Source organism: Sus scrofa, chromosome 9, assembly GCF_000003025.6.
Source record: "Sus scrofa isolate TJ Tabasco breed Duroc chromosome 9, Sscrofa11.1, whole genome shotgun sequence".
NCBI lineage: Eukaryota > Metazoa > Chordata > Mammalia > Artiodactyla > Suidae > Sus > Sus scrofa.
The window spans coordinates 98,437,261-98,854,483 of NC_010451.4; the positions used below are offsets into that span (position 1 = coordinate 98,437,261).

The 417,223-nt window shown below is 34.1% G+C and overlaps 1 protein-coding gene and 1 long non-coding RNA gene across 6 annotated transcripts; one reads left to right on the top strand and one right to left on the bottom strand.

Annotated features, from left to right (window-relative positions):
- HGF (hepatocyte growth factor) lies at positions 511 to 76,313 on the top strand. 5 transcript variants are annotated; one of them, XM_005667687.3, is made up of 19 exons: positions 511 to 732; positions 998 to 1,127; positions 7,827 to 7,992; positions 12,628 to 12,740; positions 14,233 to 14,347; positions 18,994 to 19,121; positions 25,184 to 25,304; positions 26,694 to 26,812; positions 43,947 to 44,121; positions 47,513 to 47,640; positions 54,656 to 54,758; positions 58,088 to 58,221; positions 63,276 to 63,314; positions 64,463 to 64,559; positions 67,357 to 67,431; positions 68,276 to 68,422; positions 69,496 to 69,602; positions 69,723 to 69,868; positions 72,660 to 76,310. In XM_005667687.3, the coding sequence occupies exons 1-19, from the start codon at positions 523 to 525 to the stop codon at positions 72,834 to 72,836; spliced, it is 2,430 nt and encodes an 809-aa protein (XP_005667744.2). In that variant the 5' UTR covers positions 511 to 522; the 3' UTR covers positions 72,837 to 76,310. The 5 variants fall into 5 exon arrangements, with proteins under 5 accessions (XP_005667744.2, XP_013835241.2, XP_003130270.1 ...); XM_013979787.2 differs by having other exon boundaries at positions 515 to 732; positions 18,979 to 19,121; positions 72,660 to 76,313; XM_003130222.5 differs by having other exon boundaries at positions 517 to 732; positions 966 to 1,127; positions 18,979 to 19,121.
- Positions 56,322 to 349,957, bottom strand: LOC110255496. Its single transcript, XR_002335883.1, has 4 exons — positions 349,768 to 349,957; positions 145,106 to 145,151; positions 125,020 to 125,103; positions 56,322 to 57,686 (listed from the first exon to the last, which is right to left on the bottom strand). It is a non-coding gene; the product is annotated as an uncharacterized LOC110255496 (long non-coding RNA).

Here is a 417,223-nt window from a genome sequence, read left to right on the forward strand (position 1 = left end):
AGTTTTAGAAGGTATGCATATCACATACACATACGTGTGTGAGTGTGTGTGTGTGTGTGTGTTTACAAGGACATGCAGTCCTTGCCATGATTATCTGTCAGGCAGAACCTAGTCTCTTAGACATTTTAAGAAGAGAGCATGATCAGAATTTATCATAGATCCCAGATCCAACAAGTTACTTTTATGCACTTTTTGTAAATTTTTTTAAGCTCTGGGGAGATTAGTTCAGGTTCTAAAAAAAGCAGCCTGCTCTGAGCCCATTGGACAGGGGCAATTTCCTCGCCTGACTTTGTGGGTGCTTTTGTTTTGCTGGTTTATTTACCCTTTCCTTACTTAACCTCTTTCTACCTGGGCTGGACCTGTCTGCGCTCTGCCTCCCAGCCAGCCTCCCTTCTCCTTCCTGGTCTCTAAAACCCTAGGGAACCTGTGTCAGTGTTTGGAATCCCTAGATTGCTCTAGCAGTGAAACTAGACAGATTAGGAGCTGAGGCGCATTTGACAGAAAGGCAGTGCTTTGCTTCTCATGCTGCTTCCCCTTCCTCTTTTCCCAAATAGATATGTAAACACATGTATTTTCCTGTTTAAATTTAGCGAATTGGTCCTCTGCCGGTGCCTTGATTTAGCTATTGGGCTGAGCCTTGCTCCTCCCTTCCCTACTCGGATAGGAGCCACTGGGATCTGGAGCTCAAGCTTCCAAATTGAAGCTGGCCTCAGGCCAGGTGACCTTTTCTTTGTAAGTTTCTTTCCTAAGCAGAGTGGGGGTGGGGGTGGGGAGCAGGGATCTGTTTGGTGTTGTTGGGGGGGGGGGTAGTGAGGAAAGGAGGGGGGGTGGAAGAGAGTAAAGGGCTGTTGTTAAACAGTTTCTTACCGTAAGAGGGAGTTCAGACCTAGATCTTTCCAGTTAATCACACAACAAACTTAGCTCATCGCAATAAAAAGCAGCTCAGAGCCGTCTGGCTCTTTTAGGCACTGAGTCGGAACAGGATTCTTTCACCCAGGCATCTCCTCCACTGAGATCCGCCAGCACATCCAGCAGCACCATGTGGGTGACCAAACTTCTACAAGTCCTGCTGCTGCAGCACGTCCTCCTACACCTCCTCCTGCTTCCCATCGCCATCCCCTATGCAGGTTAGTTTTCTCTTTTCTTCATGATGATTATTATTATTATTTAACTCTCTCTTGCTAACCTTTCCTTTTCCTAACACTCTCTCTTTCCCTATTCCTAGCATCCTTCCTTAACTCAGAATGAATTTTTTAAATCTCTCATTTAGCTTTCTTCTGACATTTTTTTTTTTCCTGTTTGAAAAGCATTTAAAGTGATACTTAGCATCCCCTCTGTATGGCATCATCTCCCTCCCCACTGGCCCAGCTCTGTCTCACTTAGCCTAGTAGTTGTGGATGGTGAGATGGGATTGAAGTGCTAACACTGGCTGGAACTTTGCTGGCTTGGCTAAGTTTAAAGCTCACCCGAGGGTCTGATCTGAAAAGGGGACAGTGATGGTCAGTACAGCAGAGACATGCTTTTTTTCCCTGAGGACAATTTCCCATGACAATCTACTACCCCACATCACTGAATCAACATCCAGGGCCAAATTATGACTTAAAATAGGTTTTTCACTTGGAGAAGTCAGATTAAACTCTGAATATATGCATGTTATAAAAATGAAAGAGAAAGCCTCTCTCCTAAGGTCTCATTCTTTCTGGGTATGGATGCCTGCCCTTTTTGAAACTGCAGTGCAAGGGAGGCAAAAATTGGGTGACTTTGATTATAGCTGCAGAACTGCTCCTTTCAGTCTCCCATTTTCTCCCTAGAATTTACAGGTTGGGATGGGGTCGCTTGGGAGTTCATATTGCCTAGAAGTTTAGAGGTTTCATGTGCTGCTTTGGGGAGTTTTCTGTTGTTATCAGGGCAAGAGGAAACATCTGTATTTGGTTGTATTATCACTGTCGTGACTGGGATGCCAACAGGAGAAGGTGATGCCATCACAGGTGGGCACAGGGGGATTAAAGAATGGAACAAATGCCCAGCCGGTAGATGTGGCCTTTCTATAATACAAAACAGAGAACTGGCTTATCTTTTGATATTAGTTAAATATGAAATTTATCAGACCTCTGATCTAGTGTCCAGTGTAATACAAAGGTTGAAAACACCAGGAATTTGCAAGATGACAAGAAAGATCATTCAATCCACCTGGCTTTCTTCTCTTTTGTGAAGTGACTCTCTTAGAAAACAACACTGTGTGGGAAGGGTCAATCTGAAAACACTTATGTTAGGTTTCTGAAGGGGTGAAAAAAAAAAAAAAGATCAGTCTGGCAGGTTATCATCCTTGAGATGTGTTATGTTAAAACTGATTCTTATACAATGTTGCTGGCTTCAGGGGTTTTGAGTATAAAATGAAATAATGGCTAATATTTTGAGGGCTTTCATTTTTAAAGATTAAAATGCTGATGGGTTGAAGTAAAATATTACCTGGAATCATTTGTGCTATGCATGGAGAACACAGTATGGAAAACCCAAACAGGAGATCAACCATAGACAATGTCTATTTGTTTTTGGCATGCCTTCTGAACTTTTGGCAGGAGATATACACTCATAATTACATTTCACTTTGGCTAATGTTGAAATGACTGTGTTTCCTGAATATAGGGAGAATGCAGCCCAAGAGTGTGCTGGCAGGCAAGGAGAGGCCAATTGGGAATTACAGATAATAGAATAATTCCTAAAGTGGATAATGCTAAAGTTGTTATCAAAAGAGGGGGCTGCCTTTGTCTGGGTGGCAAGTTTATTTTGATAGTTTTTTCTTTTTTTTATAACATGCTTCAAAAAGGAAAATGTAGATAGGACTTTTAGAACATACGAAGAAAGTTTACTCTTTTTATATCACCTAATGTTGAATGAACATTTAGAAGGTTTTTTGTTGTTGTTCTTAGTTGCTTTGGTTGTATTTTTTGATTTATCTTATGAGTCTGCTTTTTTACATACTGTAAATTAACACAATATTTAAAAAGAAGTGGATACTTTTAAGAAGTGACAACTAGTTATGAACAGAATATATTATGGAAATATTTTTGAAGGTTCCAAAAACTTGAAGAAATATTCAATATAATAGACTCAAGCCATCTTTATAGGAATTTGTCCACATACAATTATCCTCTATTCATTCACATCTATGCTGGATACAAATGTCCAGTCTTCTGTAACAAAAGAAGCATTAAATGAGCACCTACTGTTCAGGACCCCCTAGGGGATGCAAAGATGAACAAATGAGAAAGAAACCTGTAATTGTTGAGAAACTATTACAGACCAAGTTCTAAAACAAACTTGTTTAATTCTAATAAGATTGGCATTACTGAAATGACTCATCTTACATGAGGATACTGAAGTTAAGGACCTTAAACATTTTATCTTATTACCATAGAGATAGAGCTGAGTTTCTAACCAGAATCTATGTAAATGAAATATGTAATGTGTATTTTTTTCTTTTATTTATATTGAAACCTGCAGCAATGAAACAAACTAAAGCTTACTTTACTTAGCAAAATAGTAAAAAAAACTATTTTGCTAAGTAATATAACAAAAATTCTGTGTTAGCAGCATTACTCTGTTATGGTTGAGAGTTCATCTCTAGCTTAGAGAATCAAACTGGGTTTAGGAAGTATGCAGTATCCCAAAGTGCATATGAAAAGATAGGTAGTAGTATGATCCATATCTAAGTTAGGGGAGCACAAAGTGGTTGAAGGTACTCAGGTGAAAAAATATAAGAAGGGTAGGTAATCATGTGGGGCTGGTGTATTAGGTGCCTGAGGAGGAGCAATATGGCCTGCAATTGGAAAGTAAGATAGACTGGAAAAGTAAGATAGACTAGCATGTAAATGTTTGGATGTCCAAACATGCTAAACCACACTATTCTGAATGTTACGGGTTGCAGCTGGAGGTTTTGAGCTGACAAGATACCTGGCTTAAGGGTGCTGGTTTTGGTTGGGGTGTGGAGGAGAGATGTTAGGCAGAGACAGACAATGAAGGAAGAGACCAGGAAGAGGCTGAACAAGGAAGTGGAATGAAGGAGAAGAAGGGAACTATCTAGGGAGGTCTCTAATTTCACACTGAACATCATTTCATTTGTCAATCTTTTTGGAAGAGATAATTATGCTGCTTCTCAAATACCAACATTCGATTTAAATCTTACTTGGTCCCTTCTTGACATCTTTATTTGTGATACTGTTCTGTTCTCTAAAGAAGGAGAGATGCTTGTCCATTTGTGAAATCCAAGTTCTAGATAAGAGCAATGAAGATTTGCACTTGTATTTGTGATTTTTGCCTTTGGGAAGTTTAAAATCTCCAGTCACCACCATTCCCTTCCATTAATTATTTGTGTACTTTCATCTTAACATCTTGCCACTTCAAGCTGTTAATCACTAATCATGTGGGTAGGTTTCTGAGAATATGTGGAGCCAGATTCCTGCTTCTTTCCACACCCTGCAAATCCTTTCCTTGCATGATTTTCTTTGAAGTCAATAGTTAGTCCATACAGAAAAGAAAATATATGAGGTACTGAGAGAAATGAGTGTGAGGCCCAGAGACCAGAGGGAGAAATATGTCTTTCTTCAAGCACCTTGATACATTTGACCCTACTTTTTGTTTGTAGGTTTTCAGTAAGATCCTAATGATTTCAGTTTTAAAACAGAGACTTCAGTTTCTTTAGGAAATATAAGGAGAAGAAGAAAAAGGAGTTACAATTTAAAGGACAGGAAAGCATGACAAAGTTGTAGTGATCTCTTACCCTTTGATTTCATTTCAATATTTTGTTTATAAACTTCGACTAAGAGTCATGCACAAAAAATAGCAGGGAAAAATCTGATCCAAAGAAATTTTTGAGTTTCTTCCCAAATTAAGCTCGTCTTTTAACTGTTTTCAGTAAAACAAGCATCAGTTGTTAATACATATGGAAGAGAAAGCTGAAACTATTTTCAGCAAAGGAATTTTATTTTCAGATTCTGTTTTTTGAATGACTCCTGTTTTGAATTTTTCTTTTATTGAAGAAGGAATTAATTTTATAGATGTGTGGATTACATGATGTACAACTAGCTTGAACTTCACATTTTTGAGTAATTAGTAACTGACCTACTAGAAATGACTGAATTATAAGAGAAAGCTTCTAAATCATGAGAAATAAATAGTGAAAAGAGAATCCAGGTATCTGGTTCTAATTGCCTCTGATTAGCTTTGTAGCCCCAGACAAGCTTTTCACTCCTATTTATTATCTAGTAAGGGGAAATCATGGATTTATTTGCTTTTCAGGATACTTTTTGATCTTTAGATAAAAGGTAGTTATAGAAAAGTTTATCAGCAAGCAAGGGTAGACTATTTTTTTATGAGTACAGCCACATATTAACACATTTCAATAGGACAACTGAGGATCTACAGAATTAAATACAACCAACAATCCCACAGAAACCACTTTTCTCTATAGTCATCCTCAATGCCTTGCTCCATTTTGTGTGGTTCTGAGAAAAGAAACCAGGGCATTGACCAGGGGTTCTCTTTTATTTGATAATTAGGAAAATACATATATGAACTCCATGTTTGTCTTAGACCTTTTAAACTTAGTTTTATGTTCTTCTCTCACACTTAAACATATGTAATAAATACATCATACATTAGGTAAATTTTAATTCTATAGTTAATTGAATTTTGGCAGATAGTTTTAAAATAGCTTTTCTGCATCCATTAACTACTATTTGTTTCTATGAAATATTACAATTTATACAGGAAATCAGATGCTTAGTATGCTGTGAAATATTTCACAGTACCTTAGAAACAGTACATTAAGATCAAAAGGAGAAATTCTTAATGGAGAAACTTATCTCCCATGTACATGGTCCTGTGACAGAAACCAAACTTTGAAAAGAATTATATTACTTCTTTATTTGAGAGAATAACAGTTTCTTTTCTTATGCCAGGAATTAAAAGATAAAATTTCAAAAACAAAACTAAAATTTTACATATTCATAACATCTTTAGCCAAATTGATCTCTGAATGAGTACAGTTTAAATAGTACCTTTTATTTCAAATATAACTTTCATCTTATAAATTGAGTAATGGAATATTAACATTTAAGACAATTAAACAAAGTCACTTGGCAAGTCAATAAGAATGCCAGAATTATCATCAGTCTGCCAACATTATACAAAGCATTTGGTTCACACTCAATAAATAACATGTTGATAGATTATTTGGTTGATTGAATTTCTATGTTAAAATGTCTTTTAAATCATATTTGTTCTACCATAGCCATTCCATTGTGTAGGGCAAAGAAAAGTTAAAAATGAAGGCATTATTATAAGAATTAGTACCAGTCTTTGCGGGATTGTGTTCTGGAGTTTTACAGAGAACCAGAGATTTAGAGGAATTCATGTTTTCTCTGATTTATTGTGGACCTCAGGTTAGGACAGACATTAATGAGTAGCATCTGCAAGTTTACTAAAACAACTGGAGCCAGTGGTTGTTGGAAAACTTAAGAGGATGATACCATTTTTGGTACCTCACTCTGTGTAACCATGTTTCCAAATTTTCTGCACAAATTTTCACCCTCTTTTCTCAACACATTTCACCATGTTAAAGACCAGGAATGTATTTCCTGTTCTGCCATGCACATTTCTTCTTTACTGATAGCTTTAACCAAATCTTCAGAAACTATTCACAAGCCATATTTCCACATGCTTTCTTATTGAGTCTTAGAGAAAGATGGCATCATAAGAGTTTAAGAGTGGGACCTGTGAAGCCAGACAGCTGGAATTTGAATTTTGAAGTCATCAATTTTCTCCGGTGTCATGGTTTCTTTATCTTAAAATAAATGTATTATTTCTGCCTTTGTTATAAAGTATTCAAAAAATGACAGGCAGAGGAGGAGCACAACTGTGTCCATTCTTATTATACAATAGCTGCAATGTCTTAGAAAATCTAATCCTCATTGTGAAAAGGTGATCATCATTAGAAACCAGGCGACTTTGGGCAAATTAAGAATGAAGCAAGTATTTTTTTTATTCTAAATATATCTGTAAGGTTAAGTCTCTTAGGATATTTTAGCTCTGTTCTTCAGTTTTTTAATAGAAGGCTTCATTCTATCTAGGGGCCTGGTAAAATACCTTCATGAAGAAAAATGATACCGCTACATTAAAGGATGAAGTTTTATACATATTTGATTTATAACATTTGGCTTGATTTCAAAACAAACAGTCCAGTAATACTAAGAAACAGTGCTCAATAGCACAGAAAACACTTATGTAGGAAATGAGAAGGGCTAAAATATGAATAGTATGAAATACTTTAAAGAGTGAGCCAGAAGAATTTATCCATTGCATCATTTCTTAGTGAGAAGTTTCACACCTGTCACTGAATTGGCTTATCTAATTAATACTATAACTTACATAAGGAGCAACTGTAGAAGGGAATGACAAATTTAATTACAGAGGATGATATGATACGCCCTCTCACTTGCTTTCATGCTTTTTGGAGAATATCATGTTACTTATTTCTTAAGAGTGAACTCTGTCCTAATTTTTAAAAGCATCCTTCATTTGAAAGAATGTAGATGAGTAGTTTTGCATGATAGGTTATTTATTTTTTACTGATTATAATATTCCTCTCTTGCTCTTAACTATCTGAGAGTATCATTCCTCTTATCATTCCACTCCCAACCACTAGACATCTAGTATTTTGTCAGATAAAATCATTATCTTGTAGATGATTCTTAGGGATGCTTTTTCTATATGAACCTTAAAAGATTTTCTTCCATGTTTTTTAAAAAAATTATTATTATTAATAGAAGGACAGAAGAAAAGAAGAAACACACTTCATGAATTCAAAAAGTCAGCAAAGACCACTCTAATTAACGAAGACCCATTACTGAAGATAAAAACCAAAAAAATGAATACTGCAGATCAATGTGCCAATAGATGTATTAGGAATAAAGGACTTCCATTCACATGCAAGTAAGTTGCTTCATTTTCTTCTTAGAATAATTTTACAAATATAGCATGTACTCATTATCATCATTTTTTGTGTTCAATAAAATATGCCCTTAAAATTATAAGCTTAACTTAATTTCAACTCATTACAACAGAAGAATTAGTTCTCAATTGATGGAAATATAACTAAGGGAGAGGATATAAACTGAGATATTTTAGAATCCACACTGGCTTTAGATATGAAATTTATATTTTCTCATCATATGAACAATCAACCTTTAGGAATTAAAATTCAATTAGATTAACTTTTATCTCTCTAAATATTTTAGAATATTCTATTCAGAGTTAACTTTTTTCTCACCAGAGCAGTAGAGAAATTTTCAGACTATAAGTTGGGCAAGAGCCAATACTTATCACAATTTATATCACTGTCTTTAGGGATTTAAATAAAAGGTGTTGAGAGAATTAGATAAAAAACTAGAGGGCTGGGTGTCAGCAGCAGAGGCCGTTTGAAAGGAATTGGGGGTAGTGATGATGAAGTTTTAGGTGAAAAGTGATGGGGCAGTTCAAAGAGGCATGAGGTGATGCAAATGGAGAGTGTTCTTGTCTTTTGAAAGTCCCCCTGTGACTTCACAGGGAAGAATTCCTTACTACTTTGCCAATGATCCCAGAGTTTGGGGCCATGAAGGTGACAGTTTCATCTGAACAGTCTTCCAAACAGCCAGAAGAAAACTCATTTCCTAGTTCTTCATCAGCATCCCCACCCCTCATTTACTTTCCATCTTTACATTCCCTGTTTCATCCCATTTAACAAGATTGCATATGGCATCCTGTCACTCTGAATTCTATTCTATTACATTTGAGTAGTGACATATATGGTGAACATAGATTTTAGTAGCATCCAGGCAAGAGGTCCTAATTTCACCTTATCTTCCTTAGAAAAATAAGTTATGGGCCTGAGGAGAAAGGACATGGTCAGAGGAGGTCCTCAACATATTTAGGGGAAAAGAAATAATCTATCTCTTTTCTATTCATTGAGATCTCATTTGGAAGCCTTTTTATAGCCAAACTGCCACTTTCACAGAGATGTATCCTGGCATGGGGAGTAGGGAATTAACTTTGCAAGTAATTCCTATGATAATTCTGTTTTGTTGTTGTCGTTGTTGTTTTTCCTCTGAGTCTCCTAGGAAAGCCTTGAGATTTTAAAAAAAGAAATTAGAGAAAACTACTCTCAATCAGCATTTCAGCTGTGTAGATTTATAGAGCTATTCTTCCGGCAATTGAAGAGATTGGATTTATTGTATTTTCCCCTCTCAGGGTTAGAAAGGTGGGGACAAAGGGAATGGGAGAACCACATCTCATTGTTGATTTTTAACTTTGAATCTGAAAATACACTATCTTGGTAAGGAAAGTGTTGCTACGTCTCAATTTACACATTAGTCAGCCTAGGCCTAGAAAAATCAAACCAAACCAAAACAGCTTTCCCTTTGTTTTAACTAGGACAAACTATAATGATTTTGCTGCATTGGAGAGCACATGTGACCTGATTAATAAACCTGTACATATCCCATGTATATGCGGTTTGATGCTTTTCTACCATATTCTGATTGAGTTATATTTAGTCTCCAAATTTATTGCAACCTTTGTGGGAAAGCATATGTAATAATTCCAAAATACAGCCAAAGTTCTCTGCTCAAAGTGGCATCCATGCTATCTATCTATCTATCTATCTATGCACACACAAATATATGTGTATGCACATATATATCTATACACCTAACTGAAATCACTAAATACGGTATTCATTAGGAAATGAATGGACATACTTTGAAACTCTGAAAATTGATTCTTAATGAATAAAAGCTCTTTTTGCAGACTTGTTACATGAACTAGAATCACTGAAAAACAATGGCAAGTATGTAAAAATATTCTGAAAATACCAATAATGCTGTGTGAAACCATCTTTGATTCAGTTATTGTAGAACAGTCTCAAAACACTCTTTCTTCTTGAGAAGGTGTCAAAAATCTTGATTTTATGGCGATCGAATTTCTTTTTGCTGGGTGAGAAAGATGACCAGAATGCCTGATTCTAAGTTATTCAGAAAACTGCTTTTCATGAACTGACTCAAGAGATGAAAATAGGAGACTTTCCTTTTCTAACCATGATTGAGTAACTGGTATTGGAATTGCTCTTCTGCTATAAACAACTAGAAACCTAGACAAAATAAATTCTTGAAAGGAATATGATAATTAAAATAAGGCTAAGATAAAGACTACTAAAGTCAAACTTAAAAGAAGATGCAATTCATGGAATCTGACAACTTGGATCCAGTCCATATGGAAACATAAACTAATAAAAGGAGTATCTCATTCTGAGAGTATATGACATTGTAATGGAATGAGAGAAAAGAGCAAATAAAATCAACACATTTGAAACCCTGTCACCCACTTTTCTGATGGAATCACTTTTGAAGTCATAGAGGCAAATCTTATATGCTCCTGATGAGACTCATGAGTTATTTGCAAGGTCATCTCATGTCAGTCATATTACTGATAGAAAAGTAGCTTATATGTGTGGTACATTTTTATTTTAATGTGAAGTTAAGTGGCAGGTATTTGATTATGTAATTTTAAAATTTCTTTTTAGATATAGTATTTAGTTTTTAACCTTTGTATATATATTTTATCTCATTACTATGCTTTCAAGGTCATTCCTCAAATCTTACAATGGTGAAATAGGGAATTTAACATATATTGCATAAGTTCTCTATCTACCAGACCCAAATTTCTTTTATCAAGTTACTCTGTTGCATTTGCAAAAATATACTTTCATGTTTGTTCTTTAATACTATTCCGGCTGTAAAATGTTTTTATAGGTGCCTATTTTAAAATGTCTATATGTAAATCAAAGCCCCAAATTCATACATATAATTTTTGAAGTTATTTGGATATAGAATAAAATGCTCTAAGCAAAAATCTAAAATAATAGGTAAAATATTTTAAATAATTTCATAAGATTCTTAATATTTGTTTTATAAGTTACTTCCCCTTATTCAAAATTATTTAAAAGCTGTTAAAATGTTAAGAAATAAATGACAAAGTTGAAATATCTAAAAAATTACAAGAAATTTGTGTGTTTTTAAAAATATGTTTTAGAGTTCTCTTGTAGCTCTGCAGATAAAGGATCTGGCATTGTCACTGCTATGGCTCTGGTTACAGTTGCGGCATGGATTTGATCCCTGGCCCAGTAACTTCACATACCATAAACATGGCCAAATATATATGTGTGTGTGTGTGTGTGTGTGTGTGCATGTGTGTGTATATAAGTGGTCTTGAAATGAAAATCTATTCTCAGAAAAATTTCTGTATTTATTTTAATTAGATATACTTGGTAGCATTATATTAGGAAGAAAGTACTATGAGGGAGTTTTACTACTATTTCTTAATGGAAAGAAAAACAGTTCTAACTTTATTTTCTTAATTGTAAAAAGTGGTAACACAATATGTTGAAAATCTTATCAAATACTTTGCTATTTTCAGTTAAGGTGTTTTAGTGTTTATTATTTTGCTTTAGAAACACTTTTTTAGTGAACAACAACAAAAGTATAATACTTAGCTATAGGAATAATTGTAGGAGTAACACATTTTGGTAATTTTTGTCAAGATGATATATCAAAAACATATTCTCTCTCTCTTTTTTTAGGGGGGGGGTCTTTCTAGGGCTGCACCTGTGGCATATGGAGGTTCCCAGGCTAGGGGTCAAATCGGAGCTGTTAACTGCTGGCCTATATACCACAGCCACTGCAACGCCAGATCAGAGCAGCATCTGTGTTCTACACCACAGCTCCCAGCAACACCAGATCCTTAACCCACTGAGAAAGGCCAGGGATTGTACCTGCATCCTCATGAATACTAGTCAAATTCATTTCCACTGAGCCATGATGGGAACTCCATCAAAAACACATTCTCTATGATATTAATAGTTTTTTTTTAAATTAAAATGCTTATGCAAGCAAATCTGTTTAGGAAACATTGTCTTATATAAAGTTAACTAACAAAAGGATTTTCATAGCCTTTAATAAGCTTCAATGCTTATTAAAAGAAACACTCACAAAGAAGTGGTATTACATGCAAAATTTCCCAAACATTTAATTTCAGATCCTTCTTTGCTAGAATTTCCTGGCATAGTTATTTGTCTAATGCATTTTAGGAAATAACACTTTAGAATCTGCCTTTTACAATTACCACATTTGGAAATTAATCATTATATTTCAAATATATAATCATTTGTACATAACTACAAAAAAACTTCCAACCTGCTGTATACTTGCAAAAGAATAAAGTCTTTAGAAATAATCCAAGTAGTTGTGTTACATACTGATTTTGCTTGTTGAAGACTTCATTTTTCTAGATGCCATTTAGAATAACATGAGAAAATTTCAAATTTTATCCTGATATTTAAATCTATACCTGTAAAAATTTAATTTTGTTCTGTCTTATTTGGTTATCAAAATAATAGGTTCAAACATCACCCTTATTTATGGAATACATAGTAATGTGTCTGTTTCTATATTATCCTCCAGGGATAAACCATGTGCTTATTCTTTAAAAATGTATACATTGTAGTATTCCTTCTTTTCATTCAGATATTTTTTTCAGGGCCTTTGTTTTTGATAAAGCAAGAAAACGATGTCTCTGGTTCCCTTTCAATAGCATGTCAAGTGGAGTGAAAAAAGAATTTGGCCATGAATTTGACCTCTATGAAAACAAAGGTAACTGGATTCTCCCTAAATATTTCATAATGAAATAAAGTATAAAACATATGTAATTTTCTGGCTTGGTGCTTTTTCCAACTGATTTTTCCGTTATATCCTAGATCTATTATGCATTTAATTCATCCATGAAGACAGATGATATTAGTGGCCTTGACTTTTCTGTATGATACTTTAAAGGCAGGATTTACCAAATTTTCCATAATTAGATAATCTCCTCCCTTTTTGTTTATATCTAGTACATCTCCTGGAACTTAATTACAGTCCCCGTATTCACTCTATTTATTTATTTATTGCTTTTTTTTAAGGGTGCACCTGTGGCATATGGAGGTTCCCACCTCCATATTCATTTTAGAAAGTGTCAGCTTAAATTATTAGTTTAAGATATTTTATTTAACAGCTTAATATAGTGTTTTAAATTTTAATAACTGGATAACTAACCTAAATTATAATGATGATTGCTCATAATAATGAAATATGTAGGTTTTGAAAAATTAGTTGGATCTATTCCTAATCATATACTTTTAAAAATCTTTAAAAGAATTGAAACCATACTATCTGTTAACTTGCCTATTTTGCTAGTCTATATTACAGTCACAAGGTATTTACTTGTTAAAAGAAGATTTATATTAATAAAGTAATTTAAGAATGTTAAATATATATTTTATAAAATAAAGCTATCATCGCACATATTAATAACCATGGATTATGTTTATAACTATTTATTTCAATTTTAATGTTTTCTTAAATGATATTGTGTTTCATTAAATTTAAGTACGTAGTTATATACGCAGACACTTCTTTATCAATAGGGAAGATGTTTAAAATTAATTCATGTAGAAAATAAGATGATCTCTAATCCACTCTAATCCACTGGATCTCTTAACACTCCAATAGTTCTATAAATCCTAAACATAATTCATAATCTGGTATAAACCATCTTCAATTTTCTAGGTTGCTAACAACTGTATATACTATTATTTGATAGGAATATGCAATTTGTTTCAGTTTGATTGTCCTATAATTTAGCAGCTGATCTGTTGGCAAAAGTATGGAAAATAATAATCAACACAACATAATTACCACATACACACACATACACATGCATACACAAAAACTCACACAATTTTACTGATATAAGGACAAAGTAGTTATTTCTATTACCTTAAAGTAACTTTCAAATTCACCTGGTCAGTTGAGTATATAGACTAATCTTCCTTAAACATGTAGACTACTCTCTACAGTTATCCAAGTATATACTTACAAAATTAAAACTTCTTAATGGTCTTTTTTGGTTGTTTTGGATTCTTCTGAAGCTTATTATTTAGAAAATACTACTAGAAGCTTTAGGCAGGAAATTTTAATATGATTTGTGATCATTTACAAGCATTACTTACAGATTCAAATGGAAGTTTCTCATTATTTTTATTTTTAACGAATACAGTATATGTTACACATAGCTATAACATTATTCTCTGCTTTCTTCTGACAGACTACATTAGAAACTGCATCATTGGTAAAGGAGGTAGCTATAAGGGAACGGTATCTATCACTAAAAGTGGCATCAAATGCCAGCCCTGGAATTCCATGATACCACATGAACACAGGTAAGACTAGCATGAAGAAAAGAGTATAGAGCCTCTCTTTTATAGGTGTGTTGGCAATCCCAGGTTAGTCTTTCAGAATAATCCTACAGTTCTATAATAATTGAGCCAACTCTGGAGAATTGTATTAGGCCAAAACTTATTATTTCATAACTGATATTTAGCCCAAGATATAGATCTTTGTGTTTGGGAAGAAATAATGAAAAAGTAATTTTAAGAAAAAGTTTCCCTCTCTTTACCTTTGAGAAGGCACAGTACTCTGCAGCTGGAGTGTGAGGTTGACTGTGATAAACTGGAGGTGGAGCAGATTCTGACCTTACTGAGGGACTGAATGTTCTTTAACCATGGTGGTTTTCAGACTTGGCTGCACATTAGAAATCACCTGATATATCTTACCACCTGGGCATCAACACAGGCTGACTAAATCAGAATCTCTTGGGGAAATAACCCAGGCAACAATATATATATATTTAAAGCTCCCCAGATGATTCGAATGCATGGCCAAAATTGAGGACCTACCTCTGCTAAAATTTCATGCCGCAGATTTACCAACTTTCCCATTTCACCTAGTGACTAAAGACTGGAGAAAACTTCTTATTCCTTGGAAATTACATGTCTAAATTTAAGAGAAGAATTGTGTTCATTATAACAGATGACTTCTATTTAAAGATGAGTAAACATAATATCTATAGACTTATTAGTCTGAGAGTTTTAATCATCATGGCAGAGAAACACAGATATCTACTCACTAGAGAGCTACATAGAGCCAGTTTTTCAAGACTTATTTAACAAGTAATTTTAACAGGAACTCACGTAGTTTAAAATAGCTCTCCCTGGTTATTAGATACATTAGAAGATTTAGTTTACCGTATGCCTAGTACTTTGGGCAGTCTACATTGTTTATCTTCTTTAATCCTCTAAAGAACCACATAGTAGGTGATTTTATTAATCTGTTTTTTAAAATGGTGAAACTGGAGGGCAATAAGCTTTAGTAACTTCAAATTGATGCACAACTAGTAAGTGGTGTGGCCAGAATCTGAGGCCATTCAGGGTCACTCAGTGTTACCTGTATTTTTATCAAATTAGTTATTTATAATTATACAAGAATACCTTTGAAACCTGGTTTCATCTTTACATTAATAAACAATGTAGTTGGTTTTGTCTTCTCATAAGGATTTGCATGGTGTCACTTCTGTATAGTGAGAAAAATTTTTGCTGAAATAGATAGATGTAAGTTTTTCACAAAGAAAGGAATAGTTCTGAAATCAATCCTACCCTTAGTTAAGAAGAGTGCCCTGGACTGACCCAGGAAAGGTCTTATTTCATCCCAAATTCTCTATGATTGTGATCCTCTGCTAGAGGAGTACCTGTGAAATAGATCTCCCTGGGAACTGACTTTCCACTCCAATCAGCTATTTTACCAACAAACATTTTCTTGTAATAAAGAGCCATGGGCCTGAGAGGACCTTGTACATTAATCAAAATTTTTTTTTTATTCAGTGGAAACAACACATTTTCATCAATTAGCAGCCAATAACTACATGGTAGGTTAACACTCTTATGTGTTAATTAAAAATGAACTTTATGGAAAGTGGAAAAAGAAAAAATACATATATATATCTGCCTGGAGGGATAATTTATTGTAGACTCCCTAAATTGAAATATTTTACAAGTGGCTTAATGGGAAGATGATGATAGATGATGAAATTAGTATAGCAGCTTAACTAGAAAATCAGGTGACCTGATATCTACATCTATATCCTTCACTGGCCACCCACATTCATTAAAGAAGCAGATGATGGAATAGATCAGGTTTCCTATGAACACAGTTCATATTAAAAGAAAAGAAAAGGTGGCTAGCACCCAGAAGATCTAATTTATATTTCAAAGTATATTCAGATATAACTTAATTTTAAATATTTTGCCACTTATTTCCTTAAAATAAAACCTGGCTCACAAGGATAAAGAGCCAAAAATAGTATGCATGCGAGTAAAAGTTTATTACAAAGCCTATTGCTGGCATAGGTCTTGTGTGTAACAGGTTCTCATAAACATGTGCTGACTGAGCACATAACTGCAAAGAGCAAGGCTAGGCTTCATATCTTGCTCAAGTAGGGGACACTAAAGAAAAGCACAATAAAAACCTCAGAACAACAGTAACAACAACAAAAAACAGTTAACTTGGGTAAAAAGTCATATACACCAAAGAATGAAGAGATGACCCAGACTGCTCTTTACCCTGCATGTCCTAACAAGGAATTTGAAACGTATTGATATAGAATCATGGAAAGCAGCACACATTTTCTCTTCATTTTTCATTTCATTAACTCAGTGGGAAAACTTTATTCAATATCTTTTAACCATATCTAGTTTTGATTTCTACTTTCTCTCCCTTCCTACTTGCATTTTTTCCCTACTAAACTGTCAACTGATTAAATCACTACCTCTTCACAGCTTCTTTGTGGCTTTACACATCCATTGGAAAGGATACATGTGTGTGCTTGTGTGTATGCATTTGTGTAACAAAAAAATCTCTAAAACTGTAGATATTTTATATGTGAGCATTTAACATGTGTTAAATCATTATTTAGTTTTTAAAGTTAACTTTAATATACAAAATTATACAAAATAAAGGACTTTATAATAACCTAATCCACTCCATTCATCTTGTAAATGAAGTTGAAAAACCAAAGAGTAAGTAAATTGTCTAAGGAACAGAGTTATAGAATAGTTGAATGATACATATGGGACAGTGATACAGATTTTTTGGTTAACAATAACTTGTTATTCTTACTATACTATACCAAGCTTGTTCAGAAAATAGAGTTATAGGGGAATTTTCTTAAGTAAATTTGATTGATGTAGTATTTAATGAAAAAATATAAACTGAAAGTCAGTTTTGACTATCAGAAAAAAAATGAGTATGTCATAAATTTACTGTGAAAAATTGGAGAACTGGCAAAAATGAAAGTGAATAAATTTCATGCAATGGCACAGAGAAAAATGACATTATTCTGGAATAATGGGGCTAAAAGTAAGACAAAAGATGGCTTATTTTTCCTTCGAAAAATTGAATACTATCAGGAACTGTTCATAAGTTTTAATTATAACTTTTGTAAGTCATAAGGCCTAATGTCTAATTTTTGTTCCCACATATTTAAAATGGTAGTTAAATAAGGATATAAACTCTATTTAAATACATATTTGAGTTTCATAATGTTTATAATATTTAATAGATTCCTTGAAATGTTTAGTTAGTATTGTCTCTTAGAATAGATTTCCTTTTTGACCAATAATTTATATTTTCTGAGGACTTTACTCTGATATATTTCAGGTCCAAATTAAATAATTTCATTGCACACTGTTGCATGGTACCCAAGGAATGCTCATGTTTATTTTATGCCACAGCATAACAAAAAATGATTATTTCCTAAATAGAAATTTTAATGGGTAGGGGATAAATTTGAATGGTATTTACTGAGAGACTAAAAGCTTTGGACTTCATTCTAATTTAAGTACCATTTAGAACTCAGCGATCAGCAAAGGTAGAAATTAAACCATACCAGGAAAATTTAACTGAATATTAAAAATGTAACTGGATTTTCAAAAAAGTTCATACTAAAGTTATCTATAGATAATTTTGTGTGTGTGGTCTATCAGATCTATGCAGCATCATTAAGGCCAAGGTCACAAGCAGTATAAAGAATAAAAATGGCTTCAGACTTCTGTTCTTGTGTTGAAATACTTTAGGCTGGTAACAAAATTATAATTAGGGCAGTAGAAATTTTAAATGAAGTTAACGTATTGAAGTCTGCACTCCACGGCCAACTATTATGAACTAAATCTGAAAGCATGAAGCCCCAGCCACAGTGAAAATTATTAAAAAAATTTGAGAGTAAGCAAAATGAGCAAAAATAATTGTTTTTACTATGATAGTTTGAAGACTAGTAAAGTGAATTGTACTTAATAATAGGTAGCATTTAGTACATGTCAACTACTCTCTCATTTCTTTGAACTTTTCAAAACAACCATATAAGGTGTAAAATGTTATAAGGTATGGTTATACTCAGTATACAGGTAGGCTAACACACTAAAAGAGGCTACATTACCTACTGGGATCTCTGGTTAGTAAAACAGAGCTGAAATTTGAGTCCAGGTTCAATTTGATTCTAGACTCTGTTCCTCTAACTTCATCAATCTGTTTCTCAATTGAGCAGGAAAAAGGGGGGCTATTCTTCATAAGAAAAGCGATAAACAAACAAATAATTATCTCAGATAACAGTGAGATTTCAAGATCTAGTGCAGAAATTGCTCCCAGGTAGATTTCCTCGATCACTTGCTATTCTGAGTAAAACTTTGAAATTGTGGTTCCGACAATGTCATTTAGGTTCCAGAATGACTGGTGCTTAGTGAATTCAGAGAGGAATCATACCTGATGATGATGAATACAGGAATTCAGTTAGGTAAATGTTTATGAAATTTACGTATTCTAAGAATTTAAGTTAATGTGTATGGAGGCCTGAGGTAGAATAAAGGACTTCCCCACTCTCAGTAGAATTCCCTCTTAGTAAAATTAATAGGCCAAAAGTAAGTTGCATGATCTTATACTGTAATGATTATCATTTTAAAACTAGCTTTTTGCCTTCGAGCTATCGGGGTAAAGACCTACAGGAAAACTACTGTCGAAATCCTCGAGGGGAAGAAGGGGGACCCTGGTGTTTCACAAGCAATCCAGAGGTACGCTACGAAGTCTGTGACATTCCTCAGTGTTCAGAAGGTAAATGAACCTGAATGCCGTGTGGGGGCACTCTGTTCCCCTTTTGTAAAACTGCAACTTGCATTAAAGGTTAAGAGAATTGAATCAAATCACATCAAACGAATATGATGTTCATTCAGATGCAACTATAGATCATTATTTGCATAATTTTACAGGCTGTTTTAAAAAGTGATTATTAAAAACATATTATCATCAGATTAATGCAAAATAATGGAGCGAGTTATCAGAATGAATTCCAGCAGAGCCTGAGGTATCTCTCTGAGGAGAGTAAAGTTTGGGTTTCCTCATCTACTATTCTGAGCTCACATACCTCAAAATCTGCTCTCGTACATCAACTAAAAGAAGCTGAAATGATGCTTAGCCCTTTATGAGCAATGCTAATTCTCATCCAGTATCTGCTTCCGCAGAAATTTTTTCAAAACTGTTGTGAAGTGGTGTGGCAAGGGTATATGGACCCAGAAGAGAATAAGGGAGGGAGTCAACGAAATTTCAAGTGCCCCTGCGAATGCTTTGGTGAACATGTGTCTAGAACCAAATCTGATACATAGACTGGAACTGAATACCATTTAGAATGGTATCTGAAGAGACCAAAAGAGAGATCCCAAGCTGTATTGAAGGCAGGCACATAAATCCAGGCCTATGTTTTCCCCTCCTCTCAGAGCATAAAAGAGCACTGTCCTTACTCTTACAGTGGAAACTGAATGACAGACAAGAAGGAAGAGTAACCAACCCATCATTATATATGGTCTCATTTTTCTTAGTCATTTGGCTACTGAACAGCTGGCATTTTAGTTCTGTCAGAAACTAAAATTCTAAAAATATAAATGAAACATGGATTAAATCTGATAAAAAATTTTATACAATTTTGAAGTACTTGGGGTGGGGGTATTACTGGAATGCTGTCCAATTTTTATAGTAAGGCATCTACCTGTTTGTTATTAACCAAATATTTTTGAACTATTTCTCCCATAATATTCATTAAATATTAGGTTGATATTTATCACATAAAAAGGCCATTGTTAGCTAATTGTCACAGAGAAGGTGAATTTGTTTTCTGTTGTTAGTTAATTTAAAATTCTTGACTTCATGTGCTAGAGCCATTCCATTTCTGTTTGTAAATTCTTACTTTCTATTCCATATCATATTCTGTTCACTATAATTTCTTTATTGTTTTCTTTTCTTTTAAAAATAATAAACTGATCTGTGATAACGTTATGGATAAGTCTGTTTTGTATGAATAAGTCTGTATTTAATATTTGTCTTAAATTTACACATGGAAGAAAACCCCTACTTCTAGGGAACTCTCCACTATCACAGTTTTCTAAGGTTGAAAGTCATTGGCAAAGAATTTTGCTTATTGTTTTTGTTTGACCTGGGGCAGTATTTTCAAGGGAAAGTAACTGGGTCAAACTTTAAACAGTTTAGCGTTTATGTTAACATGCCTAGTCTTTGGGAATGCAATTTTTCAGCCCCCTGCTTATAAGAAGAATCTTCATCAAAATACACTGGCGTAGACCTGACCTGATAGGCGATGTAGAATGAATGTGCTAGAAAAAAAAGCAATCAGAAAAATTTCTGGTAATCCTTATCTCATTAGAATATATGTCTCCAATATTTTTTAACAATTTGAGGTCATTGCACTTCCTTCAGAAAAGGGCATTACTCATGAGTATTAACACTTATGATGCTATTGGTCACTGTGGCACCAAAGATTGCAGATATGCTTTTTTCTGGAAACAGCTAGAAGTCTAACAGTAGAATAATCCTCCTGTGAGAGAAGTAAACCAACACCTGTCCTATAGGCTAATCATATTTCAGAGATTGAGAATTGAGCTGTGATATTTAAATCCAGGATAAAATGAGCAATGTTTTAGCAGGATTTTAGAGAAGAAGATCTAAAATAAGAAGCCTTATCAATACATGAGTAAAGAAAAACACAGCTATTTATAAAATGGATAATACTAAATAATGTAGATATAATGTAAATTTCTATTAAAATACATATATGAGGAAAAAATCCTCAAAATACACAATGGTTAATTAGTATGATGGGTAAGACATTATATATAGATATTAATTTATTAAATGTTAAGTTCCAAAGGTTACATTATTATGGATGAGTAGTAATGTTCAAAGTATTTTGTATATTTTAAAATTAAATAAGAAAATGTCTGTGGTCAAACTTTGGCTTGCTCTTTTGAAAAGGACATATAGAATGGTGTGTGTGTATATATATATATATATATATATATATATACACATATATATATAATTTGTCTAATTATGAAGTCTTTGCTAAATATCTGAAATTTGTTTGATATTTTGGTTCATAAAAAACATATCGGTTATTCAAAGATTAAAATTATTTTCTTATAATTTAAACCTTTGAAATATATTAAACATTCCAAAAGAAAATGAGTACTCATTTATCATATTTAGAGCCTTATATAATTATGTAGATAAAATATTACCATTGATATTTAATTCAAAGATTATGGAAAACAAAGGTATATAAAATTTGACTTCTTACATTAATATTTGGTTGGGATTTAAAATAAAGCAAGCACTAGTCATTGAAACAGATTTTTTAAATCGATTGTCAAATATTCAAGTAAATACATTTTATCAAGCCATAATCATTATTTTATAATACCTTACACTAAAATTCCAAATAATACTGTCATAACTCTATGTGTATAATTCCATATTCTGTGTGGCAAGACATTTAAAAACAAAGATTTAAATAAAACAATTATTTATAAATGTGGATTTGTCAGACTATTCATATTTTAAATATTCACTTTTGCTGAAGTAATCACCAGCAGGGATTTATCTGATAAATACTTTGAAAATATTTGTTTTAGTGTGTAAACTCAGATCACTTGTGGTTTTATGATTGAGAAAAATGGAACACAATAACTTTTGAGCATAGTTGGTTAGCATGATGAAAAAGATGTTCATTATATTACAATTCATGTGCAGTTTCTGTAGTTTTCTATTATTGTTTAGGCCAGAACTATACTTAGAAAAAATATTCTACTTATGAATAGAAACATTTATTTAGGTTGAGTTTTTGTGATCTGGAACAGTATTTTGCTTTTGCTTGTTTCTTTTTTTAAGGTAAGAACTTGCTGGAGTGATTAAATAATACATTAGCAACAAGAGAGAGAATCAAAAGGAAATACAGCAGGAGGTACAATCTTCACCCTCTTGCACTGATTATACTTTCACCTGATTCCATAAATAGGTGGACTTGATCTCCACCCATACTGCTTGACTTTGAGCTGGGAAAATTAAGATTCTTAAAATTCTTGAAGTTTAGAAGTAAATATGAACTCAAAATTTGCCTTTCTTAAAGTAATTTTAATGATTAACCTGATGGTTTGACTCAGTGGTTAAACCGCAAACTTTTCATCCTTTTATAAGATGGCCAGTCTAGCTGCTTTCTCATGGCCTCTTTTTCCCCAGACTCCAATAGGTAAGAATCCAACAGGAGGGCAAACCACTGTTGTAAACAAGAGGGCAGAGGATAATGAGGACAATATTGAAAAATGTAGGGAGTTGACTTTCTAAAAGTCGTGCTCTTAGCCTATCTAAGTATAACAGTTGAAATGTACAGGAAATAGGTTAAAATATGTAGGACAAAAAGGCAATTAGGGAGAAATGAAAAAGCACTGGACTCTGGGTTGGAGGACCTGTGTTCCAGGCACAGATTTGACCTTTTCTGTTTTAGGTAAGTCCCTTAAAACTTTTGTGAGCCTTGTTTTCCTCACTGCAGAGATCAAATTATTCCTTATACACTGAAAAATAATGGATAATCCATGAATATTTAACTATAGTATACTTAACATCTCAGTCCTATCACAGGATACATCTAATTCCCACCCAACAACAAATTTCATTGCCTTCCAAAATTTAGTATTATTCTTGTTAACTTTTAATTTTTTTCAATTTCATTAGGTCTGCTCCTGCATTTGTAAGCCTTTATTCATTTTCCTATAAACATAGCATACTAATTCATGTTTCTTTGCCATTTTATGTTATTTTTCCCCTTTATAGTTTATTCATACTCATCCACCCTTGAAGGTCCAACTAAAATCCATTCTCTCCTAAAAGCCATTATTGGCAAACACCAAGAACTTTTAGAATTGAACATACTATCTACAAGCTTGCTACTCAATGTGAGGTCCAAGGACTAGCAGCATCAGCATCCCCACAGAGCTTGTTTTTAATGCCCCAGGCCTGACTCAGTGAAGGACTTGCCCTTTAACAAGATCGCAAAGAAAATTTTATGCACTTTAAAATTTGGAGAAGTACTGATCTACCATTTATGCTGGGACATAGTCATCTTATAGAATCACCTGTTTAATTTGTATAGCTATCTTTCCTTAAGAAAATTAAAAATGCAAAAGTTTCAGGAGAAATGTTTTGTAATAATTCCCCTAAGAAAGCTTCAGAAAATAATTGTATTCACTCTAATTAGAAAAGGATATATTCTTTTAACTTTTAATTATCTCTGGTGGAGATAAAGTTGGCATATTCTGATTCCTGAGTACTCTTCAAGGTTAGAAATTGTACATATGGATACTTATCTTTTATGTGTGATCATAGTATTCTACTATACATTTTCACTCAATACAAAGGAGCAAACAACAATGATAAGTGTTGCAATATTTTCTATGAAAATATCAAACATGGCATTCTTTTAAAAATGGCAACTACATAAGACTATTCCTCCATTCAAATGGACAGCTTAAATGTGATATGGCATAACCTGTGTGGATTCGACCTGGGCCAAGCAGAGCATCTTTATCAATATGCTCTTAGAGCCCTCTCATCTGTAGTTCAGGTGCTTACCGAGTGTTGTCTAGGGGAGCTCAGTAATAAATGAGAGGAAGCTGAATCGGTTCCTTGTCTTAGTTCTTAGATTAATCTACACAAAAAGTAGATGGATCAAGTCAAATGGTTTCATGTTTTAGGGAGTTAAGCATTAATTTCCTATTAAATTATAAAAATCAAAAGGTTCAAAGTGATAACTTTAATAATATATTCCAAATACTCATTAGGCTAGATCCTGGGGGTAAAACTGTAAACTGATATCTTTTCCTACTTCAGCTAATGTTAGATAATCAGTAATCATAAGATATAAATGATGTGTTTGGGGACATTTGCCGGATTCCTATGTAGGAAAGCCAAGCAATGATTTATTCCACAGGATGCCTGATGTGCTACAAATCAACCTGTCCATTTGAGAAGCCTTAGTTTGAGCTAGTTGATGTGATTCAGAGTTTTCAGCGTGACATAAGAGGCCAGCCAGAAGAGAATTATTAATTAACCTCACAGAATCATCAGTAAGATCCAGCATAATTAAATCAGCTTATACATTTTAAAAACAGTGAGTACAAGAAGTTCAACAGCAGGTCACCTTCTATCCTAAGCTAGATAAGAATGTAAGTCTTCCCAGTTATTCATCATGGATTTTCATTAATAAAAAGGAATGGTTATTTCCTCTTTTAAAATATCCATATTCTTTGAATACTACCAGGTTTCTATTTTTAGCTGGTCTCTCAAATCTATCTGGTCCCGATCTTGGTATTAACTGTAGGAGTATGATGTGCACCCATTTTAAATTGGGTATTTTCTGTGTATGTGTTGGAGGGTAAGTTGAAAGAGGATCACTATTATGTTGACAGTTTAGATATTGAGATCTCTGACAATTTAGACCAAAAAGAGAAGACTTCCAAGGTTATAACCTGTATTTTCAGTTTCTACATATCTTTTGAACAACTATTTAAAAATTATAAAGGCAGCATTTTGGCCCTATGGTAAATCTGTGTGACACTAACTACAAAAGTCCCATTTATACTGTATGAAAAGTTATGTAGGGTGTATTTATACTGCTATTAATGAACATTAATCCCTAATTTAAAGTTAAAATGGTATGTATGTTTTTCTAAAAATCTCCTTGCTAAACCGGTGATTTACTGTTCTATAAATGGAACAACGGTGTTCTTTATTTTTCTGTCAGAAGTAATTAACATGCCATGCTTTAATTTTATTAGTTGAATGCTTGACCTGCAATGGGGAAAGTTATCGAGGTCCCATGGATCATACAGAATCAGGCAAGATTTGTCAGCGTTGGGATCATCAGACACCACACCGGCACAAATTCTTGCCAGAAAGGTAAAATACCACCAAATCATGCTTCCATATTTCTTTTTACAAAGTGTTATTTGTTCCATGATAATGCTGTCATGGAAATGCTCTTTATATAATGCTTTTCTGATAGTCTTGGGGCAAAGAGATATGTGATGAGGTATATAAGAGGGTTGCTACACCGTGAACTTGTCTTGGCTAACTAGGCTAAGATTCACTGAAATCACTGTGGTCCTGAACACAGGAGTATCAGTAGGTGCAGAATGAAAACACTGACAGAAGCTTCCTCTTTCTCTTTCATAGAAGTAAAGGGCAAAAACTCATTCAATAATAACCACTTTGACAGGTCCAAGTTGGGGAGGGAGGCATTATTGATAAATAAAAGCCAATCTCCTTCTAGTGTAACACCTTCTGTAACTTAGGAAAGACAGGGTCAATGTGTGACACTATGACACAGGTCATGCCCATAGAAAGGGAATGAAAGCTGAAGCAAGCAATTCTTTGGATGATTTCTGGTGGTGTATTTTGAAATTGCCAATCTGGAAAAGTCAGGCAATCAATTCTACTTTGCTCTTCAGGAGTGGGTTTTGAGTTTAATGGTTTCTATCTTGTCCCATTCATTTCACAGTAAACATTTTAGTTGAAAAAATAAATTTCCTTATTTTTATTTTAAAGAATAAAAATAAAAATAATTACAGAAGAGGGCCTATCTGGACCTTTCTTTGGAAATTGTTAAAAGGTGTTTTATATTTCTTCTTTCTTTTTTTGTTTGTTGGTCTTCTAGATGTTAGGTTTTTTTTTCCTAAAAAAAATGCATTATTTTTCAGTGCATCTCTTATCTTTTAAGTGAGAGCATAAGGGATATGGTAGCAATTAAAATAAAGTGACCAATTCAAGATCCTGTTAGTTAAGGGGTGGGAAGTATAGAGAAAGTTTGTGATGGAGTTCTTCTCTTGCTCTGGTGGAGTTGAGAGCATGACCTAGAAAGACTCTAGATCTAAAACTGAGCTATTGTTAGTAACAGAGCTATTGAAACCTAACTTTCAGTTTGAACTTTAAGCCTACCCTAGAAGAAGACCTGTTTTCTTAATGAGCATTCTACACAAGGTCATGTTTATGTAACTCGTCCTTAATTGGGCTTTGTGAGAAGGGGATTCAGTCTGGGACCTCAGCAGGTGGACAGTTACCAAATGGACCTAGCTTATTAGCAAAGGGGATGGAACTCTAGCCTTAGTACAATATGTACTCTGATGGATTCAGCAGTAACTGATCAGCAGTCCTTATAAGGCAAAACAGAAAACCTCTTCTTTCCTCAGCTAGTAGTATCCAAGCTAAGTTGCAAGTTTTTTTGTGAGCTGAGGGCTGGGTGGTGTTATAGGCAGATTTACGTGACACTTTTCTTTGTGTGGTTTGCAGATATCCTGACAAGGGCTTTGATGATAATTATTGCCGCAATCCTGATGGCAAGCCGAGGCCATGGTGCTATACTCTTGACCCTGACACCCCCTGGGAGTATTGTGCAATTAAAATGTGCGGTAAGTTAGGGTCAAATTTATTGCTTCCTGTTCCTCTCACAGACTGGATCTAAGCAGGTGATTATTAGTGAGACAGGTTAATAACTATTTTACCTGATGCTTTAAAGTGTATAGGTTTTAACCTTTGAAGAATGTGTTTACGTAATCCTTCCCAATCTTTTGCATTTTCAGAGGGCCATTATTTTGAAAGAGATACATATACAAGTGCACATACACACACAAGACATTTGTACTATGGCAAATGCCTAAACATTCTCATGTTATCAAGAAAAAGAGAAAAAAATCTACAGAGGGTAAAAAAAAAAAAGATCAGGGATTATGTGTAGTGTGATAATGTCATCAGGGCCATAAGAGCTAGGATCTTAAGGCTTTTACCTTCCAATCCTGTATTCTTTCCCTACCTATCCTCTCTGATATACCATGAGCTGTTAACTGACTATGAAACTTCTGGTGAGTGACAGCTGCGATGAAGAAAAACAAGTCAAATAGAAGGTTCTCACAGACATCTCTAATGTCAAGTAGCTGATCCTCACCTCTCTAGCTGTCTTTGTACACAGCCTGTATTCTTTTTCAACTTGTCTTTCAGCATTGCTACAATCCTTCTCTATACTGGCCTTTACCCAATTCTCCTGAATTTATGATGAAGGCTTCTTTTCTTACTTTATGATATCCCTTTAAATCTGCACACTTGATCTCCTCCTCTATGGATAACTCACACATTGTTATTCTTCTCTGAAATAATCCTAGATGATAACTGAACATAGATATGCTTTTATTTCTATGAGTACAGGTCTTATTTTTCAACTGGATCCTAAAATGCTTTCAGGTCAGTAGAATTGAATAAATTTAGTAAGGTTAATCATGTTATAAATTGGCTTGTAATATAAAGATATGTATATATAGAGAGAAATATAAAGACAAATAATCTACACAAAATCAAGCACCAGCACCCAGAATGAAAAGTATACAATTAAGAGTATATGGGTAGGGGTTTGCATATTTTCCCATATTGGTATGATGGGGATATTCCTTTGAACAAACCTAGTCGGTATTATCTACACTATGATACTTACAGTGTAAATCTCTCTCGACTTAGACCTACTACTAAAAGGAAATGTTCTGGACAATTCATATAAAACCCATAGAAAGGGGATGTGCCTGGCATATGTGAAATAATTGCAGACTCTGGAAGGCTTTCAATGTGAACACAATGTTCCAAGGAAATTGAACCATCTGTTTAGTCCTTTAAAATAAAAGACAGCTCTTGTGACAGTATTTCTCTGTATGATTAGGTTAGCTCCTCTCATTGACTTTTTAAATCTTGTTAATCTGTCCATCATTCTAGATCAGTTAGGTACAATAAACCAATTGTTTCCCTTCCAATTTTTTTTTGTGTGTTTTAGGTCCTCATAAATTTTCTCTGGAATAAGACCAGTCTACATATATTTACACGCACACACGTGCACACCCTCCCACACACATATATGCATAGTCACCTGCATATTCACCTTTCAACTGGCATGCACAAGACTGGATATTTTTTCTTGTTTTTCTTTGTTTCAATTTACATTTATACACTTGAATTCCACATTGTTCACTCACTAAGATCAACTTTTCTGCTACATTAAAAATTTTAAAATTAAAATATAGTTGATACATAACGTTGTGCCAATTTCTGCTGTACAACAAAGTGACTCCATCACACACACACACACACACACACACTGTTTTAAAAAGCTATTGTTTTCCATCTTGTCCGTCCCAGGAGACTGGATGTAGTTCCCTGTGCTCTACAGTAGCACTTTATTGTCTATCCATTCTCAATGTAATAGTTTGTATCTATTAACACCAAACTCCCAGTCCATACCACTCCTTCCCACTCCAACCTCCTTGGCAACCACAAGATTTTTGTCCATGGCTGTGAAGACTATGTATTTTTAAAAGACATTGGGAGAGAAAAAAATAGATATGACATTTTTAACTATTAGATTTATTTTTCTTTTTTGTCCTGTGTTGGCTATTTATACAATTGACATGCAACAATTCCATGGCTTTGTTAAACAGAGGGTGGTGTGTAGGATGCCAGTTCTAAGAAAATGGTGGTAGACTTTGTGAGCGAAACGTATATACAGTTGAGCCTTGAATAACTTGGCAATTAGGTGGTGCCAACCCTCTGGGGTTCAACTGTATCTGTGATTTCAACCAACTGCAGATCATGTAATACTATAGCATTTACTACTGAAAAAAATCAGTGGGTATGTAAACCCATACAATTCAAACCCATGCTGTTCAAGGGTCAGCTGTAGTTAAGATAAAAGTATTTTTAGCTTTGGGAATATTTTTTCAATATTTTATTACAGAACAGGTTTTAAAATGTAAACATATATAGAGACTACACTTTTACTAATATTAATGAAATAAACTGGGATTCAGGAATTCTGGACAGCATTAGAGAGAATGTCTTCCAGATATTTTGGCTTATACATATAGCAAATTCTATAATACAAAACTAAGAAATTTGGTGATGGTTTTAATTTGTATTAATTTTCTATTCCTGCATAACAAATTATCAAAAACACAGTGACTTAAAATAATGAATATTTTTTGTCTCATGGTTTTTGTGGGTCAGAAGTTAAGGTGTGAGTCAGGTGGGTTCTCTGTTTAGGGTCTAACAAGGCTACAGTCCTGGTACCTACCAGACCTACTGTCTCATCTAAGACTTAGTGTCTTATTTCAATTTCACTAGTGTTTGGCAGAATTCAGTTTCCTGTGGTTGTAGTGCTGAGGGCCTCAGTTCCCAGACACTGCCTGATATTTTCTATCATATGACCTTTTCCACAATATGGCAGTTTACTTCTTTTAAGGCCAACCAGTAACTTTCTGCTACTTTGAACCTCTGACTTATGCTCCCTTATTTATTTATTATTTTTTTTTTCAAAACTATTAACATTTTATAGGCCAAATTTACCCAAGATTCTGCACTGTCCAAAGAACTTGTCAGGAAATCATGTCTTTTAGAACTGCTATAAAGTTTCCTTTTCCCTTAATAAAGTTTTGAAAGGTAAAAATAAGTGTTTTATTTTTCCTGGGAAAATAGGATATCTTTATTTGAGACAATGACTGAAAAATAAGTGGTACGTTTTTGCCTCTACACTATGATTCAATGCATAAAGTTCTGTATCCTCTTTTAAAGAGCTCACCTGATTAGGCCAGAACCACCCATGGACATTTTCCTTTGATTTAAAGTCAACTGATTGGGACTTTAATTACATCTGCAAAATCTCTTCACTTTTGTTGTACAACACAAGCTAATTATAGGAGTAGCTCTCTCATTATATTCACCAGTTCTACCTACACTCAAGGGGAAGGGATTACATCAATGGGTGGGGATTTTAAAGGCCATATGAGAATTCTATACATATATTTTCATGCATTGGTTGCAACAGAATATTGTCACTTTTTATTTGTATCAATTTATTTGGGGATGGTTTTCAGGTTATCTCTCAGTCTCAACTGCTTAAATTCATTCTGAGTTTTCGTATGTTTGAAGAAAAGAATAGGGTTTATGATTGTATTGCAAACATTTTCTATGAAGTTGAAAGGGGATTTAAAAACTTATTTTATTATATAATAAGCATATTAGAAAATTATAATTGTTACTATTTATTTTACAACTACAGAAAGATGCTTTCTTTCTGTGTGCTATTGATAACACTTATTTCAGCTCTACAAAAAGACTGTGATGAAATAGGTCAGTAAGGAAGATGTACAAAAACAAGAATGGAGCAGCAACACAATATTCAAAACATGGTAATTAGGTTAATATGGCATGGGATTGGATGAAAACAGAGAAATGGAAGAAGATGAGAAAAAAAAAAAAGATTGATGTGAGGCAGATGAAGTAGGATCTAAGAGTAGCCCATTCAGTTGTCATGAGAAGCACGGAAAGTGATCTTATCTGATTTGGATCTATAACACTGGTTTCCAAATTGGTGTCCGTGAAACCCAGAGGAACACAAGACTGACCTAGAGGTTTATGGGCATGGATAGGTTAAAGAGCTCAAATTCTAGCCCTTCTTTTTCCATATGAATTCTCTCCCAAGTCTTCTGCTTAAGATGTATGTGTTTGCAAGGCGTCAGTCAAGTTCAACATCCTACCTTCCCATGGACAACTGCATTTCCCACTTTGCTGAAAAAAAGGCAAACTGCCAATGCTTCCTGATTATTAACATGGTGCATTGTCCTGGGGTGTAAAAACCCCAGGGTCACTAAACAAAGAGACCTTTGAAAATACTATATATTCACACTGATTATCATTTATGTACTACTAATAATTATATAACTGCATCCATAATATATAGACATACATATATATGTTTGCGTGTGTTTGTGCCTGTGACTGTACTGTGTATTTATCTTGTAGAATTTTGTAGTCACAAAAGTTATTTTTAAATTTTGGTATATAAAAATCTTTCAGGAAATTATTAGGGATAAGGAATAAAGACTCTCAAAATACATTATACTAGAATAACATTTTGTGAGTAATATAATGTACATTTTATCCAGAAAAAGATAGGTGTCAAATACCTGGGGTATTTAGAGCCCATTAAATCATTTAAAAGAGTGGTGTAAATTTTGTCTTTTAAAAAATGTTAACAGTTAAAACGTGCTAGAAATCACATCTTTCACAGCTATTTAAACCTAGCATTAAAAATTATAGATGTCAACTAAAAATATGAGAGAATATAAATAATTTCTCTAAATTATTTTAGTAACAGGAGCAAAAAACAAAAACAAAATGAAAAAACCAACGAAGTTGAAGACCACTGACCTGGAGGAAGTACTCTGTATTCTGGGTAATTAGTATGGAAAGGTGTGAGCAAGGAGGCAGGTCGCTCTGATAAGAACTGATTTTAACAGGCCAGTAAGAAATAAAGAGAATGTATCTAAGGCACTAAGACAGTAACAAGGTGAAGAGGGATGTGAACAATATTAAAGAGTCAGAATATCTCATATATAATGATGAACTGGATGAACTGTGTAATGAGATAAGGGAAAAGTAAAGTCTAAAATCTTCCTAAGTTGTTGGGCAGATGATGTATATTTAAGTGAGATATAAATTTGAAAAAAAAAAAGATAATACATTTAGTTCTGCTTACAATGAGATGCAGGTGCATATTCCCTGAAGATCATTCAAATTCATAAGTGAATAGTGATAGTAAAAGCTTGGGGCACAGCAGGAACCCCAGAACATAGAAGGAACATAAAGAGGGTTTTTTGCCCCCTTTCTGTAGAATTCATTAAATAAGTATTTACCAAGTAGCTCTTATCATCAAGTGCTTTTTTAGATCCTGAGTATATAGAAGTGAATGAAACAGACAGAGACCTATGATAAAATTGAAACTTCAGAACTTTAGCATAACCTAGTAAAGTAAAAGCTGACATTGCCTTGACTCCAGGACATTCACGCCAGAGCCAAGGTTTTGAATACCACTCTCAGTTCCTTTTATTTGCTAAAAAGCTGAATGAACTATAAATTTATACTTGTCACTGTGCTTCCAATCTTCTAATCTTACAATCAGTGTATCACTGAAAGTGAAGGGTTGGATGTTGCTTGTCACCTGACAAATGTGTACTAGAATGTTCCAGGACAGGCCTTTCTCAGTCCTCCTTCACACCAAATTCCTCACAAGGTGATGTCTACCCAAATGACAGCAGCCCACACATAAACATAAACAGCCTTCCAGAAATATTGAGTTTAAAAAATTTTTTTAAACAGACTTCCAGGTCAATGGAATTTTAAGACCCTGCAAACATACAGTAAGATCAGAAGTTTCTTTTTTTTTTAATTTTTATACAGTGTTTAAATGAAGTACTGATTTTTCTTACAGTTTTCCCCTATAATAATAACTTAATATGCTGAATAACATTTTTTTCCTACACACTAGTTCATTATTTTTCAGAGAATAGTATTTGTTAGGACAAATGCTGTTTTTCTGAAGTGAACTTTAGTAGCTCTTTGGCAACTAAAAAGCTAACTTGTAGTTGATGGCCCTTAGAAAATCCTACATTATTTTAATCAGTTGTTTATAGACTTATTATATATATATATATATATTTTTTTTTTAATTTTTTTATTTTTTAGGGCCATACCCATGGCACATGGAGGCTCCCAGGCTATGGGCTGAGTCAGAGCTGTAGCTTCCGGCCTACACCACAGCCACAGCAACATGGGATTTGAGCCACATCTGTGACCTATATCACAGCTCATGGCAACGCGGGGTCCTTAACCCACTGAGTGAGACCAGAGATCGAACCTGCGTCCTCATGGATGCTAGTCAGATTCGTTTCTGCTGAGCCACAACAGGAACTCCTGTTTATAGACTCCTTGGACTGAAAATATCTTTACACACTACTGAGAACACCAAATTGTCTCTGTGGGTTATATGAACAAATATCTACTATATTGGAAATTTTTTTTGAATTAAGATATTTATTAATTCATTAAAAATAAGCTCATTGGATATGAATAAATATAACATATTTTAAAAGAAAATAGCTTTTTCCCCCAGAAAACTAGGAATAAAATAAAATTGTTTTCGATGTTTTGAAAATTTCTTTAATGTTACTTAGAAGAAGATTATCTCATATTTGCTTCTGCATTCAGTCTTTTGGGATATCAGACATCAAATGCACCTGGAAATTCCACTGTATAAAGAAAAGCAACATTTTTGCATTGTTATAAAAACAGTTTTGACTGCCTAGATCCCTGAAAAGATCTCTGGAGCCCCAGGTATCCCTCTGAGAACAACTTTTTTGCTATGTGTCAGACATGTAAGGCTGCTGTCCCATTAAAGTACATTAACTGGTATATACCTGTTGGCTGTTGCAATTTTTCTCCACCTTTTATCACCAGCAACTTACCTGGTTGGAGATTTATATCATTGATTATCTTCCTCTCTGATTCTCTTATAGAATGGTCTAAGCTGCTTTTTTAAGCTCTCTTCTGCATGATTGGTACCATCACTGATACAGTTTTAAATCCAAAATCCTAGAATAATCCTAAAGATGCTTTTTCCCTCACCCCCCACATCTGATCTGCAAACTTTATTTTCTATGTACCTCTCAAACCTTCATTTCATTTTATCACTGTCTCCTTTATCAGAGACCATTATTCTTCATTCTGAATATTTGGATGGCCTTCTGAGTGAAGTTATATCGTTATATCCATATTTGTTTTCCCCTCAAATCCCTTCTCTAACCTGCAAACAATATTTTTTAAAACCTGAGTTTATCATTTCCTATGCCTAGCAAACCACACACATACCTACACACAGGCCTGTTTAAAACTCTTTAATCATTTCCTCTGATCTTAGGACCTAGACAAAACAAAACCATCCTTTACTCCTTCACCTGTATCTCTAGCCTCATATACATTTCTCTGCATGCTCTCTGTCCCAGCCAGAATAGTTTTCTTCCTCTACTTCATATTTTCCATATTCTCATTATAGTTCCTTCTCTCCGGCTATCTCCTCTGCCCTTGAAAAATGTTCTCTCCCTTCCTTACCTAGTTGACAGCCACCTATTGTTCAAATTTCAAGTCACTTATCATTTCTTCATCTGACTTCCCTGACTGGGTCAAATTCCTTATTGTTTAGTTAGAGCAACATAAACCTCTCTTTCCATGTACTTCTCAGAGTTGTGTTTACATTTATTTTTGAAGTTATTTGGTTAGTATTGCTATCAAAATTTGTAAGCTCCAACAGAGTAAAGACCTTTTTTTTTTTTTTTTTTTTTTTTTTTTTTGTATCTCATAGACTTATCACATTGCCTTGTACTTGACAGGAGTTCAACAAGTTTTTGTTGAATGAATGACTGTTGACTTCCTACACAGTAGTAGTTTTTCATTTTCTTTCAGTGTTTGCTGGAATTTAATCTGTACTTTTTGATTTTCATATGAAAACTGGGCTTTTCCCAAACATTGCCAACCAGGAAGACTTGTTTCCCTATCTTCTTTGCACCACTTCAATTCTTGTCAGGGTTTGTGCTTTCCTGAGCTACTTTTGTTCATTTGCTGTTGGTTGCCTTGAGGGTTTTTCCTTCAAAAAAATAAATAACTCTTGCAATGTTTCTTTACATGTTGTCATGTTATTTTTCTCTTCCCCCTACTTTCCTTCTTATTTTTTAAACTTCTAGATATGTAAGTGTCCAGAGCCATTTTGCTTATTTTTAACAGCTTTATTGAAGTCTAATTGACATTTAAAAACATCACATGTTGGGGTTCCCATCATGGCTCAGTGGTTAATGAATCTGACTAGGAACCATGCAGGTTCAATCCCTGGCCTTGCTCAGTGGGTTGGGGAGCCGGTGTTGCCGTGAGCTGTGGTGTAGGTTGCAGACGCGACTCGGATCCTACGTTGCTGTGGCTCTGGCATAGGCTGGCGGCTACAGCTCCAATTAGACCCCTAGCCTGGGAACCTCCATATGCCGTGGGTGAGGCCCTAGAAAAGACAAAAAAACAAAAAATAAAAATAAAAACATCACATGTTTACTGTACACAATTTGATGGGTTTGAACATATGCATATGCCCTTGACTCCTCCACAATCAAAATAATAGCTATATTTATCCCTTCAAAAGTTTCCTCCTGCCCCTCCTTACCATTTTTTTGTATATGTTGTAAGAACATGTAACTTGAGATGTACTCTCTTCATACGTGTTTTGTATACAATATTGTTAGTTATAGGTCCTACATTGTATGTAGGTCCTACGTTGTATGGTCAATCTCTAGAACTTACTCATCTTGAATAACTGAAATTTTATACCTGTTGAACAATTCTCCATTTCAGAAGTTTGGCCTGAGCAGATCTTTGAGAGCTAAGATTTCTATCAAAAGTATCATTATGGACTGAATCGTCTCCTCTCCTCACAAAAATTCATATTTGAAGCCTAAACTCTTAATGCAACTGGAGATAGGGCTTTTAGGAGATAATTAAGGTTAAATGAAGTCATAATGGTGGGATCCTAATCCAATCAGATTTGTGACCTTATAAATAGAGGATGAGAGCAACTTTTCTCTCTTCTCCATATAAGAACACAGCAAAAAAGTATGTTATACCTATAATCTACAAGTCAGGAATAGAGCTCTCACCAGGAACCATAGGCTACCACCTTAATCTTGGACTTTACAGTTGCCAGAATTGTTAGAAAATATATTACTGTTTAAGCCACCCAGTCTTATTTTCTTATACAGCTCAGGAAGATATGTTGGCATTGGTACTAAATAAATTTTTCAAAAAATCTTCCTCTTAATAACTAATGTACATTGGCATCATTTAAAAAGAATATGGGGAGTTCTCATTGTGGCACAGTGGAAATGAATCTGTTTGATCCCTGTCTTTGCTCAGTGGGTTAAAGGATCAGGTGTTGCCCTGAGCTGTGGCGAAGGTCACAGATGTATCTCTGATTCTGTGTTGCTGTGGCTACGGTGTAGGCTGGAAGCTGCAGATCCAACTCAATCCCTAGCCTGGGAACTTCCATATGCCATGGCTGAGGCCCTAAAAAATAAGAACAAAAAAATTTAAAATTCAGTGTGTCTGTGTTGGTAAAATAATTTTAGCAAAATATTTTCTTTCTTAAAGAGAGCTGATTATTTCTCTAAATTTCATTAATTCATCTTAGGCCATAACAGATATTCACAGAAATAAAATTATCTTACTCTATTCTGTGTCAGAGAAAAAGAATGCTATCAATACCCCTTCTCAAGGGAAAGATCTTATATTTGGAGGTCTTTTCCAAATCATCTTCTAAGGAATAAGAGTCTAGAATTGAATTGAAGACCTTTCATGAAAGTCTTGCCTCTTGAACATTTTATACCAGAAAAGGCTTGGATAAAGTCCAGGGAAATTTTCAGATAGGAATCCCAGGTCCACATGGAAAGCAAATGTGCAAGCAATTTGAGGTTTGTATTTTGGAGGTCTTAAAACTATTTTCCCACGTTAATTTTAAAACAAGGAGCTCTTTAAATTTACATTGAGCCTGATCCCATCCTTTGCGGCCCAAAGGCACAAGTCTGTTGATGGGAGAGAGTAGCTTTACACATTGCTCTAAATCTTCAGGGACCATCATAAAGTAAATCCTACATCTCAATTGCTCTTCAGTAGCTGGGAGTAAGAAGTGGGTTGGGTTGAACTATTCCAGGAATAATCAGGTATTTGTCCAATGGCCTATGAAGGAACTTGTTCTTAGCTACAGGCAGAATAATAGTGACAGCTTGTCACCACTAAGAAATTTAGATTTTTTTGGAGAGTTAAGGGGAATCTAAATGTCAGGATTTACTTATTGCTTTCTGTAACATACATGCGTGCACCCACATTCTCCAGCTGCCATTCACAGACCTCTGGCAGGGCCTTGTAGTCTCTCTGCAAGGATTTGGCTAGCCTTTCACAGATAAAATCAGTTAGGTTAATTTTAAGTCATCTTGTTCTACTGGTCTCTTTCTGATGGGGGTCAAGATGGTTTTTCCAACATTTATACGACAGTTAATGTTTATACTCTCAGAAAATCTATTCAAATCTTAAAATTCTCTACCAAATAGGGTAGCAATCAGCTCAGAGCACATCCACACCAGCAAAATGAAATTAATGTTCCAAGGAGCACCCGCTGTATTTGATCATGTTCTAACAGGACAGTGAAAGATTTCCATAGCACATGTTGTTTTCCTTAAAGCATTTCCAAATAGAAAATTTTGTGTCAATCATCAAAGAAAAACATTCCTTCACTCATAGGCCACTGAGGATCATATAAATATCTTTGCATCTACTTCCAAAGGGTGACCACTACTGACACCCCTGGCAAAATATTTTATTTGTGAGGAACTCTCACAAGACTTCCTGGTATTTTCAGTGTGAGCTTGGTAGACATGCAAAAACATTTGTGGATGTGGGGATGCAGTATTTTAAAAACACGCTGCTTTGACTAAACTTGATCAGCTTCAGCTGATATTTGGGAATGTTTCTGTGCTTCTTTAGCACTTCACTTGGCCACTAGGGACTCTTCAATCCCTTCCCTTATTCAGGTCTCGTGTTTAAGTATTAAGTCCAAAGGAATAGTTTTCTCAACACTTAATAGCCCTTTCCAAATAAACTGGAATGAAAATTTGTTTTGTTTTTGCTCCAAGTTTTGATGTTTATATAGCAGGACAGCTCAAGGAGTTTATTCTATTGTAATTCAGGAACCATTTTTTTTTTTTTTTTTGAATCATAAGTATTCATGTAGGCAGCAAAGATCAAACATTTATATCATAGTTAATTGGTCTATGGACAAATCATTCATCATGGTCCCTATCAGATAATATTTATTAAACAGCTGCATGAAGTCTTACAATAACTCTTACTAATTGATGAAAACTATGTGGTTACCTTGCTGTACTAATATGTCTTTTTTGGATATATTATTTATTCTATACATTGCCACCAGAATTATGTGGTGAATTTTTGTTTATAGGCTCATTTTTAGCAGCTGAAAGTCAAGTGGGATAAATATAGATGCATTAACTTCAGAGGGTACTTTTTAATTAAGGAAAAATACTATGTGAATACTGCTAATTTGTAGTTAACAGCATAAGATATATTTCCATGAAATTAAAACACAAGAATAAGTAAAATTACCAAGTTGTTTGAGGTTATATGTTACAAAGATACAGATGCTTATTAAAATAAGAGGAAAAATACTAATATTAACTAATATTAATATTATTTAGATTCTTTACATCTTGATAAGGCCTGTCTTAGTTCAGGCCACTATAACATAATACCATAGATTGGGTGGATTCCAAAAAAACAGAGATATATTTCTCATAGGTCTGAGGCTGGGAATCCAATATCAAGGTACCAGCAGGTTTGATATCTGGAGAAGGTCTGATTCCTTGTTCATAGATGGCTAAGTTTCCCGTATGTACTCATATGGTAGAATAAGCAAGGGAGCTCTGCAGGGTCTCTTTTATAAGGGTAATTATCCCATTTCTGAGGGCTCAGCCCTTACAACCTAATCATTTACCAAAGGCCTAATCATTTACCATAATATTAGTTAATATTAGTGTTTTGCCTCTTATTTTAATAAGCATTTGTAACTTTGTCACATATAACCTCCTAATACGTAGAACAACATACCAATTTGAGAAAGACACATTCAGTTTATAGTAAGGCCTAGTGAAATGTTATATATATTCTGTACAATACTGCATTTTTCTTAATGTACAGTAATTCTTTGTATTCCTATAATTTTTGTAATTTTAAGAGGTTTTAGTTTCCAATTCCTAATTAGAAACTGTTAAATAATCCAAATTATTTAATCCAAATCCCAAATTTTTATCTGTTACAGCTTATATGAACTTTTCATGAATATTCAGTGACTTAAGTTCATTAATAAATCTTATTTTTTAATTTATTTTTATTTTCCATTTTTTTCATTTATAATGATTTTTATTTGTTCCACTATAGCTGGTTTACAGTATCTCTCAATTGTCTCCTGTACAGCCAGGTGACCCAGTTACACATACATGCATACATTCTTTTTTTCTCACATTATCATGCTCCATCATAAGTGACTAGATAGAGTTTCCAGTGCTACACAGCAAAATCTCATTGCTTATCTGTTCAAAAGGCAATAGTTTGCATCTATTACCCCAGACTCCCAGCCTATCCCCCCGCTTCCTCCTGGCAACCATAAGTCTATTCTCCAAGTTCATGCATTTCTTTTCTGTGGAAAAGTTCATTTGTGCCATATATTAGATTGCAGGTATAAGTGATATCATATGGTATTTGTCTTTCTCTTTCTGACTTGCTTCACTTAGTATGAGTCTCTAGTTCCATCCATGTTGCTGCAAATGGCATTATTTTGTTCATTTTCATAGAAGATATACAGATGGCCAACAAGCACATGAAAAAATGCTCAACATCACTGATTATTAGAGAAATGCAAATCAAAACTACCATGAGGTACCACCTCACACCATTCAGAATGGCCATCATTAATAAGTCCACAAATAACAAATGCTGGAGAGGGTGTGAAGAAAAGGGAACCCTCCTACACTGTCGGTGGGAATATAAATTGGTACAACCACTATGGAAAACAGTATGAAGGTACCTTAGAAAACTATACTTAGAACTACCATATGACCAAGCAATTCCATCTCGGGCATATATTGGACAAAACTTTCCTTGAAAAAGACACATGCAACCTCATGTTCATTGCAGCACTATTCACAATAGCCAAGACATGGAAACAACCTAAATGCCCATCAACAAATGACTGGATTAAGAAGATGTGGTATATATTCATAAATTTTAAAATGTACTAATGAAAGTTTAGAAAAAAAAATTATTTAACATAATTGTTCAAATTAAGATTTTATGATTGCTACCTTTTAAAGTGAAAGATTCCTTAATTAAACCTCGCTAGAACCTCCTCAATTGAGGTGCAAAATTAGTATAATTCCTTGACAATGAAATTTTAGTGCATCAGTCAGCAGTGAAACATTTTCCTCAATATTTTTATACAGGTAGTCTTTTCTTTGATATAGGATTTTTGTTATATAGATATTTCTTTTCACAAAGACTTCTAAAATTTGAAAACTTTACTCTCAAATTAGAAAAATACCTTCTTTTAGCCTTTAAATTTCATTTCCTCTTAATACTTTCTGATGATCAAATGGTTGCTTACAATTACTGAATTTAAGATATTGATTTCCTAATAATTGTGATAATATTTGTTTACTTTAATAATTTCCTTTATGAAAGCAGTGCAATTAAAATTGTTTTTGAGTTTAAGTCTCTATGTATTTTTTCAGATTTTAACTGTCATGAGTTATTTCTATGAGTGTCATTTAAAAAAACTTATAAAAAAATTACTTTGAAAAGCCACTCCTGTCTAACACACTCCAAAAATGATACCCAATACTTAATGTTACACCGAACTGTAGGCACAATGCTTCACTCTCTTACCTCCACACAGTCAGTTCTAAAATGTGAAGCTACCTTCACATAGTAAACAGCCCTCCTAACCTGCTTCCACATTAAGAAATTCCATCAAAATGGCCAAATTCCTAATCATGTCTGGATATATTCTTTTTTTTTTTTTTTTTCATTATTGTTTACGTTAGCATCTGGAAATCATACTAGAGTCCGAGGACCAGAGTGTGTTAATCTTTGATGGGCTCATCCTTGACCCAGGTACTAAATGAGATGTGATAGGCCCATACTTAGCCAAAGGTGGTCCTGATTAATACTGGGACTCATCAAGACTGGGTTCTTTGATTACAAGTCACAGTACCAAAGTAATACTGAGGAGAATGAATCAATAATACAAAAATAAAACATACAAAATAACTAGGAAAGTGAGAGAGTTGTATGACCCAAAACAGATCATGAAGTTCATGAGATTAGTGGAAGTGTTTTTGCTCTGACTGCCCTAACTTCGACCTTCCTCCCATTGTCAGTATTCTGAGTCCTGACTGAGGTCACAAGTTTGCTGCTCAGGAGCTTGTGTCCAAGAAGTAGGGGAATAAAAAATTTTCTTCTTAAAATGTTAAGCTAATGAATTGATATATTATGGTGTACATGTGTTTTTGTCTTCTTTCACATCATAGTTTTATAATTGGATATGCTATATGTCAGTATAAACTTGACCTTTTACCTGGTTTAGAGTTGTCAGGCTTTAAAGACTTCCACACATATACTCAGTTTCCTCACATCATTTAACAGTTGACTCAAATCATCAGAAAAATAGCTTAGCAGCATTTGTAGTTCCTCAGAACCTACAGAATCCGTCTTATTTTCTATTTCACCAAAAAACTTTAGGCACTATTAACATCATAATGAACTTGATTAAACAGCATCAACTTTTTCTATACAAGTAATTTCTCTGAGTTCAAAATTTTTGTTCTCCCTGAATCAATGTATATTATCAATATCAATATATACTAATTTTCTAAGTCATCAACTATCAATGACCATTTTTGGGTCAGTCTCTGGCCATTGTCTCATGTCTATTTGAATTTAATTTAGGATATTTTTCTGCTGCATTTCTATTCCCTAAAGTAGATACTCGAGAAATAAAAAGAATAAAAATAAAAAGCTGAAAAAGTTATTAAAAGAGCAATTTTTGGAAATCCACACATACACCATATTCTAAAGGTTGGGATGGTCATTAATTAATCCTCCTTTTTTTTCATTAAACTTTACAAATAACTCCAAACTTAGGCTCTACTTAGTCTGTATGGAATTCAATGAAATAAAGCTCTCAGCCACATAAGGTAGTAATTATTTGTAGGAAAGAAAGAAATTTAAAACAAACTAGAAGAGCTACTTTAAAAGAATTTACACTGCTAAATATGGAACACATTTTTTTCTCTCTTTTATTTTGTTTTTTAATTTATTTTTTATTGTTATTTCTCTCAACACACTTTTTTATTTTACTGTATAGCATGGGGACCCAGTTACACATACATGTATACATAATTTTTTCTCCCATTGTCGTGCTCTGTTGTAAGTATCTAGACATAGTTCTCAGTGCTACACAGCAGGATCTCATTGTTATTCATTCCAAAAGCAATAGTTTGCATCCATTAACCCCAAGCCCAATCCCTCCCACTCCCTCCCCCTCCCCCTGAGAATCCACAAGTCTGTTCTCTAGGTCCATGATTTTCTTTTCTGTGGAAAGGTTCATTTGTGTGTTATATTAGATACCACATATGAGTGATATCATATGGTATTTGTCTTTTATAGACATCCCTAGCCTCTGAAGGCATGTCTGATTCTGACCTCTCCTTTGGAGAAATGATACATCGAATTCCAGAATGGATGAATCAAAGGCATTTATTCAATTCGCAAATTATCCTAGAGGGTATCAACTTGAGTTTTATCCTGAGGCATCTTGAATAATCATTTAGGTTATAAAGGTAACTGGGGAGTTTACATGGAAATACAAACATGTTCATGCATGTTTTAGAAGGTATATAATTTTAGTTTCTCCAGAATGTTTTTAGTTATATTTTGTGCAAGTCAGTAGAACAAAGGTAAAAGAGAGAGTTCAAGTTAAAAAGTAATTTTGTACTTTTTAAAATCTTACTGAGATTTTCAGGATATTCATGAAGCACTGCAGCTGGACTAGGAAAAAGCAAGAAATAAATCTACCTCGGAACTATTTTTTTAATGCCAACAAGTTGATTAAGAAGAAAAATGTAATGTATTAGCTTAGAATATGTTTACCATTTTAGAGGAAAACGATGGTTACTACCATCACTAACTTTTATGTATTTAAGCAAACTAATTTTGGTAATAACTATATAGCCATTTCAGAAATATCATATATTCAGCTTGTAAAAGTTATAGTAACATATAGAAGTAAAATCAAGAATAATCAGTGTTTGAATGAAAGGAAAATTGGAACGGAGATAGTAATAGTGAGAAGTTAATATTTAAAGAAATAACTCTGCTCTCTAGAGCAATATTAATTTTCTTTTTCTTACTTTTTCTTATGGCCAACCTTAAAACACAGTACTAAAGTTTCCCAACTTGGTCACTATCTTACTTATAGATGCTTTTCAATTTCTAATGTAAGAAAAGTGATTTAAAGAAATATATATGAAATACTTAAACATTAATATAGATATTTTACTTTTAATTATGTATTTATTTTTCAGCTGTACCCATAGCACCTGGAAGTTCCTGGGCTATGGATCAAACCCATGCCATAGTTAGGTCCTATGCCACAGCTGCAGCAATGCTAAATCCTTAATCCTCTGTGCCACATGGGAACTTCTTAAGAGAGATATTTTATATCTAATATTAATAAATGAATAGACAGATTCAAGAAATTTAAATATTATTAAATTACACTTTTCCAAAGATAAAGGCAAGCTAGAATATTCTGTTTATAAGCAGAAAAATTACATGGTTGCGTCCATCATGATAACTCCTCCTTTAGGCTGAGTGAGCTAGTGATGATGATAAATTGAATTTTTTACTCCATTCAATTATTATAAAAACTTGTGACATAAAACAATGCAAATGAACCCTAAGAAGTATATGACAGATTGAAAGACTTTCTTTAAATTTATATTGTTTTACCAATAGCTCACAGTACTATGAATGACACAGATGTCCCTATGGAAACAACTGAATGCATTCAAGGTCAAGGAGAGGGTTACCGGGGAACCATCAATACCATTTGGAATGGAATTCCATGTCAGCGTTGGGATTCCCAGTATCCTCACCAGCATGACATAACTCCTGAAAATTTCAAGTGCAAGTGAGTAAATTAGGCAAATATTATATATTTCAGCAAGCCCTGGGGGAAATGAGGCAGAGTGTTTGCTTTTTCCTAATTTCTGTGTTAGGGATCTTTAAACTTTAGTGTGGCTAGGGAAAAATTAAAAGGCAGATTCATCCACCCAGGGAGTCTGACTCCTCAGGTTTGAAATTTGAACTTCAAATAATACATTTTAATAAACTCTCTTGGTGATTCTCAATCAGATGGTTGATGTACCGACCATGCTTTGGGAAACACATCCCTATGTTTTTTATCACAGCTTTGTTTTTGCAGGTCTATTAAATAAACTGATTAATGGTAATGATAACCAGGTAAGTTTCAAACTAGTGCCTTCTTAAATTTTCATATTAACTTTAGGATAGATTTTAAGTCACTTTAATTTCACTTAACATTATAAGCTGGTGAGGTTTTAGCCTTGAAAAAATAATTTTTAAAATTTTAAATGAATGTTTATCATTATTTCTGGATTTTCTTCAAAAGGGGGAAGGTAAAACAACTGTTTAGATGAACTAAGCCAAAGAAACTGCCCTTGAATATCAATAATATAGTTGTTATGTGCTTATCCATGACTGCTTTTCTTCACTACTTGACTTTTGTTGGACAGACAGCCACAATGCCATGTGTTTTTAAATTGTCCACCTTGTTATGGGGAACATAAAATGATTGCTTTTAAAATTTATAACACACGTGTCATTCATAGTGGCTTTGCTGAAATAGCACCTATAAATAACATATATTGGCTTTATGTAATTGGCTTTTAATAAGAGAGCTTAGCATTTCAAGATGGAGAACTATGAGCACTAGTTGGTCCATCCACTGAGAAGGGATATATTTTATGGGTTTTATTTTATTTAAAAAACTAGCCTATTCAGAGTTATATGCTTAGATAGTAAATATTCATCTATTATACTTTTAAAATTATCTTATAATAACAAATTTAGAGTTGCCACACTTGGTTTATTTCTCTCATTTTCTCTCTATTTTTGATCCAAGTGTTTCACACTTCAGAAATAAATATCTAAGTAAGAGAGGAGAGAAAATGAGGAAAGAATAGTAAGAGAGACAAAGGAGACAGTGTCAGAGCCGTGCACATCTTTTGTTAACTTCTAAAGACCAGTAATACTCAAGTAAGAGATTGGGTACATGCAATACCCAAATTAAACTTATCTGTAAGAAAAAGAGAATAAATATAGAAATTGAATCCACACATTCTGCAATTGAGAATGATCAAAAATTTAGCTGTTATATGCTACTGGAGTTTAAGCCACCCCTTTCTTAATTTTGCGATTTGTTCAAGAAAACCAAACATGAATATGAAAAAACTAAAAAGTGATCTGTGTTATAAAACTGACAAAATCAAATGCAATATTTTGTTCAGAGGACTGATGCATTTGCTGTTTGTGATCTAGCAGAGAACAGATTATATTGGCCAAGTGTTTCTGGTTGTATTAAACACTGTTAGTCCCAATACTGAGACTCCTTGCAAATGACGATCTTTAAAAGTCTGTAACTGAACAATACTGTCTGTGATGTACATGAATCATATAATCATTAACTTGTTCCAATAATTGTAAACAATTCTTTGTCAAGTGAAGGCAAAGAAGTTAGAAAAGAAAATTTGTACAAACCTTGACTCTCATTCCTTCTTAATCTAGATTAATGAGGTGCTTCTAGATACAGATTATAAAAGTCATTCTAAACTAAGCTTTTTTTGATAGCCTTAGATCTCTGTTCAATTATCTTGCCTTAAATTAACAACTTAAAATAAATTAACAAAACAATCATTTGTCTAAAATTACAAAGTTGTGTAAACTGTATGTAAAATTAAATGTACATATATTGTACTGACATAATTTTTTAAAACCTAAGTATAAATTGGTTAAAGGAAAGAAAATATTTTCTTCATCTTTCTAGTTAATAATTTTATCTTTTTATAAGAAGGGCAAAGGCTTAAATATGGTTTATATATGAATATTTGCTATACAATGACCTTATCTATTGGCATTCACTGTTCTCATAACCTTAAATAAAACAGTTTGTGTCAGGACATATTTTGGCTAAACTATTACTTGATGATTTTATAACAAAACTCAAGCTGCTTCTTTAAAAACTCTCGGTTTCTAATGGCCAATTTGGGTATTATTAAAATTGTAGTATTTTTAATTGGGCATAAGTGAAATAAATAATGTACCATCCAATAGACTGAATATTAATTTCCTTAAATTAACTTGGTTGGAGTTCCCGTCGTGGTGCAGTGGTTAACGAATCCGACTAGGAACCATGATGTTGTGGGTTCGATCCCTGGCCTTACACAGTGGGTTAAGGATCCAGTGGTACCGTGAGCTGTGGTGTGGGTCACAGACGCGTCTCGGATCCCATGTTACTGTGGCTCTGGTGCAGGCCAGCGGCTACAGCTCTGATTTGACCCCTAGCCTGGGAACCTCCATTTGCCGCAGGAGCGGCCCTAGAAAAGGCAAAAAGACAAAAAAAAAAAAAAAAAAATTATTAGCTTGGGATCTGTGAAATGAAAGTATATGCCTCACATTAGAGACCATTACCAGGGGAGCAAATCATAAATGCCACATTTTATTTTATGTGAACCTTGTATTAAGGTAAAATCCTTTACTAACAGATAATATTAGTTTAGGCTTTTTCCTTATTTAGAACTCTTAATATTTAATTATATTATACATGTACTATATTGACAACTTTTTCTGTATTTAGGTTTTCTATATTTTAATTAAGGCTTAATTTTATAGAAATATTTATAAAGATTTCAGGTAACTTCTATAAATCAAGAAAGAACTACTTTGCAATTAAAATAAATCTATGCAGTGAATTAAATCAAAGATATACAGAATTTAAGGAAGAAATATCTATCACTTTTTTGTGGAAAATAATTGAATAAATGGAACTTCATTTTTAAACAAGAGTAGTTAATGGCTACTAATTATAATAGACTTTCTTCTACAAAGAGTGATACATGTTGTTTCCCATTATTTATGGGTCATGAAAACATAATAAATAACAGAGCAGTTTCTAAAAATTTAACAGTTCAGAGTCCACATCTTGAGAATGAGTAAGAAGAATGAAGTAGTATTATTACTTTCTTCTGTGAAGCACTAGTGTTTGTGTGAAACTCCAAGACTTTGAAGAAAAAGACTTCTGACATCCGACAGCATTTATTTCAGTAATGTGGGTAGTATCAGTTGTGTACACTGAATTCTAAATTGTTATAACTTTCCTAAATCTAAGACATAGGGCTCTATTTATAGAATGCATACATTCTGGGATTCTAGAAATATAATAACACTGACTTCACCAGTGTAAGAACTCTGGCGATTTACATTAACATGCTTATTCTCAATAGGGACCTAAGAGAAAATTATTGCCGAAATCCAGATGGGGCTGAGTCACCATGGTGTTTCACCACTGATCCAAACATCCGAGTTGGCTACTGCTCCCAAATTCCAAAATGTGACGTGTCAAGTGGACAAGGTAATAGCTGACATTTTGCAGTGTGGGCATGATTAAATTTTGTGGAAATGCCTAAAGGGAGTACACATTTTACAGCAGCAGAACTATTTCTTGATTCAATGTTTTTGCTGGTTAGCAAACAAAATCAAGGCTGAAGTTGGATTTCTTTTACGTATTAATCTGTTCAATGGTTCTTTATTTATTTGAGTGTATGCTAGTGCCTGGGACAGTTTTAGGCACTGGGAATATACCAGTAAACAAAACGAAATTCTCGGACCGCATGGATCTAATGTTCAGCAAACAAAAAATAAGCAAAATTAAAATGGAGGTAGGAATAGTAAGTTAGTATAAATGCTAGAGAGATCAATATCCCAGAATTACAGGGAGGAGAATGTGGCTATTTTATATTTTAATAGTTTGAGAAGATCTTATGTATTAAGATAATATTTAAGGAGGACTTGAAAGAAGTGAGGGAGAAGCATGTGCCATGTGCACATATTTGTAAAGAGCATTCTAGGTAGAGGAAACTGCAAATGAAAATGGCAAGAGATGGGAGAGTGCTTTAAAAGTTAAAGAAATAGCACACCATTACAGCTGGTACAAAATAACAAGAGATGAGTTTAGAGAGCAATTGGGCTAAAACTGCACAGACATTGGAAGGATTTACATTTCCATTCTGAAAGAGAAGAAACTCTGTTGTGTAGTTCTGAGAAGGGAAATTCAATGATCTGACTTAAATTTTAACTGTATGACTCTGACTACATTATGAAAAATAGCCAGAACTTCTGACAAGGGCCAAAAGAGGGGAATCAAATTATTATTTCAGTAATTCAGGCAAGAGATGAGAGTGATGTGGACTAAGGTGTTAGCAGTAGATGATATGTAGCAATAGGATTTGGGATAAATCCCCATTGTACTGGAAAATATAGACAAGGTGAAAAATAATTGTTACAGGGAGCACTGGTTGAGAAAAGTCACATTGAAGTAGGCTTTAAACATCGTTTGTCAAAAATTAATAATAATGTTGGGCTCTGGGCATTTATTGGTATATAATGAATTGGAAGTTATGATTTTTAAATAATTATATTCTCTCACATAAATATGATTATGATGGTCATGGCCATGGTCAGTCCTAAATCATTCTAAAAAGTCCAAGCCAAATTTAAGCTCCATTTCATAGATTTATTGCCCTATACATATTACTTCCATCCCCCGACTTTCTCCTCAGTGCCGTTTTTTGTGAACTACTCTGAATACAGTTGAGAGGGAAGAAGGGATGAATCCCTTTTCAGTCAATTTCACTCTTCTTGGGAGATTTTAAAGGTCAGTTGGAAATAAAGTTAAAACCAATGATTAAGGAAAGTTTAGTACCAGCTGGATCTTCTTTGTTCCTGCCTTATCCATTTAAACAATTACTGATAATTTCTGGCTGATAGATAAACTACCTAATTCCACCTAAGCTAATTTGTAAACTTATTGTGATATTAATAAATAGATGAACATATTTTTCTGATACCAAACAAATTTATTCTAAGTTTTTCCTAGAAGCGTAAACATATAACTCTACTAAGGAAAAACCTTGAAAAACAGGAGTGATTAGAGATAAAAAATCCTATTAGATATTAAAATATCTTATAAATAGTTTATAATTAAAAAATATAGTTCCAACACATGAGTAAATTGACAATTAGAACAAAACACAGAATACAAAAATAGATTCCTTACTGAGATTTATTACACTTAAAATGTGTTTTTTCACTGGGTAAAAAATAAACTTTTAAAACAGAATGATGATCCATAAAGTAACCATTTCTAAAAATAATAAAATTAAATCCATGCCTTGCACCATACCCAAAAATAAATTCCAAATGGATACATGATATGAATGTAAAAAGGGAAACTATAAAGATGCTAGAAGTAAAATTGGAAGAATGCCTTTATAACTTAGATGTGGTGGAATGCTTTCTAATTAACACTCCAAATCTAATGGCAGTAAAGGAAAAAAAAAGATATATCACATCAAAAACTTGCCATGGTAAAAAACTTAAACAAACCTGTAATATTTAAATTCAAAAGACTTGATAAATTTGAAAGTAAATTTTAAAATGCCTATCACAGATAAAGAGAAAACTTTTTAATATATAAAAACCATGAAGCTGAAAAATACAGGACCAAAAAATTAAATAATGGAAAAAAGATATAAACAGAAAGATTTCTTTAAAAATAAATAAAAATTACCTTAAACATATAAAAATTATGCTTAAATTCATATATAATATGACAAACATAAAATATATAAGTATTGAGATTTCTCATAATATGAGACTATTTCTCATATATAAATTCACAAAAACTCAAAAGTTTGACAGCACTGTCTTTTGGTAAAGCTGTATGGGGAAATTAAATCTCACACCTTGCCCTTGGGTGTCCAAAATGGTAAAATCCTTATGGAACAGAATATTACAATAATTAAATTTCATATGCACTGACCTTTTGGCCGAACAATATACTATCTAAATATGCAGCTCCAACAAAACATGTGCACAAGTTTTTTATTGTAGCATTTTCTACAATAGCAAAACAATCCACACCTACTCTGGCAAAGTCACACAATGGAATACTATGGATTTGCAGAAGGAATGATAAAAACTTCCATGAAATAACATGAAGTGATTTTCAGGTATATTATTAAAGAAAAAGCAAAACACTAAAATATATATTTGGTATTCTATTAATTATAAATAAAAGGATTTACTACTAGTAATAAAGAATGGGTTGTAATAATACATGTGTGCAATATATATACAAATTATATATTTATATATATTTGTACATATATAGATATAATTTTGCCAAAAGATAAAAAAAGAGCCATAAATAAGAAACTAATGAAATTTGTTATTTGTAATGGCAGGTAGTGTATAGAAATATAATGACACAGTAACAAAAGAGAAAATGAGAATACTCTGAGTACACATTTTCATATACTTTTGACTCCTAACCATTATTTGTGTTTTAAATGTTCAAAATATAACCTCAAAAAAGACAGGAAAAAAACACAGAAATGTGCATATCTGTATATCAAATAGATACCATTACTATGAAGAAGGAAAAAAATTACAGATAATTTTAAAACAGTTTTCTGACTGTATATAGCCTCCCTGGAATACCTTTAAAGCTAGATAACTGCAAATACCTTTTGAACTTTCAAGTGTAAGTTTGCTGTTAATATTAGGATATCTCAGCTTTGAAATTATTTTGTGTGCATTGTAGATTTGAGAAAATGAGCAAACATACTACTGTTACCAGGAATCAAGACTCTCACTATGGGAGAAAGGAAATATACAAAAGAAATGAAGAAGAGGAAGAATGCTAGTGCTAGACTGGAGTTTGAGGGATCAGTTATTCATGAACACACACACACACACACACACACATAGACACACACACACACACTCACAATGCCTAACTCCACCGAATGAAAGGGACTAGACAATGGCTCCTTGGTGAAGTTGAAGGTTCCAAGACTAACAAGAAAAATACTTAGCGAGGCTTGAATATATTTTGCCAGGAAGTTGGAAGTTAATAAGTGCTCAGAAACTCGTGTCTTCCTCTCAAAAACCCACAACCCAGATGTAATCATGAGGAAAACATCAGACATACCCAATTGATGGATATTTTACAAAATACTCTACCAATTGTCCTCGAAACTGTCGAAATCATCAAAAAAGAATGTTTGAGAAACTGTTACAACTAGAAGAGCTTAGAAAACATGACAATTAAATGAAAAGTGGTATCAAGTAGGATCCTAGAATAGAGAAAATATACTGGGTAAAAACTAAGAATATTTAAACAAAATATGGCCTGCAGTTAATAAAAATGCATCATTATGGTTAATAGTTGTGACAAATCTATCATACTAATATATGATATTAAAAGCAGGGGAAACTGTGTGGTATATTACAACTCTCTCTACCAACTTATACCTCTTCTGCAAATTAAAAACTTTTCTAAAACAAAAAGATTGCTGATAGAAAAAAATACCTAGTTTTTAGCTCATATTTAAACAAAAAATAAGTAGTGATAAATAGGATCTCTTTCTCTAATACAGAAAACAACGATGTAAAAACAAAAATGTATAAAAGAATAGTACCAATATATTGCATTACACAATTATTTCTTCGGTAAGAACTTTTCTAAAGAATTTACTACCTAGCGGTGAAAGGTATAGAAAAAAATAACATTGTCAGAGGAAAATATTCTAACCTTAGTATTCTGTATGTGCATAAGAATTGATTTTACAGGAGTTCCCACTGTGGCTCAGCTGAAAGGAATCTGACTAGTAGACATGAGGACACAGGTTTGATCTCTGGCCTCAGTGGGTTAAGGGTCTGGTGTTGTCATGAACTGTGGTGTAGTTTGCAGACATGGCTTGGATCTGGCGTTGCTGTGGCTGTGGCGTAGGCCAGTGGCTACAGCTCTGATTTGATCCCTAGCCTGGACTTCCATTTGCTGCAGGTGCGGCCCTAAAAAAAAGACCAAAAAAAAAAAAAAAAAAGGAACTGATTTTACAAATTTAGACTTTCTGAAAATAATTTTATTGTGTATGATAATGATTACTATATTTTCTGTATTAAATTCTATCTTATTTGAGGAGTTTTGGAGGATTTTTTTTTTTTTTTTTTTGGCTTTTTAGGGCCAAATCTGCAGTATATGGAGGTTCCCAGGCTAGAGGTTGAATCACAGCTGTAGCCTATAGCTGCTGGCCTACACCTCAGCCACAGAAATGCAGGATCCAAGCTGAATCTGTAACCTACACCACAGCTCATGGCAAGACCAGATCCTTAACCCACTGAGCGAGGCCATGGATTAAAGCTGCCTCCTCATGGGTACTAGTCAGATTTGTTTCCACTGAGCCATGGTCGGAGCTCCTGAGATTTTATATTTAAGTTCGAACTTATGGATACCAAAACATAACTACTGAGTATACTTATTATATTTCTTTTTGATTAAATTAACTAACTCCTGGATAAATTAATAAATCAATCCTTTAAAAATTTTATTAGGATGTGTACCTATTAATTATTCTAATCACATAGCATATTTAAAACTAGTGATAATATACTATGGTTTGCCAAGTTTAAAACAGAATAATCTTAATGTTGATATACCTTTATAGATAACATTTTGTAACCAAAACTATATTTTTTAATTCATATAAAAATAAAATGTTAGTTACTGTTAAAAATACAATACTATTTTAAAATATGGAATAAAGTTTCTTTTCAAATATAGAACTACAGCTCACAAATTTGGAGGAACAACATATTTTCAAAATTAAGAATATGGAAATTTCTATCAATGGATAATAGAACACAAATTGCTCAGTTGAAAAAAACTGAAAAAATGTGGTTCCCATTGTGGCTCAGTGGTAATGAACCCAACTAGTATTCACAAGGATGTGGGTTTGATTCCCGGCCTAGCTCAGTGGATTAAGAATCTGGTGTTGCCATGAGCTGTGGTGTAGGTCGAAGACACAGCTTGGATCCTGCGTTGCTGTGGCTGTGGTATAGACAGGCAGCTGTAGCTCTGATTCCACCCCTAGCCTGGGAATTTCCATATGCCATGAATATGGCCCTAAAAAAAAGCAAAGAAAAAAATAAAAAATAAAACCATATAGGACATGATAAAAGACAAAAGAACCATTTTTAACATGGCTTCTACTGGCTAAATTTGGAACAAGTTGAGCACCAAAACAGAAATAGATCATATATCAGGTTGAATAAAGAGAATCCATTTTTCCTATTTACATTAATACTTCTACTACTAGTACTACTATGCTATTACTACCACCACCACCACTACCACTACTAGCGATAGTAATACTTAATAGAAGGAGTAAGAGAGATGGAAAAACCCTTCCACAGAAAAGAAAGTCATGGGCTTGGAGAATAGATTTGTGGTTGCCCCGGGGGAGATGGGGGGTGGGAGGGATTGAGAGTTTGAGGTTAATGGATGCAAACTATTGCTTTAGGAATGGATTAACAATGAGATCCTGCTGTGTAGCACTGAGAACTATGTCTAGATACTTACAACAGAGCATGACAATGGGAGAAAAAATTATGTATACATGTATGTGAAACTGGGTCTCCATGTACAGTGGGAAAAAAAAGTGTGTTGGGGAAATAACAATAAAAAATAAATTAAAAAAAAAACAATAAAGAAAGAAATAAAGAAAGCTTTTTAATTTTTTAAAGAGCCAGCATAGTAATAACTGATTAACGAAAAATTAATCAAAGTATGCCTAAGCTATCTTGTGAAAATTTGTTTCAGAATAGAATGCTGTCAGTCTCAAAGTCCTCAATGATTTTTTTTTTACTTTTTGTTATTATGAAGATAAGTTTTTCCTCTATACCACTTAACCACATTATCAAACTCATCACTAATAATGGAACAAAGTAACATCATGAGTCACATGAAATGATACTGTAAAAAGGACAAAATATCACCTATACAATACTTCTGCAGTTAACATGATTTTGTTCATGAGAAAATAAAGAGATAAAATGAAATTAAAGAGCATTTGGAAAAGAGCTGGCTTGGACAACTCAGAATGTTCATACTATAAAAGACAAAAATCAAAACACAAAAATTGTGATGGACATATGGATGCTCATTATATCATTCTTGTGACTTTCCTGTGATATAAAATTTTTCAGTAGAAAATATTGGGAAAAATACATATATACATTTATCACTCACAAAATTCTCATTTCTTTAGTGTCCCTAAGAGCCACTCGTTTATTTTTTTGAATTTTTTGAATTTATAATTTGATGCATTTACTTTCCTTTTAATAAACATTTTGGCTAAAAATAAACATACTTTATTTAAGATAGTTATGCCTCTTTGTACAGATTTCAGTGCTTTGTTTTAATTTTTATGTTTATTTTCATGAATTCATATGCTTGTAAATAATGTTTCTGTTCTATACTACCTAGTATTCATTAGTCTTCTTTTCATGTATTCTATGTTTAGATTGTTATCGTGGGAATGGCAAAAATTACATGGGCAATCTATCCAAAACACGATCTGGACTAACATGCTCGATGTGGGACAAGAACATGGAAGATTTACACCGGTGTGTAAATTTCCTTTTTTTAATATATAGCATGTAGTGATAGCATCAGATAGGTGTACTGAGGTCCATTGCTATTTCTTTCTATTCCTTTATATATCACAGTAAGCTAATAAAAACATTAGATTGATTGTTCTGTGCAACTCAGTTTAAGATTCTATGTAGCAAACATTTAAATAAAAAATTTAAACCAGCACAGACTTACTGAGCACTTACTATGTGTTCTACTCTGTAATAGGTGTCTTGGGAACATTAACAAAAAGGAGACATAAATTTTGGAGGAGGATGTGGTCATACTGAGAATTAGTTACATAACTTGATAAGACAGTGTATAATCAAATGTTAAATCTGGTATTTCAAAGAACACTATATATTCTCTTAATTATTAATATTCATAAAATTAATAAGCAGCTATCTTCATATAAATATATACCTTAAAAATACACTGAACAACTAAAATCTGATTGAGATAGTAGAGTTTTATACTGACACACAAAATTTTTCCATAATTAAAGGGATGGATATATAATTGAAAAAAAACCCCAGAGAATTAGAGATTTCAATATTGGACATTTATTTAAAAAGTAGTTATCTTCCACTTTACCTCAGCTATAGTTCTAGTGTGTTTGAAATTACAAAATATGAGATGTAGTTATGACATAGAGCAGATTTTTAATAAATCTCAGAAAATATGCACTAGATGAAAAGAAAAAAAGTTATATCATTTAATCAAGTACCTACAACACGGTTGCTTTATATGGGTTGGTATCTTCTTTGACCATCATAATCCTATATGGAAGATATTTCTATATGTGTGAATAAGAATTTAAGGATCCAGAAAGGTTGAGTCATTGTGTCCCTACTTGCACTTTAGCTTCAAAGTCCTTATCCTCTTTAAAAATTTACTCACAAGTGAATGTTGTTTTTCAATTAATTTACTTCACAAAAATAATTGTTCTAAAACAGCACTCTCTTAACATAAATATATAATTCACATACGTAAGCCACAGTTGTTTCAAGTAGCCATACTTAAAGAAATAAAAATAAATTATTGTTAATGTTTTTATTAATCCAGTGTTTCTAAAGCTTTTTCATTTCAATATGTAGTCATTATATAATTATCATTTTTTATATTAAAGCTTCAAAAATTGGAATATACTGATAACTATAGTACCTTTCAATTTGGACCAGCCACATATCAATTTCTCTGCAGCCACATGTGGCTTGTAGCCACTGTGTTGAATGCTATAGCTCTATGTCTTCCAAGTTAAGCAGAATTCTTCTATCATAGATCTCACTCTCTAGTATGGAATGCCAGAAAACAGCAAATGCCAATACCATATTAAAAAATCCATGGCAAAAACATTTGGGAGTTCCCGTCATGGCTCAGTGGAAATGAATCTGACTAGGAACCATGAGGTTGTGGGTTTGATCCCTGGCCTCACTCAGTGGGTTAAGGATCTGTCATTGCCATGAGCTGTGGTGTAGGTCGCAAATGTGACTTGGTTCTGGGCTTGCTGTGGCTCTGGTGTAGGCCGGCAGCAACAGCTCCGATTAACCCCTAGCCTGGGCACCTCCATATGCTGTGGGTACAGCCCTAAAAAGACAAAAGACAAAAAATAATAATAATTTGGATAAGATTGAAACAGAGTATAACTAGCTATTGTCCACAGAGAAGACATTCTCTAGTGGTAATACCATAGAGGGTCCTGTAAGCTATGATTAAGAAGTTTGGATTCTATCCTGAGCATTAAAGGGAATTCACTAAAGAATTTTAAGCAAGAAAAGTCCTGATTAAAATTAAATGTTGATTTCAACACTGATGTTTTTAAAAGCACTTTTAGAAATATAGCAGGATGGATCTAGGTCTTCACAAATTCATGAGAGACAACTGTACCATCTCTGCCTTCTGTGATTCCACATTAGAAGGTTGACAGTTTTATGTTGGAAGTAGTTATACCACAGAAGTCAGCAAGGCCAACAAATAAGGACTCCCCCACCCCCATACATGCTTCAGAATGCTAGTTAAATATTCACTGGCATAATGCTGGAAATATGCGACATATTTATTCAAGGGCTGCAATGATTATAACTCTTAATTCATTGAGTTTAGGTTTGCCTTTGGACACAGTTCAAAGTCATTTGGAAACAATTTGTAGGATATTGATGAATGATTAAGTTGCATGGTACCATTTTGGTTTAAGAATAAATTACGACTAAGTAAGGAGGTAGTACAGTGTGGTGATTCTGAACACTGACTCTGGAAAGAGCCATGTGTTAAAACACCAGTTCTACAGCTTAAAAGCTATGTGGCCCCAAGCAAATTAATTGTCCTCTGTGGATTTCAATTTCCTCAAACACAAACTTACATAATCTTAGAGCCTATCTCATCAGGTTTTGGTCTAAGGTCATATATGTAAGTTACATACAATAGAATCTGGCACAAAGTATTATATGTGTTTGCTATTGTACTGATCCAAAAAATGAACTTGAATTTGGAAAGATGTCCAAGTTTCTATGTTAAAGCTCTTCCCAGGTTTTAAAAATGACACATTAATTACATTCAAGAGTGGTGGTAATTAATACTCCAAAACAAATCTAGTTAGAATGTATACTTTTCATGACACGGTCAGGATGGCCACATAGAATTTGACTTCATTAACTTTACTGAGGTAAATATAAATGCTGATGTTATATGAGTGGGCCTGGTCTTATAAAATAATATATGGTATTTTTACATTTCTTTTGTGATAAATTTAGTTAAAATGTAAAATGAGAAAGGCTAAAGTGTTAGTTATCTCACAAAATAATATTATGTAATATATGTCTGGTGAACTTAATAATTTTATTAGCACATTATTATTAAATTTTTGGTGTGTCTTCTTGTACTTTATCAAAGTAATGTTGCTAGTGATGCTCCTTTACAGGTTTCTGAAACATAAAAAAAAAAATTTTTGCTATAGCTTGTATTTTCCATGCATTTTGAAATTTAGCTCTTTGTCACTTCTTTTTTGGTAATGTTTCTCCATTTCTATGTACAGGGATATTGTTACCTTGCCAGTATAATTATCAAATAAAAACAATGTCATAAAATCTTTTATCATTTTATCTATGCTGATTATTCAGCCTTGTTCCTGAATTAAAGAATGTGTTTCCAAACTGCAAGAACAACAACAAAATAAGTCTCAAACAAAATAACCGAAATTCACAGCAGGTAGCTTATGTTGCATCTATAATGAAAGTTATGTGTTAGTATTATACCTTCTTGGTGACATTTTGTTTCTCTTGGACAAGATGAGCATCTTGTGATGTCCTGTTTGTTGTTTATGCAGGCATATCTTCTGGGAACCAGATGCTAGTAAGCTGAATAAGAATTACTGCCGGAATCCCGATGATGATGCCCATGGTCCTTGGTGTTACACAGGGAATCCTCTTATTCCTTGGGATTATTGCCCTATTTCTCGTTGTAAGTACATTTTGAGATCTTTTTTTCCAGGTGAATTATTTTAAATATACTGCCTCTCCTCTAAAATGTTATCTTAATCAGAGGTGAAAATAATACAGGAGGGCTAGAGTTGATCCCTAAATAAGAATGCAATGCAGACAGCAACACACATACACATATTTATCTCCTCTAGACCAGGAGATATTTTGCTGACCTTTTAAAAGAGATTTTCCTCTCTCAGAAGTTAACTATTTGGAATCCAGAAGCAATAAATTGCTATGGTTCTTACTGAGCTAGAAAGACCTCCTTATCCCCACTGCCAGTTTTTACTGCTTAGCCTCTGAATGTAGCAGAGCTCTTAGTCAAGTCCCCAGTCCACTAACAGACCCACAAACAGAGCAGAGATAGTGGTGCTTCCATTTTATTCTCAGTTTTTTAAGCCAAGACTAAGGAGCCTAAAACACTCCATCCATTTCTCTGAGTCCAAGATGATTTTGTTAAAAAGTTATTAGCACAGAGAGTAAAAGATAGATGTAAAATATATAATACATTATATATTTCATACAAAAGAGCTTCTATATAGCAGCTAAAAAAAGATGAGATGACTCAGGAGAAAAATGAAGAAAATGAATCTTCAGGAATAAACATAATTAATGAATAAACATTAAAAACATGAGAAAATATAAGGATTATAACAAAAATATAAGGTATAAGAAATCATTTCCACCTATTAGATTGGCAAATAAGAAAATGATTGGTAATGTACAATATTAGTGAGAACCTGGATAATCAGGCCTCTCAATACTGTGCTGCTTTGTGTACTGGAAAATCTGTATGGAAGTCAGTTTGGGAAAAACGTATCAAGATTTTCAACCTCTGCACTGAAGACATTTTGTACTGGATTAGATCTTTGTTATGGGAGGCTGTCCTGTGAATTAAGAGAAGTTTGGTAGTGTTCCTGGCTTCTACCCACTAGATGTCAATAGTACCAACCTCTTCCTCTGATCATGACAATCAAAATTATCTCCAGACATTGCCAAGCGAGGAGGAGGGCAAAGCCACCCCCACTGAGAACTGTTAATGTCAAGTAATATATATTGAGATGGAAATATATCCTCCATATGTTATTGAGGAAAAGAGATTTATAAAGCTCTGTTAGTAGCAAGAGACCATTTTACTATACTATGTTATCTCGTATCTGTTTATATAAAACATGTTTAAACACAAAATTAAACTGCCTTCTTGTTTAAAGAGGACATAGTTTTGTATGTTCAATAAGAATCCTGTTTTAAGAATGTTTTTACTTTTGAGACAAGACAATAGCAGGTAATTGAAAATAGCAGCAAAAAATCTCTTTAAAAAGAGATTAGATTGAAGAAATGATGTTTGCTCTAAAACATAAAACAAGCACAAGTCTATATTTTCCATAATCTATGTTAAAGAGATAATTTTTCACCTTAAATAGAAACACTAGTCATGTTTCATGAAATTTTGGCAAAAAAGCAAACTTTTAAAACATATTAATAAAGCATATCTATAATTAAAATTTGGAATTTCCCAACCTATTTTAATAAAGAAATGTTCTATAACAGTAAAAAAATATATTTTCAAAGAAACAGTATTTCATATTTAATTTCATCAGCTTAAATCATAGCCTTTAAAATTAATCAGTGTTTTATTAATGTTCCTCTACTTATCCCAAATTAGGGTTCCATAGGTCCTGAAAATGTTCTTTTATAGAAGATATCTTTTAAGTTTTAATACTAAAATAAACAAACAAACAAACCAGCTTTCCGAACTTCTCTGATGCACACACAAAAAGCTTTTTTTTTAATGGTGAAAGGATTATTTTGTCTAAATAGTAGTTTTATTGCATGGTAACTTTTGGTGAATTTTCTACGATTAAGGATAATGGAGGCTAAGAGATTGTACAGTGACTTTGTAAGAAGTAAAAATATCGATAACAGGGACTATTGCTTTCCCTACAGAATTCCAGATTTTTAAAAATCACACTAGCTGAATTTTAGCACTAGATGTAGTTAAGAGTAAAATGTTCCTAGAGAATCTCAGGGAACTGAGATTTGGTTTATAAACCTAACTGAAACAAGACTCTAATAATTTAAAAGTTTTTAACACATACTGTCAACTAAAATTTTTAAACTAAAAGTTAGTAATGTGCCATTGAAAGACTTCAGAGTATTTAATGAAATGCTACTTCAGATAACTCATTTTTATTTCAATGTATTCTGAACATTAATTAATTTCAATAAATATTTTTACACTGTCATTTCTCTAATTAATATTTATAGCCATGATTTCTATATATTTTCTCAGGGCTAATAAAATTTATCTTTAGAAGATTTGGGTTCTTATTTATTTAACTGTAGAGAGCTGTATAAATCATTTTCACACTATACATCTGTATTACAAAACATGTAAACGTTTATATTTCCCTCTTCAAAAAATGCTTACAAAATAATATGTAATATATTCATATGATTATCAAAATGCAAAAATAAAACTTTAGAAATGCCTATGTTTGTCTAATACATACCCACTAAGTTATATTAGAGAAAATCCTTAAGTATTAACCACTGAGAGTATGTTTTAGAGTTTAAAGTCTAACTTCCTGGGTAAGAATTTTAGTTTTATCACTTTAAGTACCTTGGGTAAATTACTTCCATCTCAGTTCGTATTTAATTGTTCATTTACTAACAGTTTTAAATTGAGCTCCTATTGTGTGCAAAGCCGTATATATCATGATATGTAAAGAAGATATAAACAATGTTTCCTATGTTCAAATAGTTTTCAGTGCAGAGAGGAGACATTTACATAATATTGCAAATACAGTCATTTAAGTACATATATATTAATATTAATATATATAATGAGAAAGGAAACACAGATTTTGCCCTGGAGACATAATATGCTGTCCATAAAGTTTCGAACTTTTGTTGAAACTTTAAGACTCTATTAAAAGAAAGCTTTCTTTATGCTTTCAGTAAGAGTGCATGTTTGGTTTTGAGGCCATTAAATATACACACACATACAAACACTCTTCCATAGGAAAAATTTCTATCATTGACATGTTTTCCTTCTTGAAAATTAAGTTGAATTAAAATAAAGTAAGATTTGTATCATGTAGTTGTTCAAATTTGGGTACTATGATGGATATAGTGAGGAAAAAGTAAAAGGAGTGAAAAGAGTATTTTATGGTAAAATGGAAAAAGCCTAGAAAGCAGTTTCTCAAAGTTTTGCTCAATACATGCAACAGAAGATACTACAGTGTTTTTTAAAAATTCATAATCTAGCCAACAATCCAGAATCTTTAGAAATCTGACTTTAAGCAGAATAGCTTATTCTAAAGTGTGAGAAAAACTGGATTAGAGGAAAAAATACATACATATACTATTAATTATTAAAGCTCCCAAATTAAGTATCTATACATTTTTAAAAATTTAAATATTTTAGCAAGGCACAGTAATGCACTGTTCTTTGTTCACCTATTAACTACATGCTTAGAAATAGGAAACAATATGCAATTAAGAATACAATGAACGGTCTAGTCTTTCTCATCACGACAACAGAAAGAACAAATATATAGTTATTTTAGAATTTTTAGGTAATTGACCTTAATGGAAAAATCAATATCCTTGATGTTTTAATGATCATAGTTTGTGTCAATCCTAATTTGTACTATGAACTAAAACAGTGACCTCAGCTGACTCTAAGACAAAACCCTCTCCAAGGATAAACTAAATGGAAAGGAAAATGATGAAATTTGTATGCCCACCTTTATGCCTATTCATTCAAAATATTTAGATGTGGGAGTTCCCACTGTGGCTTAGCAGGTTAAGAATCTGACATAGTGTCCATGAGGATGCGGGTTCAATCCCTGGCCTTGCTCAGTGGGTGAGTTAAGGATCTGGCGTTGCCACAAACTGGCATAGGTTGCAGATTAACGGCTCAGATCCCATGTGGCCATTGCTATGGTGTAGACCACAGCTGTAGCTCCAATTCGACCCCTAGCCCGGGAACTTCCATATGCCACAAGTGTGGCCTTAAAAAAGAAATAAGAAGAAAAGAAAAACTAGATCTGGAAAATGAACACAACTAAAAACCCTTTAGTATATATTACTTTTTTTAGGATCCCCATAAATAAAAATCAAATGTGCATCTCCTACGAAGGAATTTATATGCCATTTTTGTTTTGTTGCTGATTTATTTGAGCTCAGGGCACTTCCAGGGATTAATAACCAGTTGGTTCTAAACAGTGCCTGAATAAACTCTATGCCATTAATTCTGAATAGTCAGACGTTAAACTCCAGGAAATGTCTTGTGTACACTCATTACTACTTTCAAATCCTAGCATCTTCCAAGCCTTTTTCTTTGCAGCAATTAAACATCGACCAATAGGAAGGTTATAAAAAAAAAGGAGTAAGTATGATGTTTTGATTGAAATTTATTTGCAGTTTCTAGTGTCTTTTCCCACATACTTTCCCCCATTACCTAGAAAAAACAATTTTTGAAATATTCTAATAAAACATAATTATATTTTGTTATTTCTCTTTTCCTGCAAGTGGCCTTGATTTCTATCTTCTTAAATTCTTGAATTTTCTGAAACATATAAAGTTTCAATTATCCTTAATCATATAAAAATAAGTATTTTTCAGAAAAAAATATAAAAGAACATGGTTTATTTATATGAATAGCCTAAGCAAACAATTACAAGCATTAGTGCTATTCAGTGAAATGTTTACTGTGTACACTGTTTGGGATCTTGGGAGAATGAGGCAGCTTCTTGCCAGCAGTGTAATTCGATCTGCCAATCTCTTTCCAAACACATACCCAAGAGCCATCACAGTCATAAAACAAGGCTTTTCTCTCATCACCCACTACTAGTAGGTACATACTGTCAATATTCTCTAGTAAAAGTGGTATATAGTTATTCATAATGTAAAGAAATTTAGCAAATTATCCAATTCACAGATTTTTGGATTTCAATAATTTGGGTTCTGTATAATAGAAATATGTACATAAAAATTAAATGTATACAAATGTATTTGGTTTTACAGGTGAAGGTGATACCACACCTACAATAGTCAATTTAGACCGTAAGTAATCTTTCAAAATAATACATTATATTTGTGACTCTATATGTCAAAAACAATGTTATTTTCTTCATAAAAATATAATTATATAAACTTCCATCATAAAAATAATCTATTTGATTTTATTTAAAATTTTTGTCTGTGTGCATGTGTAAAGGTGTTAGAAAGGAAACTACATACTGAATATTGTAATTCAGTGCACTCTCAGGAAATATATTTAACAATGAAAAAAGCATGCATATTGCTTTTAGTTTGAGGCAGAATGTATCTAGTGGACTGCCACTAACCTTTAAATTAAATCAGGATTCTAAATTCAGAAAGAATGAAATCAGAAGGTTGGAAGGTTATGCAGTATCTTTATCCTGCTCTATCTTTAAAGCTCTTTGCATGTTCTACTAGGCAAAAGATTACACAATCTGAGGGGTTCACTTAATCCTCAATTTAAGAAAGTGTCTTGGGAGATGCTTGCACATATTTCTTAGGCTGAAGGAAGTTATTCAAATGTTTTTATTTAAAAGAACACCTGCTATGTCCGAGGCTGTCGAATCAAATGGAAATCTATTTTAGACCATGGACAGGCAAGAAACATTGAGGATGGTTGGGAAAGCGTGCTGTATTATATCATTTGGATATAATGATTTAGACATAATTATGTCACCTGGATAAAATTTCAGTAATATAACTTTGCTAACATGTTTTAAAATGGCTCTATATTCCTACTATATAAATTCAGAAGTAATAAACCAAATATAGTTTTTTTTTCACTTAGGCTCCTGCTTTCCATTGACATTTAGAAATACACACTATAAATAATATTGTTCCATTTTATGTTGAGGTTGGTAAGGGAAATGCAATTAATGTTAGACCTGAAGTACTTGTTCATAGTGACTATCACGTCACTATCATGGCAATGCTGTTGTCCTTGAGTTGATTAGTTTTCTGTGTTACTAGTCTATGTACATGAGGATAGCAAACATTTTGGGCCTGATTTAGCACTGTAGTCATACTATTTACCTTTTTTTGTCTAAAATGTTTCTTTTGATACGACTACGGTAGTTATATATGTCTTGTTACCATTGCACTTAAGAAAGCAAAGAGGCACTGGTTATTTCAAAATTTTGTCAAAATGTTATGTTTGGTCTTCTTTTTAGATCCTGTAATATCTTGTGCCAAAACAAAGCAACTGAGAGTTGTAAATGGAATTCCAACACGGACAAATGTAGGATGGATGGTTAGTTTGAAATACAGGTAACTATTAATAGACACAAATCATTCATATTTGGATTATGTGCAAAAGTCATATTCTCAGCAAAATGACCATATGTGTCATGAAGGCTGTGCCCTCCACCAGGCACCCATATGAGGGGGATACAGGAGGGGACTGATCACATTCTTCTTGCCAAACAGCCCTAGATTTCACAATTTATGCCCCTAGAGATGGTGATATTTTAAATGTTTACAAAGGCCTCATATGTGTTGACATTGTCCCTGATGTGGCACTTCAGTTATCATTAAGTAAAAGACACAGAGAACCTATTTATATACTGATATCACCACAGTAGTTATAACAATATGTTATTAACTTCCCAATCTTGGATCTTATGAGATCATTCTCCAACAGGTTTATGCATTATCATATCAAAATTTTTATATTTGTTTTTAATTTCTGACTTTTTTCATTGTCATTCTAATGAAAAATGGCAGTAATTTAAAATTCTAGAATATTTTATGATGAAAAAGATTAACAAATTGTATTGATAATTGAATAGTCTTGGAATTATAATGTTTGGTGTGGCTAAAAAATTCTTGATGCATCTATTTCTCACTATATAAGAATCAATGACATGTTCTATGTAAAATCATTTTTCAAAATATACTAGTATTTAAAATTAAATTAGTAATTATGTTATAAGAATTAAACATTGCAGATAGGAGTTAAAACCTCATTTCGCACATTTCTAAATTCTACACATACTATATTGTTAATCGTAAGTTAAAATGTCTTTGTACATATATTCATATATATATATGAATTTCAACATGCAACATAACCCAAAATGCACCTGAATTCTAGTCATATTTGCCTTTGTTTTCAAGATGACCCATGTTTCTTCCTCTGCGATTTTGTGCTGTTATTCCCATTGCATGTTGTAGCTTTCTTCCTTCACATTTTACTCCTGGAAAATCTTTCAATCTTTAAATATATACACAAATATCTCCTCTTTTTGGAAAACCTATCTCTTCATTTCTAGCCTCCTAGAATAGTGGAAGAAAGTATAATTTTTTTTTTACTGTAATTAAATCACAGTGATGTTAAGAAGACTGACAACTTGAAACTGAAGTTTTTTATGAATAAGTCAATTCTCAGCATTAAGTTTATGTTTATATATATGTGTGTGACTTTATTTTTTATTTTATTTTATTTATTTTATTTTATTTTTTGCTTTTTATGGCCACACCTGCAGCATATGGAAGTCCCAGGCTAGGGATCAAATCTGAGCTGCAGCTGCCAGCTTACACCACAGCCACAGCAATGTTGGATCTAAGCCGCATCTATGACCTACACAACGGATCGCAGCAATGCCAGATCCTTAACCCACTGAGTGAGGCCAGGAATCAAACCTGCATCCTCACAGATAGTAGTCAAGTTTGATGCCACTGAGCCACAGCTGGAACTCTGATAGATATGACTTTAGATACTGGACAGAAGATGGCCTAAAGTTCTATTTTATTATATCTTTCAAGGAGGAACTCATCAAATTTTATAAATATTTTCGTTGATAATTACAGTGTAGCTGTACTAGGTGTGTAGTACTGAAATAGAATTGTGAAATTCACCACAATATTAAAGCTGATTTTATAATATGAAGACTTAATAAAAGGCTGTAAAATTGGGGAGGAGTGTTTTATTTTCTTTATTATAGAAAGTATTCCAATAATCTTTATCTTTGAGTTAGAGGTTCTTTGCAAATCTCACAACTCAAGAAAAAAAAAAAAAAAAAAAACCTCAAATATGCTGAACTTATTCTTACCCATAAACGACTGTACAAAAATATTCCCCTAGAAGTCTCCATTCTTGGATAAGCAGGTGAAACTGTTTTTCATCAGATCTGATTAGTATAAATGTTTTATATAAAGCACTTTTCCTTTTAAATCCAAGTTCTTAGTAACAATAACTGTTTAGCTATTCCTCCAAAACTCATAGAGAGGAACAGAAATTAAAACTCGATATATATTCTTATCCTCCTGTGTGGTATAGGCTATAAATAACTGTGGTCTTAGTCTGGGAATCTTATTCTATTACCCTCTGAAGCATTGAACATCTGTAGTCTTTGGAAATGTGAACTGTGAATAGTTGTACTTTTTTCCCACATCTCTGCCAAAAAATAATAGATTTACAGATTTGGATATCATCAAATAAATGTTTGAGTATTTATTATTCTCTACTAGTATTTTATAATTTCCTAGATGATATGTCTTGCAAAATTGTTTTAATTTTAATAAAATCTTATATTGCTGGTCTTAAGCTGAACAAATAAATTTACTCCAAACCAGGTTTGGAGTTAACATGTTAACATGTTCCAGGTTAACATGTTGTAACTAAATAATGGTAATGAAAAAGGAAACAGTACATAAATATTACATACAGTTTTCAGATTTTAAAGAAAAACTCAAATTTTCATTTTTATAATCAAAACAGGTCTAATTATTTTACATTTGTAGCACATACTTTCTCTCCCAAGGATAGAAATAGGCACATGAACATGTCTGTAGGGAATGGATCTTGATGTGTAGTAACAGGGTTACTTATATAAAAGTTTCATAAAATTGTAATCACACTATAAAGAAAAAAGTGCTATTGCTACAATCACCAAACATCATTCTTCTGATACAAGGATTACTCATTTTATTCTAGTTGGGTTAATGTCTACATTTTCCTCTCAGATGCGTTTATTTTTAACAAATGGAGCCCTAGGTTTTACATTAATTGGCAGGCATACTTTCTGCACAGATGTTACTTGTTTCTCTTTCTTCTTTCTCTTAGAAATAAACATATCTGTGGAGGATCATTGATAAAGGAAAGTTGGATTCTTACCGCAAGACAGTGTTTCCCTTCTCGGTAAAGTATTTCTGAAACCAATATTTGTTTTGAGCATTTAAAAACACATATGGCTTCTAAGCTTTTAGGCTTAGAATGCATACTCATTAAACAAAGATTCACCAGAATGGGGTGAAGAAATTAATTTCTTTTTTAGAATCAGCTTACAAAATCTACTTTGACTTAACTGATACTTAGGGGTACTACTTCTGTTGACCTCTTTGCACGATTAACACTATTCTCATTTGGCGGAAAATTTTGCTAAAATTATGTTAAAGATTTTTGCTCCAACCTCTCTCTTGCACTCTGTATTTCTAGATAGAAATTATTTTCCTGAATTATCAACAAATCTATCAATCCTCACTGCCTATGTAGAGCCAGCCTAGAGTCATACTGAGAATAATTTTCAATGAAAATTAGCCTAAAGAAAAGATAAGGAGGTAGCATTTGTAAACTTCTTGATTCTCATCAACGTCACATTGATTTTGTTACTATAAACCTTCAATCCCTATTAACAACCCAAACATCCCCACAGAAGATATAAGAAGGAAAATTTGCATATAAAATTATAATTCATATCTGTGCTTTACCTGAGAATTTTTCACAAATGACCTACTCTCTAACAAGCATCAGCAAGTTTTTTTGTTCTTTTTCTTTAAACAGCCACCTAAAATTTCAGCAATTTAAAGTCTTCCTGGTTAAATGTTCTTGTGGTTTTTAGAATTTTCTGTAACAAATGTGTTGGTCTTTATTATACTTTAAACAGAATTTAGAGTATTTATCTGTATTTATAAGCTAATAATAATATGTGTGTATACTATTACATGATTTAAAATTATACTTTGTATTTTAATATTTCATTTAGAAACAAAGACTTGAAAGATTACGAAGCATGGCTTGGAATTCATGATGTCCATGGAAGAGGAGATGAGAAACGAAAACAGGTTCTAAATGTTACTCAGCTGGTATATGGTCCTGAAGGATCAGATCTGGTATTACTGAAGCTTGCTAGGTTAGTTCCTGTAGATGGTTTCATATATATATATATATATATATATTTTTTTTTTTTGTCTTTTGTCCTCTTAGGGCCACAACCGCAGTATATGGAAGTTCCCAGGCTAGGGATTTAATCAGAGCTGTTGCCGCAGGCCTATGCCGGCATATGCCACAGCCACAGCAATGCCAGATACGAGCCATGTCTGTGACCTACACCACAGCTCATGGCATCGCCGGATCCTTAACCCACTGAGTGAAGCCAGGGATGGAACCCGCAATCTCATGGCTCCTAGTTGGATTCGTTTCCGCTGTGCCACCACGGGAACTCCTGGTTTCATATATATATATATATTTGTCTTTTTGCCATTTCTAGGACCGCTCCCGTGGCATATGGAGGTTCCCAGGCTAGGGGTCGAATCGGAGCTGTAGCCACCGGCCTATGCCAGAGCCACAGCAACGCGGGATCAGAGCTCCGAGCTGTGTCTGCAACCTACACCACAGCTCACGGCAACGCCGGATCGTTAACCCACTGAGCAAGGGCAGGGATCAAACCCGCAACCTCATGGTTCCTAGTCGGATTCGTTAACCACTGCGCCACGACAGGAACTCCCATATTTTTAACATAGACTGTAATTGTTGAAGCTTTTTCTTCAGCTATGTAGTTATTCTTCCTCAGGTAAATTCCTTATAAAACGTATGTCACATGTTGTGCATGTTTGCGTGTATACAGAAACAGACAGGCATTTTCAAATTTTTCAAAAATGAATAAATGAAACTGGACCAACAGTAATGATCAGCTTCCTCTAAAACTTAGGCTTAGTGAACAATTAAATGATAGCTTTACAGGTAAAATGATAATTAAAAAATACCGGTGACCATTTATTCTTAAATATTTGCAAATAAATGACTCTTTACTACCTACCTCAGATTTCTACATTACATATTACACATTCCTTTTTCTTTTTTTTAAGAATCAAAGTTTCTGTTCTCACTAAATGAATCATATTAAATATTAATAGTAAATTTTAAAGTGTTAATTTTGTGTTGACTACAATCAGAGGTACTTAGAATTCTATTTTCTCTTTTCAGGCCTGCTGTTCTGGATGATTTTGTCAGTACAATTGATTTACCTAATTATGGGTGCACAATTCCTGAAAAAACCACCTGCAGTGTTTATGGCTGGGGCTACACTGGATGTAAGCTATTTTTAGAAAGATAAGGCAATACATTATTTTATAAAAATATTTTATATTTGTTTCTTATTTTTCACACATTACCCTGTGCTCATTAGCTGTACATATTTTGAACCATTCTAGTGATCAACTCAGACGGCCTATTAAGAGTAGCACATCTCTATATTATGGGGAATGAGAAATGCAGCCAATATCATCAAGGGAAGGTGACTCTGAATGAATCTGAAATATGTGCTGGGGCTGAAAATATTGTATCAGGACCATGCGAGGTAAAAAAGATTTCTAAATAAGGAGTGTGTAATGGATAGCACTGTTTCTGGTGTTTGTTTATTTATTCCATTTTTCTCAAATAGGAATCAATATACACCAACCTGTTCTATGAAAGAGGAACTCAGAAAGATAACCTGATTATACCTGTACATTTCTTTTAATGAAACAGTGAAGTAATTTGTTTCATTAACAAGAAACTAGGATGACATTTTTCTCTCAAAAAACAATAAAATAATACAGCCAAAACTCTAATGGAATGCTGTTCAAATTAGAATTATCCAATATGCAGTTTGATACAACAGCTTGCATTTTTCTAATGCTTTTATAAATTTATCTGATCTTCCCAAATTCTCCCTGACTGAACTCTATTAATAATTTTAGTAAGAGATACATGCCTGGTTTTAAACTTTTAAATGTGTTTTTGGTTAAGCTAGTGTGTGTGTTTAAACAAACTCTATTTAAAAAAAATCAGTAAGTCAAAGTTGGTGACTTTAAGAGCTTGGACATTTTCATTTGTTAGGTAACTGCTCTTTCTACTTGGCAGTGTTCCTATCCCCATTTTACATAGACAAGCTGTTAAGGTGTTATTTCAGATGCAATTTGAATGCAAAAGACAAGCTTTCCAAGCCTGGGCGCTGTGGAATTATAGAATACTATGTTTAGTACAACAGAAAGAGTTCAATAATAGTGAAATGTCTTTTGACTTGTAGGAAAATGCCCTAAATATGGAGCATAATGTACGTGTTTTGTATATACTGCTCTGAGATTTTATTTCTGAAAAAAAAAACTGTTTTCACATGAAAGAATTTTTTAAACTGCTTTAATATGATTAGAAGCTGATTATGTGTTTATAACCACTTTCAAATTTGGTGTTTTTTCCAGTAAATCAGTATTACTATGCCCACTATAACAAAATCTACTAGGATAAGTATTTATCTGTTTCTTTCTTACCCTAAGAGCCCTGTAAGCACTAAGTTCTGAGCTAGACAAAATCTTTGAGATATTTAGGAAGCTTGAACTTACCCCAGCCCTTTTGCCATTACTACTTTGACAAGTGCTCTTCAGGAATAGCCTCTAATCTGAGCTGTCATCTATACATTGTTAGATTCCTAACTTTATCATTGAAAAATTCATCACATTGTCACATATTTGTTATTTTTACCCATATTTACAAGACAATTTCAAAATGATCCTACCACTCCTCAAAAATGTATCCTCCAGAATGTTTTTTTATCACCGATATTGAAATCAGGGTAATACAATCATCAAAATCACTGAAATCTTGACACTTGAAAAGGAAATCTCCCAAACATTTTACAACAGCAATAGTATCACATTTAGTGAAAATCTTTGATTTGAAGAGTTGTACCAGTAATCACTGGTGCATTTAAAGTCAGATTACCTCTTGTGGCATAGTTTATATGAAGACTCTTTAAATAAACTATTTTCCTTGGTGTTTTATCTTCATCTTCACCTTGATTTTCTGTATTATAGAATATTGATATCTCTTTTCTTTCTATATAACTAAACTTGCCAGTGATTTAGTTTTATCACCTCACTGTTGGAAGTAAATTAAGATAATCCCAAAGACACTTCATACAATGATGCCAAAGATAGGCCACTGTAATCCTAGGAGACTACATTGTACATAAAAGTGATGCAGCACATTGTCATGATTATATATATATTTGTGTGTGTGTGTATATATATATGTGTATGTGTATATACACATATGTACACACAAATCATTTTATCAGAGTTCCCTTTGGGGCTTGGCAGGTTAAGAACCGGACTAGTATTCATGGGGATGTGAATTTGATTCTTGGCCTCACTCAGTGGGTTAAGAATTAAGCACTGGAACAAGCTGCAGTGTAGGTCGCATATGCAGTTCAAATCTGGTTTTGCATTGCTGTGCCTGTTGTGTAGGCTGGCAGCGGCAGTGCCAGCTCCGATTCGACCCCTAGCCTGGGAACTTCTATATGTCACAGGTAAAACTCTAAAAAGAAAAAAAAAATCTATCAATCTGTTTATTTTTGATCTATCATGTACCTATATGTGATGATACAACAGGGTTACCATACAAGAAATGCCATGAAATCATAGGCTACCTTCCATAAATGGGAACAAAAAAATATATTACTACTAATATTAAGTGAGAGAATATTCCTTCTTTACGTCTGGGAAGGCAATATCCAAATAGTAAACAGAATTGTTTTATTACTTACAAGCCTTTATTTAAGTCATTAAAATCATTCTGAGGTCAAGATTAAGGGAATGAAAAAAACATCTGAAATAAGACAAAATTTAATGTAGTTTAATTATTAAAACCATATGATTACAGATGGGGTTTTTTGATACTTATATTTTTCTACATTTTCCAAATTGTCTATATGGAGCATATTTTGAAAATCAGAAGAAAATAAAAATAAATATAAAATTTACCTTCCTCAACAGATGTCAGCGGTTTTGCATTCATCTGCATTCAGCGAAGGCAAAAACCACTTTAAGATATGAGTGAATATTTTAGAAAGAGAAGTCACTCTTAAATGATTATTACACATGATAGAACACTGAGCTTTTGTATTTATCTCAGTCTTAATCGAGTAGTCTAAAAGAAAGACAATCAATGGTCTAGTACATTAATATTATGTCTTCATATTTCAGTTGACATTAAATTTTTTGTACATATATATATATATGATATAAATCAATAAAGGAAATGTTAATTAATTGTTAATTTTTATTTCTGAAATAATACTTTGTTGTTGTTGTTGCATGTCTTCTTCCTAGGGAGATTATGGTGGCCCACTTGTTTGTGAACAACATAAAATGAGAATGGTACTTGGTGTCATTGTTCCTGGTCGTGGATGTGCCATTCCAAATCGTCCTGGTATTTTTGTCCGAGTGGCATATTATGCAAAATGGATACACAAAATTATATTAACATATAAGGTATCACAGTCGTAGCTGGTGTAACAGTGTCTGAAGCTTCCATTAACACAACTCTCTTTACATCAAGATTTCAGAGAACATGTAACTTAAAAAATCCTAAGACAACTACTTGAGTGTCATGTTTGTTAAGATACTCATTAATATTTATGGGTGTTTTCTGTTGTTTTGTTTGTCAGTGTTATTTTGTAAATGTTAAAGTGAATTAAGGTACATGCAAGTGTAGTAACATATCTCCTGAAGATACTTGAATGGATTAAAAAATGCAACGGTATAATTGCTGGATGATAAAAGATTTAAGGGAAAAGATCAATTAATATCTCTCAGCTGCTTTCCAAGGCTAGTTTCTTAATAATGAATAAACCATAAGTTAAACATTATTTTAACCTCACAAAACAATTTGTTTCTCGTGTCCTTAAATTTTAACTCTGTATTAAATTATATTACCTTTCATATGCCATACATTATACTTCATTCATTTCTCTTCACCATGTATCCTATAATACTGGTACACATACTCTTTATAAAAACATATACCCATATGTAAATGCCTGGGTACATATGTGCATGCACTAGAGTTCAAAGTGTGGTATATATAATGTAACTCCTAAATATTATGAAATTGTGTACTTACAGTTTTTCCTTAAGAAAAATATAAAAATATCTAAAGACCAGTAGAAATATTAAGAAAAGGTGCAAAATAGAAGTGACTAGATCATCCTCCACTAGGAAACTGCAGGTAACCTCTGCTGGTTGGCATCTGAGGTGTGGTCATGAATCACACAATTAAATAAAACCTAACCTAGGTATTTACATATGTTTATCATCCTGGTTATTTTATATAGTTTCTAATTCGTAAAGCTCAAGAGGCTAATATGTGTATTACTATTATTCCTTTCCTTCAAATTTAGGGACACTTATTTATGCAAGATATTTTTAGATCTTTTTTCCTAAAGTATTTAAAAAATTCTTAGATAACTATCTAATTGACATTTAAAAGCATTCTGGTCTTTAAAATTTATTTAAATAAGTTAACTCTAAGACTTGCTGCTGTGATTGGCTTCTATCTAATCTTCTTTAAATTAAAAGAACTATTAAGAGGAAAATTTCCATGTCTCCAAAATTTGTAAATAGCTTTTCAGCAAATTATGTATTAAAATATATATTGAACAAAGAAATCCACATACTTTTCTCTACCTGAAAGTCTTTTAACGTAATAAAACTTTATTCAAGGAAAAAATGTAAAAGGAAGGGAAAGGAACTAGCTTGTCTAAACTCTGTATTCAGTTATTTTTAAAGTACTGTTAAATTTCCTGAATAAGGTATTTTATCAGAATATCTTCATTGTCATCTTACTTTACATAGATCTTTTCTAATGCCATGAGAAATACTCATTCAAATTTTGTATTCTGTATAATAACCAAACTATCATATTTATTATTGTATTAGTCATGACTAAAGATCATGTAGTTTTTGTCAAAAAATGAGATAACGAAGACTAATAGGATAGGTTCTGAATTTTCACAAAGTATTCTTGTATAAAAGTTCTTTAAGAATAATTATTTGAATATTTTGAATTCAGCATTTCCATTTCTCTAATTTGTTTCTTTTGAACTCAATTAAGACCAAGAATCCAAATGATGCTCTAAAAGCTCCATAACACACTGTTCAATCTTTAGTGAAATGATTTTAAATTTACTAAAAAACTTACTTTACAGAGTACAGGATAGCAAATGCAGAAATGCTTTTCTAAATTGTGCCATTTTATTTATTTTTTTAATAATAAGATATGTGCTGGTATCAAGAAACAGAGAAAGCCAAGAGAGATCCCACAAGTTGCCAGTCCATACCAGCTTATTTGATAGTACTTCTCTCTCCCACCATTATGTATTATGCCATTATAATCAAAACACATAAAAATTTCAAAGGCATAATGTCCAAATATTAAAGTATTTTTCAGAGTCTTCTTGCTAAACTGGCAAATTTTTATTGTCACATATTAATGATATTTATGAAACATTTACTAAATTGTAATTCTTTTAAATATCCACATTTTAAATATTTATTTTATATATTTTCCTCTAAATTTCCACTGAGAGATAGGAATTACCTAGATAAAAAAATGCGTCTAATTTTATAGACACTTTGAACTCAGTGTTTTCCATTGTATTAAAGGGTAAATACAAGACCACCAATAAACCATCAGACATGTTCACAATGCAGTTTTTTCTTTGGGCGTTTCCCTTTAATAGGAGGAGACGAATAGGATTAATAATAGAAGATGAACAAGACCCATGTTTTTCAGGTGGTATAGCAGGAAGTAATCATGTCTTTTTTCTTTGGTGAAAGATACTATTTCCTGGGCATTCTTTTCTTAATAAAGTACAAAAATGAAAAATCCAATTTACCAAAAATCTGTTTCAATTTGAGTCATGGACAAAGGGATCTTTCAAATTAGAAGGTTATTTTCGTTTTGGCTGTGATATGCTGTTATAATTGTGGACGTTTTCTTATGTCTACCAGGAACAGTAATGTAAAATTAAAATATTTGTCATAATGCCTCTGCTGTGCAGAAAGGATGATAATCCTTTTGTATACTTTAATTTTATTGTAAAATGTGTAATGATTTGTACCTATTTGCTGTAGGCAGGTCCTCAGTAAATAAGTCATTCTCTAGTATTAACAAGCTCTTGCTTGCTATCTAAGTGTTTCAAACTATGGGAAATGTGAGACACTGGAAGGCAAGAAAAATAACAATAATGACATGTGATAGCAAAATTGTATTTCACTTATTCCTGTGAATATTTCTTGTTGGTACCAATGGTACTGTACAAAGTGAATGTTATAGCCACAACATTGTCTTGGAAAAAAACACTGTCAAGAAATAATAAATTGCTGTCAGCCATTTTCTTGTTGTTTCCAAACATTTAAAAAAAAGAAATACTAGTTTTTCAATATAGGAGGGATCATGACCTAAAGAATTTTAGTAAACACTCAAACATGTAAATTGACTTCCTGAAGTCCAAAAAAAGACTATTTTCAATCAATTATATGCCAAATTTACAGACAAACTCATTGGCAAAATTAAGTAATTTGAATAAGACATAGTCTTTAGTGAAGAAATTACTTTTCACTATAAGATCCAAAAAGAATTTATCTTTCAACATTTAACTGAATTTTGAAAAAAGAATCTACTAACGCAAAAAAATGCTAAATCTTGACAGTGTAACTTTAAGTAGGTTCATTTCCATTTGCACAGAAAGTTTCTATCTTTAGGAAACTGAAAATGGAATACTGTGGATGTTATGACTGTTTTTCTTGTGTGTAAATAGCAAACGGATAAGCTGCCTATTGAGTGGTATAGCTGGTTGCTTACCCAAGAAGGGAACACTGTGGTTATGATGTGTATAAAATTTTCTGTAGTTAATAAAGTTGTTATTTTTATAACCATGATTATATTATTATTCTTAATAATAAAATATTTTATAAAAATGCTCCCATTTCTTGTATTTTAATTATATGCATGGACATATTTGAATCTGATCTAGGGCTTAATGCAGAAAACAACAACAATGATCTCACTGAGAGAAATTACAAATTATATACACCTTGTTGCAAGAAATATCACATAACCTGTCTATAGAACTAAGACAAAAATTACTATTCTATTCCAACTTCTATCTATGGTAATATCAGTGGTCTTCAATAAACTACTAATCTCTTTGCACTTCAATTTATCTCACTGCAAAACAATTATTTATTCACTCTTCCTATTTGCTAGAATGATACTATGAATATAGTTTGCTAACGTATATAAAATATTGTCATGAATGATCACATTGATTCCTTTACCATATGACTGTACATTATAAAGGGAACTGTAATTCAATTGATCAATTTGGAATATATCTTCAAAATATTCCATTAAATTTAGAATGATTGAATTCACTCATTTCTTTCAAATTGGAAGAACTAATTATCAATTGATCTAATTGAAAAGTTTTAAAATACCACTGACTATTTTGAATTATTTTGTACTGCCTCCCCCCAATGCTCTGGTAATTTTTCTGACACAGATATTTATTTTAAGTGATGATTAATGTATCTAATTACAGAGCCCACTATAAAATATTCAAGTTTCCTAATGATTATGATCCTGGAAGAATATATGTATTTATTCATTTCCAGTGTAAGAACAATTTCAAATATATATATACAGTTGATTTTCCTAAATTTTGATTTTTTTCCCTGTCTTCTTAGACTTCCATTCCATTCTAATCCTATATTATATTAAGTGGAATAGTCCAGGTAAATTCCTTAAGAGATAACATTTGAACAAGATCCTCAATGGAGTGAGAGATGAAACTGTATAAATATCTGGGCAATATTTCTGCTGACTCCTTAATATAGTTTATTAATTTATACTTAGATCATAAGGTTTTAATCAGTTACCATTTTCCAATATCCTGAATAGAATCACCTTGGTTTGTATTTCCCTCATGTTTTTAGTCCAGAAGTTTTATTGCCATTCTATTTCATTATTTTCCTTCACAGCAACCATCCTTAATCTACACAATCCTAGACGTGTTGTTTAAGAAAGCTGACTTTAAAAGTAACTTCAGAGTTCCTGTCGTGGTGCACTGGTTAACGAATCCTACTAGGAACCATGAGGTTGCGGGTTGGTCCCTGCCCTTGCTCAGTGGGTTAACGATCCAGCATTGCCGTGAGCTGTGGTGTAGGTTGCAGACGCGGCTCGGATCCCGCGTTGCTGTGGCTCTGGCGTAGGCTAGTGGCTACAGCTCCGATTAGACCCCTAGCCTGGGAACCTCCATATGCCGTGGGAGCAGCCCAAGAAATGGCAAAAAGACCAAAAAAAAAAAAAATTAAATAAATAAATAAATAAATAAAAGTAACTTCAAGATAAAAATATATTTAAGGTAATTTGGGAAAAGTTTATAATATTATGGTAAACATGTTATTGTCTAAAGCACAACTAAGAAAGACAGAAAATACTGACAAAGGAAAGACATTTTCACTTTTTACATAATTAAAAAAAAGCCTGAGATTACAGATTGTATGGATTCTTGTGCTTTTAAAAAGTCAACACTATCAAACAAAACAAAACCAATCAATCTAACATAATCTAACTCCAAAATAACTTTAGAGTCTTATCTCTCCCAAATATTGCTGAACACTCATCGCTTTATTTTCATAACTCTGTTGCCATAGATTAATTGACTGTATAAATGTGCATTCAATTATTGGGTATCTATTCTGAACCAGTGGATATATGTGTCTGCTTTTTACCAGTACCATACTGTTTCAATTAATATTACTTTGTAGTATAGTTTGAAATCAGGGAGTACTATATTTCCAGCTTTTTCTTTTTTAAGATGGTTTTGGCTATTTGGGGTCTTTTGTGTTTCCATAAATTTTTTTTTCTTTTGCTTTTTAGAGCCACACACATGGGATGTGGAGGTTCCCAGGCTAGGGGTCTAATCAGAGCTATAGCTACTGGCCTACACCACAGCCACAGCAATGCCAGCTCTGAGCTGCGACTGCAACCTACATCACAGCTCATGGCAATGCCAGATCCTTGACCCACTGAGTGAGGCCAGGGATCAAACCCACAACCTCACAGTTCCTAGTTGGATTAGTTTCTGCTGCACCATGATGGGAACTCATATTTCCATACAATTTTTAGAATTATTTGTTAATTTCATATCCTGCAACTATACTAAATACATTTATTTGTTTTTTGGAGAACAGTTTTCTATTTTTAATTTTTTTTTGCCAGCTTTGATTTTATTTTCTGAAATTTATTATAGTTGATTTACTATCTTCTGACAATTTTTGCTGTACAGCAAAGTGACCCAGTAATACACATATATATACATTCTTTTTCTCACATTATTCTCCATCATGTTCCATCACAAGTGACTGGATATAGTTCCCTGTGCTACACAGTGGTACCTCATGACTTGTCACTCCAAATGCAATGGTTTGCATCTACTAACCACAATCTCCCAGTCCATCCCATTCACTCCGCCTCCACCTTGGCAACCACAAATCTGTTGTCTATGTCCATGACTTTCTGTTCTGTAGATAGGTTCATTTGTGCCATATTTTAGATTCCACATAAAAGTGATATCATATGCTATTTGTCTTTTTCTTTCTGAATCTCTGGTCCCATCCATGTTACTGAAAATGGCATTATTTTGTTCCTCTTATGGCTGAGTAGTATTCCATTGTGTATATGTACCACATCTTCTTAATCCATTTATCTATCAATGGACATTTAGGTTGTTTCCATGTCTTGGATATTGTGAACAGTGCTGCTATGAACATAGGAGTGCATGTATCTTTTTGAATGAAAGGTTTGTCTGGATATAGGTCCAGAAGTGAGATTGAGATTTCTCCTTTTCCTTTTCTTATTTTGAGTTCTTTCTATCTTCTTAGTGAATCTGGTCAGAGGTTTGTAATTTTGTTTACCCTTTCAAAGAACCAGCTTTTGGTTTTATTGATTTTTCTTTTTTTTTTTTTTGAATCTCTATTTTATTTTGATTTCCTCTTTGATCTTTATGATTTCCTTCCTTATTCTGATTTGAGGTTTTGTTTGTTCTTTTTCTAATTCTTTTAGGTGGTAGATTAAGTTGTTTATTTGAGATTTTTCTTCTCTTTTGAATAAGGCATATATTGCCATGAAATTCCCTCTAAGAACTGCTTTTGCAGCATGCCATAGATTTTGAATGGTTGTCTTTTCATTATCATTTATATTGAGGTATTTTTAAATTTTCCTTTTGATTTCCTAATTGACCAAATGCTTTTTTCTAGTAGCATGTTGTTTATTCTCCATGTAGCCAGTTTTATTCTCATTTCTTTTGCTGCAGTTGATTTCTAGTTTCAGGCCATTGTGGTCAGAGAAGATGCTTGAAATAACTTATATAATCTTAAATTTGTTGAGGTTAGTTTTGTGCCCCAGTATGTGGTCAATCCTTGAGAATATTCCATGTGCACTTGAAAAGAATGTATAATCTTTTCTTTTGTATGTAATGTCCTAAAAATATCAATTAATTCTAATTCTTCTATTAGGATCTCTGTTGCCTTATTGATTTTTCTGTCTAGAGGATATGTCCATTGATGTGAGAGGGGTGCTAAAATCTCCTAATATCATTGTATTCCCATCAATTTCTTCTATGTCTGTTAGTATTTGTTGTACGTATTTGAGTGCTCCTATATCAGGGGCATATATATTGACAAGTGTAATATCCTCATCTTTAATGGATCATTTTATCATTAAATAGTGTCCTTCATCTTTCTACACAGCCTTCACTTTAAAGTCTCTTTTGTCTGATATGATTATGGCAAGTCCTGCTTTCCTGTCTTTTCTATTCATATGAAATATCTCTTTCCATCCCCTCACTTTCAATTTATATGATTCCTTTGCCCTAAGGTGAACCTCTTGTAGGCAGCATATTGTAGGCTCTTGTTTTATTAATCCAGGCTGCCACTCTATGTCTTTTGATTGAAGCATTCAGTCCATGGACATTTAAGATAATTATTGATAAATATGTATTTATTACCATTTTCAACCTTATTTTCCAGTTGATTCTGTTTCTCCTTTATTTTTTACTTTTTTTGTTGGAAGATATCATTTTATGCTTGTGTCCTTTTCTTTTTAGTTTCTGTGAATGTGTTCTTTTGTTTTGATTTGTGGTTTCCTTGTTTTTTCAAGTATGTTAACCATTTCCTTTATCTGCTTACTCTAGCCTGATAGTCATATGGGGCAAACACATAATTAAAAAAAAAGTCTAGATTTTCTTAATTTCCTTCCCAACATTTTATAATTTTGAAGTCCTTTTTTTAATGACTTCATGTTTATCCTTTTGCTGTTCTTCATGTTTATCATCACTTTTACAATAGTTTGTTTTTTTTTTCTTTTTCTTTTAGATCTGTATACTGGCTTATTTGAGTGATTTCTTTATTATTTATTTATTTTATTATTTTTTTAATAGTTATTTCCCCAATACAATTTTTTTTCTACTGTACAGCATGGTGACCCAGTTACTCATACATGTACATATACTATTTTTGCACATTATCATGCTCCATCATAAGTGACTAGACTTAGTTGCCAGTGCTACACAGCAGGATCTATTGCTAATCCATTCCAAAGTCAATAGTTTGTATCTATTAACCCCAAGCTCTCCCACCACCCCACTTCCTCCCCCTCCCCCTTGGCAACCACAAGTCTATTCTGCAAGTCCATGCTTTTATTTTCTGTGGAAAGGTTCATTTGTGCCATACATTAGATTCCAGATATAAGTGATATCATATGGTATTTGTCTTTCTCTTTCTGACTTAATTCACTCAGTATGAGAGTCTCTAGTTCCATCCATGTTGCTGCAAATGGCATTATTTCATTCTTTTTTATGGCTGAGTAGTATTCCATAAGTGATTACTTTCTGACTGAGTTTTCCTTCATCCTATATATTCTCACTTCTTTCCTATTTAGAGAGGGCCTTTAAGTATTTCTTTTAGAATGGGTTTAATATTGCTGTGTTCTTTTAATTTTTGTTTGTTGGAGAAATTCTTTATTTCTCCTTCTATTTTAAATTATATTCTTGCTGGGTAGAGCAAGCAAGTTCTAGGCTACAAATTTTTTCCCTTTTAGAAATTTGAATATATCTTTCCCCTCTCTTCTAGCCTGTAGTGTTTCTGTAGAGAAATCAGCTGATAGCACTAGGGGGTTCCCTTATAAATAACTCTGTTTTTCTCTTGTTGCCTTTAGAATCCTTTCCTTATCTTTAACCATTTGCCATTTTATTTAATAGAGGATTCTTGCCATTTTCATTATAATATTTCTTGGTGTGGGTCTGTTTGGGTTCAACTTGCTTGGGGCCCTCTGTATTTCTTGTGTCTTGTTATCTATTCCCCTTAGATTTGGAAAGTTTTCAGCCATAATTTCTTTAAATATATTTTCAATCACTTTTCTTTTACTTCTCCTTCTGGAATCCCTATTCTGTGTAGATTGGCCCTCTTTTTATTATCCCATAGATCTCTCATATTGCTTTCATTTTTTTTTTTCCATTTGGTTTTCTATCTGCCGTTCTAACTGGTTGATTTCCTTTATTTTAACTTCCAAGTAACGTATTCATTCCCGTGCATTATACATTCTGTTCTTCAGTGCCTTTAACTCAGCTTGAATCTCTGTAAATAAATTTTCTAATTTTTCTTGGCTCCTCCTTATATTTTCTGGTTCCTTTCTAAAGTAATCAACATTACTGTTCATATCCACACTTAATTCATTTATATTTGCTGTTAATTCCTTCAGTATTTTCATTATCTCCTTTTTGAACTCTGTGTTTGTTAGACTGAAGAGGTCTGTTTCATTGTTTGCTGCTTCATGGGAATTCTACTGTTCTTTAAACTGGGAATGGTTCCTGAGTTTTTAATTGCTTATATTTTTCTTATTTAGGGAAACCAACTACTGTGGTCTTGGGGGGAGTATTTATATGCCAGAGCACCCCTGGGTAGTTTGCGAGGGCTTTCTATTTTGTGTGTGTGTGTGTGTGTGTACTGCTTTTGGTTTGAATGCTTGCTCTTTCCTCAGTGTGTGTAGGCTGTTATCCATGTGCTGGTGTACAGCCTGCACATACTGCTAGAGAAATGGAGGCCATGTGCAGGGCCTATAGCCAGTGCCTGGTTGCAGGGCCCTGGGCAAGTGTAGGCACTGCCCAGAGCCTTTGGTAGTACAGCATCAGGGCATGTGCATTTCCAGGTGAGTGAGAACAATGGGGGCACATGGTTGCAATGCCCTCCTTTGCACAGATGCCTGAGGTGACTGAGGCCACAGGTGTTGCCTGTTCACAGACCCCCAGTGGTGGTGGGCCTGTGGACTCTGAGATGGCTGTGGCCATTTTACCCTGCTTCCTGTAACGTATGCAAGGGGCACCCCATAACCGAGTCTGCACCTACACAGAGAAAGATATTGCTATTGAAGTCCCGCTCCTCCTTCTCTTGTCCTCCCTAACAATGGCACCTTGCTACTACTGCAGGCCCAGTTCTCCTTATGGGTTCCCTTGACTGTGGTGCTCCAATCCAAAGCCAACGGTACACTGCTTACTCCCCCCTGAGGCTGCTTCCACACAGCCAACCCCTTATTCTCCCTGGAACTGACCTCTGGAGCCCAAGTCTGAACACCCAGCTTCTGCTCAAGCATCTCAGACCATGGTGCTGCTTGGGGCAATGGTACCAATGGCTTGTTCAGTTCTCTCTCTGCTTTGCCCTCCTCTGTCCATCTGCTGTCCTTTGCTCTGAGACTTTGAGATCTTTCTGTCTCAGCTGATGTCCCAATTAGTTAGATGTCTTCCCAGGGTGTGGGTTCTTTTCTTCTTTCACAGCTTCCTCTCAGGAGTGCTTTTCCTGTCCTGATTCCTTTTTATCCTCTTCTCTCTCTCTCTCATCCTCCCCCCGCCCCCATTGTTCTACCCAGCTATGTACAGGATTTCTTGGCCTTTTTGGCGGGTTAAGGTCTTCTGCCAGCATTCAGTAGATGTTCTGTGTAGATCATTCTACATGTAAATTTTTTTTTGATGTGTTTGTGGGAGAAGGTGAGCACCACGTATTACCCCTCTGCCACCTTGATCCTGCTCTAAATTAACTGATTAATTCAGATAGTATTTGGTGGTATCTTTAGGATTTTCTCCATATAATATCATGTCCTCTGCAAAAAGTTACAATTTTATTCTTCCTTTCCAATTTGGATTCCTTTTATTTCTTTTCCTTTGTGCTGTGCCTACAACTTTCAATACTATGTTGAGTAAAAGTGGCAGAGTAGGCATCCTTGCCTTACTCATAATCTTAGAGAAAATTTTCAGCTTTTCACCATTGAGTATGATGTTGGCTGTAGGTTTGTCATATATGGCTTTTATCACGTTGAGGTATGTTGCCCTATATCTGCTTCGTTAAGAGTTCTTATTATAAATGTTGAAATTTTCAAAGCCTGTTCTCCATGTGTTGAGATGATTATATAATTTTTTTATTTTTAGTTTGTTAATATATGTGTCTTATTGACTGATTTATGGATATTGAACCATTCTTGTGTCCCTGGGATAAATCTCACTTCATCATGGTATATAATCCTTTTAATAGAGTGTTGATTTCAATTTGCTAAAATTTTGTTGAGGATTTTTGTATCTATGTTCATCCATGATACCAGCTTGTAATTTTCTTTTTTCGTGGTATCATTGTTGGTTTTGGTATCAGAGGGGTACTGGTCATAGAATGACTTCAGAAATGTTAGTTTCTCTTTCAATTTTTTGGAATAGTTTGAGGAGGATGAGTTTTAGTTCTTTAAATGGTAGACTTCACCAGTGAAGCCATCTGGTTCTGGATATTTGTTTGCTGGGAATTTGTTTATTACTGATTCAAAGTCATTACTGTTAATTGGTCTGTTAGTATTTTCTATTTCTTCCTGATTCAATTTGAGATATTGTCTTTTTTTTCCCTAGGTTATCAGTTTATTGGCATATAATTGTTCCTAGTAATCTCTTATGATCCTTTGTGTTTATTTAGTGTCAGTTTTAACTTATTCTTTTTTCCGTTCTAAATTTATTGATTTGAGTCTTCTTTCTGTTTTTCTTGATGAATCATGTTAGAGGTTAATTGGTTTTGTTTATCATTTCAAAGAATGAGCCCTTAGTTTCATTGATCTTTTCTATGTTTTTACTTTCTATTTCATTTATTTCTTCTCTGATCTTTATATTTTCTTTCCTTCTACTAATTGTGGGTTTTGTTTGTTCTTTTTCTAGTTCTTTTAGGTGTAAGTTTAGGGTGTTTATCTGAGGTTTTTCTTGTTTCCTGAGGTAGGCTTGTATCAGTATAAACTCTAGTTTTAGAAATGCTTTTGCTGTGTCAAAGATTTTGAATTATTGTCTTTTTGTTTTTGCTTTCTCCATTTATTTTTTAATATCTCCTCTGATCCACTGTTTATATCTTAACATTGTTTATTCCACATATTTGGGTTTCTTTTGCAATTTTTCTTCAGTTTATTTCTAGTCTCATAGTGTTGTGGTCAGAAAAGATAATATAATGTCAACTTCTTAAATTTATTGAGACTTGTTTTGTGCTCTAGCATGTGATATATCCTTGGGAATATTCTATGTGCACTTCTGCTGCTTTTGAATGGAATTTTCTCTATATAGCTGGTATTTTCATTTGATCTAACATGTCATTTAAAGCAAATATCTCTTTATTGATTTTCTACCTTGTTTATAATTTTTATATCCCTTGTTAGATTGGTTCCTTTGTCATTATGTAATGTCCTTTTTGTCTTATTACAATCTTTGTTTTACAGTCTATTTTGTCTGATATAAATGTTGTTAATCCAGTTTTTCATTTCCATGGGCTTAGAGTACATTTTCCATCCTCTCACTTTCAGTTGGTATGTGACTTTAGATCTGAAGTGAGTCTCTTGTAGATAGCATATATATGGATCTTGCTTTTTTTTCCATTCAGCCACTCTATGTCTTGATTTGAGCATTTAGTCCATTCACATTTAAAGTAATTATTGATATGTATATATTTATTTCCATTTTGTTCATCATTTGGGGGCTAGTCTGTAGTTCTTTTTTGTGTCTTTCTTCTTCTTTTGTCTACTTCCCTTTTGATTTGACTATATTTAGTGCTAAATCTTGATTACTTTCTCTTTTTGTGTATCTATTATGAATTTTTGATTTGTGGTTATTATGAGGCTGATATATAGTCAGATAGATAGATAAATATTATTTTAATTTGATGACCCCAATTTTAAAGGCATTGTAACATGCTGTATTTTTACTATCTCCACCCATATTTAATGATTTTAACATCATATTTTACATATTTTGTTTTGTTTATCCCTTAAATACTTATTGCAGATATATATAATTTTATTACTTTTGGTTTTAGCCTCACTACTAGTTTTATAACTGATTGATATCGACTTTTACTATATATTTGCCTTTACCAGTGACACGTTTCATTATTTTGATGTTTCTAGCTTTCGTCTTTTCTTTTCCCCTTAGGGAAATCCCTTTAACATTGCTATAAAGCCAGTTTAATGCAGCTGAATTCTTTTGGTTTTTTACTATCTGAGGTCCTCTTTATTTCTCCTTCAAATCTGAATTATAGCTTTTCTTGGTACAGTATTCTTGGTTTGAGGTTTTACCTTTCATCATTTATATGTATTTTCTCACTCTCTTCTGGTTTGCAAAGTTTGTGCTGAAAAGCCAGCTGGCATATTCTGCTTTGTTTTTATATGCAATTTACCTCCATTCAGTTTGAATTTCTTGGAGTCATCTGCAAAGTCTTGTTATTAATATCTGTATATTCTTTATTTTGCACAGTGTTTATACATAATAATGCCTATGATGTATTTTATAATTATTAATATTCTATAATCTATCCTCTTTTTGAAGGCTTATCAGTGCTACCCAGAGATTTGCAGTGTTGTGTGCAATTCTCACTGATGGTTAAAAATTTGGGGATTTTATATTTAATTGCATGATTTGGATTTGAATTAGTAAGCAGGATTATTTTAAATTGTGTATTGTATTTCACTCACTAGAACATATAGCTTGAAGAAAGAAGGATTATTACCTTTAAGAGCTTTTTACATTTACATTTATAAATAGTTATTAAAAATAAAAATGGAAAGCTAATTTTAGTTTACTAATGGCTACAGATATTTACTTTATACAACCTAAGCTAATTTTGACTAAGTTGATGAAAATGTTCCTTTTGATTTTCTTTTATGAAGCCTTGATGTCATAACTTTTAGGGAAAAAAGTTCCTGTCAACTATTGCAAAAAATTTCTGAGTCAACAATAGGCTACTCATTACTTATGTGCAAATATGCCATCTGTTGTGCATTGAGAAGTTTCATAATATTGTTACTCAATTAGCAAAAGATTTCATCTGATGAATTTTCTTAACTGAGAGAAATCTACTCTGGTAATAGAGTGCAATGAAATGAAGCAGGGAAAAGGCAGATAAGGATTTTTGGTTTTTATTAAGGCTCTTTATTTAAAGTAGAGGAGAGAAGGTGAACATATGATTTAACATCTTTCTTTGCTCATTCAAAGAGTCATTCTGGGACAAAATAAATACGTCTTTTGGATTAAGAAAGTAGGAATTTGGGGAAAATAAGATTCACATTTCTGTCAGTTTAGGTATCAGGTAGAACACCCTAATTCTAAAGATGAGTAAGAGAACTCAGAACCTCTTTTTATGAACATTTCCTAGAATAGGAAATATCTGGTCAATGACTTAGGTAAGTTTACTCAAACTGATCTATCACAGACAGCCATTATGCAGGACATTAAAAGCTGAGAACAAAATGTCTGAGGCTTGATTAAGTTTTAGATATACTGGGATGGCTTATATAAGTAACTTTGCTGCAGAATTGTCAAGGGCTTTTGGATGTTCATATGTACTTTGAACTTCCACAAAAGTGTATGGTATGGCATAGTTTTATTTATTTTTTTGTTATGGTCATACCTGTGGCATACAGAAGTTCCCAGGCCAGGGAAAGAATCCAAGCCATAGGTGTAACCTACACTGTAGCTACAGCAATTCTGGATCCTTTAACCCACTGTACCAGGCTGGGAATTGAATCTGCACTTAAACAGTGACCTGAGCCACTGCAGTTGGATTCTTAAAGTATGGCATAGCTTTATTTTTACTGTACTAGAAAACCCCTTAAAATTTTGAAGGCAATAGTTATAATTTTAGCACTAGAGGTCTGCTAAATGAAGTTTAGGAAAACTTGATTTACATATTTATGAATGAGAGGCAGTAGTAATTATACAGTTTGAGATTTCTATTGTATTTTATAATGTACAGTAATTTTTTTAAAAAAAATATCCTAGTGATCATCTCATTTGGAAAAATTTCCTATATCAATCTTTTTTTTTGCCTTTTTATACTCTATTTGGGTAAAATTCAGTAAAATATTATTGAGTAAAATGTCACACTTAGGAGGAGTTTAGGTGTATATTTCTAGACGTGTATAAAATCTACTTCTCTTATAATTAGTATAAAAGCAAAATTGAAAATATAAAAATATGAAGGTGATAGTATTACTCAAAACAATTAAAAAAAAAGACAAAACAGCCTATTTTTCTTTCTTACTAGCCCTCATAATATCACCTTATCTGCTGAAATATCCAGTTCTGGAAGTGGGGAAACAAAGAGGGGAATAAGATAAGTACAGTTTATAAAAGAAAATGAAAAAGAAAGACAAAAAGGAAAAAAAACCAAAAAAACAAAACAAAACAAAAAAAACTCCTGGAGGGGAGCTGGGAAATTTTTTGGAGGATTTACATGTCCCTGAAAGTAAAGTCAACAAAAATATCTAAAACATTATTCTTTATTAGCCTCTTTCCTCCTTAGTCACAACCATTCGAATTTCCCAAATCCACTTGTAAACACTAAGTATAATGAGTCACCCTAAAATTAACAAACATAGACTATGAATATAGATCATCTACATCCACAGTCAGTGTCCTTTTTTTCTTTCATCTTCTCCATCCCTTTTTTATTTGCTGCCCCCCCTTGATTATATCTTAACTGTGATGCAACAGGGAATCACAAAGTTCTTTATACATTAAGGTTGCTCTGTAAAATACTATAACACTCTTCTCACTCTTCAAGAGTTTTAGCATATTTCCTATGTCATACAGGTAAACTGGCCTGGAACTTGAGCAAGACTGCTCAACAAGAAAAAAACTGAGGTACAAATAGAGGCATAAAGACATAAGTTCAACTGTTCACTTTACATCACTACTTGGATGTGCTCTCACTGTCTAAACTGAATGAATCCAAAACTAAACACCACTCCCTCCTTTCCCTTCAATCTTCTTTTCAATAAAAGGCACATCAATTTTATTTGCTCAAACTACAATCCAGAAAGTCACTTTTTACCTATTGGCCCACCAACATCTATATGATCTGCCTTACACTATTTAGCTCATCCATCACCTCTTTTCCTTTTATCCACTCTATTTCAGCTACATTAGACTCTTTCCATTCTGGGAAGAGGCTAAATACCTTACTTCCTCAAAGCCTTTGCATCTGCTATTCTCTCTGCCTGGAATTAACTCCCGCCCACTAGTTTTTGCCTGACTAATGCCTACTTCATTCTTCAGATTAATGTCACCAACTGTCCCCACACCCACTCTTATGACCCAGTTACACATCTCAAAGTATGATATACTTCTATTTCAAAACATTTATCTCAGTTAATTAAATTATTATTGGCATAGTCTCTCCTATTAGGTTTAAGCTCCATGAGAACATGGGATAGATTTAAATTCTTCACATGTTTATCTTTGGTATCAGCTAAGTACTACATGATAAAGATCTGTTAAATAGATGTATCAGTAATTATCCATTTATAGGATCTTTTATTTTTATTCAATTCCCAGACACAATCACTTTATAATTTCTAAATTTTGTTTGCTATTAAAATAGTAACAACTCCAAATTCTTTAAGTTGGGGAGAAGTTTCTGCTTGCCTCTGTCATACATTTTTCTTTTATGTCAGAACATATGTACTGATCACTACTATAACAGAGCTATGTGCTGGGACTATAATAGCAAATAAATAAAATTTGGCCCATACGCTGATTATAAATAGACAAATTTGGGAGACAAACATAAAACAGGAACCTGAAATTGTTAACTCAGAAGTGTGAATAACTTCCAGAGCCTATGGCAATATTTTACTGACTTTTTGCTCATCTTCCCTCAATCTTTCTACATCGTTTTAGTCTTAAACCCAGCCAATTTGATTTTTTTCTACTTTATGAACACTTCCATCATTGCATTACTAATTATTTAACTAAATTGAGAGTTCCTTTTCCTTCATCTTATTTCTTTATTCAGTTTTCCAAGTTCCTAACATTTTAAGTCTTGCCCCTTTTTTGTTACATTCCTAAGAATATTATGACACTTCTAGTAGATTCAGAGAGGTTTATACATTTACTATCACTGGAATAATGTAACTTCTCAAATGGAGAAGACGCTATTTTTAGAGATGAAATTTTAAACATTTCTTTGGCTAACATAAGACTAACAGATGTTTTATCATGGTAAGTTTTTAATTATACTTAGAGATGGTCTAATAACAATAGATAATGCTTATTCAGTGTTTTCTATTTGCCAGGCTCTGTTTTATCACATTTAATTACCATTATAATGTTAAATGGGCAGGTTCTATAACTATATTCATTTTAAACAAAAGGAAGTGTTCAAATAAATGGTAATAAGATCATACTTAGGGGCAGATTTTCAATATTAATTCTGCTTGACTCTTTCATATTATCCTGTCTAATGTATATTTAACTATTTTCCATGAAAGTAGGCAAAGGGGGAAACCCTTATTTAAACAAGAAAACATTGCCATCATCTCGGCAGGATATGAGCAAGAAGCTATTCAGGGGTCATAATGCTTTTCAAGCAGGCCTTGCCCAAAGCTCTGTGAAGCATCAGCTGAAGGAGCATGGCCTCATCACCTTCAAAAACAAATGGCTAAAATATGAGTTGTTTGTAATGGTAATTACTATGGAGTTGAAAGTTAGTAGGGTAAGGAGGTAGTTGAGCATGGGTGTTTAACTTTGATGGGGAGATGGATATAGCTACTGACAAAAAAAAGAAGTACAACAGCCTTGTGATACAGACATAGCGGGAACCATAGAGAAAATATGTAGTGGTAAGAATTCAAAGGGGCCCAAAGGGGAAAAAGGTCAGAATATTTTCTGAAACAGAGAAATGCAGTAATAGTGCCTGCCTTTTATTGCAGGTGCTAGAGGGTATTTTATGAAAGAGGGAAACACCTTCAAAGGAAATTAGAATCTTTTACAAAGGGTCATTGCAGTACTGGGTAAAATTTTGATTTACATATTATTTGTTTCATTATATAAGAAACAATCATAGAGTTTGATAGCTACAAAGGCATGTTAAAAATCACCACTCAGCTTACGAGGAAGAAAGAGGGGAAAATGTAATGACTTGCCCAGGGTCACTCAGCTAGAGGCAGAGTCAGTTCTGGGAAAAAAAAAAAAAATCTACTACTTTTTAAAATTCAAAACCTTGGTTTTATTATTTACTTATTTTGAACTTAGATTATAAACATAAAGTATAGTCAAAACTTCAAAAGAACTGCAGTACTTAAAAAAAATTAAAAGAATGATTAACAAAAACTTAAAATGCTGCCCAAGTAAAAGTGAGGTCCAGTTTACTTTATAGCCTAAAGGGATCTGGCTTAATTCCTGGCAGAGGAGGCCAATCCCAGGTAAATATCTAGAAAACTCTTCCACAAAGAGTAAGCCAAGGTGGATGCCATTTGGCTTCCTTCCCTATCTCAGTTTGTGATATGACCCCATCTATGGAAAGAAACCTTCTAAGGACAAGCTGGGGGATTAATTTTTTGGCAGAAATGGGATTGAAATGCAGAAGAAGCAAAAACAAATGCTAACAAGCAGTAGCATAAAATGAAATGATGTGCACAAGACTGTCCTTCCTAGTCCCTGGGGACACAAGCCTATTGGAACTAAGCAATTCAGAAATTGGCAACATTTCCCGACCCAGAGATTTTATTTTTTTAAATATTGGCTTTATTTGCAGATTAGAATTGATTTCAATTCCTCAAATAGGATCAGGGGTCTTCTGTGGTTGTGCAACCTGTGAGTAGTTTAGTTTGAAACTCTAGCTCTAAATTTCCTAAGTACAAGGCTATACATGGGTATTAAAGGCTTATGAAAATAGTACTTATAGTTCCCAATATAATACACATGATTTATATTTTCCTTAGCTATTTTAACTCATAAGTTTGTATTTTTGAACTGTCTTTACATACCTTAGAATATCATGAGCCTTCTCAGGACTTTTATATGCCTAAAAGCATTAAAAAAAAAAAAAAAAAAAAAAAGGCTACTTTAGACCAGTGATCCTGTCTGGGAATTTTGTAGTCTCTTTCCTTCATGTAATAGTCCTTACAGGGTAAGAGGTAGGCTCAGCAAATGTGGTCTCTGGATAATTTTAGGTTTTGTCACTTCAGGATGTGGTCATGAGGTCCAGCTGCATAAGCTTGATTTTTGTGGGGGGGGGGTTATAATTATAAAGACAAATTGAAAAATGTTGTTTTTATCAACCTGACAAAATGTGTTACACATTTTAGTCAAATGAAATTTTGGGGGATTTTTCTCACAGAGCTATGGTTTGAGTTTAGCATATCTGGAGTTCAAAATTTTTTTCTGAGATTTACTCAGAAAGACAAACTCCTGTGCCTCTGTCCACCTGGATGTCCAACAAGTACTTCAAACAGGAACTTCCAAACCCAGAACATGTTGTTTTCCCTAAATCTGAGTTTTCTCCAGTATTTTTTTTGTCTTTTCAGGGCCACACCTGTGGCATATGGTGGTCCCCAGGTTAGGGGCTGAGTCGGATCTGTAGCTGCTGGTCTACACCACAGTCAGAGCAACGCCAGATTCGAGCTGATTATGTGACCTAAACCACAGTTCACAGCAGTGCTGGATCCTTAACCCACTGAGCAAAGCCAGGAATCGAACATGTGTCCTCATGGATGCTAGTCAGATTCGTTTCCACTGAGCCACAATGGGAAATCTCCCTCTAATATTTCTACATTTAATTCTAGTTATGGCAATACCATCTGCAAAACCACCAAACTAGAGCCATGACTTCTTACAGTGAGAGGCCTTTTTCACACCATTCTTCCTCTTCCCACGCTCAGATCTCCAGGTTCTGATTTTGACATCTAATTATGCCTTGAAAAAGATCATTCCTCTTCCTTTTTACATCTTCTTCCCTGGCTGAAGACCTCAGTGTTTCCCTCTATGGCCTCTGTATCCCAAAAGGATAAATCCAAACTAGTTCTCACTTAAGCCATCCTCTTCTGTACTGTTAGTGATCCATTTAAGCATATGGCAAAGGCAGACCGTAGGTATGACTCTCCATCTCCTAGGATGCAGACCCCAAGCTTCTTAGTGACCTCAGAGCTCACTCCATATCTTTTCCCTTTTCATTAACTCTGTTTCAGGCAGTCAAATACCTTAGTAGCTGCTTGAAAGCACAGTGATTTGTTTTGTTTTATGGTTTATTTTTATTCGTTCCTTTGATTCTTCCCAATAATTTGGTCATGGTCTTCCATTTCCCTAAAATAGCTCTGCCTACCACCTTGATTCTTTGCTAAATTTTTAAGTTTTGAGTTTGCCTCTTCTGCCCTTTATCCCAACCAGCTGGCTGATTGGGTCCTATTTTCCTGTTCAGTTCCCGCCAGTGCTCTTGTCTAAGAGCAAAATGCTGCTCTAGATCTGTTTCATCTGTTTTTAGATGAACATCCTTAAAGAACATACTTCCCCTGTGGCAACAGGATCTTAGCTCTGTAGTTGTTAGCTGGGCTTAGCCCCTTGGATCTTGAATAACAGTCACACATAAATCCCTTGCAACATTATTCTCACAGTTGATTCCTCTTCCCTGAAGTGTCTGCTTCCACATCGAGTGTCATCTAATGTGCTTACAACTGCAGGGGGAAAGGTGTTTATCACTGAACCATATATTCTGATATTTTTGCTTTCTCTTCCATGAAATGGAATTTAGAAAACTGCACAAATAAATGTTTTTAAAGGTAATTATGACCTTGGGTTTGTTTTAATTTTATATTTGTAGTTAATCAGTAGTAGTTTGGATCACCCTAATTCTATTCCAGTTAAGCAGTTAACTATCTATCTACAGTTTTGATACTTTCGTTGTTTTCATTGCTGTCATTTCAAGGTTAAGTAGTCTGACAGTAATTACTTTATTTATTAATATAATAGAAAATCCCATGGGTGCAGATTTATCAGTTAAAATTAGATCTGGCTACAACTGATAAAGATTCAAAATAATAAATTTTTTTTTTTACATAAAAGCTATTTGGAAGTAGGAGTACAGGGTTGGCATGCTAAATTCAAGACATCATCAAGGACTCTGAATCCTTCTACATTATTGCTGCATTATTCTTAACCCAGATCCATTTCAGATATAAAGTAACCGCTCAAAGTTGTGTCATCATGTCTGTGTTCCAGAAGGCAGGAAAGAGAAAGGAAGGGTGGAGGGGGCCCCCCTCAGTTAAGAGCACTTCCCAGGAGCCCTTGGCCATAACTTAGTCGCATGGCCAAACTTTAGCTGAAAAGGTGGCTAGAGTATATGGTATCTCAGGCTCTATGTGCTCAGCTAAATATTGAGGATGCTATTACTAAGGAAAAAGTGGGGAGTGGATTTGGGGGAATGCTAGCAAATTCTGTGATAGGGGAGACTTACTTTTCTAAAGAAGACATTTAAATTTTGAGGAGAACAGTTGGCATATAGCTCTCTCTTTCTGGTATAGTACAGCTTTGATGGGGAGAGTGTAAAGATAACAAATTAGTATTATTATAATACTTACTTAGGAGAAATATTGATATAATTAACTAACCTACCAAGTAATAACAGCATTCTTTACATGACAGATTGGGCTACATGAAAGGACAATTGGGTATTTATAAAGGGTTCAAATAAGTATTTTGTGTTATTCAGAGTGAGAATGGGAGTATCTGCTAAGGAAAATTTGCATCCCCCACATTCTCCTTTTAAACTCACTTTTGACTGCTTTTAATTTGATCATACTCCTGAAATTTCACTTTTTAATATAGTTTACTTTTCATTATGTATACTTTTGTTATAATCAACTTTGTATATTTTGTGGGAAGAAATGTATTCTACAATCAGTGAGGGTTTTTTTTAAGATAAAAAAGAATGTATTTTTTCTATTGTATATTTTTGCCTCCTATGTCATATATTAATTGGGCAGGAATGTGTGGGTTTATTTCTGGGCTGTTTTATTCCATTGATATATTGTCTATTATTCTGGAAATACCATACTGTTTAGATTAATGTAAGTTTGTAGTATAGTCTAAAGACAGGGAACCTGATTCCTCCAGTTCTGTTCTTCTTTCTCAAGATGTTTTTGCTATTTGGGGTATTTTATGTTTCTATACACATTTTTAAATTATTTGTTCTAGTACAGTGAAAAATATGGAATTTTGATAGTGCACACATGTGCAGAGGAAGATATTCCTATGGCAGTCCTACCCCTCCTTCTCTTGCTCTCCCCAACAATGGCACCCCACTTCTTCTGCAGATGCAGGCCTCCTCCTGTGTGCCCTCAGCTGTGGTGCTCTGCTCTCCTAGCCCATGGTGCCCTACTCCCTAGCACCTCAGGCTGTCTCCACATAGCCCACACTAATCTTCACCTCAGAACAGACCTCTGGAACTTGAATCTCAGTCCCCAGCCCCTGCTTGCTCATCTCAGGCCATGGTGTCCGAGGGTGGAGGCACTGAAGATCTCTGCAGCTCTCTCTCTGATTTGCCCTCCTCAGTCTGGCTGCTGTGCTTTTCTCTGAGACTGTGATATTACCTCTTCAGCTCAGCTTATCTCCCTGTTATTTAGGTGGCCTCCCAGAGTGTGGCTTCCTCTCCTCTTTCACTGCTCCCTCTCAGGAGTGCCAGTCCTGTCCTGATTCATTTTTTCCCTCCTCTCTTCTCTCCCCTTTTCTTCTGTTCTCTCTCTCTGTTCCTTTGATTCTACCCAGCTATGCGGAGGGTTTCTTGCCCTTTTTAGATATTTAAGGTCTTCTGACAACATACACTAGATGTTCTGTGTGAATCATTCTACATGTACATTTTTTTAATGTATTTGTGGGAGAAGGTGTAAACTGTACTTAACATCTTGTCATGAGTACTTCAAGTAACATTTATGTGATTCAATGATATACTGGATAATTCTAAAAGAGTTGGATTTTATGCAGGAAAGAAAGTGAAGTATTACTTTTTATGCATGATCTAGTAGCTATTTCAATATAAATCAAACATATTTATGTTCTTTTGATAAAAAAATGAAGTACAAAAAAAACCAACTCACCAATGCTTGACACTCTAAGGAATTTCTTATATGGAGACTTATATAGAGAGTTTTATTCTATAATGGTCAAAATTTTTAAGTGTATATCTAATGTAAGGCATACTTTTTCATTATTAAATAAACATTTGATTTGGAAAATGTTTATGATTGATAATCTACTTCAAAATAGTGATGTGTTATATACCAATTTAAAGTATATTTATTAAAGGTAATATAAAACAGATAATATGCATTGAGTACTTCCAATATGACAGATACAAGAGTAATAAATAAATACATAGAGTTCTACTTTAATCTTCAAGATAATCTGTATATTTTCATTTTACCTGCAAGTTAATGGAACATTAGAAAGTAGGCATGCCTGATAGCTATTAAGTGTTTGCATTCAATCTATGCTTTTCACCACAGATTTTTCATCTTGCTCTACCATTACATATACTTTATTCTCTTTCTTTTATAATACCAGATGAAATAGGTAAAATATCTATTGTGATAGGTATACTAGTGTTGTTGCTATCTTCATATGTTCTGCTTTCCTGGTTTTTAAGTATATATTTCAAGGAGTTAATTTATTTTCTGCTTGGATATTTATGAAAATTTATCATAGCAGATAACAAACCATTTATTCAAAAAAGAGAAACATGGTCCTATAATAAGTTATAACATTTGTTAAATTAACCTGCACATATTTATTGAACAGATGCTATCCGTCAGGTACTTTTTTAAGCACTGAGAACACAGCAGTGAAAATCCAGGCAGTAAAGGAGGAAAAAAAAATTTAAAGTATAAACACAAATGGTTTTAGAGAAATAAAAAAAGTAGGGAGATAAAGAAGAAAAGTTTGCAGAATTTGACCTATGATCAGGGAAGCCCTCTGTGTTTTCCTCAGAAAAATATACGGAGGGGAAAGCCATGTTCCATGGGGAGGGGAAGGAAAAAAATGGATATGAAATGTTGAATGCTTGGAGAATGAGAGCAGCACAGAAGTCTGAGGGTCTGGAATAGAGTTCAGAGAGTAAAAGATGATGTTTGGAGGTAGACAGGAGCCAGGTCATATATAGATTTGTAGGCCATGATTAGGATTTTGGATTTATTCTAAATGTAATAGGAAGCTCTGCTAAGTCAGCTTGATGGAAAAGCCTCAGTCTGGACCTCTGCCAGTCATCATTGTAGAAAGGACTTAAAGCTGCTGCCCACTGGCAATGCATATCACTTCTGCATTCAGTCAATTGATGAAAGCACATTATTTGGCCAAGCCTGCATGTGTAAGACAGACAGTATAATCCTTTCTCAGGGAAAGGAAGGGGACGTTTGTGAATAATAACATAATCTACCACAATAACTGTCTGCTGCTTTGAGGGTCCTCTACACGCCTCCTCCCAAGTAAATTTCAAATAGTACGTATACTTTAAATCACACAATTTAAATAAATTTTCCAAACGAACCAACAAAAAGTCCAAAACAACATATCACAGTTGTAGCTATTTTAGTAAAACAACAGATCCACCAGTCATACAGGTTAAAATTTCTATTTTAAAGCCCAAGAAAAAGAATCACTCAGTTATTGAGATAATTACTTTGAAGCTCTTAACATATACAACCCAGTTGCTTTCGAAATAGGGTTGCATAAATTTAAACTTCCTTCAGCATATGAAAACTTAAGTGTCATTGGAACATCATTAGTAGTTTGTTTTCTGGATTCATGCATTTTGGTTTCTTCATATAGTACAGTAAGAACACTTTCTCCTAATTTGATTCCAAGAGGAGCTAAAATTTTAATGCCCCTGCAAGCTTCTCCAACTCCAAAGATGTCCTTTTCCATGCCCTTTCCACTAGCAGTGAATATGTAGGGTAAATGGAAATAAAGTTGTGTTTTAAAAACCACTAGGATATTCATTTTGTTTACCATGATATAACCTAGCCTATCTTGACTGATATAATTATATTTCAGAGCATTGCAACTAGGATACACTAAGACCCTTACATGAAGGTCAAGAAGTAACAGAACACTATAAGCATTAAGATTATATGATAATCTTGTCAATTATACATCAATAAAGCTGTAAATAAGGATTCTATGCTATGGAAAAACAAATGGTGATTTCATGTATGAAACCAAAAATAAAATTCAGCTGGCAGATACTCCAAATTCAGTTGTATTGACTTAGAGTTGACCTACCACTAATAGGCATCTCTCTGGTTTGGGTCAGGGTGAGTGGTGTCAGGGATTTACTTATTATAAATATTATTATTGATTATTGATAGCATGGCTGAGAAGGCTAACTCATCTAGCTTAAGGAAACAATTACATATAGAGAGAAAAAATCATGCAAAAATGTTGATCATAGCAATTTTATACTATTTAAACACCAAAAACCCCCCTAAATATTCAGCTTTAGAATGATGTAGTATGTATTACAAAAACATAGATACATTTTGCTACTATTAAAATACACTACATGGCTTAAGTTACATGTAAAATGCTTGTGCTTATAGGATCTGTATATAGTATAGTACAAATAAAAGTGAAAAAGAAAAGTGTGGGAAGGCAAGAAATCAAAATAGTGACAAGTATAGTTATAAGATGATGGACAAAAGAGCGATTTTAAACTATTGTTGCTACTTTATACTATTTTTTATTAATGTGTATGCATGCAGTCAAATTTAAAACAGGAAGAAATAGGGGCTATAGGATCTGGCAGATAGAGTGTTATAGTTGATCTTAGAAAGACAAGATTCAATTGAGAATAAATAGAAATTAAACATGATATCCTGGATCAGCAGGTAATTTTATTTATTTTGTGTTTTTCCAAATGTTCCCTCTGAGCCTTGGACTTTTCTAAGCTGAAAACACAACATGTACAAACATTTAAAAAAGAGAAGATCATAATTCTCATCCACATAAAAAAATAGCATTTTTCCCTTTAACATTGCCAACATTCTTTTGTGCAACTTAGAATGAGACTACGTATGACTCCATGTTAATCCATTTCATAATTTTAAACTGCCAATTTATCATTTGAAAATAATGAAAGCTTTAACTCTAGCTGGAGTTTCTGAGCACATATCCTGTGCAAGTATAAGTGCCGTGTCTTGAAGTTTAATTTTATACTATCTATCACTTCGGTCACTGACCCACTGTATCAGAATAAAGCAGGAAACCTATCTTTATTTCATTGTAAGCCTCATATATTGCCCCTGCTATCCTTGTAAGGCAGCAATGTTGGTAGTAGTAACCACAAATGAATGGAGACATGGCTCCACATGTCTCTTCAATTACCCTCCCCTGGACTTTCTCAATGTCAGCCTTATCTTCATTGAGGCAAAGCTACCACTTCCCCTTTGCATTTTTGTGAGCTGAATCCCTTTGTAAAAAGAATTGATGTTGTGTTCTTTAATGCTATCTTTGGCATACTATCTTAGTGTAAAATAAATAGCTCTGTGTATGTATATTTTTATTACCAACTTTGTATTTATAATAAAAATTCAATACAAGCCTACGACTATAAAAAAATGCAAAGAATGCAGAACAATATAAAAACAAAATTGAAAGTGACGCATCATCACAGAAATGATATTAACAGTTTGGCATATATCTTTCAAATGTATTTTATTCATGTAATAATATAAACTTTTGTTTTGTACTCTCAAAACTATATCATGTGCATCCTTCCATGACCACACTTATAGACCACTTCTCTCTCCCATATCTGAAATCATTTTATATTTTAGTTCTATACATAGATGTCAGCATTTCATTTGAAAACCATTAATTTTTTTGTTTGGATATCACAAAACTTTATTATGTCACTTTGTTTTTTCCAATCACATTACTCAATCCCCAAGACTTCCTTATGGCACTTTCAAATTGCGTTATTAATTTTTGCTTTTTCTTATGAACATAACCATCAAAAATCTCTTATTTCAGTTTAAAAATAAGAGAAAGGGAAATGAAAAATTGTGTTTCATATGGGTAAGAGCTTATGCTAGGAGTATAAGGAGACAAAGTCTATATTTTTTATCTTTATAACAATCCAATGAATAAAAGCCATTGATGGTAAAATGTTTATTGAACACCTACCGTGTACCTAATACTGTGTGAATTTTTTCCAGCTCTCATGAAGGTTAGATATACTATCACCATTTTACAAAAGGGAGGGAAAACTGTTTCTAAAGGTAAAAAGTAAAGGTGATAAATGGTTGTGATAGTACATGAACATGTCTATATAAATAAACAGCCTTTAATCTTTCCATTAAACCATTTAATGCCACTTATTTAAGTGCTTGTAATAAATAATACTAGTTTTAGACTGCTCCACATTTTATCTTTCTAAAATAAGATTTAATAATCCTACTTAAAAACCTTCAATGGATTCAAATTCTCTGAAGGAACTGGTCTTAAATTATCAGCAATGTTTAAAAGCCATGCAAATTCTTTTGATCCCTGCTTCCCAATATTACCATCATAAAGAATTAATTTTCCTTCATCAATCATGACATACTATTTCACAACTCTGCATATGCCTTCTCACATGCTACTTCATCATCTCACTTCTATAAATGGTGAACTTATATTAATATTTCACATCTTATTGAATTGGTGCCACCTCTAGGAAGCCTTTCTAGACTTCCTCAGAGAAAATAATCACTTCCTACTATGAGCTACTAAAATAATTTCTACATGCCTTTACCATAGTACATAATGTAATATCATAGTATAGTAAGTTAGTTTTTTCTTTCACCAGAACATAAACTTTCAGAAAGTAAGATCTGCGTTTAAGGCTTCTGTTTGTCTTCCTAACAGTCTACCCATTGGCTAGAACAGACAGTGTTCAAGAAATGAGAGCTAAATAAATACCATGAAATATCTATTTTAAGGTGATATACTAACTCTGGCAATAGAATAAGAAATTAGTAAATCTACAAAAAGAATATTGATCAATTTTAATGTAATCTGCATATTTATGGAGAGAGTATTTTTGTACCTTGTGAATGATGCTAATTATGGTCTAAGACATCACTTCTGTGGCCTTTTCTACTTCAGAGCTGATATGAAAAAGATCAGAATGGGGCAGATGTCATTTTCCACTAAATGATAATTCAAAGAAGCCAATATATATTGTCAGTTTACTATGATTTTAGGTCCAAATCACACATATTGCTTTCCTGGGCACAAGAAGACCTAAGGGAAGAGTCCTCTGGCCTCCTTTTAAAGGCACTGGGAACTTCTGTAGTTTCATTATAGCTATAGCTTCTCCAATTACAATTTTATAGTAAAATTTTTTAGTAAAGCCAAAATTGGGGAACTGGGCTAGTGTTCCTTTTATTGGATTTTGCTGACATTTCAGCAGTTTTGGTTCATTTTTATAATCACCTTCTTCTTATGACTTTAGAAACATAAAATCCAATGTTTCCAAAGCCGATATAAGAAATTCATTTCAATACCACCTGTATTTGGAGGTTGTTTTCCTCTTATGAGCAAATTTGTTGGTTAAGTGCATATTTACTTCATAAAATTCTCCAGTGCGGTAGTAACTTTTATAAAATGAAACTCAATACTTTATTAAAAATAAGATTACATTTAAGTGAGAGAACTCTAACAAAACAGTGATTAATTGCATTATTGGAGTGTTTAGACTTCCTACCTTCAATTATTCCATAACATATTAGGAAACAGTGGCTGTATTTAATTATGTGAAGTATATACATACATGAAGATAATACAGAGAAGTTAGTTTGGAAAAGCATTTCTTTGAACACAGTCTCACACAAACTGAAGTTATTTGTGCAAAAGCCTTCCATTCATCTATCAATAATCTGAGACCAGCATTGGGGATAATGCTTTTACCCTTTTCTCATGTCATGCCTACCTCTGTTAACCCATTCTTCATTTTTCCTTAAGGAAGAGCTCATTGCTGGTCTCTGACCAGAAGTCAGGTATACCATAAACCACAGTAACCAGCAAATGGAATCACAATAACTGAAAGGGTGGCTGCCATTGTTTGGTTCCTTCTCATCCACTTCCTCTTTCCAGGTGGCTTACGACTCTAGCTAGGCCTTCCAGTTCTCACTACCTATGCCTAAGAGAGTTTTACGTTGGTTCTTACTTTCTTCAGGTATTTGTCAAAGAGCAAAGTTCCTGTAAGACCTTCCCTCAACAACTCTACTACAAACTTCATTTCCATCCTCTGGCTCTCCCTATTATTTTCCCCTGCTTTATTTATTCCCCCATGCCACTTATGATCATTCAGTATACTAAAAATGTAACTTATTAATTTTCTCACCTCTCTCAATAGAATATAAACTCCAGGAGTGTAGAAAGGTGTAGGTTTAATCCTACAATCCTAGTGCTTGACAGAATGTACCAAGTATTCAGTATTGATTTACCAAACGAATGGGGGGAGGGGGTCAGCAGAACGTAGAATGCCCAAGTTATACATTCCAACTTAATTTCTGCAAAATTTTTCCTTGAATTTATGGAATAATGCCTCAAAGGGGATTTTAATCCTTAATTTCTACCATTATTTAAGCTAATTTTACAGGGAAATTCACATGGTAGTAGAAGACAAGAAGTTAGTTTCCATAAGTAGGGGAGATATATGATTATTTCTCTGTGCCTGGATGTAATATCACTATATACCATTAAAATGTCATTATAATATATAGTAATAATAATTACAAATGCCTAATAAATATTGGCTTATTCACAATACTACTGAATTTTTCTTTACTTTATCCACTGGAGTCTTTAGAGAAAACTGACAGGACTAGAAACTTGAAATCATCCTACTACCACTATGCATGATTTTCCACCTATAAGATGTGAATACATCCATAAAATGGAGATAATAATGATATTTTCATAGGGTAAAGTGCTTACAATGTATTCAGCACATAACAAGTGTATAATATAAAATTAGCTAATATCCCCACCATCATCTAATCAGCTACCAGGCCTTGATGAATCTTTCTCCTGGTGACTCTCAACTCCATCCTCTTATTTTTGTTACCAATGAACCACAGGGCATCGTTTTCCAAGTTGTACCCATAGCACTAGTGGTACAGAAGATTGTATTAGATGGTGAATAAGAATAAATTAAAAATTCAAGCTATTTATTTTAAGATAAGTTTTTTTTCTGAATGAATAGGTTTCAATTTTAAGGCAAGATGATATAAAGTAAGTATTAAGACATATACAGGTAATACACTGATATGCAAAAGAATTGATGAATTTTTATGAGAATGATTGATAGTAGAAAAATATGTTACCTGGACTATCTTTTTATCCCAGCCTCATCTTTACTACTATCTCTATATTTTCCTCTTAAGTTCTCTTTCAAAACAAAAATCTGACTGTATAGCCCTTTGACTTAAATTTCATCTACTCCTAAGCTTCTTTGTAGGATAAATCCCAATCTTAGGAGTGTGAAAAGTCTTTATCATCTTGATCTGTTTTGTCTCCAGCCTCATGATTATAACTTCTACAGCACAATTTGTACTACAACAAAATGAAGCTGATGAGATTCCTTCATCATATCTCATACAACTTTACAACACTGCCCATTCAGGCAGACTGCTGGGTTTTTTGTGTTGCTTGGGTTATCTTTTTTTTTTTTTTTTTTTTTTTTTTTTTTTTTTTTGCTTAACGAAATAGAGGATTTATTTCATCTAGTACCATATTGTCTTGATTACTGTAGTTTTATAATAATTTTGAAGTTGGGAGGTGACAGTTTTCCCACTTTTTGGCAAAATTCCTCTTTGGTATTATTGGTTCTTTCTATTTCTATATAAATTTTAGGATACGTTTATCAATTTTGGAGGAGGAAAGCCTACTGGAGATTTGATGAAGTTGCACTGAATCTGTAGATCATGTGATTTTTCTTCTTTATTCTGTTAATATGGTAGATTACATTGATTTTTGAATGTTAAAGCAGTCTTGCATTACTGGAATAAACCTCGTTTGGTCGTGATGTATAATTCTTTTATATTTTTATATGTTTCTGGATTTAATTTTCTAATATTTTGTGGAAAATATTTACCTCTATGTTCATAAGGAGTATTATCTATATAGCTTTCTTTTCTTGTGACATGTTTGTATGGCTTATGTAACAGGGTAGTACTGGCCTCACAGAGTTGAAAAGTGTTCCTCCTTCCTCTCTTTTCTGAAAAAAATTGTGGAGTATTGATGTTATATCTCCTGTAAATATTTAATGCAATTAGCCAGGTAAAACATCAGACTGCAGGCTTTTTTGGAAGGGAAGATTTAAATTAACTAATTCTCACTATTATTAATGGGATATAAGATGGTACAGTCATGTGAGGGCTGTGCCTTGGTCTCAGGTCTCAGATATCAGTCAGTTGTCTTCAGAAGGCACTATGGAAGGATTGGAGGACAAGGAAATAAAAATTAAAACTATACTGAGGTATCACTATATACCTACCATAATGTCTTTAGTAAACAAGATGGGGAGATATTAAATACTAGAAAGGATGTGGAACAACTAGAGCTTGTATCTGTGTTGGTGGGAGTATGCATTGGTGTGGCCACTTTAGAAAACTGGTTTTATAAACTAGAGCTTAGCATATGAATATGCTATGACCTGGAAGTTCAGCTTCTAGATATATACATAACAAAAATTCATAAACATGTTCACCGATAGGCATTAAAATATTTATAACAACACTATCCCTAATAATGCCAAGCTACAAATAACACAAAAGTCCATTAATAGTAGAGTGAATACAGTATAGAGTACTCACACATTGTATTGTAACATGACCATGAGAATTAGTTATCTATAAATATATTCAACAATATGGATGAATCTCATATTTATTATGTGAATGAAAGACAGATACTAAAATATATATTACTGAAAAATGAAATTTACATAAAATATCAAGCAGGCAAAACTAATCTGTGCTGTAGAAGTGGGGGGTGTTAGTGTTTACCTCGGGTGTGTGGAGGAGGAGGGAAAGTGGACAGTAAAGACTGGGAAGGAGCACAGGGAGTATGCTTCTAGAGTTCTGCTCATGCTCTGTTTCTTGAACTGAGTATGTGCAGGTTGTGAAAATTCATTATTTTGTATGCTTATGATATATGCATTTCCTGTATGCATTATACTTCAATGACAAAATTTAAAAATAAAAAAAAACCTCCGCCAAATAAAACAAAAAACAAATGGAGAATTTAAATGCATACTTTAAAACATAATTAATTTGTTATGCTTTAGGAAGTCTTATGAAAGGCAGAATTGGTTATTTCTATCTCTACGATAACCTGGCATCTTATATATTTAATGCTTTCTTCTCTCATCTTACTTTTAAATGTTTTTCATGTATATGTGCACAAATTATCTTATCCATTAGACTATGGTCAGAGACTTTATCTCTAACTCTAGCAATAGATATGGCAGAGAGCGGGCAATAAATAAATGTTGAATAGATAAATTAATGAGTAAATGCATGTGTCCCCACCTTTCAAAAAATATTTACGTGCAGATATATAGAATATAACAAACTCTGCAAATGATTTATGCAGTCTGTACTTTCTCCGCATTTTCACTTTATTTTTTTCACTGAAATTTCTCTTGGAAAATTTAACCATGCCTTGTTAATTATCAAACCTAATGCCTTCATTTCAGACTTCATCTGAACTTCATAAAAACATTTGAAACATTAAATGTTAACTACATTCTTCTCACAAGTCTTGATGTCCCTTAGGATATCAGATGCAAAATACCTACACCATACTTACTGTTTTCCTAGGCCACCTTTATCTGTTCTGCTTCCTTATTTTCCTTTTTAGCTCTAAATCACCCAATTTTTCTAAATTTAAATTTTCACATCATTTCTAACAATGCCCATTTGTCCCAAACTATATCCAACCCCCTAAAAGATTTGTGCATTACCCATCAGATTGTTTTTAAATGTTAATGTCTTGTACATTCCACAGTATTTCTGGCTTGAACTCTCACCTAGATATTGAACCATCTTCTTAACTGGTTCTGTCAGAATCTCAAATCCAAGTAACTTACTCAAAAAAAGGGATATTTATTGGTTTACTGTATCAACTATGCACTGCCACAAAATGCTGTGCCAGAAAAAAACTAAAATATTAGTGGAATATAACTCTAAATTTTGTTTTTGTTTTTGTTTTTCTATAAGGGTGTGAGTAGGTGAGTAGTTCTGCTGATATGGACTGGTTAGGGTAGTTTATGTGTCTGAGTAGGCTGTCAGGTTGGCTGCCTAGTAGCTAGACTGACTCAACTTTTCTCCATATGGTCTCTCAAACTTCAGCAGATTGCCCTGGGTTTGTTCTTATGGCAACGGCCGAGTTTCAATAGAATGAGTTGTCCTAGGCCTTCTGAGGTCCAGGCTCATAAGTGGAACACAGTCACTTCTGCTTCATTCTGTTGGCCAAAGCAAGTCACAAAGTCATCCCAGATTTAAGGTATGGGGAAATAGAAGCTATTTGATGAAAAGAGCTGAAAATTCACATTTCAAAGGACACAGAAAAAGAGAGAGAGGAAGAATGGTACCATTTTCACACTCAATCTACTCTGTACTATATTCACAAACAAAATTTAGAAATGGGGTGGAGCTGTTTTCAGAGAAGATTAGATATGGGGATAGAATTCTGTCAGGAATCAGTCTCTTTCTCTCTTCTTCTCTTCAGCCCTAATCAGTAATTTTCAGGCAGCTATTTCCACAGAGCTGGATCTAAGGTTGCAAGTGGTTTTGTGCTTCTAATGAAAGTAAATTCTTCCCCAGCAGCAACAGCAGAAAGAATAATTCTGGGGGAAGTCTAATTTCCTCTGCTGGCGTACATACTAGTCTTTGGCCAGGCATAAAGAATACTGTAATTAACCAGCCAAGATAAGATACGATGCTCCTTCCTTCCACATTCAGAAAAAAGAAAAGGTACATTTACCTAAGGGGGAAGAAGAATGATGGGAAGGCAAAATGAACATGACCCTGTTCTTAGGCAATTCAGTTCCTTCACATTCTGATAGTACACAGTATCATTGCAGTTTTCCCTATTAACATCTCATCACGTATTTGCCAGCTTAAATTTAGTGGTCTTTCACCGCCTAAAGTCAAATACAAATTTTTAGCATGATGTGATATGCCTGTCGATTTGCTACAAACATATCTTTCTAGTCTTTTTATCTGCCTCTTTTTCCTTGTTTACCCAAAGATATTTTAGCCATAGTGACCTACTTGCCATGACAAAAATGTATTATTCATTTCTTCCAAAGTTTTTTTTTTTTTTTTCTCTTTTTATGGCCGGATCCACAGGATATGGAAGTTCCTGGGCCAGGAACTGAATCAGAGCCACAGTTGTAGTCTACACTAGAGCTATAGCAGGGCTAGATTCTTTAACCCATTGTGCCAGGTGAATTTCAAACCTGCACCTCTGTAGCAACTGAGCCTCTGCAGTCGGATTTCTAAACCACTTTGCCATAATGGGAACTTCTGCCAAAGCTTTAATTATATTTTCTTCACTATTTCACTACTTGGCCCAAATCAATAACTCCTATACTGTCTTCTACCAGACCATTTCAGCACCTGGTAAAGTATGATAAAGTCATACTGTATTTCTGTCTCCAAACTCCTCATATTTTATGATTCAGTGGCTTTGCTCATGCCCCTTAAATAATATGCCTCTTTCTTTATCATTTTCTGTGTAGTATAATCCTGATTATTCTTCAAGTCCCAGGTCCAATATCCTCCTTTCCATGAATCTTGTTTTATCCATAAAGAACTATTTATTGTTCTCCTATAATCCCTATGATATTACATTATGTTACTTGTACTTTTTTTTTTTTTTTAGCACTTCTCCCTTTGGAATTTTGTAATCATTGTCTTATAATCCTCTATGTTAGCATCATACCTAGACTATATTACCTATACAATAATTCCTAATAATTATTTCTTTGGTAATAATTAGTAATTCTCAATGGTTTATTTAAGTGCACATAAATTGTAAAGTCTGAATTAAAAAAGGATACTATGTGGGCATTAAAAATATTTGCAAAGCTTCTTGAATAGAAAAACCACTACATTTCCATTCTGAGCACTATAATAAAGATAAGTGACTGTTGTAAACCTTCAGTCTTCTCCAAAAAATTTTAAAAACACCTAAGTCTAGTCAATTTCAGAATAAATTTATCAAGTTTATCTTTAAAATTTCATTATTGTATTAGTTATGAATTATTCTTTACTCTCACACAAAAACTGTGTCACTATCTTTTGAAATTAAATATCTGATATGTCTTCCATGGTCTAATTCAAATGTATCCTCTTTCTAAGCAGAGATAGATGCATTTTTACTTTGTTCTGTAAAATCATACATGTTAGTGATAAATGAGCAGTGTCTGTGGTTACAGTTGTTCTTATCTCTTTTGAAGCAGAAAATCTGGCAGACTCTTATCTAAGCTTTAACAAGTGGAGATAAACCTTGATAGAAAAATGTTTCTGGACTGCCATCGCTTTTAGCAAGAATAAACTATTTAAACTAAAAGCAGCTGTTTGATTGTTTCCAAAAAATAAATCTAAAAGTAGAATTCTCTCCAAAGAATGGCATATAATTCAATGTAGCTTTCAATCAAGTCCAAATGCAACTGTACTTCACATTTATCTGTTATAAATATAAGGCCATTTTATAAATTAAGTTCTTTTGGCTTTAGAACTAAGGTGGTTATTAAAATAATGTCCAGTCTATGACATTAATACGATCAAGGAACTAGTGTTAATGGTGAAGTAAAGTCTCTTAAGCTTATAAACATCTATATTTTATTTTTGTAACAATTGATAAATCCCTTTGCTAGATTTTAACTTATGTTTCAGCAACTGGGAGTTCCCCAGAAAGTTCTTAGAGTAGACCTTGGCTCCAAGTGGGGGAAGGCAATTCAAGAATAGTGTTCCTGTTAGCTTTCAGAAGGAACTGCAGAGAGCAAAAGAAATTCATGGCAGAGGACAGAAAGATAAATCCTAACAGTGAAGAAGGCAGCAAATAAGCAAACCTTTCTACATTATGAGGGAGAGACTTGTACATTTTCTGTTTGAAAATTGTTATCCCATTTTGTCATCTGCCCTTGCTCCAATTAGTTCAGTCCAATCTCTGTCTGAACTGTGGACACAAATTGGCTGGATTTATTTTTTTTTCTATTTTTAATGCTTATCCTTTGAGATATTTTAGTAACAATTTTTTTCATGCACAGATATTAGGCCTATATATAATAAAATACAGGATATTTTCAAGTTGTTTCATTAACCTTTCAAATTTATTTCCTTCTTTCCTCTTCCTTCCTCCCCTTTTTTCCTTCTTTTCCTTTTTCTTCATCAGAGAAAAAGACAACATTATTACCATAGTTGAGAAAAACTTATTTTTATAAATAAATTAAAATACATGTATATATTGTAAACTAAATCATATTAAGAAAAAGTAGAGAATTAAGCTAAATTGTCTTAAACTAAAATATACACCCCTATGAATCTAAATACCAAGGAATCATTTTTCTGTCCTTTCAGAGAATAAAAGTCACCAAGTTTGATTTCCAAGTTCCTAAAGTAATATGTAACTCTTTCACCATGGGCTTAAAGATGTATATTTTATCTTTACTTAATTTGAAAGTTTACTTTAGAATTAATTTTTTTTTTTTTTTTAGAAATTTGAAATGTGAGGATTTTGCACTGTGCACATAAAGAAATAACTTCACTTTGGGGGTTTTCTTGGGTTAAGTCAGCTGTCTTACTTACTAATCAATCTCCCTCACAGTTGATGTTAAGATTAAAGTTAGCACTTTGCCTTATCTTTATCCTTTGGGAGAACTATAATCTTTGAATAAGAGTTTGTATCTGGTATCATATTTTAGTTTTGGTCCCAGTTTTTAAAGAATGGAAATACATAATAGATGAATTCAAGTAATACTACTACTTTAAAATTATGAAATATTGTTCTTGGTATGACCAGGCATTTCACAGTTTGATTTTTCCAACTCAAATTATTAGTGACAACAGATAGCAATGAACAGGTAGGACACTTCTGATCCCATTGGATTGGGTGGAGGTAACTGGAAGCTGATTGCAATAAAGTTAGATTTGTTAAAAAAAAAAAAAAAAAAAAAAGAAAAAAGAAAGGCCAGAATCATTCCTTAAAGAGAAGTCTTTAAGACTTACTGTCACCAAAACTGACCTGTTAAGGTAATTTTCCTCTTTAAATTGTGGCAACTCTCCTCTCTCCAAAAAGAGGACTTGGCTGTTCTTAACATTCTGACTCCATCCTTTGAATAATCACATTTTTAGTAGGTATTAAATAGATAACCAATTCCAATTACTTCATTACAAAATAGAGATCTTCAGAGAAGAAAATTGCTACTGAGTTACAAGGAAAATATAGTTTCAGAAAGAGTTTTATCCAACCTAATGAACTGGTCTACTTTTTCTCAGTCCTTTAAACCAGTCAGAAGTTAAGGTTTGCTGAACAAGGTACTTTGGAGCAGTTACCATATAAAGCCTTGTGTTTAAACTAAAAATTGCTCTTGGAAATATTATAAGCTAGTTGTTATCTTCTGCCTAGTTATAATATCCAGTCATGTCATGAGCCAGTCTCTAGAGTTAGCCAACAGAGGACAGCTTATTAAGATGAATCTTTAAACACTGATTCTAATTTTCTCTTCCTCTTTCTGCACAAATTTTTGTTTAATCTTCTAATATTTACTAGTTATCTATTTTTACATTACTATATTCCTTATACCCAGACGTTAATCTTAAATTGTCAGATGGCTGTTTCCTCATATATTTTTACCATTTAATCTAGAATTACTGATTAGATCTTTTAGTGACTTAAATAATGACTTTCCTCTATGAAAATGCAAAAATGACAAAGCAATATCCTCATGCTTATTGCATTTTGGTTGGGGATTTGTGTTGATATTGGCCTTAGTGACTAATTCATGCCTGGAAAGGCATCTCACTATTAATTCCACTTAATCAAAAATGGTTGTGTTCCATATGTGTTCTCCAACATTTAAACCAATAGACTTAAATGATAGCATCAAAAAAAATTTTTTTTTCAGCTTCATGGTTTAATTCATTATGGCTTGGTATAATCCTTTATACAGTTTAGACATTCTATGAGATATACAGAGCTACTAACACTTCCATATTTTTGTTTTCACTTTGTCATATCTTCTGTGGTTTAAAGTTCATAGTTCTGACACTTTCTCATAGCACTTAAAGCCAAAGCTTTTTCTGAGTATAAATTTGCATCTAACTGCTGATGCTTAATACTTACATTAATTCTGAATTGTTTTTGAGATTAAATAACCAATTCTTTAAAATTTAAAGTATGATAACTTTCCTTCCCTTGCTTCTGCTATATAAAGCAAACAAATTTCACTTTAGCAACATATCTAAATGAAATGTACTTATCAGGGCATTCACTTATCTCTGACTGTCATTCAATACCTGCCAAAGACTCTTAAAATATTGCCTTTTGAGGACAGCCTGGTGGACATTTTTACTATCCAGTGGAAAACACATTCCAAGTTTCATTCCACTATTATTAAGCAAGAATACATTTTAAAAAAAAGCATCTGGACTTTAAGTTTCAGTTTTATATACTGATTTAATATTATATCCTGCACTTCACAGAATTATTTAAGTATTAAACAATAAGAGTAGTGATTCTACATCTTCTAAAAATTTTATTTAAATGGGTATTACTGGAATAATTGAAATTAAGATACCTTTGTTGTAGTTAAAGATATTTTCTACTCTACTGTTAAATGTAATGGAGAATAAATGCCCAGGTGAATTCTGTGAAAAAATGTTTATTTATATGCGAATTAGTATACTTTGTGAGTGATACAGTGTTTGTTTGCCTTCTTTAGTCTTAATTTTCAGAAAATGTATAGTCATTATTTATTATAATATTGGTAATTTTTTAAACTAGGGCTTGACAATTCCTATATCTGTGATCTTAAATTTATTTTTAAATTTCATAGATTTTTCCACTTTTCTTGTACACTTAATTTTATTTCTCCCAAAATCTTATTGGAAGACAGTAGAAAATACATCATAAATAAACTGAAATGAGAGGAATAAAAATATTCTGAAAAAAGAAATAAAAGCTACAATGTAATATACACCATAATTATTAATAGTAATCATAATTATCAATTTTCAAATTGTTCACCTCTTTTTTAAGGGAGGAGAGAGTTTTTATCTCAAAAGTTAAAAATTATAATTAGTGTAAATTGCTGATTTTTCTGTTGATAATTAGTATTTGGCAAAATAATGCCTGTGTCAATATATTTATTATGTAAAGATTTTTGTAGAGGAAAAAATCAGTATGGCCTGTTTAGAGGTTAGTTCGTGTTGTTAATGTCACATAAATATTTATCAAAAGGAAATCTGAGGTCTCTCCTGGAATACATCTGCTACTGAAGAGATGCAACTCACTTATCACTTGTTTTTTCTTGACATACAGAATGTCAGAAAGGAATGTTTAAAAAAATGAATAGTAAAAAATGTGAACTCCTGGAAAATACTTTAAAATCATAAGTACATAATAATATAACTATGTTTCATTATAAGATTCTGGAAAACTATCTAAAGCACATATGGAATAAGACAGCTGTTAGGGTCCTGTAAGGTTAAACAGATTTATAACATCTCCATTATAATCCCCATATATTAATATCTAGAACTTCTAGGAGTGATTAAAATTCATGACTTTAAAAAGAAAACAAATGTTTCTTTCTCTGAAAAAATCAGACTTTGCATATTAATTTTGAATTGACTCAAAATGTAAGGGTATGTAAGGAAGATGTGTTATTTTAGGCAAGACAGAAGAATGCTTTAAATCCAAAAGAGAATGAAAAGTATTAAAAGACTGCAGCTACTTTCAGAGTCACGCAAAAAACAGTTGTTTCTTTTCAAAAGTTAGATTTCTTTACATTCTCCTACAACAATCTTATAAGGAACATGAAGAAAGCAAAAATGAATTTAATAACCTGAATGAGTAGCAAAATGAAATACAATTCTGAGGCAGTTATGCTTTAGATATCTATTTACAATCATTATAAACTTTGAAGAATATTTATAGTCTCTCTTTCTGAATCTCTATTTCTCTCCCTGCCCCGTGTGTCTTCCTCTCCCCTCTCTCCCTCTCTATCTAGACTCTGCTGTGTTCCAAAAGGATTTAAGCTAACTTACTCAGAAATACATAAAATTCAGGAAAATAACATTAAATACATTAAATTCAGGATCTAACCAAGAAAAGAGAAACTGCTCTAATAGTGTTTTAATTATGAGTTTAGTAGAAGAATTTGTTTACATAGGAGATACACTAGAGGAGAGTCCAAAAAGGACACAGTGAGGCAACAGAGAAATTAGCAATAGCACAAAGCAGCTGTCATTCTCAGCCGATGGGCCAGGGTGATAAGGCTGCATTGGGGATGTAAGGGCTGGAGTCTCCTCATAGGAACTAGACCCACTGGAGATCTGACTTGGAGGAAAGAATCAGGTCACCATGAATGAAGCAGTCAGTGACTACATCTCTGGAGAAAGAAAGCTAAGAAGTGCTCTAGCTTCTACACTGTGGACTCCATCAACCCTTCCAAAAGAGCCTCCTACAAGCTGAAGATATGAGAAAACAACTGATGGAAACTGGGAAATGTAGCCTACAGGATTCAGCCCTGCTGTGAAGAACAGAGCAGGGGAAGGTGATAAGGGATTTGTGTTAAGAGCCCCACAAGGGGCATATCCACCTTCTAGCAGCCACAAACTGTGCTGGATGGAGACACTGCTTCCCTTTAAGAGAAACAGAGTGGCATCTACTATGTGAATTCAGGTAAGGGTAGTGGTAAATGAGGCCTAGAAGCTAAAGGCCATCCCAAGCTTCCTGCGTCTATCATACCACAGGCTCCACTGGGACTCCCTCTCTTTTTCAGGTTGGGATCCAGGAAAGACTGAATCACCAAGGTCTCTTTCTGCCTCTTCTCTCCAGGCCCTACTGAGGACCCTGCTCTCCCTGCCCGCTTCCTTGAAGGCTGATGCCCCCATCATAATGGGGGCTGGTAATTTCTACAAGTACCACTCCTATGATGTAGATGACAACCTGTGATACCTCTCCCTGGAGGGGCTAGCCCGCTGGACTCAGAGGGAGAAAAATAGTAGTGGGTTACAGAGAATTCCAGAGGAACACAACGATAGTAACATATTGAGCAAAGAGGAAGTTAGTATAATTTAGTGTAAGGGCCTGATAATTTAGCTCTTTTGATTGTAATGTAAGTACCTGACATTTAGCTCTTGATTACTGAGATATCCATTTCAGACACATTCATCTCAAATAAACATATTGCCAGCTATACAACTAGATAAAGAGTGAGGCCACTCCAACTACAAAGTTCCTTTTAGAAAGCCCTTGGTGACCTAGATAATTGACCCCTTGAGTGACCCCTCTTCTCCCTTTCCATGCTTTAATTCCTACTCTTATGTCTTAAATTCACCAAAAGAGTGAACCGCAAAATCCTGAGCACCACACCCCTCAACCCCAATAAAAGCGGAACCTCAGGTCATTGCTATTTCTCTGTGTCTCTCGGTGACTCAGCTGTATGGCTCTGGGCGTCCTGTGTACCCTTCAGGACCTGTGAGTAATAAGGCTTGTTTTTCAAAATTCCATGATCATTGTTGCTGAGGTGCATCCTGCAATCATAATAAGAATCAGAAGGGATGATCCAGCCACAACATTGGCTCCTGCTGGAGAAATGTCTGTGGCAGCTCTCCACAAGCAGTGCGGTCCCAGGCAATACTAATAGCTGAGACCCACCTAAAACATACACAAAACTGCTACAAAATTATAACAAATGATAAATGGAGGAAGCCATTTTTTAAAGCTTCCTTAATGAATAAATCTAAGAGGGACATATGGGTAGCCCTATAGTCTACCATGCCAAAAATTACTCAGAAGAGACAGAGCTTTCCTGATGTCAAAACCAGAAATGAATTTGATCAAAGTAGTCTAACAAAAAAAGACATAGTCTAGTGATCATTGTCCACAAAATCTTTGTAGCGATGAATTTCATTCCTCATTATATTTTTAAATCTAAACAAATACTACTAAATAAGAAACTGTAGAAGTTCAGGACAAACCTCCCCCAAATGTGTCACTTTTCAAGAGGATTATTTTGAGCTAAAGAAAATCTAGACCATGTAGGTTCAAGAGAAACAACTACCCCTCCGTTAACTACTTAGTAGAGTTTATTTATTTATTTTTGTCTTTTGTCTTTTTAGGGCTGTGAGCACAGCATATGGAGGTTCCCAGGCTAGAGGTCAAACTGGAGCTGTAGCTGCTGGTCTACACCACAGCCACAGCAACGTGGGATCCGAGCTGTGTCTGTGACTTACACCATAGCTCATGGCAACACTGCATCCTTAACCCACTGAGCAAGGCCAGGGAGCGAACCTGCAGCATCATGGTTACTAGTCGAGTTCGTTAACCACTGAGCCATGACGGGAACTCCTTAGAAGAGTTTAAATTGGGGATTTTTCCCAGGAAAAAAAAAGTTATTATGTAAATAAATTTTATCTAAGTGGTCTCATCTATGTGTCAGGGCAAAAATCAAATTACCAACATGTTCTCTTCTTATCCTCCTGTGGATGACCCTCCTGTCCTTGGAAGCCCCAGATCCCTATTCCATTTCTTAGACAAGGATAGCACATAGACCTCATTTTATCTTTCTGTTTCTGAAGCTCTCATGTGTGTGGAGTTCCCACATGTATAAATTTAAGTTTAATTTTCTCCTGTTAATCTGTCTCATGTCACTTTAATCCTAAAACCAACCAGAAGAACCAAGAAGGGTAGAGAAAATTTTGTTTCCTTCATGATAGTTTTGGTATCCAACGTGGGGCATTCACTGGCTGGAAAAACTTTCTCCCAAACACCACTGCAGATGAAGAGCTCCTGGGAGATCCGACAGTAGCAAGGCAGAAGGCAAGATTTCTTGCAACGTTGCTCTCCCAGATCTCAGCATGCTGTAGGATTTAATGGAAGTGAGCGACACAAGAGTCTTTTTTCCTCCCATTTTCTAAATTTAGATTAGCAAAAGAAAATATATGTGGAACTAGTTCTTTTGGCAGAAAGAACTCTAAAAAATATTTGAATGAATATACTCTGGTTTTCTGTTGATCCTGTTTCTCCCAGAGATCGTTACTGTTTTCTCTCTGATCTCTGCCAGCCAGAGTATACATATGCTCCTGGAGGATAGCTGAGTAGAATGTGGATCCAAGCTTATGGAACTAATGAGTGACCTATGGTTTAGTAAGTCACTCTATTCTGTTCAATAGTGGGAGAAACGTGATTCCCTGTGCTGTGGAATAGCTGCTTAAAAACAGGGCCTCTCATAGTCATGACCTTTACTTTCTTAGACTAACTTCAACACTGAAATTTCTGGATCGTTTGCACTCTCTTATGGGACAGCTCTTACCTCCTTGGTTAAACCATAAAAAGTTTTATTGATTTTAGTTGTTTTTAAGATTAATAGATGCTATTCATCAATGGCTAAATGACAGAGTCTTTGAATTGGCTAAATTAAAAAACATTTTTTGAAAGTTTTCAGATTGGCATAATGGCTAACTGTTGTAGATGGAAGGATAGAAATTAGAACAAAAATCGAAGTCCACTCAGACCGCTTCCTATTTGCCTTCAAACATTTGCAAATATTATTTTTAAAAAATCAGTACATTGGAAATACAATTGTCCTGCACTTAAAGAGAAAAATTATATATTTCTTAAACCCAAGAATTCTCAGAAGATTGTATAAATAGATTACATCCTGAGATTAATGGATAAATTAAAAAGAAAAAAATAGCATGAATGAAATGGACATCGATGTGATTAAAAATTTTAATACAGCACTACAAAAGGCTGGATGGGCCAAAGCAACCCACCCAGCCTTTTTAACAGGATTATTAATCAAGTTAAAGACTGAAAAAAGGACCAGGGTCCCTTGTCTTGATGCTTCTCTGAGGACCCAAAGCCTTTTCCACAAGAGTGGGTAAAATAGCCAGGGTAGAGAAAAGAGAAATTTCTAGGACCCCTTGATATGGGAATCCCATAAACTGTGATACCAAAGTCTGTTGGTGAGGCTGACTCAGGCTACAATTAGGTTGAAAGAACATAAAAATATAACAGTTGATAAGATTAGGAAAATTGGAACACATAAATAGGCTTTATGTAAAGAAGTTATATCAACTTTACCTGGATGTTTTATGGGATAGATATTATGTCTCACTGGAAACACTTTCCCCTATACAACATTGTAAAACCAAAAGTTTATTTTGAAATCCTAATGGGGGCTATAGTTAGGAATGGAAGAGTTGATATAATTAAGGTAAAATTTTATAGGAAAGTTGGTATATGTGAAGGGGTTATATAAAATAGTTGCACTTCTTATATCTGATTGTATTATGGGAATGGACATTGTATCTCACTGTGGAATGTTTCCCTTACCTAGTATTGTAAAAGAGAAGAAATGTGCATCTGCCCTTCAAGAAGCGTTAACTGGACATGTTAAAGAAACCAACAAAATTATCTGAGCAGGACATAAAAATCTTTTGATTTACATCTTAGTTAGAAATCCCCTGATATAAAGCCTCAAATTGAGGAATAAAATTGGACGGGTGAATTGGTTCATAATGTCATTTAAGTTAGATCTTAAAAATATTTCCAAAACTGGAAATGCAGCTTGAGGTAGTTCAGATTCTATCCACTCCTTTTCATCAACCCAAAAACATTTCCTACTTATCTCAAAAGGATTCTAACCTCTCTGGGAACTCTTACCTAGACTACCTCCAATTTTTAAGGAGACTTATTTACTTACAAATTTTTGTTTATGGCTGCACCCATGGCATATGGATGGACCCAGGCCAGGGATTGACCTATGAGCCATGTAGGTCACAGCTAGAGAAAACTGGATTCTTTAATGCACTGTGTGTGGCTGGGGATCAAATCTGCCGCTCCACAGTGACCAGAGCTGCCGCAGTCAGATTCCTAACCAACTGCACCATGGCAAGAGCTCCAAAAAGGGCCTTTTTAAACATATAAACTGCTGTAGAAGCTCCCTGACCCAAAAAGCTAGTTCAAGGAAAAATTTTAAGGAAAAACTATAAAGTCTCTGCTTGCATCAGTGAATTTTTTAGCAGTGATTGTTTTGTGATCTACTTGAGTTTCCCAAATCTCCTTGGTAATTTATACCCTTAGAGTTTTGCTAAACTAAGTTAAATGCATTGAATATCTAGATCATTCCCAAATAGATAAGATACTGAAACATTAATTACTCAACATAGGATTCTTTTTCCAGAGAAACTAAAGATATGGAAACTATTACTAAACATATTTGGTGCCACACTGAGAAACTTTCTATAAGAAAGCCTATGTTTTTAGAAATTTTAACAAGTTTTATATTTACCAATCTATGGAATGCTGATGTAAAACACAGTTCATATTTGCCTACTTTTTAGTTTTCTCCAGAAATTGATGGTTTATAAGGGTTAAAAAAAAAAGTGGGGAGAAACATCTCTATGTGTTAGAAAGTACGATGTGTGTTTTTGGTAAAAGAAAATTTATGAAAAATAAAATCTCTGGAGATAAATTTTACAGTCACTTTTGTTCTATGTTGTCTTTATCAGGTCTTTGATTACTTAAGTAAATCTAGTCTTCTCAATTTTAAAAGAGCCAGAAAGACAAAGACAAATACCGTATGATATCACTTATAACTGGAATCTAATATCCAGCACAAATGAACATCTCCTCAGAAAAGAAAATCATGGACTTGGAGAAAAGACTTGTGGCTGCCTGATGGGAGGGGGAGGGAGTGGGAGGGATCAGGAGCTTGGGCTTATCAGACACAACCTAGAATAGATTTACAAGGAGATCCTGCTGAGTAGCATTGAGAACTTTGTCTAGATACTCATGTTGCAACAGAACAAAGAGTGGGGAAAAAAAAAATGTAATTGTAATGTATACATGTAAGGATAACTTGATCCCCTTGCTGTACAGTGGGAAAATAAAAAATAAAATAAAATAAAATAAAATAAAATAAAATAAAATAAAATAAAATAAAATAAATAAAAGAGCTAAGTATTGCTTAGAACTGTATAAGCTTCCATATCTGCCTATAGTCTTTCCCTGTAATTTCGGTAAATGAATAACTAAGAATTGATTCACATCGATCTATGTCCTATTTTACCATAAGTGTTTTAAAATATTTTTGATATTTTTGAAAACCTTACTCAAATCAAATTATAAATGAAGTCATTTTGACTTAGAGCTAACTTTGAGATATGAGATATTTCAGAGGGCTCCTGAAATATCTCAAAGATATGTTTTCCTTCCCTATAAAAAGAGGATATCAAACTAATTAGATGTATTAAATATGTTAATTTACATGAGAAGCATTTTCAAATAAAAGTAACATTAAGCCTTCTTTATGTTTCATCTGTATGGTATGTGTTATCAAGTTTTCCAGAAATTGTATGAAATTTCTGGAAGTTTGCTATGTCTTAGCATAAAATGTTTTCTGTCATCAATATTGAGGTTCACACTAAAAGAACTGAGTCCGAATATTAGAAAAATGCCCAGATTATTCTCATGTAAAAGCAGTGGAAGCAGAATCTGTAAAGACTATGGCACACATGAATGAAGTTATGTTCAGTTTCTACCAAAAAAAATTGTCCCTTCATTGCAAGACTTTTGTCACTCTGATGTCTTTATAACACGGCAATAATATGTTTGTGAATCAGAGAAATTAAGATAAGTGAACAAAAGTTATAAATTAAATAAATAGTCAGAGCTATAGGAATCCCTTGAAGGCCACTGGTTCTTCATAGCTCCCCTGCAGAACCCAATTGTTCAGTTTTTGCATTCTTTCCTACATCATAGTGCATTTAATATGACTCAGGTTGTAAAGAGACATTGGTGGGAAAGTTCTATAAAACTGTGAAAACTGTCTACCAGCAATCTCTGACCTGTCAGATCCATAATCCTGGAAAAATATTTCTGCCCCAGAAATGTGTTTAATTTTTTCCAGTTATGAGAAATATTTATTCTAAGCTACTTACGAATTATAGCAATCTGCTAATTTATACTTCATAAGCATAAATAAGATACATATTTACTTTTTCTTCCTATCTGATCCATAGGGAATTTAGAAACTCTTAGTATCTTTATTATAATGGCAATATAATTATTTGCATAAGTTCAATAATAATCTTTTCTCTTAATAACAGGACATAATGGAAACACTGGCTTTATTACCAAAGCTTTGACTGGAATGTCATATTTAGGAGTAGGCATAAACTCAGATATGACCAGTCAGCCCTAAGGAACTAAAATTGACTTTACGAAACCAATAAAGCTACTTGGGAAAACAGCTCAGTACCTGACTTACAGGGTTCCCAGTGGCTCTACCATGTGAATAAGTAAGGTCACTTCCTGGCAGAAGAGGGAACCTCAAGATATTTGGGGGATGTCAAGAAGATAGGAATTCACCCAAATCCATAGGTATTACAGGAAAAGTCTGTTATCAAGTTCTTGGCTTGGCTTTCCCAGCCTCAAGCAACCTTTAAATGTTCAATCACAGAGTCCTTGGGAAAAGTTTCAGCAAAGCAAATTTTAAAAAGCTTATAAAATCAGTTCCTATTCTTGTTATATTTATGTAAATAATCAGGCCACGTTTATTAAAACCAGACTTACTTAGCAACCATCTTAGTCTTAATTTGCTATCTTTGGTAAAAACATGGGTGATTTTAGAAAAATTTGTCTTCAGTAATACATATTTCTAGACGTCAGATTCTGGTGCTGTCCATTGTCTTCTAAGGTTTCTACTTATAAAATGGACAAGATCCTGAGTTCTTTTAGTTTTCTCCAATACCTGGCTATGACCTTCCAAAATAACATTACCAGTTTTTCTCCCGTGCTTTTGATTTGGAATCATTGACATGGAGAGCTAAAACAGTCATTTTTTCTGGAGACATGAAAATTAAAGTTGGACAATTTGATATAAGGATGAGCGAAATCATCACAATGACATGTACTGAATAGTCCTCATGCCTGCTCTTGTATGAGCTTCTCAGAAAGGTCATATTAGACATTCAAATTGCAGCCTAGGAAAATTAGTAGACTGCCACTGTTTGCCTTCAGTCCATATGAGAATGCTTGAAACCTAATACCTAGAATTCTTACTGACTGGCTACTTTAGGATATCAGAAACTTGGATGGTAGTCTACTCTAATCACTAACCATTGTTTTTCTTTTGTTTTTATAGAAATGCTTCTTATTAAATACCTGACTGATTGCGACATACACCTAGCTTTGGAAGCCCACCCGTATCACCACATATTAAAATGAGGTAAACTAACTAAATGGATATGTTCTCAGAACTTAGAGACTGGTTTAATGAAATAGAAGATTTCTATTCTCTCTCTCCATAGTCACCAGTTCAGCTTTTAGTAGGTGAAACTTTCAGAGAAGTATAGGGGTTCAGAACAAGTCTCCCTAAAATATGTTACCTTTGCATGAGGATTCTTTTGAACTAAAGACAATCTAGAGGTTCAAAAAAAACAATTGCTCCTTCCTTAACTACCTAGAAGAATTCAAAATTGGAATTTTACCTAGAAAATAAATTAATCCTGAAGATAAATTTTATGTTAAGTGGTCTCATTCATATGTCAGGGTAAACATCTGGTCTTCTTTTATTCCTGTGATGACCATCCCTGTCTTTAGGAGTCCCAGGTCCCCATTCCATTTGTTACCTGAGGATGGCAATATATACCTCATTTACCTTTCTGTCTCTAAACATCTCATGTATGCAGGATTGTCTTACATTTGGAATTAAAAGTGATTTTCTCCTGTTAATCTGTCTCATGTCAGTTAATTCTTAGACCAGCCAGAAGAACCTAAAGGGCAGAAGAAAGTTTTTTTCTTTCCTAATAAAATATATCAGAAAAAGCTTTTCCAAGAGTAAAATGTACCCAATCAGATTCAGGCAGATCTCTGGTCATCTAGATTCTAGATTGATCCAGCCGCTGACTTGGAGATTGGAAAGCAGATTCATCAGGTACTGTTCAATAATGGAGAACTTTTGATAAATATTAAGTGAAAGGACCTCAAGATTAAACTTCTAAGTATCTTTGTAGAATTATTTCATCAGTCTGATCTGGAGATTTTGTGCTTTAGTAAGCAGTTCATCTGGATTAATAGACAATCACACATGATTTACTGCAGAACATCATGGCCCCAACTGGGGAAATAGTTGTATATGATTAATAATTTACCTACACTATTATGCTTAAAATGTCAAGTATTAATAACTAATAAAAATTTCATTTTGGGAGTTCCCCTTGTGGCTTAGCAGGTTAAGAACCCGACATATTCATGAGGATGTGGGTCTGATCCCTAGCCTTGTTCAGAGGGTTAAGGATATAGCTTTGCCACAAGCTGCAGTGTGGGTCACAGATGTGGCTCAGATTTGGTGTTGCTATGGTTGTGGTGCAGGCTGGCAGCTATAGCTCCAATTCAACCCATAGCCTGGGAACTTCCATATGCTGCAGGTGTGACCATAAAAAGAAAAAAAAAAAATCATTCCTATTTAGAATGGCAAAATTATCCAGATTTAGTGTGAAATACAATTTATTTAGTAATTCTTAGCTTTTCCTTTTTTATTAATTAGCTGAAATATGCTCCTTCTTTTCTGACATTTTTTTTTTCTTTTCTTCTTTTCCAGAGTTTTCAACTAATTGGTGTGTATACCAGGGCTACAAAATTCTCTGATGTCATATACTGTATTTAGCTTCATTATGTTATTTCTGATAGTTGCATATTATAGGTAAAATCTACTAGAAAATTATGATGAGATCCAAATTAGAAAAAAAAAAAAAGATTTGAACTTTAAAGCTCAATATCCAAGTATATAAAATCTTCTTTGGGATCAACTATAAGTGAAGTAAATTAGCTTATAATTACTGTTGTCTACACACTATATGACTCTCAGAAAATATTATTTGCCAACTCTTGCAAAATGCATCATGCATTTATATTCATCATATTAAAAAACTCTTTCATATTACTTTTTTACCAAGAATATTATAAAGTCTGAGAACTGAGAAAACACCTTAGCATTCTAATTAGTGTGGCAATATATTTTGTTCCCTAGAAAATAACAATCCATTCCCCTTCACAGAATCATGCCAAGTTGAGTAACTATGTAGATCAAATGATAACTATTGAGAAATATAAGAATTATCTTTTAATACTATTACTCAATATTGGAAAAATAATATTTTTAAAAAGAACTATAATAGTAAATTTATATTAAACAAAACCAGATTTGACTTTTTTTAACTATTCATGAGTGACCTTGTCTACAGGTTTCTCAAATAAGAGGAAGCAGAGGACCATGGTTAAGAAGCTTCATTCAGAAACCCATCTGCTGGTACTGAATCTAGCTTGGTCACTTACTAATTGTGCAACCTTGGGAAATTTACTGTATTTATCTTGCCATTGTTTTCTTAACTGTAAAACAGTGACTGTGGTGGAAACTTTTTCATTAGTTCTTACCAGGTGTTAATATTTGTCAATTGCTTAGAATATTGTCTAACACACAGTGTCACTAAATGGCTGTTAAATTAAAACTTTCAGTATACTTGTTTTTAAAAATGAACAATAAAATTATCTGCATATTTATACTGTATAAACTTACAGCACTTTATATAATTCTGACCAGGATACAGTGCTCTAGGAACATCTTACGCTGTTTTTATGCTCATAAATAACCAACTACTGATCTACAGGTGGTTCCCTAGGAGCAAAACTATCAGATGAAAACAAAATTAATTGTTTTCTTTACCATATTTTAACTATAAACATTCTTACTACCAAATTCTGTCAGTGCCAAAAAAAAAAAAAAAAGAATAAAGAGTCAAAGTAGATGGTAGATGTCTGAAGCTCTCTGTATGCAGAGAGTTAGGAAAAAAATATATGTTATAGACAAAAACACATCTGAAGTATGGTTATGGCTAAATGCCTCAAATATAAACTTTTTCTTAAGTACTTGAATAAGTTCTACATCTGGCTGGTCATTTATTATTCATCCTACTTCCTAGGGGGAATATTGCAAATGACAAAGCATATGTTGATTTGGGATCATTTCAATAAAACTCTTTCTTATGCAAATATTTATCTTAAATTCCTTAAAGCTACTAATGTAGACAAAGATTCTGAACAGAAAATAGAGTATTGAAAACCCCTGGGATACCAAAGACCTAGATTTTCAAAGTTAAACTGAGATTCTTATTGTAAAATACTTAAGGAAATCAGTTATATTGTTTAATTCTTATTAAAGTATATGAATGTGTTGCTTTACAAGCAGGAAAAAATTATATACAGAGATTCAAACAAAAGTTAAACATGTATTCCTATAGTAGCAGTAGTGGTAGAGCTATAATTTTTACTATACTAAATTCTTTCCACATATTATCTTATTTAATCTCAGCAGTTGCCATGAAGTAGGGAGCATTTTTCTTAATTCTTAAAAAATAAAATTGAGGCTAAAAAGTAATAACTGTTAAAATCATCTTATTATTAAATTTGTCTGATTACTACAACACTTTCTCACTAAAATGTGATCTCCAAGAGAGCAGAGACCTTGCTGTCTTTTCAGGACCATATCCTCAGTGTCTAGAATAACTTCTTGCACATAAGCCTTGAAAAATGATTATCAAATTCATGAGCTCATGAAAATCCCACAACTAGTAGTAATTTGTTAGATTAGGTGACAAATCAAATTACTCTAGATGATTTTTCTTTATTGTGACAACATATTAAAAAATAAACACCTTTGTCAGAAATATCCTCCCATACTCTGAAAGTTGGAATACTTTTAATCAAGTTCTTATTAAAGGAAAACTGATGTCCCAACTCTAATGATCATTTTCTCAGAAACAGCTGTATGACCTTGGGCAAGTAGTTGCACTCTCTGCACAACAGAATAAAACCTCTTATAGCTATGATAAGGATTAAATACCATAGTACTTATAAACCTCTTAAGATAGCATCCGGCACTTAATATGTATCTTAATGAATACTGGCAATTATTGTCTATTGTATTAAATTCATTCTCAAGACCTTACCTTTTCCAAATTGGTGGTAGAGAAACACTGGAAAAACAAGTGTGTCCAGTGATCATCTTTTAAAATAGAATAAATTTATTCGTCCTGTTATACAAAAAAAAAAAGGCAAGTAAGAAAAACAAATAAAATAATTTATAAACTTTTTGTTTGAACAGAAAAAATTCAAATCTTTTCTGAACTATTAAAATACTACAAAGAAAGAAAGAAATCATTGTCTGTCTATCTATATCTATCATCTTTACAAAAGTATATCATGTTTAGTTATATAAAGTGACATATACATTGAAGAATTTATAATATATAAACTTCCCAATTGCTGGATATTATACTTGCAACTAAAACTGTATTGTTGATATTTACACTTCACTGGACTGCCCCACCACATACATGCAAGAGTAGAAACTATTTTTGGCCAATTTTCTAGAGCTCTGGGTAGCTGAGTTTGGCTAAGCTGAAAATTGCTAGTTCAAAGAGAAGAAACGACTAAAGAAAAAAGCCAAATTCTTTTGACCATGTGAGGTAAAGTTTAAAGAAATTGAAGTCTAGAACTTGTTCTCCATAATTTTTTATTCTGCTCAGTCTCAGCCAAAGACGTTTTCATTGCCTATGCAGACGTGAGCACCTCTAAGCATTTGCAGCATTTCCATGGGAATCACTGTTTCCTCCAGTACCTCAATCATTAGCAAAATAAAGATGATTATTATGAACTGACCCCTCAGCCACCAATTTAAACAAAACAAAACACAACAATAAAAATGTCAAGCCCTGGCCTAAAAGCAATTATTTCAGGCAATTATAGGACTCCAGAATGACTCCAAAATATAAAATAGAGATGCAGTGGTGTCTCATGTAAGGAGAGCCAAGTGGAAAAATTGTTTTTTTGCCTCAACTGATGTAAACTAGCAAAACTGTGCTAGTTGTTCAGAGTGTACAACCTGACATGTTAGACTTAATTGGGAGATTACTTTCAAGTGGTCAATTTTGTATCGTTCATGTTCTTGTCTGGGGAAAAAATCATCAATACCTACTCTTTCATCTCAGAGGATGGCATTTTGGCCAGCCTACACTAAGTGTACATATCCAGCATGTTCAAATTCTGCTAATTGATATATTTCTCCTATGCTGAGTTTGGTGTGACGTTTAGGAATAACAGGTTTCCATAGGCTTTTACCGAATATCTGACTCCTAAGGAAGGTTTATCCCTCATCCCCACAGTTGTTATATTTTTGTCTCCAGATTTCTGAACTGAGGCTGCAGCTGAGATCTTTGAAATGCAAGCCCCAGAGTTCAAGTCAGAATCAGTAGCTTTACTTGTACTACCCAACCATTGTCCTTCTGCAGCTTCTGAAAGATTCGTGCAGCTTTAAGGCCTTGAACAGCATTCTATCTGCGATGACACCTTTTAGTAGTTGTAGGTTACGCCTCTAATATTCAATTTCTCTGTTCTCTTATCATTTTTTAGGAAGATTTAACTGTGTGGGTATAAGTTCCACTTGTTTCCTTTTCATCTTTAGTGTACTCAGACTAAAACTGGGTCAGAATGCTTTTTTTCATTTTCCTTTCCCTTTTCTTTCTTACCCCAATGTCTGTCCTGCTCTCCACTTTCATAACATTTCATTTGCTGTCTTGTGTTGCATAGGATAAATGGTGAAAGTTAGTTCAGTTACTCTCCAAACAACTCACTTTCCAAATAAATTGTTTCATCTTGATTTGGAAGAATCACACAAGGAAGATATCTTCCCATCAAAACATGACCTAGATCTGGAATCAATCTATCCGTTTCCATCTTTATCCTCTAAGTTTAACTTGTTTCTTTTTGTGGGCCTTCTGTTAGAGGCCAATTATACACGTTTCTTAGGCATAGGCAGTATCTGTAGTTACACCGATAATATCATCTTAAAAATGAATTATGGATCCCTTGAATATTTTATTCCAATGCCCGTAGTTTTTCACTCCAAATTCAGTGATTTGTTTTCTATAATCATGTGGTCTAGAGATGTCTCAATCTTTAAGGAGACTGCTTCCTAATTTCTCTTACTGTGGAAATTTAACAAGTGCTTCTCCAAGTCCTTGAATTTCTGGAGAACAGACTTGTGGTTGCCTAGGGGGAGGGGAAGAGAGTAGGATGGACTGGGAGTTTGGGGTTAACAGATGCTAACCATTGCATTTGGAGTGGATAAGCAATGAGATCCTGCTGTATAGCATGGGGAACTCTATCTAGTCACTTGTGATGGAACATGATAGGGGATAATGTGAGAAAAACTATATATATATATACATATATATATATACATATATATATACATATATATATACATATATATATATATGTATGACTGTGTCGCTTTTCTATACAGTAGAAACTGACAGAACTCTGTAAATCAACTATAATGGAAAAAATAAAAATCATATAAACTAAAAAAAAGAAACACACACATTTACACACACACACACACTCTCACACACACAAGAAGCATAGGCTTCAGGTCATTCACAGTTTTGGAATTTCTTCCCTTAATTATCCACAAGGTTCTACTATGCAGGCAGATTTCTGCTCAAGTGTAACCTTAAGAGTGAGGTTCTCCCTGACTATCCCTCAAAAAATACTCTTCTTCTAAAACCCCACTAGTAGTGCACTACTCTATTTACCCTCTCTTTACTTTTCTTCGTAGCACCAATCAATTTCTAAGTAGGAATTGATGTATGTATGTATTTTTCCCCACAACTTTGTGAGAATAAGAACTTGGTTTGTTCACTACTTCAAATATTTTCTGCCATGTAATAGATAGTCAACGAGTATCTGTTGTTACTGTATGATCTCACTTACTTGTGGAAACTTAAAAAGTCAAACTCATAGAAACAAAGAGTAGGATGATGGTTTGCAGGTGCTGAGGGGTGGGGGAAATGGGGACATGTTGGCCAAAGTGCTCAAAATTCCAGTTATAAAATGAGTAAGTTCTGGGGATCTAATGCACAGCCTAGTAACTAGAGTTTACAAACTATGTTGTGTACTTGAAAGTTGCTAAGAGAGTAGATCTTAAAAATTCTCATCACAAAGAAAAAAAAAATAACTATGTGAGGTGATGGATGTGCTAATTCACCTTACTGGAGTAATTGGGTAATTGTCTGGTAGCATATACATGTATCAAATCATCTTGTATGACTTAAACTAAGACAATGTATGTCAAGTATGTCTCAATAAACCTGGAAAAATAAATGTTTGTTGAATGTAGAAGTTAAAAGACAAACAAATTTATTTGACTCAAAAAAAGTATTTCTTTAATTATTTTCTGGATCTTAGTGTGCTTTGGAAGAATGATCCAATCTATTCTTTCAGACTTTGCACCACTGGGACTCAGTATTATTTAATAACAGCTCACACATTTTCCTCTTTTATCACTTTATAAGTAACTAGATCTAAAAGCATTAACTTTTTCAATAAATAAATCATTTTTCCAATTTTTATCTACAAACTTTGGATGTCAGTCTTGTTCCAAATATGTCTTTTTTTCCACTTGAATCACCCTGTTTTCCCTTCTCTCCCTCCCTTCCTTCTATCCTCTTTTCTTCTCTCTCTCCCCCTCTTTCTTTCCTCTTTCTCTTACTCATCAATTGTTCCTTTCTCACTGAAGCATTTTACAAATCACCATATCTTCTCTTTGAGGAAATCTTATTCCTAAGCACAGTGTTTCATCAAAATCCTGTTTAATTACCTTCCTATATATGAATTTCGCTAATTTCTCTCATTTCTATTTTAACCCAAGAAGACTGTGCATTTCCTTCCTAATATGGACCTACATTCTTTTCATAGATAAAAATTATAATGTTTCTCTGGTTGAATTTGAGACCTAAAAGTCTCTGATTTCTAGGATGTTATAAAATTTATATAATTAACAAACTGAACAATTTGAGACCATAAGGTGGAAGGTGGAACTTTAAAATCCTGTGGACAGTCGCATGAAGCTAAGCATTTAGCTCCCATACTTCTCCTCACATTAAAAGAAAGAATGGAATTTGGAGCAACTAGTCCAACATTGCCTGACAAGTCTGGCAATTAACAACTAAAACTAGAACTGTACTCACAGTGCCCTATGGCTCATAGAGAAATTGAGTAAAATCTAAAATCCTGCCCTGCATAACCCTGAGACACGGTATTGCTTTTGTTTTCTAACCCATGTTAACTGGAGCGGGGGGGTGGTATGTTTCCAGGGTATGCCACTTTTTTCCCCTATCATAATAGTCCTATTCCATGGGTTAGGAAACAAATGTGGACATTCTGCTAATTATTATGTATCTATTACCACTTATCCCGGGTAATTAATTTTCCTCAGTAACGCAGTGTACAACGTTGAGGTATTGTAAACATTTTATGGACATGCTGTATACAGTATCACTTTTTCAGTTTATGCTCTAATTGTTTGAAAATATGTATTTGTACAAATATGCAAATATACAAATATGTACAAATATGTGTAACAGATGTCTTACCTCAGATTAAGAATATACTCTTTAATTGCCTGTATCTGAATATTCAGTAGTTCCTCTCCATATATATGGATTCAATTACCAGATATTTGTTTTGAATTATTTTTCTGATGTTTATGAGAAAGATTGACTCATAATTTCCCTTTATTTAGATGTACTTTTCAGGTTTTGGTATCATATTTTTGCTTTTTCCTATTCATTCTTTGAAAAATTTTGTCTAAGATTTTTATCATCTGTTCTTATTCTTTCCTCATTTAATTCAACTGGTTTACTAATATGGTCTATATTATTTACATCCTTAGAAATGTATTCAGACTTGCTTCCAGTAAATGTTCCATCTGCATTTGAAAATAGTGATTTTGCTACAATTATTGGATATAATATTCTATACATGTCAACCAGGGCCAGTTTGTTCACTGTTGTTATTCAAATCTATATCTTCACTGATTTATTTTTTCTATATATTCTATCAGTAGTTTGAAACATCTATTAAAAGTTCCCACAATAATTGTTGATTTTCTATTTGTTTCAATAATTATATAGTATTGGCTTTATATGTTTTGTGATTATGTCATTAGCTGCAATCACATTTAGAATTTCATATCTTCTTGATGGATTGACCTTTTTATCATTGTCAAATATCCATTTCATCTCTAGTAGTGTTTCTTGTCACAAAGTCTTTGATATTACATGGCTATTCAAGCTTTCAGTAGTTGGATGGATAGTGTTTACATGGTTTTTGTTTTGCTTTGTTTTGTTTTGTTTTTTGCCTTTTAGGGCCGAATCTGTGGCATATGTAAGTTCCCACGCTACAGGTCGAATTGCAGCTACAGCTGCCCACCTATGCCAGAACCATAGCAACACAGGATATGAGCCATGTCTGTGACCTATGCCACAGCTCACTTCAACACCAGATCCTCGACCCACTGAGCAAGGCCAGTGCGTCCTTATGGATACTAGTGAGATTTGTTTCCTTTGCACCATGAGAATTCCCACATGGCAATTTTTTTTTAGTATTTAAAAGTTTTTTAAAAATATTTCTGTATCTTTAGATTTAACATGTATCTCTTATAAGGAGAATGTAGTTGTTGATCTGCTAACACAATGTGACAATATTGCCTTTTCACAGGACTTTTTAATCTAGTTACACCTGTAATTCGATTAGTTTACTAACTTTATCTCCTTGTACCATTTTTTTTGTTCTTTCTGCCTCCTTCCTTTCTTCATCTTTGAATAATAATTTTCTTTTAATTATCCTATTTCTTTCCCCTTTGATAGTTATTCACTATGTATTCTCTTTTTTTTTTTAATGGTAACCACGAAAATAGCAATATACATCCTTGACTTTCTACAGTGTGATGTATATTGTTATTTTCATCATTTCTATGACAACACAAGGAGCTTAGGTCAGTTAGATAGCCCTTTTACTTCTCTCTTGTCCTCTGTGCTTTTTTGTTCTAATATATTGACTCAGTTAATAATATTTAGACAATATTAATTCATACTTCCTTATTTCCACTTTCTGATGTTTCTTATTCCTTTGTGAATATTTATGATTCAATTTTAGGTAATTTTCCTCTGTTTGAAGAGTTCCATTAGAAGAGGTCTATTTAAAACAAATTTTGTTTTATTTTTCCTGAAAACATCTTTATTTTGCCTTCAATGTTTTTATCCCAAGGATAAATAGTTTAAAACATAGGGTAAGAAACAGATTAATTTCAAACAGAAAAATATCTACAATACATTTTTAGACATAATTTTTTTAAGTTACAGTAACTTATTTTAAAGTAGATCTACTTGCTTTGCAAGGCTCTATTCTTTCTTGGAACATTTCCATATAAGTTCAAATACTTAACTGCTAAAAAGAAAAGATAAATCTTATTGTTAAAATATTTACTATTCTCCTTTTGGAAGAGAAACTATCATTCCATTTCTCCACTGAAATCAAAAGTTAACTTTTATATTTAGGAATGAACAACGCAATTGTTCTTTATATTATTTATGGATATTGTATCTTATACCTTAGGTACATAATTGCTTAATATTACTGTGAGCAAGGTCAAAGATTCTGAAAAACATATTTACTTTTTATACAGTGCTATGAAGCTTACTCAAAAAGGCCCAAATGAAAACTATAGTTTTCTATAAATACTGTGAATTTATTGTGAAATACGCTTAGCCTGTATTATCTATGTTCACACAAAAAAACGCCAACTCAGAATTGAAGTTGAAGGGTTTTCCAACTCAGTTTACACAATTAACTCCTGATCTAACTCCTTCCTAACAGACTCTATTATAAAGTGTGTGAAACGAAGGACTTCTACCAAGGAACTCCTGATCAAACAGTATTTCACACTTGCCAGGTCTTACCTCAAAACAAAACCAAAACAGAGAAACAACTTGTTCTAATCTTTTCTCCTGGGTCTTATACAACATCCTGAAAAATCACTTATTACACCAGCAATCGAAAATATATATACATGCAAAATGTTCCTGAGACTAGTTTCCAGGGAAATTAAACAAAAAAATTTAGACTCTTTTTTAGTAATTGATAGGAATATCAATGACATTCTCAAGATGTTTTAATCTCCCTATTATGTTCTTTGAGAAATATGGAGTTTTAAGACTCTTGGGAGAATTTTTTACAAAGTGCTAATCAATGTCTAAGCTAAGAAAAGTTCACTAACACTGATCATGCCATGTTGATTTGAAGATTATCTGCATCATTTAAGGAGATCACATATAAAAAGTATATCACACTGGAAATATTACGTCTAGAACACTCCCTCCCAGTAACATGCTAATTCATGATATTCATATCAGTTACAGTGGCTTTACAGAAATTGCCATTGATTCTTTAAGCAGCTGAGACAAGCTGCTAGATGTAGAGTGCTAAGAGTAATTCTGTGGCAAATGCCATTGGAGGAGGTGGAGAAATGAGAGTCTATGTAGATTATGAGGGCTAGGGGAGCCTCTTCCTACCAGGTCCAGCCTCTGCTACTACTTACTTTACCTGCAATAACCTCCGTGCTGGAGTTCCTGTCATGGCTCAGCAGAAATAAATCCAACTAGGAACCATGAGGTTGTGGGTTCAATCCCTGGCCTGGCTCAGTGGGTTAAAGATCCAGCATTGCCGTGAGCTGTGGTGTAAGACGCAGACGCGGCTTGGATCTGGCATTGCTGTGGCTCTGGCATAGGCTGGTAGCTATAACTCTGATTAGATCCCTAGCCTGGGAACCTCCATATGCCACGGGTGCAGCCCTAAAAAAGCAAAAAAAAAAAAAAAAAAAACCCTCAGTGCTGGTGCCAAGAGCCTCCAGTCATCCACAGGCCTCCTCCACATTCTGTGAGATCCTATCAAGATAAAAATACTAGGTTGCCAGTTATTCTTTTATCATTTTGAAATGTTAATTTTCTGTTGTCTTCTAGAGTTTCTATTAAAATATCAGCAGGCAGTCATTAAAAATAATGGATACTTCCGAAAATGTCTCTTAGGTTTTGGATTTTGGTGTTTTACTAGGATGTGGCTACATATGTTTTTCTTGCATTTATTCTGTTGTATATTTGCACAGCTTTTTGTCTCTGGCTTGATTTACTATTCTATTTTTGAACTATTTTTTTTGTATCTTTTCAAATATTGGCTTTGTCCCTCTATTTCTTTCCTCTTTTTCTAGGATTCCTGTTACATATATGTCAGAAATGTTTTACTCCGATCCAAATAACTCTTAAACTTTTTTTTTAAATCCTTTTTTTCTCACTTTTCTTCAGTCTGAACTATTTCTACTGATTAGTCCACCAGTTGATTAACTGCCTTTCTGCAGTGTCTATGTGACTGTTAGCTCCATTTACTGAATTCTTATTTCAAGTTGTATTTTTCAGAGTTCCCATCGTGGCTCAGTGGAAATGAATCCAACTAGGAACTGTGAGGTTGCAGATTTGATCCCTGGCCTCGCTCAGTGGGTTAAGGATCTGGTGTTGCCGTGAGCTGTGGTGTACGTCGCAGATGTGGCTCAGATCTGGCATTGCTGTGGTTCTGGCATAGGCTGGCAGCAACCGCTCCTATTAGACCCCTAGCCTGGGAACCTCCATATGCCACAGGTGTGGCTCTAAAAAAAGACAAAAAAAAAAGTTGTATTTTTCAATTCTAGAATTTCCATTTTTTAATAGTTTAAAGATTCTTGGTGAAAATTTTTAGCTTTTAAAAAAAGGTTTTTTTTTTGGAACATAGTTTTTCTAAAATTCATGTCTAAAAAATAGAATATATGGATCACCAATCTAATACCATCATTTTCAGGTCTTTTTCTTATTTTTTGATTGATTGATTTTCCTCATATATGTATGGTTGCTGATTTAATAACTATTTCATATATGAATTATTTATTCTCTGAGTTTTACTATCTTATTTCAGGGGAGATTTAGTTTCGCATTTTATTAGAATAGGTACAGATTAATAGCAGACTTGGGCAATATTTCAGCACTTGTGAAGCATGATCCTGTTTCTCTCTCCTCTTATGGCAAGTTCTTCAGAAGTCTCAGCTGAAGGCCTGGGTTATGTTCAAGGTATCTTCCTTCTTATTAGGCCCCGAACTCCAGTTTTTGTCTCCCTAGCATTATGTTACTGTTAAAATTTTGCTTTAGTTTTTAGCTTCTGCTGCTTTAGGCTTGGCTTCCTGGCCACTTAACCATACGTGGGGAGGGATTCAGAAACACCTCCAGAAAAAGCAATGATGGATTCCATGCTCATTTCCCTATAGTTTTGTTTTCTTTGTGACCTCAGCCCTTCAGTTGTAACTTTTAGTTATAATCTGCAGGACTAATTTGTAGTCTTCAACTCCATTTTTTGTTTACCTAATCTCTTTAGTCTTCCAAAAGCACTTAGCTACTGATTACCCTGCATAAATTATAAATATGCTAACACCTTGGGATGAAAATCAATTAAGAATTTAGGACTTATATTAATGATTTTTCCTGTATTAACAACTTAGTCCCTCAAGTCCTATTTGCCTTTGATGCCTTTCCAATGCCTCCTAACAGCTATTATTTAAAAACTTTTTAAGCTTATATATTTATTCTCAGCAGGAAAATTTGTCTCTTAAAAGCAACTCCATCACAGCTGGAAGGATAATAAAAAAAATGCACTCATCTATGTATTTCCTTCCGGGCTTTACCAGAATGTACAGTTAAACTATGAGTAAGCACTATGTAGTGGGGATAAAATGCAACCCCACTGTAATTACTATGGAGTTATTGTAAAAATTGAGTGAATTCAAATAAGAGACTTAAAACAATGCTTAGAAAGCACTCAATAGGTATCTTAAGAGATACTAAGTTTTGTGGGCTATAATGCCTGCTTTCATCTTCATATTCATCTCACAAACTATCCCAAACCCCTGCCTACCAACCAAACTCTTATCTCCAGTCTTACTGGTCTTTATGCAGCTCTGTGAATATATTGAGGTCATTATTCCCTAAGGTCTTCACACCTACTGTGTTATGCTTCATTTCCAGTGTTTGGCTTTATTGTCTGATTTCAAGCAAGGTTAGGTCTTCTTATGAATTGCTCTCATTGTGCCTCATTAGAAAGATCTGCTCACAATGATTTTAAATATGTACTGTAAACTTGACTGCTCTTTTGTTGAATGTCATATACTGGAATCTTTGAACATATTTTCTCTATCCCTCTGTCACCAGAACATATAAATAATATATAGCACATATTACCTACCTAAAACTTTTTGTTGAATTATGCTAAAACAGTAAGAGTAATCCTACATCCTCCAAAATGATAAAAATCCACTTGTATAGGAAAAAGTGGAATGATAGGAGAAAGTCGATAATTATGTATTTGGGGCAATTGAGCTTGAGGATCTGGTAAAACAACTGTGAATTGCTCAGGAGTGAAGAGACTTTTTTTTTTTTTTAATGTAAAGACAACTCTAGCAGTAAGTTCCAGAAATAGAAAACCAAATAGCTGGGATTAATATCAAGCCAAATCTAGCTAAAATAAATATCAAGTACAATTTTGTCAAGTATGAACTGTACCTAATATGGGTATTTTGTTTAACATAGTTAAGAGAATGATTTCTTTTCCTCCTGAGACATCTTTTCAGAATCCTTCATGCAGTCAGTGTTTTCTTGTCTGTTTCCCTTTTTACCTGCCAGCACCCCACAAAGATATTTTTAACCATATTAAGCCAATCTCTTTCTCCCTAAAGAGGCTTAAAACCATAAGAAACCACAAATAGGCATGTATATATTTGAAGCTGAAGGTTTGCCAAAGAAAAGCATTCTTGCCAAATCAAACTTGAAACTCTAATGCTTTCACACTTAAAACATTACAGTTTCATGGTAATGTAACGTCCAAGAAAACCACAACATTAAAAAAATTTTTTTTCAACACTTCATGATGTAAAAGGATAAATAAATAAAACATAACATTTTGATTAAACTAGAAGTCACATAATGGTACAATTTTTCTTCTTACTAATTTTTTAATTCAGAAATTTAAAACATTTTTAAGCCTAAGTAAAACTAAAATGTGAAACATTATCATGTATGATATAGAATACATTTTAAAATGATAAATGGTAAAGTTATGTACATGAAATATTATAAAGGCTCTTTAAAGGGAACCTGATTTTAAAGTTAAAAATAAACACCAGTTTTGTGAAACTGAAGTACATAACAATTAAATTTTCTGCAGTCTGTTTTTGCTTAATAGTAAACAAGGACTTTCCCAATGTTTAAAGATATTTGAAGAGTTTATATGTCTTCCTTCTTTCCCAATAAATAGATTTAAATTATGTGGATGTTCTATTTGATTGCTGTGTTTCTTTCAACAGTGTTTATTATAAAAATATGCGATCAGAATGTATTTTTCTTGTAAGTTTATTAAGTGTTTACACTATGCCAGGCACTGTTCTAAGAACTTCAAGTGCATTAACTCATTTATTTTTTAGAATAATACTCTATGATTCAAGTACTATTATTGGATTATGCAGATGGCAAGACAACAGCATGAAACACTGAATCAATTTCCAACATCAATATAGTTTTCAAGTGACAGAATTGATATTTGAACTTTGACAAGCCTGAATGCATGTGCTTGATCATCAATAGGCTACCTAGATTTTTTTTTTAACCATCTGTTTCACTTTCAAACTAAAACAATCTGGCTTTTATTATTGTGAAACTCTCTCTGCTAGGGTCACCAGGTCCTTCCTAATTGCCAAATCTCTTGGATGGCTTTCTGAGTTTAACTTGTTTCACTTTTTTTGCTGTAATTAACACCATTACCTACTTATTCTTTGTTGAAACTCTCTCCTCTTCAGCGTCCATGAAAACATTCTCCATTTTCTTCTTACCATTCTGGCCAATTCGTTTTTTAAAAAAATATTTTTTTCACATATTCTTCCATATCCTTTAACATAATATTTTGTTTTTGTTCTGTACTTAAAAAAAAATTCAGCTCTCAGTTCTATCATTACTACTTGAATTTCATTAAAAAGATAATTCATATACCTACATATTTTCTGGAAACTTGTGTCCAGATATCACATAAGCAACTAAAACTAAATATGGTGAAGGGATATAGAATGCACTAAACATGCCAATCTGACATTAACTATTCTGAGTTACAGTTATTTGAAAAGTGGCAGATGCAAGAAAGATACGCTAACCTTCCTTGTTTTTTTTTAGCATTTATTTTTTATATTTATTTTTTATCAAAGTATAGTTAATTTACAACGTTGTGTCAAATTATGCTGTACAGCAAAGTGACCTAGTCATATATATGTATATATATATTCCTCTTCTTATATTATCTTCTATCATAGTCTATCTCAAAAGACTGGTTACAGTTCCCTGTGCTATGCAGTAGGACATCATTGCTCATCCATTCTAAATGTAATAGGTTGCATCTGCTAACCTCAAACTCCCAGTCCATCCCACTGCCTCCTCTCTTCCCCTTGACAACCACAAGTCTGTTCTCTATGTCTATGAATGTGTCTCTGTTTTGTAGATAGGTTCGTTTGTGGCATATTTTAGATTCCCACAAGTCATATCATATGGTATTTGTCTTTCTCTGACTTATTTTACTTAGTATGATGATCTCTAGCTGCATCCATTTTGCTGCGAATAGCATTTTTTTTTATTATGGCTAAGTAGTATTTCATTGTATATATGAACCCCATCTTCTTAATCCATTCATCTGTCAATGGAGATTTAGGTTGTTTCCATGTCTTGGCTATTGTGAATAGTGATGCAATGAACACATGGGTGCATGTGTCTTTTTTAAGGAAAGTTTTGTCCAGGTATATGCCCAAGAGTGGGATTGCTGGGTCATATGGTAGTTCTACGTATAGTTTTATAAGGTACCTCCCTACTGTTCTCCATAGTGGTTGTACCAGCTTACATTCCCACCAATACAGGAGGGTTCCCTTTTCTCCACACCCTCTCCAGCATTTGTTATTTGTGGACTTATTAATGATGGCCATTCTGACTAGTGTGAGGTGGTATCTCACAGTGGCCAAACTTAATTTTCCATTTTACCTCTTGAAATTGGCTTTCTCCTTTCTTATTTCACTATGTATCACCTCCATTATCCAGAGAGTGAACTTTGTCTCCTCCTTTTAATTTATCCTTCATCTTAAATCAGTCATCATGTCCAACCCTTTCACATAATACCATTGCCACTTCCTTACTATAGGGCTTACAATTTCTTATCAGAATAAGTATTACAGCTTCTGATTAGTCTCTAACTTTTTTCTCACCCCATCTCTCTGCCCTGACACAAACACAGTGATCATTATAAAACCAAAATAAAGCTTTATCTCTGTTTAGCTTAAAATTTGTAATGCTCTTGTCTCACGAACAAATTCTTGTAAGTTAAAATTCCTAAGCTTGAAGTCAACCTGATAAAACTATTTCTCACTCTTCCAATATCTCTTCTCTCTTTATAATGTTACCTATGAATCTCTCACACACAGGCTATTCACAGATGCTATACTTGAGAATTTACTTTCTAAAATTTATTTGTAACACTAAAATCAATACTCATAGTTCTTTTTACAGTCATTCATGTATATTTGAGTTCCCTGATGTACATGACATCAGATCAGTGAATGTCAAAAGGGTGATGTTTTTCCTTATTTTAGCTGTTACCCTAAAAATGTATTCTTTTTTGCATCTCTTTGGTGCTACATTTTCTGCTTTTTTGTGGTGATCTTGCTATTTAAAACGGAACCCAAGCACAGTACTAAGGTGTAATCCAGTGTTTCAAAAGTGCAAGCAGTCTATTATATGCCTTTGAAAGAAAATGTTTCTGTAAGTCAGAAAAGCTTTGATGGAGTTCCCATCGTGGCGCAGTGGTTAACGAATCCGACTAGGAACCATGAGGTTGCGGGTTCGGTCCCTGCCCTTGCTCAGTGGGTTAACAATCCGGCGTTGCCGTGAGCTGTGGTGTAGGTTGCAGACGCGACTCGGATCCTGCATTGCTGTGGCTCTGGCGTAGGCCGGTGGCTACGGCTCCGATTCGACCCCTAGCCTGGGAACCTCCATATGCCGTGGGAGCGGCCCAAAGAAATAGCAAAAAGACAAAAAAAAATAAAAAAATAAAAAAATAAAAAAATAAAAAAGAAAAGCTTTGAGTTCAATGTTAAAGAATCAACAACATATGTTAAATAATGTGTATTTAAATAAAAATGGACATAAAACAAGGCTGCTTAATTTTAAATTGCATTAATTAATAGTACTGTTATTTTTAAACATATGAACAGAATAAGAAAGTATGTTAATGCTATAAATTAAGACTTCAGCATAAAAGAAAGGAGATATAAATTAAGAAAAATTACTCTTATAAGTGATTTTTGAATATCACTTGGAAAGATTGAATAGTTCATTTTTTAATTTATAAAATAAATATGTATTCTCAAGCTCCAGTCATTGAAAATAAATGAAAAAAATAACCTCATTTACAAAAAAAGACAATTCAGTAGCAATTAGCCCTCTAACAACTGGGTCTCTAAATATGATGTCCCACTAATAGGAACTGGGACTCCCTGAAGAAATGGTTGGTTGCAGGTGTGGGGCAAGAAACATACAAGGTGGTCCTGGAACATCTAGTACTAGGAAAAAAGGAAGCTATCAAGTATCACTGGAATCCAATAAAATTACAAAAGAAAACTAAACAAAACCAGGAAACAGCTTGAAAGTTTTTGCATTGGCCTAACATGTAGAAGAGCTATAGCATCAAATAGAATAGGAACTGCAATAATTGAAACCACAAGTAACATTAAGTCCATGAGTATGTTTACAAAAAACAAACAATAATTATACACACACCCAAATTAATTATCTTTACTTTTGGCAATTCGCTAGGACACAAACTATTTTAAACCAAGGGATTAGCAAACTTTCTGCAAAAGACCATATGATAAGCTCCACATCCAGTCTCTGTTTCTTCTCCCTCCCTCCCTTTTTCCTCCTCTTCTCCTTCTTCAAGTCTACATACTGGCTTTATTACATGTTTTTTTTTAATTCTTATTAATACCATAGAAAAATGTAAAAAACATAATTTTAGTTTGTTGAATGTACAAAAAAAGACTTTGGGCCACATATAGTACATAAGCAATAGTCAGGAAACACCACTTCTAATATAAGTCAAGGTAAATATGACAATGTAGTACTGATTTATTGTAGAAATTGTTATTTACCATAGCCAAATTGTTGATGAGGAAGATTTCTTTATAGAAGTCCAGCTAATGAGTTCAGAAATAATAATATAATTTTATTATTATTATTAAAGTTTAGTTGATTTACAATGTTTTGTTAAGTTTTGTTGTACAACAAAGTGACCCAATGATACACATTTCCCTGTGCTATACAGTAGGATCCTTTACTGCCCATCCATTCCAAATATCGCAGTTTGCAGCCAAAAAACCACTAAGTGTCCATCCATTCCACTCCCTCACTTTCCCACCTGAGAACCCCAAGTCTGCTCTTCTTAGCCATTATCTGTTTCTGTTTTCTTTATTTTTTTGTTTTTTGGGTTTTTTTTTTTTTTTTTTTTTTTAGATAGGATCATCAGTTCCACATTTTAGATTCCACAAATAAGTGATATCACATAGATTTGTCTTTTTCTTTCTGGCTTACTTAACTTAGTATGAGAGTCTCTAGTTCCATCCATATTGCTACAATTGGCATTAGTTTGTCTTTTTTAAGGCTGAGTAATATTCCCTTTGTATATATGTACCACATCTTATTAATCCATTCATTTGTTGATGGACATTTAAGTTGTTTCCATGTCTTGGTTATTTTGAATAGTGATGCTATGAATATAGGGGTGCATGTATCCTTTTTCAGTGAAAGTTTTGTCTGGATATATGCCCAGCAGTGGAATTGCTGGATCATATGGCAGCTCTATATTTAGTTTTCTGAGGTACCACCAAACTTTTTTCCATAGTGGATGTACCAATTTACATTCCCACCAAATAGTGAAAGAGGGTACCTTTTTCTCCATACCATCTCCAGCATTTGTTATTTGCTGACTTGTTAATGATGGCCATTCTGACTGGTGTGAGGTAGTACTTCATTGTAGTTTGATTTTCATTTCTCTAATAGTTAGTAATATCGGACATTTTTTCATGTGCCTGTTGGCCATCTGTATGTGTTCTTTAAATAAGTGTCTATTTAGTTCTTCTGCCCATTTTTCAATAGGGTTGTTGGTCTTTTTGTTTTTGAGTGGCATGAGTTGTTTGCATATTTTGGAGATTAGGCCCTTGTCTGTTGCATCATTGGCAAAGATTTTCTCCCATTCTGTGGGTTGTCTTTTTGTTTTTATGGTTTCCTTTGCTGTGCAAAAGCTTTGGAGTTTGATTAGGTCCCATTGGTTTATTTGTATCTTTATTGTCATTATTCTAGGAGATGGATCAAACAAGATGTTGCTGTAATTTATGTCAAAGAGCATTCTGCCTATGTTTTCCTCTAGGAGTTTTATAGTGTCTAGCCTTATATTTAGGTCATTAATCCATTTTGAGTTTATTTTTGTATATGGTGTTAGACAGTTTTCTACATTCATTCTTTTACATGTAGCTTGCCAGTTTTCCCAGCACTATTTATTGAAGAGACAATCTTTCATCCACTGTATATTCTGTCCTCCTTTGTCATAGATTAGTTGCCCATAGGTACTTGGGTTTATATCTGGGCTTTCTATCCTGTTCCATTGGTCTGTATTTCTGGATTTTTTCTTTATGCCAGTACCATAATAACAGAATTTTAAAAAGTCAACATTTATATACCTTAATGATATCATGGATCTAAGCGATGATCGTTATACTAAAATGGAATTAAATAAATAGATAGATTGGTTAGTATCATTTAAATTAATTGATTTCCGGGGTTCCCATCATGGCACAGCAGAAACAAATCCAACTAGGAACCATAAGGTTGCAGGTTCAATCTCTGGCCTCGCTCAGTGGGTTAAGGATCTGGCATTGCTGTGAGCTGTGGTGTAGGTCACAGACACGGCTCACATCTGGCATTGCTGTGGCTCTGGCATAGGCTGGCAGCAACAGCTCTGATTAGACCCCTAGCTGGGAACCTTCATATGCCATGGGTGCAGCCTTAAAAAGACAAAAGACAAAAATAAATAAATTAATTAATCAATTTACCAATTTCCAAACTTTGTCACATATCAGTACCATCTAGGGAATTTTAAAAAATACTGAGGTCTGACTTCCGCTCTGGACATTCCTATTAATTGGTATGATTTGCACCTGGGCCTCAGTTTCACAACTCCTCTGATCAGTCTTAACATCATTAAAAGTGATATTATGTACTTCCTGATGAAATGTAACATATTTTAGCATTGCCAAAATAAGTAGCACTGCCACATATGCATTGCAAAAAGTAAAAGACATCCAAAGAAAATGCCCTATTTTTGTATTACTGCCCATTTCATATTCCATTATTCCAAGTAAGCTTCATCAACTATCATAGATTTAAAAATGCTACTTAAAATAATGGTCATTTTAAGTTGAGAAAGTGTTCTTTTCTATACATTACTTCATTTAAATTTTAAAATGACAACAAATCTGTAATTCAATAAAACTAAGTTTTTCTACTCTCATTATATGTTGCTCACTACTAAAATTTTCTTGTAATAAGTGTTTCTGATATATTTAAATTGATTTATGTGAATTAGTTTTTAAAATTTATGAAAGTACATATTATCTTTTAGAAGAAATTTTCTCTACCTACATCTAATCCTTATCAAACCAGGTATTATTTCAGTTTTAACCCTACTCAAATACAATCTGAATCCAAAAGTTCACTTTGAATTTATAGGAAAATTCATAATTCTGTGTCTATTCAAAGATTCCTTATAAAATAAGGCTTTTTATTGAAAATATCTTATGAGTCCTGCAATATTTACTTTTTGAGATGTGATCTTTCCAAATAAAATATTGCATAATAAGATGGTCACTCATGTTCCTCTTTCATTACTGATTGTTCCTGACGTTGAAAATAAACTTGTATTTTTGGTGTACATTGTACATTGGTAAGGAAATTATTCCTTTACTTCCTTGTTTTTTTCCTATATGTTTCATTTACTTTAGTTTTTATTAATTTTAATGACTAAATTAAATACCTTTAGCAAAATGCTGTATTAGTCATACCTAAACTGGTAATGCCATCTGTATATTTATAAGGAAGCACAAAAAGAATAAAAATCTAGGCAACTGTAGTAAGGTGTCAGAGGTGCACGTGGGAAAGATACTTTTCTAATTGTCTACTGTGGATTATTTTCCTCCATTTTACTAAGAATTGAGTGGATTCTTTCAATAATTTCACTGAGGAGAATTTCATTCAATATTTTCTCCTCTACCTTGTTTCTGGAATTAGGAAATTTCTTGATTTATCCATTTCTCCAAAATTTTCTCAAATATATTGCATATCTTTGTCACTTTAAGTTTGTGAGAATTTTTTGACTTTATCTTATATATCACCAACTTGACTCATTTTATTACATAATTCATTATTAGTTCTTATTTTAATTTCAATCATAGTTTTAGTTTCCAGTAATAATTTTAGTTATTTGATGCATTATTTTTCAATAGCCAGTTTAAGAGATGTGGCATGAATATTAAGAGCCCAATTTAGCAAATCAACTATGTACAAATCTAAACTCTAAAATTTATTCTTGGGCCTTGTGAAAATAAGAATAAAAACAGTGCCTGACTGCTTGTAGGCAAAACAGGAGAGGGACCTTGAGCTCACCTCTTCTCATGAGCACATCAAAATCACATCTGCTGAACAACCATTGATAAATGGAATAAAACAATTTTACACACACACACACACACACACACTGCTATACCAAAATCTCACGGTAACCACAAACCAAAAGTCTGTAACAGGAGTTCCATAGTAGTTCAGTGGGGTAAGGATTTGGTATTGTCACTGATGTGGCTTGGGTTGCTGGTGTGGCATGAATTTTATCCCTAGATTGGGAACTTCTACATGACTTGGGCATAGCTCCCTGCAAAATATACAATAGATATACACACTAAAAAATAAAAGAATCCAATCATTGCACTAAAACATCAAATCATGAAATCAGAGAACAAAAAAGAAAATAAAAAAGACTTACAAAAACAAATCCAAAACAATTACCAAAATAGCAGTAAGAACATATTATCAGTAATTGCCTTAAATCTAAACAGATTAAATACTTCAACCAGAAGACACAGACTAGCTGGAAGGATGCAAAAATATGACCCATATACATGATGTCTACATGAGACTCATTTCAGATCCAGAGATACACACAGACTAAAAGTGAGGGGATGGGATAGATGCATTTCACACAAATGGAAATCAAAATAAAGCTGGGATAGCAGTGCTTATATCACACAAAGTAGACTTTAAAATAAAGACAGTTACAACAGAAAAAGAAGGACACTGCATAACGATTAAGGTATTAACACAAGAATAACAAATACAAATATATATGCAACCAACATAGGAGCACCTAAATATATATGGCAAGTGTTAACAGACATGAAAGAAGAAATAGAAGCACAATAGTAGTGGGAGACTTTACCACTGAATTTACATCAATGGACAGATTATCCAGACAGAAAATCAATAAGGGAACACAAGTCTTAAATGACACTTAATATCAGATGAACTTAACTGATATTTATAGAGCATTCCATCACAAAGCAGCAGAACACACATTCTTTTCAAGTGCACATGGAATAGTCTCCAGGGTAGATTACATTCTAGGCCACAAAACATGCTATGATAAACTCCGGAAAAACAGAATTCACATCAAGCATTATTTCCAAACCCAAAGCTTTGAGATTGGAAATCAACTACAAGTAAAAAATAGCTAAAAAAACAAAACAAAACAAAAAGACCTCACAAACATGTGGAGGCTAAACAATCTGCTACTAAACAATCAATGTATCACTGAAGAAATCAAAGAGAAAATTTAAAAAATACCTAGAGGCAAATGAAAACAGAAACATGATGATCCAAAACCTATGGGACACAGCAAAAGCAGTTTAAGAGCAAAGTTTATATGAGAAAAGCTTACCTCAGGAAACCTCAAATAAACAGCTTAACTTTTACACCTAAGGTATCTAGGGAGAAGAACAAGAAAAAGCAAAATTAATAGAAGGAAAAAAAATCATAAAGATCAGAGAAGAAAGAAATGAAATAGAGACTAAGAAAACAAACAAAAACCCAATAAAACTAAAAGATATTTCTTTGAAAAGATAAATAAAATTGATAAACCTTTTTTCAGAATAATCAAGGAAAAAAAAGGGAAAATGTCCAAATATATAAATTAAAAGTGGAAAGGGAGAAGTTATAACTAACACCACAGAAATCCAAGGGATCATAAGAGACTATGACAAGCAACTATATGCCAATAAAATGGGCAACCCAGAAGAAATGAACAAATTCTTAGAAAGCTACCATCTTCCAAGACTGAACCAGAAAGAAAATATGAACAAATCAATTACAAATGCTGAAATTGAAGCTGTGATTAAAAACTCCCAACAAACAAAAGTCCAGGACCAGATGGCCTCACTAGTGACTTTTACCATTTAGAGAATAGTCAACACTTATCCTTCTGAAATGATTCCAAAAAATTGCAGAGAAGGGAACACTCCCAAACTCATTCTATGAGGCCACCATCATCCTGATACCAAAACAAGATGAAGATATCACAAAAAAGAAAAATTACAGGCCATGAACATAGATGCAAAAATCTTCAGCAAAATGCTAGCAAACCAAATTCAACAATACATTTAGAGGATCATATACCATAATTGACTGGGATTTATCCCAGGGATGCAAGAATTTTTAATATCTGCAAATCAATCATTGTGATACACTATATTAACAAAATGAATAATATAAGTGATATGATCATCTCAATAGATGCAGAAAAAGCTTTTGATAAAATTCCATGTGAATTTATGGTAAAAATTCCCCAGACTGTAGTCATACAGGATACATACTGCAGCATAATAAAGGTCATACATGACAAACTTACAGCTGATATTTTACCTAAAGGCAAAAAGCATTTCCTCTATTATCAGAAAATGAACGAGAATAATGTATATGTGTTATATATTTCCTTGGGAAACATGTAATTGAAGTGTTTTCAGGCTTAGACTTTTTAAAAATGTTGTGATAAATGAAAATACTTATTAACTTTTCTTTCTTTGATTATAGATATTTTATTATTATAAAATATCATTTGTCTTATTGGTGGTGATACCATAATATTAAAAATAAAGAGAAATTGGAGTCTGTAAAACATTATTTACTTCTACATATTTAAATACACTAATTTAATTTCTTTTTTTCTTTTTGGCTTCACCTGTTGCATGTGGAAGTTTCTAGGCCAGGTTTCAACCTATGGTGCAGCTGTGACCTGCGGCAAAGCTGGATCCTTAACCCATGGTACCCTAGGGAACTGCATACACTACTTTCCAAAGATAAAATTATTAAAAGTTTTCACATTTAAAAACTTGAAGCAGAGAACAAATTTAACATAAAATAAGCTATTAATAATCATTTTGATAGAAATTAACTGGTTTGAAATTTGACCTATCAAATAGATGTTATCTCAGATGACACTTAATTTTCAAGTAATTTTCAATAACTTGAAAATGGAGTATAGTGTCTGGTGTTTATTTTCTTTTCTTTTTTATACTTTTCTAAATCAAATAATTAACTATTTCATAAATGGTTACTCCAACTAAGGTATTTTTAAAATCTGGACCCTGTGACATAACACAAAGTTAAACACTACAGTTTTCCAATTGAAACATTATCTCTTGAAATACATAAAGACATGAACCTCTGTGTTTATTTGCAGTGTTCTATTTGTGGATCTCTATAGAATCAGGACTATATCTTCCCAGGATGACCCCATGGCCTGATAGACACCAGAGGGTTTTAGATCATTCCCTTGCAAGATTGACATGCATATTAGAAGAGACACTCTATAATCTGTAATTCTACAGTATATCACATTTCAATTTATATTGTGTCACTACATTTTATTGACGCTTCCTGATATGTTCAAAAAGTTATGCTCTTGTGCCAAAAATGACTATACTGTCTCTGTTTTTACTGGTTTACCATTTTCTCTAGGGAACTGACTAACAGACATACTTTTGAGATTGCTGTTAAATGAAAGTTAACACTGGATCCTGAGAGAAAAAGTTGAAAGTTTGAAAAAAAATTAAAAAAAGCAAAACTATGCACTCCTATTTTTACTTTCTACCTTCAGTTCTTTAATATGACTGCTCAGGTTCCTACAAATTAAAAATGAAATGTGTTATATGACACTTAAAAGTATGTACAAATCCTGAGACTCGAGTGAAGAGTCACTTATATCCAGAGAGAATTAGTTCATCCAAAGGCTAAGTTTGCTGAAATGTGATTATATGGAAGTAGACAGGGTTTTGGCTAAGGAAATATCATCTAGAATATGAGTTTTCTTATGTATTAGCCAATGGATCATTCTGCAGACACAGAAGATCTCTAATATGAGCTGAATACTGTTTCCTTCAAGCAGTCAAGCAATTCTACTGACTACAAAATAGTAACTGTGCCATAATTATTTACTATCTTTAAATCACTTCTCGTGATTATGACATATTTAGGGTGAATTAGAAGACCCCCAACTTTGGCAATATAGTAAATTACATTAATGACATACATACATATATATATATATATATATTTTTTTTTTTTGTCTTTTAAGGTCTTTTCTAGAGCCACTCCTGCAGCACATGGAGGTTCCCAGGGTATGGGTCTAATTGGAGCTGTAGCTGCCGGCCTACACCAGAGCCACAGCAACATGGGATCCGAGTCACGTCTGCGATCTACACCATAGCTCACAGAAACGCTGGATTCTTAACCCACTGAGTGAAGCCAGGGATCGAACCTGCAACCTTATGGTTCCTTGATTCGTTAGCCACTGAGCCACAATGGGAACTGCCATTAATGACATATTAAAAGAAACTTGCATTCCTAGAACAAATCCAACTTGGTTGTGATTTTACATACATACATACATACCTATGCACAAACACAATGAATTTGAATTGCCAATGTTTCATTTAGAATTTTAAAATCTTTATTCATGAGATTGGTTTGGAATTTGGCTTTCTTATACTGTCCTTGTCACATTTTGGTATTAAGACAATGTACTTCTAATAAAACTAGTGTTACTTTTATTTTTGTGTGAGTGTGCATAAAACAGAATTATTTTGTTTTACGTGGAAAGCTGGATTAATTTCTTACTCAATATCTTTAATGATTAAAGACTACAAAATGTTTATATATTTTTATTTATATTATTCGTTATCATTAAGAAACATATGTATAACATACATAATGAAATGTCTACATCTTTATTAGTGAGTTCCTTGAGTTTTAGTACTCTTATATACCCAATTTTATATCCCTTGTGCCCTTTCCTATTAACCTAATAACTTTCCCATTTCCACCCCTGGAAACAACAAGTTTCTTATTTCTCCCTACATTGATCTCTTCTTAAAGTGGAATAATACAGTGTATATTCTTTTGCATTTGCTTTCTTTCTCTCAATGTAATGTTATTGAAATGCATCCATGTTGTTGCATATATAAATAGTTCTTCCTTTTTATCACATAATCTTATTCCATTATATGAGTTTACACAAATTCTCCATTATCTGCTAAAGGACATTAGGGTTCCATCAAGCTTATGGCTATCATGAATAAGATCATTATGAACATTTTTGTAGAGGTCTTTGTGTGGACATATATGTTTGCTGCGTAGAGCCCCAAGAAAGGATTTTGGAGTCATAGATAAATGTATGTTTAACTTTATAGAAAGTTCCTAATTAGGTTTTCAAAGGTGTTCTATCATATTTTACTCCCATACAATGTATGCATACTCTAAGTGCTTTACATCTTCCTACATTTGATAACTTCAGGTTTCCTTTGGCTTTTAAATGTCCTAAATGGGATCTTATTACGGTTTTAATTTGCATTTACCTGATGCTTAATTGTCTTAGCAATCTTTCATGAATTTTCAACCAGTCAAAAACCTTTTGCAAAGTTTCTGTTCAAGCCTTCTATCCATTTCTAGATGTTTCTTATTTTCATTACTAATAGGAGTATTTTTGTTATTATCCTTAAAAATCCTTTGAAAGCTGTATGCATAATATATATGTGTAACCTTTTCTAATGATTTATAGCTTGTCTACTCATTTCCTAATGGTATCTTCGATAAATAGAAATTTGTAATTTTAATAAAGTTCATTTAAAAACTTTTCAGTGTTGCATTTGTAACCTGTAAAAAAGGCTTATATAAAAATTCACAAAGTTATTCTCCTGTGTTTTTTTTTTTTTAGAAGCTTCATGGATATATATTTTTAGAAGTATATTTTTAAAATATTGTATTTCCATTTTATTGCATTATCCATTATTCTTATTGAGAAGTCACTGATCATGGCTTTTGTTGCTCCTTTGATGGTAATATGCATTTTTTTCTGATTGCCTCAGAATTTTCTCTTTGTATTTGGTTTTAAGCTAATGCATATGAATTGTATGTACTACTAGCAGATATGATTTTCTTTGTATTTGTCTTACTTGGGTTGATGTAGTACAACTTCAGTCTGTGACTTGACTTTACTCAGCTTTGAAAAATTCTTGGCCATTATAACTTTAAATATTGTTTCTTCCCAATTCTTTTCTCCTCCTTTGTAAAACCAATTGCACATACACTAGCTTTTAAAAAACCCTCTTTTTCATGTTTTTACACGTAATTTCCATTCATATATCTGTCTATAACTGTAGAGTATATATTCTTCTGCTTTACCTTCCAGTTCACTAGTCTCTCTTCAACTTTATATAATATTGTCTATTAATTTTTTAGCTTTGGTTATTTCATTTCTCAATTTTTAATTTTGCAGTGTGTTCATTTCTTACATTTCCTGTTTTGTGATGGCATCTATTAAGTAAAATTTTTTAGTCTTTAGTGTTTATAAAATCGGGAATACTTCTGTTATACTGACTCCTATGATACAGTTCAAGAGTCCGATCTGAAAATCTTTTGGATTTATTAGTATCCTTTTCTTTAGAATTTCCTAATTCTGCTGAAAGAACTATATATCTACTTAGGTTCCCACTTTTAGCTTTCAGAGTAAAAATTGCCCTATGGATGGAGAAAAATTCTCATTAACTTATTATTCCTTTCTCTTCCGTATTTGGCCTTGAAATCCTAGTTCTCCAATGCCTCAATAAGATATTTCAATTATAAGATTGGTGTGAAATACTCAGGTGCTTTTGTCTAAAATTTATTTTTTAAATTTCTGATTTTTTTTCAATTGTCAACATAATATAAAGTAACTGAAATGGTGACATAAGTTGGAGAGTGAGAGAAAAATATAATTCAATTAACTGGAAAATTAATATAAGTAAAAGACAATATGTTTTGCAATTTTTTGATTTTTTTAAGTTAATTTGCCATCTGATAAATTGACCTATAACTTAAACCTATATATTTCAATTTCCTTTACTCCAGATATTCACACTTTTATCAATTTAGTACTAGAGAATGTATTTCATAACCCATTCAGATCAAACAGAAATTAAATAAATATCTATTTTAAAATGGATATTTCTAAAAAAAATTGGCATTAAAAAATAAATATATAAAGTAAATAAATCAAAAAATAAATAGGCCCTTTAAAATATTTATTTCATATTACTAAAATATAAGTCATTATTATTTGCTTATTATTTATATTTATTATGGTAGTTTTATAACATAGTCTCATATTTTTTGATACTTCTCCCATGAAAAAGTGGATTCTGACTTTTCCTTTTGTGTCTGTCCAGTAAATACCTATCTTAAAATGGATATTTATACAAGAAAAAAACTATTTTGGAGTTTTTAAAAAACAAATACATGAAACAAATAAATTAAAAATAAATATGTAGATCCTTTAAAATATTTGTTTAATATTACTAAAACATAAATGTAATTATTTGCTTATTATTAATATAGTATATGGTAGTTTTAGAACACTGTCTCATGTTTTTTTGATGCATCTCCATGAAAAAGTGGATTCTGACTTTTCCTTTTGTGTCTATCCATGCTCACAACTTCTTCATCCACAAAAATATATCAGAAGTTAATTCTGTGTGACTTTCTAAGGTGATAAAAGGTTACCTGGTTTACACCTTTTACTGGACAATCACTCTTAGAAACATACCATCATATAAGAAGTCTCATTACCCTAAAATTTCTATGATATGAGTAAGCCAAACCAAATGGAGAAGTCTGTGATATTGTTCTGTTCAATAATTTTAGCTGACCCTAGGCCTTGGGTCCTCCTGGCTCTGGGGCCAGACAAGTGAGTAAAGAAGCCTCCAGATCATTCCAATCTCCAACTGAGTTAGTCCCAGTTACTCTGGTCTTTTCAGCTGAGATCTCAAATATCCCAAATATCAGTGATCCAGAAGCAAGCTATCCTCATCCTGCTTTTTAAAATCTTGACCTAACCTATAATACCATAAACAAGATTAAATAGTTGTCTTCTGCTATTAAGATTTGGTGATTTGTTATATAAAAGTAGAAAACAAACAAACAAACAAAAAACAAAACAAAAAAGAAAACAAAGACACAGTTTGGAAGAACCACCAAAATTTGGGAAGTTTCATAAAAAACCTATGATATGCTGATTTGGGGACCAAAATTATGGAAGCATGCTATTCTTGAAGAGCCTGTCTATGACACATTGAAGGTAACGGAGGAAAGTGTTACTGGAAGCGCGAGGAAAGAGATTTCTTATCTTTGACCTTCTTTCTAGCCTGCAAAGGTTTATTAATGTAAGAAAGACCTCAGAAAAACATCAAATCTGGAATTCTGCTAAAAAAAACCCCAAGGCCTCAAAGTAAAAATGAAGGCAAGGTCTGACAGAAAGATTTTTGTTGCAGTCTCAGAGACATTTATGGTGATTTCTTATAGATGTTCCAGAAAGACAAAAGGCCTTCAAAGGATCTTAAGGTTAGGCTTTGTAGATACTATTAGATAGTCAGAGTCTCATTGTCTTACTAATTTATCCTTATTTTCTCTAAAGTTTAATTTGCCCAGATTTATGTGTAAATCATCAACTAATGAGATTAATCAAAAATTGAGAGTATATTGTTTATCTACTCAATTATCCTTTTGAATTTTTGTTTGCACTTCATTTATTTTAGAAACCACATTATGTTTTGGTTCATGGCCACTGATACAATTTTAAGTAATTCTTTGTGCTGAAAGCAATAGCGACTTGCTTTTCTGCAGGTTTCAATATATTGCATTAAAGGTTTGTTAAATGAATTTTAAAAACAAATGCCTTGATTTTACAGGCCCATGCTTTTTATGGGCTAACAATGAGTCGCTGTGGGAAGTTTTAACTTCCTTAAAGTTACTCAATTTTATTGAATCACTATCTTCCAAAGTGATTGCTCAGTATTAGTCATCATATACCAGATGGAGAACCTAGCAATTTCCCATAGGTCCATGAGGTCATTTATGAAAGGAAACTATTGTTTACAAATTCATCATTGTAGTCTTTTTGTACCATATATTTCAACACAGATTTCTAAATTTAGTATAAAGGCAATGATGTCACATATTTACTCTTATTGGAAATTCTCAAGTATTTTCATTTTCGTGGAGCACGGAATTTTGACTCAGTATCTGTGTACTTTGGAGATTATTGTAATGTAGGTAATCATTAAAGTACCATTTACTTACACTCTGACTACCTTTGTCACTATAAAGTGTCAACTAGACCTTCTTGAATTTCTGATTTAAATAGGAAACAAACATCTTTTTAAGAATTAGTGAAAGTTATATAAACAGATTCAGACACCCTAAAATCTACCCCAACTCTTTTTTTGGCTTCCCTATGGCATATGGAGTTCCTGGGCAAGGGAGAGATCTCAGCTGTAGTTGCAACCTATGCTGCATCTGTGGCAATGATGGATACTTATCCCACCACACTGGACCAGGGATTAAACCTGTGTCCCAGAGCTGCAGAGACACTAATGATCCCATTGTGCCACAGTAGGAACTTCCAATTTATTCTTAGGTATGCACAAAATACCGAAAGTAAATACTCTAAGAAAAATTTAATTCACAGGACACTAACTTTATATTTACACATCCCAAGAATATGAAAATAATTTCAGCCTAAATAATTTGTTAATAAATACACAATATAAAAAGAAATAAAATATGACATCAAAACATAAAAGGGGATGGGTGTAAAGGGGTAGCATTTTTGTGTGTTCAAAGTTAAGTTATTAGTGTAAAAGACACTGTTACATCTGTAAAATATTTTTGTAAGCCTCATGATAACCACAAAGTAAAAACCTTTAACAGATTCACAAAAGGTAAAGAGAAAGGAATCAAATCATATCATTACAGAAAGTTTTCAGTCAACAAAGGAAGACACAAGAGAGGAAGAAAGAAAAAAAGGAAAATATATATTAACCAGAAAACAATTAATAAGATAGCATTAGCAAGTCTTTATATATCAATAATTACTCAAAATGTAAACGGATTACATTCTCCAATCAAAGGCAAAGAGTATCTGGATAGATAAAAAGAAAAAATACCCAATTATATGCTGCCAACAGGGACTTATTTTAAAGACACAGAGGCTCGTAATGAGGGGATGGAAAAAGATATGCCTACCATGATAATGGAAATCAAAACAGTGTAGTAAGAGCTGTTCTTACATTAGATTAAATAGACTTTAAACCAAAAAAGGTAACAGGAGACAACAGTTATCATATAATGATTGATTTATCAAGAAGCTATAATAATAAGAAATATAAATGCACCCAACATCAGAGCACATAAATTTATTAAGGAAATACTAACATATCTGAAGGGAGATATAGACATCAGTACAATAATATTAAAGGACTTCAATACTCCATTTTCATCAGTGGGTACACCAATCAGACAGATGATCAATAAGGAGACTTTGGACTTGAACTATACTTAGACCAAAGGGACCTAACAGATTCATTTTTTCTTTTCTTTTCTTTTCTTTTCTTTTCTTTTCTTTTCTTTTCTTTTCTTTTCTTTCTTTCTTCTTCCTTCCTTCCTTCCTTCCTTCCTTCCTTCCTTCCTTCCTTCCTTCCTATCTATCTATCCATCTATCCATCCATCCATCCATCCATCCATCATCTATTATCTATCTACCATCCATCCATCCATCCATCATCTATTATCTATCTACCATCCATCCATCCATCATCTATTATCTATCTATCCATCCATCCATCCATCATCTATTATCTATCTATCTATCTATCTATCAGTCTAACATTTCATCTAGCAGCAGCAGAATATGCATTCTCCTTAAGTTCACATGGAACATTCTTTAGGATAGATCATATGAGAAGTTATAAAACAAATCTTAGCAAATTTAAGAAGACTTAAATCATACCAAGTATCTCATCTAACCACAACGTGGAAAACTAGAAATCAAAAATAGAAGAAAATCTGGAAAATTTACAAATATGTAGATACTAAACAACATACTCCTGATCAATGAATGGGTCAAAGAAGAAATGAGAAGGGAAATTAAAAAAAAAATCTTTAAACAATGAAAATGAAAACACAACTTGCTAAAAGCTATGGAATGCAGCAAAAAACAGTTCCTTTAGAATTTTATAGCAATATTTGTATATTTTAATACAAAATAAAGATCTCAAATAAAAAACCTAACTTTGTATCTAAAGGAACTAGAAAAATCTTTTGATCTTTTATATAGAATATTCTAAAGACTCCATCAAAAAAACTGTTAGACCTAGTCAATAAACTCAGTAGTTATAGGAAAAAAAAAGACATACAGAAATCAGTTGCATTTCTATATACTAATGATAAGTATTTGAAAAAAATAAAGAAAATATTATTATTCAAAATAGTATCAAAAATTAAAATACTTGGGATGAATTTTACCTAGTAGGTGAATTATCTAAACAATTAAAACTACTAGACTTTGGTGAAAGAAACTGAGGAAGACCCAAATAAATGGACATATCCTCTATTCATGGAAGAACTGATATTGTTAAATGTCCATACTATCCACTCCCATGTTCACTGCACATCATTCACAATAGTCAATACATGGAAAGAATCTAAGTGTCCATCAATGAATGAAAGGATAAAGAATACGTATTGTATATATGTGTGTACAGTAATATTCAGCTATAAGCAATAAGGAAACTGTATCAGTTAGGATAACATGTATGGACCTGTGTAAAGTATCATGGTAAGTGAAACAAATCAGCCAAAGACAAATACGTATGATCTTACTTACAACTTGTACAAATTGAACATGTAGAAACAGAAAGTAGAATGGTGGTTACCATGGCCTGAACATTGGGGAAATAGTACAGAAATGTGTACTGGCCAAATAGTACACATTTCTAGTTATACAATGAGTAAGTTCTAGGGATTTAATGTACACCATATGGATTATAGATAACTAAACTGCATTATATACTTGAAAGCTGCTAAGAGAGTAAATCTTAAATTTCTCACCACACAAAATAAATGGTATAGGTGAGCTGATGGAGGTGTTAGTTAACTCCATAGCAGTAATCATCTTGAACATATGAGTGTATCAAATCACACACTGTATACCTTATTCAATATTATGTAATTATATGTTAATAAAACTGCAAAAAGATAACCTGATGATATTATAAAAATTTATAAGCTAGTACATAGTTTCTTGGGATAAACCATGATGGAAAATAATATAAGAAAGTTAATACGTATATATGCATGACTGGGTCACTTTTCTGTATAGCAGAAATTGCCACAACATTATAAATTAACTGTACTTTAATAAAAAATTTTAAATAAAAAATTTCAGACAAAAAATGTGGAATAATATGTTAAAATAGACAAAGGTATTAAGTCATCATAAAACAAACACAATTATACTTGAACCCAAGATAGATATTCTGGCAGTTATCAACAGATTAAAAAGAAGAAATAATATTTTATGGTAATACACAGTCCTCCTAGCCAAGAGTGCTTTATAACATTAAAACAGTAAGTTTTCTAGAAATATATAGATATGGAAGATGTCAATTAAATTTTATATAAAATCATTTATTTAGTTTGGGTGAAAAAGAGAGATTCTTCTCTTTAATTCTCCCATTAAAATTCCCATCACTATACTCTGTTAGATTGAGGTAATAGTAAAGCAATCATATTTTCTATCTGTCACTTTAATTTGCAAATATAATGGGATAATACTATTAAGGAAACATATAAACAGACAGGTGTTGCTTTTCCTTTTCCAGAAAACACCAAAATATTTCTGAACATACACTTTTCTCCGCTGTTAAAAACTGCCTTTAATCCATGTTTTCCCCAGCCAACAGCCAATTCCAGTGGGTCATTCAAACAATCTATGACTACTCCATACTCTCAGGGTCTTGTCTAGCTCTGTGATCTGGCAAAAGGAATTTTTCCCCATTGTTATCAAACTGGGAGGGTCACTGGAGAAATTTTGGAACAGAACCAAGATCTCAGAGTTCTTTTCCTTAAGTGGATTATGTGAGAACCCCAGATTTTCCCCAACATGTAGCTATTCTTGAGAGCAATATCTTGTAATTAAGCCAAATTGATCATATATTGGGTGGCAAAAAAGTAATTAACATAGGATGAAAAGTGCTTTTTTTTTAGGAACATCTTTATTTTAATAACAAATTTCATTAGAGAATCAGTGACAGAAGAGAATAACCAAAAGAAACCTAACAAGGATTAATGCTATCTGGAAAAAAAATTTGTATAACATGGATATGAATATTTTCAACAAAGAATGATATGTTAAATGAAAACATTTGAAACTGGAATGACATAGGAGAAGAAACAAACAATTGTTTTGCATTAATGTAATGACTAACGAAAATCAGCGTTCCTTTTAGCATTTTAATCTTTTTTTAAAGGCTTTATTTTTAAAAATATGATTTGGATATCACAGTGTCCAGTCTATGGATGTACATTTTGGATAACAGAGATTGAACTGTTTCAATGGAAAAATAAAAATTATAATTTTGCTACTTAAAACAGTATTTCATCTTCTCAAAAAATTCATTTGAATACCTAAGACAGGGAATAAAATTTTAAAAATCTTGTCTTTCAGGAAGCTCCTCACAAAACATGGGTTAAATTATAACAACAAATGTTAATAATAATTTGGTTAAAGAAAACATATTTCATGAGTTAAATAAAACTCTAGGTTCTTAAAACAAAAAAATTATATCCTTGCCAAGACAATTTTATACTCCATCACATACACATTATTATTGAAAAATAAGAAAAAAATTTTGTTATTTGTATGTGTTAGGTAAAACTTCTATTATTTTTAAACCTGCCAGTTGGAAATAAATTTGATAAAAATGTTTCCATATAACACATTGTGATAAAAGATTCCAAAATATCTATATGCAGTAGCTATTGATAGTACATCCAGAAGCTATGCTGTCATTTTGAATAGATTCATCTGACTTATCACTTAAAAGTCAGGTAGTTCCCTTTGGATCAAACACACACAGATGTTTAAGACTTATGGTACAAATTAGATGACAAAAAACTGTCTTAAAAGAGCCAACCTGTTTAAAATGCAAAATTGTCTTTTAAAAATTCTTTTTATGGAAACACAGCTTTCACTGAGGTTTTGTCTACACTGGTAACCATTTTCTATGAGATTTGCCAATGTTCACTGTCTATCCCCACTGGAAAGAAAGAAAATGGATGTTTTCCATCTGCAGCAAAATAGAGTCAAAACAAACGTATTTAAATTGGAAACATTTGTGGCTAAAAGAGCAGTTCTCCATAAAACATCTGGTTGTACTTTTAAGTCATTGCCAAATAAACGCATGCTGGAAAATCTATTTTATGCCACACATGGTCACCCATGTAGATGTAGCTTAAAACTGTTTTTGTTTGAGGTCAACACCTTATTTTAGGAAGGAAAGTACAGGTTTGTGAGTGTGCAGTGATTTTTTAACAATTCTTCTGGAATGACCATGGCAGTTTGAACATGTCTAGCTTCTTTCAGACAAGGAACAGAATATGACAGACAGTGCTTTTGATAGTTTTCAGGTAGACAATGCAAAGACTGAAATAATGATGTTTGTGGGACAGATCAAATAACTACTTATTTGTGCACAAAGACTGTGGTCTCTGGTTTCAGCTAGTTTTGTTTTGTTTTCACATTGAGAGAGATAACCAACTGAAAGGATGTGAAGAGAGAGAATTTCAGACCATATGGTTAACTAGGTTTGTTTGTTAGGGTAGGTAACTTCCAAATACCCATAGCTTAGCACAACAGAAGTCTCTTTTTCACTCAATCCTAATGCAAATATTTTTGGTTGATGGGCAGCTTTCATATTGTCTTTCAGGGATCCAGGTTAGTGTGGCTCTCCTAATCCTTAGGGCTCAAACACTAGTAAAGGTTTTTCCATATCTAATCAGAGAGAATTTAAAAGATCATGCTTGAGGTATTTATGTGCCAGCCCTGGAACTATGTATTCTACTTCCTTCCACATTTTATTGGACACACCTAGTGAAAGGAAGGCTTAGAAATGTTTAGCTGTGTAGCAGGAAAAATAGAATAAAGGTTTTGGTAAACACAAAGTTATCTCTGCTGCAGTCAGGAGTGGAGTTAAACAGAAACTTCTTCAAATAAGGACTAAAACATAATATTTTATTTTACTTTTTTATTTATTTATTTTTTTTGCTTTTTAGGGCCACACTTAGGACCTATGGAGGTTATAATCAGAACTACAGCTTCCGGCCTACGCCACAGCCTCGGCAACGCCAGATCTGAGCACATGTTTGTGACCCACACCACAGCTCACGGCAACGCCAGATCCTTAACCCACTGAGCGAGGCCAGGGATTGGACCCACAACCTCTTGATTCCTAGTTGGATTTGTTTTCACTGCACCACGATGGGAACTCCAAAACATAGTATGTTATACTTCATTATGTATCATGCAAATGTCAGAACAGGGTCATATTAACTATTTTATAATAAATGTCACTGGACCTTGTGTCTCCTTCTCACAAAGGATATCAGCTACCTATAAATTAAGACTCAAGTGTGCTTCAGAAATTACTGCCATGTCACCTTTTATCTGCTTAACAGCTGCTAAGTTCCACTGTGTTCACCCATGATATACCACCCATTGCTACATCTACCACTATCTCCCAATGGATCATTTGCTAGATTCTGCGATTCAGTACTATGCATATTTGAGGACAAGACACCACAGGACTTTAGGATATTACGTTTATACAATGTTCTGTTACAAAGTGAATAAAAGGCTTTTAGAGGTGTATCCTAGGGTAGGGAAAGTAAAATTTTTCTCTGCTTTCTTAGAATCTTTGCTGGGCCTGAGAATTACATGGACATAAAACAGATCAGCAGGAGAAATGCACTTACAGGAGTTCCCGTCGTGATGCAGTGGTTAACGAATCCGACTAGGAACCATGAGGTTGTGGGTTCGGTCCCTGCCCTTGCTCAGTGGGTTAAGGATCCGGCATTGCCGTGAGCTGTGGTGTAGGTCACAGAAGCGGCTTGGATCTGGTGTTGCTGTGGCGTAGGCCGGTGGCTACAGCTCCGATTCGACCCCTAGCCTGGGGAACCTCCATATGCCGCAGAAGCAGCCCAAAGAAATAGCAAAAAGACAAAAAAAAAAAAAAAAAAAAAGAAAGAAAGAAAAAGAAAAGCATTTACATTTTTACATGTATGTGAAACTCCCATAAGAAAATACTCAAAAAGCCAACAGACCCAAGTGCTTATATATTGCATACAAGGTTGAAAAAGAGTAGCAATTGTGGAAAATAACTAAAATATTTGGGAAGACTAAAGGATGATAAAAGTAATTTTAACATTTTCCATTTTATAGCTTTTTCTTGGCTCTCCATCTGTAATGATATGAATGTTTCTTTCCTCCTGGTATAGAGATGAAATCTTTCAAATGAGAGTTTTATCTGTTATATGTACCTCATTCTTACAGACTTCTCTATTATTTCTCCTCTCTCTAAAATGTACATCACTCTCTTTTTCTTGAGAATAGACATATTCAATTTTTTAGGGTTTTTAAAAACTCTATCCATCAATAAATTTTTTTTTTCAAAACGAAAAAAAAAACAAAACAAAAACAAAATTCTAATAAAGCACACTGAATCCCAGGGTCAAATTCATGCACTAATGGCAAATGAGAGAAACTGTACATAAGAATATATGGACAAGGACTGTATGTGCCAGGCTAGTGGGGGCAGCTATCATCTAACCTGAGCCAACAGTTGTTATAATAATGCACACAATATTGCCATGTCTTATGATTTTCCCAGAGAAGTTAGGAATTTGGAATTTTATCTTATTTTTATTTATTTTTTAATTGTTATTTCCCCAATACATTTTTTTTTCTGCTGTACAGCATGGTGACCCAGTTACATATACATGCATACATTCTTTTTTCTCACATTATCACGCTCCATCATAAGTGGCTAGACATAGTTCCCAGTGCTACACAGCAGGATCTCATTGCTAATCTGTTCCAAAGGCAATAGTTTGTATCTAGTAACCTCAAGCTCCCAATCTACCCCACTTCCTCCCCTGTCCCCTTGGCAACCACAAGTCTATTCTCCAAGTCCATAATTTTCTTCTCTATGGAAAGGTTCATTGATGCCATATATTAGATTCCAGATATAAGTGGTATCATACAGTATTTGTCTCTTTCTGACTTCACTCAGTATGAGAATCTCTAGTTCCATCCATGTTGCTGCAAATGGTATTATTTTGTTCTTTTTTATGGCTGAATTGTATTCCATTGTGTATATATACCACATCTTCCTAATCCAATCATCTGTTGATGGACATTTGGGTTGTTTCCATGTCTTGGCTATTGTGAGTAGTGCTGCCATGAACATACGGGTGCTAATCTTCAGATTTTTAATTATGGCATTTTACTCACTTTAAAATACAAGTAGGTTTTTAACATGTGATGCTTAAACAAAGTCCATTTGACCCCTCAGTTATTTTTATGGATGGGAAATAAAGAGAGATTGTGTTCTCCATAGTTGGTTGTGTTCGAGATTTAATAACCATTACACATTTAGAGGTTCATTTCCTCTTTTATTTATTCATTATGTGCATTCATTCACTATTCAATTATTCAAAAATTTTTGTACTATGTGCAATGCACACATTACAAAGATGATAAATTATCCTTGCCTTCAGAGAGCTCATAACAAGTACATTTTGTTAGAGACATACTAACAAACAATTAAAATGCCTTTTTATAAGTGAATTAATGATAGGAGTGATTAACTCTATCTGAGGATGATATTTAATGATAACTAGGAGTTTGCCATGGAGAAAAGACAAGCCTACGTGGTTTAAAATACCAAAGAACAGCTGGGAAAACTTGCAGAAGTTCTATATGGCTTGAGCAGATGATGCTACTGGGAGTGGTGTAAACCAAAAAATAGAGATTTATGAAAATAAATAATACCTGACATAGCACTTATAATATTGTTAAATACAAATACTGATCTTTATTATCACAACTATATTCATTACTATATATTACTGATTTGATTACAAAATGGTCACACATAATGCCATTTGTAGCAACATGGATGGAACTAGAGAATCTCATACTGAGTGAAATGAGCCAGAAAGACAAAGACAAATACCATATGATATCACTTATAACTGGAATCTAATATCCAGCACAAATGAACATCTCCTCAGAAAAGAAAATCATGGACTTGGAGAAGAGACTTGTGGCTGCCTGATGGGAGGGGGAGGGAGTGGGAGGGATCGGGAGCTTGGGCTTATCAGACACAACTTAGAATAGATTTACAAGGAGATCCTGCTGAATAGCATTGAGAACTTTGTCTAGATACTCATGTTGCAACAGAAGAAAGGGTGGGGGAAAAAATGTAATTGTAATGTATACATGTAAGGATAACCTGACCCCCTTGCTGTACAGTGGGAAAATAAAAAAAATATAAAAAAAATAAAAATAAAAAAAATAAAATATCACCATAAAATAAACAAACAAAAACAACAACAACAACAAAAAAAACCCAAAATGGTCACAGACAAGAACTACTTGTGATATGGTAATATGATAATTCATACAGCAAATACAAATTTTATTATACTGAAAGATGAGCAATAAATACTTTTTTGTTCTATCTTAGAGATTATTTCTTCTCTCAAGAGGGTAAAGAGAATAAGTAATAGAGCAGCTATTTTAGATTTCATCCTGAAAGAACAAGGATTAAGCAACTTTGATTCTATTTGAGGAAAAGTGACCAGGTCATTTACATCTCAAAGCAGAAAACAATGAGTATGAGCAAAGATATTTCCTATACATTAGATGTATGGACTTCCTCAACTTCAAGGAAAAGACTTCACAGTTTAAAATTCTCATGGCTAAAGAAGAGAGTACTTCAAAGCTATAATTTTGAGATTAATTCCTTTCAAGAAGGAAAAGCTAAATTAGCTAAAAGACTTCTTAGAACAACTTTATAATGCTGCTTCTTAGAACCCTTCATAATGTGGCTTCTTAGAACACTTTATAATGTTGAATAATATAATATTATGACACAATGATTTCCTGCTAACATCACTACTAATTATGTGTGTTCCATGTGCCACACACCAAAATCAACACAACCTATATGATGGGCATTATGATATTTTTATTTTAGAAATAAGGCCAAAGAAGTTTAAAGTCAGCATTTTCCAAAATAACATAGTAGATATTATGAGATACATTGTAGGCTTTGTGACTAAGCAGTTAGTATTCAGACCAAACTTTCTGAGTAAAATTATTAACAATAATTTTGTCCCCAAATATAAAAGAATATGAACAAAATATAGTAGAGAATAATATGTCATTGTCTTCTTAGTGTTACTATCTAAGTATAATATACACCTCAAGATAATTGTACTCTACCTGGAACCAGTCAACTTTCTTTTGACGGCATAATGAATACAGTTTAGGGATTGAATTTCAGAAATCTGCAGATATGCCTTTGGAAAAAATAACTACATTTTGGAGAACACTTGAGATTATACATCCTAAAAATGAGTTTCAGGTCTAGTGATGTTTAACTGAGAGAATACAATCATTGAATAATTAAGGAAAATACCAACATTCTTTTCAAATTCATGAAACAATAAAAAAGAATTTCAATGAGGCTTGTTTAATGTAGCTCCAGAGAACAAATTTAGGATGACAAGTGGAAGGTAAAGAGAAAGGTTATGGAGTTGAACATATTTAATAGCTTTCTGAACCAAGAAATGTCATAAACACATTGTGTGTATACATATATATATATATAATAATAATTTTTAAAATCTGTGAGGAAAATGACATCTTCTTTAAAGAGAAGAAAAATAAGGAGTTTGGAGAAGATCCAAATAAGAGACCTATCAAATAGTAAGTAGCTTTCCAATTTCCTCACCCAACAAACCATGTATGCGATGTAGTTCTCCAAGAATGGACTGAAATGTCCAACATCTTCATTTGTGATCTTGGTTACCTTATGTGCAAAAAGGAACACTGAAGTGAATATTATGTTCTCTCAATTTCAGAAAATAATGCCTCACATTTCTCTCTTTGATTCATCACCTAGTTAGACTGCTTTCAGATGTTCAGTTCATATGTTTAAGTATATTAATGAATTCTTTTGTTGTCACAACCTCAGGAAGTAGAGAGATTAGTGTAGTTAACTTTGACTCTATAAGATTTTCAATTTAAATCTCAGCAAAATACTTTCCAATTTTCATTTTTTAAACAGATTCATTCGGCATGACCCACATGCTGGTCGCTAATTTTACAAATTTTAAGGCCTGAATACTTCTCCAAACTGCATAAACAATGTAACTTTCAAAAGAATATTTTAAGGAAGCAAAAGAGAAAAAATAATCTTATCTTTTTCTCTTCATTATCTATTTTTTTACCATAAACATTCTATTCATGAAAAAGCCAAAAACAGAATGCTCTGTAACTATCTACCTTTTCTATCAGACTTAAATTAGCAATTTTAAAAAATATAGGCTCTTTGAAGTGTTTTGGGAGATCTCAAAATAAAAGGTAATTAAAAATTCACCCACCAATCAAAAATAAGCAAATATCTGAATGTGTATAATCCTAATTGTATAATCCTAAGTAAACAGAACAACCAGGAGTTCCCATCATGTCACAGTGGAAACAATTCCGACTAGGAACCATGAGGTTGTGGGTTCGATTCCTGGCCTCACTCAGTGGGTAAAGGATCTGGCATTGCTGTGGCTGTGGTGTAGGCCGGCAGCTATAGCTCTGATTAGACCCCTATCCTGGGAACCTACATACGCCATGGGTGCAGCCCTACAAAGACAAAAGACAAAAAACCAAACCAAAACAAACAAACAAAAACACAGAACAACCAGAAAAAAAAAAGACTACTACTAAGTATAATCTGTATCTGTTAGTTTGATATTCTATATGAGGGAATTCATGTATTAAAGGGATTGTTCCAGTTATAAGATTAAATAATAACTCAGTAACCAATTATAAACTCTCATTTCCTCCAAGGGTTACTTAAGCCTTTGGTTCAAAAGTGCTGAAGTTACTCATAAAAGAGATAATATTTTTCAGACATGCAACCAGTGACTCACAGGATGAGTAACAAACAGACCAGACCTCTTCTTTCCTTCCCCCATTGCCCTCTGTTCTTCCCTGCTTAGCCAAAATACACAAATTAATTAACTGTTTTCAGCATGTCCTTCTGTTGCTTATTTTAGCTCTGGACTTTCAAAGATGCTTTAAAAAGTATAGTTTTTCACACATTAAATTATATTTTAGAAGGAACTAACAAATAATCATGGAGAGGGAAAAATATTATATTAGCATATAAATCTCTCTATCTATATAGCCAGGTACTTGGATGAACTATGAAATCAGTATTGAAAACATTCTAAAAATAATTTGAGCATCACAAATCAAATCCTTGCATTTTTCTCTAAATCAGTTTTTACAGTATACTGAATTCAGAAAGCATTCAATGAGACTCTTATCAATAGTTTGTTTCTTATAGCAACTATTTAAAATAATCATTAAGCCTAGTATTCTTCTTTGTGAGATGTCTTCTTGAAGAGAAAAGAATACATCCCTGCCCTCATATAGTTTATATTATAGCAAGTGGAAATTGACAATAGATATTATACTTTAAACAACTTCCTAGAATGTTAAAGGATGATTAGATAATTTGACAGGAAAAAAACAAGGCAGGGAATGGGGAGACTGAAGAGTTTCTACTTAAATCAGAAGTTTACTAACCTCAATAAAGAAAGTAATAATTGAGCCAAAACTTAAAGAAGATGATGATCAAAATATGTAAAACATCTAGGGGAAAAATGTCCCAGGTGGAAAGAATAGTCATTTCAAAGGCACCAAGGCAGCACTGTGTTTGGCCGCATGTGCTTCCCAGATAGTTTTGGATTTTAATATAAGATTCTCTAAGAATATACATTGTAAGACTCAAAGGAAGTAACTTCTCAGGATAGAATTTAATCTATAATATCACGGCAGACACAGGATCTTTTGTTCATTTCTTCATTCATTCAAAGGCCAAAAATATAAATAATAAACCTTTCATTGTTTTGAGCACTGGATATATAAACATGAATGTGACAATAAGGAAACACTCATGTAAGCAAATCTTTACATTCCACATTATAATTTACATAATAAAGTTTTCACAAAACTCTTTTAGATGATAGCAGCTTGGGTGACTAACTGTCCTGGGAAAATTGGGAATGTCTTTACCGAGGAAGTAATATTGAATTTGGTTCCTGAAGAATGAGTAAGATTTCACAAGGAATAAATCAGAAGTTTTTCTGGGCACAAAATCATATCTGTAAAAATGGAGGTATTGAAGAGAATAAGGAAAAGCCTTGATATTACTGCATGTGGGGAAAAGGAGAAACAAGAAAAATGAGAAACACTGTATGCTAAGTTATTTGGATTCTCTTTTGTAAGGAGGATATTTTAGTATAAAACTGACATAATCAAGTTTGTAAATTAGAACTATTTGTCGGTGGGTGTAGAGGATGAATTGCACCATTCAGGCAATCTTCTACAGTTACCAACTCTTCATAAAGCATCCCAGTATATATATGTATATAAAGATGCTTTAATTCTTCAGGGAAACCTTTTAACATTACATAGGAATCTTATTGCTAGTGTTGATGTTGAACAGAACTCAGAATGGGATAGATTACTTATGAAAATACTCAAATCAAAATCCCATGGGGTGTACAATGTAAGTGCCTATAAGATTCCATTCTAGATTTTGAGCTATTTAATGAGGTATCCTGTATAACTCTAAAGCAATATAAAATATTTGTTGAGTGCTTCTCATATATCCTATAATATGCTTGTTCCTTTCATGAATTACCTCATGTACTCTTCATAACAGCTCTGAGGTAGTTACCATAACTTTGCACATACTATAAATGAGGGAAATGATGTGTAGGAAGGTTAAATAACATCCATAGATATAACAGCTTTTATTGGAATCAGGTAGTTCTGATTGCAAGTGCTTTACTATACTAATTCCCTGAAAATTTGGCCTCTACTATATTAGAAGCTCTAGTAGGCTGCCATAAAGGCCCAGTGCACATTGGAAACATTCTTTCTAGAGATTTTGAATTTGCCCTGGTTTATGCACCTAGCTATGTCCTAGTGATTAGATAGACTGAGGTTCACCATGGCAAGGACATGTGAAAGGTATGAGATTTTGCCTTACTTGCAAGCAGAGTTGTTTGCTTCCCATAGCTTCACGTTTGCTGTAGATGACATGAGACTCAGGTCAGAGACAAAGGACATTACTACTCAAGGGAATTGCAGGAGCCAGAATGTCAAGCATTCGCACTGGTTCTTAAGTCTTGAATTTCAGAGTTATTTGAAAGAGAGCCATAGGATGCCTGTGTGTGCAGTGTGTTGAGTTATAAGAGGGGATTTTTTAGTTTAGGGAATTCAAATCATTTAGAAGTGTCATTACATCTGCCTGATTTTTGCCTTGGAGAGAGACTTTATTATACTGGATGGTAAACAAACCAGTCCCTTATTCTACATAGAGACATCGTTTCTATTTTTCAAGTCTGTTTTCTACACAAAAATTCTTGAAAATAGTCTAGAACAAAGCTGGTCAAGTTCTGAGTTCACAAGACCTAGAGAAATGCAAGAAACCCATGGATAATTGTCTCCTAGCATCTCATTCAAAAGGAAACTATGCTAGCATATATGTGGGGAAGTCTTAGAAACCACAATTTCTACCTTACATATCTAGAATCCATGGCAGCCTGGAGATGCAGACATTTCTTAGAACCTGATTTGAGTGATCTAAGCCAAGTTTTATTCCACTGTCAGTTATATAGAAATCTATAGATTTCATTTCATGATTAATAAGGCTGTGTGGAATTGATTTTTATATACAAAATTCTCATTCCTTGGTAGATTTTGATACCATCATTAAAGGAATGTGTTTCAAAGGATTTTTTAGCACTGTGATTGGTTAAATTCTACATACCCATGTTTTTCTTCAGGGGTAGAAAGACACTGGCAAAATAAATTTTAAAGCATTTTCAATCTGGATGATACTACACATCATCCTGATTCTATTAGAGTCATAAACAAAAATGTGAAAACTTTCTTTTTACTACTACACACAATTTTTTTTTCAAGTCAATAGATCAAGGATTATTTCAGTTTTGAAAGCCTATAACCTTAGATGGGTCTTCAGACAGGCTATTGGCACTAAAACTGAAGATGATGCAATTTATTCAGCTGATCTTTGAATGAAATATGACAAACCCTCCATATGAAATCATGAGAGCATCAGAAAAGAAGGAATGACATACATGCAGTATGGAAGAAACATTTACAACACTGCACAAATAATGTTGCAGGATTCTAATCAAACATAATGGAGTTTGGAGTTCCTGTTGTGGCGCAGTGGTTAACGAATCCGACTAGGAACCATAAGGTTGCGGGTTCGGTCCCTGCCTTGCTCAGTGGGTTAACGATCCGGCGTTGCCGTGAGCTGTGGTGTAGGTTGCAGACGCGGCTCGGATCCCATGTTGCTGTGGCTCTGGCGTAGGCCGGTGGCTACAGCTCCGATTCGACCCCTAGCCTGGGAACCTCCATATGCCGCGGGAGCGGCCCAAGAAATAGCAACAACAACAACAACAACAAAGACAAAAAGACCAAAAAAAAAAAAACCCATAATGGAGTTAATAGAAGAAATAGAGAATTTGGGGACTGTTGATACTACCACCATTTGAGAAATTCTAGATATGCAGCCAGAGAGACATGGAGAAGGTGACTTATCAACCTTCTTATCAACCAAATGAAGAAAGTATGTGACAAAAAGGATGAAGCTGTCCCAGAGGTAGTGACATCATCAAAAAGTCACAATAAAGGAAATCTCAAAGAAATGTCTCAGTATTAAAAGTGCAAAAAATAAACTATGGGAAGCTGATCATACCTAGAAAGAAGGAGGACAATTTGCCATGGCACAGAAAAGACCCTTGTTCTGTATCTTAAATTATATCATGAGAAGAAACACTGCTAAACTATGTTTAAATTTTTTTTTTTTACAAAGGAGTAAAACATTTTGATTCTTATTGAAATTACAGTAAACCAAATAAATATCCATTTATTACTTTAAAATTTTGCATCCATATATGTGTACATATATATGATTATCTATAATGTAAATATATATCAATAAATCAGAGATTATTCTATAAGTATAAAGAATAAGTATCTATCTATATTTCCAACAACATCCTATCTTGGGCACTCCTTACCTCTCATGTAGAAAGCTATAAATGTTTTTTTACCTTTCTACCCTCTACTTTCTCATCTTGCTAGTCAATCCTTAATGTCCTTTCTTATCAATCTTTCAAAAATGCTTCTGTAGTCATGTAATAGCCTTACTCAGAAGCAAGTAATCAGAAAATGCTACACATTTTATTATACAAAGTATTTTCCCAGTATCTTAATTTTGTGAGGGCATTCTCCCCGTTCTTGTTCCCTTTATTACATAAATGCATAAATTAGTGAATAAATGAGCAAATATTTACTGGTGAAATATTTCATATAAATAGTGTAAATTAAGGTAACATTCTCCAAAGTGTATTCTCACACACAAAGGAATGTGGAAAATAATCTACTGTAGTGTTGGAAGGAAACTTCTATCTACACTTTAAAAAATCTAAAATATAAAAATGAAGCTAAGATTTAATAGTAATGTAGTCAGTGACATTCTTATGGGTCCTTATATCAAATAGTCATGAGACACATGGAGGCCAGAGTGGGATCACCACTGTACAGACCAGGACTTTCCCCCCATGTTTGCACACATTCAGTATATTGCAATCATTTGCACTTCATGTAAATGAGATTAAAGTAAATTTATATATTATATCATCTTGTTTAAAATAAATCTCTCTTTACTAAATAAAAAAATAAATTTAAGTTCAATGAGACAAGAATGAAGAAAAACAGGGTGAGCAATAAATAACAGTGGACATGCATGCCTACTCTTAATATTAGGAAAAAAACTGATCTACCAAGAAGTCAGCCAAAAAAACTTCAATATTATTCAGAAAACATTGATCGTCGTTGGGTTCGCTACCACTGAGCCATGATGGGAAATCCCAAGATAAAATGTGTCTTTAATGATAAATAAGAAAGCACCTGCTTTCTAAAACAAAAAACAAAAAACAAAAACAAAACAAAACAAAAAAAACAACCCTCATGATACGGAGAGATGATTTTGAAAAAGTTTCCATTATTCTATGATTCAAACCATCAAAAATGTGTCGCCTACCAAAACTCTTATGTCAGCCCACTTTTACTAGAATACAGAGTTTTCTAATCAGTTTAAAAATCTTCCACATGATGGAGTTCCTGTCGTGGCTCAGTGGAAATGAATCTGACTAGCTTTCCAGGGGACATAGCTTCAATCCGTGGCCTCGCTCAGTGGGTTAAGGATCTGGCGTTGCTGTGGCTGTGGTGTGGGCCAGCGGCTACAGCTCTGATTTGAAGACCCCTCGCCTGGTAACCTCCATAGGCTATGGGTGCAGCCTTAAAAAGACACACACACAAAAATCTTCCACATGAAACATCTAGTCAGATTTTAAATTGATTAAAATGCAGAACTTTTCCATTAGCTTCAAATAATAATAAACAATAAAGGTTCTTTTCCCTATTTTTGGAAATGTTTCTTCTCTCTCCTGAAATTTGATATTATTTTAATGAAACATACTGCTCATTGTGTGATGTCGTAGTTATTTTTATCCATCCATTATCCTTGCTAGTTTACCCACATGCTAAGAGTGAGTGGTTCTTGCTCACCTTGGAGCTCCTCAGACATAAAAAGAGTACTGAGTGCACTGGTAGTGGTACTCAGAAATATGTGTTGACTGAACTGCTTTAGGGTATGCAAGTATATATGTAATAATGTTAAAAATAACTCTAGCCACGTTACAAAGCACTTTCTATTAGGTAAACAGGGATTAAATTGCAAATCACCTAGATTGTTTGCCAGAAAGTCTCCATAGGATATCCCACATCAATACCAAATGCTTATAATTTAAACTGATGTTATACAATGATGCTGGCTTTGCTGATAATCTTCTCACCAGAAACGTAGGAAACAGACACAGAAGCTGAAATATGACCTATGTGCAAAATCACTCAATTAAACAGAATAAAAGGACTGGTTTCAATGTTGAGTAGCAATTTATTGACCTGTTGGCTTAAATCTGAATAAAGATTGAATTTGTATAAATAGGCAAAGCCATGTATTTGTTAGCAAGTGTTGCTATGGGCATCAGAGAAGCTGGTCTGGAAATGAACATCTTCAAGATTTTATTAATATGCACAGGTTTGTTTAACTTGATGTTTCTTTAACTTCTAAGAAATTTAAAGTTAAGAGTTACGGCATTTGAAGCCCTGCTGAGATCTTTTTAAATCATCGAATATTATTTTCTCTTATTCTCTCATTCTGTCTCTTCGTGTGTGTGTGTGTTTAAAAAAATAAAAACTCAGGATTTAATCTTGAATTATTTCAAAGGAGACTCTATTTTTCATATTATTTTTTACCTTTAGGGTCTTCTTTTCTTAATTTGCTATATAAAAACTTAATTAAATAACAAAATGTTACATAATATATTCATTAAGACTATTGTTTTAATATTGGGCTATTTTCAGTATTTGTGTTTATATTGCCTTTTAGTCACACTACATAGTCTGGCAGTAAGTTCCAGAATATGCCTATTTCTGCTTTTTGCTCTAGAGGTGTAGCATAACATGATTTACAATGAGTCACAACTTAACCAAAAACAGAGACTGTTTTCTTTCTAGTAAAAAGAAAATCAGTGTAAACAATTAAGTAAATTACTGCAGAAAGGATGTTTCAGTGATATTTTTAAACTAGCACTTTAAAATCAACAAGCTTTTACATGAAACATATAACTTATTAAAACATGTAAAACAATTTGATGGGAAATAATCAGCTAAAGTAGAAAATTAATGAAACTAGATTTTAACTGATATAATCTATTCTGGTAGTTGTTGGTAATAAAGGGATGAAATAAAGTTGTAGTAAAGCTGGAATCTCAATTTGTTCTTTAAGACTGTTCTGCAGAGCAAAACACAGAATAATAAAATTGAAATGTGAGTTGAAGAAAAAAAAACTGACTTAGTTTCAGATTAAACTTTTTTTTCAAAATGACAATTTTACTTGTAAATATAATTTATAGGGATAAACACATGAAATGATTATTGATAAAGTTTTTCACTTTAATAACAACTTAATTTTACTTAAAAGACTCTCTGTGTTATCTCCTCAGTGTTTTCACACATTGCAGCAGAAATTCAGATCTTAATTAATCCAGCGAATTTGCCTGAAAACACGCTTGCTGGGACACAACTGAGTAGAGATTATGACAAGGATGTAGCTGGAAAAGCAGATGTCCATTGCTTTCTGAGTAAAACCAAGGATTTTATCATTGATGCAAGCAAATGAATTTCATTTAACATTTACATTATTTATTTTATAATTACAACTTTTAGGATTTAGAGTTTAAAGAAAAGTATTTAATTAAACCTAAGTGTTATTTTAGATTTCTTGGTTGACAGCTGGTGCAGTTATATAAATACTTAATTTCTAGAGAAGCTTCTCATTACTACCCTGCCCCACAATCCCAACACTGCAACAAATTCTTCCTGAAACAATAAAAAAAAAATTGTGTATTAATTTGGCATGAGAGTCACTCCATTCTTTTCAGAGAAGACAGTATTCTTTGAGTAATAGCGAAGGTGATCAGGAATACATATTTTTGCACTAATTTCAAGAAAAATAATTTTTAAAACTTCTGGCCAAATGAACTGAAAAGTTTCTGAAAAGGAAGAAATAATAAATTAGTCAGTTAAGGCAGGGGATATGTGCTACGCTTTGCGCTCCACACCACACCCTGTGCCTAAGCAGGTGGTTTGCACAGTAGGTCCTCCCCTGGTAGGATTTTAAAAAAAAAAAAAAAAAGTGCAACAGCATCTCCCGGTTAAAACCCAAATCCAAAAAACCTTTGGATTTGAAAACCAATTATGATTTTCACAATCATAATTGAGCCAGGACCAGTGACAAATATAATGCCTCTGAAATTGGTCTGCCTATTTTCTTATCAGTTACTCTTTACTAAGTTACATTTTCTAGAGTTAAACATGATTAACTAGATGTTAATTATAAATTGAGGTCTAAGATAGCACAGTTGTTACCTACATTTAGATAGCTGCAATAATGTGTATGTGTTTATTTATATTTATAATCTTAAGAAAATGTTTTGAAAACAAGAATAGACAGTTTTTTTTCTCTTTCACTGCCCAGTGTCACTTCAGTGGAACGTGAGGCTTGTGGCTCTGTACAATACCACACTTTGATAGCAAGACCAACATTGTTTTGTGGAACTGAATTCTAAGCTCTGTTGACTCACCCACTACCCTTCCTCTCAGTAACTGGGACAATGCTCTAAGTCTCCAAATTCCAAACAATATTTAAACAACCCTAGACCTTCTTTCCAACAAGGGACACATTACTGGAAGCCTTCCTTTGCTGGGAGACTTTCTGATCCCTTGTGGCCAGGCTCTAATAATGCCCCCCTCCTCAGGCTCTTTGATTGCCTATTTGGGCCTAAAGCATTTTTTGAAAATTGAATTCTGTTGGCAGTGACATCACAAACCTTGGCCAGAATCCCAGAAGAATCTCCCTCTTTACCCACTGCTTCCTTAATAATATGGGAATATTGGAGTTCCTGCTGTGGCTCAGTGGTTCATGAATCCGACTGGGAACCACGAGGTTGCAGGTTTGATCCCTGGCCTTGCTCAGTGGGTTAAGGATCTGACGTTGGTATGAGCTGTGGTGTAGGTTGCAGACGCAGCTCGGATCCAGCGTTGCTGTTCCAGCTACAACTGTGGTGTAGGCCGGCGGCTACAGCTCCGATTGGACCCCTAGCCTGGGAACCTCCATGTGACCCGGGAGTGGCCCTAGAAAAGGCAAAAAGATCAAAAATAATAATAACAATAATAATGATAATAATAATAAAATAAAATAAAATAAAAAATAAATTAAAAAATAATGGGGGAATGTCTGGGGAGTTCCCATCATGGCTCAGTGGTAATGAACCTGACTAGTATCCATGAGGATGCAGGTTTGATCCCTGCCTTGCTTAGTGGTTAAGGATCCAGTGTTGCCGTGAGCTGTGGTGTAGGTTGTAGACTCAGCTGGGCTCCCATGTTGCTGTGGCTGTGGTGTAGGCTGGCAGCTGTAGCTCCGATTTGACCCCTAGACTGGGGACTTCCAGATGCCATGGGTGCAGCCCTAAAACGACAATAATAATAGTAATAATAATAAGGAAATACGTGAACCTAATTACATAAAGAATGTGTGTCCACTTAAATTCCCTGTTTCTCATATCCTTGTTACCCTTGGAATTGCCTAAGACAAAAGCTCCTGCAAATATATGTTTATCTTCTTTTCTGTTCTCATCCAGGCTTCCTCTCCCATAACCCAACCTCACACTCTTCTTGCATTCTCATATCTTTCAGTTATAGGTTGTGAAATTCCCATTACATAGAAGCAAAGAAACCAAAAATTAATCTCTTAATTTTGAGATTGGGTATAGGAAGAAATATCAACTACTAGATATATCTATAGATACATATGTATAGTTATATCTATACATATTAGATATAGTCATATTAGAAGTATCAACTACTAATCAAACAAAAAATAAACTCTTACTTTTTCAGTTTCTTTTGTGACATTTCTCTACCTCTTGCTTTAACTGAAATTTGTTGTCCTATGGGACAACCACAGCATGCCTCAAGCTGATGTTACTCATTCACCACACATCTCATACCTCTGGGTCAGGAAGTGGGAAGCCAGCCTTCTTCTCACTCCTCAAGGTGAACCCTAATAGTTACTCCAATTCTCCTTTGGAAACTCGCTTCCTCATTTGGCTCCTTACCAAATATACTAAGCACTCTCCCTCAAGCCCTAGGGACTTGAATATATCACTCACAGTGTTTCTCCCTGCACTGAATCCTGCCACCATCTCTCAGGTTACTTCAGTATCACATTTTAGCCCATCCAGCACCCCACAAACTTAATTCCTCTATACTATCTAGTTTAAGTCCCTGTACTTAAATTCCTGTGTCTTTAAAATTTTCTTCCATTCACACACTCCCAAGGCTGCAGCCAGAACTTCCTAAGAATCCAGAACAATTCCGCTTCTACACTGTTAATATTAGATACCTCACTCATATGTTCATCTCTTATTCAATTATCACTATTATACTGTTTTGTAAGCATCACCAGGGCTACAAATCCATTGATTTATTTTCTTTCTCTCAATCATTTACCTCTTATCTTTACTTTCCCATCTAGCATTATGATCCCTCTTTCAACACTTCTGAGAAAATATCTTTAGATAACTTGCTTTTTGTTCTTCTAAAACTTTTACCCAGGAAAACTCAACATGAAGTAAATCTAATAGTTGATATTTCTTCCTATGCCAAGGCTAATGAGTATTGTTAGGGAAAATCCTATGAACTGCCATATTAACTCTAAATTTACTTGGCCCACCATACTTTCTGGTAATCTTTCAAAATTTCTCTAGTCAAATATTCCTTTCATTGCCAACTTGGCTATTTAAAATTTTATCCAGTCTCATCTCAAATCTCCTATTCACCTAAAATCTTTCCTCTTACCAGATGAATTCAACTTATATACTTGAGGAAAACAGAAGATGAAGGGGGAATTTCTTTCTGTAGTTACCTGTAGGCAATTGGTTCTTTACAACCTGCTCCTTCCTTCTGCACTCTTGTCATAAAGGAAGATGTATGCTTTCTTTCATCTACTTCCATTCCCTTCAACTTTGTTCTGAATTTTTTTTTTCCCTCTTCAGACATCTTGCTATATTATAGCTTATACCCTTTTTCTTATATTTTTTTCTTCTTTTCTGCTGGTTCCCTTCTATTAAGTTTCCATTAGTCTCTTAAGCCTTTCCTACATTAATGAAATCAATTCCTGACTGATATCTCTTTCCTTTAACTAGTTTCCTTTTACCATTTAAGAATATCTCACTTCTCTAACTGGCCAACAGGTTTAAAGAATTCTCTACATCACTTTTTCCACTCCTACACCTCCATTTATTCTTGAATAAAGTTCAGTACAAATATTGACAAATCCCTTCACCAAGGCATGTAACATATATAGCAATGTTATTTATTATTAAATATATTATCATATTTCAGCCCTTATCCCATATAATCTCCCTTTAACATTTAGAACATGTAGCAACATTCCATAATTTTTTTTGTGTGTGTGTCTTTTTGCTATTTATTTGGGCCGCTTCCGCGGCATATGGAGGTTCCTAGGCTAGGGGTCTAATCGGAGCTGTAGCCACAGGCCTACACCAGAGCCACAGCAATGCAGGATCCAAGCCGCGTCTGCAACCTACACCACAGTCACGGCAACGCCGGATCCTTAACCCACTGAGCAAGGGCAGGGACCGAACCCGCAACCTCACGGTTCCCAGTCGGACTCGTCAACCACTGCGCCACGACGGGAACTCCCATTCCATAATTTTTGAAACACTCACATCCTTTGACTCCTATGACATTATATTCTGCCAGACCATTTTCCCCATTTCTGTGATCCTCCTCGTCCTTGTACCCCTCCCTCACTCTTCCTTTTTTCTTCTTTTTTTGACATACGTTCTTCTTTTATTTATTCTGTGTGTTTGTTGTTGTAGTTGTTGTCGTTTTAGAGTCACACATGCAGCATATGTAGGTTCCCAGGTTAGGGGCTAAATCAGAGTTGCAGCTCAGTCTACACCACAGCCACAGCAACAGGGGATCTGAGGCGCATCTGCAACTTACAGCACAGCACAGGGTAATGCCAAATCTTTAAGCCACTGAGCGAGGCCAGGGATAGAACCAGCATCCTCATGGTACTAGCCAGGTTCATTACTGTTGAGCCACAATGGGAATTCCAATATGTGCATATGTTTTAGAGCTATTTAGGATTCTTTTTCTTCCCACACTCTTCATTTTCTTTTTTTTTTTTAATTTTATTGTAGCACCTAAATATGTTAGGTTCAGGTGTATAGCAAAGTGAATCAGTTATACATATACCATATATCCATTCTTTTTCAGATTCTTTTCCAATATAGGTTACTACAGAGTACTGAGTAGATTTCCCTGTGCTATACAGTAGGTCCTTGTTACTTACCTATTTTATATGTAGTTACATTTTTCATATTCTGAATGAACAATGTCATCTATCTCTTGACTACAATTACAACATATATTCTGACTATCCCAAATTTATATACAAATGGTCTGTGACTAAACCAATACATCTACTTTACTGAAATATTCACAGTTAATACTAAATTTAATTATTCTAATCTGGAATGGTTATTTTTTCCCAAAATCTTTCGTGTTAATGTAACATTCTAGGGGCCAGAAGCAGCCAAGCACTGGGGCACAGAATACTCAGGCCACTAATTATCATCTGCAGTTTTGCAGGACATCACAAATATCCTCATGTGTGGTATATTTGTTGCCATGCATCTCTCCCAAAACTGTGTGATAGGTATGAATTACTGACTGCTTTTGCCACCTCTGATTAATCAGCAAAATCTATGGATTCTAAGTCTTTGGTATATTCAACCCATCCCCATTATTGCTATCTCAAGTACTTCCCCACTACCTTTCTTCTGGATTTTTTCCTCTAGATTTCCTCTACCTTATCTGTCTCTTGCCTCCATACGTCTTCCACAATTTTTCTCTTTACTTACTTGTTAATCTTCTTAAAGTGCAAACAGAACCCTATCACCATAATTATTTGATACCTATCTATCATCTATCAATGTCATACGACTTACAATTCTTTGATATGATGGCTTCTTATTCCTTCAAGGTAAAGTCCAAACTCTTTACACTGACGTACAAAACTCTTTAAACTGACATACAAAACTTTTTAAGATGTGTTTCCTGTTTCTCCAAATTCAAAAATTTCCACTCTCCACTACATGGTATATTTAGTCAAAATATGCATCTCCTAATGCAAAACTATTTTCTGCCTGTGGACCTTTGCACATATGATGCCTTTTTCCTTCTTTATTTCTCTTCATGTCACCAACCTCTTCACATCTTTCATGCATTTGTTCCAAAATAATTCCCTCCAGGATGGAATTTCAGCATTAACTCTAATTCTAATGTTTGGTAATACTCCCGTCTTTTGTATTTTAAAATCACACTTTATGGAGTTCCCGTCATGGTGCAGTGGTTAACGAATCCGACTAGGAACCATGAGGTTGTGGGTTCGGTCCCTGCCCTTGCTCAGTAAGTTAAGGATCCGGCGTTGCCATGAGCTGTGGTGTAGGTTGCAGACATGGCTCGGATCCTGCGTTGCTGTGGCTCTGGCGTAGGCCGGGGGTACAGCTCCGATTCGACCCCTAGCCTAGGAACCTCCATATGCCGCGGGAGCGGCCCAAAGAAATAGCAAAAAAAAAAAAAAAAAAAAAAGACAATAAAATCACACTTTAGAAATTTTATTTTCTGGGCTGAATTTCTTAAGCAAAAACACTATGACTGATTCAGTTTTTTTTTCCCCTCTTCATTTTGCATCTTTATTGGTATTCCTATGTCAATAGACTCTTGGTTGTATTTCTAATTCTTCCAACTCTTTGAATCTGTGTCTCTTATTTCAGTTTTCTGGTGCTATATAATAAATCACTCAAATATACAGTTGCTTAAAACAACACTGAGTTTTATTTCTCATAATTCTGTGGGTTGGCTGAATGATTTTTCTGCTACTTTTTTCTGGGTTCACTCATACGATTGAATTCCAAAACTCTGTTCATGTCCATTCCAAAAGAAAATCCATTTAACTGGATTTTCTGAAACCTAGTCCAACAACTTCTAGCCTCTAGATGAATCCAACTGATTACACTGAACTAAAAATTGTTTGATATGTTGTCAATACTGATACTGGAACGCTTCCTCCTTTGTATCTTTTCATGACAAAATAAAGGGTAAGAAAGTCTTTCTTTGGCTGGAGGAATCAGAGGAGACTCAGGCTTATTCAATCAAGTTTGGTTTCATTAATCTGGCTGGAGGAGACTTCATAGGAAACATCAAAATAAACAACCACCTAATGAATAAACCTACTAACATGCCTCTAAGTTTGATCCAATGCCACACTTTGAGATTGTTTATTGTCCTCCCTGGAAGGGATACATGAGTGCTACTTCAATCTGAAAGAAGTTCAGCCTTGAGTCATTCTTGCATCTTGTTATAAACTGATTTTACTTATTATTCCTTAAAATTGAAAAAGAAACTCTACAAAAACTTAAAAGAAATTTGTTATAGACAGACTGATTTTAATATCCATATTAAATCCATTAGCCAAGACTTGTTATATATATATATATTTTAAAGAGTTGCTTAGCAGTAATAGTGACTTTCTAAAAATTAAAGATAATTTTTTCTCCCTCTAATTCAATAGATTTTGTGATTCAGGGTTTTATAAAAATATCTCAAATATTTCACTTGTTTTAAAAGATATTCTTTGATTAAAAATTGATGACAATTTCTTAGAACTGACCAGATTTAATGCAACTAATTTGCTTACAATTATAACAAAATTTTTAAAAATATTTTTATTACTGTGTTTTCTTCCCTTCATCCACACTTTATTTTCTTGCCTTCACGTAAAACAGCTAATTATTTTATACCCAGATCTTAAACTAAACCACCAAGAAATTGATTACTGTTGCACTAAGTAACATATACAAGTACCTTTTCTGAAGCCATAAACTTTCTTTGACAACTAAAACATCTTGATGAAGTTTACTTTGGTAGCGCGTAACTATACCAAACATTTTTATGACTTTAGGTAAACTCATAATAACTAATGTGGTTGGATACAAACCAAAAAAAGTTTTTTTCCTCTTAATAAAAAAATAGACATGTACTGCAATCATAACATGACCTCTGTGACTGACGGTCCATGCAATCCTTAATTTTCAATGAAAATGTTTTAGAGAAAAATACAATTTACTAAAAATAGAAGTCTGAATTCTGAAATATTTTGAAAGAAAAATAAATGACTATTAGTGTTTGCTATTTATTTTCATATTTTAAATCTTTCCCTTGTGAGGTAATGAAAAAATTAAAATTGGGACTACTTTCATTACTGCTTATTTTTTCCCTCCCACTAAAGATTAATGTGATGCTTGTTAATCATGTGGCTTTGTGTAGATTATGCTGTTTCCCACTTAGGTTCCTCATAAAATAAAAGAGTTAAAAATGTAATTCTAAAATCATTCAAAATTCAAAAGACATGATTCTATATACTTATGGTAACTGTAATTTATGGGTAATTGCTAACCTCGGTTCTGGTATAATTACAATTACAAAAATTTTTAATTGTGAAACTGACTCCAGAAGATTTCTACTGATAGCTGATACAGGAGGGCCCTTGAGATATGTTTTAACCATTAACATCATTGACTATTAACATCACTGAGGTTCTGGAAACTCTAGTCTGTAGTGCTGATCCCCAGTTTTCTTCGGGCACAGGTATGACACATCATTTTCTTATGGTTTACTCTCAAGAGTTATCTACAATGAAAGATGCTAGGCATATTTCTCTGGTTGGAGTTGTTCAGTGATTTTTAAAAATTATGTATGTAATGTGTGTTTTTATAAGTATACAAAACATGTCAGATATTCAAGTACATAATAAAATGTATACTCTCTGCATGGGATAGTTTGGAAAAAAAAGGTTTACCATGTAGAAATCCTTACTTCACAATTAAGAAGTTAGAGAGCAAATACATTAAAAACAGCAATAGAAATTCTTCACAAGACTTATGGTGAAGTGAGAGACTTAAAGTGAGGCAGGAGAAAATAAATAAAAGGTTTTGACAACTTAATACATTAACTTAAATCCTTATTTGTGAAAATGTCATAAAGAGTAACTTTTTAAATATCTTTAAAGTTCAAAGGGTATTTTCATATCATGAAAGCCCATAATGTGTACTTGTGTGCAGGAACTGACAAAGTCAGAGACCTAGGGAAGCTTTTTCTGAAGAACTGACAATTTACCTAATTATTTTACTTTATTTTATCATTTTTATTTTATATTTTCGCCTCACTCATGGTACATGGAAATTCCTGGGTCAGGGATTGTATCTGAGCCATAGCTACATCCTACATCACAGCTGTGACAATGCCAAATTCTTAACCCACTGCTTCACAGCAGGACAATTTAGTTTAGGTCCAAACCCTGATATGAGTAAATAAATAAGAGAAGAAAGAGTTCTTCATGTAGAAGGAACAGTATGTACTAATGCCTTGAAACACTATAGAAGATGGTAAGAAGAACTGAAAGTCTAGTGATTGAAAAGGAGAGATCACTAAGTAATATGACACAAAATGATTACTGAAAGGTAATAAAGATATTTTAAGAATGTTTGTCTTTGCCATAATGGGAGTGGGAATCCTTTGAAAAATTATAGCAGGTAGGTGTTTTAAATAGATTCAACTGGTTGAGTGGAAATATTTGAAGGAGATGAAGTAGAAGAGGTGTCAACAGATATGTGAAGGGCCAGACAGTAAATATTTTGAGTTTTGAAGTTGAAAAAGCAAAATCTAAAATATTACTTATGTATACTTATATAACAGTGGAGGAAACAAATTTCTATAAGTTTTAAAAATATAATAATAATAGCAATTGGTTATAATTTGGTAATACAAGTTTACTAATGAGAAGAATTGATATTCTCTTTTGGAAGGATAGAATTTCTTTTTATTGGGTAGAGGTGTTAAATAACTCAACATTAGTGACTGGTTTTACTTACGTGGCTAATAAATGAGTCACTTGGAATCTTATTTTGGTTGCAGTTTCATTTTGATTTATCTATTTTTATGAATAAACTCTGTCATCATGAGATACTTTGTTTCCTATTTTCTATTTTTTCTAACCATTTTTTTCCTGTCAAGTGGGAATACAGTGATAAGTGTTTAGTCTTATACTTCTTTAATACATTGTATTCTTTTATTAGCCATAATATTTTATATAATAAGCATGATACTTTGCCACATCCGTCATACCTTAAAAAGTAACCCACACTCCAATATGCATTAAAGGTGTGATATTCAAAGTTCTCTACTTTTCTTGATAAGTCATGATGGGTAGGCATGCTAACAAAAAATAACATGGTACTCAGAGTGATACTGTGACTAGATTACTGCCATAATACACTATATGAAGTCATGAGAACAGCAGTTATGGTCTCCATATCTGCTATTAAATCTGCAAGCATAGCAAGAATGCAGCAATAGACAGTACATAAACAAGTGGGTAGGTATATTTTCTTTTTTTTTTTTTTTTTTTGTCTTTTTGGCCTTTTCTAGGGCTGCTCCTGCAGCATATGGAGGTTCCCAGGCTAGGGGTCTAACTGGAGCCATAGCCACCAGCCTACACCAGAGCCACAGCAACGCGGATACGAGCCACGTCTGAAACCTACACCACAGCTCAGAGCAACGCCGGATCCTCAACCCACTGAGCAGGGCCCGGGATCGAACCCGCAACCTTATGGTTCCTAGTCAGATTCGTTAACCACTGAGCCATGACGGGAACTCCTATTTTCTGTTAATAATTTATAAACACTGAAATTAGAATTTCATGAGTCACATAATATTACTCTTTCTTTTGATTTTTTTAACCATTTAAACATGCAAAAAACATTCTTTGCCCGGAAGATCATACAGCCTAGATTTGGCTCATAGCAATACTTTGAAGACTCATGGAGTAGCAAGATGAAGGCCATTTATCAGCTTATTTCAGTAATTGGGCCAAGGAATGGTATAGTTAGGCCAAGGAAGGTGATGGAGATTTAAAAAAAAAAAAAAAAAGGATAGGCTTGAGATATTCAAATGGTAAATGAAGCTGGCTTTGGATTGAATATAAAGGAAGAGAAGACTCTGATGTTTACGATTTATATAACTGGTTTGGAGATTCTCAGTTAAGATAGGTAAATCTAGAAAAAGATCAAATTTGGAGAGCTAAATTATGAGTTCACTTTTGAACATGTCATGTTTGATATGCCTTTGTTATATCAAAGGAGAGATTTAAGTAAGCACTGGAGCTCATAGGTCTTGCCTAGGGCTATAAATGTTTTGTAATTGAAAACATGAACTTGGATGAGATTACTTAGCTAGAGAGTAGAGAATTAGAAGTAAGGAGGGCATGGGGCCAAAACTTGAGGAACTCCTACATTTAATGACATGGGGAAGAAGCTCAGCCTGCCAAGGAGAGTAAGGAGCAGCTAAAGTGGTAGTAGAAAAAAAAAAATAGGAAAGATGTGCCCTGAATGGCAAAGGGAGAGAGTGTTTGAAGAGAGTGCCAGTGGTTAGTAGACTTGAATTCCACAGTCAGGTAAGATGATACTGAAATAATCACTACATTTAGTTAGTGATATGGGGAAAATGAAATCTAATGAGCCCACTGAGAACTATTTTTATTGATGTTATAGGAGTAGAAGCCAGAATGTAGCAGAATGAGGAGTGAAACTGTTAAAGTAGAAACCATTTTTTTAAGATATCTGCCTATGAAACTAAAGACAAAGCAGCAGCAGAACTATATTGTTGAATGATTTGTCTGATGCATTTGGCTTTAAAGGGAGACTCTTGGCTAATTTTACAAACACAGGGGGAGTATCCATTTGACTTGGTGGATAAACATACATGAAAGAGAAAGTAGGAGAAAGATACTAACAAAGTCCAGGTAGAATAAAATTAATCACTTATCAATCTAACCTACTATCTATCAATTAAACATTTAAATGTCTATAGTAATTTTTTCTATTTTTCTATTTAAAAAATTCAAAATATCCTGAAGTTTTGATTTTTCTCCTGCCAGATTGTACTTTCAACTCTAATCTCTGAAAATCAACAAGTGATTTGAGGGTCCCAATTTATCTGGGTGTACGCCTGACAGAAATTTTCTTTATGATTTGAAATAAAACAATATTTTGAAAACACACTATTATTCATTAACATAAGATCTCACTATATCAACAGACATGTCCACCAAATAGAAAATCAATAAGGAAACACTAGCCTTAAATAATACATTAGATAAGATAAACAACATATATGTGTAGAACACTCTATCCAAAAGCAGCAGATTATACATTCTTTTCGCATGAACATGGAATATTCTCAGTGATGTACCACAACTTAGGCCACAAAACAAGTCTCAATATTTTAAGAAGACTGAGATCGTATCAAGCTGCTTTCCAACCAAAACACTAAGAGACTAGAAATAAACTATAAGAAAAACATTGCAAAAGAACACAAAAATGTAGGCTAAACAATATTCTAATAAGTAAGTAATGGATCTCTGAAAATCAAAGAAGAAATTTTTAAAAATACCTGGAGACATATGAAAACAAAAACATGACTATCCAAAATTTGTGGTACGTAGCAAAAGCAGTCCTAAGATGAAGTTTATATGATACGAGTCTAAGAGGAAAGAAGAAAAATCACCTAAACAACTTAATCTTATAAAGGGACCAGAAAAAGAAAACAAAACCAAAAAGTCAGTAGAAGGAAATAAATCATACAGATGAGAGCAGACATATATGAAATATGAAACTAAAAAAAAAAAAACAACAGTGGAAAAGATTAATGAAACTAAGATCTGGTTCTCTGAAAACATAAATTAAATTGATAAATTTTTATCCAAACTCATCAATAAAAGCAGAAAGAGAAGGAGGATCAAGACCATGGAGGAGTAAGACATGGAACTCACCCTCTCCTACAAACACATCAAAAAAACAAAAACAAAAACAAAAACAAAACCTATATGTAAAACAATTCACACAGAACAGATACTAAACACTGGCAAAATACCTCAGATTTCCATAAAGGGCAAGAAGCTCTCCAACTTACTGAGTAGAACAAAAGGTAAAAAAGAGAGAGAGAGAGAAAATAGAAAAATATGAATCATGGAGTTCCCGTCATGGCTCAGTAGTTAATGAATCCGACTAGGAATCATGAGGTTGTGGGTTTGATCCCTGGCCTCGTTCAGTGGGTTAAGGATCTGGTGTTGCCTTGTACTGTGGTGCAGATTACAGACATGGCCCGGATCCTGCAATGCTGTGGCTCTGGTGAAGGCTAGCAGTTACAGCTTGGATTAGACCCCTAGGAACCTCGATATGCTGGGGTGCGGCCCTAGAAAATACAAAAAAAAAAAAAAAAAAAGAAAGAAAAGAAAAATATGAATCACAACAGTACTAGCATTCCTGAGAGGGATGTGAGAAAGAATAAAGGAATCTGCATCCTGGAAGGCCACCTAACTGACTGAGGATTAGCAGGGATAGAGTGGGAGCCCTCCAGAACTTTACATGATACTATATACAGAAAACCCTAAGGACTCAACCCAAAAACAAATTGAACTGATCTTCAAATTCAGCAAAGTAGCAGGATATAAGATTAACATTCAGAAATCAGTAGCATTTCTGTATATGAACAATGAAATATTAGAAAAGGAATACAAAAATACCTTTTAAAACTGCACCCCAAAAAATCAAATACCTGGGAATACACCTGACCAAGGAGGCAAAGAACCTCTATGCCGAGAACTATAAAACATTAATCAAGGAAATTAAAGATGTAAAGAAATGGAAAGCTAACCCATGCTCCTGGGTTGGAAAAATGAATATTGTAAAAATGGCCATACTACCCAAAGCAATCTACAGATTCAATGCAATCCCTATCAAATTACCCATGACATTTTTCACAGAACTAGAACAAACAATCCAAAAATTTATATAGAACCACAAAAGACCCAGAATTGCCAAAGCAATCCTGAGGAAAAAAACAAGCAGGGGGCATAACTCTCCTAGACTTCAGGCAATAGTACAAAGCCACAGTCATCAAGACAGTGTGTACTGGTACCAAAACAAACATACAGACCAATGGAACAGAATAGAGAACCCAGAAATAAATCCAGACACCTATGATCAATTGATCTTTGACAAAAGAGGCAAGAACATAAAATGGGAAAAAGGCAGTCTATTCATCAAGAATTGCTGGGAAACCTGGACAGTTGCATGCAAATCAATGAAACTAGAACACACTCTCACACCATGCACCAAAATAAACTCAGAATGGCTTAAAGACTTGTATGTAAGACAAGACACCATCAAACCCCTGTAAGAGAACATAAGCAAAACATTCTCTGACATCAACCTTACAAATGTTTTCTCAGATCAGTCTCCCAAAGCAACAAAAATTAAAGCAAAAATAAACCAGTTGGACCTAATCAAACTGACAAGCTTTTGCACAGAAAAAGAAAACAAAAAGATAACTTACAGAATGGAAGAAAATAGTTTCAAATGATGCAACTGACAAGGGCTTAATCTATAGAATATACAAGCAACTTATACAACTCAACAGCAAAAAAGCCAAAAACCTAGTAGAAAAATAGGCAAAAGCCCTAAATAGACATTTCTCCAAGGAAGATATACAAATGTCCAACAAGCACATGAAAAAATGCTCAACATCCTTGATTATTAGAGAAATGCAAATCAGAACTACTATGAGGTACCACCTCACACCAGTCAGAATAAGTCCACAAATAATAAATGCTGGCGGGGCTGTGGAGAAAAGGGAACCCTCCTGCACTGTTGGTGGGAATGTAAGTTGGTACAACCACTATGGAGAAGAGTATGGAGGTACCTTAGAAATCTATACATAGAACTACCATATGACCCAGCTGTCCCACTCTTGGGCATATATCCAGACAAAACTTTCCTTAGAAAAGACACATGCACCCGCATGTTCATTACAGCACTATTTACAATAGCCAAGACATGGAATCAACCCAAATATCCATTGACGGATGATTGAATTAGGAAGATGTGGTATATATACACAATGGAATACTACTCAGCCATAAAAAGAACAAAATAATGCCATTTGCAGGAACATGGATGGAACTAGAGACTCTCATCCTGAGTGAAGTAAGTCAGAAAGAGAAAGACAAATACTGTATGCTATCACTTATATCTGGAATCTAAAATATGGCACCAATGAACCTTTCCACAGAAAATAAAATCATAGACTTGGAGAATAGAGATATGGTCACCTAGCAGGAGGGAAAGGGAGTGGGAGGGATTGCGAGCTTGGGTTTAATGGATGCAAACTATTGCTTTTGGAATGGATTAACAGTGAGACTCTTGTGTAGCACTGAGATCTATGTCTAGTCACTTATGATGGAGCATGACAATGGGAGAAAAAAGAATGTATACATGTATGTGTAACTGGGTCCTCATGCTCTACAGTGGGAAAAAAAACTGTGTTGGGAAACATAACAATAAAAAAATAAATTAAAAATAAATTATTTCAAGTATCTTCTCTGACAACACTGGCATGAAACTAGAAAAAAAAGTGACTACATGACAACATGCTACTAAAAAACCAATGGGTCAATGAGGAAATCAAAGGGAAATTTAAAAAATATCTCAAGATAAGTAACAATGAAACACAACCATTCAAGATCTATGAGATGCTGCAAAAGCAGTGCTTAGAGGGAAGTTTATAGTGATACAGACCTTCCTCAAAAAAGAAGAAAAAAATATCGGCGTTCCCATTGTGCCACAGTGGAAATGAATCCAACTAGTAATCAAGAGGTTGTGGGTTCGATCCTTGGCCTTGCTCAGTGGGTTAAGGATCTGGCCTTGCCATGAGTTGTGGCATCAGTCACATTGGATCCTGCATTCCTGTAGCTGGGGGAACCTCATATGCTGCAGGTTCATAGCCTGGGAACCTCCATATGCTGCAGGTGCAGCCCTAAAAAGAAAAGAGAGAAAAAAAAAAAAAAAACCCTCAAATAGACAACTTAACCTACCACCTAAAAGATTTAGAAAAATAAGAACAAACAAAACCTAAATTCAGCTTAAGGAGGGAAGTCATAAAGACTAGAGAGGAAGTCAATAAAATAGAGATTCAAAAAATAATAAAAAAAATCAATAAAACCAAGATTTGGTTCTTTAAAAGGGTAAACAAAATGGACAAACCTCTGGCCAGACTCACCAAGAAGAGAGAGAGAACACAAATAAGTAAAATAATAAATGAAAAAGGCAAAATCTCAACAGAATTTGAAAAAAAAAATACAAAAAAAAAAAAACCCGTAAGAGAATACTATGAACCACTAATGAAAACAAATTTGACAACCTAAGAGAAATGGACAACTTTCTAGAGACATACAGCCTGCCAAAACTGAATGAAGATGAAATAGATCAACTGAATGATTGATTACTAGAAATGAAATTGAATATGAAATTAAAATATTCTCTACAAACAAAAGTCCAGAACCAGATGGTTTTGCATGTAAATTCTACCAGGAATACAATGAAGAACTTATACCCATTCTTCTTAAACTTTTTGAAAAGGCTGATGAAGAAGGAACACTTCTGAAGATGTTCTATGAAGCCACCATCACCCTAATACCAAAACCAGACAAGGACACCAACATAAAGAAAACTATAATCCAATATCTCTAATGAATATAGATATAAACATTCACAACACAATTTTAGCAAACAGAATACAACAACATATAAAAAAATTCATACACCCTTTGTAGTTCCCATTGTGGCTCAGTGGTTAATGAATTTGAGTAGAAACCATGAGGTTGCGGGTACAATCCCTGGCCTTGCTCAGTGGGTTAAGGATCTGGCGTTGCCATGAGCTGTGGTGTAGGTTGCAGATGCGGCTCCATATGCCACGGGAGCAGCCCAAGAAATGGCAAAAAGACAAAAAAAAAAAAAAAAAAATCCACCCCAACTAAGTGGGATTCATCTCAGGTTCACAAGGTGGTTCAACATACACACATCAGTCAGTGTGATAGACCACATTAACAAAAGAAAAGTAAAAAAACCCACGTGATCATCTCAATAGATGCAGAAAAAGCATCTGACAAAATCCAACACCCATTCATAATTAAAAACTCTTACCAAAGTGGGTATAGAGGGAACATATCTCAACATAATGAAAACCATTTATGACAGTCCCACAGCCAATATAATACTCAACAGAGAAAATCTGAATGCCTTCCCACTAAAACTTGGAATGAGATACTCTCACTACTTTTATGCAACAGAATATTGGAAGTCCTTTCCAGAGCAATCAGACAAAAAATAAAATAAAATAAATAAAATAAATAAAGAAAGAAAGAAAAGAAAAGAAAAACAGAAAAGAAAGAAAGAAAAGTTACCCAAATTGGAAGAGAAGAGGTAAAATTATCACTAATGTAGATGATATAATACTATATATAGAAAACCCGAAGGAATTCACAATAAAAACTATTCAATTTCAGCAAAGTAGCAGGATACAAGATTAACATTCAGTTGCACTTCTGTATACTAACAATGAAATATTAGAAAAGGAATAAAAAAATCCTTTGAAAAAAGTACCCCCCACAAAAAAAATACCTAGGAACAAACCTGATCAAGGAGGTGAAAGACTTATACACTGAGAACTATAAAACATTAATCAAGGATATTAAGGAGGATTCAAAGAAATGGAAAGATATCCCATGCTCCTCGATTGAAAAAATTAGTATAATTAAAATGGCTATACTACCAAATGTAATCTAAAAATGTAATGTAATCCCAGATTACCCATGACATTTTTCATGGAATTAGAACAAAATACCCAAAATTTTATAGAGAACCATAAAGGACCCAGAATTGCCAAAGCAATCCTGAAGGGGGGAAAAATATAAGCAGGAGGCATAATTCTCCCAGGCTTCAGACAATATTATAAAGCTATAGTAATCAGGACAGTGTGGTACTGGTACAAAAACAGACATACATATCAATGGAACAGAATAGAGACCCCAGAAATAAACCTAGACACCTATGGTCAATTAATCTTTGACAAGAGTCAAGAATATAAAATGGTGGAGGGGACAGTTTATTCAGCAAGTGGTGCTGGGAAAACTGGATACTGCGTGTATATCAATGAGAAAGGAACACATTCTCACACCATGTTTTCAAAGCGGCTTAAAGAACTAAACATAACACATAACACCATAAAACTGCTAGAAGAGAACACAGGCAAAACACTCTCTGACATCAACTGTACAAATATTTTCTTAGGTCATTCTTCCAAGGCAATAGAAACTAAAACAAAAATAAACCAATGGGACCTATTCAAACTTATAAACATTTACACATCAAAGGAAACCATAAAAAAAAACCCAAAAAGACAACCTATATTGCAAAAGATGCAACTAAGAAAGGCTTAATCTCCGAAGTAGACAAATAATTCATACTATTCAAAAACAACAACAACAAAAACAACCTAGCTTAAAAATGGGCAGAAGACCCAAATAGACATTTCTTCTAAGAAGAGATATGGATGACCAGTAGGCACATGAAAAGATGCTCAATATCACTAATTATTAGAGAAATGCAAATCAAACCCCAAATGAGGTACCATGTCATCCTGGTCAGTTGGCTGTTATTAATATGTCCACTAATAACACCTGCTGGAGAGGGTATGGAGAAAATGGCATCCTCCTATACTGTTGGTGGGAATGTAAATTGGTACAACCACTATGGAAAACAGTATGGAAGTACCTAGGAAGACTGAAAATAGAATTACCAGCAATCCCACTACTGGGCATATATCCAGACTAAGCTTTCATTGAAAATGATACATGCACTGCTATGTTCATTGCAGCGCTATTCAAAATAGCCAAGACATGGAAATAATGTAAATGTCCATCAAGAGATGAGTGGTTTAAGAAGATGGAGTACATATAGGCAGTGTAATACTACATGGCCATAAAAAGAACAAAATAATGCCATTTGCAGCAACATGGATGAAACTAGAGATTCTCATACGAAGTGAAGTAAGGCAGAAAGAGAAAGACAAATACCATACTTTATCAGTTATATATGGTATCTAAAATATGCCACAAATAAACTATCTATGAAACAGAACAGACTCAGAGACATAGAGAACAGATTTGTGGTTGTCAAGGAGGAGGAGGAAGGGAATGAGATGCACTGGGAGTTTGGGTTAAGTAGACGCAAACTATTATATTTAGAATGGATACTCAATGAGGTGACACTGTATAGCACAAGGAACTTTATCCAATCTCTTGGGATGGACCAAAATGGAAGATAATATAAGGAATGTGTGTACGTGCATATGAATAGAAAATGAATGTGATAAATAAATATATATATATGTATAACTGTGTCACTTTGCTGTACAGCAGAAATTGGCACATTGTAAATCAACTGTATTTTGATAAAAAATAAATTTAAAAAAAGACAGAAAACCTAAACCAGAAAAATAGAAATGAAAAAGATGTTATTTTTCATGTTACCAATACCACAGAAATACATTTTCATGAGACATTAGTACAAACAATTATAGGCCAATAAAATAAACCACCCAGAAGAAATGGGAAAAAAATTCCTAGAAGTGTGTAATTTCCCAATACTGAACCACTAAGGAATGGAAAACATGAACAGACCAGTTATCAGGATTTAAATTGAATTGATAATAAAGAAACTTTAATCATGCAGAATATCCACTCTAGATGGTCTACAGGCGAATATTACTAAATATTTAGGGAAGAGTTAACACCTATCCTACTAAAACTTCCAAAAACTGCAGAGGAAAGAACAATGCTAGATTCATTCTATGAGACCAGCATCACCCTGATACCTAAACTAGAGAAAGCTAACACAAAGAAAATTACAGGTAAATATTACTGATAAATACAGATGCTGAAATTTTCAACAAAATATTAGCAAACCAATTTCAACAATATATTACAAGAATCATACACTACAATCAAGTGGGATTTATCCCAGGAATGGAAGGATTTTTTTTTCACATTTGAAAATCAATCAATATGATACACCACCTTAAGAACCTAAAGAATAAAATCATATGATCATCGCAACAGATACAGAAAAGATTTTTGAAAAAAATTCGATGTTCATTTATGATAAAAATGCTTGAACCAGTGAGTAGAGAGAGAACATACCTCAATATATAAAGGTCATATATAATAAGCCCATGGTTAACATCATACTCAATGCTGAAAGCTTAAAGGATTTCCTCTAGCATCAGGAAAAAGACAGGAATGTCCAGTTTTGCCACTTTTATTCAAAATTGCATTAGAAGTCCTAGGCACAAGAAATCAGACAAGAAAAGACAATAAAAGGAATCCAAAAGGGAAATGAAGATGTTAAAGTGTCACTGTTTGCAGATGACATGATTAAACATAGGAAATTCTCAAGACACCACCAAAAAACTACCTGACCACACCAAAGAATTTGGTAAAGTTGCAGGATACAAAATTAATATACAGAAATTTGTTGTATTTCTACATACTAACAATGAGTTATCAGAAAGACAAATTAAGAAAACAATCCAGGAGTTCCTGCTGTGGCTCAGTGGTTTACAAACAAACTCAACTAGTATCAATAAGGATGTGGGTTCAATCCCTGGCCTAGTCCAGCGGGTTAAGGATCCGTCATTGCTGCGAGCTGTGGTATATAGGTCACAGACTCGGCTCAGATCCTGCGTTGCTGTGGCTGTGGTGTAGCCTGGCAGCTGCAGCTCAATTTGACCTCTAAACTGGGAACTTCCATATGCCGTGGGTACGACCCTAAAAATAAAGCAAAAAAAAAAAAAAAAAAAAAGTGGGAGAAAAAAAAGTAAAAGAACTGTACTCTGTACTCAGAAATTATAAGACACTGATGAAATAAACTGAAGATAACATAAATAAAGGAAAAGAGATACTGTGTTCATGGATTAGAATTAATATTGTTAAAATCAGCATAATACCCAAGGCATTGCAATTCCTGTCAAAATACCATTAGCAGTTTTCCTAGAACTAGAACAAACTCACAATTATAAGATAAATAAGTTCTAGGGATATAATCTATAGCATGATAATATAATTAACACTTTCCGTAAATTCTTATGACTAAATTTTAAGAGTTATCACAAAAATTTTTATTTCTTTAATTTTGTAACTATATGAGATGACAGACATTCATTATACTTACTGTGATAATATTTCCATGATGTAAGTCAAATTATCATGTACACCTTAAATTTATACAGTGCTCTATATCAATTATATCTCAATATAACTGGATGAAATAATATTCAGTATTTTGGAAATGTGCCTTATTATCTTTGCTTTGAAAAATCATGAATGCAAACTACAAATTTTTTAAAATATAAAATAAATTTTAAAAATTGTTACTTTTTAGCTTGGACCACATGAAACAAAACCAATTATTCATTTAATTAACTGTCATATTAAGTATCTTATAAGCTGATTATAAAAATAAACTATGATTTTTCTATAACATCTCTAATATTTTTCCTTTAATATCACATTCTTAGCTGTAGATTTTATCACACTGATTACATTCAGAAATGTAGTGTTTATGATGCTGACACAAAAGCATTCTTCTTTCTAACTTTTATTATTAAAGGCAATGCTATTTCATACTATGTGCTGTGATTTTTCAAAACAAACATGCACACACAAATATATACATGTTCAATAATGATATTGGTTATGGCTGTGAGAAAGTAACTAGCATCTTTATATAGTCTTGGTTTTTGTTGTTTTTGTTTTTACTTTTTTTTTTTGGCTTGTTTGTACCTCTCTTGATCAATTTGTAAGATGTTAAATCATCCCTCCCAAGCTTTCCTGGGCCCTGAACCCCCATCTGTGTCACACTAAGGGTGTCTGAGTCTTTCCTGTTTTCCATTCCCACTGCTGGCTCTATCCAGGATATGAGGTAGTGAAAGGTGTGCAAAGATTACAGAGTAGGATGATAGCTAAAGGAGGCTGTAGGTTATTAAGAAGTTGCTGGTTAAGATTTGAAAAGCTGTAAGAAGGACCTGAGAAATTAACAGGTATTCAAGAACCATGCTACATTTATGTTTCCCAGGCAATTTTTCCACATGTAACGAAAAGTTTAGAGCAGATCCTACTGATTTGCAACAATATTCTTCTGCCAACAGACAAGAGTCCACTGTGCAATGCCAAAAACAAGTCAAATAAGATGGACACTGAGTATTAATTGGATCTGTCAACATAGAGGCTTTTGATAACTTTTTGGGAAAAAAAATTGGTGTTTGTAGGGGGTCGGTACCTCTAATAGTTTATAGACTGAGTGGGAGGTGAAGAAACATACAAAACTCTAGATGGCTCTAACAGATAGTAGAGACAGAGGGGCCAAACTAAAGTGTGCTTAGGGTTAGGGTGCTTTTCTTAACAGAAGCTATTTGAGCATGTTTAAGTGGTAGCGCAAAGTAGACAATAGTGAAGGAGTCTGAAAGTGGGAGATAAAAATGCCTGAGAATGTAGAAGGGAGACACCTCCCAGTGGAGAGGGATTATCATTAATAACAAGAAGTTTTTTCTTTTAACTATAAAGGAAGGGGGAAACATGCAGATATAAAAGGAACTACAGATCTTAGGAAAGAAAGTGAACTCTCATTAGTCTAATGATTTTTATTTACTCTGTGTTGTAAGAAGAGAGATCTTCTATGGGAAGTGAAATAGACGTGAAGGGCTAAGAGGTTTGGGGGGAAAAGTCAAGATTTGAAATAACCGTTGTAGAAACATGAAGAATAAATAGAATAGGACTTGCTTAGCGACACCAAAGTTCCAATAAACTTACTCTTTTATTAATTTTCTTTGCAATCAATAGGTAAGGCTAGAACTTATGCAGTGTCACAAAATCTGACTTTTGTCTAAATGTTGAATAATGAAAAAACTTTTAAACTCAATTTTCTGACTATTTGAGTCAAAGATTACAGATCCCAGTATACTCTAGCACACATTTACTTTATACATTGTTCTGTTTAAAAACATTTATTATCATAAAGTCACTTTTGTTTTTATTATTAAGAAAAATAAATAAATTTTGGGATATGAACTTGCTTTTTTACAATTATGTATCTCCCTATAATACTAAGTTGGTATATTCAATATAGTAAAAGTTTTGGGATCTTTCTTTCATACTTTGACTTACTCTTTCTGGCAGTAAGTTTACATGAATCTTAGGTCTATAGTTTGCTTTACCTTTTGCTTTTACCAAAAGCTTTTATGTATCATCTTTCCTAGATAAAAAACCTCATCGTGGGATGGAAACTTGAGATATTATTTGACAGAATTTGTTAAGTTTGTTTCTTTTTGTTTTTAAAAACATTAAAGTTAGAACAGGCTTGTGTGTAATTTTATTTCTTTTTCTCTGTTTTGTTTTTGGAGCAAATATTGAGAAATCAGCTTCTAGGCAGCTACATTATCATCTTATTATCTTCACCTACACTGACATTTCCTTGTCATTCACTTTAAACCTGATTACATTAGAAAATACAAAAATTAAACTTAGCCGGGCACCCTGTTAAAATTTAAATTTATTATGATATATAAATTTGGTCCACAAATGTATGTGTGTAAGAAGCAGACAAAATTTAAGTGTCATATTACCCAACTTGTGGGCAATTCTATTTGAAACTCATACTCCATGGATTCTAATCACTGCACGCACACACACACACACACACACACACACACACACACACACACACACACACACGAGATATACAAAACACCAGAAAGCATATAAAACAAGTAACTTGATACTCTTCTAAGGCCACCCCAACCATGTTACATTGTAGTCTGTGTATTTTACCCATGGTCAAGGCTACAGGGAGATTTAGAATATGTGTGAGTTGGAAGTTAATCACAGATGTCCACAGATGTGTTTCTACACGACTTGCTCATGCATGGATGGCCTCATTAGGTCTAGAAATTGGAGTACAGGAATCTTTTTTGAGATTAGCTGGCTAACTTCTCAATGGACAATCTGTCAGTGTACATGTCATGCTCTTTTTGTTTAAGCTATAGTTGCCACAGTCGGTACTGGGAAGTAAGCAAAGTACTCAGGAGGGACAGGAAAGAAGGCAAGAAGCCAAAAGGAAAAATTCAAAAAATAAGAAAAAATAAATAGCTGTCTTAAAATATAATTCCAGCCTAACTGTTCAATCTAAAGTTATTTTTGTTCTGTTTTTATCATATAAAGAGCTAACAAAAGCATCATATATACTAACTTTTGACACAACATGTTTTTTGCTTCACAGCTACCTTAGAAATTAGTGAGGACTATCCATTATATCAGTCCATTTATAGAGTGAGAGCCACAGATGAGGACTCCTCAAATGGTGACTGACTGATGGTAGGTGGTGATCATTGTTTGAGATGGCAGTGCTATGCTTTGGAGATATTTGTCAAGATTAGTTAACATACTTACTTTGATAAATAGAGCATAATGAACTTGACAATCTAATGCAGTATTCATGTTAATGCCATAAATAACACTTCTAGAAGACGTTTTCTTGATGAGGACAAGAAATTATTCAATTTCTAAAGGAGGTGGGCAGCTGCGAGGAAGATGTCAATGCTGAGCTCAAACTGGGGTTTTGTATTTTGGATTCTATTCAGAATTGTTCTACTTTCTAGCTGTTTCAATGCCACATGTGAATCTGATTATATTTTTTTTGATGTTTCAATATCCTAATTTCTAGATATCTAACTGTAAGAGACTTGCTTGTCTCATAATTGATTCTTGGTTGTAAAGTCTCTTAGACATTTTGGCAAAATAAAAAAGACCCTATAAAGCTCTAAATGGAGAATTTAGCAGGACAATGGACTACAAAAGTCAGCATGCTTGCTCTGCAGCTGTTCTTTTTAAACATGTATTGAATGAGTTTACTTTTAATTTAGTAATTCACAGTATGAAGTAATGGCGCTTCAAGTGACTTGAATCAAGTTATGACTTTACCAATCACCTGTGGTGTGATCCTAGGAAAGTCACTTAATCTCTCTTGCCCTTGATTTTCAGTTAACCTTCAGTGATATATGCACTATTGTCAGTCAAGATATTCAAAATCCCTGCTTAAAAACATTTTTTTATGTGTCAGCCAATATGAAATTAATACAAAATTGTTAAGGAATATGACACATTCCTATAAAGACGTCTTTTCAAAAGATTTAAAAGAAAATTTATGGTTCAGCTGAAAATAATTACCAATTCTGTCGTCTGTAGGAATAGAATCCAGCAGGTGATTGTTTTATTTTTATTTATTTATTTATTTAGTATTTTTAGGGCCGCACCTGCGGCATATGCAGGTTCCCAGGCTAGGAGTCCATTTGGAGCTCTAGGCACCAGCCTGTGCCAGAGCCACAGCAACACAGGATCGGAGCCATAGCTGTGACTTACACCACAGCTCATGGCAACGCCAGATCTTTAATCCACTGAGCAAGGCCAGGGCTCAAACTCACATCCTCATGGATGCTAGTTGGGTTTTTTAACCACTGAACAACAATGGGAACTCCAATTGTTCTAAAATGTAGTGTTTGTAAAATAGTACATTGGTAGAGGCTAGATCCTCATCAAAAAATTTAAAAATATCCAGCTCTAATTGAACTTTTCTTTAATCAAGTTTTATCTTATTTCAAAATAAATTTTTTTCATATACTTTTGAGAATAGACTTCTTTACTCTTACCACTTCTCAGGCATGGTGGCAAATAAATAAAAGGTGCAATCAAAAAGATAAATTATAAACTGTATTCAACTGTATTGATATTTGAAATTGGTTTATTATTGTAATTCTTGTTTTCTTTCTAAAAAATCAATGACAGTGAGTCTATTTTGTACAGTGTCTTAGAGATGTATTAATTTGTAAGATCAGATTTGGTTTTTTTTTGAAAATTCCCTTAGAAAAATATGCATAGTGTTTATCAGCTCCATAAAAAATAAAGCAAATCCTTTCGATGTGCTAATAAGCTAAACAACAGATCTTTCCTGTATTCTGCATCAGTATATGCCAAGAGTTTTAATACATGTTTAATTGCTAAAGAGAGAAATTAATCAATGTGAAAATCAACTTTCTACATATTTATTCCTTTACTGTATCTTAATGATCTTCAAAATATCTTTTATTTTGGTGTGAGTAACGTGTATTTTATTTTTCTAGTACTCCATTGAAATACAGTTATCAGAACTAAAGAAAGGAGGAAATTATTTTGGAGTGGATTCTGTAAGTGGCATTGTTAGTGTCAGAAGCAAAGATTCCTTAGACTTTGATACTGGGTATCATGTAATTAATATATTTATTGTTTTACAAAGAATTTTTTTAAGTCTGAACTCTGCCTGAAAAAAATTAAACACAGTATTATTTGAAAGGAAGGGTAATATTGTGTGTGATTCATTAATGAAGATTATCCTATTTAACCAGATTTATAGATCCAACCTTTGTGTATGCTTAAAGCATTGAGATCATGTCTTAATTTTTTAGATCTAGCTAAAGAAGTTTTAGCAAAAATACTTTAAATAGCTTTCTAATCATTGAAAGTTAAATAAATCTTTTTTTCTTTTTTATTGTTATTCTGAACATCACAGAAATGAAAAAAAATTAGTTTTCTTATCGAAACGATTTGAACATTCATACCCTGTCCCACTTAGAATGGCAAAAACACTTAGGGAGCCAAGGTAAGAGGGATATAAACCTTACAGATGAATTTGAAACTAATGTGATAGGAAAGAACAATAATCTCTGATATTTCCATAGAAAGATAAGGAAATCATTGTTGGGAATATTTTTCTGAGTGGTGAATAATGTATTAATATGAACAATTGATTGGAAAGAAAACAGCTAGAGGGCTATTGAGATAATCTGTGCTCACAGAAATGGGGTGTGAAATAAAAGTTATTATTGTTATCATTATTGGTATTGGTGAAACAGTTCCATTTTCAGAAATCCTCTACATGTATTATTCCGTAAGGTAACTGAGAAAATACTAATTAGAGAGAAAATGCAAGAATTTATAGAAAAAATAGATAATTTGGTGCTGAATAGATATTTAGGGGAAAGAAGTACCAAAAACTGAAGATGATCTCAACTAGCGCCTACAAGAATATAAAGAGCAGAAGAAAGCCATTGATTTCTATTTCAAATTCAATTTGAAAATGTTAAATGACAAGGATGATGGAGAAGCTAATGATACATACATTTTAAGAAATTTGAGTGTTAGGACTACAATAGAGAATGAAATTAGGTGGGAGAAAATGGAGATTATGAATATGAGTTAAATATTAATCAGTTCAACTCCATCATTGCCCTGTCTTACTTCCCCAGCTTGCCTCGATTCACACATTCACAACCAAACTTTAAGTAGGCCCTTCAAGATCTATTTCATCTTTCTACTATGTGACTAATTAATTTTATGTTACTTTAATATGTTAGTTCCCATCTATGAGATTTAAGCACAATCGCTGTTAGTCTCTAAGCACAGGCTCTTGTACATTGTAAAGGCTTATTGAATGTTTGCTTAAAAAAAGTTTTAGTGGATATCTTACTGCCTCAGGAGTGTTTTTGTTTGTTTGTTTTCTAAAGGACATTTACTGATATGTCTGAATAAATAGTATCTAAAGAGTGAGATGTATGACAGGATGATGAAGAAAATATTTGAGATCTGATGACATTCTCAACTCTTTTCAGAAATTACCTTCTATACTTCATCATAAAGAGTAACTCATAGTCCTGTTTCCAGGGGTTAGCATTAAATAGTCGGCTTTGTGAATAGTTTTAGTGTATTGTACTTTGAGTTAATGACTGAATCTGTGATGCCCTTATCTTGTTTGTTCAATTTTATCTACATTTAGGAATACAGCCAAGCTACACCGAATTTTCACTACCTTTGAGTGAAATTTAATGGCTATGAAATGAGGCTACTTTGAAATATACAACTAAACTAGTGAATTTAAAAAGTACTTATATTTCTTATAATTGCTTAGAAGAAAAACAAAAGTCTCTAATTAGAGAACACAGTAACAAAAAAAATAACAGGAGACACATTATAAAGATATATATGTATTACTTAATAGTATACTGTAAAAGTTTTACAGTATCTCTTTCAGATTTTCCAGCTTACACTGAGAGCAACAGATACAACGGATTCTAATTACCAAAATTAGAAACATAAATAATGAGAAGCCTCAATTTGAGTAAGCATATTTATTTTTTATTTATTTATTTATTTTTTTGCCTTTTTGTTGTTGTTGCTATCTCTTGGGCCACTTCCGCGGCATATGGAGGTTCCCAGGCTAGGGGTTGAATCAGAGCTGTAGCCACCGGCCTACGCCAGAGCCACAGCAACGCGGGATCCGAGCCGCGTCTGCAACCTACACCACAGCTCACGGCAACGCCGGATCGTCGTTAACCCACTGAGCAAGGGCAAGGACCGAACCCGCGACCTCATGGTTCCTAGTCGGATTCGTTAACCACTGCGCCACGACGGGAACTCCAGCATATTTATTTTAAAGTGTAACCATAAGAGAATAATTTTAAAATCTTCACATAGATTATAAATAATTATATATCTATATAAAAATATTTTATGATGTTATATTGAAATATATATTATTATACACATAGTTGATACATATGCTCATAGAAACTAAAATAGAGGTTAGAAAATACTAGAAAACAAATACAAATGGTGAAATGACTTTTGTGTATCGTTTTCCTTTTGTTTTCTTCCCAAAAGTTTTAAAAAGTTGTTGTGTTGCTTTAAAAAAAAAAAATGTCAATTTAGAATAATGGGAAGAGTAGACCTTAAAATGTAGTTTGAAATACTTAAACTACTTCACTTCCAAACTCTGAGGTATAATTTTAGCATCCAAAACCATTTTCAGATTATGTCTGTTAGATGTTTTTCTATATTTCAAAATATAATAATCAAATTTATTACTAAAATCTAAGAAAAATTACTTCTTATATTGATGAAAAGAAAAAAAATAGTACCGTTCAAGTTATTTTCCTTCTGTCACTAAATTAAACCTTTGCAGATTGCTAAGGAGTGACATTGTTTGAGTACCCAGATTCATTTTAACTTATCTGAATAATAAAAGCAAATATGGAGCTTAGTTTTTCTCGTATTTGGGGGAATATTTACCCTATCTGTCCACCTACATTTATAGTAGATGTGCCACCAACTTTTTGAAATAATTTTCTGTTACCTTCATGCCTTCTATAAGCATGAACTTATCATTTTGCTTATTTAATATAATTCACTGCTAAATATTATAAGCAATACCAAAATTATTAAAATACTGCACCCAAGTTTTTGGGTCTCTTAAGAGATATACAGTATGTTATATCACAATTAATGAAACAGAGAAGGGAATGATTTAAAATAGTCCAGAAATGTAAATACTGTGAGTTATATTATGGTACAAAGGAGAAACCACACTATAAAGGAGAAATTTATAGACTGTGGTGTCTAAGAAGGTTGCTCAGAGGAATGGCTAATCTGCTCACCTCCTTTTTTTCTTTAACTTCCTTGAACCTTACAGTTAAACCCAGATTTAGTCTTTCCTTCCCTTTAAAATCTGTGGTAAAATTATGGTATATATCACACAGCCCTGTAGTTATTTATACCTGTGTTCTCCACCAGCAATGAGATCTAAAGAGCAGAAGCGGTCTTATTCATATGCATATAAACTGGAAATAACATACCACATACCATAGGTAACTGATAAATGTCTGATGTTTGAATATAAGGTTGAATAAGAAAGAAATTTAAGATTCAGAAATGGAAATTGATCAGGGACTTTAAATACACTTTAAAGAGATGAACAATAAATTTGTAAGAAATGTCCTAATAACTTGCTTTAATAAGTTATGACTTTGGACAGCATTTCATCATACCAGATAACAAGATGAAAATGAATATATTTAGTCCCTTATGTCCAATTGCCAACTATTCCATACATTTGATTTTTGGAATAATAGAGGTGCACTATTTCAATTTGTTTTTCAATTTTTATCTCTTTGATGTTATATCTTTGATGTCCAGCATAATGCCAGAGGCTAAATGATTAAAAATTAGTGAGTATGCAAAAAATTCCATAATTCTGTGCCAGAAATGGATTTTTTCAACATTTGAATACTTTAGGAACTCTTAGATTCTTAGCAACATGAAGTTAGTATTATCTTAAGTCAAGAGATTCTTTTTTTTTTTTTTTTGTCTTTTTGCCATTTCTTGGGCCGCTCCCACAGCATATGGAGGTTCCCAGGCTAGGGGTCTAATTGAAGCTGTAGCCACCGGCCTACACCAGAGCCAAAGCAATGCAGGATCCGAGCTATGTCTGCAACCTACACCACAGCTCATGGCAAGGCCCGATCGTTAACCCACTGAACAAGGGCAGGGATCGAACCCGCAACCTCATGGTTCCTAGTCGTATTTCTTAACCACTGCGCCACGACAGGAACTCCCCAGTCAAAAGATTCTTTACAGCTTATCATAACATGGCAGGTATGCATATGAATTTGCATTTGCAATATTTTTTCATCACCATATTTTTTTCTTTAGATCATTTTCTCTGAATTCTATTAATTTCACTGAAAAAAAAAAACCTGTTGAAGAAATGAGAGCAGGAGTAAAAGCAAAAGATCGAGATGAAGATGAGAGCATCGCTTATTTCCTTAAAACACAGCAGGAAAAGTTTGTTTTGAACCCTTATAAGTTTTAAAATCATATTTCTAGCCTACTTCTAAACATTCACTATCTAATGTCTGCACTTCCTTTAGAACTCAGGATAGTCTTCTACCCTTTAAAATTAAATTAAATATGGAGAAGGAAACATCAAAAATGTGTGGCATATGACAGTTACTATTTTTCTACTTATAAAAATGAACTTGTGAAATAATTACTGTCATGGTACCTTATTTTTATAACTGTGTATTGGCTTTCAATAAAAAATGTTTCTGTGAATCCTTGTACACCGTAGGACAAATACTGGATGATATCTGTTTGATTTCACTTGTGAAAATTGGAACTTTTCCTTAATAATTGTATTTTAGATCCTTGATTATGGATACATTTCTACCTATGTGGACAGAATTACTACTCTGAAATAATTCTTTCCTATGGCTTGTTACAGTACTTGATGTAATTGGCCAGATTCAACCAGAGAAAATGAACTACCATTTAACATAACTATGAGAGCTTCTTAAGCAGATTCTGTAAGGCTACTGTCTCTGTGTCTGATGCTTGAGCTTAAAGTCCACAAGCCCAGAAGTTGAGAAGAAAGATGGAGATAAAATGAAGGAGATTAAGTGTAGACTAGAACACACAAGAAGGTACTGGACTCTAGAAAAATGCACTAAAACCCATGTCAGTTCTTGTTGCCCCTGATGGTGGTGGTGAGGATATCCTGCAGAAGCTGGAGCCTTTCATTATAAGGCTGTGCACAAACACCAAGAAGTTTTCTGAAAGAGGATCCAAAACTGAGCAGAGCAGTTGCAGACTGTTGCTACCTCATACCAATGGTGAGACAGTGGGCCAGCAAAAACATGTAAGAAATTAAATAGCTGATGATACCTTTCAACTCTCCCAGATGACCAAGACTGTACCTCAGAGGCACCAGGGGTGAATAGTCATTTCTGTCCTCCCAAATTTTCCTAAGTTTGACCTTTGAGCTCATTTTTCATCTTTGTATACAAACAGGAGTTAAGTTGGATGGCAGAAGCAGTTCATGGATAGCATATTGATACGGTTTGGCTAGTCTTTTCAGGCTTAAAATCACTAGTAACTCTTTATTCTTCAATTAAAATGAGATGTTGTGGTTTGTGTCTGGTATTTTTAAAGTATAAATGCTACCTATGCTTTGTTAAATCCATAAATTACAATTTAGAGACTTGGAAGAAAATATGACGAAACCATTGTTAATATTAAATTATATTTTTAAAGTAAGCATAAAGCAAGTGGGCACTTTTCAACAAATGTTTTCAATGAATGTAGAACTGCTAAATATCATCTCCTCATTAGTTAAAAATGCGTATTATTAGATGAATTAAACCACCATCAATATAAATATATTTACATATGCTTAATTATTTGAGTTTGGTAATTTTTCTTTTATCTCTTTTCATTACTCTCTGGCATAATCACTCTTCTTCAGCCTTGGAATCTTGACAACCCAAATAACTCTAAAACCTACTCATTGGAAACTGAGGCCATAGATAATGGAAATAATACCAGTAACTGTATCTTTACAGTGTTTGTGGAGGATGTAGATGATCTTATTGACTGTGCCTCAAGTTTTTCATCAGGATCAGGTATATTACAAGTTCATTTTACCGATGACACTCATGAAATAGTAGAGTAAGAGTATTTTAAAATAAAATTTGGAATAGTAAAAGTGGTTGTTTTATTTAATAAAAATAAATAAAAGAACTGAATAAAGTGAGAGATATACTCCTAAAAAGAAAACAAAAAGAGTTGATGTCATTTAAAATGACATTCAAATAATTACTTTGTGTGGAAGATTAGGTGTAGAAGGAGGTACAAAATTATGTTAAGTTTATTGTAACATGTGAGTTAAGAGGTTGCCTCCAAAATTGCATGAACATCTAAACTATAAAATACAATTCTAATCTATTAAATTGACCAAGGTTTAAAAATAAAAGGGGAAAAAAAGCAGTGCTGGCTAAGGTATAAAAAACTAGAAATTACAATGGAATACTATTCAGCCATAAAAAGAATGTGATTTTGCTATATGAAGCAACATGGATGTACTTGGAGGCCATTATGCTAAGTGAGATAAGTCAGAGAAAGACAAATACTTTATGTTATGACTTGTATGTGGAATTGAACAAAACAAACTAGCGAATATAACAAAAAAGCAGACTCACAAATATAGAGAACAATTTAGTGGTTACCAGTGACGAGAGGAAAGACACGGAGGGGCAATATAGGGTTAGGGAATTAGGAGGTAAAAAGTATTAAGTGTAAAATAAGCTACAAGGATATACTGTACAACATGGGGAATATAGCAAATATTTTATAATAAATACAAGTAGAGTATAGACTTCAAAAATTGTGCCACTAAATTATACCTTATATAATATTATACATCAGCTCTACTTCAATGATAAAAGAAATGAACACTTTTATAAATAAAGTGAAATTTTGATTATGAAGAGTATTAAGTTACTCATGAAGAGTATTGTTATTACCATTATTGCAATATTTCTATTCCTTTTTACAGAATTATTAGAGATATCAATATTTATGTGCAAAATTTATAGTAGCAAAATATTTGAAATAAAATTTCTAACAGTAGGAAGTTGGTTAAAAGATAGTAAATCTATTTGATGGAATGCTGTCTACCAATTAAAAACTATCTTTTCAAAAAATATAATCATGAGAATTTATAAACTATTAAGTTTCCTTAATTTTGTTGTATATAATGCCATGTGATACTAACCAATGATAATAAATATCATTAAATGTATGACAATTGTTATCTTTTTTGTATAATTACGAAAATTATTCTCTATTCCAAACATTTTTAATAAACATTCTCTACTTTTTTTTTTTATGACCACACCCATGGCACATGGAAGTTCCTGGACCAGGGACTGAACCACAGCTGCAGCTGCAACCCTCCCTGCAGCTGTGGCAACACAAGATCCTTTAACCCACTGCAGCAGGCCAGGGCTCAAACCCATGCCTCCACAGCTACCCAAGATGCTGCAGTTGGATTATTAACCCACTGTGCTGCAGTGGGAACTCCTACTGTTAATTTTTTTAAATGTTTATCAAATTAAAACTCTAGTTACAGTTATAAAATTTCAACCTCTTGAATAATCACTATTATTACTTGCAGTAGAATTTAACTATTTCATCTGATATTCTTGATCCAAAAGAGTACTCACTTTAAATCAGTTTTCAATTTTATTAATTTAGAATAGTTAAAGTAATGTATGGAGGTACCTTTCCATGAGTAAAATAGATGTTCCAAAAATTTTGGTATAAATTAAAATTTTGTCAATTGCATTTTATTTTAAAAATTTCACAAATTTTTAAAGGGAATTCTCTTGTGGTGCAGTGGGTTAAGGATTCACATTGTCACTGTAGTGGCCCTGATTACTGTTGTGGTGTGGGCTCCATCCCCAACCTGGGAACTTCCACATGCAATGGGTGTGGCCAAAAAAATTCCAACCATTTAACAAATATTCGTAATATATTAATTAAAACCATTACACCCAAATGCAAAAAATAATGAAATATGTTCTCATTAGTGAGAAGCACAACCTCATATACTGCTCCCTGACTGTACCCTTATGTGTGTTTGTGTTTTTCATAAATGCATCCTGAAAATAAAAAATTCTAAACATTTAAATATACTTGAGACTTTTCAGATAGTAGGATCATAGAAAATCCACGTTGACTTGGTTTGAATTTGGTTGGGTCAACTCGTGCTCATCAGTTATACCTGTTCTGCTGAATTAGTCTTTCCATTCTTTTTCCTCCATTTATCTTATCTTATTTGCTTACTTATCCGCCATATTAAAATCCTCTCTATTCCCTTATCTTCTCCTTTTCTTTCTCTCACTGTTTCTATTAGGGGAAACTAACCAGTTAACTGGAAGACAGTAAGAACATAACAAAGTTGAGGGCAAATTAAACAAGGCAAATTTTATCAAAATAGGTTGTTGTTGTTTTTTCTGGATTCCTATCTACTATTGGTCCCCATCCATTTCACACAGGTAGTATTATCCCTTCTCCATTTTTGAGAAACAGCATTCATTTGGAAACTGAAAAGTTCCCCAACACACACACTTCTTACTTTGACCCAAAACATCAATTCTACTATGTGATAAATCTACCTGAAATAAGAGTTTGTATTAAAGGGACTTGTTCACAGAGGCTAAACTTAGGAAAGAATATTCTTCTAGTAGGCCTTGGCAATGCATCACCTTGTTTATGAAAACTTTATCTTTTGGATCACTTTTAGACAATTTAGCTAATGTTCTTCGTAATTTACTCTTTTTGGTCTCCTTCAAATCACAGAAAACTTTAAAAAGATACACATGGATCCCAAGGAGGTCATTCTGACCTGATTTCTCCCATAAATTTGGCTGACCTAGCATAAGCTGCTTAGGAAGGATCAAAATCCAGATTCCCTTCCCTTCCATCTTGTGAATTTATAGTACTTGTGACAAAGAAGTAGCAGAAAAGAAAATATTATATTTTATCTAAAATAGGGTAACTCTGTGGCTCTCTGTGAATTTTCTCAAGACAAATTATTGATACAATTTCAGGTGGCTGATGTGATACATACAGGTTTAATTCACTTGCTATGTTAAATTATCCAATGGCCTTAATTAATTAGAACAAACCATTCCTTTAGGGAATCTCTTTACAGAATTCAGTTTGAAACAAAGTTCAGTTCAAAATAAACAAGACCTAACAATGACAGAGCAGAAAGAGAAATTAGGGAAGTAATCCCATTTACCATCGCATCCAAAAGAATAAAATACCTAGGAGTAAACCTACCTAAAGAGACAAAAGACCTGTATTATGAAAACTATAAGCCACTGATGAAAGAAATCAAAGATGACACAAATAGATGGAAAGATATACCTTGCTCGTGGATTGGAAGAGTTAATATTATCAAAATGAATATACTACCTAAAGCAATCTACAGATTCAATACAATCCGTATCAAATTACCAAGGATATTTTTCACAGAACTCGAACAAAATATTTTAAAGTTTGTTTGGAAGCACAAAAGGCCCAGCATAGCCAAAGAAAGTCATCCTGGAAAAGAAAAATGGAGCTGGAGGAATCAGGCTCCCAGACTTCAGACTCTACTACAAAGCAACAGTCAACAAAACCACATGGTACTGGCACAAAGACAGAAATATAGATCAGTGGAACAGGAGAGAAAGCCCAGAATTAAACCCACACACCTACAGCCAACTCATCTATGACAAAGGAGGCCAGAATATACAATGGAGAAAGGACAGCTTGTTCAATAAGTGGTGCTGGGAAAACTGTACAGCCACATGGAAAAGAATGAAATTAGAACACTCCCTAACACCATACACAAAAATAAACTCCAAGTGGATTAAAGACCTAGATATAAGACCAGACACTATAAAACTCTTAGAGGAAAACATAGGCCAAACACTCTGACATAAATGACAGCAACATCTTCTCAGATCCACCTCTTAAGAGTATTGACAATAAAAACAAAAATAAACAAATGGGACCTAATCAAACTGAAAAGTTTCTGCCCAGCAAAGGAAACCCTAAACGACACAAAAAGACAACCCACAGAATGGGAGAAAATCTTTGCAAGTGAATCGACTGACAAGGGATTAATCCCCAAAATTTATAAACAACTTCTATAGCTCCATACCAAAAAAACAAACAACCCCATCAAAAAAAATGGGCAGAATGTCTAAACAGCCAGTTCTCCAAAGAAGACATACAGATGGCCACAAAACACATGAAAAGATGTTCAACATCACTCATTATTAGAGAAATGCAAATCAAAACCACAATGAGGTACCACCTTACACCAGCCAGAATGGCCATCATCAAAATGTCTACAAACAATAAGTGCTAGACAGGGTGGGAGAAAAAGGAACCCTAGTACACTGTTGGTGGGAATGTAAATGGGTGCAACCACTGTGGAAAACAGTATGGAGATTCCTCAGAAAACTAAAAATAGAACTACCATTTGATCCAGCAATCCCACTCCTGGGCATCTATCCAGAGAAAACCATGACTTGCAAAGACACATGTACTCAGATGTTGATTGCAGCACTATCTGCAATAGCCAAGATACGGAAATAACCTAAATGTCTATCGACAGAGGAGTGGATCAAGAAGATGTGGTACATATACACAATGGAATATTACTCAGCCATTAAAAGGAATGAAATACTGGCATTTTTAGCAACATGGATGGACACAGAAATTAACATGCTAAGTGAAGTCAGTCAGACAATGAGACACCAACATCAAATGCTTTCACTGACGTGGAATTTGAAAAAAGGATGGACTGAACTTCTTTGCAGAACAGATGCTGACTCATAGACATTGAGAAACTTATGGTCTCCAGAGGAGACAGTTTGGGAGGTGGGGGATGTGCTTGGGTAATGGGATGGAAATCCTGTGAAATTGGATTGTGATGATCATTATATAACTACAGATGTGATAAATTCATTTGAGTAATAAAAAATAAATAAATAAATAAACAAACAAGACCTAATCACACAAATATTGTTCCATTGCATTCTTAGAAATAGTCAAACTATATGAGGATTTTACAGGCCTACCTAGTCTAGACTATAATACAATATTCCCTGAACATTATATTCAAGATTCAAGTGTACAGGAAGCAGGAATAATTTTTAAAAAGTATCATTTGTAGGAGTCCCCGTCGTGGCTCAGCAGAAATGAATCTGACTAGTATCCATGAGGACTCAGGTTTGATCCCTGCCTTCCTTGTTCAGTGGGTTAAGGATCCAGAGTTACTCTGAGCTGTAGGTCGCAGACACAGGCTTGGGTCCTGTGTTGCTGTGGCTGTGTGGTAGGCTGGTGGCTATAGCTCCGATTCGACCCCTAGCCTACTTTAAAAAAATTCTCTTTAGAGCAAACTAAGCTTTTTCCATTTGTTCATACTAGTTTATCAACATCATTTGGAGAATAAAGTTAAAATGAAAGCTTATGTGTGTCAGCTTGTTGGAGAGTTTAGTCTACATATCATTTTTCTGGTTAACTGATTACAGTGAGGCATTGATCAACTGTCCCAATTTTATTTCTTTTGCTCATGTGAATTTTAGACTGAGGACGGAAGATGACACCGGAAAAATGTTGTTTCTGGTTTACCAGGTTCAGAAGCTCCATTTATGTGGGTGTGTAAATGTGGTGGAGGATAGGGTCAGGAGATGGGGATTAGGTTCATTTAGTATGTGTAGGTATCTGTGTGGGTTTGGGCCAGCATTTGTGCATATGTGAGGAGGATGGAGTTCTGTGTAAATACCAGCTATAACTTTATGTGTTTATATGTATATTTTTCATAACTAAGTATTGTAATATCTGGATATATTGTAAAAGTCACTGTGAAACAAAAACAAAGACTTGGAAAATGATAAATGTCTAAAACAAATCCCAAACTATAATAATAAAGGGAAAAACAAAATAAGATTTTTCCATAAGAACTCTTAATGGACTTTAGTCTAACATAAGCCAATTTTGGTTGTTCACTTATAGACAAATAAAAATCAGTCAGTATCTCCATCAAAATGGCTGTGATGTCTTTTTGGAAATGGCATTGGACGTCTCCCAGGTTTTATTGTTTTTCTTTGGAGCAGAAACTGAATGTAAATTTCTTTAAAAATGGTGTTTTTTACTAAGTCCTTTAAAAATATTTAATATTCATCTTGAAACTTAGCCTAGATATAAGCATGGTGATAACAATGGAAAGGAACATGCTGATGCCCATAAAAAATCTTTGTCTGAAGCAATACTTTATTGTGCTATACAGAAAATCAATACACATGAGATCTAACAGCTTATTCCAAACAATTCAGTGCATGGGCCTCTTGAGTATACATGAGGGAATAACTTTCTCATATATTAGAAAAAATGTGTAAATGCAACACTATAAAATAAACTAATTATAAAACTAATGATAGTTATTCGCCAGAAATGCTCTGATACTTAAATATTAAAATCTTTGGAAAAAATACAACTAAAAATGTTAAAAAGTTTTTAGATTGCTTTTGAAGTTTCAAAAAGAAAGTTTAGCTTTTATTTTATGGGCACTGTCTTCGCAAAATTAATTTTGGTTTAATTAGGCCTTGCCAAATAATTACATCAAAACTGGCTCTTTAAAATCCATGCTTTTAAAATAATCTATTAATCATTTTTGTGTCTTTTTTAGTTTTTAACACTAAATTCTTCAGTTAATGTCACTGCCTACTTTGCTCTGGATTTACATAATGGTGTCATTTCTAAAACCACGAAACCTCTCTTGGATTATGAAACAAATCCTAAAGGTGAGAATAAATATGAAACCTAACATTAAAATAATAAATATATTTAAATACTCTTCAATAATAATTTTTGATATTTTCAAAGATAATAATTTTTTTAAAATTACTTAAATTGAAATGAAAAATACCAAATTTATGTAATTGCATATTTTTATTCACATAGATCAAGCAAAACTTCACCATAAGAAAAAAGTTTATGGAGTTCCCTTTGTGGCACAGTGGAAATATGTGATTGCGGGTTCAATCCCTGGCCTCGCTCAGTTGGCTAAGGATCTGGTGTTGCCATGAGCTGTGGTGCAGGTTGCAGACATGGCTTGGATATCCTGCATTGCTGTGGCTGTGGTATAGGCTAGCAGCTGTGGCTCCAGTTGGATCCCAAGCCTGGGAACTTCCATATGCCACATGTGCGGCCCTAAAAAGCCAAAAGAAAAAGAAAAAAAAGAAAGTAAAAGAAATTTAGAAGTTTATTTGATTCATTTTACTTTTTCAGTTAGATTTTTTTTTAAAGTAGTATTTCAATTTTTGTGTTTATTTCTTTAAGTGAATACAAAAGTTAGAGAAGGGATTATCGCCATATTCAAAAGCGTAAAAAAGTTGGAGAAGGGATTGCCTCCATATTCAAAAGCACAGGACTGAGGCAATGTTCTGGGTAATTAAATAAAATTGCCCTTCTTTACAGTCATGAATGATCTGGAGTGTTGCCTCTATCCTTGGCTTTGCTTGACTACAGAGATCCGGCCTAAGCCCCAATGTCCTGGTCAATTGTCAAATTTGCAAATGTTTGGAAAGAAGAGAGAGGTCTAAGGAGATGGAAAAACCTGAAAAATCACTTTTCCTACAAAGCCATTATGGGAATTCGGACCACTTAAATTTCAAATGTTTTCCAGTGTCTTTAAACACTTTTCAGCGTTTCCAGCAGTATACTTATCAGGCATTTTTAAAAACATCTTACCTAGATAAAACCTTTAGAAGCTGAAAATATTTTGACCAGGACTTTTCTCACTGAGAGTTAGAGAAAAAATTAAAAGTAACAACTGATGCTCCAGGACAATTGGTTAATGGTTTCTAATATTACTTTTCACTTGGGTATTATGGATCATCTCTCCTATTACCAAGTTTACTGTTTTCTAATCATTCCTAAACAAAGTGCCTCAGTTCTATTTGTTTTTTCTTCATATGATGTTAAAAAATTATGAAAAAAGCTCCATTCACATTATGATTTTAATTTCACTGAACATATAAATTAGATTGAAGAGACTTAGCATCCTTATCATCTATAAAGATAATAATTTCTTAATTTATTCAGAACTTCCTTAAGTTCTTCCATGTTTCATATTTTCCCCATGAGATTTTATAATATTACATATTATATGTATGCCATTCCTAAATAACTTATCTTTTGTTGCTAAATATTCAGTTCCTAATTGTTCTTGAGGGTTATAGAGGAAAAATGATTTTTATATCTTAATGTTTAAAACAGCAATTTTGCTAAATCATATTGATGCTAATAATTTGTAAATGATCTCTTTTTTTCCTTTTATGGTCGCACCTCTGGTATATCAAGTTCCTGGACTTGGCGTCAAATCAGAGCTGCCAGCTGTGGCCTACAGCATAGCCACAGCAACACTGGATCCAAACCACCTCTGTGACCTATGCCACAGCTTGTGGCTATGCCAGGACCTTAACGCACTGAGCAAGGCCAGGGATCAAACCCATATCCTTACAGAGACAATGTTGGGTCCTTAACCCACTGAGCCACAACAGAAACTATAATCTTTCATTTTCTTTGTGTTAACAGTCACAGTTCAATAACTGTGAAGGGTGACAATTATTTCCTTCTCTTTAATATTCATAATTTTTATTTATATCATATGACTTATTTTTCTAATGAGGACTTCCAGAACAATGTTTATTAGAAATTGTAACAGGAGACATCCTTGTTTTTTAATGATTTTAAATTTATTACTAAAATGTTTCTAATGAGAATGGTATATCTTATAGGGCTATGTAGACATCTGTATTAAGTTTTTGGTTTTTTTTTTAAACCCCTAGATTGTTGAGGGTTTCTATCAGGAATTTGATGTTGAATTTTTAATTTTTTTCCATTTGCTTCAAAAATTAGTTTCTTTTTTAATTTATTAAAGTTCTGAATTACTTTACTACATTTTATGTTATATAATCCTTGTGTTTCTGGTATATAACCTACTCCATATAAGATAGTTCTCAATAGATTATATTAAATTCGCTAATGTTTGTATTTAATTTTAGGACTGTAATCCTAACTATTCCCCCTGACTTTGTTGACTAAAACTCAAGGTGGTTTGTTCACTCATTTTTTTTCCCATGTGGAAGTTCATCTGTAAAAGAGCTTTTCCATGTTTACATATTTGAACAGTGTTGGGGAATTTTCACTCCAAAGAGGTATACCTTTTGACATTCCTAGGTTATCATTTAAGGAAATTTTATACATTAATTTCATGACTTATCTAGTCTTAGACCAAATGTGTAGTATAGCCTTACATCTATGAATTTTTTTTCTCTCTTTCTCACTCTCTTTTTCTCTCATAATTTTATTTCAGTGGTATTCTGGAAGGATTATGGCAAATTTCTTACTCTGTCCACCAACCTGATCTTTAACAAATCTTAATCTGATAACCATTCATCTTCCTTTGGTTTAATTGTTAGTCTTCCCCAATAGAATGTAATTTTCTCAATGATAAGGTTATTTCTAATAGAGTTCTTGTCTCTAGTGTACTGCACAGTGTACCATGTAGTCAGTCAAGAAATATTTCTTAAAAGAAAATATGAGCTTTCTCCTAATTTCAAGGGTCCATGTGCTTTGTTAAGACTTAAAGCAGTGGGAAACAACAGATGCAGTAATTTAACATCACTTTTGAATTGCCAAGTATTGTGTTGGTACACTTACTTTGATTTTTAAGACTTTATATATTATTTTTTTCATACTTCTTTTCTAAAGAAACGAAACGTTTACAATATGCTGAGTATGTGTTAGGCACCTGTAAGGGGCTTTACAAATAACTGGCTTATTTAATGCTTATGAAAACCCTGTGAGGTAGATCCCACTTTTACTTCCATTTTATAGATGAAGACAGTAAGTCCAAATAAGTAACCTACTCAAGACCATCCAGCTGGTAATGGTTGGATCATGATTCTAACACAAGCAGACTAACTTTATTATGGGTTCTGCATCACTGTGCTACCTTGCCACTGTTGGTGTGTCATGCTTTCAAGAAGCTGTTACTATCCTCCCTCATGCTTTCATGCTCTGCTATAACCTATATGCAGAAACTATGCACTGCTCATTTTAAATATCAGGGTTTGGTATTTAATGATAGTACTAAGATTGAATGAGCAAATAAATGAATGGTTAGTTCACCACAATTTCACTTGGGTATTATGGATCATCTCTCCTATTACCAAGTTTACTGTTTTCTAATCATTCCTAAACAAAGTGCCTCAGTTCTATTTGTTTCTATTGAACAGAACAGTTGTGTTGTCATAGGGAACCCCATTTTTAAGATAATGTCAAAGAAGGGGAAAACTGATAAACTTTTCATTTTAAATCATCCTTTCCCTTGCTTTTTCAGGAGATTATACATCTTTTTGAATAAGCTGTTTTAATAAGATGTTTTAAGAACAGACCTACCTCAATGGTAATTTGTTTTTGGTCAAGCCAAATTTTTTGTTAAATATTCCTTGTAATTTTCAGTTTCTACTCATTTATTTTTAAAAAATCCTGAAATAGAAGGTGTAATAAGTTATAATCTTATAGAATTAAAAGCACTTTGGATTTCTTTTTATATAATACACACTATAGAATTTAAATTTAATAAAACAAAAATTAAAATCATTTCTTTGACTTCATCAAGCTTATTGCTTACTACCTTGTTAGACCATGTTTTAATTATTATATTAGTATATCAACATTTTACATAAAATTTTACAACTTTTTATGAAGTTTCTAAAATTCTTGATTTCTAAAAATTTTCCCCCAAATAAGAAAGCTGTTTAGCTTCACATATTTTTTTCTAAACACTGAAACTTAAGTTACTCTTCTAGTTTGCTATTTTAACAAATTTAAAATGACTATGTTGCCCTAAATGGAGCATACAAAAACCCATGTTTAAAAACATGGTCAAAATTTCATAAAAATTGGCAGGTAGCATTAAACACAGAAGTATGTGTTACAGTGCAAAAGATATCCCTTTTGACAAATAATCTTAAGATGTTTTAAGAACAGATCTATATTCTTATGCTGCAACTTTTTTAAGTTTTTCAATTTCATTTCTAAAGAATTTTTGGTAATGGGAAATTGCACATTTTAAGCACTCAAAAAAAACATATTCTGTCATCTTTTATTTATTTTAGCATTTCCAGATAGTGGTTGCTGTGGGAAACAGAGAGAACCTGTCTCTGGGGTCATGCATTGGCACCATCACTTTAAACATCAGAAATGTTAATGATGAGAGTCCTGTTCTCATGTAAGCAATGGGTAATCTAAATATTTAAATGCTAAGATTTAACCATTGAAACTTTTAAAATAATGGGGTAGATATCAGAGTTTGCTATTATTTCCATTGTCATTTTTTTAATAAATATTCATAGTGACCTAGAAGCAAATCTCTATTACTGCTCTTATACACAGTGAAAGTCGGTTCATTCATATTTTGTGCTTGAAAGCATAGAAGAGAGGATTTTGTCTGTTTGTTTGTTTGATGGAGTAAGAGTTCAAATCCTTCTATTTTCCTGTTAGGTAATATACTATATAAATATTCCTTACTAAGTAAAATATTGTAGAAAATGCACATGATGCATTCATATCGAAGCGAGTTAGGACCTGGCTCTGGTTTTGGCTTTGGAACATAGGAATGTTGAGGCTGGTTTGATCTTCCATCCAGACCACTAAAACTTTTCCATATCAACAATAAGGCGATTTCATTTTCTTATCATTCATGATTCACTGGAGTAGCACTTTTATTTTCCTTAAAAATCATTTCATTTGTATTCACAACTTGGATAACTATTTGGCACAAGAAGCCTAGATTTCAGCCTATTTTGGCTTTCTACATGGCTTCTTCACCAGGCTTAATCATTTCTAGCTTTTGGTTTAAAGTGAGAGACATGTAACTCTTTCTTTGGGACTTACACATTTAGAGGCCACTATAGGTTTATTAGTGGGCCTGATTTCAATACTGTATCTCACGGAACTGGGTGGCTGAGGAGAGGAAGAGAGACAGAGGAATGGCCAGTCAGTGGAGCAGTTACAGCACAAACAATATTTATCTGTTAAGTTCACTCTCTCATACTGGCAGAGTTTGTGATTTCCCCTCCTCAAATTATAACAGTAATATCAAAGATAACAGATCACCATAACATATATAATAATGTTGAAATTCTTTTGAAATATTGTGAGGATTACCAAAATGTGTCATAGACACCTAAAGTGTGCAGTGCTGTGGGAAAAATGGCACTGACAGACTTGTTAAGTGCAGTGTTGTCACAAACCTTAAATTTGTAAAAAACTCAGTATCTACAAAGTGCATTAAAGTGAATGCCATAAAAATGGTATGCATGAATATGAAATGAAAAAGTGATTTCAAAATTGAAGTATTTTGTTATCTGGGATAAAGTACAATTTACCAGTCACTAAAGGACCAGAGAAGGGGTATAGGTAGAAGAAAACTTTTAACTTCACTTTTAAATACTTAAATATCCTCTAATATATGTGGTATTTTTAAAAAGGAGATTTTTTAAGACTAGGGGCTTGAAACTGTTACAAAGTATGTATCATAAAATTTAAAGTATCTTTTGTATGACATAGATGAAAAGAGATATCTGTTTACCCTAAGTGATAAAAAAAAAAATCCCTTTTGTCCCATAGATATGTACCAGATGCACCTATAAATATTTATGAAAATCTGCCTATTGGAACAAAGCTAGTTAAGCTGACGGCAACTGATAGAGACATAGGGGACTGGATACATTATGAATTTATAGGTACACAAAAAGAATTTTCAATGAATGAAGGTATAATTTTGGTTGCTAATAATTTTCTAAAGTATATTATAAAATGTTTTTCACTAGTTAAAATAAGCTTGATTGCCATTATATGAGGATTAAAGAATTTTTTAAATATTTAGCAGCATATTTAGCATATTTTACATGAGGTAAAAATCATTCTTTCCTTCTCAGAAGTATGAAAATAGTCTGCACAATTTGTTTGCTCCAGGGGACTCCCAAAACAATTCAGCCCTACAGCACCATTCCCTGGGATTGTACTGTATAATTTTTCTCTGAGAAGTAATTTTTCCCATGGAAACCATAATACTAGTCAAATGAATATTTATCTATATCATACGTTCTTATAATCATTTGCATATATGTAACTTCTTTGTTTACTACCCTAATCGTCATCTAACATATGATGTCTGGAGAGAAATCTTAATTTACTCAAGCTTATGGAGCTAATTTCCGTGTCAGAACCTGCACATGAATTCAGTATACTTGATGGAAAGATGAATAACCGTAAGTACATTCTATATGGTCACAAGTTAGGAGTTCATCCCTCTAACCTTAGGCATAAAGCACGAGGAAGGGAGAAGGAAAGTTTTCTCCTTTTAAGGGGTATTGTACATTTTCATGCATAAAAGGAGCAGAATTAAACAAACGCTATCATATCAGTGAAGAGTCCCAAGTAGAGAGTAGAATCTGAGAGGTGAATAAGGACTTCTGTGGAGGAGAAGACCTACACCAAGGCAGAGTTAAAGCAAGAAGAGAATGATGTTTAGGCCAGAAGGGAGTGGCAGCAAAAAAAAAAAAAAAAAAAAAAAGATTAGTTTTATAAAGGGGGAGTAATATAACAGCTATGAATGAAGGATGGTTTCTTCTATCAGACGAGGATTTACAGAAGAAACTAGAATGAATATTAGGATAAATGAAAATTCAAGGTGTTCCAATAAACGTGTTTTTCATTACATGTATAGGTATAGGAAGATGTGTGTTTATGTTCCTGTGTCTATGTGTGGTTACAAAAATAGATACTGATGTTATTTTATGTGCACATACATAGACACAAATACACTTCTATAGTTATGTTTACTAAAAAAGCAATGGATGCTATCACAATAGGCATCAGCACATCTAGTACCCAGACACTGACTTCTATATACCATTTTACCCTATAAGCACCTGCTAGAGAAATTATTCTTTCTCTGAAAGTGACAGTAGTTAAAATACAAGATGAGCTTGGAACATCTCATTGTGACAGAAAGCAAAAACATACTCAAAGAATGGGAAGGTATGTTTAAAAAAACACAGAAATCAGCTTTTCTAGCCAAGTCAAGGGCAATCTGAACAGCTAATAAATGAAAATAATAGTTGCAGATGATAACTCATTATAAAATGGGGTGCCATGAGTCCACAGAGATATAAATACACAAATAAGTTGACAATTTGATGGAGAAGGGAATGTTTACATATTTTCAAAATACCTCACCACAAAATATGTATTAATTGTGAAGGGTTAAATAGCAAGTTTGGAGTGGAAAAAACTTGTAGACACCACCGTAGTCAAGTCATTAAAGTGGACATCACCAGTGATGAGTCAAATCGATAGCATGCCATGAGAACATACTGTAACTTTTGTGATATTTAATCCAAAACTACATAATCCCGAATTTATCATCAGCAGACATCAGGTAATTCCAATTTGAGGAAAATTCTCCAAAATTATCAGCCTTTAATTCTCAAAATGGTCTTAAAAATTAAGGGAGGACTGAAAGACTCTCCAGATTGAAGGAGATTAAAGGGACTGACAACTGAATCTTTTTGCTATTAAAAACATTACTGAGATAAGTGTTGAAAGTTGAAAGGGGTCTCAGTATTAGGTGTATAACTTCTGGATTTTGTTGTTTTTATCGTTAATGTTGGATAATGTTCTTAGGAAATATACCTTAAAGGATTTGGAGAGGATGAGACATCAGGTCAGCAACTTATTCTCAAATTGTTCAGGAAAAAAGAAAATTTCCCGTATATTTGTGATTATTCAAAGCACTTAATAAAGACTAAAAAAATAGAAATAAAGAAGGAAAAAAGATGATTGGTATAGAAGATAGGTAGAAAAGAGGCAATACCTTAAATCACATTCTAAACATTCCTGAAGAAGGACATAAAAAGTAAAGCAAAATAGTGAACAATATCTTTAATTCAAGAAAATGTGTATAAAATAAGATTTGAAGATACATGTTTAAAAAGGCAAACTAGGTTTCTGGAAAACCAATACTGAATCATTGCTTTCTAGAAAACCAATGGCTGAATCTTGGTCATATTCTAGTAAACCATTAGATGTTAACAAAAAAGGAGAAGAAAAATTGAACCCATTAGCAAAAAGATTAAGTCACTTGTAAAAGAGTGATAGTCAGTTTTTAAACAACATTTTTGAGCAAACTGTTTGTACAAACTTTTCTACAAGTTACGGAGTAACATATTTAGGAAACTTAAGGACACAATTTGTGACTTTAAAAATTTATACATAGGAAAATGACCTCATATATAAAGAAAGCAGATAACATTTTAGGAACACGGAGGCACTCAGGAAATATTGTTCCTATGAGCTCTTCCTGAGGAATCCACTAGAGAATCACTCCAGACAACCAAAATAACTGGAGAATTATTAGCATAGAAATGATGGTGAGAATTAAATATATATTAATTTAAAAACTAAAAATAAATAATGTTTATAGAGTAGAATACACATAAAGGCTTCATTCTCTGCTAATATAGAGGTAATACTATTAATTGAAACAACTATTAATTAAAATATTATTGGTTTTTATTTTCATTGATTTTTGTTATTGTTTTCATTCTTCTTTTTCCAGATAGCTCCCTATACTAACTCTACCCTTCCTGAAGGTAGAACTAAAAGCATTTACAGTAAGAAAAAAAATTGGAACAGAGGAGCAATGAGGGGAAACTGCTGTAGTGAATATTATAACATATTATAATGCCTCTGAATAGCAAACTGTGTGATAGTGACAAATAAACATATGGAACAGAATATAAAATCCTGACAAGAATCTCAAATAATCATGAAAATGTAGTATTCAGTAAAAGTGCAGAAAGATTAACATTTTAAAAAATGATGCAATAACTGGATAGCCTTAGTTAAAATAAACCATTTCTGTACTGTATACCAGAAAAAGTCATATTGACAAGATATTTTCAAAAAATTCAATCATGTGTAATAGAAGAAAATATGAATGAATTTCTTTATAACTTGGAGGTAGGAAAAACTTTTATAACGTAACTCAAAATCTGGAAACTACATGGGAAGAAATTGATGAATGTGACATAATTATCATGTGATAATGATCATTATCACCATTATCACAACAAAACCAACAACATTTTTTATGACAAACAAAATTACCATAAGAAAAGTAAAAGTACAAATGAGAAATTGGGGAAATATTTGCATACTGGAAGTAAAAGTAACAATCATATATGAAAATGGACTAAAGTTTAGAGAAGTTGCAAATAACTCTCAAACATCTGAAAATATGTTCAGTTTAACTCACAATAAAATTGAAATAATACTACATTACTATTTGTAACTTATAAAATTACCAAAAATTTACATTAGATAATTTCTTCTGCTGGTGAGGCTCCATGAAAAAGGTCTCATATAATTCTTGGTGAGTACGAAAAATACTGCAATCCTGATTGAGAGAAATATGTTAGAACCTAGGAAAACTGCAGATGCATTTACATCTTGATGCTGCAATCTCACCTCTAGGAAACATCTTAAACTACATTGTCAAAAATATAAAAAGATGTATGCACATGGTATTTGCACCATTACTTAATAACAAGATTGAAAATAATCATAGGGTACTCATGGTATAAACTCTGATACATGCAGACGATGGAATAATACGTCCCTAGAAAAAGAAACAAGGACTCTCTCTATATATTATTACATAGTGGTCTCTGAGATATATTAGGAGGAAAAGGTGAAAAAAACTGTACATAATGTGTTAACATTAAATTTATCAAGAAAAGAAGACACAATTATATAACTTTTTTTTTTTAAATCATGAAGAATTTTATAGATTAAAGAGTTAAGAGACATATCAACCAATTAAAAGTGTGGTCTTCACTTAGATAATGATTTGAAAAGCCACAAAATATCATAAGATAATTCAAAACATTTTGTCATTACTAAATATATAATGATGCTAAGGAATTAATGTGATGTTATGGATATGCTAATTTTATCATAGTTATATCTTTAAAAAAGAATCCTTTGCTTTTAAGAATAGGTAAGAATATTTATAGGAATTCCTAGTGGCCTAGAGGGTTAAGGATCCTATGTTATCACTGCTGGGGCTTGGATTTGATCCCTGGCCTGGGAATTTACACATGCCTCTGATACAACCAAAAATTTTTTTAAAAAATGAAATATGTTGTTTGGGATGTTCTTCAAAATCATCCAACCAGGGGATAAAACAGGCAATGCTATAGATGAAACAAAACTGTCATACATTGAAATTGTTGAAGCTAGTGATATGTACATGAAGGTTTATTATATTCTCTTGGATTGAATATATATGAATTCTATATAAAAATGTTTTATTAAGAAAAATAAATGCTCCATCATAATAAAAGTATATACTTTATACTTTCAATTGCAATAAACTATATCTTGAAAACAACATAATTTGAAAAATGGACAGTGTATGGTAAAGATATTAAGAATTTCTCTCACTGCCTTCACTCCACTTCTGTTGCTCCCTCCAAAATACAAATGTCCAGTCAGGTAGAATATATGTTTATCCATTCTATCTGCCAAATTTGAATTAAAAATCTTTTCTTTCCATCACTATTTCAATTCAATATCTCTCACCCAGTCCTCAACAATGTAATTTACTTTTCTCAAAATACTGTGATCTTGCATGTATTTCTGCCCTTCCATGTGCTGTTCCATTCACCTGGAATTTCAATCCTAATTCTTACTTTTGGGTTTCCCCTTGCCATCTCTTTCCTTGAAGGCTTTACTCCACCCCAATCTTACTTAGATTTCCTGTGCTTGGTTTTTAACACTCTGCATAGGCTTCATTATGTACCCATCATTCCAGCCACCATGACCTTCCTAAGAAATATTTTCTCACCTAAGCAGTTCAGAAAGTTTTCTCCCCCCTGTCACTAACTATTCCACACAGACCCTCAATGGAGACATTTTACAAGCTTCACCAGGTCAATAACTGTGATTTGTCCTTTAATTTATTCCTAGAAATATCTTTTCCATGTCACTATTTTAATTTATAGCATTTAATTTTGCCAAAGTTGAAAAAATTTGCATTGTCTGTCTTTTAGATTCAGGAGAGGACACAATTGCCTATCCTTTGGATTATGAAGATGCGGCCACCCCACATTCTTGGATATTACATTTTAGAGTTTATGACAATGAACGAGGGCATTCCACAACTAGAATACTTACAGTGATTCTACAAGATGTTAATGACAATCCACCTCAATGCACTCAGAATATTTACATGGAAGTTATTACAGCAAATTTGGTCTTCAGCTTTTGGCATAGAGAAAAATAAGTAGGTAAGAAAAACAGTATTCCCAGAATGAAGAAGAAGGCTTTCCTTCCTTCTTTACTGTATTTTTAGCCATCTGCAAATTCTCTGGTATAATCGGACCTGCTTTTCCCTGTCTCAAAAAATTACAAAAATTAAAGTTAGAAAGTAACCCAAAAGATGATATTTGTCTAGCCCTTTTGCTTCCGGGAATGTAAAATAACTATCATATTTAAAAAATTATATATGTGTGGATAGTAAATTATAATTCACTTTAAAATATTATTGGCATTAATTTAAAGAGAGCTTTAAAGCCACAAACTTACCTTTCTTAGTGTGGCTTTTTAATTGCATAGAGATTTTAAAACACAGGCGTGATATGTTATTCACATTATAAATGGAGTACCAAATCCATGAGATTTCATTTACTTACAAAGTTTATACAGTTAACTACAGAGTTAAGTCTATGGAAAACCACGGAAATGTGTGCTTTATATGTTCAAGTCATAGAAGACAATCTAGATGAAACTAAAATCAACCACGTGGAATTGAACTTAAATAGTCCTGAAAGCTGAACAATAGAAGCTCCGTCTTAATTAGAATTTTCTCTTACATAGCAGAAAAAATGTTTTATACAATACTATAAAAGGATTTTGGTGGTCTGCTCCTAAATAACTTATGCCCCACTTAAGTTATTCTAGGAATACTATTGCTGGCATGCATTTGATAATTGCAGAAACAAAACACTGTCCAAAATCCGCATATAGAAACAACAGTATTGGTCTACTGTACTTCAAAAATCAACTTTTAGTTTGTAAACTTTTTGCCAGAGATATATTTTTTAAAAAGAGGTAGAAAGAATAAAACACAATTCTGTAGATAGTCTAACTCTAGTTTTCTTCCACTTCCTATTCTAACTGGTAGTTTACAGATTCTCATTGAAGGAATATTGGAAGTTTTGGTTTCTAGGACATTCCTTCTGTTAACAACTTCAACAGCTCACTTTTTATTCCACTATTTTCTTTTTTCTTTCTTTCTTTCTTTTTTTTTTTTTTTTTTTTTTTTTTTTTTTTTTTGGTCTTTTTAGGGCCACACCTGCAGCATAGGGAGGTTCCCAGGCTAAGGGTCCAATTGGAGCTGTAGCCACTGGCCTACACCACACCACAGCAATGCCAGATCCAAGTCACGTCTGTGACATACACCACAGCTCATGGCAACGCCAGATCCTTGACCCATTGAGTGAGGTCAGGGACTGAACCCACAACCTCATGGTTCCTAGTCAGATTCATTTCCGCTGCACCATGACGGGAACTCCCCCACTATTTTTTCAAACAAAATATATTTTAAGGAATTAAATCCATGTGACACACTACATCAACAAACTGAAGAATAAAAACCATATGGTCATTTCAATAGATGCAGAAAAATCTCTTGATAAAATCCAGCACTCATTGTTGATAAAAATTCTCCAGAAACGTGGCATAGAGGGAACCTATCTCACCTTAATAAAAGCCATATCTCATAAACCTACAGCTAACATCTTTCTCAGTGGTGAAAACTGATAGCATTTCCACTGAGATCAGGAATAAGACAAGGATGTTCATGCTCACCACTTTAATTCAATATAGTTTTGGAAGTCCTAGCCATGGCAATAAGAGAAGAAAAAGAAATAAAAGGAATCCAAATTGGAAAAGAAAAATTAAAACTGCCACTGTTTGCACAATACATGATACTATACACATAAAATCATAAAGATGCTAGCAGAAAACTACTAGAACTCATCAATGAATTTAATAAAGTTGCAGGATACAAAATTAATACACAGAAATCTCTTGCATTCCTATACACTAACATCAAAAGATATGAAAGAGAAATTAAGGAGACAACCTTAGACATTCAATCTTTGGCCTGGGAACTTTCATATACCATAGATGTGGCAAAAAAAAAAACCCACAAAAAAACCATAAAAAATAAAAAAAAGGGATCTAATTAAACTTAAAAGCTTTTGCATGGCAATGGAAACCATGAAAAAAAAAAAAAAAGACAATCCACAAAATGGGAGACAATTTTTGAAAATGAAGTGACTGACAAGGGATTAATCTCAAAAATATACAAATATTCCATATAGCTTTATATTAAAAAAATTCAAAAATGGGCAGAATACATAAAGACATTTTTCCAAAGACAGACAAATGACCAAAAAACACAAGAAAAGATGTTTAACACCACAAATTATTAGAGAAATGCAAATCAAAACTATAGTATGCTATCATCTCACACCAATCAGAATGGCCATCATCAAAAAGTCTGCAAACAAGAGAGAGGACAAGATGGCGGAGGAGTAGGGGACACGCACGCCCTCTCCCACAAACACAACAAAAAAAGCACATCTACAGAATAAATGACTCACACAGAACAGCAACCAATCGCTGGCAGAGGAACCTAAACTCCAACAACTGCAAGAAGTTCGTGACATTATTGGGCAGAAGGGGAGAAAAGAGGAGAGTGAGAGAAGGTGAATCCGAGCGGGACGGGTGCTCCCGAAAGGGAACTGCGGAGGAGAAAGGGATCCCACACCCTGGAAAGTCACCTACTGGGTGAAAGATCAAACGAACTGGAAAAATCTCCAGATGCAGAGAAGAGTGTAGCAGTAAGTTGGAGTACGGAAAAGCTGATCAAGAACCCAACGGACCATCTGAACTACGGGCACATTCACCAAAAATTGAGACGCCTGGTGGGGGCTGGGCACTGAGACCTCGCCTCTGAAGGTTAGTCCCTGAGAGGGGGGCGGGGGATGCCTGGGAGGGGGCTGAACACCAAGACCTCGCCTCCGAAGGTTAATCCCTGAGAAAGGGCCGGGGGACGCCTGGGGGGGTGCTGGGCACCGAGACCTCGGCTCCAGAGATTAGTCCCCTGGCTAGGGGGGCGGGGCAGAGCGGAAACTGCTTGGGAGGTCTAGAAACAATTTGACGGGGCAGAGACTGCCTGGGAGACTAGAAAACAAAGCTGTCGCAGAGGAAGGGGCAATACTCCAGGGGCGGGGAAGTGGAAAGCCACATCAGAGGGAACCTGGGAGAAGAGCCTGGTCTGCGCCAGTGCTGGGGAGGGGAGAAAAGAAGGGGTGGGTCCCCATAGAATACCCCCCACGCCACAGCAAGCTTACAGGCCTGCTAGCTAGCTGAAAACTGTGCTTCCCAATGCATCCCCTCCCCCAACCCCTGCCACGCCCTACGCTCTCACAGACCTGGGGCGGCCTGCCATCCAGGAGGGCTGGCCTCAACAATTGCCTGAAGACTACCACTGCAGGGGCTGTCCCTGCACAGGCCTGCTTGCCCTTTGGAGGGGCTACACTTCCACAGAGCAGCACCAAACACCACCAGCCCCCGAGAAAAGCCCTGCAGCCCAGAAAAGCTAGAACAAGCTTAGCCATGCTGTGAATGGATCGACCTAATTCTCAGACGGTTTTTCCGAGTCGGGTTGCCCCGGGGAGGAGCCTCTTGGGTTTCCAACGGCCCTGCTACCCGCCCAAGCCCCCAGGGGATGCTCTAGTGGACCAGCTGCATAGGACTGCCAGCTCCAGGCAGGACCCCCTGCAGCCCAGAAAAGCTGCAACAAGCCTGGCCAAGTCGGGAAAAGATCTCAGATGGTTTTTCTGAGTTGGGCTGCCCTGGGGAGGAGCCTTTTGGGTCTCCAATGGCCCTGCTACCCGCCCAAGCACCCAGGGGATGCCCCACTCCCGTGAAAAAACTGCTCAGCACCACCAGCCCCCTGGAAGAGCCCCTGCAGCCCAGAAAAGCTGCAACAAGCTCGGACAGACTGTGAAAAGATCCGCCTACATTCTCAGGCTGTCCTTCTGAGTTGGGCTGCCCTAGGGAAGAGCCTCTTAGGTTCTCAGTGACCCAGATAGCTGCTACAGCCCCCAGGGGGTGCTGCACCCCTGAGGAGCAGCTGCCCAACACCGCCAACCCCCTTCAAGAACCCCACAGCCTAAAAACACCAGAGCAAGCTCTGCATGACCAAGTGAAATCTGCTACCATCGTGGTGTGGACCTCCCAGTCCTGTCTGCCCTCAGGAAGTCCTCCTTTGCTTCAAAGAAACACTGTTAGCCCCATCAACACTCCAGAAAAGCCACACTGCCTCAAAAAAGATTGACCAACAACACCAGCCCTCAGGAAATATTCCACAGCAGTGACAAGGCAAACACTGCCCGGTCATGGACAGTACAACTCCCTCAGGAGAAAGAAAACAACAAGCAAGATGAAGAAGCTGAGAAACCACCCCCAGTCAAACCAACAGGAGAACTCACCTAAAACAGTCAACAATGAAACAGATCTCTGCAGTCAGACAGACCTGGAGTTCAAAAGAGAAATAGTGAGAATACTGAAGGAATTAAGAGAAGATATGAACAGTAATGCAGATACCCTCAGAAAGGAACTAGAAAATATAAGGAGGAGCCAAGAAAAACTAGAACATTCATTTGCAGAGATGCAAACTGAACTAGGGGCAGTAAAAACCAGAATGAATAATGCAGAAGAATGAATCAGTGATATGGAAGATAGAATAAAGGAAATCACTCAATCTGGTCAACAGACAGAAAACCGAATCAAAAAACTGGAAAGCAATATAAGAGACCTATGGGATAATATAAAGCAGGCCAATCTACGCATAATAGGAATTCCAGAAGGAGTAGAAAAAGATAAGGGGATGGAAAATATATTTGAAGAAATTATCGCTGGAAACTTCCCAAATCTAAAGGATACTGGATTCAAGATACAAGAAGCACAGAGGGCCCCAAACAAACTGAACCCAAACAGACCCACACCAAGACACATCATAATAAAAATGGCAAAAGTTAGTGATAAAGAGAGGATCCTAAAGGCAGCAAGAGAAAAACAGAATGTTACCTACAAGGGAACCCCCATAAGAATATCAGCTGATTTCTCTACAGAAACACTACAGGCCAGGAGGGAATGGCAAGAGATATTTAAAGTGCTAAAAGGAAAAAATATGCAACCTAGAATACTCTATCCAGCAAGAATATCATTTAAAATAGAAGGGGAAATAAAAACTTTTCCCAACAAACAAAAACTTAAAGAATACAGCAACACAAAACCCAGGTTAAAGGAAATTTGAAAGGGCTTCTCTAAACCAAAAAGAAAGGAAGGAAAGGGAAGAAAAAAAAAAGAAAAAAAGAAAAAAGAAGAAGAAGAGGAAGAACTAGGACTGAGGAAACCACAATCAGAGAGCAGTCACTCAAATAAGCCAGCATACAGATTTAATCATGAACATGCTTCAAACAAAATAAATTAAAAAGAAAAAAATAAAAAAGAGTCATCAAAACCATAAAATGTGGGCAAGGGATGTTAGGAGGTAAATAACCCTTTTTGTTTGTTTGTATGTCTCTCTTCTTAATTTTAATATAGTAATGAAGTGTTTGAACTTACAGGACCATCAGGCTAAAACACACAATTATGGGAAGGGGTTAGCATACTTAAAAAACAGGGCAACCACAAGCCAAAACCAAATATTGCATTTGCAAAAAATGAAAAAAAAAAATACACTCAAGCAGATAATAACAGGAGACCATCCAACCAAAAAAAAAAAAAAAAGAAAGAAAGAAAGAATGGAGAACCATAGAATCAACTGGAACACGAGGTTCAAATGGCAATAAATAATCATCTATCAATTATCACCTTAAATGTCAATGGACTGAATGCCCCCATCAAAAGACGCAGACTGGCTGAGTGGATAAAAAGGCAAAAACCTTCCATATGCTGCCTACAAGAAACTCACCTTAGGACAAAAGATACATATAGATTGAAAGTGAAAGGGTGGGGAAAAATATTTCACGCCAATACACATGACAGAAAAGCAGGAGTCGCAACGCTCATATCAGACAAAATAGACTTTAAAACAAAAGACATAAAGAAAGACAAAGAAGGACACTATTTAATGATTAAGGGACCCATCCAAGGAGAGGATGTTACTATCATCAACATATATGCCCCAAATATAGGAGCACCCAGATACATACAACAAATATTAACAGACATAAAGGGAGATATTGATGAGAATACAATCATAGTAGGAGACCTAAATACCCCCCTCACATCAATGGACAGATCCTCTAGACAGAAAACCAATAAACCAGCAGAGATCCTAAAGGAAACAATAGAAAAGTTAGACTTAATTGATATCTTCAGGACACTACATCCAAAAAAAGCAGAATACACATTCTTCTCAAATGCTCATGGAACAGTCTCAAGAATCGACCACATATTGGGACACAAAGCGAATCTCAATAAATTTAGGAGCATAGAAATTATCTCAAGTATCTTCTCTGACCACAATGCCATGAAATTAGAAATCAACCATGGGAAAAGCAAAGAGAAAAAACCTACTCCATGGAGACTAAACAACATGCTACTAAAAAACCAATGGGTCAATGAGGAAATCAAGAAGGAAATTAAAAACTACCTTGAAACAAATGATAATGAAGACACAACCTCTCAAAAAACAAAAGCAGTGCTCAGAGGGAAATTTATAGCAATACAGGCCTTTCTCAAAAAAGAAGAAAGATCCCAAATGGACAACTTAACCCTCCACCTAAACGAATTAGAAAAAGAAGAACAAAGAAGTCCTAAAGTCAGCAGAAGAAAGGAAATTATAAAGACCAAAGAAGAAATCAATAAAATAGAGATTCAAAAAACAATAGAGAAAATTAATAAAACCAAGAGCTGGTTCTTTGAAAATGTGAACAAAATGGACAAACCCCTGGCCAGACTCACTAAAAAGAGGAGAGAAAGAACCCAAATAACCAAAATTATAAATGAAAAAGGAGAAATCACAACGGATACAGCAGAAATACAAAAAACCGTAAGAGAATACTATGAACAACTGTATGGCAACAAGTTTGACAATCTGGAAGAAATGGACAATTTTCTAGAATCTTACAGCCTGCCAAAACTGAATCAAGCAGAAACAGACCAACTGAACAGACCAATCACTAGAAATGAAATTGAAGAGGTCATAAAATCACTCCCTACAAATAAAAGTCCAGGACCAGATGGCTTCACAGGTGAATTTTATCAAACATATAAAGAGGAATTGGTGCCCATCCTCCTGAAACTCTTTCAAAAGGTTGAAGAAGAAGGAATACTCCCAAAGACATTCTATGAGGCCACCATCACCCTCATTCCAAAACCAGACAGAGACACCACCAAAAAAGAAAACTATTGCCCAATATCATTGATGAATATAGATGCAAAAATTCTCAACAAAATCTTAGCCAACCGAATCCAACAACATACCAAAAAAATTATACACCATGACCAGGTTGGGTTCATCCCAGGTTCACAAGGATGGTTCAACATATGCAAATCAATCAGCATCATACATCACATTAACAAAAGAAAAGTCAAAAATCATATGATCATCTCAATAGACACAGAAAAAGTATTTGACAAAGTTCAACATCCATTCATGCTCAAGACCCTCGCCAAAGTGGGTATAGAGGGAACATTCCTGAATATAATCAAAGCCATCTATGATAAACCCACAGCAAATATAATCCTCAATGGGGAAAAACTGAAAGCCTTCTCACTCAAATCTGGAACAAGACAGGGATGCCCACTCTCACCACTGCTCTTCAACATAGTTTTGGAAGTCCTAGCCACAGCAATTAGACAAACAAAAGAAATAAAAGGCATCCATATAGGAAGAGAAGAGATCAAACTGTCACTGTATGCAGATGACATGATACTATACCTAGAAAACCCTAAGGACTCAACCCCAAAACTCCTTGAACTGATTAATAAATTCAGCAAAGTAGCAGGATATAAGATTAACATTCAGACGTCAGTTGCATTTCTGTATACCAGCAATGAAACATTAGAAAAGGAATACAAAAAAATGATACCTTTTAAAATTGCACCTCACAAAATCAAATACCTCGGAATACACCTGACCAAGGAGGTAAAGGACCTATATGCCGAGAACTATAAAACTATATAAACTATAGAACCATAAAAGAAATCAAAGAAGATGTAAAGAAGTGGAAAGATATTCCATGTTCCTGGATTGGGAAAATCCATATTGTAAAAATGGCCATACTACCCAAAGCAATCTACAGATTCAATGCAATCCCTATCAAATTACCCATGACATTGTTCACAGAACTAGAACAAACAATCCAAACATTTATATGGAACCACAAAAGACCCAGAATCGCCAAAGCAATCCTGAGAAACAAAAACCAAGCAGGAGGCATCACTCTCCCAGACTTCAAGAAATACTACAAAGCCACAGTCATCAAAACAGTGTGGTACTGGTATCAAAACAGACAGACAGACCAATGGAACAGAATAGAGAATCCGGAAATTAACCCTGACACCTATGGTCAATTAATCTTTGACAAGGGAGGCAAGAACATAAAATGGGAAAAAGAAAGTCTATTCAGCAAGCATTGCTGGGAAACCTGGACAGCTGCATGCAAAGCAATGAAACTAGAACACACCCTCACACCATGCACAAAAATAAACTCCAAATGGCTGAAAGACTTAAATATACGACAGGACACCATCAAACTCCTAGAAGAAAACATAGGCAAAACACTCTCTGACATCACCATCATGAATATTTTCTCAGATCAGTCTCCCAAAGCAACAGAAACAAGAGCAAAAATAAACCCATGGGACCTCATCAAACTGAAAAGCTTTTGCACAGCAAAGGAAACCAAAAAGAAAACAAAAAGACAACTTACAGAATGGGAGAAAATAGTTTCAAATGATGCAACCGACAAGGGCTTAATCTCTAGAATATATAAGCAATTTATACAACTCAACAGCAAAAAAACCAATCAATCAATGGAAAAATGGGCAAAAGACCTGAATAGACATTTCTCCAAAGAAGATATACAGATGGCCAACAAACACATGAAAAAATGCTCAACATCGCTGATTATAAGAGAAATGCAAATCAAAACTACCATGAGATACCACCTCACACCAGTCAGAATGGCCATCATTAATAAATCCACAAATAATAAGTGCTGGAGGGGCTGTGGAGAAAAGGGAACCCTCCTGCACTGCTGGTGGGAATGTCAACTGGTACAGCCACTATGGAGAACAGTTTGGAGATACCTTAGAAATCTATACAGAGAACTTTCATATGACCCCACAATCCCACTCTTGGGCATCTATCCGGACAAAGCTCTACTTAAAAGAGACACATGCGCCCGCGTGTTCATTGCAGCACTATTCACAATAGCAGGACATGGAAACAACCCAAATGTCCATCGACAGATAATTGGATTCAGAAGAGGTGGTATATATATATACACAATGGAATACTACTCAGCCATAAAAAATGACATAATGCCATTTGCAGCAACATGGATGGAACTAGAGACTCTCATCCTGAGTGAAATGAGCCAGAAAGACAAAGACAAATACCATATGATATCACTTACAACTGGAATCTATTATCCAGCACAAATGAACATCTCCTCAGAAAAGAAAATCATGGACTTGGAGAAAAGACATGTGGCTGCCTGATGGGAGGGGAAAGGAGTGGGAGGATTGGGAGCTTGGGCTTAACAGACACAATTTAGAATAGATTTACAAGGAGATCCTGCTGAATAGCATTGAGAACTTTGTCTAGATACTCATGTTGCAACAGAACAAAGGGTGGGGAAAAAAATGTAATTGTAATGTATACATGTAAGAATAACTTGATCCCCTTGCTATACAGTGGGAAAATAAAAATACAATTATAACTGCTTTTATTTATTTCTTTATTTATTTATCTTTTTATCTTTTCTAGGGCCACACCTGTGGCATATGGAGGTTCCCAGGCTAGGGGGTTAATTGGAGCTATAGCCACTGGCCTATGCCAGAGCCACAGCAATGCAGAATCCAAGCCGTGTTTGCAATCTATACACCACAGCTCTCAGCAAGGCCAGATCCTTAACCCACTGAGCATGGCCAGGGATTGAACCTGTAACCTCATGGTTCCTAGTCGGATTTGTTAACCACTGAGCCATGACGGGAACTCCATAACTGCTTTTATTGATCAGGATATTTAACACTAGTTGCCGTAACACCAGCAATTGTTTTTTTTTAAATCAGTGGCTAAACTCAGTAAACATTTCTTTTCCCCTTGTGCAAAGAGCACTGAAGTTGGTTCACATTACTGACTGACACTCCTCTATGCTGGGACTCAGGGGTCCTGGCTTATTGGATCTTCTGTCTTGGTCATATTGTTACCTTTTTCTTCCAAACACATGGAGAGAGAGATCATGTAGAATGTACCCTACATGTTTAATCACCTGGCCTAGATTGAGAAACAGCCTTTCCACTTAAATTTGGATTAGCAATGAGATCCTACTGTGTAGCACTGGGAACTATGTCTACTCATTTATGACGGATCATGATAATGTGTGAAAATAGAATATGTACATATATGTGTAACTGGGTCACCATGCTGTACAGTAGAAAAAAATTGTATTTGGGAAATAACTATTAACAAATAATAATAATAAAATGGAAAAAAGAATTCATTTGCAGCTTAAGCTGTGCATGGAGCAGATCAAACCATTTGTTCAAGACTAGTATTAATTCAAGAATTTTCTAACAACGAGACAGTTTTAAACACCAAGAAAACAAAAGAAAATTATACTACACAGAAGGTAGGAAGGTAAGAGGTTTATTTTTCTATCTCCAGTTTTTTCTTTTTAATTGTTATTTAAATTTTCTAGTTCTCAGTTTCCTTAATTTTAAAATGGGGACAATGATAACTTATGTGCCTAAAGGCATAAGTATAAAGCAAATAATTTCAGATAACTTTCAGTTCTAGGATTTCTAAGTGAAAAATTGTGAAGCTGAGGTATAAACTGCCATTTTTCCAATAATAACATATGTGTCTTACTAAATTTGCTGCTTATTAATCTAATATAGCAGCAGTTCATTTTCCCTGGGCAAGAATGCCAAAAATTTTCTTATCTTCCATAATTTTTCACCAACACTATAATTTTATTATTGGCAAAAGTGGTTATTTAAAATATGAGTATATGTTAAAACATATTTTAAGTTAAATATTATCATCTCCATAAATCCAAATTAACATGTTATATCACATTTTTCTCATATTTTAGTTATTACAGAATTGAAATTCCTGAAAACATCCCTGTTGAAACTCTTTTAGTCTCTCTAACTTGTACAGATAAGGATAGAACTATTCCCAATAACAATAAAAAGTTATCATTTTATTGTGGATACTTTTTCAAATGAAACCTTTATCCTTACAAACAATGAAGTGAAGGTAAGTATTTTAAAGATTCTCTCTGATCATGGTCCTGTGACTGACCTTAGAAAAACATTTTATTTTTATTATTATTAAATTTTTAATGAACTACAGTAGTTAAAATAGCTGATGGCAGATTTGTCCCTGTATTTCAACAGAACCTTAAATTGCCAACAAAATATTTTAGTTCAGGATGAATGCTGGAATGCAATTTTGATCTTGGGAACTGAACTAGGAAGTTTATAAATTTCCAAGAGCAAACGGTTCTGTGATAAAGTACTGGCTATTCCTTTGGAATGTGTTAAAATTACCGTAATTGCGAAAGGTAAGTATATTAGAAACTATCAAACATTATATAAAATAAACATGCAACTTTATTAGTGAATCTGAGGATATACAATAGCTTAAATATTTTACCAATTCAGTAAATCTCATTTTTAATACTTTTTGAGATAAAAATCAAGCTGTAAGTTGCTATATTGACAGATTTTTTAAAATTTATTATTTATTTTTTAAGTAATAAAAATTTATTGAGAATTCCTGGGGTAGTAGTTATTGGCTATTCACAAATTTTTAAACAGAATTGACAGGATTAATCAGGTATTGGTTCAACCAGGATTTGAAGGTAATTACTAGATGGCATTATGATTTAAAAAAAAAAGTGCTCATCTGACCAATTGGCTAAGATATCAGACATGGTCTGAACAAGTAAGACATAGATAGGTAACAAATGGTTTTCTGGCCCTGTTTTGACACAGCCCTTTGCAGTTGGACTGCTACCCAAGCCCCAAATTGCATTTCATACCAACACTAATAACTTATCATTTGCTGCCTTACACTCTGTAATAGAGGTACACAGAATCACTTTTATAACCTTAAAACACTATGCTGTCAGCTCTGGCTTTTAATCCTGCTATTCACACTTTTCCACTAGAAAATGCTCTCTAGTTATTTTGTTATCCAATTACCCACATACTTTTGCACAGCCTTCATAACTTTGTTGAAACATCATTTCTTTTAGGAAGCTATCCATGGTATTTCTTTCTGTCTTGTCTGGGTCAGGTGATTCTCTTTGTGTTCTCACAGCATTTTGTGTCTTGCCCACAAAAGCCCTTATCACATCATTGTCTCCCTCAAATAAACAGGGAAAGAAAAATTTATGTTATTAAACTAATGTCTGGCACATATTCGGTACTTCTTATGTATATGTTAATTAATGATTGAATTAATGAATAATGAACAAAATTAAACTATGAAATAGGTTTGTAATATATTGATAGGATTTAGTAACAAATTACCCCCAAATGTATCAATACCACATTTTCATGCAACTAGAAGATATGTTAACATGAACAGAATGTTAAAACAGATCATTACAAGCTATATATACCAGTTTGGACCTTATAATGATGAGATATAATACAATATCAAAATACTCATTAGGAATATGAAGATAATGGCACTGTACAACATTTCTTTTAACAAATAATAAATAAAACAAGCTCACAAAATATATAAACAAACAGATTGTTGCATTGGAGCTGCTCTAATTTTGTCAAAACCCATAAATTCCTTTTTTTTTTTTTTTTTTTTTTTTGTCTTTTTGCTATTTCTTGGGCCGCTCCCACGGCATATGGAGGTTCCCAGGCTAGGGGTCGAATCGGAGCTGTAGCCACCGGCCTACGCCAGAGCCACAGCAACATGGGATCCGAGCCGCGTCTGCAACCTACACCACAGCTCACGGCAACGCCGGATCGTTAACCCACTGAGCAAGGGCAGGGACTGAACCCGCAACCTCATGGTTCCTAGTCGGATTCGTTAACCACTGCGCCACGACGGGAACTCCAAAACCCATAAATTCTGACATATATTTCCAAGAAGCAAAATTTCTGAATCAGAATACCCATGATGGCTTTTCCTACATTTTCCTGTATATTACGGAATTGAAAACTCATTGGTATATAGTATACCCTCTTCTCCTTTTAAATACATTATTAAATTACTGGAATGGGAAAAACAGGATTTTTTTCAAAAGGTCATTAAGTTCAGAAAGAGTATTAAAATGACAATATTCTTATCTTCCAGCAGCCAAGGAAGAGATGCTAGTTTGTAGAAGAAAGTGACATAATTTTAACTCTTAGTGAGTAAAACTTTTATTAAGAGAACACAGAATATTAATTGGGTCTCCAACAATGAGTTTTAAATTCAGAAAGGGGTATAATTAAGATACTAATTAAAAAAAATAAAATTGACTTGTTCTAAGATGGCAAACACAATATATATTTGCAGAATATTATGCAGAGGGGAAAAATATAGTCTTAGTATTCACTCAAAACTGAGATTTATAATAAACACCAAGAGTTTTATGTTAAAATAATGAATAAAGCGCTAATAGATTAGTAGATATCATTAACTCAATGTATTTATCTTAATTCATTGAAGAGTAAAATTCATCAGGGTGATAGCCATGTGATTTTAATGTTGAAAAATGAATTACTATATAACGAATCCAAACTATTTCATATGTAATATACTGAACTTAGTAATAAAATAATGAAAAATGAGTGTTTCTTTATATTAGTATCACTAATCACATATTTTATTAGATCATTTCTCTTTAATGAGTATTGACTGAAAAATAACCCCAATATATTTTTATTAGTCAATTCATTTTAACTATTTTAAGATGTAATATTTGATACTTGTAACATATCTACATGTTATTACACATAGCAATGGAATGAAATCTGAACCCACCACCCTTCTTCAGAACTAGAATATTACTAACAGCTGTGCTACGACCCTTTTTCATCCCTCTGCTTGTCCTTTAGAGGAAACAACATGATTTATATTTGTCATTGTTTAATGGATTTTATAGTTTTCTCATATATATGTATGTGTATGTATAGACAGATAGATAGACAGACAGACAGACAGATAGATATTCCTGGGCAATATTTTTGACTTATTTACTTTTTGAGCTTTAAAAAATGGCATAAGATTCTATTTAGTCTCCTGTGACTATTTTTTTTTTTTTTACTTACGTCTCCAAGTGTCATCTGTGTATGCTATTTACCTACCTACCTACCTAGATGCTGTGATGTTCCACTACATGCCTTAATATTCATCTATATGAATATAATAGCCATTCTCCCGTTGGGATTTGGATTTCCTCCTGAATTTTGCTTAAGGTTATAATAAATATTCTTGTATGTTTCTCTTGGTGCCTATATGTAATACATTCTCAAGGGTATATATTTAAGGACAGAATTGCATTGTCATAGCGTACGTTAAAAGTTAGTTATATGAAGTAGTCTCAAGTTGTTTTCCAAAGGGGTTGCATGACATTACACTCTCACCAGCAAGGTATATAGATTGTTCTTGGTCAATATCCTTTTCATGATAGCTGGTACTCTCACACAGTTTATAACATGCTTTCGCCTGATTAATAATGAGGGTGCATATCTCTTCATATATTCATCAACTGCATGAAAAAAAACATGAAATATATTTCTTTTGTGAGAAAAGCATAAATGTGTATTTGTCCATTCTTGTTTGTTTCCCTTTTTCATGCAAATATTTTAACAAGTAGCCTTTCATATTTCAGTTTTCTTAACGCAGGGAGACTAACTCTGTGGTTTGGAGTGAAGTAGGAATTAGATCAAGTCTTTTCTCCACTTGTAATCCCAACTTGCACAGTGACATTTCTATAGTGACCTATAGTGGTACCTCTGACAGAATTTCTTTGTATGTTTGTATAGTTGGGCATTTTCTTATTTTTGTTGTAGTGCTTTTCATGCTCGTATTATTTTAATGTAAGTAGGATTTTAAAAAGCACACAGCAAATTAACAGGAACACGACCAGTGTGGATGCTGTCTGGTTCAGTGCCATCACTTCTCTTTATCTACTTAGAAAATAGACTACAGAATTTTATCATTAAAAAGTACTTTAGAAATCACCTAATATTATACTATATTCGTGCAGAAACAATTTTCCCATTTAACAATTAATTTACAGGCCTTGAATCTATAATTCTCAGAACATTGCAGAATCCTAAGAAAATAATGCTATACACCTATGCTTTTCTGCACCAGCCTATCACATAGTTGCTACATATAACTTTTCTCTCTAGTAGGTGTTGGTTGAGGAACATAGTTAATGTGAGTAAGGCTAAGGCATAAAAAGGACCTCAGAAGAAGTGAAGACACAACATGCAACCACAGTGCTCCTACTCACTCCTTTTGGATGGCCTCTGACCTGCTCTAGCTATGGTTACTCTGAGGAATGTGTGATTATTCATGAGCTGAGAAGGAGAAGATTCTAGAACTCTTTAATTTAACATTATGAAAGATCCTGAACGCATCATACCTGCCCTGTACTTACTTCCCAGAAGACTAAAGTGAAAGAACAAAAATATGAGATGCATTGATCTCTTTCAGAGTAGATTTCAAATTCTGTTTTTGCATGATTTCAAAGCCTCCAATTTAGAGCTTCCAATATTACTCTTGCTAATATTAACTCATACTAACTCACTTTTGAAAAGTGCAAATAAATCTTTAACAATTCTTTTTACAAATATTAATTATATACAGCAAAGTTATATATGAGGAGAATGTAGGAAATAGGAAGAATACAGTCTATGGCAAATCAATCAGTGTGAACAAATGCATATCAAATATGAAACCCTAGTCTTACTATTAGTGTACTTTTACAATATGAGGTAATAATTACAAAGCACAAGAATATACAGTATTATTATCTTAATTTTTGCAATAAATCTATAGTTTTTATATTATAAAACTTTGCTCTCCAGTATGGAAATCACTAGCTACATGTACTTTTGAGCACCTGAAATGTGTCTTCTCTGAACTGAGATATGCTCCAAGTGTGAAGTAACCAACAGAGTTTAGGGAATTAGCATGAACAAATAGGTGTAAACATCCTATCAATATTTTCTGGTGTTGATTACAAGTTGAAAAGATACTGTTTGGACATGCTTGATTAAATATAATACTTTATTAAAAATAATTTTACCTATTTACTTTCACTTGTTTTGTCTTTTTAGGGCCTCACCCACATATACGGAGGTTCCCGGACTAGGGGTCTAATTGGAGCTACAGCTATCGGCCTATACCACAGCCACAGCAATGCAAGAACCAAGCCACATCTGCAACCTACACCATAGCTCACGACAATGCCGGATCCTTAACCCACTGAGCAAGACCAGGGATCGAAGACACAACCTGATGGTTCCTAGTCGGATTCATTTCCACTGCCCCACAACAGGAACTCCTGCTTTTACTTAAAAATGTAGCTAATAGAACTTTCAGTGCAATGTCAAAGAGGAGTGATAAGATGTAACATTCTTGTCTTGTACCTAATCTTAGCAGGAAAGCTTTGAGATTCTCACCATTTAGTAGGATGTTAGCTATATTCTTTATAAATATTCTTTATCAACTTGAGGAGGTTATTTTCTAATCCTCATATACTGAGAGATTTTATCATTGAATGGGTGTTAGATTTTGTCTGATCATGTGATTTTTCCTTTTCAGCTTGTTGATGTGATGGTAATGTGGCTTCTAGAAAACTAAAATTATATATGTTGCTCATATTCCTATTGAATGTATCTCTATTAAATAGAATTGTTATATAATATTATTTCACACATTTTTTAGAAAAGGTTTCACAATTTGTTTTCTTTTTAGGTACACAACTGTGGCATATGGAAGTTCCTGGGCTAGGGGCTGAATTGGAACTGCAGCTCCTGGCCTACACCACAGCTATGGCAACACCAGATTCCACCTGCATCTCCCACCTATACCACAGTTTGTGACAACACCAGATCCTTAAACTACTGAGTGAGGCCAAGGATCAAACCCACATCCAGGAGGGTACCTAAACCACTGGGCCACAGTGGGAACTCTAGTTTCACAAATCTTAATTTCAGACTTACCTAAGTGCTAAAATAAATGTTTAATAAAAAATAAGAATCAATGTGTTATTTTACATCTGCAGATTGGACCTACACATCTAGATTATGATAATGCTATTTTTGCAGAAATCCAACTCAAATATACATTATTTGTGAGCGTGTCTGATGAAGGAAGTCCTGTACTATCAAGTAAGTTATTACTTTGAAATATTAAAATATTCTGAGTTATATAAAATAACTTTAATAAGTTATTAGAAGTTATCATATTTGCAAATATTCTGATTATCTGTTATAATAAAGTATAAAAAATATTACTTAAATATTGTTATTTAGTGTATAAATAACTACTATTGTTTTTTGTTTTTTGTTTTTTTTTTCTTTTTAGGGCCACACCTGTGGCATATGGAAGTTCCCAGGCTAGGGGCTGAATCATAGCTGCTGGCTTACACCACAGCCACAATGGTTCTGAGCCACATATGTGACCTATGCTGCAGCAGCGGCGAATCCTTAACCTACTGATTGAGGCCAGGGATCAAACCCACATCCTCATGGATACTAGTTGAGTTCTTAACCCACTGAGCCATAATGGGAACTCCTATACTACTATTTATAAAAAGGAAGTCCAAATAAAAATTGAATAATAAGTGAGAGAATGATGTCCAAGTAGTACTTCAGCACATAAGAGCTATTCAAATGCAATGTTAAAATTGAACTTTTTTGAAATTTTTGTTGTTTAAAAGAATTTTCAAGAATTAATTTATTGTACATTAGAGATAATACTAATATTCACATTCATAATAAATTGCATGCCCTTTATATTATATTGTCATGCTGAAATATTTTAATTATATTTCAACTAACAAACAATGTCTACTTTTGGAAACTATGATCTTTAATTCAGAGTAGTATCGTTATGCATAAACACATTATTAAAAAAGCTTGCTTTGACAGGTATTCAAAATCAGTTAACAGAGTGCTTTAATCCGAGACTTATTTTCCTGTGCTCTATAATTTAAAAGATAATAACTTAATAATAAAATATAACAATAGAGATGTATTTGTATAATTTACATACTTATACAATATTAGATGTTGTTTTAAAAGAAAAGGAAATATAAGAATTATAGAAGACACATGATCACCTTACAGGTTTATGTATTTTTTTTCTCCATAGAAACTCTTATAGTCATTATGAGAGTGAACAGCATAAATGAACTGAATCCAATTGGAACTACAGCAGCATTTACATTCAACATATTTGGCAAGAGTCCAGTTGATACCCTTGTTGGAAAAATAACATTTAAAGATGCAGACTGGCCATTTAATAATGTAAAATACACCATTGTTGGAGATAATTTAGGATTACCTCTGAAATTTTACATTGAGCCATACACAGGTAATGTAAAAATGCTGATATTAATTAGTAATAAAAATAAAGAGCTCATACATACTCAGAATTTATTTTACTGAGAAACTGTGAGTATCAGAAAGTTTTAAAAGACAACTTTCTCTTATGGTTTGTTAGCTGTATCTTTCTTAGTTACTGCAAGAAAAGAACGGAAGCTTTCGTGTTTGCTGTAGAGATCTTTAGAAAGCTTATGTGCATGTATTTCTTCATATATTTAAGAATATATAATAGGTGGCCAAGATGGTATGTGAATGAATGTCTACTATAATTTTGCTGATGAATTACATGCTGGGAGTATGAACATAAAAACAAAGTCGACTGTATTAGTTCATTTCTATTTATTACTATAGCAATTAGTTCATTGATATAGTTTATAATTTAGCATAAATTGAAGATGTTTAGTGATTCTGGGATAACAGTTCTCCCTTCACCTTTGTGTCAGGAATGATAAAGTTACTGGATTCACTGGACAGAGAATTTTATCACAGTGCAAGATAGTCGTGAGAATAACAGACTTGGATAATGATGCTGTCCCTGACCCCCTCAGACAGAGAAGTAGTACTGCCCAGGTAATTGTCAACATTCTGGTAAGAATGAATCACTGCTTTTAATGCTATTATCTCTTAGGAGACATACCCTTGTGGAATAAAAACAGGAGAAAATTATGAATGCTTAGAGCTCAGTCCCCTGAGCATGTTCCTAATTGAAAGAGTAACACCTGGGTTCAAAAACATTCTAACTGTAACAGATAGTGATAAAATTGTCATTGTATTGAAACTGATCTGTGTGAATTATTATTGGAGTATCTCACAAATCTGAACCTTCATTTAGAGGGTTTGATACCTCAAGTTGTATTTAAGCAGTTGTTGGAAGAATCATTCTGCTGTTACACATACTTCCATAAGCGAACAAATGTTCTAGAGTTTTAGGAGTTACTCCGTTTGATCATTAGAGGGGTAGGAAGTGGGATGGATTGGAAGCTTGGGGTTAAGAGATACAGACTATTGCCTTTGGAATGGATTAGCAATGAGATCCTGCTGCGTAGCACTGGGAACTATGTCTAGTCACTTATGATGGAGCATGATAATGTGAGAAAAAAGAATGTATACATGTATGTGTAATTGGGTCACCATACTGTACAATAGGAAAAAAAATAATGTATTGGGGAAATAAAAAAAATAAGGAAAAATTTTTAAAAATTAAAAAAAGAAATTATTTGCTCATCTGGTTGTTCTCTCTCTGGTTTTCACTCAGCAAATATATTAATATTTTCAATAGTAAAGATTTCGAGAGATCAGCCCTAGATCATCAGCATGAAGTATGGAGGCAAGAACTTCTAACTTATAAACAATTTTTAAATATTCAAATTAAAAACCTATTTGATTTGGCTTGTTGAAGACTTACATTAACCCAATTTTGTATACTACTTTTATTAGGAGAACTACACAAAAGGAGAAATTCTCCTTTGTAGATAGTGCCAAATTTTCTTTATCTTATGACCTTATTTGTACCCCTTCTTGCTACTTGAGATCAGGGTGAATTCCAACAGAGATCCCATGAAGCAGGCAATGACTTTTAATAAAATGATTTAAAACCACAAAGCACTGTTTAGAGTATATGTATACTCCTCCATGGTGAACACTTTCATATGTGTTCTTGGTAAGCTGAAATCCTTAGTGGGCCCATGACTCAGTGTTACAATTGCCCCTATAGGATCATTATGTCTGGAAAACACAATAAACCAGGCCAAAAATCTTTGTGGAGAAAAATTTAATGAAGTGACTTGAGTGGTTTCAACCAAGACTCAGAGGATGTCATAAGTTAATGAACGTGCTATCTTTATGAAAGCTTTACTCCAAAAACACTTTCAGTTACAGTCTAAGTTTCAGTAGATGTCTTTTGCATTTGCACTCCTATAACTAATTTTTTCCACTTCTATTTGTAAACTCCTATATTTTTTTTCTTTTCTTTTTTTTTTTTAATGGGGGTCGCACCCACGGCATTTGGAAGTTGTCGGGCTAGGAGTCGAATTGGAGCTACAGCTGCTGGCCTATACCACAGCCACACAACACCAGATCCAAGCCGTGTCTGCGAACTTCACCACAACTCATGGCAACGCCAGATCCTTAACTCACTGGGCAAGGCCTGGGATCAAACCTAGGTCCTCATGGTTACTAGTCAGATTCGTTTCTGCTCAGCCACGATGGGAAACTCCCTATGAATTCCTATATTGATAGGTACAGAACAAAAGATCTTTTCTTCAGCTTTAAAAACAGTCACATTTCTTTCTTTTATGCAGCTAGAGGGATTTATTTAGTAATGAATACCTGATTCTTGGGACTAGGTAAAAGCCTATACATTTCCCACCATCAGATGGTATGGTAAACTTTTGCCTGAGATGTTGCCACTGAATTCAAATCCTTCTACTAAAGATATTGCCAACTAAACTTTGGGGAAAGGTATAAAAAATTCAAAAAAATAAACTGAGGCCAAAATTCCAATATACAATATAACTATTTTTTATACTATAGTTTGTTCCAAGAAAGATTAAAACTCACATAAAAGATAAATATAGCAATACTACTTAAACTAGAATTAGATGAATAAATCTAAATTTCATCTGTAAAAAAAATAAGAAAAATTTGTATATTTTATAAAATAAAGGATGACTACTATTATGTACTGAATGTTTGTATCCCACCAAAATTCTTATATTCCCTAAACCCCAGTGTGATGGTATTTGGAAATGAGCCTTTTGGAGGTAATTATGATTAGATGAGGTCACAAGGATGAGGCCCTGGTCTGATGGGATTACTTTTCTTATAAGAAGAGACACCACAGAGCTTATTTTCTCCCTCTGTCATGTAAGGGGCAAGATGGTGACCATCAGTAAGCCAGGAAGACGGCTCTCACCAGAAATCAGTACTTGCTGGCCTATGATCTTAGACTTTCTAGCCTCACTTTGAGAAAATAAATTTCTACTGTTTAAGCGATGTATTTTGTTATGACAATCCAAGCCGACCAAGGCAAATGCATTTTGTTTTAACAAGCATAAAAATGTTGTAAACAATGCCTTTAAAAGATATATTCCTAGTAAACAATAGATATATAGCTAGATCAATGGAACATACTAGGAAATCTAGGATTCAAAATACAAGATAGTAAGTTAATGATAAAGTCTTACAAAAATTGTGTTAGAATAACTAATAAATTTGGCAAAAAATTAATACTGTTTCCTACTTTAACCAGGGAGAGTAAAGAAATAAATGTAAAATAATACACTTTAAATTTATATATGAAAAAAGTAAGTAAATATTTATAAAATCTTGAACTTGAGGAAGAATTTCTAATAAGCATCATAATAAGAAGTCATTATATACAGTAAGATTGCTAGATCTAACTACAAAGATATTCAAACTGTCTGCACTTCAAAAATAGCAAAAAGCAAACTGAAGTGCCAACAAAAATTTTGCAAAATATATTTAGATCATTTATAACAGAATTTCAAATACTAGCATTTTCAATCAATACATCATTAAAAATTAGAAAAATCAATAGGAATTACAATTTAATAAAGAAAACATTAGAAACTTTACTAGCAATCAAAGGAAAGAAAATGAAAACAACATCATTTTTTGTGTATTAAATAGAAAAAAAAAGTAGATGGTATTTTGTGTTGGAAATTATATAAAAAACAGAACTCATTTCTGTGGGAATTTAAATTGTCACAGTTTTTCTGAAGGGTTTTTTGGCAATGCACATAAATTAGTACATACATTTTATGAGTGAAGAAATTTATGTTCACAGAGATAATTAACCCAGCCTAGCATGGTTACCAAAACCACAGCCAATCTTTAGCACTTTAATCACTAAACTCTTCAAGTACTTTTTCAAATGCATCAATTCAGAAACTATTTATAGCCCCAAATCTTGTGATGGAAAGTTATCTCAAATCATGTCACTTTCTAAATTATATTTTTATTTGAAAATATGTCATGTAGATGTTTCTGTGTCATTATTCTTCTTGCCATCATATCTATGTCTTTTGAAAATTTTAATTGAAATAATTATAGTAAAATTTTAATTGAAATAATTATAGTACAGAATGTCTGTATCTGTTTCTAAAACAAAAGGACAATCAAAACCTGTCCTGGTGCAAGACTCAAAGAGCTTTGTTTTATACAATCTTTGGCTATACCATCCAAGATAAATTAGTTTCAAAATATATGTCAAAATATTTTAGTGAGATGAATTTTATAGGAATCATTAGCTATTGCCAAATTCAAATTTGTCATTATCAATTGGCTAGTTGAGCTGCAGTTCTTTTTTCTGGAATTATTATCTTCTTGAGTCATATGTCTCAGAGATATCTCTTAGGTTATGAAAATAAATTGCATCATGATAATAAACTGGTTTGTTGGAAAATGCCAAATTCCATAAGAGCAAGAGTCAAAGAGCATGCTTTCACTTTGACAAAATTGGGCACCAAACTTTCAGGACCATTTTAAAAAAAAATGAAGTGTCAACGCATCTTATTTTTATCCTATGGGGAATTATTTGTCTTATAAAAAGATAATTCCTAACTACTATGACTCCCAAGGAAATAGGAAAACATCTGTTGGCTAGAGTCATTACCTAATGACATCTATTCACCTACTGTGCTTCATGCACTATAACATGTGCTTTCAGGCTTCTGGATTTTGTTCTCAGTTTAATGTGTCCTTTATTTTATTCTGCATCTGTTACTATTCTACATACCCTTCAGGATCTAGCATATTACTTCTATATGAAGTCCTACTTTTTAAATAAAATGCAAGTATTGTGTGAAACAGTATGACAGGGCCTATACTCATATCTGAACTAAGTTCTCTGCTCTCTAAAACTTGTAGCCTGAACCAGTTATTTTTATCCAGGATGCATATGGCTCACTAAAGCAACAGCATGAAAGATATTCCTCCCAGGACTGTGAGACCTACAGATTTGTTCAGAATGTAAATTACAGAAAATACAAATTGTGCCATAAAAAACCAAATAAATGCATTTTGCTGCTGCTCAGCCAAGGACTTTCCAAATCAGCAGAATTACTATTTACATAATTTACCATTTATTTCCATTTTCACTTATAAGATAATGTGAATACCCCAAAGAATCTCCTCACACTAAACATCTTGAAATGTTTGATAAAATTTAACAAATAATACTTTTAAGTAGAAAACTGACTTCCAAAGAAATTAAAGGACATTTCCAGGAACAAAAAAATGAAGAGGCACTCAAAGCTGCCAACTGTCCTAGGGAAAGAACATCTTCTGTTCTCTGTAAAGAAGAGGCTTACATTTCCATAGCTACTTGAACAAGAAATAAAGTTTGAGAAGCAAGAAAGGCAGGGAGCTGGAATCCCTTGTAACAATAGGGCCTTTCTAATGATTAAAAAAAAAAAAAAAAAAAAAAAATGAAAGCACATGTTAACATACTGGCCCAGGTAGGGAACAAGAAGGCTTACCCATCTAGGCCTGACTCTGAGTAAGGGGAAAAAATGTGTTTTCCTGAAATTCAAGGCAAATATATTGGGTTTGAATTATACACACTGCAAGTTATCAGAAAACCCAAGACTAGACTTTAGAAAAAAGTGGTCCTGGATGTTTTGTTTTGAGGAGTTCCTGACAGAAATAGAATCAAAACTTCTCTGGAGAGGCCTAATCTCCACATGAATGGTAAAAAATGCTTATAGTTAAAACTTGGCTGAATATCAGCTCAGGAAAAAGGTCACGATATTCAGGGTATTAATTTCACCTATGAACAGTATCTCATGCCCAGTACACCAGCTGTAAGCTGGAAGGACTGAGGTGTAGGTGAGATTTACAGACTAGCACACTTTTTTTGAAGTGATGCCAGAACCAAGAATGGTTGACTTCCTTGTGTTTAGGAATCTATTTCTAACTCATGTACAAATGACAATATGACAATACTTTGGTTTTGTTTTATATTAGCTGTTAACTGTTATGTCATTTAGCTACTAATTATTAACATATTGTTCAAATGTTTACTTCATATTAAATCTGCATAAAAATCTAGATGGCATTGGCATATTTGGGGATGTCTTTTATAAAAGAAACATATGCAGAAAATAACTATATTGCTAATAGATCATCTATACAATGAAAATAGTTAGAACTTAGTGACTACAATGTTTACCTAGTCTCAAGTCATTAAGGCATTCTGAACATTTTAACAAAGTTAACAGTAATAAAAATTAGACATGGTCCTGATGTTTGGAAGGGCACTATTTTATTACAATGAAAAAGCTAGGAGTCATTTAGCAAAGTGTTGATTGAGAAGTTATTGCAAGCATCCAACCAAGTTGCATTTTTATGTGATAAGGAGCCTCAGGTAGTACCTAAAAAGTTAGAAAAAAAAATATTCATTGGAAAACTGAAGAATGGTGCTGAGACTAGATGCACCAAAGAAGTTTCAACAAGTTTTATTATCAAATGGTAATTATGAGCTGGATCATTCTATCTGAAACAAGTTTTTGAAAAGATAGAAAAACTAGCACTTTTAGATAGTCATGACCAGCTTGAATGGCTTCAGTCAGCTGCTAGCATTGTGCCTTATGTCAATTAGAAAGAGAGCATAGAATGAGGCCTGTCCAGTAACAGAATATAACCAGAATGAAATGTACTTTTATCTAATCAGAGTCAAAATGTTTGCACCTGTAACACTCAAGGTAAGTAGATCAGTATTCACTACAGCTTGATTTGAAGTGCAACAAACCAGGAATTTCTTTACTGATGTAAAAAAAGTAATAAAAAACAATGTCCTAGCATGATCATACATTGTCTATTACACCATCATGTACTTGCTGACAAGAATTTGCATACAAAATCAAAGGCTGTTTTGTCTCCTGCAAAGAGCATGATAAATTTCCTCAGAGGATATATTCAAAATTATCACAGACTCTTTAGTGATTCTTTTGAAGAAATTATTACCAAACGCATTCCCTTTATTTCCAAACCAGAGTACAGTGGCTCTGCACAGCCAAAGGCTTACTTCATTTCTAGAACATGTAAACATATAAGCCATTTTTTTTATCTCTAAAATACTAATAACCAATGACTTATGAATTAATGTGTATCCTTCCCTGAATATAGTAAAGAGCAGTCAAACTCTTAGAATTTGTTGCTATTCTAAAGGAACTAGAATGGAAGAGCATGATAATTGCTACACTAAAAGCATCTGGTTTTATAAATAAACTGCCTAGTTAGTAGGCAAATTTTACTAACTTTGCTTTCTAACAAACAGGTATTAAAAAGCACAGAAATAACCATTTGAAATGACAAGGCATTACCAAGTGTTAATTGTCTCTCCATGGCTATTTTTCTCTTGGAGAGCTTCTGATGATAAACAACTAGATATTGGATCTTTATATATTTTTTAACCTGGATGCCTGTTACCCACAAGAGCCAGCAACTATATCCATGTCTTTAGAGATGACAGCATCACAATATTACCTTTATCCCACTGCATGGTGTTTAAGCTGTGTTTGGGACTTAGGGCAAGTTATGGATCTCTTGGGCAAGTTATTGAAAGCTTGTCTTCTCACTAAAAAATGACAAGAATGTTGCCTACCCCAGAAGGCAGAGATAAGATTCTTCAAAGTGAGCATTTATAAAGTACCAGCTGGCTCGCGGTAAGCACAATATGAATATATGGTAAAGGAATAAACTAGAAGAATTTCCACAACTGGGAAAAAAAAATGATGGAAATTGTTCTGTTGAGTCTACATACTTGATTAGGATTGTATTTTCAACATTTAATCATTAAAACAAAGGCCAGAAACCATTTAAATGTGACTGATACACACTTCAAAATGTTCTTATTTTTTGCATATTACAGTTACAGCATGAAAAATCACTAAGCTTGCATATTTTTAAAAAGCATGTTTCTTGAACTGTTTATATTATTATGAAACTGAAACTATAAATCAATTTCTTTCATGTACTAAATATGGCATAGTTTAAAGAACTTTAAAGTATAGCGTAAAGAACTTAGCACAGATTTTATTTATAACATGTATGAGATCATACTTTGAGAAAAAAATTTAAATGATGCAAGTTGAAAGATACAAAAGGAAAAAAAATCACTGAATTAGAGTTCTCCTTGAGCAATATAACTCTTCCTCCCATCCTTCCTCCCTCTTTCTTTCTTCCTTCCTTCCTCCCTTTTCTTTCTTTTGATTTATTATAAAGAACGAGTTCTCGGGATTATGGAGGAGGCAAAGCCCCATGGTCTGCTGTCTGCAAGCTGCAGACTCCAGAAAGCTGGTGGTGCAGGGCCTGTTTGAATCTGAAGAACTGAAGACCAAGAGCACCATTGGTGCTGGGTCCCATTGTGATGGCAGAAGAGGACAAATACCCCAGCTCAGCAGTCAGGCAGAAAGAGCAATTTCTCCTTCCCCTACCTTTTGTTTTGCTTGGGACCTCTACACATTGGATGATGTCCACGCATACTGGGGAGGGCTATCTGCTTTATTCAGTCTACCAATTTAAAAGCCAATCCCATCTAGAGACACACTCTCAGACACACTTAGAAATAATGTTTAACCAAACATCTGGGCATCCAGATGGCAATCAGATTTCAGGTTTTAATTGTTACTGCAACAAAGTCTAGCTTACTGTGTGTGCCCTATACACAAATTTTCTGGGTGTAAGTTGGATTTTCCCAAGTAGTTGGAATTCTCACAAATCTCTTCCCATCTCTATATCCCTATCACTTTGAGAGTAACTGACAATCTTTTTATAATATCCAGACAGCCTTCTTTGTCTGCTTTTATGGTTTTATTTAGGTTATAAGAACATAAACATTTATATGGGGAATATTTTTCTTGGAAAAGTCATCAATATAAATTTTTACCAGCCAGTTTTCTGTAAAACTACATGCTTGGCTAATTATTTTATAATTTTCCAGTGTCAGTGAATGATAAAATAAAAAGAAACTCAAAAATTTCTTGATAGAATTTAATAATTACTTATATTAGCAATGATTATTTCAGCTTCAACAATAATAAAAAATGTGTTTGAAAATCACAAAAATTAAAATGAGACATTTGTGCAGATTTAAATTTATTATCTATATTGGCATTTTTATTACAATATTAAGTGATTTATGGGATCAACTTCTTGAGATGAAAATTTTCTATAATTTGTCTTCATCTTTTATTTTTACTGGAATACAGTTGTCCTGGGAATAACGACTCAATGTTATGTAAGATTTTATAGTTTTGTGTGTGTTTGTGTATTAAGAAACCAGTATATTTCTGGGAAAACACAATATTTTTGGAAAGAGAGAGAATTTTACTATTAAATAAAAACCATAAAAGGCATAAAAATGACCATGAAATGGCATTTCCTGTCTTGACAATTTGAAACTTTTTCTTGGAGTTCCCATCCTGGCACAGCGGAAATGAATCTGACTAGGAACCATGAGGTTGTAGGTTTGATTCTTGGCTTCGCTCAGCGGGTTAAGGATCTGGTGTTGCTGTGAGCTGTGGTGTAGGTCCAGTCATGCTCAGAGCTGGTGTTTCTGTGGTGTAGGCTGGCAGCTGTAGCTGCAATTAGACCCCTAGCCTAGGAACCTCCATTTGCTGCAGGTGTGGCCCTAAAAAGCAAAACATAGCTGAGTAGTATTCCATTGTGTATATATACCACATTTTCCTAATCCAATCATCAGTGATGTACATTTGGATTGTTTCCATGTGTTGGCTATTGTGAACAGTGCTGCAATGAACATGCAGGTGCATGTGTCTTTTTCAAGTTTTGTCTGGATATATGCCCAAGAGTGGGATTGCTGGGTCATATGGTAGTTCTATGTATAGTGTTCTAAGGTACCTCCATACTGTTCTCCATTGTGGTTGTACCAGCTTACATTCCCACCAACAGTGCAGGAGGGTTCCCTTTTCTCTACACCCCCTCCAGCATTTGTTATTTGTGGACTTACTAATGATGGCCATTCTGACTGGTGTGAGGTGAATGAATAAAATAATGCCATTTGCAGCAACATGGATGGAACTAGAGACTTTCATACTGAGTGAAGTAAGAAAGAGAAAGACAGATACTATATGATATCACTTATATCTGGAATCTAATATAGGGCACAAATGAACCTTTGCACAGAAAAGTAAATCATGGACTTGGAGAATAGACTTGTGATTGCCAAAGGGGAGAGAGAGGGAGTGGGATGGATTGGGGTTAATGGATGCAAACTATTGCCTTTGGAATGGATTAGCATGAGATCCTGCTGTGTAGTACTGGGAACCATGTCTAGTTACTTATGATGGAGCATGATAATGTGAGAGAATAGAATGTGTACATGTATGTGTAACTGGGTCACCATGCTGTACAGTAGAAAAAAAATCGTATTGGGAAAATAATTAGAAAAATAAAATTAAATTAAAAAATAGAAAAAAAAGAAATAAAAAGCAAAAAGTAAAATAAAATTTTTCTCTAAGTGTTACCTGGGCAAGTGGGGGAGAAATTAATTGCAAGACTTATTCCTTACAATATGTTGTTAATGAGAAATGCAAAATCTTATTTAAATTTAACAAAATTGATAACAAGTAGGCATATATGATGCATTTTTAATGAAAATATGTACATTTCCTGAATGAGAATTTTTATTATTATTATAGATCATTAACTTGAAAATGGTTTTAATTATTTTAAATTGCATTGCAATTTGGGATGGGATTTATATTCTATATCAATCATTTCCTAATAATCTATAAATATTTTTGCAAATAGGAGAAATATATGCATCCTATTATATTTCAATACAGAAATTTAAATGTTCACTATTATTAGTTTTCTAGGACTGCTAAACCAAGTACCATAGATGAAGTGGCCTGAAGCAAACGAAATATATTCTCTCTCAATTTGGAGGTTAGAAGTTTGAAATAATGGGGTTCCCAGAGCCATTTTCTTTCTGAATGCTCTAGCAGATAATCTGTCCTGTGCCATGTTTTAGCTTCTTCTGTTGTCAGTAATCCTTTTCCTTTCTTAGCTTGTAAATGCATTTCTATAATCTATACCTTCATCGTCATGGTCATATACTCTTCTTTCTTATGTAACTCTTCTCTGTGTTTTTTTCCTCCTCTTTTTGTAAGTATACCACACTGGATTAAGGGCCCATTCTACTTCAGTATGACTTCACCTTAACTTGATTTCATCTGAAAGACTCTAATATATTCCAAAAATAAATCAGATTCACAGATATCAGGGATAGGCTTTGAACATATCTTTTAGGGGCTGCACAATTCAACCCATAACAATCACATAAATCATCTTGGTCAATTTGAATTTTGAGAGGAAAGTTAAAATAATAGTCAGAAACATAGATACTGGTATTAGATACACAATTTTGCCCTTATGGAGACTATATACCTTAAGAAACTTAAACTCTGTGAACCTCAGTCTCCTCAGAAGGAACATGTGCTAATAGTATCCCTTAAAACATTTAGGGGATAATTATATCCAAAAGAATTCCAGGGATATAGTAAATGCAAAGTAAATTTTAATTTCTATCTTTGTTTTAACTATTACTAGAACTACTTGAAAATTGTAAACAACTTTCACAGAATGGTTCTTATACTGGGACTGAAATTCTCTCACTTATGTAATATGTTCATTTACATATGATAAACATATGTTTTGCTGAAGACCATTTGGAAAATTTGGCCAGGTTTTAATAACACTGATCTGTTTAGAACTAAACAAAATTAAGATACATGGGTAGATAAATAGTAGATAGAAATATAGATAGATAGATAGAGGTACATATAATATAAAATCAATAACAGCAAAGAATTTTTTATCCTTTGCTCAAATTCTTGGGATATTTAATAGGCTAATACACATTTTGAATCTCTGACGGGGTTGGAAATGATAGTAGATAGTAGTTCCCAAACTCATTTTCCATGGACCAAATTTTTATGGCATATCTTGGGAAAGTTATGTTCCTTAGAACATGCATTGAGAAATAATATCCACAGATAATAGATAACTGAGATAAAAATAAAGAAATTTAAGTATAATATGGCTTAAATTATACAGATATTAGTAAATAATCTAGTCTCTTAGACATACACGTTTACCGCTAATACATATAAAAACTTTATGACAGTATTCAGAATGACAACATTAGAGATTAGCTTTAGGGATTTTGCTGCTGAAATCATTTGCACTAAAATCTACAAACAACATGCTTTGGTTGGAAGACTCAATATTGTCAAGATATCAATTTTTCCCAACTTGATCTATAGATTCAATGCAATCCAAATCAAAATCCCAGCAAGTTCTTTTATTAATAAAATAAACAAAGTGACTCTAAAATTTATATGGTGAGGTAAAAAGAATAGCTAACACAGTACTGAAGGAAGCAACAAAGTTGGAGGGCTGACATCACCCAGATTTCAAGCCTTCTAATAAAGTTAGCAAGATAGTGTGATAGAGGTGAGAGAAAAGACAAATAGATCAATAGAACTGAACAGTGAGCTGAGGAATAGATCAACATAAGCATATAAATTGATCTTTGATAAAGGATGGAAGGCAATACAGTGGAACAAAAATGGTCTCTCATCAAACGGTACTAGAACAATTGAACATTCACACGCAAAAAATGTACCTAGATATAGATCTTCTACCTTTCATGAAAAATAACTCAAAAATGGATCAAAGTGTAAAACCTTAACCTATAAAACCATCAGTAGATAACATAGGAGAAAAGCTAGATGACGTTGGATATGATGACTTTTAAGATGAAGCATAAGAGACATGATACATAAAATAAATATAGATAAGCTGGACTTCATTAAAATTAGAAATTTCTGTCCTGAAAAAGAAAATGTCAAGAAAATGAAAAGACAAGTTACAGACTGGGAGAAAAATCTTTCCATAAGACATATCCAATAAAAACAAAACAAAAAACAAACTGCTACTCAGCATGTCCAAACAACACTTAAAAATCAACAGTAATAAAACCATCAACCTGATTTTTAAAAATCGGCCAAAGACTTGAACAAACTACCTTACGAAAGAAGATAATACAAGTTGCTGCCTTGTTTCCTTGCACTAAACTCCCACTTTTTGGGGCTCTATGTGCCTAATCTGTGAAATAAGAATAACGAACAAGAAGGTCACTTCCATCTGTAAAGTTAATTAAATTGAGGATACTTGAAAAAATTAAAGGAGAGAGAGAAAAAGATGATATTTGAGAGAGTAATGATGATTGTTTCCATAGGCATAAGAAAGTTCTGAATATATTGGTAGACAGAAAGGAAAAAATCCAAGGTAGAGTAGGTAGATTGATTATTTAAATAGGGAGACTACTTTTATTTTTTTTTACTTTTTTTTTTTTTTTGGCTTTTGTCTTTTTTTGTTGTTGTTGTTGTTGTTGTTGCTATTTCTTGGGCCGCTCCCGCGGCATATGGAGGTTCCCAGGCTAGGGGTCCAATCGGAGCTGTAGCCACCAGCCTACGCCAGAGCCACAGCAACATGGGATCCGAGCCGCGTCTGCAACCTACACCACAGCTCACTGCAACGCCGGATCGTTAACCCACTGAGCAAGGGCAGGAACCGAACCCGCAACCTCATGGTTCCTAGTCGGATTCATTAACCACTGCGCCACGACGGGAACTCCGGGAGACTACTTTTAGAACAGAATGGGAAAAGGAATACAAGTAAAGTAGGGGTATTAGTACCGAAAGAGACTGGAAAAAAAATCACCATTTTTAGGAAATAGTAATAGTTAACATTTATTAAGGATAATACAGGTATTTTTCTAAATGCTTTGTATGTAAATGCTTTTTACATATATCTTTTAATTCTCACAAAAATCTAAAATATAGATTTTATTCCTATTTTACAAGGAACTGAAAAGTTGCTTGCCCAGGACCCTGTTATGGAAACAGCATTTTTAACCCAAAACTCTGACGCCAGATTGTGCAGGATGAATCCTCTAACTAGAGATCTATTTGCTTTGTACCTTACCCAAGTCATTTACTACTGTGTCCTCTTTGTTTCTTTATTCAGCAAACAGGCAGTGTTTTCTTTCCCACCTAAATTGTAGAGCTATTTTTAAGCTTACTTGAGAAACTGTACTTTATGAAAGATAAATCATAATAGACATGTAGCATTTTTTAATAAAACTGGACAAAAGGACATAGGAATGTTTACAGCTTAAAAATTAAGGGGCTTAAACCTGAATGCTCTTGTTTGTTTCATTAATGTGGACAGGGCCAAATACTAAAAAGGAAGAGACATAGCATTGAAAGCTTAAGGGGCATGGAAAAGATTTAGACAAGTTAATATTGGATAATCCCAGTAGTACTACCACTTTTACTCTAGTTTGATAATGGGAAATTTGCCAGACCATAACAAAGGAAATTCCAGATTATTATTTAGTAGATACTTTTACGTTGGCTTCAGAGCCATTTTGTTTTCTATATAGTCTGTCAACATTCATACCATCTTCTATTAGTGTGTCAGACATACAATTGCACTCGCTATGGAAACTAAGATTTCTCACGAGATTTTGAACATTAGGATGACAACAACATTGGATACATATACCCACATAGAGCTTTTGTTTCTGAGTTTTTTCATGTTCTTCTTTGGCTGAAACAAGAAAACACAGAAATAAAGCCTGAGGGGTTTGGGTTTTATTTTTGCTATTTGTTTGAACCTGAATATGAGTTTGCTTCTATATTCAATGCTATTGTTGTTCAGTCCAAACGACTTTACGTTTTTACAATGCAGCAAATCTTAACAGCATTATGAAAGTATGGGTGGGAAATATTATTATTTTTTTTGTTATTTTGGCTCAAGGAATATGTGTGGGGGAAATAAAAAGTAAAGGGAAAATTATGTCTATGCCCACCCATAAATGGAATACTCTCCTAAGTTTTTAAAGTAATTAAAGTCCAGTCTCTGGCTGGAGGCTATGTGTATAAATCCCAGAGATAATGTAAAAATGACCTTCAGGGTATCCTTGGAGACAGAGGATGTTCAATCAGATTCCAAGAACTCAAGAACATGTGTTTTACAAGAGACAAAGCCAAACCTATAAAAGTTTGCCTTTTAGAACCACAAATATAATATGGAAAATTGACCCAACAAACTAAAAAGAAAAACATAATAAAGGAATGACTTTTGAATCCCACTATGCCAGTTAAGAGATACAGTCCTTTTAGTCTCAACTTTTTAAAAATATGATTGAGTTAAAGGGGAAGTTTTGGCTAGTAATTTAGGTACCATCTCTTTTTCTCTTAGTAAACCTGGTACAGACTGCTACTTTGTTTTGTTATTTGCAAAAATAAAAATAAACCAGTTTTTGAGAGGGAGAGATATTGGTTTCCTGTATTTCGAGGAATTTGGGGTTAGTGTTTTACTTTTTTCTTTTTTTTTTTTTTTTTGTCTTTTGTCTTTTTAGGGCTGCACCTGCGGCTTATGGAAGTTCTCAGGCTAGGAGTCAAATCGGAGCTGCAGCTGCCAGCTTACGCCACAGCCGCAGAAACGCAGGATCCCAGCCATGTCTGCAACCTACAGCACAGCTCACAGCAATGCCAGATCCTAAACCCCCTGAGAAAGGACCTGCATCCTTACAGATACTAGTCAGATTCATTTCTGCTGAGCCACACAGGAATTCTTGTGTTTCCTTTGAAGTAAAGCTGTAGAATGGAGAATGGTGGTGAATTTATCCTGCTGAAATTGTTAAGCAGTCTCCCAATGCTCCAACAGGGAGAACAGAAGCCACAGTTTCTATATTTGGGAGCTTATGTTTTTGCTTATAGTTACTAAGGCAGAGTAGAGTTAAATGATGAGAACATAAGCTACAATGGATATAAACTCCATCTTTATATTCTATAAAAAACTATTGTTTTGCATCATTTTTACTATTATTTCCAAATGAAACAGGAAATGAAACAAGAATAATGGTGTTTTATCAAATCTTACATTTTTATATGGCCTTATGCTTTGCTTGTGGTTTATAATATTTAAAATATTTAGTCAGTTTATTTACTTTTATTGTGCTTTTCAGATAATTATATAATTTCTTGGAGGATTATTTCTATTTGTGTTTTACAATTTGTCATTGTGTGCTTATCTTTTGCAGTGATTTTTTTAAATGGAAAGTCCACTGACAGACTTGTAAAATTATACCTCTAAAACAGATCTGCCTTTATGTATGCTCTGCACTCTTCAATTATCATGTGTTCTGGATCTTATCTTCAGATTTCCCATAGTATGCAATAGGGTAAATCTGAACTCCATTCCGGATCAAAAACAAAATTCTGGGTTTTATTTCAATGAACTTTGGATTTTCCTTTCCAGATCCCTGGGGAGAGAAAAGCTTTCTTGCTGTGGATAGAATGTATGTATTTTATTTCTAATGAAACTACCAACTTTGATGAGTTCTGAGTCTGCACAGACTTTTCATTTTCAACTCCTTGCCTCATACAGTCTCACAGTGTATTCTTCCACATTCCCTGTGCAGACAAACTCTAAGCTTCTTACGTTTTGGGCCTGTGCAAATCTGATGATCCTCCAAAGTCTGGGCAAAATGAATTTGCACCCTTTCTGCTCTGCCTGTCAGTTTTATTCCCACTGGTGCCATCTATAGACTTACCTTTACTTCTTTTGTTTTTATTTATTTATTTTTTTTGTTATTTCCCCAATACAATTTTTTTTCCTACTGTACAGCATGGTGACCCAGTTACACATACATGTATACATTTTTTTCCTCCCATTATCTTTATTTCTAAATTCAATTCAGTAAGCTCAAACATAGCATTTTAGGCAATTATAGATTTCCCTGTCATTTTCCTAGAAATCTAAAAGAACATTTTATTTTATAAAGTTGACATCAATCTTGGACACTTTTGGAATTCTTAGTTTATAACTCTTATCATTGGTCTTCCATGCCCTGCTTTTGTCATTTTTAAATAATATAATTAATTTTTTCAAGATTATCACTAAATAATAATCAGGATCTTGATGATAAGATAGAACAGTGGGAAAATAACAATGTAGCAGTTAAACTGAATGACTCAGAGTAATACCAAACCATATGCATGGATCTTAACAATATGCTATTGAGTATTAATAAATTTCAAAAGTTTATACCATTATACTCACTTTCAAAACTTATGAAAACAAAAAAAGCAAGATAATATTGAGTACTAGTTTTAGAATGAAGATTATCTTTGGTGATGTTATCTTGAAGCAAATGTAACAGTAACTCCGTGGGAGTAGGGAACACTACATGATTAGATATTGATTTTTTTCAATTCAATATGTAAAATTCAGACTACTATACTCTGTTATCTCTGATTGTAGAATTTCCTTTTTATTTGTATTCTCAACCAGTTCCAGAAAATTTACCATTTGTGCAACTGCAAATAAAAGTGCCTACTTCAATAGCACTGAGAATGAATAAGAGACTCCACCAACAATAAGCAACCTTTGGAAATGCCTTTTTGTTGTTGCATCATCAAATGCTCATTTAGTAGGCCTTTTTCCTGTATGTGATTTTTGGTTTTGACTCATATGTGAATGATTCCACTATGAAGGAAACCTGAAGTGAAAACTGAAGATGCTTTCTTCCAAAGAGAATTCACTTCTTGCCTCTGCTTTGAGAAAGAGCTTACTACCCACCAAAAAACACTATGATCTTCTTTATGCAGCTTTGTTTAACACAGATAGCTTAGGTTCAGTTCTCTTAGCCCAAATTAGTCTCAGAATCTCAGTACCAATTTGATTACTGCCAATTTAGCATATACTTAGAGTTGAATGCATTTCTCTTTCTCTCACTCTCATTTTATCATAAAATATTGATTATTTGGAGACCATAGTGTATTATCATATTTTATCTAGAATCTATTTACTTGAACTGGCCTTATTACCATGCAGAGTTAATTTCACAAATAGACTTTTTGATTACTTAAACTTAATTAATATATGTTGGAGAATCTGCAACAATTTGGGGGCTGGGAGTTATTGGTGTACATAGTCAGGGAACTGAAAATTATTTCAGAGTGAAATTTTTTCATTTTGCTTAAAATTTTTAAAGAACTATCCACAACTGTTCTTAATTTTAACTGGATCAGTATAAGCATTTTCATTTTTTTTGGCTGAGTTTTCATCTGAGTTTTTTAAAAGTCAGTTTAAAATATACTGATATCTAACTTGAAAAGATATTTTAATGCATATTCCAGATAATTATTTTTAATATCTACCTAAATATTTTACCACATAGATAAAAAAATTTATTCTATACTAAATTTAGTAAGAATTAGAAGCCAAATTCAAGTATATAAATTTATGAGAACAAATCATTCACTTCAGAACTCTATTGAAACTTCATTTATCCTAAATGAAATGTGTCATATGGATAATAATACTGCAAATATACCTCTTCTTGATATAGGTTAATGGTCAGCATTCAATCTTGTATCCATAAAATGTGTTACATCATCCATTATAAGAGCAATAGAAAAAATAAAGCCATAAAGCATTCACAAAATATATTTTATATTGAAAATTTTGTAACTTTAAAAAAGATAAATACAAAGTACACACAAAAAATAAATACAAAGTCTTAAACCTAAATCTAATTGAGAACGTGAAAAATTTTTGGAATCTGTAACTGTGTTTTGAATCTAGAACCCTACTGCAATGAGTTAGAATTTTTCATCAAATCTTCAAACATATTTCCTAGAATGTATTTAACAATTCATTAAATCAGAGGTTTCATGCATAGTGCACATCACAATCTCATGAGTAGCTTGTTCAAAATAAGGATTCTTGGAAGTCATCATAGACACACAAAATCAGAATCTCTGAAGATGGAAATTGGCTATCTTTAGTTAAGAGTTTCAGGTAATTCTAGAATAAACAATTTGAGAACTCTAAAACTAGATGATCTCTAACCTCATTCTTCCATTCAAATTATATGGTATTTTTGGATCCTGTATTTATCAACAATTGGGCATATATATTTAAATAAAATCCAAAAAAATACATTTATGGAGATGATTACTGATCAAATCATTCACAATGGCAAAAAAAAAAAAAAAAGAAAAGAAAAAAACAGCTATATAAATCAGAAGTATTTCAGGTTCCATACCAGACCATGGCAACAGAGGAAATATTGCAGTAAAATGAATCACATGAATTTGCTGCTTCCTGGTACACATTAAAGTTAGGTCCACATTATACTGTAGTATATGTAATGTGCAATAGCATTGTTTTAAAAAGTGTCTATTCCTGAAGGTCCCTGGTGACCTACTTGTTGGTTAAGGACCCAGCATTGTTACTGCTATGGCTCGGGTCACTGCTGTGGCCTGGGTTTAGTCCCTGGCCTGGGAACTTCCATATGCCACAGGAGCAGCCAAAAAAAAAAAAAAATGTACATTCTTAATTTAAAAATACTTTATTGCAGAGTTCCCCTAGTGGCTCAGTGGTTAATGAACCCGACTAGGATCCATGAGGTTGCAGGTTCGATCCCTGCCCTTGCTCAGTGGGTTAAGGATCCAGCGTTGCCATGAGCTGTGGTGTAGGCTGCAGACGTGGCTCAGATCCCACGTTGCTGTGGCTCTGGTGTAGGCTGGCAGCTACAGCTCCAATTAGACCCCTAGCCTGGGAACCTCCATATGCCAAAGGTGTGACCCTAGAAAAGGCAAAGAGACAAAAAAAAAAAAAACTTTATTGCTAAAAAATGCTAACCAACCCATAATCTTTCAGCAAGTCATACTCTTTTGCAATAGTTACATCAAAATCACTGATCACAATTCACCATAACAAATATAATAATGACATTGGATATATTATGAGAATTACCAAAACATGACACAGAGACTCTAAGTGAACAAATGTTGTTGGAAAAATTGGTGCCAATAGACTTCCAACATGCAAGGTTGCCACAACCCTTCAATTTATAAAAACACAGTATCTGCAAAGTGCAATCAAGTGGAGCACAATAAAACAAGGTATGCCTACATTTTTTCCTGACCTATTATAAATTTCTGAACTATATCCCTCCCCTACTTCCTGTAAGAATTATTTTTCTAATTATTATCTACATGTCTTCGAAAGTCTGTTAACAGTCCCTAATCATACTTATTTCCTGTAGGTTTAATATAAAAACTTTTTATCTCACAGCTACAATGCTGACTTCTTGGAATTAAGCACTAATGCCATATATCATTATGCTTTCACACAATTACTAGAACAATATATTAAAAGTAGATAAATGTGATTTGAAATGGGTAATCTTATAATCGATTATATATGTAATTACATACAAACTTAAAACAATAATTAAATTTAAAATTTTCATTTAATGGAGAGCATGCTGCATTAAACTAAAAATCACATTTATTGTCCAGTTTAAGAGCTTGGGAATTAGGTGGTTTCATCTATTGAACACCACTATACCCCAGACAGCTTCTGGGGTATCCTTCCTTTCCAAATCTTGGTTCATGTCCTTTTTCAGAAATTAAAGCTTCCTCACCTATAGGTATAGTAAGTGTAATACAGCCTTCTGCTTATTTTGAGAAACAAGATCCCTAACCTGCCCTTATGAAAAAACATTTCTTCTATTCAGTTATTCCATGTCTTTAAAAATATTGAACTAGAGTTTTTAGAAGGTTTTTTAAAATTGTAATTCATATATATAAAATCTCCCTTTGAGTTTTTAACATATTAATTTAAACGGATTTTTGAAATGATAAGGCTTTCAAACCATAAGTACAAATTTAGTCAGGGTGAAGACATGAGTGGTTTGAGTAGCTAAGTTCTAAAAAGTCTACCTCTGGCTTTTTTATGTAGAGCAGTTAATGACTTCTGATACAGAGAATCTCTAACTTTCTTCTAACTTTCAAATCAATGAAATAACTGGGTTTGCATTAACTGATAACTGCATATACATTAATTTTTAATATAATATATAATCAAATCCTAATTTTGTAGAGGTTTTCTTTCCTGATTATTCAAAATGCCAACAAGCCACAAGTATGTCTATGAGATTGTAGCATAAATTTCTGAATTGTATTGCATCCCTACATCTTTTAAAAAGTGTTTCAAACTATTATCACTCTATCCTTTGCGCTTCAACAATAAAACACGGTTTAGTGCATAAGTTGCTTTCCTCATGTATCCCAGGTTTATGTTATAAAATAGAAACAACCTCAAGTTTAGGCACTGTGTTATATATTAATTTTGATTATTAAAGTTCTATCTAAAACTAAAACATTAAATTGCTATGGGTAACAGAAGGTGATCAGTTTCAGGAATAATTTCAATAAGAATTAAAGCATATTAGTTTATATTAACCAAAATTTAAAGAGTCACTCATCTGAAGTAATGTACAAATGTACGAATGACTTTGTAAATTTTTTTTTCTTTTTTACAGCCTTATCTACAGCATATAGAAATTCCTAGGCTAGGGGTCCAATGAAAGCTGCTACTGCAGCCTACACCACAGCCACTGCAAAAACAAATCCAAGCCGCTTCTGTGACCTTTGCCACAGCTTGCATTAACACCAGATCCTTAACCCACTGAGCAAAGCCAGGGATGGAACCTGCATCCTCATGGACACTATAGCGGGTTTTCAACCTGCTGAAACATAATGGGAACTCCTGCATTTGTAATTTTTATAGGGTATAATTATCCATAACTTTTGAAGATGGATTTGTTCTTAAGAGGTTTTACATAAAACACAATTAAAATAACATGAAATACAGTATGATTCATCACTAGAATTGATCATTTTATGAATTTGAAAATTTGTAAATCAATTTTCCCTATTTTGTAAGTTCAAAATTCGACTCTTTTTGTGGGGGGATAATAAATGTTTAGAGACAAAAACTAAAACTTGAAGAATTTATCACAAACTTCCATGTGTTATAATTTATAGAATTATAATATGTAATTAAAAGGCCCTTGTAATTTCCTGAATATTATCATTGTTTATTTTGCCAATCTGTGAGAAGATTTTTAAAACATTTTGGATAATATATAATCTCATTTCTCTCTCCATGAATTCCATAAACAATCAGGCAAATAATTAGCTATCATTTTAAATTAGATATTAAAGATTCACACCTTTTCTCAACATTTTCGTGGGAAACTACTTTGTCTAAAGATACACAAGCTTTTAATTTCCCCTTGTAGAGTTACTCCTTTCATTATTTTACATGCAGTACACTGTTTTGGATAATAAGAATCAGTATATAGAACCCATATTAGCATAGCATGTAACTATTAGAAAATTTGCTAAGTTTCCACTTGACATTTATTTAACTTCAGTTATATTAAGAAAATTGTTCATAACTACCCAAATGATCCATTAGCTTATTTGTATTTTAACAATTGACACATTTTTACACTTAGAAAGAAAACCTCTATCTCCAGAATATAAAATAAAAATATTATCAGTAATTAAAATTTTCACATTGACAATAATAATTTCTTAATTAACAAAAAAGTAATATAGATAGTTTTGGTTTTTTCACTAACAAGGGAGAAATTTTAAATGATGTTTACTTATTAGCTAACGATGATCTTAATCTACTTGTCTTTAATTGGGAGCAAGTTTGATGGAATTTCCCAGATAAAATGGCTAAATTTGTTTTAGTTATTGAAATTTGGTTAATAAATATAAATATATAATAAAATTCTGTAGTATGAGCAATATTGTTAGAAATCCTATTAGCTTAACTTATTGAGTTTTTATATTGCAAGTTAAGAGAAAGGTGAAATATTAACTACCTTTTTTTTTTTCATGAAAAGAACTTGTTTATTCACTTACCACGTTCAAGTTTAATAATTTTAAGTTTTTTGAAACGTACAAAAACTAAAACTTAGTTTTTCTCTCTTTTGTAGACTTGATATTGAGAAAATTTCCATAATCCAACAGTTATATTTCTAATATTTTAATTGGGAACATTTAGAGCAGTAAACATGTTACATTATCCTGTAATTGGAGATTCAGTTGGTCAGGATAATAATGGTCTTTGGCTACAATTATTCTGACAAGCAACATTGGCATTATATATTAAATGTCAGGCCATAGAAACAGCATCCCAGAAATAGGAGCTGATGATTCAAGCTTGGCAGAATCTCCTGTGCTCAATGTTAAGAACTAGCTTAAAGGCTGATCATAATAATGTTGGAGAAAAAATAATTCTTCCTTCCAACGTGTTCCTCCTTGGAGATATAAAAAAAGAGCGCTGAAAATTATAGGTCTAGAAAATAAGGTAAAGTGATGAACTTGGAAACCACCAATAAATAAAAGCCATAAACTATAGACATTTTGAAAGATTTTAGACAACGTCTATCTGAGGACTGTTTGTGGGTTTTTATCCTCTATCCATTTCAGTAATGTTTTTACTGTTTTTAGGTTTGTTAATTCCTCACTAAAGTTATGAGATGGATTGACTTTTGATGGTAACAAACTTTACAGTAAACTTAATGAATAATTTCAGTTTATTTAATTAACTCATGCCCTTTCCAGTTGATCTTGTCCTTGTAACCAAACAGTACTTTTTTTTTAAGTTCTTAAATAATTTGGTTACCTCTATAAATTCACACTACCTCTGAAGTGCTGGTACCATGCTAGAACATAAGAATAAAATTATCAGGGGTTCTAAGTATCATTTTATACATCAGAGTGAAATATTTTAAAGTTAATTAATACATTTTTCTATATAATCTTTATGAAAGAGCTATCGCATATTCACATCAATGGTATTTATAGTCCAGTATATCTCTTTTAAGAAATAGTACTTTGAGGAGAGAGTGAAAAGGTAAGTGAATGAATGAGTCCAATAGGAAAATAACAGGAACTTTCTGCAAAGAGAGTGTAATGTGCAAAGTTGTAGAGGTGAAGAAATTGGCCTACATCTGGTTTTGAGCATCTAAATCATATAGCTATTCCTCAGTCACAGGATCTGAGCCATTGGAGATAGATATACATGTATTATGTGTTTAGCTATATATTGCTACATATGTATTTCTATATATATATTACGTGTGTGTGTGCGTGCGCGCGCGTGTCTGTAATTTGCATGTAAGTATCCACAGAATAACTGAGCAGACTAACTCTCAAAAGGCAGAGAGCTGCATAGACAACTTGATCCAGATAATATGGTTCCCTGAAGGACTCTTTCCACTTACCCAAAGTTAGCTTAGTAATAAGCAGCACTCATTACATGGAAGGAGTGTCATCTTCCTAGCATGGATTTTAAGGATAATATGAAGAATAACAGCAGCATTGCACATGACAGTCTTAGATATTATTGAGTAGAGTTCACTGTACTGAGTCTTAATATGGTGTTTATATTAACAAAATGAAAGCAGTTTTTCTGAAATCATCTATTCTACTCCAGGGGAAAATCAAATTATAAGGACATAGAATAATACAGAAAATGATGAAGAAAAAATTATTTTGACATAACTTCTGTCTATATCTTACTATATCTTAAACTATATACTGATTTTCCATTTCTGCAGTGTTTTCTGTTTCTGCCTCCAATTTCTTTTCTATACCTGTTTTTCTACAGACTTTTTTTTCCAAATATATCTGTATTTTTTTTCCTTTTCATCTAATGGAAGTAAAATAAATAGAAAAAAAATGAGAAGTTAGGTTAAGTATTGGACAATCATTTTTCTTTTCCTAGAGCTACACAGATACCTATATTTGTACTTAAAATGTTTCATAATCATTGTATCAGTTTAAATTGTTTAAAATATGTTTGGCTAATTTAAAATATTTGAAAAGCAAAGGAAACCTATCTGGGATTTTATTAAAATTTCAGCTCAAATATGAAGAAGTTATAAAACACACATTCCACTGTTTCTTAGAACTAGAAATGCTTCAAGGGTGCATATAAATGGAACAATCATCTGAAAGATAAGACTACTTCTTTCAATAAATTAAAACCATTCAGAATATCTTTTAATGAGTAGACACATATACACATGTATGTCTATATCCAATGTCTCAGATCTATGAAGAATAGCTGATATGGTTTAGATGCTCAAAACTGGATGCTGGCCAGTTTCCTCACCTCTACAATTTCATATATTATGCTCTCTTCACAGAAAATTCCTGTTATTTTTCTATTGGACTCATTCATTCATTTACCTTTTTTCTTTTTAAGAACATATAACAGAGCAGGATAATTTTGCAGTAGTATAAATTCTGATTATGATTAATTAGAAGGTAGTATTAAATAGAGAGACAGTATAACACACAGGTTAAAATCTTGTTTTTGAATTTTGGTAACTACACATTTATAGCTGAGCTATTTTATCTCTTTTCATGTTCTGTTTTAGAATAACAATACTAAATTTTCTTGAAGTTGTTGAATATATACTAACGTGGGTAAATTAGAGACTAGCAAATAGTATGCATTCAAAAATATTAGTTGTAGTTGTTATTTTATTTCATTTTATTGTATTATATTGTCTATTATTACAAAAGAAGCTATGAGAAATAGTTCAAGAGATAATATCTTTCCCTTTTTTGAACCATACTTGGGCACAAACAGGGAGACTAATGAGGATCCATTTTCAGGGAAATATGATTATAATGGATTTAATTTTTCAAAAAATCAAAATTTAATTAGTAAAATATGACCTAAATATTAGCAAGTACCACTTTATGGCCTCCAGTTGGCAATCCAAACAAACCAAGCTACACTGCACTGAAGAGGAAAAAAAAAAAAGACAGTGGATTTGCTCTGCACTCTCAGGTGGCTTATAAGGAAATGCATGTTCCAAGTAAAGGAGCCCAAGAATGTTCAAGAAATATTACTAAAGAAAGAAAGGAGAGCCTAGGTAGAACAAGGCATTTCATTTTCCTAAAGTAAGGACATAAATTGGTTTATATACATATATATAAAGTCCACTGTCCTTTATATATATACACACACACACACACACACACACACGTACATATACAGACACATATATATACACATGTACATGTACATACACATATACATGTGTATTTTTAGTGCTGCACCTGCAGCACATGGAGGGTCCCAGGCTAGGAGTCGAATCAGACTTGTAGCTGCTGGCCTATGCCACAGCCATAGCAACGTGGGATCCAAGCCAAGCTGCATCTGTGACCTATACCCCAGCTCATGGCAATGCTGGATCCTTAACCCACTGAGCAAGGCCAGGGATGGAACCTTCATCCTCACGGATGCTAGTCAGATTTGTTTCTACTGAGCCATGACGGAAACTCCCATAAATTGGTTTTATTCCACATTCTAGTCTAATAAACTGGGAGTGTCTTCATTGAATGATATTTCAAAAATATCTTTGAGACTATGTTTATATTCTTCAGGAGAGTGTATAGAATGGCAATGTCTATTATAGGAAAGAGGGAGAGGAGTAATAGCGGCAAATAGCTTATCGTACCCCTCCTATACTAGATTATTGAGTCAAAGAACTTCAGAATTTGAATGTTCCCAGAAATAATATCATTGTCCTTTCAATCTAAATGCTGAAATTTAAATTTAGTCCCATGTTTGAAATTTAAATCCCATACTCTACTAGATTTTGAGTTTCTTCAGAACAAAAACTAGAAAAAGGTTGAATGTGTAGGCAAAAAAAAAAAAAAAAAAAACTCATACCCTTGAGAGATCAAGAAAAATAATATTTCTAACATGCTGTCCAACAGTGAAATATTTCCTTTAGATAATGAGTACACTTTCTGATGAATTGTTTTCAACATGAGACTTGATGTTACATATCTTCTGGATTAAAGGGAAGTAATTAAAGTACACAACAGTTAGTTTTCAATCTGACTGTAAAATTCAATAACCTCATGAATCTCATGAATTACCTGTCCAGGCAATATTATATAGAAAATAGACATTTATTAAAAATTAATTCATTATTCATAAATTAAAAATAGAACATGATCTATACTAATGGATAACTCCAAACAACAGTTTCCATGATGAAACACTAAAATATGGGCTTCAAATATAAAATAATTAAGACAAATTATAAAAGCATACTTTAACAATATTATAGAGATGCAAGTAATAACAAAAATTCAAGTGATGGATTAGATATAGCAAGATTTTTAAGACATAATCTAAAATAGATAATATTCTTGTGTTATAGAATATGAATGATGAGCCTCCTGTATGCAATCCGCCACATGTGGAAACTTGGATTTATTCTACTATTAAGATTCCTGATTCCTTTTATTCAGCTCAACTGTTCAGACAAAGAGTCTCCACAGGAACAGCTGAGATATTCAATTGTGGGAGGTAAGACAAATAATTTCAAATAAGTCACTTTTATGCTATTTTAAAAGATACCCATATGAGATATTTTATAACCACTGAAAACATATTATCACTGAACATATTTTTAAATAAGAATGTTAACAAAACAAGGCAAATAACAAAGTCATTTTATTTCTGTTTTATTACCTCATCATTCTCAGGAAATACAAATAATCAATTCACACTATGGAGACTAGATGTTGATCCTCCTTCTCTGACCACCACTCAGAATTTCCAGTATGATGTATTTCAAGGAATTCAGGACTCTAAGACTTTCCAGCTATTTATTGAAGTTACTGATGAATTAGGTGGGAATAAAGCTAGTCAGCTGTCAGCCACTACAACAATCATAATTCATGTGTTACGCTGGACCACAACACAGCCAATTTCTTCCACAAAAACAACTATAACTACAGTAAGTACTTAGTGGTGAAATATAATTCTAAAGTTGTCTGAATTAGTCATAAACAGAGAAGTATGAGGACTCTCACAGGATATATCCTTATATTTTGGCAATGAAAGGCATTAATAAAAGTTACTTTAACACATTTAGAATTTCCATCATCAAAACAAGGAGAAATTATTATAGCTGTTAGTCATGAATTTTGAATCAAGATAAATATATCATTTTTATAGCCCCTTTTGCTATTATCAATTTTGATTCTTAGTAATTCCATTGATTCTGGTATTAGTATAATTTTCTTAATTAAATGAATATTCATGAAAGTTTTCTAATGTACATATAGCACCATATAAGGTTTAAAAACAATATCTGACAGGCTTGATTCCTTAAATGCATACATTCTCACTGGAAGACAAGATGTACACTTAGAACAATTTAAATAAATACTAGACAGTGTCAAATAACAGTGTAATTGTTATTTAACTTTGAGGTTGAAAATAAGGTAAGTTTATCTGGGCCAAGCTAGGCAATAAATTCTCTATAAATACAGGAGGAAAATAACATAATTCTTTAAGAATAGATTTTTTAATGTAAATAAGAGCTTTTCAAGTAAAAGGTATAGAACTAACCTAGAAAGAATATATCTTTGAGAATGTTGAGAGTATAATATATTCTTGGGAATGTTGAGAAGGCAGTGAAGCTGGAGGCGTCATTTAGTGTCAGGAAAGATGAAGCTGATGGTAGGGCTGATATGTAACATATTTGAGCCTAAGACATCTTGAATATGAAGATGAAAAATTTGGATGATCACAGAAAACAGGGTATTATATAACATTTTCAAAGCAGAAAAGATAGACTTACAATACCTCATAAACTTTGCTAATATAAAGATAAAATAAGTGATGTGATATAACTGATTTGTATGAACTATGTGGTTTGATTTCAAACAAGTAAAGTTTAAATACTTAATATAATATAGGGCCTGATATCCAAACCCTCAGTAACATTATTATGATCCTGTCTATGTAGCTCTCTGTGTCACTGAGCTAACACAATAAAAGACATCTGAATTAAAAGAGCCATTTGTTAAAGAGGTTATAGAAAATTTCTCCAATTGCTTTACTTCACAGTCAAGAAGCTTTGGAATTCCTGTTGTGGCTCAGTGGATTAAGAACCCAACTAGTATCTATGAAGATGCGGGTTTGATCCCTGACCTCGCTCAGTGTGTAAAGAATCCAGCATTGCTGCAAGCTAAAGCGTAGGTCCCAAATGTGGCTCAGATTTGGTGTTGCTGTGGCTGTGGTGTAGGCCTGCAGTTTGATTTAACCCTTAGCCTGGGAACTTCCATATGCCACAGGTGCGGCCCTAAAAAGAAAGAAAAAAAGAGAGAGCGCAAGAGAAAGAAGAAGCATTACATTAGCCATTAGCATACAAAAATCATCCTAACACAATGTGAATATGCTTAGTCCAAAACAAACCCCCAAAATGGATTAAAGTGGTTTAGGACTGTAGGACTGGTAATGCTCCCAAGTGTCTAGCAGAAGGAAATTATAATTCACTCTGTGAGAAGGAAAGAGTATCCTAAATTTCCAATTATTTCTAACAATTTTTTAATCCAACAAATACCATGTGATTGAGTATAACCAGGCACATAAGGAAATAAGGTACCATGACTGAGAAGCAGTAAAACCACAAAAAAACAGAAACATTCAAATTATAAAATAATTATGCCTATTAAATCTGAGATAATAAACCAAGTTTAAAATTTAGTCAAAGTACGGAGTACTACGAAAGTAACATAGAATATTTGAAAATATATCAAATAAATCTAGAAATTAAAAATAAAAATGACTGAAATTAAAACTTGACCATATTGTCATATAGAATATGTAAACACTACACTCAGTGATTACTAAATATACCTTTTTTCCCAGTACATGTGAACATTTACAAAATTTAATCAAATATTAGAGGCTATAAAGCAAGTCTCAACAGATTTCAGTTGGTTGAAATCATGCTGAGTATTATCTGTAATCTTAAATAATTATGTTCAAGATCAAAACAAACAAGTATCTAGAGTATTTCCTAAATATTTAGAAGTTAAGGGAATACAGGATACTTTTACATGAATGAATGAAAATGCTACATAATGAAACTGTGATGTGCAATTAAAATGAAAGTGAAGGCTATAAACTCCCCTAAGTACCATTTTTACCTGCATCTCACAAATTTTAAAATTCAGGATTTCTGTTATCATTCATTTAAAATATTATTTCCTTTAAAACTTATTTTCCCTGAATGTTATTTAAACATGCATTTTATCTGAAGTTAGAAGAAAAACAGCAAAATAAAGTCAGAGATTTTTTAATGTAATAAGCTAAAACCTGAAGTTAATGAAATAGAAACATACCAAAGTAAGGCCCTAAGTTGATTATTAGAAAATAATAAAATCTATATTACTCTGAGTAAGCTGATTAAGCAAAGAATTAAGGCACATTTTACCAATTTCAGAAATGAAAAAGGAATATCACTAGGACCTGCAAGCCTTCAAAAAAAAAAAAATCCTAAGAGAATATAATAAACTATTATGAACAACCTTGCAATCTTGTTTATAAATCTGATGACGGAAATTCAAGAAGTGAGGTCTTGCTCTACCCCAAATAAAGAGTCAATATAAAATTCAATAATTAAAATAGTGTGGTACAGGGTCCATGGAAGACAAATAGGCAAGAGAATAGAATAAGGAGTCCAGTTAATATTCATGACATATGGGTCTAGGATTTATATCAAAAGTGGCAATACTGAGGAGTGGTAAAAGGATGATAATTTCAATAAATTATACTGGGCAACTGGTATGCCAATTAAACAGAAAATAAATTAAAAAAAATAAATTTTAGAAAAAATAAATATGAGACCATCTTAATAATATGGGGATAGGGGAAATTTTCTTATATAAGACAAAAATAGCCATAGGAAAAAATTCTGAAAAAGTGTGTACATTAATAATTTACTATGGATGAAATGGTAAGATATTTGACTATGCCATTTTTGCTTCAGAATAATTTAATGGAGAAGACTAAGTGTAAGGACATTTAAAGAAAACTGGGTATACTTGATAACTACTGAGATTGTTTTATGGGTATCTGGGGGTTACTGGATTATTATTTTATACATTTGTGTATATGTTAGGTATCACAAAAAGTAGACGTAAAATAATGGAAAGGAAAATAATATGAGAAGTCTATGTAGTTTGTTAAGTGATTAGAATTAATGCTGTAGGAGTTCCCACCATGGCTCAGTGGTTAAGGAATCTCACTAGGAACTGTGAGGTTGCAGGTTCAATCCCTGGCCTCGCTCAGTGGGTTAAGGATCCGGCGTTGCCGTGAGCTGTGGTCTAGGTTGCAGAAGCAGCTTGGAGCTGGTGTTGCTGTGGCATAGGCCGGCAGCTGTAGCTCTGATTAGACCCCTAGCCTGGGAACCTCCAAATGCCAAGGGTGCGGCCCCTCAACAACAACAAGAAAAGTCTGCTTTAATTTAATCATGAATTTTACAGTCAAACCCTATAGTTTATTATTTTAAACATAAATATTCCATTCTCCTCAATAAATTAGTTCTTATTCCTTCCTCCCATCCTAGAGTATGTGACCATGAACTTTCTTCCACACTCCACAAATAGATATTCAAATCATTTCATAAATCAGGTACATGTTGCTTAAGACTAAGCTACAACATCAGTTAATTTAAGATGTTATAACAGCATTTAAAACAATGAAAATGCATTGTTTTTCATTTCTGGATCAACATGAACCCCTCCTACCTATTCTGAGTCAGTCTTCTCTGCTAAGTGTTGCTCCTTTGAGAGAGATAATTTCAGCCTCCGTTGTTGTGAAAAAAAGTCTAACTTATATTAACACATAGATTTCCACTATCCCAATTCCTGATTAATAAAGAAAATCTATTTATGTGAAGAAAGTGAAAACACTAACTGAAAAAATATATTTGCATCTTTATGTTCATTGCAGCATTATTTATAATATCCAAGATAGGGAGGCAACCAAAGTGCCCATCAAAAGATGAACAGATAAAGACAATGTGATACATATATACAATGGAATATCACTCAGCCATAAAAAAGAATGAAATCTTACCATTTGCAACAATGTGGATGGACACAGAAGGTATTATGTTAAGTGAAAAAGTCAGAGAGAAAGACAAATACTCTATTATTTCACTCGTATGTTAAATCTAAAAACAAAACAACATAATAAAATGAAATCCGAGTTCTAGATTTGGAAAACAGACAAATCATAGCTAGAGGGGAGATACATGGGGGAAAGAAAGAAATACGTGAGGCAGATTAAGACATATAAACTTTCAGTTGCAAAATAAATGAGTCACAGGAAGTGTACACTGTGGGGAAAACAGTCAAAAATTCTGTGATATGATGTCAGAACATAACTAGATTTATCATGATGATCGTTTTGAAATTAACAGATATACTTAATCATTACATTGTGTAATAAGAACTGACAGTGTCATAGGTTAATCAGGTTTTAAAAACAAAAAAAATTGACTCAGAAAAAGATCAGATCTGTGGTTACCAGAAGCAGGGGGTGAGGTGGGGGAACTAGATGAAGGCAGTCAAAAGGTACAAACTTCAATTTATAAGAAAAAATAAATAATACGGATGTAATATGCAACATGATAAATACCATAAATACTGCTTTATGTTATATATGAAAATTAAGAAAATCCTAAGAGTTCACCTCACAAGGAAAAAAAATTATCTATTTCTTTAATTTTATATATATATGATATGATGTGTATTCACTAAACTTACTGTGACAATCAATTCATGATGCATGAAGTCAAATCATCATGCTGTATACCTTATTCAGTTGTATACCTTATACAGAGCTGGTATGACAACTATGTCTCAATTAAAGAAGAAAACAAAGCAAAATCCAGTAAACCAGAATATTTGTAACAAAAGATAATAAACAAATTCTCCAGCAAGATGTGAAAGAATTTTTCAATTTGTAATTGAGTAGTACTGTAATCCTTATAATTCTCTTGAAAATTTTATCAGGCTTGCTAAAAGAGGCAACCAATTAATGTTGCCTAGAAATGATTACTAACCTGTGACTTATGGCTTTACTCTCAAGAACTGTGGTGAATAGTCTTTGCTATTATCCATAAGCCATATCAGCTTTTATGTTTATATATGTATGCATATAATACAAATATCTCAGAGGGATATATGTGCCTTTCTTTGCAAAAAATATTAGCAACCCAGAAGTATCCTCAGAAAATCTATAGTTCAATTCACACATTGTGCAGGAAGAGGAAATGATACCTACACAGGTTATAACTTTCACTTTCTTGAGAGCACAAAACACACAGAAACACCTGCATATTTTAAGATAGATCTTAAAATATCATCAACTGCATGACCAAGTTTGTGCTAGTTGTTGGAGTACAAAGTTGAATAAGTGAGAGAAAAACTTTCCAGCTATAAATGGTAGAATATCCAACTAGAAATGGCTTAAATAAAATCAGTTCAGAAAAGGAGTAGACTATTAGGGCAAAAATAAAAGTGAAGGTTTTTTGGTTTTTATTTTGCAGAAGACTTTTTTTTTTTTTTACTTTTACTAGGGTATGATTGATTTACAATGTTGTGTTAGTTTCAGGTATACAGCAAAGTGATTCAGTTACACATATACATATGCCCATTCTTTTCCAGATTCTTTCCCCATATAGGTTATCACAGTATGTTAAGTAGAGTTCCCTGAGTTATACAAAAAAAAAAAAAAAAAAAAAATTCAAGGAAAGAAAAAAACATTGCCTTAAAACTATTACCAACGCAGTGGAGGTACTTTGTGAGAAATAAATGTTGAAGAATAAAAGGAGTAAAAATAAAGATGACATAACACACATTCACTTGAAAAAAATAAAAAATAAATACAAAATAAATGTGAAGATTTCTGTGTACCATCCTAAGGAATATAAACTTTATCTTCCATTCAGAGAAGATTTAAATGGAATTGCAAGAGAAGGGTGACAGGATCAGATGTGTCTAATAAGTGTGAGTGATTTTAGAACAAGTGTGGAGCGAACATGAAGGGAAGATGGGTGAATGGAGAAAGCAGTGCCCATGAATCTGATTAGGATCCTATTTTCATCCAGATTAAGAGAGTTAGGCCCTAAAATAAGGCAGTGATCCTTTATGTGGAGGTGAAGAGCTACATCTGAAATGTACATAAACAATAAAATTCATCATTAACTGTATTTGAAATTTTTGTGTTATAACATGGGAAATATAATTTCTCTTAGGATTTGGCCACTATTATTACACTGCACTTTTTTTGTAAATCATAACAGAGATCTCTCAAATTTAGAATGTTGAATGAGATATAAAAACTTAAAGATATTTCTAATATTGCCAGAATTTTATCTGCTTCTAAGATAAAACTATAAAATCTCATTACAAAAGCAATATTCTTAAAGCCAAATTGCTAACAATATGAGTTACAAAGAAATTAAAGTTTGAAGATAAAAACTCAAAGTAATTAAAAATGAACTCAATCACATAATAAATATTGTAGGAGACATCTTCAGTGTGAAGTTCACTATATATTCAGACTTTTTAAACAAAAAACTCTTTTAGGTTCTTGAAAAAAATACAGGACTTCTCACAAACTGTAATCTAATGATGGTATTAGATAAAGACCTTTGCATCTTTTATGATGCCAAGGACGATACTTGATAAATAAAAGGACATATGCCATATATTACACAAAACGTATATGATAGCTGTTAATTGGGGAGGGAGGATTTATGTCCTGTTGCAAAGTATGATGACAGCTATGGAATAGCTCTCTCCAGAACAATGTATACATGTATATGCACAAACTTTTTTTTTCTTTTTGCTTTTTCAAGCCTCACTCACATCATATGGAGGTTCCCAGGCTAGGGGTCGAATCAGAGCTAGAGCTGCCAGGCTATGCCACAGCCACAGCCACACAGGATCCAAGCCGTGTCTGCGACCTACACCACAGCTCACAGCAATGCCGGATCTTTAACCTACTGAGTGAGGCCAAGGATTGAACCCACATCCTCATGGATACTAGTCGGATTTGTTTCCACTGCGCCATTAAGGAAACTCCCTACACGTACACTTTTATATTCAAATTTAGAAGCTTGTCAAACTCGTCCATGGAACCCAGATTAAGAAACCCTGACTGAAAACAGGGTTTATTACTGCTTCTCAATTTGCAAAAAAAAAAAAAAGTTTTCATGCAAATATATTTCCATTATTATAAAGTAAACAAAGCAATATGTCACTAAAATAACCATAGAGAAAATTTTACGTAACATTTTCTTTTAGACACAACAATAAGTAACATAATACCTTGAAATTTAGAAAGAAAAATAGGAAGACATTATTTTATCTTAAGTGTGGAAAGAAATCAAAGAAGCTAATAATAAGACTAACCATAGATTAGGTAAAATAAACAAAACTGCTATAAATTGTTTCCTAATTATCCTTTGTCTTTAAGCCCCTACCTGCCTATCCAGAGGTCCATCTCAGGGCAGGTTGAGAAGAAACTAAGCCATGTTTCATGAACTGAATTAAACTTGTCCAGTTTAAGTCTAGATTGGCTAAAGAGACAATGAGGTAACTGGCTAGACACCATTTCCTGCAAATATAATCCCCAAAGAATTATGAATCAAAATTCCTGAAACTATCTGCATACAGCCAATTGAGTTCATAATAAAAAGTCCAAAATTAACATCAGCTTTCAAAATGTGGAAGATAGTAAAAACCTTAAATCATACTAATTTGTAATTACATTTTCACACTGATTTCAACCAAAACAGTGTATGGTAAAAGAGTAGAAAGAAGGAGGTCTCCATAGTAACTGTCCAGCCTCCCCATCAATCAATTCATTCTGGTAATCTACCCATGTTCCGTGATATTTATCAGTATAATGAAAAGATTTTTAACCCATCACGGAGTAACTGGAAAAAGGCTCAATTCTAACATGCATGGAGTGACAAAGTTAGAATTGTTCAGTGTCTTTCATTTGACCTGAACTTTAATCCTAAAGATATTACGGCTGCTTAGAGATGAGGGGTTATGTCTTTATGAACTTAGATGTTTCTACACAATTGTACCCACTGCAGAGGCATATTATTTTCCCAAGGCTGATTTCAACTCATCAAAGACCAATCCTTTATTAGCATATAGCTCACAAGATAATTTGCAATAAAATATGTTTGAAATTTCATTTTCAGTAATAAAAAAAATTTGGAACAGTGGAGTTCTGGAGCCAGCTCATTTAAGTGAATGAAAGCTTATTGTTAAATATTCAGAAAATTTGTAGGCTCTTTATTAAGCATTTAGTAGCTTGAAATCAGTCATAGTGGGAATATTATCACTGCATAATTGGTAAATGTTATACACCAGGATTTAAATCCACCCCCCATTCCCTCTTTCCCTCCTTTCTATTTTCTTTGTAAGAGTTTATCAGCACACTACTTGTCCTGTTTATCTTATTTGTTATCTAGGAAAGTAGAAGAAATTTAAATTGGGTAGGAAGAAAATTTTAGCAAGATTAGCAAATCCATATGTATGATAAGCAAAACTTAGCCACTAAAAAATGAAAAAGCATTTATTTTCTGTCCTCTCATTTCAAGGGACGAAACAGCACTATAGCCATGTTTTTAATAGGTTGGAATATCCACTGAAGCCACTGCTAGCTGAGTCTAATCTTTACTTTTCATATCTATCAAAATTACAGAAGAAATTAGGGAACTACATTACTCACTGTGAGCTGTGTTTTAAAAGCCATTCTGCCTAATGTGTCTAGGGAGTGGAGTGCGTTGTCATATTTTAAAAATCATTCAACATTTCCCATCCCTGAACTAAGTTTCTCATGTTCTTCTTTGTCTTTTTTTTTTTTTTTTTTCGTCTTTTTGCCATTTCTTGGGCCGCTCCCTCAACATATGGAGGTTCCCAGGCTAGTGGTCAAATCAGAGCTGTAGCCACTAGCCTACGCCAGAGCCACAGCAACGCGGGATCCGAGCCGCATCTGCAACCTACACCACAGCTCACAGCAACACTGGATCCTTAACCCACTGAGCAAGGGCAGGGATCAAACCCGTAACCCCATGGTTCCTAGTCAGATTTGTTAACCACTGAGCCACGACAGGAACTCTTGTTCTTCTTTGTCTTGTTCTAATATGAAGATATAATAACATAGTAGTACTCGTCAATAGTGATCAGTAATTGATTAGTAAGTAGTAGCATTATATTATTTTATAAACATTTATTAACTGACTGAAAACACAGAAAAAGACTGTTTGAAAACATTAGGCCTATGCCTATATGGTTAGCAAAATTCTTGAAGGGAAATAGAACATGTTACCCCAAAAGACGCTTCTTTGATATAAGGATTATAGACACAGGGAAAGCTCTGAAAACAGAGTAAAAGTTATTCTTTTGCAAGAGTCATTAACACCTGTAATGGAAATCTCTATTTGTAAAACTATCTCCCTCTCTGAACCAAGAAGAGGAGGATGACCAAACATCTAGAAACTTGTTATGGAGAAAGCAAAGACTAAATCTGCATAGCCACCTTATTCTTGTTTACTGTCCCTTCTGGATAGCCCCCCATAACTGGTTTCCCCACAACCAACATATTTTGTCTTTAGGTGGAAATGGTATTTAAAGTGGTGGCTTGGGCCATTTCAGAGAGTTACTCAGTTTTCCTGGGTATCTCTCATGTATACAGGAGGGACACATGTTATTAAACTTTGTTTTTCTGTTAACCTGTCTTTTATACAGGGGTGTCTCAGCCAAGAATCTAGAAGGATAGAAGAAACACTGGTTTTCCTACCCTGTACTCTACTTTTCATTTGCAGTTCTCACTAAAGAAAAAGGGAATTGTTCATATTTTCTTTATAATACTAATACTTTAAAATTTATTTAATAGTATTTATTAATTTTATAGTAATTTTTTGGCAAATAGGAAAAAACAGCATTTCTCTTTATCACTGTTTTACCACTAAAAATCACTTATTATCTTTTTAAACCTGGTCTATATATGACTCAAATTATTTAGGCACAGCATGAGAAGCAACTATTATATAAGCCTGAATCAATTTCTTACTGACAAACTTTTAAAAATTCTTTATTAATGAGAGAAAGATGAAATAATCTGAAAGTCAGCAGAAATATATAAATTGTACTTTGCTAGGTTATAGGCTTGCACATCTGCTGTGACTCTAATACCCACCGATCAGAAATTTCATGACAGGGAAGAATACTATTATTGTCTTTTCTGTAAAATATAACAAATTAAGTAATTAAGGTTATGAATCAAACTAAATTAACTGCCCACAGCTGTAAGAAGCTTAGTACACGACCAAATAACAGATGGGAAATTCTTTTGTTTTCACTGGTGATTTACCTAATAGTAAGATAAATGTCTGATGACATGTATAGTCCAGTGTCCTGTCAATCTTTAACCATTCATTTGATCACTCGTCATGTTTGTGACAGAGAGGAATAAAACTAATCAACTATTCAACTTTAAGACTATCTTCATGGTTTCTGCTTAAGCAAGCCCATAAGCAATAAAAAAGTCTTCAACCTATATTTAAAATATAAATATAAAAAGAGAATACTCTGCACAGTCATCTAAAATGATTTTCAGAAATTTAAGATACTATAATTAAATCAAATATTAATATTTTAAGAGAAAATAGTTCCATTAATATATTAACAAAAATTTCTATCTAGTCATAAAATTTGTTTATAAATTTATAGACATTTATGTCTATTTATAAAATTTTCACATGGTTAAATAAAACCATTATATGATTTAATCAAATTCAAAGTTTCAATTATTTTTGTCCATGTTACAAAGGAGAAAACTGAGATTGCAGAAGTTTAAATAACTTTCCCCAAACCTGAGACCTAGTAAGTGGCAGAACCAGGAAGATGGGCAAAAAGATAGAGAAATGGTTGAAATTTGAATAGTCTTCTGATCAGTGTGATGAGTTAAACGCAAGAAATAAAGTGGAGAGACTGGCGGAGGTCATATCATGCAAAATCCTATAAGTCAGAGTAAGCATTTAGATTTATTTCCAGTTAATCAAATGACAAGTCATTATGACAGGTACTATAAAGCAAGAGTAAACAAATGTATGGTAGTACAGACAATGCCATAAATTCTGGCTTGGAGAATATAAGAAGTTCCAGGAATAGTTATCTGAAATTTATGCAGGCCTTTGTGAGAAAAGTAAGAAGCAAAGATATTTAGAAAGGTAGAAACTGGACTTCCTTTGTGGCACTGGGTCAAGTATCTGCAGCAGCTCAGGTTACTGCCATGGCAAGGGTTCAATCCTTGGCCCAGAAACATCCATGTGCCATGGGTGTGGCTAAAAAAAAAATAGAAATTGAAGAACACAGGTTGTGAGAATATATGGTCTGCCTCCAAAAGGAGAAAATCCATGTGTGTCGAGAATATGTGAGGAACGCTGGATAGAGGTAATACCAGAAAGGTAGATACAAAGTAGATGGATACAGGTCTAGGGTTAATGCTATGGATTTTGGACTTTGTATTAGAGACAATACAGAACCAATTTAGATTTCTGAGAAGTGTTAATGAATAGTTTTAGAATTATAACTATACCAGTAGAATGGAGGACAGAATGGGAATGAGGAGAATATAGGGACAATACGGTCAGTTAAATTGCTAACATAAGAAATAAGGCAAGAGTGAATGTTCTCACCCTCAAGATTATTAGAGATGGGGACTCTAGAAAGTTTAAAAACAATTAAAACAGATGGTGATAATGTAGTAACTATGGAAGCCTGGCAGTGTCAAATGCTAAATGCCAAGTTATTTTTTTTTTGCTTTGAATCACCAATTAATAGAGTATATAACTGAGAGCCACGTCTTCACATATTACATATTTAAATATTTACTCTGTGTATAGGGATTACAAAAGAGATTAAAATTGCTGTAAGCATTGTACACAAGATATTGCAAGGATCCAAAGAAACAGGAGACATGAAAGACAGTATAAACATGTTATATAATACAATCCATTAATATTCCATTTAATCTATTTAACCCCTGTAGAAAGATTTTGTCCCTTTTTACATAATCACTGAAAAAATAACCCACCGTGTCTTATACTTTGAAATATTTTTAAAATACTTTACTTTAAAATTTTTTTTTACTGTTATTTCTCCAATATATTTTTTTTCTACTATACAGCATGGTGACCCAGTTATACATACATGCATACATTCTTTTTTCTCCCATTATCATGCTCCATCATAAGTGGCTAGACATAGTTCTCAGTGCTACACAGCAGGATCTCATTGCTAATCCGTTCCAAAGCAATAGTTTGCATCTATTATCCCCAAACTCCCAATCCAACCCACTCCCTCCCTCTCACCCTTGGCAACCACAAGTCTGTTCTCCAAGTCCATAATTTTCTTTCCTATGGAAAGGTTCATTGATGCCATATATTAGATTCCAGATATAAGTGATAGCATATGGTATTTGTCTTTCTCTTTCTGACTTACTTCACTCAGTATAAGAGTCTCTAGTTCCATCCATGTTGCTGCAAATGGCATTTTGTTCTTTTTTATGGCTGAGTTGTATTCCATTGTGTATATATACCACATCTTCCTAATCCAATCATCTGTCAATGGACATTTGGAAACAGCTTTATTTTTGATGTGTGTGCTTGAGAAGGGGAGGGGAAAAAGACAAGACTGAAAAAAAGAATAAAGAGACTGGGAAATCCACTCTTAGTAGGCGGCCAAACCAAGTATAAAAAGTAAAGATGATTCTTTCATCTAACCTCTAATCAATTTTCAAATACCTTTAATTGGATCTATACTGCTGAATTTTTCTGAAAAAGACTATATAATTACTTTTATATGACAGAGGAATTGATTTTTTTTTCAAAACTCTCACAATGCTCATTGTCTACTAGAAAGAACACAGTCTTTAGAGGCATACAAATCTAGACATGAACACTAGTTCTGCCACAAAGTGACTGTGGAACTTTAGATACCACACAGAACCTCCCTGGACCCTCAGTTTTCCTTTGTAAATTGAAAGCAATGAACACCTTTTTTTTTGCCTTTTTGTTTGTTTGTTTGTTTAGGACATGCATTAGGGAAAACTGAAACAATATAGCTAAAACGCCATCAATCGTGGCACAGAGTGGCTGTTAAATAAACAATACTACCCCGCTCAGGTTACAAGTTTTTGATTTCCTTTATATGGTGATTCTGATGCACTCTACTTAGGATATAGTAATTGTTCAAAAGAATTGGGGTGGGGGGAGAGAGGAGGGGAAAGAGAAGGAGAACTGGGGAGAGAGAGGAAGGAAGGAGGAAGGAGGGATGCAGGGGAGGGGAAGAGAGGGGAGAGAAGGGAAGGGAGGAAAAGTAAAATGGAAAGCAAGATATTTAACCTAGGTTTAGGCTTTGGGTCTCTTAGATAGATACGTAGATATATAGATAGAGATTAGATATATAGATATAATATCCTCTCTGTGTGAAGAATATAACTATATATATTAGTAGTAGCATTCTTTTTTTTTTGCTTTGCTTTTTAGGGCTGCACTTGCGGCATATGGAGGTTCCCAGGTTAGGGGTAGAATTGGAGCTATAGCTGCCAGCCTACATCACAGCCACAGCCATGAGTGATCCAAGCCATCTCTGCGACCTACACCACAGCTCATGACAACGCCAAGTAACTGAGCAAGGCCAGGGATCAAACCCACAACCTCATGCTTAGTAGTAGCATTCTTCTCAAATGCAAGAATACATCATCTTCTTGAGCTGAAAATAGAGCTACATGATTAAGACATAACCAAACTATCATCTTGGTTTGTTGTTTATTTAGGAAAACTCTAGACCACAGTATTTCAACTGACACTGCTGGGACCAAGTGTGATTTCTTGATCTTTCTTTATCTAGACACACCCAGACTTGTATAAAATAAAACGTAGAGTCATATAATACCTGATCTCAACAACTAGCAGAATTCAACAAAGTAAATAGGATTCCTCTCTCTGACTTATATAAGTAGGGCTATTTCTGTTAGCATCTCTGTTGGTAGATCCTTATTTGCAAAGGTTTGTTCTCTCCCTTTTTCATGTCTGTGACATCAGCCCCTTGACAGAGGTTGCCTTAAGAAATGGCCTAATGACCGTGTTCCCAAAATTTATCCTATCCTATGCTGCCATCTGCTGGGAATATGTGGCCTAGTCATGGACATTAAGTTAAAACATATTAAACATTAAATTTTTAAAGGTTGTTAGGCACTTAATACTTTACTTTGTAAATAATCTGCTGACTCACGTGATGTGTAATTTAGCTAAAATTCATTAATATTTTCTCAGTGTGAAGAATTCTACAGAATCTATGTTGATATAAATAAGCAAGTAATGGTTCTTGTTTAACAGGATTGTACTTCCCAAGAGAAGAGTCATGATAAAAGGAATTAAATGTGGTAAATTATTTTACATGTTACAGAAGATATATGAACAAGGAAATGTGGTCATTTCTAACCAGAAGTAAGGCTTGCAAAAGCAATGATGAAGGATAGCTTTGATAAATGAACAGGTATTCACCAGGAGCTCACCCTAACATGAAAGAGGATTCGAAGGCAGTATTATAAATAAAGACATGTGTTTCTAAAGAAATATATTTGCTTGTTTTTGATGGCAGAAAGAAGTATTAGTCTATTATGCCTTGCAATTATGTGTTGTGTTTTCCATATTTCAAATATTTATCATGTGATAATTTTATTTTACTAGTATAAAAAGAAACAATAAAATTTGCAAAATTCTCTATTCAGCATGTTGTTCTTCACTTTTTGTAATGCAATGTTATTAGTACTTTATAAATACTTATTATATTTTTCAGATTACTACTTCTATCTTAATAAAGATTTCATATTATTGGAGCCCTCATAACTGGATACCTGCAATACTAACTTTAACGGGAGTGCTCTTTGTGATGTGTCTCTATGCTATTGCATGGTGCCTCTTCCAAGAGTAAGATTTGAATTGATGTTCTATTTGAATTTATTCATTGCTCATGAAGTCTATCAAGAATGTAATAAAGAGGTCATGGTGTAAATGGAGAGAAGAGATAGGGAAAAATATATCGAGCACCTATTGTTTGTATACATTACTTATGTTATCCTTGCTGATAATCACAACAAAGCTGACAGACGGATAATAGCATCACTGTTTTAGATTTGGATACAGGATGTTAACCAGGATCTTCTGGTTCTCAAACTAATGCTCTTTCCCTAGGCTTTAATCAAATGATTCAAGCTAAAAACAGTTTGTCTGAAAAAACAAACAAACAAACAAACAAAACAGTAACTAAGAAAGTATAATAAGTGGGCTTAAAAGTGTGCTGCATCCATTCCCCTCTCTATAATATATTTCTAATGTGAAATCCAGTATCACATAAGGGGATGTGCAGATATGTTAATACCAAAAGGAGCATGACAGAATTATAATTGTACTACATAGCATCTCTTAAACTAGAAACATCTCCCCAAGTATTCCAACACCATCTGCCATATTCGCAATTCTTTTTTTCTCATTGTAGAAATGGCAGAGTAATTTGAAATAACTTTAGTATCTAAGGAGCTTATATTTTTATGGAAATTTTATTAAATGTTTTAAGGATATTATTTTCACTTTCATATATAAATATATACTTAATAATTAGCATTGTGTTTACACTGTATGTGAATGTGTGCACACACACACATACACAATGTTAACTGGGAAGTTCAATGCCTTTTGATTAATATCAAATTAGATAACTGATTATATTAACCTGGCAATTTTTAATAAAAAATAACAGGCACTCAGATTCTTTTCAAAATTTTCCATTTTTTGTTCCTTTATCTATAGTACCTCTGCCTGTTCAAGATTCTTTCCCCATAGTCGCAAACAGCAGATTCAACCACGTCTCACTATCAAAGAGACTGGACAGGTACCAAGGTAAAAGCTAACTTGATGCTTTAAAGAAAGAGATTTTAGGCTTTAAGATTTGGGTCTTTATGCTTCCATTAAGTTTCAAGCTTAGGCTGTAAAATGTTGATTGGTATTTTAAAAGGTTCAATTTTACCTCTCAATTCCTCATGAAAACAGTTTTTAAGTAATTCTATTTAATAGTATTCATTGACTACCTAATTCTATTGCTGGTATGAGGATTCAGCAGAAAGGAAAACTGGATTTACAGATGAGCACTAAGATCTCCTACTGTTTTCTATTGCCAACTGTATAATGTTATAACTATTTTTTTAAAAAAACTTGTTTACTTAATGATGAGGAGGCATAAATGCTACAGGTATAAGAACAAATACCCTTTTCTCAATAATCCAAGATGAAACATACAAATTTTTGTCTTTGAATAACATCAAAATCCATTCTTTCTCTCTAAAATAAGAGATACTGTCTGATATTATTAGTAATAATAATACTTCTATTAATCAGCACTTAAGAACATAAATAATTATGATCTATTATATGAAATCTTATTTAAATATAGTATTACATAATTTGCTTACCTACTTATTTATAAAGGTAAACTATCAATCATTTATTACTTATCTATATAGGCACTAAAATATATACATATATTTCTGTATTAGGAATTAAAACAAATGTTTCCATTATTTCTTTAATGTTTTTTTATAGGCCTGGAAACTTACTGAATAGTGACCCAAAACCAAACATAAAGTCAAACTTTCTGCCTGGAAATCATCAGGTAAGGGCAAAGAGAAACCATGTCACAGGTATTACAATAGTTACTCTTATTTTTTTCATAACATCTAGACAATAAAGAGCATTTGCAAACAAATTACATGAATGGTAACTCCTAAGAAGAAATACAAGAATTTATGGAAATGGAAATTAAAAGAGAAAAGAGCAAACATTCAATTTTAAGTAACTGACTTTCTCAATATCAGTGACAAGGAAAATAATATCCTAAAGTTGATATATCTGTGTAAGTATAAATTGAAAATGCGTATTGGTGAGGTGTCATTCATATTTACATTGCTCTTTCTTTGTTTTTTGTTTTTGCTTTTGTTTTGCTATCTGCCCCCCACCCAAGAGGTAACATCAGGTTACAGAGAAAATCTAGGGAGTGTGTGGCTAAGGATGACTATAATGCCCATGCATCCTTATATCATGCAGATATTCAAACAAATATGTACCACAGGACAAACCATTGTATAATGATTCTGCAATTATGATATTCATTTAGCATATATTTTATTTCAAATTGGAGGTAAAACCCTGAAACTAAAGAACAATGTTTCACTGAATTATAGAACTAATTTTTATGTAAAATTATTTTTGGCTCAATTACTTTGGGTAGGTAAGAATTTTTTTAGTTAATAACAAAGCAATTTCCACTTAATTTAATAAATTAAATTTATTCAATAGGCTTTATGCAATGCTTAACTGAGGAGTTCACCTGCAAGAATTTAAAGACATATAAAATAGTTTTCACTCACCAAGAACCCATTCCACCTGAGAAAAAAATATAAGTAAAATATTGTAGGGAATAACATATGACACTTTATTAATTCCTTCCAACATGTACAGTGGATATAATAAGCTTCATAGATACTAGGAGACTGGTGAGGTCCTTGTGAGCTAGACCAGTCAAAGAAAACTTTGTAGAACTACCACTGGAATTCACATGAAGAATATGTGTCTTTCTATAGACGGAGAACAATGAGAAGGAGGTTGCACAGTCGTGACATTGAGCATAAAATACAAATTCCAAGTCTTTTCACAAGCTTTCTCTCTACCTGAACCAGCTTTTGCTTCTTTGCCTTTCTGATAATTTTGAACTATATTCACATATTCTGTCACCCTCTTCAATCACATTATATTGTAAAAGCTAGACCCATCTATAGAAACCTATATATACTTAATGATAGCATTTATGACACTGTATTAAAATATATGTTTGCTGGTCTCTTCAACCATGGCATTCTCTTCATCTTCTTGAACTAACTGATCTGTTTTACCTTGAGGAACACTGCTGATGTTATTTTTGCAACCATTCTAATATCTCAGAACCTAGAGATGGAGTAAGTGACCTGCCCCCTATTTCTTCCTTTCCTAGAATGTGTCTCTTTCCTCCTTCACAAATTGCTGCCCTGGAGGTGTTTATCACCATATTTAACAGGCATTAATGTCACTGTTTTCCTCAAATTCATCAATGATTTGATCTGGTTTATTTCCGCCACTTTCCCTGGCATATTTCATGGCATATTGAACCTCCAAAAAAATAATCGTTCAGTGTTATGGCTGATCAGTTCTTTTAACTATGGCCCTACTCTGCCCTTCTCATTCCAGATACCCATTTCCATAGTTACTTACTTTCAGAACTTTGTCATCATCAATAATTGAAAATTAGAAAATCTAGATGACAAATATCCTATTCTGGCCATTACCTAACTTAATCCAAAATATTTATGTATATCTCTATTCATCCAAAACCCTTCATGCTGACGGCCCTGCTACTTTATGTATTACTACTCTCAGGTGTTACCTCTCTTCTTACTTGGCTTGGAGCCATTGTCCAGTATTATCACTCTATTCATAAATATTTAACTTTTTTGTCTGCTGGCCTCCTTCAGACTTAGGGAAAAAAACTTCAATCCTGATTAAATCCGATTATTACTTGCTTTATGACGGCACCTAAGCATCAGTATGTTCCTGTTGAAAATAACACAACTATGCATTCTGGACTCACTACAGATTTATGACCATGGTTTCAACTGGTAGCTCAGAACAAACATATCTGTCTACGTGTCCCTAACAAATTCACGTTACCACTTTCAGTGATGACAATTTCAGAGCTTTTCTGCTTTCTCAAATCTCCAACATTTTCATTTCTTCTCACTCTGAAGTGTGATATCTCATCACATTTCATAAACAAAACAGATACAATTAGATTTAAAAAACTCTCAGATTCCTAGAACCAACTCCATAAATCATCTTGCATCAGTTCTACATGGCCTGACTTCTTCCCAATCCAGAAGTGTCCCTGATCCTATCTAAGGCCATCCCGTCCAGGTATGTTTTGAGTACCAATCTCGCTGATATTCTCATAAGAAAAAAATGTTCTCTCCATTTTAGATCATTTACATTGCCTGACATGACTTATTTCACTTTCAAAATGCCTCCCATGACCCCTTTTCCCCCTTCAGTAATCACTTCATTTCTGTTATTCTTCATAATAATATCATTTAAAAGAATTATCTAGCCTGGCTGTATGCAATATCTTGCCTCCAAATACCTACTTACTCATCCAAAGGGGAGTTGTTCTCTTAACATTCCATTGAAACAGCTCTTATCCATGTCTCCAATGACCTACAATTTAGAAAAGTGTGGCCTGTGATTTCTCCAACAGAAAGGTGACAGTGCTCACTCCTTCTAGCTGCCCTGGAAACACAGTGTAATAGTGATCAGTATCTTGGATATGCCTGAGTAAAGCTTTAATATCAACAAGTAAATTGCTATGAAATGATAAGGAAGTGTTCAGAATGTTATAAGTATTAATACATGAATAAAAAGAGTAAACAGGACAATCATTTTAATCAGTTGTCTGATTTCTTGTTGAATAAAAGACTCTAGTACAGTGTATTTGTGAATTACAAAGTCTTAATACTATTAGGAATTATAAGGTCATTGATAATGTCAACATCTATATATAGGAATATAAATTTAGCACTGAATAATAATTATAAATTATTTTCTTCCAGCCATTAATAGTTTATGATGAAAGTGCAAATTATCCTGGTAAGAAGCACAATATAATATCAATGTTCTATGTTTAAAAAGTGTTCTAAAAGCATGGAAAAGGCTTCACAATACTAAGGAGAAGCATTATAGGGTGATTAATTATTGTACTGTCAAGTTTTAATTATGCAAATTTTTCTTAAATTAAGGGAATTGTAAATGCTTTTTTTTGCTTAAAGATCCAAGTACATTATGATAACAAATTGCTCTACTATTCAAATATTCATTTTTTAATTTTTCTTAATCACAATGATTCATGAATTCTTGAGGTACTTTTTCTTGAAACTTATATTCTAAAATTCACAAACCCCATCCAAAGTAGATTCAAATGCCTTCTGTTATCTCTCATTAATCTCCATTACTACCTGAATGGTTTTAATTAATCACTTTTTACCTGCCAAAGCAGTAGGCTCTTAACTGGCCTCACTGTTTCTATCCTGTATTTCCTTCTGATCTTCAAATACTGCCTCCATTGCTACTATATAATTTCAAAATATTTATGGACAACATTGTGTGAGCATGTATACCAGGCCTGGTGTGCAAAAAGCATCCTGATATGCAATACTCAAATCATCAGGAAGAAGCTAATATTATTCCATTACTAACCTATAAGGAAACAGAGACTTGGGGCCAATTTCACATCGCCAAAATTCCAAATTCTTAGCTAATGAAAACAATTCATGTTCTTTACTATCCCTCAAGTATACAATCCTAGATATATACTATTAATTCTGGGAATACAGTACAGCTTGTAATTTACCAAGTCTGCCATGATGTGTCATGCCCTTATTCCTCTGCATAGTACTTCACTGCATGAATTTGTTTACACTTCCTTTCTCTTTTATGCCCTTTCACCCTTCTTCAACAACTAACTCTTAATTGCAAAGCCAGACAATTCGTACATCACCATTCCCTGGATAACCTGCCTTGAATGCGCATGCCCCCACTTTACTTCTAGAACACTTACTGCCATATATAACATCACTGACTTCACTTGTCTTTCTTACTATAAACTTCTGGGAAGACAGTTAGAAATATTAATTCGATGTTTATCTTCAGGGCCACCCAAATACCAGGCACTCGAATCACGTTTGCTTAAGGGGAGATTTAGTGTTGGTAACCTTTCAGAAGGTAAATATCATGTTTCAAGGAATTAATGACTTAATGGAAATAAATGAGTAACCAGGTGTAAACTGTTCCTTCCAGAGTTTTTTCCTAGCTGAAGGTAAGAAAGACTTGGGATAGTAGTGCAACATAAATAACTTCAAGTGATAGTTAATATTTTTGTTCTTGGAGTTCCCATCATGGTGCAGCAGAAACGAATCTGACTAGGAACCATGAGGTTGCGGGTTCGATCCCTGGCATTGCTCAGTGGGTTAAGGATCTGGCATTGCCGTGAGCTGTGGTGTAGGTCGCAGACACAGCTCAGATCTGGCATTGCTGTGGCTCTAGCATAGGCCAGCAGCAATAGCTCTGTTTAGACCCCTAGCCTGGGAACCTCCATATGCCATGGGTGCAGTCCTAAAAAGACAAATACAAATATGTATATATATTTTCGTTCTAGAATAAAGCAGTACTGTGCATATCTTTATCTCTCTTATATGTGTATGTGTGCTGTGTGTATAATAAGTTAAAAAATAAAATTTTACTAGAATCATGGATAGAGTATACAAAATATAATATGTGATTTAGGTATTAAAGAACTAGAAGGGGGAGTTCTCTTGTGGCACAGCAGATTAAGGATCCTGTGTTGTCACTGCAGCAGCTGAGGTCATTGCTGTAGTGTGGGTTTCATCTCCAGCCTGGGAATTTTCACATGCTGCAGGTGCAGCCAAAAAAAAAAAAAAAAAATGTAATTCTAAAGACCTAGAAGGAAGATTGTGGGCTAGGGAATGAGTAAGTTACAATCAAAACTTAATTTCCATATAATCTTGGTCTGTCTGAATCCAGTTTCCTCATTAATAAATAAGTAGCAGCATAATTCTTATTAAAAAAATGCTGATGCCTGTATCCTACTCATAGAACTTCTTGTTGACTAGGACCTAAGTATGTTAAAAGCCTATATGCCTCTCAGGTAATTATAATGTACAGCCGTGATTAAGAAGCAGCGCTCTGTATGCAGAGAGATTGACAGTATCTTCCTTGTTCAAATGCTGATTTATGGCTTATGATTGGAGTAGGTGGACCCCATAAGAATATAAGTGAGCAGAACTCTAAAAGGTGAAAGCAAAAGAAGTGAAGGAGGATCTAATAATAGGAATGAGAGTAAAAGAGCCAACAGTATGAAGGAGTTGTTTGTTCCTTAGGTGCTAACTTTATTTGAAGAGAGACAACAAAAAGTTGATGTGTAGGAGTTCCCTGTAAAGCCTGTGTCTTTACAATAGGGATCAGAAGCATCTCTGGAGTGCTGGGATACAGGTTCAATCACTGACCCAGCATAGTGGTTTGGGGATCCATCATTGCTGCAGCTACAGCTCAGATCTGATCCCTGGTCCCTTAAAATCATCATAATAAATATATATTGAATACTGCTTATCACTCCATCTCACTAATGAATCTCCCTAATAAACCTGACACAGTAACTCTATATTCTTGAATGCTCAGCTTATCTTTTTAAGGATTCTTCTCTCAATTTCCACTAACATCTATTGACTCCATCCCTCAAGACCCTGAAGAAATTTCTCATTCCAAGATTAGGAAAGAGATGAAATCTTTAAAATGATACAAAATATAGTAGGTACACACATAGTATACCAAACAATATTGTGAATTATTTAAAGTATCCTAATCCCCATTCATTCATTCACTGAACATCATCTTGAAAAGGTTGGAATTGTGGCCCTGGAGCTGATGATTGGAATTTGAATCCTTTCTCCACCATTTACCATCCATTTTTTTTCTTAAGTGGAAAATGGGATTGGTAAATAAAAGATGAAAGTGAACATTAAATGAGTTTAGACATATCCTGGTACAGAAAGAGTAATCAATAATATATAGATTTTTTTCAATTTCTGATAGAAGTTCCTTTCTCTTGGTGCATATCATACATAGCTACTCATCTACAAAACTTGAAAGGTTTGTCATGTACACCCTTAATGAAAAATTAAGCAGAATAGGCATGGAGCGGGAAGAATAAAAAAATAATAAGACAAAGATTGAGAAAGCAGTGAATTTGACATTTGATATAGGAGATGCAGTCCTAGAATTGGCGGCATTCATCAAATGGGTATTTTATGGGATTGGGGCATCTCAATTTCTTTGTATAATGTACCCTGGCATTTAACATTGAGAATCACTCTTCCTCCTTTCTCTTGAGAGTAAAATGATACATTTTAATAGAAAACTTGTATACTTAACATACCACTTCATTTTCACTAATTTTTTCTTACATAAAGGTCACAACAAAGGAAGAAACAAAGGAAGAGAGGCCCTAGTGAACAAATAGAGATGAATTAATTGCTTTCTAACAAAAGAAAGCACAATATACTGAGTTGGCCCTCACTGGATAAGAGCGATCATTCTACCATACTGGCTATATAGAAACTCCCCTGTGGAAAGGTTCATTTGTGCCATATATTAGATTCCAGATATAAGTGATAATCATACAGCATTTATCTTTCTCCTTCCCCCCTGTTTAGTACTAAAACACACACAAACGTGTGAAATAACCATTAGTCTTAATGGGACAGCATTATTCTGGGTCTAATTATAGTGAAAGTAAGCATAAGATTAGAAACAGGATTATCATAACAATTGTTCCAGATTACATCGAGGGGTAGATTGAGAGCTCCAGAAGGAAAATATTTGGGGGGGGGAGGTTGTATTGGAGTTGGATTCTGTAGGCGCAACTAGAAATAAAATCAATTTGAGGAACTGATAAAGCATGTTATTTTGGGGGGCAATAAGAAAATAAAAGTCAAGTAGAATTCCCTGGAAAACCCAAAAGCTATATAATGAAGTCATACTTCACATATGAACACCCTAAAACATGCCTTAATTACTGGAATGGATAGAAAGTATGAAAAAGAATGATTTGACTTTGATGATGACAGTGGCCTTCTTCATGAAGCACAGGGCCCATTTCATTGTGTCGGTAGAGCAATGGCTTCCAAGGATGGGAACATAATAGGATGTGCGCAAAACAGTCCAACGACTGTAGATAGTACATCAGGAATTTTTTTCTTGTTATAAAAATTATATTTTGCTATGTTTTTGATGCATAAAATAGGACAGTACTGCACACACAGTACATCCATACATAATGTGCAAAAAACCACAAATGTTTATTGAAATTATTGCTCAAAATTTACTTTCTGATAGGCTTGCATAATGAAAAAGGTTTGAAGACCAATAAGGTATGAAATAAAAGGACACCCTTGTATATTATTTGCCTTTTCACCAAAGGGTATTGATAAAGTCACAATGTAGCATGGCTTATCATTTATTAAGTTTTGGAATTGAATTTTTTTTTCAGAGACAGGAATACAATATCTATTCAACAGCGAGACAGGTGAAGTCAGGATGTTGAACAATTAAAAAAAGAAAGTGATTCCAGTGGAAGACATTTCATTTTACCAGCATAAAGGTCAACATATCATCACGTCACTTGCTATATTTGAAAAGGTCTTCTGAAAATACAGCTTTAACAATAAAACAGGATTTTTTTCAAAATAACTGTCATATTTTTATAGATATAACTTTTACTACTGCAATTATGCTAAAGTTTATATGCTATAGAGATGTGATTGTTTTCAGCTAAAAATTTTATAATAATAGACTAATCACCAATAGAAAATAAACTGAGGAATTCAAATTGTGTTCAGATTGTGATTGTATTTCCATTGCTAATATTAAATTAAGGCATTTAAAAATAGAAATCATTCATATGAAATAATTTCTGAACTTAAAAATGTATCAGGAAATAAGGTTGAATTATTTATTAGACTACTCAGAAACTGGCTTTCTCTTTTTTCCAATCACAAGATCAAATATCTAAGTCATAAACAATTTCATACCTTTTTCATGATGAACTTGTCTGAGACTAACCCATGTGCATACTTAGTCCCACTATCCTAACATACTTCAAAAGCTTTAGTGTTCTACTACAAAATTGGTGCTATTTTATAAAAGTAGCAATATGGAAAGAAACACACACACAAAAGAACAAGTCTGCACTGCTTAGGTTTTCTCTAAGTCAGAGAATGTCTTAAAGTTAGGTTCTCTGAAAAACAATTCTTACCTAGAAATTTGTTTGCAAGAGATTTAATGCAGTAGTACTTTGAGAAAAACACTTAAGGCAGTGAGAGAAGTAGAACTGTAATATACTTCAATAGAGGGCTCATCAGAGCTTCTACCTAGAGTAAAATATATCTAAAATAGGTAGTAAGGAAGGGAATTATGAAATGGAAGTTGTGGCTTTCAAACAAGCTGCAGCAGCAGATGTCCCTTTTCTGTTTGCATTCATATACTGAGCTAGCTCACCAGTGAATCAAAGAGCCTTTTTGCTCTTCTAACACATGCTGCCTTAGATGTAGGCTGAGGGAAGAGTATCAGTACAATAGTAGTAAAAGACACGGAGGTATGGGCCACCAGACCATGTGCTTAACATGTATCCTCTGGCGCTGTATACGCCCAATCACACCTGTAATTATGTTTTACCCTGAATTGTTGTCGGTTCCACTCAGCTTTTATCTTGATTGGTCCAAAAGAACTCAGCTCATGATAGGCAGCTGTAGCTCCATGATCACTTGGTATTCTATGATCAGACGGTTTATTTCTAGCACGTCAGGACCTATTTTTCTTCAGGATGTAGGGCTTTCTCCTGCAGATAGCATGGTCTTGCCATTAAACACTATGGATTTACATTGTTTTTCTTTTATTTGCATTTTCCACAAATGCTGCATGATGCCTAGATGCCTTTCTCATCCCAGATTCCTTTGGGATTATGGATTCCTGCTAGGACACAGTACAAGAGGCAGGGCTGCTTACTTTACAGCCAAGACTTGTTGCAGAGCCTTTTTTTGCTCTGAGGCCCACCCATATTTGTTAGCCTTTAATATCATCTATAAAGAGATGGGTTGGGGATGTACAAAGTGAAATAATTTTCCTTTAAGTGGAATGTTCTCAGCTACTTCAATGTCTCACCTACTCTGGTGGGAAGTCTAAAATAGCCAGCCCCTGAGTCTTCATAAGATTCGTTTCCCATCCTCTGATGTGTTTGTGTCTTACTAAGGCCTCCGACTTTCTTACCACTTTTTGCTCTTTGATATAATAAATATGATGACATAGATACAATGAGTTTATGTCCAGACATTCTTGGACCCTTTGGCGTATATGATGACAGAAAGTGAGATTAACCTAAACCTGAACAAGACCATGAATATGTTGCTGTTTATTCCAGAAATGTAATCTAATTTATCGTATGAATAAAAATAATGCATTTGCTAAATAAATATCCTTATATCATTTACTAAAGACTATGCTGATCTACCCTAGGAGAGTTATCATATCCAGTCAGGCAGCTAAAAACAGGGCTACTTCCTGGCTGAGTTTGAGTTTTATCTCATACATAGGAAGGTATCTAATTTTTGTAAAGACTTGTGAATTAAATGGAGCTTGTATGGTGACAATCACCATCTTTTGTATTTTTAAAGGTAGCACTAATCCATGTCAAATCCTATCTACTTCTAGATTTTTTTTTATTACTCAATGAATTTATTACATTTATAGTTGTACAATGATCATCACAATCCAATTTTATAGGATTTCCATCCCAAAACCCCAGCACATTCCCCAACCCCCATATTCTCAGATTACGATATTGCTTTTTATTTACTAACTTTTCCAGGGAGAGAGCAGTTTCAGAGACTAACATTTGGCCTCTGCAACAGGCCAAGGACTAATGTCACAGTTTTTCAAACAACCAAGTATATCAATTGTAAACACAGTTGTGGGCATCATAGATAAGCGCATAATGTGGGAGTGAGCTGAGCAGGCCAAAAGTGACAAGAACATGGGCTGGTACTCCATTTATTTTACCTGGCCTCTCTAAGCAATAAATGTGAGGCCATGGTGATGCTTAAGACCCTAGGAATTAATTTTAACTTCAACTGTGTATCCAGCAATTGTAAAAATGTCTGGTTCCCCTTTTACACTGGTAACTTAGAGGAGAAGATGACCTAAGTTTTCCTTGGAGAAAGAGTTACTAGGGGAATTACTGCCACACATACATTCTGTAGCATTTTTTTTTAATTCCACCTGAGGAGCCAGCCATTCATTCATTTAATAGGTTCTGGATCTTCAAATTATTTCAACTCTGAGAACTGGGAATAGGATCATAACTTTTTATTGAGATGGTGGCCCTAAATCTCCAGATCATGGATCTCTGAATTATCTTAGTTATACAAATTGTGAAATACCCACATTGGCTCTCCATCTATCTTGAACAAGAAATAATGTGTCCTAGTAACCATCTCCATAACTCTCTCACTACATACCTTATTACAATGTTTCTTGTTTCTGAACCTTTCAATACTGAAATAAAACCCCTACCATCAGCTCTGGCCTACCAAAAAAAACAGGTACCACTGTGGTTCTCAATGAGATGCCCATCTTACCAACGGATTCCTTATTGACTTAATAAATGCAGTGCCCTCTGGGGTCTCCTATGGGATAATAGCTGGGAGGTAGATTTTCTGCCCTTACATAGTTATCTCCTCTAGACTATCATTTGGTCCCTTCCTGAACCTTCGAAAGATTCTGCATTTTTTACATCATTTAGTGTAGCTCTTTATTTTCTAAGCTTCCAGGAACATGTTAACAGTGTTTCCTGTGGTCCTTGCCTGTTGATTAATAATCAATTAATCAACCTTTGTCATATCAATAAATTCTCCCTTGTCAATTTTATGTTTCAGAGCTCTAGATCCATCAACCTCAGCGCTCTCAGGAACTAGAGTCAGATACACTCTTGCGGCTTCTGGGGGCACATGCTAGCTAGGTGCTATGGTCTGAATGTTTGTGTCCCTCTCAAAATCCACATGGCATTTTGTTTTACCATTCAAAGTGTACAAAGATACTAGGTTCTGCAGCTTTTCTGATGTATAGTCATTTTTCTTCCTTGGAATAATCAGCGTTTCCCCAGGTGAGTTATATTTTGATTTGAACCTAATTATTGGTCTGGTAGCTAGTTGAGGAGGCAGAGGTCAATCCTAAATGACCTGCAAATTAAACTGCAAGATGGTCTTCAAGCCAATAGGGAGCGCTAATCTTCAAGAGGGAAGATGGGCCACTTCTGTAGGCCCAGATATTCAGAGGAGACCTAGTTGTAAGTCCATCAAGTGTATCATCCCAGATATCTTTTTTTTTTTTGTTATTTTTTTGTTATTTCCCCAATACGTTATTTTTTTCCTACTGTACAGCATGGTGACCCAGTTACACATACATGTACACATTCTATTTTCTCACATTATCATGCTCCATCATAAGTGACTAGACATAGTTCCCAGCGCTACACAGCACGATCTCATTGCTAATCCATTCCAAAGGCAATAGTTTGCGTCTATTAACCCCAACCCCATCCCCCTTGGCAACCACAAGTCTATTTGATTCTGGTTTTGTTTTTCTCCCCAATCAAGGTCCTGACATTGGTGGACCAAACCTGCATGGATTGAGAATTAAATTTTCACTGGAGCTCTGCTACCTATAAAGATACATGTTGGGCCTGAACCTGGCTTTATTTTACCTCTAGCTGCTGAAGTTGACAGACCAGAGTCTCTTAGGAATTCAGTGATTGAATTTTTAAGCTCTCAAATGGTGTCCCATCTATCTTCAATATAGTACAAAGCTCTGGGTATAATATTTTCTTCCTTCTGTCTTTGTTTTTCTTCTCTCAGGATAAGTGAGAATTATCTCCATGAATGCATATATATATATATATATATATATATATATATATATATATATGTTAACACTTATTGTTAAGAGGAGCCCCTCACATATTTTGTGTTTTTATGGCTATATCCTAAACAGAGACAACGACTTCAATTATTCAAAGTAAATGATCCTCAAAAAGATTTCTTGCTAATTATTACCCAAATGACAATCTTTTAATATGATTATTTCAAAAAAGTAAAGCCTTCCCTTCATTTCTAGTAGTAACTGGTAAGATTTATGTTTTATTTTTCAAGACTTCCTCCAAATTAGCCTACTTAGCCAACAAACATCAGAAAATGTCTGATGGTTTTTTTATAAGAAAGGATAAGAAGAAATCCTAGAATTCTCCCTGCGGCTCAGCAAGTTAAAAACCCAATGTAGTCTCCATGAGGATGTGGGTTCCACTGCTGGGCTGGCTCGGTGAGTTAAGAATTTGCCATAAGCTGCAACATAGGTTGCAGATAAGGTTTAGATCTGGTGTTACTATGGCTATAGTGTAGGCCTCAGCCATAGCTCTGATTCAACTTGCAGCCTGGGAACTCCTATATACTCTAGGTGCAGCCATAAAAAAGAAAGAAGGAGAAAGAGGAGGAGGAGAAGGAGGGGAAGAAAGAGGAGGGAGAGGGGAAGTTTATTAATTTAAAACAATACAAAATTGTAAAGTATGACAGCAAAAACAGTTGTGAAAGTATTGGATACTCTGGGGAAACAAGTTATGTTAGATCTAAGCTTTGTTCAATTTAAATGGGATTTGCAGCTAACATATGCCATCTAGTGGCACTAAGGTTATATTTCACTTACAAATTCTTGATAACACATTATCCTTTTCTCAGTGTTCTCCCCTTCTCAGTTTACTTTTGTGAATACATATGTCACTCTGTGGGAAAAATACAACAGTATATTTTCCCCTAAGGCTCCTTCAAAGCACTGTTTCATTGATAAAATGTTATAAGGAAGTTAAAATTACTGTGTCATTAAATCAAAATGTAATCTATTTAAAGCCTGAATTTTTCCACATGAAATTCAACTATGAGATTATCAAACCAAAAACCTTTTCCTCCTATTACACACTAATATACTTTTAGGTTAATACAATAAATAAATTATAAAAATGTTATGTTAGAAACTAGAAATTTATTCACTTTCCATACTATTTATAATTCCTTTTTTTTAAAGGTATGAAATTAAAATCTTTCAAGTTTAATTTTCATGGAATTACTTCCCATACATCCTGTCCAGCTGTCTTGTCTAATATATAGCACAGCTTTGTAGTTGTATTTGTTTTTATTTTTGTGATATCACACCTCAGAATGAAAGCAATGGTCATCCCCATTTTTCATGCCTCACATTATTTCTGAAAAATTTTGTGACAGAATAAAGCCCTTCAGAAACTTAGTCTGAAACAAGGATTTAATACCAAGGAATATGGTGATTCTAGCTCTTCCCTTAGGACCAGGTGACCTAAGAAAATGACTAGGTCTGTAACAAGTAAATTACCTCTGTAGAGAAATAATGAATGTAGAAAATGGAGTTTTAGCTCCAAAACAAAGCTGGAGGGCAAGTCATTTCTAAATAAATTTTAATAATCTCAGAGTCATTTCTAAAGATTGGTGCTAAAGAAACTGTGAATTATATTTTAATGGATAAAGAGAGTAACAGTCACCTTACATTGGAGTTGGAATTGGAACTCTTTTATTCTTCCTACCCTGCATATATCACAGGGAGCTACAATCAGAAGTGATTTGAGGGAGTTCCCGCCGTGGTACAGTGGTTAATAAATCCGACTAGGAACCATGAGGTTGAGGGTTCGATCCCTGCCCTTGCTCAGTGGGTTAATGATCCGTAATGATCCGGCGTTGCAGTGAGCTGTGGTGTAGGTCGCAGACGCAGCTCGGATCCTGCGTTGCTGTGGCTCTGGCGTAGGCTGGCGACTACAGTTCCGATTGGACCCCTAGCCTGGGAACCTCCCATATGCCGCAGGAGCGGCCCAAGAAATGGCAAAAAGACAAAAAAAAAAAAGAAGTGATTTGAAGGTAGTAAGACATTCATACAATGACTGATGACTATAACCAGATATAAATGACAGCGTTAGAAAACAGAATTTTGGGAAAGCTAGAACAGACTCTTCCCTCATACTCAAATGAGCTTGTGCAAAAAGAGTAAATAACAACAATAACAACAACAAAATAATATCTTAATTTAGACGATATGAATTATTAATATATTTAAGCTAATGTAATTTGGAAGAACAAATCTAACTCCATATTAGATTTGTTTCTTTAGTTCTAACCACTGTACTCTACTGTCTATGCTTAGTCACGCTGGTTCTGCACCTTTTGTAAAAGAATGTAGGCTTCAGTTTTAAGTATACAGGATAGCCTATTCTCAAGGCTCTGACCTTTAAGTCGGTTCATACAGTTATATAAAGTTGCAGAACAGAAAATAAGCTTTGTCTTGTTGGAGGTTTACAGGAATATCACGACCTGACCTACATGGACAGCTGCAAAAACAAAGAATTCTGACAAAAGTTAGTTTGCAACAACTAAACACACCCCTCCCTCCCATAACTTGCCTTTAAAAGGGCTTTGCTGAGATACTTCAAGGAGTTTGGGGCTTTCTGGACATGAGCCATTCACTGTCTTCTTGCATGGTCCTGCAATAAACCTTTCTCTGCTTCAAATTCTGACGTTTTTGGTATTATTTAGCCTCACTATGCATAGGGCACACAAACTTGTGTTCATTAACACAAGCATGATTTGAAAACATAGCACATAAGAAATGGAAGCAAATACCATATTTTATGATTTGGATATTTACACATCATAGCTTAAAAATATAAATGTTCCAAGATTTCAGTAAGTTTGCCTTTTTTTTTTTTTAAAGTTGATCTTAATTAAAAATCATGACATTGGTTGCTTCCAAGTTTTGGCAATCATGAATTAAGCTACTGAAAATATCAGTGTGCAGGTGGTTGTGTAAATATAAGTTTTCAAGTGCTTTAGATAAAAACCAAGGAGCACAATTGCTTATTCACATGGTAAGAGTGTATTTACTTTTTCAAGAATCTGCTTAATTGTCTTGCATTTCACCAGAAATGAATGAGAATCCTATTGCTTCACATCCTTGCCAGTATTTGGTGTTGTGTTTTAGTGTTTTCAGAATGGTTGTCACACCATTTTAATAGATATGCAGTGGAATTTCACTGTTATTTTAATTTGCAATTCCCTAATGACAAATGATGTTAAATCTCTTTTCTTATGCTTAGTCGATAGCTGTTTATCTTCTTTAGTTAGGTGTCTTTCCAGATATTTGGTCCATTTTTCAATCTGGTTTGCTGTCTTGAGTTTTAAAGTTTTTTGAACATACTGAATGACAGTCCCTTTTCAGATATGTTTTTTGCAAAGAATATCCTCCCAGTCTGGCTTGTCTTCTCATTCTCTTGACATAGTCTTTCACAGAGTAGAAATTTTTAATTTTAGTGAAATTCAGGCTATTGATTATTTCTTTCATAAATCATCCCTTTGGTGTCATGTATAAAAAGTCACTGTCATACTAGAGGAAAGTCTAGTTTTTCTCCTATGTTATCTACTAGGAGTTTCAGTTTAGCATTTTACATTTATAGCTATGATAATTTTTAGCTAATTTTCACAAAGGGTGTAATGTAATGTCTGTGTTTAGACTTTCTCTGCATGTAGATGTCCAGTTGTTATAGCACCATTTGTTGAGAAGACTATCTTTGTTTCAACTATATTGCCTTTGCTCTTTTATCAAAGATCAGTTGACTATTTGGGGGGGGGGTCTGTTCTTGAGGTCTGTATTCTTTTGCATTGATCTATTAATCTATTCTTTTGCCAGGACTGCACAGTCTTGATTACTGTAGGTTTATAGTAAGTCTTAAGGTAAGCAGTTGTCAGTCCTCCAACTTTGTCATTATCTTTCAATATGTGTTGGCTATTCTGTGTCTTTTGCCTCTCTATATAAACTTTAGAATCAGTTTGTCAATATCCACAAAATAATTTTCTGGGATCTTGATTGAGATTGAATTAAATCTGTATCTCAAGTTGCGAAGAATAGACATCTTAAAAAAAATTGAGCTTTCCTCCAAATAAACATGGAATTTCTCATTTAGTTCTTTTTTGTTCATCAGAATTTTATAGTTTTCCTCACATAGATCTTGTACATATTTTATTAGGTTTATACCTAAGTATTTCATTTGAGGGTCACTAGTATAAATAGCATTATGTTTTAAATTTTTAAATTCTACTTGTTCATTGTCAGTATATAGGAAAGTGATACTGACTTTCGTCTATTAACCTTGTATACTGAAACCTTGCTATAAACATATATTAGTTTCAGGAGTTTTTGGTAACTTATTTCAGATTTTCCACATAGATGATCATGTCGCCTATGAACAAAGTAGTGGTAAGAGGGAACATTCTTGCCTTGTTCCTAATCTTAGTGAGAAAGCTGCAAGTTTCTTGTCATTAAGTTTTTATTTGTTCAGTTTGGCTTTTTAGGGCTGCACCTGCAGCATATGGAAGTTCCCAGGCTGGGGGTAGAATTGGAGCTGTGGCAGCTGGCCTACATCACAGCCATAGAAAAGCAGGATCCGAACCATGTCTGAGACCTACACCACAGCTCACAGCAACACTGGATCCCCAACCCATTAAGCTAGGCCATGTCCTCATGAATACTAGTTGGGTTCATAACCAGCTGAACCACAATGGGAACTCCCTATTTATCATTCAGTACTTAACTGTAGGTTTTTGCAGATATTCTTTACAAAGTTGAGGGAGTTTCCCTCTAAGCTAGTTTGCTGAGAATTTTATCATGAATGGGTGTTGGGTTTTATCAAATGCCCTTCTTCTATCTATTGATATTATCATATGATTCTTCTTTAGCCTGTTGATGTGATGAATTACATTATGCATTAACTGTTTTTGTTCCTTTCAAAAAACTGAAGTATAACTGACTTATAATATTATATTAGTTTAATAGGGTAAATATAGTGATTCCATATTTTTATACATTATGAAATGATTAACACTATAAGTCTAATTACCATCTATCACCAAAGTTATTACAATGTTATTGACTATATTCCCTATATTGTATATTACATTTCATGACCTATTTATTTTGTAACTGGAAGTTTGTACCTCTTAATCCCTTTCACCATTTTTGAATGTTGAACCAGCCTTGCATACCTGAGATAAATCTTATTTGGTCTTGGTGTAATTGTTTTTATACACTGCAGGTTTGCTGGCAACAAATTCCCTCAAGTCTCATCCGAAAAAGTCATTTCTCCTTCACTTCCAAAGGATAATTTTAGAGAGCACACAATCCTTTTTTCTTTTTCTCATTACTGTAGATACTTCACGTTCCTCTCATCTTGCTTGCATGGTTTGTCAGAAGAAGTTGGATAAATTAGTATATTTTGTTTCTTCATAGGTAATATTTTTTTTCCATCCTGCTTCTTTCAGAATGTTTCTTTTTCTTTGATTTCTGTAATTTGAAGATGATATACCTGGGTGAAGCTTGTTTGCTTGTTTTAACATTTACCCTACTTGGTGTTCTGTAAGCTTTATGGATCTGTGATTTGGTGTCTGATTTTAACTTGGGAAAGTTCTCAGTCCCATTATTTCAAGTACTTATTCTGTTCTTTCCCTTTTCTCCTTCTCATATTCCCATTATGAACATATTACACCATTTGTCATTATCCCACAATCATTTGTTATTCTGTTTTGTTGTTTTTTTTCCAGGCTTTGTTCTCTTTGATTTTGCATTTTGGATGTTTCTACTGATATATCTTCAAAGTCAGAGATTCCTTCTTCAGCTGTATCCACTTAATAAGTCCATCAGAGGCATTCTTTATTTCTGTTATAGTACTTTCAATCTCTAACATTTTGGGGGTATTCTTTTTTATTTACATGTCTTTCCTTACACTCTAGCATGTAGCATATTAGGCTCTGATTATCTGGTTTCTCCTAGAACAGGCCTTGTTAAGAAAGACAGGGTCCTCTGATTTATTTCTAGACTATTACCATCCTCCTTCTCCTGCTGGACTCACAGGGGAATTTTCTCTGGTATTTACTGTGGGAATCTGGTCAAGCTATTGGAGGTAAATCTCACAAAAGTGTGGGAGCTCCCTTATGGCTAGGTCTCCCTGGAATGTTAAACTTAGATATGTATACACTGAGACACCAGCAATTTGTCAATTAAAATTGAGGTTTTCCTACCCCTGTACTGGTTGGAGGCATTTTTCACTCATAAATCTTAGTCTGGGTAAGTCATGTTACTCTGTATTCACCTTTCTAATTTTTAAATCTTGGGGCAACCATCTGTCCCGTGTCCTCAACTCTCTTACCCAGGAAAAGTTGTTATTTCTCAGTCTGTTCAGATTTTTACTTGTTAGGACAGAGTGGCCACATCCAAGCTTGCTTACCTAGAGAATTGGAAACTGAAAGTTCACTTAGAGGCTTTTTACAAATGCTTATTTATATTCTTTACATATGGTCAGCATCCAGTATAGAAAATTCCATTAACTTATGAAATAATAATAAATTTTTATTTAGCTATTTTTTAAAAAGTTGCATAGACTGATAACAAAGAAAAAATATTATCCTTATTGGTTATAAACAGTACATATAAGTCATTGGATTAAATTTTATCCTCATGCATAAATTATCCTTTATAATACTGTTAATGCTCTTAAGAGTCTCCTTACCCTCAGTGTACACTGCCCCAACTTTCAACTGACTGCACCTACATGTATCTGCCTAAGGTCTTTTAGTGATCCAGAACTCATGCTACTGCTATGCAGCAGACAAGGATTTCTCTCCCTCAAGATAAGCCCTCAACTAGTGACTGGAATGATGAAGGTATAAATATCCAACTTACTTCCTCAGCCTTGGTTAGGATAACTCTGAGATGCACATTTTATCCTACTCCTAGTTCCCTAGAAGGATAAGCTCCATTATTATGATAACATATTTTATAGTGAGACTTGTACTGACTGTCTTCCCTTTCCTGTCTCACTTTCCCAGTATTTCTGGCCATTACCTCCAAAGTAAATTAGTTACCTCTGAATAACCACCTCACTGTCTTCTTCTGGTGTCCCTTTCATTAAGAAACTACTCCTGTTCAGATGTTTGAAAAGAAATATTGCTTTAGCTCCAGCTATTAAAAAAAGTTTTAGGAAGGATGGTTTGTCTTAAAATCTCAAAGAAAATCTCTGAGATGCTTTATGTATTATATAAAGCCTACAAAGAATACTCCTAACTCAATGCTGGTGACCTTGCTAATTGCTATATAGCTGTTATTTAATCCTTCAACAATGTTTTGAAATTAGTAAAATTGTGATATTTGTAAAGAAGAAAATAAAGCATTGAGAAGTCTGGATTGAAACTCAAGAAGTTGCATCTTCACTCCCCAAGCTATCAATTACTTTGCTATGTTAACTCTTTGGTTCCACATGTAAAATCAACCTATTTAAATATTTGATTCCCAAAGGAAGGAAAAAATATATCTCAATCTCTTATATCAGAATTATTCATCCTTAAGAGCCCTCTCCAGTCCCCTCTCTCAAAATTTTTACTTCTGGTTCTCCTGCGTCATTCCCAGGACTCAGTATCCCATGGGGATAATATTTTCTAACCACATTAGGATCTTCTTTCTCATCAACATAATTTTCTTATATGTGATTGTTCATCAGTTGTTCACCAACTGTTTCAATAAGCTTTCTGTTTCAACATTTCATTACAATCATAAATTTCTTGAGGTCAGAGAGTTCCTAATTTTCAACTACTCTAGTCCTTACATTTAGCACATAAAATTGCAAAGCAAAAATCATTACCTCTTTAATGTAACTAGGCTGCCTTACATTCACCTTAAGGCCAGAAACAGCATGTGACATTAAAGCCAATGAGTTCTTTCTTTCCATAAAAAATCTGTAATGAGTTTTTTCTGTGTATCAAAAATTTGAAGAGCAAGTAGTTTTAATAAGTCTGTGTGCATTCTCTGTGCTTGTGCATATGCATGGTCTCCCACACCATACAAAACTCTTCTATTAAGTCAATATTCCACTGCAGGGAATTGTCTTAAATAACAGTCTCATTTTCATTTTCCTATCTTTGCAACAGAAATGTCTCTGCCAACCTACTCCTTCTCTGCTCTTGCTATGTTCTCCTCTCCTTCCCCATGTTCAGTGTTCTCATTGTGACGTGTCTATTCTTTTTTGTCTTTTTGCCATTTCTTGGAGGTTCCCAGAAACCTATATGGAGGTTCCCAGGCTAGGGGTCGAGTCGGAGCTATAGCCACCTGCCTACACCAGAGCCACAGCAACACAGGTTCCAAGCTGCGTCTGCAACCTTCACCACAGCTCACGGCAACACTGGATCCTTAACCCACTGAGTGAGGCCAGGGATCGAACCCGTAACCTCATGGTTCCTAGTTGGATTCGTTAACCACTGAGCCACGACGGGAACTCTGTGATGGGTCTATTCTTTTTCAGTCAAATCTATTTAGCTTACTCTTGTTTTCTACAATTCACATTTTCATTCATGATGCACCGGGACCAAAAAAAAAAAAAGTTTTGTTGTCTTTTAGCCCACTTTTAAATCACTGCCTCACTATCATTTTCCTAAAAGAACAACATAATAAATCTGTTACAATTTAAAATTTGCTTATCCACTCACTTTTATATAAATAGGTAGACAAATAGATCTTTAAAAGGACCCACAAATCTAATTATTTTAGCCATGTTTCTAATTGATCAGATGGTTCCTATTTCTATAGTAAATGCAAGAAAAAAATAAAACTATTATTATGTATTAAAATATAGTGTTCCTCACTTAGGTTACCTGAAAGGATAAATGATACTAACTTGTATTCCACTTTCAGTACCAGTCAGAAAATAACTGCTCATATCTACTATTATTTTCTTTATGAAATAAAATATGAAGCTTTTATAAAAGCAGATTTTACATATTAAAAAACCATTATAAATGATTCAAAGAAGGAACATTATACTGACTTATGTTTCAAGGTTGTTTTAAATGAAATATTACAAAATTATGATTTTTTATGGTGGAGTCTTATGTCAGAATAAATGTTAAGGAGTCAAATATGTAAGGAATTATCTTCTTTAAAGAGGATACCAGAGTTTCACCTACTAAGCCTCTAAAGCATCTTCAAAAAAACCCTATAGTTCAGAATAAATACAACTTGCTACTTCATGGTCATTGCATTTCTCAGCTTCAAGAGAGTTATATGCTTGCAAACATTAAAAAAATGTCCCCCCTTCAACTTATTTTATTGTTTCAAAGCCCTCAAATCAGTCAGTCATTTGAATTAAGACACTGAAAGCCTCTACTAGCATGCATCTTGGAAATTTAGGGGTTTTGAGAGGCTTTTGGTTGACATCTTTTTCTCATTTTATATAATTTCATTTCTCCCCATCACCCATGCCTTCTCTCAATCTTCTTCCTGCAATAATGATTATTATAATGTGTTTAATATAGGCACTTAAATTGAAAAGTACACAGTGATGTCTTGTATGTATTTTTAATATCTGTAAATGAAATTATGCTATGAAACTCATTCTGTTGCTATTTTAAACACATAATTATTCTTTTAAGAGCTATGCATATTGCTTTATATACCTGTATGCATATCTATATCTATACATCTCCACATAGATGCTTTTGATATTGTGCCTACATTGTTACTCTTTCTTTTGCAGTCACCAATTGTATTTATCCACTTGCTTAGTGATAGCCAGATATGTTGCCTGAAATTACCATATAAAGTACTGAAAAAAAAGTTTATACATATTTGCTAATTCATCTATGGAAAAGTGTTTCTAGGTGAGATATTTTTCAGAAGAGATATCAGAGAATACTGAGATATAACCAAACTTTAATTTCACTTATAGTTCAAGACTCTACAATAGCTTCCCAAGTTTGTATTTCCATTTCACATCCTCATAAACATCAGCTTATCCAAAACTGTATTCTCTGCCTATAAAATGTGTATTTAAGTAATTTCTTCATTTTTCATTTTTGACTTTTATTTCTCATTACTAATGAAGTCTAATATCTCTAAAGAATTTACATTGATGATACTTAACTGAAAATTCTTATTTCCTCTTCAATAAAACATATATAAACATTTAACAGTCCTTTGCACATCTGCAATATTTATCTGTAAAAGAAGATTTTGTTTTTATGTAGTCAAAACCACTAAATTTTATAGTTTGTGTTTGTGTTTCTGATGTCTAAAAAACATTATTTTAATCACTTTACTTTTTAGTGTATTTCTCCTATTTAGATTTTAAACAAGCTGGGAATTAATTTTCACAGATAAGAGGTAAGGAAACAATTTTATTTTCATCATATTGTAAGCGAGTTTTCTCAGTTATTTTTCTTACAACATTTAACTTTTTATGCTGCACAGATTGAATACTAAGTTAATATTTCTACTGCTGGCTCAAAATGGAGCATCCTAAGTGTTCTAAGGACTTAGACTTTTAGTGTTATCTTGTCCCTTTAGCCCCCAGCTACCTATTTTTTTCTCCCTTACCAAAGCATAGTTGATTAAAACTCTGAAACTTCTCTTTCACAGCAACTATTTCCTTCATAGGATATGCCCTTTGAGACACTGTTTATAACCAACCATAATACCAGAAGGGAGAAGATTCATGCCTTTTTTAAAAAAAATCCCCATGTTACTATACAGTTTTCCATCAATGTGATTTATTTTACTGCCTTAAAGGTTACCTTGATTTCCTAGGAGTGTGAATACCATGGTATAACAAAGAAGTAATTATTCAATTATGATTTCTGAATTATATTACTGAAAAGATAAGGTTGAATGAAAGACTCTTTTAAAGATAAAAGTATTTTCTCTGTTAAGAGTTGGGTTTATATGTCAACACTGAGCCTAGAAACAATAAGGTTCATTCTGTGAAGCCTTATAAGAAGAAATGCAGAGTATAGTGTAAGGGAAGTGTACTACATAAAGACTAACTGGAGGGACTTTTTTCTTTACTATTACTGCAAATAATTATAGCAGCCAATGGATGGGCCAAAAAGGAATTTGACATTCCATCGCTAATCTTCCCTACATAAAAACACTATCTGAAGTGTTTCAGATTATTCCAGTTCAGGATTTGTTGTTAAACTTTACTTGGATCATATTACACTGGTTTTATTAAGTCACATTGGCAGAATCTCTGAGTAGTTCCAGTGTTATTGTTATCTAAGATTACTTTTTTTTTTTTTCTGTCTTTTTTCTTTTTAGAGCTGCACCCGTGGCATACAGAGGTTTCCAGGCCAGGGGTTGAATAGGAGCTGTAGCTGCCAGCCAATGCTGCAGCCACAGCAACTTGAGATCCAAGCCACGTCTGTGATCTACACCACAGCTCAAGGCAATGCTGGATCCCTAACCCACTGAGCAAAGCCAGGAACTGAACCTGCATCCTCATGGATACTAGTCGGGTTCGTTAACCACAAGGGGAACTCCTATCCAAGACTAGTTGGGCCCAAGAGAGTAGCTGCTACAAACTCATGTAAAACCAAGATGACACAAGGGCCAGGCTGGCTATACTATTTCCATTTGATTAGAAAGGCTTGCTGGGCCCTTTCTTTACTAGTCATTGAGACTAATATGAATCAACCTAAAATGGGATGCCAGTAAGACCAGGAGACTCAAAATACTTGAGTTTCAGAAACTCAGCTTCAGCAAGAGAAAGCTTCCCACCCCTCTATTCCTTATAGAAGCAACTTATAATTGGCAGGCAAGTGGTACCCTCATACTCAGAAATTGCCTCTACTTGTGCAACCATTGTCATCTAAATGATCACTGAAGCTATGATTTCCCATTTCTTCCTGGATTCTATATTGTTTCACTAGACCACACACAAAAGAAGCTGGGCATCACTTCTCCACATCAGGCAGTCACTCTACCCTTTTTGAGCATTTACAATACAAGGATATTATGAAACATCACTTACAATCATACATGCAACATTAGAAGCTACAACAACAACAGCATAATTAATAGTTTCAAAGGCTTCATTCAGGACATTGCTTTAACTTTTCTTCTCTACTGCAATTTACCCAAAATCTATCAGTTGAATCCAAGTGTATTTTTCCTTCTCCAGGACCCAAATCAAGGGGTTTATCACACATTTGTGGGAGGCTATAGACACAGACACTAGTTGATTATGCTGTTCTTCTGAAACATGGGGAATGCAGGGTTGGTGAGGCCATTCTAAGGGGAACTGAGGTGTGAAAGGAGACCTGTGGGGAATTTTCACCTTGGTCCCTAGCTCCAGGGTAGGCATTTTCTCCTTTCATGCACCTCCAGGCTCTAGCAAACATTCAAGTCCAGGGACCCTTTTCTGCATACCCACTTCCCAATGCTATGGTCTTGCCTACAGTTCTTGGTGCTTTGGCCGCCCAGGAACTTAGCACCCACTCCATGATGGAAGCAGGTAGAGTGTGACCTGGGTGTCTGTATTCAACAGACCTATGTACAACTTTGAGTTCTTCTCCTCCACCAAGTACCTCAGCATACCCATCCCTTCTCCGAAATCAGGTGAGATCAGGATAAATGGGAGAAGAAGAGGGTAAGGGTATGTGGAAGGGGAAAGCAGCTTCAACTCCAGTTAATAATTCTGTGCATTATTTTCAGTTTTAAGGGGCTTTGGTCTTTTGTTTTCTCTGGCTCAAGAATCTTCAATATTTTCCACAGATTTAAAGTCCTATATCCTTGTTACTGACATAATTTATTTTAAGCTATAGGGTCCTTTACTGCACTCTTGTCATCATAACGTCCTCTCTCTTCCTCCTAGCACTTGGAGGTTTTGGCGACTTGTTTCAATCCTACTTCTTGCTGCTCACATTCATTCACAGCAGGACAGTGGCCAGGGGTGGGGGTGAAGATCCTTACTCTTTTATCTTATCCACCTTTTGGCAAAAGCATATATTAACTATAAATGTAATAAATGATCTTATGAAGCCTTCCTACAGCCCTAAACCAGTTCACCCAGGCCCTCTCTTTCTTCTTCCAGAAAGTTGTATTTGTGTCAGTATCTCCTCCCTGTCAGAATCGTCAGATTTTAAGGTCTCATCCTACCTAAAAGCTAACAAGTTAGCCTGTTACTGTTTCATGCATGCTGGCAGAAGACACAAGACCAGGATCAAAGACAAAAGACTATTAGGTATAATACAGCCAACAGCATAAGCACCTTATTTGCATAGGTTCCTTTTGAATGGCCCAGGAAGATAGTATGCATTCAGTGACTTTCACTGCAGCTGAGGAACACCGAGCTTAAGAAATTCACTGTTCTTTCAGAAAGCAGTAGACAAGCTTGATCTCTGTCTGGGGACATAGGTTACCTTATTAGTCAAGATTGCTGGCTGCAAATCGAACCCTGAGAAAGGCACGGATAAAGAGTGTTCAAAGCCTTAATTCTTGCATACCTGGCAAGAAGTGGAGGGAGTTCAGGGCCTATGGTATGTTGATTTTTACAACAGAGAGAAGAAAGTAAAGGAAATATTATGGTTGTTGATATGTGAATACCAAGGTTAAAAGGCCTCGAAAGCAATAGAAGATACTACAGATGAAAATATCAATATTTTGAGTAAACATTTAATGTTTTTTTGTGTCCAAACCACTGAAGTGATTTGAATATAAATGCAAATATATGAGATAAAGATTTTGATAACTTTAATCTATTTGGAACTAATTCAAATTGGTATGATAAGCCCCAACATCACAATAGATAACTGGGTAAAGGATAAATGGGTATTTTTAAAAAAGAACTGCAGTGTCTAGAAATGCTGGAAAGTATTTCGTTGTTAATCTCAAGCATACGATGTTTATCAAGTTATTATTTTTAAAGAAAAATGTCCAATATTGCACAGGGTTCTGAGAAAATATTTTCATACAGTTTCTTTGAGTAAAACTATTTTGGAACATGTCAATGTTTATCAAAAGTCTTAAAATGATTATGTTTCTTAGTAAAGGAATTCATATTAGGGAATCTAGTCTAATGCCTTATTAAAGAATAAGCATTAAATGTACTATATGGGTTTTTTGGTACACTCTCAAACTCTATTTGGAAAGTAGCAAACAATAAAGAAATATGTGGCTCCTATAGAAATGTGAAAATCACATAAAACTTATGTTTTGTTATCACCAAAATTAAAAAAAAAAAAAAAAAGAGGTTGAGAGAAAAGTTTAGGAGGTAATGGATATGATTATGGCATAGACTGTAGTGATGTTTTCTCAGGTGTACACTTATTTCAAAACTCATCAAATTGTCTACATTAAACATACACAGCTTTTGTATGTCATCATACCTCAATAAAGTGTTTTAATTCATTCAAAAATTATACATAAAGAAAAAAAAAATACAGAAAAGGACTTAAATGATTACCAGTGGGAAAATATACTTTTAAAATAGTTTGCATAGAGGTAGATATTTTTATCATCAAGAAAATTCTTTTTGCAAATAATGTGCATCTTATGTAGGAAAAAGGAGGATAAAGGAGGATAAAAACCTTCATATATGATATAGTAGTTGGTTTGTAATATTCCTAGATAAATATACCTAGACAAAAGCAGGATAGGAACTATGATGAAATGTTAAAAGTTACTGCCTCTGGGCAAAGGGAGTTTATAGTCACTCTGCACTTTCCAAACATTCTAATATCATGATGTGATTGATGCCATATTTAATTACTTGATATCATAATATACTATAAAATTTTAAGAAAAACTTTATGTAAATGTTAAAACATTCATTTTAATAATATATAAATTCTTATTTAAAATGCACAATTCACAAACAAATGGGACCGAATTATACTTAAAAACATTTGCACAGCAAAGGAAACCATAAACAAAATGAAAAGAATGGGAGAAAATATTTGCATAGGATGTAAAACACAGGGGTTTAATTTCTAAAATATATAAACAGCTCATAAAACTCAATAACAAAAAACCCAACAACCCAATCAAAACATGGGCATAAGACCTAAATATACATTTCTCCAAAGAAGACATACAGATGGCCAACAGGTACAGGAAAAAATGCTCAATATTGCTTATTATTAGAGAAATGCAAATTAAAACTACAATGATGTATCAGCTCACACCAGTCAGAATGACCATTACCAAAAAGTCTACAAATAGTAAATGCTGAAAAAGGTGTAGAGAAAAAGGAACTCTCCTACACTGTTGGGAATGTAAATTGGTGCAGCCACTATGGAGAACAGTATGGAGGTTGCTTAAAAAACTAAAAATAAGAGTTACAATATGATCCTAAAATCCCACTCCTGGGCATATATCTGGAGAAAACTAATTCAAGAAGATACATGCACCCCAATGTTCATTGCAACACGGTTTATAATAGCCAAGACACAGAAGCAACCTAAATTTCTGCTGATGGATGAATGTATAAAGAAAATGTGGTATATTTATACAATGGAATATCAGCCATCAAAAAGAATGAAATAATGCCATTTGCAGCAATATGGATGGATCTAGAGATTATTATGCTAAATAAAGTAAGCCAGACAGGGAAAGATAAATATCACATGATACTGCTTATATATGGAATCTAAAAAAATATATACAAATTAACTGATTTGTAAAACAGAAATAGATCCACAGACAGAAATCAAACTTATAGTTACTAAAGAGGAAAGGGAGGGGGACAAATTAGGAGGTTAGGATTAACATAAATGCGAACTCAATAGCATTGAGTTATTATATATAAAATATATAATATATATAAAATAGATATCCAAAAAGGACCTACTGTACAGCAAAGGGAACTGCACTCAATATTTTGTAATAACCTAAAAGGGAAAAGACTCTAAAAAAGTATACACATTTATAGGTATATGCAAAATTCTATCACTTTGCTCTCTACCTAATAGGACCTTATAAATCAACAATACTTCAATTAAAAAAAATTCAAACGTTAAAATGAATATAGTGTTATCCAATTATTAATGATTGTACATATTCTTTTTTAATATACATTGAAAAAATTAAAAATTGTTGAAATATGCTTTCAAGAACATGACAACTAAATTTAATATCATATCCCAGATGAGGTCCTGGAACAGAAAAGGACATTAGGTAGAAAGAAATTTGAATGAAGTAGGGACTTTCATTAATAATACTATATATCATTTTATTAGTTGTGACAAATATACCATACAAATATAACCTATCTTTATAACCTTTTGGAAGACTAAAACTATATAAAAGTTCTATCTTTATAACCTTTTAGAAGGCTAAAACTATATAAAAGTTCTTTTTAAAAAATGTTTCTGAGGGAAGTCTAAAATTCATAAAATTTTTAATGGATTATGTAATTTTGAAAGAAATAATCCATAAATATGTTATATGATTACAATAGTACAAATGAGATGATTTTATCTACAAATTACTCTGTCACCTATATAAATGCAGAATCCATTTTCTATTAATTTATACCTAGCTAGCTTACACACAGGCTCTGGAGAATCATTAGCCATTTCTAAAATCATTAGCCATTTCTAAAAACCATTGTTTCTACCCACACAAGAGTTTTCTCAACAATGAGAAGTAGCTTGATTAAAAAATCGGAGTTCCCGTCGTGGCGCAGTGGCTAACAAATCCGACTAGGAACCATGAGGTTGCGGGTTCGGTCCCTGCCCTTGCTCAGTGGGTTAACGATCCGGCGTTGCCATGAGCTGTAGTGTAGGTTACAGATGCGGCTCGGATGCTGCGTTGCTGTGGCTCTGGCGTAGGCCAGTGACTACAGCTCCCATTCCACCCCTAGCCTGGGAACCTCCATATGCCGCGGGAGCGGCCCAAAGAAATAGCAAAAAGACAAAAAGAAAAAAAAAAAAAAAATCGAAGACAGTGTGATCAGATTCATTTAAATTTCAGATGTGGCACCATAAACCACTCCTGCTACAGAGCCCTAGGAAATAAACCAGTAGATTGCTAGTCCAGGAAACTATAATGCAACACAGATATTTTATATACATTCTAAAAGCACAAACTGGCAAGCAGTCCTTTAGCTGATCTCTAAGTTTGGTGGAACTGAAAACTTGAAGGCTCTGAACAACCATATCCACGTATTTAGTACTTTGATCCCTGCCTGTGAACATTCACTTTTTTTTTTTTTTTTTTTTTTTTGTCTTTTTTTCTGTCTTTTCTAGGGCCGCTTCCCACAGCATATGGAGGTTCCCAGGCTAGGTGTCCAATCGGAGCTGTAGCCACCAGCCTGTGCCAGAGCCACAGCAATGTGGGATCTGGGCCATGTTTGTAACCCACACCACAGCTCACGGATCCTTAACCCACTGAGCAAGGCCAGGGATCAAACCGGCAACCTCATGGTTCCTGGTCGGATTTGTTAACCACTGCGCCACAACAGGAACTCCTGAACATTCATGTTTAAAGGATAATATTGACAAGTATGGAAAGACAAAAATAGTAAAAGGATAGCTAATTACATTGAATTCATAGCAAAGACAAAAGCTGATCTGATCTTCTTTGACTAGATACTGTAGCCATGGATCTTTTGAACCACCATTTGATGGCTACAGAGTTTATGTAAATGGAAATTGTCAGTGTTAGTACCACAGGAGATAAAGTAGCAAACACCATGACAGACAATGTGAAGGAAGAGGTGCACATACAGGGAGCATGTATGAGAAAAGGTTTGCCTCTTCCAAAGAAAGTGATCATTTATTAGGAAGTGATGTTGAATTAGGAAGATTCAACGATTGACAATTTCTGCCACTAAAATGAAGTTTCTTATGTTAAGAAAACTCCTAAGACTTCATTGGTGGGAGAATGTGTTAAATAACAGAGTTTGAGGGCTAAATTTAGGCTTTATTAGATGCCATGTGGACTGTGCTAAAATTTGATTTTTATTCACTATTACAATGTTATATGAAAAGCCTCCTTTGACTTTGTCTTGAACTTCTGTGTTTTATTAAACATTTATTTTGGCTAGAGTATTTGCTATAGAAATTAAAAAAAAAAAAAAGTACATCTCATTCCCAGAATCTATAGTGTATTCTAGTCTATGCCATAGTATCTAAGAATTACTGTTACAGAAACATTTACCTATCCACAATATTTGGAATGCAATTTGCATTTCTCTTCCTTACAAGAAAAAAAATCATAAGACGATTCTTTGTATGTGGTAGTATATTATTCTGTTTTGAAAGACAATAATGCATATGATTTTCTATATGATTTTATAGCATTATTTTGTTGCATCAATTTCTAATGGTTTCTAATAATTTTATTTTCCAGTGCACTTTGTTTTTCTTCATGTAACACTGGTGGAGGACCAAAGAATATGACAAAAAAGCTGAAATAAACATTAATTTTGATCCCTTCTCCCCAGTAAAATCAAAGCATGTCATTGTATATATCTGACTACTTTATTTAAATGTAGTAATTTAATAAATCAATGAAAACTATCAAATAAGTTTATTCATTTACATACATTAGAACATTAAAATAAGTGTTAAACAAAACATTCTTAAGTTTTTGAGGAGGAATGAATGATCACATCCTCATAAAGTGGTCTAGGTTTCACAAGGTTAATTTGATTTAGCAGCATACTCCTGAATAGTATTCTGGTGTTTTGTTTTTGCTTTTGTTTGTGTTTTAGTCACTAAATCAAGGCTTCTTCATAGCAAGCAAGAGAATGGGCCCCACAGATCCCCAACTGAGGGAGCATAACTAACCAAGAGCCCTGTGTCTGTAACATGGAATCTGTCAGAGTATGTATGTGCCCAGGGCACACTCTGCATGGGCTGCATCCAGCCAATGACTAATGACACTAGCAGACTCCCAGGACCAGCAACTCAGCTCATGGCTACCCCCAAAACTCTGCTGAACCTTCCTTCAACTTCACAGCATTTTATTTTATATTTCAATGAGAGGTTATTTTTTCTCTCAATCTATGATTTTAAGCAATCAATATCTACTGATATTATAAACATATTCAGTAAAATCATATTTTACATGATGCTTTTTCATTTTACTTTTTCTCCCTCAATCTTTTATTGTATTATTCTTGTGTGTATATTTTGCTAACTGAATGGTTCGTATATTCATTTTAATAGTTATATTTACAGCTATAAAGTATAATGTATTTAAATTTTTATTTACACACTATTAAATGACTCCCTACTATGAACAATAATGAAGTTAACACATTCTACTTCCCCTCCTCTTTTCCTTCAGCTGTACCTTTTCCCATTTTAGTTAATTGTGTTGATTTTTTGGTTGTTAATTTTGTAATCTCTATTTTTTTGACATATTATATAATTGATGTTTACCCCTTGAAATAAAACATAAGGGAAACAGATTTCTTCTAAGACTTTTTTCTTCTCTTTCATCTTATTTATATTATTTCTACATAATCAGAGCTTGTAATATTTAGTTTGTTGTGTATTGGAACCCTAAGTTATGTTAGGCTATGTTTTACCACACTTAAAATACGTCAGTTCTCAAATCAGTTCTATTCAAGATGTAGTAGCTAGGACTGGTTTTACACACCTGACAAAAACACAACAAAACAAAACCTAAAATAACAAAATAACATATATGATACAATTGTTGCCTGAAACACTGGACAACAGGCAACACAGAACAGTGGTGTCTCAGGGAAAGGAAACAAAGTCACTCTTAAGCTCTTCTTAACTCATGGACTAGAATTTCAGTCAACAGCATAGAGAGGTGCAACCTAAACAAAGCCTGGTGATCTGTCTGAGTTAAAGGGATGAGACAGAGTAGAGAATTTGTAAAGGTCAATATGGCTATAATTCACAGAGTTGAGAATGAGACAGTAAAGAAAATGCAGAACCAAACATATTTTCTGAGATTAATTCAACACAGAGTAACATGCTCAGTTGAAGAGTCCTTCAATCTCAGAAAATTGCTGCATAATCTTATTAAAATGTAATAAAATGATGTTTGAGTATGCCAGAGCACTTTAATTAGACTTAAAATTTAATTTTCTTCCTTTTCATTGTACGTTTTATTGAAGGGCTCTAACAGGACAGCTACAGCCATAGAAAGAGGTTATCTTTTCTAGGAGAATATAAATATACAAACTAGCCAGCAATGTGGTTCTGACAGGTAAGGGCAGAACGAGGCAAGGGCACATGATAGCTAGGTATGGTTGCACTGTGTTAAAAAGTCATTAACAGCCTTCTGTTTTGGAGTGGAAGATTGTTTAAGTTTAGATCATATAAGGAAGTTTGTTCAAAGCTATGAAGCTAATGAAAAATGGCTTATATATTACAACTCACTAGATATACACAGTTGGACATCTACATTGTGACAGAATAAAGAACAGAATGTTTCAATAAAAGCAACCCATGGAGATTTCTCTTACAAAGCTTGTGAAGTAAGGTCATTGAAAAAAAAAAAAGAAAGAAAGAATGCTTGAGATCTTAGTCATATTTCATTTCTTTTGTTCATTATTCCAATTCCAGAATTCTTAAAATGTCATAATTGATTAAATAAAGATGTTCCCAAAATAGTTCAAAGCTATTCAGGTAATAACAGCCAAATAAATATTCTAAGGTTAAAAAATAACTTGCATTCCTTATCCGAGGTTGGAATTTGTTAAGACATTCATATTATGTTTAGTTCATTTTTCTAACTGACGTTTGGTTTCAAACAGTTTACTTAATCAGATGTGAGCAGGATAAAAGTAACAGTCTCCTTTAATTGAGTGCGCCACTAGATACTCTATGTATGCTGCCACTTAATCTTTCTCACTAACTATGAGAAACAGGTACCATGTCTTCATTTTCATGTAAAAACCCCAGAATTTTAGAAAGACCAAGTAGCTTACCTACCTAAAACCGCAAAGTGAGAAAAGGTTAGATGCAAGACAAACCTGGATATGAAATGTAGGATAAGAAAGAGAAATGAGAAAGGCCAGACAGGTCAAAATATTTAAGAGTTTTAAGGAGTGAAGTATCATCCCCTCCAAAAAAAAGCAGAGATCCAGAGTGGTAAGGACTGAACATCTATTGGATTAGGATATGGAAGTTGTTGCTGATATGCCAAAGATGTTTATGTAGAGTCTGGGGACAAAAGTAGAAGTGGAATTGGAAATAAAAAGTAAAGAAATGAATAACTGAGAGCAGATATTACACTTAGAATGGATAAGTAATGGGGTCCTACTGTACAGTACAGGGAACTATGTCTAGTTTCTTGGATTAGAACATGATGGAAGATAGCAAAAAAAAAAAAAAAAAGAATGTATGTATATGTACAGCTGGGTCATTCTGCTGTACAGAAATTGAAGAAACATTGTAAATCAACTATAGTAAAATTTTTTTTTTAAAAAAAGCTGAATTGAAAATGGTAGAAAAAAAAATATATGACCAGCATTAGAAGCATGAGCAGATTCAAAGAACACTTACTCTAAGTTTGGTTTTGGATTATTTATTTATTTATTTACTTATTTATAAAAACTAAGACAGGAGGGACTTAGACATGTCTATACACCACTGTGGAGAAGAAAAATCAGTAGTACAGAATTTAAAGGAAAGCTCTGGACTAAATCTTTACAATAAGAAATTTATTTTCTTTTCTTTTTTTTTTCATTTATAATGATTTTTATTTTTTCCATTATAGCTGGTTTACAGTGATCTCTCAATTTTCTACTGTAAAGCAAGTTGACCCAGTTACACATACACTCATTTTTCTCATACTACCATGCTCCATCATAAGTGAATAGACATAGTTCCCAGTGCTATACAGCAGAATCTCACTGCTTATCCATTCTAAAGGCAACGATTTACATCCATTAACCCCAAATTCCCAGTCCATGCCACTCCCCCTCCCTCCCCCTTGGCAACCACAAGTCTGTTCTCCATGTCCATGATTTTCTTTTCTGGGGAAAGGTTCATTTGTGCCATATATTAGATTCCAGGTATAAGTGATATCATATGGTGAAGTAAGTCAGAAAGAGAAAGAAAAGTTTATTTTCAAAATTAAGCACTTGCAGAGTTCCCGTCATGGCTCAGTGGTTAAGGAATCCAACCAGGAACCATAAGGTTGCCAGTTGGATCCCTGGCCTTGCTCAGTAGGTTAGGGATCCAGCATTGCCGTGAGCTATGGTGTAGGTTGCAGATGTGGCTCAGATCTGGCATTGCTATGGCTGTGATGTAGGCCGGTGGCTACAACTCTGATTTGACCCCTAGCCTGGGAATCTCCAGATACCATGGGTACGGCCCTAGAAAAGACAAAAAAAAAAAAAAAAAAAAAAAAAAAAAATTTAAGCATTTGCAAGAAAGTGCAGCTTTCGTATCAACAGGCTCACTGGAAAAGAGAAAAATACATACTGATAGTTTAAATTTTTATATGGTAGTTAAAATTCTTGTTATATATTGATTGAGTCAGCTATGATAAAAATCAGATATTATTGTTTTTGGAAACATGGTGTGCTGGCCTTTACATAAGCTTAGAAATATTATTTAGGTAAGAACAAAATATGTAAGACTTCTCTCCTAAAAACAACAAAATTCACAACTAAAGACTGAGCAATCTCCACCCAAATGGACTGGAAACCTTAAAAAAGATATCCTACTCCAGAAGACAAAGAGGAGGCCACATCAAGAGGTAGGAGGGGCGATTTTGTGATATAAACAACCCCATACCTCCTGGGTGGGAAGCCCCACAGACTGGAAACTAACTGGTTCACAGAGACTCACCTACAGGAGTGAGAGTTCTGAGCCCCAAAACAAACTCTCTCGTGTGGGGATCTGGCACGGGGAGAAAGAGCCCTGGAGCATCTGGCATTGAAGGCCAGTGGGGTTTGTGTGCAGGAACTCCATGGGACTGGGGGAAGTGGAGACCCCATTCTTAAAAGGCGCACACAGATTTTCACGTGCACTGGGTCCCAGGGCAAAGCAAAGTCTCCATAGGAATCTGGGTCAAACCTGACTGTAGTTCTTAGAGGACATCCTGGGAAAACAGGGGTGAACGTGGCTTGTTGTGAGGAAAGGACATTGAAAGCAAAGCTCTAGGGAATATTCAGCAGCCATGCCTTTCTCTGGAGGTGGGCATTTTGGGAAAATCTGGCCCCACCCACCAGTCAGCTGCTGAGAAACCCCAGGACAAACAACAACCCAGGTGGGATCACAGTCCCACCCCTCAGTAAACAGGCTACCTAAAGACCCCTCAGGCACACAGCTGCCTCTAATCTCATCCAGAGACTAAGCCCCACCCACCAGAGGGAGCAGAATTGGCTCCTCCTACCAGGGGGCAGGCATCAGCCCCTCCCATCAGGAAGCCTACAGCAAGCCTCCATACTGACTTCAGCCACAGGGGGGCAGACATCAGAAGTAAGAGAGGCTACAACTCTATTATCTGTAAAAAAGGTCACCACACCAAAAACCTATAAAAATGAAAAGACAGAGAACTATAACTCAGACAAGGGAGAAAGGAAAAACCCCAGAAAATCAGCTAAGCCATGAGGAGATTCTTAGCCTCCAGGGAAAAGACTTTAGACTGTTGATGCTGAAGATGATGCAAGACATTGGAAATAAACTGGAGGCAAAGATGGATAACTTACAGGAAACACTGACCAAAGAGATACAAGATATAAAATTTAAACAAGAACAGATGCAAAATACAATAACTGAAATAAAAAATTCACTAGAAGCAGCTAACAGCAGAATACAGGAGGCAGAAGAATGAATAAATGAGGTGGAGGACAGATTAGTGGAAATTATGGATGCAGAACAGAAAAGAGAAAAAAGATTGAAAACAAATGAAGAGAGTCTCAGAGAACTCTGGGACAATGTGAAACGCACCAACATCCATATTATAGGTGTGCCAGAAGAAGAGAGAGAGAAGGAGAGAGAAAAAATATTCCAAGAGATAATAGCCAAAAACTTCCCTAATATGGGGAAGGAATCACTCACTCAAATCCAGGAAGCACAACGAGTACCATATAAAATAAACCCAAGGATGAACACCCCGAGACACATATTAATCAAACTGACCAAAATTAAACACAAAGAGAAAATCTTGAAAGCTGCTAGGGAAAAGAAACAAATCACATACAAGGGAACCCCAATAAGTCTATCGACAGATTTTTCAGCAGAAACTCTGCAGGCCAGAAAGGAGTGGCATGATATACTTAACGTGATGAAAAGAAAAAACCTCCAACCAAGATTACTCTACCCAGCAAGGCTCTCATTCAGATTTGAAGGAGAAATCAAAACCTTCACAGATAAGCAAAAGCTGAGAGAATTCAGCAACACTAAACCAGCCTTACAACAAATACTAAAGGAACTTCTACGGGTAGAAAAGAACAAGAGAAGAACGAAAGAAAAAAGAGCAGCAAAACCAAATCCAAAGCAATTCATAAAATGGCAATAAGAACATACATATCAATAATTACCTTAAATGTGAATGGACTAAACGCCCCAACCAAAAGACAGAGACTGGCTGAATGGATACAAAAACAAGACCCATATATATGCTGTCTTCAGAGACCCACTTCACTTCTAGGGACACATACAAATTGAAAGTGAGAGGATGGAAGAAAATATTTCATGCAAATGGGGATCAAAAGAAAGCTGGAGTAGCAATACTCATATCAGACAAAATAGACTTTAAAATGAAGAATTTTTTTAAGGGACAACGAAGGACATTACATAATGATCAAAGGATCAATCCAAGAAGAAGATATTACAATTTTAAACATCTATGCACCCAATGTAGGTTCACCACAATATATAAGGCAACTGCTAACAACCTTAAAAGGAGAAATCAACAATAACACAATCATAGTCAGGGGACTTTAACACCCCACTTACAGCAATGGACAGATCAACCAGGCAGAAAATCAATAAGGAAACACAGGCCCTGAATGAAGCATTAAACCAGATGAACTTAATAGTCAAAGAATATACCTAAGTTATATCTAGGATTCAAATTCATGTCTGCTTATCTGCAGCAAGTCATCTGCCCTCACAGAAGACTTTCTTGTGTCACCAACCCTACACTTTCTTTCTCCAAAGAAGACATACAGATGGCCACAAAACACATGAAAAGATGTTCGACATCACTCATTATTAGAGAGATGCAAATCAAAACACTCTGAGGTACCACCTTACACCATGCATTATTTCATTTTCTCCAAAGCCACACTGAGAGTCAAAGTCCAAGTCTCATAATTCTTCGTGGGCTGAGGAGGAAATAAGTGACAAACTGAGCTTGGGAAAGTTAAGTGACTTGCAAAAATGTCACAGAAAAGAAAAAAAAAAAAACAAAAACAAAACAGAAGCAGACCTTAAATTCTTAGCTTATGACTCTTTCTTCAGCTATCTTTCCAGGGTACCATGCTCTTCTCTTATACAGTAAACTCCATGTATATTTTACAATTTTTTAAAAAAGGAAAGAGCACTTACTATGCCTCATATTTGCTTAGCACTTTCACATAATAAAGTAATTCAAACATTTTCTTCCTTCCTCCCTTCTCCTCTTCCCTCCTTCCTTCCTGTCTTCCTAGGGTCCTGGGCTGTATGCGGAAAGCAAAAAATACTTTGAGTGCTTCCTCTAATTTTGCCTCTGTTCTTTCCATGCCATACTCACAGTATTTTTTTTACTGGCAATAGAAGTGTTTGTCTCACAGTGTGTCAGTCCTATACTTCCCAAGAAAATTAAAAAGTATCTTTTGTTTTATGTATGTTTCCTATTCTTTCTTTTAGTTTTAATGACATGGAAAGTGTTTCTCTTTACAAACACAATTTTCTTAGGATTCACTTATTTTCTTGAGCTATTCTGAATAAATAAACTCAAAACTGATTTCAACTCAAGTGCAGTATCATTTATGCTATTCTCTGCTGTAAGTTTTTGTCACCACCTCTCACATCCATGCACTTGTTCTTTTCATTTTCTTGACCACTGACATTCCCCATTCAGATGTTAGAACTTTATCTTTTCTTTCCCCCTCAGTAGCCTATAAACTGGGCTTACTGCCTCCTGAAATACTGCTCTTAGTGATATTACACATACTTATAATCCATTGTCTCACCTGAAAATATCGATTTTTTTTTCATACAAAAGTGACATGGGGGTTCCCATCGTGGCTCAGCAGTAATGAACCCAAGTAGTATCCATGAGGAAGGAGGTTTGGTCCCCAGCCTTGCTCAGTGGGTTAAGAATCTGGCATTGCCGTGAACTGTGCTGTAGGTCACAGACCCGGCTTGTAGGTCACAGCGTTGCTGTGGCTGTGGCCAAGGCTGGCAGCTATGGCTCTGATTTGATCCCTAGCCTGGGAACTTCCATATGCTATGGGTATGGCCCAGAAAAATAAAAGTGAACTCCTTGGTTAGATACTTAGGATTCTTCAGATATACACTGTCACTTCTTTTGTACATTTTTTTTCTCCCTAGTTCCCAATACCAACATCACTCCTCAGCTGCTCTGAATTACTTGCTCAAATAGATTACATATAAACATCTATCCATATCTTGCTTAATCAGTTCTTTTTGCATAGCATGTTTCCTCATATTTTTGTCTGTGAGGCTTTTTTTTAAATGATTTTTATTTTTTCCATCATACCTGGTTTACAGTGTAGCTATCATTGATTTTCTAAAAAAAAAATAAAGCATTTAATACTAGAATCCCTCTCCTTTCTTTGAACTACCTTTAAAGTTCAAAAAGGGGAACATAACTTAAAATGTAATGAAAAGCAAGCAAAACATATGTATGTGTGTGTGTATATATATATATAAACTTAGGAAAGAAAAATGTGCATGTATATGTATAAATGTATATCCTAATATATAATCTTGATATATTTCTCAAAGTATATTTTATATTTGAGGATGCTGAAAGAGTCCCTTCTTGATTTACCCTTAATTTTTTGGATTAAAAAAACTGTTAAAATATCTAGATATAAGCTTAGATATTTTATATAAGTTCCTAAGAATATTAATTTAATTACAAGATACTATAATGTTATTAAACTTACATGGTATATTTATTAAGATTCTGACTTTTTTCCTTCAAAGATTGAAATCTTAAGAAATGTATAGTATTTATAAAAAAGCAAGCTGCAATAATAAGATGAAGCAGCAGATGGAGCTCTACAGTGTATTAGCACAATCTTCCTTCTGGCACTTTTATTTCTGAATCTGAAGTAATTGGGAATTCTAGACACACATAGAGACACACTTATTTTTCTTACTCCTTGATGATTCTATTTTAATACTATTCATTCATTACTGCATTCTGGCATTTCCAAAATTAATGAATAGGTTATATTTATCAAATATTTAATAATGACATAATATTATTGTTAGCAATTACATTTCAACATTTATGCTTTTATGATGTTAATGCGCTCTGCTGTCCATTCTTAAAATGTATACATTGAAAATATATACAATTGTTGTTTTACCTGTAAACTGCCCTTTTTAAAGATACAATGTAATAGTTACCTTATAGGTGTAACACAAGAGAAAGTCAATCCATATATTCTTACTATCCCATCCTCTTACTATCCACATTCCAACTTATCTCCAACAATTAATTTTTGAATGATTTCATTTCATCCTCATTAAGCCTTCTTTGACAGGAAAAATTTATTGGTTTTCCTAAATGCTCTATTATTACCAACTACAACAATTTAATTACAATTAATAATTTAATTTTATGTCCCCTTGCTGGGCTATGAACTTGTTATATTCACAGAATCTAGCACAGAGTCTGGCATGTGGTCTGTACTCAATAAACATCCACATCATTGAATGAAGCGCATTAGAAAGAAGCATAGAGGAGAACAATGAGAAAAACAGGAACTCTGTCTGGACAAAGCAAGGTACATACAAGGAAAGTAGGTGCTGGAGAAGGAATGGTGGCAGATTTGTAAGTGTCTCATTTAAATCCAAGAATTACATGATTATCTTTGGTAAACAGAATGGGATTGGAAGCTTGGAGTAACTCCGGAGTACTTTTGAGGCTATAATAACACTTTGAAGAGACACATTTGTGACAGTCACTATGAAAGTTCAGGCAGGTAAATAAAATGAGTGAAAGAGGGCTGTACAAAACTATGGAAAACAGAGCACATGCTATATCTAAGGGATATCATCTACTCAGTTGCAAAAGATAATTACTACGTGGAAATATGGACTAAATATTTGAGATCTTTTAACTTTATGGGGGAGACAAAAAAATAAATCCTGCTATTTTATCAACTGTTAAACTGATTTTTTCTTTTTTTAAATTTATTTTTTAAATGATTTTTATTTTTTCCATCATAGCTGTTTTACAGTGTTCTGTCAATTTTCTACTGTACAGCAAGGTGACCCAGTCACTCATACATACATACATACTTTTTCTCACATTATCATGCTCCATCATAAGTGATTGGACATAGTTCCAAATACTATACAGCAGGACCTCATTGCTTATCCATTCAAAAGGCAATAGTGTGCATCTAATTCCAAATTCCCAGTCCATCCCACTCCCTCCTCCTCCCCCTTGATAACCACAAGTCTGTTCCTCTAGTCCATGAGTTTATTTTCTGTAGAAAGTTTCATTTGTGCCATATATTAGATTGCAGATGTAAGTGATATCATATGGTATTTGTCTTTCTCTTTCTGACTTACTTCATTCAGGATGAGAGTCTCTAGTTCCATCCATGTTGCTGTAAATGGCATTATTCTGTTCTTTTTTATGGCTGAGCAGTATTCCATTGTGGATATATACCACATCTTCTTAATCCATTCATCTGTCGATGGACATTTGGGTTGTTTCCAATGTCTTGGCTATTGTGAATAGTGGTGCAAAGAACATGTGGGTGCATGTGTCTTTTTCAAGGAAAGTTTTGTCTGGATATATGCCCAAGATTGAGACTGCTGGGGTCATACGGTAGCTCTAAATTTAGTTTTCTAAGATACATTCATACTGTTTTCTATAATGGTTGTACCAGCTTACATTCCCACCAACAATGCAGGAGGGTTCCCTTTTCTCCACACCCTCTCCAGCATTTGTTATTTGTGGACTTATTAATGATGGCCATTCTGACTGGTGTGAGGTGGTATCTCATGGTACTTCTGATTTGCATTTCTCTAATAATTAGTGATACTGAGCATTTTTTCATGTGCTTGTTGGCCATCTGTATATCTTTCTTGGAGAAATGTCTATTCAGTTCTTTTGCCCATTTTTCCATTGGGTTGTTGGCTTTTTATAAGTTGAGTTGTATAAGTTGTTTACATATTTTTAGATATAAAGTCCTTGTCATTTGCAACATTTGAAACTATTTTCTCCCATTCTGTAAGTTGTCTTTATTTTTATGGTTTCCTTTGCTGTACAAAAGCTTGTCAGTTTGATTAGTAATCATGACAGTGTGGTAATGGCACCAAAACAGACATACAGACCAATGGAACAGAATAGAGAACCCGGAAATAAACCCAAACACTATGGTCAATTAATCTTCAAAAAGGAGGCAAGAATATAAAATGGGAAAAAAGCCTTTTCAGCAAGTGGTGCTGGGAAAGCTGGGCAGTCGCATGTAAGTCAATGAATTGGAACACACCCTCAAGCCATGCACAAAAACAAACTCAAAATGGCTTAAAAACTTTAACATAGGAGTTCCCGTCGTGGTGCAGTGGCTAACGAATCCGACTAGGAACCATGAGGTTGCGGGTTCGGTCCCCGCCCTTGCTCAGTGGGTTAATGATCCAGCGTTGCCGTGAGCTGTGGTGTAGGTTGCAGACGCGGCTCGGATCCCGCGTTGCTGTGGCTCTGGCGTAGGCTGGTGGCTACAGCTCCGATTGGATCCCTAGCCTGGGAACCTCCATATGCCGTGGGAGTGGCCCAAGAAATAGCAAAAAAAAAAAAGATAAAAAAAAAAAAAACTTAAACATAAGACAAGACACCATCAAACTCCTAGAAGAGAACAGAGGCAAAACATTCTCTGGCATGAACCTTACAAATGTTTTCTCAGGTCTTTCTCCCAAGGAAACAGAAATAAAAGCAAAAATAAACCAATGGGACCTAATTAAACTAAATCCATATTTTAAAGACAGTATTTGGTTTAAAAAAAATCTGTGCACTTGATCTGTTTCAATGACAATCAGTTTGCCTTTCCTTGACTCAGCTAGAGCAACAGCGACAATGATGGAAAGGCAGTGGTGGCATCCAGGAACAACTGGGAAGCAGATGGGATGGGGATTAATAACTGTGATATACATACAAACATACATAGAAATATTTATAGTTACAGTTGTACAATATTTGAATGCAATTGTTTAGCTGAGCCATGGTAATTTTTCCTATCTTCTTGTTCTGCCTGTACTTAATTCCTAATTTGTTTTAAGCCATATGTTCAAAATGCAGTGTTTTGTTTTTGAAATTGTCAGTTTCTCCTTATTCCAATTATTTAACACATATATGCTAGTTCATTACAAAATTAACATGTGCTCCTTGAACATCCAAAGACGTATATACGAAAATTCCTCCTCCTACCCAAGTTTATTCTACAGAAACAACCACAATAACAGCTTGATTTATATTCTTTCAAATTCTAACCTCTAAGTGTGTAACTCCTTAAACATATAAATATATACATTATACTGTTTTATGGATAATTTAATCTTTTTTGTTGTAAATTCTTTTTTCTTCCAATTTTATTGAGATATAATTGACCTACACCACCATGTCAGTTCCTATTACACAACAGAGCGATTCAATATTTCTACACATTTTAAAATTAAGTCCTTATGTTACCAAATATATTACATAGTTATTGACTATATTCCTCACACCATACATTTCACACCTGTGACTCATTTATGTTGCAACTGGAAGTCTGTATCTCTCAATCTTCTTCACCTATTTCTTTCCTCCACCAGCCTCCTTCCTATATAAGAAAGAGACACATTTGTGTCTCTATAACTCTATTCTGATTTGTTTGTTCTGTGTATTTATAACTCTATTTTGTTACAGAGTTCATTTTTTTTGGATTCCACATATAAGTAAAATCATATAATATTTTTCATTTTCCTATTTGGTTTATTTCACTTAGTATAATACCCTCTAGGTCCATTACAATGTCTCAATGGCAAGATTTCATTCCTTTTCATGGCTGAGTAATATTTCATCACACATACCTTCTTTTCTATCCATTCACCTATTGAAGAGCACTTAGGTTGCTTCCTCATTTTGACTATTTTAAGCAACGCTGTAATGAACATAAGGGTGGGTGAATTGACCTTTTCTAATTAGTGTTTTTGTTTTCTTTGGATAAATGCCCAGGAGTGGAAGTGCTGGATCACATGGTAATTGTAGTTTTAATTTTTTGTGAAAAAAATTTTTTCCATAGCAGCTATACCAATTTACATCCCCACCTACAGTGTGCAAGTTTTCCTTTCTTGCCACGTCTTAGAGAGGAGTAGTGTCCTTCAGTTTCATTCTTCTTCAGGAATATCTTACCTATTCTAAGTACTTCCAGGTGAATTTTATTATTAATTTACAAAATTAAATTAGCTTTGTCAATATTCTGAATAAAGGTTAATTAAAATTGGTAAATTTTTTTGGTCTTTTTAGGGCTGCACCCACAGCATATGGAGGTTCCCAGGTTAGGGGTCTAACTGGAGCTGTTGCTGCCAGCCTACACCACAGCCACAGCAATGTGGGATCCAAGCCGCATATGTGAACTACACCACTCCACAGCTCACGGCATTGCCAGATCCCCAACCCACTGAGCGAGGCCAGGGATTGAACCCACAATCTCATGGTTCCTAGTTGGATTTGTTTTCACTGCGCCACGACAGGAACTCCTAAAATTGGTAATTTTACTACTGTTTATTAAATTCCTCTTTTGGGCCAAGGTCCTCTTTCTGGAATCATTTAAGTCTCATTATTGCATTGATATTACAAATATTATACAACAAGATCACTCAGACTCAGAATCATTAAGTAATATTGCCTGAGTCACACAGCAACTAGTTATCAGGACTAAAATATGAAGTCTGGGTGTTCCCACTGTGGCGCAGCGAAAACTAATCCAAATAGCATCCATGAGGATGCCAGTTCAATCTCTGTCCTTGCTCAGTGTGTAGCGGATCTGGCATTGCCATGAGCTGTGGTGAAGACTGCAGATGTGGCTCCAATCCAGAGTTGCCTTGGCTGTGTTATAGGCTTCAAGTCCCCTTCAAGGAAGTTAAACCCAAAAGCCTCTGGCCATGTCTCATAGTAATGTCCCTTCCCCCACCTTGACCAACCTGGGCTGCTCACTCCCTGCTAGAGAAGGAAAGTTGCCCTTTCCTCACCCCTCCACCAGCCACCAACATAACCTGTTCCCCGTGCAAATAAGGTATTTTGCCCAAGACCAATCACAAGATCAAAAATTGGGTCTCCATTCTGGTTGCATTGTGGAGTATAAAAACTATTGCAGAGTGAGTCAGGCCCTTCTTTTTTAACCTGAGGGCACATGAGTTCTGTCACTCCCTCTCTGTAAATGTCCTTTCACTTCAATAAATTTGTACAACCTCCGCTGTTCCAATGATTTCTTTTAGAGAGACAGGGACAGAGGAAACCGTGACTGCATCATATTTTTGGTGCTGCGTGACTCAGATCAAGGTAGGACTCCCCCTGTCCCTAGGGAGATCCACTCTCCATTTTCCATTTCTATTGCACTAAGCATGGGGAGGAGGGGGGAGACCCGAAGGGGAGGTACTGAAATGTTTTCTCACTGCAGGCCACTGCTTCATCTGCCTCACTCGCTGAGCCACCTCCCGAAATAATTGTGATGGGATAAGAGGTTGGAGACTGGGCCTTAGCAGACACACTGGTGCCTACTCCTGGCAACCACCTCCCCTGTGTTGCTGAAGATGCGGCAGCGTGAAATGGCCTGCTGGGTTCCCCAAGCCTGCAAGGCTCCATGGCCGCCTTGGGGCATAAAGTCCAGAGCCATGGATGGTGCCTGCCTCTGGGACTGCTCTAACAGGAGCGCAGGCAGAACAAGGTCTTTGCATGAACCTGTGGTGCATTCCAGCCTGGGAGAGGATGCACTGCACAAAGGAGGAAAGTCTCTAGTGCTATACAAGTGCTGGTGTGTTTTGGGGGTGGCCTGCGATGTCTAGAAATAAAACCAAATGCAGGGAGTTCCCGTCGTGGCTCAGTGGTTAAGGAATCCGACTAGGAACCATGGGGTTGCCGGTTTGATTCCTGGACTCGCTCAGTGGGTTAAGGATCCAGTGTTGCCCTGAGCTGTGGTATAGGTTACACACGTGGCTCGGATCCCTCATTGCTGTGGCGCTGGTGAAGGCCAGGGACTACAGCTCGGATTAGACTCCTAGCCTGGGAACTTCCATAGGCCACAGGAGCAGCTCTAGAAATAGACAAAAAACAACAAAAAAAACAAATCCAATGCCTTTTCTCTCTGGCTCATGGATTGTTCCTCTGAACACATGCTTACCTCTGCTCCCCTACCCCACAGACCATCTCTCTGCATACCCTTCCCTTCACCCTCCCACTCTTTCCAGGGGCAGAAGCTCAGCAGGAGCTCCACCGGTTTCCAGATAATTTAAAACCAACTTAGCTGGTCTACAACTTGCACCTTCTTTTTCTTTCTCTTTTCCCCTACTCCTCTATCCAAAACCCTCTGTGAACTGGTGACTGGCTACGGAAGCAACTGACAGTTTTGGTCAAGGCTATACCCTAATACATTCAGAAGGCCCCAACAGCTCACTGCTTTAGTAACCATTGCCTCTCTCCCCCAGCCTTTTCTTTCTGTTACTCTCACTTTACTTTAAACTCCCCACTCTTGGTCCTGGGCTATTTTATTTTTTTAAAATATTTTATTTTGTCTGCCAAGTTGTATATATATATATATATATATATATATATATATTTTTTTTTTTAATTGTTCAAGGTACTTTCTGTTAAAGTATGGTTGATTTACAGTGTATCTTCAGTTTCTGTTGTACAGCAAAGTCACCCAATCACACAGTTCCCTGTGCTGTACAATAGGGCCCAGTGCCCATCCATTCCAAAAAGGGTTTGCATCTGCAAACCCTGGACTGTCCATCCATTCCCAGTCCTAGAAACTACAGTCTGCTCTCCTTAGCCATGAACTGCTTCTGTTTTGCAGTTGGGATTGCCTATGCCATGTTTTGGATTCCATAGATAAGTGATATACAGTATTTGTCCTTTTCTTTCTGGCTTACTTCATTTTGTATGAGAATTTCCGGTTCTATCCGTGTTACTACAAATGACATTAGTTTATCTTTTTATGCCTGAATGATATTCCATTATATATATATATATATATATATACACACACACCACATCTTCTTAATCCATTTATCTGTCAATGGACATTTAGATACTGTTTCCATGTCTTGGCTATTGTGATGAACACAGGGGTGCAGGTATCTTTTAAATGAAAGTTTTGTCTGCATGTGTGCTCAGGAGTAGGATTGCTGGATCATATGGCAGTCTTATATTTAGTTATCTGAGGTACATCCATACTGTTTTCCATAGTGGTTGTGCCAATTTACACTCTTACCAACAGTGAAGGAGGGTTCCCTTTTCTCCATACCCTCGCTAACATTTGTTACTTGCTGACTTGTTAATGACAGCCATTCTGACTGGTGTGAGGTGGTAACTCATTATTGTTTTGATTTACATTTCTCTAATAATTAGTGATATAAAACATTTTTCTCATGTGCCTGTTGGCCATATGTATGTCTTTGGAAAGCGCAGGTCTATTCCCTTTCCAAAAAAGACCTAGGGACGCCAACTCTCAGAGACTATCTGCCAGAGACTATTTGTTAGCTTCTTTAATCTATCATCCTCTCTTGCCACAACTGTCATTTCACATGGGAAATAACCAGTTAGCCCTGCTGAAGATGCCTCTAAAATAACTGGGCTCTCTCTTCTCCCTGAATTATCTCATTAAACTCTAATTTCTCTCCACCTTGAGTTTAAATATACATCTCTCTACTACTACTTTAAAACAAAAACTATGAGGCCTCTGTTTTGTGTTTTTGTACATATCTATGTGTTCACTGTATGTGTACAACACTGCCAAAATTAATTCATAAAAGAGCTCTAGTTAATTGGCTTAAAGGAAATTAAGCACTTACACGAATTCTTGTAATACATAAGACAACTGGACAGAATTAACCGTAGGTTCACCTGAACTGGAAATATTCAATACTAAATTAATATCTGATTTTAAACTTAGCTTGTTGATATAATTAAAATAAACATGCCTTTAATGTCATCAACATTAAGTATAACGCCTTTAATGTACCTGTGGTTTAATAAAAAATAAGATCTTGTTAATTTTATAAAGTTGTCAACAAGAAAAATAACTTGGTATAAATAAGAGCTTTTGGGTAAAACTGTAAGAATAATGGTTCTAGGAATATCTAAGAATGATCTCTCCAGATATTTGGTAATGTAAAAATTTAGAGTTGTACTGAATTAAGCTAAACAATGGAAACTTATTGAATAGCTGGGTCGTCTCCACATAAAATAAGATACTGAAACATGAGTTCCCATCCTGGCACAGTGGTTAACAAATCTGACTAGGAACCATGAGTTGAGGGTTCGATCCCTGGCCTCATTCAGTGGGTTAAGGATCCGGCATTGCCGTGAGCTGTGGTGTAGGTCGCAGACGAGGCTCAGATCCCGAGTTGCTGTGGCTCTGGTGTAAGCCGTTGGCTACAGCTCTAAATAGGCCCCTAGCCTGGGAACCTCCATATGCTGCGGGTGCGGCCCTAGAAGGAAAAAAAAAAAAGATACTGAAATATTAACTACTGAACATTGGTTTTATTTTACAGAGAAACTTATAGTCTGTTTGGTGCCACACTGAGACATTTAAGAATAAAAAGTAAACTGGTACAAAATTTGGATTTGGTCTCTCTGTTAAAGTTGTCTTAAAATGCTGCCTTAGCTTCAAAAATTGTGAATTTCTCTGCCTTTAAGTGACTCCTATTTACTTTTAAGAGCTTTTGCTGCTTTGATTGAGTAAATAAGTATTATTTCACAATGATCTATGATTCTATTTGACCGAGTATTTTAAAACATTTTGACGTTTTTGACAAACTTTTCAAATGTCAAATTCTGGTTAAAGTTCTTATGACCTCTACCTAACTTAAAATACTTAAGAGGGCCCCTGAGGCATCTCAAAATTCATATATATATATATATATGAGTATATATATATATATGAGTGTATATATATGAGTATATATATATATGAGTATATATATATATATATGAGTGTGTGTGTGTGTGTATATATATATATATATATATATATATATATAAAACATTAACTGGGATTACTTTACAGGTAAATCAGGGAACACTGTCAAATAAAAGATACGGTACATGTGGATAAAGTTTATTCTACTTCTATAAACAATTAACTTCTCATTGCCAGGCTTCTGTAATCCAGATGTCCTTATAACATGGCAAAAGTCGGTGCTGTTAAATCAAGAATTAAAAATGGGTAAACACATAGCTAAATTAAACAGTCAGGGCTATGGGAAATCCAAGACAGCCGCTTGGCATTTCCTGGCTCCCTGGCAAACATAATTCTTATTTGATAGATTAAAACTTTCACTGGCTATAGGGCTGATGCCCTCACAAAAATGATTAAAAATGTGTTTTCCATTCAGGGTATACTTTCTATAATTTCTGGTAATCCAAACACCTGCTGCACTGGACAAATCACATAAGCCTTACATTTTTTTTCTCACAGGCTTCTTAAAATTATCACTGTTACTATCATCCTCAATCAACAGGCAAGATCAACAAAACTAATAAAAAAACTAGAATTGTACAGAACAAAATTAATAACACAGGATAAAATCTGCTAAGTACAATTATAATATTGTAACTTTTGTTTGACATATTACTGGCTTTTGATCTTTATTTTTCAGACATAAAAAACTTTCCCTTCAAGTTACTTAATGAACTACAACAATTTGGTAATTTACATCTGTGGATAAAATTAAAACATTTTTCTTTTTTCTCTGCCTGGTCCCTCCAAAAATTGGAGACCTCTGGGTTCTGCAGTCCTTTTAGGTAAACAAAAACTGTCTCCTGAAATGTAAATAATACCTGCTCTGACCCTGAACATAAATATGGATTTTCTTCTAAGGTTACTGAGTTTAGTGTATGTCTAAAAACTCACTCCTGAATAATTCTTTACTGACATGCTACATTTCTGTAAAGTTTAATTGAATTATTTTAGAAATACTCTAAGCAGGTTTTTGAAGCTGATTGCTATAATCTATGTTTGGATAAATATCAGATGCCCTATGACAACCAGGGGCTATATGTACAGGAAAGGTATCATTTGAAAGATTGTCTCCAATCTAGATAAAAGGTTTATTTTCAGGTGTTCTTAAGTGCTTCATGCATAAGGAAATTTAAAAATTAACTCTTAAATTTATATTTCTCTCTTAAGAAGGGCCTTATCTTGGACTGGTCTGTAAAGAGAAATACTAACTCCATACTCGCCTTAAAATAAGGTTTAAAAAACAAAACAAAACAAAAAAATGCCAAGGCCAGGACAAAGACTACTTCAGAAGCAGACAGCCAGCCGTTCCAAGGAGGTTGCCATACTTAACAACATGGTTACTTTCCTCGGTGTCTTTCTGTTTTACAAAACACAACATTTACACAAATCAAATGTTTTCTATTACGTACAAGATCCTATGTAAACTTTAAAAATCAATCCAGTTGTTGGGTTTATAGTCATTACCTACAACTAGCACTTCTGATTTACTTTGATGGGTTTCCTCCCTCCACGGCCCTCATTAGTCAGCTCTTTGGAAATTTATTTTAAAAAAATAAATAATTCTGTTGAGGCCACTATTACTAGGGACAAAGCCAGCATATAATTTCCCTTAAAGATAAGGAACAGAAAAAGTCAGGTGAACTGGGATATACTGGATTACATTTGGTAAAACTCTTAAATTCCTATTTATAACTTTTATTAATGCAACCAATTATACCATTTTCTATTAACTTTTTGTAAAATTGCTATTTCTTACCTTGCCAAATGTATAAATAAGTCTCCAAAATAATATACAGTGCATATGAGATTGGGGTAACTCTAGATATGAGAAAATGCAACAAGAGGGAGTATTTTCCCGGACCATAACAGCCTAGTAAGTCAGGTGGTCCAGAGACTTTTGGCTACTGTTAGTAAGGCCAAGTCCGGTAGTAGTACATTGAGTGGCCCATCAATGAAATCTTTGCCAGACCTGGGAATGAACATCCCTAGCACTGTGAGACAAAATGGTCATAAAAAATGCCTCCCAAGGCTACAGTCGAATTTATGACCATGCGGATCCCTGTGAACTGGAGATGGGCACTTGCCATCTGCCTCTACATGGATTAAGTCATGAACTGCTGCAGCTTCTGACCCTCAGCCTCCCCTGAAAGGAGTTCAGGGCGGAGATAAGGAATGAGGCACTCTGTGCTCTGGAAGGGCTGACAGAATAGGTCTTCAGATAGTTAGATATTTTCAGGTAAAGATTTTTATGAGCCCAAATTCTTACATCTTCTCATGTCTAGGTAAACACTAAGATCATTAACAGTTACATCTGCTTTAGCCATTTAGGAAAAAAATAAAATTGAAAGACAAAATGAAGTAGCTGTGGTTCAGACATCCAAGGTAATACTAGACAAGTACTTGTACTGCCAAGAACTTAAGGTTTATACAAACTTGATGTCACCAGTCATTCTCAAAACAACATCAGCTGGCAGCTGGGAGGTGCAATCTTACATTTTCAAGGTTCCCTCTGCTAACAACAGAAAGATAAAAACATAATAACTAATAGCTCTTTGTTGTTTATAAATCGATACCAGATTAACAGTTAAAATCTACTCAGATAAAATTAGACAACTATCTACCTGCTACAAGTCTCCCCGAAGCGCCAGGTCCAAATTGGGTTTAAAGCCTATTCAAAAATCAGATTTAATTTGTCTATTAACATTCAAACTGTCACTTCTCCAATTATTTCTGACTGTCTGTTACGCCTATATCAAATATATAACTACATTAAGTGGCTTCATTACTTTACAATAACTCCCTTACTGATCTCTGGCCTTGACTTTTAATCTGCTTAAGTTTATTTCTTCTAAAATACAACAAATGGTCTCCAAATGGTAATTAAATGGAGACATCAACCAGTCAACATCCAAACAATACTGGAACAAGCCATCCCATGAAGCCACACTTCCCTCTTCAAGAATGCCCTGATTGAAATGAGGCAGAGGGAACTCAGAGCCCTACAATGCCCCAACTCGGCAGGAAAAAGCTAGAATGGTCGCCAGCTATTTTCCCTTATGATCTAGGTCCCCAGATGCAATAGAGTAAAATAGGGAGGTAGTTAGACATGAGAAAGGTATTCATAGGGGCCAAAGATTTGGCCCTCAAGAAAAGAGGGGGGAATGTTATAGGCTTCAAGTCCCCTTCAAGGAAGTTAAACCCAAAAGCCTCTGGCCATGTCTCACAGTAATGTCCCTTCCCCCACCTTGACCAACCTGGGCTGCTCACTCCCTGCTAGAGAAGGAAAGTTGCCCTTTCCTCACCCCTCCACCAGCCACCAACATAACCTGTTCCCCGTGCAAATAAGGTATTTTGCCCAAGACCAATCACAAGATCAAAAATTGGGTCTCCATTCTGGTTGCATTGTGGAGTATAAAAACTATTGCAGAGTGAGTCAGGCCCTTCTTTTTTAACCTGAGGGCACATGAGTTCTGTCACTCCCTCTCTGTAAATGTCCTTTCACTTCAATAAATCTGTAATATGTCCCCTGTTCCCTTGCTTTGTTAAGGTGAGACAGGGACCGAGAAAACTGTGATGGTATCAGCTGTGGCATAGGCCAGCAGCTATAGCTCTAAGTTGATCCCTAGCTCCAAACTATTAGATTTTTATGTAATATTTATTATATTCTGTTTTGAAGTTGGTAAGACTGTCTTCACAATATTGAATTTTCCAAACTAAGAATGTTATCTCTACCGGTATTCAAATAACGGCATTCATAATAATACCAATAATGCAATATCTTTCATTAAGGTATTGTGATTTTCGACAATATGCAATGCATTTATTCACCATTTAGATATGTTTTTATGTCATCACTTTTCATATCATTTCATGACTATTTTCATCATTACATTTACCAATGTTTAGCCTCAAATACAAATTGGTTTAAGAAATAAAGCACTTTAATTAAGTGACAGTGAATTTAGTCTTTGTAAAAGTAAAGCTATATTTCACTCTAGAAAATCCTAAAAATAAAGTTGGGTTTAAAATATCAGCAGGGAAGATAGAGAAATGAGCACAATTTTTTAAAATTGCTAAATAACCATATTCAAATTGAATGATCTGATTTAAAATTTTCCCTAGAATAGGATACAAGCAAAGTGTTTCAAATAATTCAGATCCTAATGAGAAACCATTGACATTCATCCTGGTATTCTGAGGGCAATTTCCTTCTCACTACCATTAAATAGCAGATGAAAGTAAAGGATACTCCGTCACAGGAAAAAGGTAACAAAGAATTTACAAAACATGGTGACCACTAGGGGGCATGTTCCACTTTCTTATCAGAAAGATTGCACTAAATTCATTTTCTTTTTCTTTTTTTCCTTTTTTTGCCATACGCATGGCAGGTGGAAGTTCCTGAGCCAGGGATCAAACACGCACCACAGCAGCAACCCAAGCCTCTCCAATGACAATGTTGGATTCCTAAACCACTGTGCCACAAGAGAACCCTTCTCATTTTCAATTTAAAGCAGCCCTGGTAACAGGTGAAGAATTTCGAAATTAGCAGCAATTACAAAAATAGCTAAAAGACTTATTTTTATTATTAGAAGAGGAATGCATACCTTTTACAGACAACAATGTAGTAGAAATCGTAAGGAGACAAAATCCGAAAGCAATCTTTATTAATAATTGGCAAACTTTGTCAAGTGGCATACAAAATTATTTTCAAATTGCACATGCATTTTTCTAATATGAAAATATGATACTGCTTTCATACATTAATTTCCTATTCTAAGCATTTCTATCATAATATAATATCTGATTAAATTCACTTTTCTTTTTTTATTTCATGTTATATCTATAATTATGTGTTGTTTAAGCTTCCCTTTATTATTAGACATTTAGGTTGCTTCCAATTTTCCACTAATATAATCCATACCCTGAAAAGCGCACTGGTAAAAGTGTAAGTTCGGGCAGACCTGGATCACGTCTCAACCATGCCATTTACTACTTGAAATGTTGGGTAGGTTATTAACATTTTTAACCTGCAGGATTTTTTTTTTTCATTCTTAAAATGATGGATAATAAATAGCATCTAATGGCAATGGCTGTAAGGACCAAGTAACTTAAAACCCATAGAAGAGCATGAGCTCGTATATAAGAAATATTAAATACATGCTAGCTTGTATTATAATGTATAATTGCTATAATTTCTGTACATGAATCTGCTTTTCAGATTATTTCTGGAAGTAAATTTGCTCATTCAAAAGTCAGTGTTCTTTATTTCCAAACTGCATTCCAAAATAGTCTGATTTATAACCTTTAAAGTTATTTTTAAATGTAACTTTCTTTATCAATACAAAGTAAATAATTAACTCATCCAGAAAATAACATGGTTTTGAGAGCCATTGAAATGCATATCCTCTTTAGATATAAAAACTACACACGTACATGAGAAAGCATTATGTGCATCTGATTTTAATTTCATCTTTTTTCAAAATCAGATAATCTGAGTTTCATGAGGTCTATTAAGCATTTTATGTATATATACATACGTCCTATTTTCTTAAGTATGGGAAAAATAGTCCTTGTAAATCTCAGGAAGCTCTGTATCTCAAGAAAGGTAAAGAACTACAAATCTAAACATAACTCTACTAAAATGTGGGATCTGCTGATACGCTTGAAAAATTTCAAGCAATCTTGTCTTGTTTCTCTGGGCCAAGTATGTTATTCAGTGTAAACATGTGGTGTTAACTTTTAGCCTATTTCCTTTGCCTTATATTGTCTATAACATCTTCTAAAAACTCAGAGTTAAAACATCTACTAATATGTTGTAATATGACTACATTACTATTTTGAAGTTCACTTTAAGTATAACTCATTGAAAGCTTTAAAATAAGTTTCAGCTACTTATATCTATTGCAATGCATTCACTAATGTACTAAAATGTTTTATTCATTCAGTTTAGAGAAATGTTTGAATTCTTTCAGACTTTTGACTAAGTTATTCATATAAAACTCCTTAAGAGGTTTGACTACTTTCAAGAGAAAGATGTGGTTCCTTAAAATGATTTTCCTTAACCTTCACTCTCCTAGGGGCTTTCTGGATTTTAGATAAGAATGTCAGCTATGCTAATGTAAAACTGTTTAAGAAGGATCAGATTAAAGGTCTGAAATACAAACAATTATTGCAAAGTAAATTGCTGGACATTTACCCTACTTATCTGTTTCAACTTTGGGTTGGGCAAACATCACTGGTAAGAGAAATGAGACTCTTATCTATTGAATTCAGAGTTCTTGTTGAATTTGATAACTTGTTTTCAGTCTTATTCAGTTGATATTATATAGTCCAAGGAAAAAAATTGTGGGTGAAAAGTAGAGCATATGAATCAGTAGAGTCTAGTGGAAAGCTAGATGGAGTCATTCATAGGCCCTAAATTTCTGCTTACTAGCAATTTGAAAAGAAAATCGTGCAATAATAGAACCGAAGACATTTCCAAGAAAATAATAAATTTCTCATTTCTTGAGTTTTCTCCACCAAGCCAAGAATTTGGAACAAATACTGTGACTCATCAAAAAGTTACTCAGAAATGAACTTCTGCATAGAAATTTAATATAATTTGCAACATTAAAGAATGAAAAAATTTTCTTCCCTAACTTATCTAAAAGGATATAATTTAAGTAAAAATGAACTACCATATTACTAGTGAATCAGAGAGTTAGAGACATCAGTGTCTCATATTCTTTCTTAATCTTTTCTGAAGGAAGTGTCTTATGAAAGGTGCTCAGTAAATAAGGTTTCCTGCCCTTTGAACAGTATCAGAGTACCTCCTTGGAAGTGAATCCAAGTGAAAGTAAAAAGAGACTTGCACTCAGGATTTCACCAGCTTCTTCTGCTTTAAAATTAAGACTCCCCCCTCCACCCCCAGTCCCCACCAAAGGAAATATTTCTTTATTAATGAACAAAGATTACCACAAGGTCCTGGAAATTAATCACCCAAATATAAGAAATTACTTGCTCAAAATGATATTATTAACCTAGCCCTAAAGTAGTCCTAGACTCTAAGCTCTTTATGCTTCAGTATACTACTGTCTTGTTTGCTTTTTCTCAGCATGAGGGCTACTTGACAAATAGCTGTTAAATGAATGACTAAATCTTCACAAATACATAGACTTGGCCCATGTTGAATAACCACATTTATCTCAATTTTAATTGGCTAAAAATTGTGATCACATGACCTTATTAAATTATTCCTGTCAAGCTTTTATGCTTCCATAATTTCCTATCTTCATATCATCAAAACAGCTGTGTAAATTTTCCCCCTGCCCCTGGTCTAAGAAAAATGATCTTTTTTTTTTTTTTTTGTCTTTTTGCTATTTTTGGGGCCGCTCCCGCGGCATATGGAGGTTCCAAGGCTAGGGGTCGAATCAGAGCTGTAGCCACCGGCCTACAATGAGGGATCCCACAGCAATGTGGGATCCCAGCCGCGTCTGCAACCTACACCACAGCTCACAGCAACGCTGGATCCTTAACCCACTGAGCAAGGGCAGGGACCAAACTCGCAACCTCATGGTTCCTAGTTGGATTCGTTAACCACTGCGCCACGACGGGAACTCCAGATAAAAATATTCTTTTAATAATATTTATAAATTTTTAATTGTTCATGTTCTAGGTCACACAGAGAATATACTTTTTCAACATAATTTATTTTTCCTTTATTCTCTTCATTAGAACAATGCCTTAAACACTTCCATGCACACACACATATGTACAGACAAACAGGCACAACCAAATTTCCAAGAAATATGACCCTTATCTGGGGAAATTTTAAAGATTAAGTTTACCCTGCATTCAGGGAAACAGAAACCATTGGTCTGAACATATGCATACACACTGACCTAAGGCTTTTTAATCAATTTGAACTCCTTTACAATTCCTTGGGCAATCCAGAGAAGTTTAAAGACATCTAATACTGGCTAAATGGAGAGTGAAAAAGAATAGAAACAGTTTTCTGAAGAGGAAATAGAAAGAAGGATTATAAATCCCACATTGGAGGTTCCTGAGGAAGGGCCAGTAGTCATACTCAGACAATTCTTACCTTTAGAGTTTTATGGGATGGTGAAGCATGAGTAAATAGGATTAGGGTACATTACAGCAGGTAGTAAAGCTCATGATTACAGGCATGGAATCGGACAAGGCTTAAAACATAAGTACTAAGCCACATTTATTTAAACAATACAAAATATTACATGCAGCCATAACATTATCTATAATTTAAATATTTTAAATATTTTTCAGGTTTCTTCAGTGGAGAAAAGCTAAAGACAAAGTAGAAAGTTTTCAGTTGCTAAGAGATTTATAAGGTCTTTCAGGGTTAGAATTGTAACAGAATATAAGCATAGAATGTTAAAAAAACCCTTTAATTCTACATGTAAATATATATGAGGCATTCCCATTCAGATATTGATTTCGGAGATGCAAAAATAGCTTCCGTATCTATAAAAACCATTCTGTGTATGGTTTATCTTATCAGTCATGGTTGTATGTTAGGGTCCAATTCTATGTTAAAAAAAAAAAAAAAAGCTTTCTGGTTGTACATGTCAGAGACATTTATTTTCTGTACAGAGGCCAGACCCACTGTTTTATTGGAAGAATCTTGGGTTTCATTTGATTCTCCCATCATTATTGCAACAAAATCACCATGAAGTCCTCACAATGTACTTCCACACATTCCAACAAGAATTAGCCCCAGTAAAGAGGTTTCTTTTCTTCGGGGCTTTAATCATTGCGTAGTTGAAAAAATGTCCCTGTGTATGTCATCCTAAAATACTTTAAATTATGACTTTCCCCCCTAGGTTAGATTGCTTTTCTCAGTCTTTAACATCTTAAAAAAGTTATTTTAGGAGTTCGAGTCATGGTGAAGTGGAAACGAATCCGACTAGGAACCATGAGGTTCTGGATTCAATCCTCAGCCTCGCTCAGTGGGTTATAGATCTGGTGTTGCCTTGAAGTGTGATACAGGTCACAAACACAGCTCAGATCTGGTGTTGCTGTGGCTCTGGCTTAGGCTGGCAGCTGTAACTCCAATTAGACCCCTAGCCTAGGAACCTCCATATGCTACGGATGTGGCTCTAAAAAAGCAATAAAAAAATTTGTTTTATATTCAGGCAAAGATTAAATACGTTTTTTATATCAAACAATTGTCTTCTTTTGAAATCATTTTATTTTTTAAGAGCAGTTTTAGGTTTACAGCAAAACTGAGTAAAAAGTACAGTAATTCTCTATATACTTCCTGCTCCCATGTATCCAAAACTTCCCTATTATTAGTATCTGCCACAAGAGTGGTCCATTTATTACAAATGATGAACCTACATGAAAACATCATAATCACTCAAAGTTCATAGTTTACCTTAGTGTTGGTTCACTCTTGATTACACATATTCTGATTTTGAATAAATGATAGTGATAGGCATCCACCATTATAGTCTAATAATAGCATAATCCACTATTATAGTCTAATAGTTGCACTGACCTAAAAAATCTTCCATGCTTTGCCAATTCATCCCTTCCCTACCGCCACTGCCCCCCACCAATCCCTGTGCCTGGCAACTACTGATCTTTTTACTGTCTCCACAGTTCTGCTTTCTCCAGAATGTCATATAGTTGGAATCCTACAGCATGCAGCCCTTCCAGATTGGCTTCTTTCACTTATTAAAATGGATTTAAATTTCTTCCATGTCTTTTCATGTTTTGATAGCTCACTTATATTTAGCACTGAATAATACTCCATTCACAGTTTATTTATTCACCTACTCTAGGAATCTTGGTAGCTTTCAAGTTTTGGCAATTAATGAAAGTGATTATGAACATTGTGTGCAGATTCTGTATTTTTTGTTTTTATAGAAATATTTGTACTCAACCTTAAGAAGATAACAATATATGCTAATTATAAATTAAATCAGTCCTTAAGTATAAAGGGTAAAATATGAGACTCTCTCCACCCTCCATCTGTCCCCCATCCTTAGTTCCACAGAACTAAAGTTAGCTACTCTTAACATTTGCATTATATATGAGCCAAACGTAAATAAAGATTTTTTTAAAGTGGCAGGACAATTCAACAACAAGTGAGAAAAATATATTGAGATCTGAGAATTTCTTTCAATGTGGAAAATATGTGTACTTAAACTGTCTGAATTAAAGAACTATATAGGACATCCAGGTATATTGTGTAGATTTATCTTGTTTGTCTAGATGTATTCTAGTTTAGATGGATTAATCCTAGAAAATGTGTGAGTTTTCAAGATCTGTTATCTGGACATATGTAGTTTGTCTATTCTATCTGTGTATGTGCATGCATGTGTATTCTAAAAAATACTTAATGAGAAAGTATCAGAAAATGTCATAAACAGATTTTTCTTAGCAAGAAATTACTGATGTTAGCTTTATACTTAATAACCAACTTAGAGATTTAAAGTAGCTAGGCACTAATATATTATTTTTAAAAAAATAGTCTCATTCCTCCTATTTTTTTAAATAACAAAAAGTGTTCTATAACCCAAGATAATGTCTTCAGGATATTAAGGGCCATCAACAATTTTCTTTAAATACTGTAATCATTTTCTATAATTTAGTAATACTGAAGATTAAAGTTCATTTTTAAAGTTAGGTTTTAAAACATTTAATTTTGAGCTATGTTTTAAAAGAATAAGAGGTGAAAGTACTGTATGTTTTTGATATTTGAAGATTGAATAGATTTATGATTTTCCTTCTCTTGGAGTCTATTTATTTTACTTTAACTGAAATATTTCCTCTCTGACTTATCAGTTCATGGGTTCTTAACTCCAACAACTTTCCAGGCCTGAAGAGAATTCTTAGTTCTTTTTTTACAGTTTACCTCATCATTTGCTAACCATATTTCAAACAAGCTACCGTGTTTACTTTTCATCTCCTGCTTCAAAATTTTCTGTGGTTTCTCTTCTTTCCTTGTAGAAGTTTTGAAAATAAATCTTCAGGGTATTAGAGCATAATGTCTTCTTTTGAAACCTCAGAAAAATAATTATGTACAGTAAAGGATTGGCTTTCTTACTACATTTGGGCAGAAAATATCAAATAAAGAACATTTTAGCCACAGAAAAGTAAATTTAGCTTAAGAAAAATATTTAAAATGGAGAGAGTCTAATTTAGGAAGTTAAAAAAAAGTAAAAAATAAAAATCTAACAAGAAAACATTAAGTATATATACTTGTTTCATCATGACTCTAAATGTATTATTAAATATTTACAGTTGTCCAAATAGTGTCTTAAGCTGTTTTTTTATAAATGCAAAATATAATTGTCCAAAAAATAGTAAGATGTCTACAGTGATCTCTATAACCTTAGTCATAGCTATCTCTAGACCCCACATCACCCACAGGCATTCTCTTTGTACCTCAAATAAGTCAGCTACTCTTAGGACTCTGGGCATCACTATCCCTTTCTCTTGTGACTTTCTTGCCCCAGGTATCCATACTGGTGACATCTTCTTATCACTTAGGATTTAGCTCAAATTTCATTTCCTCACTACATTCTTTAATTAGCTTAACTTTGCTCTCCGTCATCTTACTCTGTTTTACTCTTTAACAGCCATTACATCTCCCTGAAATTGTCATGTCTTTAGCCTGTATTTCCCCTAGATTTAACCTTTATGTGAGTGGGATCTTTTTTTTGTTGTTTCTTTCCTTTCTGTAGCCAAATTCCAGAAGACATGTCATATAGTAGTTACTGAATAAATATTTTTAATTATTTAATTCCATTAATACCCATAGCATCTTAATAGTATCAACTCTCCTTAATTGGGCATAGAGGATAGGACATTTTAAATGGAAGGACTTTATGTTAATAGAGCACAATTATCTTTTCAATGTTAGCATTACCAGTAAGTAGGTGTCTAATCTGAATAAACTGCCTAGGTTGAATTTTCTATTATGTGAACCCATTGCCTCTCCATGAGTGTTGTTTTTTTTTTTTTTTCAGTATTATTGTAAAGTTATTTCATAGGGTAAATCTAAGTTATTAATTGAATAAATATTTATCTAATATCTATCATGTGCCTGGGAATTCACTGAGGGTTGGGATATATCATTGATCAAAACAACAGTAGTAACAATTTTTTTGTTCTCACGGACCTAACCTTCTAGGAAGAAGAGATAAACAATTAAATATAATAAATTTTTAAATGTCAATATATGTAAAGCTGGCATATAGAACAAGATGAGTGTGATTCAGTAACAAGAATTTACAGGGTTGGGAGGTTGAAATTTTTAAAAGAATCTTCAAAGCAGGCCGTCTAAAGGTGAAAGAGATATAAAGAGAAATGTGGGAGTCATTCCAGACAAAGAGAACTGCCAGCATAAAGGTCTTAAAGCAATGAAAAGGCCTAGACCTGTGGAGGAACAGCAAGAAGGTTAGTACGACTAAAGTTCCAACAGTCATTTGAATAGATGAGTAGGCAAGCGATATGTGTATGTGTTGTGTGTGTGTGTGAAAGAGAGATTAGGATGACAACAGATTGTTGGCTATTGTAAGAATTTTAGATTTTCCTGTAAGTAAAATGGGATGACTTCGCACTGTGCACAGTAGCAATGCTATCTTTTTTATGATTTTAAGAGCACTCCAGCTATTGTGTGAAGAATATGTTATGGGGATCAAGGGTTGAAATGTTATGGGCAAAGCTCACTAACAATTCCCAGGAAATAAAAACAGAATCTGGGTGATAAATCTTTTTTTTTTTTTTTCTTTGTGCTTAGTTTCACTGGCTCATAGGGTGCTACCTACAAATGATTGGCACCTGGCGCTGCAGACCAGCATGCCTAGTGAAAAATGAATGCACCTGACACTTCAGCTTGGTAGGCTGTGTGCAGAAGTGCACACAATACCTTGATTCAAGGTGGTGACAGTGTACCTATGTGTAGAAATGCTGCACCTGGCACTGTGATAAAGAATACCATGAGCAAGACTGCTGTACCTTCCCGCAAGAAGCCCTGGCTGACACTGGACATGAGGGCAAACCTGTTAAATTCTTAGTTGACACTAGTGCCACTTATTAGTTTCTGAACACCAGATCAAGCAAACCTGGTCACAAGAGTTGTAAAACTACAGAGGTAGAAGGGAAGGCCCAAGAATGGGCATTCATGGGGCCATTAGGCCTAACTAACCAGGGGCCTTTCAAGAACTGAAAAAGCAATTACTTTAGACCTCTGCTCTGGCCTTCCCAGATTTAGCTAAACCCTTTTAACTTTCACTTTCATGAAAGAAGGGTAAATGACCTTGGTATATATTAGCTCAAAAACTGAGACCCCCTTCCTCAGTGGTTGTTTCTTTCTCTAAAGAATTAGATCAAACTGCTAAGGGATGGCCTACCTTACAACCTGATAAAGGAGGCTAAAAAGTTAATATTTAGTCAGCCAATCACCACACAGACTTTACAAGAAGTTCAGGTTTAGTTAGTTCTACTAATGAATGGCCATCCCCTTGAAGGTTGATTCAAGTTCAGGCTATGCATCTACACAACTCACTGACTACCATAAAAACCTACCACACACTAAATCCTGCCACCTTACTGCCCTGAGAAATAAGACCCCCGAAGCAAGATTGTGTAAAAACCACAGACATGCTCTACTCCAGTTGCTCTGACCTAGGAAGTGACCCTCTCCCAAACACTGAAGAGGAATGGTTCACAGATGGGATCAAGTTTATGAGAGAGGGAAAAAGCCTGGTAGGGTACATGGTAACCTCCCAGACACAAATTACAGAAGCAAGAAGCCTACACTCAGGGACTTCTTCACAAAGGTGGAGCCAACAGACCTCACATGAACCTTAGAGCCTGGGACAGGGAAGACCTTAAATGTTTACACAGATTCCTAGTATGCATATGCCATTCTATACATATACACACACACACACACACACATCTCTATATGGAAGGAAAAAGGTATGTTTACTGAGGAGAATTAATAGGTGAAACATGGCTTAAAGCATACTGAAGTTCTTTGAAGCAGTACAACTTCCAGAAAACTACGGCAGTGATTTCTTATAGGGGTCATCAAAAGGAAGATAAAGAAGTATAAACAAGGCAGATGCAACTTCCAAAAGGGTAGCCCTAGAACCAGTAACTTGGCAACTACCCCTCCTCATATCCACCCAATTATTCCCCGATGTGCACACAGGAAGAATTAGACATATACAGAAAATGGGGCTTTGATATAGATTTAGGAGGCTATGGGTGGCTAGCTAATGGACGTGGGCAATACTTCTTTCCCCAAACTGCAGCTTGTCAAGCTATCAGGGAGGCTTATCAAAGAATTTACTACAGGAAGGAAGCCCTACATAACTGGTTACTTGAGGCCATGGCAACTCCCAACATGAAAAGTATAATAAGACAGTTGAAACATGCCCCATCTGCACAATGAACAGCTTCAACACCAGACTCCCTAGAGGTCTCTAAATAATGCCATTCAGAATAGAGCGACATATCCTATATCTCTATATCTTCCATCTCCTGGAGAAGATTGCCAGATGTATTTCTTAAAACAACACCATGCGATTTCAGTTATTTCTTGCTTTAGTAGACATTTTCTGTGTAGACTGAATCATTCCCTGCTACAACTGCAACGGCAGCTGAAGTAGCTAAGGCATTATTGAGAAAAATAATCCCCAGGTTTGCACTCCCAGGATTTCTACAAAGTGATAAAGACCCAGAATTTGTGTCTCAAGTGATGAAGGGGATAATCAGTGCCTTGGGCATAAAAAGGACCTTGCACTCAGCCTGGAGAGTCCAATCACTGGGAAAAATAGATCCAATTAGACCCCGACACAAGCCTCAGCCAAACTTTGTTAGGAAACCCAAGAAAATTGGATTAAGTTTCTTCTAATTGCCTTTTCTGCATGTAGTTAGCTCCAAGGGATAAATTACAGTTAAGTGCATTTGAACTTCTGCAAGATAGACCCATTCCCGAAGCCCAAGTGAAGCAGACACACTAACCTCTTTGAAATCGAACAACTCAATATGCCTTCCAGGTAGAAGAAACCATGAAAGCTCTAACAGAATATGGTAACCCAATGCTGCCCACACCCATGGACCTGGCCTTTCACTCCATCTGGCCAGGAGACTAGGTGCGCCTAAAAAACCTCGGAAACCAGGAGCCTGCAAAGTCAGGCATTCTCTTAAGTTGAACAGACCCCACGTGGGTGTGTGTGTGTGGGGGGGGGTCTAAACACCCCTTCTGCTCTGAAGTAGCAGGAGATCACTTGGGGGTACTACAACCCTGGGAGAGACAACTAGAGGCAGTGGACCCCCTAGCCCACTCATGTGAACCTCTCTTTGCCTTGAAGCTTCTCTTCCAAAAAATAAGCAACGCAGGGATATTCAGGTCACAGCAGAGCCTCAACATCAGGGCACACTTTTGCCCACAGGCATCAGACCTAGACAACTTCATTTTCAGGAAAAAGAAAATTATATGACCTTTATTCTCTGGCTAACATGGGCATGTGTTAATATGGCCTTTGTCTCCAAAAGATGAGACGAATGGTTATGGCTTAGGCATATGAATAGGGCTGACACCTGGCAATAACCATGCATAACAAAGGGCAGGTGGAGACGTTCTACTCTTTTAGCCGGGTTATGACAATGCTCCAAATCAACAAGAAGTAATTCCAGAAGATTTGCATGCACCCCATCAACACCCCCTGAGAATGAGAGGCAGGAAAAAAGACAGAGGGATTTGTCACAGGCAAAACCCATTTACAATTCTGTGGCAATAAAAATACAATCTGGGTAATAAGATAAAGTCTAACCTTTTTTCCTTTGCGCTCAGACTAATTTGACCCGCTCATATGGCGCCGCGTGTAGAGGCCTCGAATCTGGCACTTTAGACCAGAGTTCCAGGTGTCAAATGGTCCTGCTGACCCCCCAGCTTCGTGGGGCAGCGTGAGGAAACAAGAAGCACGGTACTCAATTCAAGATGGCGGCAGGGCCGGGCATGCGCAGAGCTGTTGCACCAGGCACTGTGATCTGGAGCTGGAGCAGCACAGAGGCACCTGCTTGTGAGAACTCCACCCCCCGCCCATTGACAGATCCCTTAAAGCAGCCCTGCCTCCAGTTGCTCAGGCAGAACCTGTGCTTTAGGGCCTGGGGTCACACCTGTCTGTTCTTTGATCAAAGAGTAAAGCTTTCCTTTGTTTCGGAACCTGAACTTGATCTTGTCTTATTAGCTTGAAAGACATAGAGCAGAAGGTCTCTTGTCTGGGCCCAACTCTGGAGGGTCAGTAGTGTAAATAGGGAGATTAATTAGGAGCATGTTAATCCTGGAAGAAGATAGTTACAGCTCAAATCACAGTGATTGTCGTTAATCCCAACGACAATGTATAAGCATAAGCAAGGTACCTGAGGCAGTTTATTCATAAGAAGAAATATCGAGAATTGGTAACTAATTTGGTGTTTGCGGGTGTGTGTGATAGGAAATGGGGTGTGGTACTGACTGCCAGCATTGTCATGAAGAAAATTTGGGGATAGCAGTATGCTGAAAGTTAAAAAAATGAGAGCAAGAGCAAGCAAGAGAGAGAAAGTCATATACACATTTTTGGGCAATTCTACTCATCTTACTCACCACTATAAAATAAATTTTCCTCAAGTATAACTCCGATTATGTCCACCTTCTTAAGAAACATGTTTATACCCACAGGACAAAAGTCAATCTTGTTAAACTAGAACCCACAGTTTTGGATTAAACAATATTTCTATTTCATTTCCTCTAGTGTTTTTCTATCCCATGATTCTATGAAGAGCAAAAATCTCTTTCCTTTTACTAATCCCACCATTTCCTATTCCATATGTATTTGTCTAAACAGAAAGCTTCTTCCTTGTGACCACTCCTCAGTGTTTCACCCAGCCTAAGTGACACTTCCTTCTTAAAATCTTCTCTCATTACTCTCAAGCCTTTGACACATGCGCTTTATTTTAGGACAAATTGTTTTATGGCTTCTTATTATTTTTTCAGATTATATTGTCAGTATCCATTTACTATGCCTACTTTAACTATATGTAGGAATTTTCAATAAATAAAAGGGAGGCAATTTATATTCTAGCCAGAAAAAAAATCTATAAACTCAAAGATAAAAATGAAACTCTATGAAATTAATCTAAGATGAAACTTAAGTTACATGTTTAAGTCACACAGTTGGTATGTGATGAAGCAGGGATTTTATCATTATACTCATTACCTTATACTATATTACAGCATTCCTTGGTGATTTGGAAACATTTCCTCATGACTGAAATTTTCTTTATATATGAGTAGCAGGGACCAAACGGTCAAGTAACTAAAGTACCACAAATTATTTAGATTTTTATCCTGAAGTAGGGTGGGGAGAAATGAAAGGGTAACATAAAAGCCCTTCCTGTGACTGTTTGAGTTGTGCCCTGCACAAGTGTATCAAAACTCCATGGATGTCACTTTATAAGGCATGTTCTACCTGTGTGAGGGCTTTGGAGTAAGCACATAAAGTTCTAGCCCTCACAACTAACTCAGTGAGGGAGAACCCTGCACTATGTCACCCTACAATGTAACATGGCCATGTACACACTCAGAAGAGCATGGACACACAGACCCATTGGCACAATCAAGTGTTCCCTGTCTGGACCATGTTTTGAATATTCCCCAAGGTCACTTTCAGTTCTTCCTGTTACAAACATTATGTTACATAAAGTGAGGGTAGAATGGCAAGTGTGCTTGCTGCTGAGAGTATTTGCGATCCCACAGGGTTCAGGCCATAGATGCGCATATCTGGCACATATGACCTATGGCTCTGAAAATCTTCCCCACATCAATATATTACATTGTGCAATGGGATTCTAAATTTAATTACTTAAAAATTGTTAGGTTTGCTTTTATTTATCTATACTCAAAGAAAGAAAGCTTTTGCTAATTTTCATGAAGGCACCCATGGACCTAAGATGTTATTTCAGGTAACATAATCAGAAGCTGACTTTATTTAAGCCTTTAACTTCTTCCACAGGATGTATTAAATGCCTGCTTTGAGTCCAAACAAAAGATTTGGTGATGATGTGAAAGAGAAAGTTTGTGGAGTTTTCAATATGCAGAAAGAGAATTTAAAAGGGTATCACAGAGCCTAGGTATATAAGAGAGGGGAAAAAATGGGAATAAAGATGATCAGACTCCTGAGATATCTCAGAGCTAAATTTGACAGAATTTGAAGGTTATTTGAATGAACATATGATTAGGGGGTACAGGGGAAGCAGGGGATGAAAAAACAATTAAGAATCTCTAAAATTCTAATGTCATGTTTTTGATCTTTGGGAACATGATGACAAATTCAAGAAAAAGCAGGATTTGTGGGCTAAAGGATATCAGAATTCAGTTTTAGGCATATTGTGCTTATACCTATGGATCACGTATGTATGTGAACATATGTGCATTTTTGTGTATAACCAAATCACGAGCTCCCTCTGCATTATACTTTTAGGAGTTCCTGCCATGATGCAGTGGGTTAAGAATCTGATGGCAGCAGCTCAGGTCTCTGCAGAGATGTAGGTTTGATTCCTGGCCTGGTGCAGTGGGTTAAAAGGATCTGGCTTTGCTAAAGCTGCTACATAAGTCACAGCTGTGGGTCCAATTCAATCCTTGTCCCAGAAATTTCTATATGTTGCAGTTATATCCATGAAATAAAAACCAAAAAAACAAAACAGCAAAAAAATTATAATTTGTATGTAAAAATTATTAAATAAATACTATTGAATTAATGGAATATCATGACTTTTAATGTTATATGTTGCTATGAGTATTTTCTGAACACCTGTTTAAGCAAGGAGCTATATCTGAATCCGTGGTGCTATAGAAAATCATCAAATTTCACTTGATAAGAAAGTGTTAAACAACATAATGATAACAATGATAAGTAACACACAAGCATTCATCATGTTCAAGATACTTTGTAAGCAATATATAAAATTATATGTTTTCTCCATTAATTTTCACAAGAAGCCACTTTACAGATGAAGAAACTGTGATAGAAAGAAGTTTTAAAAATTCACCAAACTTGGAGTTCCTCTTGTGTCTCAGTGAGTTACAAACCTGACTGGTATCCATGAGGATTCAGGTTTGATTGCTGGCCTCACTCAGTGCGTTAAGGATCTGGCTTTGCTGTGAGCTGTGGTGTAGGTCACAGCATGGCTTGAATCCTGTGTTGCTGTGGCTGTGTCATAGGCTGCCAGCTGCAGCTCTGATTCAACCCCTAGCTTGGGAACTTACATATGCCATAGATGCGGCCTTAAGAAAAGAAAAACAAATTTACCAAACTTACCAATTTGAAAGAGCAGTATTGAGTAAATTTTTAATTTTAGGAAATTAACTTCTGAGCCTCGGCTCTTAAACTTTACCATAGAACAGTAAACATATAAGAAAATTAAAAGTTGGAATGTTTGCCAAATAATGGTAAATAACATAAGTGCTATTTAAGTTAGTAGAAGCAGATGGACTGAAGAGAGTCTAGGTAGGTTTCTCAGAATACAAGGTACTTGAAAGGTCAGATTTTTATAGAACTGGTGTATCTGAGACTGCATTCCAAGCTGAGGGAAAGTATGATGAAACAGTGTTATGAATTCTCAAATGAGATATGGATAAAAATATTTTTTTTTGTTGTTGAAGTTGCCAATCAGGTTGGCAATCGGGTAGTTTGAGACTGATAATAAAGAGCTTTTTATTTCATGATAAGAGACTGGATTTTATTTTGTCACCACAGGGGAAACATTGAAAGTTTCAGCAAGGGAATGACAAGTTGATGGAGTGTTTTAGTAATCTGCCACTAGTGCAGGGGATGATAGGAAAAGAAGGGGGGCCGCTAAGACTAGGTAGAAAGCTATATCTATGACACAAGGACTGATTGATTATCGATCTAATACCAATATGGCAAAAGAGAAATGAACAATGCAATGCAAGACATTGGGAAGAAAGTTTCACTGAGACTGGTGACTTCGTGGAAAGGTTGAAAATAAGAAGGGAGTGAGCTCAAAGTGGGAGAAAGTTGTCCAAAAAAGCTAGAAAACCTGGAGAACTGACAGAAAAAAAAAAAAAAAAAAAAAGAGAGAGAGAGAGAGAGAGACTCTTTGAAGTAAAGGATAATTTTGAAAAATAAATTTTAGATGATGTAAAGACACTTGAGTAGATACATATATATCAAACCTCTCATCTCAACAATCCCTCACATCATTTTCAGGAAATATCCATACCTTGATTCACAGACTTGAAATCATCAAAAGGAAGCCTCTTAACAGCTTGACACCGGTCTTGCAAACTGATCTGATCTGCCAGGGTACCCCCTCCTTTTCTCCTTATCTGAAAGAGACTTCCTTCCTTACCTAAAGCCTGTGTCCTGGATTCCATTTTTCCCAGAGACTTTACTTAGATTTTCTTTTCTTTCTAGAATTTCAATCTCTCCCTTTCCTTTGGCTACCTCCCACTGGTTACTTCAATAGACACAAACTCCTTCCATTTTAAAATGAAAAGCATAAAATGAATCCAAATACATAGCCTTTAACCACCACCCCTTTCATGAAACACCTCTCCTTTCAGCTACTGATCCCCTGGATTTTTTTTATTTAAAGTCTAAACCTTACTGTCCAAGGTGAACATATTTTACAAACCCTCAGCCCACTGCCATCTATATTGCCCTTTCACAAGACCACTGCAACTGTTCTCCACAAAGCATAACATTATTGCCTTGCTCCCAATTCTAGGGAAGACTTTCAGACCATATCTTATTTGATATAATAGTAAGGTCTAATAATGTTGACCTGTTTTCTTTTATGAAGGGGTTTCTTTTCAATCTTGTGAAATTACAACTGCCTGTATCCTATCCTATTGTTGGTCCCTTGGTCTCTTTTTATATCTGTGCCTTAAAAGTTTCATGTTCAGGGCTTACTCCTTTGTACCTGCCTCTTCTAACTCTGTCCACTCTCCCCTTATCTTGTCAATCCCTTTGGCTTCAGTTACCATCTTTATGTTGATGAATCCAATATTATTTCCTTCATCGCATTTTGTTCATCTAAATTCCAGAACCACATGAATCCAGTGATTTCATGGAAACAAGTCCTGGATTCTCATCCAGGCATCACATTCCATCCAGTTGTCCAAGCCAAAAACATTTTACCCCCACCACACTATACAAATCAAGCATTGAGTCTTGCTTGAACAATATTGCATATCCAGGAGTTCCTGTCGTGGCGCAGTGGTTAACGAATCTGACTAGGAACCATGAGGTTGCGGGTTCGATCCTTGGCCTTGCTCAGTGGCTTAACGATCCTGCGTTGCTGTGAGCTATGGTGCAGGTCGCAGACGCGTCTCGGATCCCACGTTGCTGTGGCTCTGGTGTAGACTGGTGGCTACAGCTCCGATTAGACCCCTAGCCTGGGAACTCCATATGCCGTGGCTGCGGACCTATAAAAGGTAAAAAGACAAAAAAAAAAAAAATACTGCATATCCAGGCATCTTGAAATATATATGCACATATATGTAATATATATATATATATATATATATATATAATTTTTTGATGCTTGAAAATGTAATTTAGAAACTGCTACCAATTTTTGGATACAGAAATTAAACTTTAGAAAAAATCAATTTGTTCTGGCAAAATCCCTAGACTTATTCTTGATATTATATAAATATAAAGCAATGTCTTATCCACTGTTCTTAGAAAATACTATAAAGTTTCTACTAATCTCATATTATATGTAGGCAGTGACTATGACTTAAAATTTATTGAAATAGCAATTACATTCAAACATTGGGGAGTTTATTTTGCATAATTACTTCCTTTCAGAGTATGAGAAATATTCATTGTTTTCAGTTTATGGTTTTTTTCCTTAATTTTTAATATATGTTTTGATGGTACTATCTCTGATAAGTATTATTCATGGAAGAAGGGTTGGTGGCTATGTGTGTGTGTTTGTACACATGCGTGACTGGGAGTGAATGCACATATGAGTGCATGAGTGTGTGTATCATATTTAAGAGTTATGTAGAAGAGATAAGAAGCAGAAATGTAAAGACAGCAAAAAAGAGATGGAGAAATACCTTCACCCCATGCAGATGGTGCAGTCTTGAGTGAAAGGCCATAGCCCCTTTCTAGATTGAAACACCTCATATCTCTCCTGTCTTGGTCAGTCCCAGACAGGATGTCAGCATGATCTGTTCTGATTTTTTGTTTGTTTGTTTGTTTTGCCTTTTAGGGCCGCACACCTCCAGCATACAGAAGTTCCCAGGCTAGGGGTCCAATTGGAGCTGTAGCTGCCAGCCTACGCCACAGTCACAGTAACCCAGGATCTGAGCTGTGACTGCATGCTATACCACAGCTCATGGCAACAGTGGAACCTTAATCCACTGAATGAGGCCAGGGATCAAACCCGCATCCTTGTGGATACTAGTCGGGTTCATTACTGCTAAGACACAACAGGAACTCCCGAGCATGGTCATGTTCTTGGTGAGGGCCTACCATCTGACTCACAGGCAACTACCTTCTCCCTGTATTCTCACATGTCAGAGAGAAAAAGCTCTGGTTGCTTCATCTCCTGGTAAAGGCATTAATTCCATCATGAAGGCTCTACTGTCATGACTTAAACTAAACCTAGGCATCTCCTAAGGGCCCTTCTTCCAAAGACCATCATATTGGGGATTAAGGTTTTAACATATGAATTTTGAGGAGACACAAATATTCAGCCCATAGCATCTGCTATTTTTAATGGCTATAGAATAGTCAGGAAAAAAAAAGTTTGTTAACTGGAACATCTTCTTAGGCATTTTTATCTTTGGTAAAGTTATACTGAAATTTCCACTCAACTGTTCAATAAATCCAATCAATTAACTTTGCAGTTATAGACAGGAGAGCTCAGTTCTAATTCAGGTTCTGTCACTAAGTAAGTATGAGCCATCGAATAAGTCATTTAGTTTTTTTTGATGCTTTAGTGTCTTCTTCTACAAATAAGGCTATTAAGCTGGATAATTTCTAAGAAATTCTTCATTTGTAAAGTTCTGATTATATGATTAAAAAATGTAGCTTGTACTATGCAATGGTCAGTAATTTTTTTTATTATTGCAGTTACTTCACTTTAAACACTTTAAAGTTCCACAAAAAGAGTTTTAATGATAAGTATTTAAAAAAAATTAAAGACAAAAATATTTTTAGAGAATTTTTTTTAAAAAGACCTTAATTTTTTTTAAACTTGTACTAATTGTTCTGCAAAACACTGGAAACTCTCCTCATGCCAAGAAGCCAGGAGTCCTGCAGGCTACAATATTAGTACAATCTGTGCTGTGAAATAATCTCATAAGCACAGAACTGATAGGGGTTTTGTATGCCTCTTTGTGCTGTGGCTCTGGAAATCGTATAGGGCTCTAAGAATGAGAAATAATTGCCTTTTAATGCCAGTGCAATCTTTGGCAGGAATGCCAAGGAGAGAAAATAGCCAGGACAATTTGGTAAGGATGAATATCCTCTCAGATAGGGTATATGATCACTTGAGCTTTTCTTCCCCTGAGATGACTTCTAGCCAAAGCATAAAATCTCCTCTAAATATTACTAAACCCTGGTAGGTCAATGATTCAGACTCATATCAGAAATATATAAAATATAAGTTAATAGTATATATTTTCTACTGTGTGTATTCTCAAATTTTGCAGCAAAGAAAAAATAGTTCCCTAATTGAAAGGTTATATGTTATATGCATAGTCTATAAACTTAACAACAGGGAAATCCAAACACTTTCTTCTCATAAGCCAGCTTTTCCCCCTAAGATACCCCAGGCATGCTTTCCAAAACACATTTTATAAACATTTCCCAATCAAAATTGACATAGATATTAAGATGCCTTAGTGGCTTTGCTCAAGGCTTTCACATGAATAAGTAGACTACACAAAAATCAAGTGAAAGCTGAGATGTTAGCATTAATCTAAACTGTCCACTTTTTAGTTAATGTCTAATTTGCTCTGTGAGTTGGTGGGGTATAGCAGCTCATAAAAAGCAAGAAACATTTTTTTTTTAATTTAACTCCATGTTTACATATGCATTTTTTAAATAGGAAATCTTTATGATATGGAAAGTATACAAGGAAAAATATTAACTATAAGGGCCGGGACTAGGGTGAGGAAAATATTGCACCTTAGGTGCAATATTTAAGAGGGTGCCAAACCCTCAAAAATCAAGATAAGTAACACTTAATGCAATATTTAAAAAATAACAATTAATGCCAAAATTCCATGATAAAATCTAAAAAAATTAAACAAGGGTATTTTTCCTTTTACCTCAGTCTATAGTATGGCTTGGCTTTTTATCATTTAATACTTCAAAACTTATTAAAAAATGCATAACTTAAGATAAAAGAGTCTAGCTTCAGTGTAACATTCTAGTATTATTCTATTTTGGCACTAAACACATTTTGCGGATATAGATTATAGTCTACCTCACATACTCTAAATATATTAGTTATGGCTCTCCAAGTATATACTAAGATCTTCAAGGCAGGAATCATGCCTTCTACTTCTCTCATTTCACATATTGCCTCATAGCATTATATATGTAATGACTGCTTGATTAATCCATATTAATAAACTGGTTGGATTAAATTAATGCTGATATTCTACATGGCTTCCATCATTAATCCTCAAGCATTCTTTTTATCAAGTAGCAAACCAAAATAAATACAGAACAAGAGAGACATACGTTAAGGGACAACAATTTATTTTTTGATATCTGTTTTGAATGAATTGTATATGTTTCATTTTTTTTTCAAAAGAATTTGAGTTGGCTGTCAAATTATATGAAAGTTCTGTACTTCTTTGGAAACAATAAGGAAAAAGATTCTATATTCCTAATCCATGAATATCACCAAGGTAGATTATTTTTGGAAAAATAGTCCAATGTGAAATAGAAAATAAGGAGATAGATAACAGAAAAATAAAATTATGGCACATTTTGCTTAAAAATTTCCAATAATAAATTCCTTTTAATAGAAAATAAAATATAGTCCTTATAAAAATATAGGTTAAATATGTTTTAATTTTTATCAAATGCAAATCAATATGAAGACAATGAAACCTCTAAAAACCACAGATATGGACAATGTCGGTCATTCAGTTGATTAGTTTATATAACTACCTTTTTGGTTTTCTTTTGTCCATTGCTTTTTCTCATGCTTCACTTACATGTAGCTATAACTATTACTGAATCAGTAAGACTTTGTCTAATTTATTTACAAAAAAATTCTAGTGTTTTTGCAAATTTTTATAATTTGAACACACTGACATTAGGTCATTTGCACTGTACTTCTGGCCTCTGTCAAACAGGCATGCCATTTTTGACATTCATAAGTTGCCTTCTTTGCTCAACTTTTTTTGTGGCATATAATCTTCTATTTCATATATTTTAGTTTTACCACACAGTGAGTGTTATTAGTTGAACTGTGTCCCCAAAATTCATACGTGGAAGTCTAACTCCCAGTATCTCAGCATGTGGCCTTATTTAAGACAGGGTCTTTACAGAAAAATTCAGCTAAAATGAGGTCATTATAATGGGCTCTAATCCAATATAACATGTCCTCATAAAAAGGGCAAATTTGGAGATAGACACACACAGGGAGAATGTCATATGGAGAAGAAAGCAGAGATAACAGTAATGCTTCTACAAGCTAAGGAATGTCAGAGGTTTCCGACAACAACCAGAAACCAGAGGAGAGGCATGGAACAGATTCTCTTTCCAGCCATCATAAGGAGTCAGCTCTGCTGACACTGATCTTGGACTCCTAGCCTACAGAACCGTGAGAAATAAATAATTGTTATTGTTTAAGCCACCCAGTTTGTGGTACTTTATTATAGCAGCATAGTACACTGATACAATGATGAAATCAACGTTTAATTTAGATCTAAAGCAATTGAAATTTTAAGAAGTGCTTAATCAATGGGCTTGGCAAATTTGATGACTTTTTTCTTTTTTTTTTGAGTTTTTACCTTTTATTTTCTTTTTCTACTGTACAGTATGGTGACCCAGTTACACATACATGTATACATTCTTTTATCTCACATTATCATGCTCCATTATAAGTGACTAGATAGAGTTCCCAGTGCTACACAGCAGGGTGTCATTGCTTATTCATTCCGAAGGTGATAGTCTGCATCTATTAACCCTAAACTCCCAATCCATCCCACTCTCTCCTGCTCCCCCTTGGCAACTACAAGTCTGTTCTCCAAGTCCATGGTTATCTTTTCTGTGGAAAGGTTTGTGTCCATGTATTAGATTCCAGATATAAGTGCTATCATATGGTATTTGCCTTTCTCTTTCTGACTTATTTCACTCAGTGTGAGAGTCTCTAGTTCCATCCATGTTGCTGCAAATAGCATTATTTTGTTCTCCCTGGCCTTGCTCAGTGGGTTAAGGATCCAGCGTTGCCCTTAGGCCTGCGGCTACGGCTCTGATTAGACCCCAGCCTGGGAAACTCCATAGGCCTTTGGTGCGGTCCTAAAAAAGACAAAAAGACAAAAAAACCCAAAAAACTCTAATGGAAGGTTAGAGGACTACTGGGTAGAGTATAGTCACCTGTCATTATTGTTGTAATTATGATCATCTCATAAATTCTGCCCATTTTCACACACTGACTGCAATGTGCACTGCTGCATCCTGCAGGCAGTATTCATGGGGAGAAACGAAGGCCCTAAACTGATACAAAGAATGGACTGTGAAATGTTAGGAAATAAGATAGAAATAAAATGGAAGACTATTGGATGTTGGGGGTAATTAGAAGGAGGGATCTAAATGATTTTTGGTATTTTGTCTTTAATTGCTATGAATATTTCAATAAGATAGGAAACAGTAAAAAAATTAGTTTTGGTTGCAATCTGCAGAAAGCAAACATATTCCGTTAGTTTCTTTTTTTTCCCCTCACATCCACAGGTTAATATTGAAATGGATATATTAAAAAAAACAGCATTGTGTTCCAATTGATTTTGAATTTAAATACTGTTCCACTTGTAAAAGAATCCTCGCATATGGCATACAAGTGTCAGTTTTAAAATATTTTCACCATTGGCTCTCATGCCTTCCCCAAATGCTAGACTAACTGCTTAGAATAAAGAAAAAGGGAGTTCAGTAGTACAGTTAACAAATTTCTCCTTTCAAATATTGCTTAAATCATAGTGAGTACATTTCACTATAAAATCTATTCTGTAGCTAACAGACTTTCTACTATTGGTGAATTTTTAGTTGCTGAAATTTTTAAAAACATTTCATTCAATTAATTTATTCTAAGTGCTCTTTTATTAAAAGAATACATAAAAAGGATAGTTGGATATTTGGCCACACTATAATTATAAATAAAAACATAGTTATAAACAGCCAAGAGCTTCTTAAAAGGAAATGCATATATACTAAGTCAGTGAAACTGGAATATCTGGCTACATTGTTAAAAAGGCATTGCTTAGGTGTATTCAGATGAGAACTGAACTTCCCAGGTATGAAGAATTTAAATAATTTTTCAGAAAAAAAAAAGACAAGAGGAGAAACATGCAGGCAGACAGAAGTAAGTTTAACACAATACTGAAGATTGTAAGTAAATACAAATGAGAACATGAAGCTGTCCTGATGGCAAACACATTGACAGAATATCTGGTTCCTCTCTCATTCATGAGAACCATTTAGAAAGTGTGGTTTTTGAAAAGTTGGTGGGCCAGTGGGATTGAGTGCTATACTTGGAACAGATTTCTTGCCATGGTGCCAGATGAGAAAATGGACCAGGGGTTTTAGGAACCTATCCAGTTTGGTGGTAATATTTTCCAAACTTAACATGAAATACTTACTCGGTCTTATTTTTACTAGCTCAGATCCGAATGAGTTTACTTTGTTGTCTCATTCAGTTGGTTTGAGTCTTGTTGATACGGTACATAAGCAAAATATTTATTTCCCTTCTATAGGAAAAGATATTAAAAGCATAGAAATTTAATTTGAAAAACAGCCCCACTGCTGTTACTTTCTTTCCTTCACCTCCATGACAGGTTTCACTGTAAAAATATACATACCTTTTTCCAGGGTTAAATTTTTTTAGCCCAAGATTATCATTATTTACATGAAAATCACACCCATCAATGTGACCTGGACTCTCCATTAGAGTCATTTCTTAGTTCATAGTGTGAAAGAAAACTCATTTAGATCCATATTAGGTTTTGCATTTAAATTTCACTTAACACCAAACAACATAAATATCAGATACTGAGTTCTTTAAATATTTAACTTGAATATAATCCAAAATTTTTGACTTTCTAAATCTCTTTAACGTTTATATTGTCATATGGAATATTTTCATAGTTGCTTGACCAATACAGAATGGAGAATTTATTTATTTATTTATTTATTTTTGTCTTTTTGCTATTTCTTGGGCCGCTTCCGTGGCATATGGAGGTTCCCAGGCTAGGGGTCGAATCGGAGCTGTAGCCACCAGCTTACCCCAGAGCCACAGCAACGCAGGATCCGAGCCGTGTCTGCAACCTACACCACAGCTCACGGCAACGCCAGATCATTAACCCACTGAGCAAGGGCAGGGACCGAACCCGCAACCTCATGGTTCCTAGTCGGATTCGTTAACCACTGCGCCACAACGGGAACTCCAGAATGGAGAATTTAAAACGCTGGCAAAAGTGCTTTTAAAATGGCTTAGACTTATAAAAGTCAATATTGCATGTATCTGACGCTTGATCTCTTTAGTCTTGCTGGCTCTTCACAAGTGTTGTTTTGTTTTTGTTTTTGTTTTAAGCTTATATGATGTGGAACCAACTGAATTATCTGAGCACTATCTGCACTGCCCTTATCTCACCATGGAGGTGAGGAAATTGTACATTCTTTTCACATGGATAACAACTCATAACAAAATAAATGAAAAAACATTCACCTCATGTCTCGCTTTCAATGTCTTACCATACTTTAACTCCAATAATACAGTTCAATAATTTAAAGCTCATTATAAATCAAAATTATTCGATCTGTCATTTTGTTTGCACCAATGAGTTTTTTTTTTATTCATCTTGAATTTACTATGATACATTTGAATTCACTTTATTATTTTTTTAATTTTGTCTTTTTGCTATTTCTTTGGGCCGCTTCCGTGGCATATGGAGGTTCCCAGGCTAGGGGTCTAATTGGAGCTGTAGCCGCTGGCCTACACCAGAGCCACAGCAACATGGGATCCGAGCCGCGTCTGCAACCTACACCACAGCTCACAGCAATGCTGGATCGTTAACCCACCGAGCAAGGTCAGGGATCGAACCCGCAACCTCATGGTTCCTAGTCGGATTCGTTAACCACTGTGTCACGACGGGAACTCCTGCACCAATGAGTTTAAAGTTTCCCTTTTGGGGGGGGGGCTCAGGCCAAGAATTCATATATATTACCTAAATTTGAAGTTTTCCAGATATCATATCTGCTCTACTACTCTGTGGCCTACAGACATATTGCAACTCCAAGAGCATGTGGTTGACAATGTTGTAGAGCAGCTGGTACAGAAGAAAGCTGGCAGAGTACATAGCAGAGAATAAAATGAGTCTTTGCTAGTTGCCACTGTAAGCTTTTTTGTCTTGAATATAAATTGTTACTAGAGATGTCTTGTTAGTAACTCTATTATAATATTTGAATGTCTAGATTTATGAAATAAAAAAGCAAAGTTTCTATTAATATTTATATATCCTCATTTCAATAATGGTCCTTCCATTAGTCTCCCATCTAATCATATATACCTTATAGGAAGTGTTACCAAATGATTTTAGGCATGATATTAAAACTTCTGGAAAAATAAATCAATTAAAATTTTAAAAAATATCAACCATCCAACATAAAACTTAATGCCGATAGATCTTAATTTTCAAATACATTCATATTTAAATTGAATTTAATTAATTTCAGTTATTCAGAGATGTACATAAAAATCTACTAGTTGAATTGAAAATTCAGGTACCTCAGAGTAATGCCTTTAAAAGAGGATTTTAACTAATCCCTATATGGTCTACCTATTTATTTTAAAGATTTCTTTGTGAACAGCAAAGAAATAATATATCTCCTATTGTTTACAATTAAGTAGCTTTATCAGGTGTTGAATAGTCTCTAACTTTTTTTAAATTTTAAGTTAATTCTCTATTAATTCCATTAAAATTTTTTGCCATTGGTTAATCTTTGACAAGAGTTGATACATCAAACGTTTTTGAGGTTGCCACCCCTTGACCCACTTTTGCTGAACGGGTTATACCCAAAGCAATGTCTTCTTAACTTCTTCTACAGGTTATGGTTTATTGTATTTTTATTATCTGTGTAATTACCCCTATCACCTACTCAATACAAAATGATTTTATAGGGAAGACCATATCCAAAAACCTTATCCTTTCCCTTTCATAGCCTTCTTTAATGGCCAAGCAGCATCAACAGGCATTGCTTCACATGTGAAATCACAAATTCATAAACTTCTCAGACTTCACCTCTTATTTTATCAGTCATTTGTAAATGCTTGATGACTGACTTTACCAGAACACATTAACCCTTAAACTCCTTATTTCAAATAAAACCTCTCCTGTTTTTATATTTCTCCCTGCCCTCCTTGGAGACCTGCTATTAGTATTTTCATTACTGTTTTTCCAGGATCATTTGCAACTTGGCCCTTAACACTGATCACGCACTGATCACAATCACTGTTGCAACTATTGCCCGTTTCTCTTAAAACTGACACCAACCAATCACTTGGCTTCTCCTCTTAACAGAGAAGATTCTGTAAGTTTCTTCCTCTAAAGCCCAAATTGTAGCCATGTCCTTTACCTACCATTATAAAGAAAAGTTATTCTTCTAGCTATTTATAAAATACACGTTAATGTAGGTACATACATTTTGGGGTATAGTTCCTACCTTATTTCCCATTTTCAACATTCTGGTTGATTGTTTTATTGACTCAACACTGAAATGCTTATATTATATGCTATATAATACATATTCAATGTTCAATTTCAATACAATTGAGTGTTATTAAGTCAATGTTTACTGAGTATGACAACTCATATGAGCTCTGTAAAAATTATTATTATTTATTTCTTAAAGGCAATAGAGCAGTCAAAGCAAACAAACAAACAAAAAACCCCTTTTCTTCCTAAAGGTTATTTTTCATGGGAAGAGAAAAGCTAAAACAAACAAATAATTAAGTAGAATATATATCATGTGAAAAGGCAATAAGCACTAAGGAGGAAAACAGCAAGGTAGGTGAATAGGCAGTTCTGAAATGAAGTTAACCTAGTTCTGAACAGAGTTGTATCTGAAAGTCACACCAAAAATTGTAGCCTTTGAGTTAAATCTTGAAAGTGTTAAAGGAGATAGTCATAAAGATATTTGGAAGGAGTGTTTTCTGGGCACATGAAATGGCAACTGAAAAATTCAGAAGCAAGAAAGAACATGTACAGCAAGGGGACTTGTGTAAAGGAAGCAGAAAGATTAAGAAGTGAGAAAAGCTAAGTTCAGGTCAGAAAGGCAATGGGACTCCACAATAAGAGAGCAGTGACATGTTCAAACTTTGGGTTTTAAAAGGACAATTGTGTTTACTGTGTTGAGGAAAGACTGAAATGAGCAAGGGCAGAAGCAGGGGAACTTTCTAGCAGCTATTACAGTTACCCATAAACAGGAGAACAGTTGTGGAGGCAGTGAGACACTGCAGAGATCTGGAAATATAAATTCACAACCACTACTATGCACTAAAAGGGAAAAGGATTCAAGAATGAGCCTAAGATTTTAAACACATGGAATTATCAATTATTTTGTAGGGGAAACTGTGAGGAGCAGTTTTTGGAAAGAGTTTAGATTTTGGCTTGTTACTTATTAGATGTCTGTGCATTGTCCAAGAGAAAGAATGAAACAGGAAGTAGAATAAAGGACACTGGAGTTCAGAGGACCGTTCTGAAGATTTATTTGCCTGTTCCTCCCTTATCTTTCCATCCACTTCCTTCTCTGATCAGCAACTGTCTGAGCTCGCCCCTTAGAACTCAGGGAAGGCCATAGGGGCTGAACGAGGCCCATTTCCTAAAAACAAGAAATGGGGCAGGAGTTCCCATCGTGGCTCAGTGGTTAACAAATCCGACTAAGAACCATGGGGCTGCTGGTTCGATTCCTGGCCTCGCCCAGTGGGTTAAGGATCCAGCGTTGCCTTGAGCTGTGGTGTAGGTCACAGACGAGGCTCGGATCCTGCATTGCTGTGGCTGTGGCATAGGCCTGCAGCTGCAGCTCTGATTAGACCCTTAGCCTGGGAACCTCCATATGCCGTGGGAGCAGCCCCAGAAAAGGCAAAAAGACCAAAAAAAAAAAAAAAAAAAAAAAAAAAAAAAAAAGGAAAAGGAAAAAAAAAGAAATGGGGCACATGGAAAGGCTTTTGTGCCCAGGAGCTGCACAGGGCCCTGCTTAGTTACAAGGTTTTTTTCTGATACTCAATCTTGAGGAGAATAGGTATAGGGCAGGAAAGGAAATAATCATTTTGGTTAGAGACATTAATCATAAACTTGGCAAAGGAACTCAGTTTTGTTGGGGGGGTTTTAATTTTAAATCCCACTTCTGTTTTATCTTTCCAGGTAATGAGAGGACAACTGCTCTGGCTACTTCCTGCTGAAATGGGGCATAGTCCTGCCTCAATTTTGGGAGAGAACACCAAATTAGAAATATTCCTGAGTTCCAAGTTGAGGCTTACATGATTAAGATCTCAATCCCTTGACTATTTTGGTTCAAGAGACCCCGTTAAAAATAGGAGTGACAACTGGAACTTTAATAGACAAAATAGATCTCATTCCCTGAGGTATTCAGGAGAGTTAACCTGAAACCCAGTCTGGAAATGGCACTTTGGGGATACCTGTAGCCAGGTAGACAGTTGTCCACTTTTATCTAAGTAGGGTTTAACTTCCCATGTGGTATGCATAACAGGAGCTATTGGTCATTACATATGTCCTCCTTTTTTTCTGCTAATATCTGATCTAGAGCAATTTCATTTTCTAAAAACTTAATAGTTGCAAGAGGACACCTTGAAACCACAAGTTTGTAGCTACCAGCTGCCAGCAGACACTACTTTAAGAACGGCTGGCAGCATCCCAAGTCTGACGCAGCTCAGAAAACTCAAGTTCCCAGCAATACAAGGACTTGTCTGAAATCACAATTATAATGCCACCTAGTATTACTTTGGTTGTCTGAACTGTAGCCACTTCATTTTGATTTTTAATAGTACTTTTACTTAATGGCCAAGATAGATATCACTGTTAATGATTTTATTGCTTTTCTGATACAAGAAGATATAAGAATTAGACTCATAAAATCTTCTTCTGAAAATATATGACTATCTGAAGACCTGTCCTGATGGTTTTCTCAAAGCACAGAGTGCCTCACTCCTGATCTCCACCCTGTGCTCCTTTCACAGGGTGTTGAGGGTCAGCAGCTGCAGTGGCTCATGATTCAATCTGTGTAGAGCCACATGGCTAGTGCCAATCTCCAGTTCACAGTGCTCCTCCATGGTCATAAATCTGACCACGGTTTTGGGAGGCATTTCATGTCCATTTTGAAATTTTCAAAAGAGTTTCACCTAAACTCATTTTGTCTGGAGTCTAAAAATACTGTGGCCACATAGTGTTATAATAAAATATCTTACTTTTCTTAGTCATGGGTTCATAGGTACAGGTCAATCAGTTTGTCAAAAATCTTTCCTAGGGTACTGTCAGATAGAAATGGAGAAGCACTTCCCATACTGAGTGGAATTAAACACTCAAGCACAAAACTGAAAGCAAAACTGGGATCCTTGCCAGCCCAAAAAGAAGCCACAACTCAAATTGGCTTCCAAGTCCTGCTAAGTCTGGGACCTGATTCTGAGTGGTGCCTTTACCAACAGACTTCCCAGAAAGAGCCTGGAATTCTCAAATTAACCAGATCCAAGAGGCCTAGGTGTACATACCAGAGGACTTACTCAGTCGCTGGCAGAGTTGCCATAATGTTCCAGATACTACTTTTCTTCTTTACCAAAATTATTTCTCCAAATAGGATGTTCTTGTCGGTGCAGGCAGAAAAGAGAGAGATGTCCTCAAGGCAAGATGCCTTCATAGCTGCTAGGGCATTCTCTCTCCTGTCTTCCACTCCTATCCCAGAGGTTCAACCACAGAGTTGGCAGGATGGGTGTGATCAGGGCATGGCGCTATGGGATCTCTGGTGATCTGGCCTCTGGAATTAAGCTCCAACCCTCCTCTTTCCAGAAGGAGGATGGCTTGGAGAGAAACCTCAAAGCGTCAGATTAGGCCTAGGGACCACACTGGGCCAGCTGCCAATCAGTAGAGCCCAGAGAAGCCTCCCAAATTTGTTGGTGAAACTTGGCTCTGTCCACTGGTGCTGAGTAGAAATGGGGAGACAGAGTTTTGGGTGAAGGGGGAAAAAATAGCTTTTATTGCTTTGCCAGGCAAAGGAGGCCATAGCAGGCTAATGTCTTTTAAGACTGTGACCTTCTTTAGGGAAGAATTACAGGGGATTTTATAGTCTAAAATGAGAAAAACAAGGTTTCAGATAAGAATCAAGATTGGGGTAAATACACATTCTTCTTTCTTTGGGGGAATCTTAATCATTAAAGCTAGCATCAGGAGATCTCACTGGTATCAGGAGATCTTAGCATGATCCTGGTGGTGGTTTTCTGGGTTATGTCCTAGAATAACACTACTTGTGATAAGGTCATATTGATCAGAGATTAGAAAAAACTAGGAAAGGTCCTGAGAAATATCATGTGCTAATAATCTTTAACCCACAGGCAATTTTTAGCTTACAGGTGATTATGTTTAGGGTGCAATCAAATGAGGGAGAAGCACAAGGAAGGGCTCCAAGCTGTTCAATTTCAAAGTATTCATTACTAAAAGAAGCACAAGTAATATAACTTTTCTCTTAGGGGTATAAGATGCCTACATCACTATGTGTATCCCTTGAGAGGCAATAAGGATCCTGCTTCAAGACTGCACTATTGTTGTTTAACTGTTCTTCACTTGTCTTTGCATCCCCTTCCTTCCCTGATCAGCAACTGTCTAAACCTACCCCTTGGAACTCAGGGAAGGCCATGGATGCTGAATGAGGCCCATTTCCTAAAAACCAGAAATGAGGGCCTCACAGGGCCCTGCTTGGTTACCCAAGTGCAACATGAAAAAAAGAGCATGAAGCTGATGAATGTAATTTGCATAGACAATTAGGATAGTTTTCCTGGAGGAAATAATTTTGAAATTAAAACATAAATAATAATTGAGGGTTAATTAAATGAAGAACAACTTGGGGATGGTTGAGATAATTCTAGGCAGAAGGAATTAACAGAAATGTGATAACATAAAGTAAAAAGAGATTGGTGTAACTGATGAATTAAAACATGGCTGAAGAATTGAGAGCTAACTTTAGAAAGTTATGATATGAGCTAGAGAATATATTAAATTACAGATAAATTTTGCTATTCATTTTAAGGCTAATGAGAAATCTTGAAGAATTTTACATGAGCTCCTAAACACTTCAGATTTGTATGTCATAAAGCTAAACCTGCTTGCATTTTTGGAAACTGACTGGAGAAAAAAAAGACTAGAAGTGTTTAAATACCAAACGACAACAACAAAAATACCAGAAACAAAGAGTTACCTAGAAGGTACATGGAAGAGTTTAAAAGATAACAGGGTAAGTATTACTGATAGAGAGAAATTGATGAATAAGAGATTCTTGGAGGTTTTTTTTTTTTTTGGTAGAACTAATAAATTATTGAATCAGTTTGGTTGTGAGGCAAAGGAAAGAAAGAAGATTTATGCCTAGATATTTAACCTGAACAACTATTAAAACATTGGTTCTATTTATTCAGCAGGCACATATGTTGTTGGTTGAAAAGATGAGTTCAGTACTGGACAGGTTGCCTTCTAAGAGCACTGTAAAAGCTCTGTATGCCAAATCTAGAGATCAAAAGAGTTATTTATAAATTTTCCAGGGGAAATTTATAAACAGTTGCATCTATAAATGATCTTACAAGGTCTGAGAAAAAACTTAAATTAAAAAAAAGAAGACCACCTAAAATAGAGGCCTGAGGAAATTCAATATTAAATGACATATAGAGGAAACAGAGTGTGCAAAGGAGGTTAAGAAAAAGCATCCCACTAGATGGGAAGAAAAAGAAAGAACCATGGTGGTAGAGAAGCCTGGAGAAAAGAAACAAATACTATTAATAAGATAGTACAGGGAGAAGTGAAGATCTAGAAGAGAAAGGTCGTTTTTGCAGGAAAGGTTTCTGAGAAGAAAGGAAGAGATAGATGGGTAGTTGGCCCTTTGTTAGGAGAAAACTTGTAACAGGAACGATTCTAATAGTGATACAAGTAGATTTTTAGATTTTGTAGTTGGGAAGCAATTAACACATTTATTTGTAAGAGAAGAGGTGATATCAATAGCTAAATAAAGATGACATTTTTGGAACATTGTTAGACTCAGGACAACGGAGAACTTCTTAAATAGTAACTAAGAAGAGTGGGAGTGAGAGAGCTAATTACACAAGCATTATGAAGTTGCTGGGCATGTTAAGGACTCAGCTGAGGTTGGTAAGCATGTCTGAATGTTGGTTTATAAACCACATTCTCTTTTCATTCTATGTTTAGAGACTGTCTAAAGATAAAAGTTACTGAAAACAGTCAGCAACTTAATTTATCAGTGACCAGATGATTTCTTCCAACATTGTCATAAAGCTTTAGTCATTCCCATTATAATACTACATATTATAGTTTTTCTTCCTTCCTTCCTCCCTCCCTCACCCCTCCTTCCTTCCTTCCTTCCTTCCTTCCTTCCTTCCTTCCTTTCTTTCTTTCTTTCTTTCTTTCTTCCTTTCTTTCTTTCTTTCTTTCTTGTTATATTATAGTGTTATATTGTTAAGTGTTATAAGCAGATCTTTAGAATTTATTAGTCTAATTAAAACTTTATACATATTGAACAACTCCTTACTTCCCCATCCTCCATCCCATGGCAACTACCATTGTATTCTCTATTTCTGACTTTTACTATTTTAGACTTTATATCTAAATCATGCAGTATTTGTTCTTTTGTGACTGACTTATTTCACTCAATATCCTCTAGATTCAATCATGTTATTGTACATGGCAGGATTTCCTTCTTTTCTAAGGCTGGATAATATTCCATGTATGAGCACACCACATTTTCTTCACATATTCATCTACTGATGGACACGATTTATATTCATAATTTTGGCTACTGTGAACAGTGCTACAATGAAAAAAGACATACATCTTCGAGATCCTGATTTCAATTCTTTCATCTACAATTCAAAAAATAGGATAGCTAGATCATATGGTAATTGTATATTTAATTTTGGGGAAAACTTCATGATATCATACTCCCATTTTCCATTACTACTGCACAATTTCACTTTCCTACTAACAGTTTGTAAAGTTCTAATTGTCCCACAATCTGGCCACCACTTATTATTATTATTTTTTTTTAGTAACAGATGTGAGGTGACATCCCATTTTAGTTTTGATTTGTATTTCTCTGATAATTAATGATTTTTTTAATCTTTTCATATATTTATTGGCCATTAGTATGTCTTTTTTTTTAAGAAATCCCTGTTCGAATTTGCCTTGCCCAATTTTAAAAATCAGAGATTTTTGTTGTTATTTTGTTTTTTTTGTTTATTCCTACTCAGTTGTTATAATTCTTGACATATTTTGCAGATTAATTCTTTATCAGATACATTGTCTGCAAATATATTCTCACATTCTAGAGTTTGCCTTTTAATTCTGTTGTTTGCTATGCAGAAGCTTAACAGTTTGATGGAATTCCACTTGTCTATTTGGCTTTTGTTGCTTGTGCTTTTTTTTTTGGTCTTTTGTCTTTCTAGGGCCAGACCTGTAGCACATGGAGGTTCTCAGGTTAGGGGTCTAATCAGAGCTGTAGCTGCCTGCCAGTGACACAGCCACAACAACACCAGATATGAGACCTACACCACAGCTCACAGCAATGCCAGAATCTTAACCCACTGAGCAAGGCCTGGGATTGAACCTGCAACTTCATGGTTCCTAGTTGGATTCGTTTCCGCTGTACCACTTCCAGAACTTTTTGTTGCTTGTGTTTTCAGAGACATTTGCAAAAAAAGTCACCGAATAGTTAATTGTATTCCTATATACTAAAAATTAACCATTTAAAAATGAATTAAAAAAATCTTATTTAAAATAGCATCAAAAATAAGATATCTGGAAATAAACAATGAAGAGGTAAAACACACACATTGAAAACTATACACATGGATGAAAGAAATTAAAGGAGACATAAATAGATGGGAAGACCATCCCATGTTCATTGAGCAGAAAATTTAAGTTTGCTAACATATTCCTACTACACAAAGCAATCTACAAATTCAATGCCATCCATAAAAATGACAATGGAATTTTTTTTGCAAAAATAGGAAAAACATTCTAAAATTCATATGATACTACTAAAGACCCAGAAAGAACCAAAGAGGCATCGCACTTCCTGACTGCAAAATATATTCCAAAGCTATAGCAATCAAAACAGTATGGTATAGACATATAGACCAATGGAACAGAATGGAAAGCCAAGAAATAAACCCTCACATATATAATCAACTGATCTTTGACAAAGGTGTCAAGAACACACAATGGGGGAAGAAGAGAAGAACAGTCTCTTTATAAATGGTGTTGTGAAAAAGGGATATCTACATGCAAAAAAAAAAAAAAAAGTAAAATTCAACTCCTAACCCAACATAATATACAAAAACAACTCAAAATGTATTAAGACTTAAACATCAAAGTTGAAACCATTAAACTCCCAAAGGAAAACATAAAGGAAACAAAATTTATTTTAAATGTCTACTGTATGAAGGTTTACATCATTTTAATCATCAGAAATAATACCTGTAATCAAATCCATTAAAAAAGGAATTTGTAAGATTTTCATCTTTTTTGTGTTAACCTAATGATAATAAATCTCCCTAACAGAATAAAAAAAAAAATCTCCTAAGTCTTAACAGTTAAATTTCAGCATTAGATTAAGGTTATATTATTAATACATCATAAATAGGCTATGCACTTAAAAACATATATAACTTGGTAATGAATAAATTCACATTTTTTGTCTTTTGCATTTCATTAATAATAAAAATATTCATAAAGAATTGAGAGTTTGTGATTTGAAGTAACTAGCTTTAAAATTATGCCTGTTAGGCTAAAGTATGAAAAATTTGAATATTTTTTATCATTAACTAGCCTAGTATAATCTACTATTTAATGCTGTTCCCTGAAGTCTATCAAGACTATAAATCAATTATATTCTAATAAAAATAAAACAAAGGAGTTCCTGTCATGGTGCAACAGAAATAAACTCAACTAGGAAACATCAGGTTGCAGGTTTGATCCATGACCTCGTTTAGTGGGTTAAGGATCTAGTCTGCCATGAGCTGTGGTGTTAAGTCTCATGCAACTCAGATCTGGCATTGCTGTGGCTCTGGTGTAGGCCAGCGGCTACAGCTCTGATTAGACCCTATCCTGGGAACCTCCACATGCTATGGGTGCGGCCCTAAAAAAGGACAAAAGACAAAAATAAATGAATAAAATTAATAAAATAAAATTAAATTAAGAAAAGACCTATTTCAAAAAAAGAAGATCAACATGTCCTAATTTTGTTATACATTTGTGTAGTTCTCATATGAATTGAGTGTAATTCTTCATTAATGCTTCTAGATAAAATTATAAAAATAATGGAGTGGACATTTAGTATAATTGTTAAACCATGGTATTTTCAGAAAAAAAACTACCTAATTTTTTTTTGTCTTTTTGCTATTTCTTTGGGCCACTTCCGTGGCATATGGAGGTTCCCAGGCTAGAGGTCTAATCGGAGCTGTAGCCACCGGCCTACGCCAGAGCCACAGCAATGCAGGATCCGAGCCGCGTCTGCAAACTATACCACAGCTCACCGCAACACCGGATCCTTAACCCACTGAGCAAGGGCAGGGACCGAACCTGCAACCTCATGGTTCCTAGTCGGATTCGTTAACCACTGCGCCATGACGGGAACTCCCCTAATTTTTTTTTAAATGACAGCAAATGAGCTTTCAATATCAAGATAATTATAGTAAATTTTTATAATAATATGTTGGTGACATCATAATACATGCATTTCATTAAGGGCTTTACTTATATAATTTATTACTTAGAACTCTCTGAGGTATGTTGGTATCATAAATTATCTCTATTTTCAACATATAAACTTTGAGATTTATAGAGATGAAGTAATTTGTAGGAGTTTATAGCAATATAACTTATACACTACTTAAAGACTAAAATCTTAAAAATTCCATATTAAACTATTAAAAATTTCAAGTAACTTTTCTAAAAAAATATCTTTATTCACTTGGTGATAGTATGAGGAAAAATAAGTTATGATTCTCTGTGACTTTTGTAAACTAGTATGTTTGTTAGACCTTGAATCATCTATTTCCAAATGTTTTAATAAGAACTAAATTTTATTTTTCACAAGAGATTTTCCACATAATAAATGCATACTCACACATATGTATCTTCTGAAAATAAGATTTAATACCAAAAACACTAAAGCCCAATTATAGCAAATGAAGATATATTGAAAACAAAATGTTTATTTCAGCATATAAAATTAAACTTAGAAAAACAATTTTGAAACTATTTGAGATATATTTTATCACAATTTAACCACATGAATTATTCCTTTCTAAAAGTTATTTTTAGAACATTAAAAAGTATTAAATTTCAATACCTTGTTAAATAATTAAATTGAATTTTACATTTTATAAACCAAATGGAGTCATTAAAATGACTCAGTAATCATACTGATAAATTTACAAGACATATTTTCCTGTTTTTTTTAATTAATTATGGTTGATTTATAATCTTTCTTCAATTTCTGTTATACAGCAAACTGACCCAATCACACACAGTTCTCTGTGCTGTACAGTAGGAGTGGTTTTTTTTTTACAAATAAAATTCTAAATGTTTGAAATCAAGCCCTGCTGAGTAAAAACAGTTTAAATTACATACATGTGCTTCATTTACGAAATCAAAATACTGAATATGCATTTTATAAGATTTTACATGTTACTGCATACATTGACTATTCAACAAATATTTTTTGGAGTTCCCACTGTGGCTCGGGGGTTAAGAACTTGATTAATATCCATGAGGATGTGGGTCCCATCCTTGGCCTCACTCAGTGAGGCAAAGTTCACAGATGTGGTTCAGATCTGATTTTGCTATTTCTTGGCTATGGCGTAGGCCGGCAGCTGCAGCTCCGACTGGACCCCTAGTCTGGGAACTTCCATATTCCACAGGTGCAGCCCTAAGAAGAAAAAAGGAAAAAAACCACAAATATTTATTGAACCACTATACTGAGGCAAAAACAGTCCAAAAACTGGGGGCATAATGGAGGTTAAAATATTGTCTCTTTTTCCCACCAGATATTAAGCTCTAAGACCAGTGGGAAAGATGGACAATCGTTTAAAGTATATTGTGCCAATTTACATTCCCATCAACAGTTAAGGAGGGTACCCTTTTCTCCACACTCTCTCCAGCATTTATTATTTGTAGACTTAATAATGGTGGCCATTCTGACCTGTGTGATATGGTACGTCATTGCAGTTTTAATTTACATTTCTCTAATAAATAATCATTTGAGCATTTTTTCAGGTGCCTATTGGCCATCTGTGTATCTTCTTTGGAGAAATGTCTATTCAGATCTGCCCATTTTTCCGTTAGGTTGCTGGTTTTTTTTTTTTTTTTTTTGCTGTTGAGTTGTGTAAGTTGTTTGTATATTTTAGATATTAAGCCTTTGTCAGTTGCATCATTTACAACTATTTTCTCCCACTCCATAGGCTGTCTTTTTTTTTTTTCCAGTTTCCTTTGCTGTGCAAAAGCTTGTAAGTTTGATTAGGTCCCATTGGTTTATTTTTGTTTTTATATCTATTGCCTTGGGAGACTGACCTAAGAAAATATTTATACAGTTGATGTCAGAGAATGTTTTCCCTACGTTTTCTTCCAGAAGTTTCATGCTGTCTTGTCTTATGCCAAGACATGGAAACAACCTAAATGTCCATCAACAGATGAATGCATTAAGAAGATGTGGTATATATATACAATGGAACACTACTCAGCCATAAAAAAGAACAAAATAATACCATTTGCAGCAACATGGATGGAACTAGAGACTCTCATACTAAGTGAAGTCAGTCAGAAAGAGAAAGACAAATACCATATGTTATCACTTATATCTGCAATCTAATATATGGCATAAATGAACATTTCCACAGGAAAGAAACTCATGGACTTGGAGAACAGCCTTGTGGTTGCCAAAGGGATGGGGAGGGAGTGGGATGGACTGGGAATTTGGGGTTAATAGATGCAAACTATTGCATTTGGAGGGGATAAGCAAGGAGACCCTGTTGTATAGCACAGGGAACTACATCTAGTCATTTGTGATGGAACATGATGAAGGATAATGTGAGAAAAGAGAGAGAGTGTGTGTGTGTGTGTTTATTCATGTACAACTGGGTTACTTTGCTGTACAGCAGAAATTGACAGAACTTTATAAATCAACTTTAATAGAAAGAAATAAAAATAAAATATATTGTGAAAAGGCCATGGGAGCAGGAATGCATGATACCAGGAGAATAAACTGAAATATAATCAAGGGGTAAGGTAAATGACAGGGACATTACCCTGAAAGAAATGCTGACTAAGCTGGGACCTGAACTCTCTGTGACATTTGCACTAAAAAGTAAATTGTAGAGAGAAAGAACAATTTTAACAAAAGTCTATACCTATACTAAGAGAACACAGAATAATCACATAAATGAAAGTAACCCTATATATATTTCCTCCAGGGTTTCTATTGAGGAAATTCGACGAGCTATAACATTAATGATATCTCATTTTTCTAACAACTGGCCATGTCACAAACAGTACTGGATACAGAGCTAAAACAAGTTAACATATAGATGACATAACATGGAAGGATAATGTGTGGTGTATTATGCCCTTTCCAATTAACCTAAAATGACTAAGTTTATAGATAAAACCATTTCTGATTTTCTCCATAGAACCTGGACCCCAGTAAAAGCTGGTGAATCACAGTAAAAGATGGGTGTTGACCAAACATGTTCATGTATGGGAAGCATGGAGCACAAAACAAGTCGACATATGGGAAAATAAAGTAGAGAAAGGAGAGTGGAGTCTGAACAGGGCTCAGCATATATTCAGAATAAAAGAACAATGAGATTAGCAAGTACTCTTTCAATTGAAGTGGGTCTAGGAAGGGAATGGCAAAAACTTGACCTGCTACTATTCAGGAATGACAGTGTCTCTGGGTATAGCACGGGAGGAAGGGTCTGAAGTGAACTGGATAGAAAGAATGTGGACAGAGGCCATCAAGGATCATCTACACAGGAATATTGACGTTCTCCAAAACAGGACTTAATGAAACTCTGAAGGAAGAAAGTCATTCAGGTTCTAAAGTCTCACTGAATAAGAGAAGATGACTATTAATTCAGGAAGAAAAAGATAATTACATGATTATATAGATAGCTTGAGTCTCAAAACACAAACATTTCGTGATAGGGTGAAAGAGAAATGTTCTGAAAATGGCACTGTCAATTCCATGATTTATGGGGACAATTTTAGAAGAGATGGAAGTGGGAACTGAGAACAATGGCATAGAGAGGAAGAAGAAATCAACATGAAGATGAGAATGTAATAGAACTTAATGACTGGATGGAGTTCCCGTCGTGGCGCAGTGGTTAACGAATCCGACTAGGAACCATGAGGTTGCGGGTTCGGTCCCTGCCCTTGCTCAGTGGGTTAAAGATCCGGCGTTGCCGTGAGCTGTGGTGTAGGTTGCAGACACGGCTCGGATCCCACGTTGCTGTGGCTCTGGCGTAGGCCGGTGGCTACAGCTCCGATTCGACCCCTAGCCTGCGAACCTCCATATGCCGCGGGAGCGGCCCTAGAAAAAGCAAAAAAGACAAAAAAAAAAAAAAAAAAAAAAAAAAAAGAACTTAATGACTGGAAAGGAGTTGATAAGGCAAATAAATAAATGAGCTATAGGAGTGGTAATAGTAAAAAAAAAAATTCTCTATTTATTGTTTCTTGATTGAGAGATTCAGATTTGTTCTTTGGATGTAAGAGAAAGGCTCAGTCTTGCTTCAGAGCTACCAATATGAATACTATGGAGTGATAGAACATTTGTATCCTAAGGCTGGCAAATGGAAAAAGTGCCACTGATCATGGCCTACTCTCTCAGACCCGAGACCATGTGCAGCCTGTTGGTATGTTTGACATGTGTATATACTGAGTTTATATACATCTGATGTGTACTTAAGTTAAAAATTTCAGGAGTTCCTGTTGTGGCTCAGCAGTTAACAAACCCAACTAGCATCCATGAGGACACAGGTTCGATCCCTGACCTTGCTCAGTGAGTTAAGGATCTGGCATTGACATGAGCTGTGGTGTAGATGGCAGCTTCGATCCCATGTTGCTGTGGCTGGCATAGGCCGGTGGCTACAGCTCCAATTGGACCCCAACCTGGGAACCTCCATATGCCATGGGTGTGGCCCTAAAAAGACAAAAAACGAAAAAACAAAAAAAACATAAATTTCAGATAAGCATATTTCCTCTAGATGAAAAATTATGGATAATAGAAAATGAGTAACGAGAATATTTTTCTTTTACTTTTATAACCATTATGTATAAATTAAATTGGTTTAGTTTTTCCCTTCTTCTAAATTTTCCACTTATTCCTAGCCTTTTAGTTTCAAATAAAGAAAACAGGAAACAAAAAAGGATGATCTATTGGAAAGTGTGTGTTTGTTCACTATTACATAGAATTGCTTGTGGTAAATGTATTTTCCAGCCCACTTCTCAAATCACTGGAGCTAGTGGTTTGAGTCTGAATGAGGCATGTCTATTCATGAGATAGGCATGTGTGAAGTGAACATAGTGAATTATTTATTTTGATTTAGCTGTAATGGCTTAAGAGTTTGCTTGGACTCTTAAGCAGACTCCACAGAGCAGAGCCATTATATTGATGTTTACAACTTGATTTAAGTTGGTCCTCCACAGAGCAGAGCCATTATATTGATGTTTACAACTTGATTTATTGGTTTAATTCCATATTCATTAGGGTAAATGAATAAATAATATGGGGTTTTGAATAGATAAAGTCAGCATTTTAATAGCTGAGTAGTATTTCATTATGTACATATACAACATCTTCCTAATCCAGTCATCTGTTGATGGACATTTAGGTTGTTTCCATGTCTTGGCTATTGTGAATAGTGATACAATGAACATGCAGGTCCATGTGTCTTTTTCAAGGAGAGTTTTGTCAGGATATATGCCCAAGAGTGGGATTGCTGGGTCATATGGTGGTTCTATGTATAGTTTTATAAGGTACCTCCATACTGTTTTCCATAGTGGTTGTACCAGCTTACATTCCCACCAACAGTGCAGGAGGGTTCCCTTTTCTCCACACCTCCCCCAGCATTTGTTTTTTGTGGACTTATTGAGGATGGCCATTCTGACTGGTGTGAGGTGGTACCTCATGGTAGTTTTGATTTGCATTTCTCTAATAATCAGGGATGTTGAGCATTTTTTCATGTGCTTGTTGGTCATTTGTGCATCTTCCTTGGAGAAATGTCTGTTCAGGGCTTTTGCCCATTTTTCCATTGGGTTGTTTGCTTTTTTGCTGTTGAGTTGTATAAGTTGCTTATATATTCTAGAGATTTAGCCCTTGTCAATTGCATCATTTGAAACTATTTTCTCCCATTCTGTAAGTTATCTTTTTGTTTTCTTTTTGGTTTCCATTGCTGTGCAAAAGCTTGTCAGTTTGATTAGATCCCACTGGTTTATTTTTGTTCTTATTTCTGTTGCTTTGGGAGACTGATCTGACAAAACATTTGTAAGGCTGGTATCAGAGAATATTTTGCCTATCTTCTCTTCCAGGAGTTTGATGGTGTCTTGTCTTATAGTTAAGTCTTTCAGCCATTTTGAGTTTATTTTCATGCATGGTGTGAGGGTGTGTTCTAGTTTCATTGATTTGCATGCAGCTGTCCAGGTTTCCGAGCACCAATTCCTGAAAAGACTTTTTCCCATTTTATATTCTTGCCACCTTTCTGAAAGATTAACTGACCATAGGTGTCTGGGTTGACTTCTGGGTTCTGTTCCATTGGTCTGTCTGTCTGTTTTGGTACACTGTCCTGATGACTATGGCTTTGTACAATTGCCTGAAGTCTGGGAGAGTTATGTCTCCTGCTTGGTTTTTGTTCCTCAGGATTGCTTTGGCAATTCTGGGTCTTTTGTGGTTCCATATAAATATTTGGATTGTTTGTTCTAGTTCTGTGAAAAATGTCATAGGTAATTTGACAGGGATTGCATTGAATCCGTAGATGGCTTTGGATAGTATGGCCATGTTTACAACATTAATTTTTCCAACCCAGGAGCATGGAATATGCCTTCCATTTCTTTACATCTTCTTTAATTTCCTTGATTAATGTTTTATAGTTCTCAGCATATATCTTTCACCTCCTTGGTCAGGTGCATTCCCAGGTATTTGATTTTTTGAGGTGCAATTTTAAAAGGTATTGTACTTTTGTATTCTTTTTCTAATATTTCATTGTTAGTATATAAACATGAGACTGATTTCTGAATGTTAATCTTATATCCTACTACTTTGCTGAATTTGTGGATCAGTTCAAGTAGTTTTTGGGTTGAGTCCTTAGAGTTTTCTATATATAGTATCATGTCATCTGCATACAGTGACAGTTTTACCTCTTCTCTTCCTATTTGGATGCCTTTTATTTCTTTTGTTTGTCTGATTGCTGTGGCTAGGACTTCCAGTACAATGTTGAATAACAGTGGTGAGAGTGAGCATCCTTGTATTGTTCCAGATTTTAGTGGGAAGGTTTTCAGGTTTTCTCTGTGGAGTATTATATTTTCTGTGGGTTTGTCATAAATGGCTTTGATTATGTTAAGGTAAATTCCCTCTACACCCACTTTGGTAAGAGTTTTGATCATGAATGGATGTTGGACTTTGTAAAATGCTTTTTCTGCATCTATTGAGATGATCATGTGGTTTTTGACTTTTCTTTTGTTAATGTGGTGTATCACTTTGATTGATTTACATTTGTTGATTCATATGTACATATGATTATTTACATATGTTGATTCATCCTGGGATGAATCTCACCTGGTCGTGGTGTATGATTTTTTTATTTGTTGTTGGATTCGGTTGGCTAAAATTTTGTTGAGAACTTTTGCATCTATTTTCATCAAAGATATTGGCCTAAAGTTTTCTTTTTTGGTGGTTTCTTTGTCTGGTTTTGGAATTAGGGTGCTGGTGGCATCATAGAATGTCTTTGGGAGTGTTCCTTCTTCAACCTTTTGGAAAAGTTTAAGGAGGATGGGTATAAGTTCCTCTTTGTATGTTTGGTAGAATTTGCCTGTGATGCCATCTGGTCCTGGAGTTTTATTTGTAGGGATTGTTTTTATGACATATTCAACTTCATTTCTAGTGATTGATCTGTTCAGTTGATCTATTTCTTCTTGATTCAGTTTTGGCAGGCTATAAGTCTGTCGAAAGTTGTCCATTTCTTCTAGGTTGTCAAATTGGTAGCCTACAATTGTTCATAATATTCTGTCATGGTTTTTTTGTATTTCCATAGCATCCATTTGACTTCTTTTTCATTTCCTATTTTGTTTATTTGGGTTTTCTCTCCTTTTCTTGGTGCGTCTAGCCATAGGTTTGTCTTTTACCTTTTAAAAGAACCAGCTCTTGGTTTACTGACTTTTTCTATTGTTTTTTGAATTTCTATTTTATTGATTTCCTCTCTGTTTTTTTAGAATTTCCTTCCTTCTGCTAAGTTTAGGTTTTGTTTGTTCTTTTTCTAATTCATTTAGATGGTGGGTTAAGTTGTCAGTTTGAGATTTTTCTTCTTTTCTGAGCAAGTCCTGTATTGCTAAAAAAACACCTAATACCAAATTTTGTGCCATTGATTTCATGGGACATAATAAGTCAGTGAAAGAATTATCTATATTTGCTAGAGACAGAGCAAGCTTCATGGAAAACATAGATAAAAATTCTAGGACCAAAGACATGAGGGTAATTGCATGGGTCACTGTGAAGAACAACATAAAACATGTGAAAAACAGGTTTAAACTTGACCAAATAAAGAAAACATAAACTCAACATTTATGTGTCCCCCTGATATATGTAATATAGAGCTTTTGCTTTGTTTATTATATATACAATGAAGTGTATACAGCATATATTCATATATACTACATATGCATATATACATATATATATACACATACATATAAACCATATAACAGAAAAATACACTGATCCAAAATGTCCCAAAAACATAGCCAACTCTCTGTTTAGACCAACAAATCTTGACTTTCAAACTATCTAGGAAAAGAGTTCCTACCTCTCCCCCCATGCCTCACTCTCTGCCTTGCACCATCTTTCATATTTCCCTTGGAAAAAAACTGAAAAGTGTGATGCAAGGATTGTATTATAAAACAACATTCCAAACTTCTTGGTGCTGCCTTGAAACTGCCATGAAAGAACTCGTTTCAAAGGGTAGTGAAAACATTACAACAGGCAGCATTTCCTAGGGCCTGTAAATACACGTTGTATATCACAGAGAATTAAGTCTTTCCAATGCTCACTCTGAAATATTTACATAAGTGTTACTGTTCCTTGGAAGTGGACACAGATCTGCTTTGGTTGCCTTTTCTTTTTTTGCCTTCACATTAAAAAGCACAATATTAAAAATTAGGTGAAAATAGTTTTAAACTTGATATTGAATTGATGGATAGAATTTATATTCCTAAAGATTTAGATATATTGAACATCAAACATAATGTTAAAATGAAGTAAATGGAAAAGGTAGCATCTTTCTCAGTCTCAGAAGGCACAAAGCTCTTGAGAGGAGAGGGAGAGACAGAGACAGATGGATTTCCTAAGGACAGTTGTTTCAATGGTTATTTTCATATACAAATGTTTTCAAATAATTTTAAGTAATGTGAAACTCCCTCGCTGGCAGACTAGTGTTTTGTGTTTCCTGAAACAACTGGAACCACAGTCATAAATAGTATTTCACCTCTTGCCTGGCTTGTCTCCATTTGGAGACACAGACAGGTATTCATAAGGCTCTGAGATCTGGAAAAGCTGAGCACAAATCTGCTTGGCAGAACCTCAAATTCTTCTTTTATTGTTTTTTGAAGAACTGAACTTTTATTTTAAAGCCATATTTGTGGCTAGAATTTAATCTATACCATACAGAATTGTTTATTCTAATCTAATCCAAATATCATTTTATAGTAAAAATTTTTATGTGCAAAATGTCAGACATTTTATTTGCATAATACTGATTTGTTTTGTGAATGGCAAAATAATTTCTTTAAAACACTTTTTTTTGCAAGAACTTCTGACATTTGGTTTTTGAAACCAAGTAAATATTTCTGAAACATAAAGTTAAAATGCTTATCCTAGCCATACTATTTAATATACCTTGTGTAAGTCACAGCTTATGTAAACAAGGACATATAAATATCCTCTAATAGCTATTAATGTGACATATACATATATATTGTGATTTTATATATATATATATATATATACATGCATATATATATTACTTAGTTAATAGCAAACATACCAAAGTTATTTGTTTCTTTGCAGGAAGAACAAACTTTGTAATTTTCTCTCATTTTTCTCCTATACTTATAAAAGAAAACTATATTGAGTAATTTGAAAAAAAAGTTCAGAAATCTTAGAGGTATAAATGAATTTGAAACTTTAAATTTTCCTTTACTATTTTTTGGGGGAGATGGGAATAATAAATATTCTGTACTTCAACAATAAAGGTACAAATTACCTCAACTCTAATCATTTTGATTTAAAGTCAAAGTTCTCTATCCTTTCCTCAGCTCAAGATTTTGAAACTACAAAAAAAATAAACTCTTGTTTTAATATTGTCACTTTTCTTTGTGCAACTCTCTTAGAAAGTGCTCTTGAGATTCACTCAATATTATTTGGTACTTGACTTTTCCATTTCCTTCCAATTCTTTCATCTTACAAGTGTCAGCTGGCTCTTTTACCTAATAGAGAACGAGTAAAATTCTGAGATCTTTTTTAGTCAAGTTCTTCTCAGTCACTCATTGGCATCTGGAGATGTTTAGGCACAAAAATAAAACTAGTAGGAAAATATTTCTAATGTCTCATGTTTTAAACTTGATCATAAACAAATAGTTGCTAATATTTGAATCAAAAGATGAGAAAAAATCTGATGAATGCGCAGAAAAATCAAGTTTTTGTATTCCATTGCTATTCAATGTAGATTTAAGCGCTAAATTTGGGGCTCTATGGAATTAACTTTTTTAAGAAATTGGAATATATAGATTGGCCCAGATTTTGATTAGAAAAAGGTCTTTGCATGCCATTTTTTCCTTTAGCAGCACCATGAGAATGTGCTTTCCATAGCCAAACTTCAAAGTGGAGATTGAAATTATTCCTTATTGTGATGTGTTTTCCTCCTCTCCATTTTCTTATTGTGATGTGTTTTTCTCCTCTCCATTTTCTTTCTGCCTATTCATTCCACAATTCCTTGACTGATCTTCCTTAGATCCTTTGCTTATTCTCTTTCTTGTGCATATAATGAACAGTTGGCCTTAATCTTTCTTAGCTAGATTTTTTCCTCCATGCCCTTTTCCCAGACCACAATGTTCACAGTTCATGGTTTTCTCTACTACCTACAGGTTCTAAAGTTCCTGATCCCAACATATAGTATAAATCAGAGCTCTCCTAAGTTCCAAGGTCTCTCTGTGTTATTTTCAAGCACCATGATCATTTCTAACTGGAGTTCTTCCTTAAATTGACTTCTCCCACTGCTTTCTCTTGGTCTAGAAAAATTTCTCTCCTCTGGATTCCCTAAATAAATCAACTTGTGCTTTTGCACCTCTGGGCAAGATCTCTTTGCCTCAAAAATGGACACTTGTAAGACAATATTTACACCATAACTTTACACAAACCAGAGAAGTTCAGGCTTAATTACTCCTCAATATAATTCATCTTGAGTAGAGGAGCTATTTGTTCATTTCTTCATTTGGAACTCCTCATTAGTAGATATTAAATGAAAAAGTAGTATCTGTGGAACAAATGGATAAATGTAGGTTTATTTATCATCCATTAGACTTTTCAAATCCATACTGATTCCTCACTCAGCTAATAAAATGCATCATTTATTTCCAAGGACATAGGAAGCTAACCAAATTTTAGAACACCATAGATGAATGCTTTAGTTCATCTATTATTTCAATGGTTATAACTATTAATGAGAAATAAACTTTAAATTATTGAGGAAAATATCTTAACAACTTTGTTTATGTATAATTGGTAAACAAACTGCACACACATTATTCATTTAATAAGCTTTGGAATATTATATATCCGTGGAACTATCACTTTATCAAGATATTGAATGAATCCATCACTTTCAAATTTCCTCAAGCCTTTACGTAAACTTTCCCTCCTATTGCTCTTCATTCCTACTCTCCCAGGCAACCAATGATTTATTTTCTCTCACCATATATTAGTTTGCATTTTCTAGAATGTAACATAAATGAAATTAAACAGTATGTACTCTGACTTCTTTCATTCAGTATAATTATGTTGAAATTCTTTGTTCTTTCACATAACAACAGCTCATTCCCTTTGAATTTTGAATGGAATACAATGCTATTCCATTGTAGGGGCATGGCATAATTTTTTTTAAACCTGTTTACTTGTTGATAGACATTTGAGTTGTTTCCAGCTTGGGACTCTAAAGAACAAATCTGCTATCATCACTCTTGCGATAATCCTTTTTAAGGGCATATGTTTTCACTGTTCTTGGGTAAATTCCTAAGATTGAAATGGCTAAATCATAGGTAAGTAAAAGTTTGATTTTTAAAGAAATTATCAAAATGTTTTACAAAAGTTTGTACAATTTTAAATTCCAGTAGTGCATGAGAGTTCCACTTGTTCCATCTCCACACCAGCACTTGGTATGGTAAGTCTTTGTAATTTTAATATTCTAATTGATGTGTAGTTGTATCTTATTATGTTTCTAACTTGCATTTGCCTAATAAGTAAGGATTTGAACATCCTTTTAATATACTTATTTGCCAAACATATATTTTTGATGAAGTGTCTGAATGTTAGAAACAAATAAACACATGAATCACTGATACACATGGCAATACAAATAAATCTCAGAATGCTAAACACTATAAACCAGACAAAAGCGAGAGTATACTCTTTAACTCCACTTACCTCAAGTTCAAAAACAAGAAATTTAGTCTACAGTGATGAAAAAAATCAGGATAATCATTAACTTTGGGGCTGTTTACTAAATACTTAGCATAACTAAGGCTTCTTGGGCTACTGTTATATTTATTTCTCTATTTGGGCAAACGTTATTAGGATTTTAATTTATTTTGCTTTTGAAAGTTTATCAAACTTTTCACTTATTATTTTCTAACCTTTATGCATTGTGCTATAGTCAATGAAAAGTTTAACCTAAAGTAATAATTAAAATAATAGCTTATCTAACAACAACAAAGCGACAATAGCAACAAGTAACTTACTAAATGTTTCTTATGTGCCAGATTCTATACCAAATGAAAGCGAAGAAAAATAAGGAGGATGAGAAATGGTAGAGTAACAATAACCTATACACACAAAGTGTTTAGATCTGGTGTTCATAAGTCAGGAAAATAATGTACTTGGTATTTGTTGTCACAAAGTATCTTGCATTGAAAAGATCTGAAACCAATGTGATGAAGAAACTCTGGTTAATTTCATTATGGTGTGCAGGTAGTAAATAAAGTTAGGAAGACAAACTAGAAATATCAAGAAATTTGTTTTTAAGAAATTTGTTCATTCTTACTGAAAGTAAGAGTTTTTGTTGGTGGTGGTGGTGTTTTCGTTTGTTTTGGTCTATTTTTTCATTGAATGTTGTCAGAGGTTTTACATCATTATTGATAGCCAGGACACAAAGAACACTTTTATAAGCATTCACTCTGCTTTTCTATTTTTTTTTTTTTTTTGTCTTTTTGCCTTTTCCTAGGGCTGCTCCCGTGGCATATGGAGGTTCCCAGGCTAGGGGTCTAATTGGAGCTGTAGCTGCTGGCCTACTCCAGAACCACAGCAACGCGGGATCCGAGCCGCATCTGTGATCTACACCACAGTTCAGGGCAATGCTGGATCCTTAACCCACTGAGCAAGGCCAGGGATTGAACCTGCAACCCCATGGTTCCTAGTCAGATTCATTAACCACTGTGCCACAACAGGAACTCCTGCTTTTCCATTCTTTTAAAAATCTAACAAACACATTTTCGATAAGCAAAGGATGAATGACAAATAATTTCCATATTTTTGTTTTGAAAAGTGAATTCAGACTGGATATCTTTTCTGAAATAATCAATCGTATATAAATTTTTGATTAAAACGGAGCACTCAAAATAAACATCTTTCAAATTCATCTATTTTTTATATAAAAGAACTGAGAAAAGCTTAGCTACAATTTATCTTTAGAAACAGAACAAACTGTTTTGGCAAGCTATCATAAGATTTTAAAACAGTAATCAAAATCCATACTTTAACATTTTTGTCAGTACACTGTCATAAATAAAATATATCAGTTCACTAGGTCACACTAAAAGTATTTATTGAACATCATCTTGTTGGAAACATTCATGTGCAAATCTACTGATGCATACATGTACACAATTCTGTTGGGTATATACCTGGCAGTAAAATTTCTGAGTCAGAGTATATGTATATTTAGCTTTAGTAGATTCCATTAAACAATTTTACCAAAACAAAATGTTAAACAAATACATTCCCTGCCTATCCTTATCTAGAATACACAGGGGAAATAGGGAAGCAACAATTTCAGAGTATGTTGGTAAGCACTGCAATAGAAGTTTACAACAGAGAGGTAAATACTACAATGTGCTTTTGCATATATATATATATATATATATATATATATATATATATATATATATATACACACACACATAAATATATGCTGAAACTTCTAAAATAATATAGTATTATTACTACCATCTTATTAGATATCACTGCTTCTGTGTTGTAAAATAACAGAAATCTGATAATTGATTCTCATGAGAAAAAGTAATATTTTAGTTTTATTTAGGAATTTGCTGAACAATGCCCTATATGCCATTTGCTTGAAGTCTAGAATAATAAAGTTCAGTTCAAATTGATTCCAGATGTTTAGCTCTATTGAATTATTTTCAAGGTAAAGTGTTAAGCTTTTTATTGCCCCTTTGCCTGATTTAGATACCAATTCTCCGGCTTCTCTGATTATAGAAATTATCATAATTTATTTGTCAGAAAAACAAATCGTGTCAGGAGTCAGTATGTGCTAATCAGAGAAAATTCTCCTGACCCAGCCCTCTGTCTGTCCCTGACACACCTTGGGAAAAATGGTTTTGCATGTGAATATTGAAAGGTAGATTACTAAAACTATAATTTTGAGGGCAAAGGAAATGTTTGCTGTGTGATAAACCTTAATGAAAGTTACATTTGAAAAATCACCTCACTCATACTGTAACAAGCACCAAGACTTGGAAAATCAGCACTACCTGGAGGTGATGAGTAGGGAACTCTGGATAGTAAAGAACAGCCACAATGGTTCCAAACCATATTTCTCTGAGCTGCTTCAACTGTCTGGAAACCAGCCAAGAACATCAGGGCTCTGTTCTGGCACCCGTAACATAGAGAGACTTAGATGCATCCCAATCTAAGAAGAGGGGTTGCTCAGAGGTCAGCAGTTCCAGAGGTTTGTTGTGAGGGACACATCTGAGTATTACCAGCAAGAAGCCATAAGCAAACTAAAGATTTCTGGCCCAAAGAACAATGAAAGGAGTTCTAGTTGTGAAGGCAGGGACCATATTTTACTTGCCATTGTATTTTCAATACCTTTCATGGAAGGGTACAATGTGGTTACTTGGCATATATTTGATGACTAGTAGAGTAAATGAACTTCCTAATGAAAGAAAAAAAATCTATGATAGAATAAACATCAAGCTGAATGAGCTAAAGTAGGGGTCAAGATAAATATATTGGGCTATGTGTAGGAATGTGAGGGTGTGTGTATAAAATCACTTTGGAAAAAAAAAAAACTCATAATGTATTAGGATTGGAAGGATCTTCTGAAGCCATTTAGCATGATTCATGTCATGGACCTAAGCCTCAAAGAGTAAAGTTCCAGGCTGCAAATCACACAACTAACAGGTAATGAGTGTTGGGATGGTGAGTTGATTTCAGAATTTTGGCTTCTAGTTTAGTTACATTTTTCAATGAGACAATGATGTTTCCCTGGGAGCTATAATAGCAAGTATTGCAGAATGTAATATCCTGGTCTTTTCATATTGTGTCTACATATTTATCATCATATAATATAAATTTAGGGGAAGTAAAAAGCATTTAGGGATAAAAGTAAAGATTTATTAAAATAATGAGAATTCTATTATGAGAGCAATAAAAAGATAATTGAATTACTGAACCTAAAAATTAGTACATTCAACATGAATGCATTCTCTTTATAAAATAGATTAAGACTAATTTGTAAATTACTTCCAATGAAATATTATACATAAAATAAGTATATTTACTTTCCCATATCACATGTTCACAATTTATTTATGAATACTATCAGAATATAATTTACATTCTTTTATAAGGTGATAATTTTTTAAAGTACAGAATTTACTACATTACAGACATCTTCCTAAGTACTGTTCCCACATTAACTCTCAGGAATGGAAACAAATTTATATGTGGACTCCTGCCTCTAATCTATCACTGGCCAAATTTTCCTCCATACAGTATTGCCATCAAATCCCCAGCTCTTCGAGATGTACCTCATACTTCAAGGCAGCCCTTGATCAGAGTCTGAAAGTAAAGGGAGGTACCCAGACTTTTTCCATTGTTCTTTCATGGAGGACTCTTAGATTTGAGTAAGTAATTCAAATACAACCAGAATAATGGAGGCTGTTCTGTAGCTCCTATGGCTACCCAGGGGAAAAAGAGACAGCCAGCAGTGTTAAGAGATGAAGTGATTCTCAGGCAGTAAGGGACAAAAAAAAAACAGAGAAGGGAAAAACTGTTCTAATCAGACTAGGTACCATTTTATGAGGATGAGGTCACAGTGGCACCCATAATAAATAAGTAACTTGCATAAGATCATATAGCTGGAGAATGCCAGAACCAGGGCCTGAACCCAGATGCTTATGACCAAAGCCAGTGCTCTTAATTTTAATGTGAATTACCATTTAAGCTCAGCAGGATAAAACAATAAATATTTATGGAGCACTTTCCATATGTCCAACAAATTATGAAAAGTCATAAAGTTAAAAGGGAAATGAATATGAAAATAACTCTAAAATAATTATTATCTAGACTACAATGCATAGGAGATCAAAGAGATATTCATATCACTTCGCATTTTTTTGGTGTGTGGGGGATATGGTCTGTATAAAGTGGATTGAACTTTTTTAAGAGTCGTCATTAAGGAATGAACAAAAGTATATGCACGCATGTGGAAATAGGATCTCTATGCTTTCAAAATGAGAAATGGAAGCTGCAGAACAATATATTTGGCAATACCATCTATTTAAGAAAGAAATATAAAGAACAAAAATCAGTCACAACTAAGTGAGAAGTGCTTCTGCATTAGGAGGCATAAGGAAAGAGCTTCACTTTTTGTATAATACACTTTTGTATTGTTCGTTATTTTGAATAAATATTTCAGATGGTTTAAAATAACATTTTACATGTTTATGTTTTAGTTTAAAAATTAATATCCATTATTTGAAATTAAAAAGCTATTTTAAATTCAAAGAAGTCAAATCTTTGGGTTATTTGTGGGTCTGTTTACTATGTGATTTATGAAAGAAAGTATGATATTTCATTTCTCTCTTATGGTTCTTAAATAGTTTTTTAAGTGTAAGATAAGATGTCTTCTTATCTTTCTTCAATTTAACCCTTCTCAACTTAATTCAGTAAGTTCACTATTATATTTACCCTTCCTAAATCTAGAAAATCTAAGCATATTTTAAAAATCTAGAGGATTCTGAAGGTCAGAGAGCTCTCGGAAATGTTTAGGCTACACGTGAGGAGTGTTAAAATAATTATTTTTCCTCCATAAGACAAAAAATGCAGTATGTGCTACTTAGAAGAAACTTTGATTTTTGGAACAACTAAGTTTGTATTTCCTAGGCTAAATCAAATTGAGTAGCACATCAAGGTCATATTATCCCTAAGAAGACAAAATATCTTGAAGCCTTCATTGGCCAAATTTGAAAAATTTCAGACTTCTCAAATACCTCTAGGGTCACTGAAGAAGTTCACAGAGTTTGCTGGAATTTCTCAAACAAGATTGCACACTTGATGATCTTGGAAATTATAGGTACCACCCTCCCTTAGTACAAGAACCGGCTGCCCAGGTCCTAGCTGGCTTTGATGAGACTGTGTGATTGCAGCAACTGTGCCAACTGGATTTCAGAAGTGCTATTGATCAACAGACTCCTGTGTGCTTCCCATATTTCTTCTTTTGATCAGGACTGTTTTGTGCAGTTTTGCTATGCCTGTTCTGTGTTGAGTACACGGGAACCAGATAACCAGACCTTTTGGTTCACAGGCCTTCAGATCAGGAGGAAATGGATCCAAGGACCAAGGGGACATCTCGTACTATTATAAAAGATAAGATCCTTGAATTTTAGTTAATGATTTATAGGGTGGAGACTTGGGGGCCTTGGGATGGGGTGAATCTATTTTTTTCCAAGAGAGGGACATGGATATTTGAAGAAAAGAAGGTGAACTCTGGTAGTCAGACGCATGGTCAGAAGTTGGTTGGGAACTTACTCTAGCTCCAGTCAAACCTTTTGATAACTGCATCCTCAGCCAACATCTGACTGTGAACCTCATGAGAAACACTAATGCAGAACTACTGAACTGACTGCTTTGAACCCCTACTAACAGAAATCATAAGAGATTATAAATGATCATCATTTTAAGACAGCAGCCACCAAACCTTTTTTTTTGTAAATGGCCAGAGAGTATAAACTTTAGGCTTTGCAGAACATAGGTGTCTGTTGCAAATACTCAATTCTGCTTTTTTAGTGTAAAAGTAGCCTTAATAGATAATAATTAAATAAATAAGCATGGATATATTCCAGTAAAAATTTATTTATGGACACTGAAGTTTGAACTTTATAAAAATTTTACATGTCAGAAAATATTACTTATTTCTACTTTTTTAACCATTAAAATTTAAATATCATTATTAGCTCACAGGCTATATAAAAACCAGGTGGCAGGCTGGATTTGATAAGAGGAATGTAGTTTGCTGAACTCTGTTTTAAGCCATTATGTTTTAGGGGGATTTGTTATGCAGCAATAGATGACTAATACAGGAACCATAGAATATCCTAAATAAGAAAAATCCCAGACACTAATAAGAGCAAAGACAAAGTCCTTGAAATGATATTGGTATCTGTGAGGGCTTGAATGTAAAAGTACAGAACAAAACAAAATAACCTATTACCCGAAATAGTCCCTCCACTCTGCTATTAATTTGATCAAGATTTATCACTGAAATTCTTACACATAACACTCCCCATAAGGCATGCCGAGAACTGAAAAATCTATTCAGCTTTCCTCAATTTAAGAAATCCTTTCCCATTAACTTACTGCTTTCAAATTACAAATTTGAATGATTAGTTCTATAATTCATGTTTCCCAATTTATCATTTGTGAATACAAAACTTTGGCACCCTATTGTCTTATTCTGTCTGCCAAGGAAGCACTGGGGTAATGGAGGTAACTAAGATTTGCAAAGTAAGAGGTTCAACTGTTTGGGCAGAAAAGGGAGAGATTCAAGTTTTTACCGGTGTTATAATCAGCCATGGTGGTGCTCAAGCCCAAGTGTACCTAGGCATCTAATGTATTCCTTTTTTTCTGATTATACAAATAGCCTTTTCTTTACAGCATAGTCACATGATTAGGGCCAGAAGCATGATTATAAGATATTCCAGCATTAGCTCTTAAAGTCATCAGAGCAACCTTTCGCTTACATCTACATAGGCTCTGTTTTTAAATGCCCTGAAAATTGGTTTGGCCAACTCCCCTTAGAGTGACATTGTCCTTGAGGTCTTACTTCCCTTCCTGTGTGATTAGCCAGGACCAATTCATCATGGCAGAACTAAAATGATGAAGTGGAAACTCAAAGGGAAAGGGTGGAGATCCCTAGCCTTTTTTTTTTTTTTTTTTTTTTTTTTAACTGAGGTCCTCTTGGCCTCTATGTAAAATTTATCACCACTTTCCCAGAATTCTTAAAAGTTTCTAAACCAGCATATGTGAGAAATGGATATCAAGACTATATTTTTGTATCAACCTTGAGGTCCATGTGTTATCCCTGCCAAAACAAAATATATTAACAATAAAATGTGTCTTGTAACATATATCATCAAGGATAATGGACCATTTTTACCTTAAAATTGCATAATTAAGGGACCACTACTTTTTCTTAGAAAATGAAGTAAGTTCTGTACAAAGGCATTTTCTAGAAATCCCTCTGAGATTCAACTAGAGACTACTAATTGTTCATTTGTCTATCTAAAATCAATTTAAGAAACCAAATACTAACCATTAATTCATTAAATCAACAAATACTAATGGAGCATCTAATATTTGACAGATGTTATACAAAGTGTTAAAGAAGAATACACTTAAACATTCAAGTGTACTAAAGAGCACACTATTAAAGAAGAATATGACACAATTTAAAAATGACATAAAAATGATGTTTGTTTGTTTGTTTTCTAATGCCAATATGGCATGATGAGATTTTTCACTTGAAAATATGTCATTTAAACAAGGCTCTTTGAACTCTGACTTTACTGAGAAAAAAAGACAAATTAAGCTTCGGGGAAATTAGAAAATTGTAAAATAAGCTGTCTGGATTGATCAGAATCTGTGTCTATTTCTGTGGTTTCTTGACTTATTTCTAGGAGAAAGAATAAAAGGAGTGTTGTCAAGTTAATTCACAATACACCTTCTCTCTTTCCCACTCTGTGCCTACTATCTGAATGAAGTATCATTCAGGCATCTGAATGAGGTGGCTTTGAAAACAGCAACATATCATTAAGGACTAAAAATATATATTCCAGAATATCTTTGTAACTACATGCAAAAAATTCAAATGTTACTTTTTCTTGACAGATTTACTATCCATAAAAGGAAATATTCAAATCAAGAATTGAAAGCACTTTCACACTGAAATAAATGATACCACAGAGGAGACAGAAAGAAGTTTATTAATTTATTAATTTAATGTAAAAGTATTTCTGTGAATTTGGAAATTCTCAGTATGAATGTGGTCATTATTGGATGCAGGACAATTTTAAAGCACCTCTGGTACTTTCAATTCCACTACTCTGCATATTTGACATAAACTTACAAGTAATTAAGAGTTATAATTTTGAAAGGAAACATAAAAAATGCTCCAAAAGTAAAAACAGAAATTACAGAGCAAATGATTCAAGTAAATCTTAATTAATCATTCTTCATTGGTGGAGTACAAAAACTTAGAATGAGAGTAGTCAATCAGTTTCTAGGACCCTTTCTCACACAAAATAGGTGATCTTAAGCAAATCACAAAAACACTTGGTTTTTATTCTCATTAGTGAAATGTACATATGACCAAAACACTTCATGATTATGTTTATCCACCTTGTATTCTTTCACTTTTGCATGAGCATTACAAGTAAAGTTTTGTCAAGAAGCTGGTTGCTCTTATGTGGCTTCATGAGATGTTATGTTTTTAAAATTTTGCAAAAGTCAAAGCATTACTTATTTTTTTTTTGCAAAATCTATGACTATATTAAATTCAACAATAAGAATTTACCTCTGTCTCTAATTCTATTTCAAAAGATTTCTCTCTAGCTTACATAAATATTGTAGTTTTCCATATTTCCAGGTGTGAACATATATATATATATGTATGTTATGTATATATGATAATATATACATACATAATACAATTATTGAATTTTTTAAGCTGCAAATGTAAGGGATGCTCACTGTGACAAGCCAGCAAATAGAGCTTTGTAAAAACATTTATACTGAGACCTTAAACATTGTCCCTTTTCAATTCCCACTCTTACTGCTCCTAATTAATCAAGGTTAATAACTTGATTTATATCCTACTATATCTTTTTTATGTTCATAAGCTTACAGACCATGTATTTATATGCAAAAACATGATTTTACCTTTCTTCTTTTCTTCTATCCATCTCTTTCTTTCTCTTTATTCCATGACTAATTAATTTTTTACTACACCCATAGCATGTGGAAGCTCCATGGCCAAGGCTCAGAACTGTGCCACATCAGCAGCCTGAGTGATAACTAGAGTTAGCACAGCAGTGACAACTCTAGATCCTTAACCCACTGCACCTCCTGGGAACTCCATTATTTTTTTATTTTCAAGTAAATTATATAATGTACACCAGCATTTTACTAATTGTGGGTTATAACCTATTAGCAATTTGTAAAATCAATTTAATGATTATTAGCAGCCTTAAAAAACTAGATATTAAACAAACAAAAATAATAGAATGGAAGAGAAAATATTAGAGTACATAAATAACAAACTGTAGTAAGAGTATTTCATTTCATCAAATTTTTATTTCCATTTACATATTTTCAATTGTGTGTGTGAATTTGTGAGTTTATATACAAATGCAGAAGTATATGTACTTGAAACAAATGTTCACATGAATAAGTGCTAAGTTTAAATCACCATAAGATTAATTTCTCTTGATGTGTAATAATAGAAAAAAATCATTAAAAGCTTTCCTTGATAAATATTGTTTTTCTTTTGGTTTGCACACTAACTGAAATAAAGTTGTTCAGCATATTAAGCATTTATTATTTAAAATTCATAGAGTGCAGATAAATGAGCTATATAGAGCTCAGCAGTAGATGTGTACCTTGCACAGCAGTGCATTATATTAATTAAATATTTACAAAGCAGTTTTCATCCTTGTAATGCAAATATTTCTAGTATAGTTAAATATCTGTCTTGGAAATGTATCAACCTCAGATCTGACGAGTGTTAGACCATAAAAAAAAGGGCAGAAGGAATAGAATAATGGAGAAAAAGTAATATAATTTATGTAATATCAGTATGATTTTTTTTATTTTGCTTTGTCATCATCAGAGTACAGTCATATTAGATAATTTTATATCTTTAGTTTTAGTTGGAATTCAGATCCAAAGAAGCATAAGTTTTCACACTTTAAGTCAGTCATTGGTGAACTTCAACAAAGAGGAAATAAAGGCATTTTCATGAAAGTTACTTGGTGAATATGAAAGATTTGAATTCATCTATCGAACTGATTCCACACACACACATACAACTACACACACACACACACAAACAACTATATGTACACACATATATATTTATTATACATGTTTACTAACCACATCAATAATAACAGGAACATAAACTAAAATTTGGCCATAATCATTCTTTGTATTTCTTAAATCACTAAATGTGTAGCAGGGGCAAAAATATTGTAACAAAGGTTGTTTTTTTCATTCATAGCTAAAACATTTGAAAATTTCAGAGCTTTGACAAGATATTTTTGAAAATCTGAGCAAGCCTATAGAGGAAGAAATTGTGCTTGTGGTCTTAATGTAAGACAAAAATTAATGTATGACTAAATTCACACCTATATGGTGGTGATTGGGAGAGATGAGAAATAACTAATACCCTGATTTCTTATTTTAGGGATTCAGCATTCTGGAATACAAGAGATAATTATCCGTCTCTGGGGATCATGATTCAGATAAAATGTGTCTAGAACAGCATGCAAATTTTGGAAAAGGAAGTTACCAGCCATATTGTAACAGAGAGCATAAGGCAGTCTGCCAGCTGCGCTGGTTTCAAAACTTGGCTTAACAAGTGATGAAAAGTAGTTTCATAGATGCCTTGTAAAAGAAAGAAAGAGAGAAAGGAAGAAAGAGAGAGAGAAAGAGAAACATTAAGACATACATGTAAATTGTAATCAGCCCCAAATCCCAGTATATGAATACAATTAAGCCATGGGTAATAGAAATACCACCATTCATTCATATCGTCACATCTCTCAAGTCTTGGCTCAGATGTCATGTTTTCAGTGAGCTATCTTCTTTCTCTTTTGAAAATTACTCTTATGTACCTTTCTTCTGTCTCTTTGCCAAACTTTGTTTTTGTTTAAAAAAAGTTTTTTTGCTCATTTTATTACTTTTGTTCTCTACCACTAGAATAAAATTTCTATGGAGAGAGAAACTTGGTCTTTCTAGTTTATAGTACTATCACCAACCTCTGGAACAATCTTGGCATGAAGCGAGTACTCAGTAAACTAAAAGGCACCAGTATATTTAATTGCAAAGTCAGAAACTTTATATTTATTTGAACTCCTTGACTTCTTCATTTTCTATATCAAGTATATCACTATTTATTTTTCAACTGAACAATGTGTCCTTTATCTTTGCCTTCCTCTTTATTCCTACTTTCACTACATTGATTCTAAATCTTCATCTGAAGTGATACAATTTTGCTTCTAATTTGCTGCAGTGATTTAGCAGTTAGCATAGTAATGTCAAAATATGAGGGTATTTTGAATCACAAATCACAATATGCTCTACAGATTTCCCTGATCCTATTCTATAAGCCTAAACTTTCCCTGTTCCCCTCTCCTTCCTTGGTATTTTTCTCTAACCACACATTAAATTAAAAGAAATTATATAAAATTAAATCAGCACTACCCAAATCTGTGAAAATTCACCATTCTCTTTTAAACCAAGGTTTTTTTTTTCCTCTCACATACTTGAAAACTTCTGAGGTAGCCGTTCCACTTTCATATAGGTTTATATTTTTCTTATCTTCCAGAGTAAACTCATAGAGTCCAATGATTAAATTTTCAAATATCCCAATAGTCAGAATTCAGAATTCTAACTATATGTATCAATGACCAACTTAACTATGGTTTGTTTATTTTTTTGGTCAATAGCAATTCTTTCATAACCTCCTAAATATAAGATAGAAATAAAGGGTTTTGACTATGATTATGATCTCAATCATTTGTTTCAGCCAGATATACTAAAATGTGTTTCATTATTCAGAATTATTTTACTTGACATAAAACACGCAAGTTATTTAGTAGTAAAATGCATCTTTTTTTCATAAATTTTCTTACATTTTGGTATGCAAACAAAGATATTAAATGAATGGGGTGAGTTTGAGGGTTGTCAGATGTGCTCATAAAAAACATTCCTGATTAATGAACTAGAACAAAAGATGAGAAGGGGAGTGTCAGTTGAGACTTTCTATCTTCCTATCTATCTGTCTATCTATCCATCCATATATACATATGTATATCTATATATATCTAGAAAGATATATAAATTAATAAATCCGTTAATCTATCAATTGCTGGCCTAATCCACGAGCCACAGCATCAAATATACTGTGTCAAGAATGCCTCACCAGGAGTTCCTGTCATGGCACAGCAGAAAAGAATCTGACTGGGAGCAATGAAGTTGTGGGTTTGATCCCTGGCCTCACTCAGTGGGTTAAGGATCAGACATTGCGTGAGCTGTGGTGTAGGTCGCAGACGTGGCTCGGATCTGGCATTGCTGTGGCTCTGGCGTAGGCTGGCAGCAACAGCTCCGATTTGACCCCTAGCCTGGGAACCTCCATATCCCACAGGTGCGGCCCTAAAAAAGACAAAAGACAAAAGACAAAAAAAAAAAAAAAAAAAAAAAGAATGCCTCACCAAAGTCTCATGTATATAGTCTCAAGCAAGTACTCAGAGTAGTTCCTAACTTACCTCTATTTTTGCAAATGTTATCTTTCTTAACTAATTACTCCCCTACCAAAGTGATATAGCTAAAAGTCAAGTCTGAAAACTTGCAGATATAGTAGCTTTTCTGATGAAAACCTTTCAGCAGTTCTTCACTGTCTACTGTGGATAAAGCAAGGATGTTTTGCAGATCAGACCATCACAGAGCCCATGTATCAGAGCAGACCATCACAAAGCCCATGTTTTTTTTTCTAGCTTTGTCTCCTACTATTTCCCTGCTTAGATGGTCTAGCCATAAAAATGTCTCTTCTGTTTCCTGAATGGACCATACTATTTTATGCTTCCAAAACTGTGGTAAAGTCAGTCTACTCTTAATGGATGCAGAAATTTGAACAATAAAATTTCAAGCTTCTTCAGAAAGAGAGACTATTAATAGGCAAAACTATGGCATCTATATATCTTTGCAGTTGGATCTGTTTTTGGTTAAATATCTGGAAATTACTCTTTTATCTCAAAAGGCCAAGAAAAACAGGACTTCCTTAATTCAGTAAAGCAAAAAGCAGACAAAAAAGGTAATCAGCTAACAGCTAGTGTTCAAAAGAGACATAAAGCTACAGGTCTATATAAATACAGGAACAATTTCTATGATAATGAATAACAGGTGAAAAGATTTAATGGAATGTATTTGAAAAAAAATACAGCATATTTTAAACATATTAGGTAATGTTTCCATATCTAAAATCCAAATATTTAATAATGTCCCACAAAAACACCAGAGTTTTCAAAAATTAGGAATAAGTGTTCTGATGGGATAAATTGACTATTCCAGTACAGAATGTAATGAATTGAGAAAGAGTAGAAATCAATGAAATGGAACAGCAATGTGGAAATAATGCAGTATGAGAAATTAGCAGATCTGAAAAGGGCAATCTGTTTTCATTATTCAGAGTAGAAAAAATTTTTGAAAGCTATTATATACTATTTATAGCTGTTGAATATAACAATGTTAACAAACTGTTGAGACTAAGGATATTATTTTTCCACTAGTGTTCTTTTATTGCTGTTAGTTCTTAAAAATTCTTAGCTAAAGAATTGACTCTCAGTCTACTGTAGATATTTTTCCATGAATTACTCTAGTACCTTGAGTGACAAATAAGTGAAAATCGCTCTTACAAAATGTTGTCTTAGCAAAGTTCATTCTTACCTATATTACTAACTACTTCTACATGTGGTATTTACCAGACATTTACAGGTGTTTATGTATTGTTCTTTGCTTGGTGAATTGTTATTCCTTCTTTTCAACCATATCAAGCAGCATTTCCTTGGAAATTTCTATCCACCACCCTCATACATGGCCCACATTCAGAGCATTTAGTTCATGTTATTTTATGTTTAAATGTAATTTCTCTCAAAGAACACTGAATCACTAAATAGTGATTTACTCATAGTAAGAACATGACACAGGAATATATAAAAGGTGAGTGGAAGAAGGAAAAAAAAAGAAAGGAAAGAAATAACAGGAAGGGGGAAAAAAAGGAAAAAGAGAACAAAGGGGGAAAATGGCAAAAAAAGAGGAGAGAGACAAAAGAATATTCAGTGTTTCAACTCACAAACCACCTCAGAAGTGTTTCTTTTAATTGTCACAAATGAATGAAAATAAAGGTGAAAAACAGAAAGCCAACAATTTACCATTCAAGCGAACTTATTTTTACTGAGTCAAACAAATTACAAAAATGTGAACTTCTTGTTTAATTTTGTTCTATTAGTTTGAAAATTCTATGCTCCAAATACATAAAGTACTTGAAAACATTAAATAATACATTATCATGCTTTAATTATATTGTACCATGTCCAATGCCTTTTCAAAGCACTTGATTTCTAATAGTAATAACAAGCCGTAAATACTCTTCTTAGTATCTTTTCAAGTCTAACCATTTACATAAAAATTAGGTAATATATAAATACCCTTTGCGATCCTTTTCAAGTTTTACTGTATTCACAGACAAAAACAAATTAAAAGATTTTTCACAAAGAAAATATCAACAATAATAAAAATAATGTGCCAGTTGCTTTCTATTTAGTCCCTCTAAAATGTAATTATTTCTACCATATTACCATAAAGATGGATGATCACTAGTAATCATCCATCTTTTTAATATTAATTTTTGATTTTTAATTTTAAATTCAAAATATACAAAATCATTTTTGCCATTTAAATAATTATTAGGTGGTTATGAAGAAAATAAAATATAAAACTTAGGTAATTTATTAAAGCCCTGGTAAAATTCATCACTGGGGCTAATGCATTTTAGAAGGGGAGAATACACTAATAATGACATATATTTTACCAAAATACTTTCATACAATTCATAGATTTCAGAATCATGAAGTGTATCTGGATGTTTTTAAGCAGCTGTTGTGGACCTCTTTAATAGTTTGCCAATGAACACATTTACTATCAGTTCATTTTTACTGAAGAAATCTATTGCACTGGCTGTGGTAAAAATGTTTCCCAGATTTATATCTTTTATATATTCACCTTTGGTCATTTATAATGTAAGGTCTTTTTTTTTTTTTTTTTTTTTTTTGTCTTTTCTAGGGTTATACCCACAGCATATGGAGGTTCCCAGGCTAGGGGTCTAATCAGAGCTGTTGCTGCTGGCCTACACCAGAGCCATAGCAACACAGGATCTGAGCTGTGTCTGCGACCTACACCACAGCTCAGGGCAACACTGGGTCCTTAACCCACTGAGCGAGGCCAGGGATCGAACCCGCAACCTCATGGTTCCTTGCCAGATTCGTTAACCACTGAGCCATGAGGGGAACTCCAAGGTCTATTTTTTTAAGTCCATCTTGTTAATGTCACTCAGTGATTTACAAAAATGAAGTGCAATAGCTTCCATCTCTAGTACAAATATCCTTGCAAAAATTTAAAGAATATTAAAATAGAATTTATTAAACTGTACATTAATTTTGAAATGATAATTCAGGATTTTATTTGGACAAAAGGTGAGTGTGCTCAGAAAAATAAAAGTCATGAGAAGAAAGTTTGAAATGGTAAATGACGAGTTTGTCTCTGGATAGTTTGAGATTGTCCATTGTAAGAGGAGCACATGGATAAAAATATTCCATGATAACAGCTGTGAATCTGAATCTTAAGAGACTGGAACTAGAGAGATACATTATGGTATCAATATTAATGGAATTAATGCAGAAAGTATAAGAGGTGAAAAGCTTGACGGAAGCAGGAACATAAGAATGGAAGAATAGTGAAAGAGAACACAGAAAAGAAGGAAAAATATAAGAGAGGAACTTGGAAATATTTAGAGAACAGGAATGAGAATGAAGAACTGGGGAAAGGGGGGTTAGACATATAATAGACAGACCTAGCGCACACACCGTAAGAACCATGGGGGTTGTTTTATACTGAATCATGTCTCTCAAATTCATATGTTGAAATCCTAATCCCAATGTCTACATCTAGAGATATGGCCTTTAGAGAGGTAATTAAGGTTAAATTAGGTCATAAAGGTGGGGTGCTAATCCAATAGAATTAGTGTCCTGATTACAAGTGAAACGGCACTAGTGGTGTGAGTGTATAGAGAAAAGGCCATGTGAAGACACAGCAAGAGGTGGCCATCTACAAGCCAAGGAGAGAGGCCTTGGGAGGAATCAAACCTGATGACACCTTGACCTTGGACGTCCAGTGTCTAGAACTGTGAGAAAATAAATTTCTATTGTTTAAGCCATCTAGGCAGTAATATTTTGTTGTAGCAGTCCTAGAAAACTAAGATAGGTAGAAAAGGGCATTCTAGAACAAAAAGTGCTGCAGAGGAGTAAAGGAAGAAGAAAGATCAAGGAGATTAATTCATTAGAATGCTCAGTTCCATAGTCTGTAGAAGGAGCTGTGTCCTGAGTGGATGGTGATACAACATGGATTGTGAAGGGAAAATGATTTTATAAAAGTTTGGCAGAATTGACTACAAAATAAAGAACTTGGTACAAGGGATACTTTCAGAATAATGGAGTAGAATTGACAAATGTTGGCATCTTTGAAGTTTTAATTTATTTTTACAAGAATATGAAGTACACATACTGCACAAATTTGTGTTTTTTTAGTATTATTAAAGTGCAATCTTATTAGATCCCCAAACCCTAGTGAAACAGTTATTTTTTTCTAAATAAAATTTATTTTATTAGACAATAAAATATTAGTTATATTAAATATTCTTAATTTCAGTAATTAATGCACTTGTGAAGTCATAAATTGTATTTATTTTTGCTTTGAAAATGCATGTAAAAATCTGTCAGTGTAAAAAAGAAGCTAAAATAAAAATGATGAACTTTTACAAATCTAAGTGAAAAATATCTCCCCTTTTCCAGAATCACTAAATAAATATAATCATATTACCAAAAGCAGAATGTAGAATTTTGTAGCCATTATTCATAACAGTTGGTCAGTTAAACGTTTTACATTTATAGTATTTAAACATAAAGTTGAAATAAATAAAATTAGTGTCAATCCTGACTTTTTTTTAAGTTTGACTTTATTTGTTTATTTTGCTTTTTAGGGCCACAGCTGTGGCATATGGAAATTCCCAGGCTAGGGGTTGAATTGGAGCTACAGCTGCCACCCTAGGCCACAGCCACTTGGGATCCAAGCGGCATTTGTGACCTACACCATAGTTCACCGAAACACCAGATCTTTAACGCACTGAGCAAGGTCAGGGTTGAACCCATGTCCTCATGGATACTAGGTGGATTCATTAACTGCTGAACCATGAAGGAAATTCCCCTTAAGTTTGACTTTTAGTGTAAACTTTTAAGGGGAAATAAATTTATGCTTTTTTTCCTTCCCCTCTTGATAAGTAAATTAAGTAAAAATTTAAAAAATCATGAAAAAATTGTGAGACTTTGAAATGGACCAAAAAATTACTGGGTGCCTTCAATGGAAACCTGTGAATGTTCTAAAGTGTATACTGATTTATCTGTTTCTAGTTCAGTTAAACCATTTTCTTTTAGCTCTTTTACAATTCTGTGCAAATGTAAACAACTGATAGCAATGTAAACAACTTTTGTTTACAGAAAACAAAATAACTCTCTCCTGTGTAGTGCAAATGATTTTCCTCAATTCCCTATGAAAAAGTCAGCTTTGTATCTATTCATAAATTAACAAGTATTCCTGATGGACTTACATAAGTATGGTGCTTTGAGTTCTCCTTTGAAATAACTAACATTTTACTCGCTTAATGTGTTAAATAATATCTTTGACAGATGTTCATTTTATATTGGTATGAATCATTACTTCACCTTTGAAAATCATCTTTTAATAATGTTTACTATCTTCTTGGAGTTCCCTTCGTGGCTCAGTGGTTAACGAATCCCACTAGGAACAATGAGGTTGTGGGTCTGGTCCCTGCCCTTGCCCACGGATCTGGCATTGCCGTGAGCTGTGGTGTAGGTTGCAGATGTGGCTTGGATCCTGTGTTGCTGTGGTTCTGGTGTAGGCCATTGGCTCCAGCTCCCATTCAACCCCTAGCCTGGGAATCTCCACATGCTGCAGGAGCAGCCCTAGAAAAGGCAAAAAAAAAAAAAAAAAAAGAGTTTACTATCTTCTTATGAAAGTCATGTGCTAAAATGGTAGCTAAACTGGTAGTAAAGACTATAAAAATTCATATTTTATTTAAACTACAATTTTTCAGGAAAATAAATACAAAACATTATATGAATATATAGTAGGCTGAATAACGCCCTGCCCCCCAAAGGTGTCCACATCCTAATCTCTGAAAACTATAAATAGGTTACTTCCCATGGCAAAAAAGATGCTGTAGATAGTATTATGGCCAAGATTTTTTTTTTTTTTTTTTGGCTACATCTATGGCACATGGAAATTCTAAGGCCAGGGATCAAGCTGTGCCACAGCAACGACCCACACCACTGAGTGACAATGTTGGATCCTTAACCTGCACCACAAGAGAAATAACTCCCAAGAATCTGGAGATGAGATAATTATCCTTGATTATCTTAGCATGACCAATGGAATCCAAAAGGCCTTGTAAGTGAGAGGCAGGAAAGTCAGAGAAGGAGATGTGAATGAAATGGAGATCAGAGAAGAGAAATTTTTAAAAATTATTTTTCCCATTTTTTCCCATTATGGTTTATCACAGAATATTGAATATGGTTCCCCGTGCCACACAGTAGGACCTTATTGTTTAACCATCTATATATAATATTTTGCCTCTGCTAATCTCAAACTCCTAATCCTTCCTTCCACTCCCCTCCTCTTCCCCATGGCAACCACTATTCTCTTTATCTGTGAGTTTGCTTTTGTTTCATTCATATGTTAATTCCACATATAAGTGACATCATATGGTATATGTCTTTCTCTTTCTGACTTACTTTGCATAGCATAATAATCTCTAAGCCCAACCATGTTGCTGAAAATGGCATTATTTCTCTTTTTAGTTACTCAGTAATATTCCATTATATATATGTGTGTGTGTATTTATATATATATATATGTACACTTCTTTATCCATTCATCTGTGAATGGAAATATAGGTTGTTTCCAATCTTGGCTATTGTAAATATTGTAAATATAGGGATGCATGTATCTTTTCAAATTATACTTATGCCTGGGAATATTCCCAGGAGTGGGATTGCTGGATCATATGGCAACTTTATTTTTCGTTTTTTGAGGAACGGCCATACTGTTTTCCATAGTGGCTACACCAATTTACATTCCCACCAACAGTGTAAGAGGGTTCATTTTTCCCCATACCCAGGGAGGAGAGAAATTTAAAGATGCTTCACTACTGACTTTGTAAATTAAGGAAAGGGCCATAAACTAAGAAATGTGGCAGAATCTAGAAGCTGGAAAAGGGAATAAACAGATTCTGCCTTAGGGCCTCTGGTAGGAGTAGTGCTCTGCCAACACCTTGATTTTAGTCCATAACACTCATTTCAGACTTCTGACCTCTAGACTGAACCATCATTAATTTGTGTTGTAAAAATGTGATAGATTTTTTAAGCCACTAAGGTTGTAGTAGTTTCTTTTTTTTTTTTCTTTCTTTCTTTTTTTTTTTTTTAAATGGCTGCACCTGCAGCATATGGATATTCCAGGCCTAGAGGTCGAATCAGACATCCAGCTGTCAGCCTACTCCACAGCCACGGCAATGCCAGATCCAAGCCACATCTGGGACCTACGTGTCACAGTTTGTGGCAACATCAAATCCTTAACCCACTGAGTGAGGCCAGGGATCAAACCCACATCCTCATAGACACTATGTCAGGTTCTTAACCTGCCCAGCTACATTAGGAACTCCTATAGCAGTTTCTTAAGAAAGTAAAGCCATTTCCCCTTCTTCACAGTTTCACTTTTTGCAGTTTCAGTTACCCATGGCCAATTGTGGTTTGAAAATACTAAATGGAGAATTCCAGAAATAAGCAATTCGTAAGTTTTTAATTGTGTAGGATTTTGAGGAACATGATTAAATTTCTTACTGTCCAGCTCTGTCTCAATTTATTTCCTGATATATTAGGGTTCTAGAATTCAGTATCTGTTTCTGATTTATTCTAACTATTAAAATTTGTCAAAAGTCCTTGTGATGGTTATTTCTTAAGTAGCTTGGTTAGATAATAGTTTCCAGTTATTTAATCAAACACAAACCTAGGAGTTCCTGATGAGGTATTTTTGTAGATGTGATTAAGATAAAAATGCAGTTGAAGTAAAGGAAGTTACTTCTAATAATATGGATGGAGACTCATCCAATCAGTTGAAGACCTTGAGAGCAAAAGCTGATGTTTCCAGGAGAAGAAATCTGCCTCAAGGCTGCCACATTCACTTCTGCTTGTGTTTCAGCCTGAGTTTCAACCTGCTGTTACCCTATGATTTCAGACTTGCCCCTACAATGCTAAAATGAAGATGATCTTCCTGACTTTCAAGAGTATACTTCCCTTAGCTGTCAGTGCCACAACGTCCTTCCCTGAAATCTGTAAAAAATTTTCAATTTAAAATCAGATCCTCAGACAATGCTGAAAGAACAGATGAATTAAATAAAAATCATTATTAGCATGTATTGCTAGTGTTATGCATTTGCCTATTTTTTCTTTTAACTCTGATTTCATAAAAATAAGTCATTTTTACTTGATACTTGATGGAACATCTAATACAAGCCCAATACTGATTTATGAATCATCTGAGATGACTAGCAACATACATTTTAACTTATAAAATGTATTTCTATATGTATCAAAGATTTGTAAATAGCTTACTCCTTTTATTTTTGGAAATTTGTATAAAAGAAACTATATTGTGTATGTATAAATATTTTTCTGTAAGGCTAATTATCAAAGTATGTATGTATGTATCAGTACCCAGCAACAAAGGATTGGTTAAAGAAATGATAGTACAGCTATGCAATAAGCTATACAGCAAATAAAATGAGTTTGTAGCAAAATACTTGATTATGTGACTATATGTTAATAGCATAGTGATAGGAGAGTTAGGTTATAAAAATAAATATAAGGAGCTGCCATTGTGGCTCAGTAGGTTAAGGACCCAATTAGTATCCATGAGCAGGAGAATTCGATCCCTGGCATCACTCAGTACATTAAGGATCCCACAGTGCCGCAAGTTGCGGCATAGGTTGCAGAGTCAGCTCAGATCCGTCTAGGCCAGTGGTGGCAGCTCCGACTGGACCCCTAGCCTGGAACATCCACATGCCAAAGGTGTGGCCCTAAAAAGAAAAAAATAAATAAATAAAAAATAAATAAATGCATGTAGGAGTTCCTGTCGTGGCTCAGTGGAAAAGAATCTGACTAGTATCCATGACGACACAGGTTCTCTACCTGGCGTCGTTCAGTGGGTTAAGGATCCAGTGTTGCCAGTGAGCTGTGGTGTAGGTCGCAGATGAGGCTTGGATCTGGCGTGGCTGTGGCTGTGGCTTAGGCCAGCTGTAGCTCTGATTCGACCCCTAGCCTGGGAACCTCCATGTGCCACAGGTGTGGCTCTCCAAAAAGCAAAATAAATAAAATTTAAAAAATACATGTATTTACCAAATTTTCAAGAAAATTAATGAATTTTACATAATAATAGTAAAAATAAGTCATAATCTTTTTATAAGCTCTAAAAGGAATGATATATTTTTTTCTTGTGCGTTTTTAACTATTAACAGCTTTTTAAAGAAAACATGGAACAAATTTAAATTTAAAATAATTTGTCTGAAGTTCCTCTGTGGCACAAAAGGTTAAGGATCCAGTGTTGTGTCTATAGCAGATAGGACCGCTGCTGTGGCGTGATGTTCGATCCATTGCCTGGGAACTTCCATATGCTGCAGGCATGGCCAATAATAATAATAATAATAATAATAATAATTTGTCAAAATCTGACAATGAGCTAACAACATTTTGAGACATAAATTTTTATATTTCAAAATTATTTCCAGAGAAGCTAGATCTTTTGAATAACCTTAGTATCTTAAAATTGCCACATATTTCTGGGAAAGAAATGTCTTCACAAACACCATTCTAATTAAATTCAAATAATATAAATAATTAAATGCTCCCTAAATATGTGATATTTTGTTAGCCCAGGATACTCCCTTTTACTTTCTTCCTTTTTCTTCTCCCTATCATAGCCCCCTATTTTATTGGCCTTAGTAGATGGTTTAGAAATGACCCCTGACACAGCCTGGAGCAATCAGAGAACTCTAATGGATAATATTCTAGGTGGAGCTAAGATGAGTGTTTTGCACACACACACTTTTTTTTTTTTTAAACTCAGTATAACCTTGAATAATGTTAGCTTAAGCTTGCCAACTAATATGATTTTGGGATGATGTAAGCCTATGTGAACTAGAAGAGAATGATAACAGCGTGAGGCAAAATTCAAACACACAGTTACATTCACTGAGCTTCAACTGGTTGGGGATGGTTCCTATTGATATGTGTTAATTTGGTGATATACCACCTCATTTGCCCAGTAAATCTCCTTTTTTCTTTCTTTCTTTTTTTTTTTTTTTGTCTTTTAGGGCCACACCCACAGCATATGGAAGTTCCCAGGCTAGGGGTCAAATCAGAGCTGCAGCTGCCCGCCTACACCACAACCACAGCAACACAGGATCTGAGCCGTGTCTGGGTCCTACACCACAGCTCACGGCAACACCAGGTCCTTAAGCTGCTAAGTAAGGCCAGGGATCGAACCTGTGTCTCTTGGATACTAGTCAGATTAGTTTCCTCTGAGCCAGGATGGGAACACCTAAATCTCTTTCTTACGTAAAATATTTATAATAGTGCTAGCAAATTAAAATAAGTATTAAATTAAAAAGGCCTATTTCATGATATTTCTTAACCAAAACAATATATGAATGTTGCAAATTACCTACTGGAGAAATACATAGCTGCTTGATTATTTGGCAGATAAACACTTCTCTCCCATGTTTATTCTACAAAATTAGTATTTGAAAAATAGCAAAGAAAATACACTATAAACAATTCATATTTAAGTTTTAAAATTCAATACTTGCTCGTTTTCTTTCCTATTCCAATGTCTGGCCAAATACTTGGGAAATTTTCTTCTGTGCCCTAAGATATGAGTCAATGGTTCTAGCAAGATACACAAATCTAGTTTAAAACAATGTCTTTCATACTTCAAATATTACAGTTGCAACACACCATTTAAAAACTGTAATATAAAACTAAAGTAATACAGGAATATGCTGTTTTCCTTTGGATTTAAAAATTAGCTCTCTTAGGAGTTCCTGCTGTGGCTCAGAGGAAACGAATCTGACTAGTATCCATGAGGACATGGGTTCAATCCCTGGCCTCGCTCAGTGGGTTAAGGATCTGGTGTTGCTGTGAGCTGTGGTGTATATTGCAGACATATCTCAAATCTGGCATTGATGTGGCATAGGCCAGAGTCTACAGCACCAATTCGACCCCTAGCCTGGGAACTTCCACATGCCATGGGTGCGGCCCTAAAAAGACAAACAAACAAACAAACAAACAAACAAACCCACCAAAAAACAAAACCTCTCTTAGATGAAATATACATTGATTGATATAATTTGCTACTGTAAAGCAAAAATAAGATGGCTTTTTTTGTTTTTATTGGATCACAGTTGCTGTAAATCTGTGTTCTTCATAAAACTCACAAACTTTATAACATGATAGAAAAGAGCATATGATAGTATCAAATGATAAACAAATAAGATTATTTTAGAATTACTAAGTTCCCAGTAGAATATTCTCAAAAGACAGTAAAACAAATACCACTGGGTTTCACTGTAAAGTGAGCTTTTCTAAAGAGAAATTTGAATTTGAATTAGAATTTCAAATTATCGAGGTAGATGGCCTGGAAAGGTAGTACTATATCTTGGAACAACAACAACAACAACAAAATAACCAAACTTCAAAACCTAACAAGAAAGTAAAAAACAGGGAATGAAGAGCAAACCAAGTCAAAATCAGCCTGGTGTGAAAGGCGAAATCTAAAGACATATCGCAGGTTGATCTGAGCCAAACCTCATTATAACGTTTTTTCTGGGTGGCCTAAGATCAATGGCCACTTTATAAGGAAGCACTACAGTTCATTAAGGAAAGATGATCATAAACATTTACATACCTTTTTAAATTTAGAAACTGTATCTCATAAATACGTCAGTCATTCCTGAAACCTCATAAATATATCGATAAGCGAACTTATTAAATGCACTGAAATATAGCCACCTTGTATATGTATATATACAAAGATTTCAGCACAGAACTAGATCAGAAGTTGAATAATAGAGAACAGGTGCTATAAAGGAAGAAATTACTCAAACTCAGCAGCAAGTTGAGGGGCTGAAAGACAAAAAGTTTACAAGAGAGTTTAACAAAGCTCAAAAATATATATGGGGGGAGTTCCCGTCGTGGCGCAGTGGTTAACAAATCCGACTAGGAACCATGAGGTTGCGGGTTCGGTCCCTGCCCTTGCTCAGTGGGTTAATGATCCAGCGTTGCCGTGAGCTGTGGTGTAGGTCGAAGACACGGCTCGGATCCCGCGTTGCTGTGGCTCTGGCGTAGGCTGGTGGCTACAGCTCCGATTGGACCCCTAGCCTGGGAACATCCCATATGCCGCGGGAGCGGCCCGAGAAATGGCAAAAAGACAAAAAAAAAAAAAAAAAAAGAAAAGAAAAAAAAATATATATGGGGCAGGAAAATACACACATACACATGATCTGCTGAAGAGTAAATGTGAATATGAAACAGATAAATTTATATCCTGGATCGCCATTTTCAGGAAAAGTAACCTCTCAGGAAGCCTCATTGAGGCAACTTCATTTGAAAACCATTTCACCACTATTTACCTTTGCCAAATCTACTTCATACTTTACTCTCAAATGCAACCCTACTCTTAAAAAAAGCTCCTAATTAGGTCTTAAATTTCGCTCCTCATTCTTTTGTTATTTTAGTATGGAGGTCTTGCTATCAAAAATAATATATATTTTTATTTCATTTTCAATTGTTCAGTTAGTATATAAAAATAAAATAAAATATTGTATATTGACCTTAAGCCCATAGCCGTTTTAGATATAATTATTAGTTCCTTCAGTTTTTTAACAGATTCTTTAGTATTTTGTACTGTTACATTTCTTAAATTTTTGCATTACCTGCAACCTCTGTTAATTCACTGAATAAAGGATAATATATTTTTCTTGATTCAATCTGGGGAAATTCAGTCTTTTACTTTCATATATTTTATTATATGTAGATTTTCTTTAGATGCTCTTTTATCATGTTGAGAAAGTTTCATTCTATCCCCAGCTTGGAAATAAAAAGAAGATATCATCATATCAAAGATAAGTGTCTTCTGATTTCTCAAGAGAAATAATATAAGCGAGAAGAAAATGCAACTACATTTTTTTCCCTCCAGATGCTTTAAGATTTTTCCTTTCTTTTTTTCTTTTTTTTTTTCCTTTTTATGGTTGCACCTGCGACCTATGGACATTCACACGGGGCCAGTGGTTGAATCAGAGCTGCAGTTGGGGCTTCTTCCATAGCCACAGCAAAACCAGGTCCAGTCCACATCTGTGACCTATGCCACAGCTTAAGGCAAAGCCAGGGATCAAATCCATATTCTCACAGAAAAAACTGTTGGGTCCTTAACCTGCTAAGCCACAATGGGAACTCCAAGACTTTTACTTTCTTTTCGCTTTTGACTTTTTCAATGATTATAATATGCATTGCTCTGGTTTTTTATTTATTTTTCTTTTAACTTGCTTATCTCTAATCTTTGGGTTATATTTGTTATCATAGTTAGAAAGCATTCAGTCAATAGCATTTGTTCTTTCACAATCTCTTCTGGTACTTCAATTATACATATATGCATTCACTTGGCGTTTTTCTTTTTCTTTTTCTTTTTTTTGTTTCTTTGCCTTTTCTAGGGCCGCACCCACCGCATATGGAGATTCCCAGGCTAGGGGGTCTAATCGGAGCAGCCGCTGGTTTATGCCAGAGCCGCAGCAACGCGGGATCCGAGCTGCGTCTGTGACCTACACCACAGCTCACAGGCAATGCTAGATCCTTTACCCACTGAGCAAGGCCAGGGATCAAATACGCAACCTCACGGTTCCCGTCCTAGCCGTGATGGGAACTCCTCACTTGGTGTTTTTCTACCAATCTCCTCTGCCCTATTTTTTTTTCCTCAGGTGTTATTCTCGATACTTCAGTTTGTATGCTTCCTATTTTCTTTCTTCAGGCTCACTGATCTTTTCTAGTGATGTATGCAATCTGATGGTGAGCTCATTCACTGAATGCTTCATTCAATTGTAATATGTTTTAGTTCTGGGAATTTAATTTTTATAAGTATATAGTTTCCGCTTACCTACTGATATTTTATTTGTTTACCTGTCATGTTTTTCTTTGATTCAAATTCTTGAGCGTATTTATGACAAACATTTATATTTACCTATGGGCATATTTATTTACATCTATAAAATCTGTTTTTCCATTAGATAGGCTATCATATCTGTTATTTTTACTTCTATTATCACTAATTGATATATTGATTTCCTCCTGGTTGTGTGTCACATTTTACTGCTTCTTTACCACCACTACTTTGATTATGTATGGTTGATTATAGTTATGCTACATTAAGTATTTGGGTTTTATTATCTTCCTCAATATATTGCTGAGGGTTTTTTGTTTGTTTTTCTGGAAGGCAGTTATTTTATTTGTGAGTCAGCTTGAACCATTTAATGTTTGGTTTTTAAATTTTTTTTTAGTAAAGTGTAGTTGATTTACAATGTAGTGCCAATTTCTGCTGTACAGCAAAGTGGCCCAGTTATTTATACATATATATTCTTTTTCTCATATGATCTTCCATCATGCTCTAAGTGCGGTTATTGTGGATCTTAATAGCCTTTACTTTAAAACAGCTTAGATGCACTCTTAGGTATGGACTGCCTGGGATAACTACTTTGTAATCTGAGTTTTTTGGAGATATCTCTCCACTCTGGAAGTTCAGTATTAAACACCTCCAAGCTTTATATGAACTCAGGTATTTGTTCAGTTTACAGTTCTATACAGTGTTTCGTTTTTGATAAGTTTTTCCCAGTAGTTTTTCTTTGCCTAAACTTCTGAAGTCTCTCCCTGTACATACACAGAATGCTATTAAAAAACATACTCTAGGGGACCTTTATGTAAAATTTTGGAGCTTCATTTATACACAGCTCCCTTCTCTTTTGTACCTTGTCAAGCAAATTCTAGTCAGTTAAGTAGTGGTGATCAGTCTCCCCATTTTAGCAAGACCACTGTGAAATGCTAGGCTACCCTCTCCTGGTGTACTCTGGAAAGTGAGTCCCTGTGGAGGGCCAGGGGAATAATGTGCCTTCATTTATGAGCTTGCCTTCTCAGGGGTTGAAATACTGCACTAGCTGTATTTTAGTTTTTTGTTTTTCTTTTCTTCCCTACCCTCATTTCAACTGGTACCCATCTTAATTTCATAGACTAATTATACAGAAATGTCAAAATGCCTCTCTAAACAATACTTTTGCCAGCTTTTGGAACAATCTGAATTTTAGATTAACCAATTTGAACATATTAAGATAAGCTGCTTAATTATGTCCCAAATGTGCAATACCAATAAGACCTTATTTTGTAATATTAATTTCTGTGACATTATATTAAAGAAAATCTGGGGAACAGAAATACAAAAATGCCCAGGTAATGGTTTTAATTGAAGGGTTTCATGATGGATGGTGAACATACAGCTTTTTATTGTTGAATAATAATTTATATTTTCACATATTTGATACTGATCCATTTGATTATACTCAATAGTGAATAAAACAAAAATGAGAAGCAAAATACAATATTCATAGTAACTCATATGAATTTACACTAGTGAGTTGACAGTCAATTGTTTTAGGTAGGCATATCAACATATTTTGGAATGGACTAGAGGAAGAGAAAATTTCCCCAAATATGTTTGCTAAACTCTGAAGGCCTGTACTCAAGTATGGTATAATAAAAGGATCTCTAAATTAGGAGGCAGAAAGACTAGTATCAAACCCTAATACTTAATTCTATATATTTACCTGTCTTATTGTTAGATTATCCCAGACAATTATTTAATTTGTTAAAACAATTCACCTTTTTAACTGAAGCAGTTGAGGACCAGAATATATGGTCTCAATGTTTTTGCCCATTCTAGTTGAAAGAAGTCTTTTATAAACCAGTAAGGTTGATGCCATCTATAGGATGAAATTTTAACAGGGCAGATATTTTATAACTCATGGCATAAATGGTGGTCATAGCAATTATTAGCAGCTCTTTACTTCATTATAAAAGTTGTGTTTTCTCAGAGTCATGTTCTTGGTAAACTGTATCCTGACATTTCACACCACTAATTATATCTCCTCTAAGTACCCTCGAGAAGAATCCACTTATTGGAGTTTCCTCCATATCACGAGTTTCCTGAACTCTCAGCAAAGAAATTCTATCTTTGGGCTTGGCATTATACCTGTTCTGTCAAGAATTCTTCATTTTTAGTGTTTTATGTTAACTTTATCTCAAAAGTGTCTTAGAGATGAAAAAATATGTTTTTTCTATTTGAATATTATCAACCAATGTTGAGATAAACAGCATATATTCTGTGATTAAATATCATCAGATTGATGACACAAAGATTTATGTTTGATTTAATAATATATTAAAATAATATGTATGTGTATGATAAAATATTAACAGAAAAAATAAATTTATTTGACCCATTGCATGAAAGAAGCTGAATACTACTATGTTATTTTTAGTTTATTTTTAATGTAGTAATCTTGTGTTATAACAGATTGGATTAGGAATATGCGGTATAATATACACAATGGAATACTACTCAGTCATAAAAAAGAACAAAATGCCATTTGCAGCAACATGGATGGAACTAGAGACTCTCATCCTGAGTGAAGTAAGTCAGAAAGAGAAAGACAAATACCACATGATATCAGTTATATCTGGAATCTAATATAAGGCACACATGAACCTTTCCACAGAAAAGAAAATCATGGACTTGGAGAATAGACTTGTGGTTGCCAAGGAGGAAGGGGAGGGAGTGGGGTGGTAGGGGAGTTTGGGGTTAATAGATACAAATTATTGCCTTTGGAATGGATTATCAATGAGATCCCGCTGTGTACTATGCACTGGGAACTATGTCTAGTCACTTATGATGAAGCATGATAATGTGTGAAAATAAAATGTGTACATGTATGTGTGACTGGGTCACCATGCTGTACAGTAGGAAAAAAAACTGTATTGGGGAAATAACTATTAAAAAATAGTAATATTAAAATGCAGTGGCCCAGGAAAAGAAAAAATAAAGTATTTGTCATAGTGCCAAAAAAAAAAAACAAAACCAGCCACTCTTAACACATTTGAGCATCTAATAACAGATTGATGTTCCTTTATCCAGTTATCCCTGCAATATCCCTTCAATCGCTGAAGTAATAAATCTTTTCTTTAAATCAATAATATTTTAGATTTTTATTATTAAAATCTATTTCCAGCTTGTTCTATATGCCAGGGGGGCACTGTGGCTCAATGTTGTATTTCTATTCATTCTCTATCTCGTTTGAATTCAGTTGCTCATGGATTATTACAGTATTTTACATGCTAATTTTTTTTCTTTCATTCATTGTGAGGACATCCCTGAGTGAATTTACAGAAATAAAAAAATCATGTTGATGACCTGCTTACTACTTTCCAGTTTATTTCTGCTAGCCTATAAGTACTTTGGTACTAAGAATGTATTCCTGTTAAAGACTATGAAAGAATTCTGTACAACTCAGTGTAAATTACTTCTAGTGAGCTACTGAAACATAAACAGGCTCTCTGATTAATATAAATACTCAAAGAGTTTGAGGTCTGATTACCTTTAACATTCATATGCTAAGAAGATTTTGTTCAACTGTTAAATAAATTAAACTGTGAGTCAAATTATAGGCTCCTGATTATAGACTCAACAGAGTATGAACTCTTAGCTTCTTCTAACATTGGCACAGAAAATACTCCATTGGTATAAAAAGAAGGCAAACATTAAATTACATTTTCAGACCTCTAGCTTAGTACTCTTGCTAGTCACCCTGTGATTAAATATATTTAATTTAATGCATCATTTCAGTCCTTTCATATTTTTTTTTCTTCAAAAAAGTAGTGGATTCCTGAGTTAATCACCATTGTTTAGGTGTCCTTCAGTGTGGATGTGGCACAAGGTGGGTGCTTCTGCAATGCATACTGTTTAGTTTCCAACATCTAAGTGTTCACTGATGATAACAATGACCATGATGTAGAACTAATCCTACATGTCACAGTTTAGAAACTAGTCTTGGCCAACAGCTATTAAATACTACTTGTGTGAAAACTTCATATTAATTTGATCAATCTCCATACCACCTTTGTTGAGAGTGCCTGATTGTTCCAGGGACTGCCAAACTGGAAATTTCATTTTTTATAATCACTTAAGGTTACGATTCTGGAGACACAGAATAAAATTAGATGTGTTCTCATAAAAATTGGAAGTGAGGTGAAAATATCTCCTGGACTCTTTTGACACATTCTGTCTAGCAGTTATCAGAATAGAGAATGACATGTGGAAATTACCTGGTACCCAGCCATGATTTTAGCAACACAGTCTTGTAATT

Excerpts from the sequence above, each read along its gene's own strand:
- HGF (XM_013979787.2), top strand. The coding sequence starts at position 523 with ATGCTGCTTCCCCTTCCTCTTTTCCCAAATAGATATGTAAACACATGT. Across the intron at positions 14,348-18,978 it reads ATGATACCACATGAACACAG|CTTTTTGCCTTCGAGCTATC; the intron begins GTAAGACTAGCA and ends TTTTAAAACTAG. Across the intron at positions 67,432-68,275 it reads AGACAGTGTTTCCCTTCTCG|AAACAAAGACTTGAAAGATT; the intron begins GTAAAGTATTTC and ends TATTTCATTTAG.